At 40.5% G+C, this 572,500-nt stretch overlaps 18 protein-coding genes and 1 long non-coding RNA gene across 35 annotated transcripts in view; 13 read left to right on the top strand and 6 right to left on the bottom strand.

Moving 5' to 3' along the window:
* Positions 1–29,300, bottom strand: part of exoc2 (exocyst complex component 2) — a 51,143-nt gene extending 21,843 nt beyond the window's left edge. Inside the window, exons 1-10 of the mRNA XM_085386567.1 lie at positions 29,248–29,300; positions 16,464–16,621; positions 14,473–14,649; positions 13,427–13,544; positions 11,109–11,222; positions 9,531–9,655; positions 3,643–3,723; positions 2,518–2,663; positions 603–684; positions 402–504 (exon numbers count right to left, since the gene is read on the bottom strand). Of these exons, the coding sequence (XP_085242693.1) occupies positions 402–504; positions 603–684; positions 2,518–2,663; positions 3,643–3,723; positions 9,531–9,655; positions 11,109–11,222; positions 13,427–13,544; positions 14,473–14,649; positions 16,464–16,581 (1,064 nt within the window). The 5' untranslated portion in view covers positions 16,582–16,621; positions 29,248–29,300. The remainder of the gene's footprint in view (positions 1–401; positions 505–602; positions 685–2,517; positions 2,664–3,642; positions 3,724–9,530; positions 9,656–11,108; positions 11,223–13,426; positions 13,545–14,472; positions 14,650–16,463; positions 16,622–29,247) is intronic.
* Positions 29,301–113,951: 84,651 nt separating this feature from the next.
* foxq1b (forkhead box Q1b) lies at positions 113,952–115,687 on the top strand. Of its 2 annotated transcripts, XM_085386654.1 has the most exons (2): positions 113,952–114,725; positions 115,370–115,687. In XM_085386654.1, the coding sequence occupies exons 1-2, from the start codon at positions 114,148–114,150 to the stop codon at positions 115,509–115,511; spliced, it is 720 nt and encodes a 239-aa protein (XP_085242780.1). In that variant the 5' UTR covers positions 113,952–114,147; the 3' UTR covers positions 115,512–115,687. The 2 variants fall into 2 exon arrangements, with proteins under 2 accessions (XP_085242780.1, XP_085242779.1); XM_085386653.1 differs by having other exon boundaries at positions 113,952–115,376.
* A 4,392-nt stretch (positions 115,688–120,079) lies between these two features.
* On the top strand, positions 120,080–124,185 carry foxf2b (forkhead box F2b). Its single transcript, XM_085386482.1, has 2 exons — positions 120,080–121,548; positions 123,486–124,185. Exons 1-2 carry the CDS (start codon positions 120,573–120,575, stop codon positions 123,656–123,658), a joined length of 1,149 nt encoding a protein of 382 aa, XP_085242608.1. The 5' UTR covers positions 120,080–120,572; the 3' UTR covers positions 123,659–124,185.
* Positions 124,186–135,624: 11,439 nt separating this feature from the next.
* On the top strand, positions 135,625–141,578 carry foxc1b (forkhead box C1b). Its single transcript, XM_085385929.1, has one exon. The coding sequence runs from the start codon at positions 135,937–135,939 to the stop codon at positions 137,344–137,346; it is 1,410 nt and encodes a 469-aa protein (XP_085242055.1). The 5' UTR covers positions 135,625–135,936; the 3' UTR covers positions 137,347–141,578.
* Positions 141,579–142,873: 1,295 nt separating this feature from the next.
* gmds (GDP-mannose 4,6-dehydratase) lies at positions 142,874–364,943 on the bottom strand. The gene is made up of 11 exons (XM_085385930.1): positions 364,706–364,943; positions 350,334–350,378; positions 343,963–344,050; positions 343,141–343,250; positions 273,161–273,353; positions 272,083–272,187; positions 260,143–260,270; positions 183,683–183,801; positions 183,258–183,354; positions 145,021–145,089; positions 142,874–143,651 (listed from the first exon to the last, which is right to left on the bottom strand). Exons 1-11 carry the CDS (start codon positions 364,802–364,804, stop codon positions 143,589–143,591), a joined length of 1,116 nt encoding a protein of 371 aa, XP_085242056.1. The 5' UTR covers positions 364,805–364,943; the 3' UTR covers positions 142,874–143,588.
* Positions 191,750–199,319, top strand: LOC146649413 (uncharacterized). The gene is made up of 4 exons (XM_085387514.1): positions 191,750–192,046; positions 192,364–195,591; positions 195,660–198,741; positions 199,059–199,319. The coding sequence occupies exons 2-3, from the start codon at positions 192,672–192,674 to the stop codon at positions 198,425–198,427; spliced, it is 5,688 nt and encodes a 1,895-aa protein (XP_085243640.1). The 5' UTR covers positions 191,750–192,046; positions 192,364–192,671; the 3' UTR covers positions 198,428–198,741; positions 199,059–199,319.
* Positions 364,944–373,097: 8,154 nt separating the features above from the next.
* Positions 373,098–428,644, bottom strand: mylk4b (myosin light chain kinase family, member 4b). Of its 4 annotated transcripts, none has more exons than XM_085387665.1 (14): positions 428,402–428,644; positions 400,901–401,153; positions 380,989–381,070; positions 379,566–379,968; positions 379,153–379,373; positions 378,066–378,171; positions 377,332–377,425; positions 375,992–376,101; positions 375,765–375,906; positions 375,419–375,489; positions 375,208–375,336; positions 374,894–375,125; positions 374,477–374,525; positions 373,099–374,337 (listed from the first exon to the last, which is right to left on the bottom strand). In XM_085387665.1, exons 2-14 carry the CDS (start codon positions 401,063–401,065, stop codon positions 374,327–374,329), a joined length of 1,815 nt encoding a protein of 604 aa, XP_085243791.1. In that variant the 5' UTR covers positions 401,066–401,153; positions 428,402–428,644; the 3' UTR covers positions 373,099–374,326. The 4 variants fall into 4 exon arrangements, with proteins under 4 accessions (XP_085243789.1, XP_085243791.1, XP_085243790.1 ...); XM_085387664.1 differs by lacking the exon at positions 428,402–428,644 and adding an exon at positions 407,884–408,255; XM_085387663.1 differs by lacking the exons at positions 400,901–401,153; positions 428,402–428,644 and adding an exon at positions 382,071–391,107 and having other exon boundaries at positions 373,098–374,337.
* Positions 428,645–461,725: 33,081 nt separating this feature from the next.
* LOC146649410 (leukocyte elastase inhibitor-like) lies at positions 461,726–467,464 on the top strand. 2 transcript variants are annotated; one of them, XM_085386161.1, is made up of 7 exons: positions 461,726–461,919; positions 462,212–462,400; positions 465,893–466,030; positions 466,114–466,231; positions 466,331–466,473; positions 466,580–466,747; positions 466,899–467,462. In XM_085386161.1, exons 1-7 carry the CDS (start codon positions 461,785–461,787, stop codon positions 467,304–467,306), a joined length of 1,299 nt encoding a protein of 432 aa, XP_085242287.1. In that variant the 5' UTR covers positions 461,726–461,784; the 3' UTR covers positions 467,307–467,462. The 2 variants fall into 2 exon arrangements, with proteins under 2 accessions (XP_085242287.1, XP_085242289.1); XM_085386163.1 differs by having other exon boundaries at positions 461,894–462,029; positions 466,899–467,464.
* A 218-nt stretch (positions 467,465–467,682) lies between these two features.
* Positions 467,683–471,494, bottom strand: LOC146649409 (uncharacterized). Its single transcript, XR_014908102.1, has 3 exons — positions 470,979–471,494; positions 468,814–469,110; positions 467,683–468,197 (listed from the first exon to the last, which is right to left on the bottom strand). It is a non-coding gene; the product is annotated as an uncharacterized LOC146649409 (long non-coding RNA).
* A 300-nt stretch (positions 471,495–471,794) lies between these two features.
* On the top strand, positions 471,795–481,218 carry LOC146649408 (leukocyte elastase inhibitor-like). The gene is made up of 6 exons (XM_085387588.1): positions 471,795–471,885; positions 476,829–476,989; positions 479,611–479,728; positions 479,830–479,972; positions 480,108–480,275; positions 480,457–481,218. The coding sequence occupies exons 1-6, from the start codon at positions 471,795–471,797 to the stop codon at positions 480,799–480,801; spliced, it is 1,026 nt and encodes a 341-aa protein (XP_085243714.1). The 3' UTR covers positions 480,802–481,218.
* Positions 481,219–481,353: 135 nt separating this feature from the next.
* On the top strand, positions 481,354–487,985 carry LOC146649407 (leukocyte elastase inhibitor-like). Of its 2 annotated transcripts, XM_085386164.1 has the most exons (6): positions 481,359–481,548; positions 486,443–486,580; positions 486,664–486,781; positions 486,881–487,023; positions 487,157–487,324; positions 487,498–487,985. In XM_085386164.1, exons 1-6 carry the CDS (start codon positions 481,381–481,383, stop codon positions 487,906–487,908), a joined length of 1,146 nt encoding a protein of 381 aa, XP_085242290.1. In that variant the 5' UTR covers positions 481,359–481,380; the 3' UTR covers positions 487,909–487,985. The 2 variants fall into 2 exon arrangements, with proteins under 2 accessions (XP_085242291.1, XP_085242290.1); XM_085386165.1 differs by lacking the exon at positions 487,157–487,324 and having other exon boundaries at positions 481,354–481,548.
* Positions 487,986–489,411: 1,426 nt separating this feature from the next.
* Positions 489,412–492,164, top strand: LOC146649406 (leukocyte elastase inhibitor-like). The gene is made up of 7 exons (XM_085386169.1): positions 489,412–489,658; positions 489,797–489,980; positions 490,413–490,550; positions 490,634–490,751; positions 490,851–490,993; positions 491,127–491,294; positions 491,428–492,164. The coding sequence occupies exons 2-7, from the start codon at positions 489,813–489,815 to the stop codon at positions 491,836–491,838; spliced, it is 1,146 nt and encodes a 381-aa protein (XP_085242295.1). The 5' UTR covers positions 489,412–489,658; positions 489,797–489,812; the 3' UTR covers positions 491,839–492,164.
* Positions 492,165–500,188: 8,024 nt separating this feature from the next.
* Positions 500,189–503,398, top strand: LOC146649405 (leukocyte elastase inhibitor-like). The gene is made up of 6 exons (XM_085386170.1): positions 500,189–500,366; positions 500,894–501,031; positions 501,115–501,232; positions 501,332–501,474; positions 501,608–501,775; positions 502,617–503,398. The coding sequence occupies exons 1-6, from the start codon at positions 500,199–500,201 to the stop codon at positions 503,025–503,027; spliced, it is 1,146 nt and encodes a 381-aa protein (XP_085242296.1). The 5' UTR covers positions 500,189–500,198; the 3' UTR covers positions 503,028–503,398.
* Positions 503,399–519,489: 16,091 nt separating this feature from the next.
* LOC146649404 (protein brambleberry-like) lies at positions 519,490–525,604 on the bottom strand. Of its 4 annotated transcripts, none has more exons than XM_085386157.1 (13): positions 525,452–525,604; positions 523,796–524,040; positions 523,476–523,604; positions 523,192–523,377; positions 522,877–523,099; positions 522,402–522,518; positions 522,136–522,315; positions 521,743–521,949; positions 521,545–521,656; positions 520,817–520,878; positions 520,583–520,710; positions 520,358–520,479; positions 519,490–519,947 (listed from the first exon to the last, which is right to left on the bottom strand). In XM_085386157.1, the coding sequence occupies exons 2-13, from the start codon at positions 524,036–524,038 to the stop codon at positions 519,818–519,820; spliced, it is 1,839 nt and encodes a 612-aa protein (XP_085242283.1). In that variant the 5' UTR covers positions 524,039–524,040; positions 525,452–525,604; the 3' UTR covers positions 519,490–519,817. The 4 variants fall into 4 exon arrangements, with proteins under 4 accessions (XP_085242283.1, XP_085242284.1, XP_085242285.1 ...); XM_085386158.1 differs by having other exon boundaries at positions 522,877–523,096; XM_085386159.1 differs by having other exon boundaries at positions 519,810–519,947; positions 520,358–520,406.
* Positions 525,605–525,881: 277 nt separating this feature from the next.
* Positions 525,882–532,806, top strand: LOC146649403 (uncharacterized). 2 transcript variants are annotated; one of them, XM_085386166.1, is made up of 8 exons: positions 525,882–526,771; positions 529,224–529,317; positions 529,398–529,462; positions 531,011–531,071; positions 531,740–531,877; positions 531,961–532,078; positions 532,175–532,317; positions 532,484–532,806. In XM_085386166.1, exons 1-8 carry the CDS (start codon positions 526,263–526,265, stop codon positions 532,502–532,504), a joined length of 1,149 nt encoding a protein of 382 aa, XP_085242292.1. In that variant the 5' UTR covers positions 525,882–526,262; the 3' UTR covers positions 532,505–532,806. The 2 variants fall into 2 exon arrangements, with proteins under 2 accessions (XP_085242292.1, XP_085242294.1); XM_085386168.1 differs by lacking the exon at positions 531,011–531,071 and having other exon boundaries at positions 525,882–526,709.
* Positions 532,807–534,651: 1,845 nt separating this feature from the next.
* LOC146649402 (GDP-L-fucose synthase-like) lies at positions 534,652–540,242 on the top strand. Its single transcript, XM_085387936.1, has 10 exons — positions 534,652–535,107; positions 535,547–535,689; positions 535,767–535,881; positions 535,989–536,117; positions 536,197–536,270; positions 536,660–536,793; positions 536,915–537,046; positions 537,142–537,221; positions 537,435–537,534; positions 537,633–540,242. Exons 2-10 carry the CDS (start codon positions 535,553–535,555, stop codon positions 537,686–537,688), a joined length of 957 nt encoding a protein of 318 aa, XP_085244062.1. The 5' UTR covers positions 534,652–535,107; positions 535,547–535,552; the 3' UTR covers positions 537,689–540,242.
* A 1,540-nt stretch (positions 540,243–541,782) lies between these two features.
* On the bottom strand, positions 541,783–548,422 carry LOC146649401 (protein brambleberry-like). 4 transcript variants are annotated; one of them, XM_085387930.1, is made up of 13 exons: positions 548,267–548,422; positions 546,241–546,485; positions 545,918–546,046; positions 545,635–545,820; positions 545,324–545,543; positions 544,842–544,958; positions 544,576–544,755; positions 544,181–544,387; positions 543,983–544,094; positions 543,257–543,318; positions 543,023–543,150; positions 542,798–542,919; positions 541,783–542,399 (listed from the first exon to the last, which is right to left on the bottom strand). In XM_085387930.1, exons 2-13 carry the CDS (start codon positions 546,481–546,483, stop codon positions 542,270–542,272), a joined length of 1,836 nt encoding a protein of 611 aa, XP_085244056.1. In that variant the 5' UTR covers positions 546,484–546,485; positions 548,267–548,422; the 3' UTR covers positions 541,783–542,269. The 4 variants fall into 4 exon arrangements, with proteins under 4 accessions (XP_085244056.1, XP_085244054.1, XP_085244057.1 ...); XM_085387928.1 differs by having other exon boundaries at positions 541,785–542,399; positions 545,324–545,546; XM_085387931.1 differs by having other exon boundaries at positions 542,262–542,399; positions 542,798–542,846; positions 545,324–545,546; positions 548,267–548,421.
* Positions 548,423–548,550: 128 nt separating this feature from the next.
* Positions 548,551–558,514, top strand: pycr3 (pyrroline-5-carboxylate reductase 3). 3 transcript variants are annotated; one of them, XM_085387935.1, is made up of 8 exons: positions 548,558–548,689; positions 551,596–551,722; positions 552,038–552,131; positions 552,212–552,276; positions 554,578–554,757; positions 555,615–555,827; positions 556,692–556,784; positions 556,888–558,514. In XM_085387935.1, exons 3-8 carry the CDS (start codon positions 552,044–552,046, stop codon positions 557,089–557,091), a joined length of 843 nt encoding a protein of 280 aa, XP_085244061.1. In that variant the 5' UTR covers positions 548,558–548,689; positions 551,596–551,722; positions 552,038–552,043; the 3' UTR covers positions 557,092–558,514. The 3 variants fall into 3 exon arrangements, with proteins under 3 accessions (XP_085244060.1, XP_085244061.1, XP_085244059.1); XM_085387934.1 differs by lacking the exon at positions 551,596–551,722 and having other exon boundaries at positions 548,551–548,689; positions 556,888–558,513; XM_085387933.1 differs by lacking the exon at positions 551,596–551,722 and having other exon boundaries at positions 548,558–549,523; positions 556,888–558,512.
* A 2,935-nt stretch (positions 558,515–561,449) lies between these two features.
* On the top strand, positions 561,450–570,593 carry LOC146649399 (uncharacterized). 2 transcript variants are annotated; one of them, XM_085386403.1, is made up of 9 exons: positions 561,450–561,497; positions 564,396–565,663; positions 566,128–566,245; positions 567,363–567,434; positions 568,590–568,686; positions 569,138–569,250; positions 569,326–569,529; positions 569,618–569,812; positions 570,459–570,593. In XM_085386403.1, the coding sequence occupies exons 2-9, from the start codon at positions 564,396–564,398 to the stop codon at positions 570,495–570,497; spliced, it is 2,106 nt and encodes a 701-aa protein (XP_085242529.1). In that variant the 5' UTR covers positions 561,450–561,497; the 3' UTR covers positions 570,498–570,593. The 2 variants fall into 2 exon arrangements, with proteins under 2 accessions (XP_085242529.1, XP_085242530.1); XM_085386404.1 differs by lacking the exon at positions 561,450–561,497 and adding an exon at positions 568,186–568,248 and having other exon boundaries at positions 563,153–565,663.
* The last annotated feature ends 1,907 nt before the right edge of the window (positions 570,594–572,500 follow it).

Genomic DNA, 572,500 nt, shown 5'->3' with positions numbered 1-572,500 from the left:
AGATGTTGCCATTTGCCATGTGGTTGAGAGCTGGTCTCTGTGATCCTGACAGGTTGGTCTTCACAATAATAAATAGGCAGAGACCACAAGTATGAATGGACAGATGGATGAAGTGGAAAAAAAGAAGGAAAAGAAAGACAGGGGGAGAGAAAAATAGAAGCAGAAATAAGAGAGCCAGACAACAGAAATATGACTGGTGAACTGAGGAAAGTGAGAGGGGAAAAAAAAGAAAGAGGGAGGGGGGAGGAGGTTGAAGTTCTGGTAAACGATGACACAAGCAGACATCAAAGAAACCAAAGGGAGTGGAGGGACTTGTCATGACTTTCTGCTGGATGCTGACAGAGTAGACGTGTAAAGAAAAATATCCAAACTTGAACAGGGTCATAGAATTGTAAAGAGACCTGATGTATCTTTTTTGGTCATGAAGCGTAGACGGAGTTTGCAGCAGTTTCTCCAACAAGAGACTCCGTAGAGCTCCAATCCTCGTCTCAACCTCAGCGTACACTGCAGAAAAGTAGAGTCAAAACATTGGTAATCACCATAACAATCAGTTTAGAAAAAGCCATGATCTTCATGCAATTGTTGAAGTTAAAGCAGTTTACCTTTTTGGAAAACAGGGACCTCAGTATTGCCAAAGAGAGACTTTGCTTTCTCATAGTCATTGATCACAACATCGTAATCTCCCTGGAAAGAAAAAATAGTTCATTTCATAATGTACAGTTTTTTAACTCATCAATCATGAGACACACTTTGCATTTAAGCCTCTCTAGCTCCACCCTCTGGTTGACAATCATTTAAGCTGCATGTTAAAGCCTGTGGAGAGTTTATAAATCAGATTTGGACACCTATACACCCCAATAATAATAATAATAATAATAATAATAATAATAATAATAATAAACATTTGTAAAGATCAAAACTGCTTTAATTAAAACCTTTGCTTATACAAAAAAATGGAAATCAGGAAGTAGAGGGAAAAAAATTGTGTACTTTGTGCCATTATGTGGCTTCAACGGTTGAAGAGCCATTGTTTTGCTCTACATATTTATATGCTTATGTGCTGCCTACTACAGACATTTCCACAGAAACTCAACTCAAACTTTTCGAGAGAACCAAACCAGGACAATGTCCCAAACTGTCCTTTCTTTCATTTAGAAAACAGCAGGGCGCAGTGTGCTGTAGTCCCACACTTACTAGTGAAAATGAAGCACCGTTTCTACTCTTACTAATCATTCAAAGCTCTTTATTCTACAAGCAGCATTTACTCACACATTATTACAGCACTTTATGCTATTCCCTGCTTTATTCTTGTCACATCCACACCAAATCCAATCCAAATCCAGGCACAGGAAGAACATGGAAACTCCACAGAGTGTGAGTGCTGTGAGGTGACAATTCTAACCACTGCATCACTGTGCCAAGTACTCTGTTTGTTTTAGAAATAGGAACTGCCTGATTAGAGGCTAAGAGAGAAAAATCTTCAGCCCACTGGCTTCCTGCGACTTCTCCTGATATTCACCTTCTCTATCTCCAGATGTGCTGACAGCTGGCAGCTTTAAGATCATTTAATGTATGATTCAACTACGGCCCGACGAATCCTCATAGTGTGCCTATGATGTAACCCATGTGAGTGCACTGTGTCATTGGCAGCATTCACGCCTGTGCTTGTGTACATCTCCTCACATATATTCTGATAGTTTCAGCAATCTCCCTCGAGGAATATGCTAACATTTGTTAGCCCCCACATTTTGTTAATATTGAGTTTTTTAAATTGAGATGGTGATTGTGCTTCTCTCACTGATATACGAAAAAAAAATGCAGATGGAAATGCACAGGAAGAATTGATGTTGGTGAACAGGCTAATCCCAATAGCTGTGCACTGCCTGGACCCAACGTGTAGTAACATTTCTAGAGAGGTGCACGTTAGGTTACGCTGTAGGGTTTTAGAAGAGTTTGTGGTGATGATGTTGCTATGGCATACATTAAGTCAGGCGCTTGTGTTTCCACATCCAGCTCAGCCGATGAGGGCTGCATCTGAGGAAATAGCTTAAGTGAAGTGAAATGAGGTAGCGCATCTCATGGGGGGCATTCGTTTTTATTTTTCCACCAACTAAACAATAATAGGTCACAAGACTGTTACGTTTTGATAGTTACATTAACTGAAACAGGATTAAATGAATGGTATAACAAATAACCAGTCCTAAACATTGGCCAAAGTTTTCAGGTGCACAATACAAAACAGATGTTCATCTAATCCATAACTGAACAAAAAACAAAAGTTGGTGCTGAGGGCAGACAAACTGAGTAAAGGTGGGTTATCATCCAGAGGATGGTTCACGTCCTGTTTAGAGCTGTGTATTGTTTGCACTTGTTTTGCTGTTTCACATTGTCCACACAGGCTTTTTACCTTTTCTTTCTCACTAGTTAGGTTTAAGAACTAAAGAGTACTTGGTTTAGGAAATGATTGCGGTTTAGGTTAAAATGTGCCCATTAACACCTGAAAACAGGGTTAAGTACCTTCTGAATATTCCGTTCAATATTGAGTGGCAGGTTGAAGAGAAACTTGAAACGCTGCAGGACGTTGAGTGCATTGCGTGTGGAGTCAGCTTTGTCTTTCCGGCCCAAGACCTCCTGGAAGAGAGTATCGGCAGTATTGCTCGCTCCTACAAGAAAGACGAAGTGAGAAAGAGTGAGAGAGAGTGAAGGAGGCTGGAGAAAATGAGAAACTAGGATCCTATATAAATAAATGCTGATACCACATTTCCCTCTTATTGCTGGTCTCTGGTTTTCTTCCCGCTCTGGATGTTATTTGACACAGAGAGAGGAGCAGGAGCAGAGACTGAGCTGCTAAGGAGAAAGTGACGGCTATCTCTTAGTCAGGCTGCTTGGTGGGACCTTTGCACAGCTGACTTACTTCGTGGGTGGCCTTGGATGTGCCGTCAAATAGAAAAAAAACCCGAGTTCTTCTAATCAAAACAAAACTCCACCCGCAAAACAAAATCCCTGAAGGAAAAACAGCACGAGACCAAACAGGGGAACATCTAACATTTTTCCCTCACCAATCTTAGCTGTGACATTTCACAGGACTATTTCGTGATAGTCTGACTGGCGCCTACGGTAGTTTGAATCTCTTGGTTTTTGGGGGTGAACGATAGACTGGACCCACTGGGCCATGGGCCCTCAAGTCTGGGATGAAAGCTATGTCCGGCTACGAGGTTTATTTATACTAGAAAAGGGGAAAGGACCAGCTTCTTGACCCTCCATTAGAGCAGTCCCATTATCATGTGTGACATGAAATGGCGGACACACGTGCACGCACACGCAGGATCTGCACGCTAAAAACAGAACAATCTGCAACGGTGAAACAATGTAGACGTGTTTGGTCTGACGGCACAGTGCATCAGAGTCAGCGACAACTCCTGGATGCTGAAGGTGGGTGATCTACAGCACTGCGCTGGCTCGTCGCATACTCATTCTCTTTTTTAATGTAGGTTATTCCTGGGCAGTATTACCAAAGCCCCGTGTCACTGAGATGTTGTCAAATTCTGGAACTTTTATTGTATTATTAAGATTTCTAAATTAAAACACCCCCTGAAAAAGCATCTTGTGGGGTTTTCGTCTGCACACTGATTGAACACTTACTGTTGAGGATGTTTTCTAGCCGCTGAGTCATTGATCCCTCCACTTTCTCTGTGCCATCAGATTCCAGCTTCTGGTGGATAGCTGCAATAAATAAATAAATCACTATTAGCTTATTTCACAAAATTTAAAAATCATAACTTAAAGCATAGAGGGGTGAGAAATGTAAGACTGGTTTTACGTTCCCAACGCTGCAGAGTAACCAATCCCCGGGAACATTTTCAATTTCAGGAACCAAAGGTAAAACAAATAAACATGCCCTACCCCCGTGGTAGATGGCAGATAACTGCCTTGGTTCTCCACCCACAGATGCTGTTACTGAAGCCACACACCCCCATGGTTGTTCCCACGCAACAAGGACCTGACCTTGTCCCAGCGAACAACTGTATTGGATCAATTCACCTAACCAAAGCCATCAACAACAAAGTGTGGTGGTCTTGGGACATTTGGAGCCCTTTGACCTGGAGGTAATGTGAATCTTAAAATGTTTCCAATTTTGGGAAGAGCAGAGCTTGAGGTCTGTATACTAAAAATGACTGTACTAGGAGCGTGGTGGGGAGCAGGAACTCTCTGATGGTTTGTATCAATCACTTAGCAAGAAGAGCTTTACGCGGGAGAGGGAATTTTTTTTTTTTTTTAAAGGAACGAGGGGAGAAAAGGAGAAAAAAAAATAGGGAGAGAAGGCAGCGGGGCTACCCCAGTATATAAATAAAGAAGTGGGCAGCTGGGTGGTGAGAGCTGCAGTGTGGGTTTATTGACAGAGTAGAAGGGAGTTGGAGAGGGTTTAGAAGACTTTCTAATACGCACTTGTGAAGCAACTCAAATAGGCGACAAGCAGACACCTAAAGAATGAAGACAAGATAGAAACGGATGGCAAAAAAGGACAGTACACCTCTCCATTTCCTTCTCTTCATTTCTGTCCTCCCTCTGTTGTTCTGATGCTGGCTGTTAGCAGAGCTTGACAGCAGAGGGAGCGGGAGGCAAAGTGAAGGGGGAGCGTTCTGAAAATAAATATATGGGTCCGTTCTGACAGACAGAAGCCTCAAGGCAGAGACCGAGGTATTCCTAAAAACACCCAGTTCAAACATGCCATTGCCTAATCAGTATGGACGTCACTGGCCTCTTGCTCTTGAGCAGCAGAAAATGAGGCCAGATGCCGGTTTGGTCAAAAGCTCAGAGACGTGGGAGTGTATACGGGAGATGGCTGAATTAATAGGACTAAACACAAAAGAAGACACACGCATACACTCAAGGCTGCTTCACGTCTCCACACTCCTCCTTGCCCTACTGCCAGTTTGCGTGTCCTCTGCATGTGTCGCACACTGAAGATCTCATGACGTCACAGCTAACCTAAACATTAGGTCAGGGTCCGGATAACACACGAGCCAGGACCTGAGGAAGAGCTGCAGCTCCTGCTTAACTTCCTGGAACCGTCGAGGCAAAAAAAGAATAAGAATAAAAATACAGTGTCCCTGGTTTCTAAAGTCGGCAATGTTTTGACTCCAGCAGGGGATGGGGACTCGGGGAATAGGCCCTGGGAATCGTGCATTTTTGGAACACGGTAGCTATTCCGCTTCCTGCGTCAATGGGAGACTTCCTTTTCACACAACAATGAAAAACCACAAATTTCAACATTTTAGTGGCAACAACCCCAGTCCCTGACAGACTGTCAGTCAGTCAATCAGCCAGTTTGTCTGCGTCCCAGAAGCACGCAGACAAACTGGCTGACTGTGTGCGTCTGGCTGATGGCTTGGTCACATTTGTCACCGAGGCTCCATGACCAAATGTTCACTACAGCCAAACCCCATCCATGTGTGTGCTGGTTCACAAGCAGTGGGTTTCTTTTGTTGTTTGTTTTTTTAAAACTGCTAAACAATTCCTTTCTAAACATAAACAAAATACTTTGTAATCCACAGAAATTTGGTGGTATAGAAAAAAACCCCAAAAAACAAACAAACATGTACAAGTGAACAGGGTTTCTTCAGCAGCATAAAAATAACACCAACACAAAACACTACCTTAACTATAAAACAGAGCTCATACATGTCAAGGAATTTGAAACATACAAATTTACAAGGGTTTAGAGCTGCTTAAAAATGTACATTTGCAGCATTCCAACTCAAGTGGCCTCCAACATCAGGACTGGCAGGGCTGAGTATATCTGGCAGTAAGCTTGATCACCAAGTATAGTAAAAGCAATTAGACTGTTAGCTTATGTTACAGGAATCCATGCAATTTCTGGTCATTTCTGACCCTCTGACAAGAAACAGAAAATCTTTATTCCTCATTAAGTGAGGAAGATATTTACCTTTGAAGCTGCTAAAGCCTTTTTCAGAGGCACTGAAAATTTCCCTTTACAGAACGTAAGATTTCTACCTTTGTACTTGGTAACTAGCACACTTGACAAAGTTAAGCATGACTTTGTGTCTGATACCCTATTAACCTAATCCTACGTCTACCCAGGGCTGGTGTTCAAAGGCCTTTGTTTCAAAAGTGCAAACATGAATCTGTTTTTTTAAACAGCATCTGACTGACACTTTATTTGGTTGTGACTTCACAAATTAGTATTACCGAATGGAAATTAAAAACATGTTTAATCTATTTATATACATTTTATTTACATTAGATTTCTGTCGGTGCTCGGTCTTGTTATGTGTTGGTGAGCTTTTTCTTAAGCTCCTTTGTGCAGTGAACATGCACTCTTGCAATATGCTAGTGCAGCACGGTGGTGCAGTGTGCAGCACAGCTGCTTCATAACAAAAAGGTTCTGGAGTTGAACCGGCTGCTTGTCTGATTAGTCTGCAGAGGTGTGAAGGAGGACGTTTATTCAAAGTAAAGTTTAAAGAAACATTTTGTTTTCAACAAGCTAACAGGACTACTTTTCAGCTTTCACTTATTGTCATCACTATTTAGATGTTCTTCTCAGCTCGTTTTCTGCTGGGTAACCTTGTTTCTTGATTTGCCAAAGTCTAAATTAGATAAGGTGATATGAGATTTTATTTTGCCATTTGTGCTGGAGAAGCTTAGCTGTACTGGAGAGCAATTAAGAGGCAATTATTTTGGACAAGAAGAAGAGAGGGAGAGGCAGAAAGTCCACAAATGTTCAAGTCAGAATCCTGCTGTTTGTTCTAAACATTTTCTAGCTGCCTCATTTCTTTTCCTACATTTGGCTCCTCTCTGTTGTTTCCACCTTGTCGGCAGCAGTACACTTACATTGAAGAAGAAGAAAAAGCTCCAGACGTCGCCTATTAAAGTCATCAATAAAAATCTCACATGCAAGCAGAACTGAAAATAAACACGAGAGGAGACGAGAATGTTGTAATGGTGACGAAGAGGCTTGGAAGCATTCAGCAACTTCTAATGCAGCACATTCTGAACTACGAGAACACATAAGTGCCCTGTTAAGTTTTTCTATTCACTGTTAATTTTTTTCTAATTCTAATGGACACTTTTCAGATGAGGTTCATTTGGACCAATTCAGAACTGCAGAGAGCTGCCAAACATCGAAGAGAGACAAAGAAAGGATTCACAGTTGCTCTGACAGCTGTGTTAACGAGGTCTGGCAGTATAGCTGGCAGGCTCAAAAGCAGCATGCTGGCTGGTATGTTGGTTTGGCTGACCATACATAATGTACAAAATAGCTCCACTTGAGCCATCCGTTTTGGGCCTCCACTTCATTTTTTATGACTGAAAGCCAAATTTTGGCATAAAAAGGATGCTGCAGGCCTGCAATGAGTCATAGTGAGCAGACACGATTCAGGAAGTTGAAAAATGAATTTTTAGTCATAATTCCTCTTCAAACATGAGACAGTTTCTGTTCTTAGTTCACTAAAAATGTCTTTTGAAAATAAGTGGTCACACAGCTTGAACATAAAGAAATATCTCTAAGCAAAGCTTGAAAAATCTACACAGACGTTGAATTTCTTTAATAAAAAAAAAGGTTCTTTAGTCAACTGGAAGAAAGTTAATATGACAAAAACCAAAAACTGCTAGTTTACACATTAGGAAGATCAAAAACACCATTAGTAGTAATTTGAAGACAAATTTCATGCCATCTGATTATGTAACACTATATATACTACATTCACAGACATACTCCCGCAGTCACATACCTGTGACCTTCTGTTAGCTTAGAAATGCTCCACTACATTCAGCAATTAGTTTCTTGGTGTGTCTGCATGCAATGAAATGGTTGGCCATGTTGCGTACCGTCGGGTGAGCTGAAATATTGAGCCGTCTTCAGTTCTCTGGAGATGAAGACAGCCCCGTGCTAATCCCGGGGTGCCCAAAGATCACCGCCAAGTCAAATTTAAATCTTATTAAAAGCACTTTTTAAATTGAACTTGTGACATTTTTGGGGGAGTCATAGAAATATCAAAGAACAGAAATATCATTGGCTGGCACACAGAGCAATTTCCTTACTCAGCATTTCAAAACTTTAACCAACAAAAGTAACTGTTAATCTCAAGACATTTGTCATTAAGAGTGATGCTTCTCATTTCTACAGATTAGCAAGCAGGTGGCAAACAAGTTCAGAGGCCTATTGATACCCACTAAACCAAATCATGACGGATTTTAGTATTTTGGGGGTTAATTTTCTGGCTACAATCATTTAATTGGCTAATCGATCCTGTCAGCCAACTGTTAAGTCTGTTTATAAGTAAAAAGCCAGAAAGAGTTAGTCAACCTATGAAGTACGAGCTTAACAACACAGTCCTACTGGGAAATCTAAATGTGTTTTGATGCACCACCCAGGAGCACCACCCGTAATGTCATACAATGACAATAAAGAGATTCTTCTATTTCTGTTTTAGAAAGGTATTGTGTGCTGGAAATTCATGTGGTAATGTGACTATACTACAAGCATTTAAGATTTTAAAGGTCCATTTAAGACATCTGAAGAATGTTTAGGGGAACTTAGTCATCCTGAATTCTCTGTTGGCTCCACGTAAATTAATTTTCTATACAGTTGACACAAAGTCTTTGGTAGGTGCTGCCTTATATCCATCTCAGAAAATTCACACAAGCCAGAAAACATCACAATAGTATGTGCTTGTGAGTCACAGGTCACATGAGTCCATCCATGGAGCACTGCTTCCCTTCAACCCCTGGAAACTGTACATTTCCCATTGGTGCAGTGGGCACACAGTAGGCACGCTCAGTCTGAACGTGAGAATGACTGCGCATTGTTGCCATTGGTCATATTGGGTCTGTTATCGGCACTATCAGTCCTAATACTCTGGCGTGCATTGTGTTGGGCTGCTCCGTTTATTTAGATTCAGCCGCTAACAATGAAAACATTGCCTCTCTTCCAACCGCGGCACAAACATACGGAAAGCAATAATAATAATGATGGAGGCAGAAAAGTGTACATATAAATAGTAAGGGGAAGTAACTGAGCAGCTAAGGCGGGAGCAAAGGGTAAACAGACAAAAGTATGAATGATGAAGTGAACAATCGATTTGAGGTACCTGGCAGAGCGACAGCCGTCGGTCTCTGCTACCTTGAAATCTTTTTTGCATGCAGAGGTCAGTGAGTGTGTGCATGTGTGTGTGTGTGTGTTTACGTCGACTTTTCAGAGTGAAGCGAGAGACTGTGTGACAGGTGAGAGCTGATCTCATTTTGATGGAGGTGAATTAACTGTGTTGTGGTTGGCCAGTGCAACTTCAGTGCCAAGTAGAGGGCTTTCACGCGGCATCCAAATGAGCCTCTTTAATCAACTGCTGCTAAACCGCATGCGGGGGGAAAAAAAATCCAAAGACACACTCTTCCAAAAATCAAGAGCCATTTTCTAAGAGGAGAGTGAAGAGTGATGATTTGTAATGTAGTGTATTAATCAGACATCATTTGGGGCACTTCCACAGCACACAAAAATGTGTTAATTCCCTCACCTGACAGAGCGTCCTGAGCCTCAAAGAATGTACTGAGGCCTCCTTTCACATAGGCCAGACTCCCCTCGTTCTTCTTAGTAGCCTGCTTCTTCAGATTACTGGCTGCAATCTTCAACTGATCGAAGCTGTGAAAACAACAAAATGACACTGTCAGTATATCAAAGCTACAACTAATGATTACTTTCCATTTTTTTTAAATAAAGACATAAACCATGAAGGTTTTGTGCAACCAACAGCCCAAAACATACAGTCATATTTTTGAAACTTTGTGCGTGTGTTTCTGTATGCGCAGAGACACACGCACATCTGGGGGCACTTTGAGTGCGTGTGTCTGTGTGTCAGTCTCCTCGGTGAGGTTTCCTCCACAGGAAGAAACAGTCACCCAGTGAGGTCCAAACAGAGGCCCCTGCTAATGCTGAATCCCGGGGTCTGGGTTACTGGAAGGCTAAGCAGGGGGAGAGGAAGCCAGGAGAGTCCAAAATAACTCTCCTCTTCTCTGCCCTGACAGCCTTTTGGGTCAGCAGGCTGCCTTGTCTTCATATAGAAACTTAGTGAAGAAAATATAACCTCATTTCAATGGCACAAAACAAAATCATTTATTACTGGCTACTACCTATTTATGTAAATTACTCTGTGGTGATTCTCATCTGTAAAATTAAAAACAAACAACCCACCCCACTTTTGCATCTTCTTAGGTAATTTTCTCTATAATAATTATGTTGTTACTGTCACACAATTAGAACGTAACAGGTTATGATCAGTAAGAGAAAAGACAGTTATGCAATTTTGTGATAAACAGTACATTAAACTTATTTAACAAAACTGACTATATAGTAAATAGTGAATGACTTCAGATTCAGCCCATGTGTACATTTTTCAGTTTATTCATTGCCATCCCTTAGATTGCACTATATGGTGACAAATTATGATTATTATCATCTGACTATCAGATATTTATTACTGCACTGATTTATACAGGAATATTTGAATTGTTTCAGCTAATTGTCAAACATGATGGCGTCTGGGACTAGCCTGCAGACAACCTAAATCCAGCCTGAACTGCTACTTAACTCAATTCATTCATAATGATCAGATTGTTACACTGGAATGTTATATTTTTCCTTGTAACCTGCAACCATCTTTTAAATTAGCTGTTAACATACTAGTGTTAGTAATGTGTGGCCCTCTGATTATTTTATCCAGGTCAGTAGTTAGTAAAGTCATAAGATCATAGCAGCACTAATCACACCTACTGGCAAGGAGTAATATTGGAAGAGTTCAGTCAAAGAGGCACAACAAACCAGCAGCAGTTGCTGAAAATGATATACGAGCCTTGAGTTTGCTCTTATACCAGTATTAGTGTGAGTTTTACTGATGCACCTTATGTATTACGCTGTAAGCTCCTGTCTTGTGTCGAAGTAACTGAGTTAAAGAAAATATGAGCTTCAATTTTTGGTGGACCTCTGTGAAAGGTAGAGATATTTTACTGCTTGTTTTTCTATTTTCCTTTCCTCTTTCATATTGTTAGTTATGAGAGATGGTAGCTTAACATGAGTGACAAAGTAGGAGCTTGTGTACCTGGAGCCTGCATGGTTTTCTATGAGGTACCAGGTCGCAGAGAAGTTCTCACTGGTGAAGTCTGCGCTCATTCCTGGAAATGTCAGCTCCAAATCTTTAGGTGTGATTTTGCCTCTGAAAGAAGACCGAGAGAAAAAAGATGACGATAAAACTCGACAGTTAAATAAAACAAAAGAACAGAGTAAAAACTGTGGTGGAATTAAAATAAAGAAAATACCCGTATAAATGTTTTTATAGTAAACTGTGTGTGAGCAGACTTTCGTAAAACAATTGAAGTCATTTTTAAAAGTGACGTGTGGGAGATCAAGTTCTCCAGCAGGGGGCAGTATCTGGCGGGGATGTACTGTGGCTGGGAGAGCTTGGCGTGGGAAGTGCAGTGTGTGACGCCTGGTTCCCCCTGGAGGACCCAGTACTCATTAAGGAAGCTTGATCTTTACTAATGACCTGTGGCCTACACAAACTAAACCCCTCCCCACCACCACCACCACCACCACCCACTCTGCAGTCACACATATGTACAAAACCCACATAAACAGTGCAGCATTTAAGTAACAGAAACACAAAATCCATGTAAAAGAACACACTCCGTGACGTACTCGCACGCACGCACGCACACACACGCACGCACGCACGCACGCACGCACGCACGCACACACACACACACACACACACACACACACACACACACACACACACACACACACACACACACACACACACTCCAGTGTTGCTATCATTATGCACCTATTTAAATCTAATATACATGCCTCTTTTGCATGTCTTGTAATTTTTTCCTATTCTCTGCTGTAGTTGATGTTTTGTCATGTTTGCTGTCCTTATATGCACCTCTTTTATTAGTTCAGCTGGAGCCTTCTTCCTGTAAATCTGGGTTTTTCCCTTCGCACCATCCATTGCTCATTGGGGGCCTGTATGATGGCTTGGGAAATTTTATCTCTCATAAAGAGAGGACTTTTGCTGTGAACGGGCATGGCATCTACATAAAACTGAATTACTTCCTAGCCTGCTTGATTCCACTCGGAGCATGGATTGCAGCAGCTCTGGCTTCAACTTGTGATAAACCATGCTCATCCTGTAATGATAAAATTTACTTCTGCTATTAATGCTAATATTTAAGTATGCAGGAATCTGACCACATACAGATGCCGACACCATTTTCTTTTATTTTGTCTTTGTAACTTCTCCATCTTTTGTGGCAAGCAAACACTAAACAAGCAGTTTTTCAGCTCCTCATCAAGTTGCCTTTGAACATTTAGCTAGGGCCAACTTTGTTAGTAAACCTTGAAATATCACCACTGACAACACTAAATGTTATATTTGACAATATGTTGACAAGATGCTCAGTCAACAAAGCTGGTGAACCCCTAATTTACTGGTCTTTGTAATGCTCCACAGGTAGCTTTTTATAAGCTTGGATATTAACAGGTATTACCCAAGCATTGTACCCCTGGTAGGAAATACAGCACACATAACAAACAGTTAATATTCAGTGAGTGTAACCATTTAATGCTCAATCTGTCTGAAGTTGTTCAAACACTTGGAAGTTTTAACTAGTCCAAGCATTACGTTATGAACAGCTGGTGCAAACAGCCCAGCTGAGTAACCTTCCAGGGACGTCACTACACAAAAATGTACACAAACACACAGACCAGACAGACAACAGGGTGATGCTTTATGATGAACAAAAACATCTCTACCTTCTGAGTGCCTTTGTGTCACAAATTAAGAGCAACTGCTGGGACACAGATAGCGATAGCGTGTTTGTATATTAAAATCAAAGAGACTCTTGTATGCTTCACATAGTGCCTGCTTAATGCATCCCTAGGAGCAAGTGAATGCTACAGCCTGTTTATGGGGGTCTTGCTCCTGACCATGAGCGGTCACTTGCCCCCGGCCCCTAAACCAAACAAACACTAAGCTAGAAATGCCAGAACATGACAACACAAACTATACATTACAACTTGTGTATTCCCTGCCAGGCACGTGGGAGGCAGCAGCATGTTCGCTGCTCTCAGGCGCTCTACAAATGTGTGGGTTTGCTGCCTTAGCTTTTATCTCTTTATCGCCATCCTGTCTGCTTTATACACAATTATTGTGTTTCCACTGCCTGTGTGAGCGGTTAGAGGCTGTTCAGCCATTGCTGTGCTGGCATAATATTTCAAACGCTGGCATATGGGGAGAGTTTGTTTCTGTTTAGGGATGTAAACCATGACTCAATGGCTGGAGCACTTGTGTTTATGGCGGTGGGATTGTGCCGAGCCATTTTTCTGCGTGTGTATTTGTACGCTCTTGGTTCATACTTGTCTATGTCGATGCCCAGGGGGTTGCTGGGGCGCAGTGACAGCGGAGAGATTCCTTTGTTGCGGTCTGTCCTGAAGGTTAATTCATCCACCCATACTGCAGACTGATCTAGGATACCTGCGGACAGGACAGGCGAGACGCTGTGACCGAGATATCCTCCATACTACAGATGTACTCACACACACACAGACAGTGACTCAAACATGCAAATGCACGACAAATATGCATTTATTTTTCTGTTGTAAATTATTTTAACTTAAATTTAGTACAAATTCTGACCACTGTACTCTGAAGATACAGTACCTGACCTAATTAATTACACAGTACACTTGGAGGCTCTTGTCAAGGAATTTATAGTGACTCAAAACTTTGCAACTTCACTAAAAACATGCAACATATACATGGCACAAAGCATGTGTTGAAAACATACATTCTTTTGGGGTATGAAAAACTGACGAACATGGCCGGCCTTAGTTAAACGCTAATGCCAACTTTGCAGCCAAAAGAATAAACACAGTCTGCACATTTGAGCAACATCGCTGATGTGTGGTCGACTTCAGCCAATCACACGTGCCTGTGCCTTTTCATCAGTTTCTGGTCAGAATGTTTCAAGTTAAATAAACAATGTGAGTTCATCTAAAAAACATCACTGATGTGTGGCTGGCTTTAGAGAATCACACATGCCCAGTTAGTCCTATTCTTTTTCTTAAAAATCATTAATTGTTTTATCAAAATTATTATTATGTTTTTTTCAGTTATGGCTATTTTTTAATGTCCTCTCCCTCAGGTCACTCATTTTTCTCCATTTAAGGTTGTTTTTTGCTTTACTCAAATGCTTTAGCGTGCCATTTGTGGCTAAATAACCCAAATGTTGAATATCTTATAACATTTTATATACAAGAAGAGAAACACAATGAATAAAGAGAATTTAATGCTAAACTAATGTAAATAATCATTAGCTGTAGCCCTTGTTTAAACTTGCATCAGCTCCTTTTGTCCAGGCTAGCACATAACAAATGCCATGAGGGTGATATCTCAATCTTACCAATCCTCTCTGGCCTTATTAGTTTAAAAGAGACCGTAGAGGTGCCGAGACCTCCGGACTTGGTGGTGACGATGATCTCTCCCTTGTCGTCTTTGGCAGGTCCCACGCGGCACACTATTTTGCTGGCCGACATCCACTCGGCTGTCAGCAGACAGTTGTGACCGCAGATGGACAGGCCTGAGATGGAAGGGAGAGGGAAAAGGTGGAAGGAGTGAAAGATACAGACATGCAGTGACAGTGCAAACAAACAAACTGCAGCACACGCAGACACACAATCTAAAACAAGAGGAGCTCACTTTAGGCAGCTCTGACGTCTATCAGCGAGTTTAGTCACCCGGGGTCAAAGTTCAAGTTGGGGTTGCGATGGGTGTGGGTGGCCTTGATCTTCCTTCCTCTCACTCAGCTCCTTTAAGCTAATGAGTGCCACTTCAGTGCTAAGTGGCTCATTACTTTCACAATGTGCACTATGCCCCTGCATCTGTCATCCTTTTTTAAAACCCCTAACTAATACTATTTAGGCACTAGAAGGAATACACAAGGATTAGTTTGATATTTCCAGCTGAGGGGATTCAGAAAGCTTCACGTGTGTATAATCAAACATTACAAAAGCCCACAAGAGCCGATCAACAAATAGCCCATAAAACCGTGAATAATATGCCCATTAGAGCCCCATTTCCTGCCTCTGTTCTCTACTGGCCACTTTGTTTGAATACATAAGCACTCACACACATTTGTGCATATCTAATTGTATAATTCCAGGCCCTGGGGCATTCATGGTTAGAAATAGACCTCTATCACTGGCCAGTTCACGGCTTGCCAAGTGTGTGAGTCTTCTGGACTGCCCCCTCCTTTCCTCACCTCCAGTAAAATCACAGAAGTAGGATATCAGTGTGATGACAACAAGATGGTGGTAGCCCACCTGTATAGCTGTAGAATTATGTTTTTTGTTTAATGAAAAATAACGTGAAAACTAATTTTCACATTAGTGTATGCTAGATTTGTAAAGTGATCGCAGCAAAATGTTTTTTGAGAGTAATCAGTCACACAAAAAGCAAAACAAAAGTCAAAAGTCAAAGTTTATCTGGCGAATTTGGACTTTTTTAATGGAGAATTTCCATATGTGTGTTTGTGTGAAAAAAGTAAAGGTCATTCTAAATGTATAAAGAATTTACAGTACAAGAAACTGTGATTACAACTGCAACAAAAATGAAAGTAGGTATTATATTTTAAGGACTTTATGAACAGTGTTGGTCTACTTTTGGAAAGACTTCTATTTTTCCATATTTTTCAATGCTTTCAATATTTGTCAGAAATTAACAGTTGAGTGTTACTCACATGTGTTAAAAATTTGATACAATATTGATTGCATATTTGGGGATTAAATGAGTAAAGTTTAAACAGCTCTGTGCTAAACTTATGAAACTGTTGTGAACTGGTCATGAATTTCTTATTCCAGAGCAGAAAAAAAACCAGGTATAGTTCCTGTTTTACATACTAAATAATGAAAAAAAAAACTCTACAGCAGCTGCTTTAAAAATAGGGATTGGGGCTACATCAATAAAAGAAGCGAATGCAAGTGACAATTACAAAATATTCAAACCAGCAACTTTCTCTCAGTGAACCACATAGTAATACAAATAGTAAATAAACATATGAAAATAAGTCATCATTCATTATTTATAGTTTTATTTTCACTCCTGTTAATTAATTAGTTAATGTGTTGATATCTTGTGTAGACAGTTCTGTGTACAGATCTAAAAATGTTGATAAACTGTATATTTCTGTATTATATTCATTTGTAGAAATACATATGTGCACATTTGAGTATGGAAAAAAAACAAAAGAAATATGGATAATTCGCATGCAAAACAGGACCAAGTTAAATATGGATGTCACTCCCCATAAAAATATCAATACTGTGTAACAGACATTTATGTTACACAGTACAGGACAGACAGTGTGGTTAGCTATGTGGTTAGAAAATGGATTACCGATGAGGTCGGCTGGGCCCGTGCCCAGGTTCTCTCCACGGATCGTGACTTTGGTCCAGGCTGCACCTTCTTTGGGCGATATGCCCGTGACGAGCGGGGGCTGCCGGGCTCGAGACATGGTGACCTGAGGTGAACAGGTAATCTGGGTCAATCAGCACCTGGACATGGCAAAAGAAAGCGAGGCATACACAACAGAATGAGGTCAGTAACACGGAACGCTGCACACTGACAGAGCAATCTGTGTAAAAATCAATGAAGCAGCCTACAGACCGAACATTAAACAGAGGTTTGGACAATCAGTTAATTAGTTCAAACGAAAACAGTGTTAAAGTAAAAACATGTGATTTTTTTTGCCTGATTTTCTACTGTTAGTCTGACACCTTTCTGTTTTTTTTAACCACTGTTTATTCATCATAAAAACCATTTAAAGCTTGTCAGCTTGTAATGTACAGTAAAAGCAATCCGCTATCATTTTGACATATTTAAAGCATAACATATTGATTTAAACTGACTGAAAATATTTACCATTTATAATACTAAATAATTACTGCCCCACGACTGGGCAAAGTATTGTCAAACGACTGCAGTGTACAAGCATTCCCAGCATGAATCTGAAGATCAGGGGAAGAAAAACATCTTTGTATGTCAACATAGAACCATAGCAAATGAATGTAAAAACATTATCCTAATAACAAAAAATGTAAGCTTTTTTTTTTTCTGAAATTCCCCAAACATTTCTTACTAAATTTCCAGGCAGCTCAATATTATGTTATTTAGTACTGACTAGAGTTGGCAAAATATGAGTAACATTTTGGCTGGCAGCTAGGGTTCATTTTCCACCCTGAACTTCTCCAAACAATGTATGCATTGCAGCAGTTATCTCTCAGATAATAGGAAAAATAGAGACGCTAGCCAAGAATGAAGGAGCAGACAGAGAGCAGGGAGGAAAGGAAGAATGTAAACCTCACAGAACAGGATAAATAAACCTGGCCTCCCCAATCATTCCACATAAGCCCACACAATGCTGAACAGATTATGGCACCAAAGAAGGAGCACCCATGCAAATCAGTTCATGTTGGGCCTGAGTAAAGGAAGACAAGGAAAGGTTCCAAATGACGGAAAAAAAATATGAAAGGATGTATTTCAGCAGCACAGATGTTTGCTAATAAATTACTGCCAGGTCTCAAAAAGGCTGACCAGTCAAGACTCTCTGAAACAGCTTGAGAAAGGCTTCCGCCCTTTTGCTCGGCAGCCAAAACACGTTCTCCACAAACAATTCAGGAGTTCACACGGACTGGACCTTCAGTGTGTTCATGCTGGTAACCCTTTGCACAGTTATATGGCCAATAATTAGTTGTAGGTGTACAAGTTAGACTTCCAAGAATGAACAGAGGCTCTTAAAGTCAAGGAAATAAAAATCGACAGAGCACAACATTTGGTTACTCTGCTTGTTATAAAGACTACAACAAAAAAGTGAAACTTTCAACACCTGCAGCAGGCTCCACATATGACACAAGGTTTCCAACAGAAAAGTTGTTAGCCCTGAAACACCAAGGGGCAGTGGGCTGGGATTCGCTAGGATTTAATACCGCACTCAAATAATTTAACTCTATCTATGACTATAACGCTAACTATTAGTTGTTAGACACAAGATGATGATTTCCCACTTCCAGCATTTACTTTATTCTGTTAGCCTACATAAAATAACATCTGCCTGTTTTTTAATCCCATTTCTAACTTCTTTAAAGTTTTAAAGCTGATTTTTTTTCACCTCAGTTTATCAAGAATAGCAAGATAATAAGATAAGTTAAATTTAATAATAATAATAATAATAAAAACACGAATAAATATTCACACATAATCCTGGCACGGGGCCAAAAAAGGCAGAAACCCTACATCAGGAACCATAAACTACATTTATGGGTGCAGCTTGTGCTTATCTTAATTTAACTGTTCTTTTTGTATGCTTTTGTACAGGTTACAGACTCTCACAAACTTTTTTTCACTTGTATTTAAAGTTCTCATTAATATGCAAAATAGTTGAGACACAATAACCAGTTATAGATCAGTCTGACTCACAGCATTATTAATGTCACAATAATTCTGTGCTTTTGAGTTTTTTGTGAAAACAATTTTTATTTTTTTTTTAGGTATTATTATTAATATCTTATTAAACAAGATTAGATATTTATTTATGGTTATGACTGGAGGGGTGAATAACAATAGAAAATTCTTTATCTTTTACATGAAATTATTTAGTTAACTAAATCTAAAGTGTGCAAACTTCTTTATTCAAATCTGAAAATCTAAAACCATCCTAAAATAATAATATGCTATTGATATGTATGCTGAAGATACCCAATCAAGTTGCTTTCTTTTAAAAGATTACATAATAAAATTCAACTAACTTAATTTTATTATTCATTTAGTTGAATTTAATTCAACTAAAGACATATTTATCAATTATCATTAGTTATATCTACATTCACAATAGCTTTTGATTTGACATGGTGAGTGCAAATAAACCTTTCTTTCAACATGTGCTTCATGTGTGTACTGATGATAGCCAGTGTCAGTAATGCACATATGATAACATTCTTAATATTATTTATTATTATCAATCATTGTTAATAAATGTATAATTGATGAGGTTTAGTAAAGTAATGACCGTTTTGCAACATCCAAGCACTTTTACTTTTTCAAACACAATAACTTAAGAGTAAAAATCTGACATGGTGACAGTCCTATATTGAACAGCAAAATATTCTGTGCCAACTCAGGAAAATGCCCATGTAGCATTAAAAAGTTGTGAAACTTCCTGTAATAATAATAATAATAATAATAATAATCACTAACCTAAATTAATGTCTATACATATTCTGTAGCAGCAATTACGGTTGAGACGCATCAAAGCAGAACTAATCACATGCACCTCACAACTCAACAGTTGCTGAATATTGGACATGTAGCACTAGAGTTTAAGGAAACTATATTTAAAAAATGGCTCATGAAAAAGCAAAAATACAGGAGCACAAAGCAACCTCATCTCACCCCACTGACACACACACACACACATGCACACTACAGCCCCTGTCCCCAATTACCCTGACATCGAACAGTTAACATAAAACCTCCAGCGGGATTTACCTCATGTTGTTGCTGCTGCCCTGTGCTTGTCAGAGGAAATGGAGGGGCTATGGGTGTGACATGCAGATGATAAGAGGTTAACAGGTCTAAAACAAGAGCTTGGTATATCCATCATCAATCCCACATGTTTAGAGTGGGAGCAGCAAGGGTGCAGAGGACAGAGCTCTTTATTTTCTATAATTCTAATTTTGCATTCAGGAGTGTTTCTATCCTTTCCCCACTAATCTTGGAAATACACGTGCACAAACACACAGATAGCCTGGCCCCACACACACACACACACACACACACACACACACACACACACACACACACACACACACACACACACACACACACACACACACACACACTGGGCAGAATGACAGCTCAGCTAGGTTGCGTGCGAGGGGCCCGAGCTGGTGTTGTGTGGTCTCTGCGTATGCAAGTGTGTGGAAGGATCTGCAAAGAGGTCCATGCAGCTCGTGTGTGTGTGTGTGTGTGTGTGTGTGTGTGTGTGCGTGCGTGCATGCATGTGTGTGTGTGGTCTGGGTGTGTGGTCTCTGGCGCGGGCCTGGGGAGAGCCTGCTGACGGCTTGGATGAGAAAAGAGCCGCTGTGTTTACTTTACTCTGGGGGCTGTGCATGGACACGGGAACACTGCCCAGACCCCTCTCTATAACAGCAGCGTGCACGCACACACATGCGATGCACAGAGTCACACAGAAACTACGGAGACCTCTGCACAAGTCTCATGTCATGCACCACTACAAATAAACTGCAAACAAGGTAATAGAAACTATAACTTCATACGGGCAGAGGCTTCACTGTGAATGGATTTTCCTTAAAGTAGCATGAAAAGAAAAACAAAATCTTAATCTCCAACTGGAAACTTATGAGGCAGGCAACATTTTCTGCAAGACTTGCAGAGGTATCAGCCTCTAGGGGGCATTAAGATCCTTAAGATGATACCCCACTTAATTCTAACAAGTGAGGCCAACAAACAATGATGATACATTAACAGATTTAGCCTCTTTCGTCCTGCTCAAGTCTCCTCCAACCATGACCTCCTCCCCGCCTTCAATACCACCAACTCCAACCCTTCTCTCTCTAGTACTTAAAAGGCAGGTTTGTTTTCCTTGGAGGCTCACTAACAAACAGCAGGGTTGGCTCTAATCTGTATGGAAGCTGTGGAACTTCAAGGTTTAGGATCTTTTTGCAGAACCACTAACAAGTGACCACCCTTCCTTGGCTCAGCGCTGGAAAATGCAGACACAAATGAAAGACTTTCCATTAAATCTCTAAAATAGTTTTGTCAGATAAAACCATTTCATTGTAACATTTTTTGATCCAACAAAAAACAACAACAAAAAACCCCAGAAAAGATATACATTTTAGAATCCCAATGGAATGTCTTGCATATAAATTGAACATTTGATGTGGATATTTTTTATTGAGTGCACGTTCTGATCTGATGCATTAAATCAACAGGCTACCAGCAAGTATGTTACTATTTCCAGTATTTTTCAAACAGGATTAAATCGGGTTTATTATATATTATGATCAAATGTATAACAGTTAAAGAATTATATAAAAGAATATTGTTGCAGAATGTTTCTGGTTTTAACATAATTACAGTTAAAAGCATAAACAGTCCAACTCATGTTGACTACACTTTACTGTTACTTCAAATAAGGTACTAGGAAAAAAAGAATCCATTAAAATGGATTCATAAACCATCATCTGATGTCACTAGAACCTTAGAACTGATGTGTAGCTGTAATGAGCTCAAAATGTAAAGAATCAGTCTGACAGACTCGAAAAACAGAAGAATTTCTCAACTGACATAGTTTCACTGTACTTCAGTTTTTTGTTAAGTGCTCCATTGTCTGTTTTTATTGTGTTCAATTAAAACATAAAAAAATGACCAACTACAAATCAGCTTAGCCTGTAAATGATGTGTATTTGTCTATATATATATATATATATATATATATATATATATATATATATATATATATATATATATATATATATATACACACACACACACAAATAAACAATACAGGTAAAAAACAGGAAGTTGTTTTAAGGCAAATATAAAACAGAAAACAGACATTGGCTAATTCCAGCTCTTCAAAAGTGAGGATTTGTAGCTTTTCTGTGATATTTGGATTTTTCACTGGTGGTACTGGTTTACACAAACAAATGAATGTAAAACCATCTAATTCACGTCTGAATGACTGGTATGAACATTTTTACAAATGACTGCAAAATTCTGGGCTAATATAGATATTAAAAATAATTTGGAGGGGATATCCGGTACCAGTACCCAAAAAAATTATTTGAAGATATGCCAATATCACTAAACGAGGCCGATATATGAGTCCATCCCAGACATTTTCATTATTTTATTATTATGAATTGAAATACAACCACTAGATAAAGGAAACCAAATAATAGCTGAATATGATGAGTTTTTAATTTAAATGATTAGCTCCATATCAGACCCCAAACATTTCTCTCCAATTTTTTTGTCTTTGGTGAAAATGGAATCAATGTACTCCCAATAGTCTTCCAGGAAATGCCCCCCAAAATCTTAGGCTTTAGACATAACTGCTATTGATATATGGCAGAACAGTTATGTCTACCATGGGTGACCATCTATGGTATCTGACCAGGCATATGAACACATGTCATGACTACAGCGTTTATACCGCAGATAATTAGCTACTGAGTATTTAAAGGTGATCCACATATGGCAGTGATTGGTGTGTGAATGTGTGTGTCAAAGGAAGAGTGTGATAGGTTTAGTGGGCACAAAGGGACCCATTTAGACAGCTCATCACACTCAAAGCCCCCCCCCCCCCAATCATTAGAAAATCTAACAGGCTGTTCTAGTGGCTCGGTACCTCTTCCAGACACACATTCACCATTTCACACTGTGTATCTAACGTAACCCAAACACCAGATTCCATCAAAGATTCTCCCCCCCCACTCCCCTGAATGCACAGAGCCGGCCAAACATCACCCAGCTTGAGATGACTGGCCTGATCACACAGCCTGGGTGGAGTCTGAAAAAAACCTCCTCGGTGTTTGCTCACACCCAGGCTACTGCATACCTCTAAGGTGTAGATATGGCCATGCAGCTCAAAGCCAGAAAGGGACCAAATTCCAACAAATGCTGGAACTACTGACCAGTCATTTTGATAATGAGTCAGCGCTTCTACTGCGAGCAGCCAGTCTCAGCCCTTACGGAGACTTTTCCGTGACAGAGGAGGAGAGAAAATGATCAGATGTGTGCTTCTGGTTCACTGGCCAAGCATCATGATGTCTGCCTACAGGGTCTGTTATCTTTAGGGCTATCTGTTTATTTGTTTGTTAGTCTCAAGTGCTTTACTAAGTTATGCCTAATGAAGCAGAGTCCCCAATTTCCCATATAAAAATCCTGTACTAATAAACACAAACATGAAGTATAGGCCTGCAAATGCAAGACAATGTTTTCAGAGGATTAACAGGCTGGAGACAGGCGGCTCTGCCCAATGACAAGGCGAAACTGAGCAGTTTGAACCTTCATAAGCCAGGTTATAACACTGCTGCCCCAGCTTTTTCACATTTAAAAACAACACATCACCAGCGTGAGAAACATCCACTCATATACTACCAGGAGTTATACAAAGACCGCTGCTTACACTAAAACACTTTGGTGGGCATGTAATTAATTATTAAGGTTTACACCATCAAGTCATTTACTATGTCTAATGCTTCACAAAGCTGCCAATATTGTGTTGAATTTACACTCGGTCTGTCTAGCACAGGGATACAGTCAAACTCATTTTTACCTCGAGGACAACAGACTGCCCCACACATTTTGATCTTAAATGGGCTAGATGAGTGAAACTACCCTTTTTGTCAGTGTACAGATGTCTAACTGAACATTTAAACTCTGAGATAGGTTAACATAAGATAGAGAAGTGCAATTGCAACAGCACACCTCAGTTTTTCTACATGAAAATGTGTAAAATTACAGTAAAAGTGTATTTATAAAGAATACTTTTTAAACTGAAATCTCTGTACACAGTGAAAAACATGAACTTTTTTGCCATTTACTTGTTTATTATTTGACTACTTTGGTGTACTATGAATGGCTGTGGGGAAGTCATTATCAGCAGGAAAAGCTGTAAAAATTATACAAATATAGTTAAAAGTCCACAAATTTACTCCCTCCATCATATTTCCCAAAGCCGTCCAGCGGGTGGGACTGGAGTCTTTGCCGGATTCTTCCCCCCAGGTCTTATGTTTGACATCCCTGGTCTAGCATATGAATATTGATATACGTCTATCACTATTTCCCTATGCTCAAGTTTTAAACCTATATTTTGTCTTATAAACAACCCAAATATTTATTTTAGTACCACAGAACAACGCTGAACAATTACTTGATTTCAAAGCCAATTCATGATTAAAAACAAAATCCACTTAAGCAATTTTCAAAGAGTGCAATTTAGGGTATTTTTCCCCAAAATAGTAGCATTTCATTTAATGTAATAAATAAAATAAGTCTAATGTTTTGTCCCAAAAATGCAATATTTACTCTTTAAAACCAATTTCCTATTTTTGAGTCATCATTCTTGTATTTGAATTTAGGGCAAATGATGTTGTGATGATAATCCATGTTTAACTGAATATATATTTCTCTATTATATTGTGAATACTGATGGAAGACTTCATTTTATAAAATCATGCAGCTAATCTAATACTACTACTACTAATAATAATAAGTTATATTTTTTCGCCAAATCATAACTCACATTAAACGTTTTACCCCGTTTGTCAGAATAGCTGGGGAGTGTATTGTCAAAAAACAAAACAAACAAACAAAACAAACCCCCAAACTGACCAATTATACAGGGCAGCTAACATTTATTTTACTTTACTTTTACTACACTTGGTGACTGCTGGTACTAGTTTAAAAAAAAAGAAAGAGGTAAAATAAACCTCATAAAATAAACAAATCAACGAAGCAGCAATATAGCAAGCAATCTTGAGGTGAATGACAGCAGCGAGTCTGAATGACGTGATTCCAGTGTTTCATCTGTGATTTGTGTTGGTGTACATGTCAGACAACTGGCATGATTTTAGGTCATTTAAATGTTCATACATTGTTGAGTGTTTGGGTTTTTTATGATACAATTGTAACCTGTAAACAGGTTTCAGTTCACTTCTCCAATAAGAGAGCCTTTGGGATTTTATCTGCCTTCTAGAGAATAATGTTACTCACCTCTGTTGCAGTCTCATATGATGTTTAAGAAGAGTTTATATCATTTCAGTCTAAAATAAATTAAAATCTCAAACAATCAGCATAGAGCTAATATATATTAAAGTCCAAATAAAAAGTTGCAGGTAGAGCTGGGCGATAGAACGATAACGATATGTATCGCGATATAACTTTTTCTCGATAGAAAAATTAAACTATCGCGATAGACCTCGCTGCTCTTGTCCTCTTAAAATGAAAAAAAGAAAAAAAAAAGAACAGCCAATCCAAATTATGTAGAGCAGAGCCGAACCAATCACAGCCGCAGCGTCACGTCACGTGACTTGTTACGTACAGCACAAGTGCCAAGCCGAACATGTGTATTTGTTTGGGAAGCAGCCAGCCACCGTACCGCCCAGGTAATGGAGGAAATGAGTGTGCCGACTAGAAAAATCAACCGAGCGTGACCGAAGGTTACCGAAGAGAAAACAGATGATGGTTCCAATGCCGGAGAGATTGTCGAACGGAAGAGCCATAGAAGTTCCGTAGTGTGAAGGTATTTCGGCTATTTCAAGTCTGACAAAAAACAGAGTAGCGTGCACTGTAAATTGTGCCGAAAGCAAGTCTGGAAATACAATAAACTGGTGCATGCGCTACGTCCACACGTACCCGGGTATTTTTGAAAACGCAGATTTTTCTATGCGTTTGCACGCAGCGTCAAAGGTGTGCGCATTTTTTGACGTCACACTGTGCACCACGTTATTGTTTCGGTGAAATGAATTTCTACAATACTGTTACTGTTAATTCTACTCTCTGCAGTGTTTAAATGCTTACATACACACACAGTTACTGTCCCTCCACACATACGACTCGGTTCTGCTTCTATGCCCCAGCTTTGTTTACTTTTTCCCACCGAGGCTTCTAGACTTCTGATTGGCCAACATTTCTGCACGGTTAGGAATCTAGCGCCACCTGCTGCTTTGGCATGTTCATAGCAGCGTTTTCCTTCATTTCTGCCTTTATGTGTGGACGGGATTATTTTTTAAAACGAAAACGGAAAATCTCCGTTTTCAAAAATACCCGTGTACGTGTGGACGTAGCCTCGGTCTCTGACTGGAAGCGCTAATTCGTCATTCGGCTTTTGTCAGACTAAAGTAACTGTTAAAACTGTTTGAAAAGCTAAGCTATACAACAAGGAGAGATTGAGAATTTCCTTTTAGTTCTCAGTTTATTTGATATTGACAAAAGTTAGTCAATTTTGTCTGTTCTTCTGTAAAACAAACTAAGATTTATTTTTAGAATTAATATTTTGTTTCTAAGTGGAATTGACAATTTAGTCTGTTTCGTTTGTTCTATTTTGAAACTTAAACGCTTTAGCGGCTTCCTTTTGTGTAGTTTGTAATATTTGCCTTTATTTATCTGAAAAAGTCTCATGTTCCTTAAGTACATCTACCCTGTTGAACTTATTATGGGAAATAAATATTTAAATAAAAACAAGCTGCTGATTATTTCACATTTTACTTGTGAGCAACGGCACATTAAAATCTTACAAATATAGTTATTTGGCTTATATCGTGATAGATATCGTTATTGCCTGAAAGGAAAAAAACATATCGTGATATGAAAAAATCTCATATCGCCCAGCTCTAGTTGCAGGCAACAAAATTGATTACCAAGCTAACAAATAATCATTGACCTATTCATTTTGTATTAAAATGCGTAAAAAAAATTATTAAAAAAAAAAAAGAGTTGACAGAACTTATGTCATGTTTGTTTTCACGGGGCCACAGCCCCATTGCCTGTCTAGATCTGACAAGGTCACAGAAACCCCAGAGTGAAGACCAGTGGCCCAGCAAGCTCTGTGTGTAGGCTGGGTAATGCCAGGTGGGGCAGAAAGCAAAAAGGGGTAAGCAAAAAGTGCCACTACAAACAAAGTCTAGCCCAGCCCCCATCACTTGATTCACCCCGAGGTCTACGGAGCAGCGTCACTCAGGAAATTCTAAAGAGAAAAAGAAAAAAAAGAAAAAACGCAGCCTACCACATTCCACCAAAACAAACAACAGGGCCACCCAAATTTTTCAATTAGAGCCCCAGGAGGGGACAGGAAATGGATCAGTGTAGCCACCCCCCACCTTCCCCTGTCACCAATGCTGACTCTGGACTAAAGAAAGAGAAGTGATACACAGAGCTCTGTAGGCTCTAACTGTACAATTGCTACCGTGGACCTCAACTCGAATGATCGACATCTTATTTCTATGACACGGCACCAGTCTGCTGTTGACTTGTCAATCAACTTGCTCTCATTCACTCTTTCATACAATCAATCAGTTAAACTAACACACATCGTAAAGAACTGCTTCCCTGGGATAGAGCTATTTAAAGAAAGTATGTGTAACAACATTAAAAAGCACACAAGAAAAAGGATTACAGAGGCTTAAACTATGTTCTGTCTGAAAACACTAAACTTAATGAGCGTTTACATAATATCTGGGAGGTCTTTATGTATATTAAGTTGTATCTCACTGTTTACATATACTAGGAGTGATTGTATGTGCAGCCACAGCTTGAAATGTTGAAATGCACTTTCTTGATCTTTGACTAACACAGACTGGTTAGAATATTTAGAAAACAAAAAGAAGCAATGCTCATCATTGAGGCAGCATTATGCTAAGGATTCTTGAGGCGAATGAGAAAAGTGATTCTGAACAACGTGATTTTTCACTTTGTAACTTTGTAGTGCAACTGAAGTGTGACAGACGAGCAGCATTAGGAATAAACACTAAACATATCGTAGGTCAGTTACATCCTGCACTGATTCAGACCCGAGTGTTGAGAATTTTCAGCACTACAGCCTTGTAGTAAAACAATGTGTTTTCCTGTTAAGGGTCAAATTGTTGCAATTGCTTAGCTGTTGAAATTCAAGATGTGCTTTCATAATACAACCACTTAAATCAGTTCATCTTACAATCCACTCAGCGAGAATTAGTGTGTTTGTGGTCTATTTCAGGAAACAAACAAAAATTCACTGATTTCACCTTCTCAAATATAAAAGCTGTAATGAGTACACAAATCAATAATAAATAATCATTAACTAGACAGAAAAGCCTCACAGGTGCACTGACCTAAATCAGAACTAACAGTAGCTTCAACCACAAGAAGTGATTATCTTTGATGCGCCACATTACCATGTAATTATACCTCATAACCATCCAAGATAAGTGTGCCATTCATGCAGGGGCAATGAGGGAATATGATTCTCACATGAACTGAATGAGCATTCTGAGAAAACGTAACACTCATACCAAATTAATTCTCAAAAACAAGTCAAGTTACCTAATTTGAAATATACCAATGTTTAGTCTTATCAGTTTGTTTTCCAGTCAGTGCCTTTCTCTGTCACATGAGGTAACTGAGTGTGATCACTTTATTTCTTTTTTTCTTATTTTCACTCTCCACGTTTTTTCTTTTTTGTACTCCAAGTGCCACTAAGGTGTTTTTAAGTGTAATTTTATCACACTAGCAATCACTTCTTACTACTTCAAAGGCAATTAGGAGTAATCATACCACCTGCCGATGAGTCACTACTGCAGATTTTATGTATTTATTTATAAAACAAAAACCCAAGAGATTAGTTGCAAGGTGGGGTCGACGTATGAAAGAAGGAGGTTTCTGAATGAAATCTTCACGAAGCATTTCTATATTTGCAGAGAATAGCACCCGTTGAATATAGCGCTGTGGATTACAGCATCTGGTAAATGAAGTGCCAATTTAGTGCTTTCAACATCACATAGGTTTTCGTTTTAATAATACATCTGCTTTATGAACAACCCAGCTGTTATTCAGCACTAATCGAAAAGTAAACAAAACAAAGGAGGGGTCACAGCTAAGCAAGACAAGAAGATGATTTTTTATCGCTATTAACGTAGTATCACCTTCCCGAATTTACCAGAAGTCAATGATTACTAGTAAGAAGTTTCATCACTACGTGTATCGCTACATACACAACGCAACACCAAATTTACTTTAATAAGACAGAAATTTTAACGGAGTTTGGTACAGCTAATCGTAATGTCGCTAACACTGCAGAATGACACAAATAAGCCATTTCCCAGTTTTTTTTTCGTCAGACACGTTAAAGCCAACTGCTGCAATAATTAAATAGCTCTTTCGTTTTGTTACAGAAAAGAATACAAGCTTTACTGAGAAATTTGACAGCTGCAGTTAGCTTATGCTAGCGTTTGCCATTAACCGGATTTGTTATGCTAGAATGATATTGGAGTTAGAGGCTGTCATTCTCGTTCGTCATGACCATAAAAAGGGCTTAGATTTCAAAAGGACATGGCAATTATAGCAAGCTATTTGGGGTAGAAAAAGTAGAAGATATAAAGGGAAATATTTAACTTACAGTCGCTTGCCTTCTGCGGTGTTTCCTGTATCATTTAACTATTTCCGGTCTTCCGTTTTTCATGCAGCCTTCAAAATAAAACGAATCACTTTGTAAATGCACATTTATATTTTTGACTATAAATGTGTTTAACTCAGCGATCTCCATAACTTCAAACAAGCTTCTGTAACATAGTAAGTTTAATGTTTTGTTTTATACACTTCAGGCCTTTTAAATGTTAAAATTAAATGAATAAATAAATAAAGTTCTTTGGTACTAGTTATTTTGAATTTCTGTACAGCACTTTGGTCAACGTTGCTGTTGTAATTAAATGTGCTATATAAATAAAATCGATAAACGAACCGATAAAGGATAAATGTAAGAAAACAGCGTGATCATACAGATTTATTAAAATCTTTATAGAAGCCACTTTAGTCTCTCAGCAGATATCCTAATTACCTGTGAAAACTTAAGGCAGTTATATTACATGCGCACACACACACACACACACACACACACACACACACACACACACACACACACACACACACACACACACACACGCCTCTTTGACTGACAGTACTGCTCTTCTGAAGTGTTGGTTGTCCATTGTGTGAGAATTTTGAAGCCCATTGGGAGCTTTGCTCCTTTCCTCATCTCTCTTTTCACGGTGCATCATTGAGGTATTTCCACTTGTTCTGGGAAAGGCGCAGCATCATTAGAAATGCAACAGAGACCACCCAGGCACACACTAGAACACTGATGGCATTACATTTATCTCACCAAATTGTGCAGGGCAGAAATAATTTCTGTGATAAGGCAAGGCCCAATCCCCAGGGAAAGCATATTGTCCAATTAGACTGACTAATCTGATAATTGAGGGATCAAACTGTGACTGGGGAGTTTGCACAGATGCTGATGTAACACAGAGGCTGTTTGTCTACATAAACATCTACTTAAAGCAATGATGGTGGAAGATTTTGATCTCAGTCTCAGTGGTACAGTCTTTGCCAATGAATGACTACACTGGCAGTATATCACACATATCACCCGCTGAATACAGAAATAAGTGGCAGTATATATCACATATTTTATTTTATTGTGTTATTGAACAGATATTATATATGTTTTGTAATATAAATGTTGTGCATTTGTACATATTAATTAATACGTATATTAATATACTCACAATTTTGCACCAAATGTTTAGTTGAAGGAATATTTCACAATCTTGGGGAATAAACTTTTGCTTCTCAGTGATAAAATGAGAAGACCACTGTCCTGTCTGTCTGTTAAAGATGAAGGTCATGCCAGCATGTGGTGGTGTGTGCCCAGCATAACAACTGGAAAGAGCGGGGAAACAGCTAGTCTGGCTCAGATGTCAGACTAGCTGTTTCCCATCTGGGAATATATCAGTCGTATTGATCTTCTCATCTATATCCCAAAGTGCCAAAGAAATATACTCTCCATTCAAAATGATTTATTTAGTGAGGAACATGCGATTGCATGTTGCGTTTTTAAATAGTGCAGGCTTTCTGAGCAGGTGTGCTCCTGAGGGTTTGGTGCCCTCATCCTTGCTTTGACCCCCTAACCTTCTGTAATCTACATCTCGCAATGGCACATGCTGCGCTGGCACCATTGCTCATCCCCGAACCCTATTGTTCATTGTTTGTCTTCTCCAGTTTTTTCCCATGGGCCCCTGGCCAGTGAGAGGAAAAGGTCACTGTAAATATTGCACTGAAATCCTCCCGCCCTCCCATAGAGCTCCTGAAGATGGAACAGACGGCCAGTGGGTGAGCACTTCCTTCCTGCGCAGGGCATTTAAACTGTATGACATCAAACAAGTGTGAATCCCTCAATGTCAAAGATTACTGCAGAGATCATATGCTTGGTGCTGACATTACAATAACCTGTGCTACTATACTGTAGATACTATACTATGGTATAGTATCTACAGTACATGCAATTCCATTTGCTTCCTAAAAAAAGACAACTGAACAAACAAAAAAGTCTTCTATCTGTCCCAAAGCTACTTTTTAGTCTGTTTCATAGCATTAACCCTTGTGTGGTGTTCGTATTTTTGTTACTCAGCCAGTGTTCATGGGTCTGGTGGACCCACTAGAGTTTTGGCTTTCCAAATTAACACTATCAAACAATTTTATGTTAAATTACTCAACAGATGTTTACTTCATCCCAATTACAAGACATATGAACAGCAAACATGGTTAATTTTTTCCCTTTACCTTTGTTAGATCACATTTATGAATTAATGTGCTTCTCGTTTTTCTTTTATATAAAATGTTATAAATAAATCAGTTATAATCAAGTGGAGTGAGTGGAAAGACACAACACATTTACACGTGAAAAAATAATTAATTGTTTAATTTTTCTTTTGAAAAAAACTGAACACGGGTCTCACAGACCCAAACACCATACAAGGGTTAAATACCAATAATATGTTTTTAATGAGCATATATGAGTCCAACCCGTGCCCGTATTATGGATCTCAAAATAAACATAAAATATGTATTCCAAAGGAAATTAAGTGAGGTTTTGGAACCCCTGACCCATGTGTGGCTAATCACTAGCCTGTAGCACCGCTGTTAATATAAGACAGGGGATTTTAAATAAACTTCTGATTTCTGGGTTTGTTTGGCTTCTGAGTGGTGCTCTATCTCCCCCCCTTTTTCTGAAGGAGTCCAGTTCCCTGGGCTCACATTTTGGTCTCCGGAAATCCAGGCCTGTGCCAGGCTTAGCTTGGAAAAGCATCCAGATGAACACAATACAAAAATGAGATTTGAGGGGAACAGAGAGCCTTTCAGTCTGAGTGCTGACACACTGCTCAACACTGTCAATGACTGCACAGCTAATGATTTCTGTTCCATCACCTTAAACGGGTCATCACTAGTGGGCACTCTACTTTTGGCCCTGTTAATGTTATGAATGTTATTATGTTATTAAAGACATTTGTGATGAGTTCAGAAACGTTCACTGATAGGCTTGGGGTACATTTCCTCAGCAAGACCTTGTCACTATCCATGCAGGGCAATTGTTTCTTTGGAAATAAATTTCTGATGATTTTGTCATTAGCTACCAAATTAAATATGATTGCAGGATAGCTATGGCTAAATACCATAAGAGGAAAGTCAGAGAATATTAGTTTTAGTAATTTGGAACCAAGACATAAAGACTACGGGGGAATTTGGCCAAAAACGATGGGTGTGAGAAGGTATAAAGGCGCATTTTCCCAAATATGCTTGGGCTTTTACCACCCAGGTTAACATAACATGTTCCTTGCCTTCTCATAACAACGCTCCTTCAACCCCCCCTTCCCCCCAGGCCAGACAACAGGCTACTGTGTCTCTGGGGGCACAGCCCAGATCAGCTCTGAGAACTAGGGGGAGCCTACAAGAATAAAATTAAAAATCCTCATGGATGGTAAAAACAAATTAGAAACATTTACTTCACAAATAGTTTGTTGTGTAATACCACCTCTTTTGGTTGTTTTTTTTTTGTTTTTTGTTTTTTTACTGTTGTACACCGGCCCCTTGTATGAGCATCACAGCGCTGAGGGGAAACAGCTTTCATCCACGGGGGCAAGCTGAAGCCGTCGATGCATGCTGCACTGTGTGTTCTGTTTCTGATGAGATGTGACTGGCTGGAGTGCGTTCATAACTGTTTGTGTTTACGAACAGGTGGACTTGGTTACAGCTCGGGGTTATTTGTGTGCAGGATGGGCCAATGCCAATTGCAATCAAGAGGACATTCTAAAAAATCATACAGTTAGCAGGCTGATGTCATGTGCTCAAGCTCTGCTTTCTGCTGTTGTAGGTCAGATGTTTTAATTTGAATATTTATACAGTTTAATGCTGCCATCTTTTTATCCTTCGGCGGGGTTTTATTGTAGCTATTAATTCAAATGTAAAATGATATCTTATTGCAAAGCATTTCTTTTTAAAGACTTAAATATTCTCACTCAACCTTGTTCAGTTTAAGCATCAACATGTGTTTTACTGTATCGTTTTAGATATTTTTAAACCTTCTTTTGGGGAAAAAAGGAGACCTGCAAGTGTATTTCCTCTAGTAAAAACCAGTGTAAATTAATAAGTGACCCAAATTTGAAATACTGACAGCATGAAAGATTTTTAAAAATGTTGTAAAACATAAAGAACTGAGCACGTCAATAATTCCAGAGAGTATTTGGAGCAGTATGGGACCTACTTCAAGATATTAAAGAAATTAGGCAATTAAAGGACGCATAGTGGATTAAAAATACCGCAGGAGAAAACGCTGAGAATAAACTTAAATCTTATGCTCCCCTATGTGAAAGGAAGAGGGGGTTTTAACTTGAATGAGCCCTCTAATGCCACACATGGGCTTTCTATCCCATGGATCCTTCTGTAAAGTCTTAACACCCTGAGGACGAACTGCATTGGCCTCAGTGAATATTAACTGGACTTATTGTGTAGCATGTTGGCTCACATAACTATGATTTCATAACATGTCTTCATTTCCGCTGCTAAATCAACGACAGTGAGCATCCAGGGCTTGGCGGGCTGCTTCATTGTGACCTCAAGATTTTTCCTCTATCTGTGCGTTTCATATATTTTATGCAGAGAAAAAAAATGCAGCTGCAACTCAGTAGGGGGCGCCCAAGAATGTCATTTCAGAACTTGGCCTCATCACTGGGGAGCTCCTTCAGAAAGAAGTGAAGGTGGACAAATGCGAGAAAAGCTTTGTTGTGAGGTATAAGAACAGTGACTGCAGTGTTACCAACCTGTCTGTATAAACATATAAAGCAACACAACTGCCTTAGATTACAGTTAGAATAAATTTAGGTGTGAACAAAATGAAAACATTAAGTAACAGCAGCGTTGAATATTTAAAATAAAATTCTAGCAAAAATGTTTTCTATGTTCTACACAGCAAAATCTCCAGTGTTAAATTAACACTAGAGAGTGTCTATATGGGTCCACACCTCTGAGTGTTAAATACAACACTGGTGAGTGTTAAATTAACACTTTTGACAGTGTTATATGTTTAAAAGTAACCTAGTCAATTTAGAAGATTAACAATGGCTAACACCGAGCAGTGCTGATTTTCTAACACTGGAAAATAACTCAAAATGTTAGAAATATTCTAGTGTTAGAAAATCAGCACTGCTCAGTGTTAGCCATTGTTAATCTTCTAAATTGACTAGGTTACTTTTAAACATATAACACTGTCAAAAGTGTTAATTTAACACTCAACAGTGTTGTATTTAACACTCAGAGGTGTGGACCCATATAGACACTCTCTAGTGTTAATTTAACACTGGAGATTTTGCTGTGTACATTCCTTCTGAATTCAATGATATATAGAAACTGTTTTTATTGGTACCTAAGCCATAATATAGCACAATTATATTAGTTTCATGAAGAACCTCTTTCAGATGTTAAAAGTTAAACAGCTGTAAGAAGCTGTTCATTCAAATGATTCAGTAAAGCTATCTGAAAACTATCTGTTTAAATCAAGAAATATTTATGGAGCAAAATTTGACAATTCACAAATTGACCATTTTTAATATCAAAATAACCGATTTAATTCTATTTTTAATAGTATTCAATACAGCAATCTATAACAACATCAGTATTTTCCTTTCAAAAATTCAGTTAAAGGAACAAAAAGCGATTTCAACTGGATGGAAAAATAAAGTCTGTTCTCGAGATAGAGGGTGGTAGAATAAAGGGTAAAAAATGGGAAAAGAAATGATAAATAATAATAAATCAGGCACAATGAAATGAAAATAACTTTAAAACAGATGTAAAAAGAAAATATAGTTAAACAGTGGAATAGTTACACAAAGCTAAGAGCCACCTTTGATGTAGTGTCAACAAAGTCTCAAACAGTCACTCATTACTGAATGTCGTTCTTAAACTGCTGTATGAGAACAACTGCTGTCCACTCGACATTAAATAATAATTCAGGGAGATTTTTTTGCATGCAATGTAATGTCAATATATATATAAAGTTTACAAGTGCCATCATTTTGTTTTCAGGATGAACAGTTTATAAATATGCATATGTACAGTTGAAGAAAAAAATAAAGAACATTTAAAAAACAGTAAAATAAATGAATAAATTAACATGTGATTCAATCTTCAAACTTTACCTAATTTTAATCCGCAACAGGAAAAGATTTCTGACTTATTTGGTTGTATAAATGTATACATTTGAGAGTCTATGCATACCTGTACACAAATTGTGTGTGTGTGTGTGTGTAGTTGAAGTAGAGTGGCTGTTTGTAGTGAAAACAGTGAGAAAGAAGACACAGAGGAAGCTAAACACAGGCTGCGCTTTGACGTCTGCAGCAGGGTGACGCTATTGTGAACAGGTTGTTTAACCACCACAGATGCAAGTTATATGTTAGCACAGCACGTATCTGATAATCAGAGTTTGTAACAGGTTATATATGGTAAAAAACTGCATAAATAGCTACTGGAGGTAATATTTCGTAGTGATAATGCGGCAGCTATAAATTGTACTATTATTGGATTGGAGGGACTGAGAGATTTCCTGTGTTAAGTGGATAAGGTGCTGTGGCATACAGGAAGGGAAATAGCATGTATGTAGTTCAGCGGGAGGTGGTGTTGCGGATATAATGAGAGCTATAGGATTGTGTATGTTGGAGAGTGCGGAGTGTGCAGCAGTGCAAATTGAGGTCAGTTTCAGCAGACTAGCCTTTTGGCTTTGATCCTTTGGCTGAACTGGATGAAAGACATCCTGCTTTCCTTCCCATGAAGAACAGGGAGGCGAGCAAGGGGGTAGTTGGAGGGTGGGCGTAGGGGACCTCAGTTTTCCACCTCAGTATGAGTTAATATAGTCCAAACTCTCCTCTATTATTACAATATCTTATTTTCATCTGTCTTGCCTCTCCTCTGCTAAACTCAGTCGCATTCTCGCCCACGCTGTTCTGTAAACCTCCTCATTTCCTGCTAGTATAAATCCTGATGAGGCTTTATCAATGCTTTGTCTCTCTATCTACTCTTCCCTGACTCCCTCTATTCTTTCTGTTCTTTCCCTTCACAGTGCATTCAAAATCTGAACTTTGATCCTCCCACAACCTGTCAGATACCGGACCCACAGCCTCGAGCAATCTGCTGTTTGCGTGTGTGTATTTGGCCTTCTGGATCCTTTTTTCACATGTGCAATGCAGTGTTAAAGCATCCATGTCAATCACTGCTTGCGTGATCAAAAAATAATTACTTAATGGGATTATGTTGTTTAGACTTGAATCACCAAGACACTAATGTGTCTTCATAATGAGAAAGTACTGATGGGAAAAGGTTTTAAGTGCCAGTTGCATTGTTCTAGGATTGCAGCCTTAGTTTATTTTTTTGTGTGTTGGCTATTGTTTTTATTAGCTACATTAACACAATACTTACAATAGTAATTGCTCTGAAGCGAAGCAAGGAGCAAAAGCAGCCAGCTCGGAATCAGGTAAACTTCAGGTGAGCCAGTGGGGGGGATGAATGGGTTAATGAAACACTGGACTTTAGACTAGTAGCTACAAAAGTTTCAACAATCATAATGTTATTAGTGTACGGATGATGATCATTTACTCATCTTAGGTACTTTTTAAACTTTTAAAACATAATCATAATAGTTTGATCATTTGTTTCTGAAGTGACTTAACTTATTTGTGAGATACTTCATGCATCCACTGTGGCCAGTAGAATGCATTGACAAATGAAACGTATGGATTGTCGGGTCTTTGTTACGGGATGTATACTATAGGGATAAGGCTGTCTAAATGAAAGCCAAGACAGAATATTGACTTTGTAGTGTGGCAGCAAGAGGAGGAAGGCATGGCACAAAAAACTGAGAAATAACACAGAGAGATGAAGTGGTTTATAAATACACTTTGGATGTGATGGTTGTTAATAACAGATGATCGTGGCATCAAATCCAAATAATTAACTCAGACAAAGAGCAACAAGTTTCAGTTTATTGCTGACTGCTTGTGTTTTTAAAACAATGAATTTTGTTGTAGAAATGCCGCCGCATTCCCAGATCTCAGAAAGTTAGATCAGTGTTGAAAATGTTTCCTTCTTTCTAAATCAATTTTTTTTGTAGTTTCAAAAATACATTATTTATTCACATTTTTGCTAGCTTGCTGTTGTCTTCTTCACTGCCTCTCCTGGCTCCTTAGCTCTCAGTTAATAACTGGTGGCAGGATGTGGATTCAAACTTATGTGTACGTGCTCATGGATGTGTAGAAAGCAGGCAAAGCAAGAATACTCCATAGAGTATTACTCCATAGCTGCTAGTGGTTAAATACCCATCAAGGAATTAGTTAGAATAAAATGAAGTACATCTTCAATTTTGTCCTGTGAGTTGAAATACTTCAAAGACATGGACAAAGAAAAATAAAAACAGACACATATGGAACATAAATGACAGGATGGAACTATGAGTTCAAATACAATAGAAGCTGAAAACAAAGAGGATTAATAGAGGAGCACTTTCCTGTGTTTGACACTGGACAAGCAGGCCCACAAATGCCCTGCATTTATTTGTTCTTGTCAGGGTGGAAGTAAATGTGGAAACAGTTAACTGGGAAGAGAAATTGGACACTTAAGTGAATTCATCACAGGTAGAGGGTAAATAAGGCATTCACGGACCATGTGGGAGATATGCATGCTGGTGTTTGATTAAAGAAGTGGGAGGATGCAAATGACGTCTGTGAAGTAAATCGGAGCTACAAACAAATCTGGGAAGATTATCTGCCCTGATGTGACATTGTGGCAATAACTGAATAACTGAGCTGATCTGGCTTCCATTCAGCCTGAATCCTTTCACACTATGTGCGTGAACAAAGAGCGTCTGCACGTCAGTAAACAGTGCGTCAGCAGCAGTGCTTTTGAGAGGAGGTTGCCCTCCTGAGATAACTTTGTAAATCCCACAACAGATGTTAGATTACCTGATGAAAACAAGAATACAAATCTGCAAAGTAATGATGATTCACAGGACAAAAGGGCACATGCACGCGAGGAATGCAATTTTGAAATGCTTTTAATCAAGATGCATGATTAACGGAGGCATTAACAATCAGATCAGGAAACAAAAGCAAATATTATTTATAGTCTTGTTTACCAAGTTTTTAATTTAGAGCCCAACCTTAATTGATGGACAGGTTGAAACCTCACGCCCAAATGCTAATACGCCCTATATAGAAACTGTTGAATGAAATAAATTCTTCCTCCTTTTTTCTTTTTAGCCGTAGAATAGGGACGGAATCACCGGCCCTGTTGCATAATAAGACAAGTCACAACAGCTGGGGATCTCTCTTGCTCTCTAAACTAATCTCCTCTGACAAGCTCTGCAGCCAGAAAAACACCTTGTTCAGTGAACTGATAAACAGGTTCTTCTAAGGATTAGCGCTCGGCTAAGTATGAAATTAACAGCAAGAAGGCTATTGTTAGCGGCTGCTTGTCTTGCATGCACGTTGTCAGTTATTAAGTCTTTTATTCATGTAGAAGAAGAAATATGTCCAAAAACAAATGCTCCATTACACGTTTAAGTCATGCATGCAAAGCTTTACTTAAAACCACCAATACCAAACATTTTTTAAATAAATTATGCTTCGTTGTTAAGAGTAAAACTGCTCCCTGTTCAGTTATGCTGCAAACACATCAGCAACACTAATGTTCTAGCTGATGAACAACAAAAAACATTTTACGGTATGTGCACTGTTTGGGCATCTACAGTATTTATACTTTACTTTACTTAATCGTAATCTACTGAGGAAGCCAATAAAATTCACTGAAAACAGCTTTTTCACACAAGTGACCAACGGAAAGGCTCACTTTGTAAGTACTGTTAATAAATGGTTGATTGATAGTTGCTTAAGCTGTTAACAAACAGCAGTTAAGTTTATTTTAATGTCGGTCCTGTGATGCAAATGTGGTGACAATACTGAGACTTGGTCTCCCTGTGAACCTGTCATATTCTAAGTAGAACCACAATCATAAGTAGTGACAATGATCATTAGACTGTAACAAACTAGAGAAAGAAAAAGGAACAAAAAGCAAACAAAAACTAAACAGTGCGTGATGTGGGACACAAACAGGTTCACAGTCTTGTCAGCCTGTTTGCCACCCCGCCTTCTAATTATATTATTAACATCAGTTAGAGCCGGAGATGGGCAGTAATAAAGAACGATTACTTTGTTGGTGTACTTCTGTAGATTTACAGAAAAGAGATTTACACAAATATCTGTACTTATCACTCCTTACATTTTCAAAAAACGTTTGATGCTTCAGGTTTAATGCATTTGAGGGAAGTCTTAATTTCTCAAATTTCACTGTGTGCCATTTTGAGCTTAAATGGATGAAACAATAATTAAATTAAAAAATTAAAGTTGCAAGCAGCGGTCATGTTTGCACATCAGGGTGTGCTGCAGTTGAAAATTTCTTCAATGAGACATCCTAAGCCCTGAATTCTAATTTGGCTATTGCATAAACTATTTCCTTATCACATCCTGTGCCCAGTAGGAGGTGTAGAAGAACACACTGTCATGCTGTTATATATCACGGAGACTCAAGGAGTCATACTTGTGAAAGTATGAAAGCATGAAAATGTTGAGGATACCAGGAAAAGTGCATCTTAAATTAAAAAATGTTGGGAACATGTTGGGTTTAGGGTATGACCCCAAGAGGCGTTTTTGCAGATCTTGGGACATTACATGGACATACCAAATTCCATCCATCCATCCATCTGTCTGTCTGTCCATCCATCCATCCATCCATCCATCAATTTCCTATCCGAAGCCGGGTCGTGGTGGTGGCACCCTAAGGAGAGAATCCCAGACCTGTCTTTTCCCGACCAACACCTCCAGCTTGTCTGGGGAAACACCAAGGCATTCCCAGGCCAGCTGAGAGATATAATCTCTCCAGCGTGCCAGTTGCCACGTTTCAGACCCAAAACAATATGCACATTAATATCAAACCTCAGATAAATTCTAAATTTGAGGGGTTTTCAAGCAGAGCCTCTAATAAGCAATCCATTCTTGTAAATAATGATAATAATAACAAAAGGAGCAGATATAATGGTGTGTGACATAAACTTCACAAGGTTACAAGGTTACACAAGGTTAGTATAAACTTCACTATTAGGTATAATAGTGAAGTTCTCCCCCTTTAAAATCTTCAGTTGTTTCTCCCTTGTTGTATTTTATGCTAAACAGGGACATTTTACATACACATATTCAATATACTTATTAAAAGGAAGAATTACATGGTAATGCTGGGAAGTTACATTATAAGTTACATTAAATTGTTGCTAACTATAATGAGGACAAAAAAAAAGTAATTCCAGGAACTCCCACTCCACATTTAATTACCTTCCACGCTCACACAGCGCACCTTTAGAGTTCCTTCAGGCAGCAGGAAATGGAGTGCAATGCTTTAATGTTGGTTAATATGTTTCATAAGTGCAACCATCAGAATATCATTATAGATGAGCAATTTTCACAGTATACATCCATCATGGGTTCACAGCCAGAAGATAATACCCTTGTTTTAACACTTATTCACACAAACACATGCTCATTGGCACTCAAAATAGGGAGAGCACAAATACCCATGTCCTGCTGCAGAGAATTCCTTAGATTTGTATAATTTAGGCTATTCATTTTACACAAGCCTACACACAGTGACGCAGAGCTTTGTTCTGTTCTTTCAACACCCAAAGGCTGGCCATCATTATGTTACGGCAGCGCACGAGGTGAGCAAACAGGGAGGTTTCTTAGGTGTTTAACATCTCATCCAACCTGTTTTAGCTCATAATGAGCTGACAGTTGGATTGTTATCAGGCAGTCAAACAAAGACAGGATTGAGGCATGCAGACACCTCAGTGGGCTGCTGATTGACCTGTGATCAGAATACCCTTCACATCATCAAAGAGCAAAGTAGAATAAAGTTTAATAAAGTCATAAATAGTGCCAGATAAGCATTATTGATAGGATTAAGTTAGCGATCTGGTATTCGTATCTCCAAAATTCTCCCTATTATACTGATATAATGACTTATAAACAGCTGAAATTAAAGCAACATCAATATTAAAAAAAGAAAGAAAACTTGTCACTTTACACGTTGTCATTTCACTGCAACATACAGTTCATTTTCCTATTTCTGTTGCCTTGGCAACAAAAGACAGCTTACTCTGTCTTCTGTACTGCAGTTCAGTGTTGTGTACAGTACAGAAAGTAGGAACGGCTTCAACATGTTGTTCCTCTTGAAGTAATGATGGGAATAAAAACGTATTTAAAAAAACATCAAAAAATTATTCTCTGTTCTGAATTACATGAGGATTGGTTCCAATGGTCACTGCGTTATCTGCTTTATTTGCTTTATTTACCATTTGCCATTACAGTTGGTGTATAAAATAAAGAAAATCACAAACTCAGCCTTTACATAGATAGATAGATAGATAGATAGATAGATAGATAGATAGATAGATAGATAAAGGTGTTTACTATTTTTTTTATAATATTCAACCCAACCATCCCACCCTTTATAACATAAATTAACTGCAGTGTATATCATCTGTGGAAAGCTGAGCTCAATTTCTTTAGCTGCACCCAGGCCTGATTACCGTCACACCTGTTCTCAATCAGGAAATCACTTAAACAGGACCTGCCTGACAAAGTGAATGGACCAAAAGATCCTCAAAAGCCAGACATCATGCAGTGATCCAAGGAAATTCAGAAAAAAAATGAGAAACAAAGTAATTCTCATGAAAGAATAAAGTTATGTTGAAACCAAGCACACCATTGTTTTTCTTGTGACATAAGTTTGATGTGTCACATGGCCCTCTTCCTATTGAAAAAACAAAAGTTGTATCCAAGATGGCCGACTTCTAAATGGCCACCATGGTCACCACCCATCTGGAGGAGTTTGCCCCTTAACATATACTAATGTGCCACAAACAGGACTTTAATATCGCCAACCATTCCCATTTTATTACGGTGTATCCATATAGATGGCCCACCCTTAGATGATCCCCAAGACTTTTTTCAGTCCTCTGTGGACTGACGAGACAAAAGCTGAACCTTCTGGAAGGTGTGGGTCCCATAACATCTTGTGTAAAAGTAACACAGGAACATCATACCAACAGTAAAATAGGTTGGTGATAGTGTGATGATCTGGGGCTGTTTTACTGCCTGTCTGGCCATCTCTTCATGGCTTCAAGATGTGGACTTGGGTTTTGTAGCAGGTCAATGATCCAAAACACACTAGCAAGTCTACCTCTAAGTCAATTATGAAAAAGAAACTGAAGACTTTTGAGTAGCCTGGTCAAAGTCCTTACCTGAATCCAATTGAGATGCTGTGGCATGACCTTAAAAAGGTGGTTCATGCTTGAAAACGCTTCAATGTGGCTGAATTACAACAATTCTACAAAAATAAGTGGGCCAAAAGTTCCTCCACAGAGCCGTAAAAGACCCATTGCCAGTTATTGCAAATGTTTGACTACAGTTGCTGCTGCTAAGGGTGGCCCAGCCAGTTCTTAGATTTAGGGGGAAATCACACATGGCCATGTAGGTTTGGATTTAAAAAAAATCTTTTTCCCCTTAATAATAAACACCTTCACTTAGAAACTGCATTTTGTGTTTATTTTTGCAATCTGTGTTCTTTGTGTAATATTTAAATTTGTTTGATGACCTGAAACATTTAAGTGTGACAAACATTAAAAAAATAAGAAAACAGGAAGGGCTCGCCCATCTTGGGGTGTCACTGACGCTCTGATGGTGACCTCCGATATTGGAGCACTCGGGGCAGTGACCCCCCCCCAAACTGGGTGAGTGGCTCCAGCAGATCCCAGAAATAGTATCCGAGTTCTCTGTCCAGAAGAATGCAATCCTAGGAACAGCAAAGATGCTGCACAGAACTCTGGTAGAGGACCCGAGCTGGAAGGATAAAAAAAAAATTGTGTGTGTATATAAATAAATATGATATTATAATACAAACATAAATACTGCACAATAAGTACAATAACGAGAGTTTGTCTGTCTTTTGCAATTAATGCAATTTAAGAAGAATTCATGTAATTTTCTGTTGTTTCTGACCATTTTAGAATACTTAGTAAAAAGGATTAAAACTGGTTTAAAAACAGTTCGAGTGATTTTCCAGTTTTTACTGTTTTTATATGTGTTTTTATCATGTATGTGTCAGTGTGTTTTATATTATAACTGCTATAACTTCTGGCATTATTTGTGGGCGACTGTGGCTCAGGGGGTTGTGAAGCGCATCTGTAACTGGAAGATCGCCGGTTCGATCCCCGGGTTCTCTGTCCTGGTCGTTGTGTCCTTGGCCAAGACACTTTACCCTACCGCCTACTGGTGTTGGCCAGAGGGGCCAATGGCACGATATGGCAGTCTGCCCCAGGGCAGCTGTGGCTACAACCGTAGCTTGCCTCCACCAGTGTGTGAGAGTGAATGAATAGTGGCACTGTAAAGCGCTTTGGGTGCCTTGAAAAGCACTATATAAATCCAATCCATTATTATTGTGTCTTGGACAGCATTTGTGAAGATACAGACAGAAAGAGCGGCAGGAATAAAACAGTGGACATTGCAGTTATAGCACATGCCCTAATTATCTTTGGAAACGAACATGAGCACAGTCTAACATAAAACAAACATTATTTTTTTTGGTCCATTGCTGTGTTATACAATGAATCATCTCAAGCATGAGCTCCAGGCTTAACATTGCAAATAGCAATCATATAACGTAGTGTGAAACAACAAGATGCAGCTGACTTCTGTTTGGCTCAAGCCTTCAGGACCAACACCAGGACTGATGAGGTAATTCTGGCATCTGAGCCAGAATCCGAGTGAGAATTGCTGATTGTGTGAAACACACTAGCTGAAAGACCATTTCCCCCAGACGCAACTGTCATAAAAGAATTGACTCTGCATATATACTTATATAATTGTATCATCACAATTTAAACATCAAAGAGTGCAGGAGTTTCAAACAGTAACAAATGTGTGTGGAGATGGGGGACACCAGCAATGTAACGTTTCAGCCCTTTATACAAGCACCGTTCACTTATGGGAGTACCCTGGGTTATGCTCAGACCAGCAGATACAACAGGCACTTTTGCACTTGTTATCATGCTTGCACAGAGTATGTTGAAGCTCTAAGAGGGGACACTTGTTGTTGGATGAGAGCGTAAAGCAATTTGAGGATTCCACTTGTCCCTTTAGTGTAGAAAGGAAGAATTCACTATTTGTTATATCATTGCATTGATATAACAAATACTGAACTGAGATAATATTTCAAGCCAGTACTCAAGGCCCTCCTTCAGTAATGTAAATCTGTTAAAACACTAGTTTCTGTGCTTCCTCTGTCTCTTGGAGCAGCAGCAGTGTGGGACTGCAGGCTGCAGTTAGTGTTTCACTGGAGAGGCTGTGTGGTCCTTCAGTCTTCTGCCATTAGTTTGTTTACAGAAGTTAAAGCTCTGAGCTGCTGAGTGCCCTGGGCCAGCATTCCAATACAGTGGCTCATACAAGCATGCACAGGCACACTCAGCAATGCTGTTGTCTCTTAATACAATACGTGCAAACCTGCAGCATTTAGCAGCACGCCCAAACTAGTAGTATTAGTATTAATTACAGTTTTGTGTTTTTAATTGGTTTTAATTTTATTTTTTCTAGTCAAACTATTGATTGCTTCCACTGTCAGTTTGTATTGTTTGAAAATGGTTACTTTTCATTTTTATTAAATTTGGTGTTGATGTTTATGAATATGAAAGTGTGAAATGGTGAGTACTTTTTAAGGGCAAGCACGGGAAAAGTTCGGAAAAGGTCTAATAATACAAATAAAATTTGTGAAAGCATTTTTACTCTCAGCCATAAAAAAAAAATTCCATCATAAAATATATAAACCTTCTGATGAGAAATATCATGAATATTTCCCATTTCTATCATTTCACCTCATATTTTCCAATATTATTTAAGCTAACTGTCATTTCATTTTTCCTAAAGTCAGAGGTTTTTTTGGTTAGCTCTAATAGCCTTGATGCAAGCACTTCCCTTTAATTTCATCTCCTGCAACTATCCATTGTTCTCCTTTGTGACACAGTTCCTCTTTAGCTGTTACATATGCATATCTCAGAAATCCCTTCTCCCAAACTTTTAATATGATCCAAGCACACATTATTATTTCATCAGCCTTCCATAGAAACATAACAGCGTTGTGTTAAACATGGCTGAAAAGTTGTGACCTGCTCTGTGTGGTCTTCTGATGGCAGGTGATAGCTGTTGCAAGTTGAAATGAGCCGTTACACGAGCATTTGAATCTACAGGTGAGATGGCTCTAGCTGATAGCCTACGTCTGACATTAATAGTGTGCTTGTGTGCATCATATACAAATGAGTAATCATGGCCAACTGTCATGTAAAAGTTCACCTGGGAATAGGTTAACAGTTAATGGGATGCACGAGTGATTGATGATATATCATGTCGGGGTAATTACCTGATGAAAGTGAAAGAACCTTAAAATTATTTTAGCCTGAGTAGAGACGACAAGCACGCAGGTATTACATAAAAAAGTCACTGTGTTTTTAAAGCAATCTTATATCGTATTGTGCCAGCCTGTTGAAAAAGAAGAAATCTAAATAGCTGGTACACTCGTAGAGTAACAAGGAAATAAAGAAACTGTAATTACTAAGGGTCAAAGGTTATTAAAAGAACACCGCCTGCATTAAAAAGTCTGTATCACCTGCTTCTGGCAATAATGGCTGTCATTTCACATGCTGATAAGAATGCCATTTGTATGTCTCAAGCTTTGTGTGAGGATCTGACAAGGTAAATCTATGAGCTACATATCAGAACAGGTGTACAAGTTGACTTGAGGTCTTAGTTTCTAATGGTTACACACCTGAGTTGGTAATGGACTCACTATATCTTATTCAAACAGTTCTGATTCTTGATACGGGGAGCTGTTCACACCTAGAAACAAGAAAAAACACAGGTCTGGAGCTTATCTGCCATTGTTCTCTCGAAATATGCTCAGATGTAAACTATTTTCCTCATTGTTGTAAAAAACTGGTGGAAACTTGAGTAATCTGACACTAAATCCTAAATAAAACAGACCTACTACTACTACTATCGGACTCTTTCAACACACATTTCTTTCGAGCTTTTCAAATTTTGTTCAGTTATTCGTGACATAGCATGAAAACGCGACCTTTGGAACATCTCCTCACAAGTATTTCCCAGTTGCTGGAAACACTGCATTGATATTTTTAATCTCAATTCAACAACCATAAAGCTGTCATCTTGTTTAAGTTAATGTGAACACTTAGTCAATTGCACAAAGCACAAAATTGGACAGCATGCAGACACACCCTGTGTTAATGGCACTAAACACCGTTATCCACGGGTATTGCCGAATTCCTGGCGGGGACCCAGGTTCTTAAATACAGAAGATGACCTCAGTTTACAGTCAGAACACTTGTGTAAGCTGCAGTCACGCTACCTAGTGTAAACACAAGGGGAAAAAATTCACTTAGAAACAAGCAGCAAACACAAAGTTCCCGTACATGCAATTATATTCATGGTTTAGAAAAAGCTTTAATGAACACATGCTGACAATCAAGTAGAAGCACCTGGGAACTGAACGTATTTTTAATCATCCTTTATTTTTCAATTTGATTTTACAGTTGATGAATGGCTTAATATGTACAGATAATTTAAAGAACAGCATTGAAATAAGTTGAAATCCACTTTTATGTATTGTAGTTTAAGATTTGCTTAGACTATAATTAATGTCTTTATGAGAGAAAAATATTTATTTATAGGTATTGTTTTTAACCTCATTTTAAGTCTGGAAAAAAAATCTTGCAAAAATCTTGATTCTTGCATCTTAGACATTGGAAAAGTCCCTCAACACTCTTACATCATCCCTTTGGGAATATTTTCCCAGAAGTTTCAGTACAAATATAAAACATTTGTGCACTAAATGATGCAAATACAAATTATAATACATAATATAAAGATGAATAATAAACTAATTCATTAACCCTGAATTTTTAACAACAAAAAAGCTTTAGGGAGTAGTTATGGCTACACTTCCACAGTCCTACAAATTAATCGTCAACCAATTGGGTCACTGATGACAGGAAGATGTCTAAGAACTACGAAGGAGGAGCCATGTTAAGAAAAAAATATATTATTGATCAAATCAAAATTTCGAGAATAAAGTCTTAATTCTATTTTGAGGGAAAAGTCAAAATGTGGAGATTGTTTTAAGAAAAAAAGTGACGTGGCTGTTAAACCCTCTGAGTTAACCAAACCGTAGTTCAGAATCGGTTTTAGTAATGAGGAAGGAAATGATTTCTCTTTCACCACATAAACTTTTAACACATGGTGTGGATCTGGTCAGAGGGAAGAACACACAAACTTGGAAGAGTGGGATCTGTACAAAATGAAATGTCTGGTAATGGACAGATTCAAGGTTATCGATGATTACGCCATTGCGCAATAAAGAGGATGTATGTTGTATCACAAGGCAGCTGATGAAATTATTTCAGTAACTCATCTACACAATGCATTTTGTAGATAGAGGGTATAGCAAACATGGCAGTTTGACTTGAAACAAAAACGGTAATCTCCACATTTCGACTTTATTCTCAGAATGATTAACAATATTATTTGGCCATAATACTCTGTTGTAAACAACACACCGATACTGTCAAATATAAATTACCTCAGGTAAATATAACATCTTCCTCGCATTAACTTTTGACAAATATAAGCTCTGAAACTATTTATGACAGATAAAAATCTCAGATTCCACATGTAAAGTGAATATTTTGGGAAACAGAGTACAAAAAGGCCAATTAAATAAGTCAGCTTGGTTTATAAAAATGGTCCAACACCTCTTAATTTAATACAATTCTATTTATTATTATTATACATACATTTACAATTATTTATTTATATAGCACCAATTCACATCAATAGTCACCTCGAGCCACTTTATATTGCAAGATAAAATAAAACATCTTAATATTTGTAATTATACCATAAAATAAGTTGTGTTTACGTTGCTGATCTGAGGACAAAAGAAACTGTGATACTGACCGATCAGCGGATGGTAAGCCAGTGTATTTGTAATGCCACAATATGGATAACATTGCACAATCACAGATGTACAGTTTCTTATGTGATGTAAATGATTTATATAACTAAGTGGACAATAATGCATGTAACAGGCACCTCAGAAGTCCACCAGAAACCGGACTGTGTAACTGTCACGTTATCAAGCTGCCTTTGTTGCTAATGTCTCCTGAGAGTATCTGTGTCTGTACATAGTGTAACTGGCTTATGTCCCCAGGCGACTATCTGAGAACTAATCACTTCTATCCTCTGCCACTTTCTTTCATGACATAAAAAGGGATGTTATATCCTTGGGTGTGTATCTAACAGTGTATTTTGACCTAGCAGCAACCTGGAAAATAAATGCCTTTGTGCCAAAAAGTTTCTTTAATGACAACAACAGGCTGGCTCCAAAAGTGAATGAATACCCAGAGTCCTACTTTATAGCAGGAATAAAGCCATTTGGGACCATATGAATGTGGAGCTTAATGATAAGCTTAAGCTCCACAGCCTTTATGTCTACAGTTAATTTTTGCCCTCATTAGGGACTTTTGCTATAACTGATATGTTCACATTTAAGGCCTAAAGTTATACATAATAAAAAGCATGCTTATTTTGAGTGGCATTTGGCATTAATCATCATCTCACTTATGATCTCTGCTAACAATTGTTTTTATAGTGTTTGGGGGAATTTTTAAGGCAACAGTTTTACAAATCATTTTTAAATTAAACTATTAGGCTGTGCAGGGTCTACACACATATATTCAGTTGATAAAATCTGCTAACTAAGGTACTTAGCATTAATTGATAACTTATAGTTAGAGTTGTGTAAAACAAATGACACGTTCTGCCTACATAAGTAATACAATAATGGAGGACAAGGGCAATTTATGCAACCAATTGCTGATAATTCTATAAAAACATTGCTGAAATGGATTTAAATATAGAACTTCAAAAATACTAAAATTAGATAGTTTCTATAGGATTTTTGAGGAGGACTTTATTAGGAGCTAAAGAACTGTGAAGAAGGCAAAAAACAAAACAACATTATTAATATAAAAGTTCAAGAAGTTATTGGAGTGACTGCTCACATGTCATATATACAATTCAACTGAATCTTTGTAAATTTGCTGAAGAATTTTAAGAATGTTAATACCCTGGTCTGCATCATCCTAAGCTTCCCGAATGCTGGCATTAATGTTTTATTTATGGAAGACAGAGCACAACAGCAGAACATCTATAATGGAAGCAATAATTAAGCATGATTTACATCCACAGACCTCTTGCATGAAATCAAGACAACTCTTTTGGAATTTCAACCAACAAATGGTGGCTCTAAATAGGGCATTGCATAGTTAAAACTGAAACTGTGCGTGTGTGTGTTTTGGTCTCTAGCCGGGTAACCACAGGGCAGGTGAAGTAATGGATGTCAGTGTACCCACGCAGGATGGCGTGACTGGCAGAGCCAGCTGCTATAGAGGTGTCGAAAACCTCACTAGTCATTTTTACTCCGTCCCTGCCCTCCAGCTTTTTTGCCTCTTTGTTTTCCTCCCTGGCTCAATTTTCAGCAGGAGAGACAGCAGCAGAAAGACACTGCAAGTACATTACATGTCTGTTCTCATCACGAATGTTGCCATTTTTAGCACATTTGCCTTGTCTTTATTACACTACACAACCACTTTATTCTCTATACTCCACTCAGTGTTGGGGAGAAACGGAATACATGTACCAGTGTTATGTATTTAAAATACAAAATATGAGCAACTGCATTCTGTTACAGTTACCGTTTAAAAAGCTGGTATTCAGAATACAGTTACTTTGTTGAAATAAATGGATTGCACGGCGGGCTTTTCCTGTTTCATATGTTTGGCCAGACCTTCCTAAAGTGTGGGGCCCGCCCCCTGGGGGGGGGCGCAGAGCCGTTGCAGGGGGGCGCGGTATGAAAAGGGAAAAAAAACAAAAAAAAAAACAAGCTAAAAACCTACAAACCAAACAGGTTGTGTCTTCTGCCTATCACCCAGAATCCCAAGGAGCTTTAGAGCAGCGGAGTAGGAGAAACTGATTACATAATCAGCACGCCGAATCGAAGACGCAAAACCCGTGTTTTCCATATAAACATGTTAAAGTTATACCACTCCCGACCCCAACCAAAACCCACTGGGAGCTGTGCTCCTGTGGCCGTCTTCAGTCACTCAGAGGTAGAAAGCACAGGCGAGGCTGATGGTTTAAAACTAAACTACTCTAGTTGTTCTAAGCCCCGCTTGCCTAACTCTGAAGCGTTAAAATCATTCCGGAGTCAGCTTGATCACCTGTCTTCCGAGCAACAAGAAGACGTAGCTAATTTGGTCCATGAGTACCCCTGTTTATTTGGCGATGTGCCAACACGGACTACCATGCTAAAACATGACATTGATGTTCAAAATGCAAAGCCCATCAAACAACACCCTTATCGCGTAAATCCCACCAAGCGTTTGTTGATGAAGCAAGAATCTGAGTACCTGCTACAACATGGTTTGGCAGAGCCCACTCAGAGCCCCTGGAGCTCACCATGCTTGCTAGAAGCGACGTTGAATAACTTAGACTGAAAGTTAGAACCTTGATCTGTTTGGATGACTTTAGGCAGGCCGAATGTAGAAAAAAACTTAGTAAGGGCTCTCACAACCGACCTTGAATTTTGTGCAGTGGAATAGCCTCAGGGAAACGTGTAGCAGCACACATAATGGTGAGTAAATATTGGTTTCCCGACTTTGTTCTTGGTAGTGGACCTACGCAGTCTAGCACGGGGCGCCCACACAAACGCAAAGCAGGAGATGAAGCATCGCTGAATATGTTTCCAAACCAACTTCATTCTAAGCCAAAGACTAGAAAATATGGTGAAGCATATCTTCCCTTTGGTTTCACCTGCACAAGTGCCAAGGTAGGGCTCCCTGCAGAATTGGTTTTACCTTCATCGGGAGCAGCGCTGGGCTGTTTAAATCACGGACAAACAGTATCCCACATTCTTGATTTTTACTTTACAAACACTTGTTGTAATGACTAACTACTTCTGACATTTTGGAGATGTTAGCTCTTTATACAGTAAAGTTACAGCAGGATACATATGATATCAGGCTGATCCTGCCACAATTTGTTCCCTCGGTTCAAATCACGGACAAACAGTATCCCACCGTTATTTATGTTTTTAAACCCATTTTGCACAGAGAGGCATTTTTTGAAAAATGTATTGATAGCAATGTTGAATATTATTACACCATGACGCCTCTGCCTTTCTAAATGGAGGGACAGTAACTGCGTGTGTATATGTAAGCGTGTAAAACCTGAAGATAGAGACAAAATACTTTTAATCTGAATATCTGCCATTCTGCAACTCATCTCATGTAAACAATAATGTGGCGCACAGCGTGACGTGAAAAAATGCACATACCTTTAACGTTGCGTAATGAACTCTGTATTCCTCGTCCACACATAAACGCAAAGAAGGAGTTTTTAAAAATCTCCGTTTTCGGTGATTCCAAACACCGTTTACATGTGGACGAAACAGCTGCGTTTTCAAAAATACCCGTGTAGGTGTAGTTTATTTTCTTACTACCTGTAAGAAACGAACATTTTTCTTATAAAACAAAGGGGATCCTAGTGTTAGGCTATGCCCTCTCTATTTCTGGTAATTCCACACCGGTGGAAACCAAAACAAAACACGCATTAAGAGGCCCTAATGCCTGTGGCGGCCCATGTCACCCCTACTTGCATAATGACGAGAAGAAATATTTAAAAAAAAATATTATTAAAAAAATATCATATATGAAGGCAATAGGCAGAGTGTTACAGGCAGAGTGTTACAGGCAGAGTGTTACAGGCATCGCTCTAAAGAATGTAGCTTCATGGGCAGTGTAGTCCGTGCTGCAGGGAGAACGGACTGCCGTTATGTGTCTGAGAGGGAGGGAGCAAAAAGAAAAGTACGAGTTGTCACCAACCAGAAACGGGAGCTGGAAGCATGTAAATATAATAATAACCACTGCAGCCAAAAAGAGTGCCTGACGAGCCCAGTTGTAAGTAAATATTAAGACTCGACTGTACACTGTGTTCCTGTTTTCGTAAGTTCTGTTTAAGCAGCCTTTCAAAGCCTCTCTCTGTCTCTTGCTAGCAAAATTGACCCAGACAACAAAGTAAAGCTAGTTTTCAGCTACGAGCCCGACACGAACCGGCGTATTAGCCAGAGGTCCCTTTACTATGGTTCGGAGCCGCGGGCCTGTTTTATATACGCGCAATTAGTTTTCTATACGAGATCTTACCTAATGTCCACCTACTGTTACTCATTTTATATTAAGATTTAAAATTCTAGTTGGTATTGGTATGGTGAGTAACCTTCAGTAATAGTAATGAATCATAATTTTTTCTTTACAAACTACATTCATGTAGTTGTAAAAAGCATGATAATATATTAAGTAGGGATGGGTACGGGTAGTAACCAGACCAAAAAGCAGCGCACATTTCGGTGCTTTTTTTTCCTGAGATGTCATACACTTTGAATTCTAGCCAATCATTTTACGTTTCCGAGGATAGTAGGCGGGTCCAGGTACGTACGTTCTTTTAGAGCAGAGCTACAGATTAAAAATGCCCAAGGCGAAGCAGTCGAAAGTCTGGCTGTACTTCACAGCAAAATATGCAAACTCAGCAGCAACAAGTGCTTTAAGGTGATACTGTGATACTGTCAAAGGAGGTAACACCTCAAATCCGATGAAACACCTGGTGACGCATTATGGGGCGCCGTTTGTAAAGTTAAACATGCTGAAATTAACGGCAACATTTTTCCACATTTAGCTCAAAACCTTACAAAAACATGTTTTTTCGAGTAATTTTTTACAACATTTAGTAAAATATTTGTAACTTTTCATCAAATGTTAAATATTAAATCTAAATGTTAAATATTAAATCTAAATATTATATTTAAATCTAAATGTTAAATGTTAAATCTAAATGTTAAATATTAAATCTAAATATTATATTTAAATCTAAATGTTAAATCTAAATGTTAAAAGTTAAATCTAAATGTTAAATGTTAAATCTAAATATTATATTTAAATCTAAATGTTAAATCTAAATGTTAAAAGTTAAATCTAAATGTTAAATGTTAAATCTAAATATTATATTTAAATCTAAATGTTAAATGTTAAACCTAAATGTTTAGGCTAATATGCAAATGTATTGTACGGATCAATGGAAATACCAAAATAAAAGCTTCCCGAAAAACTCCGGTGCAAAATTGTGTCTGTTCTCTTCCTCGCTTCTCCCCGCCATGTGCTGCTTCACTTCTTGCCTACGAGCATGTCCAGCGATTTTGCTGGACATGTGCTGCAGCGATTGTGAAGTGGAGACTGCAGCTGCTAAGAGTGCACTACTGCTAAACCTTTGGATGGCCGACAAAACGGATCTTCCGATGTTTTCAGCTAAATCGCCGGACGTGCTTTCTCATGGTCGGGTTATGGCTGAATTCCAGTGGAATGACGGTCCCGCCATAATAGACGTTCCAGCCATGTGTTCCAGCCCTAAACCTAACCTTATCTAACTATAACCTTATTCCTAACCTTTACTAGCAGTTAAATGACGTAAAATAGTGTTTTCCAAAGATTTTTAGAAAATGAACGAATGTGTAGATTGAGTCCAAACGGTTCTCATGTGCTCTCCTGTTTTCCGTTGCCGTAATTTAGGAACGTGTTGGGTACCCGAAAGCATAAAATGTTGACAATTTGTCACCTAGCGAAAATTATTACGCTTTGGGAGTGAGAACGTGTCTGACCACTACCGGCACACTTTTGCACCGGAGGTTTTCGGAAAGCTTTTATTTTGGTATTTCCGCTGATCCGTGCAATAAATTTACATGTTAGCCTAAACATTTAGATTTAACATTTAGCATTTAGATTTAACATTTAGATTTAAATATAATATTTAGATTTAACATTTAGCGACCTGTCCAGGGTGTACCCCGCCTCTCGCCCTATGACAGCTGGGATAGGCTCCAGCACCCCCCGCGACCCTGAAAAGGATAAGCGGAAGTGAATGGATGGATGGATTTAACATTTAGATTTAACATTTAGATTTAGATTTAAATATAATATTTAGATTTAACATTTAGATTTAAATATAACATTTAGATTTAACATTTAGATTGAATATTTAACATTTAGATTTAACATTTAAAATTCTGTTTTAAATATGAAAAGTTACAAATATTTTACTAAATGTTGTAAAAAATGACTTGTTTTGAGCTAAATGTGGAAAAATGTTGCCGTTAATTTCAGCATGTTTCACTTTACAAACGGCGCCCCATAACGCATAGCGTTTTTTTTTAAAGCCGAAAAATGCGCCGTATTTGATCGCTTGCTGCGAGACCTCACACCGAGCGCATCTACTGCGGGTGGGTTGCCTGTTATGCAACATCCCCCAAAAACACGAAGAGGAGAGTCCTGGCCCCTAGCCCTGCCAGTGTAGCAGAAAAGATGACAGATGATGGTGGCAGCAGCAGCCGTTCTTCTCTGAGTGAGTAGCTTAATGTTGTCCGTGTGTAATTTATGTTGAGTAGGCTATTACATTAATGCATGTAAGGTGAACTAGCAAACACTGTCGTAGTACATGCAGCTGTCTTCTTGTTTGATGGCAGATACTCCCTTCACCCTGGCCAAAAAGGCTAAAATGACCAAAGAAAAAGTGGAAAACAGTTAAACATGAGAGGTTTTTGGACAAAGTTTGTGTTTTTTCCATTGATTAAGCACTGCTTCCAGCCAAGAGTGATACCATAAATCCCCTATAGCTGCAGAAAAGGCTAACATTGTTATCTTTTTACAAAAAAACAGCTGAACATGAGTTTTTTGGACCAATTTTGTGTTCTCCATTCTTTAAGCACCGGTTTGAGCACCGTTTAAGCACCGGCACCGTTTCAAAAGTACCGGTTTGGCACCGGTATCGGATAAAACCTAAACGATCCCCATCCCTAATATTAAGTAATCCAAAGTATTCCGAATTTGAGTAACGTCACGGAATACGTTACAAAATACGTTTTGGGGCATGTATTCTGTAATCTGTACTGGAATACATTTTAAAAGTAACTCCACTTATTAATTAGGGGTGCAACGATACACAAAATTCACGGTTCGGTTCGATACTTTGGTGTCACGGTTCGATATTTTTTCGATACAAAAAAAATGTTCATGCCTTTTTAATTTGTCATTTATTAAAATTATAAATGTATATTTTAACTCAAAAGTACAGTTTTTAAATTTAACCCTAACCCTTGTGCGTGTTTTTTATTTTGACAGCGAATGCGCACCTGCGGACCACTTATGTGCAGCCCTGGTTATTTAGCTCATCATATTGCAGCCACAGAAATTCTTTTGTCCATGAAACCATAAAGCTGCACTTTCTTTTTGCCTTATAGTCTGATTTGTCATAACTTCTCCGTTTTGTGGTAAGCTTTTCTTTGGCTGTCACTTCTTCACCCTGACCTGTCTTATTTGGCTCAGCAGAACTAAAATATATATCCTGCTGCTTTTACACACGGACTCACATAAGCTCAGCGATTCTCTGCGCGATCAACCTCTCACATGTTTAAGCTGCCGGAGATTTCACTTGTCATGTTTGCGTAGTAAGCTAACGATTAATAAGACGATGTCAGAGGAATTGGTGCACAAATTATCATCACTCACAGATCAGTGCTGTCGCTCTCTATACACAGTTCGCGCGATTGCAAAGTGAAAGCAAAAAACAAGCGCAAATTCAAACGCGATTTCAATATGTCACATATTGACAGTGGCTCACCGATGCCAATGACATAATTACCCAGCTACATTTCCGAAAGAATGCAAAAGCATTGACATATATTTTTCCTTCCTACAATAGCCCGACGGGCAGGGAAGAGATAGATTTTGGTACCCGACTGGAAAAATCGCTAGCCCCGGGACGTCGGGCTAGCGATATTGCGAGCCCTGTATCTGTTTGAGGAATCACTCATCTTTGGAAAAGAGAGTTTATTACAGAGAAATGGCTCTTTCCAAAATAAAAGCTATACTATACGCTTCTTCTGGGCTATATTCTCAGCAGCATATTAAACATATCAGGTTCCCATAAGGAGAATCACGTGCTAACGGCTGTCTAAATGACTCGGGTAAAGTTTGTAGCATGCATGCTTGTCGTTTTTGTCTGCTTCCACTTGTCTTTGCACTAGGATGATGTCCGTGTTAATGTGCAGTCATATTCGTTGTGTTCCCACTAGTGCTTTCAGGTTAATCTCATTGAAATGACCTTAACGCCACAACACGGCAAATCTCCGTTAACGAGCTACCCCTGATCGCCCCGTGCATGGGGCTAGACGGCCAACACGTTAACGAGCTAACTGCACTAACACACTAGTTCCCACCCATGTAATTAAGCATTGCGTGGCACATCCAACATACTGTTTTACTTTAGTCCATGACGCGCTTACCTTCAGGGTCATACGTCACATGAAAACCAAAATAATTCCAAACGCCAGATCTGAATGAGGGTGAGGGAGGGTCAATTTGCCATGTTGCAAAGAGAGCTTAACTTCTGTCTTGCTAGCTTGCCCTGCGCTCTTCCTTCTGATGATGCTGTCTGTGTTGAGCGCTCAGTGGATCTACGCTCGTCAGTGCAGCCTAGGCGGAGTAGTCGAACGCAGATTCACTGAGCGCTCCACACAGACAGCATCGTCAGAAGGAAAGTTGATAAAATAAATTACAAATGTTGTGTTCGATACATATGTGTACCGAACCGAAAGCACTGTATCGAACGGTTCAATATCGATACGAATATCGTTGCACCCCTATTATTAATATACTAATGCTATCATTTTCCCCATCTCGTTTACTTTTTTTTCATTACTCCATCCAGTGCAATCAAAATCACTTAAAGATATCAACTTTTTGTGTAACAGAGGTGCTACAGTTTACACTGTCATAGTACTTGTTTTTAATTTTATTGGTATTTCTAAAATAAGGGACATTAAATAGTGACCGTCACATTAGCAAATGCTGAAAATGGAAATCCTTTTCTAAGAAATACATTTTCTGATAATATTCTTTTGCTTTTACTTTGGGACCATATTGAATATGGAGCTTAACGATAAAGCACAAGAATATTATCAGGAAATGTATTTATAAAAGGTGTGCAGTGTTAATTTTGTCTGTGTGTGTGAGTGTGTGTGCAACATGATAAAAATGGGTCCACTTAATGTAGCAGGAAATGGCTGTTTCATGTACTTTAGTAGGTGTTAATCAGTAAAGTGGATGTCAATGCATCCATGAAAGATGCAGCAATAGAGATGAAATGTATCTTTAAGATTAAGTATTACGATTTGCATGGTCTGATACATGACTACCATGTAATCTGCACTGGGAAAATGTGGTCAGTGTGTCCAGTGCCCCACCAGTTTATGCCCCTGACTTACACTCATTACATTCAATTTAAATGCGTGTGAGTGTATGTGTACACACTCATATGGCCGTGGTTTTGAAAAAAACTCACAACAGCAGAAACTACCAAAAAATATGGGATATGTTTATAGGTCTAGCTGTATGTGAAATGTTTTTCCCAACTTTCAACTGTGGAAAATTTACTCATACACTGTTATTTATTTATTTATTTATTTATTTATTTATTTTGGGGGGGAGTTCAGTAAAAATATATATTTCAGATAAAAATGAAGGCAAACTTCAAATAGGGTCTTTAGATTGATATTATTCCATTTAAACTCAAATCAAGCGATTTTACAACTGAGTTATTAAATGTCCAGCATATTTCATAATCTGATATCAAGTTGTATAAATAATATATGAATCTGACAATTAACCATTTGCTGCACTTGTTGAGGAAATGTAGAAGGGTATATGTGCAGGAAATTAAAATAATTGCCATAAAAGAGCCATAAAATAAAAATCTTCAGGTTAAGCCTGGTAATTAAGTATTTCTATTTCAACTGAAAAAGAAATAGCTGAACACCACTGTGAGTGTTTTTCTGCTGTAAAATGTTAGTTTTTCCTTGAAAAGTTGAACTGAGCACCTCTTCTATCACTGATTAGGCTAATGACTCAGCACATTAACAGAATGTTTCTTATTTGGATGTTTTTATTCCTGACCTACACGTTTCTGTCCTCTTTGCTCTTTTGACCTCCACAGCTCTCTGCACACAAGGGCCTGGGGCCAAAGGCTGAACCCACTGAACCATGAGTTAAACCAGTACTGGAGCAGCTTGTTTTCTTGTCTTGTGTTGTCTTTCTTCGTCTGTCAGTCTGAGCTTTTCACACTCCAGATGCCCTCAGACACGCCTAATATGTCGACAAAGTTAAACACCCTCATACAAGAGCACCTCTTATGGTTCACCTGCAGGACAGGGGAGTTGCGAACGTCTGGTCCAGGGTCCGTCGGCCAAGAAGGGAAACAGGGGGGTTGGTGTGGGGGATCAGAACACCAAAACCAACCTCCACTTAACTGGAAAGTGCTTGAGTGACTGGCTAAACAAAGGCTTGAGGTAACACCCACGGCTCATATGAAGTGTATCTGCAGTCATTACTCAGGCCTATCTGTTGCTGCTAATACAAGAGGCCTGACCTTAGCTATTTGTGAATGTTATTGCATTATGTCACCGAATCTAGTCACGTAAGGTTTGTTAGCCCAGATAAACAGCCTTCGTATTTGATATCTCACTTTTCAACAGCCCCGAAAACACCTGAACATGTTCAGCGGAAGGAGAGAGACACAAATACATGCTAGTTCTGGGAATGCATGACAAGCTGCATGCCACTCAGAAACCTGCCTCTTATTGTGAGATGTAATAATGCCAAGCATATGCAGAAAGCTGATGTCTAGCACCTTTATTGTGTTCACTATACAGACGTATTCAGAGCAGATAGTCACTGAAGAACAGGCCTGCTGTAGATTAGGCTCTGTTACAGCGACCCTTGTGGCTAATCCTTGCACGCATGCCACCGGGAATGTTCCACTCCCAAGACACAGGCTTGGATTAAAGCTGGGAGTTATCAACATACGCAGCACACACACAAAGAGAGCGCCATTAACATAGAGAACGACATGAGCTGCTCTCCTTTGTGAAGGGGCAGATGAAGCAGCACCGCTGCCTCTGCATAAACAGAAGTCCTCGGTGAAAGAGCAGCGAGAGGAGAAACAGACAACAGCGGTGACAAGGAGTGATATTTGTTCTCAAACTCCAAACCAATTCCACACAGCAGAGCTACATTAAAATAACAAAGGCTGGAAACTTTGCCCTTTGTTGCTGTTGCCTTCATGTGTCCTCATGAAGTCAGGAAAACATCCTTTCATATTTAAAATATGATTCTCCCAGTTTCCCCACGGGGATCATTAAACTTTCATCCTTCTGTTAATGACTGAGAACATTTTTGTGCTCCAACAACAAAGGCGGATATTTGCAGTGTATATTTTAAATACGTATATTGGAAGCGTCTTGTTGATATTAAGTTGCAGCTTCTTTAACATGATCCAAAGTTAAAAAAAAAAAGCTTGTCTCTTCTTATTTTTATCTTCGTCTGTGTTCAAAAAATTAATAACATTTGAAGACTTGTTTATCAGTGTTTGAAAACCACTTCCCTTTGTTGGTTTGGTGTAGTTTTTAAAAATTTGCCCAGCTTCTGATTCCAACATGTAAATTCCTTTCGATCATCATAAAACACCAGTAACATGTAAAATTGTTTATTTCCATATGCACTAGCTTGCAGTCATGACCTCCATGACCTGTTGACAAGCAGAGGTGCCTTCTCTTTAAAAAAAACGAGGCACAGCCTCCAGTGTCCACAATGAATTGCTTATTTTCTCATTTCACTGCCAGATTGAGCTCTACCAGGTGTGTGGATTGCACTTGCAAATTTGCTTAAATGGTCAATAAAAATACATTAGCTATTATGCTAGCTACTGTAGTTTGGAGACATGTGCAACTTGTTATATTTGAATAAACAAAATAATCAACAATGGTAAACACGTGCAATGTCTGTAATAATTTGCTACTAACTTGGTAGCTACTGTTCGGTGGATGCTCCCTTTCCCTTATATGGCCAAGATAGCAAACACTGTACCGTCCATCATTTTCACCGTCATGAGTACACATTGCAGAGTTCTGCATGCAGCCATGCTTTACAGTATAAGTACAGGGTTCATCAAAGAGAATCATCTGATTTCAAAAAGGCTATGTTTGTATTTTTTTTTTACATAAAAGCTTGCAGTAAATGTTAAAATACATATATAAAGTCCTAAATATAAAACTTACAGTGTTCACAAGTGCTCAATGTGTCCTCCTTTGGATGCAAATGCATGAGCCAGCTGAGCAGTCTTAAATAATTCTGCAGCAATGAGCCTTTCTTCAAAGCAGCGTGGATATTTGGTTGACACAGTCTTAATCGCAGTCAACCTGCCTTTATCCCACAGACAATGATAAAATAGTAGCTAATTAACTGTACCATGCAGTACATTACTAATTTATCAAGACTGTTCTTTTAATGTGTCACTCCTTGGCATCTGTCATGAAGATTAAATAAAAAAGGTGCAATTAGCAATGAAAAATGAGATTATTGTGCATTAAGGTCAAGTTTGGTCAAGGTCAAGTTTATTTAGATAGCACATTTCCAACAGTCCGTGCTGCACAAAGTGATTAACAATGTAAAATCCCACTAACATAAATAAAATGCACAACAATGATGCAGAAAAATATAGAAGGAAAAAAAAAGTCAATAAAAACAACTAAAACAACTCAGCTAAGGCTGTTAAAACCAAAATGTTTAGGTCAACATGTCCTAAAAGCCAGAACATAAAAACGTGTCTTTAAAATACTGCATTTAAGCAGCTAATCATTTTCTACCATCTTCATACATTCATATGCAATTCCAGAGGAGCCTAACACAGTTCACTTTCCTTGTGAAAAATGTATTCCACTCTTCTCCAACCACCAACCTTACAGTAGCCCAAAACGTCTAAGTGCAGTCAGTCTGTCAGCTTGTCACAGGCAGATTCAGGCCAACATATGGAGTGTACATTATGAGTATGTGCAACTACTCGAACAATTAATCAACTGCCTGTGTTTGTGTTGAGCTCCTGAGTCTTCCAAAGAGTTTGATGACTCATAAAAATTGGCCGCAGCTGGATGTTAACAATGTGTTTTCTTCTTCTGCTAATAGGCACTCATATCCATTATCTAGCCAGGCATTGTGAAACCTGGGAGTATCCCAGCTTCATTAATCCACCTCCAAGACAACAGCAAGAAGAGACAAATGTTTGAAAAACATGTGTTAGTCAAATATCTGACTGAAGACCTATTTGACTCATGGCTTTTAGTATGATAACAGCTTAGAAAGAGGGCTAAAAATCCACACACTCCATAAAATGCAAACAGCCCTGGTATTTTAACCCTTACCATTTTACAAATAAAAGTAAATAACACTTGGGGATACTTGAAAAAGGCAATTCAACATGATAGACAGTGATTCAGTTGTTGGAACTCTTAGGAGCCTACATGGTTGAATGTTCCTGCAAAAAGAGATGAAAACAGTCAGTGGCTGCAAACTCCATCAGAAAGGATTACTTCAGGCCTAAATATACTTTCCGAGCCAACAGCTGCAGGCTCAGAAGGAAACCTGGAACAGTCGAGGTGGTTGCACATTTCAAGCAGGTAGTGAGGTAAGAGCAGGTTCCAGCGAGAGGAGTTTGCTTGAATAATAATTCCACTGTTTGTCTTGTTGCTAATGTCTGGATGTGACTGTGTATTGCCACGTTGCTCTGTTGCTCAGGTTGTTTTGTTTACATATTTGTGGCCTTGCATGATAATTTAATTAGCCTGCTAAGCTGACATACACGCACAAGTACACCACTTTTGCAACCGTTAGAGGAAACCATTGTCAGATGAAACGTTCTTAAGGCTTAATGTGGGATTTTATCATAATCTGAAAACAAATGATTCAACTGCAATTATGTCCTTTATAGACAGGATTAAATGTTGCTTTTCAGTTCTAAATAAATCACGGTGATTCAGTTGAAGAATGATATACAGTTCACACCAGTACTTTACATAAGGGAACGTAACTGAAGAGAACTGCACCTCATACAATTTGTATTAGACTTCAAACACACCCTGATTTAATCAAGCTTGTTGAAGCGACTTGAACTTAATCATTAGCCAACCTATTAATGTTGCAAAATGAGTAAATATGTCAGTCCACCTGTTATCATCACATAAACCACTTTGTGGTTTTTGCATGAATGTTTGCCCACCGAAAACCTGTGCTTAACATTTTTGCTCGCTGTACAAAACTAAGTGTTGCATAATAAAAACTGAAAATGAAAAACAAACAAACTGTAAAACCAAGTATGATTCTATGAACATGTTTCCATTGTTCTGATAAGGATCAAATTCAAGGGGACAGTGAAATCACCATCACACCCAAACTTCCATTATTGCCAAGTTGTGTTACAAAATATGCAACATTTTCAACCACGACACATGACCTGGCCTTTTTTTGTGTGTGCTTTGGCACTTTTGGCAGCACAAGTTGAACACTGCTGTATTGTAATATCACATATTTTGATAAAGTTGTGAACTTTGTCATGTGTGCCCTCAAGTTAATTCATTTACACATAGGCATTAAAACCATTAATCAACTGTAATCGATAATGTTGACATATATTTTGACTATTGTGTCCGTACAGGTTTTACTGTAAATCGTGTTCTCAGGTTCTCTCTCTCTTTTATGCAAATGAAAATTAAATTATGACACATTTAAATATTTTACTTGTTTAATGCTATAGTTCACATCCACTTTTTAACACAATTTTAGTAAAGGAAATAATGGCACAAATTATAAATAAGTCACTGAATATGTGTGTTGAAATTTGACACTCATTATTACTATATTATTCTCCATAAACCCGAAATCAGCACCAGTTTCACTACAGTCTTATCAGAAGGCCAGGATTTATGCTGTCAATCCTCTGCAGTTTGACTCCCATTACAAATTTATTAACAAGCCCAGGGGCAGGTTTTGGCCTTGTCAGTGCGCTATCAGTGTTGACTAAGAAACAGATGACCTGCAGGCCCGGGCCAGCACAGTGGCAACACGCACAGTAGGGGAACAGGTTACTCAACAAGCTGATAAAAAGGTTCATGCTATCGCAAGTTGATTGTTTTATAGCTGTCTAATCCGGTGGCAGTTTGTATTTGAGTTTAGTTGATCAAATATGCCTGAATGTCAGTGCAGACATCCATGTTTATTCTACATTTTTTACAAGAGCATGATTTCTCATCTTGTATTGATCCTATTATCTATATATGTGGGCAAATACAAATTGTAGTAGCAGTTAAGGCATAATAAAGCTTGTTAATTATCATCTGTTTCATGTCCACTGCAGAGGACACAAAAGTGGTAATAAACACTGCAGCTTTAAACACGAGAAAATTAATCAGTGTAGCACTTTCCCAAAATGCTCTGGATTATTCTGTAGATTTCAGACCCTTCATTAGAACCATAATTTATGAATGTTTATGTAATAGTCCACATCTTGGCCTTATGTCATGTCAAGAGAAATCTGATGCCTGTTGTTTGGAGCTTTGTAGAGAAATCAAAGCACAGCTGATAAGTAGGAGTACAATAAATTCAATCAATCTTTCTTGCTCTGCTAGACTGGATTACACCGGCTGTAAATAAATCAAACCCTAAATTTATTTCAAAAGTTCAAGCGTTCTTTACTGCATCATTAAAATTTGGCTGCTTGAGTGGGAAAAAAAAGTTGAGGACCAAACACTATAACATATCGCGTTTTATGTTGATGCGGCAAACTTGTAAACTAATCCAAAACAACTTTTTAAAAATATATTCTAAGTGACTCATTGAAAGTGGCTTTCTGTCCTATTGTCAGGCACTGTAAATGCTTCACTGTGGTCACAAGCTCGCTTCTAACTGTGCCTGTCAGCCTTTTAGGCTAAGCAGGTGAAGTACAGTTGATTTGTATATCAGGGAAGCGTGGAAGCCCACAATAAACCCTGCAGCGGAGGGTCGTTGGTTCATTACAAGTCACTACTTTTACAACTTTCACATTGTCACAGTAAAATCATCACATGATTTTCACTTTAATGAATAAGTGAATGAAACTAAATGTCAGTAAGCTTTGTAAAGAGGAAGGTTTGCAGGCGCTGATGGAGAAATATTTCTGATTCCAAGCGATTAGCAGTGATATAAACTGAATTATTTACCTTTTTTTTTTTTTTTGCTAACATAATATATTGTAGCCACGTATTAAGCTATATTGGTGAGAGATGCAATTTTAAAGTGGGGTGATATAGTTACATTATTATAAAAATACATTGATTGATTGCTAATTGTAATGGGAGTCAAACTGGGGTCACACTGTACAGAGCACGTCACAGTATCAGATTTTCACTAAAGCAAAAAATACATTTAAAAAAATCACGATAAAGCTACTATCAATATATTTACAGAATTTTTTTTTTTTGCGCTAATTAAATTCAAATCCATTAAATTAAAAACATACCTCTTAATTTTTTATTTCATGTGTTTTCTGTCCCATTGCCACAGGTGTACAAAATCAAGCACCCTCTCATGCACCCTGGCTTTATAAACATTTGTGGAAGAATGGCTCATTCTAAAGAACAAATTAAATTGATCTTAGTGCTATAATAGAACAAGTCGCCTTGTGAAAGTTCTTCCCACCTACATATTCCACAATCAGCTGTGAGTGGGGTTAATGCAAAGTGGAAGCATTTGGAAAACAAGTGGCAGAGCATGTAAGTTTACACAGTGGGGTTGCAGAGTGCTGAGAGACATTGTGTCAACACTCTGCTCATTCAGTATCTCCAGTATTCCAAACCTCTTATGGCATTAACATCAGCACAAAAACTCTGTCCCGGGAGCTTCATGGGTTTTCATAACTGAACAGCTCCTGTTCAGGTCGACCTGTACTTTTGTCCATATAATGTGTGAGTGAATTCGCAAGAGACCTTGTAACTATAATTGTACAAAAACATGCAATAGACTGATTACATAATTATTCACAGTATTATCTTATCTGCATTATTTAGAGACGATCCATATTCCATTAATTAGAATATCATAGTTACGGTAAATACACTCTTGACCCTCAGTTTACTGTAGAAAACAACCATTAGTTTTGTCAGTTTGTTCATTCACCTACAACAACTACCGAGTGAGAGCTCAACATAAGAAATTGTTCCTTTGTTGCAAAAGAGCTGAATTCAGTGATGCATTAATTTTCCGTTACAAACACTACAAAGAGGCATTGAAACTGAATATCACTCCAGACCTCTTGTTTTGTCAGAGTTGGATGCAAAAATTATAACCAGATCAATAGAGTCTGCTTTTCACAAGGGAACCTGACATGTGAAGAAGCAAACACATTTCGTTGCTTTTTGTGTGTCTCTGCTTTTCTTCCGGGACCTACAGACAGAGCCACACAGTGTGGTACAACATGCCAAATGGGTGGCCTGGGGCAAGGAACACCAAGAAACCATCAAGTTTGGTGGTTTGAGCGCGAGCAGGGGGAGCGATTGGTTTGGTTTACATTGAAATTAAGGCAAAGAAATGAGAAACTGCTGTTTACATTTTGGGTGGACTGTTCTCTGTATTTCCATCCACACCCAGGGAAAACCTAAGACAAGGAGTTATGAAAAATGCATCTTGTAATTGAACGAGTGAAATGTGAAACAGAGGTTCACCTTTCTTTAGTTTACAATTGAAAATCCAGGCATTATAAATTTCCTCTGGGTTATTATGCCAGTCAGTCATCAGCTCAGAAGACCTTCAGAACTCTCTAAAAGGGTTTCTCCAATGTATCATACCATGCAGCATAACACACACACACACACACACACACACACACACACACACACACACACACACAAAGATGGCTGAACAGACCTCAACTATGTTATATGGACCTTTTAATATTTTAAGACTAATACTTTTAATTTTGAGCATTTTATTCTTTTTAGTTTTTCAATCTGGAAGTGATAAAAACAAGGCACTGACACTTCTGCAAATCTACAGAGTCCATATTTTTATTGTTATCTCTTTACATGCTGTTACAGAACTGCAGCTTAAACTATGTAATAAGGCTTCTCCTGTGGACAATATATGTTTCTTTGACCAAAAGCACTTTATATTCACTCTGAATACACAACACAAGCAAATTTCAAGTCTCTGACACATGCTTTCCAATATGCATGCAGCACAGAGTAAAAACGTCATTAATGACACCATTAGGTGACTTGCAGTCTGCATACTTTTGATTGCGTTCATGCTTAACATTTTCAAGTGATGAAACATGCATGTTAGGAAGATATGTAGTCGCTCATCTGCTTGCATTCCTGGATGTTTGGTAGTATGTGTTTTAATTCTGTCCATAAAAATTACATTTGACAACCTTTCCTGTTTCCACTAGTGACGAGTTTTGACATCTCAATATATATCTATGTGGTTTTATGATCATTAGAACATATTCCAGGTCTTTCCAAGGGAAGTCCCAGTAAGCTGTATAGGGAGAGATCAACCCTCATCTGATACAATTTGTTCTGAAAGGCCCCAAATGTGATAGAAACCACTCAGTTTATTAAAGAGAAACAAGGATTAGTGTCCAAAGAAGGCGTCCAAGGGAGAAAAAGTTAAATCTTACTGCTCTTCTGTCATTTTGCCTCTCAGACTCATTTGTGCAATCTGCCTCCTCCTCCACCCCACTTCATTCGTTCTGTGCAGCCAAGGTAAAGCTAGGGATAACTGCTACTGTTTTGTCCTTGGCTGTTACTGTTAATGTTGATCATAAATACAGTCTGACATAATAGATTTAAAAATTATTAATCACACTAGCTGGTGACAGCTACAGTTAGCAACCTAGCTGCACTATAGCTACACTACATCAATGCGGCAACAGTTTGTAATGTTACTGATAGAGTAATTTGAAAACAATAAGCCAATGTTTTGATGGGTAGTGGAGAGGTAGAGTGGTTAGCACTGTTGCCTCACAGCAAGAAGGTTCCTGATTTGAACCCTACTTCTGTGTGGCGTTTTCTCTGGTCACTGTGGCATTGCTCCACCATTTATGTTAGCTTAATTTTTGATTCTAAATTGGCCATGGATGTGAGGTGAATAAAGTGCTGCAACAATGTATGATTTAATATGATTTGTAATCTACAGTAAGATTAGAAAACTGCTATATAGGCGTAAATGGCAGTTCACCTCCTTTTCACACATACTTGGGCTAACTGCTCGCCGTTAGCAGCGAACAAGAGGCACTGAGATGAGGAAACATAAATGTCATATCCTTTTGTTTTCATGGAAAGACTTCACATACAAATCAGTCCATATGCTGTTGTAGGCAACCAGGAAAGTCCAGGAAGGTTTCATGTTTCAAATAACATTACAATCTCTTCACTCGTTATCAATAACAGAGCATTGAGCTATATGAAAATTGCTGTAATAGCACATGTGAGAAGGCATTAGGATGCAATTATCAATTTTTTTGTTTAAATGTAGAAAATCATATGTGCTATAAGAAATGATTAAAATCAGTGTGAAGTTTGACAGAAAATTTAGTTTCACTTCAGTTTCAGTCTAAGCATTTTAAGATTATCATAGACTAAATCTAAGTCTACACACTTGACTAAAATATAAAGTGTAAAAGATTTTACCAGTGAGAGTTGCTGCATATGGTTTGCAAAGCATCTTATTTTAACTTGATATCAAATGTGGGAGCGAGTTGCCTAACCTTTCTGCTCAAGGAGATTACTTCTGATTGGATAACTTCCAAACACCTTCCGGCTCTCTACACAACCAAATTAGTTCTGATTGGATCTCATCTTTCCAGAATATTTTTATTTGTTTTCAAAAGTGTCAGTATATCATAGGTTTTGTCCTGGTTCATCAGTTTTTTATTTAGTTATCCTCTTGCTTTTATCAGAAAAAAGGTCATTGACGAAAACTGTGGAAAAACAAAACTGACATCGGTTAAAATATAACCTCGGCTATATGCTATGTCCCATTTTTAGGAAGCGAGGCTTGCCTGCGTGTGTCTATTTTTGGCAACCAGCTCAAATTTAATGATCACCTTTGAGAAAAGAGTCACCGTATATTTATAAAGGCCAGATGAAACTCAGACATGAATGGCTGTTGTCCTGGCATAATTCTCATAGGTGTGACTTGGTGTCTGTGACAAAATGACCACAGGGTGTTGTGGGTGCTCAAAGGAGATTATTTTGCAATGATAACAATACAATATGTTGTTTAGGTCTTCCTCTCTGGAAACTGGAAACCTTGTCATCTAATTACCATTACTGGAACAAAGACAAAAAAGACTGTTTTACTGTACACATTTTTAGTTACTGAAAATTGCATCCTAAATTTTGAAAGAGTTTGGGAAATGACACCATAAGTAACAGGCTTGTATTATAAAGTCCTACTGAAAAGTAACATTCAAGAATAAGGCTGGGGGCATCAGGTACTTCTGTTGTCTTTTATAAGTTCTATAAAAATATAAAAAATAAAGAAAGAATTGGTCCTGTTAATAACGTACTACGTGTATCTAGAGCAAACATTTCTTTTTCCTCTGGGCAACGGAGCGTGTGTTCAAAAAACTATTAAACTCACATCAGTAAGCCACACCATGAGCACACACACTGTTGTTTGTTTTTTACTCAGTCCCACACAGTGTCATGCTGCTTCACATTCACTACAGCACCAGATAGAGATTGATCCACCTCCAAAAATATCCCAAATGCCTCACTTCTGCCAGACAGACAAACGTGTTTTAAAAACTACAGGGAAGGGTTTTTATTATTATTATTTTGACTATTCATGTCAGCTATATTCAGCCAGACAAGTTTGCTTGAGGGCTCCAGAAAGTTAAAAATAACTGGGAGACTTTCATGTGTCCTAGAACACCGACTTTTGCAAAGCCTCATGTTTTGCATTAAAATGTGCTAAATATATTTTGGGTCCTGTCTTTTTAAACATTTCCCTTACTAAAGCCCAAGTCAAACGGGCAGCAGCAACACCCTGGCAGTTGCCAAATAGTAGGGAAAAATATGTAGTCCTCAAGTGTTAGGCAAGTGATTGCTATTTGTTGCTAGGTAAAATCAGGCACGAAGAAAGTGCTGCACCAGAAACAACCTTGTTAATTCTTTGGTCAGTAGAAAATTGATGCAGTATTTTTTTTATAGGAGACGGAGACTTGTCTGCAAAGACTCTGCATTTATGCATGTATTTATTCAAATGATCATTTATTTAGTGCCTTCAGCGTTAATCTTGTTAAAATGACGTTAACGCCATAACCACATTAAAACGGCAAATCTCTGTTAGTGAGTTAGCATGGATCACCTCATGCATGGGGCTGCACGGCGCTAACGCGCTAATGGAGATTTGCTGCGTTAATTGGCATTAACGTCACTTTAATAAGATTAACGCTGATAGCACTACATTTATTTATTTTATTATTTTGAAGGTGAATGGTGTCCGTTTCCAGTTTTCATGGCACTTTTAACTATTTCTGTCTGGTGATATTATGTTTGCAGAAAAGTTGATGTCTTCTATTTAAACTACTGGAAACTGTGGCAACCTAGTACATCTATAGCAATCGCAAGAAGGTTTTTGGTGCAGCACTGTATGTGGTCGAATTCATGCTAGCAACTGCCAGCAACCTCAAGAAACATTTACCAACATTTGCAGAATATACGCGTTTTCATAGTGAACAAAGTTTGCCAGTGGACACTGACAGCTCTCATGGCTCGCGTGAATTTCACAATGACGTCTATCAACCTCCAGCAACTACTTACAACCAGTTTGGAAATACGCATTTTCCTTCATGACCTGTGGAACAGTCGCCAACCAGTCTCAAAGCATGTGTTCTTAGAACTTAAGAAAACTTCAAGACTTTCTAAGTTTGAAGTTAAACTCTAAGAGCCAATTACGCATGTAAAAATTGGTTTTTATTTCATATATAGCTTCACATAGTGGCACAATAAACTATTTTATTTCTCAGAAACCTGATGCATTACTCAGAAGCATGTTTGACTGAGAAATCATAGGGCTTTCCTTGGAAAAAGTAACACCCAAACATGTAATGCATACAGGTGTGCATACACGTGTACCTTGGCTGACAATGTCAAACATTGTCAACGTGTTCAGTGTACACCAACCGATGGCACGCAAGTTTATTTTTATCTATTGTCTTGTTCCCTTACTGTAATTTTTTTGTGCTTTACGCGGTTTCATACGTGTATGTACGTGTCCATTTATGTGTGTGTGAAAACCCAGGTATGTTCTGCCATCTCTAATTAACTTGGTGTAGATGTGAATGACTCAGCAGCAGTTGACAGCATAATCACTCTGTGGCTCACCTGTTTATACGTGCAAACACACACTCAGAAATGCCAGGGCTAGTAAACACACACACAGACGCATGCATGCTTATACATTTGTAGTCGCAGGTTGGCTAAACCCTTTGTGAACCCCTGGGAGAGTGCTCACTGCACATCAGGGTGAAACTTGGAGTATTCCGTGGTAAATAAATGCAACTATAAAACACAGGCAAGCCGTAACCCATCTCTGGATGCCAGCTGAGGCGCACTCTTGCCAATGTGAATGCGTGTGTTTGTCTGTCTGATGTAACCTGGCAGCTCAGGTGCAAACAGAGGGCAACATGCCGATTAGAGGTGGCAACCTGAAGCCACAGGTAGGCAAGGAAATGAATGCTCAGGAAAACGAATCATCAGTTATTTACCTGAAATTAAAAAAAACAGATACAAACAAACTCCTTGGTTTCGCAACACAGGAAGTTTCCTTCACTTTCCATATATGGAGGCCTTTTAATTGTTTTGACTAGTGTGTTGGTTCTATTAATGACTTTCCAAAAGTGACTTTATGACTTCTCTTTTTCACAGCTTGGATCCTATTTCATCATACTGGTTTCTTCTTGTACGCATAATCAGATGAGTTCATTAGAATAAGAAACAAAAGCATAAAGGCAGTAAAACCGAAAATGCAGTTCAAAATGTAGATTCATTTAGCTAACACTGTCACTACAGGTTAAAACTGACTGTGCTCACACCTATGACACGGAAGTGAAAGTAGCTCCACAGCATGTAATGGTTGTTTACAAAGGAGTCACAAGTTTGTGTAGTGGTTCTTGTGTACATTTGGTTTTGTTTTCTTTTCCAAATAACTGATTTAATAAGAACTGTAAAGTAAACTTGGAACTTGTTTTGAACCTGTTTGACCACTTGTTCTGCCTGTCCCAAGGGACTGTTTCCATTAACTCTACACTTAAACTGGCAAATAAAATTTCTGAAAACTATAAAACGAAGACAAAATCTTGCTAAATCATGCAGCATGTCTCAAACAATGCTATGGCCTGTACTTTTTCTTTCTTAGCTCGAAAGATGTCAGTGAAAGAGCAACCAAATTTAATTTACTTCAGTACAATTTGGGTGTGGCTTGAATACAAAACTGTCTCCACGAAACCTCTTGTTATATGCCAAACAGACCCATTAAAGCTACTGCATATCTCTCACTTCCTTCAGACCATGAAGCCGCCTTTGGGACTGAAGCCAACACGGAAACGGCTACAAACTGCAATTCTTGGAGTTGCCGCTTGAGCCTGACTCAAAAATTGAGTCAATCCTTGTAAAGCGACATGCTACAATCGCATAATAAAAAAACACACGTTTACAGGAACGAACAATCTATTATTATTATTATTTACAAAAAACAGATGTCTGGATGTTGTGTAATCGTTTTGCCTCATTTATCTTAATTCTTTCTTTTATTTGGTTACATTGTTCCAATGTTCAGCACTTTGGCCGGCACTTTTAAATGTGCTATTTAAATAAAGCTGACTTGACTTGACTAGATGATTTCTGTTTTTATAACAAAGCTGTGGTGGCAGATTTAGTCTGCTAGACCCTGTCACCATTTATTCTGGTCACTGAACTTGACTTTTCTACTGCATTTGCGGTGCTAATGCCTTTTGGACAATTTTTAATGTAATTATATGCAAAATATACAAAACAGCCCATGAAATTGGGTTGTTGTTTCAGCTTTGGTCAGTAACATTCTGGTATTTTTTAACACTAACTAGCAGATATCTTGTGTCTGTGCCTCTAACTTGTAATGGCTTAAGAATCTAGCTTGCTAACCAAGCTAGTTAGCATTAGCTGATGACTTAGCATTCCACCCTCTTACCTAAATAACGTCTGATTTGGCTCCGAAAAAACAAAATTGACAGCGAAAGCATCAAAAGCTTAAAAATGTGGAGTCCAGAAACTAATGGGGGATATCAAGTCAGGCCAGGTCAATCTTTTATATCTAGTGTATACAGTACTTGAGCCATTGTCAGAAGCTGTTATGGGATAATTTGGGATAATTATTCCTGATGGCTTTGCTTGGGGCTTTCCTTTTGTTGTTTGCTTTAACACTCTGCAGCAGAAAGACACAAATTTAACCCAGGTTCTTGAAAAAGTTCAAAAGGGCTTTTAGTTTCTGTTGCTCTGGATGGATGTCTGTTGTTTGACAAGCAGGAATAACACAGGGTGATACGCACATAATAACAGACAGGTGAAACAGACTAAAATATTTCAGTCATGGTTCATGACCTTCCCTGGCATGCTGCAACAGCCACAGCTTCATCATACTTTACCCTGCATCCTTTAACATGACCTTAGAAAAATAACACGTTCTTGTGTGCCAGGAAGCACTATCAGCTCTGCCAAGCTCTGGTGAAAACTCTGAGATGCAGGTGGGGACACAAAAGAGTTTAAAAGCTCAGTTGGAGATGTGGAGGAAAGGTAACACAAAAGTTAATCCCATCAAAAGAAAACAAAAGCCAGTCTTTTAATAAAATCCCGGGCCCTGTTTAAAAGAACTGCTAAAATAGAAATAACGGATGTTTCATAAAGAAAGAGGTGGGAAAGAACAATTCATATGCAAAATCTTTGTTTTTATTTCAGGTCTTTATATGTTTTCTTTTTTTGCAGGAATAGTTTTTTTTAGCAAGCTGGATATATTTAATTCATCACCTGTATTGAAATTGTTATTATTATATAATTACTTTTATGGTTAAAAAAAAGAAGGAAAGAAATCAGTCAGAATTATAAACAAGCGATCAGTTTATGTCTCAATAATAATAAAAAAGTACACGTAACTTTGTTTAAATCCATCCTGAGATCAGAGTCACAAGACTCTGGGAGGACAACCATCTGCCACAAAGCAGCTCCTGAGCTGGAGAAACCTGCTGAAAAGTAAAGGGAGAGGGATGATGTCGAAGAAGAAATACAAATTAGAAGAAAGAGAAAACACAAGGGTCCAGCCTGGAAGGAAAAAAGGCTCAGAAATAATTCAGAGGTTCCACTGTGAAAGGGGACAAAGTGTTGTTTTTTATGAGTACATTGTGCTGGATGACATGATTCCCTGTTTTTCAGAGATGCACAAATCCTTTTCACTGTGTTGCTTCAGGGTGTGACTGGCTAATATGCTGAAATCAGCTCAGTTTTTTGTTTTGTTTTTGTTGTTGTTTGGAAAGCACCGGAGATACCAGGAGAGAAAGCTATGATGTGAGTTAAAAGAACTCAAAAATGACTGTATATGTGCTTTTTTTAAGAAATCCTTTGGCTATCTAATTGGATCCATGAGTTCAAAAAAACTTGGATCATGTATAAATGTGACCAGTCAGTCACGTCGGTGACTCAGATAAGCTGGTAATGTGTGACCTGCTTTGCACAGGTGTGCTGTACAAACATCACAGTGGTTTATTCCTCCCACATGCTGTGACAGGGAGGTAGAGGGAGAGATTTCTAAAGATAAATGAACGGACAATCTGCAGCGCAGGCGGTTATCAGATATGATCAGATGGAAGCGATGTGTAATAGCCTCGAATGGATCAAACTAAATCAAATTAACCACAGGGCTCGTACAGATTGGCCCTCTCGCAACAATGAAACCTGTTTGTTAAATGTGGGCTGTGATAACTGCAAGGCTGGTGCCTTGGAAACAAAATAATTTCAACCCCGGTGTTGTGCAAGGCCTCCACTTTGCATCGGGATTGCTGCCGACAAGCTGAGGGCTCGCCAGCGCCAAAAATCATCAGACAGTTTTATGACTAAAAATGAAGCTGAGATGAGGAGAGAACCTGCCTGTGCACACAGAAACTCTGCATCTTGTACAAATACACCTGGAGCACACCCAGTATACATGGCAACTGGGGCCACAACCACTTAAAACGCAACCACAGAAAAGAGGTGTTTTGCAAGCTGCTTGGATTCACTGCACACTTGGTCAAGTCTGCTGACAATAACTGAACAGCAAAATGTGAACTGACAACGTTAGCCTGTTTGATGTTCCCCGGCTCTCTCGTTTTTTAATCTTTACTTCAATAGAGGGGAGCCTGAAAGGCAGAGTAGAGATGTTTAGGAACACGGTTTGCGGTGGTAAAACCCACGGATAACAATAAGCGTTTTACACAGAGCAGGAATTCAGAGAACTTGAGGAGAGAAACACAGAGACAATACTTGGCTGTGAAAGAGTGACGATCACTTTAACATGCTAAATCTCTGCCTTTGTGCCCCAAAGCTTTGATCCCAAACTTCCAGTGAGCCTCTTGTTCAGTCTGTTTGCTCTCATTCAGATATATTAAGACTTCCTATTATGTGCCAACATCAGAAACAGCCTGTGGTATTTGCCCAAAGATTAGTTTACTTAAAAGCCCAAAAGAAGGTCCCCGATATCAGAGGGGAAAACCTTCCATTGACAGAGATGAGAGGTAATCTGTGTAGGGTAGAGTCATTTCAGCACTGTTCTAGTCTTTGCATACAAACTGTGTGTGTGTATCTGGCTGTTCCTTTTTTCCCTTCTATGTGTGTGTGTGTGTGTGTTTCTCAGCATATTTTGCTGTTAGTTAAACATGCATTGAAAATGTGAAGCTTTAAAAGAAAACAGCTTCTCCATTCATGTCCTGAGTTCAAAATATTGTTTACAGGTCTGCAAATAGTGATAGGTTATAGCCAAACAACCTGGCGATGCAGACCTGTCATGCTCCAGCTTGAGTGTGTGTGTTTGTGTGTCTACAAAGGTACTTTTAAAGGCATTTATCTGTGGGCTTGTTTAGCTGATTTGTGTGCTTGATTGCTGCCTACTGCTGGTGCCATTCATCCAGTAAGCAGTCAAGGTTCATTCGGGTCACTGTGGTTCCTTAAAGACAATGACACTCCAGGCAGCATCTGACATGACTGTGAGGCTAAGCAATGTCAACAGATGACCTCATGGATGTCAGCGCATTCTCAGCGACACTGAGGACGGTCACAAAAACAGGAATTACATTCATGTCAGAGAATGGACAAATGTCAACAGAAAGTACTGTACCACTGTGTGTTGGAGATGTTAATGGATGCGGATCAGAGCTACAAGCTTGGCTTTGGGTCTTCCATTTCCAAAAAACAACAGAAATGATTAAAAGCCAATGAAACTCAAGTGTTCTATTATACTTTACGTTGTTTTATGCTCTTGGAAGCATTAGACATCTGTAACTAGCCTTTTAAAAAACGCTTGTCAGGAAGCATAGATCTAAATGACATTGTTCAAGCATGAGTTCATGGAAGAAACAAACAGATCAGACGTTATGTCAGTGTGTTTTATAAAATGTTGGATCTTGCACCAGAGTTAACGGGACACTTGCAAAGATTAATCCATTTGCTTCAGTTCAATTTAATTCAATTCAACTTTATTTATATAGTGATGAATCACAAGTCACCTCAAGGTGCTTTATATAGGATTGCTTGCTCCTCCTAACCCACCTGATCTCTTAACTTTACACAGCCTGGTAAATCAGTCACAGTTTCTAAGTCTGCCATGCAAATAGCTGTCACAGTGAAGATCAGGCCTTTGCTGAAGCTGATGCTAAATTGTGGAGCTGGTAGGAGGAAAAGAATTGCGCTCCAACTGACCGTAATAAGTCTCAGACATTCTCCAGTCAGTTGTGGCACAACTTGTCAGTGATTTGTCTTTTTGCATTAGGGCATTTGACTCAACTGGTTGCCAGCCGGTTAAATCTGTTTATAATCCTACATGATACGAATATTGCTGAGTGCTGAGTGTCATTTTGAAGAATTTCCGTTTTAAATCTGTAGGTTTTGGCTGAACTCGGAATGTAAGTAGTACATTTCTGTTTAATGTGAATTCCTGTGTACAGTTTGTAGACAGGAAAAGATTTGCTATTGTCAATTCAAATCAATAGTTGCCTCAAGGAGCATTATACAGTAAGGAAGAGACACTAAAATAATACAAAGAAAACTCCAACAATTAGACAGCCCCCTACGAGCACTTACTTGGTGACAGTGGAAAGAAAAAAAATCCCTTATAACTGGAACAAACTTCCAGCAAAATCAGGTTTAGGTTGGAGCGTCCATCTAACATAACAGGCTCAGGGTGAGGGAACATGCTGTGGAAGAGAGCCAGTGATTAATAATAACTATTGACTAAATGCAAAGAGATCTATAAACACATAGTGAGTGAAAAAGGTGAGTGAAGAAGAAACACTCATCGTGTGCATCATGGGAATCCCCCAGCAGCATGACTAAGCATAGCAGCAGCATAACTAAGGGAGGATTCAGGATCACCTTTATTCTTTATTTATTTAAATGGGACCGTACAGTTTAACATAGTCCAAGTATAGAACTTGAAGCTGTAATGTAATGCACCTGTAGCTATCACTAATTTTCAACCACTGTCTCTTGTTGGATTTACAATCACAATACAAACATTTTACAACCTGATCCAGCCCTAACTATATGCCTTATCAAAAAAGGAAAATTTAAGCCTGTTCTTAGAATTAGAGAAGGTGTCTGTGTCCTGAATCCAGAGAGGGAGTTAATTCCACGGAAAGGGGGCCTGAATGCTGCAGGCTCTGCCTCCCATTCTAGTTATAAATATCCTAGGAACTACAAGTATACCAGCAGTCTGAGAGCAAGGTGCTCTATTGAGGTGATACTATGGTACTATGAGGTCTTCAAGATAACATGGGGCCCTATTATTCACCATATCACCATATTTTCACAGATTACATGTAATAGTAATCAGTAATCGGTCTGACCAACCCGCCTTATTTCTGTTTCAAAGAGGACAAATGACCCCAAGTGGTCGCAGTGTCTTCAAAGCAACCATTTATAGTTTATTGCTATAACCAAAATAACATAGAAGTTAATTTTCAGAAACTTTGCTACAAGTCTTCACTGAAGGCTGTGAAACACAAAGAAATTCTCAAACTAGAAAAGGCATGAGGCATTTGTATGGAATGAAAATCATTATGAAAGTTGACACTGATGATAGGAGTGTACACGGTGTGTGTTCATCCCACCCCAATATATCTGTGAGCATTTGCACAGCTGATTGAGCAATATTATTATCAACCTGCTTGCATATGGATAGACACATACCACAGCCATAGTCACCTATGTTATTAACCTCCACTCCCAACAGACACTCTTTGGAAGGAATGTGAAGGAATGCCTCCAAAGATTTCTGTCTCTCAAGACCTGACAGACCGTGTAAATACACCAGACAGGCTAGAGGGTTCAGCTCTTCGGCGACATCTAAATAAAAGGCTGCTACTGCAGATCGCATAGCAGCTGAAGGAGTCTAAATAGGTATTCATCATCCTATCTCAGGTGTACAGCATACAACACTTGCTTGCTTGACTTTGTGCACAGAAATATGATGAATTGATTGACTGTAATCTGTGTCCCACATGAGCACACAGTCAACTTGCAAGCCTGGAAAAGTTTACCTGCCTTGAATAAAGGTAGCATATTATATTAACATGATATCAGCATTTCAGTTTTATATACAATGATTATTGCCAATTCAGGTGTGATTCTGGGTTACATGTATTACATAAATACACTTACTCAAACAACATGAATTGAAACTTTTTAGCATTTAGCTGTATCTGCAAAGCCCTTCTCGTTTTTATTCTCCTCTGCTTTTCTTTTATTACTGCCCGTTTAACCAGGGTGCTTGTCCAACATTACGTGTAGAAAATCACGAACACGTTGGCTGCCCTGCTGGGAGAGAGAGAGCATACAGTCTATATCGGCCAGAGTGACAGAGTTATGACTGATGAATGGGTTCCAAGAACTCACTCGTGTTTACCTGTAATATCACTGCTCAGAATTACCTCATTCAGGCGACTTAAAGCGTTGTGAGAGAGAGAGACGTGGCACTCAGGGAATTCAAAACCGCTGGGGAATTCTGAAACAGCAAAAAAGGCGAACGAGTCTGAAAACCTTCTATCAGGATTGACAGGTGATTCTGTACATGCAGTTTTACAGTGGAGGAAACAAATATTTCAACTTCCAGCTGAATTTGGAAGTTTGCTCACTTTCAAAGAAATCAACAGTCTCTCATTTTTATGGTAGTTTCATTTTGAGTCAAGTCGAAGCTCCAGCTCCCTCCACAGATTTCCTTGCACCTTGTGGGCACTGCAAGATTTCAATCATACTAGTGTGTTACCAACAATGTTCTTGGTGACTGTGGACTCCTTTGCCTTCAGATCATTAATAAGCTCCTGTGTAGTTTTAGGCTGATCCATCATACTCAGCAGGGGATCAATAATAGTAATAACAATCATTTTTAATGTTTATTTTAGTTTTTTTCACTTGACTAACGTTCATTCTCTGATTGGTTTGAACAGCTGCTGTCATCGCTGGGGTGAAAAATAACTAGTGATCCCAACATGCCAGAGTCAGATTTAAAGGTTTAAACAATTTGATCTTCTGTCATAATTAGGGGTGCAACGATACACAAAATTCACGGTTCGGTTCAGTTCGATACTTTGGTGTCACGGTTCGATATTTTTTCGATACAAAAAAAATGTTCATGCCTTTTTAATTTGTCATTTATTAAAATTATAAATATATATTTTAACTCAAAAGTACAGTTTTTAAATTTAACCCTAACCCTTGTGCGTGTTTTTTATTTTGACAGCGAATGCGCACCTGCGGACCACTTATGTGCAGCCCTGGTTATTTAGCTCGTCATATTGCAGCCACAGAAATTCTTTTGTCCATGAAACCATAAAGCTGCACTTTCTTTTACCTTATAGTCTGATTTGTCATAACTTTTCCGTTTTGTGGTAAGCTTTTCTTTGGCTGTCACTTCTTCACCCTGACCTGTCTTATTTGGCTCAGCAGAACTAAAATATATGTCCTGCTGCTTTTACACAGGCACTCACATAACGCTCAGCGATTCTCTGCGCGATCAACCTCTCACATGTTTAAGCTTGCTGCGGGAGATTTCACTTGTCATGTTTGCGTAGTAAGCTAACGATTAATAAGACAATGTCAGAGGAATTGGTGCACAAATTATCATCACTCACCAATCAGTGCTGTCGCTCTCTATACACAGTTCGCGCGATTGCAAAGTGAAAGCAAAAAAACAAGCGCAAATTCAAACGCGATTTCAATATGTCACATATTGACAGTGGCTCACCGATGCCAATGACATAATTACCCAGCTGCATTTCTGAAAGAATGCAAAAGCATTGACATATATTTTTCCTTCCTACAATAGCCCGACGGGCAGGGCAGAGATAGATTTTGGCACCCGACTGGAAAAATCGCTAGCCCCAGGACGTCGGGCTAGCGATTTTGCGAGCCCTGTATCTGATTGAGGAATCACTCATCTTTGGAAAAGAGTTTATTACAGAGAAATGGCTCTTTCCAAAATAAAAGCTATACTATACGCTTCTTCTGGACTATATTCTCAGCAGCATATTAAACATATCAGGTCCCCATAAGGAGAATCATGTGCTAACGGCTGTCTAAATGACTCGGGTAAAGTTTGTAGCATGCTTGTTGTTTTTGTCTTTGCACTAGGATGATGTCGGCGTAAATGTGCAGTCATATTCGTTGTGTTCCCACTAGTGCTTTCAGGTTAACCTCGTTAAAATGACCTTAACGCCACAACACGGCAAATCTCCGTTAACGAGCTACCCCTGATCGCCCCGTGCATGGGGCTAGACGGCCAACACGTTAACGAGCTAACTGCGCTAACACACTAGCTCCCACCCATGTAATTAAGCATCGCGTAGCACATCCAACATACTGTTTTACTTTAGTCCATGACGCGCTTACCTTCAGGGTCATACGTCACATGAAAACCAAAATAATTCTAAACGCCAGATCTGAATGAGGGTGGGGGAGGTCCATGTTGCAAGGAGAGCTTAACTTCTGTCTCGCTAGCTTGCCCTGCGCTCTTCCTTCTGACTATGCTGTCTGTGTGGAGCACTCAGTGGATCTGCGCTCGACAGTGCAGCCTAGGCGGAGTAGTCGAACGCAGATTCACTGAGTGCTCAACACAGACAGCATCGTCAGAAGGAAAGTTGATAAAATAAATTACAAATGTTGTATTGTTCGATACATATGCGTACCGAACCGAAAGCACTGTATCGAACGGTTCAATATCGATACGAATATCGTTGCACCCCTAGTCATAATTACAATGACAACATCATTGCTCTTACTGACTGCTGACCTCTAAACTGCAGCTGACCTGTAATGGTATGCTTGTTTGCTTTATGATGTCCGTGCCATTCTGTCACTGGTCAAAATGGGAAAGAGAGAACCAAAAGCAGGAGTGAAGCAAAAAAAAAAAAAAGTGTTTTTGAATTAGAGTATACTGTAACTTAATAACAACACAATTTTTCATTTCTGCCCTTTGTGCATTCAGTTTGTGGCTGCTAATATCGGAAATAACAAATGAAACTCGCCAGTTGAACCAAACCAAATTGCTAAGGCACTCCAAATCTTTGTTGTTTTTTTTGTTTTGTTTTGTTTACTTGTTTGTTTGTTTGTGCTTGGCAGTGTCCATAGAAAAGCATTCAAGCAATGATCCCCTAGGACTTAAACATAATGAGCCCAGCACATACCAGGTATATAAGGTATAAGCAGTGAAAGCAATTTGTGTTAATTATTTCACAAAATCAGTTTTGAATGTATCGGCTAGTCAAAGGAGCTTGAAAAGAAAAGCGTCTGGACTTCTTTAAGTTACTTGAAGACGTTTCACCTCTCATCCGAGAAGCTTCTTCAGTTCTAAGGTCAAATGGTGGGGAGCCACTTCACAAGCGCATGGCACAACACAGAAGAGCCACCTCCACAGGACAAGACTCAGCAGTCCATCTGCATCTTAAGGATAAAGGACACTCTTTCGAGGATGCCAATGTTCACATTTTGGACAGAGAGGACAGATGGTTTGAAAGAGGAGTGAAAGAAGCCATCTATGTCCACTGTGAGCGACCATCTTTGAACAGAGGCGGTGGTTTACGACACCAACTCTCTGCCATCTATAATCCAGTTTTGAGTTCCCTCCCCAGACGCCTTAACGCTCTCCTCACATCCTGGGCCATCTGACCTCAGGAAATCACATGTTAAGGTGGGGCCAGGTTTCACAATGAGCTCACCTGAAACTCTGGCTGATTGGGACCCACACCCAGTTTCACACCTTGGCTCAGGCGATTAGAGGATCATCAGGGGGTCCTTTTGTCCCTCTGTGGGGGGAAACTCCCACTAGGTTTAAATCTGGGACTCCCCACTATTTGACCTTAGAACTGAAGAAGCTTCTCGGATGAGAGGTGAAACGTCTTCAAGTAACTTAAAGAAGTCCAGACGCTTTTCTTTGCAAGCTCCTTTGACTACGATGACCTGGATGACTGAGAACCTTCACAGACAAATATATCGGCTAATATATCTAATTTGAAAACCACATAATTTAATACTAAATTGCCAACAACAGTTCATGGTGAGTTTGGTTTTTTATAGATGCCAAACCTGGAGGGCATAACAAAGCTTTTCTGCAGCCTGACAGTAATTTTTACTAGGGCAAAGGTTGTGGCTAGTCTAGGCTAGTGCCTTTAATCACTAGTACACAAAACTTAAATCATCTCTAATCTTTATACCTCTTCTTCTGAGGGGTGATCTAAATATGGCTGGAAACTTATGGGAAATTGATACGCCTCTGCTACAGTACAGAAGTTTTTGTTCAAGGCCCTTACACTCGGAGTACTCTGCTAAGAAAACAACATGAAATTCTGACTTTTTCAAATGAGAATTGTTCGTGTCACTTATAAACACACCCAAAGTGTTGCTTTTTACTAGAAATCCATAGGAAATTTATGAATAGAGAAAGATAGGCATTGTCCTGCCACTGCCCTTGAAGAAACCAAGACTAAAATGTGTAATCCTAGCAGATCATGTTTTCATCAACTTTTTCAAAAGTAGCAAATGTATGGTAGGAAAAAAACAACAACTTTTTGAACCATATTCTGGAATACAGATTAATTGCAGTTTTTATTATAATTATTATATAAATCTTTGATAAAGTTTGATAAGGTTTATCCTGTTGCTATATGCTCAAGCTGCTGGGAGACTTCTCATGAGGCCCTTCACATCTACTGTCCTCTTTTCAGTCACAATGTTTATATGAATAAATCCAGGATGGCAGGATGTGATGTGAGACTAGGCAGCAGAATGACTTTGCTGAAGCCAAAGGATCCTGATCCCAGATGCTTCTGACAAAAATGGCCTTAACTGATGCCCCAGGAGTGACATTGGGCTGGGTGTCCTGGGGTTATTTAATGGATATAGCTGAAAAAGTGAAACAGTTCAAAATACTTCTCAATATACTCTTAAAGATAGAATACTTTCTTTTTTTTTTTTAAATTTTCTGGGTCTATGCATGCATGTGCAGGTGTGTCCTTGTGTACAAAGTGCAAATAAGATGATAAGTGATCCATTCTGAAGCAGAGCCAGGACTCCTTCCTGTGACGTAACAGCTAATGACAGTAAATGAGTCTAAGTTCTTTGACGGGCAGATCAGTGGCTCTCAGAGGAAGAGAGACCGTGTTTCACTCTAAGTGCTGTGTTGTTATTTCTGAAGTAAATGGAGTTTGTTATCACAGCTTGGCCTCCCCCTTGCTCCCCCTCCTTCACTTTGCCGAGCGACAGACCAAAACTCCTGCTGCGTTTCTCATGCTAGACACCCCATGCCGGCACACACAAACATGGGGTATACGTGTTCTTATGTAAAGGATGCTCACAATCCTGCAGCAACATATGCATGCATATAAATAAAATAAATTCAGGTAAAGTGAATGTGTTTGAGATATGAAGAGCCCATGGCGTGCGACTCGCCTTCCACCGCCATGACTATGCTTACATGCAGCTTATCTGATCTGCTTATCACTTTGGCAGACAAGAAAACACACACACACACACACACACTCCCTCTCTCTTTTGCTCTCTTTTTGGTATGTACTAATGTAACTAGTATTTTGGCAGGTGTTCCCCAGTTTTCTTAATCGAGATGAGATAATCTTCCTTTTGAGGACCCCCCCACCACACACACACACACACACACACACACACAGACACACAATGTGGGAAAATAACCAACAGCATTTGCTTAAGCACCCTTCTGATGTTAAGCTTAATGACGAGTTATTGAACAGTTATAAATACAAGCAACTGTTTAACCGTCTGAAAGCCATCTTGCTGGAGAGTATTTTTATTTTACATATTTTAAGTGACTGATGATAACTGAGGCGTGTTCAGCCTTCCATACTTGACTGTCTTTGGAACATATCTGCCTTAAAAGAAAACAATAACATCAACCAGCCGAGCAGGTGAGTCACTGAGTGTCGTGCGTCACTTTGTAGTTTGGTTTTCACCCTCCGAACCAACATTATACAAAGGAATGTCTCACTCTGCATACCAGCCTGAGCCTACATACGCAAAGAGGAGGCAGGAAATACTGGTGTGATGTTTGTATGTGGACATGGCAACTGTAGTGGGGCAGGAGATCCATCATCCTACGCATGCAGAGACATGGCTCTGAAACACTGCTCAGGCGCTTCAGCTGAATGCTGATGTAGCTTTTCCCCCAGTAACAGTTGATAAGGACATTGCTTTTCTCAGCTTGTAAAAGGCAACATTTTCTTTTTCCTGGTATTTTCAATTAATGGAACCAGTTAGGAGCCTCATGCTTACACATCTCATCTGGTTTGTGAATGTAGTTACTAGATGGAAACCTTGTCAGACTGAGGTGGTTTAAGTTTAAAAGGGAGAACGCAACGATCAACACAGTGTTGCTGTGAAGATTCGTATTGGTCCTCTCTTGATCAGAATTTGAAAATTAAACAAATTATAAACTCAAATGTTCTGTAACACTGAGTGTCAACAAAGATCGCCTGATGTGGAAGAATGGTTTTTTTTTATTAGCTTGTTTATCACATGCCATGTGCAGTGTTGGGTGTAACACATTACATTGTCCTCATATTACATTGTTCTGTAAAGCAGTAATGTAATGCTGTACTAAACTGAGCAATCACGCATCAGTTACAGTTTTGTTATTACTCAGTTATTACATACTATCTCTTGCCTCACTTACAAGGTTTGAATAATCTTATCTCAAAGACCTGATAGTTCTAAGTCACCTGAATAAAGCACTATGTTCTCAACTGCTGGTTTACTTGTGGTTCCTAGTGTATTTAACATTAGAATGAGAGGCAGCGCCTTCAGCTTTCAGGCCTCTCCTCTGTGAAATCAGCTCTGGCTCTAGATTTGGGAGAGAGATGCTATGTCTACCTTTAAGATTAGGCTTAAAACTTCTCTTTTTGATAAAGCATACAGTTAGGGCTGGATCAGGTGACCCTGAATCTTCCCTTATTTATGCTGCAATAGGCCTCGCAGCAGTGGGCTCCCCGTAATGCACTGAGTTTTTCTTCTTCAACTCTTCTTCTTCTGTGTTTATACATCATTTTGGCATTTAGTTATTTTTAGTCAGTGTCTTTTAGTCTTTCATAGTGTCTTTGGTTCTGTCTACCTTTCCCTCACCCTGAACCAGTTGCGGCAGATGGCTGGTCCTATCTGAACCCCCTGCTGGAGGTTTCTTCCTGTCAAAAGGGAGTTTTTCCTTCCAACTCTCACCAAGAGCATGCTCTTAAAGGGTCATCTAATTGTTTGACTTTTCTTGCATATTATCTTTTTTCTAACCTTTAACCTTTTTTTTTACAGTTTAGCAAAACTCAATATTTGTTGTCCACTTTTGTAATCCTTTTTAATTAAACAATAGTCAAACATTAGCTTTGAAAACTCAAAGACATGTCGCACAAAACATGAAAAAATAAAGCAACTGATTGCCTAATCGAATTGAGTACTGCTGAATTTAACAGCTGAAGTGCATTTCTTTAGTTGGACAGTATTTTCTTGGCTTCCACCACTAACATAATAATGTTTGGTTAACATTCATATTCAAAACAATGACCATCAAAAATTTCTTGTAGTCCAGTTGTTAAAACATTAACTTTTTAATACAACAAAAGCAAAAAAAACATGAAAAACATGATAATTGGCTCTGATGCAGTGATTCAGACTCTGAGTCTCAATCTCAAGTTGTAAAATGTAAATATAAAGAGGAGGGATAGTGTGGACAAAGTTTGTTGAAGACTGAGCTGAAAGGCAGAAGAAGAAGAGGAATAAGAAAACAAAGTGAACTAATGCTAGAATTCAAAACCTCACTTTGAGGTTCATGTTAAATTTCTTTCCATTGTGTTACAACTGCTGTCATAATGTTGTATCATATGCAGATTTAAGTGTGCAGGCGCCTTTCCGTCATTGGTGGATCCAGGGGACAGTTCATGCGGATTGGCTAACAACATGGAGACAATGTATTTGATGACGCAGCCTTCGCTCACCGGTGGATTGATCCTCTGCGCAGCTCAGCTACTGTTACTTGTTTGATGTTACTTGCTTTATACTGGAGTATGTAGGGGTGGACTGCCTTTTTGCTTCATTATAGTTTTCTCCTGTTTTTCTTAGTTGGGGAGGTAAGTTGTTATCTTTTGGTTTAACTCTGTTCAGTAGGTAAGTTTGTTAAATCCCCGAGATAGGCTCCCTTTTTGTTTGTTGTTTTGGCATTAGGTCCACCCTGAAGTTGTAATGAGTTCTTCTTTTTGTGTCAAATCACCTTAGGAATCAACTCATTGTAAATAAATCATTATTAAATGCAATCAGTTGTGTGATGTGCTGCTTGTAGTCTAACGAGGATGGATCTCCCTTGTGTTATGGCCTGGCCACTCGCAGATGGGACGTAACAATTGTGAAAGTTTTAAATTTCAGCCAAAACCTTTGCTGACATACTTAAACCACCAGCCTTATATTTAAATAAAGTTATTAGTTGAATAAGACAGCTGTCAAATTTGGCGTAGAATGTCTTGGACATGCTCTGCATGAACATCGTTGATGGTGTAGTACACCTTTACTGAAAAAGAGCAAGTTGACAATACAGCAAAGTGTAAGGGTTACTTCAAGGTTTGACCTGCCAGCATCTTTGCTATGATGACTTCTCTTTGGTTTAACCAGCTCGTGTCGCTTACCTAACTACTCCTGGCCATTTTCATCAGTTCTAAAATGTTCTTTAACTCCTTCACCTTAAAACTGTAAAAGAAAAAAAAAATCAAATACTTTAGAATAACACTGTCTATGGTTTAAAAATTTAGCAGTCTGTCTCAGCTACTGTGGAGAACTAGGTCGGTTAGCAAACCAGAAAGTGGCTGTGTTAGCTTATTAGCTATTAGCTTATTAGCTGTTAGCTGCCACTAAAGGAGAATTGCTTTTTTGAAATTTCACTAAAGTGGTTTGGAAAAAAGAAAAATTTAAAGAACATTTGAATATTTACTTTGATACAAACAATGTTGGCAACGTTCAACAGTGATGAATGCAGAGCCATTAGAGGTGGGTAGATCGACTCAAATATCGAAAGCATTGATAACAACGCTAGTATTGGTATTGGATCAATACTAGTGTGACACATTTGATACTTTGTTTCTATCCTATCTAAGTTCAGTATGTACCTGACTGAAATATGTGAAATTATTATTTTTTTTCAAAATGCATAAAAAGCATTTTCATTTAGTGGTCGTTAAAATGTGTTTGCAAATGTCTGATGATTCATGTCATAAATCATGATACACTGCCCTCCCCTACATAAGCTGCTTTTATAGAATAAAAGTATCAGTATTGATACTGGTATCGTCAATACTGGCCCTATATGTACTTGATTCTATCCATACCAAAATCTGCAGTATTGCACATAACTGAGAGCCACCTATTATTTCTGGACTTTCAAAGAGTCTTCAGTGGCTAAAAACACAATGAAAACTATTTGTTAAACTTTGTGCACGATGTAAGTGCAAAAACTGGTCAACAACTACATTTTGATTTCTAAGAATCTAAATTATATGAGAATAAAGACTTACAGCTTTTATGTTTGGGGTCAAATTGACACAAGGCATCAAAACCTTCCAAAGACGATTGCCATGTAATTAAATTGAATAAGTAAAATTCAATGATATTTTTAGGTATTAGGCACTTACTATGCAAAATAGCTGAAGTTGATCGAAAATAATAAGTTGAAGTAACTCAAATGGAAGAAAATGTTAGATGAACTTAAGCTATTTGAATTAAAAAAATCAAAATCAAATCAAAATGTATTTATATAGCACATTTAAAAACAACAATGTCGATCAAAGTGCTTCACAAATTAGGAAATAAATAAGATAAGACAAATTTACCAAACAGCAACACAAGACAAGACAATCTTAGAAGCCAACCAAATGATAGTCAAACTAGGTACGACTGTTTCTTAAAAAGGACGTTTTGGAAGTTTTTTCTTACAAAGCAAGTCATAATATTAGTACAATAATTCACTAAAAAAATCAAAAGGCATCTATTACACACACACATCATAAGAGGTCCAGTCCAATGACTTGATGACTCTTGATGGCTACAGCTCTTTTAATCCTTGTTTAATCCAGTTTAAATAAACTTCATAATTCTTCCATAGTCGGATATTAGCAAGATAGTTAAGACAGTGACACATGGAAATTGACACGATAATGTGAATTTGCTGATGTTGTTTGTTTTTAATAAAGACAGACCTGAAGCAAAGACCAGGCTTAGGAGAAACCAGGTGGTCCTTGAATTCAGATGCTGCATGAAAAGACAGAGATTTTTGATGTGCTGTTTTCGCACAAATCCCTACAGGATTAAAACATGATCTGTATACTGTGATGCATAGAGATAGGGTTCCACTACATGGGGTATGCACCTGACCGAGGCCGTGCTGATGAACTGAGTGAGTGCTCACACCTGGGACACACGCTCAGGTGAATTTGGAGAGACTGTCAATCACAGTCTCCGTTGCCCCACAGCAGCAATCTGCCAGTTTAAATTTACTGCCCTGTTTAGTTGAAAACCTGATCTTAGTTCTTAGATCTGTCCAGAGGTGGGACCAAGTCATTGTTTTGCAAGTCTCAAGTAAGTCTCAAGTCTTTATCCTCAAGTCTCAAGTCAAGTCTCAAGTAATGTCAGGCAAGTCAGAGTCGAGTCTCAAGTCACTGGTGTAAAAGTCCGAGTCAAGTCACAAGTCTGAAACTTTGAATTTCAAGTCCTTTCGAGTATTTAAAAAAAACAAACGAAAAAATAATGTTGCAGTTATATGCTAAATGTAAATATTAGACCATGTCATTTTAAAATCTGTGTTTTTCTCAACACATACAAAATAGTGAACTTAGAAAATATACACAAATTGTGAAATTGCACCTCTTTAAAATGCAGCTCAATTAAACCTAGCTCCAAGAATCATTTTCACCGACAGTTCTGAGATACGCTGCATGTTATTCTTGGATGCGGTTGTAGGACCGGCTTTAAAATCGCATGACAAAAATATCATACACATTAAAAAAAACTGTATCACCAACGTAGCCTGGAAAACATTTGCTAGTTAGATGAAGTCAGCTATCTCATCTTAGCATATTTATATGCATATTTATAATTATACGGTTCTTGGAGTGAGTGCATACACTCATGAAGTTTAGTAACTTCCGGTCACTGCAACAAGCCCAGGTACAGTTTACCGACGGATGGGTGCAGGACCTTGAAATGCACCGTGTAGAACGAAAGACCATCGTACCTATCATAAGTTTACCAGTCTCACAAATCGTCATCATAAATACACATTCGTTAACCGTTTATAAATAGGACCTTTGAGCTCAACGGTAATTAATTAGTAGTGGAAATAATTTCTGGTAGCATCACAGAAATGTAGCAGTGACAATAATACTGTATGCTGTAATTGTACTGGACAATTAGTGATACAAAAACCCTGTTTTATCCTGTGAATAAAAGTATGTTTTTGTCAGTGTACCATAATAACAGAAGCGAAACGCAATATTGTGTCAGGATAATTTACTATTTATGCACAATAAATAAAGGAGCATAGCGCGACAATTTCTGTTCAGCGCCAGACTTGCTTGTAACCTATATCACCAATTATGTTAAGAAAAATGACGCATTAACTACTACAGCAGACTGACCTTCGTGTAAATGCTTGGAGCAGACTAACCTGTGAGCTGGAGTGTTCTAGGACGTTATATTTGATCTTTGAATGGCTGCAATCCAGTCGCCTCTTTGTTACTTCGGAAACATGGCTCGAACAATTTCTCTTCAACGACGTAATCCGATAACAACCGATCTCTTTACCCGTCGGCTTCCCGTGGCTGTCATGCGACCGGCTATTGCAGTTAATAATACAACAGCTTCTTGACATTTTTGTGTTTCTTTTTATCGCTGTGTGACTGATTTTAATTGAAAGCCTGCGTGCGCTAGTACCGCTTGCCACGAGTTCCCAGAATCCTTTGCGGTTCTACCCGTGAATGACGTCACATTTTCAATCTCTATATAATATGCATGTTAAATTTTATATTTGGGGTAAAATATCAAGTCTTTTCAAGTAAACCGGTTCAAGTCCAATTCAAGTCCCAAGTCATTGGTGTAAAAGTCCAAGTCAAGTCACAAGTCTTACAACATTTTTTCAAGTCAAGTCTAAAGTCATAAAATTAATGACTCGAGTCTGACTCGAGTCCAAGTCATGTGACTCGAGTCCACACCTCTGGATCTGTCCTATATAAACATGCAACCACCTATTCTACACTCTAACATGCGGACACAGACACACAGGCATGCACAAACGTGCACACACACTCAGATTATCTTGGATGTTTATACAGAACAATTCAAGCACAGATCTGATAAGACTTATCTGATCCAAGAGAACAGCTCATTAAATCAAGTGTAAGAAATTCTCACGCACCTGTGTACTGCGTCGAGAATGTATTTGCTCTTTACTAGAGAAATACTGTAGCATGTTTATCTCTTTGTTTTCCAAATGACATAGCAAACATATTTTTTGTGCCCTTTCACCACCACATTCCTCACCCTGACATTTTGTCTTACACGGGATTCCATTAATTCTCAAATGTCAGTGAAATGGCAACAGTAACAGATTGCACAGTAGCATTAGTTAATTCCAAAAATGAATGAATTTCAATTTAATTTTAATGAATTTAATCTGCTTTATAGTGGCAAAAGATGATAAGATAATTCTGGCATGATCTGAGGTCTCAGCTCATCTGTAGCACCTGTTTTAGCTAGAATAGACAGCAGATATGAAAGCTTTTGGTGTGAGTTTTTATTTGGTTGTTTGTTTGCTTCATGAAACACCAAAAGAAATCCCATGATGAAGGAGCTCAAGGGCTGTCTTGATAATAAGACATTTTTGCCTGCACAACAAAATCTCTTAAAAATACAAGACAGATTAAATATCCTAACATCTGCTCGGTCACCATCTGGGGTTAGGATGGGATGTGCAGTTTTTGCCATATACAGTCATGTGGAAAAGAAAGTTCTCAAAGGACTATATGCTGTCCTGTTATAAACTAGGTACAGCCCTAGTTAGTTTGTAGAGCCACGTTTTGGTTTTCTGTATGACTTCAGATCTTGTGGAGGAATTTATGGCACACACTTCTCTACAGTGTTCCTTCAGGTCATTGAGGTTTGTGGGCTTTCATCTATGCGCATTTCCCTTTAGATCCCTCAAGAGTATTTCATTTGGGTTGTGTTCTGAATTTTGACTGCGCTGTTGCAACATCTTGCAACATCTTGTAACATCTTCATTCTTGTCTTTTTCAACCACTGAGGATTTGATCTCTATGTCTCGTCGCATGACCACGTTTCTGCCAAGCTTTAGCCGTTGGACAGATGGCCTCACTTTTGTCTCTGGTATACAGGGGAGTTCAAATCAATGACTGCAAGGCACGCAGGTCTTGTAGCTGCAAAACAGCCCAAATTACCACCCCTTCACCACTGTGCTTGACAGCTGGTATAAAGTGTTTGTGCTGACGTGCTGTGTTTGGATTTTTGCTAAATGTGACATTGTGCTGTATAGCTCCTCTTGTTTTTGTCTGTCCAAAGGACAATGTTCCATAAATTTTGGTCTGTTCAGATGTAACTTTGCACCACAATTTATCTTTGCAATGTTCTTTTGAAACAGAAGAGGCTTTCTCCTGGCAACTCTTTCAAATAAACTGCATGATCCTTGTATTTGTTCGCTAACTACCAAAACTTGGAAGAACATTTAATCATTTAAAAAAAGACATATTCTGATTGCTTAGGGTTAGAGTGAGGGTTAGGGTAGTGTCATCACTGATCACCTAAGGGGGTTAACTGGTTAAATGGTAAATGTCCTGTATTTATATAGCGCTTTACTTGGTCCCTAAGGACCCCAAAATGCTTTACACGTTCAGTCATCCACCCATTCACACACACATTCACACACTGGTGATGGCAAGCTACATTGTAGCCACAGCCGCCCTGGGGCGCACTGACATATTCATGGTTAAGTACTCATGAATATTTATTACCATTATTACTTCCGTGTTTAAATACTGCACCTACAAAACCCAAAACTACACCAGATTTAAATTTGACTCTAACGGCTCTAACACCTTGTGCAACAATACACTGCTTTCAGCCCTCATGGATCATTGGAAATCCTGTTTTCAACACAAATAAGTACATATTGATTTCACCACCTACTTAAAATTTGTGCTGCAATCATCAACGTCTGTGTTAAACTCAACCTTCATGTTCAAGGGTCCCAATATGTGTCCATATATCATCAGCGCAGGCCTGATGCACTGTGGGTATATGCTGTTTATGATCCACAGATGGGATGTAGATAATATTTAGTCATTCATCAAACAGTAAATGGTAAATAGTAAGTGGGCTGGTACTGATATAGCAGTTGCAGTTAGGGGGGCCAGGAATTGAATCACTAATCTTTTAGCAGACTACCCCGTCTACCGCCTGAGCCTCGACATGTGGCCTCATAAAGATACAATAAAATGTAAACAGGATAAAGGTGAAGCAGAATATTTCTTGATGAGTTTGTTGTGAAAACGGTCCGGAACAAAAATACAGTTGAGTGTTTTCAATGTGGAGATTGCACAAACACATTTTTGGCTGGCAGAAGCTTGTTTGAAGCTCAGAACTGGTATATGATTGATTGTTCGGAATACTGTATTGTCATGTACTATGCTGTAGTTGCGCCACATGGTCAGATCAGATCTACAGCCCCGCCTCTTTGACGTCACGCGCCTCGCCGAGCGTGCCAGCTCTCTGAACTGACAGAAGATGCCCGCATACGCTGGCATGATATTGTCGCATGCTTGATAATCAAGCAACAACAGAAACGGTGCAGCGATGAGGAGACTGATAGCAGGCAGCCAGCCGCTGTGGTGGAGCTGCTCTACTGAATGTGCAGAGGAGGTGAGAAGAAGAAATGTGATAACATTGTTGTTACATCTCTGGTGCAGATTGCTTGTAAAGTACATAGCTCTGAGGAAAACAGTGGAGCCAAAGTACATTTTTAGCTTTCTTCTTCTTCTTTTTTTTTTTTGAAGTTACATCTCTAAGTTGGTATCACAGTTGACAATCTCTGATCAAAGGGACACATACCATGAGGAAGTCTGGAATGACAGAGGCATGTTACAAATGATGTATTCGAAAACATTTAAATTCATATGTCATCCAAACTTAATTGTTAATGGAGACAAATATCAATGTTTTATTACATTATGTAAAGTTCTTATAGAATAATGTGAACAAAAAGTTTTGTTGAACTTGAATTTCCAGTCAGATTGGGATTTCATGTGCTTAAAAATGAACTTTTAAGTACAGCTTTACAGATTTACTAACAGTGTATAAACCTTCTAAATCTTGTAGTATTCTTCTAGTATTTATTACTAGACTACTCAACCCTGTCTACCTCCTGAACCACAGCTGCATAATCATATGACCTTCTAAAGATGTAAAACATGAAAAGGTAAGCAGCAGTATAAAATCAGAATAATAAATAAATCAAAATATAAAGTTTTAGTCAGCTTGGCAGCATAATAACATTAGCTCACAGCTAAAGCACCGCTGGTCAGTTGAGGTTTGCACCACACAACAAAATGATTCATTTTCCTCCTTATTAACCTGTCCCTGTCCATCAGGGCCATTGAATAATGCTGTATTAATTCCCACCATTCAGCAACTACTTGAATGGAATATGACTCCCACTGACATATATTTTTGAAAGGAATCTTTTTACCATATGAAGTCATGATACAGTAAATCAAGAAGCCATTCATAACTTTATGTGTAGCTGCATATTGCAATAATAATTATCACTCATTGTACACTATTTGGAAACCTATGCAATTACAAATCACGACTTTAGAAATGGGAGAAGATGCAATGTGTTGACAGTATAGTCAAGGCAAATTAAACTCATCAGTGCATCATTTTGGCAGTGGACATAAACTGTGTACTGCAGATTGATGTAATATGAACATAGACCAACCGAGCTGGCAATGCTTTGAATTACCCAGAAGAAGCTCACCATATTTATAACATATAGAAAAAAGTATTGTGCCAGACCTCTTCATTTCTGAATTATGGTATTTACGGTCCCTTTGCACAGGTGTGTAAAATCAAACACCTTGTAGTGCACTTCAATTGAATTCAGTTTTATTTATATAGCGCCAGTTGTGATGGCATTGTGGGCTAAGAGCCATACAATACCACAGACAAAAAACTGAAAAATGCCCAACAATCAGATGACCCCTTATAACCAGGTGTTTTAGCAACAGTGGGAAGGAAAAATTCGTTTTTAACAGGAAGAAACCTCCATCATAACCAGGATCAGGGAGAGGCGGCCATCTGGCAAGACTGGTTGGGAGTGATGGGAGGAGGACAGGACCCTCTGCTGCCTTTATGTTTTCAGTCCAGTCCTTGTACCTCACAATTTGTTCCAATTTCTTTAACAAAATCAATGAAAAATCCCTAACATAACAGTTTGACAGGCATAAAATAGTATTTTTGCACCAACATGGTGATTTCTAAAGAGCCATTAGCTGAAAATCTTGCATCTCGGCATGGTGTGCAGTATGTCCTTAGTGAATTTGAAGGAAACTGGAGGACAAAAGACGAAGTGACACGCCTGAAACTTTCTACAGCAGATGAACAGTGTCTAAAAGTCACATCTTTAAGAAACAGAAGTCATACATTGACCTGAGAGATTCATCTGGCTCTTTAGTTCTTCTACTGTTCTCTGAAGTCTCATCACAAATGGTCTCACTGGAAGACTGGCTGACAAGAAGCCATTTTTAACAAAGATAAATAGGGAGAAAAGTGGATGTGTGCTAAAATTACACAAGAACTAGACTAAAGTGTGGCAATCAATGGTAACAGGTCTTATGGAGTGATGAAATTTGAATTTTTTGGTTCAGGTGGATTGATGAATTTATGAATGTAAATGCAGAAGAGTCAGATTCACCAAACACCATCCACATTGCTGTACCATCTGGAAAACATCTGACTGGCAACAGATTCCTTGTGTCCTTTAAGAAGCCTTGAGAATTATTCCTGAAGACTATTTAAAGAAAATACAAGTAAGCTTTCCTGAGAGAGTTCAGGCTGCGTTGAAGAACAAAGGCGGTCATAAAAACTATTGGCGTTCAAGTAGATTTCGGAAATCTGTTTACCTTATACACTATGTGCTCCTATATATATTTCTGCATGCTTGTTTCAATCAATCACTAGACCTGTTTCCTAATGCACAAAAAAACCTTTGCACAACACTGTAATCTGTATATCCAAGACTACGTTCCATGCTTTATCCTTAGTTCTGCCAAAGTGAACATTATGGCACACTCGAGCAAAATAAATGTGCATTTGTGACTTTATGGCATAGTCTCATTTATTGTCAACGTGGCCTGAGGCACAAGTTAGAAGAACTCCATGAGGTGGCTATTTAATCCTCAGTGCCACGCCTCACATTAAAAAAAAAAAGTGGCACTATAAATAGACTAATCGCTATTATTGAGGACCCAGACTTTCATGTCATCGTCAGTGTTTCTATAAAGTCACTGGGTTTGTTACACCATCGAATCAATTCTCACTGACATCATAGACTGCATTCCTGTGCAAAATCTGACAGCAGTAATGCAATAAATCATCCGGAAAATACACACAGACGCACACACACCATATATCAGCACAGGTGCTAAGCAAGAGAATGGGAGGGAGTGGAGAAGGAATGGGTGGGGGCTTTAAGTTAAAACCATAATTACGGGCTTTGTGTTATTTTTAGAGCTGCAGTCAGAGCACTAGCATGTAGAATAAAAACAACAGAAACTTCTGCAGAGCTTAAGACACAGACAAACATGTACTTGTTACCTTGTATCTAAACCCATGTGAGTAATGTCAGACCTGATTCACTTACCCAGGATTATAGGCAAAGACTAAATACTGTAAAAGCAAGGAACTTAAAATTAGCTTTGTTTTTGACTGGAGGGAACCCCCTGTATCTGGTGATCCCTGTGCTATTGATATCTGTCATAACAACATTACACGAGAACCAGTTTTTAATAGCACCTACACACACACACACATACCCACACACACACACAGACCTAACCTCAACTGCTTAACACACACGCGATAGTATACTCTCAACAGTGACTCACAGCTATTACCTGACACTATTTACCATTGTGAAACACTACCTGGGTTACCCTCAGAGTCCCATACTGTCAGTCACTGTTTCCTCATATTTCACACTAATCCTTTTTTCAGACAAACATGAGTGAGCCGCTAATGGCACAAGTATGTTTGGACATGTTGGTTTGAATGACCAGTCTGCATGTGATGAATGATCTGTCACACTCCCTGTACATAAACTATCGCCGTGCACAACTGTTCCTTACAATAACTCAGGTCAGTGTGATAAGATAGGGGCTGATGGGACGACGGAAGTCAGGGACAATCTCAGTCCAGGTAACATGCTCAACCTGTGATTAGAAAAGAAAAAGAAAAAAAAACGCAAGGCGAGTTATGTAAAATGCTACCTAACCATTGCATAAAGCAGTAAGGTGTATGCTATTGTTGGAGCGGACCCTCACCCACCTTAAAAATGAGAAATACACTTGTCATGTGACGTGTGTAGGTGTAAGGAATGTATTTTTCCATCTGGTAAATCGTGAGCCACTGAGAACAAGCGCAGTGCCATATTCAGGCACAATGATTGAGAAATGAGCATTTAGAGGTAATGGATGGTGTTAAGTTTAAGAAAAACAAACAAACATGCACTTCAGGCCAAAAACCCCTATAGTATTTGTCTTGTGTGGCAGTTACTGTTGTGTGTTTTAGGCAGTGTTGGGACTAACGCGTTATTAAGTAACGCGTTACAGTAACTACGTTATTATTGTGGTAACGAGCACGGTAACTAGTTATTATGCCAAAACCGGGAACGCGTTACTCGTTACTGGGATTTAGATAGGCTCGTTATTCGTTAATTCGTGTGGTGGCTATCGCGGAGCTTCCACAGATTCAATAACATTAGCAAGTGGTGGAAGCCAGCAGGTGGATGAAGGAAAAGGGAGGCAAGAGGAGAGACCCGAAGCGGCCGCTGGTCCGAGAGTGTCAGGTGAACTGAACTTCAGGTAAGTTATAACCTGCAGTCCATCTGGGTCAGATATGAACCAAGTTTAGGTGGAGTTTATTTTCGTTATGCTGACTTTTTCGTACTGCGTGCTAGCTAGCATGACGGGGTTTCTATACAGCTGGGTGGGTGCTATGTTACTGATGTTGAACTTTATTTTGTTCATAAGGTTAATTATTAGAGTTGCCAACCGTCCCGTAAAAAACGGAATCGTCTCTTATTCAGAGAAAATATCACGCGTTTCGTATTGAGGTGAAAAGGAACACAGTTTGTGTTTCAGCTACAATGAAAAAGACACAAAGCTGGAGTTATTCTGTGTTTACGCTGCACAGCTGCCTCTTCTTCTCTCATCCTCTCCCCCCTCCCTCTCCTGTTTCTACTTCAATCATGAAACTGATCAATGATCAGCTGATCGGCTTTTCTCTCTTGTTTATTTATCGCCCACTTTGCGCCAGAAAGAGGAAACCAGCGGATGTCGCGCTAAACAACAGCAGCACGTTTAAGCTTGATCAGCTGCTGTTAGAATTTATTTAATATTAATTTCTAGTATCAGCTGATTTTTGCTGGAGCCACAGCTGTAAACCTGCTGGTCATGATATCGGTTTGGTTATGTGGTGAGAGGGAAACATGAAGATGAAACCAGGAGATGTCCTTACTGGATCATCAGAGCTGTGATGGAGAAACAGGTTTACCTTTTAGGTGACATGAATGAGTTGAAGGGAAGTTATGAACTGTTTCTGAGAGACAAATAACACCAGGATCCTTTTCTAAGTAGCTGACAGCTGGTAACTGTGCAGGGGCGGGTCTAGCAAAGTGTTGCCAGGGGTCCATGTAGGGCATTAAAAGGGAAAGGGGGGCACAAAGAAATAATTTCTTATTCTCATTTAAAATGTCTCACTTTTAAAAAAATAATTATCTGAGTCTTGCAACAAACAATTGATAGATTGATACATATATCCCATCAGAACAGTGTACATCACTGTCACAACAGCGTTTATTTTCATTCAAAGGCTTTATGATTTTTCCTATAATGGTGGGCCGGTCTCTAGTCAAAATGCCCGGGACGATTTTTTTTGTCCCAGTCCAGCCCTGTATGCAGCTCATCTGCAGTCTGGTGTTACCTACATCTTCCTGTTCAGAAGGCAGAATTTCCGAGTTCTGAGTACAATCGAAAGCACCACGACTGCAGTTTTTGTGTTGGATGTAAAAAGCAGGCTAGGATAGAATCAGGCGTGGGATTTCTCTCGTGGAAATGTGCACATTATTTTTTCCTTTCTATTGGTAGGTGGCACAGTGCACTTGTGGCAAGTAAGCAAGCTAGAAGACTGGCACTCTTGCTGGGTATCCAGTTACGGAAGCAACACATTAACAAGAGAATTCTGGGTAAAACCAAAGTTACTTTCCCTAGTAACTAGTTACTCTGAAAGTAACGAGTAACTTGAAGTAACTGAGTTACTTTTGATAGAAGTAACTAGTAATGTAACTAGGTTACTAATTTAAAGTAACTTACCCAACACTGGTTTTAGGGTGTGATAAAACCAGAGATGACAGTGATATTGGATTATTTATTCCCACTCTGAATTGCGAAGTAGACAATGTAGACAAAGACTCAAGTAAAAGAGTTATCTTCTTCTTTTAGGGGTCATCACAGTGGATCATCTGCCTCCATTTTCACCAACCGTGAGCATGTTCGTCTTCACGACATCCATCTTCTCTGTGGTCTTTTATTTTTCTAGGTGTCCCCAGAGACTCATTGTACCTTTAATTTTTTACCAAAAGTACAGGACTTTCTATGAGTGATCAGATTAAGCAGAAATATAGAGATACAAAAAACATTTTCCTGAAGACGAAACAAAGGTAGGTGTTTTACATTGAAAAACTGCTACTGGCTCTAGAAAAGGCAACAGCTGCAGGGACCCGAAACTTTGAAAAGTGACAGGGGCACTGCTGCTGACACCACGCAGTCCACACATCAAAGATGAAATGTATATTGTTTTGTTACCAGCAGCTGCAAATGAATCGGACTTGATATTCAGACTTTGCCGAGACACAGACGGCAAGTTAGCGAAATAAGAAGATGCGGGGTTGTGATTGCAGCAGCAGGCCTCTCAGCCAAAGCTCCTTTCCCTCTCTCACACATGGACCACCTGGGTGATCTGTTTATGGAAGCCATCCCAGCTTCTGGCCCAGAGCACATTCGAGCTATTCATGCCGCTTTTGTTTAAAGAAAGTCGATTTATAGAGTCTACTGCACAGGCAGTATGCAGATTAGAAACAGAGAGACTTGTCCAACCGGGGCAATGCTTTCAATCTGGACATAAGGCAGCTCAGTCCTATAACGTAACCACAAGGACATTACAGGCTTATTTCACTGTTTTGGATTAGCATTAGTCCTTTGGTGGATTACATATAAGAGAACTCTCTTAAATCTCCTAAAATCTTACAAAATTATTCCATGATCCTAGAGGAAGATTGTGTAAACTTTGATTTTTTTTTCTTCAATGCCGGTAGGAAGAGCAGGTATTATGCGTATGAGTTTCGTGCGAGGCCAAAGTGTTTCCACAGGTTAATTTGTAGGGAGCAGCTCCGACTGTTATCACGCACTGCAGAGCACTTTGTTTTGCTCCTGCCGTGAAGAGTGTTTTCGAGCTAACCCAAACACGGTCTATAGTAACAGTGATATTATCTACCTGAGAACGCGGGCCCCACCTGCGGGGCTCTGACACAGCGAGAGAGATGTTTTACCTCGTCTGCACGAATGGGCCCCGAGCAGAGGAGGGAGGCAGTAGGATGGGTGGGGGGCAGGGGGTGTGTGGGAGGAACGACACGGAGCGGCGGGGGAGGGAGGCAGTACGGAGGCTTTTACACGCTAACACGCATGATGCTGTTTGGGCAGGTTGAGCCTGCAGACTCGCTGACTTTTCATCAGCTAGTTTTTCTTTGCCTTAACGGCCACACTATAATTAATCAGATGTCTGGGTTGGATAGGCACGCAAGGGCTGGGTTCAAGACCTTTTGTTTGGATAGATGCCTGGTCAGGTGTGTAGCTGTATAAATAGTTACCGCCTGTTTTCTCACAACGCCTTAAAGAGAAAGTTCAATTAGAGTGGTGTGGCAGAGACACAGCTCTCAACATGACCCAGCTTCACAGTGCAGCAATGATGCTTTTCTTCTTTTTTTAGCATAATTGCAGATGGTGGAACTTGACTTTAAGAGAGGTGTGCATCATTCACTGACACATGATTCTATTTTTACTCTCTCTAACCCCTTTGTGAACTGGTAATACTCTCATATCAGCACTTAAACTGGAGTATTTTCCTGTGTTAGACTCTGGCTGTGGCACAGCTGAAGGTCAATTGAGTGAGAGGCATCAGGATAGAATCACACTCTGGTTATCATGCAGTTTACCCATAACTGCCCATGAAGTTGGAGGTAACACATCTTAGACTTAATACATCCAGGCCAGACCCATTTACTACTTAAACAAGAGTAAGAGGATTATGCAAAAACAACACAATGAACTCAAAAAGATAAACACTGACCACTAATTAATTGTTTCACCTTCAACATAGCACGGACATTTTATCTTTTGTATTGTCATCTACAGAAACATTAAAGAGATTAAATGAAGTAAGAAATGTGATCAGTATTTGGTATTGTATAACACATAACACAAAACTGATGCGTCAGCTAACAAATAATATGGCCATTTACAAAAAAGACTGCAGGCTGGATCTCTGATTATTGATTACGAGCAGATCTTACTGAACTTTTTTTTTTTTTTAAGTGAAATAGTTACACTTCTAAAATACTGGGGTCCTTATAATGATAGCATGGAGTAATCTATACCTCAGACATCACCTTCCTTTTCAGTAGGATAAATCCACTGTGTTGTTTTTTTTTTCCATTTGATTTGTTGATAGAACAAACACAAGGCAAAGGATTGTTTTTGCAATATAAAATAAAAGTTCATCAACATAATCTGCTCTCTACAAAATAATATTTATGTCACACTTTTATACACATTCTCCTCTTACATTATCAGGTATGTTTAACCACCAGATAAGTTCTGTATCTTGCAGTGAGACTGCTGCTGTTTACTCCCATGGATCAATGTTGGAGCGGAGGCAGGATATATTACAAGACCTGGGCCAGCTGGAGGTGATTAGGCTTTTTTGTCAGCAAACTTCCTATCCTTAATAGTATTCATTTACAAATTATCACCAGATCAATATCTAATAGCACATTCTACAAACAGTAACATCTGCACGGGAGCGCAGGTTTCTAATTGCCCTTGCAATGAGCCGTGTACGGAGATTAGGAAAGAAAAAAAACCCTCTGCATTTAACATTTGAGTTAATAAAAAAGTATAAGTCCAGAATTTCTTCTCCTCCCATCAAAGGTTAGCCCAAATGGCAGACAGAGTGAACATCAGACCAAAAGAAAAAAATCTAAGTAAGATAAGATAAGATAAGATAGAACTTTATTAATCCCTCGGGTGGGTTCCTCTGGGAAATTCGATTTCCAAAAAAGCACAGCACCGACAGAAGTTACAGAGTTATACACACACACATATATATAAATACAGAGACAATATAAATAAAATATACAAAGGGGATAAATAGAATAAATAGGAATAAAAATAAAAATACAAGTGAATTGCACATTTCAAGTATTGAGTCTATTGCACCGTTGACTATTTACAAAAGTATTGCACAAAAGGTATTGCACAGTGAGGTGAAGAGGCACTACAGCTTAGTTGTTCCCCCCTCCTTTGTCCTCCTGTTTCCCCTCCCTCTCCCCTCCAGAGAGGAGTTAAACAGTCTGATGGCGTGTGGGACAAAGGAGTTTTTAAGTCTGTTAGTTCTTGTCTTTGGGAGAAGCAACCTGTCACTGAACAGACTCTTCTGGTTGTTAATGGCCGTGTGCAGAGGATGTCTGGCATTGTCCATAATGTCCATCAGTTTCTTTAATGTCCTTTTCTCTGCCACTGTCACCAGAGTGTCCAGCTTCATGCCGACCACAGAGCTAGCCCTCCTGATCAGTTTCTCTAGCCTGGATGAGTCCTTCTTTGCTGTGCTGCTCCCCCAGCACACCACAGCATAGAAAAGTACTCCAGCAACCACCGACTGGTAAAACATCCTCAGGAGCTTCCTGCAGATGTTAAAAGACCTCAGCCTCCTGAGGAAGTACAGTCGGCTTTGGGCTTTTTTATACAGGTACTCTGTGTTGCATGACCAGTCCAGTTTATTGTCCACCCACAGCCCGAGGTACTTGTACTTGTTGACCACCTCCACCTCCTCCCCCTCTATCTGAACCGGCAGTGGACCTGCTCTAGACCTCCCGAAGTCCACAACCAGTTCCTTAGTCTTTGAGGTGTTGAGTTGCAGGTGGTTTGTGTGACTCCATGCGACAAAGTTCCTCACCAGACTTCTGTACTCCTCTTCCTGATCATCCCAGATACACCCCATGATGGCTGTGTCGTCTGCAAACTTCTGAATGTGGCATAATTCAGAGTTGTAGCAGAAGTCAGAGGTGTACAGGGTGAAGAGAAGAGGGGACAGCACAGTTCCCTTGAAATTGTTAAGAATTTCATTTTATTTAATTTCAATATTAAAAATCTAAATCTATATCATTATGATGTATGAAAATGACCGATGGCTTTAAACTGTGCTCAGACTGCCTCCACGATGGGTTTTTCATTCAGTAATGAATATGTGATTTAGATTCTGATGTTAATTTAAGGGGTTTATCAAAATTATAGCCATTACAGGAATTGCAGCCATATTTGTTCTAAGTCCATGTGTGTCCAGAAACTCAAAGGTAAATGACTAACAAGCAGTTTCGTGGCCAGATGAGGTCTGTTCCTTTATCATGTCCTGACAAATTAGCAGATGTGACACCTGGAGATGATTCCACATGCTGGACTTGCATTTTGCAGCTTTTCACTGGAATCCTCAAAAAGAAGCTTAAAGAAATGTGGATTCAAGTGCAGGAGGCCATCATGAGCTTGAAAAAGCAAAATAAACTTGTCAGAATGATCGTTTTATGAGATGCCAAATCAACAGTCTGGTAAAGTCTTAAAAAGAAGGAAAGTGGGCGACAGTAGAATTCTTTCCTTGGTTGATAAGAAACACTGGAGCCATTCCCAGGTACCATAGGACGAGAGGCAAGGAGCACCATGGGCAAGTCGCCAGTCTGTCACGTGGCTAACACAGAGAGACTGAGAACGAGTCGTGATTATGGTCAGAATAACCAGTAAACCTAACCCCACTAACTGCATGTTTTCGGACTGTGGGAATAAGCTGGACATGACCATGACCATGACCTCTATCCCCCACATATAAGGCAGCAGTAATATGATGGTGCAGATTAACAATAACAAGAAAAGCTGCTGCTGGGTTGGACACCATGGTCAACAATGCCCATAATTTGTTATCCAGTTATTCTCTCTTGTCAAGGTTAACATCTTCCTTCACTGTTTATTTATTTTTTGATAGGTGGGAATAATCCAAGTAGCAGCCTTAGGGGAAAATAAAGGCAACATAAAATACCAAAAACCACACTTCCAATAATGACCACTCAACAATTATGACCTCTTTGAATAGTTTTTATTTTTTTAAATACTACACTGCTACTAGGCTTAGATTAGAAGTCTACTTTACTTGATGTCAGGTGTGCTGAAAAGTGAATCTGATAGCTGTACGTTAGCTTTTACCTTTACTAATTCACTGATCCAGTCTCAATTGTGCTGTTGTTGCCTTTTTTTTTCCACACACTGGAATTCAGTACAACTATCCAAAGGTCCCATTTTCTGTAATTTACTCATTTTGAAGAACTAAATTAAAAAAAACTTCACTCACCAAATACTCTTTTTAAAAAAATGTATTAACAATATTTCACCAACTCTACTTGCCTCGGTTGTGCTCAGATAACGTTTGTGATGTTGATGTCACTGCCGCAGTTTTTGCAAATTATAATATTAAATAGTAACAATAGATGATTCTTGGTTTCAGACGTTTCAGACATAACTTGCATAATCTATCTGTTTACCAGAGGTGTGGACTCGAGTCACATGACTTGGACTCGAGTCAGACTCGAGTCATTAATTTTATGACTTGACTTGAAAAAATGTTGTAAGACTTGTGACTTGACTTGGACTTTTACACCAATGACTTGGGACTTGAATTGGACTTGAACCGGTTTACTTGAAAAGACTTGATATTTTACCCCAAATATAAAATTTAACATGCATATTATATGGAGATTGAAAATGTGACGTCATTCACGGGTAGAACCGCAAAGGATTCTGGGAACTCGTGGCAAGCGGTACTAGTGCACGCAGGCTTTCAATTGAAATCAGTTATACAGCGATAAAAAGAAACACAAAAATGTCAAGAAGCTGTTGTATTATTAACTGCAATAGCCGGTCGCATGACAGCCACGGGAAGCCGACGGGTAAAGAGATCGGTTGTTATCGGATTACGTCGTTGAAGAGAAATTGTTCGAGCCATGTTTCCGAAGTAACAAAGAGGCGACGGGTGGCCTGGATTGCAGCCATTCAAAGATCAAATATAACGTCCCAGAACACTCCAGCTCACAGGTTAGTCTGCTCCAAGCATTTACACAAAGGTCAGTCTGCTGTTGTAGTTAATGCGTCATTTTTCTTAACATAATTGGTGATATAGGTTACAAGCAAGTCTGGCGCTGAACAGAAATTGTCGCGCTATGCTCCTTTATTTATTGTGCATAAATAGTGAATTGTCCTGACACAATATTGCGTTTCGCTTCTGTTATTATGGTACACTGACAAAAACACATACTTTTATTCACAGGATAAAACAGGTTTTTTGTATCACTAATTGCCCAGTACGATTACAGCATACAATATTGTTGTCACTGCTACATTTCTGTGATGCTACCAGAAATTATTTCCACTACTAATTAATTACCGTTGAGCTCAAAGGTCCTATTAATAAACGGTTAACGAATGTGTATTTATGACGACGATTTGTGAGACTGGTAAACTTATGATACGTACGATGGTCTTTCGTTCTACACGGTGCATTTCAAGGTCCTGTACCCATCCGTCGGTAAACTGTACCTGGGCTTGTTGCAGTGACCTGAAGTTACTAAACTTCATGAGTGTATGCACTCACTCCAAGAACCGTATAATTATAAATATGCATATAAATATGCTAAGATGAGATAGCTGACTTCATCTAACTAGCAAATGTTGTCCAGGCTACGTTGGTGATACAGTTTTTTTTAATGTGTATGATATTTTTGTCATGCGATTTTAAAGCTGGTCCTACAACCGCATCCAAGAATAACATGCAGCTTATCTCAGAACTGTCGGTGAAAATTATTCTTGGAGCTAGGTTTAATTGAGCTGCATTTTAAAGAGGTGCAATTTCACAATTTGTGTATATTTTCTAAGTTCACTATTTTGTATGTGTTGAGAAAAACACAGATTTTAAAATTACATGGTCTAATATTTACATTTAGCATAACTGCAACATTCTTTTTTCGTTTTTTTTTAAATACTCGAAAGGACTTGAAATTCAAAATTTCAGACTTGTGACTTTACTTGGACTTTTACACCAGTGACTTGAGACTCGACTCTGACTTGCCTGACATTACTTGAGACTTGACTTGAGACTTGAGGATAAAGACTTGAGACTTACTTGAGACTTGCAAAACAATGACTTGGTCCCACCTCTGCTGTTTACCATACATTGCATGTTGTCAAGACATCTCAGTGCAGCCACTGTGAAAATGTTACAATGTAAACCTGCATATTAAATAACACAACCAACGAATTAATTACCTGAAGATGCGTTGACAGGTACTCTATAAAGTACTGAGTTCAGTTGCTGAGGGAAAGAAATTCTAGTGTTTTCTTATCTGTTACTTAGCAATAATTGGTAGAGCTGTATTTTCCAACCCTACAGTTTATCAATACAGCTTGCTAATGGGGTTAGCCATCATTAGCTATTACGTTACCAGTGCACATCCAAATGTGGTCACTTCACAACATCAGCATGTTCCTGCTGAATCAAATGTGGAGACAAAACCAGTCAGTGAAGTTATGGTGGCTACATAGATATTTTATGCTCAATGTATACACTAATATGTGAAGAACACAATGGTGACTAATAAGGTCTAGTTGGGAATTCGATACTCTTAAATACAATCCTAAAGTGTTTGAACTGGTCTCACTTTTAGAGGCACCATAAGCACCAAAATAGTGTGGACGCTATTAGCTAGAAGAAGTTTTGAAACTAAAATGTTTTAGCATGACTTTGCCTTTGTGTGCTCCTTGGAAACACAGACAGATACTGAACCACACCTTGAATTGCTTCTTGGTTCACTGAAAATCAAAGTCTTTCTTAGCATTCAAAGTTGGTTGCATATATAAACTCAGATTAGTATTTTTTTATTGTATAAAACAGATGGATGACAGCACTGATTTTTAGTATTATGATGTGAATCCCACAAAACACTGGATCCTAAATTTTCCATCATATTAGTTAATAGTGTCTTGTGTTATGCGATAAACATGGTTTTCTTTTGATACTTTTGAAATGTATCTTTTATGGACACCGAGTTCATCACAGTATGTCTGTTTAAACTTAAAATCAACATCTGTATATATAAAAAATATTTAGTGCCAAATTAGTATTAAAACACTTGAATGACAGCTAATCTAACCTGCAATTAAGTACAGGCTTTTCTTAAAAACTGCATTTTGTATGTTTTCTAACGAATACATAAGACCCTTAAGAAATACTTTTAATAAAAATACAAAGAGATTTGCTGACTAACCAGTAAAAGGTAAAAAGAAAAAAAGAAAAAGACAAATATAGGCTTGGAGTAGTTCGTTTTACAACCCACACGCTAATGTTATCAATCAGCGAGGTGTTTGTTGGGGTTAACTACGGGATAATTCCTTAGTAACTGCTCAAATTCAGCGCCGTGTTTGCAGTTAAAGCCCTCGAGCGAGATGTTCCACCTCTCAATCAGAGAAATAAGAGGGGCGGTTAAGGTTCAGACAGTGCAGAAATAGAGCTGCCGAGCCTCGTGGTAGGTTGAGAGGCAGGCAAAGCATCTCGTGCAAACCACTATGCGTGAGTAGAGTGTTTGGATCCTATTTCAAGTTTAGACAGAAAAAAGCTGAACGGCTGCCAGGTAAACAGAGCAGCACAGGTACTGATTTGGCCCCGTGTTTATGCTTACACCAAACAGCCTACAGCGCAGTTGAATGGAATTAGGTCCTATCAGCTGCAGTGATAAAGCAAGGTGTCTATGGCTGAGATCAATCATTGCTCCTTTTTCTCCCCCACCCCACCATCCCCTACCCTCCAGCTCTCTATAGCCCCCACCATGCCTTCTACCTCAGCTTATGAGGGGACTCTAGCGTGTGAAGAGTTGAAATGGACGATAGCGGCAGATATGGCAGGAGGTATGAAGCCCGTGTGGCCCGCATGGCTGAGGTTCATTGACAGACAAGCCCTAACAGTAACATTTTACCGGCAGGACTAAGAAGTTCACTTTGGTCTGCTGTTCTCTTGAGGGGGTATGTTTTGAATTTTTGGAGATGGCCAACTACCATCTGATATCAGCGTCTACTTACTTACTGGAAGTGTTCTAGTGATGGTGCAGGCTTTGGTTGCAAATTGGTTGCGGTGATGAGCCGGGTCTGTCACATACAGATGTGTGGTCATAAGCTCTCCAGGTCACGTTGTGTTTTAATCCGAACCATGACCTTTTCCTAAACCTAGCCAAGTACTTCTAACTGTTAACTAGCACCAAGTTTTGAAAACAAGGTTTTCTTCTGATTGACAGCTTTATGATTTAAATTGTTTACCATAGCAACACTCTCTAGCTGAGTGGGGTGGCTGTGGCTCAGGAGGTAAAGAAGGGCCTCTAAAAACTAAAAGGTTGGTGGCTTGATCCTAACTGCTCCAACCTGCATGCTCCAGTCCCCAAGCTGCTCTTTGAGGCATTGTGTATGTGAAAATTAGTAAGCACTTAGAAAGAAAAGGAGGCTTGTATGCGAATGGGTGTTTAAGGTATGTTGAAAACTTATAAGGCTTGTGTAGAAAAGCTGTACATATGAACCAGCGCATTTACCATTCTTCAGATTTATATAAACTATAGGATAAATTATATCATGGGATCAGGTCACAAAAGGAGCTGTTTTGTTAATCTGCTATTAATTTGGGCCGAGCATTAGAGCAATGATATAATCAAAAATGTATAGATGCTTACCATAAGGTCATTTGAGTTGACCACATGAAATCGCTGAGGTTCTGTAGTGTTCATGTTCTATATGGACACTTACACCAAGACATGCACTTGGTTCTTTTGCTAGCCAGAGGAACCTGTGAGCCAATCGGTGTCATTTGCACCAATCTGAGGGGAACATCTGGAGCAGGAGGTGGTGAAACAAAGAAGCTGTTTTGCTAATGACACACTTGGACCACCCAAATAAGCACACGGGCTATTTGAAATGACTCTACTATGATGCAAAACATAAAACAAAAGAATAAATAGCAGTTCAGAATTACTGCACTAAGATATTGTGGGTGTCAAAAATGTGTTCGCATATCAAGACAGTAACTGGGTTGGGTTGGGGGGGTGTTACAGGGGACTGAGTCACATGACTTTGCATGACTTTTAGGTGCTACCAGTGCCAGGCTGCGTTTCACCTGTGCTTCACCTGTGCTTCACCTGTGCTTCACCTCTTTCTTTAATTACTTTAATTATACCTTTGTTGGCTCTGTTTATTTATATGTATCTATTTTCTCTCTCTTTCTCTCTCTTGGTCTGGCAAGGGTGTGCACACCTTAAGTAAGAATGCAGGAAAACCCAAAATAGCAACCCGCAGCTGCCAACTGACTCCAAGATATGCTGCTTTTTTCTTTTTCTTTTTTTTATACATATATCTGATTTCATTTATTAATCGCTGACATGCTGCACAGATTTATGCACATCAGACCGTGCTTATGAAAACTGTGAGTCACTGCATGTTTTCGTGTCTGTTTATTTGCCTATCAGGTGTCACGGATACATTTTTGATGCTACATGCAGCAGTTCCCGGAGTGCATTCAGTGTGGAAAGTTCCTGGGTTATGTATGAAAACAGCTTCATGGGAACTTTGTTTGTCACTGATAAGTGCTCAGGTGTGCCTCTGATTACATGGGCTGAACGCCCCCCTACCAATTTATCTTCCAAAACACAAAGGTTTGATTCTACAGAAGCACAACAAAGCAGGCAGCAAACGCTTAGAAGGCCACATCGTAGGGTAATTACAGTAATCACCGCTTGAAGAATAAACTAGATGGAACGTATGCATCTTGCTCTTGCTTTTTGCCACAGCACATGCGCAATCTCCCACACCCACACACCTGAGAGGACAAACAGCTGCAGTCAAACAAACACCCCAGTACACACACGCCCCTGAGCTGGTGCCTATCGAGCAGACTGCAGGAATGAGTAGAGCTTATGTGGAATGTCTGATCTTTGAGTTGGCTGCGAAGCTGACACATTGTTGTACCTACCTGTGCGCCCCAGTGAAGCATGTCTACTATCGGCGGCCTCTGTCAGACTAGATCTGCTGCAGGGAATCTCGGGAATCTCAGCCACGCAGGGCCTCTTGTTGCCGTTCCTCTCTACCCTGCTCACACACACACATAAAAACACGCACACAGCTCACACTTTGTTTATACAAAGACATGGGGGCTGGCCATCCTTCACTCACAGAGAAGAAAGACAACAAAGATGAGATACAGGTAAGAAGTCATCCGAAGACTTGCAGACAAGGGTTAGCGTGTGAGCGCCGACCGCTGCAGAGGTGGGGCTATTTTTGGAGCTGTGAGGGATTCACCCAGTCAATTTACATAACTGGAATGCCACTCGTGTCAGCACTTAAAAGAGTTCTGCTGCTCAAAGAAGACACGCTAATTCTCAACAGGTGAGCCAAACCATCAAGTTGCCAATTTTAGAAGAGACTTGTTAACAGGTTATATAAGCATAACGCATCTCTTTAGCCTAACAGGGGGCAGAGTTGACTCTGCTGATTTGACAATGCAGTTAAAGCAGTTTAATGCATTAAATATATCATCTTTCATTATGGCCTAAAGGTGAAAGAAGAGCCTGACCTTCTCAAGCGATTTGAAGGTTTGAATTCCACCTTAATCCAAATGTGCAGAGTGAAATGATAATGTGATACCTTATTGATCCTTTTGGGTAAACAGTCTTTCCACTTGTGATTTCAAATTGCCATGTAAAGAATAAAACACGCACAAAAAAACTGAGAACAGGTGTGCTTCCTTTCACACCACATCACTTTGGCACAGGTGTGTGTAGCTGCCTTGGCAGAGTACCTGAAATCGTATACAGCCTCATCTCACTCCTGCAAAGAAAAAGAAAAAAAAATCATGCAGGCACAACTACCACCAGCCAAGCAGTGTAAAATTCCCTTTGCGCCTCACCGGGTTGTTGTGCAGCGACGGCGTTAATGATAGCGCACATGCCGCTGATTTCCTCAGCTCTGGATTTAGGCTCTCAGCAGTCAGCCTCCTGAGTTTCAGCAAAAAAACAATTTCAGCTCACCAGCTGCTCCCCGAATTCCCGGAGAGAGAAGAAAGCTGTTTCCAGAATGTAAATTTGTATGTGACAACCTTTGGTTTCTCTGATGTTCCTTTCCTGTCACAAAGGACGGCTAAGAACACACCACATCACAAAGCTCAGATCATGAGTTCACTGTATTCAAATGGCCTCCACATTTACTAGATTTCAATCCAGTCGAGCACTTATGGGATGTGATGGAAGGGAAGATTCACATTATGGGTGTTCAGCCAACACATTTACAGCAGCTTTGTGATGCTATCACGTCAATATAGGCTAAAATGTCTGAGGACCATTTTCAGCACCTTTCTGATTCTCTGCCATGAAGAATTCATTTAATTCTGAAGACAAAAGGTGTCTTTAGCAGGGTGTACCTGATAAGTGGCTGGTAGGTGTGGTTACCTAGAGTCCTAATAATCAGATTTGGAGTTTGTATATTTTTTAGATTAACTGTAAACAATGGTCATATTTCTAAGAGTGTACAGCATCTATTTCAGCATTTATTACTTTAATATAAACATGTCCGGTCTGACTTCAATGCTTTGGTTAAAGTGCACTTAGATGAGATCAAAGTATTAGCAGATTTTCCTCTGAAAGAAATTATCGATCAAGAGAAACCTTTAAAAACATTCAGTGGAAGTGGGCGAGGAAAAATGTAAAATGTGGCAGAGAGGGTTCTGATAGAAATGACATGGCAACCCATTTAACATTTAGCTGTGAAGATTTGTTTAGAATGTATAATGAAATGTGATTTTTGTGTGCAATATATTGTATTTTTATAGGGCTGTCAGAAAGTTTGGGCTCTCAGATAATCAACAACCAGCACCTCTGAAATGATGCCATGTACAACCCTTACAGGTGCGTAGGAGCCTGCCCTCTTAAAAAGCAGGCAAGCGGACCTTGAATTTGACAAAGAAATGAAACAACAGAAACTGTGTTTTCAAGAAACAAGCTGCCATCGGGCTTGTCATAACACAACTGGAAAAACAGACAGGCTTCAAAGTGCATGTTCATATAGTTGATTTGCATACCTTCCACGTTCTCTCAAACATATATACACAAACAGTTCAGGGTCATATCGTTAATCATGCCTGTCATGTATACCCAACGTGATAATTATGTGATAACATAAAAACATGTACTGTAGACTCACAAACTGTTCAAGGTGTCAAACACAGATTGGTATCTCAGTGCTCTCTGCTGTCTGGAAGGCAGTAGGTAGTTTATAGTGACCCTATCTTATATGTTTCACTAGGAACTACCAATAGAAACATTTTCAACAGAACTATGTAAACACGCACACATGCATTAGGGTAAATGAAGCTGAACCTGCTCTGTGTTGTTGGGGGCCCCGGAAAGTCCGAGCAGGCACAAAGGAACAGGAGTGCCAGAGTAGACAGTTTAACTGGCCTGAGGCAAGGCTCATAACTCATGTTAACTCCAGCTGCTCTCTGCATCGTCACATGGCAGAGGCGCTGGCAGGAAAAGAGTTAGTGCCACTAACATATTCGGTTTACAGGTGTCAGGGGCGTCAGTTTACTTAAAACCTGCTCCAGTAGGTTTTAAGTAAGCTCCATTCTGTAACTGATTGACAAGCTCTCGACTGGAGCTGTGATTTATAGCTCAGATATTAACTAGTTATTATATTCTGTCACCAAACCTGTACTGCAACACTGACAAAGTACAAAAAAGCCTGATGTTCTTAAATTCTCTTCAAATCCATCTTTGCATAATAATTTATCTACCTTACAAACTTAAACGCTTTGTTTTATGCAATTGTTTTATGTTGTTGAAATAGAATAAAATTTATTTCAACTGTTTGCTTTAGCTTGCCGCACAGCAAGTTAAAGCAGCAAGGCCCAGGTGTCTGAGTGCTCTAATGGAAGTGCACATCTATTTGTACAGATATGCAGTCAGTGCCGCGGTCTCCTTATACTCCTTATACTAAAGGAAATGCTGCGTGTAATATAATTATCCAAGAACGTGATGTATTTCCAGTAAATTAGGGTTCTGGAGTTTCGGAGACAGTGGATACCTCGCTCTCGCTCATTTACATCACATGTTCAGACACAGAAGTAAGTGTATTTTTTTCTGCTCTTCGCTCAGGTGTTTCCATGCATGCAGGTGCAATGGTTCTCTACTCTGAACTCCCCGTGAACTCGCGGGCAATCTTTGCGAATTTTCTATGAATTCTTTCTGTCTTCTCGCGTGTGGCGACTTACACGTCACCCAGCGTGCGTTAATTGGAACTCCTCCAAAATCTATCGCTTTTATTTCAGTTTAGCCTTCGCGTTACTTCCTCGTTCCGCCGGAGCGCCGGCGGATGGGTATGAGAGGTTCAAGTGAAAAGCAGCCAACAGCATTTTTCTCTATCAACTCTCGTGTCACCTTTTTTAATCTGTCTAGGGTTTTTCTGCGCTGTCTTCTTTTTTTCTGTGTAAAAGCCAAGGCATTCAACACTTCAAGAAGGATTTGCTGTTGTGCGTAAAATTGTCAAAGTTTTTTTATTGATTTCAAAAACGTGTTTAATTTCATAACCTTAATGGGCTGAAGTTATTTTAAAAAGAAGTAAGAGGAAGGAATTATTGTATTATTCGCCTTTATTTGATTGCACTTTGACTGAATCCATAAAAAGCAACTCGTAACTAGAAATAACGAGCTATTCACAGATAGTTGCGTTTGAAGCTAATTATATTTGTCATACCTGCCCTGCCTCGCCTCACTTATCCTCCCTGTTTTGTTTTTTTCTTCTTCTTCCCTGGTGTGGCATGGTAACGTCCAATTGTAAACATACATATACTATATTACTTCAGTCGCTTCAATGGATTCGAGTTGGAAACCCCGCCTGTGGGCCGTCCCTTTCCCAGGCGTTATATTATAACAAGACAAGCGTGTCTCCGGAGACAGATCTGTGTTCTGCTGCCCCAGACTGAGGCTCAGGGTGCCTCCAGCGCTCCACACGAGCCTTTACAACACACAACAAACACTCAGGCACATTTTTGCTGTCAGGACTCGTACACCTGCTGCGCTTCTGAGCTGAGACAAGAGTCCAACCTAGGAGACCATTCACACGGCAAGGTTACCGAGAGGAGACGGTTATCCTTTTTTGGGGAAATGAAACTTGAAGTTTTATCCGCGCATCACTACGCGCAGAAGCCGCTGGAGTTGTGCATTGACGCAGAGGCGGGAGTCCCTTCTCCCCTGTCCGGAGACGAGCTGGGTTCGGACGGAGACTGCGTAGCCAACAGCCCGGCACCTGTCACACAGAGCAGCGATGGCGGCAAAGGGAAGCCCTACACCCGCAGACCTAAGCCCCCTTACTCCTACATCGCCCTGATCGCCATGGCCATCCGAGAGTCCAGCAGCGGCCGCCTCACTCTGGCAGAGATCAATGACTACCTGATGAAGAAGTTCCCGTTTTTCCGTGGCAGCTATACCGGCTGGAGGAACTCCGTGCGCCATAACCTGTCGCTCAACGACTGCTTCCTCAAAGTCCTGCGGGACCCGTCCAGGCCCTGGGGCAAGGACAACTACTGGATGCTCAACCCACACAGCGAGTACACCTTCGCTGACGGGGTGTTCCGCCGCAGGAGGAAGCGCATCTCCAAAAGGCCCCTCAAGGAGCAGGAAAGCCCGGACATCCTCAGCGAGGACACCCGCCTCCCGGCCCCGGAAGAGAGAGTGGGGGCCAAGTTCTCCAGCCCGTTCGCCATCGACAGCATCCTCGGCACACCTTTCAAAAGAAGGGAGGAGAGGTCGTGCGTGGAGCAGCCCGGCCCCCGGCTGTACTGGTCCCCAGTGGCCCACGTACTGCCCTATAATCTGAACTATCCGGCACAGCACACTTACATGTCAGAGGCGGCGTACAGCGGCACAGAGCCCGGCAGAGATGCACCCACATACCTCCAGCACACAGCATCGGGCACCGCTGCACCTGAGGCCACATTCAAGATGCCCAGCAAAGCGCGAGGCTTTCATATAGAATCCTTGCTGTCGTGAGACATCCAGAGAGCTGTCAGGACTTGTGTGTTCTCATCCACAGTGTGCACTTTGGTGGGCACTCTCAGCTTTCAGTGCTTCAACTGTTTTACTGTGTGAGAGTCGGTGTGTCTCATCATGACTACTGTAGCTTCAGTCAAAGAAAAATAAAACAAACATGCCGAGTTGTTAATCTAGATATAACTGTGTGCTGACTAAGCAAATCATTAGAGTCATTGTAGGACATTCCACTGTGTGTGTGTGTGTGTGTGTGTGTGTGTGTGTGTGTGTGTGTGTGTGTGTGTGTGTGTGTGTGTGTGTGTGTGTGTGTGTGAGAGAGAGAGAGAGAGAGAGAGAGAGAGAGAGAGAGAGAGAGAGAGAGAGAGTATTCATATTCGTATCTATGGTTCATTGGTCATTTCTACTGTAGGACGGCAGCAAAGTGCCACGTCAAAACTGTTAAAAGTATCACTTTATTTATATTTTCATGTTTTGTATGACCTGCTGTATAAATATTGTATAATATTATTGACTGGGCTGCGTTAGGAATCACGTGGCTGCACTAAGAAACGCATGGAAAAATGTGCCGTTTTCCTGAGATTGATTGTTTGATTGATTGATTGATTGATTGGTGCATGCCTGTTATTTTTTATGAATAAACAAAACACGTGAAACAATGGGACCCTGGTGTTCACTGAGTTATTCACTGCTGACATGAAAGGGGGGAAGGCAGCTGTTAGATCAGAAGCAGGTGCATGAATATGCGGTGGAGGGAGAGGGAGGGCCTCACACCTGCTGTAGGTATTTGTTGTGGTTTCTCTTGTTAGAGCCAAAAAGGAAAATAAGTTGGTCTTATTTTCGTTTGAAAATGAAACCATAATTACAAAAATTACCAAAGTCAAAAGATATATAATTATATAAAATATTTACAATCAAAGGTTATGTTGAGTCTGGTGCCTTCAGGCTCTTTGGACGATGTCGCGTTTAGTGCGACACGTTTATCCAAACTTGTAAATATTAGCGAGTATTTACTTAGTAAAATGGCAAAATAGAAGTCAGCCATCGTTAATAAATGTTACATATGAAATGCTTTTGTGATGATGGTGCTTATTCGTATTATTTTCCATTTACTTTATTTATTGTACTCAGTCCAAATGGAAGAAAATACCTCCGCAGCGGTGAGGAGTTTGTCATGTAACAACATAACGTCTCACATTACATTGCAAACAAATGTGCCAGATCTGCCTCACAGACAGACTTCAACCCTAATCAAGAAGGGTTTTATTTTCCACCCACAAGAAAGTATCAAAATAAAAGACCTTTTTAAAAAGCCTACTTTTCTGTACTTATTTTATTTGTAATAGCCATCTTAAGTTTCCCATAAACGAGCAACACGGCTCAATGAAACAACGTTTAAAATAATCTACTGGTATTATTTACACTGCATAAAAGTTCAGCAAACAAACAAATCCATAAATAACTAAACCGAACAACAGAAGGAGAATTATGCTTTTTATTTATGTATTTATTTATTTTTCTTCAATTAATTGTTTTGTTCCATCTACAAAAGGCCATTTATGATTTATGTTCTGTGACCACATTGAGATTTACACGCATATCAGGATCTTTAAAAACACGCGGGCTGTTTGTTGTCCGTGTCCCCTATACTTGCTCTCCTCGGTCCTGAAACGGACCCAGAGACTCGGGGCCGCGGGTTTCCTAACGAGGTGTTGATCACAAAAAAAAAAAAATCACGCGTGAGCTCAGACAAAATAATTGATCAGTCCGTCGACGCTTTTAGCCCAAACTCAGTAAAAGTGTCTCAAATTAAGCTGTAATAATAATTTTTGTTTTCTTGATTAGCACTAGTTGTTCAGAAATAAAAATCCAACTGATTTATTTTTTTCTCTCACTCTGTCATTCTGGGTTTATCTGTTTGTTGTACCATCAAATACAAAACAGAAAGTTTCGGTTTTCGGTTTACACACTCTGCTGTGTTTAACTGTAGCTGTAAGTAAAGATACACAGTTCTGACACAAAGCCTGGTGACACATTTCACAATATAAGAGTTCCTAGTGTCAGTGATTTATTGAAGACTGTAGTGCACTAAACTTTCTTTAGATAGCAAAACTGCAACATTTCATTGTGGGGTAGAAAAAACAACATAGTGGATCAATTCTATTTTAGAGATGTTCAGGGCAACCAAATTATAAAGTGATAAGAGTTTTGGAATTTCTTAAATGTAAGTTACTTTGACTGTACTCAAGAAAAAAACCTGAATATCTCACGTAGCTATTTTTGTTACGTGCATCTTGAGGAATAAACGAACTAACAAACAAATAAATACAACATAAATAAAATAAAATATTTTATATAGTTAAGTGTATAGTCTAAGTTAGCCGTGCAGTAGCTCATATGCTCGTGGCCCCTGTACTGAGCTGGCAGTACGGGGGCAGGTGTGTGTTTACAGGGCTCACTCAGCAGCTGAGACAGGTGACAGGTGAGATTCGTTCCTGTTTCTATGGACAATGCTGCAACCTGCAGGTGAAACACCGGAACAGCACACCTGTCGCTCTCAGAGCCTGTCACGTGGCCCCAGTCATCTCAGCACCCTTACATTTTTAATAACTTCGACACCAAGGCGCATACCTTAGGCTGAAAACGCTCTCTGCTTTTTCACTTCAGCCTTCGTCTCTTCTCTGCACCCATCACGCATTCTGTAGGGAGAACTGTGGGAGTGGGGGGAAGGGGGGGGGGGGGGGGTGCCGCGGTGTTATGAAACAAAACTATAAGGCAGGCACAATGTTAGGAAGTCCAAACAGTCTGTCACTCGGGCAAACTGAACCGCGCCTGACCTCCTAGAGTCCCGGAGAGCCAGCTCCAAAGCTCCCGGCACCGCCACAGGAAACGCAGGCGGAGAGGCAGGAGAAAAGCCGAGCAGCCAAAAGAATATTAGATTACCTTTAAAAGAGAGAGAGAGAGACCTGAAATCTGTATTTGTTATTGTTTCACTTGATGAATATTGTTTACTTCAGGCCTGTTGCACAAACAAGGAGCATACAAAACAACCAAGACAGAGCTAACTGTTACACACGTGAACACTGCCTTTGCGTGACATTCGGAAATAAGCTTTCTTTTTAAAGTTGTTCGGTTATATTAGTTAACAAATAAAATCAGTAATGAAAGTACAAAATGTTCGTCCAAAATAATATTTTTTTCTAAATTGTGTTGAGAAGCAGGATAATTGATTTTATCCTTTAATAAAGAAAGAAAGAAAACAAAAAGAAAAAAGGAGGCCTGTAAGTTACCTGAGGTCAGAGCACCTTAACCCTGTCTGATATTTTCTGTGGGATAATCATATATCTTCGTCCAAACATGCAAACAAACACACGGCCTTATTATGTCCGCAGTGACTTCATATCAGCCTCCAGTCGTGGCCGTGCTACAAAAACAGAAACACATCTCGTTTGTGCGCTGGCAGCTGATAGCTTTATATTCCAGAAGACCAAATTAGAAGCTCTATAAGATCAACGCGTAAAAAAGCAACCGGATCGCTGTCTTCAAAGCGCTCCCAGAACAAAGATTCCCTCTCCAAGCAAAAGCATCCTGATCTCGGCAGGGGTCATAAGTTTTGATGTCGCAGGAAATTTCTGGGGCCGTTTAGGTCCTCGAAACTGCAGTGGAAAACGATTTTATCCGCACATCCTTTGTTCTGCAAAGTGCAAAGGTTAGTGTGTCTGGTTATTGTTTGCTTATATCCTCCAGGCTATATCTAAACTTTAAAGGGCCCTTAGGCACACACGTGCACAGACACACTTGAGCGGGAAATTAAAAAGAGGCGAAAACATGGATATTTATAAGTTTGATTGCGTGGGGCTTTATTTTTCTCCCTTTGTGCGAGGTTCTGTGGAAATGAGGGGAGTAGTTGAAGTCGGCTGAAATTTACACTGAAATATTACAAATACGTGACTGAAAAAAATTAGAAAGGGGGGAGATTTACAATCATACAATTCAACCTAAAAGCTCCAGAAGTAAAACCTTTTTCTTTTTTTTTGTTCTTCAAAGCCCAATATTCTCCGCTCTGTCGCAGCACGGATGTTGATATTACCTTTATGGGATATATAACTCCATCATGTTGGACAAATCTGTGTGTGATGTCTCCATAGGGGAGGAAACTGTCGACGCCCGCTCGCCTAATTTCGCTTTTCTCTGTCTAATGAACGTGGGGCCCATGGGACCGACTCTGGCCCGGGGCGGTAAGCTGACACTGGCGCGCTGTGTGTGGTATCCAGGGCCGGGCTTGATGGAAAAAGCCTGCTTCCACTCATGTCAAAGTCATTTACTCAGAGCAACCCCCCGCTTACACACACGCACGGTAAAGACCACCACCTCTCCATCTCTCACACTCCTCTCCCCAGCCCGGCACCGCGACAGTTTGTTTTTGTTATCCTCTGGACCAGTTTGGGAGGAAATTATGAGCGAAATAATACAAATAACGCAATGTGGCCTTTTTTTCTGTCGGTGTTTCACACTGATGTGCTTGGGTATTATCTGCCGGGGGACATCATGTAAGGGCCCGTGTGAATGTTTTGGGCATCGCGGTTTCAGATGCAAGCTGGACATTTTGCACATATTGCGGTGGTTTATTCTTGTCAGAGGAAATTTATGCTCTGTGGCACATTGGGACGAAATCACTGCTTCATATATGGAGGAGCAGAGGCGGGGGGATAGCTCGTTTTTAAACTTGTGCGGCTGGCGTGTGGCGTTGTTGATTGGAGTGTCTGGGGGAGGTTTGATAGATGGCTTAATTGCGTGTAGTCCGAACTTGGAGAGAGGTGGTGGGAGGGGAAGAAACAAGACGAAGGAGAGGAGAGAATGAGAGGCTTTAAGGCTGCTGCACGGTAAATGGACTTGGCATGGGGGCGGGTGAGGGGGGTGGTGTGTGTGGGGGGGGGGGGGGGGGGGACTATTCGACACTGATTTCAGGGAGAATTGCAGGGGCAGAGTGCGGATGAGGAGAAAGGGTCGGGGGAAGAGGCGGGGGGCTCGAGCAGAGGGAAGAAAGATTTATGCAATGATAGGTGGTCGGACTTTGTTTGGCTGGACTGTTGCGCGCAATAAGTCCAAGGGTTTTCGTGTTTCCTGCACTTGAGGGATTATTATAGGCGGTCGATGGCCACCCGGCGCGTCACACAGCGCCACTTAGCGCTGCTGTGACACCCCGTGGAGTCCTTATGTCTAGCTACAACTCTGGACACTTAGTCTCCAGTGGATAACCGCCTCCCCCCACTCTCTCTTCCTCTTCCTCTCTGTCAGTGCGTACCAGCCGTGCGTTCTGCATGCGTCAAAGGAGCACCGTGCGTAACAGGAGAGTCGTGCGTAACTGGAGACAGATTTCACTCCATTTTGCGCTGGGATTCTGAGGACCACTGGCGGTGTAACGCTCACTTGCAAGGACACTGACCGCTGGGAGCCAGCACATTTCTCCCCCGAAACACCTCCAGGTCGTCTTTTCTCCCTCCCCTCTCTTCTCTCTACGCCAGTTGTACGTCAGAGCTGACATGACGACCGAGACCCCTCAGCAGCAGCTGGAACCTCCGCCTCCTCTGAGATCCAGCCCGGCGTCCGGCGTCCTGCATCCCGCTATGCTGAGCCCACAAGCCGCCACAGAAAGTTCTTCTAATGGCGTCAAGGGAAAGAAGACGAGCTCCGGTTTAAGGCGACCGGAAAAGCCGCCGTACTCCTACATCGCTCTCATCGTTATGGCAATACAGAGCTCGCCCACCAAGCGGCTGACACTCAGTGAAATCTATCAGTTTCTCCAGGCTCGCTTCCCATTCTTCAGGGGTTCGTACCAGGGCTGGAAGAACTCTGTCCGGCATAATCTATCGCTTAACGAGTGCTTCATCAAGCTGCCAAAAGGGCTGGGCAGGCCGGGGAAAGGCCACTACTGGACGATCGATCCAGGCAGTGAGTTCATGTTCGAGGAAGGCTCATTTCGGCGCAGACCCAGAGGCTTCAGAAGAAAATGTCAAGCTCTGAAGCCCATGTATCGGATGATGAATGGCATAGGCTTCGGCACCTCAATTCTTCCACAGAGTTTTGATTTCCAGGGTCCATCGGCCACCCTCGCTTGTCACAGTAACAGCTACAACTTGGACATGATGAGCAATTCAATGGCCGGGGGGTACGACGGGCTGAGCGGCGGGCACCACGTACCTCACATGTCCCCGAGTCCCGGCTCCACATACATGGCGAGTTGTCCTGTTCCTCCTAACGGGGAATATGGGCAGGATAGCAGCAGCAGTCCTGTACCGTCCTCTCCTGCCATGGCCAGCGCGCTGGACGGCCATTCCCCGTACGCCAGTACATCCGCACACTGGGCGTCCTCCGGCGGCTCCCCCTACATCAAACAACAGCCTCTAGCCTCCAGCAGCCCAGCATCCTCTGGTTTACACTCCGGCATGTCGCCTTACTCCCTGGAGCAGAGTTATCTTCACCAGAATGGCAGGGACAGCCACTCCACTGATATTTCAGGTACCACAGAATAACTCGAGGCTTACAGAGGGGTAGATGAATCCGGATTAAAATCTCTGGGATCCCCCCCCCCTCCCCCCAAAAAACAATAATAATAATAACAATTTTCACTGCATCTAAGTTTTATCTGCATGATATAAGCACATTTAAAACGCAACACTCTAAATGAGTGGGTCTTTCTTCTGCAGAGGCCCGTGTTGATAACTGTAACGTGTAATTATGAAATTGTAGACTACACAGAAATTTATATATATATATATATATATATATATATATATATATATATATATATATATATATATATATATATATATATATATATATATATATAAAGATGATTGTCCTGTATTTAAAGATGAAAAAGATTCTTAGAGGGAAATTCATATCTGTGCAAAGCGATTAAAAACACACGCAGAGAGAATTTACCATTATTCTTTTTAATCTGTTTGCAGACTTTTTTTTCCCGCATCATTTGCCTCAAAATGTAACCCGAACACACTAGTTGCAAAATAAGAACAAATGTTTTCATTAATTTTGTTAAACAGCAAAGATGCATCGATTATTGGCTGAATCACAAAGCCAGACAGCGCTTTGTGGTATTTTAGTAAATATAGTGACATTTCTTGCTGTGTATGTAACTTCATTAACAATCAGAAAATGCGTCATTTCATCCACAGTTTGTATAATTTCCATAAAGTCACATGTTTATAACATGTCACGGGATATTTCGGCGAATTATTAGATTAAGAAAAACAACTATTTTGCGCTCTCAAGTCACCTCCCAGTTCAACCTCCTTTACTTTAGCAGAACACAGCCAGGCTTTACGAAAATCTGGGGATCTAACCGAGGCGAGTAAAACCCATGCTGGAGCCCGAAAGGGGTCCCAGAGGTTAACCAAACAAAGACTGTGCAGGTCGGACCACACTGGCGGTGGATTTCAACCACGGCGTATCCACAAGAGACGGAAGGCCTTGTTAAACTTTACGCAGCGTTCTAATTGAGCCTGCTCGGAGGATAGACGTGCTGGACTGTACACAGCAGACTCGCTAACAGTACTGTCAGTCAAAGAGGCGTGTGTGTGTGTGTGTGTGTGTGTGTGTGTGTGTGTGTGTGTGTGTGTGTGTGTGTGTGTGTGTGTGTGTGTGTGTGTGTGTGTGTGTGCTGTCTATGAAAACGGGCGCAGGGCAGCGAGCTGTGGCCCGGAGGATAAAGCCTGCTGTCTTCCCCCCTGAAAAACACGATCACATCTGGAGTCCTTATGACCTTGACGGAGCCGCAGTCTCCACTTTTAGTTTTCTGTTTCTGGAAACAGAGCCTCGCTCACAGACACAGACGATGGCCACTGAATCTGCCTGAAATAACGCAGCATTTTCAAAAAATAATGATAAAATGTAACTGGGTAGAAAACTGAAAGCATCCATCTAAGAAAGCTAAAGAAGCCAAAGAAACTGAAAAGAACGGATGTGTGGCTGCGCTGTGAGCCAACAGGGAGGCTTGCAAAAAGAAAAATATTATGATTAAAGAATTCGGTTTTTTTTTTTACTTGTGTTAAGAAATATTAGATTTTTATGGCAACTGAAAATTTAAGCGTAAACACTTTATTTTTATAAATACAATAGAAGGACCGTTTACGCCATCAACAATTGTGCTGATTTTAAAGCCACACAAAAGTATCAACAGCACTGTTTAAAAGAGGAATGGCTCATGTTCTGCATTCAAAAGTTCTAATTTAAAAATGTAGAATCAAAGTAAATACTGATTTTAGATATATGACAAGAGCGTATGTTTTATTTCGATGAGATTAAATAAGACAGCAAGTTCAGCTGTTGTGTTTTTTTCTTTCTTTTAGAATATTTTAATGCCACCGTTAATTTCCTGACAGTGATCAGAAATGTGTTCCTTTATTTCAAAACCTTTCCTCTCTGCCTCTCCACAGTGGGGATTCCGCGCTATCAGAGCCATTCCTCGGTCTGCGACAGGAAAGATTTTGTGTTGAACTTTAACGGCATCTCCTCCTTCCACCCCTCGGCCGGCGGATCCTACTATCACCACCACCACCACCACCACCCCCAGAGCGTCTGTCAGGACATCAAACCCTGCGTGATGTGAGCTCTCCTGTCACTGCGGACTTCAAAACAAGAGAGGCATCACAGCCACATCTGAACAAACACGCAGATCTTTTTTTTTTTTTTGGTCTATTTGTCTTTTTTGTAATTTTTGAAGGATTCGTGCTAGCATGGATGGTGGAGTCCGCACTCACATGTTTGCCTCCTATGCAGCCAAATATCTTTATTATTGTTAATTCTGCTGGACTTGAACTATGCATTGAAGAAAACATGAATGAAGAAACTCCAGAGGCCTTTAGAAGTACCACTTCGCCTATATGAACCCTGACAAGCTTTCTTCTTCAAGAGAAGTTTCAGAAACACGACTTTCGATGCGTTTGCTCTTGTAACACGTGCAAACCAATTATACTCCATGTAACTGTATCTTATTACACACACAACGCTTTAGGCTTTCATGAACTGCAACGAATCTTGCACTTATTGTATAATCCTTTTACCATTTTTTCTTTTTGTTTTGTCCTGTAAAATGTTTCAATAAAGCTGATATATATTTTAGGCTAAATTCCGTCAGTCTTTCCCTGCGCGTGTATCCATCACATTTTCGATTCACTTGAGTTCAAACGAGCTGATCTTGAGCTTGCATGGAGCAAAGACACATAGTCTAATTAAACAGAGCTGTATTTTAGGCCCTTTTAGAAAGTTCTTGGATTATTTGGTCAGCCTGACATGTGCTTGGCCAAATTTCTGATTCTTTACTTTTGCTTTTTATTTACTATAATTGTTAAACCTATTTAGATTACATCATAAAGTGTCACCTATGTGTTAAGCGCCAATACATAATAGCGCACGTGGTCTACAAATACGGACAAGGTAGATACTGCTGCACATTGAGTATTTTTGATAAATTAGGTCAATTTCATGGTAATATTTCTACTTTACCTTAAAGTTTGGATGCTTATTATTAAGCATCTATTCATTTGTTGCATAACTACTTTGGATCTCAGTGCATTTTCCTGCACTAACTGTCAGGCTATGAATTTCTGTTATTCTCTAAAATAGTTTCCAGCGAATATTCAGTAACATACAGTAAACAACCCTATAATGTTTGTTTAGAATCTTAGTTTTAAAAAAAATCAACAATTGCCTTTATTTTAATGTTCTGCTTAAAGGTGTACACTTGAGAGAGGATCCGATTTTTTTCTGTTATTGTTGTTGTTTAGTAAACATTTTACTGGTTTCTGTTCGGTTATGTAGTCGTAATTACAGAGCTTTTACTTATTTGAAGTAAAGGGATTACATTAAAATATATAATATAACATTTGGATCACAGATCTAAATCTTAAGTCAAGACATAAACAGAAAAATGTATAATTCATAACATTTAATGTAACGTATAACAGTCCTGTGAGCACCTTTTGTATTTTACTGGATTTTAAGCGCACTGCTTCAATATCAACATACTATAAATATTTCAAGAGGATGATATGAAGTTTATTTATATCCTGTTAAGTAGTTAAATTTAAAATAATACTTCTTATTTTACTAGTTGTTTTGTTTATAAAGTCACGGGTTTAAAGTAAACACAGCTTTTAAATAAATGCAGTAAAAATGAAAAATGTAGCGGCGCTCAGTATAAGAGAAAATCCAGGAAAGTAAAATGCCTTTAAAAGCACACGCGTGTGCATATATGTAGGCACTTGCTACCACCGTATATTATATTAAATTATAAGAGAAGCGGGATTCTTGTTAACGCTCTGAATGAAACAGATGTAACATGGAGGGAGGAACATTATTAGTCTAAGATCAGAGGGGGGAATGATCACTGCTTCAGACCAGTCTTGGTTTGAACGTTGCTTCATTTCACGTGTTTCACAGCCGTGTCTTGCCCGTGGAAGGCAGCTGAAAATCTTTTGCATCCTGAGGCTGCTCCTTTCCATGTGGTCATCCAGGGTTGCCAACATCTCAAGACGCCATATAAACAAATGAAACGACTGGGCCCGAGTCTGTGGAAATGCAACAAAGTGGTATTTTTAGAGTGCGGTAAACAGATCAGATTGACACAGAGCTGCCTCGTCACACAAACACAAAGCAGACTCGGGCTGCCGCACTTGTGCCCTTACTCTTCTTTCTCTGCATGGTTTTTGGTCACGAATCAAATGCAGCATCCTACAGATTACACATCTGTAGGAGCTCCTTATTAGGACCCCGGCATCACGTGACCTTTGATTGTCACGTGCAGTCACACCTTGTATCTTAATACAAGATATGAGAAAAGCTTTTTCCTCTCACGTCACCGTTTGTCATTTTAAACACATGACAGCACACTCTTTTCTTTCTCTTGGCCCTTAATGAAATAAAACCTGTTCTCACGTAACCTAAATGTAATTTATGCAGAGTAAAGAATCTGCTATCACACTGCAGAGAAAAATGAATGACCTGGCTGCAGTTGCACAACAAACCCTTTCACAATCTTCATCATTTCTGTGTAAGTGAGCGTGAGAGTCAGTGTGAGGAAAACACAATGGGAGAGTGGCCGACTGAGTCATCCTGGTCTTTCTGAAGTGGGCTCCTTCTTGGCAACACAGCAAAAGCAAACAAGCATCTGCAGCCACATATCAAAAAGAAGAATATCTCTGACTAGACAGAAAAGTCATTTTTTAAAAAATATATATATATATATATTGTCACACAAAAGTGGCAAAACTGACCCTGCAGCTGCTGGATTTTCCCAAACAGGATTTTTCCAGCGGCCTCTTATTTCAATATAGTGGTGAACAGTGCCATCTAGTGGTCACTGCCATAGAACAGAGACGTTTTTACAGAAACTCAGGTGACCAACTTTACACAATTCAGCCGCAACATTAAAAACAACTACCTCGACGTTGTGTAAACTACCTCCACGCACGTTGAATGTCTCTGATCGGGCTGGAGGTGCGCTGTGGTGTCAGGAACTATGTTTGGTGGTTGCTCCTTTGGGTCCTTTGGGACAGCAGAGTGGGACTTCCGTGGGAATGAACGTAGGATGCTTGTTCCTGCAACGGATTGATTGGAGTGGGGTTTGAGGGAGCTCAGTCAACATTTTGGTCTGTTTGTCATGTTCAGTGGAGGTCTTGGGCAGTTTTTGTGGTTTGGAATCGCATCTCCAAAGCAAGAACATTTCATTCTTAATCAGATGTGTATTTATATAAAAAGCAGCTTGCCTACCAGATCTAGGTGTTTGTTTGTTTTGTTTTGTGTTTTTTTTTTAACTTACCAGTACTTGCATCAATTTACTGATCATTACTACATTTTTTGACAAAGCATCTCTTAAAGCATTTTAACATTATAGCCTTCAAAGTAGCAAGTAGCAAACAAGTCTAACTAACAACAATATTTCACGATTGCAAAAGGAACATGTTTTAATCAGAGTATAGCATTGAGTCAGTTAACTTTGCAGATTATTGATCTGGTCAGTGAAGTAAGAGAGAGTGTTAATCAGTTAATCTGCTGTTATGATGTTCATGAAATTCAACAAACAGGAATGAGGTTACCGGTGGAGACCAATGATATTATTCCCTCTTTATCTTTTCTAACTTTTTTTCCCCAGTAGTTTTGCATTTGGATAGGCTCAGTATCACTACTGGTAGCCTGAGACGATACCTGAACTTGCAGAGGTTGCACAGATAGTCCATCTCCTTCAGGATGGCACATCAATACCTGCCATTACCATAAGTTCTGCTGTGTTTCACAGCACAGTTTCAAGAGCATGGAGGAGATTCCAGGAGACACACAGTTACTCTAGGGAGCTGGACAGGGCGATAGAAGGTCCGCAATCCATCAGCCAGTATCTGCTCCTTTGTGGAAGGAGGAATGGAAAGTTCATAGCCACAGCCCTACAAAATAGCCTCCAGAACCAGAAGAATATGCAGCAGCATCTTGACTGCCATTAGGTATTGGTACACTGGTGTAGTGAGCCCTGGGTTCAGTGATTAGCCTCATGTGGTGAGGGTATGCAGGCAGTTCCTGGAAGATGAAGGTGAGGATACTACTGACTGGCACCCATGCTCACCTGACCTAAATCCAATAGAATCATCTGGCATCTCAGACTGTCCAGCTCAGAGATGCCCTGGTCCAGATCTGAGAGGAGATCTCCCAGGGCATCAACACATGCCCTGATTTTGTAAGGCACGCATACAAGGACATGGGGGCCGCGTACCATTTTGACTAGCTGCAATGAACTTTCTGCAAAACTGACTAACCTGCCGTGTCATTTTTTCACTTTGATTTTCAGTCCTCTGTAGGTCGGTCATTTCCATCAAGATCTGATGTGATTTCAAAGTGTTCCTTTCAGTTTTTGAGCAGTATATTTAACTGTTTTGTGTAACTTTTCCCTGGACTAGTCGCCCACTGAGGTGTGCAGAGATCTTGAACTAGATGATTGTAGGTTTAGCAATGTTCTAAAACTAGTGTAAATTCAAAGCACAGCAGCAGACACGTGCTATTTTCTTCATAACACATTGTATTATCTGTGCTCTGAGTTTTATGGAGGTGTTAATTGCAGATAAGGATTTGTTAAAGTAAAACAAGATACATATACTTGAAGACAACAAGTCAAAGCAGTTTGAATGAAATTCCACTATCAACTGCACATGATGAAAACATATGCAGTTTCACAAATATTTAGTTGCTACAACTACAGTGCTTGGCCTGAAAGGGACACTTACTGACAGGTTTGGGAAACCAAAGAGCAGGGGTGTTAAACATAAGTCCCGGGGGCCAGAATCAGCCTGAAAAGCACTACAATCTTGGGCCTGCTGGACGGTTTTGAAAATGTGAAGGGGGGCATACATTTTAGACTTGACTGCATTTTCACAAGTGTTACAGCTTTTCCTACTGATAAAGACCTCCTGCATGATCATTCATACTATACCAAAGTAAATAGGTAATAGATGGACATTGAGGACAAATCTCTAATTTTTGCAGTGGGTTTACCATAAAACAACATTCTCTCAGTTAACAAAAAGCATTTATTTTATGATTGCAGGGCATTCTGTGCAATGAGCTAACAGAACAGATTTATTTCGTAAAGTTTTAGACCAAAGCAACATTTTTTTCATGTAGAAAAAATGAGATGTATTGCTGAAATTACACTTCTTTTTTATATTAAAATATCTCAATGTCATCAGAAGGGGAAGTTTCTTAAGAACAAAGTGGGATGTATATGGCTCACAGTGTAAAAAGAGTTTGGCATCCCTAACCGAGAGAATCAGAAACCAATATCTGAGCAAACTAAAATACCAAAATTAAAGAAGAAATCCAGAACTGACCGATCTATTTGGTCTAGTAATGCTGCTAACAGTTCCCTGACTGTTCTTTTAGCACCACAGTGAGATTGGCATTTTTGCTTGAAATTAAAGTTCCAACTTTGAAGGGACCGCCATTAAATTAGATGCAGATCTTTATTCTCTACAGGTAAACAGACCCCACCAAACTAAATGTGTGTTGTGTGGGATATGATACCAGTGTGGATATAGCTAACGTTTAAGAAAGCACAGGCACACAGAAACTGCACAGATCATATCTGATCATATCTGTTATTTAAGGATCAACGATCTTTTAATGGCTTCTGATGCAGGAAATGGTTCTGTATTCATTTTACTTGACCTCAGTGTAACCTTTGATAATGCTTACCATAATATTTTACTGAAAAGGCTTACATCTTTGGCTCGTATCATTGGCTCTACATTGGACTGCTTTGCCTTATGTTTATCTGACAGGACTTTTTCTCTTAGGGAGAGCAAGTTCTTTTCTGCCACTGCTTCTCTAACCCGTGGGGCTCCGCAAGGCTCAATCCCGGGTCCATTATTTATTTATTTATTCTATATTCTTTCCTTGGCTGGTATCACTTAATCTTTTATAAAATTTCACAAGTAGTAGTGTATATTTCACAAAGTGGATAGTTGTGTTCTCTTAATGTTGATAAGCTACTACTCTTTTCTGTCTTCTGTTTTCTCTCAGCTGTTAGTTACAGCAGATGTCTGCCCCTCCCTGAACCTGGTTCTGCTGGAAGCCTCTTCCTTGCTCATCATAGGGGTATTCTGACCATTGAGGCTTTCTCTCTAATAATGTAGGGTCTTCATTTTAAAGGATTAAGCATCTTGGCTGTGGCTCACGAAGCAGAGCGGACCATCTAGTAATAGGAATGGTTGCTGGTTCAATCCCTGGCTGCGCCAGTCTATGTGCCAAAGTGTCTTAGGGCAAGATACTGAACGCTGAAATGCCCCCAAAGGGCTTCATTTAAATGTGAATGTCAGCCAAAAGGAACTAGAAAAAAGTGCCCATGTGAATGGGTTAACGAGGCTTTGAATGCTCAGGCAGAGAAGAAAATGTGCTCTATGAGGAATGGTCTATTTATTTTGGGTAACCATTGTTAATAACAATAGCACTGAATTTAATTACATTGATTAGTGTACACTGTCACCAGTAGTTTAGTGGTGTCTGACTGACTGGCATACTTTTCCAACACTTTTAAATATCTCACAAGAAAAAAACATCATAACAGAGACTGTGGTGTAATAGATACTGTGGTTATCATCCTCATAGGCAGCTTTCAGTCAAGCATAACCGGACCATGTGGCAACATGTCTGTAGGCTGGGCTAGGCTCGTACTTTGGAAGTGGGCGTAAAGCTGTGTGTGTGTGTGTTTGTTTCAATGTTACCACAGGTGTTGCTCTTCTCTTTTGCTTCACTTCAAGAACTCCTAGAACAGAAATGGGCTTCAGCCAGGAACACTGCTCCCATACAGGACACAGGCTGTTTTTGCTCCCTATGTCATCAGCTTCTGAGGTCAGAGCTTGGACACCATGCTGCTGCCACCAGTTACGCACCTTAAAACAGGACATCTCTTCTTGCCGCTGGTTATGCAGAGGTCAATCAGTTCTACAGAGCCTACAAACATATCTGACTAGTTTAAAAAACACCCTGCAGGTGCAGACTTCTTGGCATCATAGAAACATTTTTGTTCTGTGGCTCTTATCTGACAGGCAGGTTAAACTACTTTGCTGCTAACCTTTCTAAAGCAGAAACTCTTGTGCTGATGTTGGGTGTGGGCAGCAAGACTGGCGGCCTGCTGAAGTAGACGTACGTGAAGTTAATGAGGAGTTGGGTGCACTGGAGGGCTTTTAATGAATCTCACCAAGCAGATGGGAAAGATCTGGTAAGAGGGGGCATAGAATAGCTTTGACTCTAAGGTCTTGAATTGACCGGATCAGCTGCCATTAGATCGGTAATGGTTAAAGGACTATACTGCACGCAGTGTGAAGAGAGGCGCATTTACACTCACTAACCAGACATGTTTCTTTCTTTAAAGAAAAACGAATGGGAGTTCGTTGTTGGTTTTCAATGCACCACTAGGGGGCAGTGTTTAGCAGCAACGTGTTTTATTTCTGCTTAGTTTAAACAGATTTTATTGGTTTGAGTAATTATCAGCGTTGTAGTTATTTACCTACTAAGATAAATAACACATCGCTATGGTAACCAATAGGGGTGATTTTGTAGATACTTCTTGTTTAAAAATAGCAGCATAATTAAAGCAGCCACTGGCATTTTTTCCTCATGCTAGAAAATTTGGGTACAAAATCCCAGTAAAGCTGATAGTCAAAGACAGATAATTATTCAGCTGTTTTCTGTTTGTAGTTAAAACTGGTTAGATCGTTTACTCTGCTCACTTTCTCTCTTAGTCCAGATCTCATTTGAAATGGATTGCATACTCTGAGTCACTTAATCAGAAACAGCTCACTGCTTGTTGATATGATTCTTATTAAAGCCTTTATTTGGGATTCCAGAGAGCTCTTTCTGTCGGCTGATCTTAAATGTCCAGTTTAGGGTTAAACGGGAGGGGGGGAGAGACCAAATGTGGCCTTGAAAACAGCTTTACCCTCTCTAAACCAATCACGGCTGATGCATCAAAGACAGAATCGAAAGGAAAATGAATTTTTTGCACATGGATGACTGGCAGCTATTTATTTAATGTGCTTTCTCGATGGATGACTGAGGTTTGGAAACTCATCTGTATCTAATGAGCCATTTTACAGGAACAATGGTGATGACATTAAAGTGCCTACAAAATTTTTTTTACAGTCAATCCCGTGTGAGGGAGTCTTCTTAAACATAATATCGTAAACTATTGTGAGGTTCAGGACTAATATACATAAAGCTTATCATTGGGTAAGCAACCCATTTTTTTTATTGTAAATTCTCATGTTGCGCTGCTTATGATGTACATGCATCAATTTGCCAGTAGGTGGAACCAGTATACCATTTAAACCCAAAGACAGAACGTCCCAAAGCGTCCACTTTTTGCTTTTTGACCCATAGTGTATAATTGTGTTATTATTTTTGACTGGTTGTGTGACTGACCTGAAGACACTGTGTGGGTTTGGAGCGTAGATCAGACTGTTTGGATGGGATTCTGCCAAATGTGTCAGAGGTTTTTGTGAGTGGGTAAAAAGGATTTTGTGTTAATATTTTTAGAAAAGTATTTACGGTTTCAAGAAACGTGTCTAAGCAATATTGGAAAACTGTCATTTAAGCTGTTTTTGTTGCCCGTTTCCACAATACAGGGATCCGTAGTGGGCATGAAGGTAGTGAGAGAATCTGTTAACACGACTGTACAAAAACAAAAAGACGGGTGGCAGATGATCAGGTTATTACATGCGCATTACTGACGCAATATCAGCATTTCACTTTTAAACGTGATGGTTATAATACACTGGGATCAGTAGTGGGGAAGATCAGGCAGTCAGACAATGAAAGCCAGAAATAAGCCCGGTGTTCCCCGGTCTTCTCTCAATGCATTATTGTAGGGTCTACCTTACAATATAAAGCGCCTTGAGGCGACTGTTGTTGTGATTTGGCGCTATATAAATAAAACTGATTTGAATTGAATATTAATTTTAAATATAGTTAATATTATATCGCCATATTTGGATTCCTTATACTTATTATAGACTGCAACACATGTTCAACTGCATTTCTGAGATAAAACTAAATGTTTCAGCAGTTCTTATGAAACAAATTACTCATCAGATTTTTACTTGATCATCGTGACCAAAAACTTAAAAGGATATGTAATATTCTCATGTTGTGTATTTAAAAACTATTAAACAAACAAACACATAAATAGCAATCACACTACTGGTCAGACTTGTTACTTTGCTTATTAAAGTCTTTTGTTGTTGTTGTTGTTGTTGTTGAAAACATCACATCACAAATATCACTTTAGCATTACTGACACAATAACATCAGCATTTCGCTTTTAAACATGATACTTGAAATAAATACAAGTCTGGTGTGACAGTCCCGCTTCAGCAATATATCGTTTCATTTGCAGACATTTTAAATAAATCAGGGTATCCGTAATTTATAGCGCAGCACCTCAGCTATAACTTATATTTCTAATATTTCTGATGCTTTTAAATAGCATACAGTAGCTGTTCTGTGCATCTACAGTTTGTAGCATTTAACAGCAATTACAAAATTCTACTTTTAATTTCCCACAGCCGTGTTTTAGTGTTCTTGTTTACACACCGTTCCCCGCCTCTGCTCATAGAGGAGTTAACCTTGTCGTCGGATACATTTATGTGTTACACCTGTGAACAGCTGCTGTGTTATAGTTTATTATGCGGCTTACCTGAGAGAAATGACCGGAACTCAAATTATAATGTAGTTAGGTTTAAATGCCTAACATTACTTAATACAACTGCTGATGGGAAAACGCCTGCAGTTTGCACGTTTATGTACTGACCAGTCGGGGGAGCTGTTCTCTTTCACATTAGGAGAAGAACCGCGTCCGACTTGATACCAGCACTGATCTCTGCTGAAGAACTCAGTAAATGTCTCGTTAAACCATTTTTATATAGATTGTTTAAAACCTATTGCAGGTCATTATAAGAACCTTTGAATTTGGTGTGTGTTTTTTCACAGAAGGGAGTATTATCATTATTTTTATCATCATTATTATTACAGGGTGTGGTTGTATTTCATTGAGATGTCAGCAGTGACGGATAGAGGGGTGTGCTTTGGATGTGGCGGAGCCAGCAGACGTGTTTGCCGGTCAGCCAGAAACACACAGTGCGTGGTCCTCACAGGTGACAGCGTTTGTCTCCTCTGGCCCTGTAAACACATGCAAATAGCAGAACAAAGAGCTGAATAATCACACATACACGTGACAAATTAACAGATTTTATAGCGAATCAAAAACTAGTTTCTCCTCTTTTCTCTTGTGCTGCAGGAAAGATGAAATTGTGAAAACTGTCTCTGAGAATTTTTAAGTCTCGGCAGTTTTCAAAAGGGAGCTCAGCATAAACATGTCGACATGGGCCTGTTTGTTACACGAGGCCTGTTTATTTTATTAATCCCTGCGCTTTTGTCGGGAGACTTCAGACTTTTGTCAATCGGAAGTTGGTGTGAAGATGTTTGCTCAGGGGTAAACTGAGAGCGTCACTGGTCTTAGCGCAGTTAGTTCACAGAGACGTGAATGATTTCTTTTTTGTTTGTTTTGCATTTTGCAGTGTTTTCAAGAGATGAGTCTCTGTGCTCTTCAAGGCCAAACATAGAAGCGTTATCAAATATTGAGATTAACTTTTATGTCATCGGGACATAAAAACCGCATATATACAATCACTGTTCATGTTTAATAAAAAGAAAAACTGACTGAGAATTTGCTGACTTTGCCTCCAAATAAGGTTTTTCAAACACTTGTTTCTACTTGGATCACCAAAAGGTTTTCGTTTAGGATTCTTTGAGTTTCGTGTCTCCTTCATACGAGCATCGTTTAAGAAAATAAATAAATATTTCAGATAAAGCCACGCGGTGCTCCATGCAGGCCTGCTTTGTTTAGTATTATTTTTTATATAAATAAGTTCTTAAGTAAAAATAAACCTTTTTTCATTTACTAACATCGGCAAAAGCTTGATTTATAACAGAAAATATGACAGACTTCTCTGTGAAAATTATTATCTACAATACTGAACTTTAAAAACATGAGAGAAATATGAGTCTTGTCTGAAATAGAGCAGTATGGCGGGGAAGTTCGTCTTTCAGCAACAAAACAAACCACATAGTTTAGTTTTTTAAAATCTGATCTTCAATCAAGTTCTTAGTTTGTATGATAAGATTAATAATTTAGATTATTTGAAAAAATATTTAAATAAGGAAATGTAAATTTCTAAAGCCTTTAAATTACTTTGAATTCGGCTAACACCTCTCACACTTTTTATTTTTACCCCCAGCCTCACAGAAATCACCGAGAACTTCCATGGCTCTGTTAACACTCCGTCTAGTGCGAGTGACATTTGGAGGTCTTCATCTTTCAAAAACGTCTCAGCAGCCGCTCGCGCCCTGGGGAACTTCTCCACACCCAGCTGGGCCAAATGAGCTTCATTTAGCCTTTAATTAGTTTGTGCACACCGCCCACCGGCGCTGTCGGGGAGGAGCGGGGAGGCATCCACGCTCTTTCATGTCCGCTTGTTTATTCAGAGGCTCAGGCTCATCTGATATCTCACAAAACTGACAGGTCTCAGATCACCGTGCATCGCTGAAGGGATTTAACTGCAGTTTTAATTGTGCACGTTCGCGTTTTTTTACATTTTGGAAATTGATATCAGGCTCGTGTCTGCTATGAGAGAAATTCCTTAAGAATTTGTGGTAACCAAAAAAAAACCCAAGAAAAAAACAAAACAAAACCTTATTCCGATCAATTATACACAATAAATCCACTTTCTCCATTTTCACCGTGAAGTTATTTTACGAGTCTCAAAATGAAGAGTTAATAGAAAATAATAAATAACTCACAATTTGGGCCATTAAATGAATCTTTTGCCACTTTGGGCACACCCTGAAAAGTATTTTAATAATTCCGTGATCTGAACTGAGAAGTCAGGGAAAGAAGTGCGGGGGAGGAGGAGAAGGAGGGGTGGAGGAAAGAGTGGGGGTAGTAACTTTTATCACCGTGCAGCGTTTCCACAGGTTCATTTCGCCGTCCCATTGGATAATGGAGCACACATTCGGATTCGGGGTGGAGCAGTCCGAGCAGCCAAAAGGGAGGAAAAAAATGTGAAGGGTAAAAAAAAAGTTCCTCGTTGCAACTCCTCCAGCCCTCTTAGTTTCCAAATGTTCACTGTAGCAGTGCGTGCTCTCTTCGGTTCACCCTGGCGAGCTGCGGCTTAGAAAAAGGAACTTCTACAGTGAACAGAGAGCTGCGAGAGAGATCGGAGCGCAAGCTGAAGTTGTGACAGTTTGTGGAGGGAGAGCGCTTTGGGGAGGTTTTACGCATTGCGCAGGATGCAGGCGCGCTATTCCGTCTCCAGTCCCAATTCTTTGGGAGTCGTGCCCTACATCAGCAGCGATCAGAGCTACTACCGGGCCGGCGGGGGATACACGGGAATGCCTGCGGCTATGAGCATGTACTCGCACGCAGCCCACGAGCAGTACCCGGCCAGCATGGCCCGGCCGTACGGACCGTACACTCCTCAGCACCAGCCGAAGGACATGGTGAAACCCCCTTACAGCTACATCGCCCTCATCACCATGGCGATTCAGAACTCGCCAGAGAAGAAGATCACCCTGAACGGGATTTATCAATTTATCATGGAGAGGTTCCCCTTCTACCGGGACAACAAGCAGGGCTGGCAGAACAGCATACGGCACAACCTGTCCCTCAACGAGTGCTTTGTTAAAGTGCCCCGGGACGACAAGAAGCCCGGTAAGGGCAGCTACTGGACTTTGGACCCCGACTCCTACAACATGTTTGAGAACGGCAGCTTTCTACGGCGCCGGAAGAGGTTCAAAAAGAAGGACGTGCAGAGGGACAAGGACGAGCGGGACAGGCAAAGCAAAGATCCCTCTGTCCGCACGGCGGGCCGGGAGCCCGAGCCGTCCATGCAGGGCTCCCAGCCGGTGCGGATCCAGGATATAAAGACTGAGAATGGGAACTCCACGCCGCCTCAGGCCGCATCCCCGACCCTGGGCGCCGTGCCCAAAATCGAGAGTCCAGATAGCAGAAGCAGCCTGTCAACGGGCAGCCCGCACAGCGTCCCCTCCACCCGGTCACTCAGCATCGAAGGAACCGAGCACCATCACCACGGCCAGGCCCCTGCGCAGGGCTTCAGCGTGGATAACATCATGACCTCCATGCGGGGGTCTCCGCAGGCCGAGCTCTCCCCACCTCACATCGCCTCCTCTCGGACAGGTATCGCCCCTTCACTGCCGCTCAGCTACTCGCCGAACCAGACGTCCGCTTACAGCTCAACGACCTGCAACCAGAACGCCATTTCCACGGGCTCCAACGCCACTTATCACTGCAACATGCAAGCCATGAGTCTATACGCAGGGGATAGATCCTCCAGCGGCCACCTGGCCCCTTCCACCACAGTGGACGAGGCTCTGCCCGATTATTGCATCACCACGACCACCGCGTCCTCACTTGGGCACGGAAACCTGAGTCAGGCGGGCCAGGACGGTCACCACGCACACCAGGGTCGGCTCGCATCTTGGTATGGGGACCTGAGTCACTTGAGCCCGGGTTACCCGGCGCAGCAGCAGAACTTCCACTCGGTGCGGGAGATGTTCGAGTCCCAGCGGATCGGGCTGAACGGCTCTCCATTGAACGGGAATAATAGCTGTCAGATGGCCTTCCCGTCCGGACAGTCCATCTATCGCACCTCAGGAGCTTTTGTTTATGAAAAGTTCTGAAAGCCAAGCGCATCTTTTAAATTAATAACTCTAATATATAATTTCTCTCTATATTTTTTTGTACTTTTGGTCTTTCATTCACACTCCGAATGGACAAGCGATTCAGAGAGATTTTTTGTCTTTTGTATTTTTTGTGCAGAGCTGTGTAACACCAAAACACGTAAGTTTCCTTCCCTCTCACTTCGAGAATAGTTTCTAAAGATGGCTCAAACCCGGCTGTTACGACTAGACTGTAAATTATAGCCTAATATAGTAATTTATTTTTTAGGAAAAGGGAGTGGTTGGACATTGAGGACCAAACACTTTTTCCCCCTCCGCAGTTTTCTTATTGCTGCATTTTAATTGTCCCAGTTCTTGTATAGAAATAGAGGGACTGTGTAGCCTATACTGACTTATTCTATTCATTTTGTGTTATTTGTTTAAAAAAATACTTTGAAGGCATTACATTTTGTTTTGTTTAATAAAGTGCCGTTTATTTGAATTTGAGTGATTTATTAGTAACGCTAGAGCCAAAGTAAGGGGACATTTCTTGAATTCAGAAATAGCTGCACGGTAGTTAAATATATTTCAATTCAAAATGTATTATAAAGCGCTAAATTCACCTAAACGTTCTGATTTTTTTAAAGAGAGAAGGAGAAAGAAATAAACAAAATAAAAGCCCGTTTATGCGTATTAAAGTATTTAAGTGAATACATAAATTTTCCAACTTGATGGAAAAGCTTTTATAAGTCGGTTGACTTCAGACTGTGGCCCATGCACAGGCGAGCCGAGTTTACCTTTCAAAGTGAAAGCAGCTTAGCAGATGCCATTTTCTTTTTTTAATGCGAGGCTCCAGCCTCACCTGCGCGCTGTATATGTTCAATCCTGGAGTGTAAACGCCGGCGGTAAATAAATGCACGTGTGGCAGCAGCTCACCAACGCGGTCTGAACTCACTGAAGGCCTTGTCAGCAAAACAAATCAGTCATTGCAAAGTGAGCAGGCTTCCGTCTGACTGCTGTTTGGGAATGATGATGGGAGCTTTTTGGATGCAGTTGTTTTTGGATTTGTCTTCAGAGTTAATTTTGCTGCTGGAGGAGACCCCCGCGTGGGGTGGGGGTGGTGGGGGGTCCTTGTTGATGCACCAGGATGACGGCCTGATGGGTACGATCTGTGACAGAGGGATGTACTGCAGCCAGCTTTGCTTTATTTTTAAATGTTTGTTTGTTTCCTGGAGGCTCGAGATTTACCGCAGCTCTGGCTGATTGAAATATTACTGCTGTGTCACGTGTTTACTCCAGTAATTCCCCCCCTCCTTAAAGAAAAGCAACAAAAAAACAAGGTTGCTATTAAAACTTTACAGCGGCCTTTTTAAAATGTCATTCTTATGCGCGTAGGCAGTTTTACACGGAGACACGCATGCTCAGTGTTAATTAGATATGGTCCCTGAAGTTTCTTTAAAAAAAATCTGACTTTAGAAGAAAAAAATATATATATATACATATATCTAAAGTTAGAAAAGAATAATCAGGAAAAATATCAGTTACATGTAACTTCATGGCGGGAACCCCTTAATCATGCAAAACAATTATATTATTATTCATTATTATTATAATAATCTTATTAGCGAGTACATATACTCCACACAATAATAATAATAATAATAATAATAATAATAATAATAATAATAATAATAATAATAATAAAAATTATTATTATTTTAATGGCGGCTTCTAACCTCTGCAATCATCGAGCTGCAGGGCATTAAAGCTGAAAACAAAACAGAGCAGTGTGTGTGTGCGTGTGTGTGTGTTTTAAGTGGCTGGTAGTTGAAGCTTAAACGTGACTGTTAGTTTTCGGCCCGTGTGGATTGGTTTTTAATGAGTCAGTAAAAGTAAAAAAAGAAAGAAAGAAAGAAATCCAGCACGCAAACGCTCCCCAGGGCCAGCAGTCAGATGAGTCAAGCTCATTAAAGCTAACATAAACAATGTGCCGTTTCTCCTCTGCTACAAACCACGCAGGTGAGGTTAAGACTGCGGTTCAAATGCAATCTGCACTACATACAAATCAAATAAATAAATGTGGAAATAACCACCAGTTGCACGCAGAGCGCAGGCTAATACGAGAAACGCGTTATTCCCTCCAAACAAACGTCTTTGTGATTGATCAGCACTCAAGAGTCAAGAAGGAAAAGCCAGTCACGATGGCGAGTCGTTTTTCATTGCAAGTACAAGACAGGAGGAGGTGATGGAGGTCAGTGGAGAGGATGTCAACAATGCACTTTAGGGAAGGACGGTGAGCAGCTTGCGTTAAAGCCCATCCCTGCTTTATCCAAAGCAGCTTCACATGCAGTGCACATCGCAGGCTGGCCGTGGCAGCTTCACGGCCTGCAGTGTATCAAACAATAACAAACAGTCAAACTAAAGGGAGTCCCGGAAGAGAAGGGGAGCTTCAGGCGCGCACTGAAGTGCTCACAGAAGCCCCAGTTAAGGAATTATTGTTTAATGCCGCATTCGGGATACTTTAATGTTCACATTAGTATGACTGTAGCCTCGAGGGATCACACGAGCGTAGGTGTAGTTTACGGCCCCGGCTGTCTGCAGATGTTCTACATGGGGAATTCATCCCAGTGTCTGATTAGCGTTGAAGGCCAGATCTTTGCACAAGTGCCGTAGTCACGAGTGGCAAAGCAACCCGATAGCCCACAGCATGCGCTCTAAAGGTTTGGCAGGTATCAGAGCGCTTATGGGGAAACATATGAAGCTCCTGGAAACATGTGGGCGCCCCACACATTTGAAGGGGGCTTTTTAAAAAAAATAATAAGGAGGCTCTGTTTTTTACTGACTGCTTAAAAAGCTTTCTGTTTCACACAGAAAAAACAAAATAGAATAAAATCTCTACAGAGTTTAACGCATTTTCGCGGGTGTTATGCATTTTGTTCTAGTTTGAATTTTTATTTCTGAAGGTTGAGCCTGAAATTAAACAGGAACAATTTCCACACTGACACTCGCTGCGGGTTTTGCGTCCAATCTACCAACCAGATTCTCCCATACAGACCTTTTGTATCCACAGCTTAATTTTTTTGTTATTGTTTTTATTTATTTTTTTAATACTTCAAATTTGCATGTTATATGCATACAAGTTCTGGCAACTGCGGCCATCTCACAGTTACCGACTAAACTGTAAGCCCGTACCCCCCTCACACACTCCTCACCTCTCCTGTGAGAGGTAAACACAAACACACACACACACACACACACACACACACACACACACACACACACACACACACACACACACACACACAGACAGGAGTTCGCGGGAGCAGAGCTAAATCCCATCGCGCAGGAGCAGTGATTGAAATCGCGTCTGTATTTCCTGCACGAATCTGGCCTCCTGCGTTTTTTCCTCGATGTATTATTTTTCTTAAAAGAAGAATAAAGAAGAAAAGCCCATCGTGTCCTAATGACTTTACATATCAAACCAATTAAAGGAGTGAGGATTCACCATTTAGCCTAAAGTGGGCTGAAATCGAGGCTTCAGTGTAAACGGTTTATTTTGCGTCTTGTTTTGTGCCTGCGTGGATTTTTGGTGAAGGCTCTAGTCACGTAGTTTTCCAGTTTCTCACTATGAATTTTCAGAGTTTCTAAAATTCCAGCATTTGTTTTATTTATTTATTTTTTATGTGTATTTACACTGTTTTTAACGCTTTTTAAAATCGTAATATTTTAAGGTGTCTGCACTGTAGACCAGCAGTAATAATAAAGAATGGGATATCTTTTATGTCCTTGATATCTCAGTAACACGACAAGCAGGTGACCTCCACTGTCCCGGGATAGTGCTCCGATTCGTGTTAATTTAATTGAACTTGATATTCAGTGAGGCCCTGTGTAGGGCTGGCGACCTGTCCGTACTTCTCATATGTTAGCTGGGATAGGCTCACTCCATAAGAGGTTTAAAAAAAATGGATGGACGGATGATATTCAGGGGCGAGATCAGTATTTTCTCTTCCTAATAACAAATGATAGAGGACACTGGTCGGATCCTTTTCTCCGTCTTCCACTCTGTGGCCGTCTGTCCAAATGTGCTCAGTAAAGCTGGAGCTTTGAAAGAAAGGAGCAGCTTCTCCCTCCTGCAGCTTTCACTTTAGGGATCACCTCCCCCTACAATATCTCTCGTGCGTTTGATTTGACAAAAAATTATTATATTCGCGTTTTTCAGGGATTCTGAAAATCGTGACTTTAGAGCCGTTTAATCTCCTTAAAAACGTTTATTTAGCTGCACAAGTCTGCTCCCCTCCTCCTTCCGAGACTCCTTCTCGGTTCAAATCTCAGTCATCTTTTCTTTGTTTGTGCGCCAGCAGCAGAGCCGATCACAAAACGTGCCTAAATGTTATTAAAGGGGAATACTTGGTGCACCTGTGTGAGGCCGCGGGCTCAGTGTGTTGTGTGCTCTCAGCGCGCTTTAGGGGGCCCAAACAACCTCAGAGCAACATCTGTTTCCAATCTGGAGTCAGCACAGACTCAGCGCTGTCCAGGACGATCACAGAGACTTTTAAATGTCCTGTAGGTGCCGTCCAGAAAAACACACAGGCGATCCCACCCTCCACAGACCGCTCACGGTCCGCGCAAGTTGAATGTCAAAACCTGACAGCAGCAGTGTGCTCTGAGGAGGGACCGACATCTATCGAGTGCTGCATTTAAATCGGAGATACTTCATTTAGCATTCCACGTGGAAATAAGATGCCGCACTTAAAAAAACAACCAAAAAAACCTCAAACAAAACAAAAAAAAACCTTATTTCACAACTTTAATGATTTTCGGGAAATTGAGAAAAGGCGCCTTACATAAATATTTGTAATAATACTTTAATAAAATATCACATACTACATCTGAGATAGGCCATTCTGGTGCACGTGCACTTTCATTTGAGATAAAGTAGATTTTGGCTGCACGCACATACTTTATATTTTGAAGATATAAATGCAGAGTTACTGTTCGACTGTTTTTAACAGAGCTAAATTCCCACAAATACTGTAAACACACTAGATTGCTTCTGCATTCATATTTATTAATAGTGTGATACAGGAGGGCTGGAATGTAAGATAGTAAGGCCCATCATTAAACACAACAAATAATATAATGTAATCTATAGGGAGCGTCAGGTCTCCTGTACAGTCAATAAGAGCAGAGGATTGATGACTAGGCTGTTAGACACATGACAGCACTACATCACTTCCAGTCGCAGCATTTTAATCAAATATACTCTTTTTCTTAAACAAGTATGAATGACGTGCCCTCGTGAAAACGACCCTTTTGGATTCAATACCTCGAATTAAACAATAAAGACGAGCAAAGAGAAAGCAGTGTGGCTGTTAAGGAAGAAGAAGTCATCTAACTTCTGCAAAGTGGGAACAGTTACGAGTGTCCAACACACCCAGCTACCGTTACCGTCAGGGTCACAACAAGTCAGGGCCAACAGTTTAAATGCGGGCATTCATTTTAGGCCACAAGGCCGCTCACGACCCAGATGTAGATGTTTCCAGGTAGATGTTTGAGAGCAGGAGAAAAACGCATTTCCCTCAGAATAAAGGAGCGCAGTGTTCTGGTACATTCTAAAGAAAAACTTGGAATTAGGAGCAAACACAGAGGAAAGAAACGACAGGAGAAGAGCCAGACCTCTGCACAAACTGGGGATCCCATGCGCGTGCACATGCACACTCCGCGCACGCAACCTGCGGTTCAAACCTGGATTTGCAGCTTTTATTTCCCACATTTCCTTAGATTTAAAAAAAGAAAAACAAATTAGGCCTTCTATACAATTTATTGTGTTTCATGAGAAAACAAACAGACACGATGTTAAAAGACTTTTTTTATTGTACCAAATGGATCCCCTGCTCATATTAATAAAAGATAAAAATATCCATTCATTTCTATTCATTCATTTTACTTTTTCCACGTCACACTTCAGGGGAAAAGATTTCAGCGTTGACAGTCCCAAAACAATGGGAAAAAAAAATACAATAAAACCCCTCAGTAATAACAATAAAACATAATCAGTGTTAAAATGTAAAAGGTATTTAATCAATCTAAATATGAGAAACAGACAACAGATACAACAACAACCATTATTCACTCGAACACCCGCAACAAGACAATCAATTGATTTAGAAGAGTCATACAGGTAAAAAGGAAAGGTGGGTCTTCCACTATGGGTCTCAGTGGAAGAACCCAGGAGTGCTAAAACATGCCCGACTGACTTGGCCTCAGGCATTTGGATTTTTCTTCATGAGATCGATGTCTGCATCGACCATCTCCTTCACCAGATCCTGCAAGGGGACAGGATCAGATTTATATATTTGGAAAGGTTGATATCTCTAAAAGGTAAAGACACAAACATAAAATACATGAAGTAAGGCTCGTTTACACCCGCGGTTCAAACTCGGCCTACGTGAAGACCTCCCTTCCACACACAGTTATACTGCAGCTGGATAAACATAATAAATACATCGAGTTTATCAGCATTAGGACCTGACAATGATCCATAACGTGCTTGTGTCGTTGGGTCATATTGTACTGATAAGAGCTCAGAGCTTTGGAGTGTCTGCAGCGACAGATAGGAGATAAGATTGTTTTTGTTTATCAGACGATTCAGAATTTATATTTTTATAGTTCAGCCAAACTTCCCGAGCAGGTAAAGTTGAGAAAATATGAAACCTTGAACCGTAGTTTTCTTTTTTTTTTCTTTCTCCAAAATAAATAAGGTTTAACCGAAAAACACAGTTGTGTTTTCTCAACACTGGCTGCATTATTAATATATTATTTAGCCTTAGAAACTATTTAATCAAAGCGTCTAAGCACTTCAAAAAAATTACATTTTCTAAAATATGTATAATATTTATTTGAAGTACATTTCATTATATTTCAATATATATATTGAAATATAATTATGCTTTATATACTTATTTATATACATATATATATTTAATGGTTTATACCTTGTGTTGGGGGGGGGGGGGGGGTTGTGTGTGTGTTTCTTGTTTCTTGTCTTGTTTTTATGGACATGAAGTCTGCCAATAAAGATTGAATTGAATTGAATATATATATTTTAGAAGTGCTTTTCTCAGTATATAATTACAAAAAATATAATGAGAAATATTTGCTTAATTTATAGTAGTCTTTGCTTAATAATATTTTATTAAAAGGCTGATTTCTAAACAACATACAAAATGTTATAAAGCAAGTATTTATTTTTATAGCACTATTCACAGAAAGGAATAAACAAAGAGCTTTGGTACCAAAGAGCTTTATAATAATCTGATGCGGCATAAAATGAAAAGTAGATAAAATATACAACTGTAATAAAATTCTAATCTAAAAGCTAAAAGACTCAAAACTCACGTGCTGGTTGGTTTTCTGTTGCTTCGTGTGGATTTGATGCAGTGAACCTTTGTGTATTTTCTTTTAACAGTTCGCTGAAAGAAGGCTGCGTTTCTAGAAATCGTTACAGGCTTTCAAAACCATTCTTTCATTTGTCATTGAAATGTTTTGATTTGGTGTTTTTTTTTTCAGTCACCTTTGATTTCATCACGTCATGCCATTGTCTACAAGCGTGGAAAACTACTCCCATTACATTTATTATATGTGTGCTAATGCTATCCAGCAGGACCAACCGGCTGTGCTCTCAAACCAACCTACCTCAAAAGTCACCTTTGGCTTCCAACCCAACTTCTGAGAGGCTTTGGTGCTGTCACCTTGTAGGTAGTCCTAGTAAAAAGACAGAGAGGAGCCAGAGAAAAGGAGAAAGAAGGGAAAGGAGAGAGGGGGAGAAAGAAAAACAAAGGATCTGTCATGACTGATCTGACGCCTGTGAGGAGGAGACCCCTCAGCCCAGCTGATGTGTCACTCCGATATGAAGACGTGCTGGATCAAACTCAATATCCAAACTTGATGTCTTCAACAGGATGCAAGGGATGGAGGGTGATGATAACTTTCTCTCTCCCACATACATGCACACATTATCTCATCTCTTGGGGGAAAAAAGGAGGTCACAGAGTCTCCCTGGCCATCAATCCCCCCCTCTCGGCTCCCCACCTCCGATCTGTCCAGACAGCCCCCGTTGGTGCCAGAGCATGATGAATTGTGGGACTCTGGTGGTGTAACCCCTAGCTCAGGACCCCCCCACTCACCCTCTCCCCCCTCAACCCCTCACTCATTCTCCCCCCCGCTGGGTTTTGCACCGGGTTCAAGATCCAGTGAGACCCTGCTTCAGACCACCAAAGCGAGTCCAAATAAAAAAAAGAAAGAGAGAGAAGCCTCTTCTTTGTGCGTCTTTTTTAAGCTTCAGTCCTTTCTCCGACTTCTATTCCCACTATTCTATTTCTTATATTTACAAAGATTCTCACTCATGGACAACTGTGTCGAACACACAGACGAAGAAAGGCTGATTCTGTGATTTTAATACTTTTATACAGGACGGCTCGTGTTAAACACAGTTATTGCTGCAGTGGTGGTTTCTCAAGAAGTGCTCAAAGTGCTGTGCTGGGTTTCCCCTGTGCTTCTCTCTTTTCTTTTCTCTCTGCACTACACGGGCCTCCTCATGCTCCAAGACCAAAAGTCTGAGGACAACCAAACAAAATAGCCTCTGAAACTCACTGTGGCAGCAGTCTGTACTATCAGTGGTGCAATCTGTCATTGCTTCAATGGGTTACATGCATGCATAGTGTGGCTGCTAAAGGGTGTTATTATTTGTTTTTAACTAACCTGGCAAATATGTTTTCAGGCTAATCGTGTTTCTGCTGATCTCTGCTGTTAGCTGCACATACATATGCACATACATTGATAGGTAATAAACGGCATCCATGTGCACAGAGAGGTATACAGAAAATGATGCATGCGCATACTGGATGGAATTCAGCGGACAAGATCCTGCATGTGTGAACATCACATGTAGTGACGTAACCTGAAAGAGAGGAAGAGCTAAGGAGCTGGTCTCTGGAATTTGAAAGAGGATACGTATACAGTAAGTGTTAGTGTAAGGATAATGCAATCCATGAAGAAAAACAAGTTTGACTTAATTTTAAAAAATACAACACGAGACAAATAACCAAAGGAACGGTAAATACTCGCTAAACTTTCAGCTCAAAAGGGTATTTCATGGTCGATACGCTCTTAGTGTTGCCAGCTTAAACAACCTTAAGTGTCACCGTGTCAACCAGAACTACCATTTTAAGACTTAACTGACTTTGCTGCTGCGTGCAGATGCCGCTCTTCTAGTTTCAGTCTTTCCACAAGATTTTGGAACGTGCAGGGGATTTGCTTTCATTCAGCCACATGAGCATCAGTGAGGTCCAACACTCAGGCTGAACGACGAGGCCTGACTCACAGCCGGTGTACCCGCTTCTCGCGCAAACGTTGGAAGCGGGGTGCAGTCGGTCCAAACCGTTTCTTTTACGGGCCTGGCTTTGTCGTTTAAACACAGTAGGCTCTTTTTCAAACTGTTGTTGCAAAGTTGAAATGAATATCGCTTTATAGCACACACTGTTAGCCGGAAATGCGACGCCAAACCCCACCTATGAACAGCAGCTCAGGGTAAAGTGCACCGAGCAGAGCAGTGTTACCATCTGACACTGAACCTCTTGAAAACGTCTTTTCTGGGTGATCTTATTACAGAGGAACGCACACAGCAGCGCTGGCATACTTGAGCCTTTTAGAGAGCGGGGACCCACATCTCAGAGAGGCTCCACAGCGCTTAATCACACTCTTCTGATTACACACAAAGGCAAGAACACTGAACACACACGGAGGGAACAAGCACAGGCCGATTCAGGTTTCTGACAGCGTTCAGTTTGATATTATTCGGCCCGAGTTGAAAACTTGGTTCAATTCTGGGTGAGCGGTCTTTTTATTTTTAACTCTGCATGGTCTATATACAGCCGAGCAGATGAAAGCTTCAGCCCATTTTCTCCTCCGTCTGTAACAGCAGGACAAACAGCTCTTTCTCATGTGAGCAGCTCTGTACATTACTCACAAACGATTTTGGCACTCAAAGCCATAACTGGAAACATTTTCAGACTAATTACCTGCAGCAATGAGACATAATTTATCATGAGGCTGAATGTAATTATTATAGGGCGACTTACTCCACAATTATATTAAATAATCCACTTGCTTCATAATTATATTGATTAGGGTTTGTAATGGAGAACATTTCATAGCTGGCATAAAAGAAACATCAACTGGTCTAGTCACGAACTGGTTTAGAGAAAAGCGGTAAGCTGACATTAACAAGTAGCAACTGCACCTCCTTTATAATTTCTATACATCAGGGAGTCACATGGTTTATACCTTTGTTAGTGATGGTTTGCTAAACAGCAGGATAGTTAAGTCTAATCTGATGTGAGTGTTTCGGAGACAGATGCTTGAAAAGGGAAAGTAAACAAATGCAGGAAGTTTGACCTGCAGGGAAAAAAATCCCAAAGTTGCCTTTTGTTTAGATTCTGTCTGCATGCATACGTAGTTCAAATGAAGTGAAATAAATATGAAGCTGCAACACCTGCTGCCAATGGCAAGACCCTTACCTGAACTCAATGGACTGAACCTGGAGCGCAGACTCCATCTTTAAAGAGTCACCGTGTCTGCGTTCTGTTAAACGAGACAAGTGACAAATTCATCCACGCACCTGGAGTTTAGAGGCGAGCTCCCAAAGCCTGCGACTGCCTTACAGGTACAGCTTTGACCAGCAAATTTACCCCAAAGTCCAAAACAGACGGCGTTTTCTTACACACATCTGGAGATTTGTACTTTAACCTGAGCTTCTTCTTATCTGGTAAATCACAGCACTCTTACAAACACTGTAGAAACAGTAATGTAGCAACAACACAGGTTATATACGTCTTTGCAAACCAAGTTTTAGAACCACACAATTAACTGTGAGGGAAACTGAGGAGGGTGATGGAAATGCAGAGCAGCGAGACTCCAAACTTCCAGCTGCAGCATTTTGCATAAGGAGCTTAATACAAGCTCCTTTACTGCCATTCGGTGTGACTGATAGATGGCCTGACAGTGCTGTTAATGGTCAGGAGAGGCAATTTTATAAGTGAACCTTGACCACACATGGCACACTTTTTACTTCTTTGACTTTGTTTTCCTTTCAAAGGGTAACACGCATGACGGACATCTCTCTCATACCCTATTTACAGTCCACGGTGGTGGTGCTTAATATGTATTACGCATCAAGAGATCACATCGTTTTGTGGTTTTATATGACTGGAAGCAAAGTAACCGTAAGGTTGTGAGTTTAAATAATTTATCTAAATATTAAAGAAGAAATTCTTGCAGAATATGTGCCAAAACAGACAACATAAATCCTTACTTACTGCTAATGGAAAGGACCTATTAAAACATGTTCCAAGTTTATGTGATGTCAAAAATGGTTGGATTCAAGTTGATGTGTTAACCAGCTACACATCTAAAAAGATGAATGTATCTTTAGAGCAAGTATTCGTACTCCGCCTGTATATTTTCTGTTGAATAGTAAATTTACTAAGACAGTGAAAGCTCTAAAGCACTGAGCAGATTGGGATTTAAATGAGGGGTGTGCGCTATCCACGATAATACTGGTGAAATTATTCTTTTTTTGGAGATATTAAAAAGTGTTATATTGTGGCTGTCACTGCTACAGCAGTGACAGCCACAATGACCACAGCCTCCAATGAGGATTTAATAAAGTAAAACTACTCTAACAACCTCGGAGAACGATTCTTGCTAAAAGTGGACGCACTTTTTTGACCACTTGAGGCAAAAAACACATCATCGAGTACAACCAGGCTACAAGGAAGGAGAGACTATTCAGTTTAGAGACTGCTCAGTATTTTGTTTTTTACATAAATAGCATTTTGTGAATTTTTTTGAAATATCATGATATATTTTTAAGGCTATATAGCCCACCACATAATATACGTGTAAATCGAACAACACGTGAAGCTGGGAGGAAGAAGGCAGAGCCATTCCTTGTATTTAAATCAGCATTTTGTCACCACTACTGTTAGGCCTGAAATCTCCATCTGAGTTTGGCAGGAAAACATCTGCTGAAATCAGACTCTTGTCTGCTAAGTCTGCCTTCTTAGCACGTAACCACACGGTTCAGCATCCAGGAAGTTAATCCAGCGTCTGGTCTTTGTCAACCAGGATTTCTACAGGTGACAGACAACCTCACCATCAGAGCTCATACTGCAGAGTACCACTCAGTGAAATAAAAGCTGAGTCCAAACTGCTAACAAGAGCGTTCTGTGGCCAAGTGAATTCACCCAAACAGAGCATGTAGCGAATAATTCAACATGAACTACTAACAGATGGGGGCACAATACAATCTTCATATGGATCCGATTTGGAACCAAACCCAACAGCTTGGTACGTCCTGTTTAACTCAGCGTTCTGTCCGTGTCTGCAAATATGTAGCAGTCATAATAACACAATTAAGCAGCACAAATCTAAAAAAATAAAAAAATTTTTTTTAAGCTGTGACAAAATGTGGCTCTCACAAGTTGAATGACAATATGATCTACACCTGGGGCCTGTTCTTCGTACGTCGCTTACTACATCCAAGATCAAATGACACATCCAAGACCAAACCATCGCGCTAACCGTGAGCTCGCTAATCCGGTTCCCCGAACACGCCTGCTGTTGACGATTAGTACAGCTGGACGCAGTAATGTGACATCACTGGGTGTCGTAAAAGGGGCTACGCATCGATAGTAGAAACATTGATCGGCAACCCGCTGATTGGTCGGCGAAAATGTCGAAGGGGCGTGCTCGGTATTTTCCGGCAGCAGAGCAAGAACTCATGAGTGCGGGATTTCAGGAGTTTCAGAGTTTAATTAAAACGCAAGGGAACACTGCAAAGGCTGCAGAAGCAAGGAGAGAGGGCTGGCAGAAAGTTGCTGACAAATCAAACTCGTAGGTAATTTAATAATAATACTAATAATAATGGATTGGGTTCATATAGCGCTTTCCAAGGCACCCAAAGCGCTTTACGATACCACTATTCATTCACTCCCACATTCACACACTGGTGGAGGCAGCTACGGTTGTAGCCAGGCTGCCATATCGCGCCATCGGCCCCTCTGGCCAACACCAGTAGGCGGTAGGGTAGATCTATCATATGACACTATATTGTCCAATATCATATGGCATTATATTATATTATAATATGTTATATTATATCCACTTTCACATTAGAGCCACAACAGGACCCACAAGAACATGGGAACAAGTAAAAGTGGAATACAGGAGTATTCTACAGAATGGTAATATTTATCTCTTAGATTGCTTTTCGTCTCTTGGCAAGGTAATACTGGCCTGTAATACTCTGTTAGTTTGTTCATAACAGCAACCAAGAAAAGGGCAGAGGAAAAAAAGACAGGTGGTGGTCCTGCACCCCCTCGTCAACAAGTTGGTTAAGTGAATAATACCCTCACGGGAAAATCGATATCTCTCAATGAGCACACTGTCGCGCTGAGCTAAAGGATCCTGTCTGTCCCGCAATATACGCTGAATTCTGAGGACTCTCCTTATCAATCTTGCACCTTCCGCAATGGGTGGCTCGCGTATACGGACAGGATATGACTGCGACAGGCTTCCCAAATCCACCTTCGCTTTTATAGCCGTGGTCTCTCATCTTGATTACACGAAGTAATTTACAATTACTACTCTGAAATATGAATTACATCTGTAATAATCACATACATGTAATAGAATGTTAATAGTTCATTTCCCTTTTTTAGGAAATGACCTGTATGTATCTGTGTGACATCAATAAAAGGATCAAGTGCTGCATTATCTTTAGTTACATTGATGTTATTTATTTATGGTGAAACAGTGGTGGAATATCGCTGTTGCTTTCGTATAAATGAAGCGGACATACCTGCGTGGCCGCGATCTAATCCTGTTTACATAAAGTAAACCTGCTCCCGAGCAGGTTTACGCTTACGGCTCTGTTGCTATGACAGCAAGTCCCGGATGAGCTTCGGGGAACCGAACGATCCGGGATCACGCGAAATCGTCAACAATCTAATCCAGCTAACTTACTTAGCGAGGTACGAAGAACGGGCCCCTGCTCATCAACCGAGACTAAGTTAAAGCCTATGAAGAGGCATTGAGGTCTCTGAGTGGCATCAAAGAGTTCATTTTGTCAGACGAGTAAAAAGAGGGTCACATTTATTATTTACAAAGCGTTACACAAATAAGGCAACATCATTTCGGTCAATTCTGATCATCAGCTCATGGCTGTAAAGTCATTTCTATAAGTTTCTGAATTAAAAACCTTAACTAAGTATTAAAAAACGCATCTTTGATTCTGAGACGATTTTCTGTCCTGATTATGCGATGAACACTGCCACAAGTAATTGGTATGTGGAAAACACCAGCCAGAAACTTTCCTCAGGAACAAATGGAGTGATTGTAGTGGCCGAACCGATCCCAGATTGATCCAAACTTTGAAAGAGAAAAAGCACAGACTCAAATTGCAGATTGAAATAAAACCACAACATCCCCAGTTTTTATCTAATCTTAGCTCCCAAGCAATAGTTATGAGACTGGGATGTAAAAGGATCTTCATCACATGCCTGGAGTATGCTTTGGTAATGCATATAAGTTGATGATTTTAGCACTAGGTGGTCCTTTCCTCTTTCTTCCTGATCAGCTCAGTTTATTTGATCAGCTGTACTGGTAATGACTGGAAATAAATGGAACTTAACTGGACAATCTAAAAAGCCACAACATCTTCCTACAGTTTACTGTTCATTAAAAAAGTACTTTTGGACTAGACCGAAACATCAGATAAAACAAAAGCAGTATGACTATTGAAAAGACTCAAAATATAACTGTAACCTATACAGTCAAACAATCACTCGTAATACAAAAAGCCTGACAAGTATGCGGTCTGACCTTCCCTTACTCATTCTGCTCTTTTGCCCTTTTTCTTACACTATCCAGTCTAATAAAGAGGAGAAGCCATAAAATTAATCCTTAGAAATGTAAAAGTGAGAGACAAATAGGGTGTGATCATGGTCCATAAAGCACACAGCCAGTAAGAGGCCCTCAGAGCAGGCATTTAACGCAAAGGAATCTGGTATCACTACAAGGCCTTTCAATAAATCACACAGCACACGGGCTGACCCCCACATAAGGGCACATACACACTAACAGGCAGCGATGTGTGAACACGCACACACACATACACACACACACGCACGCACACATGCGCACACGCACACACACACACACACCAAGTACAATTGTCAGGATAGATTAAAAAATGCTAAATGTCCCTAAGCTGCATTTATTTTTCTTCCGACTGCAAACCTACCCAGATCAAACATTTTCAAGAAACCGATTCTCTTTCCTCTCTCTTGCCCTGAGGATTGCATGCTGGGAGACTATGATGTGGTTTTGGAAGTCCAGTAGTGCCTCTGGTATTTGTACAGTAGTGGACATGAGGCTGCAAATACTTCAAAGGAAATTAGATAAAGGGGCCGAGAACGCTGTGAGAGTCTGGAGCCCATGGTCTCCATGTCCCCAGCAGACCCAGATGTTCCAACCAGACCCAGATGTTCTGATCTTTGACCTCGGTGGGATTTTGATGGAAAAAGTCATCCCTGATCCAGGGCTTTTAAACCCGGAATGAATTACTGCGCGGACAATGACAAGGACATGAAGGCGGGACAATGAGGAAGGAGCAGACTGATACCTAGCCTGCCTGCAGAAACATGAAAGTTAATGCATGCACAATGTGCACAGGTGTGGGAGTCGCCATCTGTGTTTGTGTGTCTGTGCAGGTGGGGACATACTTGTAGCAAAAAAAGTGAGTTTCATCGTTTCAGTGCTGCCTGGACCTACAGTCACAAATCTGTCACTGGTCAATTTCTAACGCCAGCATCGCCTCAACTTATCACTTCCTTTAAAGCACAAAAGACCCTCAGTTTCAAGTAAAGGGAAGGGAGAAGGAGGGAGGGATGAAATCGGAGACTGATGCAGTAATTTGTACAACAGCAGTAGTCTCTGTTTTAATGGCTCAGGTGTGAGAGCGAGCTGTCCACAAATCACATGGCTGAGAGTTTCATCCATGGCCCTTCCACACGCCAGGGCATCTTTGAGCATCTTACTGAGTTCTAAGATGTTATTGATGATTGGCCTGCTCTATTGTCACTGGGTTGTGTGTGTGCATTAACAGGTGAATGTTAAAAAGGTGCTCTTTAAGTGCTTCACATTCACCATTTCTTTTTCTAATTAAATTCACAGTACATCATAATCTTGTAATAACTTGGTAATAACTTAATACTTAATTCTAGTGACACAAAAATTTGACTCTGACATGAAGTATCTGTTCAAGCACAGTAGATTGTGCTTCTCAGCCTGGGGCTGAGGCTCAGGATCGCTAAGGTGGGTTTCAAAGTGATTAGTAAGAGAAGTTAAACATACACAGATCTTACATTAGCAGATATAACTGTGACTGAACTGAAAAGAGAATGTAATAAAGTAACAGAAATTCAGGCCAACAGGTTAGATTATACAGAATATTTTAAGTTATTACTTTATTGCTTTAAATAAACTAAAAATAGTATTACGAGGAATTTACTATTATATGGTAGGAGGTTAAATGTTTTAAAACTACGTAAAATCTAAAAATCCTCATATATTCTCCTTTCAGTTACTTAACATTTGAAGAAGAAATATTGTCTGCACGACTGCACCCGCTTATTTTAGCTCTTTTCGACACAATATGTTGTTTACACTGGAACAAAATATGGAAACCAGAGTCATAAAAAAATGTAGGTTACCTCTGTCTGCACTACTCCTTCAAACTGACATACTTTCTATTTAGTGTAATTTATCTGGCATCTTATGAAATCCTGGAATCTTGAGCAGAAGAAACGAAGACCTGTGGGTTTCATTTGTGCCACTCTGTGGCAACACAAATCAGTGATTTCATATTTATTGTTTCCTCAAGTCAATAAAGCATCACTGCAGTAAATTTCAATGAACTCCGAGCTGCTGCGTCTTTAGGAATCCAAGACAGTTATTAGCCGCTCCCAGCCAGATGTCAAAGGCCAGGTCCAGCGTGTCTCATTCAATGTATGCGCTTGAGTCTACGGGGGAGAGAGAGCGAGCTGTGTGAGTTACAGCTCAGGTTTCCTTCCCTCACTCCCCATGCAGCTTGGCCTGCACACAATGTGTTAAGTGACCTCTAAGGGGTGGCCCTGTCACCTTGATGAGTATGTACAATACTACACTGCACATGTGCGCGCACACACACACACACACACACACACACACACACACACACACACACACACACACACACACACACACACACACACACACACACACACACACACACACATATATATACACAGTAATGACATATTTAGTGCAGAAAGCCACACACAAAAACTCTTAAAAGACTAAATCAGTAGGAAAGCAGGAGTGTGTGAATCTTCTCGGGAAAACAGTGAAAGTCATGTTAATATTTAAAAGCTAAATTATCACAAACTCTCACTTCATGTCATCTTCTCGCCTCTCTCTCTCTCTACTGGCTCTACTGTGTTGATTGCTCTCCATCAGTGCTCATTAAAATTCCTGGGGTAGCCGTGTGATAAATATTTATGCGGCTGAGGACACACTCCACACACACTCCAAACACACTGGAGTGGCTGGATCTGACTGCCGATAGTGTTAAGTGCCTGAAGGCTCTGGTAAAGAGTGGAGACCCACTGCCTGCCGCGTGGTTGTATACATGAGGCGTTTACTGTCAAGATAATGGGAGGAGGGTTAAGATTTATGAGCATTAATGGAGTTTAAGTTCTGTTTCTATGTGTGTGTCCGTGTCCGAGGATAATCTTTTAATGTGTGAAGTTTATGGAAATGAAGAGGAAAACATCGCACATTAGCACATCTGGATATAAACGCATTTGCAGACACACACACACACATACAAACAGAATGTAACCACAGTGTAGCTGGACTCCTCACTACTGTTCCACAGAGCTGCTGACGACCCCCCTCTTCCTCCTGTATTCTATTATTCCTGTGGACGGGAAACAGATCATAATTCCAGGAGTCAGCAGAAAGCAGCAGAGGGAGAGAGTGAGAGGTAGAGGGAGGGAAAAGACTACGGGAGGCGGGGGTGAGGGGGTGGCTCAGGTGACTGCTCACTTCCACAGAGGTCAAACTGAAACTGTGCAGTTAAGTAATTCCCAGTGAAAAGTAAGTAAGTGTTTAGTCTGTTTGGGCATTTGTATAATAAAGTTTGGGCGAAGCAGCGGCTTCCAGTGAAATCAGCTGGTGTGTGTCAGCGTGAGCGTGTGTGTGGTGAGTGTTTAACATTTCTATAAGCGTGTGGCTGGTTCATATTTCAGAAGACATCAAAGGCAAACTTAATTTCCCTTCTTTAAACAACATTCTTTACAATCATACTTAAAAAAGGAGGGAGAGAGCGAGATTGAGTGAGAGAGGGTGAGAGACTGAGGGGAGAGGAAAATCTCATCCTCTCTTATCTTAATTGTTGTGTAATCTCAGTTAAGCATCGAGGGGTTTGTCTAGGCTTTGACACCCAGCCTCAGTGTTTTGGTACAGATGATGACTGTTAAGTAGCTTCTATATTCTCCATGCTGAAGGAAAGTCTGGGTCCAATTTATATGATTAATATGGCAACAATTGAAATGGATTAAAGTAACAGCTACACTGTTAACATTAGATACAGCTTTGATGTGTATAGAGGACATTGGTAACAGGCAGATTAACATTAAGACCTCAAGCCTACACATTAAAATTGAAGACTATATATAAAAGATGGACATAAGCACTGTGTTGTTACTACAGCTGGCTACCTTTCATACTTTAAAACACACTGGTATCAGTACAGGCACCTGTATTTGGTACCAGAAGTGAATAACAACTGTTTTTCTGGACTTTGCTCAAAAAGAAATAATAAATTAAAATTTTTTTCTTGAGTCTATACTTCTCCACTGAAACATTTTACTTCTTTGAAACACTTTACACACAACACAAAACCAAATCTCTCTGTTTTGACCAGATTTTTTCTCTGATTAGATGTGGTTTGCATTTTGCACACCAACAATTATGTGTAACTTTTGGCACACACTAACAGTGTGTGCCAAAACGGTGGGAACAGCTAACCCCAGATATGAACTGATATCAAAAGTGACACCCAGTGATTTGGTGTAAAACTGTATCAATGCTGAATTTGGTACCCACCCCTACATGTCCCCCACTGGTTTTTGAAGGTTCAACGTAATTATTACTGATGTTCTGGAGGCTGAAATGAAAATATTTGGAGTTTTAAATAATGAAATTAAATAACAAGCTCTCTCCATAAACTGTATGGCACTAATGAGACATGCCGTATCTGCTACAGTAAGAAAACGGCTAAAGGCCCTTTCACTTAGGAAGCAGAACGGACTGAGCCAACTGCTACGTGTTGCAAATGACTAAATGCTTTTTTCTTCCTGCGCACTTGTAACACAATGAGCTGATTTCAGATGGTGTGCAGGAGGAGGAAACTGGTGGAGCAGCCTGCAGCAGAGACATGGACATTGCTTTTTATACTTTTTTATTGCACAACAGGACAAGAAACAATTATGGGTCTTTAGAAGCCCCTACACAGACAGAATACTAATACAAAGCTAGCCAAGAACGCAGGCTGATGATAAAGCTGAGTAAATGCAGACCACATCCCAGCAGCCAGAGCCTGAGTTTCAGCAGGTAACAACCTGATGAACAATCAGGCTTGCAGCATTTTAGCCTCCAGTTCTACTACATGTACATGTTTCTACAGCAGAATCACTGTGGCAATCGAATTCAAATCTCTGTGGGCTGGTTGTCATCTTTGCTTTTTGTAGTCGGCTTTGTTTTCATACATAACACTAAAAGAAAGCTCTTGTGTGTGTGCTCATTAGGGATTTCAGTTCATGTGGGGAACTGTAGCCAGCGTTTTATATTGTTAACTGGTAAGTATGTGGCAATGCACGGTTATTTAATGGAGAGATAATGTAACAAATTAGATTCTTTGGCATGTAACTAAGTAACTTACTGTATAACTTTTAAGAAGTGTAATGTGTAACTCTACTTTTTTGAGTAACAACCCCAATTATTATATTCTAAAACATAAAACTACATGCAATATAAAATTAGTATTGGAACAATACATAGAAAAAGATTTGTGTTTGGCTTACTGGATTTTGTCTACATTCGTGGACTGTGCAGGCATTGTCTTCTAGCTGCACAATCAGCATTCTTATCTATGATTATAACATCACAGCCTCAACTGATTAAATGTGGGAGTCATGGGCACGGTGGTTTACTTGTTTTCTTGCACAACTTCACATAAGTGTTGCTGTTGTCTTTTTTTCCCCCAAAACACACACCAAATTATAACCTTGGTCTTATTTTGGAAGGCTTTTGCAATTGCTTAACACTGTGCATAGCAAAATAATTGCTGAGAGCATGGCATTTCTACTAATTTCTACAAAACAAACCACAAGTCAGACATTCAGGCAGATTTTCAACCAACCAAAAGTTTAGGCAGATTATGTAACCCAACATATTTTGAGGTAAAGCTGAAAGTCAGAACACCTGAAACGATGGCGTAATCCCTCAAGTCAGCCAGTTTTTGAGTGATCGTTTCACTGTTCAACGCTGGGAACAAGTGATGTTGGCAAACATGTGGGTTTGAAACCTGTCTGACAGTCTAACTTGTATTTCTTGCCCTGTTTGACTTTGTTCTAGATCTTAGCTTTTAGCGTGAGTACAATTTTGTTATTACTGATGTCCAGATCTGTTATTATATGCCCAGTGGTAACAAAATTAAATTATGGTTTGACGAGCCAAAACCAAAAACGTCTAACTTCTCTCCTGCCTTGGCCTCTATCACACAAACAATCTACTTTTAGTTCGGCCTCACAGTATACAAACACACACATCAAGCGTGTATAGGTTACATGTCTGCTCTCATTTTGGGAGCTGTTTTTGTACGGGTGACATAGATGTCAGCTATGTTGGATGAAGATCAACAGGTGAGTTTTGGCTGAAGGATGTGGTACACACACACACTTTAGCATACACATGCACACAGAGTGAGATGATCCCTTGATGTGATCTAATTCAGGCCCTGGCTGAACTTTCAGTGGCGTTGGGGTTAAGCGAGGCAGTCGCACATAAAAACTTCTGTCTGCAGTTTTCAACTCCCAGCACACTATTTATTAGTCTCTTGCTCTTTCCTTCTCCCCTTCTCCGTTTTTCACCTCAGCCGCTCTCTGAACCTGCTAACAGACAACCTTGTCTCTCCTCCGTGACTCTCACCAGCCATTGCTCATTTTCTGGATGTAGTCAGGTTTGCTCTGGTTCAAGAGGAAAACTGGGCTTTTCTTTGTATCATGCATGTGTGCAAGTGGACAATTTCAATCAAAGATTGTAATAAAATATGATCAAAGACATTAACATATTACATACTTTTTATTTTTGATCACAAACTGCCTTTTCACTGTTTTAGGTGGTGCTAAGAAAATCCTGAGAAACTAATAAACAAATAGTTTTTCTTTTAGACTCTTCTAGTATTGTTTGTATTATATGAACATTAAACACTGGGAGGAAGGAAAATTTCCACATTGGAATATCGGTTATTGAACAAATTTTTTAAAAATGTAGGATAAGCACCACAATAAGGAATCTACAAGGTTTTAAAACTTCAACAAGTGGCCACAACTCACAATTCAGATTCTGCAAAATGCAGCAGGTACATGTTTTACTGGGGTGCAGTAGAGAACACTGGCAAGACAGCTGAAGTATTTAATCCTGCTTCTAGAAAAACGTAACTTCAATTTTAATTTCATAAGTTCAGTATAGATAATATGTTACAGTCATGTGAAAAAAAAGGTCTTACAAAGTATGCAGTTACTAATTCCATAGGATTAAGTGGGCAACTCAAATGTTAAATAAAAAATGATCAAATCAAATATATTTTATAAATATATAATATTTATCATATCATATAAATATATGATATAATAAATGCGTTAATCAAAATTACCTGATTAATTGATGAGCAGTAAGTGTGAACACTTTGATTTAAGCAGACGTTTTGGCAGGTTGCTGGTCTAGAGTATCCAAGTATGTCTTAGTGCAATGCCAAGGAAAGACATCAATCATTTTAGCAAAACAATTGTTGCTGTGAATGTGTAATAATGCCATTTCCAAACAATTTAAAGTCTATTATTCTACAGTGAGAAATGATTCACAAGCAGAAAATGTTAAATACACCTGTCAGTCTTCCCAGGAATAAATGTCCCACCAAAGTCAGTGCGTGGAACGCTCAGATAAAGTGCAAATAAACCAAGCTGTACATCTCAGACCCTACAGGACTCAGTAGGAATGTTAAATGCTAGAGTTCATAACAGTACAATTAGAAAAAAGACTGACCAAGATGAGCAGTTTGGAAGGGTTTCCAAGAGAAAACTCTTCTCTCATGGCAGCACAGCTTAGGCCTACAAAGTTGCATCTGAACAAACCACAAGATTTCCACCTTCCACTCCCTTTGAGATGAATTTTTAAAGATTTTACAGTAAAAATCTAAATAACATTTGACAAAAGTATCTCTCTAGATCACAGGTGTCGAACTCCAGGCCTCGAGGGCCGGTGTCCTGCAGGTTTTAGATGTGTCCTTGATCCAACACAGCTGATTTAAATCGCTAAATGACCTCCTCAACATGTTTTAAAGTTCTCCCGAGGCTGGTAATGAACTAATCATTTGATTCAGGTGTGTTGATATCTAAAATCTGCAGGACACCGGCCCTCGAGGCCTGGAGTTCGACACCCCTGCAGATACTCCACATACTGCTCCATTAACACATTTTCCAGTGACATTTTCTCGCTACAAACTTGTTCTAATGACAACAGTTTACTGATATTTTTTAGGCCACTGGTACGCACTTCTGAATTTATTATTATTCAAGAGAAATGAAGTCAAAACAACAGGAGCAGACAGAGGCAGAAAGAGGGCAAGCAGGAGGAAAAGGGCGGCTTGAATGGACATGCTCATCTGCTTTGGGTCAATGGATTTCAATCCCGGCTCACTTCCCTTATGTCTATCCTTCCTCTATAAGACGAAGGATAGGAAAAGGCCAGTGGTGGTGTTGGATGACATGTCGTGGACAGGGGAACAGGCTTCTATAGGCTACATCTCATCCAGAATGGCGTTTCCTCTCTAAGCAGCATTCCTCATCTTATCAGCTCCAATAATCTGCTCTTCTCATCGTGCCCAAACAGGGAGAGCCAAACCTGAAAGAGTGCACAGGAGAGAGAAAGAGAGAGAGCAAAAAGGAGCTCCCTTTGCTTGCTCTCTCGTCCTCTAACTCTCTCTTTCTGTGTCTGTTAGCTGGTGATAGAGTGATAAGGTGGGGAAGAAAACAGTGAGCTGTCTGCCACTTAGAGGAAGTGGTCGCTCAGCCCTGAAGACTGAGCATACCCCAAAACTGGACTCAGAAAGAGGGGAGGAAGTGCAAGCTTCCTCAAAGTAACTAAAAACATTTACAGTCTGAAATCTTCACTGTAATCGAAAAACAAGAGAAAGTGATGTTTATCCTTTAAAATTTACTCAAAAACATAAACAACACAGGCTATAAACTGCTACACAGTCATATGCAAAGTGTTATGGCCAATGTGTGAGCCACTGGGACACAAACTTCAATACAAGAGCAGCAAATCTGGATCACAGTAATGAGAAGTATTTCAAAGTAACCACCTCTTGTTATCAGTTTTAATTTAATTGTCATATAAAAGTGTAGCTGTACACACTTTGAGTGATTTCTAATTGAATTTGTGGTCTCTACCTGCAGTACCTCCAGCAGGTGGTCTCGGCTCACACTTTGAGAATCACTGGTGTAATGCAATCCAGAAACGGAGACTTACTCTCAAGGTAAAAATTGCACCTTTTACTACAAGTTGTTTTTAGCAATAAGGAAAAACCTTTACTTTGAAAACACTGGCTGCTTCTCTGTTGCATCACAGCTTTTTAATGTTCCGCTCAGTTGGTGTCTTCCTTTAAACTATGGATAACCTCTCCAATCTGCTAGCAACCAAACAATCACGGTGAGGTTTTTGGTCCAGCACCCTCTTTGCAACTGATTTCACCTAGTGAGAACCAGCAGCATCCCACAATCTCTCGCCAATGGGCTGGGGAAAACACACCAGTGACCAGACCGGGGGCTTGCTAACCGGTCACTAGGCCTGTGTGACCGAGGCCTAAGCAAGTATGAAATGTGAAGCAGACAGAACTACTTGTTTGAAGCTACAACAGTAAAGCCTAAACTGCAACAATACATTTTGCTGTGTTGATACTGTGCAGCTACTTTAACTTCAGTCAGTTCTCTGAGGGTTCAAGCTGTGAGGAAGGATTGAGAATAAAATATCAGATGAGCCAGTCTGAGAGTGACTGAATGAAAAAGAGAAAGACATGAGCGGGAGTGAAAGAACGAGAGAAGGAGGAAATAACGAGAAAAGGTAACAGTAAAACAATAGAACAGCCTTAAGGTTAAGGGAATGTAGTGGTGCTGGAGTTCAGGAGATTCAAAAGAAGTGTGTGTATGAGAAAGAGAGACTTGTGAGTGTGTGAATACTGGGTCGCCTGAAGAGAGCGGCCCCAGAATTAATTACCCAATCAAGATAACCAGCCAGGGAAAGACATTAGGGAGGTCACACTACAATTAACCTCTTAGTCTAAACCTCTCTCTCTCACTCACACACACACATGCACACACACAATAAAGAAGTCATAGGTTCATTGAAAACACAGTGAATAAAAGTTTAATATCACTTTTCAGGGGTGACTTTCGCTGACTGCAGGGCCCAATATGCTCTTATTTTGAAGCATTTCCTGCACTCTGTTATTTTTGGGAGATATAGCGACTCTACCTGTCCTGTTCAAGAATCCCTGGCAAAGCCATGTTGTTTACAGTGGGATATTGAGTGAGTCGGGGGCTTGAGTGGAGTGGAGTCGGATGTGGTTCACACATTCCACCAGAGACTCAGATTACACTGCAGGAAACACCGGCCCTGCAAGACACACACTGCCTGACTCTGTGATTTATAAACATACTCCTCTATGGGACATACACACTCTCAGAGACACACATTAAAAATCTCAGCGGCTTCGCTCTGAGCCAAGGCTGCATCTACATCTCTCATTCACTTTCTTCCTTTCCTTCCTTCCTGCTTCTCCTGTAATTCTCAGACTCGTAGCTGGGCTGTCGCGGCTAATAGTAAAGACAACTCATGGGTGTTAGCGCCGGTTTGACATCATTGCATATTCATGAGCTGGTGGGCGAACATTCAGTCTGGCATTCATTAGTAAACACAACTTCAATCACCATAAAGTGGCCCTTTGTGAAAGGTTTATGAAAGACACACACATGAAATAGGTCTCTGGGAAGACTGTCCTCCTCAGAAAACCAAAAGAAAGGACAAACAGAGACACCGAAGACGGGCCGCCAGTCAATCACAGACTGAAATGTAATATGTTCAGTATTGATATTATATTATGAATAGTGCCCAAAATTGGCGCAATGACATAAGTGTCAAAGATTCAAATATTCCAGGTGAAGCAGATGCTTTATTCAAAATGTCACTTTTAGGAACAACCAACAAACTATAACACCATTTTGTCAGATGCTGCTTATGGACATGAGCCTCTCGCACAAGGTGTCCTTTGGTGTCAGACTTTGATGACTTTGAAGTACCGCCATGAAAAATTACTCACACCAGCAGCTTTGGCAAAGAATCACTGACTGACTCCCAAAGGAAGGTAATGGTTTGGATCTACAATTCAGTCAGAAGACTGAGTTTTATTTTTTCATGCTCTCATTATGTCCACATCACCAGCCTAATGCTCAAAACTGAATTTATAAAACCACTTAGGAAAATGTAACACAGGTCCGATCTGATCTTTCCCTCCTCTCCTGAAAAAGCTCAGTGCATCTTACAATCCGGTATCCACGTTGCCTGAAGCTGCTCAGCGGAGAACCCTGGGTAATCAAGCCCAGCTGTGACAAGGGGGCAAAGACAAGGGCTGACAAAACTCACTCTTCTCTCTGTAACTCTTTCAACAATACCCTCTTCCCCGCTCACCCCAGCCTTTTCTCCTCATCTGCCATGTTTCTCTTGTCAGGCCTTTGGATGAGTAATGCTGGCTAATAGCTCAGGAATCCTAGCCCGCGATCCTCCTTGGTGCTTCCTTGCTATCTCTGGGACACACTGCAGCCAACAAATTGCTGTAAGGTGCTGAGGATACACTTCTTTATCAAGCCACACGCATTATGACAGACCAAATACGGATGATAAGGAACGTTAGACTAGCAGAATGCGTAGGTGTCTATAGCCTGAGGCAGAACTGGGGAGACGAGAATAAGTCTTCCAATCTTAATAACAACCTAGTTCTCTGTGTGCAACAACTTTATCAATGCTTCTTTATACTTGTACACCTTCACATCCAATGAGACTCCATACTGTTGCCATGTCTCTCTCTTTCTCTCTGGGAGCAGTACCGGGTCAGTCTGTGGGTTGGACTGCTGAGGGGCCCAGGGTGGTTCCGCTCTGACGGTAGGAGGAAACTCCTTCAGGAAATACCAAACTGCCAGACATACACACTCACACACACAATCCACAATCTCCCTTTCTTTTTCAAGTACTAGCAAACTAAAGCTCTGCACAAACTGCCCCAGTCCATTACTGCCTTTTTTCACTTTCAGCTCCTTCACACTGAGACAAGCAGACAATCTGAAAATACAGTTCTGTTTAGTGCAGTCAAATATCCACAGGAACGTCGGGTTGCATGTTAACCTGCAGTGTTACACAACCCAGAAGCTGGGAGACAGCCAGGGGTTTTATGGCATCAATTACAGGTAACTTTAACGAGTCGGCTCAATTAAACAATAAATCACAGCAGAGCCAAGTTTCTGCCCCTGAGAGCCCTACCTCTCCGCACACACCATTAAAAGTTGACTGAGGTGTTTCCTTCCAAAAGAATGAGGAATTAGATTCACTAACATGCAAGAAAACAGACACCTTTACCTCACAAAAATGAGTATGAGCAAAAAAGAGAGACAGGAGTCATCTTATTTAAAGACTTGATTCATCCCAATATATATATATATATATATATATATATATATATATATATATATATATATATATATATATATATATATATATTAGGGGTGCAACGATACACAAAATTCACGGTTCGGTTCGATACTTTGGTGTCACGGTTCGATATTTTTTCGATACAAAAAAAATGTTCATGCCTTTTTAATTTGTCATTTATTAAAATTATAAATATATATTTTAACTCAAAAGTACAGTTTTTAAATTTAACCCTAACCCTTGTGCGTGTTTTTTATTTTGACAGCGAATGCGCACCTGCTGACCACTTATGTGCAGCCCTGGTTATTTAGCTCATCATATTGCAGCCACAGAAATTCTTTTGTCCATGAAACCATAAAGCTGCACTTTCTTTTTGCCTTATAGTCTGATTTGTCATAACTTCTCCGTTTTGTGGTAAGCTTTTCTTTGGCTGTCACTTCTTCACCCTGACCTGTCTTATTTGGCTCAGCAGAACTGAAATGCTTTTACACGCACTCACATAAGCTCAGCGATTCTCTGCGCGATCAACCTCTCACATGTTTAAGCTTGCTGCAGGAGATTTCACTTGTCATGTTTGCATAGTAAGCTAACGATTAATAAGACGATGTCAGAGGAATTGGTGCACAAATTATCATCACTCACCAATCAGTGCTGTCGCTCTCTATACACAGTTCGCACGATTGCAAAGTGAAAGCAAAAAAACAAGCGCAAATTCAAACGCGACTTCAATATGTCACATATTGACAGTGGCTCACCGATGCCAATGACATAATTACCCAGCTACATTTCTGAAAGAATGCAAAAGCATTGACATATATTTTTCCTACAATAGCCCGACGGGCAGGGAAGAGATAGATTTTGGTAGCCCGACTGAAAAAATCGCTAGCTCCAGGACGTCGGGCTAGCGATATTGCAAGCCCTGTATCTGATTGAGGAATCACTCATCTTTGGAAAAGAGAGTTTATTACAGAGAAATGTCTCTTTCCAAAATAAAAGCTATACTATCCGCTTCTTCTGGGCTATATTCTCAGCAGCATAAGGAGAATCATGTGCTAACAGCTGTCTAAATGACTCGGCTAAAGTTAGTAGCATGCTTGTTGTATTTGTCTTTGCACTAGGATGATGTCGGCGTAAATGTGCAGTCATATTCGTTGTGTTCCCACTAGTGCTTTCAGGTTAATCTCGTTGAAATGACCTTAACGCCACAACACGGCAAATCTCCGTTAACGAGCTACCGGTGCATGGGGCTAGACGGCCAACATGTTAACGAGCTAACTGCGCTAACACACTAGTTCACACCAATGTAATTGAGCATTGCATGGCACATCCAACATACTGTTTTACTTTAGTCCATGACTCGCTTACCTTCAGGGTCATACGTCACATGAAAACCAAAATAATTCCAAACGCCAGATCTGAATGAGAGTGGGGGAGGTCCATGTTGCTGAGAGCTTAACTTCTGTCTCGCTAGCTTGCCCTGCGCTCTTCCTTCTGACTATGCTGTCTGTGTTGAGCGCTCAGTGGATCTGCGCTCGACAGTGCAGCCTAGGCGGAGTAGTCGAACACAGATTCACTGAGCGCTCAACACAGACAGCATCGTCAGAAGGAAAATTGATAAAATAAATTACAAATGTTGTATTGTTCGATACATATGCGTACCGAACCGAAAGCACTGTATCGAACGGTTCAATATCGATACGAATATCGTTGCACCCCTAATATATATATATATATATATATATATATATATATATATATATATATATATATATCTATATATATCTCTTACAACATAAATAAATAAAGCCTTCCTAGCTTCAGTTTGATTTTCTCACAGCTACCATCAATGACAGAAAACAGAATTTTACAGAGAGCTTTCCCAGCTCTACAAAAAAAAAAATCAGTCCAGAACATTTTTGCAGAGCTGGGGAAGACGGAAACAAAAGAGATTTGCCTGTGAAAATTAATCACTCCAGTCTGCCCTGACACCATTCAAATCATTATAGGTTAGTGGTGACGCAACTGTCTCGGACTGTTTTGCATGCTTTTGACTGCTGACATCACTGATGCTTTGCTTCACTCCAGAACACTTGTTCTCTATAGACAGACTCTCCCTCATTTTCATATTTTCTTGAAATCTTATTGTGCTAAAACAATAAAGGTCCCGATAGAAAGCGAGCTATTTATAGAGACAATATGCTACTGAAACCTTGGAAGATAAAGAACAGTGGTCTCTCACTGATGTGATTGCACAGACTCAGATTTGATGATAAAACCTGTGTGACAGCAATAGAGTCAGTCAGTCACAGAAGCATGTTTCATAAGGTTGGTGAGCAATCCCCAACAAGTTCAATAATACTACTTTAAATCATGTCTTCCGTGGTATTTAAAGGGAACTCTGATTTTACCAACGAATGTTAGCGTCCGTGCCTTCCGGAGTGGCACTTAGCCTCTGAGAACAATAGTGGGAAATGTAGGTTATAATGTATTTGGAGCTTGACCCACAGAGTGTGAAATGTCAGAGTATCTGGAAGTCTCTGAAATTCGGCCTCTTTGGAACGATAATTACACAGAAGTGAAACACAAACTCATGTCTGTGCCTGAATACAACGTCAATAAAAGCAGTCCTAAACAGTACACCTCTTCCAAGGCTGTCTTCTAATTGTATATTTCTACTGTATTTTCCACTAAAAGTGACAGAGCATCATACATTCACTGAACTAACGCTAAGGTTATTTCAGGCATCCGATCAATCTTCGTAAATAAAAAAAACCCCCCAACATCTGTTAGTCAAGAGCCCATCTCAGCTAAGGTGACAGCCTGGATAGAGTGCCAGTTTAGCAGCAAACTCATGTAAAATATTTCAAAGCTAGTTAGGCTTGAGGGAAGCTGCTGATTCACCAGGAGGAAACTGTCATTTAATACTAAAAATCACTTCAAACAAGCTATTTGATGCAACTGAATTCTAAAAATTGGGATTCCAAATAAATCTAATGGTGGACGTCCTTATTTTCTTTTAGCTAGTTTAAACACTAGTCTTTGCCTTAGCTTAGTCTTTCAGTTAACTCAGCTGACATTGTCAAGTTTAAAGAGTCATTTTTTGTGTCCGAAAGTGCAAAGTTTACATGAATGCCTTAGTTATCTTTGTCTGAAGTGTGTGTGCGCCTACTTTTGTGTGTTTTCAAGCTGGAACACTGTGGCTGACCACAGGAAGTTCTAATCAGCAGTACGGCATGGCTACTACCTTCCCTTTTCCCTGGTGACCTCCTCCTCTCCACCTCCCTCCCTCCACAATAGAGATACCAGGATCACATTACTGACTCTGAGGGTTAAGGGTCAATCCCATTTTTCAGCTCTCTCTGTCCCCCTTTTCCCCTTACAGATTCTTTCCCAGAGGTTACAGGCTTCTGTCACCTAAATTCACATCAGTTCACGCGTGGCAAAGGAGTGGTATCCATCGGAAGCCCTCTATCACATCTCCCACACCTCCCCCTTGTCCTCGCCCACATAGCTATTTTAGTGTCCCCTTGACAGACAGTCCTCTCATCTCAGGGAGCACTCACACAAAGGATTGGACATGGTTAAAAACATGTTAAAAACACTGCTGGCCTCTTTGTGTCATTGAGTTGGTGTGTCTCTGTTAAAGTCTGTATTTTCATGCTGTAGAGGATTGGGTTACCGGGAGGTAACACTGAACCTGGGATGACCTTGTGCATTGAAAGCCAACCTCTCTGCTATAAAAAAAAGTATTTAAAAAAATTAGTAGACATGCACGTCCAGAAGTAAAAATCTTGCTTTGAACAAATAACATGAGTTTGTATACTCCTTTGCAAAACCCAAATTATTCCCAACTGAATTCCAAGCTCACTAGTGGAGTTTCTGCAGTGTAGATTTACTATATTAAAAATGCACGTTTCACAGCAGTAGGCATCTCACGCTACCAGAGGTGACAAGGACACTGCAAAAAGCAAAACTAAAGAGAAACCAGTCAGGAATTATCAGAACAGAGCAATAAGAATAGCGGTCTGTGACCACCACTTGCAAAACCAGTCCATTCTTGGCGAATGTTCTGTTGTTGCCTCTCCAGAGCACTTTTTGACACTTTCATTTGCACCAAAGCAGGTTTAAGCTTCCTAATTGGACAGATTGATATCCCTGAAGTTTAACTGACCATGAGTATTTATCAAGTGTTCCTTTATTATAATGGTTTTTGAACAGTATAGTTTTGGTATAAAATATCTAAGGTGTGCCAACATAAAAGTCTAACAATCAAGTGAACAACCAAATCAGATAAGATTTATTATGAACTTGAAATCCTTAAAACTTGAAATCCTGTGTTCCAATAGCTGAAGATCATCAAATGAAAATACTAAAATGTTAATATAAGAAGTAAAATACTGTCTTCTACCACGTAACTATTCAGTACATGTGGGCGATCACAAGAAAACAAAGAAAGTCAACCAAGCCACTTAGTACGATATACCAGTGGCAGACAGCAGCCCTTAAATCATAGCTTGTATAGTAAAGAAAACCACAGTTAAAGCTAACATGTGTATATTGGTAAACAGTGCATAAATGCACTCTCTCCAAGCATAAACCAGCTTTTGATGATGTTGTGGTTTCTGAACTACATACTACAGTTTAATTATGGTTCGTCTGTCAGTCAAATATGGGAACAAGCGCAAAGAGTCACTGAAACTGACAAGTTATCATTTTCTCATAAACCTCTACATAAGCACATACGCTTTTGCATTTTTTAAATTTCTGCACATCAGTAATATTTTAACACTCATATATGTATATATACATACGTATATACACACGCGCATATATATGTATATACACACGCGCATATATATATATATATATATATATATATATATATATATATATATATATATATATATATATATATATATATATATAATAGAACTAATGTATGGACAATTAATTAATTCATGTGGGTTTTTTTAATTCAAATTGTTGTGTCAAGAAAAAGAGACATTTGCCTGGGTTGAGCAGAGGGAGAAGGAAACAGAGAATGGCTTTATAAAGTTGGTTAAATGATCAGAAGTTAAGATCTGATTGGCAGTCATCAGATAAGCACGTCTATGGAAATATGAGTATAGAGCTGACGAACATACTACAGTAGAGAGAAGCTGTTCAGCTGCCCTTCTACTCATTTAATCCCCTGTGTGTCAGAGCTACAAAGAACAAGAGGAAGGAGCAATTAGCAAACCCACGTGATGAGTATTTAGATTTTACAAAGCTTTCAAAGTTCGACTGTAAAGAATGGTATGCATATGGAGCAGAAAGTCTTGGCTTGGGGATCAATTACACATTTTCAGATTTCTCAGGTTACTCTATGGATGCTGAGATATTGGCCATTGGCCCAGAAGCATCATTGTAAGATAATAGCTGATGAGTTGGGGGAAAACAGCAATGTCACTACTGAATTTATTAATTTCAGTGTTCTTACAAATTAGTAACTTGGCAAGAATAGCTCAGCATTAAAAAACTAGGGGCATTTTTCAACATTTCTGAGCCTCAGTTCATTAAAACTAACATTTGAATGTTTAAATATCTATGAAAACTGACTGACAACTTGACAACTGACCACTGACAATTTTCAGCTCCAAGTGAAAATCTACAACCACTTCTGGAACCTTGTCTTATATCATTCTCAATCGTTTTCCATCCAGACCTGGCTGTCAGTGATCTTTCCAGACAGTGAATGGCTTTACTGTGAACCATCTTGGAAAAGAACACCCAATTCCTCCCTAATATACGGAAACCTTTTAAAATAATGCTAATATTTCATGCTTGCTTTGTGTGAAAGTACGGTGGGCGTCTGCCAAACATCCAAACGCAGCACTGATAGCCCGTTTCGTGTGTCAAGTGCCATAAATTCAGCCAGCAGAGCTCGACAAAGCTTGTTCAATGGATAAATCACGCTGCTCATAAAAGCCATTTGGTTCTTTTTGTCTGTCTGGTGTTCAAACATTCACCTCAATCCATCAATGAGGCAAACTGCTGTCAGAACACTAAGGCCTCTCTTTACTTCGCATTTCCCCTTATCATTGGCTACTACTAAGAGGAATCTCAGGAATCTTAGAGTTTGTTTGCCAAGAGCCAATATGACAAGGTGAAACACAGACACATGTGGCTTTTAAAACACAGACTCATTTCTGGTATATAAATCACACAAATTGATCACAGATGCTAGTGGTAACTACTGGTGGTGAGAAACAAGTGTGGAATAAAACAACATAATTGACAATGATGTGTGAATCTGAGCACGGGAACAATGTTTGCATGATAATAAAGTCATAAACTGGCTCTCAGCCAAACGCCACATCTTCTTAGCAGTACGGTATAAGAACTCCACCCAGTGAAATGGCCCGAGCTTGCTGCCTCAGCACTTTTCCATCCAAATGGCTGCGGTTCAGTTAGAGGTCTTGCTGCCTTGGTCCCAAGATGAAGCACCTCAGAGAGCCAGCAGTCCTAACCGGCCCCCTGGCTTCCATCGCCAGCCCGACTGACACCGCTACACTGCCAGAGACGTAAAGCAGGATAATAATAGCTGCTCATTCCTCTCTATCCCCGCCGACCAGACAGGGTCAAATTGTCCAAAACTATATTTTATTGAATGATAAGTGACAAATGCAGGGGAATACCTCACCTTATAGCCTCAGTGAAATCAGATCTATGAATCCAGTCCAACACATTTAGTAGGTCATAATTTTGGCAGGTCACTGACTCTGACTGATGGGGTTGGTGACAGTGTTGTAGCAAAAGTAGAGAGGTCCTTTGAAAGGAATACTGTATTATGATGTACTTAGTAACCTGCAAGATTCTTTTCAGAATTTAAAACTGACTGCATAAAGCATTGGCAAACCGCTAGAGGTGAAAAAGTAGTGAAAAACAAGTGCTGCATATAGAACTCAAGGAATCTTTTAAACTATTCTTCTGTATTAGAAAACTGTGTGCAAACCACCAGAAGGTAATCTGTTAACCTATATGTCATTAAAAATGTGCAAGAAAATACACAACACAATGAAATTTTAAATTTCAGTGTATTAACAGGTGTGACAGTACAAACACTCTCACTGGGACAAAGACTTTAAGAGTTAAATTTAGTTGGTCCTTCAAATGTAGCAGTACAGTTTAACATTATGTATTGTTAAATTTGACAACTGGTTCCAATCACTTAGGTCAACACTACAGAAAATAGTGCAAATCTGGTTTGGGTTAGCAGTAAAACAGCTGGTTAAATCAGAAGTGTGAATAAAAAGACCAGTAAACAGATATGAATGCAGGTCCTTATTACATTGTGGATTGCTGGAGACGGATTCCAACAAGTTTTTCCCTTTATTATTCCATGGAGAAATGTGCTTTGAATGAGAACCAACTGTTCCAGTCAGGGGCTATTTAATGTATAACTCATGTAATCGACTTTTAGAAATTCTTCATTGTAGATAAATTGCTCTAGAATTCAGTGCTGGAGTGTTATATAGCGCTTTAATTAAAATAGTTATTAAAATGCTGTAATGGATCAATTCGTAAAGAGAATTCCAACCTAATACTGGGACGCTGAAATGGCGACCATATTTCAGGCTTCATTAAATAGCAGATATTACACCACAGAACAGGCCAACTGTTAAACTCTTCTCTGGGGCACAGGGACAGTGTATGAGTTACTGCCTGCCAGGACCCATTATGTTAAGAGCACATATGTTTGTGGGGCTATACCTGTTTTTCTCATTGTTACAATGAAGAATTTCCTCCATAGTGGGTTTTGACTGTGTGCTTTCTGCAATCTTACCATCTCTCCTTATTGCATCTATCTTTGCATGTATTGTCTGGCACTAACACTATTGTGCACTGATCAGATCAGAAAGTAAAAACATTACTTGATGTGGAGATAAAGTGGGAACAAAGAGAAGAGTGTCAGTAACATCTGTGTGTCATTCTCTTCAAATCAGAAAAAGTGTAGTACTAATTCTGTGTGCTGGAGACAGAACAACACTAACCCTGGGAGTGGATTTATGAGGTCTGGACTGCCTGCATGGAGTAAAATGAAACCCCAAACCAGTTCTGCTTCTTCAACAAGGCCTAACAACCAAGTCCCTGTGTCTACAGCTACAAGAGATACCATATTGCCTCTAAAGGTCAGTATGCGTCAACCAGAGGTTAAACAGTCTTGACATCCCTCTCCGCTTTTAAAACCTGCTATTTCTGCCATCTTTCATCTGTACAAATGAGTGCAACACCATGAAAGCCTTTGAGAAAAGGTTGTCTGATAGTATGCCCTGTTATCCCAATTTGACTTTTCATCCACTCAAAGTGTTTCCATTTGCAGCTATAAAATATATTTTGACTTAGTTGGTAACAAATTATAAAAAAGTAGTTTGTCATGCCAGTTGTCCATTATTTACTCACTTACATGAGACAAATGAAAATGCCTTGAACAAAGTGGTATCTTGAAAAGTGGAATAAAAAGGTTTTCTCTAATTTTTTGAAAATATATAATATAATATTAAGAAATATAACTTAAACATGGCTCAGTCTTTTTAAGCATTCCTCAAGTTACAAAAATATTCACTGAAGTTCCAGTTGACAACATCTTGACATATATTACCTTTCTGCTCAAACTATATGATGCTTACACTGAGTACACTGAGATGTTTTTATGGCAGCACTGTAACAGATTGGAATCTTTTGTGATTATATTGGCACTTGTCAATATATACATAGTTTGACATGAAAATAAAATATCCTACTCCAAAAAAAACACAAAAACACATCAGATCTCAATGAGAAAAACAAATCATCAATCAGCTGCATATGTATACTAATATGGACTGTGTAATATGTTAGGAATGAAAGGGTGCCACATTGTTTGATGGAAATAAAAATGATCAACCTACAGAGGACTGAATTCAAAGACAGCCCAAAAAGTAAAAGAAATGATGCAGCAGGTTAGTGTATTTTGCATACAGTGGCCTTTTGGGTGTCATTTCGTAGCTTTGGCATTGCTCATCCTGTTTCTTTTTGCACAAAGGAAAAGATGCTGCTGTTACTGATGGGCTGAGGGCCTTCTATGGCCCTGTCTGGCTCTCCTGGAGTAACTGCTTGTATCCTGGAATCTCTTGAAAGTATGCAAGAGGAAAAGAAAGACACACAAAAGACAGAAAAACGTCTGGTGATGCCACATATTGATGTGCCATCCTTGAGGAGATGGACTATTTGTGCAACCTCTGTAGGGTCCAGGCATTACCTGGTGTTACCAGTAGTGCCTCTGTCCCTAGACAAATGTAAAACGAGTGAAAAACCAGTCAGAAAAGATCAAGGGAGAAAAAATGTCAGCAGCCTCCAGATGTAAAACCATTCCTACTTTGTGGGTTGTCTCACTGTTGCCACCGAGTGCTTCTCTTGTTCATTTCATTAACACCAAAGTAGTTGAAACTAATTAACAACTCGCATTGTTAAACTGCATTATTCTCATTAACCCCCAAAAATCTTACACAGAAGATCCATATTGACATACGACACATATTACTGCAAAATCACAAGTCAGTCACACAGTGTTAAGTGTGGCAGATAATGAAAAATTAAAGGGTTCAGAATTTAAGTATTGTAATTTCTGTAAAAAAGCCACTAAATAAGATTATAATAATATTGCCTTGAAAGGCCAGAACTGGTTGCATGTAAGTCATCATCAAAAGGAATGTTTACTGAAAGTATCTATGGCACAATAGTTCCAGAATATGTTGCATCCTCATTTTCAGTAAAAAGGTTATGGGACACATGCTTGATATATTTAAAGATATTATTGCTGAGATACACATTGCCCAGTTTTCTCCTAAGAAGAATGTTTAAGTGTGCTGGTAATAGTAGTAAGTGAGTGACAAATTAAAAGTTCACCATCTGATTTAGGTTGCTCACAATCCTATTTCAGGCATCTGTATTTCTGTCTGGGTGTGTAATACAGATATGGGTGCTTTCCATCTTCCAGTCTTTCTTGGTAAAGCTGGTAAATGTTATGCATGGTGCTTGCAACTTCATCTTCAACTTTGATCACAGAAGACAGAATAATTTAAATTAAATTAACTAATAGCATGATGGTGTGACTATGTATATACTATGGTTTAGGGCCTAGCATTCACCCTGCTTTGATGTGAAACCTGTGCTGGTTTGTCCCTATTCACACCGCTGACTAAGAAAGGTTGAGGTCAGGTCTGTGGGAGAAGTCAAAAGACTCTCTGTGACACTCATGAGATCACTAATGAAAGTAACGAAGGCAGGTTGCAACACTTCATTACAAAGACGTGAGGAATGCATTCAAGATCAACGATAATATCCAGCTGTGTCGAAGTATCCAAGAGTGGAAATGTTCTTTGAGCTCAATAAAGCTTCACAATACCAAACATTATTTAGAAACTACATAAGGCAGGTGTGTCTCACACTAATTACCTCAACAGGTGGGTTGACTCCCTTGCCAACAGTTATAAAAGGTAACCACAACACCCAGCATCATTATTGCTGCGGATAACTAGATCCATTGTCTTGGTTTCTCATCTAGTGATGACAAGACAATGACGTATGAGCAAGCAAGCGTGGTTCTTGTGAATTCGTTACGCACGTTTCAAAGCTGGAATGCCATCTTAAGTAAGTAAGAAGGAAGTTCAGACTTTTGCCCAGGCACTTGCGGACAAGCACTTGATAGATACTGAGGTGTGGTATGTGAACAGGGCTATTTTTAGGGGTTGATGTGGGAGTTTTTGATTTGTACCTGCAGATGGGATAAGAGGAAAACAGGCAGAACAACTACTGTGTCAAAATCTCATAGGCGAATGCAACACACATTCTTTTATTTCATGCAGGAATTAAAGAACTCTTTTGTTTCTGCATTTGGTGTAGGCTAACTTACTGGATGTTGAATGCTTTTCCGCAGCACTCCCTGCCACCATTGCTAGCTACCAATAAACAATGAACAACTGCACCACTAACCAGCTAAAATGTGATCTGATGCAGCAGAAGGAAGCGTCACAGGATCAAAGTTAAGATAAGAGCAGGATTTATTTGATCAGTGTCTTTCCTCTCTTTGCATGGACACACAGATAAACTGCAGTAACAAACTGTGGATTTTACTTTGTCTGTTTATACATACGCAACACAAGCTTGACACTATCACGAAATTCTTGCTGTAGCAGCGATATGAAGCACTCCTGCTTTTCACACTTGTCTGTACTGCGCAAGAATAAACTTGCAAATTTAAAACAAAAGGACAATCGGTCATGTATTGACAGTACATGACTGCATTGCAGGGAATGCTGCTACGTGACTGCAACAAAGCACAATTTACATCTGTTCTTCTTGATACATGGGAACCTCAGTTGGTGATTCTTTTCCATCAATCAAAGCACACAACAGTGATAAACAGTCATGCCACTGAATTGCTCTCCTGTCAGCAAAAATGATCATGCAACGTTTTGGTGTTTTCATTAGCAGATTAATGACTGGTGGAAAATTAAACATCAATAAGTCTTAGCCATTAATTAAACCTAAATGACAGATCTACATTTGTTGATTCCAGCTTCTTGTTTCTAGATGTGCTGGATTTCTCTGTGACATTATAAAATCTTGTTTTTTTTGGTGCACAACCATCTTATAGACATCCTTTGCCTTTGACATCATACATATTCAAGAGTGTAAAAAACTGTGCAAAACGGAGTGTTTACTGTAGTCTAAAGCCTGAGGACTTGGCTCACAGGGATTACCTGTCCATACTTTGAACTCATTTAAACTCATTGGCCATCTACAATACAAATAAAAGCTACCACTCAACCAGAGGTGCTCTAGGCAAGCAACTCCTCAACTGCCAAGAAACTGATAGCTCATAGATGGAAATCATCCTAATCTATCAATAAACAAAGACGACTTCAAGATTTTATCAATACAGATTGCAAGGAACAGTGAGGAGCTACTATGCACCATGCTAAAACATTTCATGCTGGGAGCATGCTACAGAAAAAACAGACACGCTACACAATGGATTCATGCACTTCTGTCGAACAGCTGGATTAAAGAATTAATAATTTTTTTTTTACATTTTACATGCCATTCTATACTCATCCTCGCAAGGCACTGAGCTGAGGTCTCACTAAAGTGGGTGTGGAACAAAACAGACTGTCCCTAGGTTGCTTCCTTTAAAATTACAGTCTGTAGAGAAGACTGGAGATTAGAATGGAAAACACTGGATTTGTATAGCACTTTTCTAGCCTAGAGAAACCACATTCACCCATATACTCAAACGTAGCCTTAATCTATACACTTAAGTGTTTATCTACCTTACATCCGTGGCCAATTTAGAATCACCAATGAACCCATCATGAATGTCTTAGGGTTGCAAGAGGAAATTGGAGTGCCTGACGGAAACCCAAGAGCTCACAACAGAAACACGCAAAGTCCACACATAAAGGTCCCAGCCAACCCAGAGACTCAAACCTTTCCATCTAATCTAGATGCATCAATCTAACAAAAACTGAGACGATCTACAAACAGGATCAGATAAATCACCTGAATCCAGGTGTATATTGTTAATTCAGATATATATACACACAATGATAGATGTGTATATTAAATGTGGCCTAACTTTTAAGTAATGTGAACAGTGCATGCACTCATAGAAGGTAATTCATCTGAGCCAAAATCACAGGTATCAGACTCTAAATGCTCCATTTCAGACATTTTTTGTACTCTTGGACATGTATGACATCCAGGAGAGTGGATATCCTTAATCTGGTCACCTCAGCCATAAAGCTTTGGCTATGAGCACAAAAGCCCCATTCACCTTCTATTCATAACTTTGGTAGCAGCCAGTCAGAAAAAGTTGGCTTCAAGGGATAGAAGCTAAAATAGCTTATTTCTGACTGAGAATGAGCCAAGGGGCTGAACGAAGGCAGAGTAAAAAGATAAATAGGGATTACTTTGAACGGTCATTGATGCAAAGCTATTTTACAAGAGTTTAAGATTAAAAAATATAAGCCGGAAATGAGAATAATCATTGGGTCCGGTGATTGGGTTCAAGCGTTGGGATTACTATGATTTAGAAAAAGATGTAAGTGTGCACTTACAATATATAAACTTGATAGTGGAAGAATTACATTTGCCATCCCATCATGCACACTGACGGGTTACAGAAACATAAGGACAGACTGAGAGACAACTTCCCATTTATCATCACTTTTCCTTCTCTGCATGAGAGGTAGAAGAAAAACCACAGAGCTGTCAATCAACTCACAGTCGTTTACACCCTCCAGCAGCACATGAACTTGGAAGTATGACAGCCAGGGTGCATTAGTATGAACATGCACAAGCGTCTACATGCATGCGATTAAACGCCAAGTCAGTGACATGCACACCTGTCTCTGCACAGACAAATACAGCCGTCTTGGCCCCAAACGTTGTTTAGAGAGACAAATTGTGATCTGCAATAAATACTTCATGCTGAAGTTTAAATGAGGCAAGGAGGCAAACTGAATTTAAAAAAATCCCCACATTTACTGTCAACTGTATAATGCACGTTGTTAGGTAATATGCACTCAAAAGCAAACTACTGTACTGTATACATTGTGCTATGGAGAGTTAAGTGGAAAAACTAAACTCAAGGGACTAACATCAAACTTAGTTTTCCAGATGCTGTATCATGAATGTCAATCAGGTTCAACTTCCTGGGGCCACTGAACAACCTACAGCGGTGACCTGTGCATAAGACGTTATTTAAAATCCCAGAGTTTATAAGCTCTTAAAAGTATGCAGATATTTTTAAACAGTGAAATTCATGAATCTGACCTGTTAAAAACTGCTCTGTGTTGATTTTACGCACAGGACAAAAAGTATTCCCATTACCAGCTGGTGCGGCAGATGACACAGCTCATAGAGGAAATTTACCAATTTAAAGTAGCAAAGTTGAGTATTTTTGAGAGCATTTGAAGTGCTGAAACCCTAAACTAAAGAACATGGAGCTGGCAACCAGAGCAGTGGAAGAGTTTTAGGGGGAACCTAAAACTGTGACATCGTAACATGTTTCAGCATGTAGAAACTGTAGTAAACACACGCACGCATGTTGTGCAGTAAACTTTAACATACAGTAAAGACGTATGTTAAAAAGTAATACTGTAGAGATATTGGGAGAGACTTTAGTGTAAGGTAGGGATTGGAGAAGGCTTAATTCAAGCTATCTGAATGTATTCGATTATACTTTTGGAGGCTATGTAAACTGTAATACAAATCCTCATATGCTGGCCTGTTTCTTTTTTAAACCCATCTTTTGAGATCCATTAAATTACAGCAATAGATCCTAACTGCTTCTGCTATTACTTTTGGTTTTGCACGCACGTAAAGTGGAAGGTTTTTTCGAAAATGATGTGACTTCTTATCGTCACTTGCATGCCAAACATATTCTGTACTCAACTTCCCATGTCAGAAAAACAAAATGTCAAGGATTCCACTTGCGGCACTCATCTATAGACCAGTTTTTCCCTCTACCTGTGCTCTTTTGTGCCCTTTATGTGAGTGTGTACGCCTCTTTAACAAATCACATAGAACAAATGCACATTTACAGTTAACATCACCAGTCTTATAAATCAATTGGGTACAAAAGAAACTCAGAAAGCCAGACAGAAGAACCCATCTGATCACACCTTGGTATTAGAGCAGGGCGATATGGCCAAAAATATTTATCACGATATATATTTGAAAATTTGCGATAACGATATAACCGACGATATAATTGATGCGAGACAAAATACAACTCCACAACATTACTAGCGCAAAAAGACAACCTTCCATTTATTTTCACTTAAACAAGAAGCTGGTTTTTATGTACATTAAAGCTTTATAAAAATGTAACAGTGCAAATGCAAATTCCTTGCTGAAAGTTTAACCAAAAGGCATTTCCAGTAGAAATGGGCTGACACATCCTGAGCATAACCATGTATAATATCCACTGAAGTTAAAAAGAGGTGCTTTGCAACATTAAACTGCAGTGTGCAGTACGCATTTTTCGGACCATAAGGTGCACGGGATTATAAGGCACATTAAGCGAAACAAAGCAGTCAGATAAATCAAACTTGATTAAACTCATTCTTCTTGCTTCCTCCACTTCTGTACCATTGATTCATTAATGTTGAATTCTCTGGCAGTTGCTCTATTCCCATGTTGCAGTATATTAATGACTAACCTCGTATTGTGGATGGATTATCTCAGTTGTTCTCCTGACTGAAGTTTGGTCCGTTTACAGCATCCTGCCATGCGATTGCATTTGTCTCTAACCATGAAGAACCTTAACGTTAACTTTTATAAGTGGAAAAGTGTTAGTGTTCGTCCTCCAGCTTCACTGTTTATGTTATGCTAATATAGCTGTGTCGCTAGCGATCACGTAGCACATCATTATATACCAGCTAGCCCAACTTCAGTAACCCTACAAACGTCACTGCTGTTTAGTTTCCTGTCTTCATTTATGTTGGAAGTGATAGCAGAGCTGTACGTTTGATTTTTTTCAGAAATCTCTCAGTCAGAACATGCTATATCATGCTTAGGTAACTAGCAAAACTAGCGAGCTAACTTCCGCTAGCTTCCTGCTAACTTCTAACTCCGTTAAATGTAATAACTTTTGTTTTCATGGATGCCTGGAAGTTAAACTTTATAGTTACACCTGGTAAAGCAGCAATGCTGATCGTTTTATTAAAGATGAAAGAATTTAGACAGTTTTTAACGCTCAGTGATGCTGCAGTGTTGTTTGACCTGAAGAATACGGAGTTTAGGACCCAGATTACTCCCAGATTTAAGAGCATCTTAGTCCGACAAATACGACAATAACGACGGCCGCTTGCATGTTCTGCAAAAAAATGTGCTTTGTCGTGTATCTGACGGACAAACACCAAATAAGTTCCACATCACTGAAGTTGCACCATTTTTACAAACCAATTCTGGTTCATCTGTTTCACTCAACAATCGGCCATGTGCGTATGAAAACAAAGGCACTGCGCATGCGCGTTTTACTCCCATTCTATCGCGATATTTCATTTTCCTATCGTTGCCTAACATTATACCGGTATTACCGTGAACGGTATAATATGGCCCAGCCCTACTTGGTATTATACCTGGCAACCAAAACTAATCAGAACCATTAGAGAGTAGTGCGCAGACACACCTTTGTAAAGCTGAGGCAAAGGCTGCTCACCTGAGCCAAACTTTAGGAGCGTTGACAGAAGCCCATATGGTGCCAAGAGTGACTGACAGCCCTGCAAAGTCGTGACAGTTGGAGCGATGTGAAACTTACTTGTAGCTGTCCTCAAAACAGCCCTGGCAGCTTGCACTGCATGTCTTTCGCTTTCACGTGTTAACTATTGGTGCAAAATGCTGGTAGCTTTATTTTTTTCATTTTAACCAGCACGCACCACACTGGGTAAACTGCTTCCACAGTCGGACAAACGGGCTGTCAAGCCGGTAGCCCTGCAGGGTTCACACATGTGCACAAAAGACACATTCACACTCACACACTGCACCACATGTGAGGCACACCTGCTGGGGCTTCTGTCCCAAGGGATTGAAGCTCATGTCAGACACACACTCTGACAGAATTAATGATGAATTACACAGATATTAGCACACAGCCCGAGGTAACACTCCTTCCGCGCTCCACGCACACACACACACCCCTACCTCGTTTTGGGCCCCACACAGACATACATTCAAACTTTTGTACTGCTAAACAGCAAACAAGACACCAAAAGAGTCTGAGTCAGCTGAAGTCTTAGGATATACACACACACACTTGATGACAGGTATTTCCACTTGAGGTGAGGCACAATGCTGAGCTATGAGCCCAGTGTCAGTCACTTCCTGTCTGCCGGGGTCAGAGGTTAAACATCCTTCAGTCTCTTTAAGCCATATAGAAGGGACAAAGGGAAAGAGTAGAGAAATTGCCCACTGTTACTGAACCATCCTCCCCTTGTTATCCATGCAAGCTCACACTTTGTTATTGCTCTGTGTTTATAACACCACACGTCAGGAGCAGTGTTCCCTTTGCTAGTGCTAATAACATGGAGCACCATAGCAATATACCATGGAAGCAGCAAAGGGTCAGCAGTTAGGAGTTATTCCACACTTGCTACATGAATAGTTTTTCTTTGAATGTTTACCATAATTGTGGTCAAGTGAGGTGACTCGACTGAAAAGCAGCAACAATAACGCTCTCAATGCTGGCTTCTCTCTTTCTTGTGTTCAAACACTTGTTAGGAAGCTGTCAATATGATAAATTTTATAGTGCTGGGTAGCTATAAGGGCATACAGTCATGCGGAAAAGAAGGTTTTCACAGAAAGGATGCAGCACAGCACACCCTTGCTGCATCCATAGGATTTAAGAGGGTAACTAGCAGCCATGTGCTGATAATTAAATACACTTGACTGATCATCAGCAAGTGAGAGATGTTTGCAGTCTGGAGCATTCACATGTGTTAACACAATGCCACAATATTCCCCGGAGTGGATGTCCCAGAAAATTTACCCAAGGTCAGATTGTGCAATGCTCAGAGAAATTAGCTGGTTATCACAAATGGACATGTACGCTGATTTGATCATATTTTAGAGTAGTTGTCCATACAGATACAGGGTTAGGACCTTGAGTGAATAAGCTGACACGGACAGAGAATAGAGGCCCAGGTGTGTAACCAGTGCTGCCGTACCTTCAGCTGTCAGTCACTAGGGGCTCCTTACTAATCCTCTGCCATCACTCAACTGCATCTCAACTCTAATCTCACCAGGCCAAAGCCCAGGAGAAAGGAGCTCCTGCTTTAAACTGAGAGGATGATGGCTAATCTCAGCCACAACACCCCAGGGTAACCCTAGAATGTCCACAGGGAGTAACTGCAATAACCCTTGACCAGGGTGATGAGAGAAAGACCTCCCAAATTCAGCAGACACCTTTCGAGAGATGGAGGAGTAATACACTGGCTAACATTATGAGTTTGATTTTTAGAACTATCACCTCAGCAAGCACAATCTCACGAAAGAGGCACCAATATCTCTCCTGTGCTATCAAACTAGCCTCTCATTCAGCAGAATTGCCTCACTAACCCTTTGAGTCAAACTAATAAGTTGTTAGTATTACAAATTTCCAGGTTGGACGCACTTAGCATAAGGTGGCAGGATATAGCTTTCAGTACTCTTAAAGAGCTTATCTGGCTTGTTTCCAGCTGTTTAAAAAAAGCATACAATAAGCAGCCTGAGGCTGTCAAGTGACTGCATCCACTGTAGCTGACAAGCATATAGTGCCAGACACAATTACCGGCAAACACATACACAAAGAAAAACCATGAAACATTCTTATATAGAACAATAAATATGTGCCGTGATGCATTATAAATTATATGCAACTATATAGATTGCACCACTATAGTAAACCATTTTCATTCTGAAGCCTCCTTTGGTTGGTGTGGTCCACAGTATTGTGCAGTTAGAGAGAAAAATCACCAAAGGTTTCTGGGATCAAATGTACAAATGTGTATTATAGACTTTATATAGGCCAGTATAGCAAGCATCTCCAGGTTCCCAGAACACAGAGGGAGGGGCAAACAGACCAAAGGTGTAAGAACTGGGTGCATGAATACACGTGCATTATACATATAGACACAAATGGTAGGAGAAACTTGACTTACCACTTCGGTGGGACGGAAGTATTTTGGGTCCACCTTCACATGTACCACCCCTGTCTCCTGGCAACGGCCAACCTCCTTCTCATCCTTTCCCTCCCACCTGGAAAGAAAGAAATCTTAGCAGGAACTAAGAGTTTCCCACACCTGCTCCAAGATTCAAGCGCCGTGATTACTTCTTGTGTAGTTTGTTTCCTTAAAGTCTCATCCAGACAAAACATGTCACCTGCCTTTTTTCCCCCCCACAAACGAACACATCCTTCACCACATGTCAGTATCTCACAGCACATAAGAGGGGAGGTGAATGACAGGTTAAACATGGGAGGAATCTTTCCAAGACAAGAGACATAGGGTTGGGGTGTCTTATATTGAGGCCTCTCAGGCAAATCTGTGATTTTGACTGCAAAAAGAATACTGATATGTTGACTTACACAATGGTCTTTCCCACACGTCCAAAGGCCCTCTCCACAAACTCCCTCACACTGTGCACCTCCCCTGTTGCTATGATGAAATCCTCGGGCTCCTCCTGTTGCAGCATCAGCCACATAGCCTGAAAGAGACAGACACAGAGACAAAGACAGAGAGGTCAAACTACTGAGAGATCATAAAGACAGTTCGGTGATCCACACTGGACCGTGCCAAACTCAGCCCTGACAGACAGGAAGTGAACCTGCGACCTCTGAGCGGGGCATTCGCCCATACCTCTGCCCTGACGTCACTACAAGGGCTCAGGGGACACATACTGTGGGAAAGGAGGACAGAGCACTCCCACAGGCCCACTGTGTTGCTGGCACACAAAAATGCACACGTGGCCATGAATACACGTGCATTCAGGCCAACAGCGTTGCACAACTGACATACTCTAACAACTCAAAGATATTTTAAGACACATAAAGTGAAAGTAAAGAAGCTGATGAAATTCCTCAAATACAAATGAATTTTCCAAAACCTTATATCCTGACTCGTGTTTACTATTCCTAATTACACTGTGCAGGCAACGTTATTATTAGCTTAGATACCCCAGCGTAACCTATTACTTTAGGTCCCTTAACGGACACGGTGCTATATTAAACAACTAGCGAAGGCGTGGTTCCATAATATTTATGGTGAACTGGAGCCAGCAGGTCAGAGCTGCTGACCCCTGGCACATCCAGCACGATTAGAAGAAACTCGCCAGGGACACAAAGACAGACCAACAGACGCTCATGTCTCCACTCTTTAAAATCACAGAAGAAGACAGAATGCCTAGTCGTAATTTTTTCATGTTAAATGCAATTTCTATATAAACAAGACTAAAATCAGTGTGTAATTGAGACTCTATTGTTTCAAATTGTGCTAACTCATTTCAGTTTATTTATTTATTTGCTTCAGATTCTGAACTATTTGAAGAAGAAAAAAATACTGTGAAATTAAACCCAGCTGTTATATTAAGTTGCTATAAACAGTCATGAATGTCATGTATTCTCCGACTCTTCATTATTTCCCCTTCAATAGCTCAACAACTGGGCTTGTAAATATAAAATATATCAGCAGATTAAAATCTCTGACATCTCATCATTTTTTTCTCAGTTCTATGGGTAAAGGGTCACATTTAACACTTACAACTTCCTGTCAGCAGTTTGTTGGCAACGTTTTTGTTTTGCAGTAAAACTTGCGCAGAAAGATGCAAACATTTCTGTGCATTGAAGTTTAAAAGATTGCAAACAGTACAAAGACAAAGGTTAAACTGCTCGATACGATGCTTTGATGAAACAACAAATGAAACGTGCCTCTAGACATTTGGGTGATCACTAAAACCCCTGACATCTCGTGAAGGTAAAACCTTTTAGTGCATCTGTGAAAAGGTTTAAGTTTCAGTGTTCAGTACCCGATTGATTCCAACATGCACTGATACAACCCCAGAAGTACCCCGAAAACCAGTTCGTGGTACTTTTTTCACACAACAGTTTAAAAACTGACACAGTCAAAAGAAAGTCAGTTGTGATACGGAATAGTAATCTTTGCATCAGATTTTCATAGTAATCAAAGTAACAGCGACTGCTAATTTGTTTACAATTCTATGATAATGTCACCAGTAGTGAAAAGAAAAAAAAACAGTCCCGTTTCTCTTACTCTAAATGTTGTGTAATGCTGTGAGCTTGCATGCTGAACTACTGTATGCACACATTTCTGTGCACTGTTGTGGCATTGTTTAAGCACATGCCTTCTCGCAAACACACCAGCAGTGATGGAATGAACTTCCTCAGGGAGGCGAGGGCCATTCTACCTGAGGATCGTTCAGGGTCACCTGAGCGCTCAACAATGATGACTCCCCTGAGCCTGACCTCTGACCTCTCACCCTCTGGCCTCTGATGAACAAACCAGACTCTCACACGGCTACACAAGACAAAAATTGCAACTCGGCGTGTAACTGACAGCAAAACAAAGCATCCAGGGCGTCATCAGAATATGTTATTCAGTCTGCTGCCACATTTTGGGCCTGTGAAGTTTACAGGAAAATGTAATTCTCTTACAAACGGCTGCTTCTGACAAATCATAAGTAACAAACAAGCAGAAGAGATAACAGAATATTTCATTAGCAGTCCGACAGTTTAAACCTTTTATGTTGTGAACTGCTATGTTTTTCCATGGCTTTGACCACGATTATGCATTATTTGAAAGCAGAAAGCCCCGTGGGTCAAATGGTGTAAACCACTTTAACGTTTTATTACTACAGCAACAACTGCAGATGCAGAGGACCCCGATGTTTTAACAGGAGTCCATAAAGATCAAAACTGTAGTTTTCTAAACTTTCACTGTCTATACAGGCGCATTTATATTCAATCATCAAACAATAAAAAGTTTCAATTCCATTTTTTAAATCTTTTTGAGTCAAAACTAAACTGTTCCATGGATAATGGCATAAATATTGATCATGGATATAAATTGAGCTATGACATTTTTGTGCAATATTCCTGCAGTCTTCTTTTAGCTCCAGCTCCAAAGTGCTCGACGGCATGTTCATAAACACGAAGCACACGAGTCTTGAGTGAAGACGAGTGAAGAGTTTGCTTTTATCCGTTATATCAGTGTATGTTGAAGATCTTTAGACAGCAAAGGCAAACTTAGATGTCAATTTCATTCAGATCTTTCTTTTCTTGTTGTTTTTGCTACATTAAACAGTTTATACAAAATAATTGAGTGTTACCACAAAAGTAGCCAGCATATTACACTACAATATTTTAAATTTATATCAACAATACAGACATGACATCAATCCTGAGAATTTAATCAGAGGTGAGTTCCCAGTCTGCCATTTCCAAAATATGTCAGCGCTTTCCTTTTCGACGTGAGCAGGAATAAGCATCACTGGAAACAGTGGAGTATCAAACACTGACATCTACACTGTAATACTGTTTTGATCATCTGACTGGCTGATTATTTGAACTTGTAATGAAGCAGGCTCATTCCCTTTTCCTGAAAAACCCCACTGATGGATGTGTAGCCTGCAGTAAACTGGATGGCTGTGATGATGGGAATTGGAAACGTAGGTCTGCTTCTCTTGCAGCCAGAGAAAATGTTTACGGCAGGAGCTGAGTGATATGGCCTCTGCTGATTTTTTTTTAACAAGGACATGTAATAAATATTCTGATGTGTATTTTTCTACGTATTGTAGTGGGAATAAAGAAGAATGAAACGGAAGATTGGTTTATTCATCTCAGCCCGTTCAGCGATAACTTCTCGTTCTCGGCCTCTTTACACCCGCTTTCCTTCTTTTACCTTTTACCCTCTTTTTTCCCCTTCTCCCACTCCTCCTCCCTCAGGATCGCTCTGCTTCATTAGCTATCTGATAAACAGCTCAGAGGTTCAGCCCTTCACACTGAACCCGCACCTTCCTGTTCACATGGCCACAGGATGACCCCCCATCACACACTCCACACTTGACTGCAGCTCAGAAACAGCCAGCGACCACTGCGGACCCCTTTACCTGAAACATATTCTGACACACACGAGGGGAAACCGAGCTGACCAACGTTTAAATGTTTTTTTTTCTATTGTCTCGGAGTTCTAAATTTCTGTTGGAAGTGATATGAAATGTGGATTTCAGTACAGCTCTTGTTGTTATTGTTACTCAATTTGATATCTGTAATTATTAAAATACAAGCCAGATCTGCTTTTCGAGTTATTAAAATACTCTACAATACAAATTTTCCAACAAACTGGATAATATAAAGAGTTCTGGAGAATAACTTTGCTTCTATATTATGCATAGTTTACTAATGTAATTAGTGAACTAAATGTAATGGCATAACTACTGACACTGCAATCCAAAATTACATGTTCCTGTTTTGATTTACGTTGTTTACTTCTTTTAATTATGTAGATCACGTGACCATATTGAGTTATAATGCATGTTATAGCAAAATTTTATAATCATTTCATTTAAAAAAAAAAATCAACACAAATTATTTCCTTTTTTATCTGCTGTTGTTGTATTTTATTTGCTTTGCTTCTTTATCTTGTAAAACAGAGTTCTGTATACATATGATTCAGGAATCAGTAAATCTATTTTATTTATAATTTTATTTTATTTTTTTATTTTTATTTTTATTAAAGACTTAAAACCAAACCAGTACTCAGTGTTCAAGATGACTGATAGACTGAAGAGACGTTTTTCCAACATAGTCCGAACATGCTGGAGGCCTACAGTAAAAGATGTACTAAAAATTATACATGCAATGCTTTAAAGCTGAATTCAAAGTTTAATATTACATCTTATAATAAAATGCCATCCTTCTGTAGCTGACAGGGAATCACTGAAACTTAAAGCCTGCTTAAAACACTTTGATTTGGAAATGGCCATGAATGCCAAATTAAAATCTGATGAAAAATCTTACACCAATAAAAAAAGTTAACAGGTAAAATATCAATGTATGTAAAATATCTTTGTGCAGATTCAGGCAACTTCAAACAAACATAACTGATTCAATATTAACCGACTCAGCAGTGACCTCAGCAGGGCAGCATCCCCTTAATACGGTAGAAGTTTCGTGGCTTCAGCATTCAACTGCCGTGGCTGCGACTTTCTTTCTTTTTTTCTTCTTACAGTGTGTTATATTTAATCTTTTCCATATGCTCCTGTGAGATAGAACACAGATAGAGCACAACCAAAGGGACTGAGCTGCGGGAAAATCCCTGGTTTAAACCAAAGGCAGCCTGCTGACTCAGAGTACTGAGCACAGGTCACAAAGTGCAATCTCACCACTATGACACCAACTCTCTGCTACTGCTGACTGCCTTTCAATAATATATACGTAGTAATTTGCAATAGCGTCACAGTCTCTGTCGATAAAATATTCTCCGATAGAGAATATCATCTCCAAGCTGGCAGAGAATAAAAGGTTTGTTTTGCTAAACAAGTGTTAAATCCTCAGGCAGAAAACAGATCTTATACTCGATTCCTTGTTTTCCAAAAGTGCCTAAAAAGCATCTTACAACAAACAGAGCACCCAAACCACAACTTAAGTGATGACTTATCTGGACCTCCCTCCTCTGCTGACCCCTCCATCCTCCCTTCTCCCACTCTGCGTCTCGCCTCTCTCCCAGGCTGTTATAGCCACTCCATCTTCCCTCTCTAGCTGCTTGACTCCAGCTGACATGTGGCATGGCTCACAGTGAACACTTAATAGAGCTGCGATTATGGCTGCACAAAGCCATCGGCCCCAGCACACACTTTCCTCCTCATTCAAACATGCAAATGTAAAGCAAAGCCACTTTTTACATGAAAAGCATAAATGCATTCATGAGGGCACTTATTCAAATTATTCCAGAAACACATACAGCGCTTTATAAACGGACTGGTCACACCAATTTCAGTTAGAATATAACATGTTGCGCACTCTGCTGTGCTGCAGAGAGTTTTGAGAAGCTGCGACTTCATGTCTTCTCAGCTATAGAGCTCGACCAGAGCTGGCTTTTCCAGCTCATTTGGAGCTTAAGAGGTTCTCAGCCCTGTTCCACAACATGCTTGCAGAGCTGCCAGACAAGAATGTTAAAGCCTGAAAAGTTAAAAGAAATGCTCTCTTTTCTGGCGTGGACCAAAGTCAAGCCTTGAATTCGAGCAGACACAGCTCCAGTCTGCCGGGCCCACCGCTCTCCACTGATAGTGAGATTAATGACCTGCACTTACTACTATGTTATGATACTATGATACGTCACATTTGAGCTCAAACATGGCCACGTACGTCATAAGTGTGTGTTATCGGCTGGTCTTTTCGGACCCACATCCATCAAGGGCCAGTACTTCCCGGATACAGTGGCAATCATCTACAGCCATCTTGTACTGAGATTAGGCAAATAGTATTGAAATGACGACTTCAGAATGACCTAGGGGCCACTGCTGATACCAGACTGAGGGCAGTTAACCTCTTACTACTGTGGATGTTTATATATGACTATATTTAACATCAAATTCATCATATTTTTCAAAACAATTCAAAAAATAATCTTATTTTGTGTTAAGAACCTTCTTTACTTCACAACAATTCAGAGTAAGACAAATACCAGGGGTTACGTTCGTTAAAGTTTCTACAAAATTCTTCATCAGTACAATTTAAGTCTTCATGACTTTCAAATGAGTCCACTGGTGCTTGTACTTCCTATGTTCATGGTTTTCATATACTTTTTCATAAAGCTGTCATTAAAAGATGCTGCAAATGATAAGACCTTTTTCCCAGTTTCTGCCTTCTATCCTCAATAAACCAGAAATGTTCATTGCCAATGCAGTTTTTCTGCCAGCATTTCAGAAAGTGAATAGAAAAACAGATTTTTGTTTGCCACTCGTGAGCCCCCCACCCCCACTGAGGTGTGAATGTTGCAATGTTGGCTCGTTCACTTCTGCCTAAAATCCAGAATAGTCTAGAATGGTTCAGTTGTCAATAGTAAAACGTTTTGATTTCACTCTGATTTTTTTCCACTCTTCTCTGACCCCAGAAGGGATTTAACATCATTTTTCTAAGACATTACACATGTCAGAAAATAACTAGAGGGAAGTCTGTGAACAATAGATTATTGAAGTGTTTTTCCATCAGTTTGTGTTCAGAACTGTCTGGTGGCTTCAGAATTGCAGCACAATGATGCACTCCGGCCAGGCTTACTTAGCCAAGAAGTTAGAGTGTATTAGTGCTTATTGCTTTCACAGCCTACAGTTACTTTTTACATTCTTTTGTTCCACCAACAACAATTGCAAATAGTCTTGTGCTCCAAGACATCAGTCACATAGGCCTAGAGACCAGTTGGCAACTACCTGGCAACCACTGGTTGCAAGGGAAAAATTTGTATTGCCCATCTGGCTAGTGAGTGGCTGGTTGCTGGAGGTGCGGTGAAAACTGTGAAACAGGCATGGAGGATTAGAAACTAGTCACTGACCCCAGGTAATCCCAGGTCACTAAGACAAATGCGTATTCCCCAACTAGTTGGTGAGAGGTTTGCATCATTTGCATTTAAAGTAAAAGTTGCAACTTTTGAAACATTGGTTTTAGTGGTAAGGCACAACTTTTATGTTAAAAGTGAATATTCTGTTTCTGGTTTGCATTGCACTTTTTTTTTAAGATTCACTGCTGTTTGGTGGTTAGTTACAAAGTCTTTGCCCACAAATCGACGTCTTTAATGCAAGCTACAAGTAATAAAAGCAATCACTGGGAGGTTTTTTGGGCAGTAATCTTTTTAAGACCAACTTCACCCAAATACAGCCAGAAGCCTCCAGCAACTAGCTGCCAATTGGTTGGGGAATCCACATTTTTCTAGAATCCAGACATGTCAGGAGGTCCCTGACCGGTCTCTAGGCCCGGGTGACTGAGGCCTAATTTAATCCAAACTGATGTTACATGTAAGCATTTTGATGATTCAAATATATTTCGTAATGCTCAAGAACATACAGCAGATGCTGTTTTTTGTATTCACGTCTTATATGTATATTTGTAACTAAACCACAAGCACTAACTCGCAACCACTTGACAAGTGTGTATATGTTTGTCTATTAAATAAAACATTCCTGTGAATGTGTTCTACAGCATTCCATAATGGTGTAGATGATTCCAAAGAACTGTGGCTTCCTCTGAAAGATACACCCGAAATCACCCTTTTAGTCTTTGTGCATCATTGCTGTAAAACACATTACCTGCATGTTTACACCCTCCCCAACGGCCCCGACAAAGTGTTTAGAGCTGTCAATATGCAAGTGACTCATAAACCAAGAGTCCTCCTTGCTTCTCTAAACGGCGTATCACATAACAATTCCTGACGGCACAGCAATGACACACAGTCCATGCCTGTACAAACATTTTAAAAGCCAAATAAGCAATGCAAGGAAGAGAAGCAGATACAACTCTGCAGGATTATGTGTCGTCTGCAGCATTAACTAAAGGTAGCATTTGACACTTTTCCTTCTAAATCTGTTGAAAGCAGGTCAGACTCACTGACTTATAAATCAGATAAATTTCATGATCAATATTGGGAAGTAGTTTTATTTATTTATTTGTTTAACACCTGTACAAAAGGCCAGCCAGTTCGCAGAACTCACGAACGGAGCCGCATCTGCGGAGTAAGATATCAGCATACGGCTGCCGTTTAGCCAATGAGCGGTGAGGCAACCCATTCTCTTCACCAATCAGAAGACACAATTCTACCTCATCATTACGCACATGTCGACGCAGAGAGTTCGGTCGGAGCTGCAGGTGGGAAGAGTCAGCAGAGTTTTACTCACCGTGTGGATTTTCATTCCTCTAATGCTGTTAGCGGTGTGCGTCCATGAGACTGTAAGTTTCTGTGTTTTATCGTGTTTGTTCTTTGCTGCGGCCATTATCCTCCCTTGTTTAATCCTTGTTTGTTACTGCCGTTTACTGCGAAGCAGCCTCTGCCGTGCGGTCATTAAGGGACCGTCACTAATTTCTCATGTTAGCTCTAATGTAAAGTGCCTAGTTAAGATTTATGTAAATAGTAAAATTAGCATTTGTTGACACTCCCTTATTTTGGTTGAATGTTCCACTATCCAGTATTGTTTGTATTGTTGTATTACACATTTAATTCACTCTGTTCACCTAATTATGGAAGACTTTTATGTTCTTTCCAACAGAAACCACACCATCACTCACCACACGGCATATAGCATTTTACAGTCTGTTAAATCCCCTCACTCACATTATGGATGTGTGCTTCGGATTCTTGCTAAATAAATGAGTGAACGACAGATACCTGAGTGGCAGTGGATTTTGTGGATATGCCATCTGTTCTTATCGGACAACCCTGTTGAGATTGTGGATTCTTAGAGTCAGCACCTTATCATCTACATCAGTCATAGTCAGGAGGTCAAGTCCATCCCACTTACAGTGACCTCCTCCATTACATGGTCCTTCGAGCCGGAGTAACAGTTTCACAGGCAAGATGGCTTTCTCATCCACTCCTCGTCCTCGTCGCGATGGTCATCGGCCTCGTTACCTCGATGACTTCTTGGTGCAGTTGCCAAGGAGATCACTACCACAGGTGCATGTGTCGCACAACCAGTCCCCTGATGACCATGGGGCACATCCCAACACCTCAGCCACTCCAGCTGACCAGACTTCTCAGCATGGCACCTCAGACATGGTATTATCAGCACTGAGAGAAATGCAGGAAGATAATAATCAGCTCAGACGAGAGGTTCAGACTCTGCTTGGTGCCCTCTCTCTCCGGTCCTCAGCCCTCCAGACGTCACCAGCTCCCCAACCTTCTGCATTAAGCCCCAGTACCCAGGACCAGAGGCAGTCCTTGTGGACTGATTCCATGCCTCAGTCTCCTCATCCTGACCATGCCTCCAGACACTACCCACACACGGTACGTTCCTTTCACATACCAGAGGATGACATACAGGATTTACCTTGGCCAGAGGCATCACTTCCACTTGATCCTCAGAGTGCTGAGCCATTCCCTGTTCCACCACCTCCGGTATCAGAAATTCCTGCTAGTGCAGCAGCCTCAGGTCCTTTCAGATGTACGTCACCTTATCAGTACAGTCAACTTCCTGTGACTGAACAGGTCGGGAAAATTAACGTGAAGGACGAGTATGGGCCTGGAGCATGTGTGAAGAGGCAGGTCACCCCTGAATATGCAGAGCCATACACCTTTCAGCGCCAACAACCAGAAAGCTTCCGGGAGATGACTGGGGACCCGCCTCGCTGGCCGCCAACTGATTCCAAAGCCTGGAGGAAATATGGTCAGCACGAACCTCTACCAAGTACAGAGACCGTGTACCGGGGACCAACACCACACATTCCATACTTCACGTCTGATGACCCCAGCCAGTTCGCTCGTTTGCGAATGGCCCTTGACAATATCCTGCCTCACGATGCAACTGAACGTTTCAAGTACCAGATCCTAGTCGATCACCTCAAGTTGGAAGACGCCCTCCTTATTGCCGATTCCTACAGCAATAGTCGCTATCCATACAGCCAGACCATGTCATCCCTGATAGAGCTGTATGGTCAACCTCACAAACTTGCCCTGCAGCGGATCACTGACGTGTTGTCAGAGTCTCCGGTGCGAAGTGGTGACAGCCGAGCGTTCCGTCTTTTCGCCCTGAAAGTGAGGGCTCTCGTGGGAATGTTAGAACAGCTTGGGAAAGAGGGGAGAGCAGAACTAGAGTGTGGGTCACACGTCACCAGACTGCTGTCCAAACTGCCACACAGTCTTCGAGCGCAGTTTAAGCGGTTCATCAATCCTCTTCAGACACCCATCCCAACCTTAGCAGATTTGGCAGAGTGGCTTGAATATGAAGTCCGCATCCAAGATGATGATGTGTATTTCCATCATCATCAGCAACCTCGAGAGCCACGTGTGGATCGTGGGAAGGGTGCCAGACCCAAGCAGAGATCTGCAGCGGCAACCACAACCGTCTTATTGGGCTACGACCCTCCTGCTAAAGGCCCAGAGCCTCCAAAACAGGCATCACGTCCAGTTTCCAAATTGGGGAAGCCAAAGAAATTCTGCCCCTTCTGTAATAATCTTCAGCACTATTTCAATCAGTGCACAGATTTCAAGAAGCTCAATATAGAGCAGAAGTTGTCTTGGATTCAGACAGGCAAGCGGTGCTGGAGATGTGGAAGGGACCATCCAGAGGCGCAATGCTACCTGAAAGCTAGATGCCAGCAATGCAATCAGGTGCATTTGGAGACACTCCATGAGATTAATGCATCGCGATCCACTAGTTCTGACAGACCGGCGGAGGAAGCTGTCCAACCCGTCACGTACTACGTTGATCCAACATGGGGGACCAGCTGTGTGCTACTGAAAATGGTCAGGGTGTGCCTCTATAATGGCAAAATGAAGCTAGAGACATATGCCATCCTAGATGATGGGTCAGAGCGCACAATCCTTCTTCACAGTGCTGCCCAAGAGCTGGGCCTTCAGGGAAAGAGGGAGGAGTTGGCGCTCCGAACCATCCGACAAGATATTAGAACGGTGGAAGGACATTCCGTTTCCTTCTCTATAGCCTCCGCCACTGACCCTCGGAGACGGTTCCGGATCCAAAGAGCATTCACTGCCACTGAGCTTGGGCTTGCCAAACACTCACATCCAGCTGATGCACTGCAAAGGTCCTACCGCCACCTGCGAAGTCTTCCACTTCATTCGTTCCACCAAGCTCAACCATTATTGCTGATTGGCTCTGACTACCCACATCTCCTGACTCCAATAGAGCCTGTCCATCTGGGTCCACGGGGAGGACCAGCTGCACTCAAGACACGGCTGGGTTGGACTCTGCAGGGTCCAGCCAAGGTTCTTCTACATCAAGCCTCCACTCCTCAGTGTCTACTCACAAGCACCCTGACTCCCAGTGCTGAACTTCTCAGTAATGTAGCCAAGCTCTGGCAGATGGATGTTCTCCCATACCAGAATGAGAAGGTGGCCACACGTTCAAAACAGGATACCATGGCTGTCAAGATGCTAGAGGAGAAGACCATTAGAGTGGAGGTGGATGGTATCAACCGGTATGCCACCCCGTTGCTGTGGAAAGAGGAACCAGTCCCGCTTCATTCCACTAAGGACTCTGTCTTGGGTCACCTGCGAGCTACGGAGAAGCGCCTCCTGAAGACGCCTGTACAAGCAGCCACCTATAACCAGGAAATTCAGAAGCTGGTGGATGCAAGCTATGTGAGTAAACTGACCATCGCAGACATGGAGATGGATGGTAGCACCTGGTACATACCACACCACATGGTTCAGCATAATGGCAAGGATCGCGTTGTCTTCAACTGTTCTTTCGTGCACAATGGTAACAGCCTGAATCAGCATCTCCTACCTGGTCCTACCCTGGGCTCGACGCTCCTGGGTGTGTTACTTCGCTTCCGGGAGTATCCCATTGCAGTGAGCAGTGACATCAAGGGGATGTTTCATCAGGTCCGCCTCTTGACAAGCCCTTCCTCCGGTTCCTCTGGAGAGATATGGATCGCACGAGGCAACCAGAGGTTTACGAATGGCAAGTGTTGCCTTTCGGGACGACATGCAGTCCCTGCTGTGCCACCTATGCTCTGCAGCGGCACGTTCTGGATCACAGCAGCCCCAGCGAGGATACCCGTCACACAGTGGAGAAATGTTTCTATGTTGACAATCTCCTCCAGAGCTTCGCATCATTTCCCGAAGCCCAGCAACTGGTTAACAAAATCCAGCAGTTGCTGCTCACCGGTGGCTTCGAATTACGACAGTGGGCTTCCAACTACCCAGAACTCATCAGTCATATGCCACCTGGATCAGTCTCACAGAGCAGTGAACTGTGGTTTTCCCCCGATGGGACTGATGTACCAGAGCGGACTCTGGGCCTGCAATGGCACTGTCAGTCTGACGAGCTCAGATATCAGATTCGGCACACTGAGCAGTTGGTGGAGCCCACAATGCGCAACATCTATCGGGTTCTGGCCAAGCAGTATGATCCGCTTGGCCTTCTCATTCCTTACACCACTCAGGCCAAAATCCTGGTGCAGCATCTCTGGAGGAAAAGGAGAGACTGGGATGATCCAAATCTGCCAATCGACCTGCTGCAGCTGTGGCATGCATGGGAAAGTGAATTGATTCAGCTCCCTGATGTCTCCCTGCCACGTTGTTACGTGCAGCCAGAGACAGACCCATCCCTTTGCAAGCAGAGCATCCACATCTTCTCCGATGCATCTGAGAAGGCATATGGAGCTGTAGCCTACCTTCGGACAGAAGATCATATGGGGGGAATCCAGGTAGCCTTCCTAGCTGCCCGATCTCGAGTTGCTCCCGTCCGTCAGCAGTCCATTCCGAGGTTGGAGCTCTGTGCTGCTCATGTGGGAGCCCAGCTTGCTGCCGTCCTCAAGAGGGAACTCACCCTTCATATCTCAAGCATTGTCTATTGGACCGACTCCACTACAGTCCTGAACTGGCTCCAGTCCCAATCCTGCCGCTACAAGATCTTTGTGGGCTCTAGAGTTGCAGATATTCAAGAGCTAACTGAAGGGAGCCTGTGGAGATATGTCAGATCAGGCGACAATCCTGCCGACGACATCACTCGAGGATTACGGCTCTCACAGCTCACCTCTCATCATCGGTGGCGCCGGGGCCCACCTTTTCTCTGGCAGGCGGCATCATACTGCCCGGAGCTCCCGAACCACGTTTCCCTTGATGATTCATCAGAGCTGCGGAAGGAGAGCTTCTGTGGGAACATCACCAGAATACCTGATCCACATCTACCTGATGTTGGTTCTTTCAGTGGCTACCAGACCTTGCTGGAAGCTTACGTTCGAGCTGTCCATGGGACAGCTGCTGACTCGACACCCACGGCAGAGGATTACAGGCAAGCGGAGTTAGCACTCCTCCGGAAGGTACAGGAAGACAGTTTCCCTGAAGATTTTGTTCGGCTGTCATCTCACAAACCGGTAGCTGCCAGCAGTCGCCTACTTGCCTTAGCTCCTGAGTATGACCCAGAGGCTCAACTGATTCGGGTAGGGGGGCGGCTTCGCAGATGTGAAACCCTCAGTCAAGACATCTTGCATCCTGTCGTTCTTGACCCTCAGCATCCTATCACAAACCTCATCGTCCAGGATTGCGATCGCCAGCTTGCTCACCCGGGCTCCGAGAGGGTCTTTGCTGAGCTCCGGCGCAGATTCTGGATACTTCGAGGACGAGAGGCCGTCCGGAAGCACCAGTACAACTGTCCTGAATGCAGGAGGTGGCGCAGCCAGCCGGTCATTCCCAAGATGGCTGACCTTCCATTATCCAGTTTAAGACTTCATCGCCCAGCCTTCTATTCAACTGGGGTGGATTGCTTTGGCCCATACCTTGTCAAGATGGGGCGGCGTACAGAGAAACGGTGGGGGATCATCTTCAAATGCCTAACGACCCACGCAGTCTACCTTGATCTGCTTGCCAGCATGGACACTGACTCATTCCTGATGGGACTGCGTCGTTTCATCTCGAGACGTGGGAAGCCCTTCGAACTGCTGTCGGATCAAGGTATCAACTTCAGAGGTGGTAGCTCTGAACTCCAGGAGGCTTTCAACGCACTCGGCCCAGCTCTGAAGTCACAGTTGGCCAGCCAGCAGATTCATTTTCGTTTCAACCCTCCACAGGCTCCACATTTTGGTGGTTCCTGGGAACGGGAGATTCGTTCCATCAAGTCTGCGCTGCATACCATTCTCGGCTCGCAGCATGTCACCGAGGAAGTCTTTAGGACGATACTCAGCGAGGTAGAGAGCATCATCAACTCTAAGCCGCTAGGTTATGTCTCCTCAGACGTAGCAGACGTTGATCCGATCACTCCCAACATGTTGTTGATGGGGCGGCCTGATTCCGGTATGCCACAGGTTGTCTACCCAGAAGCCGAACTCCTGAGCCGTCGTAGGTGGAGACAATGTCAAGCCTTGGCGGATCAATTCTGGATCCACTACATCCGGAATTATCTACCTTCACTCCAGATGCGGCACAAATGGCAGCAGGAAAGAGATGAGTTGACTGTTGGCACTATCGTTCTCATTGTGGACCAGCAGCTCCCTCGTGCCCTATGGCCAGTTGGTAAGGTCAGCCAAGTAATCCCTGGAGCAGATGGCAGGGTTCGAACCGTTCAGATACAGGTTGGAGACAAGACATATACACGATCAGTGGGACGACTTATCAGACTTCCAGCTCTTCCACCGGAGTCTACTGCCTGACCTTCCTAAGTGAAGTGCACTTTTGCTCCGCAAAGTTGGGGGCGGCTGTACAAAAGGCCAGCCAGTTCGCAGAACTCACGAACGGAGCCGCATCTGCGGAGTAAGATATCAGCATACGGCTGCCGTTTAGCCAATGAGCGGTGAGGCAACCCATTCTCTTCACCAATCAGAAGACACAATTCTACCTCATCATTACGCACATGTCGACGCAGAGAGTTCAGTCGGAGCTGCAGGTGGGAAGAGTCAGCAGAGTTTTACTCACCGTGTGGATTTTCATTCCTCTAATGCTGTTAGCGGTGTGCGTCCATGAGACTGTAAGTTTCTGTGTTTTATCGTGTTTGTTCTTTGCTGCGGCCATTATCCTCCCTTGTTTAATCCTTGTTTGTTACTGCCGTTTACTGCGAAGCAGCCTCTGCCGTGCGGTCATTAAGGGACCGTCACTAATTTCTCATGTTAGCTCTAATGTAAAGTGCCTAGTTAGGATTTATGTAAATAGTAAAATTAGCATTTGTTGACACTCCCTTATTTTGGTTGAATGTTCCACTATCCAGTATTGTTTGTATTGTTGTATTACACATTTAATTCACTCTGTTCACCTAATTATGGAAGACTTTTATGTTCTTTCCAACAGAAACCACACCATCACTCACCACACGGCATATAGCATTTTACAGTCTGTTAAATCCCCTCACTCACATTATGGATGTGTGCTTCGGATTCTTGCTAAATAAATGAGTGAACGACAGATACCTGAGTGGCAGTGGATTTTGTGGATATGCCATCTGTTCTTATCGGACAACCCTGTTGAGATTGTGGATTCTTAGAGTCAGCACCTTATCATCTACATCAGTCATAGTCAGGAGGTCAAGTCCATCCCACTTACAGTGACCTCCTCCATTACAACACCTTTGTTAAAAACTTGCACTCATAAACCAATCTCTACCTGATAAATTCAAATAACACCTAGCTCTGCTTTTGAAAAGGGACAGAGGGGTTTATGAAAATTTTTAAACCGTTTTTAAATTAACAACTTAACAACGGAATATTGAAAATGAATCAATTATATACATAACTGAAATTAGATAAAGCATTGAGCTCTCTCAGGTAGGGATGGGTATCAAAAACCGGTTCTTGTTGAGAACCGGTTCCCACTGTTTCAATTCCTTGGAATTGTTTGCCATTTTTGCAAATGATTCCCTTATCGATTCCAGTCGCCCCGAATCACGTCACCACGTTGCGGAGCGTCATTTACCTGGCAGGAAACATGGTGCCTAAGCGGCTCAAACGCTCAAAAGTTTGGTTATACTTTAGGAGAACGGATGACAAAAGGGCACTTGCAATACTTGAAAAGTAAATATTTCATTTAAGGGAGGAAACACTACGAATATGCAAAAGCATTTGCTGACAAAACACGTGATAACCTTAAATGAATGTCGTGTTTTTAATTCCGCTCCGGACTCGTGAATCTCAACCCAGCAGCAGCGGTAACGTTTGCACGTCCTCTCCCGTTAATGCGGCAGGTAAATAATCAACTAAGAGTGCATATTTATGTTAGCGCGATCTGCCTTATTACAAAACCTGCCATTACTGTGCATTTAGGTGACCATGATAAGAGAGACAGACAGAGTCTGGCTGCCTCAGATGCTGGTAGTTCTCCCTGCAGTCTACCGGTAGCGTCTCCTTTCAGGCCAGGATAGACGAATGTCACCGAGCAGTGACTAAGTTTGTGGTAAAAGGCTTGAACCCATTTGCCACAGCAGATGCCCCGATTTTCGGTAAGTGAATGTGTTTAATTGTCGGCAGGGACATTACTGGATATTCTTGTGTAATTGCTACAGAATAATTTATGTTACACTTTGTTATTGCTACAGAAGAATATTTATTTTATTATTTTACATTTAAAAATTTTTTTCCTGGGGACCCTGTGACACCCCATTGAAGAGCCGTAGGCTGTGGATCTCTTATCTCACTGTTGGGTTTGAACAAGAGTAACATGGCCTTACAAAGAGAAGATATAAAACAGTTGTAAGCTAATCGACCTTAGTGTTCTCCTTTTAAAAAAAAAAAAAAAGAATCGATAAGAGAATCGATAAAGAATCGAATCGTTAAACAGAATCGAAAATGGAATCGGAATCGTGAAAATCTTATCAATACCCATCCCTACTCTCAGGTTATCCTGCAACTGTCACTGGACGACCATTGTTGGGGGTCTAAATAGGTTCAGGTTTAACTCATGACTTTCACTGGGTCACTTGAAGGACTTGACAGAGTCGTCCCCAGTAAATTTCACTGCTGTCTTGGCCTTGTGTTTTGGACCCTTGTCTGTGGCAATGTCTGAGGTTCTGAGGACTATGCAGCAAGTTTTTATTAAAACATCTCTGTACCTGACTATTCTCTCTTTCCCAGTCACAGAAAAACAAATCCAAAGCATGATTCTGCCAATGCCACATTTCTTCAGGAAAGGCTTCTGTCAGGGCACTAAGCCCAGATCAGTGGGAAATAAATCTTTCATTTTTGAAAGATAGCAGACTAAGAATCCTGGGTATTCTCCATTTGCACTTGTTTCATATCATGTAATGTTCAACGTGTGTAGCTTCATGTTTTTTCTATACGTGGCAGAATTTGGTTCAAATCTGCTCTAAATATGAAGTGAAGTGTATATAAACAAGGAAACCTTAACAGTAGCTAACAAACTATATATAAAAGTTACATCCTTTTGATGACTGTGAAAGTCAGGATTATTTCATGCAATTATGTTGAATGAAACAGTGTTTCCTTTGCCACCACTTAGTTACAGCACTACTCATAACAGAATTACTTTGCACACTGGCAACTGGTAATCATCCTTAACAACATAACACAAAAAACTCATAAGGCTCTGAAGCTGGACATGAAGAGACATTCAGTCTGCGACTCTGTGACTAAGTCCTTCCGCACGCTGTAGAACAAGTACAGATAAACCAGCTGGTAAAAATAACATTTAAATGAATCTCTTTTTAGCACATTAGACGTGCTCTTTGAGACAGCCATGGACCAGATATCAAATTAGAATGCAGACTAAATGCACTGAAATGGAGACTGGTGGGCTAACATTCCTCACGTTCCTGAGCATCGAAGTTTCATCTAACGTGTTTTCATTTCCAACATATTTTATGTGACTTAACTTAGATATGTTTCACTTTTCTCTCTCAATCTGTCTTTATCTGAAAATCCCCAAATGTCTTCTCGTGAGTCAGTAAAGGGCAGGGGAGGATTTGACAGAACCGTGAACCAGTCCAGACCATACTTGGCTGAACCAAACGAATTTAGGTTAGACCCGGACAGGCCAAATGAGGTAAACGCAGGGACAGACCAGGCATTAGCAGCCTCAACATAACTGCTTTCCAACCGTTTTGTGCCTAAATGCAAGTAAGAACTTCAATCATTCAATTTAGGGCTACATTTTCACACATACACTGATACACACACAGACATGCTAGTACACAACTTTCCCAGGCTCCACCATCACATCGTCCAAATGGCTGCTATGGAGCTGTGATTTTTAGCAGAGCAGCTTCTTTTATTTTTTTCAAAATTGTTCTATTTTTTTTTTTTTTTTTAAAATCCAAGATTCCTATTTTTAGGCATGGCTGAAATTATTAACCCTCCTACCCCCTTTACACACACACTCATTCTTCATTCTCCTCCCCCTTTCTCCCCCCTCCTTCCCGCTTGTCTCTCCTGTTGTATTTTGACCAAAAAAGTCAGAGACTTTAATGTTTTTCCCTGTCAGACACAGGCTGTCTGGACGTTAAGTTGAAGACAGAAGAGGCTATATTTGCAGTCTGACCTCACTCTGCTCTGAACGCAAGCACACAGACACCCACACACACACACACACACACACACACACACACACACACACACACACACACACACACAGTTTTAACATGGTCAGGGATGACGCAGGGACAACCGCACCTCTGCGTTGTCAGTTTCATTCTGTCCATTTTGCTGCTGGACGGGCCTCGCATCAGTGGTCAGCCTCAGTGGATGCTCTTTCACAGACAACATCCTGTTAACCCAGAGGCCACAAAATTTCAGTTGATCGAAAAAAAGTTGAAAACATTTTATTTTGTTGATTCCTGGGTGTTGCTTCTGGAAGCTCCACAAGTGCTCGAGCCCATATCTAAGATTAACAGAACTCGTAGGGAATGCGTTTAACTCTATGTCCCCCCTGCATTCAAAAGCTGCTGTAACTTGAATTTGTAAAAAGATGAGTGGCATTGCCCAAATATCCTTCACTTGATGGAAAATGAAGAAAAAAGTGAGGAAATACAAATCTCCTCACTGTGCCACATGTCCATACGTTACAATTAAAGACATAAAAACTCAAAAATTCCATTCATGGTTGAAGGATGTGTCCCTTATTCTTGGAAAATGATACAAGATGTAATTTTCCAGATTCCTGTCATCACACTGAGGCTGCTGGGGGTCGCATCATTGTGTTGTACAGACAATAATGCTCCTTTTGCTTTTCACTTGACTTTTTAAACTCTTTTTTTCACCACTATAATAAGTTAATCACATTCACTTAAACATGTGCATTTACTCTTATTCTGTGAGCTTTTGACTGTAACAAAATCCTTACGAAATAAAACAAGCTGAACATCTGAAGTCTCTAAAAACTTTTTAGTGCACTCAATTGTTACTGAGGACTCTAAATGTGTTTTTAGCCTATAAATAGTAGATTTAATCCACCGGCACCAATAAAAACTTGTATTCATTCACATGTGGCATTAACGCTTTCTCCATATGGTGACATATGACTTTATTTAGATAAAAACCTGAATCACTGATGATGCTAACAGTGACAATGGACATTTGTGTGTGTGTGTGTGTGTGTGTGTGTGTGTGTGTGTGTGTGTGTGTGTGTGTGTGTGTGTGTGTGTGTGTGTGTGTGTGTGTGTGTGTGTGTGTGTGTGTGTGTGTGTGTGTGCACGCGCGTTTGTGTGTGATTTACTCTTCTGTGTGAAAGGACGTTGTATGCCGCAAATCTATCAAAATTATATTTTATTGTAGTCAAACAGTGAGGCTGCCTTCTAGGAAAATGAAATTCCTTCAGCCATCTCATATTGATAAACCAATCCATCAATCAAACCGGCACCCATTCCTTTGAAATTATCAGTGGGTTTGTATATCTAAACATAGACACAAGCATGGGGAAGTCCACACACACACTTGAACTTGGCTATGACCTCTGGCTGTATGAGCAGTTAAACAGTCTTTCCATGTTTTCACCACAGGAATGGACAGGGGTCTCATAAAGAGTGTCATTCACTATTTAAGTCTCAAATTCACACACATATACATAGTAAACTAAATTGTCCATGCATGCACGCACGCACGCACACACACACACACACACACACACACACACACACACACACACACACACACACACACACACACACACACACACACACACACACACACACACACACACACACAGAGGTTGGGCAAAGCACCATGTAATGCAGACAGAGCTGCTGATTCTCGGAGTTTAGCGATAGCGTCACTTTTACACCGTGAGAACCCGAGAAACACATTTCTCAAAGGAGCCCTCTCATTCGATGTGGGTGTGTTACCATTTTTGGGGAGAAAAGGGGGGATAACAACACAGACACACATATCCACACAGACATGAGTTAAGTAATGTTAAATATAGCAGTTGAATGCTAATCTGTTATAGCTGGGTTATGAATAGGCAGTGTGCAGAGGCTACAGAGGATGTGAACCACGTTTAAAATAGTTAAAAGGTTTAAAATAGTTGCTTCAGATTTTCTGCTCTTTATTTAACTGACTTTAACTCAGAATTGCACACAGTAAAAAAGATGCATGTGAATGTGCATCCTGTCAGAGAGAAGGCATCAGCAGCTAGAGGCGGAGTGATGTTAGGCCAGAAAAGTTCTCTCTTTATTCAGCTCCCTCTGACGAGGCAGGAAGAAAAACAAACATAAGCATGGGTAGGACGACCGCTGCCTCACAGCGTAACAAACAAGCTTATTGATTATATTTATTTCTATATCTCTCACCATACACCGCAATATCCAAGCAGAATGTCACAGCAGATTCTTGGGAGCGAGGGTAAAATCTACAGTGACGGAATAAAGTGGACGCACGGTGGCTTACGATGATGCTGCAAAGTTAACAAATTCTTGTTTTTCAGCATTTAAATGTCAAATATTCCCATTCAGTTTCTAAAATGTGAGGCTTTGTCTCTTTTATATATGTGAAGAAAACACAATTTCTAAACATCACATGACTAATTTTTCAGTATCTGTTAAGAAGAACAGGAAAAAGAAATGAGAGCATGATAATACCAAAAAACGTTTAGTTCCATCCATAAATTCTAAGAACTGCATTGTTTTTAGTTTTTGAGACCTATTTTAAAAAAGGGGGGTAAGGGCCTGAGAGTATGTGAAGTGGAGATAAACGTGACACAGGAAGCTAATTTTGTGTATTTCATGTTATCAGGAATTGTGGGATGTCACTGGCTGCAACAGTCTGATCGTAGGCGGTAGATGCAATTTATGGTAGTTGGAATATTTTTAGTCTTTCCATGAAATCTGAAAAGAGATAATTCCATGGGAATTTGGACTCAGACGGATCAGTTAAAAATGAGAGACGTTTGTCAACCTAAATGACAAGAAGGAAAGAGTGAGGCAGAAATGTAATGAAAGTTATTAACAAGCATGAGGAGATATCCTTTAACCTTCCTGCAATGTTTAAGGCAGAAATCAGAAGACGAGAGGTTAGTAAGTGGGCGGTGAGGAAACTGTACGGGTGTTTGCGAATTGAATTGCCAGACTTCCTCGACTGTTTGAATTTGAACTCATGACCCCCGACCTTGGGGGGCTGAAAACAGAAGCTGAACTGCAAGAAAGAGACTGTTTACAGTGTAAACAGGCCTGAACACAGATTGTGCTCCTACATGCTGCCCTGCTTTTAATCTGTCACCCGGAACAATGGTCACTTTCCCCTTCAAAGCTGTTATGTGTGTGAAGGCATGTGTCAATGCTGGACCACGTCTCTGTGCCTAAAACGCATTTCAAGCTACAGTGATCTCATCGGAGATACTATCAGCCTGTTTACCGTTTCTACGCTCCTCTGTGGCTACTACACTTGCACAAATTGGACAATGAAGAGCAGGTGTGTGCATGAGATACCAAACTCTGTGTGTTTGAGACAAAGGTCGGTGATTATTGTAAAATCCCTACTGCAGGTGGAAGAGCAACTCTCCTGCTGAAAAGCAGGCAACAGACAGAAATACAGACTGAACAATTTAATGGTGTTTTGTCACATGTTTAAAAATGTTGTTAGTATATTTAAAGAAGGGCAGAGGCCAACCGTCATGTTGGATTAGGCATCAAGCATTTTTAAAGGCAATTCTTATACAGAAACATTTTTTGTAATGTTAAGTGAACATCACTTAACAGTTTTACTTTTTTATTTTAGTGTCAACAGTAGAAAATAGTGACACACACCACCCAACATTATTGTGTTTCACGCCTTCTTTCTGCACTGCAGCAACCTGTGCAGTCATACTGAAGCATCTGCCTAATAATCTGTGCAGTGGGTTATTGTGTATTGACAGACACTGACATTTTCCATCAGCATCAGCAGCAGTATTGATTATAATGATTGCTGTAAAAATAACAAAAAAAATGTAGAAGTAACAAACATTTTGGATGGAAGCAATGCAGGACCCATGTCCATTTGTCAGCTATGTCCACTTGTCATTTTGGAATTTTTGAGCAGTTCTGCCATACCCAACAAAAAATTCACCAGTCACGTTTGTGTAGAAACTATGGGTTGACCGTGGTTATGTCCAGGTGACCAATACAATCGCAAGGATGTTTTTGGTTCACCACCCTTTGTGTGACCAGCTTCACTCAGGAACCTACAGTGAATTCCTGTGAACTGAAGGGGAATACACATTTTTCCCTAGTGACAGGAGATTGCCAGGCAGTTGCTGACTGGTCTCTAGGCCCATGTCAGTGAGGCCTAATCCCTGAATTATGCTTCAGCAGGAAATCTATGTTGTAACTTACTTTGTAACCAGAAACTTTCCCTAACCCTACTCCCTAACCTTCCACGTCAGTCAGACTCATTGTGGGCTGAAGCTTTAGTTGCATTTCTCGAGAAGTGCACATCATGTTATGCAATGAGTCTGATTGGCATGGAAGGTTATGGAGAAGGGTTAACAAGGGCTCTGGCTACATGGTGAGTTACCACACACTTTATGTATAACTGAGCAAGTAGTTTTTAGAGCTTCCAAATAATGACACCATAGTTATCCTGCAAAATAGAGAATGTGCCAAATGAAAGAATAATAATTAAAGAATATCGCTGAAGCTAATCTGTGGTTTTGGAAAAATAAAAATCTGTGTTCTATCAAATGAGTAGTTTGTCTTATCTGCATGAACTGAGACAACACTGATAAGGGAGTGGGTGACAGAGAAATTCAGCGAAAGATCATTGGGGGGTGGGGGGGGGGGGTCTTCGGGGACAGCTGGGAAACTGCACATTCATCATTTTTGCAAAACACAAAATGGGCACAACATAATATTTTAAAAACAGATAAAATCCCCTCCATCCTCCACGCTCTTTATCTCTCTTTTAAGTGCCTGTTGATTCATTAATGTTATCTGACCGCCACAGCAGGGGTGAAGGGAGGGAGGGCGGCCCGAAAGGCACACACAAAAACACATTCACTATTTCCTGAAGCACAGTGGCACACACCGCAGTTTCCTGTGGGAATTTTTCAAATCGGCTATCTACTTTCACCTGCTGCTACTGACAGACTCATCGTCCGGCTAACGTCATCAGAACATGAGTATTTCACGTAGAAATATGTAACACAAAAAAACTGACACACAGTTAAAGTTGATCAGTTACATTCTGACACCACATCTGAACTGGTGTCTCAGGCACTTGCTAAGAGACTAATCACAACTGTTGTATCTGGCACTTTTTACATTTTAGCTTTGAACAGCAGTACAACAGCTTGGTGCTGCGCTCGCTAGCTTGTTTGGGTTTTCAACGTGAACTCACATGCTTGATGCTTAACATGCTAACAAAAGAGACTGTTCCCAAAAAAATTGGATGCTCTGTACAGTGTAACTAAAACAGCAATGCAATGATCAGCAAATCTCATAGACGCATAGCTTATTCAACTGTTTGCTGAGACATTTTAATATTTGCTGAAAACTATTAGATGATTTAGAATTTTTGATTATTCTAACTTCGAACACAAGACAATAAAAGGCTGTAAAGTAAGTGGAACATAAAGGAGATAGCTGGAGGGACACTGCAAGTAACTAGGTGAACTGGCAGCAGGACAATAACAGGATTGGAGATAAAAAGATGATCTTAAAGAGTTTTTGTCAGAAGTAAAGACAGGCAGAGGTTCCACAATGTGCGAAAAACTGCATCTATAAATTGTGGAACAATTTCAGAATAATGTTCCTCAAAATTAAATTTTAAAACTTTAATTATCTCATCATTAATAGTACATAACATCCTTAAAGGATTCAGGGAATATGGAGAAATCTCTGTGTGCAGGGAACAAGGCGGAAAGTCAATATTGCCCGTGATCATCAGGCCCTCAGGCGACACTAAATTAAAAACAGACTTGATTCTGTCTTTGAAATCACTCCCTCAGAAACTTCCAGAAATCATTAGCTGTGAACACAGTTCTATATGCTTTCCACAAATGCAGGTTAAAGATCTATTGTGCAAAGAAGAAGCACACCAGCAAATCTATAAAAGAAAATAGTCAAAGTATCAAAGTGCAAACCACAACAGGATTGAAATTCTGTGGCAGGACGTTAAGAGAGCTGTGCATAAATGAATGCCAGTAAACCTCAAATATCTGGAGCAATGCCGTAAAGCAGAGTGGGCAAAAATTCCTCCATGACGATGTGAAAGACAAATAAAATGTTCATGTAGAAAATGATTCATTCAGATTAGTGCAGCTAAACAGATTTCTATAAGCTACTGAATCATGTACTTAGTTTTTCACAGTGCTGCACAGAGTCCTGTGAAAACTCTCTTTCACACGACTGCAATCCTTGCTTGTAAACTGAATTTCATTATAATTTGTTGAAGCAATCACACACATATGGCCATCAGACACTGCACTATTCCCACAACCACAAAGCACAGTAACTCCAGTGCTTCCTACAGTATCCCCCCCCCCCACACACACACACACACACACACACACACACACACACACACACGCACACACGCACGCACCAGTTATCAGCAGGGAGAGCAGATCAGATGAGAGCGGCGTCCCTGTTGATACTAAGGTGATAACATCAGGACATTAACACAAACCCAAAGCCAAACGACACTGAAAAGGACAAGCGATTAACAGTCAGTGTCATCAAAACAAACCGCACGGTCACTCCACAGTTACACACATACGAACCATATACTGACATACACACACAAGCTTTGAACCTACTAGAGGTGTGTGCTTTGAAATGTTCCTCTAATGTGTCCAGTGAGTAAGATAAGACAAGAGTAGTGTAAACAGTAGTGTGTGTGTTTGTATTATATGCAGTGCCTCCACATGTTGAGCATAGGAAACAGATGCCTCACCCCTGGCTATGGGAGAGGGAGAAAGAGAGATTGAAAAGAAGAGAGCGAGGGAGAGCAAGAGAGGCTGTGTTTGTATTGGAGCATGTCAGCAGGGACTGCACAGTCTTGTGGTTGTTGTTCCACATTGTTCCACAGTCAGACACCCAGAGGGGTACACGGATAATAAAGCAGCGGCTAAGTTTGGTCTGATTCAGTGGTTCATGCTGACCTTTGCAAATTCCTTACATATGGTAATATGTGTGTGTGAAAGGTTCTCAAGAGAGCTCCTTATACCCTTGCATTTTCTTGCTATGAAATTAAAGTTTAAAATGTACAGCACAATTACAGCTGACAAAGAGAGCCTACTACTGTAAAATGTTCTATGCTCTAATACAGATTTAACATAAAACGTGGCATTTTACTAAAGGTTGAAACCAGTGCATGCAACTGCAAAACATAAATCTTTAATTTTATGTGCAGGAAAAATTCAACTGATAAAGCCAAAATATAGGAAATCCATAATCCCAATGAAAATCTAATCAAATCAAAATGAAATATTGCAAGTATTTTTTTTACAATTTTAATAATCATGGCTGACATCTAATGAAAGAAAGAACTCCAATATAAAACTGTTTAAAATACTGTATACCTGAGGTAGCTGTGGCTCAGGAGGACACCAACTAGTTGGAAGGTTAGTGGTTAGATATCGGTTTGCTCAAGCCATCGTTGAGCAAGATTAACCCCAAGTTGTTCTTATGTATGAATGAGTGTGAATATTAGATAGAAAGCACTTACGTAGAAAAAGGACACACATGCAAACGTATGAAGGGGTGTTAATGGGTGAATGAGGCAAGCTGTATAAAGCGCTTTGAATGCTCAGACTAGAAAAGTGCTATGCAAGGACCAGCCCATTTACCACTTGTCTCTCAACTTAGTTCAGTAAACACTACTGACTTGACAGATGTTAAGATCGTCAACTCACTGTACTCCACATGGAGGATAAGCTATTGATGGTCATTGTATAATAGTAAAAAGCTACGTGGAAGGTGTAGCACAAAAAGGTGCAGACGCAACAGGGATGACTGCAGCCTTGAGAGGACTGCCAAAAACGTTTTTTAAAGAACTATCAATGAGAACCACCAGGTTCACACTTTTTCTGTAACAGGAGCTACAATATCACACTGAAGCCATCAAACATCAGAAGCATCTCATTTAGGCTAAAGAGAACAAGAACTGGACTGTTGCTCAGTGAACCTTCTCAGGTAAAAGTAAATTTTGTATTTTAATTGGAAATCAACGTTTCTGTTCTACCTCAGCCAAACTGAATGGGTCCATCCCAGTGCCGTTGCCTGAGGGTGGACTCATTCTGCTCTTACACTCCTGCTCCAACCCTTCCTGTGGAGCTGCAGTGGGAGTCACTACAGGAAGACTTCATCTCAGAGGACAGCCCACTTCCTCCACAAAGAAAGGGGAATTAAGTTGAGGGCTGAAAGTAAAGGATTTACACTGCAGACTGGAAAGTATTTAATTTTTTTTGTTAAAAAAAGAAAGAAAATCAGTGTAACAAGCTTAAAATGAGAATAGATTTGTAAAATAGAAAGCAACAATTCAATCCCCACATACTGATGGATGGATGTTAAAAAAAGAAAGAGTGGAAGTGGACATGGACAGGTGGAGATATCACGACCAAGCAGTCATTCCTGTTATGCTTCTTTGAAGCCTGCTTGAAGATCCATGCTCGTATTGACCCAGAAAGTATAATCAAGGCTTAATTTGATAAAATCAGACAGATTGCCAACATGTTGCTGCGCCGATAACTTGTTGGCGATGCGACTCAACGTTTTTCCACTGTTCTGGTTATACTCCTACATAAAAATAAATCTTGTCGAGTGCCTGCATTATTTTGCAGTCCTGCAGCAACTTATATGTGGAGTGATTTCTGAATTTCTTCATCAGTCTATGAGGTTGTGGTTGGGCCCTAAAAGTAAAAAAGCAGTTAAAGTGAATTCCTTTATATGTAAACAGGATAAAAATGCAATTTCTGTCAATTCATTACAGTTAATAGTCACATTGTCAGGTTCCATGGAATTGCTAGCTCCACCCCACTCAATTGCAAACTGAAAGCAGACTGACTCAGTCTTATTGCTGTTTTATTGATGACTTGACCAACGTTGCTTTGAAGACAGCAAATGACTGTGAAACCTGGTCCCCATCTTCAAAGCAACAATATCAAAGGCAAAAAGAACACAAGTTTATTGCTTATGTTTTCAATAATTTTGGTCGAGTTGTCATGGTCGCCGTGGCATAAAGGCCATTCAAGCTTTTGGCATTGACCAAAATGCACTTTTCATGCAAAGCAAAACAGTAACAAGCTAAAAAAAAAAACTCAACCAAAGCTTTTTGGATTTACAGATTCCATAATCAAACCTAGATTCAACCACTTTTTTAACAAATTGCATATTTTATATATTTGTGTATTTGAGGTGCACTCATAAGCTTTGTAACTAACGCTATTGCTTGATCTTGTTATGTTCTGTTTGACATCGCTTTTGCTGCCTTTATATGTTCACACCCTTTTTAAAGATTCCTACTGGGAGAACGTCACTACTGGAAGATTCCAATTTCATCCGAGGTGAAAGTTGGTGAAACCCTACAACTGGAAAATTCCTACTGTGTTGTTACAACACAGTAATGTGCCTATATGAAATGTGTTGCATGCTTTTGCTGAAATGTGTCTTAGGTTTAAAAAACAACAACAACAAAAAACAATAAAAAACAAAGCATGACCATGACCTGAGAGAGTACCTTGGAGTTTTCCAATTTTTAAAGTCTTCCAAAGAACGCCTAAAAGAAAAAAACTACTTAAAAACTGGGCCTGTTCCTACTCAAACATTTCATATTTATGTAGATTTTGTGAAAATAAGAATTGGTGTTAAATTGCTATATGTTTTACATCCCTCTCATCACACACAACACCAACACTCGCTGGTCCTTCAAAGTGTTTTACAATTTATTTCCACTATACACTTACATGGAAAATACTAGAGCTGATATTTTAATGAGTGAGCAGAATTTTGGAGCCAAAGGACAGTCGGGACTGTTCTAAGGGAAACTCCTGATGAGGGCAGTGGTTTAGGTTAGGGAACAGGATCAAAGTATTAAAAGGTTTGATTTTAAATTCAGTGTTACACACTCAAAAGAAAGGTGAGCTGCTGGGCAGTAAACGTGGGTGGTCACATGTCTTCAGTGCACGAGGGCATGTGTACACAGCAAATTTTATCCAGAAACCTCATTGTTTCCTCGTCACGGTCAAGCAGAAATTCTGTCAAATTCTTTGTAATGCAGCATAAATCAGTGGAACCACTTAATACTTCATCTGCAAAGCTGCTGGCCTTGGCATTCACAGGCATGGCTTTCCACATTTTTAGTTGTATGAGCATGCATAAACATTCCAAGTAATGAAAATGTGCACCTGCACACACACACAGCTTATAAACATGGACATGCATTAAAAATTACAGTAGACCAAACTACAAAGTCAATCCAACTGTGTAGCAGGACAGGGTTAAACAATTCCTCTCTACAACAAGCCTTTGAACAATGGAGCCAGTGTGATCAGAAGTATGTATGATGTAGTGAAAAAAAAAAAATCTGTCATTCTCATTCACTTTCTCTTCCTTAACGGAAAACACAATCCTTGTGTCTCGACACTGCACATTATTGTACCAAAACCTCAAAACGTAAAAAGAAAAAACCCAAAACTGACATCCACACACAAATTGAAATCCACCTATTTGTGCATGCAAATATAACCAAAATTCACAAGAAACAAAAGCAGTTTCTGTATGATAGTGATAGTTGGCAGGGAGCACAATGCAGACCAAACGGCAGGAGTGTTTTGAATTTCCCCCAGGCACACTCGCTCAGACTTAGTGGGAAATATTTGCCTTCCTATCACACACACAATTGCTTGAGGGTGTTTCCCTGAATCTAAATATTCAAAGAATCCCTTGTTTTGATTAGTGGAAAGTGGAAGCTTAAGTGAGGCACTAATACAACAACAACAATAATAATTCTTAGAAACCTCTGACAAATGAATCGCTCATCATCTGTATGTGTTGTATCGAGTCTATTATACACAGAGACGTGAGAAAGCCAATGTTACAATCATTACTCTCTTCCCTTCAGTAAATCATCCTAAACTTTTCCATTACAACCTTTGATTGGCACTTGCAGCCTGTATTACCTTCACAATCAGGATCTTGCTGTCATGTAAAGTAAACTCAAAACCTCAAATAATCTGTGGAAAACACCAAAGATGTTGGGATGCATCCGTCTTAAAACTGTGAACATTTCTGCTAATCCTTGTATAACCAAATAATGTCTGGTATATTTATAATAACTCAAGGTCTGCGTGCCATTTAAAGCATAATGTGCACACTACAATAATTAGTGTCATTGTTTCTGACTGACAATATGATTCAGTGCTGAAAACGATATCCCCCAGTTAATCCTTAAAGAGAGTATGCCCTTTTTCTTAATTTGTTTTACTCAGTCTAACATAGAAAAGTGTTCATAGCACTTTTAAGATCTTAATACCACTTTAAATTATATTTAAGGCCACAGTAACAAAGGCCTAGAGACCAGTTGGCAACTGCTTGGCAAATGGTTGCAGGAAGTTGCTGGCTGTCTCTAGGTGAAATTGGTCATAAAGAGGTAAATGGTGCTGCACTAAAAAAACCAAAACAAAAACTCCTAGCAGATTGCTTATAGGTTACCCGTTGTCTGTAAACACTCACCAACTGCTCATTAAGTGGTAGCATATCTGTAAAGAGTGTTCACCTTCAAAGTAAAAGTACCCCGTGAAACTCTTAAAAGTTCCAGCTAATCACTGTATAGGAACAAAGACACTAAAATATGCACAATAGCTGCTAAGTTGGTAAATATAATAGAGTTGTGTTTATAAGTAGATGCACTTTTGTAGTAGCCAAAAACATTTAAATACAAGCATACTACAGTATTGTCAGCATAAGCTAATATTACATTGGCCCCGTTACAGTATTTCATTGCTACATGTGAACTGCAATTTAAATATACTTCATTTGCAATTAAGAAGTTTAATCTTATATTTGAAAAAAAAAAACTATCAATAATGTAGTAAAAAAATGAGAATACGTAAGTTAACAGTGTAAATGTACTCAGACAAAATATGATTCTATTACAGGCTATATAGGCAATCTTAAGCAAGCTTAAAAGGGAGCGAAATGAAAGGAGAACAGGAAAGCAAAGATGCAGATCTGTATGGGGTTAACCTTGAGTGGACCTTGTGGGTGGGTGGTACAGAACCAGACCAGCTTCTTCACATACTTCTGTCAAAATCTCGTTAAAAGCCAATTAGACAAAATAATAATCCACGCCAAATTAAACAGAAACTCAAAATCTGCCGCTCTGCCTTCTACCAAAATAAAAATGAAAGGGGACCTTTTTGAACAAAGGAAATATGATCTCAACTAAATTTTTCCCCCCGTCAGCGTGTATGTCTGAATGGAGAAACTGTTTCCCAGGCTCGTGGACCACCAGAGTGAGTGAATTGAGCTCAGGGGTAGTAAAAGCCTCTAGACACTGTAAAAGAGACAAGCTGAGAGCCCAGAACTAGAACAGGTCTTCCTTCAGTGGGACAGTTTATATGACGAACACACTGGCCATGTGTGAAATTTAAGGGAGACTAATTGCTGGGATTCCAACAGCCCCAATAAAAAAGGCAAGTGGTCAGAAAGCACATGGTAGTGATTAGACCTGCTGATAAGCATCTACTGTAAGTTGCTCTCTTTCTCTTACTTGAGTGCACACTCACAGTGCTGTTTGGAAAAAATGATGCAAAACTTGCATCTACAGATAGCAATCTAATAAGCATATATTATGAAAAGAACTGAGAAAGACCTGTGGGCATGACATCATACAGGTGTGGTTACAACTAAAAGCTCGATGCTTGGGAGTTTGGTCGTTGGACTAAACAATTGTGAATGCAACCACAGAAAGCAGATACTGTAAGCCAGTAGTAAGATAATGACATGGTGCATTGCATCTTCAGAAAGTCACAGTTATTTCTTTCAACCTCAAAATTTAGCAAAGCAAAAGCAGAAGTATTAACATCTTATCTTTTGCTATTATCCTGGCTCTAAAAGCAAAACAAGACAAACAGGTTCACTGTTTCCATAACCACAGTTTAAACTTGGCACACAGCAAAGCCTGAACAATACCTTACATACCGAAAAAACCTTGAAATGCTTATCCTTTAAGTAATGGGTGATCATATGTGCTTGACAGTCTTTGTGTACTTTTAAAAGACAAATCTGTGTAACAATATACTGCTAATTGAATTTTTGACTGCTGAGCAATTCATATTCTTCATATTCATATCGTTACCGTTTTTCCTATTACTCTGTTCTTCTGTTGCACTCGCTCCTTTTTTATTCATTCAACAAAGTTTAATCGACTTCTAACACTGCTTCAGTCTTTTAGCTACATCCAGAATTCAAATGTTATTTAAGTGAGGAAAATGATTCGATTGTTTAAGTGTACTGTAAAAAGTAAATAGTGTGCACATTGCACCTTTTAACGCTAGTGGCACTGTGGCACACATTCGCATTCCTGTGGAAGAGAGAGGCCATGCCAGGTAGTGGGTGCACATGGAATTCTGAGACAAAAGGACAACCGGCTCTATCTCTTAAGTTACTGGAAAGGGGAGGGTGCTAATGAAGTGCTTATGACAGGTAAAGGAATTTTATAAATCAATCTTTAGATTTTACCAGGCAAATGTGAAATAGGTGCAGGAATTTAATGAAACATCAGAAAACACATGGAAATGCAGTATACATATTTGTACTGTTTTAATGAGCTTGAAAGTTTGAAGAAACTTGGCTCAAAAATGAAAGGACTCCTTTTTTAATAGTTTTTCTCGATTTATATTTAAAGTAACTGCCGTCTGGTAATACTAACACTTCTAGCTTAACTGGGCATTTTGCGGTTTTCTGATCACAACTATTCCACAAACACATAAAGTATAAGTGAAACGTTTTATTTTTTATGCACCTTTAATCTACACGAAATTATTCAATGGGTCTACATGAACTTAATATAGGTTCAATTCAAGTCTTTTTAATAGCCTGAAATGATTACATTTTAGATTACTTATATTATAACCAAATTAAAGGGGGTTCTTTTTTAAAGGTCATGACCATCTAATCAAATTTTGGTCATAAAACAACATCCATAGACAGGAGCTTAAGCATGTTTGCCTGCTGTATAGATGCCGCTCATCTCTAAATTTGGACGATTCTCTGCTGCTGCTTTATTGGAAATGTAAAAATATACACTCCTGTCCACAACCCTTGCCCTCAAATCCACATGCAGATTCTCAAACAACCTCAAGGGATAAAACCTCTCCACTGAGACACACAAAAAAAGTTACACAAGAAGAAACACTACAACCTGTCTGTTCATTAAAGAAGAGCCTGACACTAACAGCTAAATCAGTACCATGTGGCACACAGGGAGCCTCCTGCCCTCTGCTCTTTCAATATAATGGGATGAACATCAGAAAGGATGAGCTGACGAGACACATATGTCCAACACTACATTACCACATGTCAGTTCACTGCAACCTCTTTGGGTCACTGGTCTATAAGATTTCAGGTTAAGATCCAAATGATGTCTGATACCCTGAAATCAGGAAACGTAAAATATGTAAGATTCTTCCGCCATAAGCAGGGCAACCTAGAAGAAGAACTATTATATGAAATTAATAATCTGACTTTTTTATGTAGAAATTTATAGACTATCACGATGCTTGTAAATTTTTTACTCTTATCTGTGGCCAGTTCCAGGTCAGTTTGGTCAATGGTCTCTTGGTACCCCTTGTCCTGAGATTTGAGATAGTCTGTGTTCTGCGCTTTTCCCAGCCTCCTCTTTCGGGGTGGCTGAGTGGGATCTGAAGGCAGAGTGCATGCTGGGAAATACTCCCAAAGAATGCAGTCACAGTCATCCTCAAACTCACATTCATGCAACTGGTTCAGTATGTTTTACATTCATTCAATCAATCAACAGTGTTGAGCTGTGAGTGGGTGCCCTGTCTGAACAAAACATCTTTGTAAAAATGCATTATAGCAAAAACAAAGGCGATATTTGAAGACTTGAAAGGGTTAGATAAGCACATACACAACATTTGTAAAGACTGCTCAAATAAAGAAAATTCAAAAGCATTGGTACCCTCCCAATATCATACCATATCGTATCATATGACAGCTGGATTGGTCCAACAGAGCTATACTAAAAGTTATAAAAGACTTCTGGGCACGAAATGTTTGCAAAGGCCGCCCTGATGAAACCAACGTGTATTCACCTTGACAGGGGTGGATGAGGATGTTTGTGCTGTCACTACGTTTCGAGACAGGGCACAACTGCATTCCAGCATAAGAACCGTACCCAATCTGTGAAACACAGTAGTTGTAGTATCATGGCTTATTCAAAGTTTTCCAATGCCAAAGAGATGGTGGGTCTTAGAGAAGGAAAACACAAGTTGCTCTTTTCTCAAAGAGGAAAAAAGCCACAGAACGGATTAAAATCCTCCCAAGGCCGGTGTGGAGAACCGCTTAACATTTGTTGAATATGTTCAGTTTTTGTTAATGCCCAACGAGGACATCACACCAGATACTAGCAGGATACAGAGGTTGGAGCACTTTTTTACTTTTTCACATTGTGTGTGTGTATATATATATATATATATATATATATATATATATATATATATTTATTTATTTATTTATTTTAGGGCTGCCACAAACAATTGTTTTGATAGTTGACTGATCAGATCATCATCCATTGGACGTAAAACGTACAACTTATTGCACCAGCATGCATCTGCTCTTATATAACTATCATTAGCTTACAGCTTTAAGTGTTTAAGGTATGTGCTAACTAAAAATAAAGACAAGATGATAGTTTATTAAATTTTAATGAAATTTGCAGATTGTTTCGGTGGAGTTTAATAAACTCAGCCGTCTGCTCCTTGCTATCTAAAATGTAACAACTTTAATCTCAGCCAAACCGATTTACTCAGGAACAAATAAAATACTGAAAAAAGCCAAACAATAATATTTTTAAGTTATCTAAGTGACTTATATATCATGTTTAACCTGAGTAGCAAAAGACGGCGGTGGGTTTGAAAACGATTTGCAGGGAGTCCGGTGTTCTCACCGGCTCTAGTGAGCCTTGAACCCCGGCTAGCTATCGAGTTGGTGGGTAACAGATGTCTCCGAAAACGTCGGAGCGCTTTTGAAAATATGTGGTGTCTTGATAAACTGAGCAGATATTTGAGGTTTACACAGCTACATTCTTGCCTGAAAATATGTTAAACGTTTATTTTGTGACCCAGAAAGAATAATAAGAGTAATATTAAAACTAACTAGCTGCCGCCATTGTTGGAAACTGAGCAGGGCCGCGCTTGCATGAAAACGTAATATTTCAGGTCATATTTATGAAAAATAAAGGCGAAAGACCAAATACCACTGTATCTTAAATGATTTGCTCCTTAGACCAGCAAGATCTACAGGTGCTGCAGTTTGGTCTACGTGGCCAGAGTTTTAAGCAGACATCACTGCTGTGTAGGCACTTGAGCCGTTTCTCCTTGGAATGTCTTTGTGTGTTTTCCAGAGGGAAACCGTATCCCTGGTGTCCCTGCCTCCGTCAGGCCATCACAGAACTCCAGAGAAAGAGGCCAGCCCAGCCTGTGCATACCTTCGGCTTGGCTCTTATTGGAAAACTGGGATAGCATAAGGAGGAAATGCCTGGCATATTCCCAGAATAAAAGAAGCGATCTGGACATTGGGGGCAAAGAGGAAAATATATTAACTTAAAATTAAAGACATTTCTGTCATACTCAATCTCCAAAGTCAAAAATCAGAATCAGATGAGGTTATTCAGGCAGCAGAACGATGTGGCTCTTGGTGATAGAGCAGCAACCACACAAAGCTAAGCATTTCAGAGATATGCATGAGTGTGTAAGCTTGAAGTGTGTTGTGACTCGTGAGTGGTGTAGACATTAAGTGGCTGACATTAGATCCAGTCTTTGCTGGCTGGTCCACTCGCGTGCCTCCTAATATGTGTGTGTGTTTGTGCACGCGTACAGAATTGTGCACCTGTGTCAAATAAATCCGCCATGAGCTTGCTCCCATTGCTGTGCTACATTTCCAATAACAGTTACAGAGAAGGCTGGAGGCGAGGGGTGGAGAGATGGCTACTGTACATTGTTGTAATAGAGCACAGCTGTGCATGCATGCGTTTGCAAGCGCGTGTGTGTGCATGCATGTGTGTTAAGCTCGTCAGAGAGGTTGTGCAGACTAACATGTTTCTATGGGAGGAAACAGGTTTGGGCTCCTTGTAAATGTAAGTAATTGGGGTCTGATTGCATTTGGCTGCAGTTGCAGCTCTATTTTTGATGGAAAACTAAAACAACTAAAGACTTCTTACTGTCTTTCTGTCTTTATTTGATACAGAGGCTCAGTCTACTAACACCTCAATTTCTTCAGTGGCTACAAACTGTTAGAGGAATTGTGATTATTCTAACACAAGCAGACATTACACCTTCATTTATGTGCTTGAAAAAGGCCACCTGTTGCTCCTCTAGGCTTTTTACTTTCTCCACCTACTTTCTTACAAATATGTGATCCATTGGTAAGACATCCCAAAAGAAAAGCGCGCATAATATAATGCGCAAAAATTGTGAATTCTTTTATAAAACTTCTAAATCAAATAGAATTTTTAACCTTCACATTTGCCTCAATAAAGAAACAGATAAGAAAGACATGGTGCTCAAAGAAAGTTCACTACAAAAGGTACAAGAGAATTCTGGAAAGATGACAGGTGCCAAAGAGCCAATCAACAGCTAAACTGGGGAACATAATAGCCAACCACAATCTTGCAATCGCTTCGCTAGTATGAGCGAAGATGCTGACATGCAATCCAATCCAATCACATCCAATCCATCACAGTGAACCTTTCACACCTACACCCAATTTACACTCACAAATTAACTTAACATGCATGTCTTTGGACTGTGGGAGGAAGTCAGAGTACCTGCAGAAAACATGATGAGAACATACAAACTTCACACAGAAAGGCTCTGTCCACCTGACGGATTTAAACACAGGACTTTCTTGCTGTGATCTAACAGTGTTAACCACTGCACCACCATGCTGCACACTGCAAATAGAAACGATACCTGCTTTTCAATAAAAAATTAACACCGTCTAAAAAACAAACACAGTTTGAAATAAAAGAGTTTTTTCTCAATTTATACTGAGCATTCTTTAAAGGAATTTGTAGACACTGGGTTCTGTGTTTTATGATTCTTTTTTTTTTAGTTTGAAAGTATTTGAAATTAAAAAACAAAACAAAACCTAGTTGCAGGTACTTGCAGGGGAATGGGTGGGTACTTGCAAAGCTGTACTAAACAATGAGAGCTGCTGCTGCCATTTTTACATCACTTTATATGACACGCACCCTTTCCTTCCAAGTCCTAAAATGCAGTACAGAAGCAAGACATAACAATGTACCTTTGACCTAAAAGTTTACATACGGTTAGGGTTAAGGAAAGCTCCTAGATAAGGCCCATCATGTTCCCTTAATGAAATAATAAAACATATGGCAACTGTAATTAACTCTTAATTAACTTTCTGATCAGACATTATATAGATTATTATAAGATTAAAATATCTAAAAAGGAAGCACTTAAAGAATTTGGTTGACTTTCATATGAAATATGAGAAAAGAAAATGCATGAATACAAAGAAAGAAACAATGAGAAGCTAATGAAAGATAACAGGGAGAGTAAGAGGCAGAGAGAAGAAACTCTTCACCATCACATCCCAGCAACAGGCTGTGTGAGGGCCCAGGATGCCTCTCTGTGTTTTAACTCGGAGGTTCTTCTACTCTCTTGGGAAATAAAAACATTCTTGTTTTCCCTCCAAATGAGCGCTCTGGGGGCAGCCAGATGTGCAGGACAGGAGGGGGAGGAGGAGGGGGAGGATTGTCTCTTCTCAGACTAAACTGAAAAGCTGGGAGGGGAGCTTGAACACCAGCTCATCTCCTCCAGGAGAAGCTGCCGACAACCTCGCCTTTCACCTCTGACTCCTCACCCCTGACCTGCGGGGATGCAGGGAGGGGGAACTGTGAAAAACATACAAAATGTAAACAGCCAATTGCCACATACTGACTGATTTTCAGGATTGATTTTTTTAGAGCATGCTGAGAAAAAAATAACATAGTGACTGATGCAGATAGAGCTTAATTTAGTTAAATGTGATTTACACAGACAGTATGAATACATATGTCATGTGTGTGCCTTTCTTCTTTTTTTGGCTTTGTTCATTCCCCGAGGTAATTGAGAGAACTGCGTCAGACATCTATTCCAGCACGCTGAATGTTAAGGAGGAGTATGTATCAATTCTTCGGGGACCTTCCAAGAGACCACCGGCTAACACAGAGAAGCTGTCAGGGAACAGGAGTAGGAGGAGGACATGGGTTCGAGCCCTGAACCATGGGTGGAGAGACAAAGATGTAGGCAGATAAGGTGGTGAGAGAGAGTAGGATGGAAAGGAAGAAAGGAGGGAGGAGAAAATGTGAGGTGTTAAGAAATGCCGGAGATACAAGGGTACAAGGGGAGTTGAGAGAAGGCTATGAGGTAAAGAGAGCAGGGAGGGGCAAAAAGGAGGAAAGGACGAATGGAAGAGGCCCTAAGGGAACAAACTTAGTACACAATGTACTGATGTAGTGGAATGCTACTCTGATTTCTTTATCTCCAACTGTAACTAAGTGCACTCGGGCTTTTTCAGGCTATGAACTCAACAGTTTCAAGCATCTAGCACATTCTAAAACAAGGGGACTCGTGAGGACATTACAGGACAGGAGATTGCATACCTTTCAAGTCTTGGTTCCCATTTGTGTTCACATGACTAGTAGAAATTCTGAAGTATGATCACAGCCAGCCAGCAGTTGCTAATGTAATGCACTTCTGGGAATTGTTCAAAAAGTACTTTGTAACAATCATGCATGCTGAACCCCTGCTGACATGGCTGACGTGGCTTTTACTATTTAAGGGCTCTGGACTGTAAAAAGTGTTAATTAAAATGTTCTGGGAACAGAGACAACAGAACAAAATAGAATTTAAAAAAAAGATTTAAAACGCACAGACAAGAAAAACTGCTGCTATTTTTGGCTGAAACCGAATGGATCAACTTGAGGAGCGTTAATGGGATTTGGGGGGCGAATGCGTTACTTTTAGATCGTTCCACTGGAGTCCTGTTCTGAACACTCAATTTTAAACTGCTTTCCATATTTGGCTTGCTGTTATTTCATCCACTGCCAAATGAAAAATAACACAAAGGATCACCATTTTGACAGTGGAGGAGATCCATCACACATCACCGAGTCAAAAGTACAAGAATACATTAAGGAAGGTTCAAATTTTTATTAGGTAATGCTTTTAATTTTTAAAGGCCCATTCATGAAACTTTTGGAGCAGATCTTGTATATTTAGTTAGTGTGATATTGAATGTTGGCTTAGAAAGTTTTTGAAGATGATTTTGAAATGTGGAGCAGATCTGACCGATGGACACTGCCTCCTCCTGGGAATAAGTAAGTTTCATTTATTATATAAGAGAGGAGCTAAAGGTTTTCATGGTTTCAAGGTTTTCAATTATGAACAGGTTAATGCACTAAATCACTATATGGATGAGCAAAGATGGGCTGAGAAAAGCCTGTATTTCCCTAAAGTTTGATTTAACCGCAAGAAATATGATAAACAATACATGTGGGTCAAAATTAATGCAAAAGAAGGTCTCAAGTCACATCTCCCTGTACAATTTAGACTATAATAGGCCACTTTGATCATCTACTAGCTGCAGTTTCACACTTTTTTTCAATAAAGCATTCAATTGATTATCGTAAATGTAGTAAAACAGATGACATAAAAACAAAGTGTAGCCACAGCACCTCATACTCAATTCACCCAATGGCCTGTCTGCTATCTCAAGGTGCAGGTCGATAAAAAATAAAAGCAGCTCAGAAGGCAACCGTCCAGAGATTATTTTTTTATAACCTCTCACACTAACAGAGTAAGATTGTTCAGAGTTAGATAGCTGGCATTGCATTCTTCTCAAGAGGAAGTGGCTCTTTTCTCTGCACTCCCAGACCTGGTATGCAAGGAAATCAATGCACTGCCCTCATAAAAGCCCTCACTTCCTGTCTATACAGGAAACAGTCACTCACTTGCTTGCTCCTGATATCCTGCAGGTTTCAGTCTGTCTGTGAAATTGTTCTGCCAATCAAAACATGTTTATCAATGAAAAGAATGTAGGTCTTATCAGTACGTCATTTGTTGTCTGAGAGCGAGTGCTGAGATTGCATCGTATTTTGCGATGAATGTTGTGCAAGGCAATAAAACCAATGATACATAAACTGTCCAGTTACACACATGTCAGTCCATAAGGGCTGGGCTGGTTGCAAAACATGGCCGGACTGGGTGTGCACAAAGTTCAAATCAAATATCTTTTTCCTTTTCTGCAGTTTCTGTTTGGCTCTGTACCTGCCTTTCCTCCTTTCATACTGTGGTCTTCAATAGACCTAAACCTTCTTTTTGTATTGCTTAAAAAAAAAAATCATCTGTCCATTTTTCCCAGCAAGACTCCAGCGAGACAGAGTCTCATGTTACCAGGAGCAGAAAAGATATTAGCTGACGTAAAAAGAAATGGAGCGTTACCAATAAAGTCTACTTCTGCCTTCTGCAAACAATCAGCACCTGGGGCTCGAGTTTGAAGGTCTGCATTAAACCAAAAATTACACAGTTAAGACAGAGAGACAGAATCCTCTGTTGCAACTCTTGCGGGAATCATTTTTTACCGCCCAACTTCATTAATCTCTGAAAATTTTCTATATTATATCCAGCCCACCGGCTCCCACGCCACAGGTGCTAATCCAACGATGGTTACAAACCAGGATGGCTGTCAGTTCGGCTTCCTTCTCAGGTGAAATATGCCCCCCTCCCACCGAATCAATTATCCTCTCCTCCTTCTCAGCTGTTGAGCTTTATTTATAGGCTGAACCTGGAGCCTGGGATTATGGCAACATTTGACCCCCTCCTCCACCTTCGACCCTCCAATACGACCTTGTATGCCATTAAACTGCCTCTCTCCTCCTATTACCCAATCTGATGGCTTACTTAAGAGGGGGGATCCAGGGTAATATGAGAACAAGATGGCAGATCTACCTGCTATAATCGCAGCTGGGGAAAATAGCCACCAATTAGTAAAGAGAGAGGGGTCGGAGAACATCAACAGGTCTTGGGTGCCAACGCAGGTATCATTTTACATCACTGAAGTTTGCCACCCAGTGGAACCTCATGCAACACGTTTTATGAAAAAGATCCCTTAAACGCAAAAAACAATACGTAGCCTAAGGTAAAGTCAGATTCACTTTTATCCATTTAAACAAATAGATATCTACTTTCCCATCAATCAAAACATAAAGAACATTTCCAAATGAAACAAATAATAATGTTCAGCCATTAAATTAAATAAATTACATGTTGGGATTAGAGCTCCATAGGGCCCATTCTTTTCATCAGAAAGTCCAAAGAATCAGAACTCTAGAGTATTTAGTACTGTTTAGTTGACAAGAGTCTCTCTTTGTGTTTAAAGACATGACAGAAACACACTGAAGAAGAGCAGAAACCCCCGGGAATAAAGAGACAGCCTCAGCCACAGCCAACACCCCACCTGGCCTTGGCATGTTTATTATTACCATTATCCAGTGGTAATGGGGAGAAGTTGAAACAAACACTGGTGCACCTGTTAATTCCACCCCTGGGGAAGCGGGCCCGAATCGCTCCAGCTATTTCCTGTGGCCTTAGGGAGGTTGCGGGATGGGCAAGCAGAACCAGATGATGGCCTGTTTGGAGGTTGTGTCACTGGGTTTCAGTGGCCATTAGGGCGATAGAGTCGGGGAGGGGGGTAAAGGTCAGGGTGAGGGTGCAGCGCCACACCCAGTAGGACAAGAGAAGGCTGGGAAGGGGGAGTGGAGGGGAGGACCTGAACCCTGTTCCAGACCCACAGTTAAATGACAGTATATTGAATCCAGACACGAGGAGCTGTGAGAGAATGTATCTTTCACTGTATATGTATTAAATTATGGACCTCACAGCCTCATTAATTTTCTGTGATTATAGCTGTCATTCTGGTCTCGGCAATGATCAGAGCAAGCTGCTGCCAGTGGGTGCTGAACGTTTGATGACAGAATTATGCAGTATGGAATTAAAAAGATTCAAACTGTTTGGCCTCTGATCCAGTTTCTGCCCATTTTTCTCATTAGCACGATTTTAAACATTTGGAAATGCAGCTGTCATCATCACGTTTCAACATCAGAAACAGTCATTTAAAAGCTGTTGGGAAATAGCAAACAAATCGCGCCATGACTGAGAGGGTATTATTTTATTATGCAACGGGATGATTAATCCTGTTTCACTAGGAAGCCAGCGAAAGTTCACACAGCTCTTACGTTTGAGCTCGAAATGTCCAAAGTTTAGAATTCGTTATGCCAACACCATCCATCATCAGATTCGAATGAAGCATTTTTCCTCAATTTATTTACTTTTTCCGGCACAAATTACAACTCAAATTAGCAAGGCAAACTGTTTTTTTGTATTGACATTCATCAATTTTCTACAATAAAGACAAAGAATTTGTAATCCTGCAGGATTCGAAGGTTTACTGGCAATGCAACTCTGAATTATCATAACTTGTACTTTGCATTTACTAAACCTGAGAATTCATCCCAGCACTTTCTACTGAGTATAGCAACTCTCTATGTGTTGCTTGTGACTTTTGCTTAGCAACGCCAACATTTTCCCAGGGCTTTGAAACTAAAGGCCAATTCATGGTTTCCACATCCATGAACAGCTGTGGACTTGCACACGCTTCTATGGATACTCTACGCATGTGGACACATTCCACACATGTGCGGCTCATTTGCTTAACAACAAGGCTGAAAAACAAACAATGCAAGCAACCTCTTCTACGGAATATTCCAACCTTGCAGGATACCAGAAATACATACATGCATACAATTAGTGTCCAGTTTTCTATTCAAGCCAGCATGCAGGAGGTATGATTAATGCGCAGACAGGCCGAGCACTCTGAGATCGGGCTGCATTCTTGAGACCAAAGACACAGAGAAAACTAGGGATGGGTATCGTTTAGGTTTTATCCGATACCGGTGCCAAATCGGTACTTTTGAAACGGTGCCGGTGCTCAAACGGTGCTCAAACCGGTGCTTAAAGAATGGAGAACACAAAATTGGTCCAAAAACCTCTCATGTTCAGCTGGTTTTTTGTAAAAAGATAACAATGTTAGCCTTTTCTGCAGCTATAGGGCATATATGGTATCACTCTTGGCTGGAAGCAGTGCTTAATCAATGGAAAAAACACAAACTTTATCCAAAACCTCTCATGTTTAACTGTTTTCCACTTTTTCTTTGGTCATTTTAGCCTTTTTGGCCAGGGTGAAGCGAGTATCTGCCATCAAACAAGAAGACAGCCGCATATAGCTATGATGATGTTTGCTAGTTCACCTTACATGCATTATTGTAATAACGTGGTTAGCCTACTCAACGTAAATTACACACGAACATTAAGCTACTCACGCAGAGAAGAACGGCTGCTGCTGCATCATCATCCTCATCATTTCTGATACACTGGCAGGGCTAGGGGCCAGGACTCTCCTCTTCGGGGTTTTTGGGGGATATTGCTAACTCCGGGTCAGATAACAGGCAACCCACGCACAGTAGATGCGCTTGGTGTGAGGTCTCGCAGCAAGCTATCATACGGCGCATTTCTGGGCTTTTTAAAAAAAAACGCTATGCGTCGCCAGGTGTTTCATCGGATTTGAGGTGTTACCTCCTTTGACAGCATCACAGTATCAGCTTAAAGCACTTGTTGCAGGCTGCTGAGTTTGCATATTTTGCTGTGAAGTACAGCCAGACTTTTCGCCTTGGGCATTTTAATCTGTAGCTCTGCTCTAAAAGAACGTACGTACCTGGCCCCGCCTACTATCCTCGGAAACGTAAAATTATTGGCTAGAATCTAAAGTGTATCACAGCTCAGGAAAAAAAAAAAAGCACCGAAATAAAGCACCGAAATGTGCGCTGCTTTTCGGTCTGGTTACTACCGTTTATGTCAGAACGACACCGGTACCCATCCCTCAAAGTAAATGCTAAATTAATATTAATGTCCTATTATTATTCATCTTTTTTATTCTATTAGCTTATGTAAACCAACATGCCATGAATGGATTTTATTCTATATCATTTACTACAAGTTTTAATTTTCATACATAACATTTTATATAGCATGTTGGCATTTCAGAGACAGTCACAAGGTGCCTCGTGCACACAGCGGTGATACTGGCCCCCACTCCAAACTATTCCCAAACTAGTCATATTATAATGAACTAAGTACCCTTGAAAGTATATTTTGAATGTGCAGGGTCAACGTTGTGAAGAGGCACACTTTTCCTAAATCCTGAAAGTATTTTCTTTTTCTAAAAGTATTTTTTAGTGCCCAAACCTAACCAAAGAGCCGGTGAAAGCAAAAGTTTACACTGAGTGACAGTAAAAATAAACAGTGAGAGAAATCGGACAAACTGCAGTCTCCACGCCATTTCTTCTTCACCTGCTCATTTTTATGTGCATTAAAAATGTTGATTTGAACATCACTGTACCACAGCCACTTAATGTTCAGAAATTTGATACAGTGCATAGTGTTTGTTATAAACATTTGATGCAACTTTCAGATAACAATTTGATGAGGTTTATGGTGGGTGCATGCATCAGTGCATCATGCATCAATAAATAACACTAACCTAAGTTTAATCTTCAGGTTACCGTGTATTTACAATGGCTATCAGGTCTTTAAGTCTGACGTCATTAGCCGTGTCTGGGCCCAAACTCCGCTGCAGGTCGCTAAGTCAAACGATCACTGTAGCATTACTGAGAATTGAAAAACTCTCTAAATTCTTTCATCTGTAATAAAATGATCGGTGTGGCTGCTCTACCAGGTGTAACAATTAAGTTTAACATTCAGGCATCCATGAAAACAGAATTTATGAAATTTAACAGTTAGAAGTTAGCAGGGAGTTAGCTCGCTATATTCCATTTAAATATAATATACCATGTTCTGACTGGGAGATTTCTGAAAGAAATTAAGATGTACAGCTCTGCTATCACTTCCAACATAAATGAAGACATGAAACTAAACAGCAGTGACGTTCGTAGGGTTACTGAAGTTAGCTGTTAAGCATTTGCACCGCCATCTTAGTTGCAAAAAAATCAAAATGTGATGAAGAAGAGTGAGTCAGACTGTGAAACAGCTTGCTCATTGGCTAAGAACTTGTCAAGTCCTTAGCCAATGAATGAGCAGCAAATACTCCTCTTTGAAACCGAGATGAGCAAGATTTACAAAACAGATTCAAGTTTTTACTAAACATGACCCGAAATGAGTAGGAAACTAATCAGGTTAGTTCAGAAAGACATCCCCAATAATTTCTATGAGATCAGAAATCTGTTTGCAACCACAACTATCACCATCTGGTGGCCTTCAGATACAAGGCGGGTTTAAGGAACTTCCGCATTAGCTTCCTTTTTTCCAACTAGGAAAATACATCCATCTTTTGTACTGAATACGACTATATTACAGTTTTTCAAGCATCTTATTCTTCACAATGTTATCTTCAAAACAAAAAGCACTGATGTCATAACGTGAATAACAGCTGACAGATATATTTAACAGCGTTTAGTCTCTCAACAGACTCTTGTTAAACAAATGATACAGTTTATGTGACACGGACATACGTGGGGTCTGCAATGAGGGAAACCACCGATTGTTCTTGACTTGATGAACACTCAGTCAATGAAATTAAGAGGAAAGTCACTATAAACTAAAATTACTGAGGATTAACTTCCTACAATATGTTGGCCTTAACTTTGGACACCACTTACTTCAGGGCCCTCAGGCTTGGAACAGAAGTAAAACCTTTGGCCTACACTGATATCCACTCTCCTTCAGCCCACCCGCCTGCTCCCCTTTGGTGTGAAAACATGATTCCTTCACTCTCATCATCCTCCACCCCCTTCCCCTTTTCTCTCAGTCTCCCTGCTGTTCTGAGCTGAAGGGAATTAGAAAGCATAACAGCCAAGAGGTCCACTATCATGGAACACCCAGGTCGCTCTCTTCTTCCCTCCCCTTTCCTCTGTTCCACGTCCTTGGAGCTTCCTGCTCACACAGCAGGCCCTTTCTTTTCCCAGGCCCATGTTTCAGGAGAAGCCAATTCACCAGTGCACTACACCGGTGTAGCTGTGACATAAGTGAAGGTTTCTGAGCCGATGGGGACGCAGCTATTGGTCAAATTGAGCATGGCAGCACTAAATCCATGACTGTGAATAGGAAATGTTGATAAACAAAGTTTTTCAAAAAAACAAAAAAAACAGGTAGAAGGCAAAAATGGAGTGCAAGAAGAAGGATTTATTTTATTTAGGATTTTAGGATTTAGAAGTGACTTTTACAGCAATTCCTGGCGTGTTTCTCTTTCAGAATTTGGACTTAAGTACAGTTTATAGTCTCAATTTTAGCCTTTAGGCCACTACCTTCCCATATGGAAAAGATATATATAAATCTTATAAAGTTTGTATCTGTCTTGTGTGAAACTTGTATGAAAAGCATATAAGAGTGAAAACAGATATAAGATCCCTTGAAAAATTATATAATGAAACTTGTATGTTTTGGATCCTTACTAAAACAATGTATGAAAGTAATGAGAAAGTGGCCACTTTCATGAGTAATCACATATAAGTTTTTACTATTTCTTTTCCATATGGGTTGTTTCTTTTGAAGCCAAGATGTGCAACTTTTACTTTGAAAGCAAATCGTCTCCTTTTCTTGTTTGTGTCACACTTTTCACAGCTTCACTACATTTTGGAGAGTCATTAGCTACTTACTCAGTTACTTATATTCGGCCGCAGTAATATGCTAGTGATAAAGAAACCACAAGGAGGTTATGCCAGTCAGTTGGAGAATACACATTTCCCACTCACGACCAGCGGTTGCCACTGGGGCTCGACTGAATCCTACATGGGCAACATAATTGTCATACATCCAAAATGTCAGACAAGTTAACATTATGTGGTTAGTGATCTCAGAAAAACATTTTTACTAATAACAGATGTTAGCTGGTGCTTAAGAGTATACCATGCATTGAACTAAAAAAAAGGTTGATGAGACACAAATGAGGCTATCCTGCACAGTTATGTTGCACTATTCCATAAAATGTATGTCATGTATATTACACAACTGAGAACAAAATATTTACTGTATACCTGCACATCAGTATAACAATAATAAAGTTGTGCTAGCAGGCATGCTAGCATTAGCTAATATTAGCGTTAAGAAAGACAGTTCTGTATCAGAGTTTAATGTTAACTCAAAAGACACGACGTCGTACTCTCATTCACAGCGCTTTATTCGTTCCGCCATTTTCATACGGGCCACAACAACAACACTTAGCGGGCAACAGTACTCTCGCGATAAAACAGAAAATAACAAGTTAACATTTAAAACTTACAGCCAGATGATCCTTCCTTGGCCACACAAGCTCGTTAGATAAACCTTCTTTTCTCTGGCTAATGTTAGTTTACACTAGCTTTACTAAGCTAATCAGCAAATTGCTTTATATACAACTTAGCTCATTAGCTAACCTTGGCTTACTTGTTTGGTAGCCTTAGCCCTAGCAAAATGCTAGGTTATCTGAGGCAACAATAGTGTTTGACATGTTGTCTTTAAGTTATCTATGTGTTAGAGTCTCTGCTGTGCTGGAACAAACCAAAAGAGAAAACTGACTCAAAGTAAATTAACATGAACTTAACAGGCAAAATATAAATAAATAAAAACCTACGCATCACCGAGGACTACTTGAGCATGCTGAAGGAGGAGGACCTTGAAGAAGTCCCTGAGAACTCAGTGGATGAGTGTGCAAGGAATCTCATTAAGTTGTTTATCAGCTCATCGGTGTGGGAGAAGGGGCCACTGTGAGCCACTGGGCCCTGTGACAGAGCTGCTGTCATGGGCTCTCTGTCTGTCAGTAAGTGTGGGGTCCCAACACTGACAGAAAGGTTGGAGAGGAGGGTGCACTGACAGACGGGATAGAGAGAAAGCATATGCAGACAATAAAAAGGACAGGCTGAAGAAGAGAGATCAGAGAATAAGCCAGAGACAAATTGGGAAAAGAGAGAATGGTATGTTGTTTTATTTAAGGAAGAGGGCAGCAGATGATTTAGAGGAGCTGTTAGCATCCCTCGAAACCTGATCTGCCCAGACGAGCACAAATCAGTGCACAGTGGGCTGCTGCCATCACCGCAATGAATTACACCTCTGCTGTCAGATCCATAAAGTGTACTGAAGCTGATATTCTACAATTAGTTAAAGTTCATTCCATCCAATTTCCCTTTCTGGATCTTCAACCTTATTCATTTTACTTGTTAGCAAGTGGCTTTAAGATGACTAGGATCTCTTTTTTCTCCCACCTGTTGAAGAAACACTTCTTCGACCCGATCTCTTTTAACATGTGGCACCAGATTCCATGACCCTTCATCTCCTGCTGAGTGTGTTTAGTGTGTGGGAATGTAGAAAGGTTAGTCAGTGGACAGTCCTGAGAAACATTATTCTTAAAAGGTGGATACCAGCTCCACGACCCTGGCACAAACTTCACTGCTATGCTGATTACCAGCACTGATTTATGACTTCAACCCCGAGCCAGAAGTCTTGCTGGTGACATCACTCACACACACCGACAGACACACGCACACCTGTCCCTCTCCGGCTGTGAAAAAATTACTTTTACAAATGGTCTCATTCTCTCACAGCCACTCTTAGATGTGTGTGGAGCTCCTCTTTCCATCTGGCCCTTTCACAGGGAGTTGCCAAGCAGTACTTCATATGCAAAGTTAATGAAACCGGTCTAACCATTTGATATGGGAGACTGACTATGGGAATTTATAGTATGCTGGCAGCTGATCAGTTAGTGGGAGGATAAGGTATATTAGCTGGAAGATGAATGACTTTTTTTAAGCCTGACACAAGCTTTTGAAGCACATTGTAAAGACATGGTGGAGTTGCAAGTTATTACATTTTGAATGTAGGGTTTTTGTTAAACATCAATGAATGAATTCTGTGTCACTCTAAAACACAAGCAAAACACATAAACCAGGAATGAATGAATTTACCTACACTGAGTCACTACTCATAAAAAATTAAAAGTAAGCAGAGAATGTCAGACATTAAAGAAACTCTTCTTTGGATGTGTTTTTGACTTTTGCTGCCATGATGCCAGGTCTCGCTTGGAAATGAGATTTTTAATCTCAACGAGACCATTTTCAGAAATACTGATATCAGGCAAAAAGGCTGATATCAACTCATACCGATTTTTGGTCAGTATCTCAGTGCATTACCCTTACAACTTTCCATCCATCCATCGATTCTCTTGCACTTTGGAGAAGAAGAAAGATGCATAGGCTCTAGCCCTCCAGATCATGTCATGGCTGTCATAGGGCAGAGTATACTTGTATTTTTATTTTTTTTTATTCCTATTTATTCTATTTATCCCCTTCGTATATTTTATTTATATTGTCTCTGTATTTATATATATATATATATATATATATATATATATATATATATATATATATATATATATATATATATATATATATATATATATATATATGTGTGTGTGTGTGTGTGTGTGTGTGTGTGTGTGTGTGTGTGTGTGTGTGTGTGTGTATATAATATTCTGTAACTCTGTAACTTCTGTCGGTGCTGTGCTTTTTTGGAAATCGAATTTCCCAGAGGAACCCACCCGAGGGATTAATAAAGTTCTATCTATCTATCTATCTATCTATCTATCTATCTCTATACGTCAATAGTCTAGTTCAAGGTTAACACAGAGCCACACACCTGACAACCACCAATTACGAGGGAAAAAAATGTGCATTACCTGACTGGTTGTCCAAAGCTCTCAATCACACAGAGAGCGGTGCACCAAAAACCTCTCCATTGCTTTTTAGTTTTGCCTTACCAGTTAAACAATACATTTTACAAAGCATAACTTTTACTTTGAAGGCAAATGGGAAATGTTTCCATTTCTTGCTTTGTGTTAGATTTTCAAACAATCTGTGGGTGACCTCAATAGTTTGCTAGCACCTGAAGCAATCTCAGTGCAGCGCATCACTGTATGCCTTTTTGCAACCAGTTGTACCTACAAATGATGATACAGGGAACCTAGTGTGTTAAACTGCAAGTTTCATTTTGTAAACAGTTAGCAGTGACAACACTATGATCACTATTTTGGACATACAACTGTATAAAGTACAAACATATTTGAGATACTGACTAATGTGAATTATCTTTTTTTTAATCTTTTATAACATAAACTCACGCTTAGCCGCCCTCCTCTGTGAAACGAGGAGTCACCCAAACAGACCGCTGTCCCTTTAAAAATGTGAGTGTGACCTTTAACCTTGGAGTCTGACTAACGCTCCTGTTGGAGCCAGGATTTCACGCTGAGGATAAAGTCAGCACATGCAACAACAAATGGTAGCCACGGTGGCCTTTCAGGCATCGACACGTCTTCACCTCAGACAGGAGGACGGACAGAAGACTGCAGAGCAGTTGAAGAGACAGTAAAGACAGGAGGGGGAGGAGGAGAGGTTATGTGTCCACCATCATCAAATGCTTTTACAGCGAATAACAGAGATGACAAATGGTGTCTTCTGCTACACGTGCACGCTAGCACGGATCTGGATCTGTGAATTTACATGGGAGCAACAAACACATCGGACATACTTCATGAGTGTGTCATACGTGAGACCAAAAACCACAAAGATCCGGTTACGCAGTAAAATTCACTGTAAAATACAATGTCTATATAGTTAGTCCTCATAGTCTTCAACAAATAACAAGAGAATGAAAACGTGCCACATGACAGATATCACAGATAGGGCGTAATCACTATAACTGCATTTTTGTCTGTTATATTCATCATTGTAGATTAAGCAACTATTAACTAATGAAATCTCGCTTGTCTGTGATTGAGACCAATGACAGGCTTACTTGGCATCTTTCACATGTACAAAGTCATTGGAAAGAAGCAATCTCAGCATCACACTATCTACTCAATCTACTTTCAATGAATGGTGGATCAGTCTGTGTTTCTATTGGTCAACCTCAAACAAATCATAACAGAAGACAAAAAAAAGAAAAGAGAAAAAAATCATTAAAGCATAAAAAAGGCAGCTAACTGAAGGGAGGACTTGTCTACATGTGAAAGACAATGAATGCATTTTATCTTGTATTTTCGGGCATTTTGGATTTTGGAAGCCTGTTACAAAAAAACATATCATTTCTTTCTATTCCTTTAGTTGAATGTATTTGCATTGTGATTTCCAAATAGACATTAACCCCAAATTTGCCATATCTCAGCATAATGTGCAGTGACCCATAAAAAGTTTGAGGAAACTGGACCAAGCGAAGCAGCAAGCCTAAAAGAAATTACAGGAGATGAACAGTATCTGAAAGTCATGTCCTTAAGAAATAAGAAAAAATTCCAGCAAAGACCTGAAACAAGTCCTCAGAAATGCATTTGGGCCTTCAGTTGATCCACCTACTGTTGACTGATGATTTGTCCGAAATGGTGTCAGTGGGTGTTGAGACATTCTTAACCATGATATAATTGCAAGATTTATTTTTATTTTTGGAAATGGAGTGTTTACTGAACCTTCTGACAATTAAAAAAACAAAAACAACTAAATATTAATTTGCATAGACATGAGTTTTAATTTGACTAATCCCACATTTTTCTTCAGTTTAATGCCTAAACATATATTACGCAATTTCTTTAGGTTTGTCAGGGACAAAAAATTCACAGCGATGACGCAGAAGTCTCAAAAACTCAATAATCAAGTATGATACACTAGGTGTTAAGGGGTTAAAGAAGGAAATGGGGAAAAAAGCTGAGGTATGCCAAATAGCAAAAGAACTGGGCTGAAAATCAATGGCAGCAGGTCTTTGTGGAGTGATGAATCCAAATTCAAGTGTGGGATCATCCTGACAGAGAACAGATCAAAAAGCAGCCAGCATCCAAAGAAGAGGCTTGAATATCCTTCAAGAACCTGGAGAACTACTCCTGAAGACTGCTTAAAGAAATTCCAAGAAAGCTTTCCTAAGAGAGATCAGGCTGCGTTGAAGAATAAAGCTGGTTGTATGAATTATAGACTTTCAAGGTCTTTAATATTCACATTTTCCTAGCAAAATATAAAATAGGGTGTGGCTCAAGGCTTTTTTACAGTATGTTACATTAATTTAATAATGATTTGTCAACATTAGGTAGGCTATTATTACTATTGTTAGTATTACAGAATTTCTTTCCACTTTCCTGAGGAGTGGCCTGAATACAGAAAACAAGTAGATAAGTGTCTGCTGGGTATGTGAAGTCCTAAAAAAGGACCATCAGGGCTGTTTGTGCGCTCTCAGGTAATTGTTGAATGTGTGTGTCGACATGTTCTGCTGCAGGCAGCTTGTCATCAGCAAAGTGGAGTGTAGCAGAGTAGACAGAGAGGTGCTAATACTTGGACAGACAGACACAAGACTCCTAGTAAAAGATAGGGTGCAAACCCGTCACAATTCACTGCTTTGCTTTCAGCACTCTAGGATCTGCTGGAGGCTTCTAACACGCCACTCATCGCTGCTCTACACTGCAACAGGCACAAATGCAGTGACGAGTATTTTTATTGTGCACGAGGTCAGTGGCAAAGGCTGCGTGTGCCTCCCTCTTTTCCTCACACACGCATACACACCTGTCTTCACCTAAACAGCCTGTGTGTCAGTAAAAGACTATTGCAGTTCAGTGTGAAGAAGTCCTTCCGAGTCTGTATTTAAATAGAAGATACTCGTGTTTCACAAACAAAAAAGAAGCAACAGGTTGGATAGTGTGTAGGGCGGAGGTCAGAAGGTCAACTCTCAACGCCCACATCGCACTTAAATAATGGAAAGTCACATCTTACCTGATGATGGACGGGAGATGTAGGGAGGACGGACAGCAGGAGACAGAAAAAGAAAAAGTGACCATCAGCATTCATGAATGAATCTCCTACATTTCATACAAAACTATACAAAGATGAATAAAATGTGTAATGTAGGAGAATGGAATTTAACTGTGAGTGCTTGGTGGATTCATTAGAAATCAGCTTATTTCATCAATAGGTCAACAGTAAAGGAAACACAAATGAAGCTAATGCAGTCTTATACTGTGACGCGACTCTAAAACCATCACTTATAAAAATGAAGGCGATAATAACACTATAATACAGTACAGTTACACAGCACTGCTACGGCTGAATCAACGAAGTTTTAATACAGTTCCAACAAAAGCTGAAAACTGTCATACACATACTGTAGGATTTACTACTGGGCTTTTACACTTCACTGGACGCATTTTACTTAGATGTTTCTAATAAATAGAGAAGTTGAGTGAAATGTGTGTCTCACCCTCCTGGTGAGACCTGAAGGTACTGCAGTTGAGCAGAAAGACTAACTTTGAATAAATTTAAAAAAAAAAAAATCTGTTTGAGGTGAAGAGGTGGTTGTCCGAAAAGCAGTCTATAGACAATCAACAGGGCAATGAAACCACAAAAGGGAACTACATAATCTTAGTTCTGCGTGATGATCAGAGTTGGGCTTTTTCACATTTGGTAACACCTGCTGTACTGTAGAGACCTTATTTAAAGCTCTTTGGAAATGCCCAGTGTCGGCTTTTAAAATATGAAGAAAAAAAGGGTGACTCAAGATTTTACTTTTGTTTGATAAGTTTTCATTTACTTTAAGCATAAAAGTCTTCACATGTACTGAAACCCTTACAGTAGAAAGACTATTATAACCATGCACCATGCTGCAAAACATTTGATATTTTGCTCCGACTGTCTGTACTGTAAAATGAGCTGAGCAGAGGAATGCTAACAGACAGCGGGATTATGAATAATGTGACTGTTTGTCACATGGTAAAGTGAGCAATTCAAAAAGTGAAAGGCTAAATGGCAGCACACGTTTCAGTCAGCGTGATGTCAGTGACAAAAACAGCTTGCACACAGACAGAATCACATAGCTTCACCGCAAGCATCCACACTCCCGCTCATACACACATCAATAATCTCTGTTAACTCGGTCTCAAGCAGGCTAGTTCCACCTCATTGGCTGTGATTTATTGTCTACCATTGCTTTCCCATGATTCTCAGCGTGGCTGACTCCAGTTAGGCATTTTGGGAGATGACTCTGGCAGTGCTTCTCACCGGAGCCGCGACCTCTCCTTCCATCCCTCACTGCCCGCCACCCTTTAACCTTTCCACTCTGGCCTTGGTGGTTTCAGGATGGGCTGGCAGGACCCGGGCGAGGAGGCCACAGTGATGAGTTATGGTCCTAGCCGGGATGTGGTCAACATGCCAAGATTTCTCATGCAGACTGAGAAGCATGGCAATTACAATTATAGCCAATAATTGAAGTCTAATGAAGATGGATGGGGTCAGCGGAGAATGCGGCGAGGTCACATCATTGAGCAAATTCTCAACATTTATTTCAGAGCATAGCATGCTAATAGTTGAGCGAGAGCAGGTGAATGGGACTAAATAGAGGAAGCCCATCCTGCATCTGTGCAGCAGTCAGCAAGTGCCATCAAAGAATATGTGGAGCAAAAACACAGAGTTTACACATTTTTCACAGATGGCGAGGGAAAAGAGAAGCTAATTAGGATCATTAGGCTGCAATTAATGATTCATTTTCTAGTGCAATATATGTGATTTGGACTCTTTAGTCCATCTTTATTTCCTTCCAACTCACCCATCTTGATTACCTCTGTATGTCTTCTACTGCAGTGCCGTGATAAGGTACATAGAGTAGATTAGGGCAGTATAAACGATGGCTATGGGTTTGAAAACTGAAGCCAACTTGGAATTGTTTTAGGCCTGCATTGTTTAGAATAGCCAGCAGGGGGTGACTCCTCTGGTAATAAAAAGAGAACCCAAGTCTGTGGGGAAATGTTCTGCTCACATAATTTATGATATCAATAAACACTTTCTTGGTGGCTTTATGGGCTGAGTTGTTAGTTTCAAGTCTTACTGAATCTAACAAAGTTCATTTTGTAATTTATGGTCCCAGTTAGAGTCAGATAGGACGATCAAACAGCACATGCTTTAAGATCGCTACCTCACCCATGATATCCTTTTTTGAAACACCAAGATGGCAAGAGCAAACACTCAGTACTTCACAAAATAACAGTTCTGTCTTGTTTTGATTCCCAACTGGCTCTTTGCTGAGCAGCCCCGACCCTCCGTCCCTTTAAGTTACTTTCAGTGGTTGTGGAAGATCTTTGGACTGATGATGGTTTGAAAATCCTTAACAATGGACGTCAAAGTGTTATTCAGACATAGACCTCACTAGAACTGGCAGTACTTTTTAAAACTCACTGTTGTATAACTTCTAAAAAAATTAAATCAAGTACTGAAACTCAAACTGAGAAATTTTAATTTCCAACATGTGGCAATGGAGCCAATCAAGAAGGGTGAGTTGGAAGGAAATAAAGATGGACTAAAAAGTCAAAAAAGAATCATATATATTGCACTTGAAAATGAATCATTAATTTCAGCCTAATGATCCTAATTAGCTTCTCTTTTCTCTTGCCAAAACAGGAAAAAATAACCCCCCAAAAATGTATTTCTCTCTTTTGTGTTTTTAGTGAATGGCTTTAGATGGGAGCATTTTAGCCCAATTATTACAGATAAAAACTTTTCCTTCACAGAATTTTTTCCCTCAAAGTTTAATATTGAGAACATATACATAGTCGTTTATTTTAAAATAAATGAATGGCAGTAATTAGTGTAGCAAACTCAACTGCCAACAAGATCTCTGTTCAAACCAGCTTAGTTGGGGTCGTTCTATGTGGATTATGTATTTTCTCCTGGTGCTTTTACAGTTTAAACTGACCATAAGTATAAGAATCGTCACTAGCTGTGTCCTATCAAAGTAGAACTGTGCCTCTAATCTAATGTCATTGTGACTGTCTAAATAACAAGTCAATCTAAAGATAAGCAGGTGTAGACGAGTGTCTACGGCATAACCAGGCTCGGGGAGGGGCAGCCATTGCCACTGTTGCGATTTCTTGGAGGTAAGGGGAAGGTGAAAGACAAAGACATGCTGTGGAATTAAATGCAGAGTGGTGTATAAACATCCATCCATCCATCCTCTTCCACTTATCCTTAATGAGGCTGGAGCCTATCCAAGCCACAGTGCAAAAAGTAGGATACACCTTGGACAGGTCGCCAGTCTGTCAATGGCTAACATTCAGACTCGTATTTTGCTGCTTTGTCAGAGTCACAGCTCTGCCAACTGCAAGCAGCTACATTACGGCATTGCACTACCTAATCACCACTGACTATAAACCAAGCCAAAACCCTTTTCACAACTGAGGAAAGTAGGAAAATAGACGAGAACAAGATGGATAACATGTTCATGTACTTTAGCCTGCTCATGGTGAGCAACATGAAACACAATATTCCAGAAATGTATCCATAATCTCTATTTAATCAGACATAATCTCTTTATATCTCAGAGTAATGCCTAGTAATATGAACAATGGGCAAGTCTTGAAGTCTCTCCCCTGTGAGTAAATATACAACAACCTGGTTCTCATACTCGACCCATCTGAACACACTAACAGTCAAACATGGAACCATCTGTGGATCTTTGGATGCCTTATTGGCTTCCTGTGAGTGTGTGTGTTAGCCGCAGTAATCTTCAGCCATGCCCTGCCCAGAGGAAGGAGTGGAGTGGGCGGGTTGGGAATAAAACAGCGTCAAGAGGTTCTGGTTCAGTCTGAAACCACTGGTGGTCTCACAGAAAGTTCATTACAGACAACCGTGTACACACACTTAGAACTACCGTTTAATCTGTTTTGACTTAAATTCAAGATAAAACGACCCAAAGTTTGGATAAACAAAATGTACAGACTTGTGCACACAGTCCGAACTGAACCTGAACCCAGCTCAGTGTCTGTTTAAACCAAACGTTCCAAGCTAATGCGAACAAATATCTACTGAGCTGCCCAGAGGTTTCCTCATATCCTGCCCTAGCCCACACACACACATACATACACAATATTCCCCACCCCAAGAAGGGGCCCCATGGCTACTGTAACGCTGTGTAAAACCATTCCTGTAGCCGTTGTGAGAGCCAGTCAAATCCCTCCATTAACAATGCCTTTTGTTTCTGTGTCCAGGGAGTATTTTTAAAAATGGCGTCGAGGCTTGTTTGTCCAAAAAATAAAAAATAAAAAATAAAAATCTGTATTTTGGTGGCACCATAAGCCCCCAGCTTTCCCTCCTCACTAAAAACTCTGGGCGTACCTCAGCGTGACTTTGCCAAAGCTCGTACGTTCCAAAATGCAGTCTGAGTAACTCGCCAGCGCGCTTTTGTTAAATGCTGCCAGCATGTTTCTCCGACAGTGACCCACTGTGTTAAACATGCCGCAGCCTGCCAGGGGTCACTTTCCATTTGGCTTCAGTGCCCTGAGCCTTAAACTGAGAAAGACGTGGAGAGAGTGAAACAGAGAGGAGATGCAGGCAGACAAAGCGGCCGTACAGGCATCTGCTGCCGTTTAAGCGGGAAACACCCTTCCTCTTTGACAAACACACGAACGCCTCACACTTTTCCCCTAATCAATAATTCATCAGTGACCTCATATGAATATATACAAGCTCTGAAAATTTAATAAGCCCAACTTTGTCAAGCTCTGCCAAACAGATGTCACACATCAACAGTTTGTACACAACGTTTTCAAATTCTATTATAAACGCTGCGCCGTTAATTCAAAGAAGATACGACAATGGAGCAGTCCAGGTTGTCAGTAGCCAGACACTAACTGCTACGACTGTTTACAAAAGCTAATTCTCATGTCAAACAGAGCTTGTTCACACAGCTCCCGTCTGCTTTACTGCCTCTGTCTTCCACTGGCAGTGCTAGTTGTTTTGAGCACAGCAGGACATCAATAACAACTTGTTCACTGAGGCCCGATTTCAGTTGCTTCAGCTTTGGACTGACGTCTGTGAATGAAACCAGAGGGGACAGAGACTCTGCTCTGTGGTCTGAGAATGTCAGGACATGCGATGAGGACGTCAGAAGAAAACAGCGGACTGGAAACTGCTCATTTTAGGCTCCGTAGAGAGTGAGACAATACCAGCTTAGACTGAAGGAGAGGGAGAGTGAGAGGCTGACAGGGCTAAAGAATGATAAATAGCTTTCCATACACGGCGCGTACATTTTCCGCAGGCTATAAACAGACATGGCAGTGAATCGGACTTGCTCTCAAATATCTGAGTTGAATGTGTGCTAAGCCCTAAAGCCGGACACAGCAGTAAATACATCAGGTAATTACAGCATAACACATCTCAGTTTTAAGAATTATTAGGCAACATGGCAAAAAGAGCCACTTTATGTAGCAGAAAAATGGAACTGAACGCGCCTGTAATGACAGTAATAACTAAATTAAAAATAAGACAAACCAAGTTAAAGCAGAAACATTACCTTCAAACTGATGATGGTAACACTGGGACCTAATGCAGGTAGTGACTTACTTCATATAACCAAGAGGTTACACATTAGATGTTTTTGTACTTATAGTGTATCTGAGCTATCTCTGCAACTACACAGCAATTCAGTCATGCTGGCAAGTGATGGCAGACAATAAACATACTGATGGCCATCAGTGCTACCCCTCAGCATCCTTGTAGATACAGCAGTGGTATAAATGTGAAATTACTAGGTCACTTCCCTTGCCTCCACAAGATTTCCAGGAAACTTGACTGTAACCTCTGACCTTTGACCTTGAGGATGCCCCAGTGGTGTGTCCCCTCTTTCTTTGGTTCACATGGGTGTCCAAGTTCCACTCCTACTCTTGAATTAAATATGGCCCATCTGTTCTTTCTTTCTTTCTTGTGCACCTCTGGACTTAAGCTGGTTTGTAGACTAAGGAACTTTGAGAAGCAAGTGAGAGCAGATAAAAACTGTACAAATGCCAGTCCAGCCTATCTAAAAATAGCAGAAACACCTGACGTGGTCCAGACCTGCACGGGGAGAAAACCTTGAAAGGGAAATGTATTATTTATTATAGGGTATTGTTTGTCTTTTACGGTCAAAATTCGTTTTTGCATTTTGTTGTTAATGAATTCTCGTGACAGCTTTACTAACAGTCTCGTGTTCTTCAAGTCTCTTGATTGTGAATACATCTTAATTAACGTCTTCTCCCCAAGAACTTCAAATCTCATTAGCTACGTCATGATTGTGTGTGTACTTGCAATAGACAGAAAATCCCATACATCTCCACAACTCCACCTTTGTTTCTAACCTACTGAGGCTAAATCAAGTCAGACCCCCCAACGGCAGCACGAACCCGCCCTGTTTTACTTCTGCTGCCAATGGGAGATACAAGGAGCAAAAACTCCAGAGCTTAAAGATGAGAGTGTGTGTTTAAGTTTGTGTGTCTGGGTTATGAATAATGTATAAGTGGCAGGTCTGATTGATGTGGGGTATAAGGTTTCCAGCCAGCCAACGGAGGGGCTGTGTGTCCGTGCCCAAACCCCAACGCACTGTGCAGCCGACTTCAAAAGGTGTGGTCTGGACTCGCTCATATACAAACACAAACTCTCTCTCATTCAGTCACTCACAGACACACACTTTTGCTTTTAAACACACACATGCACAGATGAACCATGAATATGCACGCTCTCTTTTCACACACATTTACACACTTGCACATGCAAATACACACTCTCTCTCTCTCTCACACACACACACACGCAGAGTCTGGACTTCCTGTCCTCTCAAACTGGAACACACAGGGTGTTGTGTGCTAGATGGCTGGTTTGGGATGGGTGGAGGGAGGCCTTGCTTTCCACACCTGTGTTTGCAGCAGTAATTAGGGGCACATGCTATTTTGGGGCGGCAGGAGTCCATGCGCTCTCTCACACACACACACACACACACACACACGCCGTGAAGAACACAGAGAGCGCTCTCAGTGGTGCAGGCATACAGTAAACGTAGGCTGCTGTTTGCTGTGCAGCGGCTCGTGTTTTCACTGGTTGGAGAGTGTGAATGCCAGTGGAAAGCTCTAAATGGCCTGTAAATACAAACAGTCATATTTCCAGTTCCAGGCCATTAAAATACCCATCATGGTCTGCCCACGCAAGCCTTTATGACATGACGGACAGCAGGCCGGGAGGATTTCAAGGATATTAGCTCAGCTAAGATGTTAATAAAAGTCTGTTGCATCTCACATAATACTGGATAAGGCTGGCATTATTTTACCTATTATTTTGAAATGCAGTAGTGTAAATAGTCACAGTTGGGCATTACTCGTGGCTCCACGCTACAGAAGCCCATGTCACCCAATTTGTATTTACTAAATGATCAACTGTGTGACGTGAAAGTGAAAAGGTCTCCTGTGACTTTGCACCAGCAGAGAAGTTGTTGAGGTTTGCAGCTCTTCAAAGCCTTCTGGCTATTTTTGATAACTCCTTTGGTTTGACTATTTTGGTCAGGTCTCAGTTCTCTAAATGACTTGTGCCGGGCTCCTCAGCAGATAATCACACACCTTTCTTAGCATCTATTCTTCTCAGAACTTCTAAATCCGTATGCTGTGTATTCTCGAATGCTCCGGGCCACGTGGCCTGCACATGGGAAACCAAGCTCCCCACCTCACAGTATGTCACACCAGCCTGAAGCTTAAAATCTCGAGGAATAAAACAAGCATGACAGGCCGTGACAGTCACCAATCTGTGAAGTCTATACTTTGAGGTTGCGCTGGTTTAGAGGGCAACGAGGCAAGCTATTGCGCTGTGAAAAACGAACGTATTTGTGAAGACGGGGAGTAAACACAGGCGGGGAGAAACGTGCTTATTCATTCTCTTTCCTCCTCGCTCCCTCGCAATCTTGTAAACACACGCGCATGGTAATTACAGCTCATTAGAGCACTCGGGGCCTTTCATGTAGCTGCTGAACATGGCCACCGTCTCTCCCCTCTGGCCCACAGACATAAACAAACACTTGAGCTGGCCATTCCCCTGGAGCCATGGAGCCTCTGCTCCACGGTGAAGCGCTAGGGATTCCCCTTTGCAGTGACGCATGTCTCTACCGCTCGCTCCGTACGCCACCCACACCATTTTATTTTTCCTCAACTGCTGCTCTTTTCTTTCTTCTTTGCTCTGTTTTTAAAAATGAGAGATAAGCAAAAAGAGGCGAGAAAGAGCTGAAATCACAGAAATAAAGAGGAAGGCAGAAGACAGAGCACAGCATGTCTGCCTGCTGTGGGTCTGTGACGGTATAATGAGAGGACTGCAGTGTTTAGTGGGCGGCTCTTTTTATAGTGACTGTCAAGACAAATGTGCAATCATTCAGTCTGATTGAGTGCACGCGCACGCACGTACATGTGAGCGCGTCTGACAAGGAGCTGCCTAAGAAAGTGAAATACAGCCGTTGAGGAAGCGGATTCCTCGACTGTATTTTAGAGGCTGGCTCTGAACACAACACTCTCACTCCAATCAACAAATCAGACCTAGGGATGAGGCCAATTAACTAGCTGTTTAAATGTGGCTGTGCTAGTTGGCACCAGAAATGCTAGTCTGTGTTATTCTTATTTCATTAATGCACACCAGCAGTTTAATTTACCAGTCAGTCTACCCCCGGAACAGCTTGAAGAGGAGGTCTGAGTGAGAGAAGTTGAGGCTTCTCTGCTCAGATTCTTGGCAAGTGATGGATGGATGTTGCTGGTTAAAAGATACTTTGATGGCACTGGCTGCTAACCTGCTAACCTGGGATGACATCCCCCAGTCGTAGGGAGAAACCAGCTGATGGGAGGGAAAGTTTAAAGATACGAATAACAGGAACAGGACAAGTAAAAAAGAAATCAGACAGGTGTCACCATAAAATCACATTTTTTTAAAAAGGTGCGGAGCAAAGGTTCAATGAGAGGTGAAGCCAGTTCAAGCCCAGGTCAAATAAGGTGCAAAACCAGTAACTCTAGGGCAAGTTTAGAATGAAAACAAACCACCACTATCACTGGAGGTCAGAGACAGGGCCTCCCCTCAGGTCACACTGACACACTGACACACACACACACACACACACACACACACTCCTATTGCTAGGCTTTCTTAATTAAAAAAAAGAGATTGTTGGCACCCTCTTAGAAAGTCCCACCTTCTAAAAGCAAATACACAGCTCTCCATCGTGGCTGTTTTAATAAGGATAAAGTTCAATATGAGCAGCGTCGAGTGAAAGCCTCATTGTGGTACACAGAGAGAGGCTCTGAATGCCATGTCAGTTCTCTCCTCATCCATCAGACCAACACCTCTGCACAGCATTTCTTCACCAATTATGTGCTGGTCTGGAAACCTGTTGTACTCGGACACACGTTTCTTTATACAACGTATGTGGTCATTTACACATAGCATGCATGTGTTTGCATATGTGTAGTGCAATATTAACATAATTACAGTATATTTTTTAGTGGCACGGCCCTGGTAGTCAAATTCCCACCATGGAACATTTTATATACATGCTTGCGCATTCCTGCATGATTTTAAGTGTAAAATATCTGTGTGTGGGTCTGCGTGGCGTACGGGGACGTACACTGGTTTAATATCATAGGCTCGTGTGAACGTTGATCTACTTTAGGTCTAATAAAAAACAGACAACATCGGGAGGCCATCTGGCATTGTGTGAGGAGGGAAGACAAGCTTTCAGTGCTGTGACCCAACAAATGTTTCCATTTCATTCCAGCCACCAGGCCTGTTTGAAGTGGAATGACTGGGATGCTGTCTCTGCCACGCTCGATACACTACAGCCAACTCTCAGCGGGCTTGCATCTAAATTTCCCTCCAGCTTCAGTACCTGTGTTGAAAGCTCAGACAGACATACACACCCACAGTAAAAGTTTGGTTAATTTATTTTCCTTCATACATATATACACACATGTATACTGTTATACCGGATATGAGCGCTGTGATGCAAAACTCAGGCTTTAGACACTGTGTTTCACAGTTTCTTCTATTCTTGGCTCTGTGTGCCATTGATGAGTGGGGATATCCCTAATACGGTCATTTCAGGCTGTTAATATTCGGCGTTCGATGAGAGGAATCAGAAAAAAATCAGCCTTGCCAGATATAAAGTTCCACATACAAAACTCTGGAGCTCCACTCTTAGCACTTTTGTTTAAACCACCCAAAAAAGGGAAAAGCTTTAGCTTTCATTGGTAGGTTTTTATCTTTGCAGTAATGTGGCAACTGAAGAGCATTTTGTAACACTGGAGAATTTGAGCTAATGGTCTCCCAGCATTGGCTTTAATATCTAAAGTAACATGTACTGATATCCTGGAAAAAAACATAAGAATTAAACTGAAATTTAACACAGAGTACATACAAACTGTTGAACTTTGACAGTTTCCACTCTTTTAAATCCATGTGCAAAGAAACACGGCATCACACAGAAAGCTGAGAATCAAAGGTGTCAGTCAGTCACAAAAAAACACCACGGAAAGAGTGGGACACAGAGTGGGAGAGCTGTGAGATAAAGAGAAGCGCCGAGACTGTGACCGAGCTCTCGCAATATTTGGCCCGGTTTCGAAAAATCCGGAGCGAGAATCTTCCCACGAGCTGCTCGACTGAGGGCGACGCGCACAGAGCGCGAGCGCGGGAGTGTGAAGGAGAGAGAGAAGAGGTCACACACATTCCAGCCCCAAAGAGTTGGCCAGACTCCTCAGACAATTAAAACAAGATGACCCTCCCACCCCCACTCCCAGCCCTCTAAACATCCCTCTACTCCATCAGGCCTGTCTGCTGGACGAGTGACAGCTTCAATTCACTCCCCACGCTACACTGATACTCCCTAAAATGTCACTACAGAGACTTAGTCTTTTCTGTATGACAACATTTAAACGCACACAGACACACACAGGCCTGGGAGGGATTATTGCATTAAAGTGCCTCTCACACTTGTCCGTCCCAATCAGGGAGTGTCTCAGTTTCACAGGCCAGCTGTGGACTCCCTAACTACTGCTTCTCTCTCTCTCCCTCTCTGTGAAGTGGATTTCAAAAAGGGTTTAAAGTGAATCTAACCAAAGTTTACTGATTAGTAAACAAGAAAAAAAGTCAGTTCAAAGTAATAAGTAAATAGAAACAGTCCTGAAACATGATTCCTTGTTTAAACAAGTCCTTTTTTTCTGCTTCGCGAACAGCTCCTTTAAATGAAAAATTGCTAAATATTTAATCTTTCGTGTGGAAAATATGTGACAGATATTATGTTTTCTATTAAAGACATAATTTTTCCATAAGACATTACCCTCAGCTGGGACATCAACAGACTGCATGCGACTGATTCTGATGACGGTGTTAAAGAGCGTCACACTACAGTCACATACAGTGAAATTAAACACAGACACACACACAACAAAAATAGGATAGTAACTCCCTTGCGACTAGGAAGAGTCATTGGTTGCATTTGGTGACTTACTGGAAGTAGACGCAGCTGAACGTGCAAACACCCGTCAACCTCCGAGTAGGGCTGCACGATTTTGCATAAAATGAGAATCACGATTTTTTGGCTTAGAATTGAGATCACGATTTTCTTTTCCAGTATAAATATTTATTGCACTTATTAACTGCACATCAACTTCGTAACAGTTGAAACTGAACATAAGAACAATAAATAAACATAAAAACAACAAATGTCTCAGGTTTTGTCGTTGCCGCAAAATGTCGTACTGCTTGAAATTCCGTCTCCACCGTTGCTCGACACTGCGTGTATAGAGCAGGTAGTGCAACAATAGAAAAATAGTTGCGGGACGGCACTGTGTAGCGTTTGTCTAGGGTGTTCATCATTTTCCTAAATCCCTCGTTTTGCAGTGTTGATGGGAGCCATATCTTTGGTCAGGTGATAAGTGATAGCCTCCGTAATTTCTTTGTGCCTGCGGGAGTTCGACGTGTATAGGGAAGCGCTGTATAAGGTTCCCGTTATTGATGTTTGGGTGGTTGACCGGGACGGATTTTCTCCTGTCACTTTCTCGTCATCCCTGACGTGCTCTCCGTTGTTTTTTCCCTGCTAATTTTAGCATCACACGCACAGCTTCTGTATCACGTGGTATAAGGCTCCGCCCTTGTCATTTGTTGAGCAGGAAGAGTGAGCGCTTGTTTTCATGCAGATTATGTCCCGGATCAAAATGCGGTACAATCGTCGTTGTCTTTTTTTTTTCTTTTTTTTTTAAAAATCGTTGTCATTTGGAAATGAGATCGCACATAAGTATGAATCGAGATCGCGATTTTCTAACGATTAATCGTGCAGCCCTACCTCCGAGTGACCATTTCTGACTGCGAGCCACCTGCACAGGTCACCTGGTGGGAGGCAACTCGTCTCCAGACAATCATTGTCTGACTCGGACTGACTGCCATCGTTCTCAGACAGATTGGTGAATGTTTGCAAATAACTTTCACTCAGTGTAAGCCAGTCTGCACCACGGAGTGCAACTTGCCTGCAACGGGTCTCTTTGCAATCAGTGACTCAACAAAACGGTTGCCAACTGCTTGCATTTTGGTATATTCCTCTAAAAAAAAAAAAAAAGCATATTGAGCCCTTATGCCGCTTAGCAGTTGCCGTTCTGCAGCGACTACGTTACTATTTGTGGAGTAATTTCTGAATTTTTTGTTTCAAAATGAGATTCTGGCAAGACCGAATCTAGTAGTTCATATGACTTTCTGTTTGATCTGAGTATCTGTGTATTAAGCTGGCAATAGATTTGCAAATTCTGCACATTTCTCACAGACAATCGCCGTATACTCACAAACAGGAAGCATGCAAATGCTAACTTGACCCCAGAAATGTGACCTCAACAGACTGCATGCCTCTGATTGGCCAGGGAGTGATGTCACTGGAATAGTCACGAGCACAATGCCTTCACTTAAAACAAACCCTCCATTTTTTAAAACACGGCAACAAGGGAAATAGTTACACACAAACCAACACCATGGTCCACCGACGAGGTGCAGACATCCTCAATTGTTTTGTTTGTGTCACATACAAACGACGTCATGGAACATAATGACTCCACCCACACTGAGCTCGTAGTTAGTTGTAATGGGAAACCACCAAATTTGAGCAGAGTCAGCCAAGCTGAGTAGCTGCTAGTAGAAAAGAGTCATTAGGCTTCAGCCTTCTCTCACACACTCTTTCTCGTCATCACCAGCTGACTCCCTCCCTCCTGTGCTGATCTGTTAAATCCCCAGCGGGGTGCCCTGCATGACCACCGGCAACCCCCCTCTAGAGACGTCAGCCCATCCGTTATTTCCTGTCCTGCTCCCTGCTTTCAAGGTGGGAGGTATATTTCTCTTTTGCATGTGTTTAGGTGCCACCTCACCCACAAATTTGTCTTCAACCAAACCTGCTGAAATCTTGCGCTGACCCTTAGAACAAACAGGTGAGGACACACTGAAAGAAGCACACTCTGTGGCCTTTGTTTTCCATTTTTAATTAAGAGAAGTGCTGATCTACTTTAATTTCTTGGTATATTAAATTGTGTAGCATGTTCGCATCAATAATCAGTGGTTGCATCAAAATCCATCTACTGAAAACTGAAAAGCTGACTGCAATTTTTAAGTGCAGACTATGGAAAACATAAATACTGAACACTGTCGTTGAATGTTTAGGCAAACTATGCCGTTTATCGCTTCTTTTCTTTCTTCACATGATAATTTGTGCTCATTTCTACTGGTATGCACTTGGGTTCTCACACAATGGTGTTGTGTTAAGACAGCAATAAACACGGATCCATATCAGCAGTTTGGCTTACTTTGCAATCGCAGAAAAATCTGCTTAGATTTTTCATAGTAAAGCATCAAATATGTCAGTCACTTGGTGTATTGTGTGTCTCTGCTTTCTGCAGGACTCCAGGGTGCAAACTATCCTGCAGGCTCCGTATGAAAGCTGAGGATTCTGGTTACACAAGGCCGCAAAGAGAAAGGAGAGAAAAACAGAGCGGGAAAGGAAGGAGGAGAGCATCTGCTTTCATCCTCAGCCCAGCAGGGGTGAGCTTAGGCCTGTCAGTCTGAGAGAGATGGCCAGCTGCTGCGGCCTGCGCACACAGACATGAGACTTTTCTGAAGTACCGCTGGAGCTCAGCAGTAACAGTACAGCCATTTCTCTTTTCTTCTTATTACAAAGACTTATTCCTAAGGTCCAGGCTACAAAAACACAAGTGCATGTTCCATGCTGGTAAGCAAAGATTCTTTCTTGTCCAAAACGTTTCCTGAAACATTTCTTCTCTATTTTAAAAATGACCTACAGCAAGACAGTCTTCATACCAGAGTCTTCCCGCCATCCAGCTGGACAGGCAGTGGTTTCTTCTAAAAAGGCAAACTCAACAACAACTGGCTGTTTTTGAATCCTCTACTCAGGGAAAAAAAGTGTTGGCAGTCCTACTGTAAATGTATCATTTACCTTTGATGTAAAAGTGATTTGCTCTAACAATCAATACTGCAAAAAACCCCTCAGTAAATCTAACATTACAACTTCCAAAAGCTGTTCTTACAAAGATGGTGATGGTAGATGGTTTTGGTACTGTATTCCTGTAGACTCTACATTTCCCGACTTTTATTGAGTGAAACGGCCTTGAAACAGGAAAATAAAGTCGTTACTTGTGTCAGAGTTAATTATTTTCATTGCCTACTCCCACAGCAGGGGATAATGAGTGCTTTTCGCCTTATTTTTAAGAGATGGTAAGCCCAAAAAGATCAGAAACGCTGACTAATAAGCAAGAAAAACAAAGCTAATTTAGTTCGAGACACAAGATCTGAGGAGTTTAACGATATTTAAGGACCCAAACACAGAGCAACTGCACATCAAAAAACATAGCACATCTAACCACACACTGCAGCAGCTGTCCTGGAGCTTTTCATCCTATCAGTCTTTACTAGATCAAGTTTGCACCGTCTTGTAATTGTTCATATTTCCATTTACTTTTCCAGCTCAAGTGTTTCCAATCTATGTTGGTCCAAAAGTTACAGTTAAAACTGATGTGACTGAAGAGATTTCACTATGCAAGTCTATGTGCTGCTTTATTTTCCACATACATTTCCTTTTCAGCAAATCCATTTTCTCAGATCAGTCAGACGGTTCATCTTGTTTCTGCATGTCAGAAGATGGAGTTTGTGGGTTTTGATGAAAACGGCACAACAAAACTTTGCAAAACTACTCACTTTAACAACATTTGAGTTGATTAGAGTCAAATTTGAGTTGATTAGAGTAAATTTTTCTGTTCTATGGTTCATTGAGGAAAAATGATATCATCCCATCACCCTCTCCTTACTGTCTGAACACAGAGTATGGCCTCTTTAGCTGTTAAACATGGAAGGCAGCAGGTTTGCCTTTTGAAGTTAAAAAGGCTGGTATGTTTTCTTTATGTATAAAACGTGATTTTCAGGTTTGGCCTCATTTACCTAACATTTTCATAGCTTTGTTTCTTTTTATTTTAATGACACAAAGCACTTTACTTCCAGGTACATGTAATATAACTTCTAAAAGTGCAGTCATTATTTATTACTCTTTACCTGCATAAATCTAATAGTCAAACTGATTACCTGCTTTATATTCACTTCCAAGGTCTGACTTTTTTACAACGAGCAGAACAGGTCAAAAAGAAGTGAACACTACAGGAGAACGGGCAAGAAAAGGAAGTAATTCTCTGAAAACCCCGAAAATCTCCCTAAACCCCTTACTGGGATTTCGTGGCAGTGTTCCCAGCTGAAATACATATCACATGTAGAAACACATACAACCTTCACGCACTGAAAGCGACCCTAACAAGGTCTCCTCACTTCTATCATGGATCTGTTATCTGTTCTTCTATTGTTAGAGCATCAGGGGGAGTAGATTTTACCCAATCTTTCCTCAATGAATCATCCCGCTGAATTATCTGTGCTGTGAACATATTCAACATTTCGCCTTTCTAAGACTCCCACTGCCCCTCGCTCTCTCTGTCCCTCTGGTGCGATGCCACAGTAAACATGTTCAGTGATTTAGGATCTGGACAGATGGGGCAAGAGTGCCTCCCTGGACATCTGTCTCAAGAATCTCACCCAATTCATTATTTCTATCAAAGCTCAACTCCTACACCGTTTCACTCGGTGATTATGCAGAGCCAGCTCTCGTCTTCCTACCTGAGTATGGCCAAGTACGTTTAGGTATGATGGTCAAAAAAAACAATAGACAAAATATTTGCAACTTATGGTAATTATATTGGCAAACGTGAAATTTGTGTCGCAGTAAAATTTCAAAACATACATGTTAAAACAGCACGTCATCAGTAAGAAAACAAAGATATTATCACCCAATAGTTTTTATTCTGAACTGCTTGTTTTTGCAGCTTTCTTTTTCTCAGATTAGGGTGCAAGCACTGAAAGGTGTGAACGTGCTATGAAACTGCTCTTTCTCTTATTGTTCACACAAATAAACTGCTTTTGGGGCTTTAAACCAGCTTAAAATGAACACGTCAAAAGCTGTTTTCCACACGGATAGTGGAAGTGGACCCCTAGACATATCATACATGTATGATATCTGGTACACACAAAAATCTCCTTGGAACTCCAAGTTTCTCTCAGTCTAAGAGGAATTTCAACATTTTGAATTTTTGATGTCATTTTGGCTTCTTCTACATTTTTAAAGGACTCAATCCTCTAAAGAACTATGTACACCGCGAGATCCAGTGGTTTTTAGAACCACTTTACGCACCAAAAACCTGAAGTAATTGTTTTCTCTATGACTTTATCAGTGGCTCAGTCTTGTAGAAGACTTTTCCCTCCACTCTTCTTTACAACTTCATTGAGGTTGCATGAGCAAATGCCTGTTAAAGGTCTATTAGTGTTCAAAGACTGAGGTCTAGACTTCTAGATTTTTTTGCAACTCTTTGATCCTTTTTCAACCATTCATGGTTCTTATTATGCTTAGGATCATTGTCCTGTTAAATAACCTAATTTTGACCTAGCTTTAGCTATTGGACTAATGAACTCACGTTTGACTAGCATACTGTGGGATACACACGAGCAAAACAAACCAAAATCACAAGCCTTCTACCACCGTGCTGGTATGCTGTGTTGGTTTTCACCAAACATGGCAGCATGTATCACGACCAAACGTCTCCGTTTTGATCTTGTCTAACATTGTTTCAAAAGTCTTGTGGTTTGTTCAGACGCATCTCTGAAAACCTAAACCATGTGGTTATGTTCTTTTAAGGAGAAGAAGCTTTCTCCTGGCCACTTTTCCAAACATGCCATATAGGTTCAGTCTTTTTCCAATTTTTCTGTCAAGAACTTTAACATTGAACGTGTTAAATGAAGTCTGTAGTGTGAGACATGTGGCTCTTGGGTTTTTGCAGTTTCTCTAAGCACTGCAACATCTGATCTTGGGATGAATTTGCTGAGACCTCTTAATTCCTGTGGAGGCAGTAAGGGTGTTTTACAGGCCTGCATGTAGTACAGTCCTGTGGAAACTTTCTTTTTCACATGGCCACATTTGTCAAAACTCATCAACAGTCATAATAACATAAACTGGTAAACAGCACGGGGAGTATTTTGTTTGCGATCAAAATAATCTGAAATGCACAGTTTAAGCAAGATGAACAGAAAGATGAAGATCACTGTTTACTGGATGTTCTCTCATGCCTCATAGTAGGCAGAGCAAGTGATAAGTAACTTCTTTGTGCAGCATGGTTCAGCAACAGCACAGGAGCATGTGCGTGCACGCGCTGTTGTTCTTCTTTTTCATACAAAATTGCTAGACCTGTTGCTAGAGGATTTCTTTTAGGCGAACTGAACTAGAAAGGTTGGTGTTATTTCAGGTAACTTTAGGGTGCATATATAAAACTACAACTCCGACAAGATGAGTATTTAAACTGCAATGAAATAAAAACACCCTCAAGAGCCTCCCTAGATAGAAAGTCTGGAGTTGGGCCCATTATCCCCCCCCCAAAAAAAAGATTTTAAAGGCTCTTTGGGGGCAACCTGGGGCTCACATATCCTTACCAGTCCTTTATAAGGGATAAAGAGCTGTATTTGTTTCAGTCATCATGCTGTGTGAATGTACTTGTAGGTGAAATAAGCCCCATGGGTTAGTGTGTATGTATGCATTCATGCATGGAGAGGTGGCTGGAGGATTGGTGAGGTTTCACTGCTTTTCCCCAGAGGGGGGCAAACTCCTGTTTACTGAGCTACTACTAAAGCTGCGGTTCACATTTCACCTGCAATGAACACAAGAGAGCGTGCACATACGCAATCACATGTACATCAGTGTGTGCACAGCCGCTGTGTGGGACAGTAGCTTCAGTCAAAGTCCCTTTCTCACTGTATTGCTCTGCACTTAGGCATGAGTAGGTGGGTGTTTTCAACAAGTAGGCGTAGAGGTTTCAGGAAGCTGCTGTTGTAGTCAGAAGGTCTTGGTGGTGAAATCGAATGCTCCTTCTCCTCTCCCTTATTAGCTCCCATTGTGGGTCTTTATTACTCTAGCTATGTCGTGTGTGTTTTGAGCAGGCAAAGACATTTATCAGCTCTTTGAATAACTGCTGTGCTCTGCGGGTGTTCATTTATGCACGGCTCTCTGGGTTTTTAAAGTTTCACTGAACATTGCGCAGTCTGACGTTGGGTTGAATTTGCTGGCACATCCGCTCGCAGGAATGCTCCAAACCAGCAAACCGTCAAAACATCTGCTTCTACAGAAGTGTTCGAATTTGCTGATCATCAGTTATTCAAGTTCATTTGATTAGAAGCATGCGATTGCTGCTTATCCTCTTAATTCCTGTGGAAATAGTAAAGGAGTACTTGGTACTTTCACGGGACTGCATGTAGACATGTGAAAACATTCTTTGCCAAATCATCATAGGTCAACACCACCAGAAATAAACCTCTTGTCCTGTCACTGTGTGCCGTTCTGATGCATAAGACAACATTTAGACTTTTGGGTATGTGTGCTGAAATGAATTACTGAATCCTACATGTACTTAAACATCAATTCTTTATGCTCTTAAAAAGTGAAGTGTTGTGGATACAGAAAAATGTCGTGTGCACCGTTTCATATTTCCACATGATTGATGGCAAATCACAGCTGAGAGACTTCACTCGCAGACTGCTGGGCTACTTGTGGTTCTTAGGATATTTAAAATTAGAATGGGAGACAGAGCCTTTGGGCCCCTCTTCCACTGAACAATGTCTCTACATTAAGATTAGACCTAAATCTTTCCTTTTTGATAAAGCTTAAGGTCAGGTTTCCCTAATAGGCCTAGGCTGCCGTGGGCTTTGATGAGTGTTTCTTCATTCTTCACTTTGTGTTTAATCATTAGTTATCATCTCTGGGTCTCTTCCACAGCATGTCTTTCTTCCATCTTCCTCCCTTCACCTCCAACAAGTTGCAGTAGATGGCCGCCCCTCCGTGAGCCTGATTCTGTTGGAGGTTTCTTCCTCTTAAAAGAGAGTTTTTCCTTCCCACTGTTGCCAAGTGCTTGCTCATAGGGGGTCATCTGTATGTTGGAGTGTTCTTTGTTTTTTCTGCATTGTTGTAGGGTCTTTCAGTCAGTATAACGTGCCTTAAGGTGACGGTTTTATGTGATTTGGTGCTATTTAAATTAAATTGAATTGAATCATTTATCATGGTTATGCTGTATTAGTCAGAAGTTTGAAGAAGAGTGGCTGCTGAATATGTCACTGTTATATCTGCTGTTTCTTTATCCAGCACCCATGCATTTAAATGCAAAGTTGTTTTTTTTCCACTTTCTTCCATGCTCAGAGCCAGACATCCACGTTTACATCAAGCCTACGGTCTTGACAAAACAGATGATGACGAGGTACTGAGTCACTCCGGATAACTAAAAGTTCAAAATGTTGATGTAAATGTCTGTCTTACTGTACGAACACTCCTAGCCTGCCCTCACTGTCACCTTCCAGGCCAAAAACATGTGATGGATGGCCTGCTGCTCTCATCAATCATCTTTGATTGGCCCTGATCTGCTTTGTGATTGGTTAATTAGCCTCATCTGTAACCATTATTGCACGGAGAGGCAGCTGCAGCAGAAAAAAAACGGATAAGAAAAATAAACGAGGTGAAAAATGACACCCTCGAGGCTGTCCTGCCACCCTGCTGCCTTCACACAATGCCAGGAATCAGAGAGCTACTGCCATACAGGTGCAACCACACACATTTAGGACAGCGATGAAATGCCTTCCAACGACGGGAGTTTCACAAGTAATTATATTTTGAAAATAAATACTCAAAGAAGACAAGAGCGGGAAAGCGGGGTGTGCCATCGGGTCAACCACATCTCATCTGGCAACAGTTTGTAGGCCGAGACATACAGCAGGGAGAAGAGGAAAGCCAGCTCAAGGCAGGAGAAAAATAGGAGCTGCTTATTAGATGTCGGAGGGAAATATCTAGTAACTGGGTGGTAGCTGCTCACCAAGAGGGAGCAAGAGTTTGGTGGAGTTGTGACAGTACAAAGATGAAATAATAAAAGGTTAAGAGGTAGGAAGGACATAAAGAATAAAACACAAGAGGGAGAGGAAATGGACAAAAAGACAGCGAGAAACTAAAGCAGGATGGAGCCCGAGGGGGAGAAAAGGCCAAAACCACTAGGCTGACTCCTGCTCCCACTCCCTCCCCATCAGCCTGCTTCTCCACACAGGAAATGGCTCTCTGTAGCCAGAAGGGGAGGGTGACAGAGGGGGTGAGGAGGTGGTAGGGGCTCCAAACAGCTGTACCCACCATGAGCCTACTCAGGATGTCGGCATAGGGTGAGAGGAGAGGGGGAGAGTAGGGAGGAGGGCAGTCCTGGCGAAAGGTGGCTGACTATTACATCTTTATCTTCTCAGATAGCGCAGTGACTGATTGCTGTGGGTTTGCTTTTCACTCGGGCAGGCTCAGAGTCAGAAATTTGTTCTGCATCGCCAAATCGCAGAGAACCGCAATCAAAAAAAAAAAAGAGAGAAAGAAAAAGAGGAAAAAAAGGCCAGCCAAATGTTTCAAACACAGTCACAAAAGTGAAAAAGTCCAAAGCTTAACCTCTTTCATGAAAATGAGATCAAGAGGATTTAAATTATTTTATCTGTCGATTTTATGCTGAAGCTTCTTAATACTTTAATGATAATAAAGGCCTCCAGTGAGGGTAGCTGGGAAGCTCTAGGCCTGTCTGTCTGCCTGCCTGGGATGGACACCCGATACCAGGCTGAGACGATGCCCAGCCAGCTGCACGCCTTCAGACGTCGTTAGAGCAGACACACAGCACACCCCTCCTGCCACCCGCAATCCATCCACAGCCAATTACAAGCAATTTCCCTGTCCTGGGTGGGGTGAAGAGAGGGAAAGAGAGTCCAGGAGGAAAAGCAGTTGTCAGCCTAAAGCAGACACACATGGTTCTGTTTACAGGTTGCCAGTTGTTTGGCTTTGCCATGGTAACATAGTGCTGATGCTGACTGGATGGATATTTCAAAGTAAAATCGAGGGAGGCAGACGGAGGGGGAGGCGGTGTGGTGACAGTTGCAGCGTTTGATGGTCTTCTGGGTGGGGTGAACTTTCAGCAGAAGGGATGGTTCGCTTAATGCACAAACGTCCCACAAACATGCGTCTGTTTCACCTCTTCTTTCAAACCTCATCCCCCTCACCCTTTCCCTTCTTCGCCTCCACCTCAGTTCCCCTCAGCACCTCCAGCTTCTGTTTGGCTTCCCGAAATCCGCCTTTCCGAAACAGGAGAAGCAGAGCGAGGAGGTGCCTGATTCACCAGAGCTGGAATGTCGGCAGTTCCCACAGGAAACCTGGAGCGTCTCATGCCAGGGTGCCCTGGACAAGCAAGCGCACGCACACATAAACACGGCTGCACGTATTGGCATTAAGCACAGAAATGGTCAGTCAGACTAACATAACAAGATCAAGAAATGCGCTCAGTGAGACCTAACAGCCAGCATTTTTCTAGCGCAAGAATAAAAGTTAGCCTTGTTTCATATATTACATTATATTATATTATATTATATTATATTATATTATATATTTATTAACTGAGATCATGTAATAATATAGTATTATTATCTGGTACTGTACAAATCAGAGTATTAATGGGATCAGTCATACGTGAAAACTTTACATGTCAGCCGCAATCAAGGAATAAAAAACCTGCACTGCACTCTCGAAATTCACTCTAAATTGCCACAGAGTGGAAAACAGACTAATTTTAATGTCTAGGATCTTCAAACTCCAATAGCTAACACTGCTAATTCATCAAAAGTCTCAAGCCAGTCAGTCACAGATACTGTTTTCTCACATGAGAGCTGGAACACGCATGCTGGATCAGGTGACTCTGAACCCTCTCTTAGTAATGCTACAATGGTCCGAGGCTTGCTGGGGACTTCCCATGATGCAGTGAGTGTTTCTTCTTCAGGCACCTCTTGTTTGTTTTTTTTATACACCACTTTTAATTAAAAAATGAGTTATTATTAATCTGTGACGGAGCTGCCCTTCCTCCAGTCTGGTTCTTCTTGTTAAAAGGGAGTTTTTCCTTCCCACTGTCTCCAAGTGCTCACTCAAAGGGGTCGTTGGATAGTTGGGTGCACCATCCTTTATTTCATCCACTGTGAACCATGTGCATGACATCAAAATACAATCACAGTTTCTTTTTGAAAAACTAACAAGATATGCTTTCATTTTATCATTCGCAAACCAAGTCAGACTTCCTGTGACAGGAGCCAAAAATGACAATGTGCTTACGTTGGACATGACTGATGAGCAGTCTTCCCGTAACCACGCAGTGACTGATGCTTCGCTGACGCCACCGAGGGCTCCCTGCCCCGCCTTAACAGCACGAATCACAGCCGCAACACTCTGCTCTGATGCCTTGACCCCCTCACTGCGCTCTCCTGTTAAACTGAGGTTCCCCGCTGTAACCTCCTCACCTCCACACCCATCTCAAAGAGCACCCCCCACTACCACCACCACCATCACCTCTTAATAATAACACAGCCTGCTGCAAGAGGTCTGCTGTCAGACATGGCAACCCGTCGAGTCTTTCATCTGAACATACACACACACGTTCTTCAACCTTAACCTATCACACACTTTCACACACGCAGGAATGTGTGCTTCCTCACACACACACACACACACACACACACACACACACACACACACACACACACACACACACACACACACACACACACACACACACACACACACACACACACACACACACACACACACGTACTGGAGAGAAACAAAAAAAAACCCCACATACACACAATTTCAGCTCCGTCTCCTTCTCAACGTGGCGACCCCACTGTTCGTTTCACCTCCCCACCCCTCCTTCTCTGCTTGCTGCTGGCACCGTTACATTAACACAAACACAGTATTTCTGTCATCGTCCCCAGGACGCAGCGTTCCCTTAATATCTCTCTTTCTTTTGCAGGCGTTCAGGGAATGGCAAACGAGGGCCTGAAGGGATCTGGGACATGGGTGAGTTGTGGGAAACCAGAGTGCATTCTGTGGCCTCACAGCATGTGGCACTCTCCCTCTCCTCCCGCTGCCCTTCTCTTTCTCTATCTCTGTTTCTCTTTTGGCAGACAATCACAGGAGGCTTCATGCAGATCGCATATTGGGGCCTCGAATGAGCTGGGAAAACATGCTCCGTTAATACTATGTGCACATCTGAACCCGGTTCAACTCCGAGGCAGAGATAGTATGCGTGTGATGGTGCGTGTATGTTTGTGTGTGTGTGTATATATTCCTCTAAGCTTGTGTGTGGTAATGGCGGTGTTTGTTTTACCTCCACGTAGTCGTTGGCATGGCCCCAGTCCCTCTTGGAGTCCAGGTTGCCCAGGCTGAAGAATTCCAGTTGGCCAAGGTGAATCTTTGCCACAGAACGGCTGATCTTACGCGTCACAAAGTTTGCACCTAAAACACACACGTTAATAATGCTTTGTTAGCATCTTTTGAATTCAATTATGCTCCGCGAAGGATATAAATGTAAGAGAGGTTCAGTTTGGCCCAGTGCACACAAAATACAAATAGAAAAGAAAGAAATACAAATAGAAAAAATATGGAGCAGATAAGTGAAGTCAGGGCCTCCTAAATGAAAATAGAATTTAGAGATCCTAGACAAACTTCTTCAAAACAGTCGACCCCACACACAGAAAAGCACACGCGGCAACAGCCTTCCAAACCTCCGCTTTTCTTCCAAACCCCTTATAGCCAAAACAAGAAAAAAAAAGAGAAAGTTAAAAAGTAACCCAGAGTCAAATCAGGTCTTTACCAACTCACATGACAGCCATTAGAGCCTCCAATGATTTTTCTCGCAAATTCACTTTTGGTGACAAATCTGGGCTGAAATCCAAGACAAATCGCACACACGCACACACAACAGGGAAGTTCCAGAGAAATTGACAACCAAACAGGACCACCCTGGCTCTGCTGGTTGCAGTGTCCAGTAAAGGAACACCACACTGACAGCTGATTCATATGCCAGATCACCTGGCGATGCTCCTCATCTGAGCTGACACACATGGCGATATGATCTGTGGCAAAACAAATGAGCTTCTAATGACTGTTTCTGTGCGGCTCGAATGGTTAGAAGCACTTTTGGGTGTTCTGGCGGGACACCGTGGGCCGGTGTCATGTTCTCTGCTCACGCTGTGGGGAAAAAGATGCTGCAGGGAGCCAGCCCTCCAACCCAAATACAGTATTATATCAATAGAAATCAACACTAAATATTAGGGTGTCATGTCTAATAATACCACCATCTTTGTTGAAGCAGCACATTAGCCCTTAAGGAGTTTCACTCTGGCTAGTCTTTCCTATCTAATGTTTAAAATGGAAGACATGTAGAATCTGTGAAAACAATTTCAAAGAAAAGCTTCAAACTTGCATCAAAGTGTTGGTTATTTTTAGCTCATTCAACATTTCTACTGTACATAAATCTCCCACAACCCTGGTGGACCCCTCGGAGCCCTCTTAAAAGCCCCTCCATGCTGTTTTTGAACTCATCATGCTTAAGATGAATGTTGCCTTTTAGGTCAGCGCCCGTCCCTGGCTGTAATAGCACAGCTCTGTCTCGACACTGTATCACTGTTCCCCTGACATGGAGCAGAGCCTCCATTTAGACGCAGGAAAATCCCATGAACCCAATCATGCGAACGCACAAAATTTGTAGTAATTATTTCATAGGAAAGAGACAGCCCTGGGCGGCCTGAGCAGAAACAGACCAGGGAAGGTTAGACACGCTTATTTAAGAAAATACAGCATACTTGTGTGCTGGTAGCAGGTCACATGGCCCCCTGTGTCAGTGCTGCTTAGCCGCCATGTTGAGCTGGAGTTTAATAAAGTGCAAATGAGGATTTGTACATTCACTCTGCTTCCTCTGGATCACACTACAAAACGGAGATCAACGCTAAAAGCCACCTATTGTTCTCAAGTCTATGAATCAAAATTATTGACACACAGATTTTGAAATAGCACGTGTCCACAGAGCATGCATAAACTGTCAGTGGAAACCCCCTTCGATGTCAGGCCTGTCCCGTCTTTGCATGATCATCTCTCCTGGCCTCAGGGGCTATTCTCAAAGCTGGCAGGTCATCTGTTCTGGCAGATACCGCCGCTCCCGCCAACTCTGTAATCATATTAACCAACAATTATTCATCTACCACTGACATATTCATGATTGTCAGCTTTGCTCTCATCTGTATTAGCCAGACAGGTTTTTATCCCATCCCACACAATGTTGCTGTATGAGTTGCACTGTATGTTTTACACAACCCATACTCGTGGGCTTAGTTCGATTTTAGAGACAGGTGCTGCTGCTTTGATTTGGAACAGTTTCTCTCCCCTTATGTAAAAAAATGTTTTGGAAAACTGTTTAATTTTTGTCCTATTTTAGCTTTACTCAATGATAAAGCAACAGGGCTCTGACCCGTCGTCTAGCCATCACGATTTGGCCCTTGTAAAACTCACTCTAATCCTTATGCTCGCCCCTTTTGCCTCCACGTTCACTTATTCCTTCATGGCAACTAACAGATCAAATGCCTTGATTAAAGACAAGAAGGTCAATACAGAGGACAACTGATCACAAGCTATCGATAAAACTACAAAGAACAACAAGTATATATGTTGGACAAGTGAAGTCCACCATATAAAAAAAACACTGGTTCAGCTTTTGCTTTCAGCTGGACTAGACATGTCATCAGCCTTTAGCTCCAGTCATCTGTCAGAAGCTGCTAATGCTAACATGGTGCCACAAGCTAAACGGGGCCCTTCAAAACCAAACATCGCTTCTAAGAGAAACTTTGCCTTCTTCAAACGAGCTCTGGATCTGAACTAGAGGCAACAAGACTGTTGGATTAAAGGAAACTATCTAATAAGGCGATGAAGACACGGGTATGTAAAGAGTGGCAACACGCCTGCAAAAATAAATAAATAATGCAGGTATCATGGTTGGTCAAGGTGCTGAAAGATGATATGATAGATTTTCACAGATATGGACAGGACACAGCTTTCAAAAGATTGCAAGATATTTTTTTACATCAAGAATTTTCATTAGCTGAAGCCCTTTATATAGTGTATGTTAGGACCTGGCAATGTGCAAGGGAATGTACTGTAACAAGAGCCCAGACTGGTAACTGCAGTAAACTGGAAGGCAGGGGGTTGATTTGATCCAACATCCAAGGGAAACTCAAGTTTGCAGGTTAAACACAGGTTGTCAAAACTCTGCAGAGCCAAGCTGGCTCTTAAAAAGGTGGCAGAGATATACAGTATAGCACAGTACCCCAATCAGTAATAAAGTCTATTATTTCCCCCTGAGCACACCTGTAGTCTCCTTGTAAAGCTCACACCTCTGTTTGGAGTGGCTCTGCTCCCTGCCTTCTCTAATTGGTCCAGTGTGGAGCAGAGCATGGACCTAATGGACCGGCCTGCCTGGCCATGGACAAAGCCTGCTCTGTTACTGGCCCGGGTGTTAATGTGTTTCCTTTACTGGCAGCAGCACTGCAGGGCAGCCAGGAGGAGGGGTAGAGGCAAGCAAGGGGGGAACTGGGGGGGCTAACAGGAGGCTCTGAGCCCAAAGGGGGCAGTGGTGGCCGTTTAACCTTAGACCGGCGGAAAGTCTAATAAAACCACGGGCCGTGAAAACTGAGCAGACAGCAAAACCCGAGCCAGAAACTGACACTCGCGCTCTCTCTCAGCCTCAGTCTTACTTAAGCGCTTTTCTTTTTTTCCACTATTCTTTTTCATTTTTTGGCCAGAGAAGCAACAGGAAAAACGTAACACACAGGCTTCGCTGGCACAGCTGGGACCAAGTACGGGGAGGAAAAGGAGGAGGAGGCTGAGGAGAAATGTATGGAGATGTCTCCAATGCAGAGCCAGGCCACGTGGGCCCAGACAGGATAGGGCAGGAGCTGTCAGCTGGGGGCTTGGTTCTGGGGAACTCGGGGAGTGGACTGCGGGTTTGAGGAAATTTTAGCTCGACCTAGGTTACTCAACGGATTCTGTCGTTAGAATTGTGCTGCTAAAGAAAGGTGAATTGTGAAGTCTCATAGTGTGTGACGGTCCAGACCTTACACACCCAGACCTCAAAATGTCTGAGTCACACTCATTTATATTACTGTCTGAGAGCGTATTTATGTGCATTTACTGTTCGGAAATCAACCACAGTGTAATTTATTCAAATCTCTCCTCTGTAACATTTATTCTGAAGACACATTGTGTGGTTGTGGGAAGGCAAAAAATGGTACATTAGCTCTGGAAAAACTGAAAAGCTGAGTAAACTCAAGTCCTGAATTAGGCCAAACATTTATCAAGATGATATTTGCACAGGTAAAAAACACCTACTTCCTTCCTTCATTCCAAGTTTCCTCTTCCACCTTCAGACCTGGTGTATGTTTTCATCACCTTCTAAGTATATTCCAAGATTACTCACAGGATGTTATCGGGTTCTCTATTTTCTTAATGAAAACTGTGGAATGGCTTGGTACCCAGACTCTTAATGAACCACATTGTAAAAGAAGTACTGTTTATAGGTCATATTTCTCTAAAGGTGACCTATAATGATCATTTCCAGTTCTGCATTTGTAATTTTTGACTCTACTAGAGTAGCTCTGCATGAGTCACTGTCCAAAATAATCCTTATTCACCTCACTGGATTCACTGGATCTTAGTTCAGCTTTCGGGTTTATTCTAGTCTGAAAGATACAGTTTTAGCTCCCTTCCCCTCCCTTTAAGATTAGGGTTAAAAACCTTTCCTTTTTGATAAAGCGTATAGTTAGGGCTGGATCTTGTGACCCCGAACCCTCTCTAATAGCACTTTTCCACTAGTACCTACTAGGCTCGACTTAATGCAGCTCCACTGAACTCTGTTTTGGATGTTTTCAATTACAATCACCCTAATGTGTGTGGGTTCATTATATCAACATGGGCCAAAGTCGCACACAAAATATGTGGATAATGGAGGACGGCTAGCAGTTGGTATAACAGATGCTCAGTGAATGGCTTTTTGTCAGACTCCATTGTTAGTCAGTTCCCTTATTGCCAGGTTTCAACAATTGCGGTTTTGATTTTTCGTAAGGGAGATGCTCTCATGACTCATCAGTTGATGCCACATTGCTTGGAACTCCAGCCAAGTAGGTGCTTAAATATGCCTTAAACCAGGTACTTTCACCTAATGGAAAGCCATAAAAACCAAGTCAAGTCGAGCTGAGCCGACAAGAGCAGGGACTAGTGAAAAAGAGCTATTAGTTACATTCTAATAGGCCTAGGCTTGCTGGTGGCTTCCCATGATGCACTGAGTGTTATTTCTTCAGCCACCTCTTTTCACTCTCTGTGTTTATAATCCACTCTGCATTTATTAAATGGTTATTATTAATCTCTGGCTCTCTTCTACAATGTGTCTTTTGTCCTGTCTCCTCCCCTCACCCACAACGGGTTGTGGCAGATGGCCAGACCTCCATGAGTCTGGTTCTGCTGGAGGTTTCTTCCTGTCAAAAGGGAGTTTTTCCTTCTCACTGTCGCCAAGTGCTTGTTCATAGGAAGTGATCTGATTGTTGGAAAAAAAACTGTCTGAAACGTAGTCTGGAGCCTGCACGCTTGGCTCAGAGTAATTAGTACACATGCTGAACTCACTTTTGTCATGTTTAATGAGAGTATCCACCACAGTAACAGTGTATAAAAGACAGAGATGATTAAAAAAAAAATACTATTTCCCCCTCAAAAAGTTAAAGCACAAACTCATTCCAGCTTTTTCCCTAGGTGTTTGACAGGTGAGTCATTTCTGTCATGAGCCTGTCTGAACTGGCCACGTTTCGGAGGTGGAAAAAGAAAAAATAGCCGAAACCTAATTCGGATTGCCGCAGCGTTGTCATAGAAACTCTTCAGTTACCTCAACACAGGGTTTACACACCTGTTTTGGAATTCAACCAGAACTGCAAATCCCATAATCCCACTCCGTCTTTGAGAAATGGCCTTGGGGAGTCAAAGGATTTCTGGTAGATTTCAAGTGAAAAATGTAACCCTTAATATCTATCTCCACTCCCAGACATTTTCGGATTTAGATCAACTCACTAGCCGTATTTACTTCAAAACGAATGCCTACTCATTCCATACCCATCTTCTTTATCTCTGCTGAGTTATGAACAAAATACCTGACTTGCACGAGCACTGAGTGATTTCGCAGGAGGAATCTTCCCTGGGTCGGGGGGGTTGGCCAAATTCCACCCAGACCAAAGACCTGTCAGTGTCTGCCATCACTGTTATTGCACAATTCACATTCTGACTGATCTCTGGAGCCTCAGCCGAGGGAGAATATTTGCATTACATCCAAGACAGGTCATGAGCTCAGCTCCGCCAACATAGCGTCTATTCACACCTGACAGACTGCTGCCCTCGTTCTGGGCTGACTCAACTGACAGGGAGGGTGCAGAGAAAAAGAAATGTGGTGCAAGAAGATTTGGGAATGGAGCTGGAGGATTGAGAAGTCAAAGACAACGAGCAAAAAAGGCACAATTTCTTTTTAAAACTGGGTGTAATGCAACTAAATGAATGGAGTGTGAAAAATCGTGTGGAGAAAGAAAAGGAGAAAGTGAGAGAGGAGTTTATGATACATGTTGTCCTTGAGTTTTAACACTAAGAGCACCGCCTCCACACTGTTGAACCCAGGGTCTAAAATAAAGATGGCGGCATCCAGTAGTTTGACTAAATTAAAATAGTGCAGACTGACATCTTGAGGTTTGCTCGTCCTGCTGCAGGGCCTTGATGGGCCTTGGCAAAGGTTGGGAGAGCAGTGGCGGTGCCCTCGACTTGTGGTGCAATTATGCCACTCAAAGCAAGCACCTCAGTCAACAAGATTCTTGGCTACCATGGTGATCTGGGATAACAAATAGTAATTTGAGGGCGGCGATGGGGATGAGTGAAGGTAGAAACCTCCATGACCACGTGACACATCTGAAACCAACTGAGGCAATAGGGGAAGCACCTTTGTGGCTAAATAGCACAGGCCTGTAGGAGGTGTGAAGGCTAGAGACGAGTCTGTCATCAGTTTTGCTTCGAAGATTTAAACACTGATCCTCACCTGGCCATAGTTCAGCTGATGTTTAGGCTGCTTTCATTCAGCCCACTCTCAACACTACCAATGAAATCAAAGACCCTAAACTGAAAAGTGGCTGCTCCGGCTCAAAAGATACTGCCTAATCCCCTTGATGTCCACTGACCCAGTCGTTCCCATCTTAAGATTTTCTTTGAAAACAACCTTTCCAATAAACGGAAAACATATCGTCTTACAAACCTATTATGCGATCTGACCTTTTGAGCTCAATCTCAACGAAAGGGGGAAAGATGAATCCAAGGCATGTAGGGGCTGAGCGTTGTATATGTATGTTTTTAAGGGGTAGCATTGATTTTGGCAGTACCATTTCAACTTCCCAAATGCTAACTGCTGTTCTCGCCTAACATAACAGTATATTATTCTATACTGCCAAGCATGAACCACAGAGCACTGAGGGAGGAGAGATGGATGGGACTTCCCCAAATAAACCAAAGGATCAGCCTCCAACTGTTGTTGGCTAGTAGTATGAACTGTGTACATACACACACGAAGCAATATTACTATAGTGATTTACTGCACAGCCTTACACCAACACACTATTAATAACTAAAAACCAAACAAAGGTTTCGCCTGCTGCTGTCAAAACTGGATTCTGAGGGATTCAGTGTTTGTTGAATACGCTGAACAAATAAGCATGCGACTGGCTGTTTGCACAGGTTTCACTGCTGATCGTGCTGTTCAAGAGATTGAAGTACTTCACAGTCTCACATGTCAAACTATCTATGGAATCCATTTAGCATCCCTGTGAGTGTTAATTCCCTCTCTTCAGAGGCAGTATGCTGATTGTTTGTTATGGCTAATAACTAGGATAACCAGAAAGGGGCAAGCTGCGGTGAGAACCACCTGGCAGATGCAGACCTCTGTTTGCTTTGTTTCACGCTGGATTTCCATCAGGTTATTTTTTCTTCCCCGACTGTTTGATTCCAGCCTTTTGCTGCAGGACAATGGTAAGCGTCTGTTTGTTGGCAGAACAGTTTGGTGTTTACAGAAATGGTAAGAGAAACCAGAAATGCATTCCTGCAGGGATTAAATCATTCTGAGCGTCATAAGACACAGAACTCCTTTGCATAGTGCTCCAGAGAGGCAGGGCATCTGATCAAAACTCTCCAGCCACTCCCAGCATTCGTTGTCCTGTGTGACACATCGCGGCACACTGTCTAGTGAACAAGACAGGACACTGTTCGGTCAGACGCCTTTAAAGGGAGACTCGGTAAAGGTTGTTAAAAGGAAAAAAATCCTCATCAAAGCAAACGTCTATTTGTTTCTCAAACACAAATGCACACAGATGCAATAGTAATCCGGGACAATGACCTCACCGTGTTTCCTGTGCGTGGGAGGCGAGGTGGGGTAGTGGTGATGTCAGAGCCAGTGAAATTGACATCCTTGACCTCATTAGTGAGAAATTTATTCAGACATGCACGATGTTTGTAAAGAACAGGAGGAGTTACATGCAAATAATGAGCAATCTTTTTTCCCCCCTTTCTCCCATGAGTGAATTAACAAGTTAAGGCAGTTCTATAAAATTCTACAGACGTTTTCAGAAGGGTGTGCCTGCAAACAAGAGAGTAATGCAAAATTCCTCTGGCGATCTGTGGTGCAATTTTTAAAATCACTGGGAAATCTAATTGACATGCACTGATTTCAGTGGATTTTATTCAGTTCCATTTTATTTATATAGTGCAAGTCACAAAAGCAGTGGTGTCAAGGTATTTCACATTGTAAGGTAAAGACCCTGCAATAATACAGAGACAGCCCAAACAATCACACGGCCCCCTATGAACAAGCACTTGGCAACAGCGGGAAGGAAAAACTCCCTTTTAACAGGAAGAAAGCTCCAGCAGAAACAGGCTCTGGGAGAGGAGACAGAATAAAAGACACACTGTGGAAGAGAGATTAACAATAACAATGATTTACGTGCAGAGTGGAGTATAAACACAAGAAATTATATGCTTTATCAAAAATGTTTTAAGCCTAATCTTAAAAACAGTGAGAATGTCTGTTTCTCAAATCTCAACTTGGAGCTGGTTTCACAGGAGGGGGACCTGACAGCTGAAACATCTGCTGGTTTTATGTTTTAATTGTCAGCCTAACTGTCAAGAAGTTTTCTCTTATATCTTTCTCTGGATGGTCATTTCTATATTTATCCAGAAACTATAATACAGTAAAAACATCTATATAATGCCTCACACTGCAGTGTTAGCTGTAGCGTGACACAAAGCGGTGCCTTACAATGCTCAGATTATTGTTTCTGTGATGAGTAATATGATATTCTGCAACAAAGTCATCAGGTACTTAGATACTTTTTTAAACAACCAGTCCATTAATGTTAAACAGGTCAGCACATTCTGCTGTTCCTTTTGTTGTGGTTAAGGTCACCTAGTGTGATGAGAGAAAAGACGGCTATTAGATTGTAGAAATATTTGCATTATTTTTTCTGGAGTGATACTAATGGCCTGGCTTCTTTTGGTAAAGCTGTTGCTTGAAGGTAAATCATAAAACCTATTGCTCATGTCGTGGAGGGAATGCCACCAATATGAACTCGCAATGCAATAATATAGTGGGCTGCACAACTTCAGGATAAGCTGACTTCAAAAAGGTAACACTGTAATGGAACTAGTTACTTTTGCACTATGGTTAATTCCCTGAACCCTACATTCTGGCTACATTTACTTTCTCAGTTCCCATTTAATCAGTTTAGCAGTTAGGTATTTCACACCAGTGACTGACAGTACAGCCTTACCCTTGGACAGTGATAAAATATGCCGGGGGGGGGGGGGGGGGTGTTTTGCAGCTCAAAGCACCAGTTTCCCCCAAACAGCAGCCCTCCTGTGAGTGACACAGTGCACAGCCAAACGCCCCCTCAATGTGGCAGCGGCGGGGTCACGGCGGGCCCCGGGGGCCTGGGTAAACACTGGCCGATCCAGCCAACACATGCTCCACACTGGGTTGTGCAAGGCAGCCGTGGGACATCTGGCCACATCACAGCACTGCGTTCCTGCTTTATGAGCAACAACAGCCATAAGTTTGACTAGAATAGAAGTGGCAGAAGTAAACCCAGTGGCCCGCTGCAGAAAATGCTGACTGTGGGGAAGGGAGGCGAACGGCATGGGATAAAGCAAGACGGAGAAGGACAGGGGAAAGGAGTGTGTGTGGAAAGAATGGGAAGATAGAGGCAGAATGAGCGAAGCAGGCGAGAAAGCTGACCATGAACAAAAAGGCTCACAGTGTGTTCACAAGGAGAGCACCGAGTTTTGTCCTTATAAGGTTATTATGCATGTGTGTAAGAAAGGACGCGGCACAGGATGTTCACATAAATGTCTTTAATTCACAATTCAAAAGTCTCCATATTTTAGGCTTTAACAGATGGTTATGTTTGTCACCCGGAAGTGTATTTTAAAATGATGTCCATGGAATAACTATCTTCAGAGGTCTGAGCCAGAGGCAATTTTTTTGTTTTTTGCTTCATTAATAACATTTTTCTTCAGCACTATTTATCCATCCGTCTTGCTCTCATTCAGCCAATTCCTTCTACTCACACAACACACCGTTTCAGTTTCAACAATATCAACTAATTCACCATTACAAGACCCCAGTGGTGAGCACGCCATCATTGCTGAACTGGCTGTAACCTACACCAGTTCCCACACTTATCTATCTGCGGTAACCCATTAGGGTTTACTGGATGACCCCCGACCTCGGTTGAGGTCGTGGCCAGGGCCTTCATTAGGGAATAAATCATAAACACCTGAGCAGCTGACCTGGGCATGGTGCTGGGGCTGCAGTCATGTGGTATTCATTTGGAGTCGCAGTGGCGTGTAAATCGCGTTAAACCAGTGCCTGCGACCCTCAGGACTCAGAGCACATATTAAAAATGCAACTACAACCCACTCACTATGTGTCAGAATGTGTGCAACAGTGTGTGTCAGGTGGTTAGGAAACCTGGCTGCACGGTGAATGAATATGGCTTTATATAGAGCATGTAATTCAAGCTTTTTACACAATCCAACAATGGCTCACCATCGGTTCTGCTGCCTTTTTGTTGGCCCAACATCTTACTTAGGTAAGAGGAGTGACGTCGTGTTTTTGATGTGACAATTGCTGTTAATCAATCAGCCATTTACTACAATACTGTTCTATATAAACTCAAGATGACTCTTTCAATATAAAGAAGGTAAACTATGAAAGTACAACTTTACTTTAGGACTATATTTTTTGGGGACTGAACATTGTTTACAGAAAACGCTACAAGGGATGCGGTACTGTATTGTGCAAAGGTCTTGAGCCAAATGTTATTTCTTCATGTTTTGTTTTTCAGTTGGACTTTCTTGTCCTATTTTGTTTGAAACACGTAACAGACAACTTAGCAAAGAAACAAATTGAAATTGTATCTTTAGCCACTTTGTCGCCTTTCACAAAAACACAAATTCCAATTTCTTTAGCTGAATCTAAAGAAAAACTGACAGACATAAAATAGTATTTTTCCACCAACAGAGATCCTAAAGAGCCATTACGCTGAAGTGTGTGCAGGGTGTCCTTAAAAATTTGATGAAGCTGGGAAGCTGGGGGTCAAAAGAAGGACCTATCAGCAGGGTGGCTGTGAAGAAGCCACACTTAAGGAATGGAAACGTGAAAAGACTGAGGTTTGCCAAAAACTACACAGGAAATAGCCCCAAAATCAGTGGCAACAGGTCTGATGGAGTGATGAATCCAAATGTGAAATCTCTGATGAAATCTAAAGCAGGAAGTCATGAACGCATTTGATTGTCAACAACTTCAGATTTTCAGCATGACAATGATCCCAAACTCATTACCAATCCAGTTAAAGCTTACCTGGTTAGAACAAACACACAATGGTTGATTCTGTTCATTTGGACATAGCGTTTAGAGTGGGAAAAACGTTTCGTCACTCATCCGAGTGAGTTAAATTAGAGTTTTAATATAAATATTTATAGCAAGAACAGAACAAAAGACTACAAACTCTTTTTACCTTATTCATTGCATTCCATGTACATTTCTGCACATTTTAATAAAACACTGGACCCATTTCCCACTTTTTGAGAAAAAATACAAAGAAAGCTCAAAACTTTTGCACTGTAGTGGTGGATTGTGGTGCTTGTCACTTACCTCTCCTCGGACTTTCATGGTTAAAGAGGATCCCGTTGACAGCAAACATGTTGTAGGCCTCTCGGAAGTTCACCACAATCCAGTAGGCATAGAGTTTAGCAGCTCCTGAGGGCAGAGGGAAAAATAATCAGTATCAATTTTATATCAATTTAAATTAAATTTATGGAAGGAAATGTCACTTCAGGAAAACATAAAGCCATTTTTATTCTTTGGATACTTTTCTACACTTTATTTGCATAACAAGTCAGAATAAAAAGATATATAGAGTGAATCTTATAAACAGAGACCTGATCTCCTCTAAAAGACAAGCTACATTTCATGGAATACAACACGCATGGATCATATTTTGAAATCAAGAGCTTGAAGTGCAGATTCCTGCTGATTGAGTAAAAGCAGGCTTGTACAGAAAGTTCTCCCCATTTTCCTCCTCCCTTCTCCTACGACGAGTAGAAGAAACAAGGCAAATGAAGGGAGGAGCCTGTTGATTAAGCCATAGGTCAGGATGTACAACTGGAGGTGAAGGGAGGTCACCATGGTGACCACCGCCTCCCCTTCCTTGAGTCTAATTAATAAAGGTGCAGCCCTTCTTGAGATGGTATGCACCTCCCATGCAGCTTCAGACTGAGTGCTGACAGATGCGGAAAGTGTCAGTGAAGAGACCATTTAGACAACATAGAATATGAAAGACACACGTACGGCGTGTGTGTGTGTGTGTCCGTACGTTGCATGCATTGAAAGTCAGTGTTGAGTGCTGTGGATATAAAGGTGTCTTTGTTAAAACGAGAGCTACTCCAAGTCAGACGGCTGGCCTCGGGGTGTGTGTAGAGCTCAAACGCAGTCTAAGAACTGAAGCCCCCCTCTATTCATTCACTCACACACATGCACACACATACACGCACTCCTAGAGAAAGAGAGAGAGAGAGAGTTCAAGAAAAAGTGGAGAAGAGGCATCAAGTAATCTCTGTTTGTATGCCCTTACAAGGCCAAGTACAAGTGTCTGACAAATGGTGAGAGGTAGAGAAAGTAAGGAAATCCTTGTGTGTGTTAATGTGGATGTCCATCTGCACATGAGTCTTACCGTAAGGTGAGCGGGGGTAAAAGGGAGTGGTCTCCTTCTGAGGGATCTCCTGGACTTTGCCATACAGCTCACTGGTGGATGCCTGGTAGAACTTGACACTGTTGGTGAGACCACATGTCTTTATGGCATCCAGGAGGCGCAGCGTGCCTACACCGTCCACATTAGCTGTGTACTCAGCCAAGTCAAAGGAGATCTTGAAAAGAGAGAGAAAGAGAAAGGAAAAATGACACGTCATTAAAGCAACTTAGTGGAAAAACTGCTTCTAATAGAAACTGATTTGCATTTTTGGTTGACTGTACAAAGGAGCTGTCAACTTTGGATATAATATTTGGGGTCAAGTCTTTTTTTTAAATTTTTCGCCAGTGTGACCTTAGATTTATAACCGGAAAGATTTTCTTTTTTAATCAGTCAAACTTTGAAAAAGAAAATACCAGAGAAATACTTTTGTAACTCAGGTATACAACCAAAGAGGAAACTGTGACATAAACGTACACAACATCATATCACAGGTCACCCTTCATACACCATGACACCCATGCAGTGTTGTACTCCATCTCCCAGAATTCCTGTTTCCAATATGAAAAGCCAAAAGCAGGGGACTTAACAAAGACTTGGGGGGAAATTAAGTTTAAATTAGAAATGGCTGTGCGCATGCATGTTTGTGTGTGTGTGTGTGTGTGTGTGTGTGTGTGTGTGTGCGCGCCCCAGGTTGGCCTCAGGCTCCAAATCAAGCGTGATGGTTAAAAGCGTGCCAGTTAGTGGTCACCACACCTGGAGTGAGTGGCATGAGCCAGGTCTGTATGGAGGAAACGCTTTGGCCCTTTAGTGCTTTCACACCAGTGCTGCACACACGGCCGGATAAAGACCCCTTATTTAAAACGGGACCTCGGAACACTGGGCCTCTATTCCACTCACAGGGCATACACACTTACATATAGACACACTCACAGAAACACAAGCAGTGAGCAGGTTTGATCAGGTTCAATTACACTCCACAACTCAGTGTAATTACCTGTGACGCTTCACTCACGCTTTGACTTTGCATTCTGGCATTTGGTTATATTTACATCATTTACAAGAAAAAGTGAGAGGACGCATACTGTACATTGTATAATGACATTTTCAGTTACCCTCGTTGACAAGGACATCAAGTGGACAGAATAATAGCAAAAACTGAAGCGTCAGATGGTCCAGTTCAATACTTTTCTCTTTGACACTGACAACAAAAGATGAATTTTATGATCATAACAACTTTAAGCCATTGTATGATATCCACTTTGCACAGAGGAATATTTGACTAAATACTGCAGTGTTTTTGTAGCCAACTACAGCTTGACCTTTATCAGTCTACAAATTTAACAAAAGCAGCCAGTGCTCAAAGCATTGGACACTTAAAAGCCTGGAAAAGTGTTACTTATGAGCCCTTTAAGAAATTACAAAACAAGCTCAACTCCTCGAAGCAACAAACAAAGAACTGAGTTTGCACAGTAGCATAAAAGAGCACAAAAAGACAGGGACATTATAAGAAAAAACATCTATATGAGACATAAGATTTAAGAGGGAAAAAGTTTTGAAACATTTTAAGCACTTTTCATGAGATCAGATTGGTGATTCCATGCATACAATTTTTATGTCCCAATGACAACTAAAATGAAATGAAATTCTATCAGGCAAAGTCAATTTACACCTACAGGCCACTCTTTCAAGGATGAGGATGTACACATCCTGGACAGGGAGGAACGCTGGTTTGAGCGTGGAGTCAAGGAGGCCATTTACATGAAAAGGCAAAGACCATCTCTGAATCGAAGAGAGGGCCTAAAGGTACATCTTTCACCATCTGCAAAGCTGTGATTGCAGCCATTCCCCAACTCTCTGTCAGTGGTACTTATGGCCATTGATCAGTGGTTGCTGATCAATAGTCATGACAATTTACATATTAATGATTAAGGAACTGACCTCACAGCCCATTGTTCATTCAGTGGTGCTAGTTTCAGCCATTGTGCAAATGTACTGTTTATAAGATTGGGGAAACCTGCAGTCAGGTGAGACTGAAGAAATCACTTGGATGAGTGACGTCCAGATGAACAGAATCAACCTTTTGGGGGTTGCTTCCAAATAAGTGCCCAGAGGCACTTTATGATGGCTGCTGAATAGTGAGACTTGGAACTAAAAGGACGTTCTGTGTTCAGATTCAGATTTGGATATGCAAAGCTCCCAGAAGAGCTGCTTTAGTGCAGAGAAAGAGTAAACGTTATGAAGAGCAATAGAGGGGCTTTCTTTGTAAATCTGGACAATCATAATGACGAGACAGATAAATATACTGAAAATATGAATCGGGAGCAAATCCAAGAAGATATCAAGACACTTTTACGGGGCTTCCCCTCCACCTTGGAGACTACACAAACACACAAAAATGAAAACTTAAGCACAACAAAAGGAATAAAAATGCAAAAGGGTAAATGATGTTAACGTGCACACCATAGAGAAGTACCTGCTCACACTACTTCGACCTTGTAAGCCATATTTTCTAAGACCTACTTTGTGTGCAAGGTTGTGGTGAGTGCGTGTGCACACACACACACACACACACACACACACACACACACACACACACACACACACACACACACACACACACACACACACACACAAACCTTGTATCAAAACCAGCTGAGAGGGGCAGGGTCCAGGATGCCTTGACAGCTTAAATCAAACAAATTGCCCTAATGCCTCCATTCTCTGTCATTATGTAAGGCACAGCCTGAGCGCTGATGCTTTAAAGGCCAGACGTTTGTGTACATTGCTATATGTGTGTGTGTTCGTGTGTTCTGTGGGGGGTGGGGGTAGGGGGTTGCTTCTGGGCCCCTCAGTCGACCTGGCAGATATTGTTCTTTCTGGGAAGCGAGCCAGGCCCTGTCAGCATTGGGGGTCCACAGCCAAACAAATATCCCGTTTAAAAAGCTTCTAACTGTCCAGGATATATTTGCAGTATTTGGTGGTTTCATTTCTTTCCTGCTCATACAAGGTTTGTTGAAATGTGTGCTTCAGACTCGGGAATGTGACTCCAGACGTGTAGGTGTGTGCGCACTCACGTATAACAGAGTGTTGGCGTGTGTCTTGACAGATGTATATGTATATGTATTTATATATATGAGCTACATTTATTCAGCCGTGGCCTTTCTGCATACCTGCAAGGCCTTATATACATACATATATACACAACAGTGGAGGAAGCATGTAAAGTTCCATTGTCCATTTACAAATCCAGGAACACATCCATCACTCAACAATTTAAAATAAAAATATCAATAACTTTGTATCATTTACTTAATTTTTTACACACATGGAGAATATAGATTTGAAATGTTAGTAGTTTTATATCATCACAACATTGTTCATTATTAGTACAATAGAATAAAAAATTTTAAAAAAGCAAACCACACTAAAGACCAAACCAATTTGACATCACCTGGATAATTATATCAGGTTCAGAGTCACCTGATCCAGGCCCAACTATAAGAAGAAGTAGTAGTAGCAGTAATAGCAGTAGTAGTAGTGGTGGTGGTGGTGATGGTGGTGTTGTTGTTTCTGTGTGTGTATTTAAATAAAATGTAGGACATGGGGAGATTCACACATAATGTGTTTGGGTGGGTGATCTGTGCTGGCATGTTCATCATGCAAGCAATCACAAACTTACAGCGCTTTGATTGGCCCTTAGCATAAACTAGGCTAGATGCGTGTTACCAACTTTATCTATATTCAATAATCCACTTCTTTGTGACTTGACAAATGGCAGCTTTTCTACCATAATGCAAGTAATGTAATATACTGGCATTTAAACAAGGCTTTGTTCACTCAAAAGTGCTTTAACCATAACTTACATTTTAACCATACGCTGATGCAGCACTATAGTCTGTATACTTTAAAGACTTCATTTACCTCACCTCCATGATCACTTTAGAATCACCAAGTAACCTCATATCATATCTTTGGAAGCCGGATTATCTGGAGGAAACACAAATATATTATATTCCAGAGACAACAGTAAAAATAAGTGAAAGTCACCATGAGTGGACAGCATTCTCACACGCTGACAGTGTGATACATCGCTTCTAACTGCAAGCAACCAAATAAAGAAAATCACTGCGATGCCTTGGAGGTGGAGAGAACAGAGAGAAGGAGAGGCCGGTATGAAGCATGAGTGGAAAGAAGGAGAAACAGTAGAGAGAGAAAGTGTGTGTGTGCGTGCGTGCGTGCGTGTGTGTGTGTACATGGTGATAAATATGGGTGGGGGTTTGTGGAGAGAAACCACAATCAATTACACCTTTACTCATCACATTACAGGCCAACTGAAATTAGAGCAGTCGTGTGTTAACAGAGCAAAGACAAACAGGCTAAATTCCCTCCAGCAGAGGGAGAGGGAGAGAGAGTGACCTGGAGACCCATGTTCTGACAAACAGATCAATTACAGTGCTTTAAACTACCATCATCAGCTTTACGAAGCCACTACTCCATAGAAACATCCTTTTGCACGGAAACACAAAGTCTTGATGGAGTGCTTCTTCCTCTCAGTGTTTATAATAATAGCTGGTGGCTAATTTTAGCAATTGTTTCCCTCCATCCACAATCATTTTACATGTAAACAGTCCCCTCATTCTTACAGGCCAGTCTCAGTCCCCCTCTACCTTTTTCCCCATTATTAGCTGGATTATAGACCAGGCTGTTTGATATCATTCAGCTGCTTCTCCATAGAGGAACATACTCCAGTTGCACCATCTTGGACTGCTGCTGAAGGTAATTCTTCACCTAATGTGAAGATCCACTGTAACCTGAACCTGCAACCGTGGAATCGGTAAAAAACTGATTCATGTGCTTCTGCACTAAGCTCAGTGAGGCCGCTGAGCCCAATGCAGTCCAAGACAGCAGAGTTGGAGTTCATCCACAGGATAAGAAACTCTCTGGAGAAGCATGACATGTATTTTACTCCACTCCGCTAGGTAGATTAAATATTTAAACAGTGGCTATGGCTCAGGATGCAAAGCAGGTCATCTAGTAGTCAGGAGGTTGGTTCGATCCCCGACTGCTACTGTCACTCTTTTTATAGCGCAAATGTCTGCACAAATACACCTATATAACAAAAAGTACTCGCCCTGCCTACTGTTTAAACAGCAGCATTTGTCCAATGGTCAAATTAGCTTCAAAGACACCTCATGACATGGATGAGTAAAGGCAGGAGTCAAAGTCTAGCTTCTCTTGAGCAGTTTGTTTCAGCTCTTAGCAGTTTCATTACCATTTCATTTGATTGTTTATTTCATTATCACCATTGGCACTTAAAGATGTAATGCTTACATCCTTAGAAATAAATACAGCAATATTGAAACTTTCTATGAGCCAAGCAAAACTAGGGTTGTGACATTGTGTGTAAAGAGAAGAAAGCATGACAGATGAAGAACTGCAGTGGAACAAAATCGTGGGGGGAAAAAAAGCATCAAAGTGTTGGAGATATAAATCACTACTTCTGGTCAAAACTCCAGACTCCAGAAATTTATGATAATGATGGTGAAAAATCAACACTAATCTTCACAATAAATTGTTCAGTTGTCATTCAGACAGCACTGAAGTGGTGTTGTTGTATCATAAAATCATTTGAAATTACTGCACAGTTTTCCATGATTGCGTAATCTTGTGACGGTAGCCTAAGCTACTGTTGCTGTATGCGGCCCCAAACGCTCTCCAAACAGAGCCCTCATCATGTGTTGTGATAAAACTTGAGAGAAACGCCTCCACCTCTAGTCCTGTCTTTTTGTGCGACTCTGTCTGTGTATAAACACACACACCTGCTAGAAAAACAAAAGTGCTATTTTTTTCCCCCTTTCTCTGTGCCAATTCGCCTTTCCCCAAAACGTAGACACAATAGAGGTGAAAAATGCCGGGAGAGTAAGATACACAAAGTGAACAGCAAGAGACAAAGGCGCGGATGCATGGCACTGCATCATCAGGCTGGAACGTGTTCGCTCTTTGCTCTGCTGTTTTCTCTCAGGAAGATGATCAACGATCAGGTAAAACTACAGGTACGAGAACCTGTTATGGAAACCTCCAAAAGTAACGTGCTCACCGCTTGCAAACATGAGAATGTTAGTAATCCTCAAACAGCACAGTACAGACAAACATATCTACTTTATGCCAAGAATTCCCTTGTGACCAACATTTGGGTTTAAGACTTAATTTAGACACACAGATCAAAGCTTTCAGCTTGTCTAAGTGCACCTGAAGGAAATACAAATACTGTGCATATTAATAGGGCCTTGGTTCAGCATGAGCTGCTAAAAAAAAAAAAAAAAAAAGCATAGTTTGTATGCTTCACGTTGTTTACACAAGGTTTTTTTTTAGAAACGTTAGGAGGGAATCGAAGACAGAATAGAAAACATTTTTAAAAAGTGACGTAATTTAATACAAAACTGCAAAACTGAAATCGACATCTAATTTTATAGTGACATCTCCATATTAAATGGACTGGTTGTTATACAGTGCTTTTCTATTCTACCTGAGCACTCACAGCACGCCTCATTTATGCAACCACTTTTTTCTATGCCTAAGTGCTTTCTTTCTAACATTCACTCTCTGATGGAAACATTAGAGAGCAACTTGGGGTTTAGCATCTTGCTCAAGGATATTTGGCATACAGACTGGAACAGCCAGGGAACGAACCATCAACCTTTCGATTAGTAGATGACCTGCTCTACCTCCTGAGCTGCAGCCACCCCAAATACTGCTTTACATTTAGCAGTATTTCAATATTTTTCAGTATAAAAGCTCAAATGTTACTTCCATACCTGCAAAGACAGCTAATTTGTTTGCAAACGCTCACTATTTTACAAACCAGGCATGGAGACCATTCATCTTCGGAATAAAAGTCGTTCCTTACAACCAAAACCAACAGGCAAACACACGGCACTTGTAAACTATGGGGGGGGGGGGGGGGGGGGGGGGGGGGGAGATGAGCATTTTTCTCTCGAAAACCAGTCTGTAACTAATATACAGGTGAAGTCCCTAAATTAGTATCAAGCTTCTGGGGAAAAAAGGAACGCACTCCAAAAACAACTCTGCATGACAGCTGCTCTAAAGTATCAGTATCACAAGATGAAGAGCATAACTTGTTTCATTTGTAGCTGGTGATAAAGAGCGTTCATCAGGTTGAAAATGGCACGGTCCTCCAGTAAAGATGGAAAGAAAAGGGTTGGTGAAACTCGTTTTATGTTTTATGACAGCTTCCTTTCATGTGGAGAATGAATTGCACGAGCATGCTCTCAAAATAGATTTTATACCTCATTTACTCAGGTCCTTCTTTTATAGAACATGAGGTGTAGCACTGAAGTGTTGATCTACTTTACGAGTACTTAAGACATAATTGTAAGTACTTTAAAGAAAAAGCAATGTTCATATTAATTTTTCAAATCAGGTATCCGTACATGGCACGACATGCATTTACCCACTAATCCCCCATCCCACTGATGTTCACTCATCATTATGATCATATCTCAATCTCTACATTTTTCTGTCTAATTACAGGCGTCTTCTATTGAGTTGGTGCAATTGTTGCTGCAGCTATGGCAATGAACAAATACAAGTACACAGATCAGGTGGATGTGAAAGAGACAGATGGAGATGTGGGAGGGTGGCTAGAGCACGTGTGGACAGATACGTGCTGTGACAGCGTGTGTCAGGGCAGGTAGACTCTGAGTTGACGATTGACTGTCAAATTCAGGATTTATGCAGACGAGTCTGGAAAGTCCCAGTCTGCCTCGTGGCACTCCCATCTGCCTCTCTCTCGCTCCCCTTTCTCTCTGCATCGTTTTGTTTGGAAGCTATTGTTGCGAACAGGTGGTGGCCACGTTCACTCCGGCCTTCCGCCGGCATTAAAATACTCGAAATCTGAAGGGTATCGACACCAGAGCAATCAGTTTATGGTTTTATTAAGCTAGTTTTCACACACTGCCAAGACAAGAAACACGTAACCAAAATTTTCCCTGCATGTTATATAACTACTGTAGTAACACTGGCAAGAATGCATCAGATGGCCTTTTACGATGCTGCACAGTGCTTTATCAAAAGAAGGACACATCGATCGATTCATCGTCACCATGATACTATGATAAGGACAAAGCATGACTTATGTATACTGAGTGTCTTAATTAGAAAAGTATTAACTAGTAACTTCAAGTGGACCTAATACCCTCATTTGCTGCTATATATATTGTTTTTGGGAGGCTTTGGAGTATAGTTGGACACTACACCAACCTAAATTTTTGGCTACCGTCCAGTCATACAGCTTTAGACAAGATTTCTTGGTTCTCTTTTCGCACCCACATTCAGTTAGGGTTGAACACTCAGGGTTGGCCTTCGACGGCTTTGCTGTCAACAGAACGGTTTGAAAGTTCTGGAATAGAGCCACGAAGTTCCAGTTCCACCTTGGCTGTCTGTGAAATGGTAACAAGAGTGATGCCAGTGATACTGGCATCAAATTAGCTGCTATTTGAATACAAGTATTCAGACAGGTGTATTTACATACCCCATTCTTTTAGCATTGGATAAGAGTACATGTACAAGCAATGATAAAACGCACTTCATTCTACTTCTCCCCGAATATCGTGATCTGCCCTGCAGACATGTACCACCAATCAGTCACTCCTACCTTGCAAACATAAACATGCTCGTAAACATGGCAACAGACCTTACCACGGTCATGCCTGCGGGGCTTTGTGGAGTAATCACGACACACCGACACAAGAATACACAGGTCGAAACCATCTTGTCATAAGTGACAAATTTTTGCTGAGGATTTCACTAGAAGATACTGCAGGTGTAAGATCATATCTATACACCAACTACAGAAAATGAATTGACTGTGTGTGTGTGTGTGTGTGGGTGGGGGGGGGGGGGGGGGGGATAAGTGAACACCAGGCTACTCCACTGACAACACTGGGTTTGAAAAGTTCCTGGCCTAAGTGAGCAACAACACCAATCCACCATTTAGTGATAATGTACACTGAGACATGGTGAGGAAATTGAAGGTGACGGAGAAATTGTTTCATGGTTTAAATCCATATACCAACTCTTTCCATGCAATATTATTGCTCTGGAAAGTTCTGGAGCTCCAAACTGATCTTCAGTGTCTTTGGGGGATTGCAGCAAAAGATATACATTAATAACAGCTGTTAAAATAGCTTTCTCTTTGCGCCTCTGTATAAGCATGTATAAAGCATACAGGTGTATGCTATATAATCTTCACTCTAAACTCACTCAAAGTCAGACCATGCAATACTCAGGAAAGCTGAAAAAACCCCAGAAGAGCTCCATCTCAAACTCTACAGGTCTCTAGATCTTAAATGTTAAAGTTGATGACAGTAAAATTACTAAAAGACTGAACGGGGACTGAATGGGATATTTGGAAGGGTTGCCAGGAGAAAAGCCTCAAGTTGCACGTGAACAAAACACAGGACTTCTGGAACGATGTTTGCTAAATGTCCGGCCGTCTGTTTGAGAGCGTGGTTTGATTGGAATCGGCTAATGCAAAACAATCCCAACTCAACGTAAAGACCTCAACTCAACTGAGATGGTGTCATGCAACCTTAAGGGAGCTGTGCATCAAAAAAAGGTCCATCCAAACCTTAATAAAGTTAAACAGTGCTGTGTAGACATGGCAGACTGATAAAGTCATGGAGAAAAAAAGGAAGTTCTACAAACTCCTGAATCGTGTGGTATATTTTTTCCACAGGACAATGTAGTTCTGTGTAAACATTTGTTTCTTTTGCGCTCTAACTACAGTTTTTGTCAAATAACACTAAAACTACATTCATCACAGAAAACATGGAAACTCCACACAGACAGGCGGTTCAAACACAAATCATTGCATATTTGTAATAAAATTACAAATAACCATATTTTCTACTAACTCACCAATAAACACTAGCTAATAACTAAACTATAACACGTTTTGTGACTTGTTTATAGCCCCCTGTTACATGAAGATATATTGTATTGATTCACTTCAACTACATTTTTCCTAACTTTTCCGAACTCAAATTTACCTATCCTCACACCTCCCCTTTCGGGCCTTGTTTTGGGCCAGATGCAGGAGCACTACTGTAGCTTTCTCTGCTCTAAATGTAGGTATTCATTTATCCATGGGCAAATGTAATTACATGCAATTATAAAACTGCATTTTACAACTTACTTTTTATTTCGCTATGTGAAGAATATATTAGTGGCTGAGCTGCAGTTGGGTGTTGCACACTGTGTTCAGACAAAACCTAATTGAAATTGTATAGTATTTACAGGGATACTTTTACTAGATTTGAGATATAAAGTTTAAAATTAAGACTTCTTTAGAGAAAAGGGTTTTTCCCTACATTTGATTATAATTGTGGATCTTTTTTGGATTAATTTGTGATGGATTTCTAGCATCTTCCATAACTGGAGATAAATGACTGATCACAAGTGTTTGAAGGCAGTCAAACCATTACACATGTACTTCTGTTATATATCTACTTGTATTACACATATTCCTTACGCCAAGTAAGACAGCTGAAAACCACTGAATCACAACAATATCCTAAATAACACATAACACCTCTCCTCCCTCCCCCTCTCTCTGTTACTCCTCACACTTTTTTATCAGCTGGCCAAGAGAAGATAACTTCAAAGTGAGCGGTCAGAAGAGAGGCAATGAAGGACCTCCCACACGTGAGACCCCCTGTCAGGACCAAACTGATCCTCTTTACACCTTCACCCTCCACCATTTCCCAGTCCTGTATCCCCCTCAAACTATCCCCTCCACTGATCAAGCTGCTGGGGCTGCTCCATTTGGCTGTAATCAGCACCCAACATCTTCTCTGATTAGAGAAAGCAGGGGTGGCGGGAAGTAAGACTTGACAAATCGGCACATTCTTCTGCAACTACTCTCCCTTTTCACCCCTCTTCATCCCCCCTCAATCCTCCTTTACCCCTCTCATAGACCCCACTTACACATGGCACCGCCCCCAGCCACCCCCGCCCATTCTGCACCACTAGCATGATGAATGCTATCCTTGTAAAGAGAGGAAGACACGTAGACACACACTTCTTCCCTGGTGTTGCCTGCATGATCCTGAAACAGAAGTGAAGTTTGGGGAGCACCCCCGCCCCCACCCTGCAGGTGCTACCTCTCTTAATTGCACACACAGACACACACTTGCACATCAATTTGAATGCAATCGCCACCATAACGGCACATTCCCATAAATACACTCCACAGCTGGCCACAATAACGTAGGCCAACACACTTTGGCGGCCCGTGGTAGCTGTCACTGTGCCATGTGACCAAAATGGAGCCCAGATTCTCATTCCATATTACGCCCGGCTTAAACAACCTCCCCTCTCTCTCATTCTGTCCCTCTACAGTCCTGCCCCACCTCAAACCCCAGTCAGTCTATCCTGGCCCACCCAGGGCCCCCTGGACAGAAGCAGCACAACAGCTGCGTGTGTGTGTTCCTGTGTGCATGTGTGTGCGCGTGTGTGTGTGATTGTGTCACAGAGACAGGAAAAAAAAAAAAGCAGGACCCCAGCATTACATGGTGCCTACTGGTTATAAATAACTTCTTGTCTGCCTAGCAGACTCACTCAAAGTGACACTTGAGAGAGTTCTATGAGCTGTATGTTGTCCTGTCAGGTTTTATTGGCACTTGAGATGAGCACTAATGTATGACTAAGGAGATTAAACACAGGAAGGCTGGAAGCAATTAGCATGTTTACAGACACCTTGGTTACAAGTAACTGAGTAACTATGCACTTTTTGAAAAAGAATTTCTCCTGAAGGAAGTCAGTTTCTTGGGCAGGTCTATTCATTTTCACTAAAGCAGCATCAAGTTTATTATTAAGAAGAAGAATAAAAAAAAGACTGACTGCCAAGACATTAGGATAAGATGCTGTATTTTTACTATTGAACTTTAACTACATCTCTCAGAAAAATGAAGGCTCAACTGCACATCCAAAACAAAACAAAGGATTTGATTTTTCTCATAGCTTCTGTGCTTTACACTGATGACGAATATCATTATGACCACTAGGGCTGGGCCATTCTATACCTTTCACGGTACAATGTTAGGCAATGATAAGAAAATGAAATATTGCGATAGAATATGGGTAAAACAGGCATGTGCAGTGCCTTTGTTTTCATAGGCACATGGTGAAAAAAAAGCGACGGAGAATGAGAAGGGCGAAAGCGGATCGTTGAATGAAACAGATGAACCAGAATTGATTTGTAAAAATAGTGCAATTTCAGTGGTGTGGAACTGGTTTGGTTTTCGCCCATCAGATTCACACCAAAGCAAAGTTTTTTGTAGAACAGCAAGCGGGCCGTCGTGGCGAAGGGAGGAAACACGACAAAGCTATTTCATCATTTGAAGCAGAAGCACTTGTTGGGGTACAACAACTAATAAATTTGTGGAGCTGTAAAGTATTTTGTCAATTATATCGTCAGTTATATCATTATCGCAAATTTTCAAATATATATTGTGATAAATACTTTTGACCATATTGCCCTGCCTTAATGACCACTAACAGGTGACGTGAATAAGAGGGATTATCTCTTTGCGATAGCATCAGGACCACTGAGCAATGGCAGAAAATGGCCTTTTCTTTTAGATCACATGGATGGCCGGGTTCATATCTCTCACTTACCTGGGAAACACCTGTCACCAGGATGCACTATGAAAAGAAGGCAAGCCGGTGGTGGCAGTGTGATGCTTTGAGCAAATGTTCTGCTGGGAAATGCCATCCATGTAGATGTTACTTACACGTACCAGCTAGTGATGGGTCGTTCGCGAACGAAATGGCTCTTAGAGCCGACTCTTTGACGTGAACGACGCGAGCCGGTTCCTTATTGCGAGCCGTCACGTTTTTTGTTTTTTTTGTTTTTTTTCCCCTCTTTCTCTCACCCTCTCTCTCTCGCACTTTTTTTCCGCTTAACTCTGCACGCGAGTCTTGTGCTTTATGCTGGGCAGAGGGGGGAGGGGCGGTAGTTACACTCAATAGTGCAGGAACAGAGCGGGAGGGAGAGACAGAGAAAGAGCCAGGGACAACAACATCACATTAGAAAGGTATAGTAATCATCCACAACTATTTTCAGTTGCAGATGATAAAGGATTCAGAAAGTTTATTCATGCGGGCCCATATGACAGAAAATATGCATGTTCTTTTTGTTTTCATATTATAATTTATATTTAATTGTGTTGTGGTTTGCAGTGTTTTGTGTTGTTTCACTTTAAATTTGTAAAAGGAAAAAGCGGAAAATTTAAATAGTTAAAAGTTGAAATGTGAATAGTTGATTTTTGTATTATATGATTTATTTATTACATTTTTTGTGGAGTGAATAAATAAAAGTATATTTACGGTGGCCCCTAGAGACAAAGCACGTAAAAACTCCAAAACACGTACGAACTCTGAAGCACATACAAACCCTGAAGCACGTACAAACTCCAAAACATGTAAAAACACGTACAAACTCCAAAACACGTAAAAACACGTAAAAACTCAGAAGCACATAAAAACTCAGAAGCACATAAAAACTCAAAACACGTACAAAAGACAACAGAAGTGCTCCAGGATGCTGGGCGCAGTGTTGAGCTTTTGTTACCTTGTGGCTACACAAGCCAGCAAGTACCAACGACCGGATTTGGTGTGTGGTAATAACAGGTAAATGACCTTTTTTTAAAATTATTTGAATATATATGAGTGCCTGTGTATAAATACACAAACAATACACACATGCTTTCAATTGTGTAATTTAAGTGATCTAGTAGCTCTGCTTTGGAAGTTCAGTTCATGCTAGAAATGTGTTTTATATTTATATATAAACATATATAAATAAAACCACTTTTTTTACATTAGTAATTCCTTTTGTGCACAATTTTATATTATTGTTAATAATAAATTAATTAAAGCAACAAAACAACCTGAAGAGCCGGTTCGGAGCCAAAAGAGCCGGCTCTTTTTAGTGAGCCGAACCGAAAGAGCCGGATCTCTAAAAAGAGCCGGAAATCCCATCACTAGTACCAGCTACCTAAGCATTGTTGCACACCATGTGCACCCTTTCATAAAAATGGTACTCCCTTACGCCTGTAGCCTCTTTCAGTAGGATAATGTGTTCTGCCACAAAGCCAAAACAAAAGCAAGGAACAACGAGTTTGAGGTGTTGACTTTGCATTTAAATTCCCCAGATCTCAGTCCAATCGATTGCTACTTAATTAAAGAATATAAATTAAAAATGAATTCATTTGGCAGTTTAGCTCAGTGGGTGAGCAGGCGACCACATGCTCCGTAGCCCAAAAGCAGCAGTCCAGGTTGTTACTATTCAATAAAAAGTCAAAATGCCAAAAAAAAAATCATATTAGAAGAAGAATTAATTTAGCATTAAAACTATGCCAACGTGTGGATCTCACTGGGCTCAGGCTTGATTACTAACCCACTTGGTACTAACAACAAAATAATATCAACATCAAACTTTTTCCACCGGATTTTTCCAATTATGAAATCAATTTCTTCAAGTAAGACATCTTCCTTATGCATCAATGTGTTGAGAGCGATACGGTGATGACATCAGTGATGTCACTAAAACCTGCAGGGCCTTCACTGTGCTGGCACACTGCTAAACCAAAGAAGAACAGGGATGGGTAAACGAAATTACACACACACACACACACACACGACGTCACAGTGGCGCACATTTGTAACCATGTGAGTGTTTTTGTCTCCATTTCTATGGTGACGTCTAGCCTCTACACATCAGGACACTCCTCAAAGATGGTGTGAGGAGGAGTGGCCAGCCTTTCCCAACTCCGTCACACCAACGGCTTTCATCTGGAGCGTATTAGAGACATTAGCACTTTCTTATCTCAACGCCTCCCTCCATGTCTTTCACCAGCTCCCCCCATTCCTGTCTCTTTCCTCCCGCACAGTACCTGCTCATTTTATTTTTCTTCAGCTGGGTACCTGTGTGTTCTTCAGATACAGAAAAGGGAAACAGTACAGAGGTGGACACAAAGGAAGGGGGCATTACACTACACTGCCACACTGTTAAGTAAAGTCTCTTAAACTATTATACTTGTATTAAGAAATAACTGGCTCAGATTCAAGTATATAAATCAGCACACATGCTCATATTTTTATATGAGCGCAAGCCAAGTCCACTCTGTTCTGTTTGAACGCAGTTCAGTTAAGGGAAGCAAAGATAATCAATCAAAACCCTGACACACACACACACACACACACACAGCTATGGTGAATTATAATCACAAATTACACTAAAATATCTATAAAAAGTAGGCTTACAGATATTAGCTGAGTGCTTCAACAAATAATACAATTAAGCAAACACTTATTAACACACACAGACAAACACACACATTTGTACTGGTCATCCATCTTGAGATGATGGCACTTAAGGCAGGCCTTACTGGGAAGAGGTATCATGCCGTGCTTAATGGGAGTACGTGCTGCAGAGCCTGGGCCTTGATAGGAATTTAATCTCTGCCATCTATCTCTATTAAAATGGCTCCGAATAGCTGAAGAGTTTGACACTGGCCTCAACAAAGTGCAATGATATTGACTCCAAAGATTTTAATGGATGGACAATTTTGAGGTAATGAGCATGACCAATGTGGTCAGTGTGCGCTAAGTTGTGGCCACCCAGTTGGCTTACTACATTTTGCTGGATTCTCTTGAACTGTGTCCACCATCCTTCATTATCAAGTTTAGCTTATTCTTAAGAGCAATCAAAGAGACCAATACACAACATTTTTTAAGGCTAAACCCTCAACTCGATAAGGTCGTTATCTGGGGAGGCCTCAGTGAAGTCTCAGTGAAGTTTTTAGGAGTATAACGGTCTATTTATGGTCACATGATATCACCACAGTCCTAGCAACTGACGTTTGAAGTGTACAAACAGGCTGCAGTATTCTCCTTAAAGGTAGGTGTCGCCACTCAGAGAAAAAGCTCTGAACTAACTTTGGTGTAACAGTAAAAGAAGTTAAAACAGGAATTAAAGCAATCACCGAGTTTTCCAGAACTCCTCCTCTTCCTCTGTACTATCTTGGAACCTCTGAGGCCCGGTATCGACATATACATAATCATACACTTGAACCTAGCTGGTCCAGACACACTGGCCACACAAAGGTGCACAACCAGCCAAAACAATGCCAAAGGATGGCCCCACACTTATTTTTGGCACGCACTGCCATTCATTGGTGAGTAAAAAAACATGTCATTGATTAACAATGATTAATTGTATTTTATCTTATTTGTCTGACACTCATGTGAGACTAACATGAGTGGGTTTTTTTTTTTTTTACCAAAGCCACTGACCCTAATACTAGTCATGTACTATTACCAAGAAAAAAAACTGTTTCCATCTTTGTGGCTCTCAGTGTTATATCTGTGCATGTCACCTGATCCTGAATACATCAACATGTCATCAGAAGAAAATCATGACTCACACTTTTACAGATCCACGTGCGCACACAAAAATCTAGACAAACCACACAAAGTCACGTATACACATAAAGAGAAAGGTTAGCAGAAGACAATTGCCTGGGTTCAAGTCCAACCCAGCTCCACCCGCCTCTCTCACCAGGGCGGGAACATCGGAGCAGGGGTCGGCATGCCGGGTCGGATCATTGCGGAGTGGCCTGTCTTTGAAGGAGGCCTGTGGCAGGGAAGGGTTTTCGGGAAGGGGAAGTGCTCTGCTGGAAGTTTTCAATATCAATGGAAAGGCTTTTTCTGCTACGCGGGGCAGCAGAATGCCTTTCCTTTTACTTTCCGTCGTGGTGGGATAAGGATTGGAAGATAATGTCAAAGAAACATGTGACAGGAATATTTCCAGGAAAGAAAAGCTAAACAATGCAATCCAATCCCCGAAGGGGAAAAAGCTTGTGGAATACATTGTTTGAAACCAAGTTATAAAAACTTTGTACTGACTTCAAACTTTAGTAAAGTGGTTTGTGTGGCTTACACAGTGTGCTGATATGAAAAGAAGACAGTGGCTGAAGAATAAATCCTGATCAGCCCACAGAAGCACATGCACTGTAGGAACAAGGTCTCCTGACCCGAACTATCTCACGATCCACCAGCAACCTGGCTAAACCACAAGTGCAACCTCTGGCTACCCAGATGTCTGCTCGAGAAAATAATCATATTCACGCAAGACCAGCAGGGTGAAGTTTCAGACTTAGGCTAAAAATAAGGCTTAAATGTAGTGATTTTAGAAGCTGTTAGTCTCATTATCATATCAGCAGTGCTGAAACACATCTTAAAAGTATTTAGCTACTTTAAAGTTCAAATCAGCATTGGCTATTGGTCATACTGTTATTTTAAACATCAGTATTAGCTCAATCCCTAATCACAGTCTCTTTAATTAATTATATGTTGTCCATAATAAGAACTAGTATAGACACGGCAGACTTAAAGCAATAACAGTAAAGATCTGCAATCCTGACAACTACACTTTAATGAAAATGTATTCATTTTAATTATTTATAATTTCCTCTAATTTAATTCAATCATTAGAACTGAGAGTTAAATACAATTGTAAAGTCTAATCATGTGGATAGAAGCAACAGCTGAAATGGAATCTAAACACACACAGTTTTTTTTACTTTATATTATAATTTCCAATTAGTAGTAGACTGTCAGCATTGTGCATCCTGTTAGCACATGCTAATTTGTTACCTTGCTATCTACCTTGAGGAGACTTTGCACTCAGCTCTGGCTTAAGGCCTTTCATAAATGTAGGGAAAATGTCTTGAAATATTTTTTTTATTCCTGCAGTAAGGACTAATATTCCTCCAAGTAGTTAGATAAGTATGGGTTGATTTAGTCCAAAGCTCTTCCATTTAATTGTGATCATGACTTCATTACTCTCCAAGAAAGCAGACCAAAATGCCTGTTTTATCTAGACATTTAAAGAACACATCACTGTCATTACTCAGACAGCGATCCCAAGGAAAGTATATGAACAAAAGGACGGATTTTGTCAGTGGATGTCCGTGTCAACTGTTTGAACACATTGTGAATGTATGCACTGATTTATATTCCAGCGGCTGCAGACATTTTCTGCGTGCATGCAGGAACAGACAAAAACTAAAAACCCATCACCTTCAATGAGACCACGATTAGCTGAGAGTATCGGCTGCCAGGGCTCTGCTGGCAGAGGACCAGGAGTGTCACTGTGGTATGTTGTTGTTTGCTTACAAGTCTAACCGCACTAGAAGATTGTGTCACAGACACAATAGCATCTCTCATTTCTACGTGTGTGCGTCTGTTGATACCTGCTGTCGGACTGAGAGATGATCCATGACGACTATGTGATGGGCATGTCTCAGCTGAATTCCTCAAATGGCAGTTAAGGTGGCAATTGCTTAGAATTATCAGCCTTTTTGTTGTGACTGAATTTCTTTTATATAAGTCAGATTCATGCCAAGATATGCAAATCTCACCACTGGTGTCTGCCTACTCTCAGGAGCTTTGTGAGGAACACTTTGCTGCCGTTTCTTGTTTGGTTTCCAAAATGCAATGTTAAAAACCCTTTGATAACTAATGAAAACACATCAGCTCTGACTATGCCCTGTGTTCCCTCTATCTCGTATAGACAGGAAGCCAGCCCTGAGTTCTGAATATGTGAATATGCAGATGAAGTGTAAGGTATCACTGCAGAGGAAGAGGTTTCATATGCAAGGCTTTGAATGGGTCTCTGTGAGCTCAACTCGGTATCCGCTCCCACGCGGTAAATGGGTAAGGCGACCCTGGATGGACAGGTTGTGGTGAACCGTACCGGGAAAGCGGACGTCTGAGAGCTTTGTTGCTTTGGCTTCTGTAGCAAAGGAGCGGAGTAGAGGCGAGGACAGAGAACTCGTAAAAACATAAAGACAGTAGACACCAGATATCAGTGTGGACTTGCGTCTGAATCACTCAGCAGCTCGCTTTTGAGGGTTGTGCACTAAATCGTGCTGGGGCTAGTTACTGATGTATTTATGGACGGTGAAGTCTGCCATCTCATAAAAGAAAAGACTTCAACAGTGCCATGGTGCAGGTAATGTCTCTATGAGTTAAATGGAATTAAAAGGATTTTAAAAGCCCTTTTAAGATTTTAGAAAGGTTTCCAGCAACAGGAAATCATTTGGAACAGGAAACTCATCGCCAGTATCGTTCTCTCCAGAGATTTTGTTCCAAGTGGGATAGGATACAGCTTATTTTTACTCGGATTTTAATTGTGCAAAAAATTGTCCCTGTCATAACTTATAACAGACTTTTTAATTTCCTACCACCTCAGGCAAAATGATCTGTCCATAGGCCCAGCTAAAAACAAAATGTCCTTTGAACAGTCTTTTACTTCCTATCTGTAAATTTGACTACAGTTCAGTCATGTTCATGTGTTTTTTTCCCTCGATTGTTGGTTTTATTTTGGTTTTATTACACAAGATAAAAATGTCCCAGAAAGTCTTGCCTCTTTCAACAACTTTCAAAGACACAAAAATGTCCTTCCAAACCCAGCTGCTCTGATTGTTACTCTGCTGCATGAAGTGGTCCTATGTATTGACATTTTCATCAACAAACGCCCAAATTTTTCTAAGTGAAATGACAGAATCAGCTGATACCTGTTAAGTAACAAGGCTTTAACACTAAGGGCTTTTTGAATTACTGTACTGAACTACAGTAACAACCCCAATGTGATCTGTAAATCTGCAAAAACAAGTAACAGTAGCAGTTAGATTTTACATGTGGTTATGATGGACTATATTTTCTCACTTAACCCACAAGTCAAAGTCAATAAACGAGAAGGGAACCAAGTCTTTCCATAAAACAGGGCTGCAACACTGTAGTTACCCATAAGTAACGTGTGTGTGTGTGTGTGTGTGTGTGTGTGTGTGTGTGTGTGTGTGTATTGTGGCTCTCCCTAGGGCAGAAAGGTGCTGACTGACACTCTGGTAATGCCTCCATTTCTCTTAAACCCGAGCAGGGTCTACGCACCCTGAATGAAGACATGTCGCTGAGCAGCAAAGAAGGAGAGAAACATCTGGCTCTGAGATGTTGTCTCGCTCGCTCTCTGAGAGCTCCACTGGCAGAAGGATACAAGTTTAGACACAATCCAGAGAAACAAAAGACGGCTGAGCAGAGTCCAAAACTATTCAGCACCAGCTGAGAAGGCTGGAGCTTCATGCTGCATCGCAAATATTTACTTTCAATAGACAATGTCCCCCCCCCCTTTTATTTTTTAATTAAAATTGAACATTTATGAATTTTTTATTTTGTTAAGAAATTACATTTTTATTAATTCATTTTTAAAACATATTTTTTACATTTTTGAATCATTTTGCAAACAAACTAAAAATGTAAATTCGTGAATAAACATAAAAAAAACTTCAACATAATTTTCTTTGATTTGCAGTAAATTGAAACTTTCTGTTTACAATTTCAGAGACATTCGCTCCTCTGTGGCATTTTAAAGTTGTGTAAAAGTGGACTACTATATTACTTTTATTTAAGTTATTGCTCATGTGGTGTGAATAACAGTGCACTAATGGCACAATTAACATTATTTTCTTAGAAATACATTTAGATAACATCATTTTAAAACAGTACTGTAAAAATATTCGTTTTGCTTTACTGCCAATCAATCAATCAATAAAACATATATGTGATTTATTAGAATGCATTTTTAAAGCTAGCAAAACATAACTGAGTTGAGTTTCTTTTTTTGTTTTACCTTGATTTTTTACACCTATGTTATATTTTTACATCAATATAAAAAGTATCGCAACAATGTATAGTGAAAAGATGTAGAGTCACACAACAAGAACAACAACAACTCCAGTTTGGATGACATTTAACATTTGAGAAAAACTGAACTATTTCACGTGCCAGAATTTGTCATTTATATTAATATACACATTTTTCAAATAATGTTTTAATTGCATTAATCAACTTAATTGGACCACAGAAAACATCTTATCAGTTCTTCTACTTTGTAATCTCATTGTCTCTGATAGCGACATAAAGACCCAGAAATAACACTTTACACAGAATAATGTAACGTGTGAGTAAACGTGTGTTTAAGCAGACTTGCTTAAAATAACTGAATATTCCCACCAGTGTCTGGGCATGCGTGTATCAAGTACAAACACCTGTGCACGATGACGGCGGAGTCGAGGACGAGTGTGTTTTTATTCAAGCTGTACACTTTACGGCCTCTCTGGCCCGAGCACGACAGTTTAATTTGACTATAATAAGATCAGGACGACAGATTGGTTTCACTGGACCGGGCAGGGTGTTTGACTTTTATTACAAACAGGCATCACTTGGAGACTATTACTGTAAACGTTTAGCCGTGGTGGTGGCCTGCTTCGGCCACACATGTGTAAACACTGTGAGTCTAGCAAGCCAGCTCCATGCCAGAGTAGATATTCCCATTCCCCTGGCATGTGGATACAGGAAAGATTTAGCATGGGAAGATCAAATTCCCAGGTGTGTGTGTGTGTAATGGCTGTCAGCATCAAAATGACTGGCCGGTCAGGGGAAAGAGTGAATGCTCCCCTCACCAGTGTTTGTGTATCCATGGCTTCTTTTTTCCCCTCTTTCCATCATTATATTAATAATTGAGGGAAGAAGCGCATAGAGGACTCTGCGTCTGTTACACCCCAGCAAGCCAAATGTGACGAGGTCACCTACAGCAGAGAGAAAGTGTGAGCAAAACCCGGATGTGGCGGAGAGATACGCAGCCATACAAGTAGTGCAAACTAAAGCACACATACACACTCATAAAAAAACAACCCCACTCTTCCCTGTGTAATTTCTTGCTTAACTCTCAGTAATCGTTTTGTGTGCGTGTGTGCGCGCATGTGTGTGTGTGAGACTGTGCAAAGTAAAGAAAACAGCCGAGTGTTTTCTTTGGAGTTTGCCCACACTGCACACAGACTGAGGAAAGCAGAGATTATCTCCTGACTAATCGTGTTCACTTCTCTCTTAGATGGTACTTATCGTCGCCCACTCGCAACCCCTCCCCATGCCTCCTCCTCGTCTTCATCATCACACACGCATGTCAACTCACACCCACACATGCACACGCGAGGACGCAAACATACACTCGAGGCGCACATAATCGCGGACCTAAGCGTGCTTTTTCTGATATGTTTAGCTGAACAAACACATGCGTGAGTATCACACACATCTCAGGGTCACTTACTTCAGTTTAGGCATGTCTATGACGCCCTACCTGTTAAGAGGGCACTTTTCAAAGCGATTTATACACCTCAGATGGGGCCTGCCACGGCTCTGTCCTAAAGAAAACAGCCTGGAGATATTTTTGAATTCAACAGTTTTGTGCACATCACTGAGTCGGCGTCATGGTTTGCTTTAGCTCGCCGTTTAGTGGAGTCATTAAAAATTTATTGACACCACTTAACCATTAGAAAAGTCAGTGGTTCCAGCTTCTCAAAAAGGTGTGGTTATGCTGTTATTAGTCAGTACTAAACACAAAACAAGCCTTTAATGTGGGAAACTATTACTGCCTATTTTCTTACATTTTACTAATTCAATAGCCCAGTCAAAATTCATCGGTCACAGATGTATCATCAGCTCACAGGCATGGATCCTGACGAATGTGTCTTGGTAACAATTCAAGAGCAACAAAACGTATCCTTATATTAATTTAACATAGGATTTATTTAGATTTTTTTCCCCACTATCAGAACATATAAACACTAAAATCCAAGTTTTGCGCTGGTTCAGATAAAAACATTCAAGAGAATAATTAATTTTAAAATGAGCGTTGGCTGGAGCCCAACAGATAACCTCAGTGTAGTTTCTCTTTATGATAAATGATTACACCACCGTTAGCTGATTTATGTGATAATGATGAAACCAGCTTGGACTGAAACAAAAACAATTACAGAACCCTCTCTGCGCTCCGGGAGACGAGGCTGAGAAGTAACAAGTCAACAGTTACCCCAGAACACATCTGCGTCACCCCGTCTGTCCGTCGGCCTAACCTGCCCCGTCGGACGCCAGCGCGCCTGATTGATGGCGTTGTGGAAAAACCAAACGCGATTCTATTCAGCGACAATCAGCAATCATGAAGAACATTTATCGCGCCGTGATACCAGATTCTCACACTGTCAGACATTTACCAGCGCTAATGATGATTATAAAGGAGAGTAATCTTGATCTTATCCTACAGCAGCCTGAAGGCAAGGAGCAGCAAGGAATGAGCTTCTTAGGAACACTGGGTGACAAAAGGAGGCAGTGACGGAAACTAATTTCTCACAATTCTTTCCTTTTGTGAGGGCAAGTAACTCTGAATAGACGCTCAAGTGTGTGTGAGACCATGATTCAACAGGCTAAATGGATTGAAACGAGACACTGAAGCATTTATGGGCAACTTCTGAAGCGTATTTACGTCTATAACATTGTTCAGAGTGTGTGAAAATAACCCATTTTGCTTTCCTTCCCATATACTTTTAAGATTCAGAGACACTTTTCTACATTTTCCACTGTGTCAAAGACGGAAAAATCTAAAGCAAACAGTAAGGCCGAGAGAAACAATGAACCAGGGCTGATAGTTTGATTAATGATCTTTTTTCTATTTGCCACTCACATGTCTGGCAGCACCAAAGTGCTCGACAGAATGTGCCAGTCGATGGGCCGTGTGTGTTCGTACACTCAGCTCAGGATTCACACACAGTATTTGTGAATTGGCAACAGTTTAGTGCATGCCCTTATATTATAACAGGACAATCCCCCAAAACTAAGCCAGACCCATCGAGATATATCCTCACTGTGGTGTGGAAGAACTACAGTGTCCTGAGCCAATAACTAAAAATGAGAAGACAACAATCTGGGACCCAATCAGAACTAATCTGTATAGAAAGGCCAGAGTAGTTTGGAAGTAATCTTCCAAACGTATTTAATGTGTTATAATTTAAAATGTCCTGTATTTATATAGCGCTTTACTAGTCCCTAAGGGCCCCAAAGCGCTTTACACAACCAGTCATCCACCCATTCACACACACATTCACACACTGGTGAATGCAAGCTACATTGTAGCCACAGCTGCCCTGGGGCGCACTGACAGAGGCGAGGCTGCCGGACACTGGCGCCACCGGGCCCTCTGACCACCACCAGTAGGCAACGGGTGAAGTGTCTTGCCCAAGGACACAACGACTGAGACTGTGCAAGCCGGAGCTCGAACCGGTTTCCGATTACAAGGCAAACTCCCAACTCTTGAGCCACGATCGCCCCGTTTTAGATGCCTAAATTTAGACTAAAACTGCATCGAAATTTGCTGTAAAGATAAACACAGCCTGTTCTGTTGGTCTGGCTCTTTTTTGTTTAAATACTCCATCATTCTGATGTAGTTCCGATTTATTTTTTGCATGAATACTCAGGTAAAGCTGCTTCACACCTGCTAGGAACCCATCATGTCAAAGCTTCGCCACATATGCAGAAAAACTACTAAAAAGCAAGACTGTAGCAATATAGCATATATAGCACTATAGCATCTGATCAGTTTGATTGAATTTGTACGCGCAGTTATATTAATCGAAGCATTGCACTTTAATCCTCTCACCTTTCAACTGAAGAATGGACTGGTTTTTAGACGGTCCTTTTCTACTTGAGTAACACAACATGTCTCAATCACACATAAGCACTCTTTTCTGTGTCTAAAGTGCTTTCTTTCTAAAATTTACACTCTGATGCATGCATCAGATCCCCAGGACACTTTGGTATGCAGACTGAAGAAGCCAGGAATCGAACCAACCTCCCGATCAGCAGAGGGCTGCTCTACCTCCTGAAGCCACAGCCTTCTCATGATGTGCCCGTTTAACAGTTTGCTAGCTTACAAGCTGTTAACCTCTAAAACTTGACAAGTATTAAAAGAATTTCCTAATGTTCCAGAAAGTTACTGTAACTCACTAAAGAATGACACGTGAAAAACAAACAAAAGATTTTGTTCATCTCTCAAAGCTTATACATCTGTTATTGTCTGCTGAGTGACTGTTTACTGTGCTTGAACATTTTACTCTCTCTGAGAATAAAGGCCTGTTTGTTTAGTTGATGGGAACACGTTAAGAGAAGCCCAACCCTTCATTAAGGTTTGACAGTGTGATTTAAAGCTTCAATTAAAACACGCAGGCAAAGACAGCACCCAACACACAACACAGGTACTGAAATGTAAAAAAAAAATAAAAAAAATCATGCTGTACAATAAGACTTTCAGCACGTCAACAAGAGAGTAAAACAATTACACTCGTATAGATTAACATCTAATGTTGTAACTTCTCGCCTACTTATTACATCTGCACTCATTTCAAACCCTGCCTCTCCTCTTCTTGTTTTTGTTCCACGGTCCACAGTGTGATCCAAACATGTGAGATCATAGCTCATTACAGCGGGCTTTTGTAAATACATTGCAATCCTCAAATTGCACAACAGACGCATATTTGTACACGGGGAACCATAGAGAACACCCAAACACATTCTTAGACAAAACTAATAAAGGGAACAGTGTCTTTTGGAACAATTACAGATCATGACACACTTAAAAAGCAAATTTACAGGTTATGATACAGCAATTACGCCGCCATTTTTTTTTCTTCTTCTTCTTCTAGGAGCGCCTGCCTTTTATCCCTAGAAGTACTTGAAACATCAGCTTCTGTACAGTCTGCAGTGGCACAATTACAATTGCAGGACACGCTGGGAAGAGAAACTCCAAACACACGGCAGAATTACACAAACATGCAATTAGCAGAGGAAGTGTGTGTTTTTGTGTGTGTGCGTGTGTTGTATCTATTAGGGTGTGATCATGCAGCACAGAGTGGGCAGCAGCAGTCGGGACTTGTGTTCGCAGATTAGCAACAATGTTTACTGTGAGTAATGAGCTTATGTCACTTATGGAAGGATTGAGCGAGCTGCATCTTCTCACTGTGTGTCACAGCCAGTGTGGGTGTTTGGGGATATAGTGTAATTACGAGGCTGCACTGATGACAGAAGAAGATATTAAGACTAATTTTCATAATGAAAAAATAATAAAGCCTAGCTGCTGTTTGACAGCCGCTTTTGAAACAAACAAGCTGAAACAGACTTTTTTCCCCCCTTTGCTAAGCCTTACTGCTTCGAGTCAGTGAGTCTGCTCATTGAAATCCCTTTGTACACACACTATAATTCTACCACTATGTATGCACACTAGAGAAAGATACCAATAAAACCAAATCTCTCTGTCAACTGAGCTGTGTGTCTCTGCGCTCTTTGTGTAAACTCAAGTTGTTATACTAGTTTCGCACGTGTTTGTTTGTTTGTTTGTTTGTTTGTTTGTTTTTTAATCACAGACACGGCAATACAAACTTAAACCAACACCTATTTGCATAGCAAACAGCTCCATGTGATTCAAGTCTACCTTATCTGCAACTTAAACTGGAAATCTGTTATTTCTGGGTGCTGCGCCCTCGATATTATTGCTGCACATGGAGCATGAAACCCCAGAAGAAGCCACAAAGTTAATACTCAAACCAAATCCTGACAAAGCATAGCAGAGATATAAAAAAAGAAACTCGTAACGATTATTGCAAATGTGCTGACATTTATGCAAATGGTAACCAAATAAGCTGTTTTCAGGTGTGAAAAAAGGTCTATGATGACCTCCTTTGGCCTATGAAAGTTTTTTGTTGGTTTGTTTGTTCATTCTAGAATAAATGTTTTTAAAAGAGCACATTAATAGAACAGAATAATTATTATTGTATCGAGTTTGTTTCATGTATTATTTTCGTTGTGTGTAATTTGATTCAGTAAAAAAAGTTTGATATTGAAATTGATTGAAGAGAAATGAGTGGGAACGCACAGTGGTTCCCAAACCTTCCCAAAGCCCCTCCAACAATGCCCCCCATAAACACACTCTCACACAAATCCTTTACTTTTCAGTCTCCTACAGAAATATAACAACGGTGCGTTACATTACTGAAAAAAATTAATATACCAATGATTCTGAGTGGTGCCAATAATTATAGGCAAAAAATATTACTCAGCTTTTTTTTTTGTGACTTGCTTTGCCAGCGCTGTAGAAGTTCAAATTTAGCCATCCACCTCCTTTAGTTCAAATATAACCATATTTTGAGAATAAAAGCATTTTAGTCTTATATGAAAAGAAAATGCCTTGGAGGTAGGGCTGTGCGATATGACCAAAATCTCATATCCCGATATAAGAATTCTATCGTCCGATAACGATATAAATCACAAAAATGTAACATTTTCTGTAAATTCTGTGAATCTCGGGCAGCTCGACTTGCGTGAAGTGTTTCCAGCTGGGCGTCGTGTAGCTGGAGTCGAGTGTTTTAACCGATGCATGAAACTATACATTTTTAGACATAAGTTGTAACGGCCGCCGTTTTCTTTGTGAGTATTTCTTACACAGCGTGCTGCGGGAAAAAGCCTGTTCTAACGTTTGAGTCTAAGGTTTATTTTTTAGCACCTGGCGGCTCTTTTTTACTTCTCATCCGTAAATAACCTGCTCTTTCACATGATTCAGTTTATTTTGAAAAGTCAACAGGATCTTGAGCTTTATTGTGAAAGGTTTATGTGGAACATAAACAAGCGGACACGCGATGGTGTTACCGTCGTTGTTGCTAACCACAACGCATAAAAACAGGCGCTTGTCTGTCTGTAGTGTGGTTATATTAAATATAAGAGAAAGAGAGAACTTTAAGAAATGAATATAGCCACTACAGTGACCATCAAAACCATGAAAAAATATTGCTATAAACAGTTTATTTTGCGACACCACGAAACAAACTATAGCGTAAAATGAAACGATAGACGTTTTTATATCGTCATCTATCGTCATATATCGTTATATCGAACAGCCCTACTTGGAGGCTCTCAATATTTTTATCTTAATAGTTTAGTAACTTTTCCATTTTTTTGTCCAAATGTGCGGTAGTTTAAGAGAAGCAGCGTTCTCCCTGAGGCTACTGTAGTTACCAACTTAACTAGCTCTCTATAACTGCATTGTAAAAGACTCTTCACATTTTTTTTCAGCAAACATACGATAACTTGTGCATTAGCTGAAATATTAAAACAATCTGTTTATTTATTGAGCTGTTCCGTTTTAAAATCTGCTGACTCTGATGAACTGATCATTTACTTAACTAATCAAATAACAACTTTATTACACAGGAGAATAGGCACAGAGCAAACACACAAAACAAGACTTGTTGGGTCAAACCTACCCTTTCTATATGAGTAAATATTTAGATTTGCATTAAGCTATTTATAGCTGTAATAATAAGCTACATACCACAAACTCTAAGCCTCTAATTGTAGGCTGGGTCTAATTATGGGGGGGTAGCTTTTCGTGCAGCAATAAATCCTCACAAAAGCAGATTACCTGGAATTAGATGAGCACTCTTCTCAGGTATGACTTCTTTGTTCGCTGCTACAAACAACCAGCACAGCTTCAGATAAATCATTACAGAATATCCAGTATGAAGCTATGAAGCTTACTGCCATTACTGCCAAATGTGTCCCTGGAGGACATAGCAACAGCAACAGGAAGATTGATGAGTTTAATAAATATTTAGCGTAATCCCTGGTTACCATCTTTTCTCCTCGGCCATCTTCTCTTACCAACTACACCAAACTCATTAAACAAACGAGCCCTGCTTTGTGTGTTCATTGTGGTATTTGCATCGTATCGTAACAACAAACATGCTACGGGCTATTGTCAATCACTCGTCAAAGAACTAAAAAATGGAAGGAAGAATGTTAGAGGAGGAAAGGATCCAGGCATGATGGAGCTGTTCAGGAAAACAGTATTACAGCATTAATCTGGCAGTTATGTAGAATAGCATTTCTCCATTGTCAACATTGTACCTGGTTTGATCCCTTTCCTGTCTTTTGTTTTTCCTCACTTGATTTATTGGCGTCTTTTTTTTCTTGATTCATCTCAATGAAAATTGGACACCAACAAACCCAGAGAAGCCTAAACTTGCTATCGAATTTGCTTACCTGTAGACCACCTGTAATGACCCACACGAACCTGCAGGGGGCAACGTCCTATGACAGCTTCGAGTAATATTAAAACTTAAAACCAATTCAAAAAAATTTTTATGTGCGTGCATTTTGTGAATTGTGGATCCAAGGAGATTGTTCATCATTATTATGTGGCTATAATGACCTATTCTTTATGGTTTAGTCAAGTTTTTCAAATTCCCCATATAAAAATAATACCTAATGACCAAACATCAACATTAATTACCAGTTTTTTGTTTTTGTTTCTCAATTCTTCAGAAGCTAGATTACTCTTAAGTATAAAATATTTCTATTCAATTTATTTATTGTAACAAATTAAAATGAAGGTTCTTATTGAATTTTCAGTGTTAGATCAATCAACTTATCAATTACTCTAGAAATTGGTGGGAAAATACCCAAAATAGCCTCAGTATTTTTCAACAGCTTGTTTTGTCTTATGAATATAAAATAAAAAATATATTTAGTTTCATTTGAACTGACAAATTATCCAAATGATTACATAATACTGGACAGAACTGTTTTTCCCCACATTGATTTCATTAACAAATTATCAACAACAATGTAAATTAAAGTCCAGCTTAGAAAACTGTGACTTTTAAAAAAATTCCCACTGAATAAATAAATTAATGAATCAATTCTGTTATTTTTTTCCCTTTATTTAATTATGGGGGTTTTTTGTTACAAAAAAAAATTAAAAATAAAATTGTAATGTGAAAAATGACTTTGGAGATTACTTTGGATGCAGAAGCCCACTGGTGCAGAATGTGGCTTACTTCTGCACACCTTCTGTTTGTGTGCTACAACCCTGACACAAACTACCAGGGGAATCGTCCACAGCAGCTCTCTACTGCCACCTATAAATCACACGAGAAACTACATCTCCAGAGTTTGGCTTCTGCTTGTCGAACGAACTGCACAGTTGATGTGAAATATTTGGGCCTTGATTTAAGATTAGACTTAGATGAAATCACATTTAGCTTTATGATACCATTTATTGACTGAGTGTATTTACTTTACTTCTTAACTAACCTCAAAAAGCTTCCCCCTCCCTCCCCACTTTCCTGCTCTCTCCTTCCTTCTATCTTTTCCCGAAATGCGTGTTTCCATGTGTTACAACTGTGCTGGAAAACAGAAAAAAAGAAAGAAAAAAAAGGCCTGAGTCATGAGTGGAGCAACAAATCTGACCCACAAGGAACAACCACAAAACATTCCCTGACTCTGAACGAGGAAAGTGCAGACTTGTTTCTCTTGGCACAGAAGCATCTATTCTTAAGCTAAAGTTCACTTTTTAAAACCATCTAGGCCAGGCAGCCTGCCTCGCATGAAGGCCTAACCTTTAAAAACAGGAATCGGTCCATTCGGGGAGCTATTCTGACCGCTGACTACCAGGCCACCAACGCAACGCGGTCCTGCTTTTCCTCATTCAACAGGTGGCGGGCATGAGAAAATGTGGGCACGGAGATTACACTCCATCTCCATTTGGCCAAAACTGCCAGTATTCTGATGCTGAAACGCAATTTTAAAACAATGGAAAGCACGGCACCTTAAATACTCGCAAACCGCACACACGCAGCTAATGAGTCCTTTGAGACAGAAAACACACACTTGAGCGGGGAATGCGCTAATTTGGTTCCAGGCGAGCCTTGATCCCAGTGAGATACACACACCACTGCAAGCGTGCCACTGAGGGCTGATTGGACGGTGTTAATGTAAACACCAATCAGAGAGTGAGCAAACCCAGCCAGTGGGCTATTACCAAGGCAAGACCGCTCATCATTCACAGAGTTTACGAAATGATAGTCACTGTCCTCTGAATGACTGTTTTCTCCTATGCTTTGTATGGACTCGGGACATTAAACAGATGCAGAACTTGTGTTTCACGCTCATGTATAAAAAGCCTACAAACGAGCAGCAAATTCTGTAATATAAAGGGTTGTAAAGTGAACTAATTACGAGTTTACTTATTCTCTATTGTGTTACAGCAGTCAGTGCTCATATTAAACATGCCGACAGGGTTTGTAGAAATGCAGTGTACAAGAGTCAAACGTTCAGGCTTCATTACGCTCCAAATGCTGGGTGACAGACAAAGGTTCTGCATGATATGATGGACAGTCCATCTTAGACTTACTGCTCGGTCTCTAAGCACAGAAGCTCCACCCACCTGCTTTAAAACATCCTTATTTCTGAGGGGCAGCCAATCAGAAGTAAGGTGGTTTAAAGCCAGTGCCAAAAAAAGGATTATTTTGAACTGTGATAATTCAACAATATGTTAGTTGCTTCCCAAAATAAAAAATATGGTCTGAAAAAGTATTAGGTGCCCTTAAAATACACATTTTGCCTTAGAAGCAGTCAAAATGACAGTCATGTTTCTCCAAAACAAATGTAAACAGATGGTTTTACCTTTTTGCAACACTGGGTATTATTTGCTCAGTTGTATAAATCCCAGTGTCCTCACTGTTCCACCAAACTGTTCTTAAAGAACAGTTGTGTTTTGGAATTAGCTATTGGGTAATAATAATAGGAAGAATACAGTAAGAGGAGTAACTACAATAAGTAGAAGACCACTTTAAATTTAATACCACGAGAAAAAATATTAACATTTCGTAGAGTAATTCTAACTGTTCATAACTGCATGAGAATCATTTCTTGTTTATAAGCAGTTTAGTCGCCGTAAGGAGCAGCAAAGTCTTGGAATTTGCTAATGTCGTTTAGTTTAAAAAAAAAAAAAAAAAAAAAAAAAAAGATTAACATCTAATGAATTTTAAGCCTCATGACAATGCATTGTTGACAATCTAATAGGTTTTTAAAGAGAGTTTTATTATCCTCAGATGAATAATTTCAACCCCAAAAGGAGCATGATTGCTTCAGTTCATCTAAAATACAAAACTCACCACCAAATTTGGAAACGAAGGGCTTTCACTGCAAAGCTAGGTTAGGCTTTTTTGGAGCAGAATTGGCACGTGAGGACAACATAGATCCCCAACAGTCAAGAGGGCCAATAACACAGGAAATTGTAGCTCCAAACAATGTAACATCCACTACCCACAAACGCTGCTGGATGATACACAAGGAGTCAAAACAACCGCATCACATTACTTACCAGTTAAACAAATTGCATAACAAGCCCACAGACTGTAGTAAGTAGTGGTATTACTGCCTGAGAGTAAACTGCTGGCAGGCTGCACAATAGCCACTTTAGGCCTATAAACGCATCAACACACCGAACAAACAGTGCAGCGCTTTGTGGGGAAACAGGCGTGTTAAATCCTGTGTGTCTCTGGCGTGGGAGCCTCTGCAAACCCGGATGGGGGAGAGACCAAAGGGTAATGGAGAGATGGAGTGAGCTGCAAGAAGATAATGGGATGATGGTAATTCTTTCTGAGGATGGAATTCAGATATGGATAATAAAGGATATACATGGAGGAAGTTTGTCTCCAGAGCGCAATCTGCACTTATGTCTTCAAAAGCCGTCAAAAACAAAACCTTCTGCTTCACTGTATACACTCTCTCACCTCCCCAAACTCTTTCCATCTTCTCTTCATCCCCTATTCTTCCCGTCATGTCATTTTCCCCTGTCATGACTGAGGTGTGTTAATAATTCAGCCCATCTCCCTGTGTGTCTGCTGTGGCAGCTGCAGGCGGGAAACCTCGCACAGAGAGCAGAGTTAAGGGGTTTTGTTCGTGCCCTTCCTGTGAAGCGCTTCAGTGGGAGAACACAATGGGATCATACCGAACTACTCAGATGCAGAACAGATTAGTGTGAGCACTTCCCCATTTCAGTTCGTTGTTAATGCACATTTCACGAGTATGTTTCCGTACTACAAATGTTTCAGTACTTATTGTCACAAAGATGAATAATTCATCAACCATGGCTACTGTTTTTTGTTTTTATTCTTATATACTTGTTCAGTTTTTCTGGTATCTAAATCTTGTTTGATCACACTAGACAGCAGCCTGTCCAAGGTATATTCCATCTCCTGCCAAATTCTAACAACCTTTGATCCTAGTTGGATAAATAATAAGAAAACAGATGGAGTGATGGTTGCTTCTCTTCAGCTACTCTGGCTTCCTCCCACATTCCAGAGACATGCGTTGCGTGTTAAGTTAGCTGGTGATTCTAAATTGGCTGTAGGTGTGAATGTAAGTGTGAAAGGCTGTCTGTGTTTGCACTGGCCCTGGCTGCGAACCTGTCCAGGGTTTAGCCTGCCTCTTGACCTGTGACAGCTGGCATAGGTCATTGAGATTTGTGTCGACTTTGAGGTGTAAAATAAAGCGATCGTGGCTCAAGAGTTGGCAGTTCGTCTTGTAATCGGAAAGTTGCCAGTTCGAGCCCCGGCTTGGACAGTCTCGGTCGTTGTGTCCTTGGGCAAGACACTTCACCTACCGCCTACTGGTGATGGCCAGAGGGGCCGATGGCGCGATATGGCAGCCTCGCTTCTGTCAGTCTGCCCCAGGACAGCTCTGGCTACTGTAGCTTGCCTCCACCAGTGTGTGAATGTGAGAGTGAATGAATAGTGGAATTGTAAAGTGCTTTGAGGGTCTCGAAAAGCGCTATATAAATGCAATCCATTATTGTGTGGATGCTTTAAGCATCCACACTATTGAGTTCCTGTTTCTCTTTATTCTTTATTGTGTGGATGCTTTAAGCATCCACACTATTGAGTTCCTGTTTCTCTTTATTCTTTATTATTGTGTGGATGCTTTAAGCATCCACACTATTGAGTTCCTGTTTCTCTTTATTCTTTATTATTATTATTATTCTAGTTGCTTCCGTACACTTTTTGGCACTTAACTACTTCCACAATTTTCAGCCGATTTTCACCGTTCAAATTTTAAACTATTCTGCTATTTCTGCTAATTTACGCTACGATTTTTGCTATTTTTAACTATTATACTTTTTAAAATATTAAGCTTTTTTCCTTTAATTTGTCCCATTGAAATGAATGGGAAACTTCTGCAATTCTGCTAAAATTTGCTTGTTTTTGAAACTTAACTACTTCCTCATATTTTCACCTAGAACAACCATTCAAACTTTAAAATGTTCACAAATTATTGGGCTATTCAGGTATGATTCAGCTTTTTCAAATGTTTTACTGTTTTACTTTTATGCCTCTTAAAGTTTTGAGTTGCAAAATTGTGATTTTTCACAAAATACATGCGTTGTTATGGTTGCTATGCTCTTGGCTTCCAGTGTGCCACTGAAGGTTTTGCAATTTTCACTTCATGTCCGAACAACTTCTTGCTACTTGCTCAATTTTCACTCAACTTCCACAAATTATACATCAAAACGTAGGTATTTTTGCTGGCTTTCAGAAAATGTCACTATCATTGTTGTGGGATTTATAGAATTTTTGCAAATCTCCTCAGACCAACACAAGGTCTCAAAACTCTCCATATAAAGTCAATGGAGAGCTTGTTCAAAATCATCGCTGGATTTTTGTAATGAGAGGCATATTCGAATCGTCATATCTCCTTAACGAAGCGACTTTAAGACATGAGGCTTGTCCCCGAATATCTTCAGACACCCCTGACGCTCACAATTCAAGAATTTCTTTCTCACCTATTACCGTTCTGAAATGAGTTGGACTTGTTTGAGGGTAGGAAATTCGTCCTTCGCTCAGATTTCTTCAGATTTAAAACTCTGGAAATGAACCACTTTTTTCTCTCGTCATAATTTTTTTTTGGATTTCCACAGAGACCTGAAAATTTCCATGACTGTTCACCAAAGCCTGCTGTCTCTTACGGTGAAAGAATGATATCGATACTCCAAATAGATTTCGAGTTACAAAGCGTTGTTTGAGGGCAAGTCAAGGCAGTTTTTGCTTCGCTCTACTCAGTTATGGTGCATTAGAAGTCAAATATCTTTAATAATTCATATTTTAATGATAAATTGTAAACACTGGAAGATTCCCCCATCTCTTCTGAACAAAACGGTGTAAGAATGACCGCTCTAGCCCCTACGGTTTGGGAATTATGGTCATTTGTTTGAGGGGAGTCCTCACTATGAGAAATAGGCTGCAATAATCCTGTGCCTCTCTGTGCTGCGTGTGTAAAAAGAGACACATGTTTTGGCGGGAAAAAGTACACAGGCTCTCTGATTGGTGGATTCAAATTCAGCAGCTCCCAGGCTGACCTAGAAACTTACTTCTCTCTCCCTGTGCATTTTTTTTTGCTGATTTTTTCATTTAACAAGTATACTTGAGGGACCCTCAGCATGTTCAGCATTTTTTCAGCTGTCCATTTTGCTTTTCCAATTTTTCTGTTTAACTGATTACTATTGTGCTAAATCATACTATTTCTGCTATTTTATAAGATTTGTGCCTAATATAGTATTTCTGCTAAATTACAGTATTTCTGCTTTTTATACTATTTGTGCTAAAACATAGTATTTCTACTAAATGTAGTATTTATGCTTAATCATACTATTTCTGCTTTTTATGGGATTTGTGCCTAATATAGTATTTCTGCTTTTTATAGGATTTTTGCTCAAACATAATATTTCTACTAAATGTAGTGTTTATGCTTAATCATCCTATTTCTGCTTTTTATAGGATTTGTGCTTAATATAGTATTTCTGCTAAATTATAGTATTTCTGCTTTTTATAGTATTTGTGCTAAAACATAGTATTTCTACTAAATGTAGTATTTATGCTTAATCATAGTATTTCTATATATTTCTATATATTTCTGCCAGGTCCCCAGGCAGCCAATCCTCTGTGAGGACTTAGACATTCAAATTTTCAAATCAGGGCCTGCACGGTTTCCCAGCCAATCATATATGTGTCCTGAGGCATTCAAATTTGCATATTGGGGCCTTCATGGCTTCTAAGCCAGCCAATCATATCTGAGGGCTGAGGAATTCAAATCCACAAATCAGGGCCTGCACAGCTTCCCAGCCAGCCAATCATGTATGTGGGCTCCAGGTATTCAAATTTGCATATTGGGGAATTCGTGGCTTCTAAGTCAACAAGTCATCCATGTCATATATCTCTAAAAATTCATATTTTAATGATAAATTGTCAACACTTGAAGATTCCCCCATCTCTTCTGAACAAAACGGTGTAAGAATGACCGCTCTAGCCCCTATGGTTAGGAAATTATGGTCATTTGTTTGAGGGGAATCCTCACTATGTGAAATAAACTGAAAGAAGCAGGTCTATGTCTCTGTGCTGCGTGTGTAAAAAGATGCACCTGTTTTGGCGGGAAAACGTAAACAGCCTCTCTGATTGGTGGATTCAAATTCAGCAGCTCCCAGGCTGACCTAGAAACTTAGTCCTCTCTCCCTGTGTGTGTGTGTGTGTGTGTGTGTGTGTGTGTGTGTGTGTGTGTGTGTGTGTGTGTGTGTGTGTGTGTTTAGTGGGAGAGAGAGGACCCTGCCCTTATTTGGCAGCATGTCATTGTAGGATTTAAATTGAACATAGTTAGACTGGTTGACTGGATTAGAGCCTGTGTTTGTGTGTCCCTCTGTGCATTTGTGTTTCAATAAGTTATTACTATTCTGCTAAATCATAGTATTTCTGGTACTTTTCGGTACTTGTGCTAAATACAGTATTTCTGCTAAATCATACTATTTCTGCTTTTCATAGGATTTATGCCTAATATAGTATTTCTGCTAAATTATAGTATTTCTGCTTTTTATAGGATTTGTGCCTAACATAGTATTTCTGCTAAATTATAGTATTTCTGCTTTTTATACTATTTGTTCTAAATTATAGTATTTCTGCTTTTTATAGGATTTGTGCTTAATATAGTATTTCTGCTAAATTATAGTTTTTCTTTTTTTTATAGTATTTGTGCTAAAACATAGTATTTCTACTAAATGTAGTATTTATGCTTAATAATAGTATTTCTATATACTTCTGCCAGGTCCCCAGGCAGCCAATCCTCTGTGAGGACTGAGACATTCAAATTTTCAAATCAGGGCCTGCACAGTTTCCCAGCCAATCAAATAAGTGTCCTGAGGCATTCAAATTTGCATATTGGGGCCTTCGTGGCTTCTAAGCCAGCCAATCATATCTGAGGGCTGAGGAATTCAAATCCACAAATCAGGGCCTGCACGGCTTCCCAGCCAGCCAATCACATATGTGGTCTCAGGCATTCAAATTTGCATATTGGGGAATTCGTGGCTTCTAAGTCAACAAGTCATCCATGTCATATATCTCTAAAAATTCATATTTTAATATTAAATTGTCAACACTTGAAGATTCCCCCATCTCTTCTGAACAAAACGGTGTAAGAATGACCGTTCTAGCCCCTACGGTTAGGAAATTACGGTCATTTGTTTGAGGGGAGTCGTCACTATGAGAAATAGACTGCAAAAATCCTGTGTCTCTCTGTGCTGCTGCGTGTGTAAACAGATGCACCTGTTTTGGTAGGGAAAAGTGCACAGCCTCTCTGATTGGTGGATTCAAATTCACCAGCTCCCAGGCTGACCTAGAAACTTACTTCTCTCTCCCTGTGTGTGTGTATGTGTGTGTGTGTGTGTGTGTGTGTGTGTGTGTGTGTGTGTGTATGTGTGTGTGTGTGTGTGTGTGTGTGTTTGTGTGTGTGTGTGACAGAGAGAGAGAGAGAGAGAGAGAAAGCCTTTTAATGGGATGATCCCATTGTAAGATTCAAATTCAATATATTTAGACTGGTTGACTGAATTGGATCTTGTGTGTGTGTCTCTCTGTGCATGTGTGTTTCCTCATGTGTACATATTTGTAATTGTGTGGCTGTCATAAATTTTTTTGCTGATTTTTGTCATTTAACAAGTATATTTGAGGGAACCTCAGCATGTTCAGCATTTTTTCAGCTGTCCATTTTGCTTTTCCAATTTTTCTGTTTAACTTATTACTATTGTGCTAAATCACACTATTTCTGCTATTTTATAAGATTTGTGCTTAATATACTATTTCTGCTTTTATAGGATTTGTGCTTAATATAGTATTTCTGCTTTTTATAAGATTTGTGCTTAATATAGTATTTCTGCTAAATGTAGTATTTATGTTTAATCATACTATTTCTGCTTTTCATAGGATTTGTGCTTAATATAGTATTTCTGCTAAATTTAGTATTTCTGATTAATTATAGTCTTTCTACTAAATCATAGTACAGTATTTCTGCTTTTTATGGGATTTGTGCTAAAACAAAGTATTTCTACTAAATGTAGTATTTATGCTTAATCATACCATTTCTGCTTTTTATAGGATTTGTGCTTAATATAGTATTTCTGCTAAATTATAGTATTTCTGCCAAATTATAATATTTGTGCTAAAACATAGTCTTAATTTAAAATTACAATATTCATAGTTCATCACAGTGTCTCTGGTAAATCACAATATTTCTGCTCTGTTGTACTATTTTTCTAAATCATAGTGTTTCTGTAATGTTTAAGTATTTTTGGCTAAATATATTCTTTCTGTTATCTTATACTATTTCTCCTAAATTCTTGTATTTTTGAGAAGTTATCATGTTTCTGGTAAGTTACAATATTTCTGCTAAATTCTGCTATGCTATTGTATTTCTGCCAAGTATTATGTTTCCTCTAAGATATTGCAGTTCTGCTAAGTTATTCCATTTTAGCAAACTTCTTTTGCTTCTGCAAAGTTTTTACAATTTCTGCAACTTTTCAGCTTTTTCAGCTACTTTTTGCATGCAGCTTCAGCTTTAAGCATCCACACTGCATTTTCGCAGGAAATGCAAATTTTTCTAGTTATTATTATTATTCTAGTTGCTTCCGTACACTTTTTGGCACTTAACTACTTCCACAATTTTCAGCCGATTTTCACCGTTCAAATTTTAAACTATTCTGCTATTTCTGCTAATTTACGCTACGATTTTTGCTATTTTTAACTATTATACTTTTTAAAATATTAAGCTTTTTTCCTTTAATTTGTCCCATTGAAATGAATGGGAAACTTCTGCAATTCTGCTAAAATTTGCTTGTTTTTGAAACTTAACTACTTCCTCATATTTTCACCTAGAACAACCATTCAAACTTTAAAATGTTCACAAATTATTGGGCTATTCAGGTATGATTCAGCTTTTTCAAATGTTTTACTGTTTTACTTTTATGCCTCTTAAAGTTTTGAGTTGCAAAATTGTGATTTTTCACAAAATACATGCGTTGTTATGGTTGCTATGCTCTTGGCTTCCAGTGTGCCACTGAAGGTTTTGCAATTTTCACTTCATGTCCGAACAACTTCTTGCTACTTGCTCAATTTTCACTCAACTTCCACAAATTATACATCAAAACGTAGGTATTTTTGCTGGCTTTCAGAAAATGTCACTATCATTGTTGTGGGATTTATAGAATTTTTGCAAATCTCCTCAGACCAACACAAGGTCTCAAAACTCTCCATATAAAGTCAATGGAGAGCTTGTTCAAAATCATCGCTGGATTTCTGTAATGAGAGGCATATTCGAATCGTCATATCTCCTTAACGAAGCGACTTTAAGACATGAGGCTTGTCCCCGAATATTTTCAGACACCCCTGACGCTCACAATTCAAGAATTTCTTTCTCACCTATTACCGTTCTGAAATGAGTTGGACTTGTTTGAGGGTAGGAAATTCGTCCTTCGCTCAGATTTCTTCAGATTTAAAACTCTGGAAATGAACCACTTTTTTCTCTCGTCATAATTTTTTTTTGGATTTCCACAGAGACCTGAAAATTTCCATGACTGTTCACCAAAGCCTGCTGTCTCTTACGGTGAAAGAATGATATCGATACTCCAAATAGATTTCGAGTTACAAAGCGTTGTTTGAGGGCAAGTCAAGGCAGTTTTTGCTTCGCTCTACTCAGTTATGGTGCATTACAAGTCAAATATCTTTAATAATTCATATTTTAATGATAAATTGTAAACACTGGAAGATTCCCCCATCTCTTCTGAACAAAACGGTGTAAGAATGACCGCTCTAGCCCCTACGGTTTGGGAATTATGGTCATTTGTTTGAGGGGAGTCCTCACTATGAGAAATAGGCTGCAATAATCCTGTGCCTCTCTGTGCTGCGTGTGTAAAAAGAGGCACATGTTTTGGCGGGAAAAAGTACACAGGCTCTCTGATTGGTGGATTCAAATTCAGCAGCTCCCAGGCTGACCTAGAAACTTACTTCTCTCTCCCTGTGCATTTTTTTGCTGATTTTTTCATTTAACAAGTATATTTGAGGGACCCTCAGCATGTTCAGCATTTTTTCAGCTGTCCATTTTGCTTTTCCAATTTTTCTGTTTAACTTATTACTATTGTGCTAAATCATACTGTTTCTGCTATTTTATAAGATTTGTGCCTAATATAGTATTTCTGCTAAATTACAGTATTTCTGCTTTTTATACTATTTGTGCTAAAACATAGTATTTCTACTAAATGTAGTATTTATGCTTAATCATACTATTTCTGCTTTTTATGGGATTTGTGCCTAATATAGTATTTCTGCTTTTTATAGGATTTTTGCTCAAACATAATATTTCTACTAAATGTAGTGTTTATGCTTAATCATCCTATTTCTGCTTTTTATAGGATTTGTGCTTAATATAGTATTTCTGCTAAATTATAGTATTTCTGCTTTTTATAGTATTTGTGCTAAAACATAGTATTTCTACTAAATGTAGTATTTATGCTTAATCATAGTATTTCTATATATTTCTATATATTTCTGCCAGGTCCCCAGGCAGCCAATCCTCTGTGAGGACTTAGACATTCAAATTTTCAAATCAGGGCCTGCACGGTTTCCCAGCCAATCATATATGTGTCCTGAGGCATTCAAATTTGCATATTGGGGCCTTCGTGGCTTCTAAGCCAGCCAATCATATCTGAGGGCTGAGGAATTCAAATCCACAAATCAGGGCCTGCACAGCTTCCCAGCCAGCCAATCATGTATGTGGGCTCCAGGTATTCAAATTTGCATATTGGGGAATTCGTGGCTTCTAAGTCAACAAGTCATCCATGTCATATATCTCTAAAAATTCATATTTTAATGATAAATTGTCAACACTTGAAGATTCCCCCATCTCTTCTGAACAAAACGGTGTAAGAATGACCGCTCTAGCCCCTATGGTTAGGAAATTATGGTCATTTGTTTGAGGGGAATCCTCACTATGTGAAATAAACTGAAAGAAGCAGGTCTATGTCTCTGTGCTGCGTGTGTAAAAAGATGCACCTGTTTTGGCGGGAAAACGTAAACAGCCTCTCTGATTGGTGGATTCAAATTCAGCAGCTCCCAGGCTGACCTAGAAACTTAGTCCTCTCTCCCTGTGTGTGTGTGTGTGTGTGTGTGTTTAGTGGGAGAGAGAGGACCCTGCCCTTATTTGGCAGCATGTCATTGTAGGATTTAAATTGAATATAGTTAGACTGGTTGACTGGATTAGAGCCTGTGTTTGTGTGTCCCTCTGTGCATTTGTGTTTCAATAAGTTATTACTATTCTGCTAAATCATAGTATTTCTGGTACTTTTCGGTACTTGTGCTAAATACAGTATTTCTGCTAAATCATACTATTTCTGCTTTTCAAAGGATTTATGCCTAATATAGTATTTCTGCTAAATTATAGTATTTCTGCTTTTTATAGTATTTGTGCCTAACATAGTATTTCTGCCAAATTATAGTATTTCTGCTTTTTATACTATTTGTTCTAAATTATAGTATTTCTGCTTTTTATAGGATTTGTGCTTAATATAGTATTTCTGCTAAATTATAGTTTTTCTTCTTTTTATAGTATTTGTGCTAAAACATAGTATTTCTACTAAATGTAGTATTTATGCTTAATAATAGTATTTCTATATATTTCTGCCAGGTCCCCAGGCAGCCAATCCTCTGTGAGGACTGAGACATTCAAATTTTCAAATCAGGGCCTGCACAGTTTCCCAGCCAATCAAATAAGTGTCCTGAGGCATTCAAATTTGCATATTGGGGCCTTCGTGGCTTCTAAGCCAGCCAATCATATCTGAGGGCTGAGGAATTCAAATCCACAAATCAGGGCCTGCACGGCTTCCCAGCCAGCCAATCACATATGTGGTCTCAGGCATTCAAATTTGCATATTGGGGAATTCGTGGCTTCTAAGTCAACAAGTCATCCATGTCATATATCTCTAAAAATTCATATTTTAATATTAAATTGTCAACACTTGAAGATTCCCCCATCTCTTCTGAACAAAACGGTGTAAGAATGACCGTTCTAGCCCCTACGGTTAGGAAATTACGGTCATTTGTTTGAGGGGAGTCGTCACTATGAGAAATAGACTGCAAAAATCCTGTGTCTCTCTGTGCTGCTGCGTGTGTAAACAGATGCACCTGTTTTGGTGGGGAAAAGTGCACAGCCTCTCTGATTGGTGGATTCAAATTCACCAGCTCCCAGGCTGACCTAGAAACTTACTTCTCTCTCCCTGTGTGTGTGTGTGTGTTTGTGTGTGTGTGTGACAGAGAGAGAGAGAGAGAGAGAGAAAGGCTTTTAATGGGATGATCTCATTCTAAGATTTAAATTCAATATATTTAGACTGGTTGACTGAATTGGATCTTGTGTGTGGGTCTCTCTGTGCATGTGTGTTTCCTCATGTGTACATATTTGTGATTGTGTGGCTGTAATAAATTTTTTTGCAGATTTTTGTCATTTAACAAGTATATTTGAGGGACCCTCAGCATGTTCAGCATTTTTTCAGCTGTCCATTTTGCTTTTCCAATTTTTCTGTTTAACTTATTACTATTGTGCTAAATCATACTATTTCTGCTATTTTATAAGATTTGTGCTTAATATAGTATTTCTGCTAAATGTAGTATTTATGCTTAATCATACTATTTCTGCTATTTTATAAGATTTGTGCTTAATATAGTATTTCTGCTAAATTTAGTATTTCTGATTAATTATAGTTTTTCTACTAAATCATAGTACAGTATTTCTGCTTTTTATGGGATTTGTGCTAAAACAAAGTATTTCTACTAAATGTAGTATTTGTGCTTAATCATACCATTTCTGCTTTTTATAGGATTTGTGCTTAATATAGTATTTCTGCTAAATTATAGTATTTCTGCCAAATTATAATATTTGTGCTAAAACATAGTCTCAATTTAAAATTACAATATTCATAGTTCATCACAGTGTCTCTGGTAAATCACAATATTTCTGCTCTGTTGTACTATTTTTCTAAATCATAGTGTTTCTGTAATGTTTAAGTATTTTTGGCTAAATATATTCTTTCTGTTATCTTATACTATTTCTCCTAAATTCTTGTATTTTTGAGAAGTTATCATGTTTCTGGTAAGTTACAATATTTCTGCTAAATTCTGCTATGCTATTGTATTTCTGCCAAGTATTATGTTTCCTCTAAGATATTGCAGTTCTGCTAAGTTATTCCATTTTAGCAAACTTCTTTTGCTTCTGCAAAGTTTTTACAATTTCTGCAACTTTTCAGCTTTTTCAGCTACTTTTTGCATACAGCTTCAGCTTTAAGCATCCACACTGCATTTTCGCAGGAAATGCAAATTTTTCTAGTTATTGTGTGGATGCTTTAAGCATCCACACTATTGAGTTCCTGTTTCTCTTTATTCTTTATTATTATTATTATTCTAGTTGCTTCCGTACACTTTTTGGCACTTAACTACTTCCACAATTTTCAGCCGATTTTCACCGTTCAAATTTTAAACTATTCTGCTATTTCTGCTAATTTACGCTACGATTTTTGCTATTTTTAACTATTATACTTTTTAAAATATTAAGCTTTTTTCCTTTAATTTGTCCCATTGAAATGAATGGGAAACTTCTGCAATTCTGCTAAAATTTGCTTGTTTTTGAAACTTAACTACTTCCTCATATTTTCACCTAGAACAACCATTCAAACTTTAAAATGTTCACAAATTATTGGGCTATTCAGGTATGATTCAGCTTTTTCAAATGTTTTACTGTTTTACTTTTATGCCTCTTAAAGTTTTGAGTTGCAAAATTGTGATTTTTCACAAAATACATGCGTTGTTATGGTTGCTATGCTCTTGGCTTCCAGTGTGCCACTGAAGGTTTTGCAATTTTCACTTCATGTCCGAACAACTTCTTGCTACTTGCTCAATTTTCACTCAACTTCCACAAATTATACATCAAAACGTAGGTATTTTTGCTGGCTTTCAGAAAATGTCACTATCATTGTTGTGGGATTTATAGAATTTTTGCAAATCTCCTCAGACCAACACAAGGTCTCAAAACTCTCCATATAAAGTCAATGGAGAGCTTGTTCAAAATCATCGCTGGATTTCTGTAATGAGAGGCATATTCGAATCGTCATATCTCCTTAACGAAGCGACTTTAAGACATGAGGCTTGTCCCCGAATATCTTCAGACACCCCTGACGCTCACAATTCAAGAATTTCTTTCTCACCTATTACCGTTCTGAAATGAGTTGGACTTGTTTGAGGGTAGGAAATTCGTCCTTCGCTCAGATTTCTTCAGATTTAAAACTCTGGAAATGAACCACTTTTTTCTCTCGTCATAATTTTTTTTTGGATTTCCACAGAGACCTGAAAATTTCCATGACTGTTCACCAAAGCCTGCTGTCTCTTACGGTGAAAGAATGATATCGATACTCCAAATAGATTTCGAGTTACAAAGCGTTGTTTGAGGGCAAGTCAAGGCAGTTTTTGCTTCGCTCTACTCAGTTATGGTGCATTAGAAGTCAAATATCTTTAATAATTCATATTTTAATGATAAATTGTAAACACTGGAAGATTCCCCCATCTCTTCTGAACAAAACGGTGTAAGAATGACCGCTCTAGCCCCTACGGTTTGGAAATTATGGTCATTTGTTTGAGGGGAGTCCTCACTATGAGAAATAGGCTGCAATAATCCTGTGCCTCTCTGTGCTGCGTGTGTAAAAAGAGGCACATGTTTTGGCGGGAAAAAGTACACAGGCTCTCTGATTGGTGGATTCAAATTCAGCAGCTCCCAGGCTGACCTAGAAACTTACTTCTCTCTCCCTGTGCATTTTTTTGCTGATTTTTTCATTTAACAAGTATATTTGAGGGACCCTCAGCATGTTCAGCATTTTTTCAGCTGTCCATTTTGCTTTTCCAATTTTTCTGTTTAATTGATTACTATTGTGCTAAATCATACTATTTCTGCTATTTTATAAGATTTGTGCCTAATATAGTATTTCTGCTAAATTACAGTATTTCTGCTTTTTATACTATTTGTGCTAAAACATAGTATTTCTACTAAATGTAGTATTTATGCTTAATCATAGTATTTCTATATATTTCTATATATTTCTGCCAGGTCCCCAGGCAGCCAATCCTCTGTGAGGACTTAGACATTCAAATTTTCAAATCAGGGCCTGCACGGTTTCCCAGCCAATCATATATGTGTCCTGAGGCATTCAAATTTGCATATTGGGGCCTTCATGGCTTCTAAGCCAGCCAATCATATCTGAGGCCAAGGAATTCAAATCCACAAATCAGGGCCTGCACAGCTTCCCAGCCAGCCAATCATGTATGTGGGCTCCAGGTATTCAAATTTGCATATTGGGGAATTCGTGGCTTCTAAGTCAACAAGTCATCCATGTCATATATCTCTAAAAATTCATATTTTAATGATAAATTGTCAACACTTGAAGATTCCCCCATCTCTTCTGAACAAAACGGTGTAAGAATGACCGCTCTAGCCCCTATGGTTAGGAAATTATGGTCATTTGTTTGAGGGGAATCCTCACTATGTGAAATAAACTGAAAGAAGCAGGTCTATGTCTCTGTGCTGCGTGTGTAAAAAGATGCACCTGTTTTGGCGGGAAAACGTAAACAGCCTCTCTGATTGGTGGATTCAAATTCAGCAGCTCCCAGGCTGACCTAGAAACTTAGTCCTCTCTCCCTGTGTGTGTGTGTGTGTGTGTGTGTGTGTGTGTGTGTGTGTGTGTGTGTGTGTTTAGTGGGAGAGAGAGGACCCTGCCCTTATTTGGCAGCATGTCATTGTAGGATTTAAATTGAACATAGTTAGACTGGTTGACTGGATTAGAGCCTGTGTTTGTGTGTCCCTCTGTGCATTTGTGTTTCAATAAGTTATTACTATTCTGCTAAATCATAGTATTTCTGGTACTTTTCGGTACTTGTGCTAAATACAGTATTTCTGCTAAATCATACTATTTCTGCTTTTCATAGGATTTATGCCTAATATAGTATTTCTGCTAAATTATAGTATTTCTGCTTTTTATAGGATTTGTGCCTAACATAGTATTTCTGCTAAATTATAGTATTTCTGCTTTTTATAGGATTTGTGCCTAACATAGTATTTCTGCTAAATTATAGTATTTCTGCTTTTTATAGGATTTGTGCTTAATATAGTATTTCTGCTAAATTATAGTTTTTCTTCTTTTTATAGTATTTGTGCTAAAACATAGTATTTCTACTAAATGTAGTATTTATGCTTAATAATAGTATTTCTATATATTTCTGCCAGGTCCCCAGGCAGCCAATCCTCTGTGAGGACTGAGACATTCAAATTTTCAAATCAGGGCCTGCACAGTTTCCCAGCCAATCAAATAAGTGTCCTGAGGCATTCAAATTTGCATATTGGGGCCTTCGTGGCTTCTAAGCCAGCCAATCATATCTGAGGGCTGAGGAATTCAAATCCACAAATCAGGGCCTGCACGGCTTCCCAGCCAGCCAATCACATATGTGGTCTCAGGCATTCAAATTTGCATATTGGGGAATTCGTGGCTTCTAAGTCAACAAGTCATCCATGTCATATATCTCTAAAAATTCATATTTTAATATTAAATTGTCAACACTTGAAGATTCCCCCATCTCTTCTGAACAAAACGGTGTAAGAATGACCGTTCTAGCCCCTACGGTTAGGAAATTACGGTCATTTGTTTGAGGGGAGTCGTCACTATGAGAAATAGACTGCAAAAATCCTGTGTCTCTCTGTGCTGCTGCGTGTGTAAACAGATGCACCTGTTTTGGTGGGGAAAAGTGCACAGCCTCTCTGATTGGTGGATTCAAATTCACCAGCTCCCAGGCTGACCTAGAAACTTACTTCTCTCTCCCTGTGTGTGTGTGTGTGTGTGTGTGTGTGTGTGTGTGTGTGTGTGTGTGTGTGTGTGTGTGTGTGTGTTTGTGTGTGTGTGTGACAGAGAGAGACAGAGAGAGAAAGCCTTTTAATGGGATGATCCCATTGTAAGATTCAAATTCAATATATTTAGACTGGTTGACTGAATTGGATCTTGTGTGTGTGTCTCTCTGTGCATGTGTGTTTCCTCATGTGTACATATTTGTAATTGTGTGGCAGTCATAAATTTTTTTTGCTGATTTTTGTCATTTAACAAGTATATTTGAGGGAACCTCAGCATGTTCAGCATTTTTTCAGCTGTCCATTTTGCTTTTCCAATTTTTCTGTTTAACTTATTACTATTGTGCTAAATCACACTATTTCTGCTATTTTATAAGATTTGTGCTTAATATACTATTTCTGCTTTTATAGGATTTGTGCTTAATATAGTATTTCTGCTTTTTATAAGATTTGTGCTTAATATAGTATTTCTGCTAAATGTAGTATTTATGCTTAATCATACTATTTCTGCTTTTCATAGGATTTGTGCTTAATATAGTATTTCTGCTAAATTTAGTATTTCTGATTAATTATAGTCTTTCTACTAAATCATAGTACAGTATTTCTGCTTTTTATGGGATTTGTGCTAAAACAAAGTATTTCTACTAAATGTAGTATTTATGCTTAATCATACCATTTCTGCTTTTTATAGGATTTGTGCTTAATATAGTATTTCTGCTAAATTATAGTATTTCTGCCAAATTATAATATTTGTGCTAAAACATAGTCTTAATTTAAAATTACAATATTCATAGTTCATCACAGTGTCTCTGGTAAATCACAATATTTCTGCTCTGTTGTACTATTTTTCTAAATCATAGTGTTTCTGTAATGTTTAAGTATTTTTGGCTAAATATATTCTTTCTGTTATCTTATACTATTTCTCCTAAATTCTTGTATTTTTGAGAAGTTATCATGTTTCTGGTAAGTTACAATATTTCTGCTAAATTCTGCTATGCTATTGTATTTCTGCCAAGTATTATGTTTCCTCTAAGATATTGCAGTTCTGCTAAGTTATTCCATTTTAGCAAACTTCTTTTGCTTCTGCAAAGTTTTTACAATTTCTGCAACTTTTCAGCTTTTTCAGCTACTTTTTGCATACAGCTTCAGCTTTAAGCATCCACACTGCATTTTCGCAGGAAATGCAAATTTTTCTAGTTGTGTGGATGCTTTAAGCATCCACACTATTGAGTTCCTGTTTCTCTTTATTCTTTATTATTATTATTATTATTCTAGTTGCTTCCGTACACTTTTTGGCACTTAACTACTTCCACAATTTTCAGCCGATTTTCACCGTTCAAATTTTAAACTATTCTGCTATTTCTGCTAATTTACGCTACGATTTTTGCTATTTTTAACTATTATACTTTTTAAAATATTCCACTTTTTTCCTTTAATTTGTCCCATTGAAATGAATGGGAAACTTCTGCAATTCTGCTAAAATTTGCTTGTTTTTGAAACTTAACTACTTCCTCATATTTTCACCTAGAACAACCATTCAAACTTTAAAATGTTCATAAATTATTGGGCTATTCAGGTATGATTCAGCTTTTTGAAATCTTTTACTGTTTTACTTTTATGCCTCTTAAAGTTTTGAGTTGCAAAATTGTGATTTTTCACAAAATACATGCGTTGTTATGGTTGCTATGCTCTTGGCTTCCAGTGTGTCACTGAAGGTTTTGCAATTTTCACTTCATGTCCGAACAACTTCTTGCTACTTGCTCAATTTTCACTCAACTTCCACAAATTATACATCAAAACGTAGGTATTTTTGCTGGCTTTCAGAAAATGTCACTATCATTGTTGTGGGATTTATAGAATTTTTGCAAATCTCCTCAGACCAACACAAGGTCTCAAAACTCTCCATATAAAGTCAATGGAGAGCTTGTTCAAAATCATCGCTGGATTTCTGTAATGAGAGGCATATTCGAATCGTCATATCTCCTTAACAAAGCGACTTTAAGACATGAGGCTTGTCCCCGAATATCTTCAGACACCCCTGACGCTCACAATTCAAGAATTTCTTTCTCACCTATTACCGTTCTGAAATGAGTTGGACTTGTTTGAGGGTAGGAAATTCGTCCTTCGCTCAGATTTCTTCAGATTTAAAACTCTGGAAATGAACCACTTTTTTCTCTCGTCATAACTTTTTTTTGGATTTCCACAGAGACCTGAAAATTTCCATGACTGTTCACCAAAGCCTGCTGTCTCTTACGGTGAAAGAATGATATCGATACTCCAAATAGATTTCGAGTTACAAAGCGTTGTTTGAGGGCAAGTCAAGGCAGTTTTTGCTTCGCTCTACTCAGTTATGGTGCATTAGAAGTCAAATATCTTTAATAATTCATATTTTAATGATAAATTGTAAACACTGGAAGATTCCCCCATCTCTTCTGAACAAAACGGTGTAAGAATGACCGCTCTAGCCCCTACGGTTTGGAAATTATGGTCATTTGTTTGAGGGGAGTCCTCACTATGAGAAATAGGCTGCAATAATCCTGTGCCTCTCTGTGCTGCGTGTGTAAAAAGAGGCACATGTTTTGGCGGGAAAAAGTACACAGGCTCTCTGATTGGTGGATTCAAATTCAGCAGCTCCCAGGCTGACCTAGAAACTTACTTCTCTCTCCCTGTGCATTTTTTTGCTGATTTTTTCATTTAACAAGTATATTTGAGGGACCCTCAGCATGTTCAGCATTTTTTCAGCTGTCCATTTTGCTTTTCCAATTTTTCTGTTTAACTTATTACTATTGTGCTAAATCATACTGTTTCTGCTATTTTATAAGATTTGTGCTTAATATAGTATTTCTGCTTTTAATAGGATTTGTGCTTAATATAGTATTTCTGCTTTTTATAGAATTTGTGCTTAATATAGTATTTCTGCTTTTTATAGAATTTGTGCTTAATATAGTATTTCTGCTAAATTATAGTATTTCTGCTTTTTATAGTATTTGTGCTAAAACATAGTATTTCTACTAAATGTAGTATTTATGCTTAATCATAGTATTTCTATATATTTCTGCCTGGTCCCCAGGCAGCCAATCCTCTGTGAGGACTTAGACATTCAAATTTTCAAATCAGGGCCTGCACGGTTTCCCAGCCAATCATATATGTGTCCTGAGGCATTCAAATTTGCATATTGGGGCCTTCATGGCTTCTAAACCAGCCAATCATATCTGAGGGCTGAGGAATTCAAATCCACAAATCAGGGCCTGCACGGCTTCCCAGCCAGCCAATCATATATGTGGCCTCAGGCATTCAAATTTGCATATTGGGGAATTCGTGGCTTCTAAGTCAACAAGTCATCCATGTTGTATATCTCTAAAAATTCACATTTTAATGATAAATTGTTAACACTGGAAGATTCCCCCATCTCTTCTGAACAAAACGGCTTAAGAATGACCGTTCTAGCCCCTACGGTTAGGAAATTATGGTCATTTGTTTGAGGGGAGTCGTCACTATGAGAAATAGACTGCAAAAATCCTGTGCCTCTCTGTGCTGCGTGTGTAAAAAGATGCACCTGTTTTGGCAGGAAAACGTAAACAGCCACTCTGATTGGTGGATTTAAATTCGGCAGCTCTCTCCCTCTGTGTCTGTGTGTGTGTGTGTGTGTGTGTGTGTGTGTGTGTGTGTGTGTGTGTGTGTGTGTGTGTGTGTGTGTGTGTTTAGTGGGAGAGAGAGGACCCTGCCCTTATTTGGCAGCATGTCATTGTAGGATTTAAATTGAATATAGTTAGACTGGTTGACTGGATTAGAGCCTGTGTTTGTGTGTCCCTCTGTGCATTTCTGTTTCAATATGCCTCCATATTTGTAATTTTGTAAGTTATTACTATTCTACTAAATCATAGTATTTCTGGTACTTTTCGGCACTTGTGCTAAATACAGTATTTCTGCTAAATCATACTATTTCTGCTTTTCATAAGATTTGTGCATAATATAGTATTTCTGCTAAATTATAGTATTTATTCTTTTTATAAGATTTGTGCCTAACATAGTATTTCTGCTAAATTATAGTATTTCTGCTTTTTATACTATTTGTGCCTAATATAGTATTTCTGCTTTTTATAGGATTTGTGCCTAATATAGTATTTCTGCTTTTTATAGGATTTGTACCTAATATAGTATTTCTGCTTTTTATACTATTTGTGCCTAATATAGTATTTCTGCTAAATTATAGTATTTCTGCTTTTTATAGTATTTGTGCGAAAACATAGTATTTCTACTAAATGTAGTATTTATGCTTAATCATAGTATTTCTATATATATATCTGCCAGGTCCCCAGGCAGCCAATCCTCTCTGAGGACTGAGACATTCAAATTTTCAAATCAGGGCCTGCACGGCTTCCCAGCCAATCATATATGTGTCCTGAGGCATTCAAATTTGCATATTGGGGCCTTCATGGCTTCTAAGCCAGCCAATCATATCAGGGCTGAGGAATTCAAATCCACAAATCAGGGCCTGCATGGCTTCCCAGCCAGCCAATCATATATGTGGCCTCAGCCATTCAAATTTGCATATTGGGGAATTCGTGGCTTCTAAGTCAATAAGTCATCCATGTCATATATCTCTAAAAATTCATATTTGAATGATAAATTGTCAACACTTGAAGATTGCCCAATCACTTCTGAACAAAACGGTGTAAGAATGACCGCTCTAGCCCCTACAGTTAGGAAATTATGGTCATTTGTTTGAGGGGAGTCCTCACTATGAGAAATAGACTGCAATAATCCTGTGCCTCTCTGTGCTGCGTGTGTAAAAAGATGCACCTGTTTTGGCGGGAAAACGTAAACAGCAACTCTGATTGGTGGATTTAAATTCGGCAGCTCTCTCCCTCTGTGTGTGTGTGTGTGTGTGTGTGTGTGTGTTTAGTGGGAGAGAGAGGACCCTGCCCTTATTTGGCAGCATGTCATTGTAGGATTTAAATTGAATATAGTTAGACTGGTTGACTGAATTGGATCTTGTGTGTGTGTCTCTCTGTGCATGTGTGTTTCCTCATGTGTACATATTTGTAATTGTGTGGCTGTCATAAATTTTTTTTCAGATTTTTGTCATTTAACAAGTATATTTGAGGGACCCTCAGCATGTTCAGCATTTTTTCAGCTGTCCATTTTGCTTTTCCAATTTTTCTGTTTAACTTATTACTATTGTGCTAAATCATACTATTTCTGCTATTTTATAAGATTTGTGCTTAATATACTATTTCTGCTTTTATAGGATTTGTGCTTAATATAGTATTTCTGCTTTTTATAAGATTTGTGCTTAATATAGTATTTCTGCTAAATGTAGTATTTATGCTTAATCATATTATTTCTGCTTTTCATAGTATTTGTGCTTAATATAGTATTTCTGCTAAATTATAGTATTTCTGCCAAATTATAATATTTGTGCTAAAACATAGTCTTAATTTAAAATTACAATATTCATAGTTCATCACAGTGTCTCTGGTAAATCACAATATTTCTGCTCTGTTGTACTATTTTTCTAAATCATAGTGTTTCTGTAATGTTTAAGTATTTTTGGCTAAATATATTCTTTCTGTTATCTTATACTATTTCTCCTAAATTCTTGTATTTTTGAGAAGTTATCATGTTTCTGGTAAGTTACAATATTTCTGCTAAATTCTGCTATGCTATTGTATCTCTGCCAAGTATTATGTTTCCTCTAAGATATTGCAGTTCTGCTAAGTTATTCCATTTTAGCAAACTTCTTTTGCTTCTGCAAAGTTTTTACAATTTCTGCAACTTTTCAGCTCTTTCAGCTACTTTTTGCATACAGCTTCAGCTTTAAGCATCCACACTGCATTTTCGCAGGAAATGCAAATTTTTCTAGTTATTATTATTATTCTAGTTGCTTCCGTACACTTTTTGGCACTTAACTACTTCCACAATTTTCAGCCGATTTTCACCGTTCAAATTTTAAACTATTCTGCTATTTCTGCTAATTTACGCTATGATTTTTGCTATTTTTAACTATTATACTTTTTAAAATATTAAGCTTTTTTCCTTTAATTTGTCCCATTGAAATGAATGGGAAACTTCTGCAATTCTGCTAAAATTTGCTTGTTTTTGAAACTTAACTACTTCCTCATATTTTCACCTAGAACAACCATTCAAACTTTAAAATGTTCACAAATTATTGGGCTATTCAGGTATGATTCAGCTTTTTCAAATGTTTTACTGTTTTACTTTTATGCCTCTTAAAGTTTTGAGTTGCAAAATTGTGATTTTTCACAAAATACATGCGTTGTTATGGTTGCTATGCTCTTGGCTTCCAGTGTGCCACTGAAGGTTTTGCAATTTTCACTTCATGTCCGAACAACTTCTTGCTACTTGCTCAATTTTCACTCAACTTCCACAAATTATACATCAAAACGTAGGTATTTTTGCTGGCTTTCAGAAAATGTCACTATCATTGTTGTGGGATTTATAGAATTTTTGCAAATCTCCTCAGACCAACACAAGGTCTCAAAACTCTCCATATAAAGTCAATGGAGAGCTTGTTCAAAATCATCGCTGGATTTCTGTAATGAGAGGCATATTCGAATCGTCATATCTCCTTAACGAAGCGACTTTAAGACATGAGGCTTGTCCCCGAATATCTTCAGACACCCCTGACGCTCACAATTCAAGAATTTCTTTCTCACCTATTACCGTTCTGAAATGAGTTGGACTTGTTTGAGGGTAGGAAATTCGTCCTTCGCTCAGATTTCTTCAGATTTAAAACTCTGGAAATGAACCACTTTTTCCTCTCGTCATAATTTTTTTTTGGATTTCCACAGAGACCTGAAAATTTCCATGACTGTTCACCAAAGCCTTCTGTCTCTTACGGTGAAAGAATGATATCGATACTCCAAATAGATTTCGAGTTACAAAGCGTTGTTTGAGGGCAAGTCAAGGCAGTTTTTGCTTCGCTCTACTCAGTTATGGTGCATTACAAGTCAAATATCTTTAATAATTCATATTTTAATGATAAATTGTAAACACTGGAAGATTCCCCCATCTCTTCTGAACAAAACGGTGTAAGAATGACCGCTCTAGCCCCTACGGTTTGGGAATTATGGTCATTTGTTTGAGGGGAGTCCTCACTATGAGAAATAGGCTGCAATAATCCTGTGCCTCTCTGTGCTGCGTGTGTAAAAAGAGGCACATGTTTTGGCGGGAAAAAGTACACAGGCTCTCTGATTGGTGGATTCAAATTCAGCAGCTCCCAGGCTGACCTAGAAACTTACTTCTCTCTCCCTGTGCATTTTTTTGCTGATTTTTTCATTTAACAAGTATATTTGAGGGACCCTCAGCATGTTCAGCATTTTTTCAGCTGTCCATTTTGCTTTTCCAATTTTTCTGTTTAACTTATTACTATTGTGCTAAATAATACTATTTCTGCTATTTTATAAGATTTGTGCCTAATATAGTATTTCTGCTAAATTACAATATTTCTGCTTTTTATACTATTTGTGCTAAAACATAGTATTTCTACTAAATGTAGTATTTATGCTTAATCATACTATTTCTGCTTTTTATAGGATTTGTGCTTAATATAGTATTTCTGCTAAATTATAGTATTTCTGCTTTTTATAGTATTTGTGCTAAAACATAGTATTTCTACTAAATGTAGTGTTTATGCTTAATCATCCTATTTCTGCTTTTTATAGGATTTGTGCTTAATATAGTATTTCTGCTAAATTATAGTATTTCTGCTTTTTATAGTATTTGTGCTAAAACATAGTATTTCTACTAAATGTAGTATTTATGCTTAATCATACTATTTCTGCTTTTTATGGGATTTGTGCCTAATATAGTATTTCTGCTTTTTATAGGATTTTTGCTCAAACATAATATTTCTACTAAATGTAGTGTTTATGCTTAATCATCCTATTTCTGCTTTTTATAGGATTTGTGCTTAATATAGTATTTCTGCTAAATTATAGTATTTCTGCTTTTTATAGTATTTGTGCTAAAACATAGTATTTCTACTAAATGTAGTATTTATGCTTAATCATAGTATTTCTATATATTTCTATATATTTCTGCCAGGTCCCCAGGCAGCCAATCCTCTGTGAGGACTTAGACATTCAAATTTTCAAATCAGGGCCTGCACGGTTTCCCAGCCAATCATATATGTGTCCTGAGGCATTCAAATTTGCATATTGGGGCCTTCATGGCTTCTAAGCCAGCCAATCATATCTGAGGGCTGAGGAATTCAAATCCACAAATCAGGGCCTGCACAGCTTCCCAGCCAGCCAATCATGTATGTGGGCTCCAGGTATTCAAATTTGCATATTGGGGAATTCGTGGCTTCTAAGTCAACAAGTCATCCATGTCATATATCTCTAAAAATTCATATTTTAATGATAAATTGTCAACACTTGAAGATTCCCCCATCTCTTCTGAACAAAACGGTATAAGAATGACCGCTCTAGCCCCTATGGTTAGGAAATTATGGTCATTTGTTTGAGGGGAATCCTCACTATGTGAAATAAACTGAAAGAAGCAGGTCTTTGTCTCTGTGCTGCGTGTGTAAAAAGATGCACCTGTTTTGGCGGGAAAATGTAAACAGCCTCTTTGATTGGTGGATTCAAATTCAGCAGCTCCCAGGCTGACCTAGAAACTTAGTCCTCTCTCCCTGTGTGTGTGTGTGTGTGTGTGTGTGTTTAGTGGGAGAGAGAGGACCCTGCCCTTATTTGGCAGCATGTCATTGTAGGATTTAAATTGAACATAGTTAGACTGGTTGACTGGATTAGAGCCTGTGTTTGTGTGTCCCTCTGTGCATTTGTGTTTCAATAAGTTATTACTATTCTGCTAAATCATAGTATTTCTGGTACTTTTCGGTACTTGTGCTAAATACAGTATTTCTGCTAAATCATACTATTTCTGCTTTTCATAGGATTTATGCCTAATATAGTATTTCTGCTAAATTATAGTATTTCTGCTTTTTATAGGATTTGTGCCTAACATAGTATTTCTGCTAAATTATTGTATTTCTGCTTTTTATAGGATTTGTGCCTAACATAGTATTTCTGCTAAATTATAGTATTTCTGCTTTTTATACTATTTGTTCTAAATTATAGTATTTCTGCTTTTTATAGGATTTGTGCTTAATATAGTATTTCTGCTAAATTATAGTTTTTCTTCTTTTTATAGTATTTGTGCTAAAACATAGTATTTCTACTAAATGTAGTATTTATGCTTAATAATAGTATTTCTATATATTTCTGCCAGGTCCCCAGGCAGCCAATCCTCTGTGAGGACTGAGACATTCAAATTTTCAAATCAGGGCCTGCACAGTTTCCCAGCCAATCAAATAAGTGTCCTGAGGCATTCAAATTTGCATATTGGGGCCTTCGTGGCTTCTAAGCCAGCCAATCATATCTGAGGGCTGAGGAATTCAAATCCACAAATCAGGGCCTGCACGGCTTCCCAGCCAGCCAATCACATATGTGGTCTCAGGCATTCAAATTTGCATATTGGGGAATTCGTGGCTTCTAAGTCAACAAGTCATCCATGTCATATATCTCTAAAAATTCATATTTTAATATTAAATTGTCAACACTTGAAGATTCCCCCATCTCTTCTGAACAAAACGGTGTAAGAATGACCGTTCTAGCCCCTACGGTTAGGAAATTACGGTCATTTGTTTGAGGGGAGTCGTCACTATGAGAAATAGACTGCAAAAATCCTGTGTCTCTCTGTGCTGCTGCGTGTGTAAACAGATGCACCTGTTTTGGTGGGGAAAAGTGCACAGCCTCTCTGATTGGTGGATTCAAATTCACCAGCTCCCAGGCTGACCTAGAAACTTACTTCTCTCTCCCTGTGTGTGTGTGTGTGTATGTGTGTGTGTGTGTGTGTGTGTGTGTGTGTGTGTGTGTGTGAGTGACAGAGAGAGAGAGAGAGAGAGAAAGCCTTTTAATGGGATGATCCCATTGTAAGATTCAAATTCAATATATTTAGACTGGTTGACTGAATTGGATCTTGTGTGTGTGTCTCTCTGTGCATGTGTGTTTCCTCATGTGTACATATTTGTAATTGTGTGGCAGTCATAAATTTTTTTGCAGATTTTTGTCATTTAACAAGTATATTTGAGGGAACCTCAGCATGTTCAGCATTTTTTCAGCTGTCCATTTTGCTTTTCCAATTTTTCTGTTTAACTTATTACTATTGTGCTAAATCACACTATTTCTGCTATTTTATAAGATTTGTGCTTAATATACTATTTCTGCTTTTATAGGATTTGTGCTTAATATAGTATTTCTGCTTTTTATAAGATTTGTGCTTAATATAGTATTTCTGCTAAATGTAGTATTTATGCTTAATCATACTATTTCTGCTTTTCATAGGATTTGTGCTTAATATAGTATTTCTGCTAAATTTAGTATTTCTGATTAATTATAGTCTTTCTACTAAATCATAGTACAGTATTTCTGCTTTTTATGGGATTTGTGCTAAAACAAAGTATTTCTACTAAATGTAGTATTTATGCTTAATCATACCATTTCTGCTTTTTATAGGATTTGTGCTTAATATAGTATTTCTGCTAAATTATAGTATTTCTGCCAAATTATAATATTTGTGCTAAAACATAGTCTTAATTTAAAATTACAATATTCATAGTTCATCACAGTGTCTCTGGTAAATCACAATATTTCTGCTCTGTTGTACTATTTTTCTAAATCATAGTGTTTCTGTAATGTTTAAGTATTTTTGGCTAAATATATTCTTTCTGTTATCTTATACTATTTCTCCTAAATTCTTGTATTTTTGAGAAGTTATCATGTTTCTGGTAAGTTACAATATTTCTGCTAAATTCTGCTATGCTATTGTATTTCTGCCAAGTATTATGTTTCCTCTAAGATATTGCAGTTCTGCTAAGTTATTCCATTTTAGCAAACTTCTTTTGCTTCTGCAAAGTTTTTACAATTTCTGCAACTTTTCAGCTTTTTCAGCTACTTTTTGCATACAGCTTCAGCTTTAAGCATCCACACTGCATTTTCGCAGGAAATGCAAATTTTTCTAGTTATTATTATTATTAAAAGCTATTAAAAACTGAAGTTGCTTACTACTAGCATCCTACTAGAACCGTGGCAATCATGTCCCAGTACTCTGCAGTCCACAGTCCCATCCCTTCACTGTTCAATTCTTCTGCGGTAAGTACAAAGCAGGAAACCATAGCATGGTTCTAACACAGAAGCTAAATGGAATGTTAATGTGTTAGATGCCAAATTTGCTGTAGCCAAATAAAAATTTAGTCAAGTTGGGTTAACTTGTTTTGGGCACTTAGGTCGGTATCAGAAAGCTCGTTTTCTGGTGAAGGACTATAGCTACCGTCACAGCTTCCTCAAATCCACCAGACTTTGCTGGGTGTGGAAAAATACAAACAAACAAACAAAAAGCAAAACGTAATTTTACCTGTTAGAACGCGCGCCCCCTTGGCTTAGCGCTGTCTCGTTTAGTTAGTTTAGTTTGTTCCAATTTGTGACTTTGGTGTTTTAACATGTCAGACCTGAGGAAAGCTAATATGTTAAAGCTTTAACATGACAGTTCACAAACCAATTGACACCACCATGGTTGTCATGGTTATGTTTTTACCCGTCTTTTTTATGTACAGTCTGTTTAACATGCTAACATGCCAACTCTATAAATGAAACTTTTACACCAAGAATATTAACATTGTTAAATGATAACAGAGTTGGCGAAAAAGACCCAAAGTTGTGTTGACAATATAAACTCTTGGGCCCTGAGGTTCATAACCATGATTCTGAATTTGATTATGGTGTTAATATTTAGAGTTGGCAAATACTGTGTAGAAATCACAATTTCCAGAAGGAACTGATGTATTCAGCTGTACTTGAGTGTAGCTATGCATATCTCCCATTCCTTTTCAAATAGTAAGGTACTCTACTAATTCTGCTCTTCGAGGATCAAATACAGCTTGAAGATGTTACTTGGCAATGCTCCATAACCAGAGGATATTTTATTAGTGTGGAGTTGTGTAATAAACAATCCACCACAGGCTGACACTAAGAATATTGTTTTTACAAGCTCTTTTTACAAATTCTTTGGCCATCTTTCCTGCAGGCGGTGAAAACATATTTGAAATATTACTTTAGGAAAGAAGCCTAAGCACAAAGATCAAACTGATCAGTCGGAGTCAAAGAAGGTCCCTTCTGCTTTGTTTGCATGCTGATCTTTTGATATTGCAGCTGGCTGCCTTAGGCCCTCCAGTGCCGGTTGACTTTTCCCTGTGCACCTCCACCCCTGCAGCATTAGAAAATAGCCTCGACTCTGTTCTCACTGATGACTCTCTGCAGCGGAAACCAGCACCCACACATCCCATACTACAAATTAAGCTGCCTGGATGAGTCTCATGAAGGCAGAAGGGCTAGTGGGAAGCAAGAGAGACACACTGAGTAAGTGGTCAGTATGAGAGATCTTTTCCTCCGTGGCAGGGCAGACTCCACACCACTACTGCCAGTAATCTAGTACGCTCAGCTGTCGGGAGCGTGTAGCATGTGGTCGAGGAGGTTCCCAGGCTGGTTTTATTGGTGTGGAAATAAATAAACAGCGCGGACCCTCACCCCATTCATATACATGGATGTTCTGTTGCTGAAAATGTGTGTGGCATTATGGTGATCTAACCATGTGGGCGATGGGAGGACAGTCACAGCCTCTAACCGCAAAGAATGTGGATAGACAAGTCATCATTCTCACTCTCCCCTTCTCTTCTTTTCCTTTGTGTCAGTCATTCATTCAGGCCTCACTTACTTTGTACAAATACCGGAACGTCAGGAAACTGTTGTCTCGGCCAGTCAACAAATTTTTAATAATAAAATGAGACACAGTTACGAACCTACAAAGAATTTCCTCAGTTCCATGTGGCTTATTAGTCTGTTTTACTTTATCGTTGTCTCAGAACTAGAAGTAAGCTGGAATCAGCAAAAAACAGCAAACAGCTGAAACATCTTTTGTTGATTGTTTGCAATTAAATTCGATCTAAAACAAAAAAAAAAGAGTAAATTTTATACCTTAATTTTAGTGGCCAGACTTACAACTCCCAAACGATAATGCTACTCTCCTCTGGGTTGACCACTGACCACAACTTTATAAGGTAAACATTTGTGTTTTTGAGCATCTTCTGTCCACAAGTGGCCAAACGATCATTAAAGCTTTAACCTCCAGTTTCATTATTTATTATTATTTTTTCATTATTTACTTAAAAAAAATGAAACCATCATAGTGAAAATCAGAAAAACAAATATAGTCATACACCCAAGAGATCTGCCGTCTGACTGGACTCTTTCAGCTTTAATAAGAAATTCAAGGACTGCATTCAAAATAAGTTGAACAGAGGGCGGATTGCTATAACTGAAACGTAATCTCCCACGCAGTCACATGAGACATTGGTTATTACCGGCTATCTGTGATCTGACTAAGCTCTTGGCTCTATATCCCATCAAACCCATGATGATGAAGGAGGATCAGTCCTGCCTGGAGACTGTGTGTCAGATCCCAATGTGGAAGGGCAGAGGGGGATGGGGGTGGGGGTGAGATCTCCTGGGATCACCGTGGAGCTCCGAGACAAAAGGGACATTGTGGCACAGACTGACCCATCCAAGAAAACATTACTTCCTGTCCCACCAGCTCCAGCAAATGAACAGCTCACTTCCCAGAACTAAGTCTCTTTTTAACATCATCTGCTGTTAACTGTTTCCAGCAGCAGTCACTCCTGACCATATGCAGACACAGTAACTATTTGCAGAAGAACTGAATTTAAAACAGTCTTGAAAAATACAAACAGACAAAGAACATGATAAGTCATTACCCATTTATTGGTAGGAAAAAATCCAAGTAGGTGACAGACAAAACATGAGCTGAGAGTTTGGGTAGCTTGTTGATCCATCCATGTAATGAAAACATCAACCTGAAAATGTCACTAGTAAGCAACGCTTGTCTAAGATTTAGTGTTAAAAAGATTACTTTGGGACTTCCGGTGTCATGGTGGTGAGAGTAGCAGCATAAACAGGAGCTCCTGCATCGATAGCTAAAATAATCCGCAATTCAAGAATATAGTCCATTAAAAGCGACTTTCCCCTCAAGAATAATGAGCGGAGATAAAAATAAGAAGGGACGAGCCCCAGGCCGAAGCTTAGAAACGCGACTTGAGAGTAAGACAAATGAAACACGCTCTGAGCAAGAGGACGAGAAGATGGCGGCGGAGGCCACAACATCAGCACTAGGCCCCCTCAGACAGGTGGTGAGTGAAGTAGTGGCAGAGGGCATGCAAGACCTTAAGGCAGAGATGAAGAAGGAGCTATCACTCGTGAGAACAAGTTTGAAAGAGGACATAAAAGCCCAAATGAGCGAGTTAACACACGAGATAAATCAACAGGTTACCGCCGCCACAAGCAGGATGGAGGAGGTGGGGAAACGTCTGGAAGAAATGGAAAGAAACATGGTAGGGAAGGAGAAATGGGACATTGGAGTGAGGGATGCCATTGTTCAGCTGCTGGATAACCAGAGGCAGCTCCAAGAGAAGGTTACGGATTTGGAGGGGCGCTCACGCCGTAATAACATACGGATATATGGCATCCCTGAGAACATAGAAGGCACCTCCATGCTAAGGTATGTGGAAAGCATGATGATATTGGAGTTGGGGGACGGCGTGGACTTGGGCAGCGAGAAGAACCTAGGGATAGAGAGAGCTCACCGGGTGCTGGGAGTGCAGCCGCCGCCGGGGGCGCCCCCTCGATCAACGGTGGTGCGCTTCTTAAAGTTCAATATTAAAGAACAAATCCTACGCGCTGCATGGAAGAAGCCTGTATATATAAAGGAGAAACGGATTTTCTTTGATCACGACTATGCCGAAAACATACAAATGAAGAGAAAAAAAGAGTATGGCCCGGTTAAAAAAGTACTTAAAGAAAACGCCACCCGGTTCCAGACCCCGCTTGCTAAAATGCGGGTTCATTTTGACTCAGGAATGGTCTTATACAATAGCTCGGAGGAAGCTGCGGCGGATCTAAGAAGACGCGGATACACGGTGGGACCGGTGGCCACAAGAAAGCCCAAAGGCATTACGGCGGAGATGATCAGCAGTATGCTACCGACGAGCGTGGTTGGGCCGCGACGCGCCGGGAATACAGCTGATCTACGCGGGAGCGCACGGGAAAAGCTGAAGGTTTTCCAGCGCACGGAGGACGTCGGTACGGAGGAGTAACACCTGTGCCCCACCGGCCCTGTTTCACTGTTAAGACGAACATAAGACCAACGGAACAACGGGTGCACCGGGCTGCCGTTCAATACAGGGGGATATATGGTTGGATGGCCTCCTCCCCTGGCCATGATGGAATATGGCACGTCGATCCCCCTTTGATCATGGAGTGGTGAGGGTCCGATGCAGGTGACACATGTTTTTTTTACAAGAAACAGAATATCAAAGGAAGAACATGAGAAGTGGAAGAGAATGGGATTCAAAAATATTTATTATGCCTCACATAGATCTGGCAAAAAAAGAGGAGTGGCCATTCTGATACCGAACAAGGTTGGTTTTGAGTTTACTGGAGAACATAAAGATAAAGTGGGAAGATTTGTGTTGGTGAAAGGGAAAATGGAACAGGAAGACGTCACGCTGTGTAATATATATGCACCCCCTGGTAGTAGTACAGGGTTCTTTAAGGAGATATTCAGTCTTATTGCCACAGAAAGTGTTGGTACATGTATATGTGCAGGAGATTTCAATTTACTTCTCCATCCAAAATGGGATACAACTAGCCGAGACCAGAGGGGAACTAAATTAGAGGGCTTATAGATATATGGAGATATTTACACAAAAATGAACGCAAATTTACATTTTATTCAGTGAGACATGATATGTACTCGAGGATTGATTATTTCTTTACTTTTAGTAAAGATCTCCCAGAGTGAAGGATTGTATAATAGGACAGAGAGATTTATCTGATCATTCAGGACTAACTATGAAGATTGGGTTTAAAGCTAGCCCCAAAAACACCTTATGGAGGCTTAACACAGGTCTGTTAAATAATGACTCGTTTAAAAGAGAAATGGGACAGGAGTTAAAAACATATTTAGAACTCAATGACAATGGAACAGTTAATCCTACGATTTTATGGGATGCGGCTAAGGCATACCTTAGGGGTAAAATTATTGCAAAATGTGCAGTCCTAAAGAAGGTGAGAGCAAAAAAGCTGTCAGATTTGCAGGAAAATCTGGAAAAATTGGAACAACTGCACACCGTTACAAGGTGCCCCCAGGTATTGGAGCAGATGAGGCCGGTTAAACAGGGGATCCACAAAATTTTAAGTGAGGAAATTGAAAAAAAATTAAAATATAATAGACAATGGTGGTATGAGGCAGGACCCAAAGCTGCTAGGCTATTATCATGGAGACTCAGGAGGCAACAACAGGAGAACACTATTCATAAAGTTCGAAATTAAAAAAAAAAAAAGATAACTAATAAACTCGAAGAAATTCAGAGAGCATTTGAAGAATATTACGCTGAGCTATACACACAACCGGATAAAGCAGATGACCATAAGATTCAGAATTTCTTATCCAACCTAGATCTACCATTTATAGGTAAGCAGCAGAATGAAAAACTCATTAGAGAAATATCAGCAGAAGAGATTAACATTGGGATCTCAAAACTCAAGACTTTTAAAGCCCCAGGATGTGATGGATTTCCACCAGAGTGGTATAGGCAGATGAGGGAACCCTTAATCTCGCTACTAAAGGCCTCTTTTAATTACACTCTGAGTGGGGGGGCGCTCCCACCATCGTGGCGGGAGGCGTATATCTCTGTCATACCAAAAGCAGGGAAGGATAAAACTGACCCCAGAGGTTATAGACCTATTAGCGTGTTAAATATAGACTATAAACTATTTTGGCTAGGAGGTTGAGTACATTGATGCCCACGCTGATAGAGGAGGATCAAACTGGCTTCATTGGTAACAGACAAACACACGATAATATCAGAAGGGCCATTCATATTATTGACCGGATACTTAAAGGGAAAACTGGAACAGTTCTCATTGGGCTTGATGCGGAAAAGGCATACGATACGGTCGGGTGGGAATTTCTGTTTCATGTGTTGAAGAGATTTGGGCTATGTGACAAGCAGAGATGGGCAGTAACGCGTTACTTGTAACGTGTTACTGTAATCTGATTACCTTTTTCAAGTAACGAGTAAAGTAAGGGATTACTATTGCAAAAACGGTAATTAGATTACCGTTACTTTCCCGTAGGAACGCTGCGTTACTGCGTTACTAAAACCGTGATTTTTTGCGAGAATGTCTCATGACAGTGACGTAAGCGAGTGCGACGTTCGTGACAACAGCTGTGTGCAGATCAACAATGAATCACATATCGATTGTGGGAGAGAATATGAGCGTGCAGCGTTTAAAGCGTGGAAGTACTGACCTTACTTTAAGTTTGATTCCATAAAAAGTGACAAAAACATTAGTGTTCGCTGTGCGTGGGAAGAAAACGTCTTTTTACAGCGAAAAAAACCCCTAAACTTCCAAGCAAGCACCGAGTGCGCAACGACGTAATGGGAAACTCACAGAGAAACTCACGGATTCTTCAACTGACCGCGGCACACCTGCACCAGGGTAAACCTCCGCCTACCGCAGTCCTGCTTTACAGGTGAAAATAGAGCAACAGGACCGCTGAGTCTTTGACTTTATTTATTTTCTGCTGTGTTTTACTTGCATCTATTTGAAAGAGTGAGTGTAAACACAAAAAATATTTTATTTTATGTGCTGGAATGTGCAGAAAATAGGTTTAAATATTAAACAAATTTCTTCCAGTCAGAGAATGTTGCATATAATTAAATTTTTGCTTGATGCATAAAGTTAAAAGATTAAAACTAATAAAACAAGTTTTAAAAAGGGACTTTTCCATTTGATTACATTTTGTATGATGGATTATGCAGAAAAAGTAGAATTGGGCTGAAAGATCTATCGCTTTATCACCTCTTCAGGTTGTAAATCGTGTTTTTAAAAAGTAACTAAGTAACTAAGTAATTAATTACTTTTGAAAATAAGTAATCAGTAAAGTAACGGGATTACTTTTTGGGGGAAGTAATCAGTAATTAGTTACTGATTACTTTTTTCAAGTAACTTGACCAACACTGGTGACAAGTTTATTCAATGTACAGGGAGTGCAGAATTATTAGGCAAGTTGTATTTTTGAGGAATAATTTTTTTATTGAACAACAACCATGTTCTCAATGAACCCAAAAAACTCATTAAAATCAAAGCTGAATGTTTTTGGAAGTAGTTTTTAGTTTGTTTTTAGTTTTAGCTATTTTAGGGGGATATCTGTGTGTGCAGGTGACTATTACTGTGCATAATTATTAGGCAACTTAACAACAAACAAATATATACCCATTTCAATTATTTATTTTTACCAGTGAAACCAATATAACATCTCCACATTCACAAATATACATTTCTGACATTCAAAAACAAAACAAAAACAAATCAGCGACCAATATAGCCACCTTTCTTTGCAAGGACACTCAAAAGCCTGCCATCCATGGATTCTGTCAGTGTTTTGATCTGTTCACCATCAACATTGCGTGCAGCAGCAACCACAGCCTCCCAGACACTGTTCAGAGAGGTGTACTGTTTTCCCTCCTTGTAAATCTCCCATTTGATGATAGACCACAGGTTCTCAATGGGGTTCAGATCAGGTGAACAAGGAGGCCATGTCATTAGTTTTTCTTCTTTTATACCCTTTCTTGCCAGCCACGCTGTGGAGTACTTGGACGCGTGTGATGGAGCATTGTCCTGCATGAAAATCATGTTTTTCTTGAAGGATGCAGACTTCTTCCTGTACCACTGCTTGAAGAAGGTGTCTTCCAGAAACTGGCAGTAGGACTGGGAGTTGAGCTTGACTCCATCCTCAACCCGAAAAGGCCCCACAAGCTCATCTTTGATGATACCAGCCCAAACCAGTACTCCACCTCCACCTTGCTGGCGTCTGAGTCGGACTGGAGCTCTCTGCCCTTTACCAATCCAGCCACGGGCCCATCCATCTGGCCCATCAAGACTCACTCTCATGTCATCAGTCCATAAAACCTTAGAAAAACCAGTCTTGCGATATTTCTTGGCCCAGTCTTGACGTTTCAGCTTGTGTGTCTTGTTCAGTGGTGGTCGTCTTTCAGCCTTTCTTACCTTGGCCATGTCTCTGAGTATTGCACACCTTGTGCTTTTGGGCACTCCAGTGATGTTGCAGCTCTGAAATATGGCCAAACTGGTGGCAAGTGGCATCTTGGCAGCTGCACGCTTGACTTTTCTCAGTTCATGGGCAGTTATTTTGCGCCTTGGTTTTTCCACACGCTTCTTGCGACCCTGTTGACTATTTTGAATGAAACGCTTGATTGTTCGATGATCACGCTTCAGAAGCTTTGCAATTTTGAGACTGCTGCATCCCTCTGCAAGATATCTCACTGTTTTTGACTTTTCTGAGCCTGTCAAGTCCTTCTTTTGACCCATTTTGCCAAAGGAAAGGACGTTGCCTAATAATTATGCACACCTGATATAGGGTGTTGATGTCATTAGACCACACCCCTTCTCATTACAGAGATGCACAACACCTAATATGCTTAATTGGTAGTAGGCTTTCGAGCCTATACAGCTTGGAGTAAGACAACATGCATGAAGAGGATGATGTGGACAAAATACTCATTTGCCTAATAATTCTGCACTCCCTGTATAAGAATGACTCCAACAGCGAGGATCAAAGTTAATGGAAGCCTCTCAAATCGGATAACACTACAACCTGGCTGTAGGCAGGGCTGCCCGTTGAGCCCACTGCTCTTTAACCTTTTCATTGAACCGTTGGCTCAATGCATCAGGGAAGAGACTCGATTGGCGGGGGTTAGAACGGGGAATGTGGAAAATAAAATTTGCTTGTATGCAGACGACGTGCTGGTAGCGCTAGGAAACCCGGAAGAGGGAATTCCTCTGCTTATGGAAATACTGGAAGAATATGGCAGACTATCTGGTTATAGACTAAAAATTCAAAAAACTCAAATCTTGACATTTTTTTTTTAACCCCTCAAGACAATTGGTAGCAGGATATAGATTCGGATGGCATCAATCTCAAATGGAGTATTTGGGGATCCTGCTGACAAAAGACCTTGCATTGTTCTATGAAGTTAATTATAATCGGGTGAACAAGAAGATATATGAAGATCTGGAGAGGTGGGGTCTGCTCCACCTCGATCTGGGCAGCAGAGTTAGAGCAATAAAGATAAATATCCTCCCAAAGCTGCTATATTTGTTTGCAGCGCTTCCAGTGGAGGTTCCAGCAAAACAATTTAGGGAGTGGGATATGCATTGCTCAAGATTCATATGGGGAAATAAAAGGCCAAGAGTGAAATATGCAACAATGCAGCTGCCTGGTGAGCGGTGGGGTATGGCTCTACCGTGCTTTGAGGATTACTATCTGGCAGCCCAGATCAGACCTCTAGTGTGCTGGTGTAACTCTAAGTTTGAGGCAAAATGGAAGGACATTGAGCTTTCTTTGATGGATTTCCCAATACAGTCTGTTCTGGGGTCTCTTGAGAGTTTACCACAGGCATATCAGATGCAAAATTTATGTGTAAGTTTTTCCCTGAAAATATGGGCAGATGTGATTAAAATATTTGGTCTTAATAGGGAAATAGGGTTGCTGGGATGGCCAGCGTATCTCCCACGCTTCCTTCCAGCATTGTTAGACCATAAATTCAGGGAGTGGTCCAGGCATGGAATCACTGCAATCTGTAAGATAGTGAAGCATGGGGAGCTGATAAATTTTGAGGACGTGTCAGATTTACGAGATCGGCAGGGAAGATTTTTATCGTTACCTACAGGTTCGGAGCTTCTTCCAGAAAGAACAGAGGCGGTGGTTTACGACACCAACTCTCTGCCATCTATAATCCAGTTTTGAGATCCCTTCCCAGACGCCTTAACGCCCACTCACATCCTGGGCCATCTGATCTCAGGAATTTGCATGATAAGGTGGGGCCAGGTTTCACAATGAACTCACCCGAAACTCTGGCTGATTGGGACCCACGCCCAGTTTCACACCTTGGCTCAGGCGATTAGAGGATCATCAGGGGGTCCTTTTGTCCCTCTGTGGGGGGTCACTCCCACTAGGTTTATATCTGGGACTCTCCACCATTTGACCTTAGAACTGAAGAAGCTTCTCGGATGAGAGGTGAAACGTCTTCAAGTAACTTAAAGAAGTCCAGACGTTTTTCTTTGCAAGCTCCTTTGCCTAGAGGCAGAAGAATACAGTTGACACCCAGTATTCATGGGGGTTATGGACCACAACCCCCCCAGGAATAGCTGAAATCTGCCAATACTTGAGACTACCTCTAAAACGCTTACGGCCTATTTGAATTTTCCCAGGAGCTTTGTGTTTGGAATTTGCACATTGTTTGGTGAACATTATTTAAGAAAAAAAAGACTTTTTATTGCAATTTTGCTGTTTTTACATTAATATTAATATTTGAAAATTAATAAAATTAGTCACAAAAGTGAAAATAATTAGCAAATATTTTGGATATGCTCTACCGAAAAAGAAAATCCATGAATAAGCACATTTCCCATGAATAATTTGGAGTTCGGTTCCACAGAAAGATCCGCAAATACTGAACCGGGAATATGTAGGGGTCGACTGTATCGTCTCTGATATTCATTTATCAGTGTCAGCAAGACTACGCAGACTAAGCCAAATGTCTTGAAAGTTGTCAGTAACCCATTATATTGGTGATATTTATAACTCAAAACTCTTTTCATATGATAAAGCATCTGTACTTTATTTAGGATTACAGACCAATGAAACCAGAATCTAACATTGTCAGATTTCACTGGAATACTTTTATTATAATGCCACAAAAGAGAAACCAAATCTACTTTGTAACTAACTTTATTCATACTTATCTGGTCTAACGTCATGGTTTGAAGGTTCACCATCATTAGAGTGCTGCTGGAATGCAAATTCATTGTTATCAAGTCTCTTTATCAGGTTTTTTTTTCCTATATCCTTCTTCAAAGCAAATCCATGAGCAGTGGTTCCAGGGAATGGGTAGACGATTAAGAATGTTTATAGGAAAAGCACTCTTACTCCATCCAAAATCTCACAACTGCGTACTACCTACTCACTATGGTTCCCTTTGTTCAGGATACTTTTGTGTAAATAAAAAAGAACTAGGTATCTTTGAAGACTTCCTGAGATTGTGTGTTACCAAGGAAACAATCTTGTTTGAGATGACACTACTAGAGACTAACATGTTAAAAATGACATAGTTATAAAATGAAATTATAGATTTGAATATTTCCTTTTAGTTTTTGAAGTAAGATCCAGTCCAGTAATGTCTCATTTGTGACACCACTGCATTGCACTTTGATAGAAATATGTAGCCACTGCTTACAAGATGCAGTGCTCCCTCAGACATAGTAGCGTGTTACCCAGTGGTACTAAATGTGTGCACTAACGCTTAATTATCATTTTGACGTATTAAATACAAATGATGTGGTATGCAGCATTACTGCGTGGCTCCACAGTGTCGTTTTTTTTACACATTTGCTTGGTAAGCGAAAGGTTACTGATTCAATTCCAGTCCGAGTCACAAATCCTCTCTGGGGTTGTATAAGCAATTTAAAACATACAGCCATGATCCACAGTGACAAAGGAACAGCTGAAAGTAGCTTTTCAAATACTGTAGCGTGTTAATATGGGATTTGGGATAGAGCTTTGATTTGAAAGTACACTGCACAAACTAAAGAACCACGAGTGTTGTGACTTTGGGATCACACTACCTTGACATGACTCTGAGCACCCAGGTTGTAGATCTCTGTAGGCTTCACCTGGCTTATGATCTTCACCAGACATGTGCTGTCAGTCAGGTCACCATAATGCAACTTCAAGTCTGATAGAGAGTGGGACAGCAAAACACATTTTCTTATCTCAACACCAAAAGAAAATAACTAAATAAATAAAAATCACACTTGTTGCTCCTTCATGTATTCACTCCTGATGACCAATGGAAGTCTAAGTCCTAATATCAGGATCAAGACCAACAAAAAAATATATTATTGTGTTTCTCCTTCCCCTCATCCTCAACCGGTCACAGCAGATGGCTGTCGCTCCCTGAGCCTGGTTCTGCCAGATGTTAAAAGGGAGTTTCTCCTTCCCGCTGTCCCCACTGTCAAGCACTTGCTTAATAAAAAGCACCTTGGGGAGAGTTGTAATTTGGCGCTATATGCATAAAATTGAATTTTAAAAGTCAAAATTCCAATATATCTGCCATTATTTTTTTCTCCTTTCAGACACACAAATCATAAACAGATTTCACTGACATTTTTTATATATTCATTTACTTCTTTATGCTCTCTAGTTGTGTTTGTGGCTTTCCAAACATGTGTGTCTCCAACAGGTAAGTTGCAGATTGCCTTCCGGTGGACAAACTGTGCAACATCATCACACATAACATGAAAGGGTGTTTCTCCCCTCTCTTCTTTACCTTTTAAATGCATCAGCTACTATAAATGGCAGTAGTGACAGATTGGATAATAGGAAATATCAGCTGATATTTTAATTTGGTTACTCTTTTTTCCTCCGTAAATAAATGAGATACTTACTGCCCTCGGTATGCGTCTGTGGATTTTGGTAAAGATGCTCAATGCGACCTGTGTTGAAGGAGCTGGAACGCCGCAAAATACCATGAACCTGAGAGAAAAGGGGGAAGAAGAATTGTTAAATTTAAAAAAAAAATCTAGTGTCTTAAAACATAACACACACAAAAAAATTAAACTACAATTTACACCATTCATGTCAGTTAATTTGTCATTGTTATTACGATTTCAACATGGGTAAATACAGACTAAACATATTCTGAGGCATGCTGCAGTTTAAAAAAAGGTTTGCTTACAACGATTACTCCATTCAAGTTTTAATTAAGGCAAACAAATCGTACTAAACTAATAACACACTAACAGAATTATTTGTATTATTATTATTTTATTTAGTTTTCAATGAGTAATTACACAGCTGATAAAAAAGAGGCCTGCTCTTACAATAAAACCACTGTGTGTTCAGCAGAAGACGGCAAGAGGTGAACTCTGCCTATATAGTCAAACTACATCTTTAATTATATATATATACTGAGGTGTCAAAACTAGAGATGGACCGATCCGATATTACGTATCGGTATCGGTCCGATACTGACCTAAATTACTGGATCGGATATCAGAGAAAAATAAAATAAAATGTAATCCGATCCATTAAATATCACGAAAGCACCTCACAAAACTTGCAACACGACGTAACTCGCCTCAGAACGTTAGCACGTCGGAGCAGTATGCATCACGTGATAGAGCGGCTGTGGCATGCGGGACCTGTGGTGGTCTGGATAGCATTTGGAGCTTCGCTAGCAACCCGGCATTTCATCTCCGACAAAGTTATCCCCGAGAGAAGTAAAGCAAGTGTGTAAGTCCATCTCTGAATGTTTGTAAAGCATTCCTGCCTGCCTCTTCTTGCTGCTACTTCAATCATGAAACTGCTTAACGATCAGCTGATCGGCTTTTCTGTCGCGAGTCCATCTCTCTGGTTTGTTTTTGGCCCACTTTGCACCAGAAAGAGGAAATCAGTGGATAAACAACAGCAGCACGTTTAAGCTTGATCAGCTGTTGTTAGGATTTATTTAATATTACTTTCTACACCAGGATCTTTTTTTTTCGTAGCTGACGCTGGTAACTGAGCAGGGGCGGATCTAGCAAAGTTTAGCCAGGGGGGCCGATAGGGCATTAACAGGGAAAAGGGGGCACAAAGACATACTTTTCTTTCTTATTCTCATTTAAAATGTCTAGCTTTTAATAAATAATTATCTGACACCCAAAGTTTTAATTTGATGTAAAATGAATAGAAGTCCATTACTGTATATAGTAACTATTAAGTCTAATATACCCTAGTAAGCTATAGTACTTTTTCCTTTGGGAAGGTACCATCTGTGCAGTCTGCAATTTTGTTGAAGAAAGATGTTGAATCTATTTAATATTTTAATATATTGAAAAATAATTGATTTCTGTGCATTTTTTTTCCACACTGCATCAAATTAAGGTTGATTACGTCGATTAAGCATCATGAGGTGGAGCGTGAGGGGTGGTTCCCTATATTTTTTTATTTATTTTTGTTGTTGCTGGGAGTTGGAACCCTATTAGTTAGGTTGCTTAATATTTACGCTAAGTACTCTTTAAAATACCAGAATAGGGAGGATGGTGTAGGTTTAAGTTTATTAGATTGATCAGTATTGCTGAACTATGAAATTTATTTATTTTTTTATTTATTTTTTTACATACAGGTATAACAGAATAGCTTTAGTGTAGTTGTTGTTTTAAACTTGAGTATGAACTTATACAAAATGCAGCAAGATATTAAAAAACAGTTTTGTTGATTAAAAAACACTATATTGGATTCATATCGGTATCGGCAGATATCCAAATTTATGGTATCGTATCGGACATAAAAAAAAGTGGTATCGTGCCATCTCTAGTCAAAACTCATTAAGGGTACTGGGGAGGTCATCAAATATCGTCTCTATTCGGGAAAGAGTTAAATTTAGGAGTTCTTAGAACTTCCTTTAGCTGCAGCGACCTCCATCAGACACTTCCTCTAGCTGCTTGTGAGACTTCCAAAACAATGAGGAGGAATTTTGGTACATTCCTTTTACAAACAAAAGAGATTCAATTAATTTGTATTTCTGGGATTTTCATTTTCAGTTATTCTGTCCGTGTGTGCGCTGAGTCATTGTCTTCCTGCATCAGTCCTAAATTTCACCTGACTCACTGCTGCCATGAAGTTCTTCAGTAAAAATGCCTGGATATCATTTTCATGTCTTTAATCTCTCAGTGACCCAAAGGCATCCACACCCTTACAAATTGCGATGGCCCCTCCACTAAGCATCACAGATTTTTGCAGATTTCTGTGTGACTTGCTGTTGCCTTTGGTTTCTTTTTACATTTGTTAGAACTAAACACTGACCTGTCGGTGGAATCTTTGCTGGATGCCCGCTGGTACAAAGAGTCAAAACAGATTGGATTTGCCTGTAATTTACAATTTGCCGTAAAAGTTTTTTAACGTTTCCCAGCTATTTCTCTAGTTCCAGTAGTCAAAGCCTAATAATAAGGAAACTGGCTCTTATCTTTGACAGATCACTGGAACTGCCACAATCTGTTTCACTGCATACATTGATATAATAGCATTATGTTTAATGGCTCCACCTCAACATTTTGTTTTGTTTTTTCGCTGCCTGTGATCTGTGATCTGTACTCCACATTCTTAGAGGGAATGCATGAGGAAGGTCTGCTCAGGGAAGATAACAGGACCTGATCCAAGGGGAGTCCATTAGTGGGACGCTGTTCCCTGACCTCACTTCCTTTATTCACTGTGCACTTCCTGCCTGCCTGTGCACTCCTCTTTAATGCCACTCCTCACAGCACCTCCAACCCTTCCACATCAGCATCCCAAACCTGGAGCCTGTGTCTACTTTTCCTGTCTGATGTCTGTGAGGCAAGCAGCAGATGGCAGAGCTGACCAGGGAGCCTTTGATGAAGCTAGGTAGGGGCTGTTCGATATAACGATATATATCGGATGACGATATAAAAACCTCCATCGTTTCATTTTACGCTATCGTTTGTTTCGTGTTGTCGCAAAATAAACTGTTTACGGCAATATTTTTTCATCATTTTGATCAATGACTGTTTTCTACAGTCTTTGGTTTTGATGGTCACTGTAGTGGCTATATTAATTTCCTAAAGTTCTCACTTTCTCTTATATTTAATATAACCACACTACGGACGGACAAGCGCCTGTTTTTATGCATTGTCGTTAGCAACAACGACGGTAACACCATCACGTGTCCGCTTGTTTATGTTCCACATAAACCTTTCACAATAAAGCTCAAGATCCTGTTGAGACTTTTCAAAATAAACTGAATCACGTGAAAGAGTATGCAGAGTTTTGACGGATGAGAAGCAAAAAAGAGCCGCCAGGTGCTAAAAAATAAACCTTAGACTCAAACGTTAGAACAGGCTTTTCCCCGCAGCACGCCGTGTAAGAAATACTCACAAAGAAAACGGCGGCCGTTACAACATATGTCTAAAAATATATACAGGGTGGGCCATTTATATGGATACACCGTAATAACATGGGAATGGTTGGTGATATTAAAGTCCTGTTTGTGGCACATTAGTATATGTGAGGGGGCAAACTCCTCCAGATGGGTGATGACCATTTAGAAGTCGGCCATCTTGGATACAACTTTTGTTTTTTTCAATAGGATGAGGGACATGTGACACATCAAACTTATTGGTAATGTCACAAGAAAAACAATGGTGTGCTTGGTTTCAACGTAACTTTATTCTTTCATGAGTTATTTACAAGTTTCTCTTTGTTCACAACCATTGACATGTCGAAGAGGTTAACACGTGAGGAGCGGATCGAAATTGTGTTGATATCTGGTGAACACAGTAACCGGGTCATTGCAGCAGATTTCAATGCAAGACACCCTACGAGTCCACCCATCTCCCGTGCTACAGTTAGCAAACTGCTTGCTAAGTTTCGTGAAACTGGTTCAGTGTTGGATTTGCCAAAATGTGGATGCAAAAAAAACTGTCACTAATGAAGAAACATCAGTGGCTGTCCTAGCTTCAGTCAGCAAGAGCCCACAGCGTAGCACTCGCTGCATGTCACTGGAGAGTGGCATTAGTTGAACATCCCTTCGGCGGATATTAGCTACTCACAAATGGCACCGTTACAAACTCCAGCTACTGCAGCATCTCAGCGAGGATGACCCAGATGAATTTGCAGAATGGGCAAAACAAAAATTGGAACAGGACCCTCAGTTCACGCAGAAGATTTTGTTCAGTGATGAGGCAAACTTTTATGTGAATGGTGAAGTTAACAAACAAAACCACCGTTATTGGTCTGAGACAAACCCACATTGGATGGATCCCTCCAAGACTGTTGGAACAACAAAAGTGATGGTTTGGTGTGGTATATGGGGTACAACGGTAGTGGGTCCATTCTTCATCAATGGAAACCTCAAGGCCACTGGATATTTGAAATTGCTACATGATGATGATGTGTTTCCCTCTTTGTGCACTGAAGCTGGCACGTTCCCTGAGTTTTTCCAGCAAGATGGTGCACCACCACATTATGGGTGCCAGGTCCGAGCATTCCTAGATTAGCAGTTTCCTGGAAAGTGGATTGGTCGTCGTGGGCCAGCTGAATGGCCCCCAAGGTCTCCCGATCTGACCCCCTTAGACTTTTATCTTTGGGGTCATCTGAAGGCAATTGTCTATGGTGTGAAGATACGAGATGTGCAGCACCTGAAACTACGGATACTGGATGCCTGTGCTGGCATTTCTCCTGCGGTGTTGCTATCAGTGTGTGAAGAGTGGGAGAAGAGGGTTGCACTGATAATCCAACACAATGGGCAGCACATTGAACACATTTTATAAGTGGTCAGAAACTTGTAAATAACTCATGAAAGAATAAAGTTACGTTGAAACCAAGCACACCATTGTTTTTCTTGTGACATAAGTTTGATGTGTCACATGGACTCTTCCTATTGAAAAAACAAAAGTTGTATCCAAGATGGCCGACTTCTAAATTGCCACCATGGTCACCACCCATCTGGAGGAGTTTGCCCCCTCACATATACTAATGTGCCACAAACAGGACTTTAATATCACCAACCATTCCCATTTTATTACAGTGTATCCATATAAATGGCCCACCCTGTAGTTTCACGCATCAGTTAAAACACTCGACTCCAAGTACACAACGCCCAGCTGGAAACAGTCCACGCAAGTCGAGCTGCCCGAGATTCACAGAATTTACAGAAAATGTTAATTTTTTGTGATTTATATTGTTATCGGATGATATATGTCTTATATCGGGATATGAGATTTTGGTCATATCGCACAGCCCTAAAGCTAGGTGTTTCTCCTGCACATCAGAGGGGAAGTGAAGTCATGCTGCGACTGTCAGGAGATGTAATGAAAACTCCTGAAACATGTATGTTAACGTACGTGTGACCTTCTGTAGCCACGACTACACTACAAATGCAGCATACGGCTTCACTCTTTGCCCTCCACATAAACTCTTTACCTGAATACAGTTCACATATACTTCAAGGTCTCTGGGCAATGGACGGGATAGAGAAACCAAAAACTTCTGATTACATAAGACTCAAAGATTTTGTTCTGATTACACCAGTATTAGTTTGGCCACTATGGAAAAGTCTCAGCATAAGCCAGCTCCTTTTCTTGGGCACAGCTCAAAACACTGCCAGTGGAAAACTGAAGTTTAGTAAGAGACCAGGGTGCAATACAACCGGTTTCTTAACTTCCAGTGCTTCTTCTTGTCTTGTTGGGTCACAAAAGTAATATTACTCTAGTTTTTGATACTTTTTCTCTATGAGAAGAACATTATTTCTCTATCCTGTCCATTCCATTTTTAGAATTCACCCATCCAATCTCACCCTGCAGCACAGACACATATTAATGCCTCCCACACACACAACTTTAAACAACTTAAAAAGAAAGAAAGAAAAAGAAACCATTGTTAGCCTCTGAGTTCACTGACAGACTGTTGACTTTGCGTGTTGCTGAGCACACTGAACAGCAGGTGAAAGCTAGTGACCTCACTCGTATGGCTGTCTAATAACAACCATTTCCCTGTTAATGGTTTGACCTGGGGTAAAAGGACAGGGGTTAAAAAGCTCATGCTGCACCAGGGGCCTTATCAGGGTGAGGTGTGAGTCAGCCAGTGTAAGTAGCTGACTGTCAAGATACGTCACACTCCCTCGGGAATACCCACAAACTGCGGCAACATACACACAGAATGTCGTTCTGTGTGTATGTTGGCATTCACAAGTATCTGCGCACATATGTGCATCTGTGCATGTGTGCGTGCGTGTATATGTGTACAGAGGGGATTTTTATTTTACCTCATAGCCTTTAGCGAGCAGGAACTCCGCCAGGTAGGAACCATCCTGAAAAAGCACAAGACAACACCAGTTAAGACCTGTCAAATAACACTGCAAAGACAAAGAGTGTGATTCACACATACACACCAAATCACAGCAACACAACCAAAACACGATAAAACATTCACCGCCCATTTCGGCTGAATTAATTTTATCACAACGTTTAAATGATTACAGGATGAGAAAATGTTTGACGTGTTAGAGCACCTTTTATTTCCTCTACGGACTCCAGAGATTCAAATTCAATGCTCCTACTAAAACTGAGGATTTAGGAATATAATTAAAGGACACAAGTGATTTATCAGAGAAAAAAGAAATAGATTCTTGTGGCATGATAAATAAAATAGTATTTTCTCTTGTTCAGTCCAATAAGAGTTACATTTCTGGCGATGTGTCTATGACCTAAGCTAACACATTAAGTCACAATTAAGCTTGAGGTCAACTTTGGATTTAAATTTGTGGTATGTTGTTGAGGGAAGAAAAATAAAATTAGCAGTCAAATAATAAATAAATAAGTAAAATAAAAATTCCAGAGTCTCTACTACGGTGTTGAAATTAAATACTTCAGTACTGGCTAATACTGGATCCTGGGATCGTCAGGCATGACGTCCACATGGATCAGGATCGCTGGGCACACACTGGACCTACTTTGAAACGTGTGTGTGTGTTTGTGTACGTGTGCTGGTGATGTGAGAGCACGATCACTGTCAATAAGGTCTTGTTCCCCTCACCCATGTTACTCCATGTCTTTTTCCTTGCTCAGATTTTCCGACCACACGTTCTGGAACACTGTGGAACATTCCAACCCAGTCATGGCATCCATCCCTCAATCCCCCTCACACACACACACATACACACGCACGTATGGCCACACTGCCAAGATGCCAGCCTGAGGCTTCCTCCTCATGTCTGGGGGAAACGGTGAAGGTGGGGGGGAAAGGACCGCAGAAGGAAAGGCTACTAGAGGTTGGGGAGCATGCAGGAACCTGCACTCAGCACCAGGATGGTGGTGTCTTAGGCTACACGCACTTTTAAGTGACAGTAATAGTAATAATAATTATAACAACAACAGTGTAAAGGCATAAAATCTGTTCCTTTTTCTTGGGTATTGTAATCAGAATTGCTGTAGTATTTTGTACAATCTGAAGCCGTTTTAATGCTTTCTGATTGACGCCCATAGGAAGACCATTTCAATAATTTAAACGTGAGGAAACAAAAGCATAAATGACAGTACGAGTGTCACAGAATTGATCAGATTCTTGCAAAATATCCAAGGTAGTCGTAGTAAGGCCTGGGTGACCTTGTTTATGTACTTCTCAAAGCACATTTCTGACGGCTGATTTTACATAGTAAAACCTGATGAAGGCGTCGTCTCATATCAAACCAGTTTGTGAAACAACGCCATTTGACCACAGCTCAAGGCAAACGTGGCGAACGGTAAAAGACGGCGTGAAAAGCAAACACACAAAGGCCTGAGAGATGACGGATCACTGAAGAGACAATAACGGCACAAATACTGGATGTGACCGGAAAAAAAGGTGAATTTAAGTTCAAAGTGTGCTTGTTTTCTCACTTACATACTGGTGCCTGATTTCTGGATGTCAGCAATAGCAACTGCCCCAACCAGATAAATAATCCAAAACATTACTTTACAAATAACAATTATAACGATATTTTTCCCCCCTTTGACAAACCCCAATGTTAAGCTTAATCTGTAGTATCGTCTTACTGAATACAACCCTTTGTTGATTTTTGGTCCCCATTGCGGTCAAAAAGGCGGATGAAGCAGTGTATGCTCTAGGGTGGAGTTACCCTGAAAAGTTGCTCTCTGTCTCTTTTTGCAGTCAGGTCCAAATCACTAGTTCCTTTTGGTTTTTAAAACACAATTATGTAATGGCCATTCTGGTGCAGGATGACATACAATAACTGCACCAATAACTGGTGTAGGTTAATTAAAACCAACAGCTATTTCATTTGTATTAATAATTGTATAATATTTCTTCGCCTTATTAGTAAAAACTGGCGTTTCAAACACAGTGAGATAAATACATTTTGGCTCTTTGCAAAGGTTTGCTCGACATATAGACCAGATGATTAATTAACAGATTATAGCTGCAGCCCTCTGTACTACACTACATGCCTACTTAAAGATCCTGTATCTGCAGGTTGAGCAACCTGGCAGTAAGTTGGCACTGATGCCCAACCTGTTTCTGGCTAAATCCACGTGGGAGATGGGCATGGACGCTGGCAGCCCCTCACCCGTCCCCACGGCGTTCAAAGCTCCGGCCGGTGTCATGTTTTCCTGCCCGTGTGCCAGGGTCAATGCGTTCCATGCCAGACCAATATGGAAAACAAGTCTGAAGAGCTACAGCTCTGTTTCAAAACAAGAGGCTCCTTTGAGGCCATATTAGCCCATAAACCCTGGCCTCACCTCGCCGTTTCCTGTTATGGGGAGCCTGGCGCTTGCTGCGAGTGAGGGGGGCAAGTACACGCACGTTCACCTGCCAGGTCAATGCCACACCACAAAGATTCATTTACACCTATGACACAATATGATCACTCTTCTCCAAAGCTATAGTGCTTGTATTGTATTAAAAAGAGGCTGCTCGGTGACAGGCGTATGAAGGGTAAGCCAAGCAGTGACTGTCTCACATCTGAAAGCTAATTCTGAGTCTGACCTCAGAATCTCAATGAGTATCTGCAGTAAGTAATTCTGCAGGAGGAGCACAAATGTCAACACACGTACAGGTGTGACCACCATATTTATCACCTGACAGGGTGGTGTTACACTTGCAGTAATCTAATGCCAAACAGACTTTGAAGTTTAAATCTCCACCCGATTAAATCTTCGAAGTACAGTTTAGTCCAACAATGTGACAAATGTTTATTTATGTGTAAATGCATATTGTATATATGCATACCTGTGGAGATATTTGTTGTAAGCAAAGGTGCTGCAAGTAGTAAATCAAATAACATAAGGGCATGTTCAGCATTTAAGTGTTACACAAATACTGTGCATAATTACGTGATATAATAATAATAGTAACTAGATTTATCTAGATTTACTGGAAATCCATACACTTAAAATTCTATCCTAATGAAATGTCAGTGAACGTAACGCTAAAGAACGCAAAACAAAGATTAAGGCCAAATACATTCAGTGATAAAAAGATCAGGAGAAAGGCAGAAAAAAAGCAAATGTCAATGCTGAACAGTTAAATCCATCCTTGTGTTTAAAATGTGGCACGAGTGCTATCATTATCCCCAATCAGCATCAATATTACAATTGTTAACGGATCATCATCGTGTGGTTTCATTAAGAGGCCTCTGTATCAGAACCATGAGTCCGGGGTTAGAGGAAAGTAATTCAGTTTTTGCTTTTTCACTTTAAATAGACTTAAAAACATGATGTGCTCCTGCTGTAGTGCACAGACGTACGGCACTGTATTTCCCTCAGACCCTAAAGTAAAGTAGCAACATAAATTTGAATAAATAAGTAAATCAGATTAGACTTTAGATCGCTTTGCTACTTAAGCATTAAAGAATACAACATTAACTTGCACACACAAATATTAAAACCCAAATTTTTAGGGTTAAACTTCTGATTTGAGTCACAATATACAGTTCAAAATGAAGAATGAGGTGAAATGAAGTGAAGTATTAAAAAATAAAATGTATTTATTTTGATAATCTGAACTGTTTTACTTATAAACAGCCTGAAAGTGTTATTTACACTGTAATACACATTAAAAATACATTATGAACTAATTGTGTATGCTAGACGCCAAACTGTTTAGAACAGGTTTAAGACATCCAATAAAAAATACAAGTCAAAAATTAAAACACAACAACAACAAACAAACAAACAAAAACACACCATCCAGTGATTTTAACCCAGTTAATAAATCCAAGGTTTTTTTAACCTGGTTTTGACCAAACAGTTCTTCTTCTGATGTCTTCAAGCATTACTTAGAACAACACAGCCATGCTCATGGCTTTAACCAAAGAGCCTGATGTTTTTGGACAAACATGAACACTGTGAGTTTGGTACCCCCTGCTGGTGAAGTGAGATTTTGTATCCAGTTCTTTCCCTGGGTCAGCTTTGTGACCTAAAATACCAAAGTAAGTTGATATCACCTGTCCAACATTAAGCAGAAAAAGCCCAAATGGAAAACGTTTTTATTCCCAGTCTGAAATTTTAAGGGCTTAGCCTGTGTGCTTACCAACATGATTTATGTAAACACAGGGGCCATACATGGATTTATTTGTCATTGTGCATAAGCTACAAATGCATCACTCTAATGTGTTTTCTTTAGACCACAGGCAGAAGCTTCCAAGCACGCCACTAGTCTGCAATTAGGCCTGATATGGTATAATGAAGCTGTAATCACAGACCACGATACACAAAACCCTGTGCACACGCAGACTCACACACTGCATTAAGTAGGAACATTTGGTGTGCTACATGAAGAGCAGCCTGAATCTCTTTCCTCTACTTTAGGACCATTCAGGCATGTCCCTGAAATAATGAGTGAACAGCACTCGCAGAAGCAATTAAGAAGCTGCGCAAGGACCCACAGCCTTAAGATCTACGGACACTATTTTTAATTTAGAGCAGTAAAAGATCAAAGACTAAAGTCAAAAAGTCTTTTTTTGTGTGTGACTTAAATCTAAGGAAAAAAAAAATCTTATGCAAACCTTATGTTTAAGTGAGTTTAAGATTTTCAGTTAACTGTCAAAACTGTCCCTTTTAATTTTCTTTCACTCAGTTTGTTTCCCTGCTCTTGCACATATTTAGGACACCCTCGCAGCCACTTTTCTATTTTTGAAAAAGAAAACCACAGCAGGCCGTGTTTGACCACCTGACCTGACAAGTCATTTCAGACTGATTTATTTTACCAGTGTGTGTTAAGTACTAACATACCACATACAGGAGTGTGTTTGTGTGCACTTACATGCAGTTTCACATTTCTTGCACACTAATTAGTGGTTGGACTTTCAGCTGGAAGCATGTGGTATGTGTATACAGTTACATTAGAAACAAGGACTTTCCATGGCCATACTATAACTGAGGTCACTTAACTCTTCTAGCCCTCAGGACACAAACCGTATCAAAAAACTAAAGTATGTGCTGTGCAGTCCTTCTAACATGCCAATGAAACATGAAATGAAAATAGTGGCATGACGGTTAATATATCACAAGGCTCATCTAAAATGTCCTTGTGTTCAAAGGGATAACGATGCAGAGCTGGAAAATATACAATATACCTGCCTTCTACTAAAGTAAGAATCACTGAATAACTTGACAGACGTAGATACCTGTGGTATCAATGTGAACATCCTAGTAATTAAAAAAAAAAAAACTGATCTTGTCTGACCTTTGATCTTCAAACTCATCCGAGAATTTTAGTAAAGCATTTTTCTTCAACTCGACTTTTAGGGTTTTCCATTAAGGAGTAGTACTTGGTACTGGGGTTCCAAGTACAGCTGAGTCAATCAGAAAATGTGATGTCACGCTGCATGCCGCTCAATGTTGTCACTCAACGAGTAATGAGAGGAACTCCTTCACAAAGCTAAAATTTTTGAAACCCAGCAATCAGGGAAACCGTGACACAAAAACCAACGCTGAGGACCCCGAGTTGAGCTGTAGACCAAGCAGCGGACATCCTCCATTGTTGAGCTGCGTTTATGTCGCATACAAATGACATCATCTTAGGACTTTCAGACGCATTGCTATAACAACCCCACGCACATTAGGCGCTAATCTATTGTAAGGGGAAAAGACCAAAAATGAGTAGTCGAGCTGAGCTGAGCCGGTGCTAGTGGAAAAGAGGCTGTAGCTACACCTGTGGTATCAATTTCAAAAGCCTACGTCGCCTCATTCTCTGGTTATCGCATTCGCAGGATTTTCAGAAAACTTGACCTCTGACGTCGAGAACTCATGAGAATTTGTAGTAGATGCACCTATGTTTTTTACCATTTACAACTAACTGCAGCTGGACTTGGCTTACATCTCTTTTCCTGAATAAATAGAAGCTGACAGACTTCATTCAGAGGAGGACTCGGCCTTTAAGGAGCCATCAGCAGCCGTTATGAGCAACAGCGGAGATGTGTGCACGGATTCTTAGCTTTATGATTATTATTACTGGCACAGGCAAACACTCTATCCAGTGTTGCTAACAGTGGAGTCTAGGGAAGGAGGCAAGGAAGGAATGAGAGTGTATAAAACACCAACAAAGGATGAAGGAAAGAGGCCTGTAGGTTGAACATCAAAAAGCTTGCGGGGTCATACTGCAATCTAGTGCTGTTTTCCCAACCAGAGGGGTTGAAGAAAGAAGTGCTGGTCTCAAAGCCAAAGTAAAGTTTTACTGTGGAACAGAGAAGGTGAACCTGTCCTCTTTGTAACCCCAGCTAATAAAAAAACCACACTATCAACCAGAACCCCTGCCCAGCTCCACAGCTTTGCCTTGGCACTCAGGTGGTCTCCCATACCTCACACTCTCTCAACCCAATACTTCACACCAAGACAGCAGTCAAAAGTATTCAGGCCGAGCAGCGTGTTGCCCTGAAATTTATGAACAGTAGTTAGCCAACTGATTTACAGCATCGCAGTGACCCCGGTGGCCTGACAAGTGACTTCTGAGATGTTGTATCCAGATGCCTGCCTGCTTGCCTCCTGCATAGGCTCTCAGTAGTCAGTAATAGTAAAGCCATGACTGGTGAAATAAAAATGAATTAACACTGTTATTCTTTTTTCCTGTTAAAGAGGGTGAGGGGAGATGGACCTTTGCTTGTTAAAGGAATGTGAGATGTTGAAAATGACTTTCCAAGACCGCTGAAAGTTGTCTCTCCAGGGCCGGATTCTGGTAAAGGTCAACGGACTACTTTTATTCCCTACCATGAAATATTTCTCAGGTTTCTGCTTAAGTTTGCTTCAGTGCAAATCATCACATGGCAACAGAAATTCCTCTTATATCTGTACGCTACATATGACATACACACACACCACTGATATCTAGGTCATGGACAGGTTATATTATTTCTACTTCTTTAGATAAAGCAGAACAAATACATGGAAGAGTGAGACGTAAAAAGACTATGAGTAAAGGAACAGGTAACGAGAGCAGAATCTTCTCGTGTCATATCGATATAACATTTATAATACATTGAAAATGTTGAAAGTTTGACACAAATTATGTTTCCTTTAATATTAAATTGACTAGATTAGAATATCTTGGAAATAGTAGTTAAAATCCCAGATTATATCTTTATTCCTTTTATCTGTAGGCAATAACTTTACAGTCTATGAGCTTTATAACAGAGTACTAACAAATTCCATCTGTATGATCTTCAGTACAGTCAGAAAACAGGAGCTGTTCTTTATACTAAACTAATCCAGTGATGCTGTATGTTAGACACTCTTTGCATCTAGAATGATGGTTGGCTAAAGAGGCTAACACTTGAAACTGCTAGTGTGACATCGCCATCAGCATCTCATCACACATCTCAGAACAGATCTGACCAATTCCAGCCACTCCATTTGGAAACAAGCACGCTGGAACACAAAACACGCACTGGTACTGAATACACAAATAGTATAATAACACTATAACATCAGGACCAGCTCGCTGTCGCTTGATGTTGACCTGTGCTCACAATGTGCTCGCACTAATCAACTAGCGGAAAAGTGAGAAAACGCTAGAGTCCAATGGTGTGCACCATCTTTATTTCGTTATCCCTGTAAGAAACACCTAACGATAAATGTGAAGTACTGTGCAACCATCTGGAGCCACCCCCCATTCCTTAACATTTTTCTAAGAAAATGGAAAACAAATGCAGTGATTTATTAAAAGTGTGCAAATGATGCAAATACTTAAGTTGTTACTTTCTAATCATTTTACAAATAATTATAGCTCTTGGTGGCAAGTTATTTTTCTGAACCTACTAATAAACTGACAAAATTGATTACAGCAAACAACACAATACTTAACATCTAAATACATTCATGTAAAAAAAAAAGAGAGAGAGAATCATTGAAACATTAAAAATGAACTTTGGTTAAACTGTGGTATTAGTTATGCCAAAATAAGGGGCATACAAAATAAATGGCCCACTGTGTAAGTTGGGCTACAGCGTAATTTTGCCACTGGTAGGATAAATCAGGTGTAAGACTGCAGCTCTTTACGTTTTCAGACTTAAGAACACAAATCCAAACAAATATGTTAATACACTATATAATAAACAAACAGCCCTAAAACGGCGTTTGCACAATTCTAATAAGCCTGAAAGTCGTGACTTGGTAAGATCTCTCTTAGGCAAGCTTCTTGTAATTAGTATTCATGAATAACAGTCAACAAAACATTTTAAAAGTGGACACAATTGCCAGAATTTGTCAGTTTGTCCCGGGAGCTATTCATTTGAAAAATCCCATTAGGGTTGTGTCTTGCACAGGGCGCTTCAACGTACAGACACAGGAGCTGGGGATCAAACTACCAACCTTCTGAATAGTTGACAAAACAACTGTTAGATACAGATATTTCTCTAATAGGTTGGTGGAGATCAAAGAAGAGCTCAAAGGAAATGAAAATTTCATTTAAACCTGCACATAAAAACATCTTTAATTATTTTTATTTCCTTCAGTGTTTAAGCTTTTTTGTGTGTTCACAATCCTGTTATGAAACACGTAGCTGAAAGCACAAAATTGATGTGAACAAAAGAGTGTAAAGCAAGTATTAATGCACCCTAACAATACACCCTGTATTAGGGCTGTTCGATATAACGATATATATCGGATGACGATATAAAAACGTCTACCATTTCCTATTACGCTATCGTTTGTTTCGTCGTGTCGTAAAATAAACTGTTTACAGCAACATTTTTTCACTGTAGTGGCTTTATTAATTTCTTCAAGTTCTCTCTTTCTCTTATATTTAATATAACCACACTATGGACGGACAAGCGCCTGTTTTTAGGTTAGCAACAGTGACGGTAAAACCATCGCGTGGCTCTGCTGTCCGCTTGTTTGTGTTCCACGTAAACCTTTCACAATAAAGCTCAAGATCCTGTTGAGACTTTTCAAAATAAACTGAATCACGTGAAAGAGTATTCACAGTGCTTACGGATGAGAAGCAAAAACGAGCCGTCAGATGCTAAAAACTAAACCTTAGACTCAAACGTTAGAACAGACGTTTCCCTGCGTAATAAATACAAAGAAAAAGGCGGTCGTTACAACCTGTGGCTAAAAATATAGTTTTATGCATTGGTTAAAACACTCGACTCCAGGTACAGGACACGCAGGTGGAAAAAGTTCACGTAAGTCGAGCTGCCCGAGATTCACAGAATTTACAGAAAATATTACGTTTTTGTGATTTATATCGTTGTCAGGACGATAAATGTTTTATATCGGGGATATGAGATTTTGGTCATATCGCACAGCCCTACCCTGTATTATTTTGCTAATGGCAATGAAAAAATTCTGTAGAACACATGTGAGTCATCTGAATGTGCTTTCTGCACTAGTAAACCTGCAGTCGCAAGATTTTCAAAGCTGTCACATGCAAAGTTCGTACAGGTGTTTTTTTTACACATCAACACTAAATGGATCACGTACCAGTTCAAAATTATATTTCTGCACTGCAAAGCTACCAAAGCACTGTGTGATCTCAGTGCAAAGCGTGTTCACTTTATCAGCAAAATGCATATTTGGGAACACTGTAGTGGTGACTTGGCTTGACACTGTTTGGTAATAGGGAAAGTGAGCAAAGTTCCTTTGCTGCGTTTGACTGACTTGAAAAGACCTTATACATACGCATCATACATATCTGTGATCACACAGCCTCATCCCCCAAGCTGAAGGTTTAGTGTAATAAGAGGCTTAGTTATGTCGCACAGAAAAACCAACTTACACCTCCACTTTTTGCCCCATTGCACTATAGTGTTCTGTTCACCCCCTGCATCTTCTCCCACATCATTCCTACAAATCTACCTTTTTCGCAGCGACTCCATCTGTTTTTTAGTTGCATAAATTAGTTCCAAGCAGTTTCATATCAATTACACATTTAGATACTTCATTAAAGATTCCTTTTGCCCTGGTTGTAGTATGCAATGATTTAAAGCCCAAACGTTCCTCTATGACACATAAACTGCAGCCCCACAGATGAAGATGGCCAGCTGTGCTGTGTCAGTAGTGTCAGTGCTCTCATCCACAGCCACAGAGTATTCAATGAAATCTTTTCCCTTTTCCATCAACTGTGCTTGTAAATCAGAGACAAGATCACACATCCAATCAGCAACAGTATTTGTGCTTAAGCCAACATTTGAAAATGCTTGTGTTTCTGTGGACACAAGATGCCGCACACTTTAATCGTGGAGTATTTCAAAAGCTCTTCCTCTTTCTTCTCTGCTACTACAAAACCTGCTTTCACAGCAGCTCTCTGGCTTTGCTTTGATGTGACATCAGATTATCAGATTCTTCTCAAACTTCCAAATTCTGCACCTACTGCTATGTATCCAGGTTTTTGTACTTGTCCCAATGTCGTGTTGCATAGCGCTGTTTTTATTCTTTAATTACTGGCAGTCAATAAAATGATACTAACCCTCCCTCCTGTTTTCAAAATACACTCTTAGCTTAGCCATTTCTTAGGGACTAACCTAAATGTCAATATATAAACTCTGACTTGAATTCATCCACATACTACTGTGTAGAGGTGGGAATCACCATACATATTATTGCAATTTTTTAAAATATTTTGCGATATTCAGATTCTGTACATAAAGGTAAACTTTATCAATATTCATTATATCTAATATCAAAGTCTCGCACTCAGTCTTTCTCTCATTTCAGTCAGTTTTATTGTTGACAAACTGAACGGTTTGTATTACAGTCTAGTCCAACTTAACTGAATGCAACCATCTGGTACAATTATAGCTATTCTGAACTATGCAATTTATGAAAACTATGCAGCCCCTTCAGCAACTGAAGAATTTGAAAGTAAATTAAAACAAAATATAATTTTACATTAAATAAAAAAGTTTTAAACTGAATTAAAATAAAACATGTCTTAAATTAAAATAAGTAAACTATCATGTTTATTGCTGCCAAAAAAAAAAAGTTAAACACATTTGGACAGTGAAGGAATGTCAGGATTCTTGCTCAGAAAAAGGATCAACATGCTCTGAAGTCAGAGTCCACAAAAACTTTTTTTGTAACAAAATATCGATTTCTGCTGTCCCTGTATCGATACATTATTAGCAAACAAAATATCACGATACTACACAGTATCGATTTTTTCCCCCACCCCTACTACTGTGTTACTAATGCATTATGGGACCGTTGTTTATACAAGTCTGAGTTATATGAGACAAAGATTGCTTTGGGATTTTAACCTTAAATGGTGGACTTTAGAAACTCGTCAGACTGGTGAGCTGCTGTGTTGTAAAATGACAAAACCATACATATGACCAGGATGTAAGCTCTTTATGCAGTGGAGTTGGATTTTTATGATTTTTATGATTTTTATATTCAACAACATTTTGGAAAATACTTCAAGTACTTACTGGCGAGTTAAAATTCTAACACATTTAACTGCTGTAGTTACATGAGACTATACACCCTACAGGGAAATCTTTAGGTTTTAAGTGTGTGTTCAGGGGGACTGAATACCACCATTACACCTCGGGCACTCTTACATCTCGGGCACACAGAAATTGTTGTGGCTTCTTTGACACACATCAACAGAGAGCAAGGGGACTACACCCTAAAAAGTTGTGCTTTAAGTGTATGCATTGCCATGAGATGCAAAGATTCAAACTGAAAACTGAAATACAAAAATACATAAACTATACAGTATGTGTTTCCAGGGAAAAAGATGCAGAAATGTGTGCACATATCACAGAAAAATGCCTCAGAGTCACACAAGCGTGAATGTGAGCTTGAAGCCATTTATAATTATTAACATGTTTGATGAGCAGGTGATCCCCATAAAAAGAGTCTGAGAAAATGTCCGGGAACATAGCAGTAGTAGTAACTAAAAATAAAGTTACCATTCCTTGTGTTTGTGAGGATCAGCCACAATAACACACCTTTGCCTAGCTATCTAGCTTCTCTCTGTATTACATCATACAGCTCCAGCAGATCCCAGAAGCAATGTCTGAGATCTCTGTTCAGAAGAGTGCAGTGCCAGGAACAGCAAAGAATCTCCCAGGCCTCTGGTAAAGGACCCGAGCTTTAGGGATAAAGGAGAGTGTGGGGAATGCAATTTTTTTTTGTATGTATGTATTTAATTATTTCTTTATTACAATGAAAGGCTGACCATATCGAATTAATGTCTGAATATAAATGAAATAAATGCGAATATATTGAATGAAGAGTGATGTTACAGAAGCTTTGGCATCACCTGTTGTTTTAGATGCGTAATGTTAAAACATGTCATGTGTCACAGTGTCACACTGTTACTTCTTGTTCGAGTTGCATGCTTTAAAATAGGCTGTAATAAACTGGCTATGCTTCAGCATCCTATTTGGACCTTTATGTTTTGCACTCCACTTCACTCAGTGATTCATTTCATTTTCTTTTTTCTTTTTACTTTAATGTCTACTTACTGTTAGCTGTTGGCATAAAAAAATTACACTGTTAAGTTTGTAAGAAATAAGGAAAATTTGAATTTAATTTTACATAATCTTCCTTTAGGACTGCTAAAGGTTCTACGATGAAGCAGTAGCTACATTTGTCATCTGTAGTAAAACACTGAAGCATCTCTTTTATTAGTTTGGACAGTACATGCATTTTCCATGGAATTGTGTCTTATTTCTATTACTTAGGAATGCTGCACCACCTGCTGACTTTTTCTACATCTCTAGTTCTGTTTACTGTGGTCCACGTCAGTTGATGACTTTGTAGACTTGTAGCTTTTCCCCGTCCTTTGTCGTTCACGCAGGGGAAAGATTCAAGTTAAATCCAAGTAAATGCGTCACTGCAAACCATGTGACAATATTTGGTCCACTTATATTCATTTATTTATTTATCTATACAGGCGTATGGACTGCCTATGTGTGCTTCCACTGCTGGCCGAACCACCATAATTTCCCTATTAGTTAATTAAGAAACACGCCTGACTTAGCTGGTTATCATCACAGCTCAACACCTGTGTGTGTGAAGCTGTGTCATGGTGACATTGCTTTGTTCAAAAAGAGCACATGTGCTTCATCCTTCATAAATGCTGACAGTTAAGCTGCTAGATTTGTATCACTCTGGGAATAGGAAACATCCGGCTCCACAGTAAAGAACTTGTTCAATGGGCTGTTGCAACCCGGAGCTTATCTTTCCAGGAAATGATGTGATGATTAAACAGCAGTAAGTTCAGAGGATTTGCAGCTGACCAGTAATGGAAATAATTTATAGTAACTGATAGTTTCGTCCAAACTAGTCTACAAATTGATGATGTGACACGATGACTTGTGTTTCTAGAGTAGTGTCAACACTGCCTTTCGTTATGGTTTGCTGTGTGTCATTCACTATGCCATTCACGGTCTGCAGTGCGTCTCTGGAAACAACAAATTTTATTGTAATTTACTGTGTATTGTATTGTAATCATAAACTTGTACACATGGGTTACTGTGTAGCATGGTTTGCAGGATTGCTGGTGGCTACTTTCAAGTCTTAGGCAACTTTTTTTGTTTACGTTGTTTTTTAAATCTCAGCTGATGGTTTACAGAGTTTAAAGGTTTAAGGTTAATTCTACACAGAGACACCTAAACATTCATGTTCTGTCATTTTTTAATTTAAATGTTCACATCACCACGTTGTCTGTGACCAGAACAGGTTGAAAAGCTGACAAACCAGAAAGCATGACGAGTTCCACCTGAACTACCTATTTGACTCCCTTTATCTGACACCAGTGCGCTGTCACTGGCTGTGTGTGGACTCACAGAGCCAGAAACGTGTACTCTGACGACATTCTTGAAAACTTGGAAGTATACTACAAAGACAACTGACTAGAAAGAGCAGAAGCGTTTTCTCTTAAAGCGTGAATGAGACGCAAAATTAATTCCCTTTCTGGGAGAATTTCAATGCGACATAAAATCGCACACATCAACAATCCTATGCAAAATACACAAAGAGCACATTTGAATGGGATGGTGAATTACCGCCTTTCTAACTCCTGACAGGTGTAAGTGACACCGGCAGCTTTAATCACACGTTTCCTCTCAAAATTAACCACGAACGAGGAGGTACTGAGGCTTTCACCAGCAGTGACGATTAAAGTGCGCCATTGGAAAGCAAGGTTTTATAAACTGGGGTTTGTCCATCCCATCCCACAGTGCAGTAACTTTACCTGCCCGGTGATGCCGGTGATAACGGCTACTTTCTTCTCATTCTTCGGCTCTCCATGAACATCGGAGCTAACGGTGGCAGTCTCGAAGCACTGAGCCATCTCTGACCGGGTGAATGTTTACGGTTTGCTGCCTCACTGACCAGCCGGACCCAGCAAAAGGCTTCCGTCAGTTTACCGTCTGAGTACCACCGACCCTCCGCCGCATCCGTAAACCAAGCTGGAAACCGCTGCACGCTGTTACGTATGAGGAAGCGTGATGAAGTTGGCCAATGGGAACCGAGCGAGAAGAAGCAGTAAAACACGCTTGCCTAAAGAGAGGAAAGCCTGTGAGCGCTAAATAGTTTTTTCTTGCAACAGCGTCACTAGAAGGACGGAGGGAGAAATGCAACCAATGACTGTTTCTAACAGCTAAGAAAAAGACTTTTGAACACTTCGCAAGTATTTGTTCACAATATAGGCCATAACTCACAAACCTGAGCACAACTGAAACTTTTAAATGTAGTTTAAAAATAAAACATTTTAGAGTGATCCTGATTATTTTCTGTTTTGTTTATATTATAGGCAGCACAATGTGATTAGCACTGTTGCCTCACAACAAGGAGGTCCTGAGTCTACGGTGGTGAGGTTTGCTGTTGTGGTACGCAAGCTGCTTGGCATACACCTTGTAATGAAGAAAATGACTTGTGAACATTATAGTAATAACATTTAATTGTTTTTAGGCATGTTATGTCTAATACTTTATTAGGAGAGATCAGCTCAAAGTGTTCTCTCCTTTCACCAAGCTCCATGAAAAAAGCTCGAACACTAACACGCAATTTTTGTGGTGATGTAGTGCACTTCACGTCACTTGTCCATAACGAAGCAAGCCTGGTTACACACCTCACAAAAGTCTTCCTAGTGCACAGTGTAAGACACACAGCCAGGGGCGATAGGTCAGACAATCAATGTATTCAGACACTGGATAAATAGTATAACTGTAATAAGTTACTTGAATTTTCAAAAATCGCCAGTATATGTTTCAAAGAACATAACTATTACTAACATAACATGACTATTTAAATGTTTTACATTTATATTTTCATTTTCTATTCCTACATCTGTCTCTTCCAGCACTACTCTCACCTTCTCATCTCCTTCCTCCTCACCATACCAGTATCTCTTGTTTTTTTCAGACTCTAGTCATCTAAGCCAGTAAACAACACCAAAGAAGAATCAACAGCACAATAAGCTCTTTGGCCTTGGCAGAAAGGATTTGGCACATTTTTCGCCAAACCCACAAATGCATTGTCCTTAAAATGTGGCTTCATTTAGGGGAAATAAACAGGCTTTCCAATGGTACAAGATGTATTACCAAACACAAAATTCCTTACTCTTGCTTCTTTTAAAAAATATATATAGAGAGAAAACATTTTTATTTGAGCCAAAATTACAAATTTATACCAAGGATGTTAGCCTAAACTGTGAGTGGGGATGTATAATGAAGTGAATTGAGTAAGTTTCCATTTGATGCAAAGCAGATGCTGCCAAAAGCCTGGCATCTTAATCTTAGGAAAACCATCATGCAAATATCATAACTTCAATGAAGCAACCAAATATGCTCAAATATTCCTTACAAAGCCCAACGGAAAGTGATCCAGATCCACATCAAAATGTAATGGCTTTTATTTTTTGCTCACACCGAATCACCAAATTTCTTCATATTTAGCTAGAAAATTAGACAAACAGATACAGAAAGAAACAGAAATGGCCACATGTCTATCCCCACATAGCAACTTGGCTGAAGTTTGATTGTCTCCAAATCTGGAAAAATATGTTTTTCTAACTCAAAAGACATTTCAGAGAAATTTCAGAGGAAAGTCTAGTGTGGGCAGTTACATCTGTCACAGAATTGGTCTCTCCAGGGGCCAAAATAAACACAATTCACGACCAGAACTTGATAGGTTGACCCAGATAGGGGAGTCATTTAAAAAGATGATCCACAATGACTTAAGACAGTATCTTAAAAGAAGCAATCAGAGCTGCTCTTCATCTCTTATTGTTCTTGTACATTTGATCATGTATGACAACATCTGCTCCAGCTGAGAGTGTCAGTAGCCTCGAGAAAGTGTTCTCTTTCTGCTCAGCTTTTCTGGGAGCACAGCATGGTGGGAGGTGTGATTTCATTAGAGTGTAAAGTAAACATCATCATGAAAAAAGGAAAAAAGAAAAGAAATGTTCCCTGGGTCCTGAGAAGCACAGCAGTCTGACGATCCACCCAGCCTGATCAAACAAGAACAACACACAGCTCTGTTACAGCCCGAGGCTCCTCACTTGTTTGGGCAGCAGGTGTCTTGCTGTGCGTTTCCAGATATTTGAGTGACTGTGTGTGCACTGCTGTGCAGAGAGCTTCATTCTTCACACGTGTGTCGAGTGTGCAGAAACACCACAGAGTGCAGGTCTGAGTTCAAATGAAAGAACTTGAGATCAGATGGTCACTTTGATAGGATATCTAGCAATTCCTTCTTGGCAACTGAGAAGAACATTTCTCAGGAGTTTAAGTTGTTAATAGTGGGCTCTTTCAGGATGACAAGGCCTCCAGAGATCTTTTTGAAATAAAGAAAAGTTGTAAATTAGGACAATGCCTGTATTTTGAATAAAGAAAATGAGCACAGAGAAAGAAGTCCTTTGCCAAGGTCAGTGTCTTATCTTACAAAGGTATCAACAGTAAACAAAAATTCCATGTAGTACCCTTTGACTTTATGACAAGTGGGTGTGGCAGCAGTTACATCCACAAGCACCATGCAGCTGACAGAGAAACTGGGAGACACGTCACACTCATACAGTAGCAACTTGTCCCACAGTAGGCTTTTCCAGAAGTATACTCTGCTTTATCTTCTTTCTGAGACCAGTGAAGCCTCACTTTACTAAATAAATATTACGTTATATTTAATAAGACTTCTCAGGAAAGTGTACTGAGGTCAAAGGTCAGTCCATCCTTCTAAAACTCCCTCCTACTGCTACTACAATTTTAGTCATATTTCAACAAAACTTGTGTTAGGTAATGACTTCCAAGGTTAAATGTGGTTTACTGTGGTATTCCACATAAATACAACTGTTGATGTACCAAATAAGTGTTTTTTTTTTGGATCAGTGGGACCAGTGGAAATCATGACAAAATGACCGTTTGTATTAAATGAAAACAGAATTATTAATGAATGCAAGTGTGTTGCCTGGCTTAGAGGAAACATTTGCATCCGGTCTCTAGGAATCTTCTGACAATAAGACGTTCTAAGTGAGTGAGTCATCAATGAATTTTCAGGATCTTAGTTGCCTTTGTAACTTCATTCATTCCTTTCTTACTGCCAGTGAACAGTGCTGTCACAAAGAACAACGTACTGGTCAGCCAGAGGTAGTACAGGAGAGGCTAGCGTGGAGCCTGAGGCCATGTTAAGTCCATAGAACCTAGCAAATGTGCACAATGTTGCCCAGGTTGCTCCTGCACATTTGCTAGATTCTCCACTAGTGTAACATCTCTCAGTCCCAGATGTGGTGGCAGTGCAACATGTCATGCATGGATTGAAGACTGGGTCCAAACTGTTGTCCCATGCATTAACACCAACAACTCTTATACACCATCCATGTTAAAAGAGTAAGGTATTGTTAACAGAAGGTTCAAAGTCAGCGAAGAATGACAGATCCCCTTGTGGCCATGCATCCCAGCCGGGACAAAAGCTCAAACCTCCTTGAAAGATCCTGTGGGTCCCTGCTCAGCAGACTGAGAGGTGTCAGGAACCAGAGGTCCGAAGCCACCAAGAGAACCCTGTGGCCAAATGCATCACACTGTTAACCAAGCAAGTGAAGTTTGTGGACGACACTACAGTGGTGGGTCTTATCACCAAAGGTGATGAAACGGCCTACCGGGAGGAGGTCAGTGCCCTGACCCACTGGTGTCAAGACAAGACAAAGACATATATATATATATGTATATATATATATATATATATATATATATATATATATGTGTACACACACACAAAGATATACATATTTAGTATACACATTCCGTAATGCACATACACTCTTATATTGTACATATATTTATTCATATACTTCACAGATTTACCCATTCTTATATTTTGCTTGTTCTTATGTTATTGTATTTTTACACACCTCTGTTGCTTGTGAAGCTCGCACACAAGAATTTCACTCACATGCACTGTATCAGTGTGTCTGCACATGTGATGTGACAATAAAAGTGATTTGATTTGATTTGATTTGAAGCACATTAGGGGAATCAAAGGGAAAGCATAAAGGAGACTCCCTGGCTAGGCACTGGTGAGAGCATCTACCCTTAGTTGGGCGCCAGCCTATACCAAGAAAAACCATAGATGGCAGAGTTGTGCGCTTGGACAGAAAGATGTCCAACCAGGCTATGCTGTACTGATTCCAAATCATTTGCACTACTTGTGGGTGCAACTTACACTCCCCTTAGGGGACTCTGTGGCAAGAGTGTCAGTCTGTTTTTTTGGTCTGCCCGGGAGATTCATGGTTCTCAGGGAAGTAAACTGTGAATGCACTCATGTTAGAAACCTCTGGGCTAAGTGACTGAGTGACCTCATCACCCAGATGGTTTATGTGAAAGGCTGCTGAGGTGCTTTCTGTTCAAATGAGGACGTGGTTGCCCTAGATGTCGGGAACTCTTCTCCCTGGGGTGGCTGTAGCTCCGGAGGTAGAGCTTCTACTGAGGTAGTATTTACTGACTGGAAGGTTAGTGGTTTGATTCCTTGGCTCCCCCAGTCTGCATGCCAACTGTCCTTGGGCAAGATACTAACCCCATTTGCCCCTGTCTCGTTGCTGCTGTCTTACAGTTTATCCATCTTTAAGTATATAAGCTCTTACATTTTTCATGTCCTTGAGTTGCATTATCTGCCCCTCCCTCTCCCATTACTGCTTTGTGTATTTTCCCTAGTCTTCAGACACTAATAAACATTTCAGATTTCACTGAGATGAGGCTGGGGAATGAGCAAGTGAATTTTCGTTGGTCTTGGATGTCCTCTTCCTTTCCTTTTCCCAGAGCCTTGCTCGCACTTCAGAGTTTTGATTTACGCTGATAAAAAGGGGCTCATTCTGGTACAGCAATCAGATATTTTGATGGATGTTAAAAGATCCCCGAGTTGATGGCAATACAAATTTCAGCAGGTCACAGGGTGGTTTTATGTGACAATGTAAACTCACAACCCCAGCCCGTTATCTGGTGGATTTATGAGAAAAATGTAATTCTCAGCTGGAAAACTCACTGGAGCTGTCTGCTAACTCAGCATATCAACTAATCAGTGAATCGCCCTCATTCTCATACTGGTTTTTGTTTCCTCTCTTTTTTTGTTTTTAACTTTGACCCATAAAATTGGTTATCTTCTCTTTGTTGGACTGTCGTTTTTCTTTTGCAAATAGCCAAAAATCCCTCGCTGTGCACAGGGACATGTTTGTTATTGCTGGAGAATGAGACTGAGGGGGACTCAGTTGGAACTCAGTTGTTAAATGAGGTTTGGATTCTCAGCAGCTGACTGTGTGAAGTAATGATGCTTCCAGCCGCTGATTTCCCGTAATGCTGCATTAATCACTGGACATACAATCCTTAGTAGGGATTCAAGCACAGAATCTCATGAGTCATATCAAATATTTAAATACAGTTACATCCTTTCAATCATTTGCTGTTGTGCAGTCTTCCTTTGGCTTGGGTTAAATATTTTGACAGTTATTTAAAGTGGGATTTTGGAGATAAGTGGATTAAAACGGCTAGTAAAACCAGGAGACAGGGAACAACGGAAAACGAGTAACTTTAAAAAAAAAATTAAACACTACACGTGGTCTGTGCATAGTGAAATTAAAATAATGGGAATCACATCTGAAACAGTCAAAGAGGCCTTCATACAAATCTACACAAGGCCAAGTTTAGCAACCTACAGCTACTTTTGGTCTTAAGAATTGCAGATACACTATAGATTACAAGGATTAAATGTAACCTTAGGCATGTTTTCACGATTTAAGGTACATTTCTCTTTCTGCGAGGCTGTAGAATGCTGATTTGTAGAAATTGAGTAATATGAAAATTAAGTAGTTAATATACCTCAAATACAAATAATCCTTTGCGTTTCTCTCCGTACCCTATTTTGTATCTGGTTCAGATTTTGAGATGAAAGGGTCAAATATCTGGTGAGTTTCTTTTGGTTTGTTTTGTTTTTTGGAAACATGGAAAGAGTCAGGATGCATTTACAAACTTATGAAAACATAAGAAATTATAACATGTTCAATTAAGAAGATTTTGTAGCAGGACAATCATCCCAAATGAACTTTAAAACTCAGAAGATTAAAGATGACCAAGGAATGCATTTTCATGGACTTTCCTCTACGTGCGCTTGTGGTTTCAATGAATCCGGTGAATCCATCTATGCAGCTTGTTTGAAATTGTTAAGCAGATATTATGCAAGGGCGCAAAGGCAAGAAGTAAATCATGGATGGAAATAAGCCACCCCCCATAAAATCTTATTTCATTTTAATGATCAGATTGTTCAAACATGTTATTTCTTTAGTTGTCAGAAAATAATGTGTCCCAGTCTCCAGTGAGACAAAGAGGGACTATTCCTCCGTTTCCTCCAGGAAAGGGCAGAGCAGGCTGTACCTGCTGCGGAGACTCAGGTCGTTTGGAGTGGAGGGCCCACTCCTGAAGACTCTGTTGTGGCTTCTGCTATCTTTTATGGCGTGGTCTGCTGGGGCGGCAGCATCTCTGCTGGGGACAGGAAGAGACTGAACAGGGTGATCCGAAGGGCCAGCTCTGTTCTAGGATGCCCTCTGGACCCAGTGGAGGTGGTGAGTGACAGGAGAACGGCGGCTAAGCTGTCATCCCTGATGGACAACATCTCCCACCCCATGCAGCAGACTGTGACAGCACTGAGCAGCTCCTTCAGTGGGAGACTGCGGCACCCACGGTGTGGGACGGAGAGATTTCGCAGGTCTTTCCTCCCCACTGCTGTCAGACTCCATAATAAAGACTTTAACTGATCAAGCACACACATCCACACATATGCAATAATACTAAGTGCAATAATCCTTTCTGTCATCGTTGTATTTTTACTCAGTTGTATATAGTATTTGTATTTGTATTCTATTTTTATCTTATTGTATATTTATTTTATTTTATTCTACTGTATATAGTATTTTATTCTATTCTATTCTGTACAGTTGTGTACTGTATTTATTCTTATTGTATTCTAATTTTTGCCTCATAACTTTTGCACTGTCCACTTCCTGCTGTGACAAAACAAATTTCCCACGTGTGGGACTAATAAAGGTTATCTTATCTTATCTTATCTTTCCCCACATGAGGGATTTTCCTCTGAACTGAGCAACTCTAGTTGAGGTAAACAGGCGAGATAACTCACTGCACTTCTGCAGTAGGGCAGAAAAGGATACACACCATATGTGTGCTATTGGTATTTCTGTGCTTGCATGGGTTCTGTCAAGGTACTCTGGCTTCCTCCCACAATCCAAAGACATGCAGTTAGTGTGTTTAGGTTAATTGGTTATTCTAAATTACCCATAAGTGTGAATGTGATTGCAAATTCTTTTCTGTCTCTCGGTGTTATCGCTGCAATAGACTTGCGACCTGTCCAGGGTGTACCCCGCCTCTCGACAGCTGGGATAGACTTCAGGCTACCCGTAATAAGTGGAAGAGCATGGATGAAGCAGCAGCTGTATGTGAAATTTGTTATAAATCCATAAAATTGAAAGATGCACATGACAAGTTTTATGTTAACCAGACTAGACTTTGTTGAACACTCCTAAAAATAACCCTTTACGTGAACTTAAATAATCGTGGAAAGGATTTCCACATTAATAAATGGCTTTCTATTCACACTTCTGTTTGTATTTGAGTTGGCCTAACAAAATTTGCATGAGTTGGATCATTTCCATCAAATTAAGTTGGACTCAAGTGCAGTAAATAAGTTGATTCATCATTAATTAATTAAGTTGGTCCAACTCAAGTACATTAAGCTGGAATAACAGAATTGCATAATGCTTAAATAAAGCAAGCTCTAACTGGGTCTTGAAATGCCAGATTATGTACAGAACCAGTGCCAAGTAAAGGCTTTTGACTTTGACCTACCTGAGACAAGTCACACAGTGGCTTCAGTGCTTGTATCTTTATGATATGACAGCGTACACAAGAGAGGAAAGGGGGGACCTAGACCACTGTATTGAGGGCTAGAGGCTTTGTTACATGGGTTACCTACTCTGCTGTGAGCAACAGGGGTGCCCTACTTTAGAACCTTTTAAAAAATCAAAGAAAATTCCAAAGCAGAAGTATCTTTACTGTCATATTTCTTTTTCAATTTCCAAAAATACCCAGTAAGTAAGATGCACTATGAATGTTGTCTGGTGTGAGTTATTTATTAACATAATAATATTTCATAATTACTGATCTCTCATAATTGCACAAGAAAACCTGAAAAAGAAATAATAAATTCAAATGCACAAGTATTGAATTCACAGAGCTTTTCTGCTTCCAAATGGAAAAGCAAACAACTGAGCGTTGAAGTCACATTCAGTTTTCATCTCCTTGAAAGGGATGACAAAGCAATGGCTGGTGTCTTCTCTGCTCTGTTGTTGGCTCTCCGTCAAACTGAGCTGCACAGATGCACTTACCATCTGTGCATATCTACATTAAATCCTGCTCTTCTCCATTGAAAAAAAATCACTTATTGAATAAAAGCTCTTCAAGTACATTCTGGTGTTGAACCAGTAAATAAATGAACATAAGAATCCACTTCAGTCATGAAAAAAAATATATATATATATTATTCACAGGTAGTATTCTGTTGTTCGTGATGCCTTCATGGAAGGTGAAAGGGCTACTCCAAACTGCCGAAGCAAGACAAGGTGGCGGCATAAATGCATACAGAAGGTGATAGGGCTTAAAAATTAGGGTGAACGATGGCACAAACCAAGATATATTCACTGGTTCACTGATCACTAACATTTTGTCAATCCTCAACGGGAAGTGAGGGTATGCAGTGCTGTGCTGTACACAAAATAAATTAATCAGCTATGACTTCTAATTCAATCAAATTCTAAATATACTTAAAGTTATGTTCAAGAAAAAAAACATTTCGTTTTTATAAGACTTGTAAATTAAAAGAAAAAAAATCGCAAAAATATATTATTCAAATAAGAGAATTCAGTCTATATTGTGTTTAAAAATGTTTTCTGACTCTTAGAGAAAATAAATGAAGAAAGTGCAAAGCATGCAAGAAAACAGGACAATATGACAAACTGTGGCTGAATAACAATGATGGTTTGATGCTATACACAGCTGATCTGTCATATATGTGGAAGCAGACAGGTCACGTGGCCTTTATGTGTCCAACAGTTTGGGTTCTTCATCATCAGTGTTTTCAGACACTACAGAATAGGAGTGTCTGTTATTACCGTGCATCACACTATCTGGAGTCAGAACTGCAAGATATGGAGCGATGCAGAAGACGGATGGAGGAGAGTAGTTATCAAGTTCATACACAGGTACAGCAGCATTGGTCCAGTGTTGGGCTCCAGCTCCTTTCATTATCAAAAGGCATGCCGAGGGTCTCACATAGTTTCTAAGAGGAAAGCAAACAATATGTTTGGCTTAATAGAAGAAAAGTTGAGAAACTGTCCTACAATAGGCTCTTTGGGTTGAAAATTAATTAAAACATTTATATATAAGCTAACAGGAAAATGAAGACAAAAATCTCTTACTTGTCTTACTCTCTGAAGGAGGACCATGCGTGGAGTGGCACTTAGTTTTCTGCAGTAAGAGGATCCAGTAAAACTGTTTGTTATTACACTCTTTGAATTAGGATAGCAAACAGGCTTCAAAGATGCATAACACAAACACTTTTAAGTCTTCCTTTCATGTTTACAATAGATATTACACACATATTGGTTCATTTGCTTACATGCAAAATTTACATCTAATGTTGTTACATAAGTACAAATCTAATCAAGTGAAATTTACTTGAATGGTACACATTCATATTTGAATTAATAAACTTTTGATCTTTTATATTTCAGATGCATTTTACTAATAAAAAGAAGCATTTTTAAAATTGTATTTTGTATTATTCACTGTTTACTATAAAGTAAATTTTGCGGTAAGGTGAATTTAGTATTTACCTTGCGATTTAGTTGATAGTGCAGACTCCGGTCTGACAGCCAGGGATGTTTGAGGGACTCTGTTGCACTCATCCTCCAGCTCTTGCTTTTCACCAGAAGACGTGTGATAAAGTCTTTAGCTTCATCTGAGACGTCTTTAAACTCCTCTTCCTCAAAGTTCCACTCACAGGCCAGGATGTTGTTCAGCGTCTCGTTGTCATCATCCCCCAGAAACGGAGACAAGCCGCTGAGTCTGGACATAATACAGAATACAGATGTCAGGAACTGTACAGGTTGTGTCTCTGTGTGTGCACTGAATGAACTCCTTGACTCACAGCATATAGGTGATGACTCCAAGACTCCACATGTCCGTTGGGAATGACACAAACTCGTAGTTGATGACTTCAGGAGCTAAAAACTCAGGCGTTCCAAAGTTGACCTTTAGCTTCTCCCTAGGCTTATACCTGTCAGAGGAACCAGAACCATAAGAGAAAAACATACTCAAATAAACCAGTGCATGAAAGATGAGGTGACTATAAATCTTACCTCCTGGCAAGGCCAAAGTCAATGATTTTAATCTTGTTAGTAGCTCTGCTGACACAAAGAATGTTCTCAGGCTGAAAAAGAACACAGATTCTGGTGTCACATATACTGTGTTTTAGAGGCCGTTCTTCTTTTTGGCATAGGTGCAAAAGATAAAGAAAAGAACACAGACAACACCCTAAATTTTATTTCATTAACAGAGATGGAAGCTTTTATTTTGAAACTTTATAAACTTGTCTTTTCATTAGACTGTTTAGGCTCCAAATGAATGTTGTAACATATTGAAAAATAAATAAAAATACTGAAAGAGATTATTCCTACTGTGATGCGAAGACTCAAGTAGGTTTACCTTGAGGTCGAGATGTAAGATGTACATTTTATGCATGTACTGCAGCCCTTCACAGATTTGCCGTATAAATAGCACCGTGTCCAACTCTGTGAGGTTGTAGTTCTCGTCAATGATGCGGTCAAACAGCTCCCCTCCTTCCACACTACCACACAAAGAGAGACACTGTTACAGCCAGTTCGAATTTGTAGAGGCTCTTTTTGTATTGTCACAGACACACACAAACTTACTATTCCATGACCAGGATGATGTCGTTACGCGACTCAAATGCAGCGTATAGCTGAATGAGGTTGGCGTGGTTCAGCTGGTTCATCACCTGGATCTCATTCCTCACCACCTCCTGATAGACGGAAATGAAATGTAAATCAAATTTAAAATCACATATAGGAAAATGACACGTAAATATGGAAGTTAATGAATGACAAAACTATATTAATTTTAATTCAATTGTATTTTTTAGAGCCAAATCACAACAGTTGCCTCAAGGAGCTTTATATTGTAGGTTAAAGATTTAATAATACAGAGAAAATCCCAACAAACAGAAAATGAGCAGCACTTGGTGATAGTGAAAAGGAAAAACTGCCTTTTAACAGGAAGAAACCTCTAGCAGAACAAGGCTCAGGGAGGGGCGGGGCCATCTGCTTTGACCAATTGGGGGTAAGGAGAGGAAAACAAGAAAAAGCCAGTCTGCAAGATTTTTAAAGCTTACAAGGAATAAGTTATGAACACAAATAAGTCATGCTTGTCTTGAGGATTTTCAGTGTGTAACATATCAGCTGTTGAATTTGTAAAAAAAAAAAAAAGACCTTAAAAGCCAAGTGCTGGTTATATTTTGCCTTATTGAAGCATGTCAAAAAGTGCAAGAGTGCCTTTTGCTTCACTGCACAATTATTCCTCTTTGGTCCCTCATATCATAAAACTGGAGCGATCAAACAGGCAGGGTCCTTTCTATGATTTAAGCTACTGCAGACTGCTATAGAAAGGTTGGTTTGGTCAAGATGGTATGTTAGGGACAAGGTAGATCAAATCCTTCATGGCAGTTTTTGCTTGTGGTTCAGTTTAAAATGTTCAATGGAAACAGAAGTTACAGACCTAAGGGACTTGATTAAAAAGTAAATATTTATATTAGCAGCATGCAACTCATAGCAGCCTGTGCTACAGCCATTCGGGGGCATAGTTAGATACAAATAAGACAAAACAGACGTACAGTCAGACACAAAGTGCCAGCTGTTTGGTCGTGGATCATCAGCGACAGCCATGTGGGTCATTTGAGGATCTGGCTACAAGTTTAATGAGCTTTTTAAATACTTCAGATTATAATCTAACCACACAGCTATACTCTGACATCTGACCTCCACCGCATATCTAGTTGACTGAGAGAAATAAAGACACAATGGGGCTGACAAATGCCCATTACCTCAGCGTGTCTATTTTTAAAATCGAATCCTTTATAGTGCAGTGATAAAAGTGACCATGTATTAGACTGTCTGAGAAAACTGGCACCTCAGCAGCATCGCTAAACCTGGATTCTGTTTCGTATTCAGCATTAACCAGCCAATCATTGCTGCACCTTCTCTTTCTGGCTCCGGGCTTTGATGATCTTGGCAGCCAGAGTCAGACCAGACGAGTTCTCTACGCACTTGTGGACTTGTCCAAAACGTCCCCTAATGAAAGAAAAGCAAACACACGGAGGAGTTAGAGGTGTGGACAGATGGGATGAAGAGCCGGAGAACAACCATTCTGTAAATTGGATTTTATTATTAAAAACAAATATTCCTGGCGCTGAAATATGATGTTTCACGTTTGCTGGTGTTTGCTGCTCAAGCGTATTTGGATACGGTTTTGATTGGTTTTGTTCAGGATCTCTTTAATGTTTATGTCGGACCAATTAAACAAAGGGGTTTTATGAATCAGCTGCCATTAAAAAGCTGAAAATTCTTTTAAATATCAAAATAACAATTTGTTTGTGACTCTTACTTATGTCTATACATTATAATAGTTTATTGACTCGTATAGAAATTCAGGCTATGCTCTTGTGTAATTTGACAAATGTGTTTGCGTGCTAAGGAGTAATCTTCTATTTGAGAGGCAGGATTTAGCGCTGGTCTGTTACATCAGAGAGCCCCCTGAGGGTCAGCACCATTTGCCCTTTGGGGGGCAACTAAAATTATTAGCGCAGGGTGTGAGATCGTCTGTTATTTCATTATTGAGTGCCAGTGCACACTAAGCATCTGTGCCTGTAACTGAGCGAAATGAAAATAAAGTTCTGTAATGAGAGATGAATGTTCTGAGTGTTTCCCTCACCCTCCCAGGACCTCCTCTCTGTTGATAGTGTAATAGGTGGCGATCTGGTGGGGTTTGGGAGTAACGATGCGGTGGTCGAAAGGTGCTAGCGGTGGAGGACTTGAGTCTGAAGAAGAAATGAAAAAGAAAGGCAAAGAGAAGACAAGTTACTGTTACTGAGTGCAGAGAGGGAACGAAAGGCTGAGGAAGAGGTCTCAGCACCCAGAAACAAAGTAGTTTAAAATAGCAGCATGCCGGCATCTCATTATGTGCTCCGCCAGCTGTGCTCGCTGACATGTTAGTGACGCTCGCACAGGCATGCTGTTATGACACTGAAGCTGATTTAAAGTCTGAGGAACGCAGAGGCAAATGTCATAAAGTAACTCATCAAGCTGAGTCTACACGGAGAGCCTATAGGATGCATGAATACTGCGCTGAGCAGTCCAGGATTTTGAAACACTGAGGTCATGAAGCCTAAATGCATCTTTTATGGATAGCACTGGAAATGGAAAAAAAAAACCCTCAAAGATGCACTATGAAAAGTGTCTGACCGTTTTTTGCTGACTGTCACATATCTTTTATTTGCAGCTTATAGCAGATTTAAACAACAGAAGTTGACCTAAAGTGCTTTTTTACATCTCCCCCCAAAAAATACATTAAAGCTGAAATGCATGTTTTGTTGTGTTAAGTAAAAATCACTGTGTTTTAATGATCATTAAAATGTGTTTTGAGTTTTCAGATTGATGATGATTCATCTCATTCATCATGAAACCCTGTCCTCCTCTAATAGTGCCCTGCATGTTCCTGGGATTGGATCGATATTGAAATTTGCAGTATTGCACAGCACTACTTCTTGATCTTTGTCAGTCTGCGGTCTCTACTCCCTCACATGCACATTGATAAGATACTGCATGTATACAATATATTGACTGACACTGACGGTGATTCAGAGGCCTAAATTTCAAAACACAAGTTCCTGAAATCTTTCCTTACCTGATTTCTACAAACACTCCCATTTACATGTCGTAGCATTAGTTGTAGAAAGCAACAGCCTACACCCCAACCTCCCTGGACCGTTCAGAAAAGAAGCACTCACACACTTTCTTACCAATAATAAACTCCTTTATTTCCTCCGCCGCCTCCCCTTCGTCTTCTGTCTTCGCTTGGTCAGATATGGAGACCTGTGGCTCGGCTCCCTCTACGACCTGTCCATCAGCCCTTTCCACTTTACTGTCCTCCACCCGGCTCTTTTTGAGGTCGTCTTTTCCAAGGTCTTCTTCCGGGACGTGGCGTTTGCTACAAGTGGCCACATCACCAGCCTCCTCGGAGCTTCAGAAAGGAAGGCACAGAATATGAATGTGTGATGTGGTTTGAAGTTCCCCTTTTCCTCCCCCAACAAAATAATTTCCTCTTAGCTGGCTTAATGATCCAAAGAAGTACAAGTAAAGAAAATAAATAGTTAACTTAATGAATTTAATAGCAAGTAGCATAAAGATATATGGTAGCTTTGCTAAGACACACCTGTCATACTGAAGCACAGAGGCCCTGCAGAGCCAGGCTTTTTCTGATTTTGATGATTCTTCTCTATGCGTTGTCTTCACATCATCTTTCACTTTTCCACGATTTTCAAGACTAACATCTTCTCCATTTTGCTTTTCTTCTTCTTTTTCTTGTTCTTCTGGCTCAGAGTCTTCAAATATACCCCCCTCTCCTTCCTCATCCTGCCTTTCCTCAGCCTCCTCCTGCCTTTCGTCTGACTGGGCAACAGAGGTGTGCGGTTCTTCAAGGATCAGCGTTTCCAGATCCTGTCTTCCACTTCTTCCATCCCCCTCAGCCTCTATGTTTATGTGCGAATGCTCGGTGTTCTGCCTGTTGAGCTTTTCCACCTGTTCCTGGAGCACAGGCTCATTCAGGGAGGAGGTGTCTGTAGTGAAGAAAATACACGGATACAACCAGATGTTTGGTGAAAACGCTGTATTATATTTACTAAAAATGAATGTAATCAGATGATTGATAATCCTCAGATAGATGGAATTCACTCATCACATATTTACATCTTATGCTAGTCTGGGTGGTCACTTGCTCGATAAGTCTGGCCCAATTCAGATAAAAATCTCACATCATCCTCTGGATAGTTTGTTGCAGTGTTGTGAAGACACGAGTGCAGATCCGGTTCTCAGATCCATATTAAAGCTGTCAAGCTAAGACCTAAATTCTGATCTGTCATCTGTGTTTCAAATTTTGCTCATATATACATTTATTATGCGAGCTTGACATGTAAACATGGGGGATTATTGCAGACAAATACTGTTTAAATTTTATTCACTTTGCCTTTTGTGTTCTGACTGTTTACATGTTGGTCGATGTGAATGTATCCTATTTATTTAGATACTGTTTCATTCTCCTACTTGGGTCTCTTATACTGTCTTCCCTCACTTTTGTCAGATTGCGATGTCTTCAGTGTCTTTTTGCATTTTTTTCTTCTCATTGCCTGAATTTGTAGTGTTTTGTTTGATTTCTCATATATTTAAATAAAGGCTGAACTGCCTCTTGTCTCCCTTTTTATGCTGTTATCCTTCAAACATGATGAAAACCAAAAAGTCAGCAGATGTAGCAGTGCAGCCATGCGAGACTTCCAGGGATCATTACATAGCTTGTCTACATATAAGATTTAAAATTTTTAAAGGCCTTCTTAATATGTTTCCCATCATTTACTTATATTTTATGTTTTTATGCTAAACAGAACACATATCTTATATTACAAAAACAATTCTCAGAAATCCTGAACTGGTCTCCCTGTTATATTAAAGTCCGTTATATTCCATGATGTACATATATTTCAGATTTATGATGTATTATATGCAGATAACGAGTTTAGAAATTTTGTGGTGGGCTCTGCATAAACTTGTGATTGTGGATTGTGTAATATCTTGTTTGAGTTTACCTGACGTTTCTTGCGGTTTTCTCTTTTTCTGGGCCTTTAAACCTTTCAGGCTCAGCTTGGCTTTTTCCTTATCATCCTTTGCCTGGATGTTAACAGAGGAAAGAAAGATCAGGTTTTAGACATTGTGCGTAACATTCAAAAGTGGGACAAAACCTGCAATTGGTGGAAACTTCTCATAGAAAGGAAAATTGCTGATAGATGCAGATATTTCCATTTGTGCAATAATGTGACAACAAGCTTCAAAGCAGTTTCTGTTGGGAAGGTTTTCCCTCATAACTCAAGTGTATTGATGTCTTGCTCAGCAGATGCCTCCTTCTGGCCAAAGAGGAAATATGTGGCATTTCAACTACAGCAGTTGAAATGCTACACATCACTCGAATCAGTTCCACACTTTAAAAGAGAAATATTCACTTTATCCCTGCATACAGTATATATGACAGTCGCCATATGGTGCAACAAATCTGTCTCCTTAACCCTGTATCTAAAAAAAGCCTCTGAATCAGCAGTGTAACCATAGATTATATGAATGCATGAACTATGCAATATATGTTGCATGTGTTACACATCTGTAACATATATTCATATTTGGTTACAGCACTAGGAAGTGAGTCTCTCTAATAAATCATGGCATTAAGAACGATTAAGAATTTGACGACTGTTGGACTGAAGCTGTGCAGCTGCACTGCAAGCTGATAAAGACGTGGTCTGGGAAAGATAACCAATGTGACATTAATCATTTACACCTCGGAGGCCGATCACAGTCTCAATGGTAAATCACTTAACATTACAGCAGGCACAGCAGAGCCAAGACCAGCCACATAGGAGTCATATCTAAACTCACAGGAGTTAAAAGGCAGAGTTTTAAAAAACATTGCCATTTAAATGTTATTTGAACTGTCACATATACACAATATGAATACATTCAGTCAAGAGGATACCAATGCAACCATGCTCACTATACAGTGAGACCTTTCACTTTCACTGCCATGTTCAACAATGCAGATAAAAATGATGGAACTTTAAAAGTGCTTTTGCTAGATTCTAGTGGAAAACTTGCTCATGATGTCGTTTAAACTTCTCACCTTCCTGTTGGCTTTCCGTCCAGGCTGTTTGAACAGAAGCTCCACCAACCTGGAGCTCTTTACCACCTCACCGATGAAGCTTATCACCTGCTGGGTGCCCTCCACCAGTTTCTCCACCCCCTCCAACCTGCGTCCCTGACTCTCCATGTGCTCACTGGCCCTCTCCATGGCCCCATGCAGCTCCCTGCATACTGCTTCTACCCCAGACCCACGGCTTTTTCCATGGCTTTCTTCACGTATTGAAGCTAGATCCAATCCCATACCCCTGACATCCTGCGACAGGCCATCCAGCTTGATCAAGACAGTCTGTTGCATGTTGAGCAAACGCTCCATCTGAGAGCTCAGGAAGTCCATTCGACTTTCCACAGATCGCAGGGCAACATCATGAGGAGAGCAAGAGGATGATGATGAAGAAGAGGAAGAAGCAGCTTGAGACTTTTCTGATCCATTTAGAGAAAGCTTCCTTCCACCTGGCTTCTGCCCGTGAAGAGGGTTTGGATCATAAACCTTGGCTAAAGAGTTAACAAGGCTGGAGCTCATGATTGACCTAAACGTGACTTCTAATAAAAAGCGTTTATTTAATCTAAAGTCCAGTTACTCTCACAAAGTCTCAACTAGCACAAAAAACATAGTGCCAGACAAAGCTGCAGACAAGTTAAAAGGACTGGAGGGACAACAGATAGCTCTCTTCCAATCCTTCACCACCGAGCTGAGTTTTAAGAATAGCAAATGGCTGTTCTCCCAATTACAGTGCAACACCGCTGTGGACGTAAGGGACTCGGTGGCCAGTGATAAGAGCTGAGGGCTCGAGTGTACAGTGGGGGATGCTGGGGAGGGTCGCTATGTGACATTTGAGATACTTCAAAAGCCCTTCAGTCAGGTGTTAGAATCCCAAGAATGCTGAACTAAATATGATGCTGTAAAAAGCAAGATAAACAAATATAGTTTAGGGCCAATAAAGAAAAGCATAACATCTCTAAATCTGAAGAGCCCGTGCCATTTTTCAGCAGGTTTAGTCACATTACACCATTAATCGCATTTTCATTTTGTTTTTCACATTGTAACAAGATTGAAGGAGGGATGCCAGCACGTGCGAAGTGGTAAAAAAGTTACTAATTAAAGAGGACTGAGATTATTTCTGAACACTGCCAAATACTATCAGTTTATCGCTTTTTATACCTAACTTGTTTCACTCAGAGTAGCAGAGAGGAGCCATTTAAATTTTTACCAAATCACCACCATTCTGACTATTTAGCAGACTGTTTTCTATCTTTCTGCAGTGTATTGCTGCATTTTTGAGTTATTTTGATTGTATTTATGGTTAAATATGAATATTAAAGATTTTTTTATTTGCTGTTCATTAAGTTTAAAAGTCATCATTTATTTTACAGCTCACTAATCCTGAGCCAACACTGTTCAAGGACAGAAGTTGAGTAAAAGTTAAAAGGGTTTGGTTTTCCTCTGGAGGCCACCAAGTGGAAAGAACTTCCGAGGTTCCCAATATAAGCCTGCTGTCCACACACCGTGAGGGACACAAAGACAACGGGACACAGGTGATCCAGCTGACACCTAAGAACTGTTGATGCAGAGGAGAGGGGGATTGTGGGAGAGGAAACTTCCTGCACATGTGTTGCTGTACAGAATTAAAGAGGACAGACATACACACTGTCGCTGACACACGAGTTCATATTCATGAACAGGCCCACCTACTGAGACGTGACTCTGCACATTGACCTCAAACTTTTCCACATCTCAGTACAGTCTATCAGGAGTAGGCTGAGCGACAAAGCGCTGGCGCCTATATACTGGCACCCATTTGTCAACAACGGAAAAACCTGACCTATACTCTGCTCCTCACGCTGTTCCCAAGTACGGACAGCTCATCAGCTGTCAGGGTTAACACTTGTATCCCCAGTGGCTATTTGCTATTGAAGGTGAGAATGATAAAGGACACGGTGCAAGTGCAGACAGAATGCAAAACATATGGTTGAAATACATGTTTCCTTACTGAAGGAGATCAGTAATCCGGCAAAAGTGTTTTCACACTAAACTGCTTTATAAAGATTATTGCAAAGCCTCTGTTTGACATTAATCAAAGATAAAATACTGTAATTAGTCAGGGTCTAAAACGATATTCAGTGAAACTTCAGAAACAGCTCTCATGCTAAAGTGGATTACTGCAAGTAAACATATAGAAAAATCTGTTTTTTGTAGCTTTTTCAAGCAATTGCTTTGTACGGTGGCCCTAAGAGGTCAAACTGTTTAAGAAAACACCTGAAATTATAAGAAAAACAACTGCAAAAGCACATAAAACGCAACAGAAGTTGTATAAAACACAAAGGACGTAGAAAAAAAATGCAGCCCAAGCTCACAAAAAAAATAATCACAAAACATGACAAAAATACTATATGAGGGAGAAAAAGATGAATGCACAATATCTTCCATCTTTTCCATCTCCATCTGAGGATTCAGCAGTGCTGTGAAGGAGGAAAAAGATGGAAGAGATTGTGCATTCATCTTTTTCCTCCTTCACAGCACTGGTGAATCCTCTCCTTCATGCCTTCACTATCTCAGTGCAGTGTTTTGGTTTCTGTCACTTCAGGAGCTGGTTCGTCACAGTTTTGTTTCCCCCAAAACGCTTCTGTTGTGCTTTTTGACATTTTTTTTAATAGTTCTCTTCTATTTTATTCAACTTCTGATGTGTGTTTTATGTGCTTTTGGAACATTTTCACATTTGGTGGTGCTTTCTGAAGGTGCAGTACATTTGGCCTCACAGGGGCACCATAGTTTTGCACTTGAAACACCACGAACTAAACACCACAGATTCAACCACAAAGAGGTTTTTATATCTCTGTATCAACGGCCTGTTTCATAAAGGTATTTCTCAGGAGTTTTGCGGATAACTTGGACTCAGGGAAGAACTGGGTGATCAAAAGTCACTGTGTGAAAACAATTTCGAAAATATCTAGTTAAAGAAAATCCAGTCAGGATTCATTCATGAATGACACTATAGTTAACATGTCAGATGGCAAGGCCACCATTCTTTCTCTTGCTCTCTTTATTTTTTGTTGTCTTTAATTAATTAAAACATGTTCTATGTACGCTTGGTGTTCATTTTAAAGTAAGCTGCTCTGACTACATGAATACTTTTGTTAAACTTCAGTACTATATATGTTACAGCAAGTTAGCACAGATCTCAAGCATCTCTTTTGAAAAACTTCAGAAAGTTTTGCACTTAGCCATAGCCACTAAACAATGACCTATAGGAAACACACACAGGCAGTCAAATACACACATGTAATGACTCAAAAGAATTGCTGCCATTAAAATGCTACATACACACAAAAACACTGCATCTCAGGAAAAATTATTATTTTCAGGAGCTGTCTTTTTTGGTTTCTCTTTCTCTCCTTCAAAGATCCTTGCTTCGCCCAAGCTCAGTGAATTGCTGCCACGCCGTCATGGAGAGTATTGACAGTGTTTATTGTTTCTAAAGGAAGAAGAGGTTACACAGACGTTTCCTGCCACTGCGGTCTTTTTGATTTACATTTGAGAATACTCAAATAGGAATGCCATGATATTTTATATGAAATAAACATCAAATGTGATATGCTGCTCTGTGGTCATAATTGCACTGTGTAAAACCTTTATCTTTTTCAAAGCTACTATTTGTGTAACAAAAAAAAAAAATCAGACCAGATACATTTTAACAGCATTAAACAATTTTTTCACAGGCAACAACAAACAATACTGCTACAACAAAAAAATATTTTATTATTTAGATTATATTATACTGTCATATACTCAAAAGTATATTGTGCTTGTTTTAGAAATATATAAGTAAAAAGGGAGTAAACAGTACACTATTTTATATGAATGTATCTTCCTTTTCCCTACTTCTTTATTTCCTTATATCAGCATCAGCTCTGAATCACTGCATACTCCATAACAACTACCTTTTGTGGGGACAAATTGTGATACAGTAGATGGCTAAATAAATCTCCACACAGACTCCACACTACAATAGCCAAGAGCCAGTAGGGTCGGAGCAGAGTGCTGGTAGATTGGTCTGGTGGAAGGTTTAACTGTACCCTGTCAGACAAGCTCTGAAATCCCTAGTCAGAAAAGGTTACATGGTAACACGAGAGGCTGTGTGGTACAGGAGCACAGTTTGGGAATGAGGCTGACGCAGCCTAGCCACTCTCACCGCATATAGAATTACTCAGCAGGAAGACACAGACAATTTATAATGCTTCTTCTACTGCCGTGGGCTTTCCAGTAATCCATTATCACTCCCAGAGCCACAATTATAGTCTGTGTCACACATAACAAATGCACGCCTTGGGATGGTTGCTGTTGTGGTAAACCTGGTCCATATTTAACAATGCTGTAGCTTGGCGAGGGAAAGCTGAAATAAGAGGGACATGGTAAGTAGGTAATTTACTTAAGTGATGGATTTTTTCATATTTTTGAGACAAACATTTTTTCCTAGGCTTGCTTATTTATAAACTAGAACACAGAAAAATGGTCTAAAATGTGTTTTCAGTTTCTCGAAATGACAGCAAAATATAAATGTGCATGTGTCAGTAGATTCATGCATGCCTTTTCTATATTTTGCTTCAAATTGATATACTTGAAAAGCAGTTTGGGTCAGGTAGACGAGTGTTTTAAAGGACATAGGAAGAAGTAGGGCTTGTGGATTAAATTGGTGCCTCCTATCCAAATGATTAGACCAGGAAGGGAAGGGATACAGACGAGACATTTTGGACCCACCGACAACAGCTCAGTGGCGGCTCTTTGAGCTTTGGCATGTTCCAGGGTGCTGGTCCAGCTCTGGGACCCCTGGATAATCCAGGGTTTCCCTCCCAAATGGCATCCCTAACCACATAAGATTCACCATACCATGAATATGACTCACACCACGCAACCTTTATGAGACCAAAGATAGTTGCATTCAGAGAGGGGGTCCTCATCAACCCAGCAGTGTGCTTGACCTGAACAGTAACGAACCACATGCACACTCTTCACACAGACTTCATTTTTACATTTTACATTTTCTTAGAGGTTTTAGTTTGAAATTCTGGAAAAACCCTGAAAAGCTATTTCAGCCCTGCATGCCAGCCAAAGTATGCAAACCCAAGATACCGTCTCTTCATAGTTGTACATTTGAAATAGAAAATTTCAACATATTTTGCACAATCTACACTTTTTCCTTACAGTTCCCTATTAGAGATTTAGTTGTTGGGAGCAACATGAGTCAATTTGAAACTAAAGTTTTGCTAAACCTGCACCATGCAAAGCTGTAGTGATCTGTTCAGCAGGTTATGTAACATTTTGCGTTTAATGACAGGATTGTTCCGTTGTTGATAGACCATATAAGTCTGGCGAGTAGATGCCAATAGGAACAAGTGCACATATTATCTCCGCAGCTCCACCTGCTGCTTTTTTATCTGTCAAACCTGCATGTGTCACCACTGGCCGATGACAGTCTGTTCTTTCCACAGTTTAGCTGCCATGATAACCAGATGGTAGATTTAGCTCTCAGCAGCCTCAGAGCTCAGTGGGACAGGAAAAAATTCTCTTCATAGAACAGAGGTAATTTATTACGTCAGAAAAGTTTGTGTGTATGTGAAGCGTGTTTGTGGTGCAGGGGGTAGCGAGGATAAGCATGCGGACGTGTTACATGCTAAACAGCATGAATGCATAACCCCGAGTGATATCACACAAATGTCAAATATCAAAACTGTATCACATTCCATTTTATGCTAAACTAAAAGCTAATGGTTTAGATTTATTATATCAAAGCTTTTCTCGTACAGAAATCACACTTGCTTAAGTGCTGGCAATGGGCTCGGGCTCATTTTCATGATGCAAACATGCAGATAGACACAGTCCACAGGCACGAACCAGAGACACTTCTGGTATTTACAGGTAATTCAATAACCATGTTGATGCACTTAGGATATCTGGAGACCCCTAGAGCATCCTCCGCAATACTTTTTGGGCTACTTCTTACTTTGGGATACTTTGAGTGTTTATAGAAGGAAATATTCTACATATAAAATTGAAACAAAATCATTGGATATTTAAGGCTTATTATACACTAACTATTAGCTTAGGGCCACGCAGAGACAATTTTGCGAGATAGGATCTAAAAAGTTAAGCCGACACATATTTTTGTTTCAATGCCCCAAAACATGCAAAAGCAGCAAATCTGATACTTCATACGTCCAGAGATGGTTTCAATACAAATGGGTTGTTTGGTACAGTCTGAAGTGAAGTCATTTCGTGCATTTTTGCTTTTCATGTGCTTTTTTTTCATAACATGTACCGCTGACAAATGAAACCCTACTTGTGACCCTCACCCTAAAAGTGAGAAGTATAGACATGCACATTCCTGAAGAGATTTGCTATTTATGTCCAATCCAATCTCATCACATTGTCACATCTGGGAAACGTTACGATGCAACACCATCATTTTCAGATAGACCTCCACAATACCCAACTCTTTAACAGAATTGAACAGAGTAGAAGCTGCATGTTTGCAGCGGTACATAAAAGTGTCTGACAGCAATCAAAGTAAGTGCTGTGATTTAAAAAAACAAATGGTGAAAGAGAAACACTTAAATACTTCTTCCTAAATCTGTTGCCGTAGATATATGTTAATGGATTTCTATAATCTGTAGTGATCTGGTCAGGATGTGCAACACTATCATTCTATAATAGTCTTTTAGGTACTAGTTTAAAGTAACATATAACAATGTAACAAGAAGCACTGCACACAGACATCCACCAAATCAGCTCACTCTCTGGGCAGTATTTACTTTTAACAGAACAGCATTGTAATTTGTGTCTATTCATTTTGCTTTCTTTGTTGATTTTTTCCTAGCGTGGTAAAAATTAGCACAAAGGGCAGGATTTTGTTATTTGCTCTGTTGAAAACTATTTTAATATATGTGACATAATTTTTGACATAATTCCTTAGACAAAACAAGGGCAGTAACATACTTTTAAATAGCTCTATATAGTATTGAAAGACCTTCAGATGAATCTATTAATCTAGAAGGAGAGGTCAGAGGTTATTCACAACTGTGTAAATCTTTATACGATACTTAATTACAGCATCATATCGTATAATTACACTATGTAAAAATAAGTCTGGTGGCTGTATTTTAAAATCAAGTATTTTGCACTTTGGTCTTCTTGCCACTAGATGGAAGTCTGTGATCACAGACCCATCATGGACGGCTCTGCCATAGACTGTCTCTGGTCTATGCGCACAACTGTTGACTACTTGGGAATCTGGAAATAAAAGCATGTTGTCAGAGTGTAGCACCCAGCTGTTCCCTGGTTACTGTGACCCCTGACCTAATGCCCCTGTACAAACATTTAATCGCACAAATCCAAATAGTCAGTGCTTGCCATGGAAGATCTGCTGTACATGGTGACAGATCATAAACACAGCATCCAATCGCATATCTGTTTTACTGAGAGATGAAATTCCATGCTGGCTGCTTGCCTCTTTCAGCACATTTTACATGCATAGCATTTTCTATTAAAGTGCTTAGCATATTTGATTAGTTGATTTAATTAAATAGCTATAATGAGCCCATGAACACTCATTTTACTTGTCCATTCATTACATGCTGCACTTTACATCCCAATGCATCCTTTATAAAGCAGCCTAATTAAGATGATGCTTCTCTCTCTGCTGTGTATTTTGTCAATGCTGATGCTCTGCTGCAAACTCAGGGGAAATAGTATAATCTGGATTAAAATGGGATACATTTTAAACGGACTCATTTGCTATTTTAAAAAGAGCAACACACATACTCTTAATCAGTCTAAAAGCTCTGCAAAATGTCCAGTTTTTACTGAAAATGCCCTTAGATATAGAATAATTGTTGTATATGTAATTTATATTGCTACTGTAAGCAACACAGGCCATTACTTTCCTTGAGATTAGTTTGCTGCACTCTGTTTATCTCAATAATGACTGACTCAGTCTGACTACTCAAACTGTTTTGACTCTCAGGTAAAGAAAAAATAAACATGTTGACTTTATAAACTAGTTTTAAAAAAACTAATCGGGTTATGTGGGCTAACAAATGAAGGTTTTTGTGCTTTTTGGACAGGTTTCAGTGGTTGTTCTAAATCTGCCTGCTTTAAAGACTGCTGGGAAGCTGTCTTGTTTGCTGTTGTTTTAACTACTATTCTTTAATCTGCTAATGTGTCGACAAATCCAAATGATCCCAAAGACAATAATGAAAAATGACTTGAATGTTTTAGCAGCATTTTCTCTCATTCAAAGTATTTCAGGCTTAAGGCCTGGCCAAGCAAGTTTTCCAAATGAATCGGTGCCAAATACCTGAGTCAGAGCCTACGCACAAAGAAAAATCCACTGAAGCTCACATAACAAATTAGGCTATTATGTGATTTCTTTCTAAGTGATTTTGTTCCCGTCTCTGTGTGGTCTGCCTCAAGTCTTTTGTTCAGTACTGTATATTTTTGGCATGAATCAATGAAAGTTTTCTGCACACTGTACATCACATCTCAATGATATTTACTGGAGATCTGCAAACCCATGCAGGCACAGCAAAGCTTTCTTAACGAGACTGCAGTGCTAACAGTCCACCACTGATCCGATCAAGTCACTGTACTGAACCTCTTTGCTAAAATGTCAATGATGGTGCATTTCGAAACTTTTTGTAGCATTATTTTAGAAAAATACAGCCTGCTGTCGTATACAGATCGCTGAGGACGTCTGGGCTTCGGTTCTGGTGAGTTAAAGTCTGTATTTGTTCAGTCTGTCACTTAGCATTAATAAGCAGTTAGCATCAATAATATACACTCTATGAGAACACTTGCCAAAGATCTTTCAGATGGCTCTGGTAGTTGTGACTGTGCCAAATATGAACTAGTGAGTGTTTCCAACAAAATAAACATGTGGGTCAGCCCACATAAAGTAAATACATAGTACTGAAACAATTTGCTTACTACCTAGCCTTCATGGAGAAAACTCTTTTTGATAACCAGATGAAGAATAATTAGATTTCTCCACTTCAAACTTCAAAGTACAATAAACTCACACTTCTATGTACATGCCAACAATATTACCATCTACTGATAGTGACGCTAAAGAAATTTAAACCTAAAATTGTTTAACACATCAGCACCATTTTTTGATGATAACACCATAAACCTTGAAATTTCTCAACATTTAAATATAAAAGGTCAAAGGAATAAAAAAAGAAATACAGTGATCATCATTGTGTTAGAGCGATACAACAGGAAAGAAAAAGGATACGGAAATTACTCCTTTTGGAGCTCTGCATTGACACACAGCTTTGCCCGTGTATATTTATTTGTGTTTGTTGACAATGAAAAGTAAACAACTGGGGGGAAAAGTCTACTTCTGAGTAGAAAATAAGAATTAAAAGGACGGGTATGTTTCACCAAAACCCATTTTATACCCAACACCTGTTTAACAGAAAACAGCTTTTTAAACAGCCTGTTTTTGGTTTTAGGATACAGGGCAATAGTGCAGTAAAAGAAAAACATGTGACTATGTATCCACCAAATATAACTGTTTCCCAGCTTGCACATGGCATAATGTGAAAATATCTTTTTCAATATAAAAGTCATTAGTCTAAAAAAATGAATCTACATTATTTCTAAAAGTAGTTTTGCTCAGTTTAGACAATTAAGCCTATAAAACAAGGCGGCTCTCGGTTCTGAATGTCTTTCTTTGTGTTTTTTCATTGTGTCATGACTGTGAGACTCAAACCATTATGGGCTCTTCTCTATCCCTCATGTATTTGCATGTGTGCTAATTTTATCTGAGCTATGTGAGTGTGAGAATCTGAAGCTGGAGAAACCCTTCTCACATTAGTCATACTCACATGTATTAACACAAACTGCAGTTTACTCTTCACAAGCCTCATACAAAAACCCACGGTTCAAATTATCTTATCAAATTCAGATGACTGGTTTTGATTGTAAACTTACAATACTGGATTTGATTGGCTCCAGCCTCCCCGGTGATCCTGAATTGGATAACCGGAAGAGGATGGATGGATGCATGAAAGTCATGGTAATTATTTAACTTATTTGCCTATTATATCAGCTACAACTGATCTGTAACACCAATATTTATACAAATTCATTTGGAATTTCATAATTGCATTAGCCAAGCATATTGTAGCTGAAATTTGCTTTTAAGACATTAAACCCATAAAAGCTGATCCCTGGACTCACTGTTTGAGAGAATGGGGCTTGTAGTGTAAAACTACCTTGAGTCTTTGTGGCAGTCAGTATGACAAAAGAGCTGAGTTACATAAATGTACACATTTGAACACTTTGACTTAATTAAAACAATTAAATGCCTCCCTGCTGAGGCAATTTTGTTTTATCAATGATGCAAGAGAAGGGAAACAAAACATTGCCAGTGTGGTGACTCTTCAGTTTGTGGTGTGTGAACAGCCTTCCTCTTTGTGTCTCATGCTCTCACACTGTTGTTTAATAGAAAATTTAACAAAAGAAAAAAGTTATGTTAAACAGGCTTTTTTCCACACTCCAGTTGAAGACAAGATTAAGGCTTTTTCCCCATTTCAGTCCCAACACTAGTCCTTTAATGTTAAATAGAATGCAAAAGACTGTACGTGCATCTCTTGCTTAGTTACGCACACCTGTCTGTAAGTGACAGCAAGATCTGACAATGAGGTGACAAAATGTTAACAGGATGAGAAATGTGACCATCCTGAGTACTATCACAGCTGTCCTGGTGTCATATGTCTCATAAGTTACTTTTAATTTAAAGATCACAGATTGCACTTTCAAACTATATATATCTTGATTGAACATGTGTACATGTATATTTTCATCATCTCTTTCTCATTCTGTCTTTCTCCTCCTCCAGCATTGCTCTGTCGAATGTCACAAAAATCACACAGTTTGATTACATTCTTACATCATGCATGAGTTTATTCTTAAACTAAGCGACCACTTAAAACACAGCAGCAAAAATAGAAGTGCTTACCAACAGAAATGTTCTTGATGTCCTTAGTATCAGTGTTATTGGACAAAGGTGAAATTCATTGACTCATTTACTTGTATCGAACTCCAAAAGTATCCACAATCACGCCTCGCGTTTAGCGTCTATGCTTACTGACTGTTGTGGTTGTTGGTGTGTGTCTGGCAGTGATCTGCAGAGCTATAGCCGAGTTGTGTGCAACAGCAACCGCAGTTAATAAAAGTATGCTGAAAGCATGAACGAGTGGTCGAGTCTGTCGTGGATCTTTCACAGTAAGAAAACATAACTTACTGCAATCAGCAATCTACTGACATATGGTGGTGACATTTTACACACTGTACACTTAATATAGAGTCTATGAAAAAGAATCCTCCAACATTTAAAGTCTTTAATCGGGTTCACCGGTAACGATCGAATCACGAACCGCGAGAAAGGAGTCATGAGTTTCACGTGGTTGTGGGTAAGTAGCGGTGGCTGCAGTGACTCCAGACTTGCTTGCAGAAGTATGAGATGAGTTTGGCTGTAGTATGGACATATGCCGTGCATCCAGAGTGGGACACGATGACTTGAGAACTGTTTTTTGGATGTAAAACGTCACATTCAGCCATTTGTTTTAAAATTGACCGCAAGCTTCTGTCCATTACTTTTAGTTTTGCCTTTTGAAATCACATGATTCTTTTTGATACACCCTGTTAAGTAGCTATTATTTTATTATTTATTATTTTGTTCTGCTGGCTGTTTTTTTGTGCAAACACAACGTTAAAGACAAGCATTGCATTTAAATTAGTGAACTTTGGCATGAATGGACCATTGCAATCGTTTAGAAAAAACCATGAAGTGGAGTTTGTTTTAACAAAGGCTTTTCCTACAGCTTGAATGTCATTCAGGTGTGCAGTGATATTTTCGATTCTGCAGAGGGCTGTCTTGCTTTAACACCGTGGACAGATTTCTTTTAAACAGGATTAACCCGCTGCACCTACAGGCTACGAATCACTTTAAAAACCCTGAAAGTTGCTGTGACAGTAGTAGAAATGATAAGCAGAGCTATAAATCTAACGGTAGTCGATCAGTGTGAGGAGAAGAAGACAGAGCAATAAAACGATTAAGCTGATACTGACAGACATTAACTGCCGAAGCACCACAGCACCCAGCTTTATGGGGAGTGGGTCACATTTACTTCCTGCTGGATTATGTTAACATAATAAACCGGCTTACTGGACACAGTATGCTTAAGTGTGGAGGGCATAGGCTTGTCTGCATGGAGTGGTGGAGTTAAGTGCAGTTGGATATCAATATAGATGTCACTCCTGGTGACATGTGTTTGACGCATGTATGATGACGTTATGTTTTCCACTGACACTCACACGTTGCCTTCAGAGGCATGAAATGTGGCTTCACATGCCTCAATACTATTGTTGTTGTTGGGTTTCATTAAAGCAGCATGTTGACTGGGCGTCAGCAGTTCAACCTCAGTGCAGATGAAAAATGTCAGTGATGCCAGAGATAACTGAGCTGATTAGTCTTACTGCCACTTTACAGTTACCGTCTATAAAACGGACCTCATCAGTCAAGTCAGCGGACCACGTTCACATGATCAGAAACACAACTCTTCTTCTTGGAGTGAAATCAGACACTACCAACAGATAACACCAGCATAGCTGAGCTGAGATATTTTAGGATCTTCATTGCAAAGATATGATAATCAAAATACCTGCACGCAGTGCCAATGGCTTCTGCGTGTGTGTGCATGTGTGCTCTTTTAGCATGGAGGCCTTCTCACTTCAGATCATCCATATAGGTGCCAGTGCTGCACATTATTAAACAGAATCTGTTATTTTATTATTAACAGAAATTTTGCCAATCATCTGAAAGTCCAGAAAATCAGTTTGTGCAAAAACTAATACACATTAATTACTGTGGTGTTTATTCGAATCATCATTAAAACTAATTTGTTTCTCTTTTTCATTTCACTTTTATTTTACCTGGAGGTTAATTGATATAAGAATTTCTCTTACAGGACAGACGTGGTCAAAGCAACAATCACCACTAACAAACAGAATCTCAGAATCAGATTGCATCACTCTGGCATCAAGACAGCATCCCTCTGAGTGATAATGTGACAACATCCGTTACTTAATTTCTGCTTAATAGAGAGCTGCAGCTTGTCAGGCTCTAACATATTCCACAACATGAGCGATGCCAGATTTCCCCATTTCTATATTTCTTACTGTTTACACTTGTGCTGTTTAGATTGAGTGACCCTCATGCATGCTCCCATATTCACCTGTGCAGATGTAGCACAGCTGCATTGACCTAAACTACTGTCTCACTCTGTTACCTCTGCATCTGAAGATGATGTAGTCTTTCTTCTCTTCTTTGTGGAGAATAATTTCCACAGCCGTCGCCACAGAAAAGTGGCCACCAGACACACACTGCCTAAGATCCAAAGATCTTTATCCCTTAGGAAGTTCTCCATGATGGAAGCCTTCCTCTTCCTCTTCCTGTCCCCGCTGTCTGCCTGCACGGGCTGTCCGTCTTATTTCAGGCTCTTTGCTGGCTTGGGTGGCTGGCAACAAGATGTTGACAAGGGAAGAGGCAGCAGGCCTTATTTATGAAATAGCTAGGCTCCTGTATCATGTAATGCTAAATCGTTTGCTTGCAGCGGTATCAGAAGAGGACAGGGTTTCTGTGGAGTCGAGCCACCCGCCCACCCAGCCACCCATTCACCCTCCACCCGGCTTCCTCCCTACCTCCCACCACAGGACCTAAAAGGAGAGAACACGCTGTCTCTGAGACGAGAAGGGGACAGGTGGTGTAGGGTTCAGGGTGTCGTTGCTGTACGCAGAATCAGATGCCTGCTGCTGTCCCTGCTGCTGCAGGCATGTCAGTGAGACCCCTGTGGTATCCTTTAACTTCAGACACAGCACTTCATACATGTTTCAGCCCTCTTTAGTCTGCCTCCCAGGCAGCCGCTTTTTCCTACTTAAGCCTCACATATAGGCAAAGACAAGTGCATGCATCACTGCAGACACACCTCATGGCAAACAGTTACACAAGCATGCATGACTGGAAACAAACACTTGCAACTGAGTGCTGCTAAATTTGCATTCTCTTCAACAGCACAGGTGACATTAAAACAAGAGCTGAAGCTGAAGTCTTTGTAAGTGCAGTATGGTGTCCATAGTGAGTCAAAGACGGGGAAAAGGGGACCTTCTTTTTAAGGTAATATTGTGTATTAATTATTGGAGGTCACGTAAAAAGGAATATTTGTATGGAACTCTACGTAGTCCTATGAAAAGTGTGTTTACTAGCTTGGATCACCACATTTAGCAACAATAACTTCTCCGTATCACTTTATTATTTGTTTATGCACAGCTCCCTTAAGGTTCAACTACACCATTTCAGTCAGATTGAGGTCTGGACTTTGACCGGGCCATCGCAACATCTTGAGGTTTTCCTTTTTCAGTCCTTCTGCTGCTGATTTGCTGCCGTGCATAGGAACCTTGTTCTGTCGTATGACCAGTTGTGACAAAGTTTCAGTTGTCAGAAAAGCAACACCTCACAACTGACTCTAGAATACTTTGGTATACAGATGAGTTTATGGTAATTTTCTTGACGGCAAGGTGCTCTGGTCCCGTTACTGCTAAAAAGCCCCACCATTAAGGCTTGACAGTTAGCACGAGGTGTTTGTCCTGCTGTTTGGTGTCACTCTGCGTTATGGTCAGACATTTCTACTTTGGTCTTATTTATCCAAAGGACATTGTTTCTGAAGTCTTGTGGTTTGTTCAGATACAACTTTGCAAACCTAGGCCATGTTACCGTGTTTTTTTTAGAGAGAAGAGGCTGTCTCCAGGCAACCCTTCCAAACAAACCAGGCATGTTTGTACCCTACAATAATATCTCTCTGTATAATTTCAGGGTCTTTACCTTACCGTGTAAAGCACTTTGAGGTGACTGTTGTTGTGATTTGCCGTTATAAATAAAAATGGGAAGGAACTGAATTGTTCTGACTCTTTGTTATTTTACTGTAATGAACTTGAACATAACACACTAAAGGCGGTTTTATGGTGCAGCAGAGTTTGGTGCGCGCTCCACTCGGGGGATTGCCCATCTGCCTGCAGAGAGATTTTGAGATTTAGCTCCTGTGTTTTTTGCTGACTTTGAGTGAAGTTGCTGGGATGTGAACTCCTGCAAAGACTGTAGCATTGTGTTAACACACCTGAATGCTTCAGCAAACTGCCAAGAATTTTATAGCGCTGCTCGCACTCGCTGTTGATCAGTCAACCGTGTGTATTTTATTATCAGCACCTGGCTGCTATTTATGATTTTAATTCTTCAGGAAGCAGTAAGGGTACACTTATTTAATGTGTAAAATTCTGAATTTATATTAATAATATAATAATGGATTGCATTATATAGCGCTTTTCAAGACTGTCAGAGCACTTTACAATTCCACTATTCATTCACACACTGGTGGAGGCAAGCTACAGTTGTAGCTGCTCTGGGGCAGACAAGCTCTGTTGGAAGCCACACATTACTTATGTTCGGGGGAAATTGGCACGGGGCATTGCCGTCCTGGGAAAAGCAAAGCATATGTTGGATCAGAAAGCACTGCACATTTTATACTGTGCTTTACTACTGCCATATATGAGCTACTGTGTAGAGGTCTGGGGAAACACATACAAAAGTAACACACAAACAATAACTATAATACAGAAAAGGGCCATTAGATTAATAAATAATGTGGGGTACAGGGACCATACAAATGCACTCTTTGTCAAAATGCAAGCTATTAAATTCCAAGACTTGGTGAAGCTTAAAACAGCGCAAATAATGTATAAAGTCAGAAATAAATTGCTTCCCAAAGAAATCTGTAAATTGTTCATAGAAAGAGAAGGTGGGTATAACTTAAGAGGGAAATGGAATTTAAAAATACAAAGTGCTAGAACAACTTTAAGAACTATGTCAATCTCAATTTCAGGAGTTAAATTATGGAACAGTCTAACAGAAGAAATAAAAGACAGTCAAAACATAAAACAGTTTAAAGTAAAATATAAAAACCTAATTTTAAATAAGTATAAGAATGAAGAAAACGGGGTTAACCCAGGATGGTAATGTTGCTGGTAATGGTGTTGCGGTTCTTTTTTGGTTGTTTTTTTGTTTTTTTGTTTTGTTTTGGTTTGTTGTTTTTCCATAACTTGTGTATCTGCAAATATACACATTCTGTATTTTTCATATGAAAGAAACTATACTGTGGTGGGGCTTGCTAATTTCTTGTTTTTGATTTATGTATGTTATGTTTTGTTTTACTTCATATGTTTATATGTTTCATATGTTGTTTGTTTAATTTAAGACAAAAAAAAAAATTAAATGAATGAGAGGTAAAACTTGAGGGGGTAGGGACAAATAAGTAAATACTTCAGCCTACTCCTTTTCAAACAAATAATGGAATGATATTTTGTAATGATTGTGAAGGCACATGTTTGAAATGTTTGAAATAAAAATGAACTGAACTGAACTGAACTGAACTGACTGACAGAAGCGAGGCTGCCATATTGCACCATCAGGCCCTCTGGCAATCACCACTAGGCGGTAGGTGAAGTGTCTTGCCCAAGAAAACAACGACCGAGATTGTCCGAGCCGGGGCTCGAACTGGCAACCTTCCGATTACAAGACGAACTGCCAACACTTGAGCCACGATCGCCCCCTAATTTCACTTTGAAAAGAGGAGAAAGAAAGACAAAAGACTTCTCATGCTTGCCTATCTTTATAGAGTTGTCTTTATAGATCTGGTCAGTTGTACAGTGATAGTGGAACATGTTAATGTTTGTTTTTTTGTGTAAAGTTTTATTTTGCTGTTTTCATGTTTTCAGCTTTTTCTTAAGAATATTTTACTTTGGTGCTTCTAAATGTTTCTTTAAGAGATATTGAGACTTTTTCTTGTCCTCTTTGTCAAAACTTACTTTATCAGTTTGACAAAAGTGTAGAATAGACCTTTTCAAAAAGACAAAGGACTTTACAGGTGTTCACATAATATTGAAGATTCTTCACTGCAGCACTCTAAGGCAAGCTTGATTTAACAAGCAACAACAGTTGGGGGTGGGGGGTTAAGTGGTCATAAATGTTGCTGAGCAGGAACCCTGGGAGGACAAACATTCCCCAGTGGGAATATGAGGAGAACCTCTGCACAAACAGATCAGGGGCAGAAGGGTCAGCATTAGGTAACGATGCTGGTGGATCTGGAAACTAGCCTGCGATATTACGACAACATATAGTTGTTCCTAAGAGACAGTGTTTTGTGGAGCATTGTTGTGTGTAGATTCTATTCCACCACAGGTATAGTGTATTCTTAATTTGTCATTTATTACCTTTAAACTGGCTCCAAAAAGTACGCTGGTACAAACATAAAAGCCATTTTAGGCCTGCGTGTGCGCGCGCGTGTGTGTGTAATAATATTCTCCTGAGAAAAGCAAAAACTGGCAGCAATAATGTTGCCATTATCACCAAATTGCCAACTAAGATTTAAAATGTGACATATAAAATATAGCAGGCATCATTAGTTAGTGTACATTATCAGATTTTCTATACTCTGTTAGTCTTGCCCAAAATTGCCATGCAGTTCTCACAGCCTGGGCTTCTGTCATAACGTCTTAGTTCATTGTTTCTTACTCTTACTCTTTTTTGTCGTGCCTACTGTGTTCCTTCTATATTTGCCTTACTGAGCTGAGCTGATTTTCAGTGTTTTTATTGTTTTCCCTCATTCTTTTTGATGCCCCTGTTAGAGTCTTATTGAGTTCACCTGTACTTCATGATCCTTCTTTCTCTCCCTGGTGCATTTTTGTTATTATTCTTTTACATTTTATTAGTTATAAGTTGTCCTGGCACACTAATTTTTCACATTTTACCCCTCGTCTGTGTTGTCTGTCCTCTTGCTTGTGTAATGCACTGGTGTAGCCTCTTTTCAGCATCTAAAAGAGTTTAGCACACAGCTGGAATAGACAAATGATGGAGGGAGGAGGACTCTTGCATTTTAGTGCTTTACAATGTAAATAAACACAAATCGTCTCTTTACATGTGGACTTCAACCACTTGCCTCAGTGGCACACACAACAGTCTGCCGCTTTTTAAAAAGGCTGCTTTGTAAATAATGAATGAAGCATTTACTAATACGTTAATAATGCTTTATAGTGTGTAGTTATTATAAAGTGTTACCATAACAAGTTATTAAAGTTAAAAAATAATTTTGACAAACTAAGATTGACTTAGAAGCAAGCGTATGGACATTGACTGTAGCTCATATTCATAAAGCGATCAATCCTAGAAGTATGTATCCACTTTCTAAATAAGCAGAGCAAAGCAGTCCAGGGCTGCCATCTTGTGGCAACTGGAGCTGTATCCTGTGAAGAGCCAAATTCATTTCAGTGTGTGGTTTTATGTACTGTATGATAGACGGGCAGAGTTGAGGAGGTTCAAGTGAGCAATAAAAAAATTAAATAGACCTGCAGCGCCCTCTAGTGAGCTTGCTGTACTTCACCTGTCAAGGCCTCTTGCATGCCAACCCCAGTCAATGAATGCTACGCTTTCTATGAGGCGCTGTGAACTAGAATAGTGTCTGAGAAGCTGATATTTAATTGTCAGTTGAGTCAGGAGTGAATAGAGAACCTTTTACCTAAGCCGATTAGTGTTGAATAAAACAACACTGAGTGATCCAAATCCAGATCAGTGATTCACCCGATCACAAACCTCAGTGTAATGTGTGAACAATAACAGCGAGGAGTGTAGAATGAGTGCATATTACCTGTTGGTTTCTTCCCTCCAGCTCCACATGTTTGAGCTCCCAGAAACAGCGCATGGTCTCCACCTTCTCCAGGTGTCGGTAGAAGGCCAGGCGGCCCAGGCGGAGGCTGTTGCTGCGGTTGCGGATGGCCTTCAGTCCCTCCATCTTTTCAACAATGGGAGACATGGGTATCGGTGGTGGTACAGCTGATGGGGGAGGTTTTCCATTTTTATTAGCAGAAAGGGACTCGTTACAGGGAGTCTTCTTGTCCGACCTGAAATTATGACAACCAATCATGAACCCACTCGATAAAATCTGCTGTTAGAATCATTAGTCTTAGAAATCAACACAAAAAGATTCAGTTCAGTTTATATTTGTATAGCTTTAAATCACAACAGCAGTCATCTTAGAGTTCATTATATTGTAAAGTAAAGACAATAATAACCTGGATCTCATTCCTCACCACCTCCTGAGAGACAAACATCAATGAAAATCTAATTTGAAACCACATACAGGTAAAATTATAGTTCAATTAAATTAAATTGTATTTATATAGGTCCAAACCACAACAACAGTCACCTCAAGCAACCTTATGATGCAAGAATAAGACCACAGAATAAAGCAGAGAAAGCCCCAACACACGACCCCCTTTTGAGCAAGCACTTGGTAACAGTGGGAAGGAAAACCTCCCTTTTAACAGGAAGAAACCTCTGGCAGAACCATGCAAACAGGCTTTTGTGACTGGTTTGCTAATGGCGGCTCTGAGATATGTAAAATATTAAAATGCCTGTTCTCCCTGATGCCCCCTGATATGAGTTACTGGATCCGCAAATCATTCATCAACAGGCAATGGGTTTTTTTTCCTGAAGGGCAGCTGACAGACAGAAGCACATAAAACACATGCGCAAATGCACAATCACACAACTGAAATCCAGGCTATTTGCACTGCCTTTTAAATACTTTACACACAATACTCTGTCTTTTCCTTTATTAGTATTTTTATGGCTTCAAATTGTTTGAACACTTTTCATCTAAAGTAATGTAGCAGGAAAAAAAATCAATCTGAAGCCTTTGCTTCCACTTTGGACGTTTAGAATATCATGTTAAAATCATCCATCAGGGAATATGATTAAAAAGAAATTCAGAATTAGAACTGAGCCAAGGTGCAGACAAAACATTGCCACTGTGACTCTAGATAACTGAAAACTTATGATGCAGAGATCATGTAAATATAAACTGACAGACAGCAGTTCTGTTCAGTGATTTGAAAATTGCTTTCCCTGTAGTAATGCCACATGTAATATCAAAAGGATTGATACCTTAGTATTAGCAATATACTCTTGCTCGCTCTAATCTACACTGTTGAAATAGCTGTACATCCCATACGCTTTGATCCAGGCCTCCAGTGTGAAGCAGTATGTCAGATCCAAATGAGATGACTGATGATGTGGTGGAGAAATCCACTCTGACGCCTGCTAGCGACAGCTGGCTTTCTGCTGTGCTCTACCTGTTGAGCCTCTAGGGAAGTCATGGAAGATCACTGGGGATATTTATACCTCTAGAGTGTAAATGTTCCAGCTCTTCTTGACAATTACAGAGGCCAGAGAGTGGCTGCAGTTTCAGCATGGTGCATAAGCCTCTAATGAAACCTGTGTGTAACAGCCAGAGCTGTTCCTCAGCATCAGAGGCTTTCTCGGGGTAGGATTTCAGCTTCAGTGAACCAACAGAGTGGCCATGGATGCACCTGTCACTGCTTCTTATATTGGCCTTTTTTTTTCTTTTTTCTTTTTTTTACATTTGGTGATTTGTTAATAGTGGGGATATATTTAAACTGTATAATTGTTTTCTTTTATTTCTGTTCACCTTTGAATTGGTTTGTGGTAAATTGATCATTTAAACTTAGAGGTAGATGAAAGTGTGAAAATGTTTGAACAAAGTTTGCATATGTAGAATCGCAGGAAAATAACATGTCACTTTTAAAGTGCACTTGTAAGTTGTACTCCCTTCTCCAAGAACTTTCAATGAGACACGTCGTAGAACATTTGTGTGAATACTAATTTGCAAACGATCATTAACAGTTAGAGGCAAAATAGATCAACATCGCTATTAAAAAACCCCCCAAATAACTGCATTGCACTTATTTGACTAAATGACTGTATTTATCTACTCGTGATGAGGATGGCAGTTAGCAGGTGGAACACAAAGCATAACTGCAGTTCATGCAAACAATGGACAACATCCTGTACCTGCAGCCTTTTGCTGAGGCGCTTCTCAAAACCAACATCCTATAAAGTGCAATTATTTACAAGCTATGCCTCTGGCTGCCACAAGGCATATCTGGCTTCATAGTTTTTTGGAGCTCACTCTATTTATAGGCAGCAAAGTATTTGAATTGTCAAAATGTCCCGTGACCTGACATTATTAGTACTTTAATTAAACTCAGTCAAGGAGAAAGAAAGAAAAGAGTCACGTGTGATGAATCAATGAAAACATAATATGTAAATAAAGATGTCTGCAGCTCTTTTTTAAAAATAAGAAGTATTTAAAACATCCTGAACGGAAGGAAAGGGAGACTTTGTTCCTGCTTAGCTGAATACAGAAAAATTCCTTCATAATACTGATTCATGGAACCAGCTTTCACAATGACTTTTTAATCAGGTGTGACCACACACAGTGCATATGGCAAAAGAAAACATGTCCACCACTTTATTTGTCAGTAAACCATGACTTCCTTTTACAAATTTCATCCTATTTTATCCTTGAGTGATGCTTAAAAACAAGTTGTTGGGGAGTCCATGTGGCTAACCCTAACCCTACATATTACTAATTGAATGCAAGCCTAAAAGCTAAGAACTATTTCTGCCACTCACTGTGAGACACACTGCCAACTGCCCTTCCTGTGGCTTCAAATCTATCTTGAAGAGGGCCTGTTTTGACTGTCAGCTGGTGCTGAGACGGCCCACAGCCCTTGCCTGTCCTGTTTGCTCTGTCAGACAGGCTGACCCTTCGGTCGTTTGTTTTATAGGGCTTTATTTTGGGTTCTCTGTAGTGCAGGGTGAAGGTCAAGGGGCGCGCTATCACCAGATATGGAAAAAACCTCAAATGGTAAAACCATTAGGAGGCATGAGCTATCAAAAGGCTTGTTGCCAGGTGGACAGGAATTAAAACTGATTAGTTTGCTTTCCATTGTGGTCGCTTTGACTCATTCCGGTTGTTGTTTCAGCCGCCCATTACATAAAGGCATTGTGGATGCGGCTGTTTCATGTACCCCCTGGCAGTGAGCATGTCCAAGCACTGCTGTAGTTTGTGTATGTTTGCTTAGCTTGGCGGCATTTAGTAATCCCTCTCTATAAAATGGCAGGGGGGTTCCTATCTGTCTTCTCCATCCTAATCCTTCCATGTAACCGACAGGACAAACTGCATGTGTCTCATAACTCTTAAAGTAGCAATGAATCATGAAGACCCTTGGGACTGTTTGAAGCCTCAAGTGTATGTTTAGATGAGCACCAGAAAACTGTTGGCATCTTTCAAAACCCCCTATGATGCCAAGTTGGCCACAAGGGTACAGTAATAACAGGAGACATCAATGTCCAAACCTGCCTTTGAAACCCAAGCTATAGATCTGAAAAATCTATTCAGATTAACTGTCCATAGTTTTAATATATGTATGATACCAATACTAGCAGGAGGAGACAGAAATGAGGTGTTTTTCAGGTGAAACTATATCTTTGTGTTAGGGATTGTTGCCAAACTCTGTGTCTATACACAGCTGTAGGTTTATTGTAACAGGTTAATTTTACAAAGTACAAGCTGGAGACACTGAAAAGAATCACAGTGAGGGACACAATGAAAGACAGTAGCAACAGGTGGCAATAAAACACTCCTCCCTGTCTTTTATGCCTTCTCAAATGATTGCCACAGCACAAATGCTGCCGGAGTAATAAAGTTTCCCGTCACTGTAAAGCACTAACAGGGCCATTCATAAATAACCTTAGTGGAACAACATACTTTAGGACAGTGGTTCCCAAACATTTTCTGCTAGGCCCCCCTTTGTTTTACAAGAAAAATGTACAAACACATCCTCCAACCACACACACCCATATTTTGCTCCATTGCGTTTATTTCACACCTCAGATATTTAGTAAACAATTAAGCAAATACAAGTAATCTGCAATAAATTACAGGTAGTAAGAAAATAAACTACTAACTCTTTTACGCTACGTCCGCACCTACACGTGTATTTTTGAAAAACGCAGCTGTTTCGTCCACACGTAAACGGCGTTTGGAGTCACCGAAAACGGAGATTTTTTAAAACTTTTTTGCGTTTATGTGTGGACGAGGAATACAGAGTTCGCCGCGCAACGTCAAAGGTATGTGCATTTTTTCACGTCACGCTGTGCGCCACGTTATTGTTTACATGAGATGAATTGCAGAATGGCAGATAGAGACAAAATACTGTTAATCTGACTATCTGCAGGTTTTACACGCTTACATACACACACGCAGTTACTGTCCCTCCATTTAGAAAGGCAGAGGCGTCACGGTGTAATTATTTTACGTGTAGTTGTTTTTTTTCCCTGTGTAATAATAAATAACGGTGGGATACTGTATGTCCGGGATTTGAACCGAGGGAACAAATCGTGGCAGGATCAGCCTGATATTATTTGTATCCCGCTGTAACTTTACTGTATAAAGAACTAACATCTCCAAAATGTCAGGAGTAGTTAGTTATTATCAAGAATGTGAGATACTGTTTGTCCGTGATTTGAACAGCCCAGCGCTGCTCCCGACGAAGGGAAAACCAATCCTGCAGGGAGACCTACCTCGGCACTTGTGCAGGTGAAACCAAAGGGAAGACATGCTTCACCATATTTTCTAGTCTTTGGCTTAGAATGAAGTTGGTTTGGAAACATATTCAGCGCCCCCCCTGCAATGACTCTGTGCCCCCCCACCCCCCACCCCCAATTTGGTAAGCTCTGCTTTAGGATATCTATATATATCCACTTTTACAATCAGGTAAAATGTGTTTAGCAGTGAAGTGTAGATCTGACATGGACGCCTTTAAAAGACATGGATGCCTTTCTTTTTATAGTGTCCAATACAAACATATGTTTGGGTTCCTTTCAGCTCAAAGACTGGAGCACAGGAAGGAGAATTAATCAACTTTTTCCAAATAGAGCACCGTGTACAGATTTGAGTCACAGTGAACAAATTCTGCACAATCAGTGTTTCTTGTGGCAAATTTTCAAATGCAGATCCAGAAATTATCTGCTGCTAGGTACACACACTTTGTAGTCACACTTAACTAAGATAACATTAAGTGGGGCGAGGAGACACAAAGTCGGCTGCACTTCCGTTTGCTTGCATTGTGTCCACATGTGGATGCATTTGTGTATGCAGGAAGTACCCATGCAGCCATGTGGAGGTAACCTAAGGCCAAGCTCTGTTGGGCCGTGTTTTTTATCATGCAGGCATGACACAGAAACACCAATAGGGCAAATGAGAGACCTGTTTTAAGTGTTAGGCCAGAATAGAAGGCCTTGTGCCAGTCGGCTCAAATGGGGGTGGGGTGGTGGCTTGGAATGGACAGTCTTCAATCCCAGGTTGCTATCTTTCTCTCTGGGGCCTCTGCTGTCCTGGTTTAGTAGCTGCATGGAAACAGCCATCAAAGCCTATAAACCACAGGAATGTGGGGGAGGTGTCTGTGTGTCTATATGGAGAGTAGAATATTAGGGAATATTGTCATCCATAATCAACCATATTTGTGCCTTCTCTCACACCAAATGAATGAATAAAAACAGGCTATAATATGTATATTTAAAAAAAAAAAAATACAGTATTTAAAAAAGCATAGCTTTTTAAATTTCCTCAGTTAAAGGACATGCTACTCAACACCAGTGCTGATCACTAATAAAATGAAACAGCAATGCTGAACCTGAATCCCAGTCCACACTGCTTAATTAGAGGGGGCACTCAAGGGGCAGCGGTCATTACAAATGAACAGGCATCAAATTAAAAGAGTTGACCGCCCGACACTATGATATCAAGTGATCAGCAGGTTTATTTTTCTCCATCTAAACTCGACATTCTCTCCTTTTTAGCTTGCCAGCACGCTTTCATCACAGTTAAAGCCAAGGTGTGATCTGCCATCGGACTGTGGAGGTTCTCTGAGGTTGAAGCCAATTTGTTACTGAGCCCAGGCAACCCCGACATTCCATTGCAAGTGCCATATACAATATGCCTACATGCGTATTTAAATGCGTTTTAGGTGCATGGAGTTCATATGAGCACTGCCTTCTCAAAAAATGCGCAAACTATTTGCGGCCGTTGCATTAGACTTTGTGCAATCAAACAGCAGTTTCTCATATATACATGCCTAGTACGTATGCAGACTCTAATCTGATACCCATTAGGCGTATTCAGTGCCCACATCCCCTCCAATCCTTCGTGCTGACAACTACTCAGCAACCCAGGCAGTAACAGAGTGTAACCGTAGAACTTCCACACAGTGCACTTTCCAGTTTCGCCAAGAACAAAGCAGTGCTCTCCTTTTAGTCCACATCAAGAACACCTGCTTTCTGCTTTGAAACAAAGTTAAGTAGACTTCATTAATCAAATGTTCCCAATTTACTGCATTGTTACACAAGACTTGTTATATTTTACATTTCAAATATATGTTTTGTTTTTTATTTTTTCAAATAGTTTTTAAGCCAAAGCTTCCCAGAGAGTAAATCTGTCTCACATGCATACAGCATATGGGTAACTGGACAAGCGGCATCTTGCACTTGGTGCAAACGATCCCACAGGAGAAGAGGTGTTAGAATTCAAAACACGGTCATCATGCAAGTTTAATGTTGCTTTGCATTTCTTGCCATTAACAAAAATAGTCACTATCAAAAATGTTTCTTTTACTATTTAAGTCAGGGATTAGAATATGACAGCGGTGAAGGATTTTCCACCTTTCTCCACAGAAAATCCTGCAGTGGTAAGGAAACAACACTCACCCTGGGTGCACATTTGCAATCACCAGAATCTTCTTTTCCTTTCCTCCCATGTCTTTCATGGGTGTGATGGAGTCCGTGTCTCCAGGTTGCCTCTCTTCCTCCACTGGTTTTCGTTTTCTTCACCAGATACTGGATGTGTTGCTTTTATTTTTTTACTTCTCTACATACACGGAGCAGCTAGGACGGAGTGACCAAATGTGACTGACAGACTGACAGATGAGGACAGATAACTCAATGGGAAGCTCTGGCTGCTTGTGGCTATCTGCGCCGGGAGCCACAGCCGCCCCGGGATAAGCACCAGAGGAGGGCGGGTGAGGGAAAAAGAGGGTGTGAGGGAGGAGGGTGGGGGGTGTCTGCTCTGGGACTCAGGGACCACAAGCAGTGAGAGAGTGGAGGAAGTGTTCCAGGGAATGTGGCTTATTATAATGGAATGAGCGGAATGCCAGAGTGCCGTGTGTGTCTGCAAGAGGAGGGATGATAGACTGAGAGAGACAGAGTGGGGGGAAGCAAGAGGTCAAAAGAGGGAGGGAGCAAGGATACAGACTGAGGTTTTAAAAATGTCTACTTGGTTTATTGTTTACTTTTATTTTTAGAGCAACATTACTATTTGATAGGAGTCACAAGTCTTTCCTCTGATCAACTGACTCTCGTTTTAACCCTGTTTTGGTCTCTACCACCTATTTGATTGTTTTCTTTGTGTTGATGATGTCCTTTTTATCTGCTGACGGATATGACATCATCAACAAAACAGTAAAATGTCAAAGATATGGAACATTCTAACAAATAAAATCCCTCTAGAGCTGGGGGTTATATTGTGTATCTGTCTAACTGGCATGGAAGGTCAAGTATTGTGAGTTAGGTTGTGTTAAGTTTTATGAAACATAAGACAGACTTGTTTGAGTAAAAGAAACCAACACCAAAATTCATTAAGAGTAATATAGGACAATAGAGAGGGGAGATATATGGGGAGTAATGAAACATAATAAGCACTTGTGCCCTTTGATTTCCATCTGTTAAACCCATCTACTGGTGCCTGAGACACAACATGAAAGTGATCCACTTTCTCCAAGTCCCAAGCAGTCGCACAACCTGACTGTTGACATTTGATCATTGCTGTCTTTATTTACATATCTAATGAGTTGGGATTTGGCATCTATGGGTGGGCAAGGGCCAAAATGAAAAACAAACAAATCTAACATAACCGAGAAAACCTCGCATGCCTAAACCTACTGGCAGACATACTTGTTACAAGAGACGCTGGTTGGGAGAGGAAGGAGACAAGTGATTCCCCTTCTGCCGTGGCCCTGCCGTTAGGCGCCTTATGTTGTGGACTATCAGAAGCCGGTTGAAGAAGCTGCCACCTGTTCCACCAGTCATCACCTCACCCGTGTTCCCTCTGATTAACACACGCATGCATTCACACCTGCACTTCCTGCAGTTTCCACATTGTACAGATTTTCGCATGACTGAGAAAACAACTTTGTACTGGACTTTTATCCATTTCAGCTGAAGTCACCAGTGCTGAAGCTGCTGAAGGGGAAGGGTGCAAATAAAGCCAAACGCTTTGGGGCAAGAGTTCTTGCCTTTCTCCAGCAGAAACAGGAACTTCCTGACAGTATCAGGATCAACTTATACTGCTGTCAGATGGCTGGGTTAGATTCATCTCCATCACTTGAACTGTTTACCATTCCACATTGCTCCCACATGTCTTCATTCTTTTCTTCTACTTGTTTGTCAGCAGCATTTATAACTGATGAACATTTGAATTATGAGCCACCTTTAATAAACACACTGTACAAAAAAAGGCTTTTAAAATGTTATTTCTGAGACATTCCTAAAATAATTGCATAGAAATCATATTTGTCAGTGTAGTCATTAAAGGTGGTGATTAGCACCTGTTTTTGGACTGGGATAATAATAGTTTACTTGATGCAGGAGCAGTTGCAGAGATAAACTGAAGTAAAAACATTTTTGTATTGGTTGGCAGAGTCTCCAAGTACCCCTCCTTCTGTTTAATTAGGGCCCGCAACTTTTCTTGCATTCCCATCAATGGGAAAACATTTCACACCTGACATTTGCATCTTCTCTTTCAGGTCATCCAGTGGGACACCAAGACATTCCCAAGCCAGCTAAGACATAGGCCATGTCTACAGTAGCCTGGATAAATTTGAAAACGGCGTAAACGTCTGAAAACGCTCCGCATCCACACTATATCATTTTCAGTCGTTTTCACAGAGTTGTTCATTCACATTGAAACGGCCAAAAACGCCTACGTTCCAGTACTGCATATGCGTGAAACGCAAGACGATTCGACCTGCCTCATTTCCGTCTGCCATTTATTTACTTTCCAGCTTTTTGAGACATCGCAGCAAACTGTTGAGGAGAAGCACCGAGTTTTTTAAATGGACTAACAATGAGGTAGAGTTGTTGCTGCGAGTAACACAAAAGTACAAAGTTGCAAAAGCGAGTGAGAATTAAAGAATTTGAAGAAAAGCTATCTGGAGCATGTACAGACTGATATTAATCTTTAATAGGGCTGTCAAAATTGAGAGCAAACAAAACAACTGCTGTGTAATGCCCTCCTATCTTAGTTTAATTGGTCACATGACTGCATCACATGACTAAAATGTGTCATCGTTTTCGAAAAGGTTCCGTTTTTGCTGTCCACACTGTGACACGAAAACGGCGTTTTCAAATGTATCTGCTTTGGAGAGTGTTTTAAAACGCTCCGTGTTTTCCTTGACCTAAAACCGTCTCAGTGTGGACGGAAAGCCAAACGCACCGAGGCCTCCTCTTGGTGATGTTCAAAACACCTCACCTATGAGGTGTCGAGGAGGTATCCTAGGCTACGTCCACACTAATGCGTTTTCGTTTGAAAACACATCGTTTTCTCTCAGTTTTGGCCTCCTGGCCACACTGAGACAGCGTTTTCCCCAAGGAAAAACGCTGCGTTTTGAAAACGCTCTTGAAAACGCATACATTTCAAAATGGAGCTGTCCCGTCGCAGTGTGGACAGCGAAAACGCAGACTTTCAAAAACGATGACGCATGTTGGTCATATAATGCAGTCATGTGACCACTTAAACCAAGATGGCAGACGGCATCGGACAGCAGTTATTTTGTTTGCTCACAAGTTTGGTAGTCGAGCCGTCTTGCGTTTCACGCATGCGCGGAACTGCAACGTCAGTGTTTTCGGCCATTTTAGTGTGGACGCGCAACACTAGTGTGAACGCGGAGCATTTTCAGACGAAAACGCCTTTTTCAAATCTATCCGGGCTAGTCAGATGCCCAAACCCAAACGCCTCACTTGGCTCTAATCCGAGCCCCTTTCAAAAGACCGAGCACCCTACCCTATAGCTTGTGATCATGGGTTTGAGGGCCAGTTGTGGGCTTCACTTTTATGCTTAGCTCTCTCTTCACCACAACAGGTCGTTACAGTCTGATTGTCATTCTCATGCTTCACTCCTTCCTCAGTCCTGAACAAGACTCTCAGATACTTGAACTCCTCCTCCTTCACACTCATCCAAAAACTGCTCCAATGCAAGCTTGAGGTCATCACCTGATGCACCCAACAGAACTACATTATCTACACACCACATGTTCAAACATGGTGTTTGCTATGGACAAACTTTGGTTAGCATGAGTCCAATTTGCAGAACACCCCTCTGTTTCAGATTGGGTAGGCCATCTCTCCCAATCACACCCTTTCAGTTCACATTGTTGTTGCCCATGTGAGCAATGAAGTCCCCCAGCAGAATGATGGAGTCCCCAGATGGCGCACTCTACAGCACCCCACCCAGTGACTCCAAGGCCTAAAACCAGCCCAAGAACCAGAGCAGTGCTCAAAGTTAGGACCTAGTTTAGTTCCACTTTAGAAATCAAACCTTGGGCTTATAGTAGGTTGGCTCAGCATTTTTTAAACCAGCATTACTTAGTTATGGCTGGCAGCTTATTTCTTTTAGAAATCTGAAATAATTGATTAGTAACATATAACTTTAATTAAGTTAGCATGCAGTCAGATGGATAAATAAGAGGATGGTCAACTAGTAAATTTAGCTCAGTGATAAATGTGGCCTGCTTAGCACATTGCTCAGGTGGTGACGTACATGCTTATCTTGTCAAGAGACCAAGACAACAGCAGCTGTGTGCTTGCTGGCAAACTCTCTCAGTTCCAGTCAGTGATTCAAAAGTGTTAACAGGTGGACTAACTAGCAAACACGATTATTGCTAAAAGGCTTAACTGAGAAACTGAGAAGATACAGAAAGCTCTGAATTTTACAAGCCTTACAGATTTTCTAATGCCTAATAATATTTATAGTGTACTTTCCTGCTCCATCCATTATATTTAACTATGTTCTTTTCAATATGGGTTCATTTTCGTACCAAGCTTCAGGCGGCTGCAAATATTATTTGACAGGCTGGTCTCGTTGCAAATAGATTACTGAAAAGTAATCTATTTATTTTTGCATGAAGTCACAAACATGACTGTCCGAATGACACTGAATCTACAATATACTTCAACGGAAGAACATTTTGTGTCTGAAGGACATGTTGATATGCCCACACTTCAACTGGGATTCATCACCATTGCAAGAAAAAAATTACAAGAAAACCAGACATTTGAAACAGTTACAACCAAAACAGTTATCTTTTTTTAACCTGGTTGTTTTTCATGCTTAAACCCAACCAAGTAATTTTGAATGATTTAAAACGTTCCAATTTTAACCTTAGCGACAGCTCCCTTTGATACCTTTCATCTAAAGTTTGTGACCAACAATGTAAAGAAGTCTGAGTGAGCTGTAAATAACATGTTTGTTTGTATGCATTATATTACACTTTTTCGCATAATCTTAAGCACAAAGCCGAAAGATTTATTTAGTTGATTCAGATTTAGATTTAGTTGCTTCATTTAAAGGAGTTGTTGGACACATATAAATAATTAATAGTTAAAGGACACTTTGTTTGCCTAAAATACAAACTCAGTTTTATTAAAAATTGTACGATCTCATTTTAAGGAAAAAAAGAAACACACCTACCACACACAAAAACAACTTTTTTAAGCAGCCATTTCAGCTTCTTAATGTGCTTCAGCACATCTGAAATGTGCACCAGGCTTACACTGGATTTTCTCATTGTCATCTGTTCTGCTGATTATCATCATCTATTGTTCTCTTGACCCCCTAATCAGTGGGCTCAAACTCTAAACATGATATTTAGACTTCCAGCTCTGAGTCCTTCCTCATGTCCTCCTTTCCCTCCACCTTCTTCCTCTGTGATAAGTGGGCACACTGGTGCTTGTTGCTGTAGGGTTTAGTAGTACTTTTCATCTGTCCAACAGTGTCACCCAGGGCCAAATGTTTGCATTCCACTTATGATATATATAGCACACACTCAATTAAATTATCTTGGGACAATAGTAGTGTATGCCACAGGAAATAGGACAGAGTATTGCCACACTCTTTGTAAATCATAGTAATCCAGTACAAGAACGGTTGTGAACCTGTCTTGTACTGGAAAATGTCAACAAGACAAGTTAAATCTAAATTTAAAGATGCTTTTTACAAAGGACAAACGGTCAGCTGCTAGCTGTCATCTCTGCTCCTGCATTCTTTTTTAAAAGGCCTTTCAAGAGCCAACATGTTAGCTTTCACAGCATAGCCACAAAACACCTGTTTTTCATTTGTACATACAGTAAAGCTGTTCCATGAAAAACTCTTGCCAGTTTTCCTTCAATTTAAATTTTCAGTTGACATGACAGATAGTGATTTTATAAATAAACAGTAAATGTGTCAACAACAGGAATGGGATTGATTGTGTTAAGATACTGTTTGTTCTTCTGTTTCGTCAGTTCTGTACGGATTTTCATAAATGTAATTCATACCTTTCCATAACACATAATTTGAAAAATTAAATATTCACATGAATGAATCATACTTGTTATTTATCTCTTGTGACATGAAGTTCGTGCTTCATGTACAACAAGGACATTGGAATGTCATGCAGATTGGCGAAATGTATGGTATGGTATGGGAGCCATACCTGGGAATCCCACAGGCAAATGGGAACCACAAAGAGGGTGCTGGGAAAGCTGCAACCACCAAGTACCTGCAGAGAGTAAGGAAAGTCCTGAGGAGTGAGCTGAATGGTAAGAACAAGATCTGGGCAATCAACACCTACGCCCTGCTGTGATCAGGTACCCTGCTGGGATAATAAGATGGCCAAAGGAGGGTTTCACCCTCAGATTGTAGACTAAGCGGAAGGACCAAGGACTAGTGAGTGAACATCCACAAGTACATCAGAAATACTGCGATGACTGACAATGTGAATGCCTCAGGCAGCAGAAACCCAAGAAAGAGGAGGAACCATCATGGAAGGACAAGCCCCTGCACGGTGTGTAGAGGACAGAGGAAGGTCCACAAAGCTGGTCTGAAAGACAGGACAGTGGCACAGAGGCACTAATCATGGCAGCACAGGAACAAGCTCTGAGCACAAGAGCCATAGAGGCTGGGGTCTATCACACCACGCAAGACCCCAGGTGCAGGCTTTGTAAATAAGCCCCCGAGACAATCCAGCACATAACAGTAGGGTGCAAGATGCTAGCTGGCAGGGCATGCATGGAACACCATTACCAAGTTGCCGGGATAGTACATAGGAACATCTGTGCTGAGTATGGCCTGGAAGTCCCAAGGTCAAAATGGGAGACGCCCCCAAGGGTGGTGGAGAATGACTGAGCTAAGATCCAGATACAGATGGCTAACCAACTGAACATAGTAGCGGTAGACAAGTAAAGGAAGATGGCTGCAATGATAGCCGTAGCGATACTGAATGACAGCAACGTCAGGAAGAAGGAACATGAGAAGCTGAAGAAGTACCAAGGGCTCAGAGAAGAGCTCGAGATGATGTGGAGGAGGAAGGGAACAGTGGTCCCAGTATTAATCGGAGCGCTCGGTGAAGTGGCCCCCAAGCTGGGTGAGTTGCTCCAGCAGATCCCAGGAACAACATCTGAGATCTCTGTCCAAAAGAGTGCAGTCCTAGGAACAGCTAAGATACTGCGCAGGACCCTTGAAAGCCCTTTAGTACCAATTTCAGCATTGCTGACAATATCCATCCTTTTTATTATGACAGACATCTTTTGATGGCTGCTTCCAGCAGGAAAACTCACAATGTCACAAAGTTTAAATCATCTCAAGCTGCCTTCTAGAAATCTGAAAAAGTTCACTGTACTGAAATGGCTTCCACAGTCACCAAATCACAATCCAACAAATTACCTTTGGGATGTGGAGGACGTGCAGCAACTGTATGATGCAATCATGTCAGTGTGGACCAAAATCTCTGATGAATGTTTCCAGCTTTTTAAATCTATGCCACGAAAAATCAAAACACAAGGAGGTCCTACCCAGTACTAGCAATGACAGGAGTTTATTAAAAGCCCTAAAAAGAACAGAACAATTTTTACAATTACACATAGCATAGTAAAGTTTTTGAGACACATGTTTTCGACAAGGGCACTGACATCACAGAAAGTGCAAATCTTTCAGCCACTGACTGCACGTGAGCTGCAAAATACACAACGCATACTTTAAAGGCTGATGGTTGACACACAGAACACTTGACATAGATTTCCAGGGGCCTTGCTTAATCTTACGTGGAATCTCAATCAGAAGTGTGGATTCCTTAGTGATCCCTGAGAAGGTCACAGTTGTGTGGGCACACAATGAGCCTGGCATAGCAGCTGACCACAGTGGTCGGCTGCAGAGGTTGCATCCCCTGAATGACAGAATTAAGGGCACATGGGTTGGCTTTGCTCCGAAATGCATTTGAGGAGGATGGGGTTGGTCAGTGGAGTACATGGCATGATCTCATATCTACAAATTTGCAGCATGTTTTTTGATCCTGCTGCCTAGTTGCCATTTTTAAATGGAAAATAAATAGGCATAGACATGAGGCTGTCTGCTCAGGGATTTTTTTATGTTATGTTAAGACCCTCAATGCATGTTCCACAAATATTACAGCTGTTGACATCAATTCCTAATGGAACAAGCTGTCAGTATTTTGGACTGGCAACATAAAAAGGAAAAAAATAAGAGTATATAAAACAAACAGGTACAAATTCTATGGGGAAAAAACATTTTCAGTGAAGCTAAATAGCTTGGAAAATCAGGGTAACACAGAAAGAGATGGGACACAGTGTTCATGCTCTGTTGGTAGTTTCATACATGGCAGCTGCAGAATCTGTATCAAATATGTAACACCTTATTTAATTGCATCTAGGGAACATTAATGCTAGGGTTATAAGGTCAGTATTGTAAACATGCAGCTATCTGGGGTATCGGTGATCTCTCATTTGCCAGGGTCTGTTCAGCATGTGCTCAGGCTGATATACACACACTCGCACAAACTTCACTGACAACTTAAACCCACTAACCTGCCATGCATGAACTTGTACCCTGAGTCATTAATGGACCAGTGGAGTGGTGGGTGATCAAGTAGCAGAGAATTAGCACCCAGCTCTGCATCTCCACCGGGCATTTTAGCTCCTTTTGGCACTTGTGTTTGGATTTTCAGAAGCTAAGTGTCTTTATGTTAAAAAGAATCAAACATCAAACATATCATAAATATGCCAACTTGGGGGGTAAAGTCATGCCAGTTTGTATAAACTGTAAAACTCGAGTGTTGTGTATTTTACAACACTCATGAACCATACAGAATGTATTGAAGTAACTTATTTAATTTTACGTGAAATGCAGTGTTTTTCTAACTAAGAGCAGTGAATAGCTTTAGCTATTAACAGGACATCTAGCTATTAACCTTGTTAATAGCTTAGGAACACTCTTTTTTTTTTTTAAAATCAGCATAGCTGTGAGTCTGTTGACCTTTTACTAACTAAACACTAAAAATCACATCAAACATTCACAAGAATCAAAGGACATTTCTGTGTGTCGAAAGACAGACAACAAAACGTAGCAGTTGACAAATGTAAAAGTCACATGTAATCTTCAGTTCTATATGCCAACTAAATTAGAACCAAGAGAATGATGAATATTCAAACCAATGTTAAATGAATGCTAATGTTCTGTGCTTTGAGGATGGACCCGGTGGCAGTGGGCGTTTCCCTTAGCTTAACAGGGATTCTGGAGGATGGAGGAAATACACATGGTTATGACTAGGGTTAGGGTAAAAGAAAAGCACACATTAACATGATAACGCATTTCATGATCAGCATGTTCCATTTCTACTTCTTTGATTTCACCTCACAAAGCATGGCCAGAGTCAAACCTGTAGCTGACTAAGAACTCCAAACTCCAAAGAGAATAGTTCAGCATTTAACTTGTTATATGGTTATATTTATATACATGTATATACAATAGTTCCATAACTTCATGTAGTTGTAGTTGTAGCTGAAAGTCCTTGGCTGACATCAGACATTGCTGTGGAACATCATCATTATGTCTTTTTATATTCTACAATGGGGTTTTTCCTGCTGTGGTCTAGTAGGCTGGCTTAGGTGACACTAGCCTCAATTTGTGTTGTAATATGTGCCTCAGGAGAACCTGATCATTTAAGCCATACTGTCTGAGAGTTAAGAACTGTTTAACTGTGCTTCTGGGATATTAGTGTGCCCTAAATGTGCAGGCTGAAGGACAAAGGTAGTAAGTTAAACACCCCTCACATACACACACTCCTTCCCCTGCCTTTGCCTCCTGCTGGTGGTGTAAAGCTGGTCTGCTTTCATCTCACTCTCGTAAATAAGTCAAAATAACAATGATGAGATTTATGAAAGGTCAGGCACTCTTCCAACATGGCCCCCCTGTTGCTGACAAGTGCAACATATTGAAGAGAGAAGTGTAACACCATCAAATACTGGGTCAGGGAAAGGCACAGAACATACAGTTCAAAATACCAAAGGAACTACACGACTGTCTCCAATGAAAATCAGCTTTTTAATCCTGTGTACATATCCATATGCTAAATGAACTGTCTATTACATAGAGCCTCATTCACACAAGCACTTTATCTATCTAAAATTCACACCCGACGAAAGGATCGGAGAGCAACTTGGGGTTCAGTATCTTAAAGCCACCCACTCTCTCTTTTTTCATGCTAGAAGAATATCATGAAAAGAACAAGCTACCAGTATCAAATTTAGGCATTTTAATTTGGAATTGACTCAGTGGACTCAGAAAACTGGGGTTATGTAGCAAACCTGAGGAACCAACCCTGTCACTTTGGTGTGGCTAACCTGTCAGAACTTCCAATCAGGTAAAAACGTTTCTGTAACACTAGGAAGACATTCACATAGATGTTGCAGTACAGACTGCAGCAGTTTTACAGTGTTTGAGCAGAGTCGGCTGCAGATAAAGGAGGAGACCGAAATAGAAATCAGTGTCTATGTTTATAGATCCACCCAGAGGGAGTAAATGTGTAGAGTTATATCTCAGCCACTTTGAGCCTTGCAGGGATTTTAAGACTGTATGACAAAGGCACAAAATTAAGATTATTCATTTATAGCTGGATAATATAGTTTGTTATCAATACACAAATAAACTGTGTATCTTATTATTATTAAAAGTTTCGTTTCACCCCAGTACCTTTATCATTATGTCTACGTTGTAACAAAAAATGTTCAGTTAACATTTGCAGACATTTTCCCTGTAACTCTGTCTTTCTAACATTTGTTCAAAATGTTATTTATGTAATGCTGAGCAGTTCATTTAAAGAATGAGCCAGCTCTCCCGCTGACCCTTGTAGGTACCCCCGTTCCCTGGAATCCACCAATGGCAGGGGGACAGGGATCATACGGACCTGGGGCCACAGGTGCAGCAGCACCTCGAAGCCCCACAGAGCCTGGGGCAGCCCACACGACCCCACCGCAGAGGAAAAGTACACCCACACCAGCATTCAATGGACTCCCAAACTACATAAGACAATAGACACCCAAGTTGAGTTCATCCTCCACTTCTGCTACAGTGGGGCAAAAAAGTATTTAACCAGCCACCGATTGTGCAAGTTCCCCCACTTAAAATGATGACAGAGGTCAGTAATTTGCACCAGAGGTACACTTCAACTGTGAGAGACAGAATGTGAAAAAAAAAATCCATGAATTCACATGGTAGGATTTGTAAAGAATTTATTCGTAAATTAGGGTGGAAAATAAGTATTTGGTCACCTCAAACAAGGAAAATCTCTGGCTCTCACAGACCTGTAACGTCTTCTGTAAGAAGCTTTTCTGTCCCCAACTCGTTACCTGTATGAATGGCACCTGTTTGAACTCATCATCTGTATAAAAGACACCTGTCCACAGCCTCAAACAGTCAGACTCCAAACTCCGCCATGGCCAAGACCAAAGAGCTTTCGAAGGACACCAGGAAAAGTATTGTAGACCTGCACCAGACTGGGAAGAGTGAATCTACAATAGGCAAGCAGCTTGGTGTGAAAAAATCAACTGTGGGAGCAATCATCAGAAAATGGAAGACATACAAGACCACTGATAATCTCCCTCGATCTGGGGCTCCACGCAAGATCTCATCCCGTGGGGTCAAAATGATCATGAGAACAGTGAGCAAAGATCCCAGAACCACACGGGGGGACCTGGTGAATGACCTGCAGAGAGCTGGGACCAAAGTAACAAAGGTCACCATCAGTAACACACTACAATGGCAGGGAATCAAATCCCGCAGTGCCAGACGTGTTCCGCTGCTGAAGCCAGTGCATGTCCAGGCCCGTCTGAAGTTTGCCAGAGAGCACATGGATGATACAGCAGAGGATTGGGAGAATGTCATGTGGTCAGATGAAACCAAAGTAGAACTTCTTGGTATAAACTCAACTCGTCGTGTTTGGAGGAAGAAGAATACTGAGTTGCATCCCAAGAACACCATACTTACTGTGAAGCATGGGGGTGGAAACATCATGCTATGGGGCTGTTTTTCTGCCAAGGGGACAGGACGACTGATCCGTGTTAAGGACAGAATGAATGGGGCCATGTATCGTGAAAGTTTGAGCCAAAACCTCCTTCCATCAGTGAGAACTTTGAAGATGAAACGAGGCTGGGTCTTCCAACATGACAATGATCCAAAACACACCGCCCGGGCAACAAAGGAGTGGCTCCGTAAGAAGCATTTGAAAGTCCTGGAGTGGCCTAGCCAGTCTCCAGACCTCAACCCCATAGAAAATCTGTGGCGGGAGTTGAAAGTCCGTGTTGCTCGGCGACAGCCCCAAAACATCACTGCTCTCGAGAAGATCTGCATGGAGGAATGGGCCAAAATACCAGCTACTGTGTGTGCAAACCTGGTAAAGACCTATAGTAAACGTTTGACCTCTGTTATTGCCAACAAAGGTTATGTTACAAAGTATTGAGTTGTATTTTTGTTATTGACCAAATACTTATTTTCCACCCTGATTTACGAATACATTCTTTACAAATCCTACCATGTGGATTCATGGATTTTTTTTTCACATTCTGTCTCTCACAGTTGAAGTGTACCTCTGGTGCAAATTACTGACCTCTGTCATCATTTTAGGTGGGGGAACTTGCACAATCGGTGGCTGACTAAATACTTTTTTGCCCCACTGTATATCCCTCCCCCACCTGCAGAGGGGGCAGTGATTCTAGCTTAAAGGTACTCTGCAGGTTGTTAAATGTCATGTTTGCGTTTGTCAGGTGTTCTGTTTAAAGAAAACACTTTGGAGCCACTTGGATGTATACAAACAAATTCACAAGAGGACCAAACTGATTTGAAGGAAAATAAAAATGCTCAAATTTTAAAGATTGTGAGTTATTTTTACGGGCAGAAATCTGTGCAATCAGAAACTGAATTTGAATAAGTTCAATTCGAATTTGAATTGCTCGGATTGAATCTGAATTGTAACTTGAATAAATGCTTTTACAAACTGAATATGAATTACCCCAATTTGAAATTAAATTTATTGGTTTGAAAATGATCATCACTAAATTGAATTGAATTTTATATTTTGAAAATGAATTCATTTGCTTTGAAACTGTATTTTATCGTTTAAAAGTTAGCTCTCGAATAATTTCAGATTCACTTCTCACCATTCAGTTTCAGTCCTACAATTCAGTTTTTGGGACTTATATCCGGTTCCGGTTCAAGAGTAGTCGAGCGCAGATTAATAGAACTATGTTTTACTAGCGGACCGAAAGTGTTACTGAAGGTAATCTACAGCGTCTTGAGCTGAATTAAGACTTCAGAAGTCATTTGTCATGTCGAATGACCAGCGGATAAACTCTCAGGTTGGTAATAAATGTATTACATGTATAAGAAGAAGTGTCATGTTAACAAATGATAGCCGTACAGTAACTTTTATCCTTATTGTAGCTGTTAGCTAAAAACGCTAATTTAGCATAGTTTGCCCTAGATTCAGCTTTGACAAACAAATATGATCGACTGTTTCTAGTAGAATTCCAGAGTTGTCATCTTGTACCCTCTGAGAGTACCCCCTCTGTATGCTTGTAGAGACCCCTACAGTAGGGAAACATGCAAAACGGTATCCAAACCTTTGTATTTTAGCTTTATTTATGTCTTATACAGCATCCCAACTCTTTAGCTAACTTAACTTTAGCTAAAGTGAATAGTTAGTCTAATTCATGTCAAAGCTAAATCCAGAGCAAACTACGCTAAATTAGCATTTTCAGCTAACAGCTGCAATAAGGATAAAAGTTACTGTACGGCTATCATTTGTTAACATGACGCTTGTTCTTATGTAATACATTTATTACCAACCTGAGAGTTCATCCGCTGGTCATTCGAAATGACGAATGACTTCTGAAGTCTTAATTCAGCTCAAGACGCTGTAGATTCCCGTCAGTAACACTTTCGGTCCGCTAGTAAAATGTAGTTCTATTAATCTGCGCTCGACTACTCTTGAACCGGAACCGGATTTAAGTCCCAAAAAAACTGAATTGTAGAACTTAAACTGAATCGTGAGAAGTGAATCTGAAATTATTCGAGAGCTAAATTTTAAATGATAAAATACCGTTTCAAAGCAAATGAATTCATTTTCAAAATAAAAAATTCAATTCAATTTAGTGATGATCATTTTCAAACCAATAAATTTAATTTCAAATTGGGGTAATTCATATTCAGTTTGTAAAAGCATTTATTCAAGTTACAATTCAGATTCAATCCGAGCAATTCAAATTCGAATTGAACTTATTCAAATTCAGTTTCCGATGGCACAGATTTCTGCCCATATATTTTGTTCATGTGTTAGATGAAATATAATGACATGCTGTCAATGACATGCTGTCATTATATTTTAGTCAAGTTTTTGAGTTGAAGAGAATACAAGGATATTTATTGAGTTGCAGTGAAAGAAAGTGCCTGTAATGTAAATAGAATTTTCCATTTTATAGTTAAAGGAAATGTCTGTAAATAGTAAAGAAGGACATACTGTAAATCTACAGAATTTTCCATTTTACCATGTACAGAAAAGTCCATGAACTTACATGAAAAACAGAAAATGTCATTGTAGAAAATTACAAGGAATTTTTTTGTTGAATATTTTTTTATAGTGCACTGCCTTTTGATACTGGAGCATGCTGACAGGACACAAAGATTATTCTGCTGTTAACAGAAATGCCAGTGCAGGAAAACAACACTTCAGAGATGGATGTTAGGAGAGGTAGAGTTTTTGTGTTTTCTGAAACAATCTCTGGATAGTCTACCTCTTTGAATAAATGTTTGTTTTTATCAGTCTTTACATCATACACACAGACTCTAATCAGGTTTCTGCAGTAATGAACATGGAGAAAAAACACAAAACAAAAGAGCCCCCCTCAAAAGCAGTAGTATGTGACTCTGGCTTCCTCTTGTGGTGAATACATGTTTATTCAGACTTAAGTTTCAGGATTTCTGCATCAGATCTTTTTTTTTAATTAACTGACTAAGGCTAGTTATTTTTATTCCACCTCTCATTGTGAAAACAAAAAACAATACAAAGAGAAAAAACAGAAACAGACGTGACCTGACAAAAAGCAACTTTAGGCGTCTACGTCACCAAGGTCCTCACCTGGACACTGGCCAGGCTGTATTTCCTGAGGAGGCTGAAGAAATTTGGTATGTCGGCCAAGATCCTCAGCAGGTTCTACAGCTGCACTCTGGAGAGCACCAGGACCCCGCTACCCTCTCTGCAGAGCATCTACCATCGCAGAGTCTAGAGGCTGCCTCCATCTTCAAAGCCCACACACACCCCCAACACAGACTGTTCACACTTCTCCCCTCAGGACGAAGGTTTAGAAGGTGAAATCCAGAACATCTCGACTCATCAACTCCTTCTTCCCCACTGCTATCAGACTCTTGAACAGCTGACCTATTTTAACAGTAATAATAATTTTTTGCACATCAGGTCATCTTACTTATCAAACCAGCATATTAAGCTCACAGCTCTTTTGCACACACATCTGTCTACTTCAATTTTGTTGTCTCCATTTATTTATTCATACTATTTGTATTTATCTGTTCTAGTTCTATTTGTATATATTAACCAGCATCTGTGTGTGGAAAAAATTTCATTGTACAGAGAAATGCTTTTCTTTGTACACATGACAATACACACTTTGAATCCTTGAATCCTTTGAACATAAAATGTAAACATCAGATAAAACATTCATATATTAAAGAGATTAAATAAATCATTTTGTTTAAGTGATTATTAAAGAAACAATTTTTTTTTCACATTTGGACATCAGATACATCAGACACCCTCAAGCAGGTGACCCAGTTGGGTATCCAGGTAATCTGCTGTCCTCTGCAGATCCACTGCCACCTGCAGGATACTTCTGCTGCTTACTGGGCCTTGAGATGCCTAAAACCAGGGGTGTCAAACTCCAGGCCTCGAGGGCTGGTGTTGTGCAGGTTTTAGATCTCACCCAGGGTCAACACACCTGAATCAAATGATTAGTTCATTAACAGGCTTCTGGAGAACTTTAACACATTTTGGCTGTGTCCCAATTCAGGGTCTGCGTCCCAATTCAGGGTCTGCACGCTTGAAGTACGCATTTTAAGTGCGATTACGTCACCGCCACGCGACGACGGCTGTCCCAATTCGAAGTGTACTTCAAATGCATACTCCAAATGCGCCGTCGATTTCCCCAAATATCAAGCGTGGTCCGGTGCACGCTTCGTGGTCCCATATATCCCACAATTCATAGCGCGGCGGTGGGTATGGATAATTTTTCCGCAAAACACGGCAGAAGGGAGCGGCCGAAGAGTGAAGTGTCAAAAGTAAGTACTGAATATGACGTCACTTATTTATGTGCGAATGTTTAATAATGACGAACATTAAAACATTACTGTTGGCCACATGTCGGCAAAGTTGTGTGACATTAGCGATGTTTGTACTTTCAGCGTTAACTTGGTTTTAAAGCATATATGTATATGTATATATATATATATATGCTAAGCAAGCCTACCGCAGACATGAGCGAGACAGATAAATATGAAGGCATGCCGGCTCGGACGTCGCCCGGATCAACAAGGTCCGCGTCAGGTGTTGAGGAACCAGGGCACCCTGACGAAAAGTGGGCTACTGGAACAAGAAGGCATCGGTGGGCAAGAGACGAAAACAGGGCGTTGTTGGAATGCTACTACGCAAGTAACCCCGGCGGAAGGGGCTACATGAATAGGATGAGGGACCTATGGATTCTTCGATACCCAACATCCACAATGACGGCGAAACAACTAGTAGCTCAGTGTTCCAACATTCGAAAGAAAGGACTGCTCTCACAGCTAGAGATTGACGAGGTACAACACAAATGCTACGGCAAGGAGGAGTCAGGATGCCAGGTCAGGGGGGCGATATCATCACCCCCACCCGAGATTGGGTACATAGCCCCAAGTGCGATAGGAGAAGGATCGTTGAGTGCGAGAGGAACTGACCTGAAAAATAGGATCATGGCCAAGCTTGAAACCTGGATCCCCCGTAGCCGGTTACCAAGATTACGTGAAGTACCCTCAGAAGGTCTGCTAGATGATGTTAATGCAGCACTACGGGCAATACCTACAACCACGATTACCGACACTAACAAGCTGATCTACAATACGGCAGCAGTGATCAGTGAGATGCTTGGCTACAAGTTGAACAGCGACAAGGGGCAGTACCCTCCATGGAGAAGGAGGCTAGAGGGCAAGATCAAAGTAGCACGGAGGGAGGTTAGCCAACTAACGGAGTTGCAGAAAGGTGCGACAAATAAGGTGCCTAAGAAATACAGCAAGCTGTCCATATCTGAGGCCTTGGAAACTGCCAAGCAAAGACTCACAGCCTTGGCCAGCCGCTTGAGGAGGTACACCAGAGAGATAGAAGGCAGGAGAATAAACCAGCTGTTCTCCACAGAACCAGCAAAGGTGTACTCTCAGTGGCAAGGGAACAATAAGAGAACAGCACCACCAAGGCTGGAGACGAAGCAATACTGGAAGAGCATATGGGAGAAGGATGCAACCCATAACGGCAATGCTCAGTGGCTAGAGGATCTGAGGGCAGACCACAGCGACCTCCCTGAACAGGGTCCAGTAACCATCACAGTGGCAGATATCCAAGAAAGGGTCTCCAGTATGAAGAGTCGGACAGCACCAGGGCCCGACATGGTTCACACCTACTGGCTGAAGAAGCTGACTGCACTCCACGAGCGTCTGGCAGCACAAATGAACCAGCTGCTAGTTAACGAGAGACACCCGGAATGGCTAACTGAAGGCCGGACGGTCCTGATCCCCAAGGACCCCCAGAAGGGACCGGTCCCCTCCAACTACCGACCAATAACCTGCCTCAGTACTACATGGAAACTCCTGTCAGGCATCATATCGGCTAAGATGAACAGGCACATGGGTCAATACATGAGCGGGACACAGAAAGGAATTGGCAAGAATACCAGAGGCGCAAAACACCAGCTACTGGTAGACAGAACAATCAGCCGAGACTGCAAGACCAGACTGACCAACCTGTGCACTGCCTGGATTGATTACAAGAAGGCCTATGACTCAATGCCCCACAGCTGGATACTGGAATGCCTAGAATTGTACAAGATCAATGGGACCCTAAGAGCCTTCATCAGGAACTCAATGGGGATGTGGCGTACAACACTAGAGGCCAACTCCAAGCCCATAGCACAAGTCACCATCAAGTGCGGGATCTACCAAGGAGATGCTCTGTCCCCACTGCTGTTCTGCATAGGCCTGAACCCCCTCAGTGAGATCATTAACAAGGCTGGCTACGGATACCGACTAAGGAACGGAGCAGTTGTCAGCCACCTCCTGTACATGGATGACATCAAGCTGTATGCCAAGAGTGAACGAGACATCGATTCACTGATCCACACTACCAGGCTATACAGCAATGACATTGGAATGTCGTTCGGACTGGAGAAGTGTAGCCGGATGGTAACAAAGAGAGGGAAGGTAGTCAGAACTGAGGGGATTGAACTACCAGAAGGCAACATTGCAGACATAGAGGACAGTTACAAGTACCTGGGGATCCCACAGGCGAATGGGAACCATGAAGAGGCCGCTAGAAAAGCTGCAACCACCAAGTACCTGCAGAGGGTCAGGCAAGTCCTGAGGAGTCAGCTGAATGGTAAGAACAAGATCCGGGCCATCAACACGTACGCCCTGCCCGTGATCAGGTACCCTGCTGGGGTAATAGGCTGGCCAAAGGAGGAGATAGAAGCCACTGACATCAAGACAAGAAAGCTCCTTACCATGCATGGAGGGTTTCACCCCAAGTCCAGCACCCTGAGGCTGTACGCTAAGCGGAAGGAAGGGGGCCGGGGACTGGTGAGTGTCAGCACCACAGTCCAGGATGAGACAAGGAACATCCAAGAATACATTGGGAAGATGGCCCCAACTGACCGAGTGCTCAGTGAATACCTCAGGCAGCAGAAACCCAAGAAAGAGGAGGGAGACGAGGAACCATCATGGAAGGACAGGCCCCTGCATGGTATGTACCACCGGCAGATAGAGGAGGTGGCTGATATCCAGAAATCCTACCAGTGGCTGGACAAAGCTGGACTGAAAGACAGCACAGAGGCACTAATCATGGCAGCACAAGAACAAGCTCTGAGCACAAGATCCATAGAGGCTGGGGTCTATCACACCAGGCAAGACCCCAGGTGCAGGCTGTGTAAAGATGCCCCAGAGACAATCCAGCACATAACAGCAGGGTGCAAGATGCTAGCAGGCAAGGCATACATGGAACGCCATAACGAAGTGGCCGGCATAGTGTACAGGAACATCTGTGCTGAGTACAACCTGGAAGTCCCGAGGTCAAAATGGGAGATGCCCCCAAGGGTGGTGGAGAATGACCGAGCTAAGATCCTGTGGGACTTCCAGATACAGACGGACAAAATGGTGGTGGCTAACCAACCGGACATAGTGGTGGTAGACAAACAGAAGAAGACGGCCGTAGTGATCGATGTAGCGGTTCCGAATGACAGCAATATCAGGAAGAAGGAACACGAGAAGCTGGAGAAATACCAAGGGCTCAGAGAAGAGCTCGAGAGGATGTGGAGGGTGAAGGTAACGGTGGTCCCCGTGGTAATCGGAGCACTAGGTGCGGTGACTCCCAAGCTAGGCGAGTGGCTCCAGCAGATCCCGGGAACAACATCGGAGATCTCTGTCCAGAAGAGCGCAGTCCTGGGAACAGCTAAGATACTGCGCAGGACCCTCAAGCTCCCAGGCCTCTGGTAGAGGACCCGAGCTTGAAGGATAAACCGCCCGCAGGGAAAGAAGCGAGAAGAATATATATATATATATATATATATATATATATATAGAGAGAGAGAGAGAGAGAGAGAGATATATGGATAGATAGATATATCTCATAATAATCTGACAATACTATAATATTGGCCATATTATATTTACATTACCACATTGAGATGATTTTAGTCTCATGAACAACATTAGCTAATTGTTATTTACTAACGAATCTTAAATGACTGTTCAGCACAGAAATAAAGCCCAACAATCATGTTTTACAGTCCCGTGGTCTCAGCCTCAGATACTCAACTAATCAAAGTGATGTCATGACAAAAATTAATGACCAAAAAAACCATTTTTTTCTCCTTCATTTATGTCAAACAAAGCTGTATGAAACGTTTCTCGTGGTTAGTATCGTGGTTGCTAGGCAACCTGAACAGCGCGACAAAGACTAGACCGTCCCATTTCACAAGCCTCTCACTTCCGCACTTCTCGTACTTATAGTACGCACCGTACGTAGTACGCGTACTTCAAGCGTGCAGACCCTGAATTGGGACACAGCCGTTGAGGAGGTAATTTAGCCATTTAAATCAGCTTTCTTGGATCAAGGACACATCTAAAACCGGCAGGACACCGGCCCTGGAGGCCTGGATTCGACACCTGTGCCTAAAACAGAATGGGCTGCAATATTGGGGGCCCTGGGTTGCTGACCCAGTGCTTTGTGTTTAATTATAATTTTAAATCATTGTTATTCATGGTTTTAGTTCTTTTGAGGTTATTTTTGTTTTTCTAGTTTCAGTCAATGTGCCTTACCAGTATCCGTGTTACTACTCTGTGCTGTTTCTCCTGTCCCATGGTTCATCCCTCTGTTTAGTATCAAGTCTGTACGTCTGTGCCTGTCGTCCTGTTTTATTTTGGTAGTCTGTGTGTAACACACCCCAAGCAAGAGGGCGGCTGACAGATTATGTCTGGTTCTGAAAAAAACAGATAAATTATGAGATGGACGACAGGTAGTGTGTTTCCTCTCTCGCTTCTGCCAGATCTTTATTTAAACACATTCATGTGTTCACAACAGGTTGCAAAAACTTCTTAACATCTCTGTCTCACATTCCCAAAGCCCAAAATCAGAATAAACTAAAATAGTATAATAATAGTATAAACAAAAATCTAAACAGTCATCTCTGTTGTTTGTTACTAACAGCTATAAATCACACTTTTTTTCACACATCGTTTGATAAAGCAAACATTCCAGTATTGTACCATATACTAATGGCGTATCTGTGTAGTGGAAATCTCCACATCAACATTGCAGAGCGATCAGAATTATTATAGGTTATTACACTAACTTTAGACAATAACAGTGACAACATATCAAACTGTCTCTGCGAACACCGTTCGAATTCCCGACCATGGGGCCACCACTCTACCTACTGAGCTATCCCTGCCTCCCCTATTTACCTGCAATAGCTCAAGAACTGTTTCAGCCAAAATCTGTATTTTTTTCGTAAACGAAAAGAAAAAAACTGATTTAAAAAAAGCAAAAAAAAAAACCCATTAGAATTTCTGTTAAAGACCAGCTTTTGAATTGATAGTTAAACAATGCAGTGGAAGGAGAGTTACAAGAGAAATGGTAACATAACAGAGAGACTTGGAGTCTAACAGCTGTCATTAATCAGGGAGGTTTATCACAGAGGTGGGACCAAGTCATTGTTTTGCAAGTCTCAAGTAAGTCTCAAGTCTTTATCCTCAAGTCTCAAGTCAAGTCTCAAGTAATGTCAGGCAAGTCAGAGTCGAGTCTCAAGTCACTGGTGTAAAAGTCCAAGTAAAGTCACAAGTCTGAAATTTTGAATTTCAAGTCCTTTCGAGTATTTAAAAAAAAAAACGAAAAAAGAATGTTGCAGTTATGCTAAATGTAAATATTAGACCATGTAATTTTTAAATCTGTGTTTTTCTCAACACATGACAAAATAGTGAACTTAGAAAATATACACAAATTGTGAAATTGCACCTCTTTAAAATGCAGCTCAATTAAACCTAGCTCCAAGAATAATTTTCACCGACGGTTCTAAGATAAGCTGCATGTTATTCTTGGATGCGGTTGTAGGACCGGCTTTAAAATCGCATGACAAAAATATCATACACATTAAAAAAAACTGCATCACCAACGTAGCCTGGACAACATTTGCTAGTTAGATGAAGTCAGCTATCTCATCGTAGCATATTTATATGCATATTTATAATCATACGGTTCTTGGAGTGAGTGCACACACTCATGAAGTTTAGTAACTTCAGGTCACTGCAACAAGCCCAGGTACAGTTTACCGACGGATGGGTGCAGGACCTTGAAATGCACCGTGTAGAACGAAAGACCATCGTACATATCATAAGTTTACCAGTCTCACAAATCGTTGTCATAAACACACATTCATTAACCGTTTATTAATATAACCTTTGAGCTCAACGGTAATTAATTAGTAGTGGAAATAATTTCTGGTACGCGTTACAGAAATGTAGCAGTGACAATAATACTGTATGCTGTAATCGTACTGGGCAATTAGTGATACAAAACAACTGTTTTATCCTGTGAATAAAAGTATGTTTTTGTCAATGCACCATAATAACAGAAGCGAAACACAATATTGTGTCAGGACAATTCACTATTTATGCACAATAAATAAAGGAGCATAGCGCGACAATTTCTGTTCAGCGCCAGACTTTCTTGTAACCTATATCACCAATTATGTTATGAAAATGACGCATTAACTACTACAGCAGACTGACCTTTGTGGAAATGCTTGGAGCAGACTAACCTGTGAGCTGGAGTGTTCTGGGACGTTATATTTGGTCTTTGAATGGCTGCGATCCAGGCCATCCGTCGCCTCTTTGTTACTTCGGAAACATGGCTCGAACAATTTCTCTTCAACGACGTAATCCGATAACAACCGATTTCTCTACCTGTCGGCTTCCCGTGGCTGTCATGTGACCGGCTATTGCAGTTAATAATACAACAGCTTCTTGCCATTTTTTGTGTTTCTTTTTATCGCTGTATAACTGATTTCAATTAAAAGCCTGCGTGCGCTAGTACCTCTTGCCACGAGTTCCCAGAATCCTTTGTGGTTCTACCCCAGAATGACATCACATTTTCAATCTCTATATAATATGCATGTTACATTTTATATTTGGGGTGAAATATCAAGTCTTTTCAAGTAAACCGGTTCAAGTCCAATTCAAGTCCCAGGTCATTGGTGTAAAAGTCCAAGTCAAGTCACAAGTCTTACAACATTTTTTCAAGTCAAGTCTAAAGTCATAAAATTAATGACTCGAGTCTGACTCGAGTCCAAGTCATGTGACTCGAGTCCACACCTCTGATAGAAGCCACTAGAAACAAACTATTCCAGCCTAATTGATGACATTTATGGCATTTGTTTTCTGTGCTGACTGATATGCTGCTCGGTGCTTTGCTGCCTGCTTTTAAATCAGGTGTCACTCTGAACATAAACACAAGCTACATGTGATGTCTCTGATGTGTATCTGTTTCTACCCGTGCTGATGCTAGCATGACTAAAGCTAGCCAAGCAGCAGTAAATATGTGAAGCAAGGCAGAAGGATATACTCATCAAACAAACAGGATCATAAGAATATAAAACCACGAGCACTACAAATGTAACAGAAATATGTTGACATAAAATGGCATGTTATTTGAAATCTACACGAAACAATGACACAACTACTTTTTTTCAATTTTTTCAATTTATTTATTTTTTACCAATTGTCCAAATTAGTCTGTGATTGGCCTTAGTGTGACAGAAATCATATTTATATACAACTAAATATGACTCAGCAAACATGTTTTAAATGGATGATTCCTCACTTGATGACGAATGATCCATTTCCATATTTGCTGAGTCTTAAATTTGATGTCAGTGAACTTTTCAGTGGTTGGTGTTAAAAAAAAGCCCCCAAATCCCCTATGAGCAAGCACTTGGCGACAGTGGAGAGGAAAAACTCCCTCTTAATAGGGAGAAACCTCTGACAGAACCGGGCTCAGGAAGGGGTGGCCTTCTGTCTTGACCGAGAGGGGTTCAAATGTTCACTGACAATTTAGTTGTATATAAATATGATTTTTAGGACTTGATGTTGACACCAATTATGTGAAATTGGGGACGCGCACAGTTCCGCTTCTTCTTGTTCTTCTTCTTCCTTGGCGGAATCTCTGGCAGGCTCTTAACTTCAGTCTTGAGTTCAGCCACCTTGACATTGAGCATTTTCTGTTTGTCTTGTAGACTTTGCAAAGATTCCTGTACAGAAAATGCAGCTGACTCTTCTTTTTCTATCTTCTGTTGTTCTGTGGTGTCTTTTTCTTTCTGAGGCTCCTGCAGAGACCTTGCAGTGGATGGCCGTGAGTCCTCTTTTTCCATCTTCTCCTGTTCTCCAGTCTCGTTTTCTTTCGGAAGCTCAAATTTGTGCATTTCATTTGCAGCAGTGGAATTTTGTTCTTTGTGCTGCTGTGGGATTTTAAGTGAGGAAGCTTTGGCCCCTTTCAGCTCTCGCTCCAGAGACTCTAGCTTCAAATCATGAAGGGCCTTGTTGGGGCAGAGCTGGGATTTCAGGTCACTGATTTCCAGGTTGAGTGTCTCCTGCTCCTGCCTATGTTTAACGGCCTGCTCTTCAAGCTGATTTTGAGCTGCTAGGAGCTGTTTCTGGAGCATCTCAATCTGCTCTTGCTGAATCCTACATTTGAGCTCAAATTCAGCCTCCTTAGAGGACTTCAGTCCTACAGAGTCAGTGTGTGAAGCCTCTGTGGTTGGAGTGGCAGACTCCACACACTGCTCTGTGGTAGGGTGGCTGATTTGGTCCTGCAGGGTAGCAATCACCTCATCCAATATGACCATAGCTTCATTGTCACTTGCGAGAGTGTCTGTCTCACTGATGTCATTGGGCTTATTACTAGAAGCCTCTTCCAGCTGCTCTATGAGGCCTTTAATCGTTTCCTCGTGATTTCGCTCGTTCTCGTGAATTTCTTCACGAAGTTTGTTCACCTGAAACTGGTGATAAGAGGCCCTCTTGTTTGCACCTACCATTTTACAGTAAAGGTCGTTCTGATGGTATTGGGAGGCTTCCAGTTGGTGTCTGAGAGCAGCAATCTCGTGCCAGGGATTAAACGGGGTCCCTCCATTAGGCACAGGGTTTGGTCTGCTGGGGTTCTTCCCATTTCTCTCTCTCTCCATGTCCTCCTTTGCATTTGAAATGGGGAGGGATTCAGCCTTTTCTTTTTCAGGAGTGGCTCCAGTGTTTTTTTGCATTTCTTCATTTTTCGGGTTTGCTCCATCACCCGTGCTGCTTTGAGCTTCAAGAAGAGCCCGGGCATATGCCCGAGTAATTGGTCTTTTTGGTTCTTCAGCCACTCTTTTCTGTTTTTGCTTTTTTTGTTTCTTTGGTTTCACAACCGTTTCCTTTGGTGGTTGTGCCACAGGAGACTTTTTAGTATTTGGTTGTGCGGCTTTATCAACCTCAGGTTTTGGTGTGATGACCATTTCTATTTTTGCTTCTGCCATTGTAGATGCGTCAGCGTGTGCGTGTGCGTTTCTCTGCGTCCGCCTTGTCTTTGTTTTAACAACCAGGTTGCTTTGTGTTTCTGCCATCCGAGATCCACTAAAGTTGGTTGAACGTCTCCCCTATTTATAGGGTTTTCCAGTAGAATGTGCACTGTGACATCACAGGCTGTTCCTGTGATGCGCTGTTCCTTTGAAGTGCCATGATTGGAACAATTCAAAATAAAATGCCCACAAACCTAATGTAAAGGAAAGGCTTTTATTTTGTAGCACATACTGAATTAACACTATAAAAGCTACTCTACAGGAATTGCAGTAAAAAATAAAACAAAAGCAAAAAACGTTCATATTTAGTGAAAGATATTTATTAACATTATCCAATGAGAGTTACTGAATGTCTGTAGGCAGTGAGATCTTGGTGGTTGATGAGGCGACAGAATGTCATCTATGTTTTGTTTTAAATTCAGTTTCAATGCTGAATCTAAGAAACAACAGACTGCAGAGGGAGACTTTAATAGAGGCTTACTAACTCTTACTATCATATACATTGTGGAAAAATCTGTCTTTATTTAGCATAATATATTTGTTATAAGCACTAAATATGTTTTATGATTAACTGATGAACACTAACGTACCAAGCTGAAAATTCTGCTCACCAGTCAGCAGCTTATATTCACAAAAAACGGATAAATCTGCGATCCATGCAACTCTAACCAGCAGAGGTGGGACCAAGTCATTGTTTTGCAAGTCTCAAGTAAGTCTCAAGTCTTTATCCTCAAGTCTCAAGTCAAGTCTCAAGTAATGTCAGGCAAGTCACAGTCGAGTCTCAAGTCACTGGTGTAAAAGTCCGAGTAAAGTCACAAGTCTGAAATTTTGAATTTCAAGTCCTTTCGAGTATTTAAAAAAAAACGAAAAAAGAATGTTGCAGTTATGCTAAATGTAAATATTAGACCATGTAATTTTAAAATCTGTGTTTTTCTCAACACATGACAAAATAGTGAACTTAGAAAATATACACAAATTGTGAAATTGCACCTCTTTAAAATGCAGCTCAATTAAACCTAGCTCCAAGAATAATTTTCACCGACAGTTCTGAGATAAGCTGCATGTTATTCTTGGATGCGCTTGTAGGACCGGCTTTAAAATCGCATGACAAAAATATCATACACATTAAAAAAAACTGCATCACCAACGTAGCCTGGACAACATTTGCTAGTTAGATGAAGTCAGCTATCTCATCGTAGCATATTTATATGCATATTTATAATTATACGGTTCTTGGAGTGAGTGCATACACTCATGAAGTTTAGTAACTTCAGGTCACTGCAACAAGCCCAGGTACAGTTTACCGACGGATGGGTACAGGACCTTGAAATGCACCGTGTAGAACGAAAGACCATCGTACCTATCATAAGTTTACCAGTCTCACAAATCGTTGTCATAAACACACATTCATTAACCGTTTATTAATATAACCTTTGAGCTCAACGGTAATTAATTAGTAGTGGAAATAATTTCTGGTACGCGTTACAGAAATGTAGCAGTGACAATAATACTGTATGCTGTAATCGTACTGGGCAATTAGTGATACAAAACAACTGTTTTATCCTGTGAATAAAAGTATGTTTTTGTCAGTGTACCATAATAACAGAAGCGAAACACAATATTGTGTCAGGACAATTCACTATTTATGCACAATAAATAAAGGAGCATAGCGCGACAATTTCTGTTCAGCGCCAGACTTGCTTGTAACCTATATCACCAATTATGTTATGAAAATGACGCATTAACTACTACAGCAGACTGACCTTTGTGGAAATGCTTGGAGCAGACTAACCTGTGAGCTGGAGTGTTCTGGGACGTTATATTTGGTCTTTGAATGGCTGCGATCCAGGCCATCCGTCGCCTCTTTGTTACTTCGGAAACATGGCTCGAACAATTTCTCTTCAACGACGTAATCCGATAACAACCGATTTCTCTACCTGTCGGCTTCCCGTGGCTGTCATGTGACCGGCTATTGCAGTTAATAATACAACAGCTTCTTGCCATTTTTTGTGTTTCTTTTTATCGCTGTATAACTGATTTCAATTAAAAGCCTGCGTGCGCTAGTACCTCTTGCCACGAGTTCCCAGAATCCTTTGTGGTTCTACCCCAGAATGACATCACATTTTCAATCTCTATATAATATGCATGTTACATTTTATATTTGGGGTGAAATATCAAGTCTTTTCAAGTAAACCGGTTCAAGTCCAATTCAAGTCCCAGGTCATTGGTGTAAAAGTCCAAGTCAAGTCACAAGTCTTACAACATTTTTTCAAGTCAAGTCTAAAGTCATAAAATTAATGACTCGAGTCTGACTCGAGTCCAAGTCATGTGACTCGAGTCCACACCTCTGATAGAAGCCACTAGAAACAAACTATTCCAGCCTAATTGATGACATTTATGGCATTTGTTTTCTGTGCTGACTGATATGCTGCTCGGTGCTTTGCTGCCTGCTTTTAAATCAGGTGTCACTCTGAACATAAACACAAGCTACATGTGATGTCTCTGATGTGTATCTGTTTCTACCCGTGCTGATGCTAGCATGACTAAAGCTAGCCAAGCAGCAGTAAATATGTGAAGCAAGGCAGAAGGATATACTCATCAAACAAACAGGATCATAAGAATATAAAACCACGAGCACTACAAATGTAACAGAAATATGTTGACATAAAATGGCATGTTATTTGAAATCTACACGAAACAATGACACAACTACTTTTTTTCAATTTTTTCAATTTATTTATTTTTTACCAATTGTCCAAATTAGTCTGTGATTGGCCTTAGTGTGACAGAAATCATATTTATATACAACTAAATATGACTCAGCAAACATGTTTTAAATGGATGATTCCTCACTTGATGACGAATGATCCATTTCCATATTTGCTGAGTCTTAAATTTGATGTCAGTGAACTTTTCAGTGGTTGGTGTTAAAAAAAAGCCCCCAAATCCCCTATGAGCAAGCACTTGGCGACAGTGGAGAGGAAAAACTCCCTCTTAATAGGGAGAAACCTCTGACAGAACCGGGCTCAGGAAGGGGTGGCCTTCTGTCTTGACCGAGAGGGGTTCAAATGTTCACTGACAATTTAGTTGTATATAAATATGATTTTTAGGACTTGATGTTGACACCAATTATGTGAAATTGGGGACGCGCACAGTTCCGCTTCTTCTTGTTCTTCTTCTTCCTTGGCGGAATCTCTGGCAGGCTCTTAACTTCAGTCTTGAGTTCAGCCACCTTGACATTGAGCATTTTCTGTTTGTCTTGTAGACTTTGCAAAGATTCCTGTACAGAAAATGCAGCTGACTCTTCTTTTTCTATCTTCTGTTGTTCTGTGGTGTCTTTTTCTTTCTGAGGCTCCTGCAGAGACCTTGCAGTGGATGGCCGTGAGTCCTCTTTTTCCATCTTCTCCTGTTCTCCAGTCTCGTTTTCTTTCGGAAGCTCAAATTTGTGCATTTCATTTGCAGCAGTGGAATTTTGTTCTTTGTGCTGCTGTGGGATTTTAAGTGAGGAAGCTTTGGCCCCTTTCAGCTCTCGCTCCAGAGACTCTAGCTTCAAATCATGAAGGGCCTTGTTGGGGCAGAGCTGGGATTTCAGGTCACTGATTTCCAGGTTGAGTGTCTCCTGCTCCTGCCTATGTTTAACGGCCTGCTCTTCAAGCTGATTTTGAGCTGCTAGGAGCTGTTTCTGGAGCATCTCAATCTGCTCTTGCTGAATCCTACATTTGAGCTCAAATTCAGCCTCCTTAGAGGACTTCAGTCCTACAGAGTCAGTGTGTGAAGCCTCTGTGGTTGGAGTGGCAGACTCCACACACTGCTCTGTGGTAGGGTGGCTGATTTGGTCCTGCAGGGTAGCAATCACCTCATCCAATATGACCATAGCTTCATTGTCACTTGCGAGAGTGTCTGTCTCACTGATGTCATTGGGCTTATTACTAGAAGCCTCTTCCAGCTGCTCTATGAGGCCTTTAATCGTTTCCTCGTGATTTCGCTCGTTCTCGTGAATTTCTTCACGAAGTTTGTTCACCTGAAACTGGTGATAAGAGGCCCTCTTGTTTGCACCTACCATTTTACAGTAAAGGTCGTTCTGATGGTATTGGGAGGCTTCCAGTTGGTGTCTGAGAGCAGCAATCTCGTGCCAGGGATTAAACGGGGTCCCTCCATTAGGCACAGGGTTTGGTCTGCTGGGGTTCTTCCCATTTCTCTCTCTCTCCATGTCCTCCTTTGCATTTGAAATGGGGAGGGATTCAGCCTTTTCTTTTTCAGGAGTGGCTCCAGTGTTTTTTTGCATTTCTTCATTTTTCGGGTTTGCTCCATCACCCGTGCTGCTTTGAGCTTCAAGAAGAGCCCGGGCATATGCCCGAGTAATTGGTCTTTTTGGTTCTTCAGCCACTCTTTTCTGTTTTTGCTTTTTTTGTTTCTTTGGTTTCACAACCGTTTCCTTTGGTGGTTGTGCCACAGGAGACTTTTTAGTATTTGGTTGTGCGGCTTTATCAACCTCAGGTTTTGGTGTGATGACCATTTCTATTTTTGCTTCTGCCATTGTAGATGCGTCAGCGTGTGCGTGTGCGTTTCTCTGCGTCCGCCTTGTCTTTGTTTTAACAACCAGGTTGCTTTGTGTTTCTGCCATCCGAGATCCACTAAAGTTGGTTGAACGTCTCCCCTATTTATAGGGTTTTCCAGTAGAATGTGCACTGTGACATCACAGGCTGTTCCTGTGATGCGCTGTTCCTTTGAAGTGCCATGATTGGAACAATTCAAAATAAAATGCCCACAAACCTAATGTAAAGGAAAGGCTTTTATTTTGTAGCACATACTGAATTAACACTATAAAAGCTACTCTACAGGAATTGCAGTAAAAAATAAAACAAAATCAAAAAACGTTCATATTTAGTGAAAGATATTTATTAACATTATCCAATGAGAGTTACTGAATGTCTGTAGGCAGTGAGATCTTGGTGGTTGATGAGGCGACAGAATGTCATCTATGTTTTGTTTTAAATTCAGTTTCAATGCTGAATCTAAGAAACAACAGACTGCAGAGGGAGACTTTAATAGAGGCTTACTAACTCTTACTATCATATACATTGTGGAAAAATCTGTCTTTATTTAGCATAATATATTTGTTATAAGCACTAAATATGTTTTATGATTAACTGATGAACACTAACGTACCAAGCTGAAAATTCTGCTCACCAGTCAGCAGCTTATATTCACAAAAAACGGATAAATCTGCGATCCATGCAACTCTAACCAGCAGAGGTGGGACCAAGTCATTGTTTTGCAAGTCTCAAGTAAGTCTCAAGTCTTTATCCTCAAGTCTCAAGTCAAGTCTCAAGTAATGTCAGGCAAGTCACAGTCGAGTCTCAAGTCACTGGTGTAAAAGTCCAAGTAAAGTCACAAGTCTGAAATTTTGAATTTCAAGTCCTTTCGAGTATTTAAAAAAAAATGAAAAAAGAATGTTGCAGTTATGCTAAATGTAAATATTAGACCATGTAATTTTAAAATCTGTGTTTTTCTCAACACATGACAAAATAGTGAACTTAGAAAATATACACAAATTGTGAAATTGCACCTCTTTAAAATGCAGCTCAATTAAACCTAGCTCCAAGAATAATTTTCACCGACAGTTCTGAGATAAGCTGCATGTTATTCTTGGATGCGCTTGTAGGACCGGCTTTAAAATCGCATGACAAAAATATCATACACATTAAAAAAAACTGCATCACCAACGTAGCCTGGACAACATTTGCTAGTTAGATGAAGTCAGCTATCTCATCGTAGCATATTTATATGCATATTTATAATTATACGGTTCTTGGAGTGAGTGCATACACTCATGAAGTTTAGTAACTTCAGGTCACTGCAACAAGCCCAGGTACAGTTTACCGACGGATGGGTACAGGACCTTGAAATGCACCGTGTAGAACGAAAGACCATCGTACCTATCATAAGTTTACCAGTCTCACAAATCGTTGTCATAAACACACATTCATTAACCGTTTATTAATATAACCTTTGAGCTCAACGGTAATTAATTAGTAGTGGAAATAATTTCTGGTACGCGTTACAGAAATGTAGCAGTGACAATAATACTGTATGCTGTAATCGTACTGGGCAATTAGTGATACAAAACAACTGTTTTATCCTGTGAATAAAAGTATGTTTTTGTCAATGCACCATAATAACAGAAGCGAAACACAATATTGTGTCAGGACAATTCACTATTTATGCACAATAAATAAAGGAGCATAGCGCGACAATTTCTGTTCAGCGCCAGACTTGCTTGTAACCTATATCACCAATTATGTTATGAAAATGACGCATTAACTACTACAGCAGACTGACCTTTGTGGAAATGCTTGGAGCAGACTAACCTGTGAGCTGGAGTGTTCTGGGACGTTATATTTGGTCTTTGAATGGCTGCGATCCAGGCCATCCGTCGCCTCTTTGTTACTTCGGAAACATGGCTCGAACAATTTCTCTTCAACGACGTAATCCGATAACAACCGATTTCTCTACCTGTCGGCTTCCCGTGGCTGTCATGTGACCGGCTATTGCAGTTAATAATACAACAGCTTCTTGCCATTTTTTGTGTTTCTTTTTATCGCTGTATAACTGATTTCAATTAAAAGCCTGCGTGCGCTAGTACCTCTTGCCACGAGTTCCCAGAATCCTTTGTGGTTCTACCCCAGAATGACATCACATTTTCAATCTCTATATAATATGCATGTTACATTTTATATTTGGGGTGAAATATCAAGTCTTTTCAAGTAAACCGGTTCAAGTCCAATTCAAGTCCCAGGTCATTGGTGTAAAAGTCCAAGTCAAGTCACAAGTCTTACAACATTTTTTCAAGTCAAGTCTAAAGTCATAAAATTAATGACTCGAGTCTGACTCGAGTCCAAGTCATGTGACTCGAGTCCACACCTCTGATAGAAGCCACTAGAAACAAACTATTCCAGCCTAATTGATGACATTTATGGCATTTGTTTTCTGTGCTGACTGATATGCTGCTCGGTGCTTTGCTGCCTGCTTTTAAATCAGGTGTCACTCTGAACATAAACACAAGCTACATGTGATGTCTCTGATGTGTATCTGTTTCTACCCGTGCTGATGCTAGCATGACTAAAGCTAGCCAAGCAGCAGTAAATATGTGAAGCAAGGCAGAAGGATATACTCATCAAACAAACAGGATCATAAGAATATAAAACCACGAGCACTACAAATGTAACAGAAATATGTTGACATAAAATGGCATGTTATTTGAAATCTACACGAAACAATGACACAACTACTTTTTTTCAATTTTTTCAATTTATTTATTTTTTACCAATTGTCCAAATTAGTCTGTGATTGGCCTTAGTGTGACAGAAATCATATTTATATACAACTAAATATGACTCAGCAAACATGTTTTAAATGGATGATTCCTCACTTGATGACGAATGATCCATTTCCATATTTGCTGAGTCTTAAATTTGATGTCAGTGAACTTTTCAGTGGTTGGTGTTAAAAAAAAGCCCCCAAATCCCCTATGAGCAAGCACTTGGCGACAGTGGAGAGGAAAAACTCCCTCTTAATAGGGAGAAACCTCTGACAGAACCGGGCTCAGGAAGGGGTGGCCTTCTGTCTTGACCGAGAGGGGTTCAAATGTTCACTGACAATTTAGTTGTATATAAATATGATTTTTAGGACTTGATGTTGACACCAATTATGTGAAATTGGGGACGCGCACAGTTCCGCTTCTTCTTGTTCTTCTTCTTCCTTGGCGGAATCTCTGGCAGGCTCTTAACTTCAGTCTTGAGTTCAGCCACCTTGACATTGAGCATTTTCTGTTTGTCTTGTAGACTTTGCAAAGATTCCTGTACAGAAAATGCAGCTGACTCTTCTTTTTCTATCTTCTGTTGTTCTGTGGTGTCTTTTTCTTTCTGAGGCTCCTGCAGAGACCTTGCAGTGGATGGCCGTGAGTCCTCTTTTTCCATCTTCTCCTGTTCTCCAGTCTCGTTTTCTTTCGGAAGCTCAAATTTGTGCATTTCATTTGCAGCAGTGGAATTTTGTTCTTTGTGCTGCTGTGGGATTTTAAGTGAGGAAGCTTTGGCCCCTTTCAGCTCTCGCTCCAGAGACTCTAGCTTCAAATCATGAAGGGCCTTGTTGGGGCAGAGCTGGGATTTCAGGTCACTGATTTCCAGGTTGAGTGTCTCCTGCTCCTGCCTATGTTTAACGGCCTGCTCTTCAAGCTGATTTTGAGCTGCTAGGAGCTGTTTCTGGAGCATCTCAATCTGCTCTTGCTGAATCCTACATTTGAGCTCAAATTCAGCCTCCTTAGAGGACTTCAGTCCTACAGAGTCAGTGTGTGAAGCCTCTGTGGTTGGAGTGGCAGACTCCACACACTGCTCTGTGGTAGGGTGGCTGATTTGGTCCTGCAGGGTAGCAATCACCTCATCCAATATGACCATAGCTTCATTGTCACTTGCGAGAGTGTCTGTCTCACTGATGTCATTGGGCTTATTACTAGAAGCCTCTTCCAGCTGCTCTATGAGGCCTTTAATCGTTTCCTCGTGATTTCGCTCGTTCTCGTGAATTTCTTCACGAAGTTTGTTCACCTGAAACTGGTGATAAGAGGCCCTCTTGTTTGCACCTACCATTTTACAGTAAAGGTCGTTCTGATGGTATTGGGAGGCTTCCAGTTGGTGTCTGAGAGCAGCAATCTCGTGCCAGGGATTAAACGGGGTCCCTCCATTAGGCACAGGGTTTGGTCTGCTGGGGTTCTTCCCATTTCTCTCTCTCTCCATGTCCTCCTTTGCATTTGAAATGGGGAGGGATTCAGCCTTTTCTTTTTCAGGAGTGGCTCCAGTGTTTTTTTGCATTTCTTCATTTTTCGGGTTTGCTCCATCACCCGTGCTGCTTTGAGCTTCAAGAAGAGCCCGGGCATATGCCCGAGTAATTGGTCTTTTTGGTTCTTCAGCCACTCTTTTCTGTTTTTGCTTTTTTTGTTTCTTTGGTTTCACAACCGTTTCCTTTGGTGGTTGTGCCACAGGAGACTTTTTAGTATTTGGTTGTGCGGCTTTATCAACCTCAGGTTTTGGTGTGATGACCATTTCTATTTTTGCTTCTGCCATTGTAGATGCGTCAGCGTGTGCGTCTGCGTTTCTCTGCGTCCGCCTTGTCTTTGTTTTAACAACCAGGTTGCTTTGTGTTTCTGCCATCCGAGATCCACTAAAGTTGGTTGAACGTCTCCCCTATTTATAGGGTTTTCCAGTAGAATGTGCACTGTGACATCACAGGCTGTTCCTGTGATGCGCTGTTCCTTTGAAGTGCCATGATTGGAACAATTCAAAATAAAATGCCCACAAACCTAATGTAAAGGAAAGGCTTTTATTTTGTAGCACATACTGAATTAACACTATAAAAGCTACTCTACAGGAATTGCAGTAAAAAATAAAACAAAAGCAAAAAACGTTCATATTTAGTGAAAGATATTTATTAACATTATCCAATGAGAGTTACTGAATGTCTGTAGGCAGTGAGATCTTGGTGGTTGATGAGGCGACAGAATGTCATCTATGTTTTGTTTTAAATTCAGTTTCAATGCTGAATCTAAGAAACAACAGACTGCAGAGGGAGACTTTAATAGAGGCTTACTAACTCTTACTATCATATACATTGTGGAAAAATCTGTCTTTATTTAGCATAATATATTTGTTATAAGCACTAAATATGTTTTATGATTAACTGATGAACACTAACGTACCAAGCTGAAAATTCTGCTCACCAGTCAGCAGCTTATATTCACAAAAAACGGATAAATCTGCGATCCATGCAACTCTAACCAGCAGAGGTGGGACCAAGTCATTGTTTTGCAAGTCTCAAGTAAGTCTCAAGTCTTTATCCTCAAGTCTCAAGTCAAGTCTCAAGTAATGTCAGGCAAGTCACAGTCGAGTCTCAAGTCACTGGTGTAAAAGTCCAAGTAAAGTCACAAGTCTGAAATTTTGAATTTCAAGTCCTTTCGAGTATTTAAAAAAAAACGAAAAAAGAATGTTGCAGTTATGCTAAATGTAAATATTAGACCATGTAATTTTAAAATCTGTGTTTTTCTCAACACATGACAAAATAGTGAACTTAGAAAATATACACAAATTGTGAAATTGCACCTCTTTAAAATGCAGCTCAATTAAACCTAGCTCCAAGAATAATTTTCACCGACAGTTCTGAGATAAGCTGCATGTTATTCTTGGATGCGCTTGTAGGACCGGCTTTAAAATCGCATGACAAAAATATCATACACATTAAAAAAAACTGCATCACCAACGTAGCCTGGACAACATTTGCTAGTTAGATGAAGTCAGCTATCTCATCGTAGCATATTTATATGCATATTTATAATCATACGGTTCTTGGAGTGAGTGCACACACTCATGAAGTTTAGTAACTTCAGGTCACTGCAACAAGCCCAGGTACAGTTTACCGACGGATGGGTGCAGGACCTTGAAATGCACCGTGTAGAACGAAAGACCATCGTACCTATCATAAGTTTACCAGTCTCACAAATCGTCGTCATAAACACACATTCGTTAACCGTTTATTAATATAACCTTTGAGCTCAACGGTAATTAATTAGTAGTGGAAATAATTTCTGGTACGCGTTACAGAAATGTAGCAGTGACAATAATACTGTATGCTGTAATCGTACTGGGCAATTAGTGATACAAAACAACTGTTTTATCCTGTGAATAAAAGTATGTTTTTGTCAATGCACCATAATAACAGAAGCGAAACACAATATTGTGTCAGGACAATTCACTATTTATGCACAATAAATAAAGAAGCATAGCGCGACAATTTCTGTTCAGCGCCAGACTTGCTTGTAACCTATATCACCAATTATGTTATGAAAATGACGCATTAACTACTACAGCAGACTGACCTTTGTGGAAATGCTTGGAGCAGACTAACCTGTGAGCTGGAGTGTTCTGGGACGTTATATTTGGTCTTTGAATGGCTGCGATCCAGGCCATCCGTCGCCTCTTTGTTACTTCGGAAACATGGCTCGAACAATTTCTCTTCAACGACGTAATCCGATAACAACCGATTTCTCTACCTGTCGGCTTCCCGTGGCTGTCATGTGACCGGCTATTGCAGTTAATAATACAACAGCTTCTTGCCATTTTTTGTGTTTCTTTTTATCGCTGTATAACTGATTTCAATTAAAAGCCTGCGTGCGCTAGTACCTCTTGCCACGAGTTCCCAGAATCCTTTGTGGTTCTACCCCAGAATGACATCACATTTTCAATCTCTATATAATATGCATGTTACATTTTATATTTGGGGTGAAATATCAAGTCTTTTCAAGTAAACCGGTTCAAGTCCAATTCAAGTCCCAGGTCATTGGTGTAAAAGTCCAAGTCAAGTCACAAGTCTTACAACATTTTTTCAAGTCAAGTCTAAAGTCATAAAATTAATGACTCGAGTCTGACTCGAGTCCAAGTCATGTGACTCGAGTCCACACCTCTGATAGAAGCCACTAGAAACAAACTATTCCAGCCTAATTGATGACATTTATGGCATTTGTTTTCTGTGCTGACTGATATGCTGCTCGGTGCTTTGCTGCCTGCTTTTAAATCAGGTGTCACTCTGAACATAAACACAAGCTACATGTGATGTCTCTGATGTGTATCTGTTTCTACCCGTGCTGATGCTAGCATGACTAAAGCTAGCCAAGCAGCAGTAAATATGTGAAGCAAGGCAGAAGGATATACTCATCAAACAAACAGGATCATAAGAATATAAAACCACGAGCACTACAAATGTAACAGAAATATGTTGACATAAAATGGCATGTTATTTGAAATCTACACGAAACAATGACACAACTACTTTTTTTCAATTTTTTCAATTTATTTATTTTTTACCAATTGTCCAAATTAGTCTGTGATTGGCCTTAGTGTGACAGAAATCATATTTATATACAACTAAATATGACTCAGCAAACATGTTTTAAATGGATGATTCCTCACTTGATGACGAATGATCCATTTCCATATTTGCTGAGTCTTAAATTTGATGTCAGTGAACTTTTCAGTGGTTGGTGTTAAAAAAAAGCCCCCAAATCCCCTATGAGCAAGCACTTGGCGACAGTGGAGAGGAAAAACTCCCTCTTAATAGGGAGAAACCTCTGACAGAACCGGGCTCAGGAAGGGGTGGCCTTCTGTCTTGACCGAGAGGGGTTCAAATGTTCACTGACAATTTAGTTGTATATAAATATGATTTTTAGGACTTGATGTTGACACCAATTATGTGAAATTGGGGACGCGCACAGTTCCGCTTCTTCTTGTTCTTCTTCTTCCTTGGCGGAATCTCTGGCAGGCTCTTAACTTCAGTCTTGAGTTCAGCCACCTTGACATTGAGCATTTTCTGTTTGTCTTGTAGACTTTGCAAAGATTCCTGTACAGAAAATGCAGCTGACTCTTCTTTTTCTATCTTCTGTTGTTCTGTGGTGTCTTTTTCTTTCTGAGGCTCCTGCAGAGACCTTGCAGTGGATGGCCGTGAGTCCTCTTTTTCCATCTTCTCCTGTTCTCCAGTCTCGTTTTCTTTCGGAAGCTCAAATTTGTGCATTTCATTTGCAGCAGTGGAATTTTGTTCTTTGTGCTGCTGTGGGATTTTAAGTGAGGAAGCTTTGGCCCCTTTCAGCTCTCGCTCCAGAGACTCTAGCTTCAAATCATGAAGGGCCTTGTTGGGGCAGAGCTGGGATTTCAGGACACTGATTTCCAGGTTGAGTGTCTCCTGCTCCTGCCTATGTTTAACGGCCTGCTCTTCAAGCTGATTTTGAGCTGCTAGGAGCTGTTTCTGGAGCATCTCAATCTGCTCTTGCTGAATCCTACATTTGAGCTCAAATTCAGCCTCCTTAGAGGACTTCAGTCCTACAGAGTCAGTGTGTGAAGCCTCTGTGGTTGGAGTGGCAGACTCCACACACTGCTCTGTGGTAGGGTGGCTGATTTGGTCCTGCAGGGTAGCAATCACCTCATCCAATATGACCATAGCTTCATTGTCACTTGCGAGAGTGTCTGTCTCACTGATGTCATTGGGCTTATTACTAGAAGCCTCTTCCAGCTGCTCTATGAGGCCTTTAATCGTTTCCTCGTGATTTCGCTCGTTCTCGTGAATTTCTTCACGAAGTTTGTTCACCTGAAACTGGTGATAAGAGGCCCTCTTGTTTGCACCTACCATTTTACAGTAAAGGTCGTTCTGATGGTATTGGGAGGCTTCCAGTTGGTGTCTGAGAGCAGCAATCTCGTGCCAGGGATTAAACGGGGTCCCTCCATTAGGCACAGGGTTTGGTCTGCTGGGGTTCTTCCCATTTCTCTCTCTCTCCATGTCCTCCTTTGCATTTGAAATGGGGAGGGATTCAGCCTTTTCTTTTTCAGGAGTGGCTCCAGTGTTTTTTTGCATTTCTTCATTTTTCGGGTTTGCTCCATCACCCGTGCTGCTTTGAGCTTCAAGAAGAGCCCGGGCATATGCCCGAGTAATTGGTCTTTTTGGTTCTTCAGCCACTCTTTTCTGTTTTTGCTTTTTTTGTTTCTTTGGTTTCACAACCGTTTCCTTTGGTGGTTGTGCCACAGGAGACTTTTTAGTATTTGGTTGTGCGGCTTTATCAACCTCAGGTTTTGGTGTGATGACCATTTCTATTTTTGCTTCTGCCATTGTAGATGCGTCAGCGTGTGCGTCTGCGTTTCTCTGCGTCCGCCTTGTCTTTGTTTTAACAACCAGGTTGCTTTGTGTTTCTGCCATCCGAGATCCACTAAAGTTGGTTGAACGTCTCCCCTATTTATAGGGTTTTCCAGTAGAATGTGCACTGTGACATCACAGGCTGTTCCTGTGATGCGCTGTTCCTTTGAAGTGCCATGATTGGAACAATTCAAAATAAAATGCCCACAAACCTAATGTAAAGGAAAGGCTTTTATTTTGTAGCACATACTGAATTAACACTATAAAAGCTACTCTACAGGAATTGCAGTAAAAAATAAAACAAAAGCAAAAAACGTTCATATTTAGTGAAAGATATTTATTAACATTATCCAATGAGAGTTACTGAATGTCTGTAGGCAGTGAGATCTTGGTGGTTGATGAGGCGACAGAATGTCATCTATGTTTTGTTTTAAATTCAGTTTCAATGCTGAATCTAAGAAACAACAGACTGCAGAGGGAGACTTTAATAGAGGCTTACTAACTCTTACTATCATATACATTGTGGAAAAATCTGTCTTTATTTAGCATAATATATTTGTTATAAGCACTAAATATGTTTTATGATTAACTGATGAACACTAACGTACCAAGCTGAAAATTCTGCTCACCAGTCAGCAGCTTATATTCACAAAAAACGGATAAATCTGCGATCCATGCAACTCTAACCAGCAGAGGTGGGACCAAGTCATTGTTTTGCAAGTCTCAAGTAAGTCTCAAGTCTTTATCCTCAAGTCTCAAGTCAAGTCTCAAGTAATGTCAGGCAAGTCACAGTCGAGTCTCAAGTCACTGGTGTAAAAGTCCAAGTAAAGTCACAAGTCTGAAATTTTGAATTTCAAGTCCTTTCGAGTATTTAAAAAAAAACGAAAAAAGAATGTTGCAGTTATGCTAAATGTAAATATTAGACCATGTAATTTTAAAATCTGTGTTTTTCTCAACACATGACAAAATAGTGAACTTAGAAAATATACACAAATTGTGAAATTGCACCTCTTTAAAATGCAGCTCAATTAAACCTAGCTCCAAGAATAATTTTCACCGACAGTTCTGAGATAAGCTGCATGTTATTCTTGGATGCGCTTGTAGGACCGGCTTTAAAATCGCATGACAAAAATATCATACACATTAAAAAAAACTGCATCACCAACGTAGCCTGGACAACATTTGCTAGTTAGATGAAGTCAGCTATCTCATCGTAGCATATTTATATGCATATTTATAATCATACGGTTCTTGGAGTGAGTGCACACACTCATGAAGTTTAGTAACTTCAGGTCACTGCAACAAGCCCAGGTACAGTTTACCGACGGATGGGTGCAGGACCTTGAAATGCACCGTGTAGAACGAAAGACCATCGTACCTATCATAAGTTTACCAGTCTCACAAATCGTCGTCATAAACACACATTCGTTAACCGTTTATTAATATAACCTTTGAGCTCAACGGTAATTAATTAGTAGTGGAAATAATTTCTGGTACGCGTTACAGAAATGTAGCAGTGACAATAATACTGTATGCTGTAATCGTACTGGGCAATTAGTGATACAAAACAACTGTTTTATCCTGTGAATAAAAGTATGTTTTTGTCAATGCACCATAATAACAGAAGCGAAACACAATATTGTGTCAGGACAATTCACTATTTATGCACAATAAATAAAGAAGCATAGCGCGACAATTTCTGTTCAGCGCCAGACTTGCTTGTAACCTATATCACCAATTATGTTATGAAAATGACGCATTAACTACTACAGCAGACTGACCTTTGTGGAAATGCTTGGAGCAGACTAACCTGTGAGCTGGAGTGTTCTGGGACGTTATATTTGGTCTTTGAATGGCTGCGATCCAGGCCATCCGTCGCCTCTTTGTTACTTCGGAAACATGGCTCGAACAATTTCTCTTCAACGACGTAATCCGATAACAACCGATTTCTCTACCTGTCGGCTTCCCGTGGCTGTCATGTGACCGGCTATTGCAGTTAATAATACAACAGCTTCTTGCCATTTTTTGTGTTTCTTTTTATCGCTGTATAACTGATTTCAATTAAAAGCCTGCGTGCGCTAGTACCTCTTGCCACGAGTTCCCAGAATCCTTTGTGGTTCTACCCCAGAATGACATCACATTTTCAATCTCTATATAATATGCATGTTACATTTTATATTTGGGGTGAAATATCAAGTCTTTTCAAGTAAACCGGTTCAAGTCCAATTCAAGTCCCAGGTCATTGGTGTAAAAGTCCAAGTCAAGTCACAAGTCTTACAACATTTTTTCAAGTCAAGTCTAAAGTCATAAAATTAATGACTCGAGTCTGACTCGAGTCCAAGTCATGTGACTCGAGTCCACACCTCTGATAGAAGCCACTAGAAACAAACTATTCCAGCCTAATTGATGACATTTATGGCATTTGTTTTCTGTGCTGACTGATATGCTGCTCGGTGCTTTGCTGCCTGCTTTTAAATCAGGTGTCACTCTGAACATAAACACAAGCTACATGTGATGTCTCTGATGTGTATCTGTTTCTACCCGTGCTGATGCTAGCATGACTAAAGCTAGCCAAGCAGCAGTAAATATGTGAAGCAAGGCAGAAGGATATACTCATCAAACAAACAGGATCATAAGAATATAAAACCACGAGCACTACAAATGTAACAGAAATATGTTGACATAAAATGGCATGTTATTTGAAATCTACACGAAACAATGACACAACTACTTTTTTTCAATTTTTTCAATTTATTTATTTTTTACCAATTGTCCAAATTAGTCTGTGATTGGCCTTAGTGTGACAGAAATCATATTTATATACAACTAAATATGACTCAGCAAACATGTTTTAAATGGATGATTCCTCACTTGATGACGAATGATCCATTTCCATATTTGCTGAGTCTTAAATTTGATGTCAGTGAACTTTTCAGTGGTTGGTGTTAAAAAAAAGCCCCCAAATCCCCTATGAGCAAGCACTTGGCGACAGTGGAGAGGAAAAACTCCCTCTTAATAGGGAGAAACCTCTGACAGAACCGGGCTCAGGAAGGGGTGGCCTTCTGTCTTGACCGAGAGGGGTTCAAATGTTCACTGACAATTTAGTTGTATATAAATATGATTTTTAGGACTTGATGTTGACACCAATTATGTGAAATTGGGGACGCGCACAGTTCCGCTTCTTCTTGTTCTTCTTCTTCCTTGGCGGAATCTCTGGCAGGCTCTTAACTTCAGTCTTGAGTTCAGCCACCTTGACATTGAGCATTTTCTGTTTGTCTTGTAGACTTTGCAAAGATTCCTGTACAGAAAATGCAGCTGACTCTTCTTTTTCTATCTTCTGTTGTTCTGTGGTGTCTTTTTCTTTCTGAGGCTCCTGCAGAGACCTTGCAGTGGATGGCCGTGAGTCCTCTTTTTCCATCTTCTCCTGTTCTCCAGTCTCGTTTTCTTTCGGAAGCTCAAATTTGTGCATTTCATTTGCAGCAGTGGAATTTTGTTCTTTGTGCTGCTGTGGGATTTTAAGTGAGGAAGCTTTGGCCCCTTTCAGCTCTCGCTCCAGAGACTCTAGCTTCAAATCATGAAGGGCCTTGTTGGGGCAGAGCTGGGATTTCAGGTCACTGATTTCCAGGTTGAGTGTCTCCTGCTCCTGCCTATGTTTAACGGCCTGCTCTTCAAGCTGATTTTGAGCTGCTAGGAGCTGTTTCTGGAGCATCTCAATCTGCTCTTGCTGAATCCTACATTTGAGCTCAAATTCAGCCTCCTTAGAGGACTTCAGTCCTACAGAGTCAGTGTGTGAAGCCTCTGTGGTTGGAGTGGCAGACTCCACACACTGCTCTGTGGTAGGGTGGCTGATTTGGTCCTGCAGGGTAGCAATCACCTCATCCAATATGACCATAGCTTCATTGTCACTTGCGAGAGTGTCTGTCTCACTGATGTCATTGGGCTTATTACTAGAAGCCTCTTCCAGCTGCTCTATGAGGCCTTTAATCGTTTCCTCGTGATTTCGCTCGTTCTCGTGAATTTCTTCACGAAGTTTGTTCACCTGAAACTGGTGATAAGAGGCCCTCTTGTTTGCACCTACCATTTTACAGTAAAAGTCGTTCTGATGGTATTGGGAGGCTTCCAGTTGGTGTCTGAGAGCAGCAATCTCGTGCCAGGGATTAAACGGGGTCCCTCCATTAGGCACAGGGTTTGGTCTGCTGGGGTTCTTCCCATTTCTCTCTCTCTCCATGTCCTCCTTTGCATTTGAAATGGGGAGGGATTCAGCCTTTTCTTTTTCAGGAGTGGCTCCAGTGTTTTTTTGCATTTCTTCATTTTTCGGGTTTGCTCCATCACCCGTGCTGCTTTGAGCTTCAAGAAGAGCCCGGGCATATGCCCGAGTAATTGGTCTTTTTGGTTCTTCAGCCACTCTTTTCTGTTTTTGCTTTTTTTGTTTCTTTGGTTTCACAACCGTTTCCTTTGGTGGTTGTGCCACAGGAGACTTTTTAGTATTTGGTTGTGCGGCTTTATCAACCTCAGGTTTTGGTGTGATGACCATTTCTATTTTTGCTTCTGCCATTGTAGATGTGTCAGCGTGTGCGTCTGCGTTTCTCTGCGTCCGCCTTGTCTTTGTTTTAACAACCAGGTTGCTTTGTGTTTCTGCCATCCGAGATCCACTAAAGTTGGTTGAACGTCTCCCCTATTTATAGGGTTTTCCAGTAGAATGTGCACTGTGACATCACAGGCTGTTCCTGTGATGCGCTGTTCCTTTGAAGTGCCATGATTGGAACAATTCAAAATAAAATGCCCACAAACCTAATGTAAAGGAAAGGCTTTTATTTTGTAGCACATACTGAATTAACACTATAAAAGCTACTCTACAGGAATTGCAGTAAAAAATAAAACAAAAGCAAAAAACGTTCATATTTAGTGAAAGATATTTATTAACATTATCCAATGAGAGTTACTGAATGTCTGTAGGCAGTGAGATCTTGGTGGTTGATGAGGCGACAGAATGTCATCTATGTTTTGTTTTAAATTCAGTTTCAATGCTGAATCTAAGAAACAACAGACTGCAGAGGGAGACTTTAATAGAGGCTTACTAACTCTTACTATCATATACATTGTGGAAAAATCTGTCTTTATTTAGCATAATATATTTGTTATAAGCACTAAATATGTTTTATGATTAACTGATGAACACTAACGTACCAAGCTGAAAATTCTGCTCACCAGTCAGCAGCTTATATTCACAAAAAACGGATAAATCTGCGATCCATGCAACTCTAACCAGCAGAGGTGGGACCAAGTCATTGTTTTGCAAGTCTCAAGTAAGTCTCAAGTCTTTATCCTCAAGTCTCAAGTCAAGTCTCAAGTAATGTCAGGCAAGTCACAGTCGAGTCTCAAGTCACTGGTGTAAAAGTCCAAGTAAAGTCACAAGTCTGAAATTTTGAATTTCAAGTCCTTTCGAGTATTTAAAAAAAAACGAAAAAAGAATGTTGCAGTTATGCTAAATGTAAATATTAGACCATGTAATTTGAAAATCTGTGTTTTTCTCAACACATGACAAAATAGTGAACTTAGAAAATATACACAAATTGTGAAATTGCACCTCTTTAAAATGCAGCTCAATTAAACCTAGCTCCAAGAATAATTTTCACCGACAGTTCTGAGATAAGCTGCATGTTATTCTTGGATGCGCTTGTAGGACCGGCTTTAAAATCGCATGACAAAAATATCATACACATTAAAAAAAACTGCATCACCAACGTAGCCTGGACAACATTTGCTAGTTAGATGAAGTCAGCTATCTCATCGTAGCATATTTATATGCATATTTATAATCATACGGTTCTTGGAGTGAGTGCATACACTCATGAAGTTTAGTAACTTCAGGTCACTGCAACAAGCCCAGGTACAGTTTACCGACGGATGGGTGCAGGACCTTGAAATGCACCGTGTAGAACGAAAGACCATCGTACCTATCATAAGTTTACCAGTCTCACAAATCGTCGTCATAAACACACATTCGTTAACCGTTTATTAATATAACCTTTGAGCTCAACGGTAATTAATTAGTAGTGGAAATAATTTCTGGTACGCGTTACAGAAATGTAGCAGTGACAATAATACTGTATGCTGTAATCGTACTGGGCAATTAGTGATACAAAACAACTGTTTTATCCTGTGAATAAAAGTATGTTTTTGTCAATGCACCATAATAACAGAAGCGAAACACAATATTGTGTCAGGACAATTCACTATTTATGCACAATAAATAAAGGAGCATAGCGCGACAATTTCTGTTCAGCGCCAGACTTGCTTGTAACCTATATCACCAATTATGTTATGAAAATGACGCATTAACTACTACAGCAGACTGACCTTTGTGGAAATGCTTGGAGCAGACTAACCTGTGAGCTGGAGTGTTCTGGGACGTTATATTTGGTCTTTGAATGGCTGCGATCCAGGCCATCCGTCGCCTCTTTGTTACTTCGGAAACATGGCTCGAACAATTTCTCTTCAACGACGTAATCCGATAACAACCGATTTCTCTACCTGTCGGCTTCCCGTGGCTGTCATGTGACCGGCTATTGCAGTTAATAATACAACAGCTTCTTGCCATTTTTTGTGTTTCTTTTTATCGCTGTATAACTGATTTCAATTAAAAGCCTGCGTGCGCTAGTACCTCTTGCCACGAGTTCCCAGAATCCTTTGTGGTTCTACCCCAGAATGACATCACATTTTCAATCTCTATATAATATGCATGTTACATTTTATATTTGGGGTGAAATATCAAGTCTTTTCAAGTAAACCGGTTCAAGTCCAATTCAAGTCCCAGGTCATTGGTGTAAAAGTCCAAGTCAAGTCACAAGTCTTACAACATTTTTTCAAGTCAAGTCTAAAGTCATAAAATTAATGACTCGAGTCTGACTCGAGTCCAAGTCATGTGACTCGAGTCCACACCTCTGATAGAAGCCACTAGAAACAAACTATTCCAGCCTAATTGATGACATTTATGGCATTTGTTTTCTGTGCTGACTGATATGCTGCTCAGTGCTTTGCTGCCTGCTTTTAAATCAGGTGTCACTCTGAACATAAACACAAGCTACATGTGATGTCTCTGATGTGTATCTGTTTCTACCCGTGCTGATGCTAGCATGACTAAAGCTAGCCAAGCAGCAGTAAATATGTGAAGCAAGGCAGAAGGATATACTCATCAAACAAACAGGATCATAAGAATATAAAACCACGAGCACTACAAATGTAACAGAAATATGTTGACATAAAATGGCATGTTATTTGAAATCTACACGAAACAATGACACAACTACTTTTTTTCAATTTTTTCAATTTATTTATTTTTTACCAATTGTCCAAATTAGTCTGTGATTGGCCTTAGTGTGACAGAAATCATATTTATATACAACTAAATATGACTCAGCAAACATGTTTTAAATGGATGATTCCTCACTTGATGACGAATGATCCATTTCCATATTTGCTGAGTCTTAAATTTGATGTCAGTGAACTTTTCAGTGGTTGGTGTTAAAAAAAAGCCCCCAAATCCCCTATGAGCAAGCACTTGGCGACAGTGGAGAGGAAAAACTCCCTCTTAATAGGGAGAAACCTCTGACAGAACCGGGCTCAGGAAGGGGTGGCCTTCTGTCTTGACCGAGAGGGGTTCAAATGTTCACTGACAATTTAGTTGTATATAAATATGATTTTTAGGACTTGATGTTGACACCAATTATGTGAAATTGGGGACGCGCACAGTTCCGCTTCTTCTTGTTCTTCTTCTTCCTTGGCGGAATCTCTGGCAGGCTCTTAACTTCAGTCTTGAGTTCAGCCACCTTGACATTGAGCATTTTCTGTTTGTCTTGTAGACTTTGCAAAGATTCCTGTACAGAAAATGCAGCTGACTCTTCTTTTTCTATCTTCTGTTGTTCTGTGGTGTCTTTTTCTTTCTGAGGCTCCTGCAGAGACCTTGCAGTGGATGGCCGTGAGTCCTCTTTTTCCATCTTCTCCTGTTCTCCAGTCTCGTTTTCTTTCGGAAGCTCAAATTTGTGCATTTCATTTGCAGCAGTGGAATTTTGTTCTTTGTGCTGCTGTGGGATTTTAAGTGAGGAAGCTTTGGCCCCTTTCAGCTCTCGCTCCAGAGACTCTAGCTTCAAATCATGAAGGGCCTTGTTGGGGCAGAGCTGGGATTTCAGGTCACTGATTTCCAGGTTGAGTGTCTCCTGCTCCTGCCTATGTTTAACGGCCTGCTCTTCAAGCTGATTTTGAGCTGCTAGGAGCTGTTTCTGGAGCATCTCAATCTGCTCTTGCTGAATCCTACATTTGAGCTCAAATTCAGCCTCCTTAGAGGACTTCAGTCCTACAGAGTCAGTGTGTGAAGCCTCTGTGGTTGGAGTGGCAGACTCCACACACTGCTCTGTGGTAGGGTGGCTGATTTGGTCCTGCAGGGTAGCAATCACCTCATCCAATATGACCATAGCTTCATTGTCACTTGCGAGAGTGTCTGTCTCACTGATGTCATTGGGCTTATTACTAGAAGCCTCTTCCAGCTGCTCTATGAGGCCTTTAATCGTTTCCTCGTGATTTCGCTCGTTCTCGTGAATTTCTTCACGAAGTTTGTTCACCTGAAACTGGTGATAAGAGGCCCTCTTGTTTGCACCTACCATTTTACAGTAAAGGTCGTTCTGATGGTATTGGGAGGCTTCCAGTTGGTGTCTGAGAGCAGCAATCTCGTGCCAGGGATTAAACGGGGTCCCTCCATTAGGCACAGGGTTTGGTCTGCTGGGGTTCTTCCCATTTCTCTCTCTCTCCATGTCCTCCTTTGCATTTGAAATGGGGAGGGATTCAGCCTTTTCTTTTTCAGGAGTGGCTCCAGTGTTTTTTTGCATTTCTTCATTTTTCGGGTTTGCTCCATCACCCGTGCTGCTTTGAGCTTCAAGAAGAGCCCGGGCATATGCCCGAGTAATTGGTCTTTTTGGTTCTTCAGCCACTCTTTTCTGTTTTTGCTTTTTTTGTTTCTTTGGTTTCACAACCGTTTCCTTTGGTGGTTGTGCCACAGGAGACTTTTTAGTATTTGGTTGTGCGGCTTTATCAACCTCAGGTTTTGGTGTGATGACCATTTCTATTTTTGCTTCTGCCATTGTAGATGCGTCAGCGTGTGCGTGTGCGTTTCTCTGCGTCCGCCTTGTCTTTGTTTTAACAACCAGGTTGCTTTGTGTTTCTGCCATCCGAGATCCACTAAAGTTGGTTGAACGTCTCCCCTATTTATAGGGTTTTCCAGTAGAATGTGCACTGTGACATCACAGGCTGTTCCTGTGATGCGCTGTTCCTTTGAAGTGCCATGATTGGAACAATTCAAAATAAAATGCCCACAAACCTAATGTAAAGGAAAGGCTTTTATTTTGTAGCACATACTGAATTAACACTATAAAAGCTACTCTACAGGAATTGCAGTAAAAAATAAAACAAAAGCAAAAAACGTTCATATTTAGTGAAAGATATTTATTAACATTATCCAATGAGAGTTACTGAATGTCTGTAGGCAGTGAGATCTTGGTGGTTGATGAGGCGACAGAATGTCATCTATGTTTTGTTTTAAATTCAGTTTCAATGCTGAATCTAAGAAACAACAGACTGCAGAGGGAGACTTTAATAGAGGCTTACTAACTCTTACTATCATATACATTGTGGAAAAATCTGTCTTTATTTAGCATAATATATTTGTTATAAGCACTAAATATGTTTTATGATTAACTGATGAACACTAACGTACCAAGCTGAAAATTCTGCTCACCAGTCAGCAGCTTATATTCACAAAAAACGGATAAATCTGCGATCCATGCAACTCTAACCAGCAGAGGTGGGACCAAGTCATTGTTTTGCAAGTCTCAAGTAAGTCTCAAGTCTTTATCCTCAAGTCTCAAGTCAAGTCTCAAGTAATGTCAGGCAAGTCACAGTCGAGTCTCAAGTCACTGGTGTAAAAGTCCGAGTAAAGTCACAAGTCTGAAATTTTGAATTTCAAGTCCTTTCGAGTATTTAAAAAAAAACGAAAAAATAATGTTGCAGTTATGCTAAATGTAAATATTAGACCATGTAATTTTTAAATCTGTGTTTTTCTCAACACATGACAAAATAGTGAACTTAGAAAATATACACAAATTGTGAAATTGCACCTCTTTAAAATGCAGCTCAATTAAACCTAGCTCCAAGAATAATTTTCACCGACAGTTCTGAGATAAGCTGCATGTTATTCTTGGATGCGCTTGTAGGACCGGCTTTAAAATCGCATGACAAAAATATCATACACATTAAAAAAAACTGCATCACCAACGTAGCCTGGACAACATTTGCTAGTTAGATGAAGTCAGCTATCTCATCGTAGCATATTTATATGCATATTTATAATCATACGGTTCTTGGAGTGAGTGCACACACTCATGAAGTTTAGTAACTTCAGGTCACTGCAACAAGCCCAGGTACAGTTTACCGACGGATGGGTGCAGGACCTTGAAATGCACCGTGTAGAACGAAAGACCATCGTACATATCATAAGTTTACCAGTCTCACAAATCGTTGTCATAAACACACATTCGTTAACCGTTTATTAATATAACCTTTGAGCTCAACGGTAATTAATTAGTAGTGGAAATAATTTCTGGTACGCGTTACAGAAATGTAGCAGTGACAATAATACTGTATGCTGTAATCGTACTGGGCAATTAGTGATACAAAACAACTGTTTTATCCTGTGAATAAAAGTATGTTTTTGTCAATGCACCATAATAACAGAAGCGAAACACAATATTGTGTCAGGACAATTCACTATTTATGCACAATAAATAAAGGAGCATAGCGCGACAATTTCTGTTCAGCGCCAGACTTGCTTGTAACCTATATCACCAATTATGTTATGAAAATGACGCATTAACTACTACAGCAGACTGACCTTTGTGGAAATGCTTGGAGCAGACTAACCTGTGAGCTGGAGTGTTCTGGGACGTTATATTTGGTCTTTGAATGGCTGCGATCCAGGCCATCCGTCGCCTCTTTGTTACTTCGGAAACATGGCTCGAACAATTTCTCTTCAACGACGTAATCCGATAACAACCGATTTCTCTACCTGTCGGCTTCCCGTGGCTGTCATGTGACCGGCTATTGCAGTTAATAATACAACAGCTTCTTGCCATTTTTTGTGTTTCTTTTTATCGCTGTATAACTGATTTCAATTAAAAGCCTGCGTGCGCTAGTACCTCTTGCCACGAGTTCCCAGAATCCTTTGTGGTTCTACCCCAGAATGACATCACATTTTCAATCTCTATATAATATGCATGTTACATTTTATATTTGGGGTGAAATATCAAGTCTTTTCAAGTAAACCGGTTCAAGTCCAATTCAAGTCCCAGGTCATTGGTGTAAAAGTCTAAGTCAAGTCACAAGTCTTACAACATTTTTTCAAGTCAAGTCTAAAGTCATAAAATTAATGACTCGAGTCTGACTCGAGTCCACACCTCTGGTTTATCATGTGTCTGTGGCTAACAAAGCTTTAGCATACAGTGAGCCTTTGTGTAAGTCACTGTACACAGTGAATCACACAGCCACACCTGTGTGACCTCTGCTCCATCCTACCTGCCTACGCATACTGTTTATTAAAAATAATAATAATTAGCCATTGCAGGTGATACAAAAAGTTGTACTGTGACATAAAGACAAAAGTAAGAGCTTCATTTAGTTTCACTGGAGTCAATACAGTACACACAGACAGCTTTCAGAAAGGCACGTTTTTTGTGAGGTAAACTTCACATTTAACGCTTTGCAACTTCAAACCCCCTCTATCTGGAATCCTGAAAACCAAACTTAAATAAATATTTACACTAAAAAAGAGTGGTAGTTTTCACATCTGAGTAAGTAGTACTATGTACTTAATGAATCTTTACTTATATGCTGTATACCACATATTTGGACTGTAATTAGTGATTACAGGACGTTATTTAAATATAGTAAATGCAGTTAATGTACTGAATGTACCGTCCACTACTGAATCTGCACACCAGAGAAAGTAAAATAACCACATCATCAGCAAAGGTTACTAAAGGTCAATTACATTGGTAGTTGCCTCAAAGCACTTTATATTGCAAGGTAACGACCCTACAATAATACAGAGAAATCCCCAACAATCACACAAGCCCCTTTGATCAAGTACTTGCAACAGTGGGAGGGAAAAACTCCCATTTAACAGGAAGAAACCTGCGGCAGGACCAGGCTCAGAGGGTGCAGCCATCTGGTCTGACCAGTTGGGAGCGAGGGGAGGAAGATAGGACATTGGACACAATGTGTAGGAGAGCCAGCGATTCAAAATGCCTAATGATAGGGAGTGAAAAGAGGTGAATGAGCTTTGTCAAAATGGCAAGTTTTAAGGCAAATCTTAAAGAGAGAGGTGTCTGTCTTCTGAATCCAAACTGGGAGCTGGTTCCATAGAAGAGGGGCCTGAAAGCTGAAGATTCTTCCATCCATTCTGCATTTAAACATCCTAGGAGGTACCTACAAGTGCTCTGCTGTTTATCTTTTGTACAATGCTCAGTGACCGCCAGCTAACCTACTGCTTCTGCATAAAGAGAGACTGATATGTACAATATGTGTTCTGCACAGCCTCCCCTAGCACTGCACCCTAAACCACCTACCCTGTTTCTCCTCCCACAGCTGAGCTGAGCCAAGAACCACATCCCGTACCCACAAACTGGCTTTTTATTAACAGAGATTTCGCACGTTTGTACCGAAAAAAGAAACAAAGATAGAGGAAACAAACAGTCATGCATTAGCTTTGGAAAGCTGCTGGGTATAGGAGTTATTGTTCCTGTGTATTCACAGTACAATACAGAATTGACCACACTACCAAATTGTGCAAACTCAAAGTTAAGACACGTTAAAACATGATTCACTTTCCAGCAGACCAACCACACCCATTCTGGATAGATACCAATTAAAATACTAATTTAAAGGTCTACTTAATCCGCAGCTAGCTGTACCATGAACGTTTTCTTTAACATGTCTTTATTTATTTTTTATACCTACAATAAAGATAATGGCAATCCCACAAAAGTACTACTGATTCGTCACTTCTCTGGGAAATATTGTCACCATTCCCAGAAAGCCCCTCTGACATCAGGGTGTGAACAGGATAAAGGTTTAAAGTTCGTGGAGGTTGTTTAAACTCTTTTTCATTCTCAATGAAATGAGCATAATTAAGAAATATATTTAGATTTCTCCTTCTTCTTCTGGCCACAAGCAATTTAAAGCTATTTCATCATTCTACATGTCTTGATAGTAATATAACAGTAAAACAGGGAAACTTAACCTTTTACTTGTTGTCATTGAATATAATTTACAAGTACCCACACTTACTGGTTTAAGCTACAAATTTATACTTGTATTTCATTTTAATGTGCTTTCTATCTTACATTCCCACACATTTACACACTGATTAACACATCAAGAGTAACTCAAGGTTCAATATCTTTCCCAAGGATACTTTGGTACACAGACTGGAACAGCCACAGATTGGAGCATCAACCTCCAGATTAGTAAATGACTTGTTTTGGCTGTAGCATTATAGTTTGCCCTTATTTTATAAAATACTCTCTTGTGCTGCCAGTTCACCTAGTCCATATTTGTGATTAGTAACACCTTCCCTCTCACATGAATGTGCTCATAACTGGAATGGGTAAGCCTGACTTTATGACCACCAGCTCGTGATTGCTTAGCCTGAATGATGTAAGCGTACAAGTGAAAAAAGATAAGGAAAAGATATTGTGAAATATCCTGGATAGTGGTAAGAGCCATGGGTCCTACTCACATTCTTCCCATATTAGCTTGTTGAAATTAAGCTTCATTAAGCATGAATTTTTTTTTCCAATCGGGACAAAAGACTGGTTATTGCGTCCTGTCTGATTCCCAGTGTTTCTATGATGCAGATGGAGATTTTCAAGGATAATTCTGATACTAAAATATTGTGAAATAACATTGTATTCTCCACCAAGCTGAAAATCTACCTCGCAGTGTATATAAGACTAAACCAGGGGTGTCAGACTCTTTTTACATCGTTGGCCATATACAGCCCACTTTGATCTTAGTGGGCCAGACCAGTAAAAGTGTCCTTTCTGTTACTGTACAGAAGTTTATTTCCACATTTAATCCTGGCGATATCCTAATATAAGAAAAAGGTGCAATTAAATCTGTATGTTGTTTTGTACTTGACAGAGAAATGCTGCAGCACTAAATGAAAGAAATCTGCATGATTCGTTGGTTTTAAATTGTAAGAAATAAATGTGTAAAACTGCAGAAAAAGTTCTGGTAGCTCATTGTCCAGACTGCCCTGTGAGTTTTTTCTTCTTTTACCTATAGTTGCAATAATCACGCAGTAATTTCTATAATAGAAAGAAAAACAGAAACTTCGTCCAATGGGCCTGATTGGAGTGTTTGTTTGCCTGATTCTGGTTTAGACTATAGTTTGAAGACATTACACAGATTTACATTAAAAAAAGTGAACTCTGCTTTGTCAGCAAGAGTTACGCTAGTTGCCACTCAGGTAGATCGGTGGGGTTTTGTCTTGGTAAGCTCACCACGTAATCTTTGAACAGTATAAAAAAAACCCCATATATTAAATAAACACACGTGAAAAAACTGGATGGGAGTTTTGTGTGGTGCCGACAGCACAGTGTGGTGTTCTACAGGTTGTACAAACACGTCCACAGCTCTGTCCAACTGCATTTTTGTTTCTTCCTCAGTATAATACCGTGTTTTGTCACCGTCAGTGACTTATCGCCCATTCACGCGTTCCACCCACCCACACTGAAGCCTGTCCTGTCACACCACGCTGTGCGCTCTGTATAAATGAGCAGCGGTCAGCCTGCGGATCCCCTCACCGTTTCTAGGATATTTTGGGGACATTTTGCCTTCCTTTACGTTTTGCTTTCACTTTCCCTGTTTTTGTGCGAGCAAACCGTACTTCAGCCGCAGGAACATCCGGTAATGTAAAAACAACTTCTGCTTTCGTAACAACGCACATCGAGCGACGAGCTGTATTTGAGATGCGTATTTACGCCTGCTAAAGTTGACGTGTGACGGTTTAAATCCCGGTAACTTGCCTTATACTTTTATCCCGTGTTTTACATTCAGCTGCTTTTTGAATTTGCTCTATGTTTCTGTAGTGACGGTTTAGGGTGTTTAAAATGTAAAGGTTCATATGCATTGCGGATTGTGTTACATGACAAAATGCGTATAGTGCATTATTTATTTTTAGTTTTGTTGCACTTTACAGGAAAACCGTACGTCGTCAGCCATGTCCGCCGTCAGCAGCTCAAACACAGTCTTTGCCTTGGAGCTGTTCCGCACTCTGAGCCAGGCAAACTCTGCCGGGAACATCTTTATCTCTCCTCTGAGCATCAGCTCAGCCCTGGCCATGGTCTACCTGGGAGCTAAAGGAGACACTGCAGCTCAGATGGCTCAGGTCAGCTCACTGTCACTTGTTCCCTGCACTGCATTTTTGCACAACTTTTAGTAGTCCTAAATAAAGTAGTGATACATTATGAGAGTTTAAATATATATATATATATATATATATATATATATATATATATATATATATATATATATATATATATATATATATATATATATATATATATATATAAACAGTTTGGTTTTATATATATATATATATATATATATATATATATATATATATATATATATATATAAACCAAACTGTTTTTTTAAACTGAAATTAATGTTCACCTGCTAGTTTTTCTTTTACAGTGTTCTGTTTTTTAAGCAAACAATAGATATCTTGTTGAGAGGCGTTTATTGAGGTCAAAGTCCAGATGCTGTTTCAGTGCCTCTCCCAGGACACACCTTTCAGTTTATGGTTAGGCGGGTATTTGGGCCAATACTGATAGACTAAGTGCAAAAGTCACAAGCTATATATATATATATATAGCTTGTGACTTTTGCACTTTTGCACTCAGTATGGCCCAAATACCCGCCTAACCATAAACTGAAAGGTGTGTCCTGGGAGAGGCACTGAAACAGCATCTGGACTTTGACCTCAATAAACGCCTCTCAACAAGATATCTATTGTTTGCTTAAAAAACAGAACACTGTAAAAGAAAAACTAGCAGGTGAACATTAATTTCAGTTTAAAAAAACAGTTTGGTTTTGACAGCTTTAATCCATAGTTATAAATCCTCGCTTGTCCTTTACATAGAATAATGACTTTTATACTGGGAGAGTTTCATCTAATACAGTTTAATCTCCAGTGTGACAGGCAGCAGGCTAATGAATGAATGATATTAGTATCAGTTTCACAATTTGGATTAGAAACCTCAATTTAAAAAAAAACTGCAAAGAAGATGATTAACTTCCAGATAAGACTAATGTGTGTAACAACAGCACAAACAAATCATGGGTTATTTTTAGAGACTCTTTCTGCATTGAAGTACTCCCCGAATAGAATGGAGTACATGGATACAAATCTTGAAAGATTGATGTACATATTTGTGTACGTCAATCACCAAGGGCCATTAGCGTGCTGCCTGCTGTAACCCATAATTTCCTTTGGGATTAATAAAGTATTCTGATTCTGATGTCGCATTAAAATAGATAGAAGCTTCAAAAGTGCCTTACTCAGTGGTTAACCCTCTCAAGGCAGGCGTTGCAGATTTGCAACAGTTAAAAGCTAACAATCTGATTACCCCACATACGTATTTTATGAGGGTTTTTTTTACTCAGAAATACCACTGCAGGTATTCTTTTGTGCATTAGCAACAAAAACTTAATTTGAGCCTGAGAGGGTAAAATGGGTCAGTGTTTTTTGTTTATCTATGTTTTTATTTATTTATTTATTTGGCCATAACTGTGGAATGAGAGCAGATCTGCATAAGTTGTGGTTGTGGTACTTCACCATCTAGCTAGCAATACTGGAAAGGAGCAAGCATAAAGGGAGTGATGTTTTTTGAGTGGCAGGTAGTCTTAAAGGCAAGGTTTCTATCAGCTCAATAAATATCAGCAAGCACACAAACTGTTTGTGTGGAGTTTGTCTCACAGTGTGTTGTTACCTAAAGGTCCAGCTGCTGAATTTCACAGAGGGAGAACAGAAAGAGAGCTAGCTGTTTTGTTTTGATGATATTGTGCTGCTAATCAAACTGAGGTAGACGACCTGTGTTATTTAAAGACTACATTACAATGCTCTGCAGTTTAGTGCAGGATAAACAGGTTAGATTGCAGTACAGCATTAACTGAATTCCTCCTTCATTCCAGTTTTTTACTGTCTAGTATAAAGACAACATAAACAGTGTACTGCCAGTGTAGAGGATGGAAGTCAGCCAGCACAACTTCTGCTGACATGTTGTTGAATTTGGTTGTGTAAATCCACAACGAGCAGTAAACCTCAGAGCAACAGGAGCCCAGATCAGCTGATCACAGCTCGTACATTAAGAAAATCTAAAACTCACAATAGAAATTATTGCGAGTTGAGATTCTTTCCCCCACGCTGAGCTAATGTGACCGATTTTAGGGTTCCCTCATCTTTCTGTATCCCAGTTTTCTCATTCTTCTTTCAAAAGTCTTGTTTCTGTTTTTATTTTGGTTAAATAAAATGTTTTTTCAAGGTGCACCATGTGAACATTAATTTTTATCACTTGGTTGAAGGCTGAGCGCAGGGTGTCCTTCCAAGACTGCTCCGGCAGAAACTCTTCCAGGAGTGAATAACTCAAGCCGGCAGCGCCACACGACCCCCGCATCACCACTTAGCGCAGCACAGACGCTGCAGGTTATTATACCCCGGCCAATCTGTCCCCAGAATTAAGGGATGTGTCAGCTGTGGGTTAACTCCAGCCTTTACTCTATGTGTTTTGCCCTTGTATTTAATTTGCAGCTGCACTATGGGATGTTCATGTATGTCCCCATGCACACAGCTAAGCTCCACCCACTCTGCCTCCAACAATTCCCTGGTTCGAATCAGTGTTTGGTGAACCAGGGTCTGCGTGCAGCCCATGTCCACCAAGGCCTGGTGTATACCCCCTTGACACCTTACTGGTACGCTGTATACCCCTCTCAGATCAAGGAGAGGGTGTGTAGCCACCAGGACCTGTGGAGAAAAAGCAGAGGCAAGCAGGTTAATGCCTCTCGCAGCTCCGTGGCGGTGGGCCATGGTGGTGAAGAACTCCTCCAGCCAATGGGACGCTTCCGCTGTGGCCCAAAAGACCTCCAGGAAGGCATGGGGGCCATCTCCCTTTCCCGTATGGTAGTGGGACACAGCTGGGAGCGGCAGATGTGTCGGCAAATAGCCAGCCCGAGCGACCTGATGCTCGACTATATTCAGATGCTCGACTGGTCCTACAGCTGTTCCAACTGGCGGTGAAACACTGAAGCATTCTCCCGCTGCATAGCTGCAAGCTAGGCCATTTCCCGGGCCTGCCCCGGCAAAGGTGTTGAACGTTTATAGGTGTTTTTTTGACATGGGTTTTTTTTTTACCTACTTCGTTCACGCAGCTTTTCAGATGCCTTCTCCTTTCAGCACTCCACATGGCTTCCTACTCCGGTCCCAGCAACATCCTTAAAAGGAGAGACATGATTTGATGATGGTCAGGTGTGTGAGTCAGCCTCTCCTGACACCACATCCTGAACCCACTGCTCCACCCCTCCCCTGCAGCTAAACCACAAAAATTTAGCTGCAATAAGAATTTTTGGAAACTGGGACAGTGGTCAAGCACATGAATAATAAAGTCTAGCATAACACATCATAATAGCCTCCTATAGACATGAAAAATAAATATTAAATATATTAACAGCATATAACAGTTTCACAATAAGGCTTATTATTAAACCTGATGCTGAAAGAATAAAGTTGTCCAGTTTCTACCTTTGGACCATAAATTGTTACATTAGGGTCGCTCAGGCTCAGTGTCACATCCTTTCAGTCTTTGTCTTCAATGCCACACAGGCCCTCTCATTCAGCTCAGGTGAAGGCGTCCATGCAGACTGCCAGAAACTGAACGCTGACATCAACTCACCATCTGCATCCTACATCCTGAAACTAGCCAACCGTCTTTATGGAGAAAACACTGCCCACTTCCTCCCAGTGAGTGTCCACATCAATGATTCTCTTCATAAAGTTCTTCATTACAAAGACTGGATTAATAAACAGATGTCTGCTCTCTGCAGGACTTCCTTGACGCCACACAGAAGTACTACCAGGCAGACCTGAAGACTGTGGACTTCATCGGAGCTCCAGAGGCGTGCAGAGCAGAGATCAACAGCTGGGTCGAGCAGCAGACAGAAAGTGAGAATGTGCATCTTCCACAGCCTGAACAGCAGGGAATCATTTTAGCATCCTCTGTGGATTATAATGAAATATTGTTGTTTCTGTATTTCCTTTCAGATAAGATAAAAGACCTTCTGAAGCCAGGAACAGTACGCTCAAATACCAGACTGGCTCTGGTCAATGCTATCTACTTCAAGGGCAACTGGAGGAACCCATTTGATGAGGCAAACACCAAAGAGATGCCCTTTAAAGTCAAACAGGTAAAAATTAAATGTAATCCTGTTTTAAGTATGGGGACATACAGTTTAAACAGAGAAAGCAATTTAACTCAAGTAAGATGGATTTCTTGTGTTTGCTGTTTGTCAGAATGAGACCGTACCAGTCCAGATGATGTACCAGATGAAGAAGCTTCCCTACAACTACATTCATGACCATGGTCTGCAGATCCTGGAGTTGCCCTACGTGAATGAGGAGCTCAGCATGTTTGTTCTTCTGCCTGCAGAGTCCTCAGACGGCTCAGACCCTCTGCTGAAGGTAAAGAACTTAGTAATAAATACCTATAAAGAAAAGTCAGCGTTTTGCTTTATTATCAAAGTTTTATGACTATGGAGTAGCTCTCAGGTGATGTTTACAATGTTAAAATTAAACAACAAAGATGCCATAAAATGTATTAACTGTGTTCCAGCTGGAGAAGGAGCTAACACAGGAGAGGCTGAATGAATGGACCGACAGGAAAAACATGGATGTTGATTCAGAAGTTGTCGTTCACCTACCAAAGTTCAAGCTGGAGGAAGACTACGAGCTGAATGATCCTCTGGCTAAACTGGGTATGAAGAACGTGTTCTGTGCAGGAAGCGCTGACCTGTCTGGCATGAACGGTGAAGGGGGGCTCTTCCTGTCTACGGTGGCCCACAAGGCCTTTGTGGAGGTGAACGAGGAGGGCACAGAGGCCGCTGCAGCCACAGCTGGAATGGTAGCATTCTGCATGTTGAGGGAGGAACACTTCAGAGCAGATCACCCCTTCCTCTTCTTCATCAGACACAATAAGACCAAGTCCATCCTGTTCTTTGGCAGATTCTCATCTCCTCAGTAGAGGAAAAGGATGGTTCAAATTAAAATAAAACATCTTAAAAACAGTATAAATGAAGCCTTTATTTTGTGATGTTGAGTTAATTAAGAAATTGTATTTTTGCTTTATTCGTGAATAAAGTTTGATTATTTTACATTAAGTCATTCTTAATTACGTTGGGTTTTTGTGGGGAGGGGGGGGGGGTTAATATTGGAAACAGTGGCTGTAGAAATGAATGTAGAAATTAAGGCTTTTAATCGGTCCAGTCTTTTATTAGTTTATTTTGAACAGAATGGTATTGTGGCACAGATTGCATCGACACAGCTTCTCAGTTGCACACAGTTCTTTATTTATAAAAACACTGATGCACTCTGCTTCTCAAACAAGTCACAAGTCCGGCTCTTGTTTTACTTTTTTTACTACAAGAATACTATATAATACACTAAAGATCAGTATGGGATTAAAACTACTTGTAAAGTGAACAGAATTGTCTGTGTTGTCCCTTAGACCAGAAAACCTTTTTCATATTTTTGTTGCTCACAGCATTTCTGCTGAAAATCATAAACCTTATGACTTTCTAGTCACCCATTTTTGTCCCTAAAAGCCCATTTGTTTTTGCTGAGTGTCCATCATTGAGTGGCTCTTTAGCTAAAAGGTGTGGACCGTGTCAGGTCCTGGTGTTTTTAGCTCTTTATGCCTCAGACTCCTTGTTGAAGTCTCGATATGTGATATAGATTAGTTTTGTTCAGCTATTAAAACCATTAGCCATTTGATGCTGGTGTAGTGTGATGCTTCTTTCTAACAGACATCTCTCCAGTTTTGCTCAGTCTCAGCTTCGGGAGGGCCTCCCCTTGTGCCATTGCTCCCTCGTAGCTGGGAATTCATCCTTGACAAGTCTTTGAAAAACATTATTCTCTAAAAAAAAAAGAAGAAATAAAGGTCATAAAAACTTTATTTATCCCAAATGGAAATGTAATGTCTGACATAGCTCATCTGCTATTTTCATGAAAAATAAAATGCGTGATGGCTGTGGGTGTGAATGGTTTTAGAGAGAGAGGAGTCTTCCAGTACTGATTTTCTTTGTTTGATTAAGTTTCTGCAAAGTGGCTGATCAGAGTTATTAAGGATGGCTCTTTAGTGTGCATATTCTATTGTTCTAGACCAGCAGCCAGAGTTCTGACTCTTTTTTTATTATTAGATTATAAAGCCTCACTTATGGACATATTGCACTTCTTTTTTTTAACCCAAGACCTGACTGAGCTAAGGCCATAGCCAACTAACTCTTAATAACAAGCTGCCAACAAGCCAACTCCCTCTGGCCTTTTGGATCTTGGTTTCAAACCTTCCATCACATATAAAGCAGTCATTGCGCTTTGTATTCTGAATCTTATAGCAAAGTATCTCCAGGGCTAAAGACTAATGGGATAATGTTGCAGTGACATATAAGGTTTATTGGTTTCTGAGGCTGGTAGTGGCAATCTTATCTCAAGACCTCACAGTAGAGCACTTCACTTCCAGACTGCAGGCTTACTTGTGGTTCCTACAGTAGCGGTTTTTGATACGGGCGACACGGGCGGTTGCTCGGGGCGGCATCGTGGTGGGGGGCGGCATCACGGGCATCGGCAAAAAAAAAAAAAAGAATGCTCGTACTCATGCTGCCCCGACGTCAGCCAGCGCATATTGGGAATGGCATAGCCACCGATCGGTTTTCTATCGCCCATTTCCTGGGAGTAAGGGAGCCCTTCGTCTGCGAGGTGCGCCTGCTGCTTGCGGCGCAGAGAGGAGAGGGCGGGGCGGCGGGGGATTCTCTGACCGGCTGGAGCAGCATCTAAAAACCAACTCGCAAAATAAAACAAAATAAAAACAAACCAACAAACACGAAAACAGCAGACATTATGATACAGACTTAGAAAGTGAGCGCGAGAGCCCTCGGTCAAAGTAAACTTTATTGTCATCTCCGCTACATACAGAGCAATATATAGAGAGACGAGACGACGAGGCTCCAGTTACAGCAGTGCAAGTAAACAAACAATATATATAATAAGAGTAAGAAAATAAATATACACTTTAGGACTCGGGGTAAAGGGATCAATAACAATTTAAAATTTACAGTTTGATGATTTAAAGTCTCACACACAACCCGTCAAAAGGGGAGGGGGCCCTGCTGCTTCCAAATAGAGCGTATTTCATTTATAATGTTGTAAATCCAAGCCCATAATTTGAATCCTGGGTTGTGTGAAATTTCAGAAATGCACCCTAGACAAAGTGAATCTGTGAACTAAGGTTTAGGTGTGTTAGGACATGTTGTGGTGATCCATGGATTGAGGGATGGGTGTTCATACTGGAGTACAAAATTAAAACCAATGGAAGATGGACAAGAAAAGTTCAAAGCCATCAGGTGCTCAGTTTAGAAAAAAGAGAAAAGAAGAGGAAGAGAAACGAGCAAAAGATACAGGTAAGCAGATGTGTCATTGGATAATGGCAGGTCATCCTGAAACAATCAGAATACTTTATTAATCCCTAAGGAAATTATGTGTGTTACATTTGCTGCAAGAAGAAATGGTAAAAATAGTAACAGTAACAGACTAAACTCCAAACAATACATTATGTTACAGATTTTAATATTAATTAGTCAATTGTCAATTGTTGATTTGTCCTGTTCTCATTGTATGACGAATTATGATGGCTGTTTGGTAGCCGTTTGCATACTAGGCATACTCTCTCTCTCTTCATATGTGTGTGTGTGTGTGTACAACAGCTTTATGTTAATGTACAATCCTTAATATGTTTTGTCTGTGTGTGTGTGTGTGTGGGGGGGGGGGGGGGGGGGGGGCGCCAGAGGGAGTGTTCGCCCAGGGCACCAAACAGGCTAGGACCGCCACTGGGTTCCTAGGATATTTAAAAGTAGAATCGGGGGCAGAGCCTCCTGCTTCCAGGCTCCTCCTCTCCAGCTTCTAACTTGGATTCAGCAGACAGACACCCAGGTTTAAAACAGGGGTGTCAAACTCAATTGCATAGGGGGCCAAAACTCAAGGCACACTTTATGTTGCAGGCCAAACAAGATAAACATTTTTTAAACACACTAAAACAATGTTGTTGTTTTTTAACATAAATATGAATAAAAACAGACAGGAATATATTTCCAGAATAAATAAACTTAAAAAAATAAACTTTAACTTTAAATATTTTGCTCTCCATAAAAATATATCCTGTCACAATTATGCAAATTAGAAATATGAACATGCTGCCAAAAACCACAGAAAAAATAAATGAAAGCATACACAAGGTTGGAGCCGCATGTAGACGGAGCAAAGTCCGCTGACTTGGTTCAACATTACTTGGCAACAGGGAAAGTGAGGCAGCTTGCACTGGTGCATTTGTGACAGTTTCACTTGAAATGCCTTCACCGCATCATACATGCCATGTCCATGAACTGACAGATTTCCTTGCTGAGCTCAAAAACTCTATTGAGAGCTTTTCCCCAACTCAGCCAACAGACCTCAGTATGATAAGGAATGTCGGCAAACTCTGAATCTATTTCCCACATAAAAGACTGAAATTGAAGGTGATTTAAACTTTTAGCCCAGATAAAATTTACGGTTTGCGTTACGGTGATCATTACATGCTCCATCATTTTTAGGACTGTACCACACAGCGTTTCCTGGTCTGTGATGCAGTGATATGCTGTTAACTCACCGGTACAGTTCTCCTCCTGCATCTTTACTAGATCCTACATCCTGCACAACACCAGCTCGATCTGTTGTCCCGGGGCAGTTTCATGTCGGTTACACTTTGACATACGTTTCAAAAAAAAAAAAAAGTATTTTCCTGTCGTTGTCCCGTGCATCGATTTAGTTTCTAATATTTACACTCCACGGATGAAGATGGTCAGCTGTGCAATGTCCATCATGTCTGTACTTTCATCCACAGCAAGAGAGTATGCAATGAAGTTTTTGCTTCTTTCACACAACTGTGTTCTTAAATCAGGCTCACATTTGCCAAAATCTGCGTTTTGTCTGGACACAAGACGTCGCACACCTTCATCATGCAGCTCTTCAGAGTGGTACTGGGCTGATTTGGCTATCTAACAAGGGACTGCAGTTAGACTCGTGTCTCAACATTTAAATGAGGTAGTCCGCTGGATTTGTCTTCGTTTTAGTAGCTTGTAGTCTCATATAAGTGAGCAGAGAGTCGTTGCTGACAAGTTTCTGAAACGGGCTGCACCGTGTCCGGTGTCTTAGGTTCAGTGGGTGGGGCAGCTCCGGTTGTTTCTGTCTGTATGCGCTCTCCTAAAAAAGTCACTTTTTCTCTATGCTTTAATCTAAAGTCTCTTGTTGTGTTTCCGGTATGTAATGATGTAGCAGTTTAAACGGTTGTTTGCATGTTACAGGAAAACACCATCAGCCATGTCCGCCGTCAGCAGCTCAAACACAGCCTTTGTCTTGGAGCTGTTCGGCACTCTGAACCAGACAGACCCTGCTGGAAACATCCTTGTTTCCCCTCTGAGCAAGGATGGACCATGGCCAGGGCTACCTGGGAGCTAAAGGAGACACTGCAGCTCAGATGGCTCAGGTCAGCTCACTGCACAGGCACCACGCCATCAGTTGATCTCCTAGCATGTTGATCTCCTAGCATGTTGATCTCCTAGCATGTTGATCTCCTAGCATGATGCCTGTGCAACTTCAAGACCTCGTTGCATTTTAAAAGCAGTCAGTCTGACCTGTTTTCACAAAACGTTTTGTCAGATGTGGCCGTCTGTGTTTTTCCATATAGAAAAAAAAAACATTTCTGTTTTGTTTTTTTTGTCTCTATAAAAAACACACATTGCTGCTGTCTATAGATAAACTGCATAATCTCTCACCCTCAGTAAGTTTATGAATAAATAAAATTCACCTTTTGGTATTTAGTTAAACGTGTTTCAAAAGCTTGTGGGAAACAAGCTATTTGCCAGAGGTCAATGGGTCAGTGTTTTTTGTTTATTTATGTTTTTATTTATTTAATTGGCTACAACTGTGGCATGAATGCAGATCTCCATAAGTTGTGGTTCACCATCTAGCTAGCTGACAGGGGATTTCTAAAAATCTTTAAAAACAGGAAGTGGTTTAGTAGCTGAATAAGTTCATCACAAAAGTATTTAGGTGAAAAGTCACATAGACATGTAGATTGCTTAGTAAACAGAAAAAGCACATTTCATGAAGCTGGTCAAATTATATAAAAACAAAAATCCCTTGACACTAGCAATACTGGAAAGGAGCAAGCATAAGTCTCACAGTGTGTTGCAGCTAAAGGTCAAGCTGCTGAATTTCACAGAGGGAGAAAAGAAACAGCTAGCTGTTTTGTTTTGTTTTGATGACATTGTGAAACATGCTGCTAATCAAAATGAGGTAGACGAACTGTGTTATTTAAAGACTGCATTACATTACAATGCTCTGCAGTTTAGTGCAGGATAAACAGGTTAGACATGTCTGACTAGTGCACAGTGGCTGTGGTGCAGAGTATAACAGAGATGAATGTATAGCACTTTACTAGTCCCTAAGGACCCCAAAGCGCTTTACACATCCAGTCATCCACCCATTGGTGATGGCAAGCTACATTGTAGCCACAGCCATCCTGGGGCGCACTGACAGAGGCGAGGCTGCCGGACACTGGCGCCACCAGTAGGCGGCAGTAAAGTGTCTTGCCTAAGGACACAACAACTGAGACTGTCCAAGCCGGGGCTCGAACCGGCAACCTTCCGATTATAAGGCAAACTCCCAACTCTTGAGCCATGATCGCCTGAATTTGAAGCTCAGCTGATGATGCTTGAATTTAGTAACTGAAGAAGAAGAATCCTTTAATTGTCCAACAAGGGAAATTTGGATGTAACAGCAGCAAGAAAGACACATATACAAACAAACAGCACACAAGCCACAGAACAGAAACATACACAATTTTTACATATTTATATCAAGGACAATGGTTACCAAAAACAGAGTACTGTACCGTTATTAAATTCAATAAAATTAAATACAGATAAGAGGCAAACCCTGGTTATAGTGTGAATCGGTTGATAAAATAGTACAAGTTACTGCACTGATGTAAACATCTATGTTTGTTGGGAGCAGTTCTGATTGTACAGTCTGACAGCTGATTTAAAATCTCTCCGATTCACAAGGTCCTGATTTAATCCCCGATCCAGAGAAATTTATCAGTACTGAGACTTGCGAGACTTCATCAGAGGTGTGAGCATCACAGCAGATGCCTTTGTGTCAAAGTAACCGAGGATAAAACACATTTCTGCGGTATTGAACAGCGGAAATGAGGCTTACTTGTCGGAGGTCATTTGTGGGGGGGGGACAGCGTAACAAGCAAAAAATAATCGGAAAACAGACATTTGAGATGGGAAACTGTTCTTGAAGTACTGAGAGACAGAGCTGTGCAGGAAGTGTGAAGTTTATCGTGGTGGAAGAAAAACAGCAAAAGTAAGAGGGAATTAATGACGATGTTTATCAAATGTGAAGCGCAGTTTGGATCTTATTTTGCTGCTGGTTCAGTGAATTTTGGTCAGAGTGACAAAACCTGCAGCTTCAGAATCTGTGAGCCATCGGCTTTCAGCCCTGACGGCGTGTCCGTGTACGTGTTGTTGGGTGGGAAAGCCGACATCTCAGTTTCTGATGCGTCGGGTCTGTGCTTGGTGTTTACGTCTTTGTGTGGAATCCGTTTATTTGCTCTCATTTGCTGTTTCAGCTGTTTGGTGGTTGTTGAAATGAAAGATTTAACCTGAGATTCTGGCATTTCTGGCAAAATATATTTATATTTAAAAATCGATTCATATTTAATGAATTAATATCCATTATTCAAGCTAAAATTGATTTTAATCGATAAATCGATAATTGAAACCCAGCCCTCTCCTCAACATGTCTTGAAGTTCTCCAGAGGTAATGAACTAATCATTTGATTCAGGTGTGCTGACCCCGGGTGACATCTAAAACCTGCAGGAGACCTGCCCTTGAAGCCCGGAGGTCCCCACCTCTGGTCTAGTATAAAGACAACATAAACAGTGTACTGCCAGTGCAGAGGGTGGAATCCATCAGGACAACTTCTGCTAACATCTTGTTGAATTGTGTAAATTCACAAAGAGCAGTAAACCTCAGAGCAGTAGTAGCTCAGATCAGCTGATCACAGCCTGTACGTTAAGAAAATCTAAAACTCACAATAGAAATTGTTATGAGTTGTGATTCTTTTCCCCACATTGAGCCACTGTGACCGATTTTAGGGTTCCCTCATCTTTCTGCATCCCACTTTGTCTCTGAGTAGGGAATGGGACAAAGTCACACTCTACAATGTAGGCAGCATAAAAACAAAGGTATTTTTTTCCCATATTTTATTTTATTCATCTTCTACTTAACTGATTCAAGCTGAGGACATTTCTTAGAATTAAGATAAAGTTTGTTCCCTTCTTCTAATATTATTTTATTTGTACACTCAATAAACACTTCCATCAAAGCCTCAATAGGCAAGTTGTAGTAACAGTTTTTAAAGGATATTTCCTTTAAAAAAATGTAGTTAGTTTTCCATTACTAATGTCATTTCAGTTAATTTAAGATTTTATTTCAAAAGTCTCGTTTCTATTTTTATTTTGGTTAACTAAGATGTTTTGGTGCTAAACCCTGATATATTGCCAGTGCCAAGCAAATGCTTTACACTTGCAGCTTTTCTGTAAGAACCACTGCAAAACATGCAGTGGTTCTGAACCTTAACTCTATGGATGTGCAAATAACATATATCAAACTGGCTTTAGTAGCAAAAGAAGTAGATCTTCCACATGTTCATCCCATGTTAGTGTATTGTTAGTGTGTTGAAAACAAACCATTATTTAAGATTGTAACCAGAATAAGGACCCATCCACACTATAGACTATATGCATTAATACATACAGAAATACATGAAGTCTGGGTATACAAGTCTGGACTAAGTCTTCCTTCAGAAAGACCGCAGGAGTTGGGTTAACTGTCTTTAACTAAGTTCCACAGAAGAATTGTTTACATCAGAGATCTTTCTGGGCTCAATCCAAATTTGGTGCAGCCATACTTGAACTTATTGTTATGGAATATACAGTAGGTGTGACTTATGAGCATGATTTTCTGAAAACAGAAACAGGCAATATCATAATTAGTAGAGTCACAATCACATCTACTCATCACCGCAATATCTCAGTGTCCACAAGGGGTCACTGTAGACCAGTGTTTCCCAACCACTGTGCCGGCGCATAGTGCCGTGAGAGATGATCAAGTGTTACGTTGAAGATTATCTGGTTCCTGCGACCGGCGTGAGTAACTTGCAGAACAATTACGTTGTCTTCCACTAGCAGGCAGTACAACTACCTGCTCTAATTAAATTAGTTGCCAACTGCCTAAGAAAACGAAGAAGAAATTACATAATGGTCATGCTGTTAGACGATACAGCGTGTGTAATAGCAACAGAAAAGAAAAAGTAGTCAATCTGACCTGGGCCCTGGAGAAATTTCTCACCTGGATGAAGGCCCTAGCATGAGTAGTGGTCAGAAAAAAACAACAAAAAAGTTATACTGGGGACAAACTGAGCTAATTCTTCTATACCTGGTGCGCGGGGAAAAATTGTCAGTATCCTTTTTTTGTCATTTTTGTTTGGTGGTATGCCGTGTGATTATTATTATTATTTTTTTTTTCATAGACAAAGCGCTGTACACAAAGATTAAAATAAACAGAAAGTTAAGTAACAAAATAGACAATATACACAATATAAAAGATTAATAGTAAATGAAAATTTAAAAAGTGTTGATCAACAGAAGGCTTGTTTAAAAAGAAAAGTTTTTAACTGCTTTTTAAAGGATTCCACAGAGTCAACCAAACGTAGTTGTGGTGGTAAACTGTTCCACAGCCTTGGTGCCACAGACTGAAAGCATCTGTCCCCTTTGGTCTTCAGTCGTGTACGGGTAACAACCAACAAACTCTGAGTCTGTGAGCAGAGACAAGCAGCAGCAGTATATTTTATGAGAAGCTTGGATAAATGATCTGGGTCCTGGCCGTTTAGTGCATTTAGTGTTAAAACAAGAATTTTAAAGTGTATTCTAAAATCAATTGGGAGCCAATGTAAGGAATATAAAATAGGAGTAATGTGAGCACGCTTGCTAGAAGATGTTAGTAGCCTGGCCGCTGCATTTTGTATAGTTTGGAGGTGAGAAAGAGATGATTTGTCCAAGCTGGTAAACAGGGAATTACAATAATCTAAACGTGATGACACAAATGCATGAACAATTTTTTCCATGTTGGTAGGATTATTTGGTACTAAGTACTGAGGCATAACCTTAACATGTACAAAACCATCATACCCTTATCATACAGTAAACCTTCCAACGGGAATATAACTTACAGGACAAGGTCTTTTGGGGTTTTTTTTTTTGGGGGGGGGGGGGGGGGGGGTTCTTACTTTTCTTTTTTTCTGAAAAATTAAAGTTGTCCAGTTTCTACCTTTGGACCATAAATGGTTACGTTAGGGTCACTCAGGCTCAGTGTCACATCCTTTCAGTCTTTGTCTTCAATGCTACACAGGCCCTCTCATTCAGCTCAGGTGAAGGCGTCCATGCAGACTGCCAGAAACTGAACGCTGACATCAACTCACCGTCTGCATCCTACATCCTGAAACTAGCCAACCGTCTTAATGGAGAAAACACTGCCCACTTCCTCCCAGTGAGTGTCCACATCAATGATTCTCTTCATAAAGTTCTTCATTACAAAGACTGGATTAATAAACAGATGTCTGCTCTCTGCAGGACTTCCTTTTTTTTTTTTTTTTTTTTTTTTGTGTCCCGTTTGGATCTATAGCCATCAGAATTGTTGTCTTGAGGCCAAGAAAGATGCCAAGCGGATTTATTTTACCAAGTGGATCATCATGGCCTTGCCATATTGGTCCATTTGATTGACCTTTATTATAATTATGAATTTATTTTATTTTCAGTTACAAACGGGACAGACATGACAGGGGGAAAGAATGAAAGAAAGAGAGGGAGAGAAAGAAAGAAAACCAAAGGGGAGAAGAGACGGTGAGAAGGGGGGGGGGGGGGGGGGAGAGAGAGAAAATAAACAAACAAACAAAAAAAAAAAAACTCCTGGGTCACCTGTATGGAGAAAAAAAACAGAGGAGACAGCAAACAACAAAGAGCAACATAATAAGAAAAAAAAAAGCACCATCACAATAAACTAGCTAGCCGTAGATATTATTTAGTTACTAAATGATAAACGATATTGTGCAGCACGCAAGATAGACAGCGCACATTGTGCTTTGAGGCAGCAGCCAAGAAAGCTGTAGTCCGCGTCTGTGAATACCCGTGTGTACACCTGTGTGCATACCTGTGTGGATCAGCATGCTTGTATTCCAAAGGTTTCTCCATGTAATGATCTGCTAGGGAGTGAGGGGAGCCACAGCCCTGTCCTCTATGGTATGAAGCAGGTATGGAGGAGATCAAAACTCCAGACATCCAGAGGCCCCCAGAACACAAGAGACCAAGGAAGACCAACAGAGGGGCAGCTGCGCCACTGTCCCAGTAAGAGCTGAGGAGAGTCCCAGATGAGGGCTCACTCAGCAGCCGCGGAGCAGAAGCCAGGGGGAGTTGCAGTGACGCGCCCGTGAACTCCGCCGGCAGCCAGCTGTGCCTGAGTGACCGAGCCCCAGGCCGAGAGGCCGGGGGCACCCCACCTCCGAAGTGGCCCGAGCGAGCCCCAATAAGTGGCCGCCAAGGAGTGAGCCGGTGTGTACCCGGACGCCCCCAGATACAAAGAACCACCAATGCACCAACACCTGAGGGAGTCCGCCACCGGCAGGGGAAGTGGTGGTGGGTGGAGATAGGCCTCCAAACCTTGGAGGGCCCGAGATGTCCCCAGAGAGGTGGCGTCTGATACCCAACCTGACATATAGACACAGACATACAGGCACACACAGACACAAACATCCATTCCCACCCTCATGCTCTCATGTGCACTTCACACTCAACCGACGTGGAGACAGACATAAAGAGACGCTGTACACATGATCACACTCCCCAAGCGTACTCTACAAACCGGGTCTAGGTACCCTTGCCCCTGGAGGGGGGAACCGCACCCAGACCCAGGTGGTGTTACCCTTTTCCCTGCGGTGGGGAGAGGCAGACCGCCCCGACTCCGCAGCAGCAGGGAGGCCCCACACCCCAGACCGCAGCCGGACGGCCAACTCCTCCTAGCCCCCCAGCAGGCCGCAGAGAACGGGGGTGAGAAAAGACTCCAAACCTCCCTCCACCCGCTCATTGTAGTGTTGATGCATGTGTGTTCTAAGGTGCAATTAAAACCCAGGAGGGCATGAGAGCTGCCAGAGAGCAGCAGGTAAGCGCATAGTCCCTCCTGCTAGCCCTCAATGTCTACGTGTATTTAAAATTGAGAGGTGGGCAACGATGCCAGGGGTGGGGTGTACACCCTGATGGTAACTTGGATTCCGTGTATCGTGCCCACCCCCAAGATCCTATATGTATGCGTAATGAGAGTGTGAGTAATGTGAATGTCTAAGTTGTGGGATAAAATTGAGGCAGAGGCAGCCAGAAGGGGACAGAGGGGAGGGGGGGGGGGGGTAGCCTCCTCTGCACCCTGGTGACATACCCCTACTCCAAGGCCCTGCATGTGTGGGTGGTTGTGGTGGAGCGGGAAGAGGGAGGCAGCTGGAGATGGGGAGGAAAGGAAGGGAGGGGCAGGTGACCTCTCCCTGGGGTCAGCTCCCCCACTGACCCCAGTAGGCACTCCCATACTCCGCGACCCGCCAGGGAAAGGGGGCCCAGGCCCATCCAGACCGGGGCCCAGCGCAGCAGCGCCCCCCGGCCCCACAGAGCCCGGGACAGTCCACCCAACCCCACCACAGAGAAAACTGCACCCACCCCACCATCCACTCGTCTTCCAGACTACATGAGACAATAGACGCCCAGGCTGAGATCTTCCTCCACCTCTCCTGTATCTCCCCCTCCTGCAGAGAGTTCCTGAGGGGAGGAAAGCTCCTGCAAGGTTTGACAATCTCCCCCACCGGTTAAAGAGCCCCACAGGCAGCTCGACACACCGGCGGCACCCTGCGCCAGGGATGGGCCCCCATGCACCCACCCGCCCACAACCCCGGCAACACAAACCAGGACCCAAGGCCCCGAGGCCCGGCCAGGGCCCCGGCCCAGAGACGGAGCGCCCCCAGACCCCCACGCCCATCCCGGACCCACCCAGGGGCAGACAGGCTACCAGGTCAGTAACCCACGTCCATCAGCACAGACCCTCCCCTAGCCCCGCTGCACGCAGCAGGGCTGCAGGACTTCCTTGAAGCCACACAGAAGTACTACCAGGCAGACCTGAAGACTGTGGACTTCATCGGAGCTCCAGAGGCTTGCAGAGCAGAGATCAACAGCTGGGTCGAGCAGCAGACAGAAAGTGAGACTGTGCATCTTCCACAGCCTGAACAGCAGGGAATCATTTTAGCATCCTCTGTGGATTATAATGAAATATTGTTGTGTTTCTGTATTTCCTGTCAGATAAGATAAAAGACCTTCTGAAGCCAGGAACAGTCAACAAAGATACCAGACTGGCTCTGGTCAATGCTGTCTACTTCAAGGGCAACTGGAAGAACCCGTTTAAAGAGCCAAACACCAAAGAGATGCCCTTTAAAATCAAACAGGTAGAAATTTAACTGAAGGATACAAGATCTGGACACAAAGTCTGAATACAGGAAACTGTGTCAAATGTTTAAGGTAAACACCATCAGAAGCTTTATGATAACATGATCTGGTCGCCTGGATTTCCTGTGTGTCAGAATGAGACCGTACCAGTCCAGATGATGCACCAGAGGAAGAAGCTTCCCTACAACTACATTGCTGACCATGATTTGCAGATCCTGGAGCTGCCCTATGTGGGTGATGAGCTCAGCATGTTCATTCTGCTGCCTAAGGAGTCCTCAGACGGCTCAGACCCTCTGCTGAAGGTACACAGCCTAGAAACAACTTCCTGTAAAGAAAAGACACAAAAACTCTTCTGCTTCACTTCAGTTTACTTTATTGAATTTGATCACTTAAGAATTTAACAGACCGCTCCTGATTTCATGTATAAAATGAATTTAAATATGAGCGAAAGAAATATGACAAAATGTATTAACTGTGTTCCAGCTGGAGAAGGAGCTAACACAGGAGAGGCTGAATGAATGGACCGACAGGAAAAACATGGAAGTTCATTCAGAAGTTCTTGTTCACCTGCCAAAGCTCAAGCTGGAGGAAGACTATGAGCTGAATGATCCTCTGGCTAAACTGGGTATGAAGGACGTGTTCTGTGCAGGAAGCACTGACGTGTCTGGCATGAACGGTGAAGGGGGGCTCTTCCTGTCTACGATGGCCCACAAGGCCTTTGTGGAGGTGAACGAGGAGGGCACAGAGGCCGCTGCAGCACTGGGCATGCAACAGCTAGGTAAGAAAAGTCCTTCTTCCCCAGATGACACATACATATGTCAGAAATAATGATTCACATTATAGAGAACACTCTGATTCATCAACTTACAGTCTGGGATTTTATTTCCCATCAGAGTTGAGCATTCTCAGTTCAGATTTTCCCATGAGATTTAGTAATGATGTTCTCTGGAAAATGAGCCATAACCAGTAAGACTGGACCGCCCTTGTTCCTTCCACCAACCTTATTTATACAGAGAGAAGGACTACAGTCAGTCTCCTGTCTCACCACAGTTCTGTGCTCTTGTAAATCAGGTAGTCCTCTGGATTTTTCCTTGTTTTATGTGTGAGTGTATTTTTACTTTTCTTTGTCTTGTCATTTTGCTTTGACTTTTTTCGCACACAGCGAGTCAAGTATGGTTGAGTCATAGACACCAGCTAATGTGATAACAGCTCAGGCTGTTAAAAAATGCAAAGCTGACGGGTGTACAGATAACTCTGATAGGAATCCTTTGATTTTCTTTATTCTCCAGCAGTGCTGGTGTTACTTCCGGTAAGGTTTTTTCTCATTGCTTTAAGTCTCTTGTTATGTTTTCAGTATGTAATGCTGTAGCAGTTTAAATGGTTGTTTGCAGGAAAACAACATCAGCCATGTCCGCCGTCAGCAGCTCAAACACAGCCTTTGCCTTGGAGCTGTTCCGCACTCTGAGCCAGGCAAACCCTGCTGGAAACATCTTTGTCTCTCCTCTGAGCATCAGCTCAGCCCTGGCCATGGTCTACCTGGGAGCTAAAGGAGACACTGCAGCTCAGATGGCTCAGGTCAGCTCACTGCAGTGTTGGTCAAGTTACTTGAAAAAAGTAATCAGTAACTAATTACTGATTACTTCCCCCCAAAAGTAATCCCGTTACTTTACTGATTACTTATTTTCAAAAGTAATTAATTACTTAGTTACTTTTTAAAAACACGATTTACAACCTGAATAGGTGATAAAGCGATAGATCTTTCAGCCCAATTCTACTTTTTCTGCATAATCCATCATACAAAATGTAATCAAATGGAAAAGTCTCTTTTTAAAACTTTTATACTTTTCAAATTCAAATTTTATTTGTCACGTACACAGTCATACACAGTACGATATGTAGTGAAATGCTTGGACAACTGCTCGTGACCTAAAGAAAACGAAAAAGGAAAAGGCTATGAATAAGATAGGAAATAAATATGAAAAATTAAAAAGGGTAAATTTAACTAGGAAGGAATAGAATATAAATTAAGGTTAAAAATGAAATAACTGTACAACACAAATTAGAATGAAGGGTAAATTTAACTGGGAGAATAAGATAAAATATATAAATTAAAGTTGAAAATAAAATAACTGTACAACACAATACACAATATAGAACTATATAAGAATGTATGAAGAAATCTAAATATAAATAAATATATACACAATAACAGCAGCTGTACAAGTATTAACCGGAAATGAAGAATATAGTGACCAGTGTTGTGCAAAAACAATGTCCAGAATGTCCAGTGTGTGTGTAAGAACCATATGTGTGGGTCAGTACTGTGTGGTGGTGTGATTGAGAGACCGTATCGCCTGCGGGAAGAAGCTCCTCCTCAGTCTCTCTGTGTTGGTCTTCAGGGAGCGGAATCGCTTTCCTGACCTCAGCAGAGAGAACAGTCTGTTGTTGGGATGGCTGAGGTCCTTCACCATCTTCCTGGCCTTGGTCCAGCACCGCCTGCTGTAGATTGAGTGCAGGTCAGGGAGCTCGGAGCGGATGGTGCGCTCAGCTGACCGCACAACCCTCTGTAGAGCTCGTCTGTCCTGCATGGTGCTGTTCCCGAACCAGGTTAAGATGTTTCCCGCCAGGATGCTCTCTATGGTGCACGAGTAAAAGTTCCTGAGCACCTTGGAGGGCAGTTGGAAGTCTCTCAAGCGTCTGAGGTGGTAGAGACGCTGTCGGGCCTTTTTCACCACGGTGTTGATGTGACAGGACCATGACAGGTCCTGCGTGATGTGAACTCCGAGGTATTTGAAGCTGTCCACTCTCTCCACTGGGCACTCGTTGATGACGGGGGTCTGGTAGTTCCTCTCCTGCTTAGTGCTGAAGTCCACTATCAGCTCCTTTGTCTTACTGACGTTTAGAAGGAGGTTGTTCCTCTGGCACCAGTTCTCCAGATTCCTAATCTCCTTCAGGTAGGCCGTCTCGTTGTTGTCAGAGATCAGGCCCACCACGACGGTGTCGTCAGCAAACTTGATGATGGTGGTGGAGCTGGTAGTGGCCACACAGTCATATGTGTACAAAGAGTACAGCAGGGGGCTCAGAACACACCCCTGGGGGGCTCCAGTGCTGAGAGTGGTGGAGGCTGAGACATGTCCGCCCATCCTTACTGCCTGTGGTCTGCCAGTTAGGAAGTTGGAGATCCACTGACACATAGATGAGCTGAGTCCCAGATGCTCCAGCTTGGTGGTGAGTGTGGAGGGAATTATGGTGTTAAATGCAGAGCTGTAGTCTATGAAGAGCATTTTAACATAATTCCCCCTTCTAGTGTCCAAGTGAGTGAGTGATGTGTGGAGGAGATGAGAGATGGCATCGTCTGTGGAACGATTTGGACGGTAAGCGAACTGTAGTGGGTCCAGTGTGTCTGGTAGTGAAGAAATGATGAAGTCTCTGACCAGGCGTTCAAAGCACTTCATCACTACTGAGGTGAGGGCTACAGGGCGATAGTCATTGAGAGAAGCAGGGTGGGGTTTCTTCGGGACAGGAACAATGATGGACTCTTTGAAGCATGTGGGGATCACCGACTGAGATAAAGAGATGTTGAATATCTCAGTGAACACAGGAGCTAGCTGGTATGCGCAGTCTCTTAGGATACGACCTGGGATGCCGTCTGGTCCTGCTGCTTTCCTGGTGTTCACTCTTTTGAAGGCTCTCCTTACTTCATGCTCGGAGATGACGAGCACGTTTCCGGTGCTGGCAGTATCTTCCTGTCTGCAGCCGTTACCGCCGCTAACACTAGCATTGTTGGAGACCTTAGCTGCAGCCTTGAAGCGAGCATAGAAAGTGTTCAGCTCGTCTGCCAGAGTCACGGCCGCGTTCGTCATACCGGTTGTTGGTGCTTTATAGTCTGTTATTGTCCTTAGTCCCCGCCACAGGCTCCTAGAGTCACTCTGTTGGAGTTGTGACTCTAGTTTCCTCCCGTAGCGCTGCTTTGCCTCTTTCACCGCCCTCCGCACGTTATATGACGCGGCTTTGTACGGGTCCATGTCCCCCGTTGTGAGTCCCGTGTTGTAGGCAGCGGTGCGGGATCTCAGAGCGTTGCGGATGGTTTTATCCACCCACGGCTTCTGGTTGGGAAACGTTGTGATAGTCTTTGTCTCCACGGTATCATCCGCTAGTTTCCCGATGAATCCCACAACCGCTTCCGTAAACACGTTGACGTCATCGTCGGAGCTGTTTCTGAACATGCCCCAGTCTGCGTCATCGAGTGCGTCCTGTAACGCGGCCACCGATTGATCCGTCCAGCGCGCGACCTTCCTCTGAACCGGAACTTCCTGTTTCAGCCTTTGTTTGTATTTTGGCATGAGGAAGATGGCGGCGTGATCAGATTTGCCAAACGGAGGGCGGGATTGTGCCTTGTAGCCGTCCTTGACCGTAGTGTAGCAGTGGTCCAGTGTCCTTTCACCCCTGGTGGGGCAGGTGATGTGTTGATAAAAGTTCGGCGCTGCGCGTTTGAGGTTGGCGCTATTAAAGTCCCCCGTCACAATAAGCGCAGCGTCCCGGTGTTGTGTCTGGTGCTGTGTGAGTGCCTCATGCAGCTCGCATAAGGCGGTGACCGTGTCCGCTTGTGGTGGAATATAAACGGCACTTACAATGGCCGATGTAAATTCCCGAGGTAGATAAAAAGGACGACACATGATGGACAGTAGTTCCAGATTTGGTGTGCAGGAGCGTGTGAGAGGAACAACGTTCGCACTGTTGCACCAGTTGTTGTTCACCATTAAACACACGCCGCCTCCCCTTGACTTCCCCGAGTCCCGTGTCCTGTCCATGCGGTGAACCGAGAAGAACTCGGCCGGCTGGATGGCGTGGTCCGGCACCGCTGGGTTCAGCCATGTCTCGGTGAAGCAGAGGAGATTGCAGTCCCGAATGTCTCTCTGGAACTTTATCCTGGCCCTGAGGTCGTCAAGCTTGTTCTCCAGTGACTGGACGTTGGCGAGCAGGATGCTAGGCAGAGGTGTGCGGTGTGCACGAGCTCTCAGCCTGTTCCTGACGCCGGCTCGCTTCCCTCTAGGCCGCCACGGCTTCCCTTTGTTCTCCCTCGAGATCTCACTCGGCCAGCTCGGATCCGGAGTTAAAAACTTCGAATTGTGAGTACATTGTATACCAATAGAAACAAGAGTGTCACTGTCATACCTAATGTACCCAATGGTGATGATTTTGCCGATTTAGAAACGCTGAAAACTAACTTAAAAAACAAAGACAAAGAAAAAGTGGTCGGAGCAGTCGTGACGGCAGCCGACCTCACCGGCGCCATCTTTTACATCTTTTATTAATTTTAATCTTTTAACTTTATGCATCAAGCATCAAGCATCAAGCAAAAAATTTAATTATATGCAACATTCTCTGACTGGAAGAAATTTGTTTAATATTTAAACCTATTTTCTGCACATTCCAGCATATAAAATATTTTTTTGTGTGTTTACACTCAGTCTTTCAAATAGATGCAAGTAAAACACAGCAGAAAATAAATAAAGTCAAAGACTAGCGGTCCTTTTGCTCTATTTTCACCTGTAAAGCAGGAGTGGCTTAGGCGGAGGTTTACCTTGGTGCAGGTGTGCCGCAGCGGTCAGTGGAAGGATACGGCAGTTTCTCTGTGAATTTCCCATTACATGGTAGTGCACTCGGAGCTTGCTTGGAAGTTTAGGGGTTTTTTTTCGCTGTAAAAAGATGTTTTCTTCCCACGCACGATGCTAATGGACACTAATGTTTTTGTCACTTTTTATGGAATCAAACTCAAAGTAAGGTCAGTACTTCCACACTTTAAACCCTGCACGCTCATACTCTCTCCCGTAGATATATGATCCATTGTTGATCTGCACACAGCTGTTGTCACGACTGTCGCACTTGCTTACGTCACTGTCATGAGACATTCTCGTAAAAAAATCACGGTTTTAATAACGCAGTAACGCAGCGTTCCTACGGGAAAGTAAAGGTAATCTAATTACCGTTTTTGAGTAATCCCTTACTTTACTCGTTACTTTAAACAAGTAATCGGATTACGCGTTACTGCCCATCTCTGGCTCACTGTTACTTATTACCTGCACCACACCATCAGTTCATCAGCTAGCATGCCTGTGCAACTTCAAATTTTGGGGTTTTGTTAAACACCTTTAAAAAGCTTAATTTTCTATGTGGCCAAAACACTGAATCCCAAGATGTTCCCAGTGGGAAATCAGAAATTTCTGTCTAACATATGAGGATGGAATGTGTTATATAAATGGCATTAAAATCAATAAAACCCACAAGCAGTATAGTTACTGAGAGCATGATGTTCAGTGAGACTGACAGTGTGTTAAATGTTATTATTAAACCTGATGCTGAAAGAATAAAGTTGTCCAGTTTCTACCTTTGGACCATAAATTGTTACATTAGGGTCGCTCAGGCTCAGTGTCACATCCTTTCAGTCTCTGTCTTCAATGCCACACAGGCCCTCTCATTCAGCTCAGGTGAAGGCGTCCATGCAGACTGCCAGAAACTGAACGCTGACATCAACTCACCATCTGCATCCTACATCCTGAAACTAGCCAACCGTCTTTATGGAGAAAACACTGCCCACTTCCTCCCAGTGAGTGTCCACATCAATGATTCTCTTCATAAAGTTCTTCATTACAAAGACTGGATTAATAAACAGATGTCTGCTCTCTGCAGGACTTCCTTGAAGCCACACAGAAGTACTACCAGGCAGACCTGAAGACTGTGGACTTCATCGGAGCTCCAGAGGCGTGCAGAGCAGAGATCAACAGCTGGGTCGAGCAGCAGACAGAAAGTGAGACTGTGCATCTTCCACAGCCTGAACAGCAGGGAATCATTTTAGCATCCTCTGTGGATTATAATGAAATATTGTTGTTTCTGTATTTCCTTTCAGATAAGATAAAAGACCTTCTGAAGCCAGGAACAGTCAACGCAGATACCAGACTGGCTCTGGTCAATGCTGTCTACTTCAAGGGCAACTGGAAGAACCCGTTTAAAGAGGCAAACACCAAAGAGATGCCCTTTAAAATCAAACAGGTAGAAATTTAACTGAAGGTTACAAAATCTGGACTCAAAGTCTGAATACAGGAAACTGTAAAATGTTTAAGGTAAACACCATCAGAAGCTTTATGATAACATGATCTGGTCGCCTGGATTTCCTGTGTGTCAGAATGAGACCGTACCAGTCCAGATGATGCACCAGAGGAAGAAGCTTCCCTACAACTACATTGCTGACCATGATTTGCAGATCCTGGAGCTGCCCTATGTGGGTGATGAGCTCAGCATGTTCATTCTGCTGCCTAAGGAGTCCTCAGACGGCTCAGGCCCTCTGCTGAAGGTACACAGCCTAGAAACAACTTCCTGTAAAGAAAAGACACAAAAACTCTTCTGCTTTACTTTAATTTACTTCATTAAATTTGATCATTTAACAGACTGCTCCTGATTTCATGTATAAAATGAATTTAAATATGAGCAAAAGAAATATGACAAAATGTATTAACTGTGTTCCAGCTGGAGAAGGAGCTAACACAGGAGAGGCTGAATGAATGGACCGACAGGAAAAACATGGATGTTGATTCAGAAGTTGTCCTTCACCTGCCAAAGTTCAAGCTGGAGGAAGACTACGAGCTGAATGATCCTCTGGCTAAACTGGGTATGAAGGACGTGTTCTGTGCAGGAAGCGCTGACCTGTCTGGCATGAACGGTGAAGGGGGGCTCTTCCTGTCTACGATGGCCCACAAGGCCTTTGTGGAGGTGAACGAGGAGGGCACAGAGGCCGCTGCAGCCACAGGTGCTATGATCAAGCTACTTTGTTATATACCGGACACACACTTCAGAGCAGATCACCCCTTCCTCTTCTTCATCAGACACAACAAGACCAAGTCCATCCTGTTCTTTGGCAGATTCTCATCTCCTGAGTAGACAGAAGCAGCAGAGGAAGATGATGGTGCAATCCAAATTAAAATAAATCTTTGAAATAAAGTAAATGGAATTTTGTATTGTGACGTTTTGCTAATTACGAACTCTTTTCATTACATTGTTTTTTAAATAAAATAGATGGTACTTGTATAAAAGCACAAGTTCTAGCAGATTTAGAGAACATAGATACTGTGTCCTTCAGACTGAAGAGGAAACTCCAACTTATTATCAAGAGTCTGCATCTCTGATGGTATGATGGTGCATTAGTATCTATGGAATGGGCAGCTAACAACGAATAACCATAACGGGACAGGGCAGGAGTAAACACCGTGATGTACACTGACGGGAGACTATCAAAGTAAAACAGGAAGTACACCGAGACAGAGACTGGAGGGGGAGAGAGAACACGAGGGAGAGCACAGACATGCCAGGCAGGGGAAACATGATGGAACAAAACAGGGAGAGGAAACAAAGCACAAGAACTCACAATTAAATAAAGGAAGACATACAGAGGGCAAAGACACAAGGGGGAGTCTAATAAACTAAACAGAACAATCTAGGAACCATAGAATAAATCTTTAAAATAGTAAACTTAATATAATACAAAAATGCAAGAAAACTGAGAACGCTGGTTCAAAATGACCCAGAACCATAACATAGAGTCTGAGATCAGATGCATATAATGCCAATGACAGTTGGAGAGCAGCGTGGAGCCACTGTTATTTTTATGTTCCTCAGGCTGTAGAAAGCAACATACAGCACACCACTTTAACATTCTGATAGAAGTTTTATACATACAGCCTTGACATGAGAAGAATCAGCTGCAGATGAAGGAGAGACAGAACTGGTAATCAGTTTGTATATAACAATAGATCCATGTGCACTGAGAGAGGTAAAGGTGCAGCAATATCAGGAGAGGAATTTTGATAGAGAGAGCAGGGCATCTCAACAAAATGGAAATTATGACTTTGATCTTATGATCAATTTCAATGGGCACTGCACTAAATAGTTGACTCCTCATGGGAGACACAAGTTTAGTAATAAACAGAGCCAGTGAGAGTGAGTGGATTTAAGAAAGTGAGTGACTCAGGTGTGTCAGTAGGTTTGGCATCTGTTTTTGAGTGTGGGGGAGAGCTAGAAATGTTTACTTTTAATGCTAAGCAAGGAATATTCATGATTTATTTCCAAAACTTCCATATGATCTGCAATTTGTAGCAGATCTACTGACTATCACATAGCAGCTGGAGCAGTCTCAAATGGAGGTCAGTCCACTACTGCCACCTGTGGCCAAGTGCCATAGTTTACTACAAGATTAATTTGTGACACATCTGCAGTAGAGGCTGAGTGGCTGCACTTACATCTGGATCATTCAAATCGACCCACACACATGTTAAAAGATACGATGCCAGCAATGTGGATTGTCAGGACCAAATCCAATCATTAAGCAAAGACAACAGGGATCATTTGTTTCTGTTTACCTGCAAACCAAAACTTGGCCACGCCCCCTCTCGTGACATCACGCTCCGAAGCCCTTTCCTCTTCCGTAGGATCGTCCTTCTTCAATCCTCCAACTTTATTTACACCCAGCAAAGAACTGCAGTTAGACTAATATCTCACCCTGTAAATCGGGTATTCTGCTGGATTTGTCTTCGTTTTATGTGTGTGGGAATAAAGTAGCTTGTAGTTCAGATAAGCGAGTCGCTGTTGACAAGTTTCTGAAACGGGCTGCGCCGTGTCCGGTGTCTTAGCTTCAGTGAGTTGGGCGGTGGTTTCTGTCTGTATGCGCTCTCCTGAAAAAGTCACTTTTTCTCGTTGCTTTAATATAAAGTCTTCTGTTGTGTTTCCAGTAGGTAATGCTGTAGCAGCTTAAACGGTTGTTTGCATGTTACAGGAAAACACCATCAGCCATGTCCGCCGTCAGCAGCTCAAACACAGCCTTTGCCTTGGAGCTGTTCCGCACTCTGAACCAGGCAAACCCTGCTGGAAACATCTTTGTCTCTCCTCTGAGCATCAGCTCAGCCCTGGCCATGGTCTACCTGGGAGCTAAAGGAGACACTGCAGCTCAGATGGCTCAGGTCAGCTCACTGTCACTTGTTAGTTGCACCGCGCTGTCAGTTGATCAGCCAGCATGATTGCAACTTCAAGCCCTCGTTGTATTTTAAAAGCAGTTACGGAAGCGTTGAGCTGCCACCCAGGCAAAAGAAAAATCGAACTATATCACGTTATAACGTCAAAAATTCATTGTTCTAACAATATACCATCATGTAAATAACATATGAAGCTAGAATGTTATATAAATGGCATGAAAGTCCATAAAACGCACAAGCAGTATAGTTACTGAGAGCATGATGTTCAGTGAGACTGACAGTATGTTAAAGGTTATTATTAAACATGATGCTGAAAGAATAAAGTTGTCCAGTTTCTACCTTTGGACCATAAATTGTTACATTAGGGTCGCTCAGGCTCAGTGTCACATCCTTTCAGTCTTTGTCTTCAATGCCACACAGGCCCTCTCATTCAGCTCAGGTGAAGGCGTCCATGCAGACTTCCAGAAACTGAACGCTGACATCAACTCACCATCTGCATCCTACATCCTGAAACTAGCCAACCGTCTTTATGGAGAAAACACTGCCCACTTCCTCCCAGTGAGTGTCCACATCAATGATTCTCTTCATAAAGTTCTTCATTACAAAGACTGGATTAATAAACAGATGTCTGCTCTCTGCAGGACTTCCTTGACGCCACACAGAAGTACTACCAGGCAGACCTGAAGACTGTGGACTTCATCGGAGCTCCAGAGGCGTGCAGAGCAGAGATCAACAGCTGGGTCGAGCAGCAGACAGAAAGTGAGACTGTGCATCTTCCACAGCCTGAACAGCAGGGAATCATTTTAGCATCCTCTGTGAATTATAATGAAATATTGTTGTTTCTGTATTTCCTTTCAGATAAGATAAAAGACCTTCTGAAGCCAGGAACAGTCAACGCAGATACTAGACTGGCTCTGGTCAATGCTGTCTACTTCAAGGGCAACTGGAAGAACCCGTTTAAAGAGCCAAACACCAAAGAGATGCCCTTTAAAATCAAACAGGTAGAAATTTAACTGAAGGTTACAAAATCTGGACTCAAAGTCTGAATACAGGAAACTGTAAAATGTTTAAGGTAAACACCATCAGAAGCTTTATGATAACATGATCTGGTCGCCTGGATTTCCTGTGTGTCAGAATGAGACCGTACCAGTCCAGATGATGCACCAGAGGAAGAAGCTTCCCTACAACTACATTGCTGACCATGATTTGCAGATCCTGGAGCTGCCCTATGTGGGTGAGGAGCTCAGCATGTTCATTCTGCTGCCTAAGGAGTCCTCAGACGGCTCAGGCCCTCTGCTGAAGGTACACAGCCTAGAAACATGCTTACTTACTTCATTAAATTTGATCATTTAACAGACCGCTTCTGATTTCATGTATAAAATGAATTTAAATATGAGCAAAAGAAATATGACAAAATGTATTAACTGTATTCCAGCTGGAGAAGGAGCTAACACAGGAGAGGCTGAATGAATGGACCGACAGGAAAAACATGAGCACCCATTCAGAGGTTGTCCTTCACCTGCCAAAGTTCAAGCTGGAGGAAGACTACGAGCTGAATGATCCTCTGGCTAAACTGGGTATGAAGAACGTGTTCTGTGCAGGAAGGGCTGACCTGTCTGGCATGAACGGTGAAGGGGCGCTCTTCCTGTCTACGGTGGCCCACAAGGCCTTTGTGGAGGTGAACGAGGAGGGCACAGAGGCCGCTGCAGCCACAGGTGCTATGATCAGCGCTTGTTGTTATATACCGGACACACACTTCACAGCAGATCACCCCTTCCTCTTCTTCATCAGACACAATAAGACCAAGTCCATCCTGTTCTTTGGCAGATTCTCATCTCCTCAGTAGACAGAAGCAGCAGTTATTACAGCAGCATATTTGTCAGAGAAGGCCTTTTATGTTACACCATGATGACGCTAAATTGCATACTGCAGGTATTACAGCCACAATGAAAAATGAGCAGTAACAATATCACAAAAAGCATCTAGCAGCTGCTTTTTTCACATGTTTACAGAATTGTTAAAAGACGAGGGAATGCTACACAGTGGCAAACGCTTTGTACCAACTTTTTTGAGACAGTCATGATGCTCGTTACTCAAAATTATCAGTTTTTCTCAGTTTACACATCTGATGTGTTTTCTGTGTTTTGCTGAGAATAAAATGTGGGAAAATCATTGCAGACTTTTTTTTTTTACATTTTACATAGTATGTCAACATTTTTTGAAATTGGGGTTATACATTAAACACAGAGCATCACAGACTTTATTGATATCTGATTAACTCCACTGCTTACGCTGTTCAGTATCAACATTTCTCAAATGGTGCTCAGGCCTGCAGGGCTGTAGCACACACTACAGATATACATGACATCATTAGTCACCTGTCCAGTCCAGATTATGTAGATGAAGGAGAAGCCCTGCAAATACAATCCATGAAAATGATGGAGAGCACAGATTTAAACCATGCGGCACAAAGGCTGATGGTTCAGAGAAGGCAGGCAAGAAGATGATTGGACTGCAGTAACGACAGTAACAAGTGACAGTGACAGCCAAGACTGAATACATGTGACATGTGGGATTCAGACAGCCAAGCAGGTGACGCAGACAACATTTAATGGACAGTGAGCAAAGAAAGATGTGCAGCATTTAATCATTAACATGCACAGAAACTCCACATGTGGCTACACAAAGCAAAACCTGTATAGACTTATGAAGTTACACTTTGCAGAAAATCAGCAGGAGAGATTACACAATGGATTTTAATATAAAAGGCTCAATATGGTGGATTGAATGAACTTCCATACAATGACTCATGTGGATATATCATCCTCAGAACCGAGTACAAAAGAATCTTTCCATTGAACTTTTTTTTGTCACCCACCCAAACACATCAGATATCAATGGGAAGCCCAGGATGGCTTCTATTTAGTAGATCAGGACATAGTAAGATATCTCAAATGAGTCAAAAGACAGACTAAAAACAAATGTCCATTGCACAGGAAATAAATGAATAAGCTGGTTCTCAGGAGGATATGAAAGCAATGCTAAATGTACCTCCCTATCAGGAAACAGTGACACAGTAGTGTGCAAGGATGATGCAAACATATGAATCCTGCCTGTCGCTGAAGCAGTGTCGTGGTTATGAAAGAGCCTCGGGCATCTAGGTCCAGCAAATAAGTCCCTGAGCCCCCTCAGCAGAAATCTGAAATTGCACAACACACATTGACATAATTTTGAAATGAAAAACCTAAAAACCCGAATGCTGATAAACTATTTCAGTGGCAATCATGATAACCACCATGACTGAGGAGGTGGGTGTGATACAAATTTCTTTATTTTATTATGATCAAATGTTTCACTTTAGTAATAGTAATATCACTTTTTGTGTCATGTAGTTATATACATATATGATAGCATCACATATGTGTTTTATGCTTTATTACACAAACACAGTTAGGTCATTGTGAGTAAGTTAGAGACATCCAGGCGTTGTGGGGATTAGACAGATAGTGGAACTCCTTCTCCTTTACTCATGGAAGGAGGAGGCTTCAGGAAGTTAATCTTTAGGTGACGGTTAAGTAAAAAACAAGGTCATAACTCTCTCAGGGAGGATAAGCTAAAGGTATAGGCCCATGTGATGTGGCAATGTGTAAGTGTTGTGGAATGTCTTTGTCTGTATGTTTTGTCACTTTGCATACAAGGCACGCACAAGGCAGTGCCCATCTTCAGACGGGCGTTGCCTTGTGCACTGCCTTTGGCGTTTAACCAGAGTGCTCTCTCTGCTGCAGCATATTATTAAACCAAATCAAAAGGAACGTCTTGATGCACGCTCAATCATCCAGGTAAGTAAATCCCAAAAAGTTGATTCTGTTCATCTGAACGTAGCGTTTTCAGTGGGAGAAACATTTCATCGCTCTTTCAAGTGACTTCCTCAGTCTCAGCTGACTGCAGGTTTCCCCAATCTTATAAACAGTACATTTGCATAATGACTGAAACTAGCACCACTGAATGAACAATGGCCTGGGAGGTCAGTTTCTAGATCATTAGTATGAAAATTCTCATGAACATTGATCAAAAACCACTGATCAAAGCTCATTGATCAAGGACCGCTGATCAATGGCCATGAGTACCATTCACAGACAGTTGGGGAATGGCTGCAAAGGGAAGAACGCTGGTTTAAGCGTGGAGTCAAGGAGACCATTTGGGTGAAAAGGGAAAGACCATCTCTGAATCGAGGAGGGGGCCTAAGGGTACATCTTTCACCATCTTACAATGCTGTGATTGCAGCCATTCCCTTTTCGTTACTGTTCGTCTGATTTTAGGTCCGCTCCATAAACACACCAGCGTACCCCATCGTGACACGAGGTTCTAAACACTATCAATCACGGCCATACTGATGAGGGTTAACTCAATGATCCAGCATTGACTGAAGCTCAGGTGCAGCTACCTCCAGCACCGGAACACTTCTGGGTTGAGAGGTCGCTTCGACGACACAAACAAAAACAGCGCACATGGACACAACGGGCAGGTAGGCCACGGAAGACTGCCGGCCCCTGACGGTTCCTCCCAATCATGCCCCTGGAAGTCTCACTGTAGTTTCCCACATGAGAGTTGAAGTCTCTCAGTAAGACAATGCAGTCATTTCACTAAATGCTTCTATATTAACGTGAAGCTGCCGCAACCTGAGTGGGATGAAGGGAAGCTTGTGGAATGACCAGGCTGAAAATGCGAGCTCGTTAACATACTGGCCTATTGATGCCAGTATTGAGCTGACTTATGTTGAGTGCGGGTTTGCTAGAAAAATATTGCAGTCATATTTAAATTGATCACTAATTGGTGCTAAAAGAGTGACTGACCATTGCATTTGCTTTGGGTAAACCGAGCATGAAAATACCTGAAACACCAAGGCCACATAAAGCAAGTTCACAAGAATACACAACTCTGAGAATTTCCAAACTTTTTTTTTCTCTAAAAAATCACATCTTAGGGATGACAGTGTTGACATTCATTTAAAACAAATATGCTCTCAATTAAAACACATAATTATATAGCATTGCCAACACACAGGCTCAATGTTTGAATGAATGCAGAGTATATAAAGGAAAATGGAAACAGCCTATAACATGCATTGTGTTTGGCAAGTGATGTACATGTGTATATATCAGTGGCTGTCAATAAAGTTTCTCTCTCTCAGACTGCGTTCAAGTCCAGAAAATGGCAAACGCCTCTGTGTTTATTCCCCCGTAATTATCCTCAGTGCAGTCTAGATAATACACTGGAAAACTTTCCAATGAGTCAAGCAGGAAGGACTATGCATTCCAAATGAGCAACAAGGAGCCGCTGTTATTTTTATGTTCCTCAGGCTGTAGACAGCAACATACAGCACACCACTTTAACATTCTGATAGAAGCTTTATACATACAGCCTTGACATGAGAAGAATCAGCTGCAGATGAAGGAGAGACAGAACTGGTAATCAGTTTGTATAATAGATCCATGTGCACTGAGAGAGGTAAAGGTGCAGCAATATCAGGAGAGGAATTTTGATAGAGAGAGCAGGGCATCTCAACAAAATGGAAATTATGACTTTGGTCTTATGATCAATTTCAGTGGGCACTGCACTAAATAGTTAACTCCTCATGGGAGACACAAATATGTAAAAAAAAAAAAAAAAAAAAAAAAAAGTAAAGTCGTTTTTGCCGTTGAAAGAAACGGACTCACATTAATTACCTCAAACTGGCAATAAAGTATTTGCTGGAACTAAGACATGATAAAATATGGACATGGATACAGAGGTCTGAAATGAAAAGCCAGTGCACTGCAATGTCCTTAAACCTGTATTCTTTTTAATGGGCAGCAGTTAGCATTACTTATGGTTGCAAAAAGTTTCACTTCTACACAATACTGTGAGGCCAAAAAGATTACGGTTCCACAGAGAGGCCGGGCCCTCTCACAAGCTCTCTATCGCCATCTGCTGACACTCTAAAACCTCCATCACTCCCACACTGTATGCAGCTGTGTGTGCCGCTGTTCTTTCATGGAAAGGAGAACTTTTGGCTGTTTTACAGTTATTGAATGATTTTAGTTATTTTTTAATATATGACACTTTCATCTGTAACAGTTAAAGTTAAAAGTTTTAAGAATAACCATCACTTCAATATGCTTCCTATCAGCAATGAAGAAAAAAAAATTATTTTAGTGTTGTTCTTTGTTTGTGTTTGTTTTTTTGTTTTTAGATTTAACATATTCATTGCTCGAAAAACAAACTCACCCTGAAGATCAAGAATGCCCATCATGAAGAAGAAGAAAGCTGGATACCAGAATCAGGAAAGCCTTGAAGGATGTTAGCCGGCTAACAGAGGTACAAGAGGGCATCATGAGATACAGGTCCTGGATGATGTAACAGACGAAGAAACAATAACACCAGTTAGCAATGAGGAAACATTTCCGGCCAGAACACAGGAGTATTTTATAGAGGAATGTACGTATGTGCATATGTTGTACGAGCAATAGGGGAGACCGGGGATAGTTGTAACGTGGGTCAGTTGTAACACTTCCAATTTCTTCAATCAGGGCTAAGTTTCAAATGATGTGACTCATCCTGTGCATGCCCAATTCAGTTCTGCTATCACACGTGAAAAATCAGCACATTTTGTCAAACACAGACAGTTTAACATGAAAAAAAGTAATTTGTATGCCAAAAAGTAAGTTTTTCTACTTTATTTCAATTTCTAATAGCATTATCTGCTTTGCAGTTAAACTCATCAAACTTAAATTATGTTATTTGTATGTCTATGGGGATATATTCTGTGTAGGTCTTTAGAGCTAGTGTTTTAGCCGTTGGCTGTAATGTTAGCTAGTTCATGGCTATAGGAGTCTGGGTCAGTTGTAACAGCAACAGTCTGGGTCAGTTGTAACAGCAACAGTCTGGGTCAGTTGTAACAATAATGCAGATGTTACAACTTACCACACTATTACTTTAACTTATATTGAACAAGTTGGGGCAACGACATCAGCAGAGAGAGGTTCACTGGTCGCTTTTGTATATGTGGTTAATGCCATTGGCAACACAATTCCTCCACTGTTTGTGTTCCCACACATACATTATGCAGACCACTGTGTCAGAGATGGACCAGTAGGAAGTACTGGTAGTGGAAATAAATCAGGATGGATGCAAGAAACAGATTTCGTCATCTTTCTGAAGCACTTTGCAAACCACACAAAGGTAAGCCATGATAAAAAGTAAAATGGAATTGCAATGCTGGTGAACAACTACATTTTTTCAGCTTCATTGTTATGTTTAAAATTGGTGCAAGAGTTGTAGGTTATAATGCCCACTGAGCCAATGAGGCCAAACTCAAGGAAGACCAATCAAAATTAATGAAATATTCAGTTGCAGGAAATTCCATAATTTGTTACATGTTAATATTTTGTCAGTACCCTTATTTCATTGTGTTAGATTTCACCCCAGGATATGTTACAACTAACCCAGACTATGGGGTTAATTGTAACATTTCACTCTTTGTGTTTGAGGCCATACCATGCAATGGGTAATTGTGCTGCAGAGAAAATAGCTGCACTATTTAATAGCCGACACATGTAAATACTTTGCATTACATTTTGAATCCACTACCTTAAACGAGCTCCAATTTACAGACAGAAATGTCAAAAATGTTACAACTATCCCCGGTCTCCCCTATGTGAGTTTTTCCTTTTTGGGGTTAAGAGGGTTGGTTTAAAATGCACACACTGCATTGGTGCACGGTCGTGGGGCGTGACTCATGGGTGTGTATTGGGCAATAAATGTTGTTGCACTCACCTGTTCAGCGCACCTGCTGTTTGATGAGCAGAGAGGTATGGTGAGCATGGGGTAAAACTTTCTGTTGACTGCAACTGAATGCGCAGTGTGTTTGATTCTGCGGGTGGATATCGCAATTTGGCATAATAATTGGTGTAAAGCTTTGAGAGTGCCAGTCATCTTTCTTTGTGGAGTCTGTGCATTTGTTTTATATTGGGTCCCATGTAGGGGAGACGGGGGATAGTTGTAACATTTTTGACATTTCTGTCTGTAAATTGGAGCTTGTTTAAGGTAGTGGATTCAAAATGTAATGCAAAGTATTTACATGTGTCGGCTATTAAATAGTGCAGCTATTTTCTCTGCAGCACAATTACCCATTGCATGGTATGGCCTCAAACACAAAGAGTGAAATGTTACAATTAACCCCATAGTCTGGGTTAGTTGTAACATATCCTGGGGTGAAATCTAACACAATGAAATAAGGGTACTGACAAAATATTAGTGTGTGTGTGTGTGTGTGTGTGTCTGCCAGAATGCAGAAATCTAGCTTTTGAACATATTCCAACCCCCCAAAAAAGACAAATTATGGAATTTCCTGCAACTGAATATTTCATTAATTTTGATTGGTCTTCCTTGAGTTTGGCCTCATTGGCTCAGTGGGCATTATAACCTACAACTCTTGCACCAATTTTAAACATAACAATGAAGCTGAAAAAATGTAGTTGTTCACCAGCATCGCAATCCCATTATTTTTTTTTATCATGGCTTACCTTTGTGTGGTTTGCAAAGTGCTTCAGAAAGATGAGGAAATCTGTTTCTTGCATCCATCCTGATTTATTTCCACTACCAGTACTTCCTACTGGTCCATCTCTGACACAGTGGTCTGCATAATGTATGTGTGGGAACACAAACAGTGGAGGAATTGTGTTGCCAATGGCATTAACCACATATACAAAAGCGACCAGTGAACCTCTCTCTGCTGATTTCGTTGCCCCAACTTGTTCAATATCAGTTAAAGTAATAGTGTGGTAAGTTGTAACAATAATGCAGATGTTACAACTGACCCAGACTGTTGCTGTTACAACTGACCCAGACTGTTGCTGTTACAACTGACCCAGACTGTTGCTGTTACAACTGACCCAGACTGTTGCTGTTACAACTGACCCAGACTGTTGCTGTTACAACTGACCCAGACTCCTATAGCCATGAACTAGCTAACATTACAGCCAACGGCTAAAACACTAGCTCTAAAGACCTACATAGAATATATCCCCATAGACATACAAATAACATAATTTAAGTTTGATGAGTTTAACTGCAAAGCAGATAATGCTATTAAACATTGAAATAAAGTAGAAAAACTTACTTTTTGGCATACAAATTACTTTTTTTCATGTTAAACTGTCTGTGTTTGACAAAATGTGCTGATTTTTCACATGTGATAGCAGAACTGAATTGGGCATGCACAGGATGAGTCACATCATTTGAAACTTAGCCCTGATTGGAGAAACTGGAAGTGTTACAACTGACCCACGTTACAACTATCCCCGGTCTCCCCTACTGATGTGTGGTTTGAATAGTATAATGGTTGAATAAAGAGAACAGTAGCTCAGAAGTGCATTTCCTGCGTTGTTGTTGCATGTCGTCAGTATCCCCATGTTTAGCCTTCCGCGGCCGTTGGTTTGGAGAATAATAATCAGATCGGAGAGGAGGCACTTTGTTCTGTGAGTTCAACTTACAGTCCGAGATTAGAGCCAGACTGTAAAATGTGCTATTTAGAACAGGCTCCATGTCTCGTAGGAACTAAATGAATAACCGATGAGCTGCATTACAGGAACTTCATTCTCTGAAACATTCCCATCAGCCATTCCCGTCAGAGGCGATCGATCGAGTTCAGGTTTACACACGAGATCTAGTCATGCTGTTCTCTGTAAAATAAGCCATCACCAGAAGAGGATTCCACTGGAAACAGAAAGAAGTGGGGACGAGCTTTCTTACAGAATTCTGAGATTAAAGTCCCCACTTTTTTCTTCTTGTTTTTAAAGCCCTGATCGTCTTCCGTAGGACCGCATTTCTTTATTCCACCAACCTTATTTACACGCTTTCCTCATTCCTGTGCTCATCCTCGTTTTATGTGTCTACGAGTTTCACTTATCGTTCTCTTATCTTTGAGTTTGGTCACAGAAATCAGCTTTGTGAAAACAGCTCAGGTTGTTAAAATAAATGCACAGCTGGCAGATGATTGGGGTGATTTTCTATATTCTCCCAGCAGTGCTGGTGTTACTTCCTGAAGTGTGTTGTTTTGTTTTTTCCCCCTCATTGCTTTAATATAAAGTCTTCTGTTGTTTCCGATATGTAATGTTGTTGCAGTTTAAACTGTTGTTTGCATGTTACAGGAAAACACCATCAGCCATGTCCGCCGTCAGCAGCTCAAACACAGCCTTTGCCTTGGAGCTGTTCCGCACTCTGAGCCAGACAAACCCTGCTGGAAACATCTTTGTCTCTCCTCTGAGCATCGGCGCAGCCCTGGCCACGGTCTACGAGGGAGCCAAAGGAGACACTGCAGCTCAGATTACTCAGGTCAGCTCACTGTCACTTGTTCCCTGCACCACCATCAGTTAATCAGCCAGCATGCCTGTGAAACTTTAAATGTCTTGTCAGATGTGGCTGACTGCTTTTTGTTCTGATTTTTGTTTTTTATTTTGCTTTTTATATATATTTATATTTTCAGAAAAAATTCACACCTTGTGAGACTAGTGCTGTCTTATAAACTTTCTTTTCAGTAGGTTTATGATTGGACAGAATTCAACTTTTGGGGTTTTGTTACGTGTTTGAAAAGGTTTGTTTGTGGCCAAAACACTGATGTTCCCAGTCTGACATCAGCAATTTGTGTTTATAAATGGCATCAGTCCATAAAACCTACAAACAGTGTAGTGAGTGAGAGCATGATGTTCAGTGAGACTGACATTATGTTAAAGGTTATTATTAAACATGATGCTGAAAGAATAAAGTTGTCCAGTTTCTGCCTTTGGACCATAAATTGTTACATTAGGGTCGCTCAGGCTCAGTGTCACATCCTTTCAGTCTCTGTCTTCAATGCCACACAGGCCCTCTCATTCAGCTCAGGTGAAGGCGTCCATGCAGACTTCCAGAAACTGAACGCTGAAATCAACTCACCATCTGCATCCTACATCCTGAAACTAGCCAACCGTCTTTATGGAGAAAACATTGCCCACTTCCTCCCAGTGAGTGTCCACATCAATGATTCTCTTCATAAAGTTCTTCATTACAAAGACTGGATTAATAAACTGATGTCTGCTCTCTGCAGGACTTCATTGACGTCACACATAGGAACTACCTGGCAGACCCGATAACTGTTGACTTCATCGGAGCTCCAGAGGCGTGCAGAGCAGAGATCAACAGCTGGGTCGAGCAGCAGACAGAAAGTGAGAATGTGCATCTTCCACAGCCTGAACAGCAGGGAATCATTTTAGCATCCTCTGTGGATTATAATGAAATATTGTTGTTTCGGTATTTCCTTTCAGATAAGATAAAAGACCTTCTGAAGCCAGGAACAGTCAACAAAGATACCAGACTGGCTCTGGTCAATGCTGTCTACTTCAAGGGCAACTGGAAGAACCCGTTTAAAGAGCCAAACACCAAAGAGATGCCCTTTGAAATCAGACAGGTAGAAATTTAACTGAAGGTTACAAAATCTGGACTCAAAGTCTGAATACAGGAAACTGTAAAATGTTTAAGGTAAACACCATCAGAAGCTTTATGATAACATGATCTGGTCGCCTGGATTTCCTGTGTGTCAGAATGAGACCGTACCAGTCCAGATGATGTACCAGAGGAAGAAGCTTCCCTACAACTACATTGCTGACCATGATTTGCAGATCCTGGAGCTGCCCTATGTGGGTGAGGAGCTCAGCATGTTCATTCTGCTGCCTAAGGAGTCCTCAGATGGCTCAGGCCCTCTGCTGAAGGTACACAGCCTAGAAACAACTTCCTGTAAAGAAAAGACACAAAAACCTCTTCTTGTACCATCCCTGATTGAATGATGGTCTCTTATACTGATGCTTCACAGAATTTTTATTAGAGGTGTGGTTCACTGAAACATTTGGTAAAGATGCTGTCAAAAACCCAACATATTAATACCATAAAATTAAAATATTAAGGAAACACTCATTTCTCCTGCACACTAACTATAACATGAACTTCAAATTTACACTTTATATCATCAATCTTATGCATATTTTTCACCTCTCAATCCTACATAATCAAAGGGTGGTAAGTCCTTTCACTAGAAACTAAAATTCTCTTATGACATTGCTTCAGTTCAACCGCTTTGCTCTTACTTTAATAGCTTACAAAAACTCTAAACAACATCTTGATTGCACATAACCTATTACATTAAAAGTAACATTATCAAAACTCGTGCCACTGTCAGCCGGGTATTAATTAATACAGACAAAATGATGATCTGTCTTCGTAAGGCCATATTGTAAAACCCATGTTATTAACAAACCTTCATCTTGTGTTTTGCGCTAGTTTCCTGTTTCAAAATAAAACCAAAGTAGTTCCAAAACAATTCAATTCAGTAAAACTTTATTGATCCTGAAGGTTGACCCTGAAGGAAATTGGCCTATATAAATATACATGTCAACATTACCAAATTATGTCTGGCCAAATTAGGTCATTTACACAAATGCTTCGCTTCTGTTTACTTAAATTTGATCATTTAACAGACCGCTTCTGATTTCATGGATAAAATGAATTTAAATATGAGCAAAAGAAATATGACAAAATGTATTAACTGTGTTCCAGCTGGAGAAGGAGCTAACACAGGAGAGGCTGAATGAATGGACCGACAGGAAAAACATGAGCACCCATTCAGAAGTTGTCCTTCACCTGCCAAAGTTCAAGCTGGAGGAAGACTACGAGCTGAATGATCCTCTGGCTAAACTGGGTATGAAGAACGTGTTCTGTGCAGGAAGGGCTGACCTGTCTGGCATGAACGGTGAACCTGGGCTCTTCCTGTCTACGATGGCCCACAAGGCCTTTGTGGAGGTGAACGAGGAGGGCACAGAGGCCACTGCAGCCACAGGTGCTGTGATCAAGCTGGAGAGTTTTATACCGGACACACACTTCACAGCAGATCACCCCTTCCTCTTCTTCATCAGATATAATGAGACCAAGTCCATCCTGTTCTTTGGCAGATTCTCATCTCCTGAGTAGACAGAAGCAGCAGAGGAAGATGATGTTGCAGCATAAATGAAAATTAAAAAAATCTCTGAAATGAAGTAAATGGAGTGTTGTGATGTTTTGCTAATTATAAAACTCTATTTTTCATTTTAAAAAAATGGGGGTGGGGTGTTGGGGTTTTGTTTGTTTTAAATAGATGGTATTTGTACAAGCACGAGATCTAGCAGCTTTGAGAACATGGATACTGTGTTGTGCAGCTATTATGAGTAGCCAGATTCCAATATCAGACAAATCTCGCAGCTGCTCTCATCACATGTTTACAGACTGTTGTTAAAAGAAGAGGGAATGCTACAAAGTGGCAAACACGACTCTGTGCCAGCTTTGAGACATGTTGCCATCATATTTAAAAGGCCCTTTTTGCTTAAAATTAAATCAATTTTTCTCAGTTAACACATCTCGTATGTTTTTCGTTTCACTAAGAATAAAATATGGTGACCTCATTGCAGTTGTTTACACTTTACATAGTCGCTCAAGATTTATTTATTTTTGAACTTGCCATTTTAAATTAACCACAGGTTTTAACACCATTTCTCTTGATCTGTTTCACAACAGAGCCCCACAGACTTCGCTGATATCTTATTAACTGAACTGCTTATGCTTTTCAGTATCAACTTTTCTCAAATGATACTCAGGCCTGCATGGACGCAGGTATAAATGACATCAGTTACCTGTGATGGGACCTGATCGGTCCTTAAAGACATGCTTTGAAAGGCAATGATGCATTTTCCAATGCCATCAACTTATCTCTTTTGCTTCATATGCTTCTAAAACATCTTACAGTTCACATGACACAATGTTTTCAAAAATGAAATGCTACCACTGACAAGTTCAATGTTGAAACTTTGTAAATTGAATGTTATATATGAGTCATTGTATGAAATATGTATGTATAATAATTCCCCTCTGTGGATCGCTACCATATTGATGGAGTTTGTGTGTCCCAAGGACCCCAGGGGCTATGTTGTGGGGGGCTTTTGCCCATGGCAAATTGATCCTAGGTGACGGCCCAGACAAAGAGCAGTTCAAAAGCCCCTATCAGTAGAGGATCCAGGGAACATTTCACCCTGCCTGGGATAGGGTTACTGGGGCCCTGCCCTGGAGCCAGGTCCAGGTGGGGTGTCCGTGAGCAAGCACCTCGAGGCCAGGCCTTAGTCCAAAAAAGGGACATGGGCCTACCTGTGGGGAAGTCCCTGTTGTCTGCGGCTATATACCAAATGATAGGTCAGAGTACTGGGCCTTCTTGGACTCGGTCATCTTACTGGGAGACTTCAAAGCTCATGTGGGCACGGATAGTGATAACTGGAGAGGCGCGATTGGGAGGAACGGCCTGCCAGATCTGAACTGGAGTGATGTTCAAACATGGTGTTAGTTATGAACAAACTGTGGTTTGCACAGAAGGGTGTCCATGAGTGCACGCGGCACCAGGACACCCCAGGCTGCAGGTCAGTTTTGTAATTGTATCATCAGATCTGCGGCCACATGTTCTGGACACTTGGGCAAACTCAGGTGTTGAGCTGTCAAATGATCACCACCAGGCTTTGAGCTGAATCAGGTGGTGGGGGAGGATGCTGGACAAACCTGGAGTGCCTAAACGTAAAGTAAGGGTGTGCCTGGCAGAGACCCCCATCTGCAAGATCTTCTGCTCCCACCTCCGGCAGAGCTCTAACAGCATTCCAAGGGAGACTGGGGTCATTCTGTCTGAATGAACCATGTTCAGCATCTCCATTGCTGAAGCTGCTTCAACCCCTGAACCAGATGGTGGACACCGGAGGTGAAGGGAACCATCGGGCTCTAGAAGAAGTCCTATTGAGCTTAGTCAGCCTGTGGTACTTCGACGGCAGCTGATGGGTACCTTCAGGCCAAGCGGAACACAGCTCGGACAGTGGCTGAAGCAAAAACTCTAGTGTGGGAGCAGTTCGGAAAGGCCATGGAAGAAGACTTTCAGTTTGCCTCGAACAGATTCTGTCAAATCGTCAGGCAACTCCGGGGGTATTACCTGCCTTGTGTATCGTGCAGGTGAAGTGCTGCTCATTTCAGCTAAGGATATTGTTGAGCAGTGGAAGGAATACTTCTAGGACCTCCTTAATCCCATTGGCACGTCTTCTGTAGAGGAAGCAGAGTCTGGGGTTGAGGAGGATGACTCGTCCATCACCAGGGGTGAGGTCATTTTAATAAACATCTCCTTGGTGGTAGGCCCCCTGGGGTGGATGAGGGTTGCCCCGAGTTCCTGAAGGCTCTGGATGTTGTAGGGTTGTCTTGGTTGACACGCCTCTACGATGCTGTGTGGAGATCAGGGGCAGTACCCCTGGATTGGCAGACCGAATAAGGGAGTGGGAGATTGACGAGACACCGACAGGTCAGCAGATCTTCCTTGACCTCCAAGTACTTACTAACATGGATGTGTAAATAAAAGAGTTTAAAACTAATTGATTGTGTTTGCTGTGTTTGCTAACAGCTGCATGACTCTCACATTTACTACATACACAAACCAAATAAAGTGTTATCAAAAAATAAAAAATAAAAATAAAAAAAATGGGGTGAGATTTCCCCTATGGAGGTGCGGGAAGATCTGATCGCCTGTTGGCGATTAGTTGAGTTATAATTTTTTATTCTTTTATTTTGACCTGAGCACTTGTGGCCATTTCCCTTGATAAGTGCATAAAAACAGGGATTATACGTCTGCATCCTCTCTATATGCAATCATGTGGGATGTTTAAGAGGCCTTAACATACAACGGAAAGCAGAGGAGAAGCACATATGTAACACTAGGAGATCATAAGGCGAATAAGGGTCCAGTCGGCCACTCGGACCGTGCACCTGAGCTCCAAATGGAGATAACTGAGCCATAATTTCTTAATACCTAACCAGCCTGTGCTAGGGGTCTGTTATGCTGGACCCCTCCTGATTTTGATCTGAAATAAAGTGTGAAATGAACTTTAATAGAGAATGTGTTTCGTTGATCTTTGACCTTGCCACATATATTATAGATACTGTGTATCTTATATGGTGACATTATTGAATGGACACGAATGGACACGACGCCCTCTACAGGAAAGGGCAGAGCAGGCTGTACCTGCTGCGGAGACTCAGGTCGTTTGGAGTGGAGGGCCCACTCCTGAAGACCTTCTATGACTCTGTTGTGGCTTCTGCTATCTTTTATGGCGTGGTCTGCTGGGGCGGCAGCATCTCTGCTGGGGACAGGAAGAGACTGAACAGGGTGATCCGAAGGGCCAGCTCTGTTCTAGGATGCCCTCTGGACCCAGTGGAGGTGGTGAGTGACAGGAGAACGGCGGCTAAGCTGTCATCCCTGATGGACAACATCTCCCACCCCATGCAGCAGACTGTGACAGCACTGAGCAGCTCCTTCAGTGGGAGACTGCGGCACCCACGGTGTGGGACGGAGAGATTTCGCAGGTCTTTCCTCCCCACTGCTGTCAGACTCCATAATAAAGACTTTAACTGATCAAGCACACACATCCATACATATGCAATAATACTAAGTGCAATAATCCTTTCTGTCATCGTTGTATTTTTACTCAGTTGTATATAGTATTTGTATTTGTATTCTATTTTTATCTTATTGTATATTTATTTTATTTTATTCTACTGTATATAGTATTTTATTTTATTCTATTCTGTACAGTTGTGTACTGTATTTATTCTTATTGTATTCTAATTTTTGCCTCATAACTTTTGCACTGTCCACTCCTGCTGTGACAAAACAAATTTCCCACGTGTGGGACTAATAAAGGTTATCTTATCTTATTCTCTTTCAAAAAAGATAATCTTTCACAGTGCAACTTTCTTTCAAACAAAGGACACAAATCCAACATATGCCCTGCTCCACAAAACAAGAAAACCTTGGTCACAACTGAACCACTCTCTTGCCTCAACACTGGCCCAATCTTCCCTTCCACCTTGGCCACTGCAGCAAAACTACTCTGCTTAGCCTTAGGGTAAAACTGAGACTTACCATTCCTAGCCTCCTTTCTGATGGCTGTCGGAGGATCCTGTATATCTCCAAACAATGGGTCACTTGCGATCTTAACTTGCCTTTCGACAAACTCAACAACATCGCAAAAAACCACTTTACGTTGAAACCTCTCCTGCAGATCGCAGACAACATTCCTCCACTTATCCCTGAGCTTATAAGGCAACTTTTTTATAACTGCTTGCATATTAGCAAGCAGTTATAAAAAAGTTGCAAGGACTCAACGTCTCCCATTGCATTACAACATTGCCTTAATAAAAACCCATATTCCTGCAAAGCCTTCACATCATCAGATTTTATAGGTGGCCATTTACTGACCCTTTCAATGTAGGCAGCAGCAATTTTCAGCGAATTGCCAAAGTTCTCCTGGAGCAAAGATTTAGCTTTAGCATATCCATACTCAGCAGGCATATACTGACAGCTTCTGACCATTTCTCTTGGATGGCCTCTAGTGTATTGCTCGAGAAAATATAAACAATCCTTAGCACTGTGAGCTTGACTCTCCACCATGTGCTCAAAAGCTCTCATAAATGTTTGATATTGTAAAGGATCACCATCAAAGAACTGAATGTCACGCCTTGGTAACAAAAGCAGAGACTGCTGCTCAGCCAATAAAGTTGTAATTTCATTCTGTTTCTTCAAAACTGTGACTAGATGATCATGACCCTCACCACCTTGCACTGTATGTGTAAGAGGTTTTGATTGTGCGTGAGACTGCGACATCATCTGAGTAGTTGAAACTGCACCTGGAAATACTTGTGGCTTCGTCTCTGACTGTTCCAATGAAACGACCTTAGGCTGAGAAATATTTTTAACCTTGGGCCTTACATCCAATACATGCGCTTGATGATCACTTGCATCAACACCCTGATATGGTCGCTCTGGCAACACAGGTTTGAACGTCGGAGCATTAGGATTTAAGACACCTAAACGCCCCTGCTCTCGTTCTAAATACGAATTCATTCCATCAGATTCACCATTAACAGCACTTGAGACTCGGGACATTTCAGAAGCTTTTAAAACATTCACCTTTGCTGCTGAGGCTGCTATTTCAGTTTCTAAGTCAAGCAGCTCTTTTCTTTTCTTAAGCTGTATTTCTTGTTCTTCAAAAGCATGCTTTTCTTTCAACAACCTCTGTCGAACAAGAAGGGCAGCCATGTCAGCTTCTGCCATTATGCGTGCTGACAAGGCAGATGAAACCATTGAGCCACTGAGTGATGATTTGCTTTTCCTACAACTTTTGTTTGCAACATTAGAGATGCTATCACTTGGATTAACATCATCTATCGCAGTACCTTTACCAACATTCCCTGCGTGCCTAGAAGCACCAGAACCATTTCCAGCAGGTAATACATCAGAGGAATCAACACCAGGTGGATTTAACTGTGGCAAATCAAGCTCAGACACCTGGTTTTTGCTCTGAGGGTTTCCCTTTGCATCTTGAAGCCATTTCTTTATCTCTTCCATAAACTCGGTATTATGTGCTCGCACACTTATGAACCAAGCAATTTACTTTTTCTTGCTCTTCTTGAGGAAGCAAAGGAAGCAAGGTTTCATGCAGATGAGTTGCCTCATTAAGCAACACAGACAAATTCTCTAACTGAGCCTGAACAGTGGAAACATTATCTTCAGATTGCTTTAACTCTTTAATAACCTTTATGACCTTTTTAATTTTATTAATCTTAGTGTGATGTTCTGTTTGAAGCCTTTCAATCTGATTCTCCAAAGCATTAGCAGTTGGTTTTGGCTGTCTTTTCTTTCCATCCACATCACCACATTGTATTAATTGGTGTGTCTCCATTTTTTTCAAAACATTACAAAATCCAAACGCTGAACTGCACCTATGCCACGCAGCCTCATTCCAACACATCAACTTGATGACATTCCCTTCAATAAACCTTGGACACACACAATTAACAGGAGCAATATCCCCTCTATCTGCCTATTAAACCTAACTAACTCAACCTAGTCTTCCGTACATACTAGCGGTGGGTATTTATGTACCTCCATACCGTCAGCTGTGAGGAAGACAAACTGGATGCGTCTAACAGCATCACCATCAACACAGGAGCACCACAGGGATGTGTCCTCTCGCCACTGACCTAAGTTGAAGAGCCCCCGAGTTGGCTTGATTTCTATATTGCTTAGAATTAAGATTATTTTAATTTTTCCAATTAATGAGGACTTTTTTTTTTTTTGGCAATGCATAGTGCAGTGAAAACCATGTGGGCTATATTCTTTTCTAATCTAAGTTGCCCAACAAACACACTAAAGGGGAAGTTGGAATGTTACATTTCAGACACTTTGATAAGTCTTCACATATCTCACTCCAACAATTCTGAGCTGGTGGACAGAATCAAAGAGTGTGGATGTAATTGTCCGGTGTATTGGCTTGACAGTGTGAGCAGTTGTTGGAGGACAAAAAGACCATTTTGAACATCCGATAACCTGTATAGTGTACTCTATGTAATATTTTGTATTGAATTAACTGAAGACCGGGCTTTGTAATTAAATGAAAGGTTTTTATGCATACCTAAGTGTAACCATGATTTACATCAGCCATTGGAATGTGCTTGGTGCATTGGTAATCCTCTGTGGCATCCAATTAAACTCCCAGAATGCTAATGGGCAGACAAAGGCAGTCTTCGCTTTATCCTTCTCCTCCATTTCAATTTGGTAGTATCCTGACTTGAGGTCTAGCACTGAGAACCACTTTGATCCTGCAAGTGCGGAGAAGGTGTCTTCCAGTTTAGGCAGAGCATAAGCATCTTTGATTGTTTGCAGATTGAGTTTGCGGTAGTCAATACAAAGACGTACACTGCGGTTCTTTTTGTGCGCAACCACAATTGGAGAGGCAAATGGTGAGTCGGATTCTCTGATAACTCCGGAGTCAAGAAGTTCTTGCAGGTGTTTCCTTACAGCATCAAGATCTTGAGGATGAATTGGTCGTGGTCTTTGCTTGAAAGTGGTTGGATCAGACAATTTGATTTGGTGTTTAACTTTGTCGGTCCTGCCAAAATCCAGATTGTGTTTGGCAAATACTTCAGGAATACTGTTGAGCTTTTAAACAATGTGTTTTCTCCAGTCTGAAGTTAAAGGGGAATCTCCAAAGTTGTATTGTGGTTGAGATGGAGGTAACGACTCTGTAGACTGGTCTGAATAATGGATGTGACTTCCTGGAAGGCACTGATTTCTGCAAAGATAGCTCGAGCTGGAATGTGGATTTCATGGTCAGACTCATTACTCACTACAACAGTCAGAAAACATGGCCAACGTTGAGGTAAGTCCACAAGGCAGGTTTTTACCATGAGTCCACCAGGCAGAGAACTGGAGGTGGGGTGTTCCAGAATAACTGCTATCTCACCTTGGAATAGCCTTGTGATAAGGCATCCCTCAAGGACAGTGGTTTGGCCGGGAGTAATGGTATGTGGTTGGTCTGACTTTAAGATTACAGGAGCATACTGGTCATTTAAATTCTGGACATGGCGGAGAATTTTATAAACTGCAATGTAACCGGAACCAGTTGGCAGGAATGACTGCTCAGGGTGGGTATCACAGTGTTTGCTGTAAGCAACATCAAGAGTGTTGGTGCCAACAAGTATCATTGGGTATGATTGCTGGACATCAGGCACGACAAGGACAAGTGTATCTACATCAATGGATGGACCAAGAAAATCAGCTGGGAACGTCATGTTAATCTCAATGTATCCCAGGTAAGGTACGGCTTGTCCATTTGCTCCTTCTACTTCCAACAGATCATTTAGTGGTTTCATTGGGTGGTCTGAAAGATAAGTATTATAGAAGGCATAAGGAATGGTAGTAACCTGAGAGCCAGTATCAAGAAGACAGTTGAAATGGTTGCCCTTGATTTGAATTTGTCCTGTGCTTTTGGTCCCCACAAGCCCTTTTGGCAGCAATGGAAATTTGTTGTTCATTATGGTATCCCAGAACGGTTGCACAGTGACCAAGGCCCTGACTTTGAATCCAGAATCATCCGAGAGCTTTGTGAAATGGCTGGGATCCACAAAATAAGAACCACTCCATACCATCCAAGAAGCAATCCTGTTGAACGGTTTAACCAAACATTACTGGATATGCTAAGAACACTGACAGCTCAACAGAAATGTCATTAGAAAGATTTTGTAAAGCCCCTGGTGCATGCATACAATTGCACAAGAAATTATGTTACAGGTTTCTCACCATATGAGCTCATGTTTGGTCGCCAACCTCGCTTACCGGTGGACTTAGCCTTTGGACTACCCCTTGCCAAAGAAGGATCAACATCCCACACACAATATGTGGAAAAACTAAAGTCCCACCTGGAAGAAAGTTACAAGCTGGCCATTGAAAACTCAGAAAAAGTGATGAAACGTAACAAAAACAGATTTGATAAGAATATCACTGCATCACAGCTGAATGTTGGAGACAGAGTTCTTGTGAGGAACGTGCGGGTAAGAGGCAAACACAAGCTTGCAGATAAATGGGAGTCATCTGTGTACATTGTAGTGAAGAAAGCCGGCAATCTTCCTGTGTATACAGTTCGACCCGAAGGCCAAGACAAGCCCCTGAGGACTTTACATCGAGACCTCCTACTGCCCTGTGGGTATTTACCACCTTCTGAAAATGAAATGCTTACTAAGCAAAAGGGGAAAATGCCTGTGTTACCTGTGTCTCCTGTACATGCTGCTGCTGCTGCTGATGATGATGACAATGACAAAGGGGAACTCATCTCATACCTACCCGTTCCTTTCTTTGCTGAACCTGTCACATTCACAACAACCATTGACTTACCCAATACTCCGCAATCTGTTCAAGTTATCGACCAGCCAGATGACCCTGTAGTATTGGCTACAGTGGAAGCGAACACAGAGGAACCTATACCTGTACCTGTTGAAGAGGAACAAGTTATTGATAACGAAACCTTGGAAGCTGGCTTTGAGCCAGTTGAGCTTGCAGAAACCTCTCATGATGAAGAAAGTCTATCTTCTGATCCAGTTATTCCAGAACCATCCAGTAATAACTTGTCACAACACTCACCTACTGAATCAGAGCCTCTGAGTCCTGAGGCAGAACCGCCCTTAAGGCACTCAACCTGCACCAGGAATCCTCCTGATCGGCTGCAGTACATCAAGCCTGGTAAGCCTCTGTTAAAGAGCGTTCAGACCTTTCTGCATGAGTTAAGTTCTGTCTTCTCCTTCGCTCTTCAAGACGATGAAGAAGAGGATACGATGCCTTCACACCTCAGCCAACCAGTCATTCACTGCCAGCCTAGTCCATGTACAAGGACGTCCATGGGATTGAGGGGGGGGGGGGGAGTGTAACCATGGTACCATCTGACCCCACAAGACAGAAACCTGTCTTTGAGTGAAGATTTAAGGTGACAGGAAATATAAATAATATAAATAAATGCAGCTTGAATCTTTACTGAAGCTCAGTATTTGAAACAGAGTTCATTCACTGTTGTAATAATGATTGAAATTATAACTTTAATATTGGCCATATTATATGTACATTACCAAAGGGAGATGACTTTAGTCTCATGAACAACATTAGCTAATTGTTATTTACTAGCTAATCTTAAATGACTGTTCAGTACAGAAGTGAAGCCCAATAATCATGATTTCACAGTCCCTTGGTCTCAGCCTCAGATGCTTATCAAATCAAAGCTCATGTAGAAACAAACAAACAAATGAACAAAAGATTTTTCCTTCATTTCTGTCAAACAAAGCTGTATGAAACGTTTCCAGCTGTTAGTGTCATGGTTGCTAGGCAACCTGGGCAGACGGAGGCTAGACCGTCCCATTTCACAAGCCTCGCACTTCCGGCCTTAGCGGTCTTTGCGTATGCGGCCCTGGTGGACCGTTAAGGCTGCGTACTTTAAGGCTGCAGACCCTGAATTGGGATACAGCCCTGGTTGGCGTTCTTGTCAGATATTGACAAATTACAGACTACATACCAGTTGACTAGTGATGGGCAGATGAAGCCCCATGAAGCACTGAAGCTTTTCATCCAATTGGTTCACCCCAACGCGAAGCTTCATGAAGCTTCATTTGCTCTAGCAGGACACCTACTGGACGTAAAAATAATAGCTGGCATGAATTTGAAGAGTGTGGCATTTTGCACACAGCCTGTAAATGTCAACAACAAAAGGAGTGTGTAAAACATGTATATTGTAGTGATGGCAGTATACTGTGTATATTTATAGTGGCAGTATGGGAAATGATTATTTGGAAATGCTTGAAATGGAAATGATCATTTACTGTGAGGTGAGGTGTGGTTGGGGTGTGGACAGTGGTTGTGCTTTTGTAACGTTGAGGTATGGACAGCTACACACTGAGGCTTTGAGCCTCAGTCCTGCCTGTTCACATTTTATTCTGTAAAAACTAAATTTTCACTGCTTTTATGACCTTTTTAGTGGGGAGAACATAGCTAGGATTTAATGATTTAACAAATCTTTTGAATCCTTTGTCCTCCACAATGCTAAATGGCTGGGAGTCCTCAATCACCATGCTAACCAGGTCTTCATCTATTTGAGATTGTTCTCCTGAGGAAAGACAATAAAGATAAAGCACAAATATAAATATCACATACGTAACTTATAACAGTTGTATAATATTGTTATATCATTTAGTAACATTACTGCATGCTATATTATCATGGCATTTGATGGCTCACCTGGTCTTGCTCCACAGTCGGTGTTCCCCTTATTCTCATGCAAAGCTCTGTAGTGCCTAAGCATGGATGAGGTGTTGTTGTTATATCCCAGCTCCCTGGCACATAGTAAACACTTCACCTTGTACAAAAGTCAAGACAGCTCAACATAAATTGTATTGCACCATCAGTATCATGAAAATACATCTTCTGTAGAAATTTACATACCTTGTTGGGAGGAATAAGATCAAAATGTTCCCACACAGGGGAGGACATCCTCCTCTTCTTAGCTGGCTCCATTCTCTCCTGACTTTCTCTCCTCACTCTCATAAACCTCCAAACGGTCTCCAAACTCTCACTAACCGCAACTCTCCATCAAACACCCACATTTTTGAATGAAGTCTGAGGGGTTTATATCGCTGTCATATCTCGCGGCAAAGTTCGAACCACTTCATGAACCAGTCACGTGGTACAGCCGGGCAGCGAGGCTTCGGACGTCATCATTTTCAGCTCCTCCCATAAATGAAGCAAGCCTCGATACGCGCTTCGCGGAAACGCCCCCTCCATTACTCGACACACGCTCCGAAGCCTCGATACAGAACGTCCCATCACTACAGTTGACAGCGTGCAATAACCCGGCCGATTCATTCACCTTTACACCCTCTCTCAATCGACTCAACGGTGAGTTATTTGTTTGTTTTGTTTTGTCACAATTAATGAAAATACGGAGCCGCGGTCGCGCATTCTAAAACGCCGGTAAGCTAATGCTAGGCTAGTGACAGTAAGTGCAATTACTGGTTTGATTTATTGAATATTGTTGTTTTTGTTTATTTCACTATGGCCGAATGTTGAATTAACGTATCAAGAGTTGAGCGAGTGATTTTATTTTTGTAGTTTTGTCCGTTTTGGATGTTTTTTGTTACTTTTCTGATTAAATGCCAAAACGGCCTATGAGACTTTTGAATTGAGTTGAACTCCCTTTAGATTATTGAACTTGTTGCGCAACACCTGTGATTAAATGTGTTAATTGATTAATTTTGGATAATGTTTATTAGCTTTGATGGGACCCATGAGAATGTTTTTGTATAATAGTATTTTGAATGAAATTCATTATAAGATGACTATAATATGTTATGATTTGTTTGGTTATTGGTTTATTGATTGTTGTATAAAATATGGCATTATTTGACTTTGTTATTTATGGATTTATGGATTTTGTTTTATCATGGCAGTCGAACGCTGTTAAAATTTAATATTGAATTTTAACAGCCTGTTGGCTAAGAAGTAGTGTTGAAACCATATCCTGGGTAGGGTGAACGCAGTGGCGTGTCTAGAAAATCTTTTTTGGGGTGGCCAGGTAGGGGCACAGATTTGGAGAAGGGTGGCAGATGTAATTGGCAGATAATGTTAAACAAAAATTCTACCAACCGTTAACCATAATTCAATAATCCTATAAACCTAATAACTGGATGCGCTTTTAACTTTTATTAGAATGAGATTTTCACCACTACAGTGAAAAGTGTTTAGATACTGTGTTGATAAAGTACAAGAGATACAATCAGTGCTTTGTCAGTTTATTCAGCATTCAAGGACAAGTATTTTTACTGACATATAGTGCACATATGTTTTGGGCTAAAACATTTTTGAACATTAAACTACAAACATTTTTAACATACAATTGGCAAATTAGCCAATGCAATGCAAAACTTATTTAAACTTATTAAAATATACTGAACTTTTAATAAGACTCTGTTACATGTTAAGAAGACAAGAAGTACAAAAACATTTGTGAACAGCAGCACTTGTAGTTGCAAAATATTTATGTTTTGAAAGAGAACATTTACTCAAGTACCTACTCTATGCTTCATTAAATATTATCAATGACTTAGAATAGGTAGATCCGCCTGTTACGGTGACGGGTGGCAAAACGTGTTACAAAGTCATCCAGGCTTAATGATCTTGCCCTTTTCCTCTCAATACTCAAAACTCCAATATTGCTAAGCCTCTCATCAGTCATAGTTGTTCGTAGATGATTTTTTCTAAGCTTTAGCACTGAAAAGCTACGTTCACAAGTAGCACTGCTGACAGGTAAAGCTAAAGCTATTCGACATAAATGAAAAAGCTGATGAAACACCTCTTTGTAAGGCTCTAGGAAGGTAGTAAACCCCAAAATACTGGAGAGTTCATTCCCACACCCTGCTCTCCTTTGAACAACCTTTCTAGCTTGATACAGCTCATGTTTGAGGTCTTCAATATCACAGTCATACAGACCAGCCAAGCTTACAACTATTTCCTCTGACAAAAAGCTCTTACTCTTGGGGTTTAGTGCCTGTATACCCCGCATAATATCACAATTGGTCTTGTTGAAGCGCTTCTCCATCTCTGCATGTACATGGTTAAGAATGGGGTAAAATACTTCCCTCTTAAACTTGTCCTTGTCATCCTCCTTACACCTGTGTTGCCCGATTGGAGAATCTACAAAATAACCCTTTAGCCTGAGGCTCTCTCTCTGCATCCTTCTCTTAACTGTCTCAGAGGCAACAGTACACTGTTCTGCAATATCCATTGCGTCTTGCCACAGCTCATCAAAACAGGATTCACTTCTATATTGGTCCAAGGTGTCTTGAAGTGCATGAATTAGGTCTACAGCCTTTGCTAGATCAAGAGATGGAGACTGAAGTACATCAGAAAGCAACTTAATTTCCCCTAGAATTTTTCTAAATGTGGATAAATTGCCAATAAATGTGAGGTCAATTTGTGCCAACAGACCCCGTGCCTCCACTGATCTGTCACCTGTCACCAAATAATCCCCAAACACCTAGTTGTGCACAAGTCTGTAAATGATTCTTTAAATCAGCTGTGTTGAAGTATGGAAACATCTGAAACCAGGAGGACCAGAACTGCACATCCCTACATTGAACATGGCACAAACTTTGGTAATATTGATGTATAAAGAACAACACTGGCTGATGATGAAATGCAGTCAGCTGGCATGGCGACACTGCCAGTATTAACCTGCAACCAAATCTGCAGCTCCACACAGCAATGTTACGACTTGGATTATATCTTATAACTAATAACTCTTATGCTAGCTCCCCCCAGTAGCCTACTGAAATATTCGGCGGTTGCAATAATTCTTTAAGTGTTATTTTTTCCTTGGTATTCTAATTTCACCGAAGTTTACTAAACTCAACAAACTTAATATTACTTACCAGGACATTTATTCTCCATATTCTTTCGCTGGAAAATAGCTTTCTGTGGTATGGGCTCAAAATGTGGTCATAAATATTTTGTACTTGTAAAAAAGATTTGTGTGTGCGTAAAAAAGATTTGTATGTGTAAAAAAGATTTGTATGTGTAAAAAAGATTTGTATGTGCGTAAAAAAGATTTGTGTGTGTGTAAAAAAGATTTGTGTGTGCGTAAAAAAGATTTGTGTGTGCGTAAAAAAGATTTGTGTGTGCGTAAAAAAGATTTGTGTGTGCGTAAAAAAGATTTGTGTGTGCGTAAAAAAGATTTGTGTGTGGACTTAGAAAAAAAACCCCTGCAAGTTACAAGTACGGATTTTTGACCCTATTTTTCTGATTGGTCAATGTCATGTCAATCACACATGTAACAATCCAATCAGAGAACAGATGGGTTAGGCTGTCAGAGGGGCGCTTTTTTGAACTGCAGGTCCTTGAAGGGTGATACCGTTTGAAGCTGGAGGATCGCTATATAAATATCCGATAGCGGCTAGGTCCCCTAACTTTCAGTAGCTGTTGAAAGGAAAAAGTTGTGGTATATCAGTGGTTAGAAATAACATTATTACTTTAGGATTAGTTTAACACAAAGTCTGGGCTGACCCAGGACCATTGCTGTGAGTCACAGTGCGCAGCATAAAAGTCCTTTCACATCGGATGCAGGATACGCTGCTAATGCTAACTGCTAACTAAAAGCAAAGGATCCAGAATTTGTTACGCTGGCTGCTGGGCTCTGTGGGTTTTTGCAGCTGCTCTACCTGTACTAGATGCACCTGCTCCTTGTCTTTTCTATCTCTGACTTGATGTCCTCTACAAAAGTTTTTTTTTTTTTTTTTTTTTGCTAGTTCTTCAAATGCTCAATAAAAACATGTATGCTAATTCAAACCGAAGAAAGCTTTGTGATGAAGACTGTCATTTCCAAAACACTACCCACCCCCACCCCGCGGTCCGCAGTGCTGTTGAAAAGGCTGTTGAAGTCCCTGTATTAAACACGTAGACCTGTGACACAAAAATCACCAAACTTGGACGACCACAGACTGTTTTCCTTCGTGGTGATGAAGGAAAACGCTGGGTTGGCATGTAAAAGGGCATTTATTCCCTTCAAAGACCTGCAGTTCAAAAAAAGCGCCCTTCTGACAGCCAAACCCATCTGTTCTCTGATTGGATTGTTACATTTGTGATTGACATGACATTGACCAATCAGATGAAAGGAAGAAAAATAGGGTCAAAATTCATACTTGTAACTTGCAGGGGGTTTTTTTTGGCTAAGTCCACACACATTTTTTTTATGCACGCACAAATCTTTTTTTACACATACAAATTTTTACGCACACAAATCTTTATTTTTTTAAACACATACAAATCCTGATTTACAAGTACAAAATATTTATGACCACATTTTGAGCCCATAGGAAATGGGCTGCTTCACTCTTGTAATCCAGGTGCTGGCACAACATAACATTCAGAAATCAGAATTGTTTTGACTTAGTTTGTTATTGAAGGGTTTGGGATTTGATTGATCCAGCTTATAATTGAGCATTATGTGGGCTAGTGTTTTTTTTTTTTTTTTTTTTAAACTAATCAGAGCAAAATAAATATTTTATATTTGCAATGTGTCTCAAGTGTCCTACCCTTGAAATGAAAGACATGTCACAGATTGAGATTTTTATTTCTCTATATGTTCATATGCCATAAAAACAAAACAAGGATTCAGTTCTGCTGGACAGCACTACTCATGCTTCACTTTATAACAGACACAGAACCCTGATGTATACAGAAGTGTATAGATCAGGGTTGGGGAACCTTCAGGCCTCAAGGGCCAGTGTCCTGCAGGTTTTAGATGTCCTTGATCCAACACAGCTGATTTAAATGGCTAAATTACCTCCTCAACATGTCTTGAAGTTCTCCAGAGGTAATGAACTAATATTTGATTCGGGTTTGTTGAACCAGGGTGCTATCTAAAACCTGCAGGACATCGGCCCTTGAGGAATGCAGATCCTCATACACAAACGACTGCACCTCAAAACACCAGCCTATTTAAAAACGTGAGGTTTGCAGATGGCATGGTGATCATGAGACTTGTGAAGGTTGGTGATGAGTCTGCATACCAATGAGGGGTTAAACAGCTGAACATGCTCCTTCAGGTTTCAGGGATCCAGTCTGTTGCCACCTAATACAAAATTATCAAAGAGGCCCAGAAGAGGATGGACCTCCTGCACCAGCTCAGGAGCTATTGGTCCATTTCTACTCTGCAGTAATCCAGTCTGTTTACTGCATGACCATCAGTGTATTAATCAAACCAAAGAGGACGAGAACAGACTACAGTGGACAAGTCAGGTCTGCAAGAAACGATTTGTACAAACTCAGAATTAGGAAACACTCACACCCAGGATACAACCTCTTCCAGTTCCTCCCTTTGGTAGGTGCTACAGAACAGCTTTTCACAGGCCATTGCTTACATGTTGTCTCTACTAAAACGTCCACCACAGCTTTTACTGAAACAAACCATGCAGTAAATACTCTTTGGTTATACCTATATTACACATACTCAAATTGATTGATAGGTAATTTATTTCAACATGTGAACCAATATACAAGTACATTTAGAAAAGAAATGAGAGAAAAAAATATACTATACAAATTCACATAACTCTCTCCCTCCATCTATATATAGAACCAGTTACCCACCACTATGAATAGGCTATACATGTTCATCTGTGGCACATTGCTACTGTCTGTTTCCATGTTCTCTTAGGTACATTGAAAGCAATAAAGAGCATGGAATTAAGAAAAAACTGAGCCCAGTGCAGACAGAACTTAGTAAAAACAATGTTTCATTACTGTATACCGTTTTTACAGACAACAAAGACGGCTGAGCCTGTTAAAACTGGACATACGAGGAGTGCCCCCCTTCGTGGACTCTGCAGTACTCCTGTCCTGGCACGGCTCTCTTCTTACAGACTTTTCCTCTTTTTGTGAGGCCATTGCACAGCTGACGGCCTGACACTGAGCTGAAGGCAGAAAAACAGAAAGATGCCCTTTAACAATTCATATTTCCCCTTTACTCATTATAATGAGGTTATATTGGAGGGTAATTATTAATTCCACAGTTTCAAATAATGAGGTCAGTATACATTGAAACAACTCCTATAGGCCAAAAGCTCTTGGAGACTCTTACTTCTATTTCTGTATGATTTCAGTGAAAACTGGTATCAGTAACATAGCAATGAACTGGCAGCTAGAATCCCTAACATGACATGCTCATTTCAAATGTCAGGGTTACACACACACACACACACACACACACACACACACACCCACCCACCAAAGTACATTAAATCACAGTCCATATAAACAATTTAGCTCTTCAAACAGAAAAAATAAATAAATAAAATATGTGCATGTAACTGGAGCTACTGACCTGTTGCTGACTAACGATGGAGTGGGTCTTGCACTTCGTGAATCATTCCCTAAATCAGACGAGTCAGTGACTGAATCAAAAACACCTTCCAGGTTACTCAGGGGTATATCGTAACAAAGAGCCTAAAACAGATTTCAATTAAACAATATTTGTCTTGCTTGCCACTAGTGATGCACTGAGAATACAGTTTTTGCATTTCTGAAAGCATTAACTCAGTTTGCTTACCGCTAAAGAAAGTGGCTTTGGTATAAACCTGGAAGTGGAGTGATTTGGTTTACCAATTACTGGCATAAGCCTCGACTCTGGCGTAAGCTTCCTCTGAGGTGGAGACACAGCTGATATGCCAAGTTCACCTGAACACAAACATGTTTGACAGCAAAACTGAGAAGCTGAATTTATAGAAAGAGCACTGCTCTTGAACAGGATTCACTGTAAAAAGGTTCAGCATGTGTTTCCCACCTGATAAAAAACTGTCCGGATTCAATAGGTCGTCTTCCTCAATGATGTCATCTTTTTCATCTCTGAGCACAAAAGGATAGAAAATAGGTCCAATAGATGCAAAAGGAATCATTGTTAATTTGGTGTAGACAATAATACATGTTCTACTGCCTGAAGCTCTTACTGACCGTGTAGAGTTCAAAATTCATTTTTTACTCGAACAAATCATCAGTTACCAGTTTGAGCACTGACCAGTGAACTCAAGAGTTTCTGATTGAGTCGGATTAAATCATTAGCCAAGTTTAACATCTACAACATTGTGCTCATTTAATAAATTACTGTCTCTATATCAGGGGTCCCCAATCCCAGTCCATGAGGGCCGGTGTCCCTGCAGGTTTTAGATGTGTCCTTGATCCATCACAGCTGATTTAAATGGATAAATTACCTTCTCAACATGTCTTGAAGTTCTTGGTAATGAACTAATCATGTGATTCAGGTGTGTTGACCCAGGGTGAGATCTAAAACCTGCAGGGACACCAGCCCTCGTGGACTGGGATTGGGGACCCCTGCTCTATATTATAATTGATAGCTGCAACCAGTGTCCATCAGCAAGCAGACGTCACCCCTCTTCCATGTCCAGTTTCAAAACACCAAGATGGTGATGGCCTTAACATTCAGTGAAGTCCGTTAAATTGAACATTTTCAAAGACCAATACGCAAGTTGCAGTTCTAGTGTGCAACATACTCACTTGCAAGGCTGCTTCTGCGGTTCCACAATGGTGCACGAGCTGAGTAGCAGTGGACTGGTCAGCTTTTTCGTGATCTTGAAGCATGCCCACAGCTGATTCACAAACCAGTGACCTGCAGAAACAAAATTCACACTGTGACAAATGCTTCAGAAAACTGCAGCTAATGTATTTTCCTCATAAGTGACTTTATGTTTATACCCAGAGACAGAGTGAGCAGCAGCAGGCTGAGGCTGGTGAGATCCAGCGCTGGCTGCTGGTTGACTTCAGCAACTGCATTCAGAGGCACAGTTAGCAGCAGCATGGCTCGAGAGAAACCAGGACAGTGCAGGAATGTCAGCAGGACTGCACACAGTACAAAGTAGCCTGTGTGTGTGATGCACGTCCATATAGCTGTCAGACTTAAACCTGTTCAAGCAAAAAAGCACAAGAAAAAGAATTCTTAAGTCATACAGAAACCTTTTTTTTTTAGTCAAAGAGAATGTAAAGAATTAATTTCTAAATATGTCCTGCTGACAGTCAATTATCCAACTTCTCTGTAGCAGGAAAAGACCCTATAAAAAGGGAGTGTGCCCTATGGCTGCCGTGTCTCACCTGCCCATCCGAGGTAGCCCTGGATCATGTGAAGCCTGTCCTCTATGCGGCTCTGCATCTTATCGAGGTAGTGCAGCATGCCTCCCAGGGTGCTGTTCATGCGCTCCAACTTGTTCATCAGGTCAGTGTAGTACTGGGAGGTCTGATCCTGATACTGCAGAAACTCTATCATACTGTGGTCTACTCAGCCACATACAAAAAGATATGTAAGCACATTGCTTGGGGGGGGATAGTTTTATAAACTACAAATGATTTCAGCCATTTACCAATTTTCTGATAGATGTCCTGAGCTTGGTGTCTTACATCTGCCAGGTCCTTGACAATCGCCTTGTGGCTGTCCTGCACCTCAGAGCCCTGGATTTGAAGATGCTCGCTCACATTCTCTAAAATAAAAAATAATAAGGTGGACAGAAAGAATAAAATCCATGCTACATGATGTGGCATCAGGTGTGTTTACAGAGTTTTCTTAAAGAGAATTGCAGTTCAATATTTTATCTTATTTAAAAGGGGAAAGTTAAAACTTCCAGAAGTCATTCAGCACATCGAACTGTATCAGGTCATTTTCGAGTACTTTGACAAACAGTTTCTTTTATCCATGGTCAGTAGTAAACCCATTTACAAACTGCTGCAATTTGACTGTTAGCACATGAAAAGAGCCTTTATGTCGGATTATTTGCAGTCGCGCCCAAAGTCAATTTTAACAGAATAGAATAAAAATACAGAAAAATGTAAAATTCTCACCCATTCTTTGTGTAATTCCCTGAATGAGCTGAGCTACCAACTCCTGTCCAGAGGCGATGAGAGCTTTTTCCTGACCCAGACGCTCCAGGTTGTCCCTCAGTGAACTCGTCATCTGCTCCTGGCCCTCGTGGAGCTTCCCCTGTTGAGCCTGCAGAACACTGTGGCCTTCAAGCAGCTTGTCCAGTGATGCTGCAGTCAGTTCTTTCAACTCTACCTGGCCCTCCTGTTTGAAAATGATCCATGAATCCAAGAAACCACTGATTTGCAAAATAAAAATAATTTTATTTTATTTATTTTTTTTAAACCCAGCCTTACCTTCAGGTCCTTCATTGCATCTAGCTGGCTGGTGGCTGTGGAGATGAGTGCATTGACTGTGTGCTCTGCTCTGCGCCGGAAAAGCTGCTGTCGAGTTGCATAACAAACGGAGCGCGCTCGGTTGCTCACTATGTGGTAAGCATTCCATGTATCTGAATCCATGTCTGCTGTGCACTCTTTGATGGTCTAACACATAAAATTGAGATTAGCACACAACATTATATATTTTTTTCATTATATTTTTAAAGCCATTTCTGACAAGTACTACAAGATCGTATTTTTACCATCTCCTCTGTGCATAGGTACGTCTGGCGCCCCTCAATCTCTGCCTGGCAGTTAAACAGTTCCACTCCGAGCTTTGCGAGCTTTTCTTCTGAGAGGCTGTCACAGCTCGGCTTTAGCAGAGCGATCACCTACAGGAGGAGACGAACCAGAGAAACATGATTCCTCTGTTTAAACAATGTATTGAAAACTGTGCCATGAGAATTTTATATGAAAGACACTTAACACTGTTGCCCAGCCTTCTCCAAACTCAAACCTAATATTGTTCAAAAACATTTTATTTGTCCGTTGGATTAAATACACATTTTCAAGGCCCACATACCCTGTAATGACAGCTGTCCAATGGGCTGAGCTCCATCTGCTTTGCCTCAGCTAAAAACTTCTCATCTGCAGTTGCCATCTCAAACTGAGCGTCTTTGGCAAGATGTGCTGGAGCCACTGCAGCTGGTTGAAGAGGCGCTGCTGCTCGAGGTGCCTCTGTCAGCCTCAGCCACTCAAACAGCTCGTTGACCGCGAGACACTGACAGGCCAGCAGGAGGTGCAGGTAGTGGATGAGGTGACCCATGTCTGGATCAGAACATGACAAGGTGCACATGCAAATCATCAAACATGGGAAATACATTTCTCATAATCCCTGCAACCACACTACACTGTGCTCACTGCCCACACCATGGAGCCTGACTGGCATTTGCCAGAGAATACCAGAATTAGCAGGCCCACCACTGATGTTCTCTGCTGCACAACATTGCCTGGCCTCATGTAGCAAGAGTATGAAGGTAGTTCCTGGAGGAGGACAGAGTTGATATTACTGACTGGCCCCCCATGCTTTCCTTACCTTAATCCAGTAGAACACCTGTAGAACATTATGTTTCAACTAATTGAACACCAGCAGGTTGCATCTTAGACTGTCCGGATCTGGGAGGAGATTCCCTCAGGATACCATCACCATGCCCGGACCTTGTCAGGCATGCTTACAAGCACATTGGGCAGGGGGCAGGCAGGGGTCCATACAAATTACTAAGTACCATTATGACTAGCTGCAATTAAAATTTCCGCAAAGTGGACTAGCCTGCTGCATCATTTTTTTACTTTGATTTTCAATATGTCTTTGAATTCAGCCCTCTGTAAGGTGATCATTTTCATATCAGTGTAGATATGCAGCATGATTTTTTTTTAACCCTCAGATCTGATGTGTTGCTTTAATTTTCTTTTTTGTTGTTGAGCCGTGTACAAAAAGCAACAGAGCAAATCAGCCAACGCATCGAAACTATTGACCAGTGGAGAGAAGAACTAAAAATGTTTAACCAACTTAAATCCTGTGGATGTTAGGTGGTCGTATCGTAACACCCCTTGATAACGTGCCTAAACCACAGGGCAAAACCTGCTCAGGGACAGCTTTAGCAAAGAGCCCAAGGCAATGACCCGAGCACCAAACTGCCCAGAGCTCATTCCACTCAGGCATTTATGGAAATGTCCGGACTGGTCAGAGCTGTTCTGGTGGTGAGACCGTCAGCTACAAAACATTAGCCAGGTGGTTTCAACATTGTTGATGATCTGTGCATATTTAAACGAATATTGTGACGATGTTTAGCATTTAGCATTCTGTATATGACTATAAAGTGTTTCTGCTGCATTGGATGCATTAGACAATGTGGAAATAACAACTACCATTTATTTCTCTGATTGAATGAAGATCCTACCGAGGCTTGCCCAGGCATGCCCACTGCTGCAGCGCTCTGCTGAATACTTGCAGTAACATCATTTAATTAACAAATAATCACTTTTGCATGACTTAAACGGGACGGAAACGAAGCTAATTAGCTTACTGTAAAAATGTTAAGTTGTTTTCCCCGATTTTAAAATACTGCAGTCATTAAAAAATAACAAAAAATTAGCTATCATATTTTGCGAAATGTATGAACAGTTAAAATAAAAACGCCCTATTAAATGCATAAAATAGAATAATTTGTAAACATACCTGTTGTTCAAGGAGGTCCTTGACAAGGTAAAACACTCGCCCCCGTCCCCCTCACACAGCTGATTCAAATGACAGACACTAACTTTCTTCAACCCGTTTAAAGCTTCTCGTCACGACGAGGCCACAACCAATGGAATGGCAGACGTTCTTTAAAAAGGTGCGTTTCATTTATTTCACGGTTGAAACGTCCTGGACACGGCGGGAAAAAAAACCGGTATGCGCGGAATGTTTCGCAGAGGATGCTGAGCGGCGCCGCCCACCTGGAACAGCAGCGACAGTGAAGTTAAAACCAAACGAACCAACAGTGGAGCTAGAGTCAGCTGGTTGGCTCTGTGTATGCTCTGGGTGCATCCACGGTTTAAATTTAACTTCTGTTTGCGGTTGCCAAAACGCCGGATATCAGCAAATCTGAAACACAAATCAGGTGAATAAATGTCCTACCGCCAGCGTTACCCGGTTTTGTTCACGCTATCGTGTTTGTGTCACTGTGTTACTTTATAGTTGTCCAGTCAAAAAGAAACACGTGCATTGTGTTTCTAATCTAATCTCTCCTGGATTATTTTCAAGCTATTCCTATTCAGATGCATGAGCGGGGCTTTTTTTTTTCTCATGTTTAGAGGGTTTAAAACGCAGAATTGTAATCCTTTTATTGATTCGGTTTTGAAGATTCCGTGCTAAATACTGCTTAAAGATTTTAAACTAGCAACATCACAACAGCTCATGCTACAGCAGGCATGCTAGCACCTATTAGCAACCTAGCCGTGTGAACGCTAGTTCGTGTGAGTTTTCATGAGACTGCATTGCTAAAACAATGGACGATTCTGGCATCAAGAAGCAGAACTGGGACGTGAAGGAAACGGAGTTGTTTCTGGAAATTCTCAAGGAGCTGGACATGAAGAAGTGCTTAGACGGAAGGAAAGTGAGGAATAACAAACTGTTCAAAGTGGCACACAGGAGAATGACAGCGGCTGGTTATCACAGATCCGTGGACCAATTAAAGTTTCGCTGGAAACTTCTCAAAAGCGCATACTACAAGTGCAAGCGAGAGCCCGACTCCCCGGCCCCAACTAAAATACAGGGCTGGTGGCGCTATGAAAAGACGATGGTCGCTATTATGGAGTCCAGACACCCTCTGGTGGGACCCGGGGTTAACTCTGACAGAAACGACGAGGTGACAGAAGAGTCAGATGGCGAAGCATCAGTACTACACTGGCCGCAGCCCTGCCCGGACAATACCACCCAGAACCTGGATTTAATTGTAGGGGTGATAACCGTGGAGGCGGTGTCGTATGTAATTTACGATGACGTAGGAGGGCCATTGTAGGTATTAAAATAACTGAAATATGGCGCCTGGGAAGACGGGGATTAATTCCTTGGAAATTCAAAATTTCGGAAAGTAAATGTGTCGAATATTCTAATTTAAAGATATAAACTTATACAACTTTCAAAAGGGAAGACGTTCAAATATTCTGGCAGTATAAAGCCCTAAATTTAGAAGGAGAGAACCGGGATACAGTAATGTGCAAAAGTCTTGAGTCACTTCTCATTCAGTTATTTTGCTAGGAAAATGTGAAATGGGTGTGATGAATTATTGAGAAATCAAAGCATGCATGAAAATACAGAATATAAGGCAAAAACAGTTTGTACAACTCTAACAAGCTTGAAAGTCAATATTTGCTTTGATTGCCTTTTGACTTCTTTGTCTTCAAGAATAGATCTCCAGGCGTCTTGAAGGAAATTTTTGCTGCTTTTTGCCTCAGTTAAGATGATCCCACACTGCTTCAGTAATGTTGAAGTTCTGGGGAGATCAGTCCATGGCTGATCACGCCCCATTGTCTTTTTTTTTATTTATTTATTTATTTATTTTATGTTCCATTGTCCAGTTATGCTTTTACTGCATTGGCCATGTGTCTGGGCTTTTGACCTGTTGAAAAATGATGCCGTTGCCAGTCAGGTTTTTTGATAGTATTGCATGGTGGATCAAAATCTGATGGTATTATGGCAGTTTTGGCAAGATCAAAAACACCACTGGCTGAAATGCAGCCCTAAACCATGACAGAACCTCCACATGTTTTACCGATAGCTGTAGACACTAACTCTTGTACCTCTTTCCTGACCTCCTCTGGACATCATTTGAACCAAAAATTTCACATTTAGATTCATCAGTTCATAAGACCAGAGCGTCTGATTTTCAACCTAGTTCTTGTTTAATTTGCATACCTCAGCCTCCTGATTTCCCTTCCTTAACAATGGCAAACCGTCTTCCACAGAGACAATTTCTGATGAAACCGAAGAGCCCAAAGCATCACACATGCAGGGTGGAAGCAAAAGATAAAGTATTGATGGGTGACTCAAGATGTTTGCACATTACTGTAGATTCAAATATTAAAGTGTCAAATTTAAAATGGGAAGAAAAAGATTTACAAAAAATCAAAAACAGATGCACTCCAATATTGAACTTGTATGTTTGTTATGAAAAAATCAGACTACAACTAAATTTGCAAGAAAACACACCCTTTCTCTGGCTCCATAATTAAACTTAAAATGGCCCAAATATGCCATAATAGTCAGTAGATCATGCTACATGATGTCATAGTCTGCTTGTTTTTTAATACATCTGGATTACAGTATACACTGATATTAGGTGTAGCTCACTTTTTTAAATTTAAATACAGTATACCTGTCTGGCAATCAGTTCTATATTCATTAAGACTGTAATGTCAGAGTGACTCTCTCAGTTACTGAAATAAGGTGTTTCTAATATTCTGTCAGGTAAGTAACGGTCTCGAATCATTTTCCAAACAAAACATAGGAAAAGCTTTCAGTATCAACATAGTCAAATTTACATTTTTACATATACAAAAATACACTGCTTCCTATTAAAGTGTTTCCATTACAAGGGTAATTCAGATTCCTGAATTAGTAGGTATGATGTTGTGTAGAAACATGTACAACACTAATAACAACACTATAATATCGATCAACAAAAACGCAACAATTTTAATTCTATATTAATCCAGGTGTACCCCAACAAACACTTAAATTATTGTCTCTGCAACATGTGTCCAAACACCACTGTTATTTTTTCCACTGCATCTTTAGTGGGGTTTATTCATATTTTCATGTGCGCTTCTATTGACTGTCTTTGTTTAATTGGGAGACTGGCAGTTGAGTGTGAGTCACGTGTTTCTAGGTTCAGTCAAACCAACAATATTCAGTTGCTCATTGACCACATACAGTGATACAGGCTGCAGTCCAAACACGAGAGAAATCGGATGTGCACACTGACTGGTTTCTGTACTTAAGCCTTTTTTTGTCCTGCAAACCCAGAACTGGGTAAAGGATGCCGTTTCATAATGACCTATGACAGGGAAACCAGGCTGTGGCAGCATTTTACTGGAGGAGGGAGGGGAATCTGATTACTGACCACCTGTCAACTAGGATTTATCATATATGTGTGAGTTTGTTTTGTTTTTTTGCTTTAACCTGATTTCTCATAGTAATCGGGTTTCTCATATGCATGGACACAAAGATCTGAACACAAATTGATTGTCTTTGGAGTGGTGACGTTTTTAGTGTTGATTCTTGTCTGGATTCATTCCCTGAGTTTATTTATTTTTGGTCTGTAAAATGTACACAGTTTAATATCTTCAAACAACAACGTGTGAAACCCTTGTTACAGTGGAAAATGCGTCATCATGGTGATTTTTAATCACTGGCATCATGTTATCTCGATGTTCCTGCTGTAACCTGCTGCCTGCTTTGGTTTCAGATCAAAATGGACCCTGAGATGGACTCTCAGCTTAAGATTGGCTTTATCGGTGCAGGGAACATGGCGTTTGGCATCGCCAAAGGCATCTTATCCGGTGAGTGTAGAGAGAACTGAAGAAGTGAGGAGGACTGGAATGAAGGACACATTAGTATTTAATAAATGTTCTCTTTGTAGGAAATGTCCTTCCTGCAAACGTCAAAGTTAGTGCACCATCCTCAAGGAATCTGGGACGCTTTCAGGTATTGTGGAGGTTTTTTTTCCATCTTGTTTATTGTTCTATCATTTAAGTTCTCAGTGTGAATCATTTTGCATTGAAGTAAGCAGTTATGGTGAAGATCAGTTTACAGTTCAGTCTAAAACTAGTGAAGCAGCCAGTTATTTTTAAGCAGCGTAAGTATTTGTAACATTTTTACCTTTTCGTAGACATGGTCCCTATTCTGGGAATCAGGTTTACTAACAACTGAATTTTTTAACTCTGAGATGAGGAAAATTCTGGCTTTTCTGTTCCAGAAAGACGGTTAACTTAAACTTTGAGTCAGTCAATCGGTAAACTCTGTGAACTTAACCTGCTCTGAGTTTCTTTCTCTTCCCTCTTGCTGCACCTAAAACGACTGACTGACATCCACGTTCATTTCTTCATTCATAAAGTCACCATCAGAGGACATACTGGAGTAAATGAAACTGCAAAAGTTTGTTTTAAAAATGCTAAAATCCCAGTTAGATGATGTGGGTTTTTTGTAATTAACATGAGCACTTTTACGATCATTCATTCGTCTATATTTAGGGATGGAAATGGCGATTACATCATTGATCTATGACCTGGTCAGAATATAAAATCTGTGCTCCCCATCTTTCTAACGCTAATACTTTGTATAATAATGCAGGTGTCAGGCTGTCAGTTAGGTTCCTGTACTGCTAACATTTACTTCCCTTTATTGTAGCAATCTGTTTCAATCAAACGTATATAAAACTGATCAATGATCAATCATTTGTCCTTATTAAAAAAAAAAATGTCTGCCACAGCTGGGATGTTGGGGATGATGTGACTGTGAACCTGACATGACTTTAAGGCAAAACTGCAGACAGTCTGTTTTCTAAGCAGTTCATGTTAAAATGTGGTCACAGGTTGAAATTCAGTCATTAAATGATGCCTCCATGTTTTGAAAGGTACAATGTCTGAAATTCAGAATCTGAACTCGATGTATTTTCTACTGAAAATCACCTTAAATGGTCTCATTGGGTCAGCCTGAACCAGATCCACATAAAGGTTTCTTGTCAAAGGTTATTTTAAGGATCATTAAAGCGCGTCCTGACCAGAGTCCATTTATCAGTCTCAGTGTTAATGAAGTCAGAGATCATTTTTTAAGTCAGTTCCTAGATTACGGCCATCGTCTTTCGGCTTGCATCAATAGATCAGTGCATCAAAGTTTAGTTTAGATTTTAAAAAACAAGGAAGCGTTGGATTTCTCAAGCCCGGTGTGAAACCACTGGGTTTTATGAAGGGGTATTACAATTTTTCACAAGCCCCAAATGTTTGTTTTTTTTTTCTTTTCAGTTGTCACTAAAGCTGACATGGGAGGTCTTCTGGCTGTCACAGCTAATCATAAGTGTGGAAAGCTGACAAACAGAAAGTAAAGTCATATCTTAGCAACACTGTGACCAATAGAAATAAAAACCTTATTGCATCTGGCCACTACAGGGCACCGCAATAAACAATACTGCATTTTCTCTTAAGTTAAGTGACAAAAATAACAAGGGGTTAACTTTGTCTCTCCTCTGAGCATCAGCTCAGCCCTGGCCATGGTCTACCTGGGAGCTAAAGGAGACACTGCAGCTCAGATCGCTCAGGTCAGCTCACTGTCACTTGTTCCCTGCACCAGCTGTCAGTTGATCGGCGAGCATGATTGTGCAACTTCAAGCCCTCGTTACAGTTTAAAAGCAGTCAAATGTGGCTGTCTGTGTTTTTCTATACAGAAGAAATAATTTTATTTTGTTGTTTTGATTTGTCTTTATATATGTCTTTTTATATATATATATATATATATATATATATATATATATATATATATATAAAAAAAATCTGAAATTTTTTGCTACAAGCGTGCTGGCTGGCTGAATAGTAAACTAACTAATAAACTAATAATTCTTGTCCTCGGTAGATTTATAAATAAATAAATTTTGGGGTTTCATTTAACATCTTTGAAAAGCTTAATTTTCTATGTATCCAAAACACTGAACCCCAAGATGTTTCCAGTGGGACATCAGAAATTTGTGTCTACCATATGAGGATGGAGTGTGTTATATAAATGGCATGAAAGTCCATAAAACGCACAAGCAGTATAGTTACTGAGAGCATGATGTTCAGTGAGACTGACAGTATGTTAAAGGTTATTATTAAACCTGATGCTGAAAGAATAAAGTTGTCCAGTTTCTACCTTTGGACCATAAATTGTTACATTAGGGTCGCTCAGGCTCAGTGTCACATCCTTTCAGTCTCTGTCTTCAATGCCACACAGGCCCTCTCATTCAGCTCAGGTGAAGGCGTCCATGCAGACTGCCAGAAACTGAACGCTGACATCAACTCACCATCTGCATCCTACATCCTGAAACTAGCCAACCGTCTTTATGGAGAAAACACTGCCCACTTCCTCCCAGTGAGTGTCCACATCAATGATTCTCTTCATAAAGTTCTTCATTACAAAGACTGGATTAATAAACAGATGTCTGCTCTCTGCAGGACTTCCTTGACGCCACACAGAAGTACTACCAGGCAGACCTGAAGACTGTGGACTTCATCGGAGCTCCAGAGGCGTGCAGAGCAGAGATCAACAGCTGGGTCGAGCAGCAGACAGAAAGTGAGAATGTGCATCTTCCACAGCCTGAACAGCAGGGAATCATTTTAGCATCCTCTGTGTAATGAAATATTGTTGTGTTTCTGTATTTCCTTTCAGATAAGATAAAAGACCTTCTGAAGCCAGGAACAGTAAACGCAGATACCAGACTGGCTCTGGTCAATGCTGTCTACTTCAAGGGCAACTGGAAGAACCCGTTTAAAGAGCCAAACACCAAAGAGATGCCCTTTAAAATCAAACAGGTAGAAATTTAACTGAAGGTTACAAATTCTGGACACAAAGTCTGAATACAGGAAACTGTAAAATGTTTAATTTTGATCATTTAACAGACTGCTTCTGATTTCATGTATAAAATGAATTTAAATATGAGCAAAAGAAATATGACAAAATGTATTAACTGTGTTCCAGCTGGAGAAGGAGCTAACATAGGAGAGGCTGAATGAATGGACCGACAGGAAAAACATGGAAGTTGATTTAGAAGTTCTTGTTGACCTGCCAAAGTTCAAGCTGGAGGAAGACTACGAGCTGAATGAACCTCTGACTAAACTGGGTATGAAGGACGTGTTCTGTGCAGGAAGCGCTGACCTGTCTGGCATGAACGGTGAAGGGGGGCTCTTCCTGTCTACGGTGGCCCACAAGGTCTTTGTGGAGGTGAACGAGGAGGGCACACAGGCCGCTGGACACAACACAGGTGTTGTGTCCAGGAATCTTAGTTCTGGATGGACCAGATACTTCACAGCAGATCACCCCTTCCTCTTCTTCATCAGACACAACGAGACCAAGTCCGTCCTGTTCTTTGGCAGATTCTCATCTCCTCAGTAGACAGAAGCAGCAGAGGAAGATGATGTTGCAATTCAAATAAATACATCTATGAAATAAAGTAAATGGAGTTTTGTGTTGTGATGTTTTGCTATTTATAAAACTGTATTTTTCTCTGGAACATTTTATTACTTAATCAGACACACACGTGTCTCTTTTATTAAAAACAAAATGTTCTTTTACAAAATAGATGGTACTTGTATAAAATCACAAGTTCCACCAGCTTTAGAGAACATAGATACTGTGTCCTCCAGACTAAAGAGGAAACGCCAACTTATTATCAAGAGTCTGCAGCTCTGATGGTATGATGGTGCATCTATGAACTGGCAGTATGCTCTGGAAGGGCCCCAGCAATACTGAAAGGTGTATATAGGGGTTAGAGCAACACATTTTTCAGGGAAGCCCTTGTTTGTTACAGTATACTAAACTGTAGCTATTACAACAGCAATGAAAAGTGAGCAGCTAGAATCCAAGATCGGATAAAAATCTAGTAGCTGCTCTCATCACTGTAGATGTGTCCGTCATAATAACGTTACAGACTATGCTAGGCTTTGGCCCACATCAGTCTAAAATTGTATGTAACCACGAATAACGTGTTTTGGAAACTAACTGCACAACAGGCAGCACTGTTAGTTATCTCAGAGTAGCATTTCTAATTTTGATTGAAACTGTCAGAGAAAACGGCGGCTTTGAGCAAGCCAGGATATTAGTTTACAGAGGCTGTTAAAATTATATGTCTAACATAGAAATGTTGGTGACACAATAATTTCATCCTAATGGCACTGACATATTCATAGGGTTAATTTTTGAGACAAAATGTCATGAGGTAGTCATGATTTTGCAAATATCCACCTTGTAGTGCAGTTTGCACAAAAATGCACTCACCCTACAAACAGTTGTTGTGTGGGACACCAGTAGCCCATGTCTGTTGCTGTAACATTAGTTCATGTTTAGAATAGAAAATCTCAGCTCACTGATTTGATCGGGGCAATAGTGCGCCTAAACTGTTGCATAATTTTGCTGAGAGATCTTTTACTTTGTGGTAATCTTAGATGAGTAGTTTTATGGGTAGTCATTCAGTGTTCCCTTAGTGCCAAAATATAACAGATGTTGGTGTACTATAACTGAAGTAATGATGTTAAGTCCTTAAAGTCATATTCTTTTATTGTCATGACTGTATTTGAAGCTATTTTTATTTTTGTATGATACCTGATTTATATGGAATATGACTGAAGTAAACTAAAGCCTAAAATACTTAGTCATTTGTTTAATATTAATTTAACATTATAGAATTCACATATAAAACTATGAATTGTGATTTTAAATGGTTTAAAAGCATGTAGAATAGCATATGCAGGCAAGTATATTTCTCCTCTTTTTATTAAGAAGCAAAAACAAAAAGGGAAAAAAAAAGAAACAGGGCAGAGTTCGGTGGTTGAATCATCCGTCCCCACCAATGCCAAAACCAAATCTACGCCCTTGGTCTAGATGCTGGTGGTTTTGAAGATGACGACTTCGGCTTTGAATAAAGCTCCCACTGAGATGTCCAAGGTGAAGATGGTAAGGAGGTGGGTTTCACAAGAGTGCAACACGGAGGCTGATTTGCTCGAAAAAGGCAGGCAAGAAGATGACTGGTCTACAGTAACGTCAGTATTGAGATTGACAGTGTGGGAAAGCGGTAGTTGTGTAAAGAAGAGAAAAGTAGCTGAAGAGACAGAATGCATACACCTGGAAGAGATAAAAGTGAACCAGCAAGAAGCCTCTAGGGTCGCTGGAGGGAAGGATGGTGAATGGACAGCCTACGGAAAAGAATCTCCGTCCAGAAGGTGGCGGTAATGTACCTGAAGTGGTTTGCCAACCGTCATAAAAAGATAGAAGAAGAAGATGCAGCAGCTCAGATGGAGAGAAGACAACTGACCTAAAACCTGAGTAACGTAAAAATGAAACTAGATGTTATTGGTATACTGCAAAAGGACTCTAGAAGTAAACGCTATCAGACCTTACTTCAGTTTTTAAAAGAGAATAAATGGCTTAGGGGGAATTGAGGGTTTTTTTTCTCTTTTGAGCGACGTTCCAGTCACATTCCACACCAGTTGGTGGCGGTAATGCACCATTCAGTTCTTTGACAACCGCCAATTAAATTTAGAATTAGAAGGAAGAGGCGACGAAGAGAAGAAACCGGCTTCTCTGTTCTGTTCTCAGCTTTCAAACAGGTAAAAGAGGTTTTTTTTTTAATGCTATCTTATTTGTTTAACTCCGAGTTAACGAGGATTTCTAGCACTGATATCTCGCGTTTAGGAAGAAAAGTAAACTTACGAGGTAATCAGTTTTTTACTTTGTCGAGTTCCAAGGAACGATGACGGCGATTACCGCCACCTAACAGCTAATAAGGTTAGCTTGTCTGAATGGTCGTGTGCGGTGTACGTGGCACATATTATGCAACTATATATGTACAAAATCTGCTCGTTTTGTACGGGTCAGATCACCTCAGATAAAAATCAGGAAGCATCTAACAAATAGCAAACGTTACTGCATGAAAACACAGATAAACCTGTTAGCTTTAGAAAGTTTGACGATGTTTATAGCTTGTATCTAAATCAGAGTTTCCCTGTGATTCGTCCTGTGCTGAATTGTTCATGTTCCACTACCTAGATAAACATGAGCGATCCCATGAGGGTGTTGGTGACAGGTGCATCCGGGTTGGTGGGCAGGGCCATACAGCATGTGGTGAAAGAAGGAGGAGCCAAGGAGGGGGAGGAATGGATATTCCTGTCCTCCAAAGATGCCAACCTCATGTGAGAGTTGCTCCGCTTCAAGATAAAATGCTGTCACATGTTTTGATACTATTAACCTGCTGGTGGCCTCTCCTCAGGAATATGGACCAGACCCGGGCAGTGTTTGAGAAACACCGGCCTACGCACGTCATCCACCTGGCTGCTATGGTTGGAGGGCTTTTCAAGAACATGAAATATAACCTGGACTTCTGGGTATGAGGAACCTGTTCATCTAATTAACTCATTTAATAGAAATGCTATGATCGTAGACTATCTAGATTCATGTTTTTGATGCTCATCCTGTTTTATTTACTTTCCAGAGGAACAACATTTACATCAATGACAATGTGCTGCAGGCAGCGCATGAAGCGGGCGTGGTCAAGGTTGTTTCCTGCTTGTCCACCTGCATCTTTCCTGATAAGACGACCTATCCTATTGACGAGACCATGGTGAATATACCTCCCTGCTCTTTCTGTGCATCAGCACATTTGGAAAAGAGCAGCTCACATGCGCTTCTCTTTACTACAGATCCACAACGGTCCACCTCATGAGTCCAACTTTGGCTACGCCTATGCAAAGAGGATGATTGATGTCCACAACAGGTACGTTATGTCTTCTATGTGTCATTTCTATCCTCTACCGCATTGTGCTTTCTCTCAGCTCTCAAATCCCTCCCTGGCAGACTGGTTTAGAACAGTTCTAATTATTTTCAAGAAGTCCAGCAAGGAAGCTGTTGTCTTAAAAGATCAACAAATGCAGGGTGTTTCAAAGGGGTAAAACAATCATGATCTTGCGGCTGACCAACATAATCCCAACAGTTTTTAGTTATACTTCTGTTTAGCATGTGTATAGTTTCACAGGACATATTAGTGTTTGAGAATTCTCCAATACTGTTATGTGTCACCCTCGCATAATGCCTCTGCCTATTTTTCAGGAAATGCATTTAAAACTTTCAGCCTCATGACATTTTTTTCCTGTGTGTGCTTCACAGAGCGTATTTACAGCAGCATGGGCGTTGCTATACAGCTGTGATTCCCACTAATGTGTTTGGTCCTCATGACAACTTTAGCATCGAAGATGGTCATGTGCTACCAGGTCTTATACATAAAGCATACATTGCTCAAAGTAAGTTGTGGATTTTTAAGTCCCTAACCCCATTGTCATTCCAGCATTTCTCTTTAAGCATTTACAAGTTTTTGGTGGTGTAAATGGACATGTGACTTCATCTACATGTTGTACTGTTCAGAGGGGGGGAAACCCTTGGTGGTCTGGGGCTCTGGCACACCTAGAAGACAGTTCATCTACTCTTTGGACCTGGCTCGTCTTTTCCTCTGGGTCCTGAGGGAGTATCCAGAAGTTGAGCCAATCATTCTCTCTGGTGAGTCCTCATAGAGACTATGACTCTTTGACTATTCAATGATGATGGCAGTTTAAGGATAAGTGTTCTTATAATGCTACATCTGTTGCTTCCAGTTGGTGAGGAAGATGAAGTGTCCATCAAAGAAGCAGCAGAAGCTGTTGTTGATGCATTGGGCTTTAAAGGAGAAGTCGTGGTATCCTTTCAGTAATGCAAGTTATTTGTTTTTGACAGTGGATTTGGAAGATTAACGTTAAATTCAGTTCAGTTTTATTTATATAGCGCTAAATCACAACAGCAGTCGCCTCAAAGCGCTTTATGTTGTAAAGTAAAGACTGTAGACTACTATAGAGAAAACCCCAACATTGCTTCTTGTTGTCTCATTGTTTCCTTTACCCGTGACATTCAGTTTGACACCAGTAAAGCAGATGGACAGTTCAAAAAGACGGCCAGCAATGCAAAGCTGTGCCGGTATCTGCCAGACTTCACTTTCACCCCCTTCAACCAAGGTGCGGCTGATGTAAAGCTTGACATTTAGATGCTAACAGTGTAGAAATTTCAAAAGACTCCATCAGTTACTGACTTGCCTGGTTCTTTTCACTTGCAGCTTTAAAGGAAACCTGTGATTGGTTTGTTGCCAACTATGACACAGCCAGGAAGTGAGAAGACTGCCAAAAAAATCGGTGCTAATTCTTGTTTCATCTGCTGTTGTGTTGGTAAAGAGTCTGGTGGTGGAGAGAGAGCTCGTGGAAAACAAAGTGCTTCACAGCACAAACACAAGGCAGTTGGTGTTGAGTCTTACTGTTGTTGCCCTCTTTCTGCAGCACCATACTGTTTTGTGCTGAATGTTGGGTGCAGGACCTGGGACCCCTTTTCGGTACATGGACTCTATTTAGCTGGATTCAATCTTGGATGATTTGTCAGAATACCAGTTTGAAAAGTATTGGACTGAAATGATGCCACCGAGCCATGGTGGCATTATTCTTGTGTCAGGAACTGGTTAGAATCCTTGTCTGTGTATAAAAGGTGGGTGTAGCTGCAGGGTCTAAATTGTGAGCTAATGCAGAAGTGCCTTAAACCTGTATTCTTTTTAATGGCCAGCAGGGGGTGACTCCTGCAATTGTAAAAAGCAGTCCAGTCATGTAGAAATCTTTGCTCATCCACAATCTGTGACCTCAGTAAACACTTTCCTTATGAGCTTGAGCTCTGTAGCTAGATTGAAGTGTTAGTGATTATAAAGAGACGTTAAATGACAAGTCTGTACCTTACCTCGTCACATCTGGTTTCAAAACACCAAATTGATGATTGCAAAAATCGCAACAGCTTCACTAAGCAAAGGGTAAAATCACAGTAGTGAAGTCCATCTATTGTATACTGGCTATGGTTGTGATTGTGGACTCAGTGTTAGAGAAGCATTTTTAAGAGACCACTGCAAATCATGATCATTTAGAGGTGCCCCTCAGTCAATAGGAAATAATACACACATGAAAGTTGCTACCAGTCTGTAGTAGGAGACAAAAATAATTTCCTTTCACGGCTCAACACAGCTATAAAATAAAATTAAGAAATTGTACTGCAAGGCCTTAAAGTCATCACTGCTGAATCCGTCCAGCTGCTGTGAGGAAGAGCGTTCTTCTTCTACGCCAGGGGTGCCCAATCCCGGTCCTCGAGAGCTACCGTCCTGCAGCTTTTAGATGCATCCTTGTTCCCACACACCTGAATCAAATGAATGGCTTGTTATCAGGCCTTTGCCAAACATGATGGCATGCTGAAGAGATCAAACCATTTGATTCAGCTGTGTTGGAGTAGGGATGCATCTAAAAGCTGCAGGATAGTAGCTCTCAAGGACTGGGATTGGGCAGCCCTGTTCTACGCCCTCTAAATTCAGGTGCTTTCAGCTGGTTTTCCCATTTAGGCGCTCTTTGTATTTGCTTTTAAAAGGACTGACATTAATTATGCTGTAAAAGAAAGCTTTTCTGCCATTTTTCTACTGTCCCTCACTACATTTTTCTCTAGTCGAATTTTAAAGGGTACTGACTGAGCTACATGTAATCTTGGATGTCTTTTTTGTTTTTTTTTCCTTCCCTCCCAGTTTTAACTTAAATTGCAGAGTTGCTGATTGTGGTTTCCAGTATCAGTGTTACCAGCAGGAAGAGTTCAGTCATCTCAGATTTAATCCAACTGTTTTAATCTAAACTAGATCATCCAGCTGAGCGTGGAACGTTTTAGGAACGTACAGATCGTGGGGTCTACTGTCCTTCAGTAAAAGAAAAATGATGTCATCGTCTATTCTACGACCCGTAAGAAGAAGTTTTAGAGTTTTATTCACTGTTGTAGCGTTAATCATTTCAGCTGGGAAATTATGGGCTCAAAATGTGGTCATAAATATTTTGTACTTGTAAATCAGTTTCGTATGAGTAAAAAGAATTTGTGTGTGTGTAAAAAAAAAAAAAAAAAAAAAAAAAAAAAAATTTGTGTGTGGACTTAGCCAAAAAACCCCTGCAAGTTACAAGTACGAATTTTGACCCAATTTTTCTTCCTTTCATCTGATTGGTCAATGTCATGTCAATCACAAATGTAACAATCCAATCAGAGAACAGATGGGTTTGGCTGTCGGAGGGGCGCTTTTTTGAACTGCAGGTCCTTGAAGGGTAATACAGTTTGAAGCTTGAGGATCTCTATATAAATATCCGATAGCAGCTAGGTCACCTAACTTTCAGCAGCTGTTGAAAAGATAAAGTTGTGGTATGTCAGTGGTTACAAACACCATTATTACTTTAGGATTAGTTTAACACAAAGTCAGGGCTGACCCGGGACCATTGCTGTGAGTCACAGTGCGCAGCATAAAAGTCCTTTCACATCGGACGAAGGATGTGCTGCTAATGCTAACTGCTAACTAAGAGCAAAGGATCCAGAATTTGTTGCGCTGGCTGCTGAGCTCTGTGGGTTTTTGCAGCTGCTCTACCTGTACTAGATGCACCTGCTCCTTGTCTTTTCTACCTCTGACTTTATGTCCTCTACAAGAGTTTTTTTTTTTTTTTTTTGCTAGTTCTTCAAATGCTCAATAAAAACATGTATGCTAATTCAAACCGAAGAAAGCTTTGTGATGAAGACTGTCATTTCCAAAACACTACCCACCCCCACCCCGCGGTCCGCAGTGCTGTTGAAAAGGCTGTTGAAGTCCCTGTATTAAACACGTAGACCTGTGACACAAAAATCACCAAACTTGGACGACCACAGACTGTTTTCCTTCGTGGTGATGAAGGAAAACGCTGGGTTGGCATGTAAAAGGGCATTTATTCCCTTCAAAGACCTGCAGTTCAAAAAAAGCGCCCTTCTGACAGCCAAACCCATCTGTTCTCTGATTGGATTGTTACATTTGTGATTGACATGACATTGACCAATCAGATGAAAGGAAGAAAAATAGGGTCAAAATTCATACTTGTAACTTGCAGGGGGGTTTTTTTTGGCTAAGTCCACACACAAATTTTTTTTATGCACGCACAAATCTTTTTTTACACATACAAATTTTTACGCACACAAATCTTTATTTTTTTAAACACATACAAATCCTGATTTACAAGTACAAAATATTTATGACCACATTTTGAGCCCATAGGAAATGGGCTGCTTCACTCTTGTAATCCAGGTGCTGGCACAACATAACATTCAGAAATCAGAATTGTTTTGACTTAGTTTGTTATTGAAGGGTTTGGGATTTGATTGATCCAGCTTATATAATTGAGCATTATGTGGGCTAGTGTTTTGTTTTTTTTGTTTTTGTTTTTTTAAACTAATCAGAGCAAAATAAATATTTTATATTTGCAATGTGTCTCAAGTGTCCTACCCTTGAAATGAAAGACATGTCACAGATTGAGATTTTTATTTCTCTATATGTTCATATGCCATAAAAACAAAACAAGGATTCAGTTCTGCTGGACAGCACTACTCATGCTTCACTTTATAACAGACAGAACCCTGATGTATACAGAAGTGTATAGATCAGGGTTGGGGAACCTTCAGGCCTCAAGGGCCAGTGTCCTGCAGGTTTTAGATGTCCTTGATCCAACACAGCTGATTTAAATGGCTAAATTACCTCCTCAACATGTCTTGAAGTTCTCCAGAGGTAATGAACTAATATTTGATTCGGGTTTGTTGAACCAGGGTGCTATCTAAAACCTGCAGGACATCGGCCCTTGAGGAATGCAGATCCTCATACACAAACGACTGGACCTCAAAACACCAGCCTATTTAAAAACGTGAGGTTTGCAGATGGCATGGTGATCATGAGACTTGTGAAGGTTGGTGATGAGTCTGCATACCAATGAGGGGTTAAACAGCTGAACATGCTCCTTCAGGTTTCAGGGATCCAGTCTGTTGCCACCTAATACAAAATTATCAAAGAGGCCCAGAAGAGGATGGACCTCCTGCACCAGCTCAGGAGCTATTGGTCCATTTCTACTCTGCAGTAATCCAGTCTGTTTACTGCATGACCATCAGTGTATTAATCAAACCAAAGAGGACGAGAACAGACTACAGTGGACAAGTCAGGTCTGCAAGAAACGATTTGTACAAACTCAGAATTAGGAAACACTCACACCCAGGATACAACCTCTTCCAGTTCCTCCCTTTGGTAGGTGCTACAGAACAGCTTTTCACAGGCCATTGCTTACATGTTGTCTCTACTAAAACGTCCACCACAGCTTTTACTGAAACAAACCATGCAGTAAATACTCTTTGGTTATACCTATATTACACATACTCAAATTGATTGATAGGTAATTTATTTCAACATGTGAACAATATACAAGTACATTTAGAAAAGAAATGAGAGAAAAAAAAATATACTATACAAATTCACATAACTCTCTCCCTCCATCTATATATAGAACCAGTTACCCACCACTATGAATAGGCTATACATGTTCATCTGTGGCACATTGCTACTGTCTGTTTCCATGTTCTCTTAGGTACATTGAAAGCAATAAAGAGCATGGAATTAAGAAACAACTGAGCCCAGTTCCTTGTGTGTACATGCACATACTCTGACAAAGCTAATTTTGATAAGTTTTCATTTTTATTAAACACGAAAGCTAAATAAACGTCTAAAAACATTTAAAATATCTACAGATGTAATTTTCATTCAGCAATCTTACTGCTGTCTGCAGTGCAGACAGAACTTAGTAAAAACAATGTTTCATTACTGTATACAGTTTTTACAGACAACAAAGACGGCTGAGCCTGTTAAAACTGGACATACGAGGAGTGCCCCCCTTCGTGGACTCTGCAGTACTCCTGTCCTGGCACGGCTCTCTTCTTACAGACTTTTCCTCTTTTTGTGAGGCCATTGCACAGCTGACGGCCTGACACTGAGCTGAAGGCAGAAAAACAGAAAGATGCCCTTTAACAATTCATATTTCCCCTTTACTCATTATAATGAGGTTATATTGGAGGGTAATTATTAATTCCACAGTTTCAAATAATGAGGTCAGTATACATTGAAACAACTCCTATAGGCCAAAAGCTCTTGGAGACTCTTACTTCTATTTCTGTATGATTTCAGTGAAAACTGGTATCAGTAACATAGCAATGAACTGGCAGCTAGAATCCCTAACATGACATGCTCATTTCAAATGTCAGGGTTACACACACACACACACACACACACACACACACCAAAGTACATTAAATCACAGTCCATATAAACAATTTAGCTCTTCAAACAGAAAAAATAAATAAATAAAATATGTGCATGTAACTGGAGCTACTGACCTGTTGCTGACTAACGATGGAGTGGGTCTTGCACTTCGTGAATCATTCCCTAAATCAGACGAGTCAGTGACTGAATCAAAAACACCTTCCAGGTTACTCAGGGGTATATCGTAACAAAGAGCCTAAAACAGATTTCAATTAAACAATATTTGTCTTGCTTGCCACTAGTGATGCACTGAGAATACAGTTTTTGCATTTCTGAAAGCATTAACTCAGTTTGCTTACCGCTGAAGAAAGTGGCTTTGGTATAAACCTGGGAGTGGAGTGATTTGGTTTACCAATTACTGGCATAAGCCTCGACTCTGGCGTAAGCTTCCTCTGAGGTGGAGACACAGCTGATATGCCAAGTTCACCTGAACACAAACATGTTTGACAGCAAAACTGAGAAGCTGAATTTATAGAAAGAGCACTGCTCTTGAACAGGATTCACTGTAAAAAGGTTCAGCATGTGTTTCCCACCTGATAAAAAGCTGTCCGGATTCAATAGGTCGTCTTCCTCAATGATGTCATCTTTTTCATCTCTGAGCACAAAAGGATAGAAAATAGGTCCAATAGATGCAAAAGGAATCATTGTTAATTTGGTGTAGACAATAATACATGTTCTACTGCCTGAAGCTCTTACTGACCGTGTAGAGTTCAAAATTCATTTTTTACTCGAACAAATCATCAGTTACCAGTTTGAGCACTGACCAGTGAACTCAAGAGTTTCTGATTGAGTCGGATTAAATCATTAGCTAAGTTTAACATCTACAACATTGTGCTCATTTAATAAATTACTGTCTATATCAGGGGTCCCCAATCCCAGTCCATGAGGGCCGGTGTCCCTGCAGGTTTTAGATGTGTCCTTGATCCATCACAGCTGATTTAAATGGATAAATTACCTTCTCAACATGTCTTGAAGTTCTTGGTAATGAACTAATCATGTGATTCAGGTGTGTTGACCCAGGGTGAGATCTAAAACCTGCAGGGACACCAGCCCTCGTGGACTGGGATTGGGGACCCCTGCTCTATATTATAATTGATAGCTGCAACCAGTGTCCATCAGCAAGCAGACGTCACCCCTCTTCCATGTCCAGTTTCAAAACACCAAGATGGTGATGGCCTTAACATTCAGTGAAGTCCGTTAAATTGAACATTTTCAAAGACCAATACGCAAGTTGCAGTTCTAGTGTGCAACATACTCACTTGCAAGGCTGCTTCTGCGGTTCCACAATGGTGCACGAGCTGAGTAGCAGTGGACTGGTCAGCTTTTTCGTGATCTTGAAGCATGCCCACAGCTGATTCACAAACCAGTGACCTGCAGAAACAAAATTCACACTGTGACAAATGCTTCAGAAAACTGCAGCTAATGTATTTTCCTCATAAGTGACTTTATGTTTATACCCAGAGACAGAGTGAGCAGCAGCAGGCTGAGGCTGGTGAGATCCAGCGCTGGCTGCTGGTTGACTTCAGCAACTGCATTCAGAGGCACAGTTAGCAGCAGCATGGCTCGAGAGAAACCAGGACAGTGCAGGAATGTCAGCAGGACTGCACACAGTACAAAGTAGCCTGTGTGTGTGATGCACGTCCATATAGCTGTCAGACTTAAACCTGTTCAAGCAAAAAGCACAAGAAAAAGAATTCTTAAGTCATACAGAAACCTTTTTTTTTTTTTAGTCAAAGAGAATGTAAAGAATTAATTTCTAAATATGTCCTGCTGACAGTCAATTATCCAACTTCTCTGTAGCAGGAAAAGACCCTATAAAAAGGGAGTGTGCCCTATGGCTGCCGTGTCTCACCTGCCCATCCGAGGTAGCCCTGGATCATGTGAAGCCTGTCCTCTATGCGGCTCTGCATCTTATCGAGGTAGTGCAGCATGCCTCCCAGGGTGCTGTTCATGCGCTCCAACTTGTTCATCAGGTCAGTGTAGTACTGGGAGGTCTGATCCTGATACTGCAGAAACTCTATCATACTGTGGTCTACTCAGCCACATACAAAAAGATATGTAAGCACATTGCTTGGGGGGGGATAGTTTTATAAACTACAAATGATTTCAGCCATTTACCAATTTTCTGATAGATGTCCTGAGCTTGGTGTCTTACATCTGCCAGGTCCTTGACAATCGCCTTGTGGCTGTCCTGCACCTCAGAGCCCTGGATTTGAAGATGCTCGCTCACATTCTCTAAAATAAAAAATAAAAAATAATAAGGTGGACAGAAAGAATAAAATCCATGCTACATGATGTGGCATCAGGTGTGTTTACAGAGTTTTCTTAAAGAGAATTGCAGTTCAATATTTTATCTTATTTAAAAGGGGAAAGTTAAAACTTCCAGAAGTCATTCAGCACATCGAACTGTATCAGGTCATTTTCGAGTACTTTGACAAACAGTTTCTTTTATCCATGGTCAGTAGTAAACCCATTTACAAACTGCTGCAATTTGACTGTTAGCACATGAAAAGAGCCTTTATGTCGGATTATTTGCAGTCGCGCCCAAAGTCAATTTTAACAGAATAGAATAAAAATACAGAAAAATGTAAAATTCTCACCCATTCTTTGTGTAATTCCCTGAATGAGCTGAGCTACCAACTCCTGTCCAGAGGCGATGAGAGCTTTTTCCTGACCCAGACGCTCCAGGTTGTCCCTCAGTGAACTCGTCATCTGCTCCTGGCCCTCGTGGAGCTTCCCCTGTTGAGCCTGCAGAACACTGTGGCCTTCAAGCAGCTTGTCCAGTGATGCTGCAGTCAGTTCTTTCAACTCTACCTGGCCCTCCTGTTTGAAAATGATCCATGAATCCAAGAAACCACTGATTTGCAAAATAAAAATTATTTTATTTTATTTTTTTTAAACCCAGCCTTACCTTCAGGTCCTTCATTGCATCTAGCTGGCTGGTGGCTGTGGAGATGAGTGCATTGACTGTGTGCTCTGCTCTGCGCCGGAAAAGCTGCTGTCGAGTTGCATAACAAACGGAGCGCGCTCGGTTGCTCACTATGTGGTAAGCATTCCATGTATCTGAATCCATGTCTGCTGTGCACTCTTTGATGGTCTAACACATAAAATTGAGATTAGCACACAACATTATATATTTTTTCATTATATTTTTAAAGCCATTTCTGACAAGTACTACAAGATCGTATTTTTACCATCTCCTCTGTGCATAGGTACGTCTGGCGCCCCTCAATCTCTGCCTGGCAGTTAAACAGTTCCACTCCGAGCTTTGCGAGCTTTTCTTCTGAGAGGCTGTCACAGCTCGACTTTAGCCGAGCGATCACCTACAGGAGGAGACAAACCAGAGAAACATGATTCCTCTGTTTAAACAATGTATTGAAAACTGTGCCATGAGAATTTTATATGAAAGACACTTAATAACACTGTTGCCCAGCCTTCTCCAAACTCAAACCTAATATTGTTCAAAAACATTTTATTTGTCCGTTGGATTAAATACACATTTTCAAGGCCCACATACCCTGTAATGACAGCTGTCCAATGGGCTGAGCTCCATCTGCTTTGCCTCAGCTAAAAACTTCTCATCTGCAGTTGCCATCTCAAACTGAGCGTCTTTGGCAAGATGTGCTGGAGCCACTGCAGCTGGTTGAAGAGGCGCTGCTGCTCGAGGTGCCTCTGTCAGCCTCAGCCACTCAAACAGCCCGTTGACCGCGAGACACTGACAGGCCAGCAGGAGGTGCAGGTAGTGGATGAGGTGACCCATGTCTGGATCAGAACATGACAAGGTGCGCATGCAAATCATCAAACATGGGAAATACATTTCTCATAATCCCTGCAACCACACTATACTGCCAAAAGTAACTGCTCGTCTGCCTTCACATACATAAGAACTTCTCATCCTACTCTTAATCTAAAGAGTTTAATATGATGTCGGCCCACCCTTTGCAGCTTCAACTCTTCTGAGTTTAGGTGTGTTTATGGGTTGTTTTTTTTTTTTTTTTTTAAATCACTTTTGGGAGGCAGTTACTCAGAGGTGAGCAGTGCTGTAGAGGGTCCTTATCCCATCAGTGTCTGTTCCTTCGTGCAAGGAGTAACAGGATAAACACTGCCACACTCTTATAAAAGGACCTCCAGCAGGACCCTGGTGTGAAGGTCTCTCACTAACAATCACAGACTTCATGAGGGTGACCTGAGGACCCAACGTCCTCTAGTGGGCACTGTGCTCACTGCCCACACCATGGAGCCTGACTGGCATTTGCCAGAGAATACCAGAATTAGCAGGCCCACCACTGATGTTCTCTGCTGCACAACATTGCCTGGCCTCATGTAGCGAGAGTATGAAGGTAGTTCCTGGAGGAGGACAGAGTTGATATTACTGACTGGCCCCCCATGCTTTCCTTACCTTAATCCAGTAGAACACCTGTGGAACATTATGTTTCAACTAATTGAACACCAGCAGGTTGCATCTTAGACTGTCCGGATCTGGGAGGAGATTCCCTCAGGATACCATCACCATGCCCGGACCTTGTCAGGCATGCTTACAAGCACATTGCGCAGGGGGCAGGCAGGGGTCCATACAAATTACTAAGTACCATTATGACTAGCTGCAATTAAAATTTCCGCAAAGTGGACTAGCCTGCTGCATCATTTTTTTTACTTTGATTTTCAATATGTCTTTGAATTCAGCCCTCTGTAAGGTGATCATTTTCATATCAGTGTAGATATGCAGCATGATTTTTTTTTAACCCTCAGATCTGATGTGTTGCTTTAATTTTCTTTTTTGTTGTTGAGCCGTGTACAAAAAGCAACAGAGCAAATCAGCCAACGCATCGAAACTATTGACCAGTGGAGAGAAGAACTAAAAATGTTTAACCAACTTAAATCCTGTGGATGTTAGGTGGTCGTATCGTAACACCCCTTGATAACGTGCCTAAACCACAGGGCAAAACCTGCTCAGGGACAGCTTTAGCAAAGAGCCCAAGGCAATGACCCGAGCACCAAACTGCCCAGAGCTCATTCCACTCAGGCATTTATGGAAATGTCCGGACTGGTCAGAGCTGTTCTGGTGGTGAGACCGTCAGCTACAAAACATTAGCCAGGTGGTTTCAACATTGTTGATGATCTGTGCATATTTAAACGAATATTGTGACGATGTTTAGCATTTAGCATTCTGTATATGACTATAAAGTGTTTCTGCTGCATTGGATGCATTAGACAATGTGGAAATAACAACTACCATTTATTTCTCTGATTGAATGAAGATCCTACCGAGGCTTGCCCAGGCATGCCCACTGCTGCAGCGCTCTGCTGAATACTTGCAGTAACATCATTTAATTAACAAATAATCACTTTTGCATGACTTAAACGGGACGGAAACGAAGCTAATTAGCTTACTGTAAAAATGTTAAGTTGTTTTCCCCGATTTTAAAATACTGCAGTCATTAAAAAATAACAAAAAATTAGCTATCATATTTTGCGAAATGTATGAACAGTTAAAATAAAAACGCCCTATTAAATGCATAAAATAGAATAATTTGTAAACATACCTGTTGTTCAAGGAGGTCCTTGACAAGGTAAAACACTCGCCCCCGTCCCCCTCACACAGCTGATTCAAATGACAGACACTAACTTTCTTCAACCCGTTTAAAGCTTCTCGTCACGACGAGGCCACAACCAATGGAATGGCAGACGTTCTTTAAAAAGGTGCGTTTCATTTTTTCACGGTTGAAACGTCCTGGACACGGCGGGAAAAAAAACCGGTATGCGCGGAATGTTTCGCAGAGGATGCTGAGCGGCGCCGCCCACCTGGAACAGCAGCGACAGTGAAGTTAAAACCAAACGAACCAACAGTGGAGCTAGAGTCAGCTGGTTGGCTCTGTGTATGCTCTGGGTGCATCCACGGTTTAAATTTAACTTCTGTTTGCGGTTGCCAAAACGCCGGATATCAGCAAATCTGAAACACAAATCAGGTGAATAAATGTCCTACCGCCAGCGTTACCCGGTTTTGTTCACGCTATCGTGTTTGTGTCACTGTGTTACTTTATAGTTGTCCAGTCAAAAAGAAACACGTGCATTGTGTTTCTAATCTAATCTCTCCTGGATTATTTTCAAGCTATTCCTATTCAGATGCATGAGCGGGGCTTTTTTTTTTCTCATGTTTAGAGGGTTTAAAACGCAGAATTGTAATCCTTTTATTGATTCGGTTTTGAAGATTCCGTGCTAAATACTGCTTAAAGATTTTAAACTAGCAACATCACAACAGCTCATGCTACAGCAGGCATGCTAGCACCTATTAGCAACCTAGCCGTGTGAACGCTAGTTCGTGTGAGTTTTCATGAGACTGCATTGCTAAAACAATGGACGATTCTGGCATCAAGAAGCAGAACTGGGACGTGAAGGAAACGGAGTTGTTTCTGGAAATTCTCAAGGAGCTGGACATGAAGAAGTGCTTAGACGGAAGGAAAGTGAGGAATAACAAACTGTTCAAAGTGGCACACAGGAGAATGACAGCGGCTGGTTATCACAGATCCGTGGACCAATTAAAGTTTCGCTGGAAACTTCTCAAAAGCGCATACTACAAGTGCAAGCGAGAGCCCGACTCCCCGGCCCCAACTAAAATACAGGGCTGGTGGCGCTATGAAAAGACGATGGTCGCTATTATGGAGTCCAGACACCCTCTGGTGGGACCCGGGGTTAACTCTGACAGAAACGACGAGGTGACAGAAGAGTCAGATGGCGAAGCATCAGTACTACACTGGCCGCAGCCCTGCCCGGACAATACCACCCAGAACCTGGATTTAATTGTAGGTGTGATAACCGTGGAGGCGGTGTCGTATGTAATTTACGATGACGTAGGAGGGCCATTGTAGGTATTAAAATAACTGAAATATGGCGCCTGGGAAGACGGGGATTAATTCCTTGGAAATTCAAAATTTCGGAAAGTAAATGTGTCGAATATTCTAATTTAAAGATATAAACTTATACAACTTTCAAAAGGGAAGACGTTCAAATATTCTGGCAGTATAAAGCCCTAAATTTAGAAGGAGAGAACCGGGATACAGTAATGTGCAAAAGTCTTGAGTCACTTCTCATTCAGTTATTTTGCTAGGAAAATGTGAAATGGGTGTGATGAATTATTGAGAAATCAAAGCATGCATGAAAATACAGAATATAAGGCAAAAACAGTTTGTACAACTCTAACAAGCTTGAAAGTCAATATTTGCTTTGATTGCCTTTTGACTTCTTTGTCTTCAAGAATAGATCTCCAGGCGTCTTGAAGGAAATTTTTGCTGCTTTTTGCCTCAGTTAAGATGATCCCACACTGCTTCAGTAATGTTGAAGTTCTGGGGAGATCAGTCCATGGCTGATCACGCCCCATTGTCTTTTTTTTAATTTATTTATTTATTTATTTTATGTTCCATTGTCCAGTTATGCTTTTACTGCATTGGCCATGTGTCTGGGCTTTTGACCTGTTGAAAAATGATGCCGTTGCCAGTCAGGTTTTTTGATAGTATTGCATGGTGGATCAAAATCTGATGGTATTATGGCAGTTTTGGTAAGATCAAAAACACCACTGGCTGAAATGCAGCCCTAAACCATGACAGAACCTCCACATGTTTTACCGATAGCTGTAGACACTAACTCTTGTACCTCTTTCCTGACCTCCTCTGGACATCATTTGAACCAAAAATTTCACATTTAGATTCATCAGTTCATAAGACCCGAGCGTCTGATTTTCAACCTAGTTCTTGTTTAATTTGCATACCTCAGCCTCCTGATTTCCCTTCCTTAACAATGGCAAACCGTCTTCCACAGAGACAATTTCTGATGAAACCGAAGAGCCCAAAGCATCACACATGCAGGGTGGAAGCAAAAGATAAAGTATTGATGGGTGACTCAAGATGTTTGCACATTACTGTAGATTCAAATATTAAAGTGTCAAATTTAAAATGGGAAGAAAAAGATTTACAAAAAATCAAAAACAGATGCACTCCAATATTGAACTTGTATGTTTGTTATGAAAAAATCAGACTACAACTAAATTTGCAAGAAAACACACCCTTTCTCTGGCTCCATAATTAAACTTAAAATGGCCCAAATATGCCATAATAGTCAGTAGATCATGCTACATGATGTCATAGTCTGCTTGTTTTTTAATACATCTGGATTACAGTATACACTGATATTAGGTGTAGCTCACTTTTTTAAATTTAAATACAGTATACCTGTCTGGCAATCAGTTCTATATTCATTAAGACTGTAATGTCAGAGTGACTCTCTCAGTTACTGAAATAAGGTGTTTCTAATATTCTGTCAGGTAAGTAACGGTCTCGAATCATTTTCCAAACAAAACATAGGAAAAGCTTTCAGTATCAACATAGTCAAATTTACATTTTTACATATACAAAAATACACTGCTTCCTATTAAAGTGTTTCCATTACAAGGGTAATTCAGATTCCTGAATTAGTAGGTATGATGTTGTGTAGAAACATGTACAACACTAATAACAACACTATAATATCGATCAACAAAAACGCAACAATTTTAATTCTATATTAATCCAGCTGTACCCCAACAAACACTTAAATTATTGTCTCTGCAACATGTGTCCAAACACCACTGTTATTTTTTCCACTGCATCTTTAGTGGGGTTTATTCATATTTTCATGTGCGCTTCTATTGACTGTCTTTGTTTAATTGGGAGACTGGCAGTTGAGTGTGAGTCACGTGTTTCTAGGTTCAGTCAAACCAACAATATTCAGTTGCTCATTGACCACATACAGTGATACAGGCTGCAGTCCAAACACGAGAGAAATCGGATGTGCACACTGACTGGTTTCTGTACTTAAGCCTTTTTTTGTCCTGCAAACCCAGAACTGGGTAAAGGATGCCGTTTCATAATGACCTATGACAGGGAAACCAGGCTGTGGCAGCATTTTACTGGAGGAGGGAGGGGAATCTGATTACTGACCACCTGTCAACTAGGATTTATCATATATGTGTGAGTTTGTTTTGTTTTTTTGCTTTAACCTGATTTCTCATAGTAATCGGGTTTCTCATATGCATGGACACAAAGATCTGAACACAAATTGATTGTCTTTGGAGTGGTGACGTTTTTAGTGTTGATTCTTGTCTGGATTCATTCCCTGAGTTTATTTATTTTTGGTCTGTAAAATGTACACAGTTTAATATCTTCAAACAACAACGTGTGAAACCCTTGTTACAGTGGAAAATGCGTCATCATGGTGATTTTTAATCACTGGCATCATGTTATCTCGATGTTCCTGCTGTAACCTGCTGCCTGCTTTGGTTTCAGATCAAAATGGACCCTGAGATGGACTCTCAGCTTAAGATTGGCTTTATCGGTGCAGGGAACATGGCGTTTGGCATCGCCAAAGGCATCTTAACCGGTGAGTGTAGAGAGAACTGAAGAAGTGAGGAGGACTGGAATGAAGGACACATTAGTATTTAATAAATGTTCTCTTTGTAGGAAATGTCCTTCCTGCAAACGTCAAAGTTAGTGCACCATCCTCAAGGAATCTGGGACGCTTTCAGGTATTGTGGAGGTTTTTTTCCATCTTGTTTATTGTTCTATCATTTAAGTTCTCAGTGTGAATCATTTTGCATTGAAGTAAGCAGTTATGGTGAAGATCAGTTTACAGTTCAGTCTAAAACTAGTGAAGCAGCCAGTTATTTTTAAGCAGCGTAAGTATTTGTAACATTTTTACCTTTTCGTAGACATGGTCCCTATTCTGGGAATCAGGTTTACTAACAACTGAATTTTTTAACTCTGAGATGAGGAAAATTCTGGCTTTTCTGTTCCAGAAAGACGGTTAACTTAAACTTTGAGTCAGTCAATCGGTAAACTCTGTGAACTTAACCTGCTCTGAGTTTCTTTCTCTTCCCTCTTGCTGCACCTAAAACGACTGACTGACATCCACGTTCATTTCTTCATTCATAAAGTCACCATCAGAGGACATACTGGAGTAAATGAAACTGCAAAAGTTTGTTTTAAAAATGCTAAAATCCCAGTTAGATGATGTGGGTTTTTTGTAATTAACATGAGCACTTTTACGATCATTCATTCGTCTATATTTAGGGATGGAAATGGCGATTACATCATTGATCTATGACCTGGTCAGAATATAAAATCTGTGCTCCCCATCTTTCTAACGCTAATACTTTGTATAATAATGCAGGTGTCAGGCTGTCAGTTAGGTTCCTGTACCGCTAACATTTACTTCCCTTTATTGTAGCAATCTGTTTCAATCAAACGTATATAAAACTGATCAATGATCAATCATTTGTCCTTATGAAAAAAAAAATGTCTGCCACAGCTGGGATGTTGGGGATGATGTGACTGTGAACCTGACATGACTTTAAGGCAAAACTGCAGACAGTCTGTTTTCTAAGCAGTTCATGTTAAAATGTGGTCACAGGTTGAAATTCAGTCATTAAATGATGCCTCCATGTTTTGAAAGGTACAATGTCTGAAATTCAGAATCTGAACTCGATGTATTTTCTACTGAAAATCACCTTAAATGGTCTCATTGGGTCAGCCTGAACCAGATCCACATAAAGGTTTCTTGTCAAAGGTTATTTTAAGGATCATTAAAGCGCGTCCTGACCAGAGTCCATTTATCAGTCTCAGTGTTAATGAAGTCAGAGATCATTTTTTAAGTCAGTTCCTAGATTACCGCCATTGTCTTTTGGCTTGCATCAATAGATCAGTGCATCAAAGTTTAGTTTAGATTTTAAAAAACAAGGAAGCGTTGGATTTCTCAAGCCCGGTGTGAAACCACTGGGTTTTATGAAGGGGTATTACAATTTTTCACAAGCCCCAAATGTTTGTTTTTTTTTCTTTTCAGTTGTCACTAAAGCTGACATGGGAGGTCTTCTGGCTGTCACAGCTAATCATAAGTGTGGAAAGCTGACAAACAGAAAGTAAAGTCATATCTTAGCAACACTGTGACCAATAGAAATAAAAACCTTATTGCATCTGGCCACTACAGGGCACCGCAATAAACAATACTGCATTTTCTCTTAACCCCTTGTTATTTTTGTCACTTAAGTTAACTTTGTGTGTGTTTTTACACGAACATTTAATGATTTGAATGTTAAATGAATTTGCTCTTTGGAGAGGTGGTTTTTGCATTTATATATTCTTATACTGCTTGGAAATGAAATGTATACCACTTTAGATTTGGGGCCTAACCTTTCTGTCTATGACAGCTGTGGTTATTAAGCTTCAGTCTGCTGAATCTTTCCCCAAAAATGAGTCAGCAAACTGTGTTGTTGGGTTTAATCACTCGTCAGACCACTTTAGTGTTTTGTTTTTCTGTTTTCTTTTCTTTTTCCCAAAAGCATATTTTTATGGTGACTGATGAGTGTTTTACACTTTTCTCACCTGAGAATGAAAAATAATTTTCTATAACTTTTTGCAACTTTGTACTGTTCGTTGAGAGAAACAAAGTTGCTGAATAGATAATTGGATTATATCCAATAGATTTATTTTTTTTTAAAGTTGACCCAGTAAATGATTAATTGACCATTTAAAGTTTACTCCTCTCCTCTAAACTCTTAAACAGCACTTTGCATGGCATTAAACACTGGTTTGCTAATATCACTGAAACAACACTGAGTCTGTTATCATGGCAGAGTTTTAGAAAGCAACATGAACTGTAATCATGTCATAAGCAAATAATTGTAATACTGGAGGACATCTTCCAAGTCCTAGAAATGTAAATGCTTCTGCAAAAATTAACAATATAAAGGAATTGTGTGCCATCAGCATGATTTGATCTTGTGTCCGAGCTAGTGCTTCGGCTAAGTAATATTACACCGGCTTGCTTTTAGGAGCTGGGCATTGCTGTAACTCACTCCAACATAGAGGTGGTTTGTGGGTCTGATGTGGTCTTTGTCGCAGTCAAACCTCACCTGGTTCCGCTAGTTCTCAAGGAGGTCACACAACACGTCACTGGCAGACACATGATTGTATCTGTTGCAGCAGGAGTAACACTAGCAACGTTAGAGGAGGTGAGTGCCACATAGTTTCTGGTGTCTTTTAAGGGACAGATTACCACTGAATCAGATTTGTGTTCTTCTTTTGGCTTGTAGTGTGTTTATGTCTGTACTGTCATGGTGTGAACGAGTTTTTGAGATGGCTGCAGAGATGTCTCTCTTCTCTTGTGTATAAGTTGCTCAAAGCTCCCCAATTTGTATATTTTTATTAACTCTGTAGCAGTGTCTCTTTATGGAAATCACGAACCATTATTTCAAATACCACAGATCTCTCTGAGCAGTTTCATGTTCAAGTTTTTCAAGTATTTTTTGTATACCACCTCCATCTACCAATAGAAGAGTGCAGCTAGCGAACATCAGAGTAGAGTCGCCTGTCTTCATGGGCAGAGGCACAAATAAAGGTTCCAAATAAAGGTATAGTTGTATGGAAAGAAAATAGTTCCTACCTGAAACTAATACTACACACACAAATTATATATACAGTGCTCACATGTATCAGATCATCACCCAGTTACATCTTTATGCCACAGCTGAGCTGCCCTAAATTAGCAGTCTATGTAATTACAACATCATTTGGTTCTCTAATGCTTAATCCACCAGTGTGCACAAACTCATTAATAAAGGGGATATTTTAATGCTAAAATATGATTCTTGTTCTTATGTTTTATGAAAAAGCACATTTTTCTTTATTAATATGCCAAATTATAATTGTTTACTTGCATGTTACATTTTATTAATTGCTGATTTTTTTTTAAATTTTTTTTTAATTCTTTTTATTTAATTGTACTTATGTGCATGCACAGATTTCATTTTAGGGTGAGCTGTAACTTTCAATGCTGATCTATCTATATTTGTCCTCTTTTAACTTCAAGCTCCTTCCTGAGAACTCTGTTGCCATCCGGCTGATGCCAAATCTACCGTGTTTAGTTCAGGAAGGTGCTCTCCTGTTTGCTCGAGGATCACACGCAAAACAGGAGGACGGCGCACTACTTCGCTCCTTGTTGCATCGCTGTGGTTTGGTGGAGGAGGGACCTGAAGCCTGGATTGACATCCATACTGGGCTGAGCGGGAGCGGAGTAGCCTTTGTGAGTGTCCTAGATTTTATTTCTTTTGGTTGGTTTATTTGTTTTATCTGAAGTCTTTTGCCGCTTTTCCATTAGTACCTACTCGGATCGACTGGTTTTCCATTGCAGCAGAGTACAACCCAATGTGTGTGGTTGTTGTTATAGCAATGTGTCCGAGCATGACATGACGTAATTAGTATGCAACTCGAACACTACAAAAAAGGTGGAAGTTCAGGCAAGAATATACGTGCTGCTCGCTCTGTGGCTTTTCGTCAGACTTGGGGAACATGGCATTGCTTTTGGTAGCCATTTAACCCGTTGCTGGGTTTCAAAAATGGTGGTTTTGATTTTCATGAACGAGATGCTCTCATAACACATCAAATGACACTCCTAACCGGCCAATCACTGGCATGCAGTCTGGTGACGTCTTGGTGCCTGTTAGGATCGCTTGGAACCCTGGTACCAGGTACTGGGACCTAATTGAAAACCGTGGTGAAAATAGGTACTAATGGAAAAGCGGCTTTTGTAACTTCTTGTTTACAATTGTAACATGAATTTCTCAGACCATACACATTGCTTTGAAGATGACGGTTGCTTATATATTCCAGGCTCCAGTTGCCTAGGTGTCCTTCTAATCTATTTACACCCAGGTCATGTGTCAATCAGTGGTATTCTTCACTGTCACTGGTAGTACCTGCCTGGAAGTTGAGCTTCCTGTGAGCACAGTTGAGCTCAGAGGTTTACCTGAGCTCACCATGGTCATGAATGTCATGTCAATTTTGGGCTTTTTATGATTTCTTTTAACTGTTCTTTTTCCAGAGTCTTTAATGACTTACTGGCACAGAGTTCATGTTTTATTCTGATCAGTGAGCTTCTTCTCTGCAGGTGTATCTTTTTGCTGAAGCTCTGGCAGAAGGAGCTGTTAAAATGGGCATGCCAAGCGCTCTAGCCCACAGCATTGCCTCTCAGACTGTTCTGGTCAGTTTAACACTTTGCTCACTTCTGTTTTACAACAGTTCACTTCAGAGCTCTGACTCCTGCGTGTCCAAATATAATATTTGAAAGCTGCTATTTGCTGCAGGGTGCTGGGAGGTTGTTACGTGATTCCGGGAAGCATCCAGCTCAACTTCGCTCAGAAGTCTGCACGCCAGGTGGAACAACCATATATGGGCTTCACACACTGGAACAAGGCGGTGTGAGGGCGTCAACCATGAGTGCTGTGGAGTCCGCCACAGAGAGAGCCAGGGAACTCGGCCGAAAGTCAACAGCAGGGAGCAGAAAGTGATGGACAAATTTGCCTTTAAGAACTACTCATTAGACTTTTAACTTGATAAATACCCAACATGGAAACCTGAACTCCTTTTTTTTTTTTTTTTTTTTTTTTTCTTCTTCTCTTCTCATCACACTCAAAAAAAAAAACCAAGTTGTCCCTTTTTTAAATCACATTTTCTCATCTTCTTTCAGTCTCTGTAATCTAAAAGTCAACATTGGCTTAATCTTAAAATTGATTCTGACAGTTTAATATTAGACCATGACTTCTGTTTTTACATGCACTCAAATAACCCTGTCTTATTGGATTTGGATGCAAGTAAGGTACAACCCAAATTTGATTGTACCAGTATTTGTTGATATATTCTAATAACGAAATGCTGAATAAATCCAACTTGTCACATTTACTAAAAGTCACGTGAGACTCGAAGGCTGAAGGAGAGGCTAAACGAGTAGAAAAAAAGCTGTTATGCAGACCATATTGTTCATCATCACTACAGAAGCCCCTGTTATGAACATCTTCATTGCTGTACTGCCTTACTGCTCTTGATTGGATTGTAATGTAGAGTCAGTGGATCATTTTAATCTTTTAAATTATTATTATTGTATTTAATATTTGTTTGGATAAAGCATACGTCTAAATTTTAGGATAAGAGTAATCACATTTGTGTGGCTCCAGTACAATGATAGTGTCCCAAGTATAGCTACTGTATGGTTGTGTATAACATGGTGTATGGAAAAAAAAAAATGGTTCTAATTTAAAAATAAGTATCAATTTTCATAAAGTGTCATGTTATCAGGTTCTGTTCCTTATTTTTCTGTTAGTTTTGGAGTCTTGAAACCAGCTATTAGCTGACATAATTTCTGACCTTCAATACAAAAGATAACAAGCCACTGCAACAATGAGTCAGTAAGCCTAGAAAGAAACATTAATAGGCAGCCATATGGATAAATCATTTAAGATAAATTCGATAAATTCTTGTTTTAATTTGTTTTGGGAAATTATACACTGAATATTGTTAGATCTGAAGTCAGTGGTCAGCCAAGAATCTGACTGACAATGTATTACCCTTTGACTGTGGCCTGATCCACAAAGCATGTGCTGTGGGTGTAGAAGAGGGTGGACAATTTGCTGCGTCTTAGGCCACATGGAGCCCCTTCTCCATTAGCAAGGTCTCAACTTGGACCTGAGGCCCACCTCTTCCTGCTCCAGGAGAGGTGGGCCTCAGTTGGGAATTCCTCTGAAAAAGCTTGAGTTTGCATTTAGGGAGGAAAGGTCTGGTCTCTTTATAGACTGCAGCCCAGACCTGTGTACACATTAAAAAAATGAATGAATGGGTGTGTGTGGATTGATGGACAAAGTCATGAGTTCACTGATAACAAAAGGCACCACAAAACTAATTGTAATCTTGAAAAATAAATTTCCAGACAAGTCCATTTAGTACCTTTTCTGGCCCTGAATAACATTACATAGTTCATCTGCCAGTGCGTCATATGAGTCAAAATTCAAGACTGTTCACTTGAACTGGCTGAACAATAGAAATAAAAAGTTCAGAGGATTTGAAATCTAGATCAAAGAGAATGAAACATTGTTTTTTTTGTCACTGATTTGTCTATAACAGCAGATGTAAATAATTTAGAGACTTACAATAATAACTGAGTGAAGGTATCATAAACAGTAAAGCCTGTCATACTAAGACAGCGGTTGGAAATTATGAGGTGTAGCTTTAAACTGAGTTGTGACCTAATTTGGTGAGATGCAAATACTCCAGTGTCACATTTATTCCAATTTTAATATATCAAAACGACATGACATTCAACACAGAGCATGAGGCAACATTAATGATTCATACCTTCCCTCCCCCACCCGCTAAGATCACACAATCACCGCTGTTCCTTGCTTCCTCTCCGCTTCTTCCTCCTTCCCGCTGTCATTCACGACCGGAGAAACACGTTTTATCCGCTGGCCCGGCCTCACACCGACAAGACAAAAAACCCCCACAATAGTAAGTAAGCTCAACGCCGACCGACAGCCAGGTTTCAGTGTGGTTGTTAGTGGTGGGAATCTTTAAAATACATTTTGGGTAAACTGATGGATATTCAGTGGTTAACAGAGCAGGCGCTTGGCTGGGATTAGCCGTGGCTAGCAAGCTGCTAGCTGAATGAGCAGCGTGCTAGTGCTAACACTGTCGGAGCGGCAGTCACTCCTGCCGGATACCGGCTTCAGTGGCTGCTTGTGCTGGTTAGGTTTTTACGGCATTGTCAGTATTAAAAAGAAGCTCTTTAGGGCCACGTTTTAAAACAAGTAGACTTATTCCGGTGCAAATGAAATGGCTACTGCAGAATTCTAGCTAGGACCGAACTAAAGAAAATGAAAGCTGGCTAAGGTTAGCAGGGCGCGCACCTTTGGAAGTTGACAGCGCTCCTGATGCTCTGTCTTTTGTTGTTTAGCATTTGGCATGACAGGGTTTTCTACATGACGTTACACAAGTATCTTTAAGTGGAAGTGCTGCCTTGAATCCTGGAACATGGTCACTGATGAGCTTCTATACAGATCGGGGCAGGAGAGGTGAATTCTTGTTGTTCTAAATCACGTATATATTCTTTGTCAGCCACCCTCTTTAAATGTTATCAAGGAAGGACTGATGAATTAAATTATTTGTGAATGAAATTGCACCAACTATATACATGCAAGGATACTCTACATCAAAGGAGAACAAAGCATATTCTATATAATGCCACAGGGTGTCTGGGGTGATTTCATTTTTCTCCAAATTCTAAAGTCACAGGGATATCAACTGAATGTTGTGAGCCAGCCAAAACCGACAATCAAACTGTCTTAAGTATACGTCAGCCTATATCTAAATATATCTATATCTAAATCAACCATTGCATAGAATTCTTCTTTTTTCTTTTCCAAAAACTGCTTGAAGCCATGACATGTTCCAAAATTGCCATGTAGTTTATTTTGAGCTGATCCAGCACCCAGTGCACCACCCTGCTGCCAGAAATACTCACCAGAGCTGCAGCTCGAAATAGCTCCCAAGAAATTAAGTATTAACTTTTGTTAATAAAACTAAGCTAAATTAAAAACGGCAGTTTCCTACTGTATGAAATATTTTTGGGGTGCCTTCAGAAGAGTATGTTTAGTTTTGTGTGTGTGTATGTATGTATATATATATATATATATATATATATATATATATATACATACATACACACACCAACACCAACAGTGCTATCCTCTTAACTTCAGTGACAGGCAACCATACTGGCTGCTAGTGGAGCTCCTCAATACAGGATACACTCTCCCTGAAAATGCACAGAAATTGAAACGGATAAATGAACCTCCCCTCCTACCGCAGCTGAGCCTAGGCAGCAGTTCTTTAAGAAGATGGATAAAATCTGTTTTCCACATCGTATCTAATTTGTTTGATCTGTTAATTAGATTGAGTATTGAAAGGTGTGATGTGCTTTAACAGCAAATGTCTACTTTTGATGATGTAGAGGAAAATAAACTGCTCCCAACTGAAGGGGGGTTGGGTCCAAGTTTTGCTTCATGTTCTAGGATTAAATTGGATTTCAGTGAAAGCATTTTTCCCATTCAGCATCATCCAAGGCTAAAAGTGGAGCCATTTAAAGACTGCGGAAAGGTTGACTTTCATGTTGAATATCTGATCTAGATAAATTTTTTAATGTATAGCTTGTCTTCTCCCATCTTGCCTTCAGAATTTCACATGTGAGTATTCCTTGTAATGCTGTCACATACCTTGCATTGAGCACAGACAGTACAAAAGATGGATGTAGCTTCCTGGTTTGAAAAAGTTAAGCCGATGTGGAAGTGCCTTAAACCGGTTTTTAGTCTGAAAGCCTAAAGATGGCTATAACTATGCCTTCAATGAGTGTTCCTGTCCTTTAGTCTATGAGGAAAAAAGCCTTTCTGTTTTGACCTCTGTAAACACTTTGCTAGTTCTTTGTCTTAGTTACTCCTTTAAGATCATACTCAATAAAATCTTAAACCTACCACATGTCAAATAGGAGGCTTATCAGTGGTATTTTCTGCTTGTTCATTGGCTAACGGCTTGTCAATCACAAGTCGGGAGCCAATGACCAAGCAGTTTCACATTCAGACATACCCTTTCAAGTCACATCCAGTTTCTTGCAACCAAAATGGAAATGGTAGAAACGTTTGGCTTCAAAACAGGAGTGCAGAAAACAATGGGTCACATCATGGTAGTTATGTCCGTCTTTTGTACTGTTTCCACCCTCCTTAAATGTTGTATCCCTTGTATTGTCTGATTCATTTTGCAAGGTGGTGATTGATAAATTTCTTTTCAATGGCTTGCGGTTAACTGGATGAAAAGAACGTGTTGAGCATTTGACTTTGATACTAGGTTGAGCTCAACACCTTTACTGAAGAAGGTGAGTTAACAGATTGACTAAGATCTCCTCATAAACATCAAGCAGGAAATGACTTCCCAAACCAGTACCCAAAGTTGTTATAGCTTTGTATTAGTTTGGATCATTTTAACTAAGCTCTGTATGAACAATAGGGAATGCATTTGCTGTATTGTAGTATATTACTAAAACTTAAAGATGCATGATTTAGTGCATGTCTGAATTGTAATACCTACTGTATTATTATTTTAATTTTATTTATTTATTTTGCATGCGCATGCGTTGCATTGGTCCACTAATGTTTTTCTTTTACTCAATGACCCCTTTTCTTCCTGTGATTGCTATCATGTCATTGTGTATGTTCAGTGTTGCAAAGCTGTTTAAGGTTTGTAAAGTACATAATGGAAGCTGTAAACAAAGGAGTGCATTATAAGGTCAGTTTAATGTGTATCCTTTGCATAAATATTTAGTCATAAATGGTGCTAATAATATAAAAGCTATGGCATATGCTGGATATCTTACTAGCTCTGATAATACAGTGTCCTCCGTGAAAGACATGATTGATAAATCAGATTCTAGAAAACTCATAAAAAATTAGATTCGATTGATCTGGGTTAGGACTAGAGATGGATCGATCCGATACTGACGTAAATTACTGGATCGGATATCGGAGAGAAATAAAAAAATGTAATCCGATCCATTAAATATCAAAAAAGCACCTCACAAAATTTGCGACACTAACTCGGCTCATAACCGTAGCACGTCGGAGCAGTGTGCTCACGTGATAGAGCGGCTGTGTGTATTTGGAGCCTCGCTACCAAACCAGCATTTCATCTCCGAGGAAGTGATCCCAGAGAGAAGTAAAACAAGTGTGTAAGTTCATCTCTGAATGTTTGTAAAGCATTCCCACGTTAAGCTTAACAACCGATATATGGAGCGACTGCCTCTTCTCTCTCCCTCCCTCTCCTGCTGCTACTTCAATCATGAAACTGCTTAATGATCAGCTGATCAGCTTTTCTGTCGCGAGTCCATCTCTCTTGTTTGTTTTTGGCCCACTTCGCACCAGAAAGAGGAAACCAGCGGCTGAATAACAGCAGCACGTTTAAGCTTGATAAACTGTTGTTAGAATTTATTTAATATTACTTTCTACACCAGGATCTTTTTCTAAGTAGCTGAGTGCTGGTAACTGTGCAGGGGCGGATCTAGCAAAGTTTAGCCAGGGGGGCGGATAGGGCATGAACAGGGAAAAGGGGGCACAAAGACACTTTTCTTTCTTATTCTCATTTAAAATGTCTAGATTTTAATAAATAATTATCTGAATCTTACACCCAAAGTTTTAATCTTATATAAAATATATAGAAGTCCATTACTGTATATAGTAACTATTAAGTCTAATATGCCCTAGTAAGCTATAGTACTTTTTCCTTTGGGAAGGCTGTGCAGTCTGCAATTCTGTTGAAGAAAGATGTTGAATCTATGTAATTGTTCTTGAAAAATAATTTATTTCTGTGCATTTTTTTTCACACTGCATGAAATTAAAGTTGATTACGTCGATTAAGCATCATGAGGTGGAGGGTGGGGGGTGGTTCCCTATTTTTTTTTTTTTTTTTTTTTTTTTTGTTGGGAGTTTGCAACCCTATTAGTTAGGTTGCTTAATATTTCTGCTAAGTACTCTTTAAAATACTAGAATAGGGAGGATGGAGTAGGTTTAAGTTTATTAGATTGATCAGTGTTGCTGAACTATGAAATCTTTTGGGTGCAGTGTATTTTTTACATACAGGTATAACAGAATAGCTTTAGTGTTGTTGTTTATTTAAACTTCAGTATGAATTTATGCAAAATGCAGCAAGATATTAAAAAAACAGTTTTATCTATTAAAAAACACACTATATCGGAATCATATCGGTATCGGCAGATATCCAAATTTATGATATCGTATCGGACATAAAAAAGTGGTATCGTGCCATCTCTAGTTAGAACTGGGCGATATGTTAAAATTATTGTTTCTCAACATCAGTCAGACAGGCATGCATTGCCTGTGTATTAATGGGGTAAGGCACCTCTGTATGAACAGTATCTCATATCTACTAATTCTATGAATTAATAGTTTATAATCATAACCACATGGAAAGGATTGGGGGTTTTTTTTTACATAGAAATTCTCACAATTATTTAAAGTCTTTGTGGATTAACTTGCTTTATTGGGGCAAAGCTTAATTTAGACTTCTGGATTGAGCATATGTAGAGGCTACGATGTATCTTGTCAGAAGTGAAGCTTATCCATTGTGATTGACAAGCCAGTAAGCATTCTGTTTCACAGTCTGAAAATATGGTGAAAAACTTAGCTCGAGACTCCATAACAGGACTTCACTAAACCAACAGGTGATGACATAGCAACCAAGAGCATCATTTATTGAGGTTTGGCCACTATGAGCACTAACGTCTGAGTCACACAAACCTACAGACCAGTCAGTCCTAGCAACCGCCAGATGCTAAGGAAAAATGTGTATTCCATAGCCAGTTGGCTAAAACCGTCTCGTAATTGCTTTGATCATTAGCATTTTGAAATGATGGACTTGTCTCCAAATACTGTCCTGCTCCTTTCTCTGCTGTGGCGAAAGTGTGAAAAGTGCAGTGCTGAATTCTCAAGGTGACAGACTTTGTCCAGTCACCTAACTTCAGTCTACACCATCTGCTTGCATGCTGCATGTTTTTCTCTGCTACCGATTTGTAGAATTTGTTTTGTAGTGTATTGCCATAAATGTGCATCTCTGTAACAAAGCAAAAGTTCAATAATTCATCAGCAGCACTGTGTAAAATAGATCGACCCCTTTGTGTCTTTAAACCTCCGTGCCTCTCTCTCACTAACCCAAAAGCCTGTGCCTGTTATTCTCTTTCCTTTGTCTCCGCAACGGCGCAAAGATGTCTAAGAAGAACACCCAGAGCTCTGTAGATGATCAGTCAGAGCATGGTCAGCCTCCCAGCCACTATCAGGTGGATCAGTCCACAAAGACCATGCTGGGTTGTAGAAAGAAGGCCGAGCCAGGCCAGAGAAATGGAGAGACCGCGTCGTCGTCTCCGGAGAGCGGCAGCATAAACGGAGAAGGAAAGCGTAGTGGCAAAAGCCGTCGCCGCAGAAAACGTTTGTCTAATCCTGAGAGCCGCCCAGAAGAAAAAGTCGACAAGCACAAGAGCGAGGAGAAAAACAAACAAAGCAGTCAGCCGTCTGATCACCTCTCTGGGTTGATTGGTCTGCAGTCTGAGTGCGCGAATGTGTGGTTTGAACGGAGCGTCTACGAGAGAGCAGAGAGCCTCTACCAGTGCTGGCTGGCAAGCTCTTCTAATGCGACCACCCAGTCGAACCGATCACCTCCATCCTCCGGGAAACAATTGAACTCTTCATCCACTGCAGCTCCACCTTCTGCTGGCCCATCATGCAACCATGGTGACCAAGTGGCCTGCCACCATGTTGTACAAACAGTGTGGGTAAACAAGACGACATTTGACCAAGCAGAACGCCGCTTTGTTGAGGGGTCGATGCAGCCATCAGTTCCAAACTCTCTGGACCTTCAAGCTCCATCCAGTCGCTCCACTGCATCCAGAACACCTGATGAAGGATATCAGTCTCTAGCCCCAACTCCTGCAACCCCTGTCATCCAAGCAGCCATCACACCAACCGTACGGCAATCAGTTAACGGACTGCCCCGCATCCCAGTGGAGCTGCTCAGAGACGTGTGGCTGGACAAACCACTTTATGACCGTGCTGAGGCAGCCTTTTACCAAAACCTGTATGGTAACAATTCCACCAAACGGTCCAGCTGCACTGCTACTTCCAGATGTAGTGACCACCCTCAAAGCCTTGTAGAAGAGGAAGAGGAGGAGGAAAACGAAGAAACTGTAGCAGAGGAAACACGTGTGGTCCCACAGGGGAAAGCTGAGGTCTTCCATGCTCTGCACCCGATACAAGAGGAAGAGGAGCCGGCTGAGCTCCCGGAGAAGGAAGAAGTAGCAGCTGCAGGAGTTCGCTATTTCCTCCATCCGAACAGTGAGCGGGTGTGGCTGGACAAGTGGCGGTATGATGCTGCTGAGAGCCATTTCCATGGTTGCAGTGGGAATAAAGCTGTGAAGAAGGAGCGCAGGCCAGAAGCAGAAGCCTCATCAGTTGCCTCGGCCGCCCCACTGAGGGACAAGTATGATCAAACCGGGAGAAGGGAACTGCTCCAGATGTTTCAGTTCATCTTTTGTTTTTTGGGTTTTTTGACCATCATATCACCTCCATTCTTTTCCCACATGAATTTGATTTTTCTTTCCTTTAAGCCATTCTTTGTCATTCATCTGTGTTCAATCTTTTCCTTATGCTTTGTGTTTTGACTATCTGACCCATTGTTGTGTTTTACCATCCTCTTTTTTTTTGTTATGCATTTGTATAGTTGGATTGGGGTGGCTGTTGGTGGAGAATAGCTGTTTAAAACTAAATTAAAATTAGTCTCTTACAGAATAAAAAGTCAGATTTTGTATTGGTGAAATCTCTGTATGCTGAGTGATTTTTAGTATAAGAATTAGTAATAATTTAGGCTTCATTTCCTTTTTCCCTGACCTTCTGTGTCCTGTTCATACATCCCTGTCTTTTCCTTCCCTGCTTTCTACTTTGTAGAAAAATGAGTGCAGTGGATATTTTGGCCAAGGAAAAGATCTGGTTTGACAAACCACGCTATGACGAAGCAGAGAGGCGCTTCTACGAGCACATGAATGGCTCACCACAACCTACAAAGGTAACCACGCTGCCTTACAAGTTAAATCTTGTGCTTTAAGCTTTTAATCATCACATCTAATCTGAAACCATTGTACCATATTAATGTGGATTATTTACATCTTAAGTGTCTTTGCGTAGAGATTAGATTCTAACAGTGCATAGATTTTGTTTGTTCTGTTCTGTATTTGATCAAAACTGTATTATTCCACAGGCTGAATTTGAAGTTATATTTTATTGTAATTAAAAATAAATAAAGTAATACGTTAGAATATACCTTCTGTCTAAGGACGAATTTCAGCGTATCTTATTTGAGATTGTAATGTAAGTATATTTACATACAAATACTTAAAGGTAGATACAGGACATTTTTACTGGAAACAGAAAATAATTGTACTCTAAGTAACTTTAAGTACTACACAATTTCCTGGTAGTTTAGGGGGAAAACAAACAATTTTTCGCCATCTTATATCATTAGTATTTTGTACTTTTCAGGGCATTTTGGTATTATGAAGTGGATTAATCTTGCCTTTTTACATTATTATTTTTGTACATCATTATTGAATATTCATTATGTTGATTATTTATTTATTATTGAATTATTTTATTTATTTATTTATTTTTTACTTGCGCTGTACTTAAAATTATTTAGTATAATTATCTTTGTTTCCTGTAAAAACCTGACTTGTTAGCTCCTTATTCTAGTGTACCAACCTTAAATATTTGTATGTAAATATAATTACATTGTAATTTAAATAAATTACGGCCTTGGTCGCAGGCCACATTAAAATGTAAACATCTAAGTAGATCGCCACTGTAACATCTTCTGCTGGTTTTGGATTCTGAAGCCTTAATTTTGGGATTTTGGACACAACCATGTGTTTTGAGCCAGAATAATTAGTTGACTAATTAAAATGATACAAAAGGCACCTGCAGCACAAATCTGCTAGAGGTCTGGTTTGACCAGAGCTGTATAGATGCAGTTTTTTGTTTTTGTTTTTTTTCCTTTTTGTTTGTTTGTTTTTGGGGGGTGTAAATCAATCTAATATTTTGGAATGAAATGTTCTAATTGTGGAGTCTGTCCTTGCGTCATAAAGTCAGAGATGAATTGACACTGACAGCTGTTCGTTTTCTTGAAGGATGCTGGCGCCAACACCATTCTTCAGGACATTGCCCGGGCCCGGGAGAACATCCAAAAGTCTCTAGCAGGGGTAAGTATCATCGAACACGCTGTATTTCCATTTGATGGATAACATTGATGTGGTATTAAAAGTGCTTAAATTATCCAAGTACATGTATGCATACTAATATAATTTCACCAATCCCGACCATTTAGATCAGAGCATCCAGCCTTTTAGTTTTGGGGGTAGTGTCTTTCTCTTTTAAGTAAATGGAGATGACAAATTGAAATTGTCTTGGAAATAATTTCAAGTTATTCCAAAATGTAAGCTGTCTAATCTTAGCTTACATATTCACATAATGCCCAGTTCAGACTACTATCAGGCACTGTGATCATCATCTTTTTAAAAAGAAATAATAGTGCAGTCTGACATCGGCATAGCTCAAAAACTAGTTTTAATTTAGAAATAACATAGCTATAGTGCTATCATTTTATGGTGACAGTCTAATACACATAGGACCAGTTGCCCTCCTTTTCTCTGACTTTTCCTAGCTTTCATTTCCTTGACGGAGATGGATTAAACTAACTGATAAGGGAGATTTTGTTTGAGTTGAAGCTCTCTGTTGATCTGAAGGCTCTAAAGTGTAAATGTGGTTTAGTGTAAAAATGTGGTTGTAGTCTTTTATCTCTTCTGTGACCTCCGAGCTCTGTTTATTTCCTGTGGTTGCTCCAGTTGCTTTCTGTTCTGTGCTCCTCATTGCTCTCCTTTTGGCATGAACTTCAATAAATCCTGCTCCTTCCCTTCTCCTCATTTCCTTTCTTCCCTGAAATCTGGCCCCAAGCTGAAGACTACACTGTGTAACAGAGGGTCTGCTCAGCCTCCCATAAGCCAACATTCTCAGCTTGTAAGTGCCTCCAAAGCTTGTGTGTCACTGGAAGCACCTCTGTCAGTGGACTTTGTTGAAAACCACACTTTACTGATCTGAATACCTCAGCTTACAGATGCCTTTTCTGTGCAGTTTCCAATTCAGACACAGTCACCTGCATATTTCTACTGGGGTCTGTAAACTGCTGCATACTTGTGCTGTCACTTTCTGGCTCTAGAGCCTGGCTGTTGAGACTGCAACCTGCTGTTTTCTCACACATGGGTGTTCTGTTTGATGAAACGACTAATATTCCACATCCTCCATCAGATGTTCTCATTAAACTGTATTGATCCCTCTCCGTTTCTGTCTTTGCGGTTCAGAGCACAGGCAGCAGCATCAGCAGCAGCTCGGCTGATCACGGAGAACTCGTTTCCCGCATCAAGAGCCTGGAGCTGGAGAACCAGAGCTTACACAAAGGTGGGTTTGTTTTCAGCTTTGATCAGGTGTTAATGCATTTTCCTTCTTTACTTACAGCAGAGCTATTTTGGTGCCCTGAGCTGAAGTTAAGTATTATTAGAACTGCAGCTAATAATGATCAAATGACTTTGACAGGATTTTTTTTTTAAAAATACATGAAAATGGTGTCATCACACTTTTTTTCCCTAATCAACAAGCTCTCTAACTGCAAATGCAGGCACCAGTCTAGCAGACCTACAGAGCTGGAGACCTTTTGTAAAACAGAGACAAGTGAATGAACAGGATTAACTACTGATTTACATTTGATTGGTTGTAAAGTTAAAGGATTATTCAGTGCTGTTGTCTTAACTCTCACAGTGTTTGATCTGCTAGAATATGCATCACTTCTTTATTCATATTCACATGTTCCTCATTCATGCTAAACACACTCTTGTATCTCATGTCTCTTTAGTGGTGGAGAACTTGAGGGCAGCACTTTCCAAACTGGAATGTCGGGTTGCAGTTTTGGAGAAGTCTCCTGCAGCCGTCAGCCCAGCTTCTGCTCCTCCAGTCCCTTATACAAACGTGAGTTTTTAAACATTCAACCAGCTTTCACCTTTTAGAATCCAGAGATGTTTCTACTCTTTTAATTTTCTTCAGGGCACCGCTGTCCAGCAGAAGACCAGCACCCCAGCTAAAGAGGAGGAGGAGGAGGATGACGACGATGATATTGATCTGTTTGGTAGTGATGAAGATGAAGAGGCAGACAAACTCAAAGAACAGAGATTGAAAGAGTATGCAGAGAAAAAGGCCAAGAAGCCTGCCATCATCGCCAAGTCCTCCATCTTATTGGATGTCAAACCTGTAAGTCTGCTCTGTCTGAGCCCGGTCATAGGTCAATTATTTAAAAAAGAAAAAAAAGCTCACTGTCTGTTTTTTCTGCTTCTTTTAGTGGGATGATGAAACAGACATGGCGAAGCTTGAGGAGTGTGTGCGCTCAGTACAGGCCGACGGTCTGTTATGGGGGACGTCCAAACTGGTTCCTGTTGGATACGGCATCAAAAAGCTCCAGATTGCGTGTGTGGTGGAGGACGACAAAGTGGGAACAGACATGTTAGAGGAGGAAATCACCAAGTTTGAGGATTATGTAAGTCTTGTTCAATACAATAACAGACTAACTGGGCATCCAGAATTTAATAATCACAATAGCAATCACCCCACTAAAACCCCCAAAATCAAATGATGCTCTAGTGACAGTAGGAAGGAAGAACACTCAAACTGCTGGAAAGACCTAAAGAACCAGGCTCATGGAGGGACAGCCATCTGCTGCTGAAATCCAAATCGCATTAACTTGCAATAGTAAAACGGCTAATAGACAAAGCCACCGTTTCCCCTCTACTCCTCCTTACTCTTTTAATGCTAATTTTAATTACATATATGCATTTTTTTATCATTAAAATGTAGGTAAACATACTCAAACATAGAAATTAAAATAGATTAAAAGCATCAGAGAAGCTGGAGTGAACAGATTAGGTTCAGTGAGGATGGCTCACCTAGGAAAATAAGAGCAGTGTGTCAGAATCATCACATTATCTGCCACAGTCAGCACACTGCTGCCACCTTGAGGCAGAAAGGGACAAAGTGAAGCTGAAAGACTCCATAACACGAGCAGTTGTACAAGAACAGTTTGAGTCATTTTTTTTCTTCAGGGTGACATCAGGAACAGTATCTCATGCAGTTACTCGCTGTCGTGAATAATCCTGGTACACTTGCATTTTTTTGCTTTATTTTAGGTCCAGAGTGTCGACGTAGCAGCATTCAACAAGATCTGACCCCGTCCTCTTCATGTCTTCATGTCATGCCTTGATTCTCTGCTGATTGTGTCAACGGTTAAAAATAATAATAATAAAATAACCTCTTGCACTGAACCTAATTTCTCTGTTTCTCGTATTTTGATGGAGGTCTCAGAGCAGATGGATTTAAAACTTGCTGCATGGCTGAATGTGGTATTCAGCCATTCCAAGAGGAATGTGAAAAAAGATGTCTGAGGTGAGGGGTGTACCACAAAGCAAGCTTATTGGACAGCACTTTTCTTTTTTATCTTTTTAGGTAGGTGTCTGTGTTTTTTAACCTGGCTGGAAGATCCTAGTGATGCATAGTAAAATAATAAAGCAGGTTATGTTGAGGCTTCAAGTTCCACATTTCCACAGACTCTTCACAAAAAATGCATGTTTTATTGGTTTCAAGTTGCAGCTGCAGATACACAATTACAGATAAAAAATGAAAAATTAGAAACTGTTACCTCTCTGTGGGCTGTTGATTAATATTCACTTGCAATTTCACTTAAACAACAAACAAAAAAACAATTTGATTGGAGGATTGTAGGACCACTCCCACAGTCTATCGCCATTTGTCTTCATTTTGTGCACAAGAGAGTCAAATCATGCATTAAAAGCCACACAGACACTAAAGCAGAAAGCCTGGTTTCATCAAACAGCTAATATAAAGAAGACTGGCTGTGTTACAATACAAAAGGTGATAGTAGAGCTACACAGCAGGATAGAGAGGCTTGTTGAAGTTTTCCTCCACCCTGTGCAGGACATGGACCTCTGTGTTACAAACTACAAGCAGTGTGAGTAAGAGAAGCTGGAGGTGTAGTAGTGCTCATTCAGTGTCAGACAGGTGCAAGTCACACTCCAGGAGATCATTCCTCCTGTTTAACCAGTTTACTCACACAGCAAAAAAAAAGCATCTAATTCTGCCATGTTTCCCACTTTTGACAGAAATGTGTTTCCATGGCTAAACTGCTACTCCCAAGCCGCCACCAAGCACAAGTGTCAGATGTAGTGGTGTAAAGTACGCTGCCACTGGTCTCTGGAGCAGTGAAGATGTGTTCTCTGGGGTGAGGAATCAGGCTTCTGTCTGGCAAACCAATGGGCGAGTTTGTCCTGGCAACCACCAAAACCAATGGTAGTTGTCTGACTGCATTGCGCAAAGTGTAAAGTTTCAAAGGTGGCGTGGGATTGTTGTTCAGGAGTTCGGGCTTGGCCCCTTAGTTCCAGTGAAAGGAACTCTTATTTTTCAGCACACCAAGACATTCTGGACAATGTTTAGGGATGGTCCCTTCCTGTTTCAACATGACTGCACACCAGTGCACAAAGCAGGTCCACAAAGACATGGACGAGTGTGTTTGGTGTAGAAGAACTTGACTGGCCTGCACAGAGTCCTGACCCTGATAGAACACCTTTGGGATGGATTAGCGCGGACACTGAGCCAGGACTTCTCATCCAACGTCAGATTAACAAGAAAGCTGGGATAGTTTATTTTATATTTAATTTTTTGTTCACTCAAATAGAAGATCTGTCTCTCTCTTCCACTTCTGATCACATACATACGAAGGATTCAAATGTATGTACACACAGTAATGTAAACTGTAAGAGCAGCTCTTATTTGGTGATGTTTACAGCGACGTTTTCATTTAATCGCAGGATTTTCACCCCCGTGTCTTGCTTTAACCAAAGGTACCTCTTATGATGATTCACTTTCGCTAAGTTAGATCTTTTTATATATTTTTCAGATTTCAAACCTTTTAAAACCCAGAGAGGAAAGTTAGGGTGAAGTCAGCTTGTCCCCCTGAGTGATGTGACTCCCAGAGCTTATTAGAGAAACGGTAGAGAAATGATAAATAATAATGAAGCATTATCATCACTGTGATGGATTTCTGAATTTCAAGGAGTCAAACACACAAGAGTTTCAAAGTTTGAAATTCCACGTGTGCTCATATTTTAGATAAAGTTGTGGAAGTTTTCAGAGGCTTGATGTTCTGTTCAGTTCA

The sequence above is a fragment of the Rhamphochromis longiceps genome, linkage group LG17 (assembly GCF_057381845.1).
Source record: "Rhamphochromis longiceps isolate RC_006_pf linkage group LG17, R_longiceps_female_GT1.1, whole genome shotgun sequence".
In the NCBI taxonomy this organism is placed as follows: Eukaryota; Metazoa; Chordata; class Actinopteri; order Cichliformes; family Cichlidae; genus Rhamphochromis; species Rhamphochromis longiceps.
Note: the sequence above shows the minus strand (reverse complement) of the source record. Positions and strands in the feature narration are given on the sequence as shown.

What these genes read in the sequence shown, in the direction of transcription:
- foxq1b (XM_085386653.1), top strand. Translation starts at nt 114,148, where the DNA reads ATGAAACTTGAAGTTTTATCCGCGCATCACTACGCGCAGAAGCCGCTG.
- foxf2b (XM_085386482.1), top strand. Translation starts at nt 120,573, where the DNA reads ATGACGACCGAGACCCCTCAGCAGCAGCTGGAACCTCCGCCTCCTCTG. An exon ending in CCACTCCACTGATATTTCAG is followed by an intron (nt 121,549 to 123,485) that starts GTACCACAGAAT and finishes GCCTCTCCACAG; the next exon opens with TGGGGATTCCGCGCTATCAG.
- foxc1b (XM_085385929.1), top strand. Translation starts at nt 135,937, where the DNA reads ATGCAGGCGCGCTATTCCGTCTCCAGTCCCAATTCTTTGGGAGTCGTG.
- LOC146649413 (XM_085387514.1), top strand. Translation starts at nt 192,672, where the DNA reads ATGGCTTTCTCATCCACTCCTCGTCCTCGTCGCGATGGTCATCGGCCT. An exon ending in CCTGGGCTCGACGCTCCTGG is followed by an intron (nt 195,592 to 195,659) that starts GTGTGTTACTTC and finishes ATGTTTCATCAG; the next exon opens with GTCCGCCTCTTGACAAGCCC.
- gmds (XM_085385930.1), bottom strand. Translation starts at nt 364,804, where the DNA reads ATGGCTCAGTGCTTCGAGACTGCCACCGTTAGCTCCGATGTTCATGGA. An exon ending in ACTTCCGTCCCACCGAAGTG is followed by an intron (nt 145,090 to 183,257) that starts GTAAGTCAAGTT and finishes TCTTTTTACTAG; the next exon opens with GACTACCTACAAGGTGACAG. An exon ending in AGCCAAAGGTGACTTTTGAG is followed by an intron (nt 143,652 to 145,020) that starts GTAGGTTGGTTT and finishes GTCCCCTTGCAG; the next exon opens with GATCTGGTGAAGGAGATGGT.
- mylk4b (XM_085387663.1), bottom strand. Translation starts at nt 382,610, where the DNA reads ATGAGCTCCAGCCTTGTTAACTCTTTAGCCAAGGTTTATGATCCAAAC. An exon ending in AAAACCGCAAGAAACGTCAG is followed by an intron (nt 379,969 to 380,988) that starts GTAAACTCAAAC and finishes TCTTCACTACAG; the next exon opens with ACACCTCCTCCCTGAATGAG. An exon ending in TCTTACATCTCGACCTCAAG is followed by an intron (nt 375,490 to 375,764) that starts GTAAACCTACTT and finishes GTTCTTTTTCAG; the next exon opens with CCTGAGAACATTCTTTGTGT.
- LOC146649410 (XM_085386161.1), top strand. Translation starts at nt 461,785, where the DNA reads ATGAGCAGCGGTCAGCCTGCGGATCCCCTCACCGTTTCTAGGATATTT. An exon ending in GGTCGAGCAGCAGACAGAAA is followed by an intron (nt 466,232 to 466,330) that starts GTGAGAATGTGC and finishes ATTTCCTTTCAG; the next exon opens with ATAAGATAAAAGACCTTCTG. An exon ending in TGCCCTTTAAAGTCAAACAG is followed by an intron (nt 466,474 to 466,579) that starts GTAAAAATTAAA and finishes GCTGTTTGTCAG; the next exon opens with AATGAGACCGTACCAGTCCA.
- LOC146649408 (XM_085387588.1), top strand. Translation starts at nt 471,795, where the DNA reads ATGGACCATGGCCAGGGCTACCTGGGAGCTAAAGGAGACACTGCAGCT. An exon ending in GGTCGAGCAGCAGACAGAAA is followed by an intron (nt 479,729 to 479,829) that starts GTGAGACTGTGC and finishes ATTTCCTGTCAG; the next exon opens with ATAAGATAAAAGACCTTCTG. An exon ending in GCTCAGACCCTCTGCTGAAG is followed by an intron (nt 480,276 to 480,456) that starts GTACACAGCCTA and finishes ACTGTGTTCCAG; the next exon opens with CTGGAGAAGGAGCTAACACA.
- LOC146649407 (XM_085386164.1), top strand. Translation starts at nt 481,381, where the DNA reads ATGTCCGCCGTCAGCAGCTCAAACACAGCCTTTGCCTTGGAGCTGTTC. An exon ending in GGTCGAGCAGCAGACAGAAA is followed by an intron (nt 486,782 to 486,880) that starts GTGAGACTGTGC and finishes ATTTCCTTTCAG; the next exon opens with ATAAGATAAAAGACCTTCTG. An exon ending in GCTCAGGCCCTCTGCTGAAG is followed by an intron (nt 487,325 to 487,497) that starts GTACACAGCCTA and finishes ACTGTGTTCCAG; the next exon opens with CTGGAGAAGGAGCTAACACA.
- LOC146649406 (XM_085386169.1), top strand. Translation starts at nt 489,813, where the DNA reads ATGTCCGCCGTCAGCAGCTCAAACACAGCCTTTGCCTTGGAGCTGTTC. An exon ending in ACACTGCCCACTTCCTCCCA is followed by an intron (nt 490,551 to 490,633) that starts GTGAGTGTCCAC and finishes TGCTCTCTGCAG; the next exon opens with GACTTCCTTGACGCCACACA. An exon ending in TGCCCTTTAAAATCAAACAG is followed by an intron (nt 490,994 to 491,126) that starts GTAGAAATTTAA and finishes CCTGTGTGTCAG; the next exon opens with AATGAGACCGTACCAGTCCA.
- LOC146649405 (XM_085386170.1), top strand. Translation starts at nt 500,199, where the DNA reads ATGTCCGCCGTCAGCAGCTCAAACACAGCCTTTGCCTTGGAGCTGTTC. An exon ending in GGTCGAGCAGCAGACAGAAA is followed by an intron (nt 501,233 to 501,331) that starts GTGAGAATGTGC and finishes ATTTCCTTTCAG; the next exon opens with ATAAGATAAAAGACCTTCTG. An exon ending in TGCCCTTTGAAATCAGACAG is followed by an intron (nt 501,475 to 501,607) that starts GTAGAAATTTAA and finishes CCTGTGTGTCAG; the next exon opens with AATGAGACCGTACCAGTCCA.
- LOC146649404 (XM_085386157.1), bottom strand. Translation starts at nt 524,038, where the DNA reads ATGGGTCACCTCATCCACTACCTGCACCTCCTGCTGGCCTGTCAGTGT. An exon ending in TGGACAGCTGTCATTACAGG is followed by an intron (nt 523,605 to 523,795) that starts GTATGTGGGCCT and finishes CTCCTCCTGTAG; the next exon opens with GTGATCGCTCTGCTAAAGCC. An exon ending in GGACATCTATCAGAAAATTG is followed by an intron (nt 522,316 to 522,401) that starts GTAAATGGCTGA and finishes GTGGCTGAGTAG; the next exon opens with ACCACAGTATGATAGAGTTT.
- LOC146649403 (XM_085386166.1), top strand. Translation starts at nt 526,263, where the DNA reads ATGGACGATTCTGGCATCAAGAAGCAGAACTGGGACGTGAAGGAAACG. An exon ending in CGCCAAAGGCATCTTATCCG is followed by an intron (nt 529,318 to 529,397) that starts GTGAGTGTAGAG and finishes TTCTCTTTGTAG; the next exon opens with GAAATGTCCTTCCTGCAAAC. An exon ending in ACACTGCCCACTTCCTCCCA is followed by an intron (nt 531,878 to 531,960) that starts GTGAGTGTCCAC and finishes TGCTCTCTGCAG; the next exon opens with GACTTCCTTGACGCCACACA.
- LOC146649402 (XM_085387936.1), top strand. Translation starts at nt 535,553, where the DNA reads ATGAGCGATCCCATGAGGGTGTTGGTGACAGGTGCATCCGGGTTGGTG. An exon ending in TAAAGCATACATTGCTCAAA is followed by an intron (nt 536,794 to 536,914) that starts GTAAGTTGTGGA and finishes TGTACTGTTCAG; the next exon opens with AGGGGGGGAAACCCTTGGTG. An exon ending in TTTCACCCCCTTCAACCAAG is followed by an intron (nt 537,535 to 537,632) that starts GTGCGGCTGATG and finishes TTTCACTTGCAG; the next exon opens with CTTTAAAGGAAACCTGTGAT.
- LOC146649401 (XM_085387928.1), bottom strand. Translation starts at nt 546,483, where the DNA reads ATGGGTCACCTCATCCACTACCTGCACCTCCTGCTGGCCTGTCAGTGT. An exon ending in CAAAGCCACTTTCTTCAGCG is followed by an intron (nt 542,920 to 543,022) that starts GTAAGCAAACTG and finishes AATCTGTTTTAG; the next exon opens with GCTCTTTGTTACGATATACC. An exon ending in CCATCGTTAGTCAGCAACAG is followed by an intron (nt 542,400 to 542,797) that starts GTCAGTAGCTCC and finishes TTCTGCCTTCAG; the next exon opens with CTCAGTGTCAGGCCGTCAGC.
- pycr3 (XM_085387933.1), top strand. Translation starts at nt 549,077, where the DNA reads ATGGACGATTCTGGCATCAAGAAGCAGAACTGGGACGTGAAGGAAACG. An exon ending in CGCCAAAGGCATCTTAACCG is followed by an intron (nt 552,132 to 552,211) that starts GTGAGTGTAGAG and finishes TTCTCTTTGTAG; the next exon opens with GAAATGTCCTTCCTGCAAAC. An exon ending in GCGGGAGCGGAGTAGCCTTT is followed by an intron (nt 555,828 to 556,691) that starts GTGAGTGTCCTA and finishes TCTTCTCTGCAG; the next exon opens with GTGTATCTTTTTGCTGAAGC.
- LOC146649399 (XM_085386404.1), top strand. Translation starts at nt 564,396, where the DNA reads ATGTCTAAGAAGAACACCCAGAGCTCTGTAGATGATCAGTCAGAGCAT. An exon ending in GCTCACCACAACCTACAAAG is followed by an intron (nt 566,246 to 567,362) that starts GTAACCACGCTG and finishes GTTTTCTTGAAG; the next exon opens with GATGCTGGCGCCAACACCAT. An exon ending in CTCCAGTCCCTTATACAAAC is followed by an intron (nt 569,251 to 569,325) that starts GTGAGTTTTTAA and finishes AATTTTCTTCAG; the next exon opens with GGCACCGCTGTCCAGCAGAA.